This window comes from Vicugna pacos, chromosome 4 (genome assembly GCF_048564905.1).
Source record: "Vicugna pacos chromosome 4, VicPac4, whole genome shotgun sequence".
Classification (NCBI taxonomy): domain Eukaryota; kingdom Metazoa; phylum Chordata; class Mammalia; order Artiodactyla; family Camelidae; genus Vicugna; species Vicugna pacos.
In genome coordinates, this window is record NC_132990.1 from 56696986 (window position 1) to 57273701 (window position 576716).

At 44.5% G+C, this 576716-nt stretch overlaps 4 protein-coding genes, 4 long non-coding RNA genes, 1 other non-coding gene and 1 pseudogene across 18 annotated transcripts; 4 read left to right on the forward strand and 6 right to left on the reverse strand.

Moving 5' to 3' along the window:
- Positions 1–9961: 9961 nt before the first annotated feature.
- On the reverse strand, positions 9962–10489 carry LOC102535121 (uncharacterized). Its single transcript, XM_072958985.1, is given in 3 exon segments — positions 9962–10157; positions 10159–10348; positions 10351–10489. Coding segments are annotated over 3 exon segments (525 nt in total).
- Positions 10490–13056: 2567 nt separating this feature from the next.
- On the forward strand, positions 13057–141856 carry ZNF462 (zinc finger protein 462). 4 transcript variants are annotated; one of them, XM_006213382.4, is made up of 13 exons: positions 13057–13317; positions 65617–65866; positions 66414–72013; positions 72819–72983; positions 74749–74852; positions 78053–78171; positions 82127–82318; positions 110929–111196; positions 113072–113208; positions 122301–122524; positions 135770–135902; positions 140228–140351; positions 141449–141856. In XM_006213382.4, the coding sequence occupies exons 2-13, from the start codon at positions 65647–65649 to the stop codon at positions 141654–141656; spliced, it is 7494 nt and encodes a 2497-aa protein (XP_006213444.1). In that variant the 5' UTR covers positions 13057–13317; positions 65617–65646; the 3' UTR covers positions 141657–141856. The 4 variants fall into 4 exon arrangements, with proteins under 4 accessions (XP_006213444.1, XP_031533247.1, XP_072815974.1 ...); XM_031677387.2 differs by having other exon boundaries at positions 13082–13317; positions 66414–69421; XM_072959873.1 differs by lacking the exon at positions 13057–13317 and adding an exon at positions 13596–14012.
- LOC116280334 (uncharacterized) lies at positions 135896–326384 on the reverse strand. Of its 2 annotated transcripts, XR_004189677.2 has the most exons (5): positions 326277–326384; positions 323674–323751; positions 158907–161371; positions 141432–141626; positions 135896–138762 (listed from the first exon to the last, which is right to left on the reverse strand). It is a non-coding gene; the product is annotated as an uncharacterized lncRNA (long non-coding RNA). The 2 variants fall into 2 exon arrangements; XR_012072156.1 differs by lacking the exon at positions 326277–326384 and having other exon boundaries at positions 323674–323962.
- Positions 326385–339124: 12740 nt separating this feature from the next.
- TRNAT-AGU (transfer RNA threonine (anticodon AGU)) lies at positions 339125–339197 on the reverse strand. The gene has a single exon. It is a non-coding gene; the product is annotated as a tRNA-Thr (tRNA).
- A 10256-nt stretch (positions 339198–349453) lies between these two features.
- Positions 349454–392616, forward strand: RAD23B (RAD23 homolog B, nucleotide excision repair protein). Its single transcript, XM_072959874.1, has 10 exons — positions 349454–349926; positions 363980–364061; positions 366887–366966; positions 369824–370092; positions 375062–375117; positions 380818–380945; positions 384034–384166; positions 385510–385637; positions 386315–386485; positions 391258–392616. The coding sequence occupies exons 1-10, from the start codon at positions 349861–349863 to the stop codon at positions 391369–391371; spliced, it is 1227 nt and encodes a 408-aa protein (XP_072815975.1). The 5' UTR covers positions 349454–349860; the 3' UTR covers positions 391372–392616.
- A 1273-nt stretch (positions 392617–393889) lies between these two features.
- On the forward strand, positions 393890–404635 carry LOC116280337 (large ribosomal subunit protein eL18 pseudogene; annotated as a pseudogene).
- Positions 404636–438842: 34207 nt separating this feature from the next.
- LOC116280338 (uncharacterized) lies at positions 438843–466633 on the reverse strand. Of its 2 annotated transcripts, none has more exons than XR_004189680.2 (5): positions 466433–466633; positions 448978–449439; positions 440389–440525; positions 439656–439866; positions 438843–439448 (listed from the first exon to the last, which is right to left on the reverse strand). It is a non-coding gene; the product is annotated as an uncharacterized lncRNA (long non-coding RNA). The 2 variants fall into 2 exon arrangements; XR_012071716.1 differs by having other exon boundaries at positions 466427–466633.
- Positions 466634–478054: 11421 nt separating this feature from the next.
- KLF4 (KLF transcription factor 4) lies at positions 478055–482866 on the reverse strand. The gene is made up of 5 exons (XM_006213381.2): positions 482254–482866; positions 482024–482144; positions 480371–481361; positions 480107–480271; positions 478055–479132 (listed from the first exon to the last, which is right to left on the reverse strand). Exons 1-5 carry the CDS (start codon positions 482256–482258, stop codon positions 478957–478959), a joined length of 1458 nt encoding a protein of 485 aa, XP_006213443.1. The 5' UTR covers positions 482259–482866; the 3' UTR covers positions 478055–478956.
- Positions 482867–483704: 838 nt separating this feature from the next.
- LOC116280339 (uncharacterized) lies at positions 483705–503124 on the forward strand. Of its 4 annotated transcripts, XR_012072158.1 has the most exons (7): positions 485277–485359; positions 491781–491891; positions 492624–492758; positions 494201–494269; positions 501477–501597; positions 502398–502543; positions 502667–503124. It is a non-coding gene; the product is annotated as an uncharacterized lncRNA (long non-coding RNA). The 4 variants fall into 4 exon arrangements; XR_012072160.1 differs by lacking the exons at positions 485277–485359; positions 491781–491891 and adding an exon at positions 483705–485266; XR_012072157.1 differs by lacking the exon at positions 491781–491891 and having other exon boundaries at positions 492607–492758.
- Positions 503125–552518: 49394 nt separating this feature from the next.
- Positions 552519–556381, reverse strand: LOC140695880 (uncharacterized). Of its 2 annotated transcripts, none has more exons than XR_012071717.1 (3): positions 556105–556381; positions 554156–554551; positions 552519–552822 (listed from the first exon to the last, which is right to left on the reverse strand). It is a non-coding gene; the product is annotated as an uncharacterized lncRNA (long non-coding RNA). The 2 variants fall into 2 exon arrangements; XR_012071718.1 differs by lacking the exon at positions 552519–552822 and adding an exon at positions 553496–553810.
- Between the last annotated feature and the right edge of the window lie 20335 nt (positions 556382–576716).

Here is a 576716-nt window from a genome sequence, read left to right on the forward strand (position 1 = left end):
ATTTTATTGATATAATATTCTCATCATTTTAAAATCTCCTCTGTGTCTGTAGTTTTGTCTCTTTCCTTATCTTATTTTTATGTATTTGTTTTCTTTCTTTTATCAGACTTATCGGATTTTTTTTGTTGATAGTTTAATTGCTAAACTTTACTTGTTAATTATCTTAGAATTCTACTTTAATACTCAAGGCTTGGGGGTAGTGGGTACAGCTCAAGTGGTAGCGTGCATGCTTGGCATGCTGAAGTCCTGGGTTCAATCCCCAGTGCCCTCATTAAGGGGAAATTAAAAATATGTATATATATTAAAAAACAATTTTAATTCTACTTAAAATTTTTTTTAGCGTCTTTAATTGAATGTATGTATTTTAAATATCTTCTGTTTTCTAATACATTTGAGGATGTTAATTCTTATCTGACTACAGCTGGCTCACATCAGCTAAGTTTTGACATCTAGTGTTCTCACTATTGTTTATATTTAAATAGTCTATAATTTCAGTTTGGTTTTCTTTTTAGCCAAAGGTTATTATGAAAGTCTTTTAGTGTACAGTTTATGTACGTGTGTGTTTCTGTCCTTTGGAAGTAGTCCATAGCTTTATTGTACTCTGATCTGTATTCTGCTTTCAATATTTATTGAGTTTTTAGAGCTTTTATTTTTGTAGTTGAATGGCCAATTTTTGTAAGTGTTCCATGGATATTGGAAAAGACTGTCAGGCACACAGTTCTATACATATATCTATGACCAACTTTAATGAATATGTTTTTCAATTTCTCTATATCCTTTTGTATTTGAGGGCCACTTCCTTTGTCATTTTTGTTGAGGCATGTCAAAAACCTACAGTTATTATACTTCTATATGCTTCTCTTGTAGCTATAACAAATTATACTTCACATATTTTAAAGCTACATTATTAGGCACAAAATGGTAAATTATTCCTTTTATCAATTACATTTGCTTTTTTGGTTTAGTGTTTTTGACCTTGAGTTTTATTTTGACTGCTGTTACTATATTTTCTCCTGCTTTCTTTTTGATAGTACTTACCTGGTTTCTAGTTATTCCCTTTTATTTCCAAAAATTTCTGGTCATTCACTTCTATGTATGACCCATTTAAAGAGCTGTTAACCTTTTCTGTTTCCTAGACCATCAGGTTATTTCAGTGCTTCCTTCTAGAAACTAACAGATTCTGTGACCCTCAGGTAAAAAAAACGGTATAGAGGAATTGTACAACCCATTTTATAAGCTTGATTAAAGTTTGTGGCTATTTATTTGGTTTATTGGCATGAGAGTTTCTATAGCTTGATAGAGAAATTTCATCCATTAACATTTATTCTGAAAATTGACATGAACCTATTAACCAAATAGTTTTATTTCTGATATCTTATTCTTATTTCTGACATTTTGTTTGTGTTTTCTCCTAACATATTCTCTTGTTTGTTTATATCTAGTTTTTCTTTTTACTGCGTTAATTGAGTATTCTTGTTCCTCTTTATAAATTTTGAAGTCACTGCTCTAATACCTTAACTGATTTCTTAGTGAGATGAAATAAAGCTGAACGGTGAATGGTAGTGTAAGATATTAGACTCAGAGTCCTGAATCTAACTGTATTAAGAAAAAAGTTAATGTAAAGTTTTGAATGAATTTGTAATCCATTAATGGTCTATAATTTAGTTAAATGATAAAGTCACCATTTGGTAGCATGAGCTGTGTCCTTGTTAAGGGAATTTGGGCTGAGTTAACTGATATATACATATACATACAAATTTTGCTCAACTATTTAATAGAATTGAAACAATACTGTGATCTTGTTCAGTTTAAAGGGATAAATATGATGATAAAAGAGTAAATAAGATCCAAGAATAAAACTGACACACCTTTCTTAATGTAGATGGGTAAATGGGAACAAATAGATAGTCTAGAACCTTATCTCACTACATACAAAATTGTAGTGTGCAGTAAAGGTCACCTTTCAGTTCACTGGGTAAAGGAAGGATGCTTTTTAAATAATGCTGAGACAATTTAGTCAATCATTAGGAAAACAATTAAGTTTGACCCCAACCTCATATCACATATTTAAAAATAAATTCTACATAAATTGTAGAGTTAAGTGTGGAAATAAAAATCTTGGAATTAGTGAAAACACAATAAAACATGGAAATGAATAGTTGTCCCATTCAGGGGTTTGAAAGCCTTTCTTATATCATACCAGTGGTAGAAAGCATAGAGAAAATGGTTGATAACTATAAACACCAAAATTTTAACTTTTAGGTATCAGAAAGCATTAATCTTAAAGTTAAAAGCAAACAAAAAACTGAGAAAAATATCTTATGACATATAAGAAGGGATAAATAGTCAATTTATAAAGTGACATCATGAATCAATGTAAAGACACACATGCAATCATATCAAAAAATTAAGCAAAGAACATAAGCTATCAAATCAGAAAGGGAGAAATACAGAGAATAATGATAATACTCTCTGTGTCTGGGGACCAGATATTCTTTTTCTTTTTCTTTTTTTAAACTTTTCTGTATTTGCTAAGTTTGCTCCAATACGTATTACTTTTATGATAGGAAAGTTATTGAGAGATAGATAGATAGAAAAAACAGATTACTGTGTTACACCAGGAGTTTAACACTTGACAATAAGAAAAGATGGTGCCGTCTGGAAGCAGAAGTCCTGAGTTCAAATCCCAGTGCTTGTTGAATGATCTTGGGCAAAGTCACTGAGCTGCTTTGAGTTTTGGTTCCTCCAAAAATAAAACAGCAGATATAATCTCCATGTCATAAATTGCTGTCATGAATAGATTTTTCACGTGTTTGTGGGAATTGCTTTTTGAGATCATTTACAGATATCAGAGATTCCTCTTTCAGATCCAGTGCTTTAGGGCTTTCCCCAGCCCCGAGACCGAAATGTATGCATCTTCTCTCACAAACACCATATCCCTTTGCCTGATGAGGGTTCGTGTTCCTGAGGTGTTCAGGTGACAGTTCACCAGAGATGTTTTGGATTTTGCAGTCTCCTCAATGGATGGGACAAGAGTATCTACTACATCCTGACTATAGTCAAATGGAACCGTAATAACAATCACTGTTGCTTTTCTTTTTCCACATTATATGCTGTAGCATTTGGTTCTGGTACCCACAGAGTTAACATGATAACAGAGTTGATACTATAATTCCATGATCATGACATTTAAAAAGTCCCTACTAATTTCAAATTCAGGGCTCTGTTGTAAGTCAAATAAGAGTCTCCTTTTTCAATAATAGAAATAATTCCTTTGTGAAGGCTGCATGATACAGAGTGAACGGAAACGGGCCAGGACAATCAACTTTTCTTTCATAGGATCCCTGATATGCAGAATAGTGCTGTTTCTCCATTTATATCTCTGTGTGAAATAAAAGGAGAATGATAATTTTCCAGGGGAAACCCTTATGCCACCTTTGTCTTTTTTTTTTCTTTCCTGATCTTAAGCCTATTAAAAAAAAAAAACCCTTTCAGAGTGAAAGATGAGAAGGAAAAGATGTAGGAAAACCTTAAATATTCCCAAGGAATAGAAGATGTTGATATAGGGAGAACACAATTAGCTGCTCTGCTAATCCTCTAGGTTGGAAAAAAAGATGAAATGAACTGAAAGTCATCAAAATCATTTAGACAAAGCATAAAAATTAGTTATTGGTTGACTAAGCTGTTAATTATTGTTGTTCATGTAAAGCACATTTTCTCATTTCTGGGACACCTTAGAAAGGAAGGGAGAGAGGGAGAGAGGGAAAGAAGGAAGGAGGGAGAAAAGAAGATAACTGAGTTTTTGGTTCAGTACCAGCTCAAGGAATTCCCTCTTGCTAGGACAGGCAATTTGGATGTAGTGAAATTTGCCATAAAGAGGAATTGAGTGGGTCTGGATCTTCAATAACTTGTTCTGTAATCCTGGGCAAATCACTTTTCCTTGAGACCATTTTCTCATCTGGAACAGATCAGTGGTTTCCAAACTGGGCTCCAGCAGAACACTGCTGATCCAAAGCTAGACCAATGAACAATGGTGGTCTCTGTACAACGCACAGAAAAATGAAGTAAAATAAAATGTTCCTTGTTGGCTGTAGTTTATTTATTTACAATTATAACAATTCCTACACTATGGATTTTCCTGAACACATACAATTTCTTGGATTTGGGATATCAATAAATAAAATGTTCTTGATTTTAAGATTTTCTCTTCCACTTTTAAAAAGCCTACTGCCACACATCTGGCAGCTGAGTTCTAGCAAACGACAAAGTGAACTAACAAGCGAAAATAAACAATAATAGGACAACTTGGATACAACTGGTCATACTGAGGTTTTTTAATTTTAAATGATCCTTGTTGATTTTTAAGATTTCTTTAAATAGTAATGATTTTTTTTTGTCATGTGTACATATTCTGGATTTGATCTCCTGGCTAGATACCTGACTCTTGACTCCAAAATGAGTTCTTTCTTCATCTATGCCGACCCACAGTAAAGCTTTAAGGACGTAGGTCATATAAGTTTATGGTAACAGATTTCCATGTTCTTTATATGCATTAAAAGAAATCCTCAGAGCAATCCTGTAAGTATTTAATTATACTTCTTTCACGGATGTGGAAACTGATGCATGGAGCCCAAGGTCATCACTCATAAGAGCAGGAGCTGGAAACAAGTGAGTAGATGTCCGTTGTTAGATCTGGATTTGTCTTTAAACATTACATCAATAAATACTCACTTAAACTGCTCCTTGAAAAACAACAGAAAGATACTAAAAAATAAACCTGTTCTGCATTCCAGATACTTAAAAAAACACGTAGCCAATGAGTTAACTTTTGTGAAACACTGTTTTTAGCAGCTTGCTGGGAAATCAAATCCCAACCCAGTAGACAGGAGAGAGGATGTGTGGATTCCATGTTATAGTGAAAGTGCCAACTAACACAAAATCTAAGAGGGGTCAGTCATGGGTTGGTGGTTGGTGGCTGCAAAGTCAAGTCACTTTGGTGTTGGTAGTTAATACTCAAAATCTGTACTAGAAGCACTGAACTCTGAGTAAAGGCTGTTTGAGAAATCAAATGAATACATGCAAGGATTTCAAGGTGTACGTGTTTTAAATAATGATTAATAAAACTGTACAGTTAAAAACTTTATTTTTCTTTTTATAAATTAGACAAATATTGGGTTTGGTCAGTCTTTATAATATAAAAGAAATTTTGTGCTGGCAAAATTTATTTGGAAAAGTTCTAAAGCTTTTTCTTTCTAATTGCAAAAGAGATATATTCATTGTACAAATGTTTAAAAAATTAAGAAGCCACAGCAGAAAAAAATATATAATGTACCCATAATTACTTCACCTAGAAAAAATTACCTCACCTGGAAAAAACTACTGTTAACACTTCGATTATACTTTTTAAATAATTTTTCAATGCCTAGATACACACATATATATTTATAAATATGGGATAGTGCTATATATATTGTTTTGAAATCTGTTTTTCTTATCAAAAATTATGTAAATATTTCATTATCATTTATTTATTACAGAATTTGATAGTTATATAACTTCCTATTACATAGATGAGCTTAATTTCTTTAACCAATCACTTGCTGTTGGGTATTAATGCCACAATAAACTTCCTCGTACAAAAACAGTTATAAATATTTCCTAAGTCAATTTTTTAAAGTTAAATTCCTAGGTTAAAGACTTCTAAGAAAGCCAGAAAGATTGGAACTTGTCATGTTCCCACTAACAGAAAACTAGAAGGTCTATTTTTTTCCATATTTTCAGCAACTGTGATTATATTTACTAACAACTGAGAAATGTAAATGTACATATACAGTGTATATTTCTGCTAACTTTTAGGTGTAAAAGAATATCAGAGCTTTCATTTACATAATTGATGAAGATTATCTTTTTCATATTGGTCATTAGAAATTTTCCTTTGATAATATTTGATAATGTTCTGGGGATTATAGTGGAACTAGATGTCAAAATATGAGAGTAGAAATTAGGAGACCTGGATTTCAGTCTTTTTTACATCATTAGCATCAGAAGACCTTAGGTTAAATCATTCAATCTCTTTGGTCCTAAATTTTCTTTTGTATAGAAAATGTGCTCAAAATACTCACTCAAACCTTCCTATTGTCCCTGTCAAGAGCAAATTAAATTATCTTTGTGAAAAAGAGATACCGTAACACTGTTTTATTAGCAATATTAATAAGGTCTTCGAGACACATTTGTAATGTACACATTTATAATTATAATTTATAATTTATAATGTGTTCTATCATTCAACTCTAAAATGTTTTGAAATATTTACACAATTGGTAATTCAGTTCAAAGAAAGCAGTCAACTCCACAATATGTGTGTGTGTATATATGTACACATATATATGTATGTATATATATACTATATACTTTTATAACTTATATAGATCATTTATAAGTTCTACATTTTCTAAAATTTTTATAACGAGAAGTCAACTTACTCTGGACATGCTGGCATATTTCCTTTCAAGGTGGGTTTTTGAGTATGTGCACTAGGAAAAAATAATCAGTGATCATAATTTTACATCCAGATCTTTTACCTAGCAGGAGACCATTTTTCTATTTAATTTCAAAAGCTTCATAAATAATTTTAAGCTGCCTATGTCATAGTGGGGATATATTATTATTGACTTAACCATTCCTCTTCTCTTAATCACAAGTTATTTTCAATTGTTTACTTTACCTGTATCATTTTCTTGTGTAAATCTTTTCTACATCTTTGACTGCTTCCTTAGGGTAGATTCTAAGAGGAGGAATTAAGGGAACAAAAAAGTGTGAACATTTTAAGACTTTAAATGTGTATTGTTCAATTGCACTAAAAAGACTTGTGCTAATTTCTTTTAACATTTTTTTATTGAGTTATAGTCATTTTACAACGTTGTGTCATGACGTGTGCTAATTTTTAATTCCTGCTAAGAATATATAATGAGAGGGCTTAATTGGGGTGTATACTAGCCACCACTAGACCACACAATTTTTTTTCTTATTTTTTTAATTACAAAAGTGATTCCTGTTGGCAAACACAAAAATAATTCAGGCACTCTCTTTTTTACCTTTCTCACTCTTACCACTCAGAGTTAGGTGTGTATACCAGCAGGCTGTTCTTGAATCCAAAATTTTTTTCATTATCCTAATTTTAATAATCATATATTTATTTTGATGTATGTTGAAATTTTATATATAAATAGCCCATCTGATCTGTGATTTCATGAGTATTATTGCTTTTGATGGAGCTCAGATTTTTTTAAGCTAATTTAAAAATAATACATATTAAGTAAATAACAGTACAAATCAGCATGTGCAAACACGTCAAAAATAAATAAATTTTGAAGGTGATAGCAGAATAACTTTGGAAAACTGCCATGGTGGCAAGTATAGCTTCTACAGCTGATTGTCCTCAGCCAGCTCTGTGTTCCTGACCAAGTCACATCCCCTCTCTGGGCTTCAGTTTGAGTGCAAGTAGAAGGAATCTGGAAATACTGGTCTGTCTGCTGAAAGGGATGCCTGAACAAATGAACAGTCTTTCAATTGAGTCTTTTTCTTCTAAATTTTGGTTCATCTAATAGTTGGTCTAACACAGCTCTTTCTTTCTTAAGAAGACCCTTGGGTTGGAAGAATTTCATGATAAATTATGAATGAAGGCAAGACACTGACTTTAGGATAAAATCAAAAAATCTTATTTAAACAACGTATTACTTCTCAGTAACTCCATAGGAGGAACAAAAGTGTTCAGATTAATCATAATCTCCTTATTAGTCAAAGTCCTGTATTGCTTTTGAATAAGTAAAAAATCAAAAAGTTCTATATAAATCCATACAATGGGATTTTTAAAGCTAGTGGTTCCTGAAGCAGATCGTGCATTTAGACTTGGCCCCATCTTTGTATCCCTAGTATTCAGCTCTGAGTATGGCGTATTGTAGACGCTAAACAAATATTCAGTGGCTGACTGATATTCACACGAATATCCCGTATTCCAGTAACTAGTTTGACAGAACTGTAAATTTAACTTCTAACTATGGGAAAGAGACCTTTTTTTTGAATTTTAGAACATTGCTATTGAAACATCTTCTTTGGTATCCAAAGGTATATATACAAAGATTCACACAGGCTAAGTTTAATATAAGTTATGGCAATTTCCCTTCCTTTGAGAGCTGCTCAGAATCATGAATTACCCACATTTCTCATCTTTCAGTAAATGTCTCTTAGTCACTCCTCCCTAGGTGTGGACACTAGTCAATAGTTACATATGCTTAGATTTGGGTTTGTGAAAACACAGTGATCTTTCTGTAAGGAATCAGAAGGAAGGTGTGTTAGTGATTTCACTTTCCTGATATTTGGAAAATCCGTAATTATCCAATCTGAGGTCTTAAAATTTTTTTTTAAAAGACTGAGTAATTTCCAACAAGAATAAAACGTCTTAAAAATTCAAAATAAAGAACCTATTGAAAATAACAAACTGAAGTAGTAAAAAGACAATCTTGAATTGCATGGAAAAGGGGTTTTGCATTGGCAGGAAAATATCACCAAGTGCAAGAGATGTGTCACAATATGGTCAAATGTTTAAGGCGGAATAATTAAGACTTCTGAAAAAGCCATACTCTCTATTCATCTACACTTTGTTTTGCTAAAATCATCAGCTTGAACAGTTTTCCAGCTGGAATTTAGAAAGCAGGGTTGTAAACTAGATATATATATATATATTTGCATAGTTTTCAGGAAGCAGGACTTTTCCTTTTTTATATGATGTAACGTAAATATTCAAACAATGACATTGAAACATCTATTCACTCTTGTTTCAGTTGAAATTCTATCTTTGGAATGTAGCCTGTGAACTAAGTCTTCCTTCTTTCCATGATTCCTTCCTGCAGGGGACAGAAGTCCCCTTTCCCTCTATAAACACTTTTCTTTGAGAGGTTTGGATGCCTTCCTTTCCTAACCTTTAAAAACCAAAATGATTTATAGACTATCCCACTCCTGCTAGAGTTGGGCAAGTAAGTGGATCATATTTGCATGGGTCACTCTGATTATAGGACTCCACTGTTTTTGAAGTAAAATTGCAAGATTTATTATTCTATTAATGCTCATAAAGTCACTCTTTTGATGAGCCATAATTTCCCTTTATGAGGAGTCTGTATGCCAGTCACCCATGATAAGGGAGAAGAAAGTCCAGACTTCCCACATATTCATATTTCCTGGAACATTTATAAAGTCTTGAAATCCCATATGACTCCAGGGGATAATGGCATAGGGTACAGTTTAACAAAAGACAAATTTCACGGAGTCAGCGTCTCCCCATGAGACTTCCCGCACATTGTTGCCTGTGTGCAAAACCCAAGCTTTTCCATTTTAATTAAAAAATTTAGAAGTGAACTCTCCTGGTGGAGAAGAGAACCCACCAACTAGGCTTGTATTATCTTTGTGAATATTCTTAGGGAATGAAATAGCAGGAGGTGTGAACTTTCTCCTGTTTATCTTAATGGTCCGCTAATGGCAAAGCATAATTGCAGTTACTTAAGTGCCAAGTTTGCCAACACTTTCTTTGACCCAGCTTTTATTTATCCAAATGCTTTCCTATCATTTGGAAGAAAACTACCCCCAATAAAAACCAGCAAACAAACAAAAAGCCCACTCCCCAGCCACGTTTAATTTTTTTTCAGTTCTTTTAGGTGGATAGTTAAGGAATTTGTGACTCCAAAAAAGTCGAAAAATTTGTGCATGGCATCATTGACATTTGAGCCTTCCCACATTCAAAAAAGCAGGGAAATGCGGGAGTTTTGCAGGAGTTTGCTTCACGGCTTTGGGAAGTCAATTTGCTCCTAAACCAGAAGATGGTCTTCTAAAGACTATCCGGCATTTGGAATGGAAACTTAGCCATTGTCCCTTTCGCCCAAAGCACCAACTGGAGCAGCCCGAAAGCCACCTATCTCCCCACCGGTCTCTGGATCTCCTCGCTGCCTTTGTCCCTTCTAGACGTGGAGGCTTGGAGAGGAGGTTTAGTTTCCAAGGATTGGAGCGTTTGAAGGGCGGGGCCATCTCCAAGTCCATCTCCCCTTTTTGTCCTCTTCTCCTGGGACGGGAGGGAGGAGCCAGGTCCCCCCGCTGCCGGTTCGGGAGCTCTCTATCTCGGTCGCTCGAGGTGAGTCTGAAAGGGCGGCAGCCCGTTTAATTGCAGCGCAGGTTAATTTCTTGAGTTCACCGCAGTCGGTCCGCCAGCCGCTTCGCCGGTCTTTGCCAAGTGGGTTTACGAGGTCTGAGGCGTGTTGGGGCGCGCTCACGCTCTCGCGAAAGGCTCCTCCCCAGGGCTCATTCCCCGACTGCGGGAAGCCCTCTGGTGCCCCAGGAGCCTCGGGTTTCCTCTGACCTCGCTGCTTCCTCCTCCTTCCGCACCGCCCGGTTCCCCGCGCCCCTGCCCCCACCCCGCCTGCCCCCGGGGAAGGGCGGCCCCCATCTTAGGACTTCCGACCCAAGCCAACCTAGAAGGTACCTTCACGTCGATGAAGATTTTATCACAGCTTCCCAAACCCAGCAGTAATAGGAGCTTTCAACCTGAAATACGATTGTTATTTTCCCGGTGCAGAGCTTGACAGAAAAAGTCAGCTTTTTATTAAAGACAAAGAGGTAAATTATCAGCCGGGGCACTGAGGGGACGGCGGAGACCTGGCGCGCTTCCTCTGGTTGCCACGAGGAATTTATGGGGGAGCGGCGGCCAGCGCTCAGACACCCCTGGGGTGTCCCTGGGGGAGGAGCTCGGGGCAGTAGGACTTCCCCAGGTCCCTCCGGGCACCTGGAAGGGGTAGTCCTCCCAAGTCTGTACAAAGCCAGGGTCATTTCAGTCCTGAACAGCCTTACCGTCCTCCTCTCCCCTTTCTTCTTTCTCTTCTTTCTTTGACTCCCGTTTCTCTTTCGCCTCTAAGCTTTCTCCTCCTTGTTCTCCTCTCCCTACTTTTCCTTTTCTCTCTCCTCGCCTTTCCTCTCCCTCCCCCTCCTTTCTTCTCCACCGCACGCGCAGAGTGTCATTTATTTATTTATTTATCGCCCCCGCCATCAACACCCTGTTAGGGCTCCCAAGCTTTTCAATGTGAGTGGGAGGAGAAAAGGGCAGGAAGTGTTGACTGGAAGGGGGTGAAATCGTGCCTCTGGGTGAGAGATTCTACCCCGGAATAAACGATTGGGGAAAAACTGGGGAAATGAGGATTCAGATATGTTTATAAAACCCGGCTCTCCGGTGGGAACCTACTCCGCGCGCGTCTCCTCCTCCCCTTTATTGTGTGGGTTTTATGGGGATATCTTCCCGGACTGTTGTTAGGGGTGAGGGGAGGTAGTGAGTACTAAAGAGGACAATCTTGCCCTGGATCCGCCGCACCGCGCCTTCTCCACCGGATGCGCGCTCCCCAATGCAAAGGAATCCAGCAACATCCCCCAATTCAGACGCGGACAAAAGAAACTTTAATTAAGGGTTCTGCCCCGCGCGCTGCGTGTTTCTCTCTCCCGAGGGCTGTCGATGTCCAACTCGAGGTTGCGAGAAATAGAAATGGTACAACCAGCCTATGCCCTTGAACTTCAATTGCTTCTGACGTGCTGTATCGATTTTTTTTAAACTGTAGGGGACCCCCCCCCCCCAACGCTCATCAGATTAAAGCCTTAGGAGACATTAGACGTGGTGAGAGAGGAGGGTAAAACCCACTCCTTTGCAAAATAAATAGTTCAGGACGATTTGGGGGGAAATTACACTAAATAAAAATTCAAGGTGTGAAAGCTTCATCTTGGCTCTCTTGTCTTCAACACCATGACACCTTATCATTAGAAGCTCTGATTGTTACTTTCAGAGCCTTTAGATGATCAGCCAGAAAGTGCAAACAACGCGGGGCTGGAGGGTGTAAAGTTATTTAAGTAGGCTTTTTTTTTTTTTTTCCCTTTTGGTGCGCCGTCAAAACACTTCACAAGTTAGGAAAAGAAAGTGGTGGTTCCGAGGCTCGGAATGATGGATTCTTTCCCTCCCTAACCCCCCCCCCCCCATTCCATATCAGAAAAGAAATAAAATGCACAATGAGCCTTTATTTCGGGGGAGAAGACTTCAAAATACGTGCCAGTAGTGGACAATTTGAGGTTTTCGCTGGAGATACTCACACCGCAAGCTGGAAAGGGATTAAAAAGCCCCACGTGGTTGATCTGGGTTTAGACTTGCAACCTCTAGTTCCTCATGTATGTTCTTTGCAAAGATTGGCCTCTAGATGGATGCGTGTGAGGGACTCTCGGGGGCCGCTGCTCGGCGCCTCGGGCAGGGCTGATGGTGCGAGCGCTATGAGCGGCCCGGCAGGGTCCTCACTGGGGGCTTCCTCTGCCGGCCGGGGCGGCCGGGCGCCTCCGGGACGCGAGCGCGCACGCCTCAGCCCGGCCGCCGCGCTCCACGCACCGCCTTCTCCGCAGGTCTTTATTCATCTCATCTGCCTCTTCCCCTTCTCCTCCTCCTTTGCCTCCTTCTCCTCCTCTTCCTCCTCCTCCTCCTCCACCACCACCACTACCTCCTCCTCCGCCGGCGCCACCGCCTCCTCTTGCATCTCACTGCCCTGGTTCTGTGTTGCTCTGAGTGACAAAGACAATGTCCCAGCCTTAACTTTGCAACCACCTTGCCTCCTTCTGGGGTTCAGCGAGGGGGAGGGGGGACAGCAGCCGCAGCCTCAGCATCTCCTCCACCTTCTCCTTCTGCTCTTCTCCAGCTCTTGGATAATTCTTCCTCCCCCTCCCCCCAGCCCTTTCCTCATTTCTTTCTTTCTTTCTTTCTCTTTTCTTCCTCTCTCCTGCACGTTGTTGTTGTTATTAGAAAGGCTTCGCGCACCCCCTGGTGCTCCGGCGTTTTGTGTGGCAGAAGATTGCCTTCTCTCTTTCTGTCTTGCTTTCTCTCTCCCTCTGGTTGCTCATTATTCAGAGAGAGACACAGAGGGAGGGAGAGAGAGAGCGCGAGGGAGAGGGAGAGGAGAGAGAAGAGGAGAGAGAGAGGGAGAGAGAGAGTGAGAGGGAGAGGGAGGGAGGGAGAGAGAGGGAGAGGGAGAGAGAGACGGATATCTCAGGTCATCTGCAGCTGCAGCGAGTCTGAGGAGCCGAGGAAGGCAGGGAAGATGGCGATCCTCCATTGCTGAGACCCGGCAGAAGCACATGAGACTCCCAAACAACTTCCACAACAATAACCCGAGCAGGAAGAGGAGAAAGAGAAAGAGGATAAGGAGGCGGTGGGGCTGGAGAACCCGAAACACCTCCCGGCGCCGGGACGCTTCTTCTGTAAGTTACTGCAATTAACAAGCACCTCGGGGTGGTCCGAGTGCTCCGGGGAGGAGAGCGCGGGGTGGTGGAGGCACAAACGCGCTCATTCATTCGGCCAAGGAGGGTTGGTGGAGCGGGGAGGAGAGGAAGTCCCCTGCATGGACTGGCTGTTGGAAGAGGAGAAGAAGCAAGAGAGAAGAGGAGGAGGAGGAGGAGGGGAAGGAGGAGGAGGAGGAGGGAGAGAGGGCTGGAGGGGGAGGAGGAAGAGGAGGAGGAGAAGCGAGGGAGGAAGAGGAGGAGGAAGAGGAGAAGGTGGTGGTGGTGGCAGTGGAGGTGGCTGTGCTTTTCCTGCTGGCTGCTCCTTCTGCTGGGGGGAGCGGAGCGCTGTGGCTTAATTAATTTCATGTAGTTCTATGGAGAGAAGAGAAAATGAAAGATGAGTGAGAAGAGAGCTGGAGGCTCAGGACGGATGCTGCGAGTGTGGGGACAGGAGTAGGGACAGAGAGGGGGGCGGAGGGCGGGAGGCGAGGAGACCTGAGCAGAGAGCCAGAGGGAGCGAGCGAGGGGCAGAGGAGGGAGCGCTCCCAGCCGCCCCGACCTGAGCGGGTTGACCTCTTTCTTTCTCTGTCCCTCTCCTTCCTTTCCCCCTCTCTGTCTGCCTGTCCCCAGCCCGATGGCAAAGCCGTGCGGATTGGCACCCCCCTCTTCCTCAGGTATTTGGCTCTCTCTCTCTCTCTCTCTCCCCGAAGTTGGGATGCGGGGTCGGGATGTGTCGGGGGGTAGCGGCGGCGGCTGCTGGTGCTGCCGGTGGAGAGAGAGGCGAGGAGCGGGAGTGGGGCTGGGGGGTGGGGGCGCCGACCGGGTTGGGGGGGGGCGCAGGTTCAGGAGCAGCTGAGGAGCTGTCTCCAGGCTGGGGGTTCAGAAGCGTCTGGTGGAGGAGGACAACGGTTTCTGGAGAGGAGAAGCCATTACACACGCTTGGCTCTCCTCTGAGGAAGGGAGAAAAGACCCCAGGCAGGGGCCTGGGGGTCGCCTCACTCCTGGTGCGGTTCCCAGGGGTCTGCCTTCCTTCCAGGCACGAGGGGAAGCCGCAGCCGCCCCCCATTGGAGCAGCCCCTCTCTTTCCCTTTCTTTATCTCCCTGTCCTCCATTTGCAAGCTGTCTGCTTTGGTTCCAGTCCAGACTCCAAAACACAAAGCTTCTTCTCACGTTCATTCTCCAGGCTTTTCACCATTCCTGGAGGAACCCTCATTTTCTTTTCATTGTAGCTCTGAACCTACTGAGAGGGAGGGAGGCTGCCTGGAGTTCCTTTTATATTCCTCCCCTACTAAAAAAAAAAAAAAGTTTCATTTTTAAGCACGCGTCTGGGATGGGAAAAGACCAACCAGTTGGGGCTTTCTCCCAGGCTCCCGGAGGCTGTGTCTGAGTGTCTGTGTTGGCTGTTTGGTTTGCTTTGGTTTTGTTTCTGGAGGTGGCTTGCAGGTTTTTGGAGGAAGTGACTAGTTTGGTTGAGAGCTGGGAACTGAGTCAGGTAAGCCGTGTCATGTTGTAACTCCACCAGAAAATGGAGGAGAGCACGGTTTCCAGGAGACAAAGCTGAGATGGGAATTGTTTATAAAATTATGGATGTCTCCATTTTGAAGCTCTGTTGGTGATGGCTGGAGGAGGAGGCTTGCCTGCTTGCCCCGACTCCCCTTCCAGGGGATGAATCTTGTGGTGGTTCCTCACTCTCTGTTTCTTGTGCAAAGAAATGAGGGGCTTGGAAGGGCTGCTCAGATTTTTCTCCCACCAAAGGAGTGTGGCTACAAGTTATGGAGGGGTTTGTTTCCATTTTAAAGTAGAACTTTTGGAATTTTTTTCACTCCTTTTGAGTGGACCTGAAGGATTTTGACCTCCTTCAGGAAAGGCAAGGCAAAACCTGAAACCTCTCTCCACTGAGGTCTTCACACAACTTTAAGCTGTTCCAGTTCTCCTGCAAGTCACCAGGAAATGTGATTTCCTCATTGTGAAGATGGTGGTGGCCCTGAGCTGAGATGTTTTTTGGAGTTCTGGGGCTTGGTGATCATCAGGTTGTGATGCACTTTAAGACTTTATTGTCTGGTTGGAGTTGATTTCTGCAAAACAGCATCAGCAACAAATCCTGCAAGATCTCAGAGGAACTCTAAGACTGACTGACCCCAGTTTCTCCAGGCTCTACATTTCTCTTCAGGCTGCTCCATTTGTGTATTAGGCCTTATTTGAGTTCCTTTGTTTTCCCTCTTCCCTTCCATTCTGCTGGGTTTTTTTTTTTCCCCGTGTTCTCGAGTACTGTAAGTCTTCAGAAATATCAGATGTCTTCTTAACCATATCACTATGGGAACGAAATTTTAATATTATGTCGGTTGAGAAAATTTTATGTCCAAGTAGCTTCGCCTTTCTAATTGGGGGAATTTATTAGTCTTAGAGGAAGACATTTTGTGAGGATGGCTTGAAGAAAGGACCCAGACCTACCCCAGTCCACACACACACTGATTGGGAGTTCTTCACAGATTAGTTCTAGAGAATGTATGTCATTGAGCCAAGTGAAAAACTAAATTCTGAAATGCTTGAGGAATTTTGAAAAGCCAACCAAGAAGATGTTGCTTTTCCATTAGGTGAGGTAGCCATCTTGAGGATGAGGGAAGATGTTGGAAGAATTTTAGATGGAGTATGGAAGACAGGTGAGGAAGGCTCCACAGTGGGGTAAAAACCTGGAGGAGATTCAGAACCAATTAATGTATTGTAAGGAGGCTGACTGGACCTTGTTTTCAACTAAGGAGGAAGATAGAAAGGTACCAGCCTCAACAGAAATGAGGAACACATGGGTGAGCGACTTACACCAGCTTTTTTTTTCTTGCTTTGCTTTCTCCTCTGTCAAATTTGTGTGTATGTAAAGTTCTTTATGTCTACAGTATTTTTGTGCATATTGAGGTCGTTTTAGATTCCCAGATGTAGTTATATTCTGTTGAGTAACTGGTAGCAGTGTCATTCAGTAAATGCACAGGGCTGTCTATGACAACATCACATTTTTCCAACCAAACTTATGTCATTAATTGAGGGTTATTGTTCTTCTGAGGGGTGTGAAGAGGAGCAATACATGGTTCTTTAGCTGATAATTGTCCATGGTCAGTGAAGTAAAACCCTGTTTTTGCAGAAGAAGATGTATGGTTTTGAACATTTTCAGTTAATGTGTATGCTCATTTAAAAATACTTCTCTTCAGGGCTCTGATTCTTCATTAAAAACCTTGGGCTCTCCAAGAGCACCTGAAAAAAAAAATCTTACTTGGAATCATACCTTTCATTGTTCATTTTTTTTGAATGTTATCTTTTGATACCATTACTTTTGCTCTTAAGTAGAATGTCATCACTGTTGTATTTAAATTTGCTGATGCACACACACACACATACACACACGTTCCATGTTCAAACTCAGGAAGTTCAAATGCAATGGGATAAAATGAGTTCTTTGGGAAAGTAATTACCAGATAATTTTGCGTCTAATTAACCACATATATTTATGTAAACATAAATACATTATATGTTGATCTCGAAGCAAACTTCCATGATAGCTTTGTGGTGGTTGTTGAGACCAGGATAGCAGGTTCATTACTTATTCCAGTAGGGGAGGGGCGGGGAATCTGACAAACTGGTTGCCAGTCCAGCAGTTTGACTCACACTTTTGTACTTTGCAACCAAATGTTCTGGTGTCTTTATAGACAGCCTTAGAGCTGAGTTTTTCTGGAGGGAAAAATTAGGTATCTAGGAGGCACTTTGGGCTTTGAGAATATGTTCTAACTAGTTACCTAAGAGACACATCCATCTCTGATGTTCTTCCAGCAACATAAGAAGCACCATTATATTCAAGACATGGTTTCTTGAGGGTTTTTTTGGATATACACATTTGAAATGGGACAAGTATTTTGGATAAACCGCTAGGAGAGAAATAAAAAGTGTCGAACTGAACATTCTCAATTGACGTCAGAGCTCAGAGATTCTTGTTTTTGTGGCATCAAGTTGATGAAGCTTGTTATGTCAATTTTTACCTAATTTGCTCTAATATATCACAAAGAAAATCATTCTGCGGAGAAGTACATGTGAGTTGTGATGCATACTGCTATAAAAAAGATTCTTGTTGGGCCTCCGTATTCCATATTTCTCCGATTTATTTCCACCTAATTCATTGATCACATTCCCAGAGGACCTGTTTTTTCCCTCACTCTTTGGAGTTGGAGACAACTTTTTTTTAAAACATTTTTTTATTGAGTTATAGTCATGGAGACAACTTTTAGATGAAAAAGAATTATATATATGTTTAATTTATTTATCTATCTATCTTTCTTTCTTTCTTTCTAATGAGTCTTCTGGAAGACAGTGGGGAAAAAAGAAATCTAACTCTACTAATGGACTTTAGAGTACTTGTGGTCAGTTTTCCTGAAAGTAAAGAATGGTAAAGATGCCTTGGGAATGAGTTCCGTTTTTCTGTGTGATGGAGTTTAATAGGGTCTAGTCCATCTGGGGCTCTTTCCTGGTGTTGAGATTTCTCGTTTAAGGTAACCTTCCTTATCTTCTTTGTGGTATGTGCCTTTATCAGACTTACAGTTCACTGCCTTATGGGACAGGACATTGACAAAGCTGTATTGAATGTTTTAAGTTGATGGCTGGGGAGCAGAGAGGCTATTTCACAATGCCACCCTCACAAATTAGGAAATATATAAGTAATGAACTCAGGGTACGAAGGATCTGACTTGAGTGTATGATTGGATGATTAGTCAATGGAAATGAAGGAAATTCTAAAGAAGTAGGGGGAAATATTTCCAGTGTCTGTCACTAAAACTTAGTGAACTGGGGGGAAAAAGAATCAGTGTCTGTGAGTGTGTGTGAAAGTACTTAACTTGTGAAGTTCACATATTTAGGAAATTGGTAGCTTTGAAAGAAACATTAGCTGAGTGTTGGTGACCTATTAATTGGTTATGAAAAAAACAGAGAAGAAAGTAGATAATGCTAGAAGAAAATTCCTCTTCTTGTGTGATATGCCAGGACATCTGGCAGATGTTTTGTTGGGCCCTAAGGAATGGACAGTTTAATTTTAGCCCTAGCAAGGAAATGGGAAGTTCTAAGCTCTTTTAATAGCACAAGTCTTAGTTTGGGGAAGGTTGCTTAAAAAAATAAGAAAGGGAGAGAAGAGAGGCATTTATTGTACTATGAAAGAACTCCAGGGAACACTGAGATTAAGCTGAGGTTTTGGGGTGATGGACAAAAAATATCATTTCCCAAGTAGAAATTAACATAAAAATCATTTCAAACTTGACTACTTGGGAACACCATAAATGATGAATATTCAGGACTTTTAATAGTCAACGGGCAGATCTTCTCATCGAGAAGCTGGTTGTTTTGTGCCTTGGAGAGGTCATCTACTTCCTATCTCCCCTCCCCCTGTATTGTCATGGAGAGGAAATTGGCACAGGTCAGAAAGTTCATTTGTAACAAAGCCAGCCTAGAACTCAGGTCCGTGACTCCCATCAGGGGCCCTTTCCACTGCTCTCCTGCACCTGATTTGTAGCAGTTTGTGGAACAGTTGCTCCCCTCTCCAGAGGGTGAGGCTGAGAAACTGTGAAAGCATAGGCTGCTGGGGCGGGAGGATTGATTTTTGTTGAGTTGAGTGTAACACATCCGGGAGCCCAAGGCTGAGCATGGTCATTTGTAGAAGTGATGCGCTCCTGAGGCCAGCTTTGTTCGTGGGGCTTCCAGGCAAGTTTTTGCGCTCGGGTTTGTGTTTTTCTTCTCTCATTGTCCTCTCTTCTGTAGCTCTGTCATCTGGGACTGAGGCGTCCCTTTCAAATGCCCTCCTCTGGAAGTTGGTCTGGGTTGATTGCGACTTACCAGAGTGCCCACAATTGGACTCTGAGGATCTGTTTTGCAACGTGGTGAAGGTTGAAATTGGCTTCTTTCAGAGATGCCATTTTGTAATACTGATGAATGGCCGGCCAAGAGAGTGAAATCCAGTCGAAAATGATGACTGGTGCTTTTCCAGTGTTCAGGACTCATCCAAAAATGTGCCCTCTATGTAGCTTCTTGAGGCCCAATTCTCTTCTTGCAGACCAATGGCTAGCTATTTCCCAGGCCCCCATGTATGGGAAGTCATCCTTAAAATGACTTTTGAACAGCACGAGCAACGTGTAACCATGAGAAACATGGTGCTTTAAGAAGGGAGATAGTGGGCTTCCATTTCTGATTCCTCTTGGACAAGTGAAAGTAAGTTTGTGAAGAAGAAGAGTGATGTTTGGAAGTTTCCACATTTTCGAAGCTTCTTCCAAACTAAAGCATAAATTCTTAATCCGGGAGGCAGTCTAGAGAAGGTAGCGCGGGATGTGGACTTCTGGCAGAAACACAGTTAACGCTATAAACAGTTGGACCTCAGTGTGGCACTCCTCCAGATGAGTTGACTGTCGAAAATAAAATGTTCCAGAAGAACTGGGAGAACAGGAAAGAAGTTAAAACAGCATGGTTTGCATGCCAGTACTGAAGGAAGAAAAAAAAAAAAAGTGCAGGGTGGGGTGGGGGGGCTGGCGGGGGTATTGGAGAGAAGATAATCCCAAATTGAACTGACTCTGGGATTTATAAAACCCAGGAGGAGACGTTTCCAAGTGAGGGAGAATGGATTTTTATGAATCTAGGTTGCATTTGCAGTATATTAGGAAGCTCTTTTGAATCTCTTGTCCCCTTGAACTTTGTCTCCAGAGAACTGCACATGCTGATAAATAGAAAGTCAATTGGAAGCACCTTGGGTTTACATTTGCTTCTTGGAAATGCCATTTCTTCTTCTTCTTCTTTTTTTTTTTTTTTTTTTTTAGGTGGAGGTCCTGGGGATTGAACCCAGGGCCTTGTGCATGCTAAGCATGAGCTCTACCACTGAGCTATGCCTTCCCCTCTATCTGTTTGGAAACGCTATTTTAAATGGTGTCTACTTTCTAAGGGATCCTGTCCTTGTCAGATGATGCTTACGTAAGATTTTTAGGCTTGGGATGTGTGGCTCCAACACCAAGCGAGTTTTTTTCAGGGCTTGGAAGGAGGAGAGGTAGAGTACTGTGGGGTGCCAGTAATGGTCACCTGCAGATGCACTGTCTTAATTCTGATGAGTAGATGACTTGGTGTCTTCAAAGCATTCTTGCCTAACTCCTAGCTGGAGACATTTTTTCTTGAGTTATTCTTGGAGGGAAGGCGTCTTTTTGTGCCAGGTCATGGGTATTTTGGTATTGATTTCCTTGCTTTCATGTGTTTGCTTGTTTAGTTCACTGCGTGTTGCTTCTGGATATTAATAAACCACGTGGGCCGGGTCTGTCCGCAGCTTACCCGCAACTTCATGCGAAGAGCGGAGCCTGCTCTTGAGGGTGCAGGGAAGGCGGGTAGGTGCTTATTTGTTCAACAAATAAATGCCTGATGATGAAGGCTGCTGAATTCAGGAAGTTGCTTGCCAGGTTTTCGAGTAGACCTTTAACAGAAGAAAGATGGGGGGAATTCCACTAGGAACCAGAGGATCCTGCTTAAAATGTTTTAGGATCACCTAATAGGAAATGAAGCATTTGTCCAAGATGAGAAAAGACTTACCTTTGTTTTTTGTTTTGTTTCTGGGGTGGAGGGGGGATAATTAGGTTGTTTGTTTATTTGTTTAAATGGAGGTACTGGGGGACACACCACTCTATACCTCTGAGCTGTACCCTCCTCCCGACTTACCTTTGGATTCAGATTGGTTTGAGCACAGAAGGAGCTGGAGGCCCAGGCGAGACGACTGTGTCAGAAGGAATTAAGCCCAGGATTTGTGGAGAGGCTTAGCTGCTACAGGGCCCAGCTGGGGAAGGCCAGACTCACTCCCTAAGCCCTCGTCTGGCCAGTTGAACCAGAACGCGCGCTAAGGCCTTCACATTTTGGAATTCTCTTCCCTCTTCAGATTTAAGAAGGGAAAGTCAATTCTCCTTCAGTTTTGCTCATGTCAGCTGAGTGCTTTTCTCTTGAGCTGGGAAATGCAGGGGGTCGGGGGGCAAGGGGGGAGGGGAAGGGAATGGGAGCTGGAGCTCCTCTGAGGGCACATTGTCCCTTTTAACACTAGAGTGTGTGCCGAGAACGTCGTACTGATTAGTTAGAAGCTAATTGTGCAGTGGCACGACGTGGGCCACTTCAAGGATGCTGGCCGCACAAAAGTTCCAATACTCACCTGCCGATTAAGAAATGGGTTTCTAAACCATCTCATTTCTATTGCTAATGAAAAGCTTTGGAAGGCACCTGTGAATCAGCTCCAGCTGCTCTCGTGGTAGGGAAGTTAGGCCTTGAAAGGATACACGGATTAGCTCGTCAGAAAAGCAAACAGTAGCATCAGCACAAGTAGAAAATAGACAGGGTTGTTAAGCTAACAGAAAAGTAGGCTGCAGCATTGTCACTGCTGTGGTGGGAATTCGCTGGGAAGGAGAGGCGGCTCGGATGGGAGAAGGAGAAGAAGAGGGGCAGGGGGATGATGGACAAGTCGAAATAGAAGAGGTCTGTCCACTGGGAAGAGCCCACCTACAGGAAGAAAGGCGTTGCTTTTACGAGAACAGTAAAGCAAGTGGAAACAGACCTTGTAATTTGGTCCGTATTGCGTGTGAAATATGAAGACCAGGGCTCAGACCCACAGTCTCTGGTCAGTTCTTACTGTAAGAAAGTAAGTTGGGCTCGGAAGGCAATGTATGTGACTTAGGGGTTATAAATACGGCATTGCTGACCCAGGGCGGATGGAAACTTGAAGGAGTTGGTTAAGTAGGCCTAGGCGGAGGTTTTCCTGGAGAAAGAAAGGAGTGGAGAATAGAGCGCAGCAGAAAATACCTGCATTATTAATGGGCTGAACATGCGATCGTCCTCTCTAAGGCTCTCCATACAGCATCTCCACCTCAGCTCCGGGTATGAGCAGTGAGGACTGGAGATGTGCGTGCTTCAGAGGGGAAAGGGTAGACCATGATGACTACCTGCTGTCCAGTTTGGGATTAAGCCCTTTGCTGGAGCCTGGCATCACACGTTGGTCTGTCAGTCCAGTCCTGGCATTTTAAAATCCAAAATAAAAGCCAGTGGTCCAGAGTGTTAGCCATTCTAATCCCGAGTTACATCATCCCTCTGTGTTGTGACCAGTTAGCCATCAAGCAGTCATCACTCAACCCAGACTGGACCTGATCTGGGGGTCCTCCATCGGGGGTAAAATTTGAACACTGGGTTAGAGGCTTCAAGATGGCCAAAAAGTGGATACCAGCCAGAGACCCTGTAATAATTTTAATCACAAGTGCCTAGTACCCGGAAACTTTTCAATGGTTCGTATTTTAAGTGGTCTTCTCTGAAGACTGTTAATTAATATTGAATAATGACAACTGGGAAGGGGATCTGTAGGGAAGAGACCGTTTATTTCCATTTGAATGTCAGAGTTCAGCAGCAAGAACATGTCCCCCTCATTCTGCTGAGTATTGTCACCTCCTGATACTCTGTAAGAATACCTTCCAGAAGGAGATGAAATGTTATTGCTTCATCAGAAAATTCTGCCAGCTCCTCTATAGAGTGGGACTATCACGTAAACCTTTAACAAAATGCTATTTCCCCTCTTGGAGTGACTCACAGTTAGTATTAATACTCGACAACATTTTTTTTTTAACATTTCAAATGAGCCAGGGACTGTTCCTGTGGTAGAGAAAACTGAGGCTTGGGGAGGTAAAGTAATTTACCCAAGTTCATGGAGCTGTGAAATGGGGAGCCAGGATGCACACGCAGGGGGACTACCTCCTGGCTCTCAGCTGGTGGGAACTGGCCTTGGTTATTACTTAGGATGCTAATAGCGTATGTTCCTGATGGTTTATCTCTTCCAGTTGCTTATGCCAGGAGTATATCCTGGTGTTCTGGAAGGAAATCTGAGCTTAATGGAAAATTAATTGTAATATATTAGTTGATGTGAGAGATATAACTTATTGTAATAGCTTGACAAAGTGTTTAACTAAAGAGTGCCCTCTCTTTGTTCGTCTGAGTTACAGAGATGGGGGGGGGGGGAGAAAAAGCCCAAGAGACCATGGAGGGGGAAATTTAGAGAATAAGTATTTTAAAATTGTACTGTATCAGGCTCAGTAGTGTAAAGTAGTCACACATGTGGATATTGAAAAAGCATCTTCCTGTTACGAGCAGAAAGATAATGCTGTGTGACTTATTTTTTTAAGTAGAGGGTGGTTCTTTCTTCTTTCTTAGGGCCTCTTTTGAAAGTCTCAGTGCCCTGTATTGGCTCTGGTAACTCTTAAGCACGAGAAATGTTTTCAGAAGCCACACAGACAGATTTGAAAATTAGTTCCACTGTCTAAGGGTCATTTTGGGAAAAGAGCGCAGATACTGTCCAAAGCATGGGTGCTAATAGCCCCCACGCCCTCCGGGATGACCATGTGCTCTGTTTAGATCATGGAGACATGATGAATGTTTTGGTTTTATTTGCCTCTCCCTGAAACATCACAGTACAGTAAGGAAGCTGTTGTTCATGGATGACCACAAATGCCCTTAATAGAGTAACAAGCTGTACTAAGGGAGCTGGAGCAGGTCCAAATATCCCTACGATATCCAGGACAGTAGCTTTTCTGTAAGGCAGGCGGTCGAGCATCAGTTGCCCAGTAGACTATTTAACCTCCAAGCAAAGAGTGGTGGTTTTATAAAGTCTTAACTTTGCTATGATGTGTTCAGGTGATTGCCTGTCCCTCGATAGACTCAGTACCCAAAACCTGGATAGGAGGATAAGCTTGTGTCCTGTGAGTGTTTCAGAGGAGGTTGTAAAGTTACCCATCTTTACCTGTCATCCACATCACTATCTACCAAACTCATCAAAACCATTGTTTTCTTAGACAAAGCCCTTTAATGGGAAAAAGGTTCAGAAAAAAATAACTACTTAGTTGAATAGGGTAAAATTGAACTCTACCAAAGCCTGCGGTTCTGCGGGTGAAATTTCTTATATAAATTTTAACCTTAGCTATAGGGACTCTCTTTAACCTTAGCTATATATAGTGCCTAGCCATCTAAGAAGCTCCCTGAGCCCAGCCTGTCTCAAAGACTGGTCCTTAACATGTTTCTTAACTCTTCCTTTTAATTCTTTGAAGAGACGTCTACCCCAGGCTACCCTTAGGAGCTTTGCAGAAAGTGTAGGGGAATTGGGTCAACATCTCTTTGTGGGTGCAGTGACATCCACTTGGGAAAGGACATTGAATTTGAGGATACACTCAACATGAGAGGCAGGATAGGAGAGGGAGCCATAGGGCGTGTCCAAGGAGGCAAATGTATAAAGTTTCTGTACTTAGGCGTGGGTGGGGGAATCCCCCCTTATACCGAAAAGAAAAGAAAATCACTTCTTCAAAGACAGACTGCATTATTATGTGAAAAAGCACATTGCCTGGATCGCATAGAATAGCACACGTTCAAGAAAGCAGACCTGTATCCTCACTCGTGTGGACATCCTCATCATTCTTTCCAGCTTTCCCCAGGGCATTGCCTCTCATCAGTCATGTTAGGGGGCTGAGCAGTGAGGTCAGCTGCCCCTGAAATTCATCCCCACCCCTTGGTTGGCTCAGGTGCCTGAATCCCTCACTCCTTTTTTTCTCTGACCAGTGGCTGTAGCTTGTTCATAATGAACGAACATCACCCATAGGTCCTGAAATTAGCAAGTGTTAAATGTTATGTGATTATTAGGGGGGAAACAAGATAATCTAGTCAGTGGGCTTAATTAAGTTGTGATCGCCCAATTGCTGCTTGATGATAATTATATTCATAACCCCGTTTCTAGACGTCAACTACAATTATCAAAATTGACCCCAGCACAGGTAAGTGTTAGCGATCTTCCTTGAAACGGCTTCTGAACGGTGCATTTCCAGTGTTCCCACTACATTCCTCATGGTCCTTTTTCCTTTCTTGGCCACCTTTCCATCGTCTTTTCCCTCATGTTGGTAGAAAGGTGTGTGGCAGCATTACCTCACCTTGTCTGTGACCATGCACATTTTATATAGCTTGTATTACTGTCTACAGAAAAATAAATTCCTAAGTTTTTAAAAGTTCAGATATGGATGAAAGGCATTCATAAAGCAGCACATGGGAATCTCAAAGCCGAAAAATCCAAAATCGGCTAGATTTTTTTTTTTTCCCCTCGGTACGTGACACCTGTTCAGTAGATTTACTGTGATTCATTTGAATACATCTTTTACTTTATAAGGCATAGTCTTAGAATGAAAAAGAGTGTCATCGGGGTTTAAGATACTGCCTTATCAACAGGATCATTAAGGTCTGAGGAATATAGAATGAGGGCTTTTAACTTTCTGTGACCCCCTCCTTTTTTCCAAATTCATGACATTTGCTGCCGATGTATTCTAGGAGAAAAAGAACACGTCCCTGCAGGGGCCATCCTCTACTGTTATCTCTCAGACGAAGTCAGTGATTTCTAGGAAATATAAACAACAACCTGTATCAGAAGTGGATACGTCAGTGTGACACTGTGAATCACTGGGCCAGATTGTCACTTGGCAGCCTTCCCTTTCTGACATGCAGTTATAGTGCAATTAAAATGTGCACACCATGGCTAAACTTCATTGCAGTTGAACTGTTTGAAGAACAATGAGGAACTCGGCTACTATATCTATGGGAATATGGGTGTGTGTGTGTATGTGTTCACGGGTAAACTTGTTTAAGTGTGTAAATATCTTTTAGATAGATAGACTCTCGCTGGGAGAAGGCACTTACTTTTGGCTGAAGCATCAGGCATGCAGATTTCTCAGAATTTCTGTGTGAACATGGAGTTCTTTGTGCTGGGGTCTTTTAGGAAAGTGGTGTGTAGTGGGTGGAGCATATTCTGGGTCTTGCACAGTCACAGGATAAAATCTGTCTCTGTTCCTTCCTAGCTGTGTGACCTTGAATAAATCACTTAACCTCTCTGTTCCGACGAGGTCCTACCCAATGAAATGGGGATAATGATATGAATCTGTAGAACTAGCATAAGGACCAAAATGTCTTATGCGTATAAGGGTTCTGGTTCATAATGGGCACTGGAAAAATGATAGTGTCTGTCTTCGTCACGGATAAAGAAACTGAGGTTGACATCTGTACGGAGGGCTTTTACCAGATGTGAATTGTGTTGTCCTAGGTCTTAGACTCTGTGTTTTATTTTTGTGCCACATCTGTCTTATCTGATGAGCAGTCCTCATTGCTGTTGTCCATTCGCAGGTAGACTTTTCCAGATTGTGAGCCTCTGGGCTGGTTGGCTGTGGGCCGCACAGCATTCCACACCTGCGTGTGTGTTCAGTAGGGGTTTGTAAACCACCTGAGGGTGATGCCCTGTCCTCTTGGAAAAGGACATGACACCAAAGCCTGTCCCCACTTTGCAGAGATATTCCCTGCAGCGCTGTGGGACTAATTTTTGATCAACGTGAACTTCTTTGAGCTTTTGGGAAGAAAGATACTACTCTTCCTCTTGCTTGGTATCGTTCTGGCAAAGATGATTCGTCTAAGAGCCCTGTATTTATTCAGCGAAAATCCGGGCCCTGCTGTTTTATATAAAGGTTGGTTGCCTCTTTTATGGTTTTATTCGTATACGTAGCCCTGAGCCAGTTTGAGGGCTGTCCTGTGGCCTTGCTTGGAATTGCTTTGGTCTTCTCTGTGCAAATGTTTATTTTAATAGCCCATGTCCACTTGGTCTTACTAATGTACTGTAATATCAGATGCTTAGAGATCTCACGGGTAAGGAGGCTAATTTTAGAATGCCTTCAGGGTAGATGATATTTCAAAATGTGGAAGGGCGTGGGTAGGGCCTGACAGGACCTACCTAACCTTGTCTGCTCCAAGTCAGAAGAACATTCATTGGTGGCTCTTTGATGGCAGCGTGGTGGTGGCGGTGGCAGTGGTGGTGTTGGTTGCAGAGGGGAAGAACGCATAAGTGGTTCTTTGGTGACCCAGCAAAGTGATTTCTCACCTTTCAGAGCAGATGACCCACAAGGGCTTTTCTCTTTATTTTTACGTTTTGAACATTTCCAGAGAGACGAGGGGAATCCGCGGAATTTTTTTAAAATTCTTAAATAACCTTTATAGTCGCCGCTTTAAAATTGTGGCCAGAGATATTTTAAGAGAGAAGAAGAAGAGAGCTTACATTTATTTCTTTACCAGTGTTGAGATCTCTAGGTTGATCTCAAGGGAGGGATCTTTGGTCTCAAAGGGTGGACCCCAAAATGAAAGGAGTGGAGGTGGTCGTGGTTATAATAATGTGGAATGCCCTCAGTAAGATGAGAAATGCGGGAAGAAACGGCCGATGCTGTAACTGGGACTGACTAGGCTGCCAGGAAAGCTCTGAGAGTGGAAAGATTTTAACAGCTAGCTCTCAGGAAGGGTGGATTTGGGGACGCCACCTTCCCAGGTGTTCGATTCTTTACAGATGGTAAGATCCTTCCTTATCTGTGACTACAAGGTGGTCGAAAAGTGATTGGCTTAACTTTGTGTCAAGTTCCTAATGTGCTCCTGGCCTCAAGTTTATCTTGAAAATGGAATTCCATCTGTGATGAAGGCTGCTCAGAGGCATAATGTATGTAAAACACCCAGCTCAGTAAACGGCCACCTCTGCAAGTTTATTTGCAATCAGCCATTAGGGGCCATCCCCTGCCTCGGGTGCAGACAGCTTGCCCCTTGCCATTTATTTGCCGCCTGGCTTTATACTCCTAGTTAGTAGTTGGTTGTGGGATGATGATAGAGTCGGAAAGAATTTAGTGTCTTCGCTCTCATAAAACGTGTTTTATAGATGCTGTTATATTAAAGAAATACGTGCCCATTCATCTCTATTCATTCATCCAACATTTATTGAGCGCCCGGCGCGCCTGCCGTGTGCCTAGGTGGTCGAACCCAGGGGAGGTGGAATCTTTCTTCCAGTTGAGATTGGGTCTTTGTTTCGGTAATTGGAGCGATTCTGATGGAGATGGCTGTCTTTAACCACATTTAAATGAGCCAGAGGGCGGTGAACCCTGGCTTGAGGCAGTGGGACACAGATTCCTCTTCAGATGCGTGTGTTTCTGCATCTTTGTGTGTATATATTTACGGCATAATTTGCTAACCGTGTAGTTAATACTGCTGGCGTGCGGAATCTGGCAGTTCATTTAAATATTTACTCCAAAATCTCTTGTTCTTTGTTGGTGTGAAGTAGAGTTTCCAGTTATTTTTAGGTCATTTTCATCTTAGCAACCCTGTTGGAGATGAACCAGACACACTGCTGTAAACTGTCCCCACATTTTGATAGAATTTAATAAAGTCAAGTTGAATGGTTTGGTCCCTAGAGGCAAACAGACCATCTGGTTAGCAGAAGGGTTAGGTCGAGGATTGCTTGGCTGCTCAGAGGGCCACACACTGGCCCCGACGCACTGGTAATATGTCCAGTGGCTGAATGCACTGAGCATGGAAATGGTGCTTTCAAGTCTGCCGAGCCAGCAGTTCTGTTACCACCGCTGTGACGCAGGAGATAATTCAGCTGGGCAGGCGGCAGCATGGGGGTGGATCTACAGTACAGGATGTGTAATGTCAACATGAAGGATTGGAGCTGGCAGAAGGAAGGGAAGCACTCATTTCGTGCCAGTGCAGGAAGCCTAGAGAGATGCTTGCCGCCCCCCCACATCCCCTTTGCATCTCGTCCTCTTCTGGGTCTTCCCCATGATGTGTTAAATGATTACCTTGTGCACCGTCCATGGCAAAACTTCAGCTGATTTTCTGCCTCTTTTGGAACCTGTCAGCATAAACAGAGTGAACCACATTCCTTACCCATGGAGGGCAGGCAAAGGCAGTTCTCGGCACAGCCTGGGAGGAGGAGAGAGGGCTTTGGTTAGGCAGGAGTGTCTTTGCGCTGGAGATGGAATCCCATTGTACGTCCCTTTGTGTTCAGATTTGAGATCGGCCATCCGTTCAAAGGCTGCAATCATCCCGACACATTGTGCTGCAGCTGTGGACAGGAGAAGGCTGCAGAATGGTTCCAGGGATTCTGCAGAAACTTGGCAATTACATAATTGCTGTGTAACTGGAGAGACCATCAGGATGGTCGCGTTCTCCTGGAAAGAAAGCCTCTACAGTTGGAGGGGTAGATTGTTTTCCCTTGTGAAACCTGACAGCTGATGAGCAAGTACATCAAGCCACCAGGCTGGAATCGGGTCCTCTCACGGGCATGAGAGGGCACGAAATTCACAAGTACACTTGGCTGGACACTCAGTGGACTTCACAGCTGTGTTAAAGGGAGAGAGAAGGAGAGAGAGCAACTCACTGACTCTTGGAAAAGTGGATTCTCAGATCGGTTGATCATGCTGTTTGACTTGTTTCTAGTATCTGGGACTGCGTTCTGTATGCATTCGAAGCATGGTCTTCCAGTCCCCCATCGCTAGGAAGGGTACCCGTGGAGTTGCACTTGGACATTGGAGTTGCCCTCTGTTTCTGCTGCCTGCTCTGAAGGGTTTCACAGCCTCTCTTGAATGAACACTCCCAGATGCGGATCAGCGGAAGCCCTGCGAGGCCTGACTGTCATCAGCTGTTCCTAAACGCTGCCGTCCTTTGGGTGTCAGCCCCGGGGGCAGTGCGTCGGCAGCCCCGGGGCTGGAGCAGACTGGACAGTTTGTCTGGGAAGACCTCACAGCGCAGGAATGAATCCCTTCTTTCAGCCACCTTACCACTTGTTTGCCCTCGTTGAGAAAATTTTGAGGTGGAGGTGGTTAAATGTAGGCACTGGGGTTGCATGAAACTGGTCAGAAACCCAGGCTCCAAGTTTCAGCAGATACGAAGCAGTCACCTCAAATTAGCCACACCTCGTAACCCGAGTGAGGGCTTTCTGTTTGTTTATGTTAAGGAGCTCTAAATTTCCGCAATCCTGCCTCTCTGGGCTGGGTTTCGTGGAGCTAGTAGAGTAGAAAGAGTGGTTGTTGGGGTACATTTTTATTAATGGCCTAAATTGGACCTTTCATAACTGCGATATTCATCTGTGCTTCTCTGTGTAAATGTGTTTGTTGTTAGAACTTCAGTAGAAGGGAAAGTTACACATGGTGGCTCCTTTGTGAATTAAAGAGGAGCAGCCAGCAGGCAGTATGAGGACTTGGACTTCCAAAGTGGATTAGGTCCAGAGATTCCTAGACCTTTTACCTTTAGACCTCTCCTTTACTCTGTAGCCCCTGGGGTTTAATGCTGAGTTTGACGGATGGAAATAGTTTCTCTAAGAAGTTTGATTCCTATGCAACGATACTGGTGGGTTTTCAAGGAGCCGGCCTGTTTCAGCCCTGAGCTTTTATTTTGGAGCAATCTGGAGGGGTATAGGATCTCCCGTGGTGACCCTTGCCTGCGTCATCCCAGGCCGGCCTTGGCATGCTCCAGCAGATGAGTAAGGGCGAGGGCAATTGGCAGGAGGACTGGCTGAGTTCATCTTGCTTCATATCTCAGGAACTGGCCTGACCTTGTTCCATCACTCGTGCTTGGGCACGCGGAGAAACACTGGACCATCTTTCAAGGGTCCTGGAGATTGTCTTGGGAGCGGCGTGCTCTCATATTGGAAAGGAACACGGGACTCTTATGGTGGAGACCACATAGAAGGGAATCTTGCTATCAGTGTTGGGAGACCCGTGAAGACCTTGGCAGTGAGGGTCCTGGTATGTAGTGGAAAGAACATAGACCTCAGAGCCAGTGAGTAGCTGTGTGACCTTGAGTGAATGATTTCATCTCTGATCCTCAATTTCCTTATCTGGGGGAAAAAAAAACAACTCCTTTATAAGCTTCCTGTGGGGAATAAATAATATCACAAATGTAAATCTCTGGTGCAGAGCCTGATAAATTGTGGCCACATAAAAAATGCAAATTCCCTTTTCTCCCATCCCTAAGTTTTTATAAAACACTTACTGTAGGCAGGGCACTGGTAAGCAGTGACTATCTGATTAGGAGTCAGAATACACTTGAGTTCACGTGAAATCCCCGTTAGGGGGGCTCCATGAAGCTTGTACTAGTGGTATTGATAAACATGCAACTTCTTGGCCTTAGGGGTGAGCAATATCTTTTATTATATGATGACTTTTAAGAGCCAGCATGCTCCTGCGTGACTCCAAAATTTAGTAAAGGGGAAGAAAAGTACCTTAACCTCTGTTTGCGCTATCTTGAGCCTTCTGTAATAGATTATTTATTAAGTTCCTTAGGTGAGGTTCTGGTGTTTTTGTTTTGACTCTGGTTATACAACTAACTCCCTTAAAAGACAAAGCTGACATTTCCCAAGAATAGCACTGATGAGAGAGATCTGGGTATCCAGAATCCAAAAGACTGCATAATATCGGTGACTCTTACAAGCCTCTTTTATTGATGACGTCTAGCTCAGTGGGCCATTCCTTATGTTGGTGCTCAATGAAGTCTTGTTGATTGTTTTCAGGAAAAAAAGACCTTACTTCGTTAAAATTTAGCCCAGTCAACTTTGAAGGCCAATCACTGGTTTGCCTCATGGTCAGTTACTGAATGGAACTCAACTAGAAGTTGCAGAAAAAGGCAGGCATGGGATTCCCCTTTTTTCATCTCTGAATCAGTGCCGTGTTCAGTGCCTGAGGCAGATGTACCTAGTCAATAGATAGAGGGTGAGTCAGTTAACCACGTGTAGCACTTTTTTAAAGGTCATGTCGCGCCAAAATACCTGTTCCCTAAATACACCTAAGATTTCTGAAACCGAACATCGTCTCTCAGTTTCTTCTAAGCAGTGATTGCTACTGCAGATCTCACTAGACACCCAACATTCAGCTTTAGTACGTGGAGATTTGGCCCCGACATTTATCATTTAAATATGAGTGTTAGTATACATTCCTAGGGGAAACTGCCCAACTCTACAATCTGTATTCAATATGTTTTGGGAGTAACTGTCTAGATTGCAATCGAGGTTAAAGAAGCCGAGGAGAGTTTGACTATTGGTAGTTGCTGAAGGATACTGATTTGAGCATGACTGTTGACTAGTATGATCCTGAATGACCCTTCAGGCCATTGTAAAGTTAGATTTCATAGAACTGAGTCTGGGAGGAGGGTATATAGCTCAGTGGTGGAGTGGGTCCTGAGCATGCATGAGGTCCTGGGTTCAATCCCCGGTACTTCCACTTAAAAACAAAGAAACAAACAAAAGTAAATAAATAAATAAACCTAATCCCCCCTCCCCCAAGCCAAACATAGAATTGAGTCTGAAACTCTGAAACATTGGAGAGGACAAATTCCAACTGAGGTGTACTCAGCAATTCAAGGCCACTGGTTATAGAGAAAACTCATTTGTAGTTTTAGCTGAAAAAAAAAAAAAAAGGAAGACAGATCTTTTTTCCCAGATTTTATTTGGCTTATAAAGTCTAAATGGATCATGGCCTGTATTTCATCGGGTCATCTGGTGGCATGGAAGCCTCAAAGAAGAGAGAAAAAAAAAGTTTCGGAAGGAAAAGCTGAATATGCAGTATTTCCTATCAATTTAACAGAATTGGAAGGGTGAAGCAATGGAGCCAGGACAATAGTCTCAGACTCTGAAGACGGTCAGGCAAGTTCAGAAAATATGTGTCCTCACCTTTGACTTCAGTTCTTGAGCATCTCAGTGGAAAGATTTTTGTCCATTGAAAGTCTAGTATATACAGAAGCCTTCTAGGTATGAGATGACCTTGCAGCGTTAAAGAAACCCTTGGATCCTGTTAGTTCCAACCTCACTGAAGGACATATTCTGAAGAGCCAGCTCATTAAGCAAGCTTTTGAAGGGTGTGCGCTGCAGAGCAGTTTCCTGTTATTTGGTTAATGGTTGACCTAGTTCTATTGCCATATGCTTCCTGGAACGCATTCTAATATAAAGTATGTGTTAAAGCAAGACTAGGATAATAGCAGGAAAGTCACAGCCTTGCTCAAGCAGGGACCATATTAATGTGGGCCCAGTGGAAGTGTAATGGACAGAAAATGAAAAGGCTTTTCTCTTCATGGCCCTCTTTCCTCATTCCGATTTCAGTCTCCACATGGCATCCCAGCTCATTCTCAGGGGTTGCGTTTTCCTTGGCATCTGAGTTTTCAGTTCACTTCTTGTGCATGCTAAGCTAAGTCTGACGTTGAGGTACCCCGAGTAAAGTTGTTACTGCCAGGGAAGATGATGCCATTCGATGTGACTAACGAAAGGTACTTTTGTTTTTGTGTTATTATTTTTGTGTTGCCATCAAGGGATGAGTAGATCTTTCGGTCTGACGTTTGGATGCACTCCAGTCTTAAGTGTGAGGTTCCTTTGACTTATTTATCGTTTTATCTGGAATCTGCAGCCTTGTTCATGGAGAGGGATCTGGGAGCCCATACAGCCACAGGGGCTGCTGAGCAAACGTTGCACCAGGCACACAGTATTTGTTTGAACAGCTTCAGAATGTGAAGAATCTGTGGGTCTCGTCTGCTAACTGCTGGATAGTTGGGTGGTAGTGAAGGAAACATTTCTCTTCATTGTTCATAAAGAAAATGTTTGAGGAATCCCAAGTGTGGGGGATCAGGTGGCATGGGGTGGACAGTTGTGTGTGTTGTTGTTTTTCTTTAAATCACCATCCTTGTGGTATGGAGCAGTGATTCCTGAACCAGGCTGATCTTCAGAACCATCCTGAGAACTTGCAAACAAGAAGGAGGTTATTAAAAATAGATTTTTCGCTTGAATCACAGGAGAGGGATTTAGTCGGTCTGGGGTGGGACCCTGGAATGTGTGTTCTAAGAAGCCAGATTTAGGAACTGCTGGTCTTGGGAATTCAGGATCATGAGGCTGGCAAGGAAGAAGCAGCCACTGTGCTTTAATGTCTCACACGCAGGAAGTAGGAAAGGGAAAAGAGATGCTGTCAGAACTTGGTATTTGTAGCTGCTAATAATTTGAACTATGGAATCAGCTTTCGTTTTTTCCTCCCCAGGAATTCAGTACCTCCAGGGCACCTTAAGGGTACAGTACACCAAGTGATTTAGGTTTGGGAAATGTCATCTCAGTGGCAGGCTACTTAACTATGCTCCACCTCCACCACCATCCCCCACTGCCCCATCCCCTCCCTCCTACCAAGGAGGCAATGTTTGCAGAATATCTGTCATTGATCCGTTCAATTCGATGCCATTCTTTTCATATTAATACCTTTGGCAGAAACAAAGAGAAGTTACATTATGTTGATTTCTATATACAAGGAAATTGCTACTGATCCACCCAATTAGCTTCTGGTTTTTTTTTTTTAATTGTTGTTTTTTATTTTCCTATTAACAATAAAGAGATGCACTTGTTGACTGAGGACTTCTCCATATGGCTGCCTGCCTGTCCTTGTTTGAAGCTGTCGCCTCTGATATTGGGCCCCAGCTCACTGACCCATTTGTGAATCAGAATGACCTTGACTACAGGATCATTCTGATCTGGGGTCTAGTAATGTCCCTGAGAAGTAACAGATCTTCAGTGTGCAGTGAGTAGATGAATGAATGAGTGAAACAGCTAAGTAAACATGGCCCCTGAGAGAGGAGATGTAGCTCGAAGAGAAGAAGATTTCTCCCTCAAAGCGATGTGTGTGGTCAATGTAACCTTTTTAGGATGTTTTCTGCATTAATCTCAACAAACAGGAAAATGACCCTGTTGCAAAACTGGACCCGTCAGACACTTAGGTTCCTGAGGAAAAAAGCAAGGAAATTATTTCTTTTCCTGATGTGTTGTTGTTCCCCTAAACAACTATGACCACCACTGCCCACCCCCAAAACCCTACACAGTGAAAAGAATGGCTACAGAACACATTGTTAAGGATGTTTGATGTTCTTTCTCCATTCTTCCTCTGAACTTTAACGGTCCCATAGGGAGTGAGAAGAATGTTGTTTTAGAAGCGGCAGAGAAGAAAACAATCAAGGAGAAAGAAGAAAGTTGAGGAAATGTCTCTTCTTGACAGTAATCTGTTAGTAACTAACTGAAAACGGTGGTCACGGCCTGAGAACTCATGGTCATGTCCTTGGCATGCTCAGAAGCTCCAAGAATGGAAGATAGTCTCTTCAAAGTTATTTTGAGGAGTTGGACACTGCCTACCAGGCTTCTGTTGCTTACCCAAGTTAAGAGGTTGAAGTGCCTCCAAGGCTTTAAGTAGCAGCTGGACATGTGATCTTGTTAACCCTGAGATGTTGCTGAGAAGTGACTCAGATCACTGTGGCAAACGATCCTGCCCTGTCCCAGCTGCCCCAGCAGAAATCAGCATTAGATCACCCTTTAGGCATATGGTGCAGACCTCATGCCACCATCACGACTTTAGAACCAGGACAACATGGATTGACTCTCCTGCCCACGGAGACTGATGGTGAGGACCGCTGGGTGCTGTGGACCCATCTGATGCCTCAGTGTTTCCGATTCCTACCTCCATCCCTATCCACTCCCCTCACATAAACCACTTGAAGAAAAGGGGTGGATGTCAGAGAGTCATGAGTTCTCGTAATGCTTTGCTCTTGCGATGTCTCCTCGTCTAGATAGACAGAGGCCTTTGTTTCCCCCAGGAAAAGGTAAAGTATGCTCAAGGTAGCCTGACAACTGTGTGATGCCTGTTTTGAGTAAAATAACAGACTTGAGCAGTTTGTGTATTCCTAGGTAATCATCCAGAGGTAGCTCCTACCCAGGGAGCTGGTGTGTTGGCCTCAGCAGGAGAGGAGGTAGCCGTGGAACATCACTGAATTTGTACAAAAGACATGGGGTGGGGTGGCCAGAAGGTGGCTGAGGTGGTGACCTCGCCAGACTACTCTTGAAACTTTCTCTGTCTTTTTCATGACTCCAGTCTGTGTGTGTAAGTACAGAATTATTTTAAAGCTTGAAATGTCTTTCTGTTCAGCTCAGTGAATGTGTCCCTGTTTCGAAAGTTGATAATGACTCAAGGGTAGCCAGCTCGCAGGATTCAAGCCACTGCATGTTGGCAATGATACTGGATCCTAGTTTTATAAATAAAATGCCGGGGTGCTGCCTGCAGGATCCAGACGTAGTCTGTGAGCACATTCGAAATCTTGACCCCTGGGTACACAGCAGGTGTCAACTAGGAAAAGCAGGAGATAGGGTCCAGAAGGGAAGGAGTTCCTGTCACCCGCCATCAATGTCAAGTCGCTGGTTATACGCAAAGAAGTGAAATCTCAGGCTAGCATGAATCTGTGAAGTCATCCCGCCTGCCGGCTTCATTTTGCATCTCTGGAGAGGCTGCAGTGACTTGTCCAAAGTCCACAATGTAAGAAATTGGTTAAGGAAGCCTGGAATGGAATTTCAGTTTCCTGCCTTGGCCATCTCTGCTTATTTCACTACCACTCGTGCTGGCGAACAGCTTGGAGTTCTTGAGCCAATTTTGATTGATGGGTGGCGCCTGCCCGGAGCTCTGCTTTGCGGAGTCTGTGCCTTGTCTCAGCTTGTTGGAAAAGAGCGTGGAGATGAAGCAGAGGGCGCTGCGGGAGGCGGGGATGGTACGTTGCGGGCAGTGGCACTTCCCCATAGTTGCTGTCCCTTACAATTATGTGTTGGAAAAGTCACAGACTTCCTCCCTCCCAAACGCTTTCTCACTTGGTGAAGACTTCCTATTTCCAGTGCTTTAAAGCAAAGGGGAGGATATGTAGTCTGGAGGTGGCTCATTTAGGGAGCAGCTTATGCACGTGACTTACCCAAGGTCACCAGGTGCTAAGTAGCGCTTTGAAGCAGTGATAGGGATTTCACTGTGGGTTTTATCTGCTAGCCTCAAGAGCTCTTTCCGCTTGGTTCCTGTAGTCTAACCCTGATACTGGGGATCTCTCAGCACCCTGTTCACTACCTGCTCTTCTCCCCTGTTCTTACACGTCATCCACAGTTTGCCTTTTATTGCCATCCTCATCAGAGGGACCTCCCAGAACATCTGCATTAAATCTCTTCTCTTTGTAGATGATTCGGAAAGATAGAAACTTGCCCAGGGTCACACAGCTAAGTTGTAAAAGACAGACAGGCTGGATCCCTGCTCTCCTGACCATCATTGCTCCAAGGTATTTCCTTACAGGTTTTCTAACTGTTATCACATGATTTTGAAACTAGAAGCAACCTTGGAGGTCATTTATTTAATCTCATTTCATGGCTGGAGAAATTGATTCCAAGATCAAGGGCTTGCCCAAGGTAACTAAGTTGTTAAGTAGCACAAAACCCTAAGAAGAACAAAACCAAGCCTATGATGTACATGGTTTTTATCTGTACCTTCTCTCTCTCCTTTATTTTCATGAGAAAAACGAGCTGTTTATCACAAAATCCACGGGGAGGGGAGGGCACGATTGCCTTGTCACATTCGAGTCTATAGATATTATGTAGTTAGAATGATGAAACTGAATATGGGTGGCTTTTAGGAGTTACTCTTACGTCACTGACGTAGTAAATTTAGAAGGAAAATTTTTTGATTGTAAATTTTTTTGTAATGTGGCCCTCGCGAGATTTGAAATAAAATTTTAGAACCCTTTTTGCTTCCAAAGAGAAGCTGTTGTGAGGACTCGTGGGTGTTGAGGTGCCTGACAGGTCAAAGAGTGCTGTCACTTTGTGATTGTCACGCAGAGGTGCTCGGCTCGGGAGAGGTGGTCTGTAAGTGCAACCTGTTTGTCCGCAGGCGGTGGGGCACCCACCACCAGAACTCTGCCTTGCTTATCCCACGGAGGAGCAGAGTGAGTGTCATAATACTTGGCCTTGAATAGGGCAGCCTTTGGCGGGGAGGGAGCTCTGTTTCCCAGGCAGAGCAATTCATGAACGTGCAATTTGAGATGAATGCTGTTGGTAGCAACATAGCAAGGGCCCTGTGACTGCCCATGCAGGTGCGCCCATTGGCCCCTCTTCGCTGGTCTGGAAAACAGAATTGAGGCTCTCTGATATTTAGCATCTTCAGCCGCAGATATTTCCTCTTCTGCAATGAATGCCACGGCTGTCTATCCCTCTCCCCACCATATGAGCCAATAAGGAGGGAAAGTTACCTAGATTTCTAAGAGATCTTGGTGTTTAAAAGAGTGTTAACTCACGGACCTCTTCGCAAGTAGGCGAGGGAACCCACCTTGGAGCTTTTGCCCTCTGCTGGAACAATTCCTTTTGAAGCGGCACCGCTTTTAGAATCATCAATAAAAACGTTTTCTTTGCTCCTTCTGGAACCTCAGTCTAACCTTGAGCCTTCATTTTGGAAGATAATGATACAATTTCTGCCCCAAACTGGGAACAAACCCCTCTTAATTCCTTTCCCTCCCAGTCGTTTCAGCAAAATGATCTCCTTTCACTTTAACAAAAAGATTCTCTTTCTAGCTTAAAATATTCCGGATATGCTGTAACTTGCCTTGGGGTCATAGCACATGTCTTCCAGGACTGATGAGTCTTGTCAGTTGCCCCAGGGTGAGAACTTTAATAAGCAAATTGCACACACCTGGTTTTGCAAAATATTGGCCTAATGGGGCACCTCGGTGGAAGTTAGCACTTCCAGTCCCTCTGTGCACACCCTTGTCCCCACCTCTTTTAAAAGAGAGGCCTCAGAAGTTGCTTTTGTCTTGTAAAACTTTCCTGTCTCTTGGCTCCCCTGTTGTGGTTGTTAACAAGCTCAGGTTGTGCCTGCTGGTGTCTTTTGGATTTGAAAGTAATGCCAGTGATGGGAGGTGGTGTCTGTACGGGGCAGTCTGGTTAAAAGGGAACAGGGCTGGCGAACTTGCTTTGCCAGACTGTGCAGCCCCCTCCCCTGCCCTGCTCTTGGATTTGTGGCCGCCTTTGGTGTCTGCGCAGCCTTTCCCAGCTCTGGCTCTTGGTTAGTTGAAGAAAGACAGCCTGGTTCCCTAATTGGGAATGCTAGACCCCAGACCTACTTGTCTTTCACCCTTACTCATTCATGTGATCATTCATTCAAATATTTATTGAGCATTTGTGCTGGACGTTGGAGATTCACACAAAGACCAGATCCTGTTTCCTAGATGCTCATGATCTAGTTAGTGTCTTCATCGCCAGTCGTCGGCAGGTGAAACCACGCCCCAGAGGTGCACTGGAGTGCATTTTCTTTGGCTTCTATGCTCTTTAATTGCTGAAGATACCCCCCCCACCCCAGTAAAGCTATTGGTCTTTCTTGTCATCTGTGCTTTCAGACATCTCGGGAGTACCGAGGTGATCAGGACGCAGGATCACTTCCTTAAGTGGTGAGTGGCCCTGATGAATATCAGACTTACTAATGGGCATGACTCTTTCTTTAAATGCTTTATGCTCTGGCCTAGATTCCGCATTGAATTCCATGTTCCTCCTTCCATCCTTCTCATAGGCCTACAGGATTCTTAGACTATGCTTTTTCTTAAGTGGTCAACCTATATATACACCATTGGTTGACATTCTGCGTCAAGTTGATAAAATCTGGTGATGGCATTTAGCTCTTTTGGCATGAAAAACCATATATAAGACTTTCCTGGCTTTGACTAGGCTGTGGGTGACCTTACTCTTCAAATCTGTCGTCAGCCTGTGTTCCACCATCATTTGCGTGTAGGTACCTCAGAAAGCCCAGTCATCCAACCGGCAATGCCTGAAGTATCTCTTCCAGGAGCACTGGTGATCCTCTAGTCTCTTGGTTTGGAAGAGTTTCCCAAACATCCTTAGGAAAATTCTTGTCATCTACTTTCTAGAGTCCTTCTTTTGGGCATGCCAAAAGCTAGCACACGGTATATAGCACATGAAACCATTCAGTTAAACATCCTGTCTACCTTCGTGGTTCTCTATGTCCATAACCACGCTTATACATTTGTTTTATTAGGCAGTTAGACTAAACACCATCTGTGACGAGAAATAGTTAAGGTTTGTCCCCCTTTATAGGGACACATTTCAGCTCACCTTCACTGTCTATGTGGGTCAGTGTCTCAGGTTGGCCCAGGGTGTCCAGGTCAGAGGGCACAGGCTTTAATACGGAATTCCAGAGGTCACTCCCTACCTTTGTCTTCTACACCAAAGCTTATGTCAGTTGCATCATGCTGTGACATGAAACGATATTGCGTCATAGGGAGTGCATAATGGACCGTGTTGTCCAATTATCATGAGATTACCAAATACTTTTGCCTGGGGACATGCCAGCAATAATGAAGCAAGAGATGCCACAAGCCACTCTCTCGTCTTGATTCCTAAAGACTGAACGGCATTCCTCATATCCGCTGCACCTTTCTGGTTGAGTAAAAGGACAAGGCAGCCTTTTTTTTTTTTTTTTCTTTTCTGGATTTTTAAGTTTTTGGACAAAGAACGTGGCTAGGACAGGAAATCAGGATTTTTTCTTTGTAAAGCTAATTTGATGAGAATTAGTAAAAAGTCAAAAGGTGGGACAGAGACTACACAGGCTGGAACAGGAGATAATGGATTTCTAGGAAATGAGAGATTGATATATTTATAGTAATGAAGAAAAGTTCTTCCTGGAATAAAAATAGTGAAGAAGTCACAGAAAGAAGCCAGGAAAAAAAGAAAAAAAGAATGCGTTTTCCTAGCACACAAACTCTGAAGCCCCTGCTTTTTTGTTACTGGAATTTCTGACATTTCTTGAAGTCTCCCACTTTCTTGATTTTTTAAAATCTAACATTTCTTTCCCAAATCATCTTTATTCATCTCTGTGTTTTCCTTCTCCCTGAGTTATCGGTGTCCTCGGAAAGTTTAAAAACAAGTGGTGTTTTTTTCCTCATCTCTCTTGGCGGAGGCACACAATGGGCTGCCTTTCCCCTTTTCTGTGGAAAGAATGGAAACAGAGAAGGCAGCCAGTGGAGCTCCATACGGATTGACATTCCTTGCTTCTGCTTTTGAAGTTAAGATGGTCACGAGAGAGAAAAATATTGTCGGTTCCAAGCCTAAGAAAAGGACATTCCTTTCCGTCTTGGCACTCTTGTTTTCATGGTGTTGATTTCTCTCTGAATCGTCTTCAGCCCCATTAATCCGTCACATCTGAAAATGAAATCACTTGTGTCCGTTCTTTTCTCCTCCACACCCTCGATTTATAGAGAAGGTGACGTTTTTCTTAGATTTCTCTGAAGTAGCTTACGATCTATTTCCCTGGCATTTTTGGGCTCTGGATGAGTTCCCATTGTTGATCAAGCCCATTCAAGAGAGTTTTCCAGACCCTTGAGAGACCCTTCCATGCATTCTGTTCTGTTAAACGAGGAAAAAATTTTAAAAAACAAAACACACAAACAAACAAAGTTCATTTTCACCTTGCGTTAGAGAAAGAAATCTCAGAGGAATCATTTTCCTTCCAGGAAGATTGGGGTTTGTAGGTTAAATTCCATGTTATACAAGTTCCCTGATGACAAGAAGCTTCGCAGATCAACGATCTTTCTTCAAAATGCGTTTCTCTGTTGAAAGAGGAGGGGATTCTATTTGAGGTTGTTGATTAAGACGTGAAGATGAGGTCTGAAATTGGTGGTGGCCCAAGGTCATTGGTAGAACTAATGGACCGTTTGAAAATTATTAGCAGCTGGTCTAATAGAGTGTAATAACTACAGCTGTGTGAGCAAAGCCACACACAAGGTATTTGGAATGTCCTCTTTGAGGTCCTTTCCTATTGTTTTAGAATAATCCTGGCATCCATTTAACAAAAGTACAACTCAGACAGAAGATTAGGTAGCTTTATCCATGAGTGTGTAATTCAGGCTGTATTTGCCCTAGGTTTTGGACCATCTTTTTATTTTTATTTTTAAAATTCTGCCATCATTAAGCTTCTCACACAACCTGCACGTCCCCGTGTCCCACCCACTAACACCATGACTTGAGTCTCACAGTGTTTGAGAATTTTAATGGCTTGTCAAATAAGTTCTCTTTCTTTTCACCTAATTTTTTTTTATTAAAAGATTTAATCATATCAAAGGATTTATGGGGTTTTATTTGCCAAACTCTGAGGCAGTGGAGAAAAAGACAACTGGAAGAGATGCTGTGCTTTCTAAAAAACACCTTTTCTTAGAACACGGTGTCAGTTTCTGGTTTTATCCAACCGAATAGAGAAATGATTTGTTTAGATCTTGGCCTTCCTAGCTGGAGGCAGGTGCGCATGCGCACGCATGCACGCGTGCACATGTGAAAATTTGCTCTGCAGAGAAACATGCCTGTTTCCTCCATGTGTTATCGGTACCTTGAGATATTTTATATGTATTCCAGAAGCTTGACGGAAGAGAAATGCAGAGAGCATTCCACCCGTTAATGAATTCCATAGCTGTGAGTCACCCTGGCCCCCGGGCTTCTTGCCTCCTTCCCCATCCTATTCCTGTTCTCAAAGTCAGAGGTCTGGATCTCCAGTTCCTAACTTTGGAACGAGGGGACATGGTAGGAGATGACACAGCTAACAGAGCAAGAGTCCCCACCTTATCTCAGAGCAAATTTCCAAAATACGCTACTGAGGCACAAAAGTGTGGAAGTCACGGGTTTATCATTGCCTTACTTTGACTTGCAGAACTTTTTATAAATTAGACCGAGGGCTTTCAGGATACCGTATGTAAATTTGTTCTCTATCACAACTGCATGGAACACATGTGCTTTCGGTGACCCTCAAAGATCAAGTAACTTCCCCAAAGTCACAGCTGGTTGAAAGCCAGGACAGAATCCCAAACCTTGTCTTCTGACCAGCCCTTTCCAGTACACTAGGGATGACTCACTCACGAGTGACAAATGCTTTGTAGGCTTTTAAAGGAAGTTGGGGATGTTCAGGAGACATCCTCTAACCTTGTGAGGATGTATCATTGTGGAAGAAAATCACCATGCTCTTCACAGAATAGTCCTTCTCATAGCCAGTGGCCCAGATGGCTTGCTGTGGCTTATGTAGAATGGGTTTTAGCAATGACTAAAGATACGGTAAAGATTTGGTAAGATAGTAGATGCCCACTGATGGTGAACAGTCCTGTCATCATATTTCCCTCTGCCTTTGCTTCACTTAGAACAGACGTACCCCAGCTCATCCCCAAACTGATGTGTTCCATTAGACTGATGGAGAAGGGGAAGGGGACATGCAGATGGTTCTCGAGAGGGCAGGCACTGCATTTTCAAAGGGTTAGAGGACCTGCTCTGCTGTCTCATCTTAACTGTATTCTTGTTCGGTGGATCCAGTTTTATTGTGGTTCCTATTTAGCACCTAGCTTATTACTTAGTTCCTAGTTGGACAGGAAAACAGAGGCGCAGACAGGTTAAGTAATTGGCATGTGGTCACATCTGTGGTAGGTGTCGCTGCAGGGACACGAACTCAGGTCAGCTGTGCTCTTTCCATTGTGCAATGCTGACTACAGACCTCTCTGACATTGTTGAGAAACAGGATACTGGTGTTTCTGGAGGACTGGCCAAGTCCATGAAAATAATGGCTAAGGGTTATTGGCAACAGACTCTGTGCCCAAATAATTTTTATGTATTACCTTATTAAATCCTTACTGTAATCCTATGAAATAGCACTACCATTTTTTAAAACCACTTTTTACAGTGAGGCAAGGGAGGCATAGAGCGGTTAAACAATTTACTCAGATCAGATGATTAGTAAGTGGCTACAAACTCTGGCTCGTGGGCTCTGAGCCATTGCTCTTAACTACCATCTTGGGTGCTCCTAGGCAGCCAGTTGAACCTGCCTTTGTTGACTGAAGGTGTTTCTCAGCTGGATCTGGAGTGTCAATGCGGCTGGTGCATTATGAAAATCACCAGCTTGACAATGTAGGCAGAGAGATCGTGCTTTGAGGAAGACCTGTGTATCTCTTTTATTATAGAAGATATCAAGATATTATGTCAATAATCTGCAAAACTTATTGCGACAGACTCTTCTTGAATGGGAGAGGTCTCTGGTTAGTCTTTATCTTAAGGACAACGTGAAGGTATTGCAAGGCCGTAAGCCAGGGAACGGATGTGATTAGATTAGCATCCAAAAATCTCTCCCCTCCAGATGTTCATCTGCAGTAGGTGACTATGCCAAGGTGAATGCCAGTGAAAACTCTATTGAATTAGAACTTAGTTCAGAGGGACCCTTGAAGGTTGTCTAAGTTGACGTTCAGTACAGTGGCCCTGAGCCACAAGTGGCTGTTGAGGATTTGAAAGGTGCCTGGTCCAAATGAATATGGTGCTATGAGTCTAAAATATATTGAATTTTGGAACTTAGTAAAAAAAAAAAAAGTAAAATATCTTATTAACGTGTGTTTGTATTTGTTATATGTTGAAATAATACTTTTGGATATATTAGACTAAATAGTTTGTATTATTGAAATTAATTACACGTGTTTTTGGCTGTTAGAACATTTTAAATTATTACATGGATGATTTGAATTATATTTCTTTCTGACAGTGCTGGTCTGGGTAATTTCCTTGCTTTCTCATTAAATAGAAAAAAATAAAAGGATACTACTGTTACTGTAGGTTGATGGACTATCTCTGAGTGCTGTCTGCTTAAAGGATTCCAATCTAAAGACTGTGGCTTCTTAAAGTTCTTCACTGATAATGCTACACCTTCATTGGCACTGTTCTTTTTTTAAAAGTGCAGTTAAAAGTATAATTTTTTATCTATCACTGAAGAACTAACTGTTCTTGACACACATTAAAAAAAAATTGAGCTTGGACTGCATCTCATTAGTTGCCCTGGATGGGTCAGAGAGTGGTGACCAGGTGATTAGATGGATTCACCGAAAGAGAATTAGCTTTTGTCAGTTCTCGCTTCTAAGTACTGTGTAGGTTTGACCACCTCCACCTCACCTCCAGGACATCTTCCTGGCCCAGGCCTCCTTTGTCTCATCCCTGGGCCATCTCAACAGCTGCTTTAGCAGCCTGTGTCTCACCACCCTCCCTTCCTCCCCTCCTCCCACCCCCAGAAATCCTTTATAGAGCTGCCAGGATAATCTTGAGAGGACACAGCTTTCATGACATCCCATTCCCCTGATTAAGGCTGATAAGAGTTCCCTGTTGCTCTCCCAGTGAAGGGAGGGAGGGAGCGATCTGACATTTGAGACTCCATAGGTGTTATCTTATTTCATCCCTCTAAGGTGGATATTTTTAGTCCCATTATACAGGTGAGGAAGCAGTTCTGTATTTTGCCCGAGGTCAGGTGATAAAGCTGGATCCTAACTGCTAGGGTGAGAGCCCATTATCTTTCTTTGCTAAAACCTAGGCTGGTTCTCCTGACCCTGCTGGCTGCCTGGCTTTCAAGAACATTCATTATCAAGCCCACGGACCCACCATGTCCTTAGCTTTCCCAGCTGTTCTTGTCATCTTTGTACTTGGAAACTGTACTGTAACAATCCAGGCTTCATTATCAAGTGTTTGGAATTCTTCATTCTCTAAGTTTTTGGTTAGTTTCGTATATTTTTCGTATATTCGTGTATCTTCCACGAGAGAGAGCATGCCTTATAACTGCCTATTGTAACCTTGTGTTTCTTTTCTCCCAGGTCTAAAACCATACCACCTACTCAGTAGTCACTCAAGTGTTCAATAAATGGATGATGTTGACACATGGGAGCTGATGTGGGCTCAGCTGAAAATAACTTTTCTTTTAAATGAAGGCAGAGAGCTCCAGGTCAATGATTCCCTCTTCACCTGTCTGGATGGGTGATGTAATGGACCTTGGCAATGACAGGATGCTTCTAAGCCAGACTTGACCTCATTGAGTCTCAGATTTCCCACCTTATCTCAGTTGTGGGACGAGGTGGTCATGCCTGGTGTCCCATGTGTCTCCAGAGGGTAGTGGATTATATTGCTTCTAATATTTCCTAGAGGGACATTTAAGATGCGTCTGTTTTGAGGTATAAGATAAAATGCACAGTCCCTGGAGGGCAGTCTTTGTCTTCCTTGGGCTCCATGGAACTAAACTGCACGTTAGATGGAATGGTCAGTCAATGGGGTCAACTGATTGATTCAAGTTTGTGTTCAAATACGTATTCCAGCTACACCTTGCTTTCTCAAATCGCATGGGACGCACCTGCTCCTGTCTGAAGTTCACGGTGAGAGTGAGCAAAGCATTGACATTTGGTCCATTTGCTAATAGGTAGTTAGTGTTCTGTGGTGAGTCTTGGCTGTGCCGCTTTTGTTAACGTGCCCACGTTATTATGTGGACACGTATTAAGTATTTAAACACCAGAGCGATCACACACCCACTCGTTCCCTAAAATGTGGGCTGACTTGTTGGACCTGGGGATCTGTCTTAAGGGAGACTGTTGAGCTTGTTTACTTACTTCTCTGAAAGCACTCAAATGTTTAAAAATAATGTCCAGCTCATAAAACCAACATACTGATAAAAAAAAATACATATACAAACGTTATAGAAGTTGGAATTAGAGAAAGTGAAAGTCCTTTCTCACCCCACCCTGGAAGAAGACTTCACTGAGAAGGGTTTGAGGGGTGTGTCTTCTCGTGGTTTTCCTATATTTATATACTAACATATGATTATTACTACCATTATTATTTAACTAGCAACAGACTATGCATTCTTACTGATTTTTTTTTCACTTATCTATACCTGTTAAGGAACACTTCCCCCAGGAATTCCTTAAGGAGAAGCACAGAGTTTGTAATGCAGGCGCAGGAGCTGGATGCCTGGGCTGCTTAGCTTTGGAGACAAGGGAGCTTTGCCTACGCTATGCTGAACTTGACCGTCAGTGATCTCATTCTTCTGTGATATGTGGGTCTTCAAAGACTTTTTTTTTTTTTTGAGTAATTCTATAGAAATAAACTGTTTGGAGGCCAGTTAGTTCTTTTCAATCCTGACGTTTCTCATCCCTCCAATATATACCAGCCTTCTAGACTACAGCAATATTTTATGAGTGAAAGTGGTATTTTGTAAGGACATTCTTCTGTGTCTGAACTTTCATTGCCAGAGGCAGGGACAGTGTAAGGAGCATCATAATGTGCACAAGGAGATGAGAAAAGGAGGATGAAGGTAGAAATGTGTCATTAAGTTCCAGAATCCCACATCGGCCAGGAAGTCTTAAGACATGGACAGCATTGAGATTAGGAAGGAGACGACCTATGCTTGAGATGACCTGGACCTGAGAATAGAGAGAACTAGGTCAGCAGAAAGATCCTGCTGGTCTACCTTGGAGTAGCCTCCAGCCGCAGGTCAAGCTTCTAACTCATGGCCATGTGGGACTAAGGCCAAAGCTTTTCTCTAGTTCTGACCCTCAGCTCCTCCACTAACATTCCCTGCCCCGACCCCCGCCATGCACATGCAGGTGCGCACACACACACACACACATGCACACACACAGGCACATTCAGTCCATCAGTTCAGTGATTCCTTATTTCCTAGCTACTGAGACATGCTTTTCCCCACCATTTGTACATTTCTCAAAAAGGATGCATGTTACAATCAAAGTTTATATTTAGTGTGCATGGGGTTTTTTTTTTCCCTTGAAAATCTATATTAAAGTATGTCTTATAATAAATCTGTTTTCAGGCGGAGAAAGACGAGTGTGTGGTTTCCAGATACTGGCCAGAGCTGAGGTTGAATCACACAAAAGTCCCTGCTGTCAAGGAATTCACACTCTAGTGTGAAGAGACAGGCAGTTAGGCAGATAGTGCTTGTGAAAAAGGCCTGAGAGCTTCAGGAACACCTAGGAAGGGTCTCAACCCAGCCCTGGGGTGTCAGGCAGGGTTTACTGGAGAAAGTAGTTCTCAGCGGGGGATGAATTTTTTCCCCTAATGTCTCCAGTGAGACCAGTGGAAACACTCTGGTTATCACCACTGGAGGTAATGAAGTGAATGGAGAGAGATGCTACTGGCATCTTTGGGTACCGGCCTGGGATGCTGCCAGACATCCCATAGTGCCCAGGACAGCCCTCCCACAGCAGTTACCTGGCCCCAGAGGTCAGTGGTACGGAGATTGAGAAGCTCTGGTCTAAACTGAGACTGAAGGCTGAATGCAGGTTGGTGGTTCTGGGAAAAGGGGTCCCGTCCCACTGGAGAGAATCATAGGGAAGAATCCAGGGAAGAGAGTTATTTAAAGGAGAAAATGGGCTGTGGTGGAGAGTGGTGCAGAAGTCATGGTTAAGTTAATTAAGGAGTAAAAGTTTTCTTTCATGGGTTCTAAGAAGGTCGTTCCTGACCATGGTTTGTTTTAGCAGAATGGTAGTTACAAATGCCAGATGTCGAGGACTGAAGGAGAAGTAAGGAGCCTAAAAGCAGCTTGTCTGTGAAAAGGGGGAATTAATGGTAATTAGGGCAATTACAGTTAAGTCTTCCTGTACGCCAGATACCATGCCAAATGCTTGATGTTCGTTACCCAGATTATTCCACGCGACAGCCTTATGAAATGTGGATTTCTTTGTATGGATGAGGAAATAGAGGCTTGGAGAATTAAAAAAATTATCAAGAATTCATATAGCTCATAAGGCACAGAGTTGAGATTCAACCCTAGGTGGCTTTTGACTGTACCTATATTGTTTTCCCAGGGGAGAAGGTAGGCCAGGGGGACATGAAGTGCGTGTGTGTGTGTGTGTGTGGGTGTGTGTGTTGGGGGGGGGGTGTTTCCTCCCTGATGGGAGAGTTTAGGATGGGAATGACTTAGCTACTAGTCAGAGAGAAATTGAAAATGCAGGCCAGGTGGGCTGCCAGCTGGGCTCCCAGGTGAGACAGGAGAGGACTGAGCAAGAGCCCAAGTCTTAGAGCAGAGGGAATGGATGGAGCGTGCCTTCCACTCTGGGCAAGAGAAGAGGGAAAGGATGGGAACCCACAGGGCTGAGGAAGGGAAGGGCAGACAGAAGATGGAGCCCTCTTTTCAGTTAGATGCAGGGAAGAATGGAAGACAGGTAGACATCAGATTACTGGGTAGACTCGAAACCGTGAATTTGCAGGGCTACCAACCTAAGAGTAGAGGGAGAACACTAATTTAGACAGATCCAAGGCTGAGATTTTTCCTAATGGTTATGAGGGAAAGACAATGGGTTGGGCTTCTTAAATTGGTTTTTAGGAGTCCCTTCCCTCCATTTTCCCTCCACTTGCTTAAATTTCTTTAGGGAGGTGATAGAGTTTATAGCTCTTCTTTTCACAGAACTAAAAGACTTCTCAAGGCATAGGTAGAACAACTTGTTGCTCGAGAATTGATTATATGTGAATATAATCAATTAAAAATTACCTTCATAACCTTAAGGCTGGAGTTCCTAAAATCGCTGGATAGAGATCATCTGAGATATTTAACTTAAGAAGGTATCAAAGAGTCTCAGATAGGTTGGGAAAAAGAATGCCAGAGTTGGCCCAAGAGTCAACATTCTTAGTAACCTGAAGTACAAGCCATTGATAAAAATACACCTTGCCAGATCACTTCATTGCCTCACATTTGATGATTGTGTTAAATGTTACAGTAATAAAGTCATGTTGAAGAAATTTTAAACCATTAAGCAGAATGTGGAAGTGTTCACCTGGGCCCATGCTCAGGTAACTTGCTTTTATAAGTTTTAGAGATTTTTATCTTCTCTTTTCCAATTATTTCTCTTACTTTATTTTCTTGTACAAATGCATAGGCTAAGATTTCCACAATGTTAAATAACAGTGGAGAACCTTGTCTGGTTTTTGACTTGAATTTTTATAATCTTATCATTAAGTGTAATGTTGAGTTTTATATATGTATATATAGATGTATCTTATTCAAACAGTTTTATTAGAAATGGTTCTGGTATTTCATCAGATGCTATGCAGCTTCTCTGAACTGATCAAATTACTTTTTTCTCCTTTGATTTCCTAATATAGTGTAGGTTTCCTTTTATAAGTACTGCCTTCCTGCAATGAACCTCACTTGATCATAGAATGATATCCCTTTAATGTGCACCTGGACTTTATTGTGAATTTTTGCCTCAATGTTTGTAAGTGCATTGGTCTGCTTTTATTATTATTATATATTGTTTGGGGATAAGCTTTGATATCTATGTTACACTACAATGTATTTGAAAATACATTGTTGAAACTCTTAGGCTTTAGACTTTGGACCACTTTCAAAAGCATCCGATGTACTGAGTTTTTGAAGAGTTCTGTACTGAGTCTTCTTTGAATGGGTTGACTCTTTTCTTGGATTAATTTTGGTAATACATGTGTTTCTAAACAATCGTCTATGAATTTAGGTTTACAAATATTACTGTGAGTTGTACATAGTAATTTTGAAATCATTTTATTTTTCTTTACATTTTTAGATATTTTCTGCTTATTTTTAATTTTTTTTATTTTTGTGTTTTTGCCATTCCCCTTTTTTCTTTTTTTTTCTATTTAATTTTGCACAGAATTATATTTAACAAAATAAGTAGTTACTTGGCCAGTTTTATTGTTTTTTGATTATTTGATTCCTGATTTTCAATCTTACTCCTTTCCACTTTTCTTCCTTTTTCTTCTTACTTGAGTTAGGTGTTTTAATTCATTTAGTATTATTGTTTCTTGATTTATAAGAAGTATTTCTTGATTTATAATTTTCATAGCTTTGAAATTTCCTCCAAGTACAGCTTTTACCAAATTCCACATTTTACATACATAACATTTTCAAAGTCCCACTTTGCAGTTAAGTGTTTGTTTCAGGTTATCCCAGAACTTGTTTAGAAAAATGTTTAAAAATTTTTTTTCCAAGTGTTTGGAATTTTTTGTTTCCTTTTTCCCCTTAGTTTTGTGGCAGTGTAAATAAAAATGATAGACTTTTTTTGTTTTTCTATTTGTGGTTTATTATCTCTTAATTCTGGCATTATAGATGCTTGTAAACCTCCATGGGCATTTGAAAACCTTTGTAAATGTCCCACACTTGCTTGAAATGAAAATGTGTTTTCTACTTCCAGGATGTAGAATTTGAAATGTGTCTCAACTCAATTCTGTTCTGTTAATTCTATCCTTAGTTATCTTTCTCCATGCAACATATTAAGTGCTTATGTCTATTTCTTCTTGCATTGCCTTTTTTACTTCTTTATCTATTTAGTGCTGTTGCAGGGATCATAAATATTCATGATCAGTCTTCATTGTGGATTGTACTTTTTTGCATTGTTAAGTCTTCATCTTTAAACTTTTAAAATTGAAATTTATTTTCCTTCACATCTGTGGTTATTTTCTATTTCTGCTTTTACAAAAGTTTAAGGATAAACTTACAAGCTTTCTTATCTTGAATTTAACCATGAATAATATTTATCAAGATCCCTACTTTTCTTGATACACTTTTAACCATCTTATTACATTCAAGCTTGTATCATTTTGCTGTATGTGTGTCTCTTGTAGAAAAAAAATGCAATTAGAATTTGTTTTCGAATCTACTCTGAGGATATTTTCCATGGGAGGAATCGTCCAATTTACATTTATTGATTTAACATATGTGCTTGATTAATTTCTTGTACATTCTTGTTTATTTCTGTGCACTTTCCTTTGTTTTCTGTCTTTTACTACGTGGTCTGTGTTTCCTTTGATCAAAAAAAATTAAAGGCTATAAAGTCTATTTTTATTTTTATTATGAATTAAATTTTTAACTTCAATGCGCTTTAATACCTCTATTTAGTAACTTCAGAAGGAAGTATTATCGAGTATTTATGTCCTCTGAGGATTTTCTCCCACTTACATGCCTCTTCACCCCCACCTCTTTATTTTTGTTATGCTTGAGGATTTTTCCCAATTCTATATGTTTATTGTTATTATATGGAATAATCTACTGTTATTATAATTATTCCCTTTAAGGGACTGTAATTATGTTTTGCAGTTAGTATAAATGAATCAGTCTTCCTTCTAAATGTAAGTGGATTCAGTGTTCATATCCTCTGTTTACCTCTAAATTCCCCATTCTTTTTTTTCTCTTCTTCTTTTTATGGTGAGGGGAGGTGATTAGGTTTGTTTATTTATTTATTGTTTAGGGGAGGTGCTGGGGATTGAATCCAGGACCTCATGCATGCTAAGCATGTGCTCTACCACTTGAGCTACACCTTCCCCCCTAAATTCCCCATTATTGAGATCTCGATTTTGAACCTTCTCTTGGTTGGATGTATTGCATCACTGAATACATTTTGGAGGAGGGTCAGTAAATGCCGCATTCCCTGACTATGCTTATTGAAAAACGTGTTGTCATTACTGTGAGACATGGTTGCAAATTTGGTTGGGAAGTGAATACTCTGATCTTGCTCTTGTTCCCAAACCTCTGTAGACATCTCTTCACTGCTTTCTATCCTTGGATGTTGCTGTGAAGAAGTCTGAGGCTGACTTTTCCCCTCCAGTTGACTAATTTTTAAATTTCTTGATTTTATAGCATTCAGTGTTTACCCATGAATTCTATAACTTTACCAAGATGTCTCAGTTTTGATGATTCTCTGTTCCTTTTTCCTGGTACACAGAGATATTCCTTTATTTCAAGGAAGTCATTTTCCATCACGGATTTGAGCGTATTTTGTTTTACTATCTACTTCTAATTTCTTTTATCTCTGTGTTGGATCTCTGTTTTCAAACCCTCTTATCTGTCATCTTTTCTACTTGCTTTCATCTTCTTGTCCTTTTCCTCTGCATTTTGTGCAGGTTTTTGAAGACTTTTCCACATCATCAGCTTTGTTTTTGGTTTGTGGATTTTACCTCTTATTACTTTAACATATTTATTGGTTCTGCCGTGATATTATTTTTGTTGTCAGTTTCTTTCTTCAACTGCCAGCTTCTCTTTTATCTCAGTCTGATGTCTTATCATCTTATCTTTGATCTCTTCTTTTATAGTATCTGTTAATTGTTGTACAGAATTTTCTTCTGTGCCCTGTTCTTTCAAAATAGATTGTTCATTGGTCTTTTCCATGCCATGTTTCTTTCTGTCACTTTTTTTTTTTTGGCTTCAGTTCATTTTTTTCTAATGTACTTATCTTCAATTAGAACATCACTCTCAGAATTTTCCCTTGGCCCCCAAGTAACAAGAGTAATAATAATAACTCTTGAAATCTCCTGCTTAATTCTTCTTTTCGAACCTGGGTTTGGGTCTTGATGGTTTGTCTTTCTTCTGTGGCCTCCAGCAATCTACACGGGTCCTGGTTCAGTGCCTAGGTGTAGGACATAGTTGATGAATATTATCTCTGAACTCTGTGATTCTAAGTTTCAATCTAAATTTTAAGTCCTGTTTTTGATTTGAGAGTCCCATAGATCTGCTGGTTTGGTGTGGCCAAACCTTTTTTTTTTTTTTTTCTTTGTTTATATTTTCCTCTGTCTTTCAGCCAAGCCTTTGCTCACAGTTTGAGACAATCAGCCGCCGTTTTTTCTGCAGGTCCCTTGGTTAGTTTATATCCTTGGAAGCACATATCCTTCTTTTGGGGATTTCTGAATACATTTATGTTTTCAGATATTGATTCGTACAGTGGACTTAACTGTTCGCTGCAGTTAATAACCACTCCAAGTTTGGAGGTATTTTCTAACAAGAGTTTTGTTTATCACCAAAGCCTGCTGTCATGGAAGAGTCTAGGGTCCTGAGGATTTAGCTAACTCTTAGTATTTTCTGGATGAAATACTCCAGTTCTTTCCTTTGTGGACTTCTCACTTTAGAAATATCAAGGACACCATGTCATGAATTGTTCTGAAATCATTAAGGAAGATGACTGTCAGTAACGGCATTGGATTGGCCACAATATTCACTCTCTTTCACAGATATTAACTCTGTCTTTTATGAGTGTGCTCTTATTAGCTTCTAGGGCTGGATCCTGCAACTTAGTATTTTCGCATTAATTGCTAAATAAGAAGTGAGATATTTGCAAACATTAGTCCTCTCCTAGGCTCTTTAAAGACTGCATAGCTATTATCATATTCATTCAATCAACAGTGCTGCTAAGTAGGGTTCCCAGAGCGAGGGAGAAGGTGACTCAGCTTCCTTGCTGTGGTGGTCTCAGGGACTGGAAAGGAGAATTGAACTTGCTCTGACAACCTGAGTGGGCATCACTCTCATCCTGAGGACTTGTTAAAATATAGATTGCTGGGCCCCACCCCCAGCGTTTCTGACTCCCTTGGTCTGGAGTGGAACGTGAGAAACTGTATCCCTAATGAGTTCTTGGGTGATGCTTATGCTGCTGGTCCAGGGATCCCTCTTTGAGAATCATTTTCTTAAAGGGTGGGAATTACGTGGGTCTTCAGGATGTAGGTTAGAAGTATTCTACAGGGAGAAGAATGTGGACAAACACAGGGATCTCAGCATCTTCCATTCTTTTCCCTATGATAAGGGACGCTTTCCTAACAGACCCTTATGGAGAATGTTAAAAATGTTAAAGATGATTGCTAGCTTTTGAAATTTTTAGCTTTTCACATCCAACAGATGGATACAGATATCTGCTAGGGATATAGACAAATAAGGGATAAGTAAATATACATATAAAGAAATATATTAGCAGGGGAGTGGGATAGAGCTCAGAGGTAGAGCACATGCTTAGCATGCACGAGGTCCTGGGTTCAGTCCCCAGTACCTCCATTAAAATAAACAAACAAAATAAATTTTAAAAATGAAATAAATATGTTAGTAAATGTGGTAAAATATTCCAAGTTGTGGTTGGTTTCAGAACACAGTATGTGATTTGAAGTGAAATCCGGTGTCAACAATATTCTAGAATTATTGACCGGAGTCGCTTACTAGCTGTGCCCCAAGGAGACGGCTTCCTTGCCAGGCGTTTGTAGGACTGACTGCTCGTCTCCTTCCGTTTTAAATGAACTGACCCGGATATTTCCAGATCCCCCTAAGGCTCATTCAGCCAGCCTCTTCCACGACTTTGTTGGCAGTGCACATTTTCCAGAAGAAACAAGACGATGTTTCTCCTGGGGTAGATTTGGCGGGCATACAGCTACTCCATAACCTTGTTCTGATGCCATGAGGTTGGAGTCTGAAGAAAGATAATACAATGTTATAGCTCTTGTTCGTCTGTGTATACCTTTGTCAGCAACTTTCCATCTTCCAAATGTGTTTGCAAAGCACGTGCACACCGCCTTGCGTGCCTAAGAAGATCTTTGAACAGTCAAACTGCAGACGATTGGATTTTGCACCTTTTCAGTTAATCTCTTGAGTGTAGAATTCAGAGCAGAGGAGACACTGGGGGTTATTCTGGAATCTGCATCCTCAGTGAAGACAGACTCTTGTTAGTGAGAATATATGGGGCATGGACTCTTAAGTGTGAATAGCTATTAATGAGCTGAATAACATTTATAGAGGGTTTTTACTGCTGATTTCCCTTCTCAAATTATGGAATTCAACAGATTTTTTTTTCTGGCTTCAGAGAGTATGTTCCAGGAGTATGGGCAGGTTATTTTTCCTGAAGCCTTCGGTTTCTCTCTCTGAGGATGAAGATGTTGGACCGTGTTGGACAACGTGGTCTTTGAGTGGGACGTTTTGAGTCTCTACATAGTTAACTTTTAGGAGTGAATTCTTCTGTTTGACTTAAGGAAGGCACAAATAATACTGTTTCAATATTTTTCAGGGAAGCAAAGGGGAGACAAGTCTGCTCCTACCTAATTGTGTTGTACTTCCCTCTACTGAAAAGGTTTATACGGTTTTGAGCTTTAGGGGAGAGTTGTTCCTCAGGCTTTCCAGAATCTTTGCAAATAAGAATGGAAAGGTTTTTTTGTGTGTGTGTGGAGGGAAAGCAACCAGATAGTCTCAAATGTAGCCCCGCGTGATGATTCCAGGTGTCACGTCAGTTCAGGGCAGCTTAGCATTGTTCTAAGTACGAGGTGGAATGATGCAGCAAGTCCCTTCCTGTTGGATGGTGAGGAAAAGGGATGGCCACTTACTCAGATATCAAGGACGAGTGGGGACTTGGAGTTCTTAGTATCCCAGTAGCCAGCCCATCACTGTGCTGTGTCTTCGCTAGTTGAAGTGGACGTGGTGTCACATAGGGAATGCTAAGTTTTGTTCTGTTTTGTTTTTCTGTTCATGAAGGATTCTGGCTTTGCTTAGGTTCCTAAATTGGTTTGAGTTGGTACTACAGATTAATTTTCTCCTGGAAAGCAGCCATGTGTACACTCCTTGGTACCACACATCTCATTGGAGCTAGACCTGTGCTGGGCCCTGGGGATAGAAAAACCAGAAGGAATACAGTACTCATCCCCTGAAGAGTGATTTTTGAGGAGCCTGGGGCCCCACCAGTTTGAGAGAAGATCATTTTCTATGTTGGGGAGGAGAAAATGTGCATCATGTTTTTTTCACAGAAATTTGAGTTGGTGGCCATGTGCTTAACTTCAGGACTTGACCGTTGTTACTGACATTGACCTCTTACCCACAAAGCCCACCGGATTATCATCAGTGCCAGGGGCTCATCACTAAAGAAAGGCGGACCAGTTACATGCCTTAATCTTGGATTTTTCGTGACAAATTTTTAGTAAAATATCTCAATCAGAAAAATAAAACTAAAAACTTATGCTGTCATATGACAGGAAGGCTACTAAAATCATTTTGAGCCGTAGAGTCATAGTCTTTGAGCTGGAAGAGAACTTACTGATCATCTAGTCCAGAGATTCCCCAGCTAGGACCACATGAAAAGCTTATAAAGGGAGGTGGCTCATATGCAGAGACTGGAAATACCTAGAGACCATTTGTGACAGGGTTTTCAACCTCGGCATTATCGCCATTTTGGACCAGATCATTCTTTGTTGTGGAGGCTGTGGATTTTTAGCAGCATTCTTGGCCTCTGCCCGTTAGATGCCAATAGCACCACCCTACGCCTGCCTCCAGTTGTGAGAACCAAAAATGTCTCCAGAATCCCTGGGGTTGGGGATGATGGGGGCAGAATTGCCCCTGGTTGAGACCACTGCTCTATGACAATGTAGGGTTACTAGGAGAATCTTAACTCTCTTGACCAGTCTATTTATGTTTGATTGGAATCCTGTCATTCAGAACCTCTCATTCATTCATTCGTTTGTTCATTCATTCAGCACATCTGCTGAATACCTGTTGTGTGAACTGTGCCCAGTGCTGAAGATACCAGTGTAAATAGGCAGGCATGGGCTTGTTCTCAGGATGCTTATGTCCTGGCAAAGGGAGACAGACCACAGACAAACAGATGTCATGTCAATAACGAGGGAACTTACAAGGCAGAGTAATGTGGTGAGTGGTCAGCGTTGTGGAGAGGCTGCTGGATTTCATGGGGTTGCGGAAAGTGGGCTAATAGATGGATTGTGAGAAAGCCCCTTGGAGGAGAGAACTTTTGAGCCCAGACTTGCATGAGGAGGATTCAGCCATCCCAAACTGGGCCATTATTTGTCTCTGAATAATAATAAAAAGTGAGGGAGGAATTAAGTCAGGAAAAAAAAATCTTTCAAAATATGAGACGAAAATCTTGTAAAACACTCCCTTTGTACAAAAACGTTGAACAGCATCGTCTCATCTTGTCATTTAGCAAAATGATCCAAGTAAAGGCTTCGAAAGACTTGCACACGGTGAAGGTGGCAGGCAGAGTCATCACACCTGCTGGGAACAAATTCTTTTACTTGCTGGAGAGACATTTCTGTATCCTTGTCTTTTTTTTTTTTTTTATTCTTTTCCCTGAGCAGCCCAATAGTGAATAAGCTGAAAAACCCAAGTTTGTTGGGCAGAGTGAGATTTATCATTAAGGATTAATGGAATGTGGGGCTTGGCCAAGGACCTGAGCCCCTGTAGTGTTTTCACGTGGTGATAAATTCTGCTGTTGTGTTGGCAGACAAGTGTCTGAACTTTCTGCTTAGAAGTTCTTGAGGTGCACAGGTTTTAGGAGTAATCTTACTTGCTGAAAGTAGACTGGAGATTGCAAGGGAAAAGACATTCCTTAGCTATCATTTAAAAAAAATGTTCCTAATTCTTGGGTTATCTGCCAGTTCCACACATAAACACATAGGGTGTTTTTCCTTTTTACTCAGAGCAGGGGCGGGACAACCAGTGAGTCTGAATGCGCCAGTTGGTTAGTTGAATAAAGGGGAAGGACCACTTTCTGCTGGCTTCTGCTAGCGTCGGAGGCCAAGAGAAGAAAAAAATAAATCACAGCCTCCTTGGGTAGGAGAGCTTGAAAGTGTTCGTGATTCACGCAAGCCCAGTCATGGTTTACCTTTCCAGAAAGCAGCCTGCTTAGGGCTGGCATCCTGATGACGTAGTTAGATCAGGAACCATAGTGTGGAGAGAGACAGACAGACCAGGTGCCAGCCTTGTGTAATCATTTTTGTCAAATATAAGAAATTAGACCGGAGAGGTCATCGCGTTGCCTGGGTGGGGGGCCTCGTGTATCACAGATACAGGCAGACTCGGGACAATTCTCGTCTACACGAAGTGACTTGTCTTGAGTTTTCTGAGCAAACCACAAACACTAGGCAATGCGCACATCTCAGAGGCAGCAGGGTGGGATTTTTGTGGGCTTTTCCCCAAATAAAAGAAATTTTGGTAAGACTTTCTTAGACGCTCAACCGTATGTCATGTTTTGTTTTTGGTGTTTTCCTCAGAAGGTCACAGAGAGCAAGGGAAGTTGTTAAAATGGTTTCTGGATCCATTCAGTGGAACTGTAGAATTCAGGCTTTGGGTGGCTGGCCAGGCCTCCTGTGCCAGGAACAGCTCTGGCCGGGAAGACGTGCCCAAGGCCTGAGATGGTGAAGCCTTCAAACCCACAGAGGAGCTTCTCAGTGCACACAGTGTGGTCCCTCGCGATGTGGAAGATGCCTCTGCAGCTTCTGCTTACTCTGCGTCGCAATCAGTTCTGTAATGAAGACCCAGCAGCTATCTGCTACTTCCCTTTAATTTTACAATTTTTATAATGAGCGTTCTGGTAGTGTGCAAAGTGTCTGTGGAAACGCAGCCAGCATACTGAGGAGTCTAGGAAGGAACACCGCGGTTTTCTGTCTCTGCCTTTTGGGTGAGGTTTGGCTCTAGAGGAGAGAGGTCAGTCCTCTCTCGCTCTCAAGGCTCAGGCCGGAATGGCTTCAGAGATTGCAGGGAACTTGCTGATGGAGCCATGACATTTCAGAGAACGCATTCCACCCGAAGAAGGGTTTCCCGTCATTGGAAAGAACAAGATGATCTGGGATCTCACGTCAGGGTTGCATTTTGGGAATTTCAGCAGGAGGAGGCGTCTTGGTTTTGTTTTGTTTCTCAGGGAGAATACTGTCAGGGTGCTTCGTAGAGCTGGAGTTATCTAGTGAACTGCAGATTCCCCTTCATGGACAATGAAATCCAGAGCTCCTGAGATACCAGCCTGTTTCCTCCCTTTCTTTTCTAGTCCCTTCTCTCCTCTTTTATCTCCTTGTTCAAATCACACGCTTCCTTTCCTGAGGACAGGAGAGCTGGCAGGCTGCCTATTGGCCTGTTGGCCTCAGTTAGCCTTATATCATTGCAAAGGAATGTGTGAATTCTCCAGGAGGTATGTACTCTCTCTTTCTGTATTAGACATTCACAACCTGCTTCAGGACAGGTCCCTCAGCCAGAAGGGCTTATTCTTTCCATATATGATGTTTTGTTTTGGTCATTTGGATTAGATCATCTCATTTTACTAACGATCCCAAAGGCATCTGTTGGGAAATATTACTCCAACATGCTCTGTAAAGCTTGAAAACTTTATTCAGGAGAATAAACCTAAAAAAGAGAGAACCTGAAGACTAGCATCCTTGGCCAGAGGGTGACTGGGTTATTAGTCAGCAGATTGCCTGCTTCAGACTCTGTGCTTATGTACGAGGTCCCAGAGGTAGACCAGGCTGACCGCATGGAACCGAGGCCACCCACGGGCACGGGCAGGACGCAGGGTCTTGGGCTATTTCTCCGCTACTGTTTCAATACAGTAGCATGTTGGGGGGTTACATATGTGATTGCAGATTAATCCTTTCTCTTGTGGAAATTTGGTTTTGAAGAACAGCTGTGTCTCCCTTCTGAATTCCTTAATTATTTATCCTCCCTGATATGTTAGACCTTTCATTAGGGTGGTGAATTGCCAAGAGTGCACAGAACTGCTTAGATCATGTAGCGAACAGTGTAAACATTGGATAGGGCATTTGAAGACACCACATGGTGAGCCAGGATCTATAGTTGTACCAAATGTTGTGGGATGGATGGAGGTAGCTTGTGGTGGGACATTCTTTGTTGGCTTATTTTTATCACTATAATATGGGAATAGTATATATGTCATTTGCACTTAATTCAGAAGTGTTCTAACAGAACTGCTGTTCAATCTGGAGGGTACATGCCTGTATCTTGAGTTCAGATTAAATCAAGAAAATTACTTGTTTCATATATACATACATGAAGACATGTACATACGTATGTCCAAGGGCCAGGCACCTCATGGCATATGTGCGTGTGTGTGTGTGTGTTCTATATTTGCATTGGTAAACTTGATTCTGTAACTACTGTTCCTTTTCACAAAAAAGGAGATTTTAGCTCAATTTCTTGATCCAGGACTGTTTGCAAAGATGCTTTAAATGATTTTTAAATTATTAGAACTCCCACTTGGACCATGACAAGTGTAAATGATAAGTAGTGATGTAGAACATGCCTTGTTGCTAAGTGTAGCAACCCACATTCACAAGCGGATTAGTCAGTGATTCCCCTCCCTCTCGTTTTTCATCCTCAGCTTGCAAATTCCTCCTTCGTCCCAAACAATGCTCCTGGGGCTTGCAGTTAGAAGTGTTCACCTCCCAACACACCCCACAACTCCCCGACCTCGTCCTATCAACAGTTTCTGATCTGTAAATACATCGGTGGAATGATCTTGAAGTTCCTGATGTTTGTTTTTCTGGCTGAACTATTGCAAAGTTTATGCATTCCACTGCCTGTCCTTGGAACAGTGGTTTTCCCATTCATAAGAAAGGAAAGTAAGGAAGATGCTAAATAACTAAAACCTCTGAGAATCGTGTTGCAGAAGAACTGGGGAGTTCAGTGTCTCACAAGTGAAACGAGGTTTCTGGAGTGGACAGAGGAACACCTGCCGGTGTTTCTGGTGTTATTTCTCCAAGGCTTTGAAGGTTATAGTTAGTTGCTACTGAATGCCTGTTCCTGTGGTGCTTCACAACTTTATTTCTGGTCCACAGTCTGGTCAGAGAACAGGTTAGGTCCGGGCAAGGCCTGCACGTTTGAATTCGGAGATGGTTGGGATTTTGAGTTGAAGACCACGTCGGTGCCTCTGGGCCATGCCAGCTTAGGGGACGGTGCTGGCCGAGCTGACTGGGGTGAGGGCTGGTGGTGGCTGGACTGCGAGAGTTCCCTCAAACACCAAGGGCAGTCGCTTCTCCAGTCGTGTCTGGGCTGTGAGTTGGAAGGACACACGAAGGAACCGTGGATTATCCCCTTTCACATTCGTGGCAGAAAAATGGACGCATCATGACCCCTGGAATTCTGAGCACAGAAGGTGGGCGGGCAGAGCGTAGAAGTGAACGTTGATGTCCTTCAGATTGAAAAAGAGCAGCCTGTGGCCATCCCTTCCCTTCCCCCATTCTCCTGTGTATATTCCAGGTGTTTAACAAGATATCTGGATTTTCTTGAAATATGCCTTCAAGAGTTCGCCGAATAGGGAAAGTTGGGTTTTAGGTTTCCCGTTAAAACCCCACCTTTGGAAAACCCAAACTATAAATGTCAATGGAACAATCCAGCAACTGGTAATCAGTGGTCCTGAAGAGGAGTGAATCCTCAGGATGGTCTAGGGGGTTTGCATTAGGATGACTTAGGTGCCAGATTATTCGAGAACAAACCCATCTTCATCTGCCTGCTAAGGCACCATCACGGGTGGTGTTGAGTCTAGTCCTCCAGCACCTGATTGACCCTGAGGGGCCTGGAGTGGTTGCACTGGGAATGGGAGGTAGGGGCAGGGGGTGGTGCTCGAGTGATTTGGAGATGCATCTCATGACCTTTTGAAATAGCATTTCTATCTTTCTCGGTAGTTCAGAAGCTTCCTCTTCTGCTTTTGATTTTGCTGATTTGGTCAGTGGGGGAAGAAGATACGGCTAATCTCATTATCAAAGTAGTATTTTTTAAAAAAGCACGTTGAGAAGAGATCAAGGCTTTTCACTTTCAGTGATGATTTTGGTAGCAGATCAGTGTCTCGTTTAGCCTTTTAGGGTTGCTGTTCTTTCTCGGTTGATGAAACAGTCCAATATGCGAGAGCGTATTTCTCATCTTTGCTCCCATCTTTGTTGTCGGTTTCTCAGAGGATTACCATCTGCTGCAAAAACATGCTCGGGTTGATGGATGGGTCATCCTCAGGTCCAGTTTTCTTTGTCTCTCTCCTCCCCTGTTCCCGGCTCCTCCTCCTCCTGTCGCTTCTGGCCCGTGTGTACACCCTCAGTCTCATAAACACATCAGGCTTCTGTGTCTTTGATTGTTAAGGCCATGCTGGCAATTTCTGTTTTCTTCTCCTGTCAGTGTCTCCAGGAGAAATGTGCGCACAAAGACAAAATGGCTTTCAGCGGAGGCTACATCCTCATTTCAGGACTCAGATTGAAGGCCATTCAGCGGGTACCTGACGCTGGTTCTCTCGGCAGCCTGGAGATTAACCTCTTCTAAGGCTCTGAGCTATTTTTGAGGTAGAGTCTGCAACATTAAAGCTAGAACCCATTAGCAAATCACTTTCATCATCTCTTCTTTTTCCAAATCAGTGGCTTTTTTTTTTTTTTCTGATCTCCTAACCCTTTAATCTCCTTTGTAGCGGAACAAGGAGACCGTTGGTTTGTGTTTGCATCCAGCGAAGTTTGAATCCTTGATAACAGCCTTGGAAGGCACCAAGATGTTAGAGAACCGTGCAGAGAGATGAGTTTCATCTCGGGTGGATGACTTCATGCCAAAGGTGCCCTGCTTTTTCCATGGGCAGATCCGTCATTTTGAGGGGTTGATGTTGTGCAAATTAGGCTCCAGCTTCCCAAAAGACACCCAGCAGAAAGCCTTTTGTTGCGTTATTTCTAAAGGCTTGAAGTTTTGAAGGGAAGAGATTTTGTTTTCCTCTCGGCTACACAATGGAGCTTTCAGAGAACCTCTTTTAAAAGGAATAGCTACAGCCTTTGTGTTGAAGGGTGTGCCTGTTGGCAGGGTCTGCTGATGCAGACAGACTGGCTGGTGATTAACAAAGGTCATTAGACTTTGGAATCTGGCAAGCAGAGTCGGATGGTATGTCTTCTGTGTGTGGAAGGACGACTCCCAAGAAGCCAAGGCATTCTGGAGGTTCCCCCCTCCAGCCCACCCTCATCCCCAGCCCCCACCCCAAATCCTGCTATAGCCCAGGGTCTGGTCCAGGACCGTCCTGCAATAACCAGGGCTGTGCTGGGACTCAGGACCCAGCCCATCAATCATGGGATAAAAGAACCTTCGGAGATCCTGGTGAATGACATTCGAGGAGGAGAAAGGTGCTGCTTTTTCGGGAAGGGAGGCAAACAGTTCCTTCTTTGTTGGGAGGAGAGGAGCAGAGGGGGGGCCCAGGCCGCTCCCCTCCTGTTCATCCTGAGAGCCCGCCCAGCAGCACCCCAGAGAAGCCATGTCGTGCTCGGAGGAGCAGCCCTGAGCTAAAATGGCCGCACCTAAAGCCCAGAGGACTAGGGCAGCTTAGTGAGTCTTAGAGCTCGAGTGACGCAGGGGCTCCTATCTCTTCAAAGTGTGATAAACACATTCAGCAGAGCTGTGGCTTGTTTGGCGGAGATGAAAGGACTAAGCTGGGGTGGGGGTGGGGAGCGCACACTGGATGATCTGCTTGCTTCTTTTTTTTTTTTTTTTTTCCCCTTCTGTGAAGTGTTCTAAATGCAGGAGGAGTCGTCTGCACTATGGAAAAATTTGTTTTCAGGTCTAATGGGCTAGGCGAAAGGAGAAGTGGGGTGGGGCCTCCGGGACGGCTGTAATTTGATCCAGAGCTGATAGCAACCTCTTCTACACACGTTGGGTTGGGGCGGCTGGGACATAAAAGCTGGTGGAGCTGGGAATATGGAGACTGAGTTAGCTGCAAAGACTCTGGTGCACCGTTTGTGTGTTTATTGGGGGGGAAAAAAGGGATAAATTCCTGGGTGGAAGAAGAGGAGGTAAATAGCTGTGTCTCACTCTGCAAGCTCAGGCGGTCCAGAGCTGGACTTGCCAGAAGTTATTTTAGCAGGCGGTATCAGCAGGAGCATTCTTTCAGAGAAAATCCTGCCATAGTGCCTTGCACTGCTTTGACATATCACTAGACGTTCCTCCTCCTGCAGAAGTCATTGCCCTTTGACAATACAAGTAGAGAAAAGTTTCCTATGCAATAAAAGTAGAGAAAGATGTGGCTTATGACTTTAGTTCTTGGGCATCTTGTTCTAGATTACAGCAACTCAGTGGCGTTTGCAGCGAGCTCAGTGAAGTAACTCACTCATTAAGATAATAACTGGGTATCTCCATGCAGGATGTAGGTGACGAGAGGCAGCACTGTGCCTTATAAGACATTTTTTAACTTCTTAACGGTGAGCCTCTCCATTGAGATCTTGGGACACTCTCTGGATCTTTCAATCACACCATAAACAACAGAACAAAGGTAGCTGGGCAAGTTTTGCTTTTTCTAAATCAGGTTCGCTGCTTTTTTTTGTTTTTATGGCCAAGGAGGCACCTCACATTTGTAAAGGGCAGAAATGGAAAAAAGAGAAAGTCCTGACTTAGAAGCCATTCTTCCAAACCACGCCTTTCTGTCGCCTTAATGTAAATGGAGGGTACCAAGGTGCAGCCTGAAACTCGGATCTGGACTGTCATCTGAAGTTGCGTGTTTGAGAATCTCGTGAGAAATATTTTATGACCTAATTAGATTAGAGAAGCTGTTAGGTTATAATTGGTAGGTAGTAAAAAGCAAATAACCATTTAGCTCATGAAAAAAAGAAACTAAACTGTTTGAGGCAGGGAGGAAGGAGGTGTACCCCAACATCACTTAAGATAGTAGGAGAAGAAAATGTACAATAAAAGCTCTTGCGACTGCCACTCCGAGATTCAATGCGCATTCACCATTTGGTGATAAAACATCGATTTTCTAGTATTAAAACAGCTAATGAAGGCTGAAGTTTGTCCTTTCTTCCATACAGGCCTCCTGTTTACTTCTGAGAAGGTTCTGGTTCAAAAAGAAAATGGGTCCCAGCCAGAATCAAAATCAGTATTAACTTTACTAAGAAATTTGAATTCAGTCAAGCAATTCAGAAACTACTCAAACTTTGGAAGTATTCAGGGTTTCCTTGACAAATGGCGTTTGAAGATATATAATATCAAGATTGAAAAAGTTTATCTGTTTTTTTTCCCTTTTTTTGAAGTTACGAAGTCAAGGACATCATCCCTATTATGTCTGACTTTCTTTTCTTTGGCTGGTGCTCCATCTGGCCAAGTTCAGCATGAGAAATCTGCCGATGTTGGAAATTTTTCCATTCATGGACTTGCAGCCTATCAGCTTGGGGCATGCAGTTAGCACAGTCCTTAAGGTGTTTTGTTCTGACTTCTGCCTCAGGTTCCTAATGTGAGAGAGTAGACCCAGATCATGGAGGTGCTTCAGTGCGATGGCTGTGACTTCAGAGCGCCGTCTTATGAAGATCTCAAGGCTCACATCCAGGATGTCCACACGGCATTTCTGCAGCCGACGGACGTTGCCGAAGACAATGCGAATGAGCCAAGATCTGGGTCCATGAATGCCAGTAACCAGACAGAGGTGGAGTTTTCATCCATAAAGGATGAATTTGCAATTGCAGAGGATTTATCAGGTAAATGTGTCTCGGCCTTGGCATAGCTGACGTATTTTGCTGGCCTCATCTCTCTTGAGCTGTGGTTCTCGACGTACATGGCTTCTACAGAGCTTCCTGCTCTTTGTGAGCCATTTCTGTGGTGGAGGCACCATGTTTCTCTTCTTGAGTAGCCTAGGTTTATTGTCCTTTCAGCTTCCTTATGTCTCTTAGTTTCCCTTCAATTTGGAGAACAGTGTAGTATCTTGGAAAGTTCTAGAAGGAATACTGCAGTTTGTGAAACTTACATTTTCCTAGCTCTGTGGCACATGGATAGAGATGAGGTGAGTATCGTATCTGAAGGCCAACGCTGCATCTTCATACATGAGAAGCAACATGCGTATGTTCATCAAGGCTTAATTAACATTCTTCAGGGTCTCATCGTGAGATGTTCAGTCTTTCAGTCTTTTGAACGTGATGTTTATTAATGAAGAAGAATTGAAAAGAAAAACTGATTTGCGTGGTTGAGTTTCTTGATTCTCTTTTGCTTTGCATTTCTCTTCCCACTTACCTTATGCTCTCTCTTTAGGTCAAAATGCAACTGCGTTGGGGACCGGAAGTTACTATGGCCATAGTCCAGGATATTACGGTCAGCATATTGCCCCTAATCCCAAACCAACAAACAAGTTTTTTCAGTGCAAGTTCTGCGTACGCTACTTCAGGTCAAAAAACCTCCTCATCGAACACACTAGGAAGGTCCATGGAGCTCAAGCTGAAGGGAGTTCGGTGGGCCCCCCTGTTCCAGGGTCCTTAAACTATAATATCATGATGCATGAGGGATTTGGAAAGGTCTTCTCCTGCCAGTTTTGCACGTACAAGTCACCACGGAGGGCAAGAATAATTAAGCATCAGAAGATGTATCACAAGAACAATTTGAAGGAGACCACTGCTCCTCCCCCAGCCCCTGCTCCGGTGCCAGACCCAGTGGTCCCACCCGTGTCTCTGCAGGACCCCTGCAAGGAACTGCCCGCGGAGGTGGTGGAGCGCAGCATCTTAGAATCCATGGTCAAGCCTTTGACCAAGTCTCGAGGCAACTTTTGCTGTGAGTGGTGCAGCTATCAGACCCCCCGCCGAGAACGCTGGTGTGACCACATGATGAAGAAGCACCGCAGCATGGTCAAGATCCTTTCCAGTCTCAGGCAGCAGCAAGAAGGGACTAACCTGCCTGATGTGCAGAACAAGAACGCCCCCAGCCCCCCTTCCAATTCCACCTATTTGTCCATGAACGCCGCCAGCCGGGAGATGCCCAACGCGAACGTCTCCAACTACAGGGGCTCCGTCGGCAATTCCATCATGAGACCCAACTCTTCTTCTGCTTCCAAGTTTTCACCCATGTCTTATCCTCAGATGAAGCCGAAGTCACCTCACAATTCCGGCCTCGTTAACTTGGCGGAGAGATCCCGTTACGGAATGACTGACATGAGCAGTTCTCCTGCCGACCTGGAAACGAACAGCATGCTGAATGACTCGAGTTCTGATGAAGAGTTAAATGAGATAGACAGTGAGAACGGTTTGAATGCCATGGATCACCAGACAGCAGGCATGTCTGCGGAGCAGCTGATGGGCTCCGACGGCAACAAGTTACTGGAGACCAAGGGGATTCCGTTTAGAAGGTTCATGAATAGGTTCCAGTGCCCCTTTTGTCCTTTCCTCACCATGCATCGGCGTAGCATCTCCCGCCACATAGAAAACATCCACTTATCTGGAAAGACCGCTGTCTACAAATGTGACGAATGTCCGTTTACTTGCAAGAGCTCATTAAAACTCGGGGCTCACAAACAGTGTCACACGGGTACCACATCAGATTGGGATGCTGTGAATTCCCAGAGTGAAAGCATTTCTTCCTCACTGAATGAAGGCGTACTGTCTTACGAGAGCTCCAGCATCAACGGTAGAAAGTCGGGGATCATGCTGGACTCCTTGCAGCAGCAGCAGCCGCCACCCCCACCACCCCCGCCTCCTCCACCACCTCCGTCACAGCCGCAGCCACCACAGCTACAGCCGCAACATCAGGTGCCACCCCAGCCCCAGCCACCGCCGCCCCCACCACCACCTGCGCCAGCCCCGCCCCTGCACCCGTACAAGTGCACCATGTGTAGTTACTCCACCACGACTCTGAAAGGGCTGAGAGTCCATCAGCAGCACAAACACTCCTTCTGCGACAACTTGCCAAAATTCGAGGGGCAACCCTCAAGCCTGCCATTGGAGAGTGAGACCGACAGCCACCCCTCTTCCAGCAACACTGTGAAGAAAAGCCAGACCTCAATTCTTGGGTTGTCTTCCAAGAACAATTTTGTCGCTAAGGCCGCCAGGAAACTCGCGAATGACTTCCCTCTTGACTTATCACCCGTGAAGAAGAGGACCAGGATTGATGAGATCGCAAGCAACCTGCAGAGCAAAATTAACCAAACCAAACAGCAGGAAGATGCGGTGATCAACGTGGAGGATGATGAGGAGGAAGAGGAAGACCACGAGGTGGAGATCGAGGTGGAGCTGGACAGGGAGGAAGAGACAACAGAGACCATCATGGAGGGGCCCACCCCCTTCTCTGCCCAACAGATCTGGGCGAGAGATGCCCCTGAGCCCCAGAAGGAGCCCAGCTTCAGAACTGTCACCCATGATTACAACGCCACCAATGGGGCCGAGATAGAGCTCACCCTTTCCGAAGATGAAGAGGATTATTACGGCTCGTCCACGAATGTGAAAGATCACCAGGTTTCCAGTACGGCTCTGCTCAGCACTCCGACTCCTATCTATGGAACTGAGCATAATAATGAAAACACGGACTTTAGCGACTCGGGAAGGCTTTATTATTGCAAACACTGTGACTTTAACAACAAATCTGCCCGGAGCGTCAGTACCCACTACCAGCGCATGCATCCGTACATTAAGTTCAGCTTTCGGTACATCTTGGACCCCAACGATCACAGCGCAGTATACCGATGCCTGGAATGCTACATTGATTACACCAACTTTGAAGACCTGCAGCAGCATTACGGTGAGCACCACCCAGAAGCCATGAATGTCCTCAACTTTGACCACTCGGACCTGATCTACCGGTGTCGCTTTTGTTCCTACACGAGCCCGAACGTCCGAAGCCTGATGCCGCATTACCAAAGAATGCATCCCACCGTGAAGATTAACAACGCGATGATCTTTTCGAGCTACGTGGTGGAGCAGCAGGAGGGGCTGAACACGGAATCCCAGACGCTGAGGGAGATTCTGAACTCGGCTCCCAAGAGCATGGCCACGTCCACCCCGGTGGCCCGTGGTGGCGGTCTGCCAGCCCCGTTCAGTAAAAACACTCCTTCGAAGACTTTTCCTCCAGAATGTGAAAATCAGAAGGACCCCTCGGTCAACACCGTTGTCGTTTACGACTGTGACGTCTGCTCCTTCGCGAGCCCCAACATGCACTCCGTGTTGGTTCATTATCAGAAGAAACACCCCGAAGAAAAGGCTTCGTACTTTAGGATCCAGAAAACCATGCGAATGGTGTCTGTGGACAGGGGCTCTGCCCTTTCTCAGTTATCATTTGAGGTGGGTGCTCCAATGTCTCCCAAAATGTCCACCATGGGTTCCCCACCCCCCCCACCACCCCCGCCACCAGACCTCAGTACTGAGCTTTACTACTGCAAACACTGCTCCTACAGCAATCGGTCCGTTGTGGGAGTCCTGGTCCACTACCAGAAAAGACACCCAGAAATAAAGGTTACTGCCAAATATATCAGACAGGCTCCTCCCACAGCTGCAATGATGAGAGGGGCCGAGGGGCCCCAAGGCTCCCCCCGGCCACCTGCCCCCATGCAACAGCTCAACCGCAGCGGCTCCGAGAGAGACGGCCCTCCCATGGAGAACGAGATGTTCTTTTGCCAGCACTGTGATTATGGGAACCGGACGGTCAAAGGTGTCCTCATTCACTATCAGAAGAAGCACCGAGACTTCAAGGCCAACGCGGACGTGATCCGGCAGCACACAGCCACCATCCGAAGCCTCTGTGACCGGAACCAGAAGAAGCCTGCCAGTTGCGTGCTGATGCCTCCCTCGAACGTGGAGCGGGACAAAACGAAACTCCGAGCGCTCAAATGTAGGCAGTGCTCGTACACCTCCCCCTACTTCTATGCACTGAGGAAGCACATCAAGAAAGACCACCCTGCCCTAAAGGCCACGGTCACGTCCATCATGCGGTGGGCGTTCCTCGATGGCTTGATAGACGCTGGCTACCACTGCGAGTGGTGCATCTATTCCCACACGGAGCCCAGTGGTTTGCTCCTCCATTACCAAAGGAGGCACCCCGAGCATTACGTTGACTACACGTACATGGCTACTAAGCTCTGGGCTGGGCCGGACCCGTCCCCCCCTTCTCTCACGATGACCGCTGAAGCCAAAACGTACAGGTGCAGAGACTGTGTTTTTGAAGCCGTCTCCATCTGGGACATCACCAATCACTACCAAGCCTTCCACCCCTGGGCCATGAATGGGGACGAGTCGGTGCTGCTGGATATCATCAAGGAGAAAGATGCTGTCGAGAATCCCCTCTCCGCATCCGAAGAGCTGGTGGGCCCGGTGAATTGTGAAAACAGTATGCCGGCTCCGCTCCCAGAGCAGGAAGCCGAATGCCCAGAGGACGCAAGACTTTCCCCGGAGAAGAGCATCCAGCTCGCATCAGCCAACCCCGCCATATCCTCCACCCCGTACCAGTGCACGGTGTGCCAGTCTGAGTATAACAACCTGCACGGCCTTCTGACCCATTACGGGAAGAAGCACCCGGGCATGAAAGTGAAGGCCGCCGACTTTGCCCAGGACATCGACATCAACCCGGGTGCCGTCTACAAGTGCAGGCACTGCCCCTACATCAACACACGCATCCACGGCGTCCTGACCCACTACCAGAAGCGGCACCCGGCCATCAAGGTGACCGCCGAGGACTTCGTGCACGACGTGGAGCAGCCTGCCGACATAGCCCAGAACGACGTGGAGGAGACGAGCAGGATCTTCAAGCAAGGGTACGGCGCCTACCGCTGCAAACTGTGCCCCTACACGCACGGCACTCTGGAGAAACTCAAGATCCACTATGAGAAGTATCACAACCAGCCTGAATTTGATGTCTTTTCCCAGTCGCCCCCGAAGCTGCCGGTGTCCCTGGAGCCCGAGATAACCACTGAAGTCAGCCCCTCCCAGGTCTCCGTGACCGAGGAAGAGGTGGGAGAGGAGTCCACGTCTCACTTCGCTACCTCGCACCTGGTCTCCCACACTGTGTTCCGCTGTCAGCTCTGCAAGTACTTCTGCTCCACGAGGAAGGGCATCGCCCGGCACTACCGCATCAAGCACAACAACGTGCGCGCCCAGCCGGAGGGCAAGAACAACCTCTTCAAGTGTGCCCTGTGTGCCTACACCAACCCCATCCGCAAAGGGCTGGCCGCCCACTACCAGAAGCGCCACGACATCGACGCCTACTACACCCACTGCCTGGCGGCCTCCAGGACCATCAGCGACAAGCCCAACAAGGTGATCATCCCGTCGCCGCCCAAGGACGACTCCCCGCAGCTCAGCGAGGAGCTCCGGCGGGCCGTGGAGAAGAAGAAGTGCTCTCTGTGCTCCTTCCAGTCCTGCAGCAAGAAGGGCATCGTGTCCCATTACATGAAGCGCCACCCAGGGGTGTTCCCCAAGAAGCAGCACGCCAGCAAGTTGGGGGGCTACTTCACCGCCGTCTACGCGGATGAGCACGAGAAGCCGGTGCTGATGGAAGAGGAGGAGCAAGGCAGCTTCGAGAAAGCCGAGGTGGAGGGAAGCGAAGGTCAGGACGTCGAGTGGCTCCCGTTCCGCTGCATCAAGTGCTTCAAGCTGTCCTTCAGCACAGCCGAGCTGCTGTGCATGCATTACACGGACCACCACAGTCGGGACCTCAAGCGGGACTTCGTCATCCTGGGCGGCGGCCCCCGCCCACAGAGCTCCACCTACCAGTGCAAGCACTGTGACAGCAAACTGCAAAGCACGGCGGAGCTGACCTCGCACTTGAACGTTCACAATGAGGAATTCCAGAAGCGTGCCAAACGTCAGGAGAGGCGGAAACAGCTTTTGAGCAAGCAGAAATATGCAGATGGTGCTTTTGCAGATTTCAAACAAGAGAGGGTAAGGATATGTTTTGATTTCCCTTCCCCCAGGAGGCCTCTCATCACTGGTGCCCACACGCACTACTCCGCTGCCAGCCAGACCGCTCCGGGCTTCCTAGTGACTTAGCTTGCCAGAGAGCTCAATAAGTCGATTAAACATTTCGAGCTTGGTTGCCCCCCAGTCTCTGCTCACCCTTCTCCACGGCCCAGTCCCCTTCCCTCCCGCCCCTCCCGAGGCTCCCCAGGGGAGGGTCGGGTGGTTTTTCTGTATTTCTTTCTGCCAAGTAGCCTTCTCCGAGGCTCAGTTCCATGACAACGCTCGCTCTCTTTTCTGAGGCAGTTGTGGGCCGTCTCTTGGTATCACTAGGACTTCTCAGCCATGTGTTGGTTTGCAGTGTCCGCTCCACGAACCTAACCTCTCCAGGAGTAGATTTTTTTTTTTTTTTACTTTTACTGTTTTTTTTTTTTTTTTTTTGGTCAAGAAGTTCGCTCATGGCATAGCTATGCAACGTTTGACCTGCGTTAGTTGAAACGTTGGTTTGAAAACCCAGTAATTTGGTGGCAGTGACGATGAGGCTTCCGCACAGAGATCGTCTCTCCTCACAAGTTGGAACCTACGTGGGTTTCAGAGACTACGCGTAGTTGGCAGCGCACCACGGCTCTGACGAATTCGTTATGTTAAAAAAAAATGCTCGCATATCTCTCCCTTGGTTTTTAACCTGCTAATCCGCTTTAACGTAAAATCTGCTAGTAAGCGACAAGAATAAATGCCGGCCGTTGAGGGAGGGCTCGGAGTACTGATGGCTACCACTGTATTTTACCAGCCTTTTGGTCACTTAGAAGAGGTGCCAAAGATCAAGGAGAGGAAGGTGGTGGGCTACAAGTGTAAATTCTGTGTGGAAGTGCACCCGACGCTCCGGGCCATCTGCAACCACCTCCGCAAGCACGTCCAGTACGGCAGTGTCCCGGCCGTGTCCGCCACCGTCAAGGTGAGAACCGGGAAGGTTTGGATGACGAGCCCTTGTGGGAGCCGTTCGAGCGCCTCATTCGCGCCGCTGCTCAAGGCCCCTCGGGAAAGGGCATTCCCGAGCCGGGGCGTTCCTGAGTTGTGTTGGGATCGGTCTGGCTTGTTGTGATTTCGTTGCAGGTTGGAGCCTCCTCATCTTCCGTGTGTCGACTCGGTTGCGTTCGATCTGGTTCCCTTCTCCGTGGATAGTTTGTTGGAAACAGAAGATCCGGGCCTCTTGGGACTGAAGGCTTTGGGTTACCTTTCTGTGCTGCGTTTAGTGCCATTAGGTGTTTGCTCTTCCAGAGTGGCCCGAGCTCTGGGGAGGAATCCAGTGGGTTCTGTCCCATCCTCTTCTCCCACTGCCTGACTTCTTGCTCTTCTCTCCTGGCGGATGTGCAGGGAGCCCAGGAGGATCTGTCTTTTACTTCTTATCCTGGGTCCTCTGCAGAGTGTAAGAAACAGGAAATCTAAAACCGAAAGCCTTCAAGTCCCAGTTGACCCTAAGAACCCGTTGACCTGATTTGTCCCCTCCACCCCATCTCCCCATATGTTGCTGACAAGCGCCTGCCTTCTTCCCCTGACCTGTATGAGGCCACCTGTTCTGAACATCATAATCCTAAGATCAGCCACTGTTTCGATGACCAAGCCGCCATCTCTGCCTTCCAGGATATTGCTAAGCACTGATCAGCTTTGAGCAGAGAGGTTAGTTCAGGGCTCTGCTCTCTCTCTCTCTCTGGATACGTGGATATATTTCTGTCATCCACCCTTCTTGATCTGGCGTCCTGTTTTGCTAATGTGGCATGGAGGTAAACCGTCTGCTCTTCCCACTGAAGACTGATGCCTCGCGGCTGTTGGCAGAGCCGTGGCACTGGGGCTGCAGCGGTCCGCTCCTTGCATGCCATTGCCGAGGGTCCCAGCCTCACGTCCCGGAATTGCTCAAGGGAGACAGAGCCGCTCTTCCTGTGTAATCAGTAATCCAAGGAGCCACCTTGAAACAACAAACCAGGCTGCTCCTTAATTTTTTGAATTGATTATACAGCAACTTTTGGCCAAGGGATGAAGTCATCGTCGGTGGGGTAGGGGTGAGCATGGTGGCAAAAGAATCTTTGAGTTTCTTTTATTTCCAGAGGAGGTTTCAAGGCTCCTAAATGCCCATACTACTGTGCTTTTTCCTCTTCCTTCCTTCCTCTTTCTTTCTTTCTCTGAGCCCTAACCCTGACCTGCTTTATGTCAGTCTAGGTAGGATCGCAATTTGAATTTCCTTTTTACGATGGGAGGCCAGTGAGTGAACTGTCTTCAGAGTAGGAGAGCCCCTCCCTCACATTTCCCAGACAGTCACAACTGGTACCCAGATATGTGGGCCCTGACATCACCAGCCTTGCATGGAGGATGGCAGTCGGGCTTGCCCTCCCTCTAGGGGGAGCCAGAGAGGCAGGGGAGGAAACCTTAACCAGAAATGCTGATGAGTTTGGGAGAATGAAGGGAGAGGAGGAGAGCTGGGGGCAATGATGATGGATATTTATTTTGTTGGTGGGGCATGTGTGTGTGTGTGGTTCTCTTAGCAGGAGGCTGAAGACCCTTCCCACTTGTTCCTGGATGGACTGGAAGCAGCCAAAGATGCCAGTGCCGCCTTGGTGGCCCGGGTGGATGGTGAACACTGCTTGCTTGATGGAATGGTGGAGGATGAAACCCGGCCGGGGGGATACCATTGTAGTCAATGTGACAGAGTCCTGATGTCCATGCAGGGGCTGCGTTCTCATGAGAGGAGCCATCTGGCCCTGGCCATGTTTACCCGCGAGGACAAGTACAGCTGCCAGTATTGCTCCTTTGTTTCTGCTTTTAGGCACAAGTAAGTGCTCGTTGAGGGGCCGCGGGTGGTAACTGGGTGGTAACTGGGTGGAAGTGCAAGGTGGGTAAGCCAGAGTGAGAGGGCTTGGAGGAGTCGGGAGGCCCTGTTCATGGTTCATGCCTGCTGCCTAGCTGGATAGGTCACCTCCAGCCTCAGCCACTCCATCTATCAAATGGGACCGAGAACAGGAGATAATCTGCTTAACATCAGATTTGGCAAACTGAGTCTTTAAAACAATATATATACATATGTTTTTTTCAGATTCTTTTCCATTACAGCTCATAGGCAGTTAAAATTTTATTTTTATGTTTTAATAAGGAAGCATCCTTTTATTTATTTTCTTTTTTTTGAAGGGGGGGTATTAGGTTTATTTATTTTTTGTTTTTATTTATTTTAATTTAAATTTAATTTTATTTTAAAATTTATTTTATTTAAAAAATTTTAAACGATTTTTAATTCATTTATTTTTATATTTATTTATTTTATTTTTTAATGTATTTATTTTATTATATTTTATTTATTTTATTTTATTTTAAAGTACTGGGGATTGAACCCAGGACCTCATGGGTGCCAAGCATAAGCTCTACCACTTGAGCTCTACCCTCTCCGCCACAGGGATTTTTTTAAATGATGATTTTTGGAGATATTGCTATGACTTATACCAGGAAAGACCAGAGAATAGATGAGTTTACTGATGACTCGGTCAAACATTCATCCAGAACCTAATCATCATTTAAGGAAGTTAAGTTCCATTTGGGAAATTGAGGGACTGAGGAGGTATAATTAGGACTTTTAACCCATGTAACCAAAGAATCATTGCTTGGGATTTTTAAAAAGACCTGGGACAGGTAAAGAAGTTTATCGACACCAGAGAGATGCTTAGAGTACAGGGGCGTTGAGGAGAGGGACCCTCCTGTTACCTAGCACAGCTCTGAAATTGCAAATTTGGGATTTTTTTGTGTGAGGCTTTTCAGGGTGATGGGAAGAGGGCTGGTTCTGACAAGAAGCAACCTTTTCTTGCCTTTCTCTTTCAACTGTATGAGAGAGAAATATTCAGCAACGCGTGCTACAGTATTGGATGAAGGTGACTAATTGTGAGGCTGACATGCTGTTTATTTTTATCGTAATTGAAAATAAATGATGGGCTGTTTGCTTCTTAAAAAAGATAAAGTGCTAGTTAGTGGTTGTTGAAAGGCAGGAAGAGGCGATGCGTCTACAGATGTCAGATGGGTTGCAAACTCTTTTATGATTATATATGATATATAGAGAGAGCCTGATAGCTAATCTTTGTCATCAGATTCATGCCCTGGCCTAAGACTTGGGTTGTTCTCAGCAATTCTGTAAGTATTTGTTGAACAGAAACTAGCAGGTTTTCTAACACACAGAACCTCAGTAAATCGTTGTGAAGAAGTGAATGTGCCTTGTGCTAGGCACCGTTCTAGAGGCTTTGGGGGAAAATAAAGATGCATAGGACATGGTCTGTGATCAAAGGGCACTTAGGGTCTAATTGGGTTCTAAATAAAGCCAGTACACAGATGACTCTGCAAAATAAGGCCCATGTCTTTAAAAAATATGTCAAGAAAATGCTGTGAAGTTTCAGAGAAAGGAAATGGTCACATCCACTTTGGGAGAATCAGGGAGGGTTTATGGAATAAGTTTAAGTCAAGTAGGGAGATAGAACTTGACTAGTTTGGAAAGAACGCACAGTGTGGAGGGGGAGGAGTCAGTGGGGGCCTTGAGGAACAGTGGGGGCTTTGGAGGAGACCCAGCTGGTGGTCTGGTTGGAGGAATCTTTAAGTGCTACGTAAAGGAATAGTGGAAGGTGAAGTCTGAATACTGGACGGGAGGCCATCTTTGAAGTCTTTGCATGCGGAACCAGTAATTGACATTACTGGTAACAGGAAGACTCAAACCAGTCAAGACATCCTAATCGCTCAAGTTTCTTGCGCCTGACTGTGTGCCAGGAACTGCACCAAATGCCTTCAAGTGTTATCTTATTTTATTTTCAGAACAGCCCTATGAGCTATGGTCCTATTATTAACTCCATTTTATGGATAAGGAAAAGGAGGCCTTGTCATGGAGAGGGGTTATGTAACTTGCCCCAGGCCACACGGCTTATGCGTAATAGCCACATGGCACGGAGGTTTCCAGTTTGGTTGACAGACAGAGTAGTAGTGCCCTTTCTAGAAACAAAAAAAATGAAGGCAGGAATTTGTTTTGGATAAAAAGGAAACAGAAACCAACTGATGTGTTGGTTTAGGGGTGGGTAAGGCTCAGATAGCTAAAGGACCTCCAGAGGGAGGTGTCCTGAGGCCACTGAAAATGCTGCTTTGGAGCTGGGAGAACATTATCTGTTTAAAGGGTGAGCAATTCATCCTCATGTGAGTCATTCAGAATGGAATCTAGTTCTCTGGGGGCACTAATACAGATTGGAATGTCTGCCCACACCTTGTTTGGTAGATTTATTTATTTTTTTTAGAGTAGCAATTATTTTGAAATCCTGGGACTTCATTATAATTGAATGATTTCCTTTAAGTTGCTTCTGGAAGACTGATAGACAGCCAGCATAGTTGGGTTTATCAGAAGGCATGGCTGGCCTTTGGAGCACGCGACTTTCTTTAAACACACGTACACTGGGCCTCCCTCTTTACAAAGACCTTGGAAATAGACAGCTCAGTGCAAGTCTTTCAACCACTTTGAAATCTCCCTGCCCCACTCAAGTGTTCATGGTGGAATTTAGATTTAAGAAGACAGACGACCCTTTTTAAATACAAAATTTCTCTAATTCCCATTTAAAAAAAAATAAATTGAAGGACTGTTTGATAGGCATTCCTCACTGACTTGGTAGAAAACTTGAATTTGCCCATCTTTCGCCGTTTCTTTTTGGATGCCCTCCTCCAATTTGCAGTGCTTCAGAGAAAGTAAGGCAAGAGTCTCCCATGGCCTGTTACCATGTGGTCTCTCGATGCAAAAAAAAACTCTTGATCTCTTTCTTCCTTTCGCTTTCCCTTCTTTTAGAGTAGGTACAAGAACTCTCGCTAGATGTGTATTTTTTTTTTCGTTAAGTGTGTCATCATTGGAAAGTAACAAAATGACTTTGAACAGCTTAGAAACGGAATTTCTAGAAATGGGCAGTGAGAAAATGTTGGATGCATTTTTTAATCTTGTCATTTCCTTTCTTTATTTCCTCCTACATCAAGTTTGGATCGCCACATGCAAACCCACCACGGACACCATAAACCATTTCGATGCAAACTCTGCTCCTTCAAGTCCTCCTACAACAGCCGGCTGAAGACACATATCCTCAAAGCTCATGCTGGTGAGTTGCTGTTTGTGGTGCACAAGTTTCCCGAGTTTGAAATCTAATGGTTTTTTTATTGAGTGATGTTTTAAGTCTCTTGCTCCATACACATGAGAATTAAGTTTTTCTGGAGATGGTTGTGTATTCAGTTTTATTTTAATCTAATAAAGAAAAATAAAAATGAAAGCATCGCTCAAAGGCAAAATGATACCCAGCCCCACGTCACCCATGTCATAGTTGATTTGCGCAACTAACACATACCTACTGACAGATTTCATGCTTTCATAGGTTTTGTTGTTTAGAGAAATTTCTAAATGACCTAGACTTTCTAACGAAGATGCAAGAATTGTTACATCTACTAAAGATAACTTCCAACTAAAATAAAGTTACCATCTTGGGGACGTTCAAAGGGACAAAGAGAACTCAGGGTGTGTGAGATTTCTCATGCAATACCCTTAGATACATTTCCATAGCCTCGATGAGGAAAGACTTCGGGTCATGAGTGTCCAGGAGCCGGGCTGGTCTCCATCACTCTGTCGTTCCATCTCATTGTGCTTCTATCAGGAGCATCCCTTGCTTACCAGGCTCTGCACGAATAGGCACGTTATAGTCATTGTCTCATTTAATCCTTAAGACAGTCCTAAAGGGTGGGTGTTGCTGTCACCCACAGTGTCCAGTGAAGCTACAGAGACTCAAAACTGTCCTGCTCTAGGCCACAGAGCCCATTCACAAAGCATTTGACTCCACAACAAAAACCTTCATCCTTGTCCCTAACAAGGTGCTGCCTCCCTCTCTCTTCTGTTCTTCTCTACTCTGCATACGATGGAAGATGCCCACAGGGAGCTAATCAGAACTCAGCCAAGAGAGGAAAGAGGCCTGAGTAGGAGAGGCAGGGGGCAGGGGCCTGGGGGCCTCCTCCCATGATACCCTTAGGCATCTCAGAAGCCTGAGTTCACAGTAGCCTGTAGCCCCCTCAGAGGTGTTGACCACCTTGGAGGGACTTACATAAAACACAAAGGGAGACTGGGAAATTAAAAGCCTCAGCATACCTAACTGTACTATCAGAGATTCTTTCTTCTAGAGATCCAGTCTTCTCCCTGAGTTGGCTCAGCCAAGGTGTTTAGAATTCTAGTTGAATCCTAGTTTTAACTTTTTCAATCAACTAGAAATCTTCTGTCTCATTTATCAGCTTCCCTTGTGTGGTTATAAAAACTGGCCAGAACTTGAGTCCTTCGCTTTTGTCATTGCATCAGACTAACTTTTCTCTATCTGATAGGATTTTAGTATCTCCTAGAAAATGTTACTAAAAGCCATGAGTAAGAGGCTTTAGGGTTCAGACCACTCTTATTCTGACTTGTGTATGTTGCAAATTATTCAGCTGGGACACCATCCTGGTGAGCTTTTCCTACCAGTCTCAGCCTTGTCAAAAGCACTTTACCCCAGTGGGTGTTGGGTAAGTGATTTGACTTCAAAAAAGTGCCACAGGCTGCATTGCTGACGCCAGGTCATTGGGCTGAAGTGTATGTTCTGGGAGCTGACCGAGCAGACCAGCCGTCTGGGCTCACTGGTTGGCAAGAAGGAAGCATCCAGAGAGAGTGGGAGCAACATTAGCCAGTTCTCTGCACACCTTGGAATGTTGGTTTCCATGACACACAAGTGGTTTGGCTTGGAGAAAGACAGATCATTTTCCAGAAGACTCTTGACTCATCTTGTCTGTTCTAGATGGATTATTTTATTTTATTTTAGAGGGTGAAAAGTAGTGTGGAGTAGCCAAATAATTTGGATTTGAATTCTCTCTCAGGTTATGCAACTTACAATCATCCACCAAGGTTCATAGAGTCAGGCTTGCACTGAAAAATTGAGAAATGGAACAAGGAGGGCAGAAGTATTGTATACAATATGACATACGTGTTTATTATTTTAGTATATACCATTGTTCACATCCAGCTTTATCCTGTAACTCTTAGGTAATTGTTTGGGGTAGAGGGGAAATTGACTGATGCTCTTGTCTGGGTCCTCTGACTTCTTGAACTATTCTGCCCTGGGCTGTGGCATGTTGCATCATGCAAGGTTTTCTGTAGTTCTCTTTGAAGGTTTCTTAGAAATGCATGCTCTAGGGGTCATCAGTGGTAAAAAGGAGGCTTGATGCAGAACTTGGGATGCTGGGCTCATTTCACATGAAATCACTTAGTAATTTTCAGGTTGGCGGGAAGTAACCATCTCAGCAGGGTAGAAGCAAGGCTAGAGGTTTACCTGCTCATTCTTGCTTTGCTTTGGTGAGTATTCATCTGTAGAGTGTCAGCGTGGACCTCAGCTTACATTCACTGGTCTACGGAAGTTTCATTACTAACGATCTCTCTCCTCCTCTCATTCCTCTACTTCCTTCCCTTTCCTCTCCTCTGGTTTTTAAATTTCACCTTAAAAATACATTTTAAAAATACATGTTCATTAGGGAAAGTTTGAAAATGGAAGAAGAAATACAGGCAGCTATCCATAATCTTATTATCTTATACCACTGTTGTTAATATTTGATAATATTTCCTTTAACCATTTCCTCTATAATTACTTTTCAGAGTTATAATTATAATTTAATCTAAAATGTATTATGATTTTCTATTTATTTTTCTGAGTATAAGTGTTTTATTTTTCTGTTATTACAGACTGTTGAAGAATTTATTTTAGCAAATGATAATTCATCAAGAAGATATGCCCACATTTACTTACTCATTTCCCTGTGGGGGGAAATTTAGGTTGTTTCATACCTTTTTGAAGCATGAATAATGTATATTTCTAAATAGAGACTTCTAAGTATTAATGGATATTTCCTTAATGTACACTCTCAGAAGTGGAATTATTGAGTCGCAGGCATGAGCTTTCTAAGCTTATTATTACAAAAAGAAAAACTGCTTTCTGAGTTGATCATACCAGTGTGTGTCAGTCCAACGATATATGCATGCCCAGATCACACCTTTGTTTCTTAAACTGCAATTCATCTAAGAGCTGACTTAGAGCGAAAGTAATTCGTGCTCTCGTTTAATTTGATCATAGTGATCTGTGCTGTATTTCCGTGGCATAAAAAGAATGAAAAGAAAAATACTTATTTTTACGTCCTTTTTATTAATGAAAAATGTTGGAGGTACACACAGACACAGACACCCACGTTTATATATATACACCTCTCTCTGTTCAGGAAGTGACTCATTTTTGCCCATCTCTACCCTATTGATCAGATGGGGAAATGGAGTTTTATGCCTAGGTTTGTGAACTGCTCCAGGAAAACCCCACATACATAGTGTGTGGAATCGAGGTGGCATGGAGTCAGCAAAGAAGTAAAACATCAGAATAGTACAGCAGTTGCACTGAGTGCCTTCATGCTCGGAAAGCCACTGATGGACTCTTGGAATAAGAAAGAAGCGTATTCTTCTGGAGGGGGGGTGTAGCTCAGTGGTAGAGTGCATGCTCAGCATGCATGAGGTCCTGGGTTCGATCCCCAGTACCTCCGTTAAATAAACAAACAAACCTAATTACCTCCCCCTCAAAAAATAAAGAAGCATATTCTTTTCTGTGGATGATACGAAGGCTACCTGAAATGAGAACTGTCATGGTCATTTCTAGTATAGGGAGGGAGAGAGATGGGAAACCTTTTTGAGGGCGCTCCATAGGCATTTGGCTCACTTCTTGCTGGGGAATCAACCGTAGGCTTGTCCCTGTCATAGAGCACGAGATAAAGGGGGACCAGGTCCCTGGGGTACCGAGCTCGCAAAGGGTACTGATCCCAGAGGAGCCTGTGGTTGTGGGCAGTGGGCGGGGCTTGGTCTGGGAGGATGCTCAGACCGTGAAGTTGGAGATGGCGCTCTCTCCCAGTAAACTAACCGTGTTATTTTGTGTCCCCCCCGCCCCCGGCCCTGACTACCCTCCCCTTGTGCCCTCTCCCCTCTTCCTCCCCCTCTCCCCCACCACCGCCTTCCTCCAGGTGAGCATGCTTACAAGTGTTCTTGGTGCTCCTTTTCCACCATGACAATCAGCCAGCTGAAGGAACACTCCCTCAAGGTCCACGGAAAAGCCCTGACCCTCCCCAGGCCACGAATCGTCAGTCTCCTCTCCTCGCACGCCCACCACACCTCCCAAAAAGCGACCCCGGCTGAAGAGGTGGAAGACTCCAATGGTAAAAACGGGCCTTCTGCCAGGATCAACCCCTTGGGGTGGAGGGGGGCTGGGGTGAGCACCAGTCCTCCTTTCTAGAGGAAAATCTTACCCGAAAATGTGATGGTTTGAGTGAAGGAAGAAAGGTGAAAAGGTTGAATGGTGCAGATATTGGAGTTGGAGGGGGCGATGAACTCGGTGAGTGGCTGGCGCTGTGGCCAAGGTGTCTCTGTGCTCCCCGTGCTGCTTGTGGGGAGAGTGCGTGGCGTGGGATGGATTTGTGTTGAATTCTTCCGCTGTGGTTCCCTTCAAGAAAGCAGACAGAAGACCAGGAAGATTTTTCTTTCTATTGTTTTTCAATCATTTTAATTGTTCGGGGAGTTTTTGTTTTATTTGGGGTGGAGGATAATTAGGTTTATTTATTTACTTTATGGTGGTACTGGGGATTGAACCCAGGACCTCATGCATGCTAAGTGTGCGCTCTGCCACTGAGCTATACCCACCCCCGGATTTGTTTTTTATTTATTGTTTGATATCCTGTCTTGTTCTAAAAAACGTGTGCTTTGAAGTATTTGGGGTGCAAGATGGGTAAGTTGATGACACAGAATTCAGAGTAGGAATGGAGAGGGTTGAGTGGGTGGGGAAGTGTGTCTGATCCCATCACAAGTTAATTTAGGGGTAACCAGTGATTCCTTATATAGCTGAAGGGTGTTGAGGAAGCTTGGAAGGAGGGTGTAACCGCCCACTTTTTGGAGCTTCAGACCAAATCCAGGAAGTCATGGAGTGGGGTCTCCTCACTGGCGATGTAAGCACAGACATAGGAGAGAGAGAATGAATGTGAGAGGTGGGCTGGTGTGGCCTAGGGAGCAAAGGATGGTTTACTGTTTTGATCAGACCAAGAAACAGAAGGGTTTCCATTAATCAGCTCACCTCCGATGACTGCAGAATCACATGCTTCAGGGAGAGGGAGGGGATCTGTAGATTCCTAACCACTGGAAAAGATCTGCTGTCTTCCTGACCCTCTCCTGCTTGAATCCTTCCTGCAGCATCTCTAGTAGCCAATTATCTACCACCAGCCTGACTATTTCCCAGGTCAGGGAATGGGCCATTTCCTAAGGTCTCCTGTTCCCTTCTTGGGAGGAGCTTCGTGGGCCAGAAGGAAAGTTCATGGGCTCTTTGGAACAAAGCCTTGGCTTGGACTCCTACGTCTCTCAGTGCCCGTTGTGTTTCCCTGGGCAGTCTGAGCTTCCTGCACTCACATGTAAAAGTGGGTAATGACACCTGCCCCAGCCGACGGCCTTGGGAGGTTAATGAGAACAGGTAACACGTGCAAACACCCGGCACATAGGAGGTATTTAATGAATGGGCTTTTTATTCCTGTGATTTACATCTTTCGGTTGCAGTTTTGGCTTTGGGGACCATTTATAACAAGTACAAGCTGGGGGTTCTTCTTTATGTAAGGATTTAAAAAGATAGACCCTTCAGGTGACCTGAAGTTCTGGCAGCCCAGCGGGTCAACATGGTCTAGTCAAGTGACTGTCAAAAGAGTAAATGAGGAATCTTCAGTCAGAAGGTCTGTGTGAAGACAGCTGTCGGGGGGAGCAAAGGAAAGGTAAGTCCTGGGATGCAAAGCTGCCTTTGTTGAGCTGGAGAACTTGGCGGTCTTTCCTTTGTAAATCAGCGAAAATTAGGTGAAACACAGTAACTCCTCGGTGTTCCTGTGTGCACGGGCTTCGCTTTCACGAAGGAGGCTGGTTATTACGTGACTGGCTTGTGATGAAGGGAGCGCACCAAGTCCTCGCTGTCGTGTGGCAGGGTTTGTTATTGTTGTCTTCCAGGAAATCTTAAGCGTCCCGGAGCCCAGGGTGGGGGCGGGGTGGGGGGAAGCATCCATGAAAGGCTATGGAAGATGTCTCCTTTGCGCCTTGAGAAGGGAATCCCACAGACCCCCTCCCTCCCCAGCAGAGGCTACAGAGGAGTAGAGTTTGGTCAACTTCCCGAGTCTGCTCCCCGCCGAGAGCTGCATTGTGCTCAGGGGAACCCGAAGTAAATACTGGGCCGTTCTGGCCATCCTGCCGCTTAAAATCGAATGTTTAGAAGATGTTATCAGCATGGTATTGCATTAACCCCAACCCTATGCCTGAAGCCTGACCTTTTTGGGGGTGATTTCAGATTTTAGGTTAGGACTTTGTGGGGAAGGGTGGTCGCAGAGATGAACGTGATGATTCGAAGTTGAGTAGCGCTCCCCTGCAGAACGCAGATAGTCTTTATCCAGCCCAGGAAGGTAATTTGCAACACAGGAAAGTGTTTTTCGTTCTCCTTCTAAAGAAAGGACATAGTGACATAGTTGGGAAGACCTGGGTGGCAACTCTTTTTAGTGAGACCTGCACAAAACTCATGGCACCTGTGCTGTTTTTAATGAATACAAATAACCTAGATCAATGGGTCAGCGGTGATTTGTTTAATTTGGGTGGGGTAAAACTCAAGGGTTTCATGTGGGGTAAACGGAAGAGTGGGCTCTTCTCCTGAATGAATAATTCTGCGGAAAGGAAAGTTAATAGTTGATTCATTCGATAGATATTGTCTTGAGTCCTTCTGATGCAGGTGTTGCGTAGAGTTGGATGCCTGAGAATGACGGAAGAGGTTGAGAGTGGAAAGGCAGTTTGCTAGGGAGCTGAATGGTGGATTCCTAGAAATGGCTACATCTGGGGGATGAGAAAACAGCTGTGGGGCTAGACAGTAGCCTGTAAATCACGCCTTGAATGGGGTTTGAAACACGCATGTGAAATCCAGTTGCACATTTTAACAGGGAGAAGCCGTGGGGCGACTGGCTCTCAGGGAAGGTTTCCCACACTGCGGATGCCAGGAAGCTCTGAACACAAGAACCAAAAATGTGTTGCAGGCAGGCCTAGCGGGGAGTAGAGATCCACAACACCAGGGAAATCACCAGCGTGTCCTTGGCTTCCCCGCCCCCTCGGGAGGGATGTGAGTCAGATGACTTGCCGTGCTCACTGCTCTTTGCAGTGGTCAGATGCTTGCAGTCCGGAGAGCAAGCCAGTCTTCTCTGGCAGAAGGAAACGGGCTGAACACGAGGGTGCTTCCCAAGCCGGAGGGAAGCTACAAGGGAAGGAAGCCGGAAAGGTGGACACGAGAAGGTGGAGGGGCGACTTGACCCCCGCTGCCTGGCCACACACCTGTTCTGCACATAAACGGAGCTCCCGGGCTCTGGGCTCTCTGCCTCAAGGTTCCCCCAGCACGTGAATCCCATATATCTTCGTCATGACCGGTGGTTGGAAAGAAGAGCAGGACTGATTCTGTGTATATGATAATGGGAAATGATGTGTAATGGCTTTTCTAAACAGTGCATTAAGAGGAAATCATAAGGTTGTCAACAAAAGGGAGTTCTCTGCTCTGTTTGTGTTTACTGGATTCCTTCTGGCACATAAAATAGAGGACTTGGTTTTAGCAGGCTTTTTCTGAATCTCTGCTTTCAGTCCAGAAGGACACACATAAACACACACAACAGTGTGGTTTAATTATGAGATGTGTTTAGGTCTGAGAAGCTGACTACACGGCGTGGCCAGTGGGTATGTCATTTAAAATTCAGCTACATCCTTCGTAAGTGGTCAAGCCAATGGTGACATTCCGTATTTTTCCTCCCTTGAATTTCCCCTGAAGAATCAGTGGTTTTAATTTCTTCTCTCTATCCAGTTATGCTGGACAGAATTGCCTGCTTTAGGAAATAGCTACTATGGTGCGCTTAAAACAAAAATCAGACACTCAGGCCAGGTGCAAAATAAATAAGGTGGATGAGAATAAGACAGATTTTTAGTCTATGCACTAATGACAACCTAGGGAAAACACCAAAAACCTTGGTCATGAAATCCTTCCCTTTGTGAGATAGTTCTCAATATAGTCTATCCAACAGAGACATCTTTGCTAGTATGACTTGGTAGAAAAATGTTGTAAGGAGCTTCGTGATTTTTTTTTTTCAGTAAAGGATTTTCCGTTACAACTTTTCAGTTGGCTTTTCTGTTCTAAACTCTAGAATAATGTTTGATAAGCTCTGTTTTTATCAAGACGTCTCTCATCAAAGAACCACGGGCACTTCATATTGTATCAAAATCCAAGTCCCCTGCATTGCATTCGGAGTTTACCACTCAGTCACACTTCTCCATCCAGCACATCCTCGCTAACAAATGCTTAGGTTTCCAAACATCTCTGTACTTGCTGCCCCCGGTGTCTAACTTCTTCATTTCCACGCCCATGCGTTTGAAAAAACTGCGCGGAGCTTGGAAGGATTTCCTCCTTGTCTGCTTCTGACTGTGAGTCTCTGACTTTAACTTCTAAAGACTGACACTTGCTGGCCCCAGCCCTCCTGGTTCCTGATGATCTTCTTGGTGCTCATTTGTACTGGTGGATGTGCTCTTGGTTCTGTCCCCTAATTTTCCAATGGGAGGAGTTAGGTAGATAACGTATTAAATACCGGCTTCTTTAACTGACCCACGATTTCCTGGAGGCACCATGATTTTCAACTCAGTTAATTGTCCTGAGTCTACTGACATGTCTGAGTAACTCCACGGAACCAGATTGTATGAGGGTGAAGTTTATTTCATTTCCACTCAAGAGGCAAGTTCAAAAAAGACAAACAGTGCAAAGATGAAACCTGGGGGATTGCTCTGACAGGAACTTTCTGACATATCGCTTTGCCTAGAGGAACCGATCTTCCTTGACAAAGAGTATTCTCAGCTTTGTCATTGTTCCCTGTATAACGAGACCTTCCATAGAAGTGGGCACTGAAGGCTGAGATGGGATGTAAGCCTTTCCAGTCCTCAGGAGGAGACAGGAAGTGTGGTGGCGCTGGGGGAGATGGACATTACTGGTGTGGTCACGTGGTGTCAGAGCCCCTCCTTGGGCCAGGCACACATAATCGTTGACTCTGGGATGGGCTGGCTTGTCCTCTGTGTCAAAGGAGGTACAGTGTTTGGCTGCAGTTAAATCCAATTCAGAGGCGTTACAGAGTGAAACTGACCAGCAAAATGTGTAGATTAGGAAAACAACTTTTTATTCTCCCTGAAAATTTTGCATACTTTTAACATAATACATAGGTTAGAAGAGATTTGGACTGGATAATTCCTACCAACCATAAATCAAAGATTGGCAAACTTACCGCCAAGGGCCAGATAGAAAATCTTTTCAGCTTTGTGGGCCATCGAGTCTCTGTTATATCCACTCAGCAGGGCCATTGCCATGTGAAAGCGGCCATAAAGAGTGTGTAAACAAATGGACATGGCTGTGTTCCAATAAAACTTTATGTACAAGAGCAGGGGAGGCTGGATTTGGCCCACGGGCAGTGTGTCACTGACCCCAGCCATGGATGACTAGTGGAAAAATTTACAGCAATGCTCATGAAATTAATCCCGTCTTTAATAAATGTCATTATAGACCTTTATATTTAACATACAGACTTTTCCTAGATGTCACTTAAAATACAACCTGACCTAAATATATTCTTTGTTTCACATATGAAATGCGAGGTATTAAAATAGAGCTTTAAAAATATTAGCATGTGAATTACATTTAAGCCTAAAAGAAAATCTTCTCTAAGAGTTGCGTTGAGTCTGGTGCCAGACCATCAGCTCATTTAACCTTGACTGTAGCAGTACTTGACACTTAAAAAATTAAGATCTGAGACGCCTGCTTTTCGAAGAGGAGCTTTTCAGATTTCTAAATAGGTCAGACATAAAATTCAACCTTTAAGAGGATCCAATTAGTTGCTAGGGCATCAGACCTTTCACACGGGTTCCAATTGTAATCAGATTTCTCTTGGGGTGTAAGAAAGGAGAGGTGGTTTCTTTAAAAATGACAATAATGAAATGGAGACTCTCGAGTGAATAATTGCAAAGTACAAAGATTTACATCGTTTATAGCACATGGGTTACAAGGCATAATTTTAATGGCTTGACCATAATTTTTAATAGGTTCTGCTGGTCTCAAAATTATCTGGCCGGAGAATAGTAACCTTCCCTTTGAGACATCAGAATTTCTACATTAAAATGTGATTTTGAGTTTATTTTAATGCTTAGTGTGAAGAATGGTATTTCTACTATAAAGACTGAGTAAGTCTGTAACTTCAGTGGTGCAAAGCAGTGCAGATGATTTCTGCATCCTGTGTTCTGCATCCGGAAGTCTTCTGCAGTTAAATGATTAAACCTTGCCCTCATCGGCAAATAGGAAGCCTCCACAATTATCACCACCCTGAAGTCGAATATCATGTGATCGACCCTTCCCAGGAAACCCACCTGCCTGAGATTTCTGTGACTTTTTGAATTAGCCACAGTTTCATGTGCCAAAGATTGAAAAACATTTCAAGTGTAAGCTTTCCATGTCCTGGGAACTCAGTCAACTCGCCCATCTCCCTCTTCCTATGCCAAGAAAAACATTTGCTCGTCAGAAATACAAGCATATACTACCAAAGCCATTCAGAGCTAGTTCTGAGCAGCTCCAGAATTCGCTTCATAATTTCCACAGCTGACTTGTCCATTGCTTGGTTGGAGATTACCTTACGTTCTTCAGAACCTCAGTTGTGGGAAGTGTCTAAAAGGAAGAAGAAATTGACTTTATTCTTTGGCAAAGATATATTCAGTTATTAGTCTGATCATGTAAAATTACTAATCTTCGTTCTATTTTGAAAGAAAGAATTTTCCTTTGTCTTAATGATAAGGTAATGCCTACCTCAGGTTTTCAGTTTTTTTTTCCTTCTGGAACTGGAGCTAGACATTTTCACCCGATTATACTGGATATAAAATCCCTGAACACTCTTGAGACTTCTTATGATTCCTGAGTTCTCGCCTCTCCTTCACATACTGTTCTGCGCTAGAGGATTTTACACAAGCAGAAGGAAGGGGATTGGGTTTGGATGGACTAGTATATGTGAGCCATGACTCAGAGGTAGAAATCCTGGGACAGCTTTGCTGGAGCAGAGGGTATGCACTGGGCAAGATGGGCATGTGAAAAAGAATTTTTTTTTAAGTGTCAGGATGAGAAGAAGATGCCAGAAATAACCTCCTTGAAACAACTATTGTTTCTTTTTAAAAATAGAGTCGATGAGTTTTGAGGCTGTGGCCCAGGAAGGCACGTCTGAATGATGTACACATTTTCTTAACTCATTCAGAAATAAATGACATCCTATAGAAACATCCCAGTGGTGGTGCTTAAACAAAAATGGCACAATATAGAACGGCCGCAGGGACGTGAGAGATTCAGTAAGGAGGATCTGCGTGTTTTTTTTCACTGACAAGGTCCAATTTATGCCCAGGAGGGGCTGTGTTCTCGCCATAGGGCTCTTCCGCTTTGTAAGCAGTTTCAGAAGCATCGAGCTCTCCCAAAAGAGTGGCTGAGAGCACAGGGCTCAGCCGAGGTTACATTTGGCTGCGCACTTCTTTTGGAGCAGTCGTTCCAGGGCTGGGTTCTTCAGCTTCCTCGGGGACACAGAATATACTTACATGCCTCATGCAAACCACCCTCCTTATGTCCTTGTATGTTCCTTTGCTCTGAGCCCTTCACCAAAGTCACGGGGACGGTCACGTCGGGCCACACAGGACCTTTGAAGCCTTCGCTGTAGTCCTTGAGTTTTACACTGCTAGTTCTATTTTTCCTCCTGACCAGTTTTAAAGTCATCCATTCTGGTTTGTCTGGACGTCTCTTTGTTTAATTCCGAAGTGATAAAATGAATCATAATTTTTAATTCTGCTAACTGCCTTAAATTTGCCATCTAATTTAATACGTCTAATGAATCAGAGGTACAAATTATTAGTCTCATTTTATAGAGAAGGAAACAGAGACCCTGAGGGGGAAAATGATGAGTCTAAAAGTCAGGAAATGCCCAAGTGGTGGACCTTGTCTGAACCCAGAGCCCCTGCCCTTTCACCTCTGCGCCGTCTCATCAGATTCGCGGCAGAAACACACATCTGTAAATGAACCACAGTGGTGAAGACACAACCTCCTCTTAACATGTTTGGGGGTCCTAGAATCCTCCAAAGGAAACTAAAACCAAATTTTGCTATTAATATCTAGAGCTTAAGTTAACAGATACAGTGTTCAGTTAAAAGAGCAGAATCTAATGAATGTGAGATGTTGCATTTGGATTTTAACGGCTGTAGCCATGGAGAAGAGAAGGAACTGATGAGTCCTGGGGGGCTTCTTGGAAGAGGTGGGGCTCAAGCTGGGCCTTGAAGGGTGAGGAGGGTTTTTACAGGCAGATAGAATCCATCCCAGGTGGGAGGAGATTCAGAAGTGAACAAACATACAGAAGAAGGGATCCTGGGACAGCAAGGAGACCGGTCTGCCCGAGACTGGAGGGTGTGTCAGGAAGTTAGTGGGAGGAGGGTTGGTGCGGTGAGGAGAAGCAGAACCAAACTGTAGGGGTCATTAAGACCAGGAAGGGGTCTTTAGATTGTTAAGAAACAGGATAAACAAAACAAGACCAGAGGCAAGGTCCCCATCCCCTTTGGAAGTGGGAGGGTGCTTTTGAACTATGAGCGCCTTAAGAATGCATGCGCATTGAAAGCAGTCATGGGAGGTAGGTATCCCTTTTGAAGATATCTGCAAAGAATTTTTCCTTCTGATTACAAGAGTAATACCTACTTACGATTAAAGAGCAACTTTATTGCAATACGTAATTCAAAATGCGAGGGTTTTCCATAATGCCAGTTTCCCGGCAATGTAACAACCGTCTGCTATAGAATCACCAAAAGGTTTGTTCTTTGCATATACAGACAGGTGCTGCTTTGTTATTTTCATTTTTTTTCAAAACTGGGACCGTAATATCCAAACTACTTTTTTTCATGTTTCTGTCTTCACTTGAAAGCGTCTGTCACTAATTGACTCACCATAGTTTCAAAACATGAAGGTCCATATTGCAAAACCAACACCACCAACAACAAAATTTCCCTTCAGATAATAAATGTTGAGTACTTAAAGGCTTCAAGTATATTTGTGTGTATGCGATACATGTATTTAAGGTGGGATTCTCAGAATTACATAAGGCCTTCAAGGCTTCGCCAATCAAAAATTCGCTCGTTTATTTCATTTTAAGATTCATTCATCTCCTAAAAACTGACTTAAGTAGTCTCTTTTGCTACTGCTTAAGACTTAATACATTTGAAATATTGGCAAATAGTCTGTAAGTTAAATGGCCCAATCAGGATTGCAGACTGTCTAGACTATTGAGAGTAATGAGCTGAAGGTGAGGTTCTGCTAGGGGATAGATAAAAAACGTGCTGGGAGCTTCTGATCTTTGCGTTCACTTGCCTTCCTGGACATGCCAAATAGCTTATAATTATCGATTATCATAGCTGTCTCCCCAACTAAACTGAGTGCCCTCTGAGGTCAAGGACTGTTTCAGAGTCTTAGCACTTGGCAGGCCATTCAGTAAATACTTCTTGATTTGAATTAGGGCCACAAAATCAACCACACACAAGAAGAACGGGCAAAAGGATAGTTTTAACAATAGTTTATGTGTGAAAGAGCCTGGGAGTTTTAGTGACTGGGAGCTTGGTTATGTCACGCGAGATCTGGACAAAGCCAAGGGGGTCAGGCTTGTGTGTACCATGACGTCGCACATTTTCCTCAGTCACGCCTCTCCCCTCCAGTTAACTAACTTCGGTCTTCCCCGAAGTGACAGCGCCATATCCCTTTCAGCTCTGCAACCAAAGTGACTAATCTTTTTCCTCCAGGCAGCCAAGAGAAGGAGTGAGTACAGTTCTTCCTTTCTGCCACCTGTTGAGAGCATTTCCGCTCCCTTCAGTTCATGAATGGTCCCTTTTCAAATGCCTGCTCTCTGCTTACTTCCTTCTCCTTATCTCCTGGAATGTTCTGTCACCTTCCTCAGTGAAGTCCATGCCCAGCTTACAGCCTTCCTTTTCACTCCAGCCATGACCATTGTGCTCTGGAATTTCAGTATGCTACACTCAATGATAATGCCAACATATTGGTCTCTTCAGCTGGAGAGATTTCCCTGCTTCTTGGATTCTACCACCCATCAACTGTGGCTGGATTTACCATAACCACTGTACCTCCAGCATTCTCAAATTCTCTCTAACCACTGCCTAGCCTAGACCCTCGGGTTACCCATTTCAAAGGGGCTTTCTCCAGCATCTTTGTGTCTTTACCCACCTTGTCCTTTTCTGGTTTCCAACTTGCCAGACCGCAACCCAGAGTAACTCTCATACTGCATGCGCTTCCTCTGATTTTCTCCAGTCTTCCTGGCTCTAATCTCAAGCTTTCCCAGTTTGTATGCAAGGTTATCTTTGTTAACCACAAACCGGATTTACTTTTAGAAATATAAGTTTGAGCTTGTTCAGATTTCTCCCCCTATAACATCAGTTTATTTCTGAGTCTCCTAAGGTGCTTTCCTGAGGGAAAGAGCCAGGCCTGGGGTCACAGCCAAGGTGATAGATGTTGCAAACAGCTGCCCTGTTTCCCTTGCCTGCCCCGGAGCTAACGGTGCATAAATGGAGTGAACAGCTCAGGGGTTCGTAGCTGTGGTATCACGAATTATTGTTCTGTACTTGGGAGCTGTGTTTCCTGTTACTCTGATTTTATAGTATTTTAAAATTTTGCCCATGAGGAAGTTTTTAATGAGGAATTCAGAGAAAGAAAGAGGAAGAAATTCACATCTACCTTGCAAGCAAGAATAATGTCCGTAAGAAGGAACCGCCCTTGTGATTAACTCGATTAAAGGCAGACAGGAAAGTATAAGTAACGTTCCCAACTAACTAACACATTAAAATCAGTAAATTCTGTATTTAGTTAACATGGAAGTCAGATCATTTTTGCACCTACATCTATAGTATACTTTTGCATCTTGGTTATGTTACCTGCATAGTGGAGGGCTGGGGGGAAAAAAGAACTCTAAAAAATAATTAAGTCCAATGTTAAAATACAAGGCAGAAAGATTTACTTTATTCACTCTTCTTTTTTCCCCCCCAGTGTAGCTTCACAAGAAGGTTTACATTCTTTTCACTCTTATTTCTTCCTCTTCTAATTCCCTGGGACATTATCTAAGTCACAGAATCACAGTTTCCCTAGGAAAGGATGTGGGGTACGTAGAAGTCCGCCCATTATGTGTTGCTGGAGCAGAAAAGTGGGAACTACAGGTGGAGGGTTCTGTTTAAGTCAAGAACAGGCTTAAGGTTTGGTTTATTTACCATTTTCTAAACACAGAGAAGGTAAAAACAACGTACGAGAAAGCAACTTTCATGATACACTGAGTAAATTGGTGGTTTTTAATCCTGGTCGTCGTAATCCCTAAGAAAGGAGACGACCGGATTGAGCTGTAAAGGTGAGCAGGGCTGCGCCCCGCCCCAGGCTGGCTGCGGGGACCGGTGGAGCTGCTCCCCTCGGGCCCCTGGGCTTCCTGTCTCCAGACGTATGGGGTGAAGGTGATTGACAGCAACAGGTCAGCAACACATGGGACGCAGGAAGTCCTGCTCCAGGAGTCTGGTGGCCATGGCTCTCCTCAGGCACTCCTGCTCTGGGCAAGCATCTTAGGGTTTGGATGGCACCTCTTCCCCATCTCGGAATGATTTCTCCCTACCCCCAATTTTGGAGTGGCGCTGCAGTACTGGCATGGAGCGTGGCTCTTCCTGTGTATCGCTGGCTTCATTTTGATAGAACAAAAGCCAGGAGGACCCCTTTTGACCCAGCTGGAGCTAGTGAACATTAGGGGCACATGATCTTTTCAATATCAGCTTTCTGTAGAGATCATCTCTTAGTATTCTGCGTGGGGATGGGGGACCGCTGAGTTTGCAGTCCACATCCAGAAAGTACCACCTGCATTGTAGCCTGTGAACCGCCGGCCTGTGCAGCCTCAGGCGGAGGGCCTGACCACCTGCATGCTAAGTTACTTATCTTATCTGAGCTGCAATTTCTTTTTTTCTTAATTAAAAAAAAATTTTTAATTGAAGTATAGTCAGTTTGCAATGTTGTGTCAATTTCTGGTGTACAGCATGATGTTTCAGACATACATATACGTACATATATTTGTTTTTATATTCTTTTCCCTTATAGGTTAATACAAGATACTGAATATAGTTCCCTGTGCTGTACAGTATAAACTTGTTGTTTATCTATTTTTTATATATAGTAGTTAGTATCTGCAAATCTTAAGCCCCAATTTATCCCTTCCCACCCCCTTCCCCCGCTGGTAACCATAAGTTGTCTATGTCTGTGAGTCTGTTTCTGTTTTGTAAATAAGTTCATTTGTGTCTTTTCTTTTTAAGATCCCACATATGAGTGATATCATATGGTATTTTTCTTTCTCTTTCTGCGAGCCATGGTTTCTTGTAGGTAAAATAATGGTGCCTACTTCATGGGATCAAATGAGATAACGTGAAAATGCTTTCCTAGTCTAAATTACTACAGAAATCTCAGACATTATTAAAGCAGAGCGGAAGCAAATTCCTTGTCAATTGATGATCATTTGTCACCAGCCAGAGATTGATGAGGATTTTTTTTTTAATGGAAAAGGGAAAAAAAAATTCATGTCTTGGCTTGGAAGCTGAATGAAATCTTTTTATAACATGAACTGTTTTTTGGGAATTTAAAATAATTCAGTGTTTGGAAAGTGGCGTTTAATCTGGAGTCCTGTTGATTTAAATTTATTTGAACTTTGGGGCTCAATTGAACCCACCCACACAAGAAACTCCTTAGCATTTGATGTCCTGATGAGTGAGTGTAATGCATTGAGAAGTCCCAAAGTCAGACATTAGAATGATGATGATGATTAGCATTAATCATTATATATAAATTTTAATTAATGATAGGTATCATTTGTTGTGTGTCTGTTAAATGCTTTACGAACATCATCTCATTTCATTGAATCCACACAATTCTATGAAGCAGGAGCTTCCATAACCAGCTCCCTACTGTTTTCAGAAGGTGGAACATGGACTTTAAGAAAGGTTACTTCCTGCTACTCCCTGGCAGAGTTGAGGTTAGGGTAGAGACGGCCTAACTCCAAAGCTCTGTCTCCTGTTGTCACCCTGTCTTCCTAAATCTCAGTTCTCAGATGTCTTATTTTTCCCTTGGAGAGTCTATAACAGGGGGCTCTCTGAGCTCCAGGAAAGTGCTGTGTTTTAAATATGAAAGCCATTCTTAGATTATGACCTCCTGCAGTTTTATTTGGAGTTGCAGTCTTAGCCTCTAAATCTCTTGAAAGAACCAATACTGCCAGCTTACTCTTCCTCACCACTTGTTCAGTTTTCTCAAAATGCTGGAATCTTTTCTGCCATCCGCATTTTATTGAAACCACTCGCGAAGTGACGGCTGCTGGCTGCCTCCAGGGACATCCTCTCTGGGAAGGAGTCGTTCCTTCCTTGTTTACACCTGCTGCCGCCGCCTCTCCTCCCCCGCCCTCTCTGGGATCCTTTGCAATGTGACTTTGGCCCTAGCACGTTAATGAAACGGCTTTTACAAGGGTGGACAGTGACTCCAGACAAACAAGTCCACGGCCTCTGCTCCTGCCTCATCCTTTTTTCGTCCGTGGCATTTAAAACTGCCGACCTTCTTCCAGGGAGATTCTCCTCCCGTGGTTTTGGTCCTACTGCCAGGTCCCACAGGCTCTCCGCTGGCCTCCCTGATACCCTCTCTCTACCCTGTTTTCACTGCTTTTCCTCCAGCTGCCATCACATAGACCCCGCTCTGGTCCTCAGTCCTCTCCTCTGCGCGCTCCCGGTCACACACACACGCAGGCAGCTCTTGCCTTTCCGATGGTGCCTCCAAAATCTCCACCTCTGGCCCTAAGCCCTCAGGTTAAGCCCCAGACCGTCCTTCGCACTTGCTCCTCACTTTCTCCGCTTGGAGGTTTCGCTCACCCTCCACCTTAAAGGTTCTAAAATGGAACCCGTGAACTTGCTCCCAGACTCGATACCCAGCTAGAAGCCACAGTCCCCTTGGACCGTCCCGTCAGTCCCTCAGAGGCCTGCTCAGTGCTGTTGTTTCCATCTCCTTACTTCCTCTCATACCACCCCCCGTCTCTGACCTAAGCCGTGGCCCTGTCCACACCACCTGCAGACTCCTCCCTCCAGTCTACTCCAAGCAAGGCTATGAGCCATATCATCCCCCTGTTCCAACAGCTCTGCCTGGCCTGTGAACACCAAATCCCCTCTCAGCATTCTCCACGCCCAACACCCAGCTGCCCCTGCTTTCCTCCACTTCCACAGGTCCAGACCCTACCTGTCCTTCAAAGCCACGTGCACATTCCTTCACTTCCAGGATGTCTCCCTAGGGTGCCTGCTGTGAGTCAGCACTCCTGCCTCTGAAACCCCACGGTGCTGTGGCTGACCTCTGGGGTGCACGTGGTCCATTCTGCCAAGTCCATGATAGTGCCAGAGAGGGAGCTCACTGGGGACGGGGTTTTTGTCCTGTTCATGTTTACATTCTAAACGCCTGGATGTTACAATCTCAATATCACTTTCCAGAGTCAATGTCCTATAAATGTAAAAATGAAAGTTGTGTCCTATAGAGAGTCATGACAGTAGCTTAAAGCAGTGAATCAAGATTTGAATTTTCAAGGAAAAAAAAAAGGAGGGATGGGGGAGTGTATAGCTGAAGTGGTAGAGCGCATGCTTAGCATGCACGGGGCCCTGGGTTCGATCCCCAGTACCTCCTCTAAGAATAAATAAACCTAATTACCTTACCACCACCACCCCCCACCCCCGGCAAAAAAAAAAAAAAAAATTTGTGAATTTTCTTTCTGTCTCCAGAGCCCCACTGTCTTCCGGCCTCTCTGCTCACAGCAGGTAGAAATGCCCGTGGGCCTTTGCGCTTTTCTTCGAGCATGCTCTGATTTTAGTGTGTGTTTCAGTCATCTCTGCTAACACCCGGAGAGCTCTTGAAACATGAGCTCTGATGGTCTCTGTATCTGTCAAGTACTTCCCATATAGTAGATACAGTATTTGTTATGATTAAACAAACCATTTTAGAAAAAGCTAATGAATCCCGAAGAATCTTGAGTCACTTTACAAAATAGTATTTGGACCAGTGAGCTGAGTCTTAAGTGAGCCCAGGAAATATGTCGTAAGTATCCTTGGGTTGACACACGGGTGTTAAAATGAAGGAGCAAAGTACAGTCAGAGAAACATTTTGGATGTTGCTGAAGACGCTGTATTTGAAAAACAGACCACAAGATCTTGGCTGACGCCGACACGGTTTTGGTGTTTGCCAGCATGGGGACACACCACTTGGTTTCCGGGGCTGCTTTGTTATTTTCTTGCACTTGAAAGGTTGGTAGGGAGCAGAAGAGGTGGCCTACTGAGTTTCCATTTTCCCTTCCCGTAGGTAGGGCCATAATCTGTTTCAGATGGAGGTGTCATGCGTGCTGGAGAAACGGTAGGCGCTGGATTTCAAATGAACAGTTCCAGCCTGCTAGTAAAAGCCGGAGAGGGGCTCCTCCAGTGGTGTTTTCTACTGAACACCGCCAAGCGTGGAGTCATCGGCCGCCGTCGCTGTTCCATCCTCAGTCAGGAATGAGCTGCTAGTTGGTTTTCCCGCGCAGTGGGAACGCATTTATACCAGGCTGCCTTCCCCATCTGAGAGAGAGGCGGTCAGGGCTCCGGGTGTAGTTTATAGGCACAGCAAAGGTAAAAATGTGAAGCCTTTATCTCGCCTGGTTCCTGCCTAACACCCTCCAGTGGCTGGCTGCTGGGCCTCTGGAGGATTCCAAGCTCAGCGTGGAGAGCTGATGTTTGCTCCACCTTCCTCTCTGGGGTCACTCCTCACCCCTTCATCCTGCCTCCGTCCCGCTCTGCAGCCCCGTCTGCACAGTCCTGCTCTCACACTCCAGGCCTTGCCGGCCCTTCTTCCTGGAACGTCCTTCTCCACTTCCTTTCACCCGGCTGCCTTGTTACTCCATTCACTGGGCGAATTCTGACTCCTCCTTGAAAACTTGAATCTGCCGCCTCCGGAAGTCCTCCCACCTCTCCCTGTCTGGCCGCCGGGCCTCCTTGCTGTGCCTCCACCTCTCTGAGCTCTCTTTAGTGTCAGAGCGCCCATCCCACTGCTGGAGCCGTCTGTCTTCCCATCTCCCGCGGACCATCAGCTTCTTGAAGGCAGAGGCCACCGTGTTATTTCTGAGCCCCCAGAGCGTGGCAGATTCCCTAGCATGCGTGGGCCCTCAAATGAGTCATTGAAGTGAGTGAATCTAGACTTCAGGTGTTGACGTTCATGGTACCACTGGCCACGACCCTCAAAACACCGAAGCACATGGTCATACGGTGGCAGCGCTGTTTCTTGGCACAGACCCTTACGTTTCTTGTGTTGAGTCTTGGACAGACACTCCGTGCCCAGCTGAGCCGGAAGTTCCCCCCAAAAGCTTAGATGCCCTCACTGCTCATGAAACAAAATCCAAACATCCACACAAGGTAAGAAGTTTGAGATAAAACCCTTCATAGATAGTGGGGAGAGCCAACCCACTGACTGATACATCGGAGTATGGATCAGACGGTGAGAAGTGCTGTCGAGAGTGGAAACAAGGTAACGGGGAAGAGGCCAGCGTGCAGTGTCGGGTAGCGGGGTTCGGGAGAGGACCACTGATGATGGGGGCGATTACCACTCCCACCAGCTGGATACCCAGGGACCTTGCTCCAAGCTGGAGGGGATGGTGAAAAAACTTGAAAGGAAATAGACCCCCAGAATGGTTGCCAAGAAAGTCTCTGAAGTTTGGGAATTACATTTGCTCTGCTGTGCCTTTTTGTAGCAAATTGATCTATGCCCATCCTGTGCGCATTGTTATCTCACAAAACGGGGGTGAGTTGTTGCATTATTCAGGTTGAGCCCTGCCTTTGAGCTGAATCCAAGCACCCCACGATCAGTCCCCTCCCCATGGCAGCTCTCCTCACCCACAGAGTAAGCCAGCGGGTTGTTGCCAGACAGGGCAGTGCAGTTGGCCGTGCCCAGAATCGATCAGCCCAGAGCGAGCCGCCGAACACCCACCACGTGCCAGGAGCTGGGATGCCTGTCCGTCACATCTGTTGAGAGCTGTGTAAGAGGTGCCCGTTCCACTCCATCCTGCAGTCCAGTGGAGGCTATGTATAGAAAACACTCCATAAACACTAAAAGGCAAGTTATAATTTAGCCCAAAATATACAATGTAGACTTGAATTGCTGTGGAGCTGAGACCCGGTGCCAAGCACTGTCCTTCACACCCTACTCTCCTCTGTTCTCCACGGCGCCCTGTGAAGGTGCCAGTGTCATCGTCTCCATTTCATAAAATGAGGAACCAGAGATCTGTTTAACTGAGAGTCCCCACAGGGCTACAAGGAGGCTCGCATGCGTGCTCTGGGTAGCTGACAAGTTGTCTGCTTTCCGGGTGCTCCCTTGGTTTCCCCATCTGTAAAATGGAAAGTAACCCATCCCATTTCATAAGGTTGTGGTGAAGATCAGCGAGAGACTTAGTGGAAAAGCCCCTGACGCGCTTGCTAGACCTTTAGCCGCTCAGGCAGTTACAAAGTGAACTTGGGTCTCACTGATCCCTCTGCTTCTTGGAGGCGGACCCCCTACACCTGAGCCAGGCATCACCAGCGATACTCCTGGGGGTGAGTCTGGAGTGGGTGGGACAGTGTCTCTCCTGAGAACAGAACCTACAGCTTTCATGGTGATTAAAAACAGCTGAACCGGAGTCAGGATTTTCTTACACTGCATGGGAACAGGTGAAAAGAAAAGGGGAAGAAAAAAAAGAAAAGGGTAAGAAGCCCACTGGGTGTGTTGGTTCAGAGACTCCCGCTGCTGGGGGACAATTTTAGAATAACTGTGTGCTTTGAAGTGTGGCTGCTCGCTCCTGTTCTCGCTCAGCCATCGCCTTTCTCACCTGATTTCCATATCTTCACGTAGAGCACTACGTATATCTAAATATATATGCTTAGACTCAGATGCGTTCTTTCCTCTCGATTCGCTAAGCTTTGGAGAAATCTCTGCCTCCGTTCCCTGTGCGGGCTCTCCCCGCGCGGTTCGTTGCGGGCTCTACATTGTGACCGACGCCTTGAAGTCAGTGGGTATCTTCCCTCCGGTCAGGGCTTGAGGAGGAAACACAGTGGCCTGGCCCACGGCCCGGGAGCTCTAAATACCATCAGAAGTTGCTAGCAAGCTCTCGACCGTTGAGGCCAAGTCGCTGATACAAAGAGGCTTTTGTCCTCCGTGTTGTTCATTGGATTTCTCAGCGTGGAAAAGACGTCTGTCCGATCTAAACGAGCAGCAGGAGACATTACTTCCTCATCACACCATTCAAAAGAGTCCCAGGTGAGATATGCATTTGGTATTGTAAGACCTTCCCAATTAACAGCTGCAGATGCCACCCAGAGTTCCCTCCCGAAAAACATTAGAAAGAGGCTCCTTGGGCACATGTTCATTTTGTTTGCCTACAAACTTCCAGCCGGTTTCAAGAAGGGTTTTTGAGAACACACACTTTGAGTTTACAGATACCTCTTTAGTACAGAAGGAGTACCTTCGATGCTTGTGGATGACCATGGCAGAAAAAGAACCTCTTTTCAAAACTGGGGCGTGCAGAGGCCCCGGGGCATGTTCCTGTTTCTCCGTTGACTGGCGGGGTGACACGAAGCCATCCCTGCATTTCTGAATGGTCTTTACTTCATATCTGGGATGAGGGTGCATCTGTGATGGAGGAAACTTGGTAAAACACTTTACCCAGTGAGAAGGTAGTTTAAATACATGGTACCTATTACATTTGTGCATTTTTCAAACATCTGTGCATACCAGTGGGTGCAAAACAGGAGAGAGCTGCACACAAAATCATCTAAAGTGAATCCCAGTTGTCCTGATATGATCTGTTTCCGAGTTCAGACTTACTGCTGATTTAGGCTGAAAACCAGAAATTGTGCCTGTGGCTTCTCGGGGTGGCAGTGCATTACAAATTTCATGCCATTCAAATTCTCAGATGTTCCAGAAGCCATTCTCCAGGTAATTAAAAAAGACCCAGGCTTGTTTTGGTAAAAGTGGATCAGTGTTTCAATGGAACGACTCTGTTAACCTCAGTGTTCAAAGAGAGAGTGGCATTTGGTTATTTGCCTTTTCCTTTGAAATCTGTGTTTTCCAGAGCACTTTTTGAAGTTTGAACTCTTTTTGGTTCTTTAGAACATTGTTTATTGAACACCTGTTTTGGGGCCAGGCCCTGAACTAAGTTCTGGGAGATAATGAACTTTTTAAAAAGTTATGGATGGATGGATGGATATCTTACTTGCAAAGAGATTATTGTCTGGTGGAGGCAAGATAAATTCATCTCCATGCAGCATGTTGAGTACTAGCAGAGGATCCCAAAGGGAGAATTGAACAAGTGTATCTAGGAGGATGAAGCAAGACCCTCATAGTGATGGTAAATTTGAACTGAGTTCAGTTTTGAGAGATGGTAAGAGTTTGCCTGGCTGAGAAGCAGAGGAAGGATATTGGAAGAATGTACAAAGAAGCAGTGAAAAAAAGAAAGAAAAAGCACACAGAGTGAATGTGAGGAACCTTTGATGTGGCTGGCGGTGAACGCTGAGCGGGGAGGGTGTGGGTGTGGAGTAGAGTGGATCTGGGACGATGAAGGCGGGCCGGGCATCGACGTGCAGTGTTTGGGCGTTATGGTCTCTAAGAAGGGATGAGTGAGTTCCTTGATCATATTTGCTTTCAGTAAAGAAAGGGACCTTAGCGCGAGAAGAAACTTGAAAATTGAAAGCCAGTTAAGAAGATTTTGCAGTGGAAGTTGACCAGAGGGCCAGAGCAGAAGCTGGGACAGTGGGACAGTGAGGGGATCACAGACACGAATGTTTTGGGAGGTTGAACTAATAGGGCTTTTTTTTTTGTTGTTGTTAACTCACTGAACATGGAGAATGAAAGAGAGAAATGACATATATCAAGGATTTGTTGTGATTTCATTGACTGGGTGGATGGTGATGCCATTGGGGGAAAATAAGAGAAACAAAGGGGCTTCTCCCCGATTATAGGACCTCGTGAGTTGCAAGTCCAGAAATCTTTGTCTTAGGTCAGACTTGCCTGGATTCCCCCCAGAATAGAAAATGAGAACATGACGCTTCAGGCAAAGTAAGGCTCGTGAGAGACCCTTTCAGTGAACTGAGGGAAATGGGACACTAAATCTCAAAAAGAGAAGGTGGCCCTTTTTTATTTTGCTGTGTTTTTGTCATTTGGAAGACAAACTTTTTGTTTTGGTTTGGTTTCCCCCCCCCCCCCGAATCATATTTCAAGGTTTTGTTTTCACTCATCAGAATGACAGGAAGTTTTCAGTGTGTGTTTCCTTCAAGTTTGGCCTCAGCCTTATTTTCAGGATTAGGCGTTTGTTTTTCCGTTCACCTCCATGACAACCGAGCCCAGAATTCCTGTATATAGTCATCCAGCCTCCATTGTCCAGGGGCCATTGTATCATAATCATGTGCATCCAGGCCAGGGAACTCTGCTGATGAGAGAAGACAAGGAGGTGCTGGAGTCCTTGGCCTGCAGATTTTCAAGGCAGAATCAAAAGAAGGAAATAAAACAACGTGGCTGCCTCTTGAGATTTATGTTCCCCTTCAGACACTGACCAGAAGGACTTGAAATGCCTTGTGCCCTAATGCTTAGTTTCTAATACAGTTTTCCTTTGGCCTGACCCCAGTGTTCCAGCTAAAGAACCTTTTTGAGGTTTGCCAAAGAAATACTTGGAAAGTCGCGTAGGTGATTTGCAGTCGGTGGTGGTCTTCTGGCTGCCAAATTCTGCTCCCTGTTAACAACACAGAGTGAACAGCAGGTATCTTGGGAAAGAGAGGGAGTTCAACTGAGTTTCAAAGGAATTCAGATAGAACCTAAGACGTCTTTAAAATGAAGGAAGCGTCTTGAATCTGTGAATCATCTTGACTCTCTGGTCAGTCATCTTGGCTCTGTGGTACATTCAGTCTTTGTAACTTAAAACGATAGATAGGTAGGTAGACGGATGGACAGACAAGCAAACATACAGGATTGAATTTAAGAAAGTTGTTCATAAATTCAGGTCAGCAGACTTTTTCTTAAGTACCTGTATGAAGGGACCATGAGTGTCTGGCTATAAAAGCACATAAGATGCTGTTCCCATCAATCTAAAAAGTAAGCCCCACAAGGGCGAGCATCCTTGCTGGTGTTTTTCCACCAACATATCCCAAGTGCTCAGAAGTGCTTGGCACATAGAATCCTTTCAATAAATCTTTTCTGAATTAATATAAAGTGGGGGGTCAACATATACATAGATATACTGGAAACTCTTACTTGATATAATCGCGACCTCATTTGTTAGTTCTATATATTTGAAATTTTTTTTACTGCAGGGAATCCTTTTTTAAGTGCCTTAAGCATTTTATTTTCACTAAAAATGCATTCGTTCACCAGTATTGTGCTGTAGGCTCGAGCTTCTGGATTTGGGTCTGCGGTCCTTTGATTGGAGTCCCTCATTTTCTCTCTTGTACAAACCACAATCACCCATAATGTACCACATGCTACTTCCAGTTCCAGCTTCTTTTAAGTGAGGTAATAATTTAGACATTTGTGGAACAGTCTTAGAGCAAAGTCCTAGGTTTTTATGTCCCCCTCCATCTTTTATAGTTGGTCCTGCCAAAATGTAATTTGACAATAATTTTTTTTAAGTAACTTAACTTTATCAGATCTTTACAAAGCATTTAATGCAGCTTCATAAAAATGGCAAATTTTATACCATCTTTTACCATTTTAGGTAATAGTAATTAAACTGAATAAGCTGAGTAACAAGTATAAATAGAATGGGTACAAAGAAGTTTGAGAGCAAATACAGCTGGTTCTTCTTAGCATTAACTCCAGTGCTGGAAACAGAAATGGGTGGGCTAGAGTGCTCCACACCTCCAGTCCAGACTTTGTTGCCATGGGGTGTTTTAAGGTCAGAGGCATTGATCTGGCCAAATTTGTTGGTGGAGGTTGCTTAAGAGAACTTGAAAGTGTCAGGTGTAGTAAGATCAGGATGATAATCATGATGTGTGTGTGTGTGTTGGCAAAGCACAGAGGAGAGCAGGGTTCTGTCTGGTTTGTTGGGGGAAATCTTCAGAGAGTAGGTGACATTTCTGCTGGGTTTTGAAGGATGGGTAGGAGTTCACCAGGCAAGAAGAAGAGGAAGAGCACCAGGGTAGCCCTTGATCAAAGATTCCCAAAGATGAAATATGTAGAATGTGCAAGGATTCGGGAATTGGCTAAAGGGGAGACTGGAAATACAGGCTGAGACCAGACTGTAAAGCTTATGTACCAAACTAAGGAATAGACTTTATCCTGGAGCACTGGGGCACAATCATATCATAATGGTGTAAGTTATATATGTTATACGCCGATGACAAGTATGCTGGCCAAACTAGAGAACATCTTGGAGGAAGGAAGACCAACTTGGAGGCTGTTAAGAGTTGTCTGTATGGGATACGGGGGCCCGGGTGAACAATGGGAAAGGAAGGCGGGGACCTGGAGAGGAGGTTGATTGGAGGTGAGTCATGATGTGTCTCTGGGACATGGTGCCTGGTGAAATGTGCTGCCACAGGAAACGCCTGACAGACTGACAGAGGAATCTCACAGCCTGAGCTTGAACGAAGCTGTGAGCCGTTCCCCAGCATCGGGAACACCAAAGGAGACGTGCGGGCAGAGATGGGGTCCATTTGCTGCATGTTGTGTTTGAGTCCATCAGACATAAAGTTTTTCAGCTTTAGAGGAAGACTCAGATCCTGTCTAAGCTCAGTGATAAGCAGGAGGATTCTCTGTCTCATCCCACAGATCCTTGGGTCACTATCACCTACGTGGAAATACTTGGACTATTTTTGCCCTTTGCCTGAGTTTATTAGCCATTGTAGGAGAGAAGTCAATGTCATTCCAAAAGCTTCCTGCCTTTTAACGAAAGTACGTCTTTAGCCACTCTCTTGTCATTGTTGGTGTACTTTTCTCAAATTTTCTAGAAATAATGGGGTATATTTCCAGCATATTTGGGTTCTAGCCTTCAGCCCCCATACTTTGGATATTTTCAATATTTGTTGTTAAATTATCTACAGGTAATATTCTATTTCTGATTTCTTACACTACTCACCTTTAGTTGCTAAATCCCCCGCTTTTCTGGGGAAAATGACAATCTATGCATTATTGTGAACTTTCTGTGCTATTTTGGAACTGGAAGATTTCAAGTCCTTCCTTATGCAATCTACCACACCCTCTGATGTACATATTTTTCTGCTCAGGCTCATCCCCTGATCCTCGTTTCTTTTTCCTGTAGGAATTAAGTCACTTTGCTTTTTCATTGTGATAAGAATGCGGTGTTTAATTTCTATTTATGGCGTAAGGTGGCGGGTGGTGAACTGAACATTTAGGCATCTTCGTGTCTGGTGTTGATCTCATTAGTTAACACACAGGCTCATGCTGATTACGTTTATTAATGGAACTCAAGGTTCTCTGGACATCCTCCATCCACTCTCTCACTTCCACATCGTCAGTCACCAAGTACTGCTGGCTTTGTCTCCTCCACTAGGTCTTTAGAGATAGGCGCCTCTTTAAGACTTTTTTTTTTTTTTGCAGTGTATCACAATCAGTTTTTTTTTAATTTTCTATTTCTAAAAAAAATTTTTCTTTTTTTTGTGGTGGGGGGATTAGATTTATTTACTTATTTATTTTTTTAATGGCGGTACTGGAGATTGAACCCAGGGCCTTGTGCATGCTAAGCCAGCACTCTACCACTGGGCTATACCCTCCCCACCCCACCACTGTCAGTTATTTCCGTGTAGGTCTGACAGTTGCCGAAGGGCAGGGCCCATGCCCTCCTATCCCAGGACAGGGTCTCCCATTGACTTAAATGCTCAACAAATGTTTGCTGAATGAATGGAGGTAATTTAACCATTTTGCACCCCTGGCCACCTGCCTAAAATCCTTTTGTCTTTTCTTTTCTCCTGGTACTTATTCACCCTGACCACAGAGCCTCTCCCCCAAGTCTGCAGGAAAATCTAGCTGAGATACCATTCCGTGGGGTTGCTGGCACCAAGGGACTTTTCACCTTCACTCTCACCCTCTCTGCGGATGGAGCGGCAGAAAACTGAGACTTGATCCTCCTGGATAGCTCCCTCTTTGGGTCACTCAGCGCAGAAGGGGGGTGCCCTCCGCAGCCCCCCCAGTTTCCTGCCCAGTTGCTTCTTACTCTTCCGCGTGTCTTCCCTAATCTTGCAGTAGTTAAACTCTCCTGTTACTATTCATTTGTTCTCTTCGCCTCTTTTACTCCTTTGGTCCGCGGAGCATGTTTGTTCAGTGTGGAGCAGACCTGTGTTTTCGTAACCGCCGGCTACTCTGCTGTCTCCCCTGTGAGATCTGCGCACCCAGAAGGCACCCCTCATGCTGGCTTTGACTCCGAGTCCCTGGAGCCCGCACGCGGCCTGGCACTAGGAGGTGCTGACCAAGTGTGTGTAGAAGGAGAACGTTCAGGAGGGCTTCATGCCGTCGTGTATCATTGTTCTCCCAGAGTTCACTTACCTGTCGTTTGCTGTAAAATCAGATTTCCTGCGATTGTTTCTGGGCTGGCTAATTTCTGGAGAAAAAAGAAAAAAAAAAAACAACCTGTGAACTGATGCTTACCTGGCTTTGGCTGGTAATTTCCTATTTCTCCAGGAACAGGACTGAATGAGAGGGGTAGGAGGGCTCCTCTGGAACTCAGCCCTCTCCCTGGGTGGAAGCCCTGAACTGTCCAAGAGCCACCCAAATGCACCCATCTCCTGTCTGCGTTCGTGTAGCCTTCCTGTCCCCTGTGACGAACCTTAGCGCCTTGTTATTTGCAAGTAACTGATCAAGCGTCTAACTAAAGCCATGTGGGCGGCACATAGCCCGTTCTCCGTATTTGTAGCGCTTACCTGTGCGGCACATTTGTGGAATCGTCCCCTGTGTGGTCCCCTTTTTGTTGTTTTTGTTTTTATAAAGCATTTTGAAATTGTGGATATTCTTTTTCTTTCCCAGGAATCTTTGCTGATGATTTTTTTCCCCATTCTATCTGAAATGATTATTTTAGTGTGTTCTTCTGTATCCAGTGTAATGGTATTTTCTCTCTGTTATCATTTCTATCAGTTCTGCTCTTACGTTCTCAACTATTTCAGCCTTTCTGCCACCTTCGCTCTCTGCTCTCTGCTGTGAGTTTATTGCCGATGGAACACTCAGATGTCCTTTCTTGTTCTTCTGGCTTGCATCACGGGACCCCAGAGGTCAACCCATTGAGTACAGATGCCTAAAAGACGAGACTCAAATTTTAGAGTCAGACAGATCTCTGTGCAGAGCCCACCTCTGCCTCCTGGCCCACCATTCTCAGCCTCAGCTACCCCGTTGGCAAAATTTGGATGAGCACCGACACCATACACTGCAGTCGTGAGAATTGATTGCTGCCTGTTCAGCAACTTCCAAACCCATGCATAGAAGTGCTGTGACCATCCGTGCTGAAGTTCTAGGGTGATCCTGCTTTTACAAAATCATTCTTCTATTACACACAATTTACAAACATAGTGATGTATAACTTTATTTCATGGCTGCAGTTATAAATCATCGTTTAATTTCCAAAACTTTGCACAGATACAAAGTCCCAAGTCAGAGAATGACACTCTTTTCTTAGAATACACGTCTCGGGGATGGGTTAGGAATGGATGGACCAACACCCTCTTTGCTGCTGGTTCCATCGTAGGTCCTCTTGGCCACACACGTGGTAAGGATGTAACTTGTGTGACCCACCGTCTGGCACCGGGTTTCCCTCTGGAGTCACACTCCTGTGTTTCAGCTGCCGTACATCCCCGTGGCCACAAGTCGCGCTCTCCAAGCACAGAAGGGTTTGACTTTCCTTAAGCTTGGAATGAAAGAAAATAGTCTTAATGATGATTTTTAACTTATGTGACATGTCCTTCACCGCTGACAATCTGTTTGTCTTTCTAACCTGGGCACCAAACCTCCCTCTTCTGCTTGTCTGGCTATGCCTCGTGAACAAACTGGGATTTTATGTAGCTCAGCAAGTGGGCTTTTTTTGGATCGGTGGAATCATACACACTCACGTCTTTGTCACTTCAGTGCCCGAGGTGCTAAAATTGTGCATTATTCACAAACTCCACGTGAGAGAGAGGAAGAGTGTGTCTTGGCATCAGAGAGGAAAAGAACACTCAGAAGACCCAAAAAGTCGTAACGTGGGCATTATTACAGATGGATCCTGAGCAATGGGCTTGGCTTATTTTTGTAAGTAGATCTGTCCATCTGATTTGACCCAGGAGAAAAAGGAATTTTGTGACCCAGATTCATACAGCTGTTCTTTGCACACTGCTGTTTCGAGAAGGGCGGTGGGCTTTCCTTTTTTCGGATGTTTTCCCCACGACGTTTTGCATTTTTATTCCTTCTAGTTTCAGATCACATAGACACACTGGCGTTAAAACTTAGACTTTGTGTTTTTGCGATGGATGGACTAATACATCAGAGACCCTAGAAACAAGAAAAATGTGTTAAGTCAAAGGAGACTCCCGTCCCTTGGGGGAGCCGTGCGTGTGTGAGATCGGGGGTGGCGGAAGGTAGGGGGACATGTCCCTGGCTTATCATCTATCTGATTGGGAGCCACTTTGCAATTTTGTCATAAGGGATTGAAGCTGTCAGGTGCCTTGCGTCTGAGGTGACGACCAGCATCCGTGTCAACCTTTGCGACTCACTGAGACGAGTGTGGGTCCTGGAGGGAGCTGTGGCTGCTTAGTGAGAAATGGTTGGTTCCTTTGTTTTGGTCTCGGGGTAGGCTTGTGGACCTGACTTTGGCCTCCTTGGTCACAGGATTTCTATCCTGCAGAGCTAAGGGCAAACCAGGACCAGCAGTGCCGAGAGGCCAGGGCTGGTCGGGGTACCGGCGTGGCCCTGCCAGCCCAGTGGCTCAAGTCCCTGTTAACAAGCCAGGCGGGCAGAGCACGCTCTGTGCTTCATTGTGTGTGTGGTTTTAAGCAGAAACTAGTCTTGAGGGCTTACGTAGAAAACATCTCGAACAATCCATGAAATGGTAAACAAACCTGCTATTGAAGGAGAGAATGAGAAGTTGACAGTCGTGTTACTGTGATCCTGAGTGGGTTCATCGGCGAGGGTCGCGGAGTAAAGAAAACGGAGATAGAGAGACTCGGGTGAAATGAACTCAGTTGTGTCGTTCCTTTCTTCCTTTGTCTTCAGTTTACACCTGGTCATGAACCCATGGCGGCTCGGAGACATTGTTCAAGTTTTCCTTTTGTTTTATTTGTGTGTGTACGGCAGGTTTGTTTACAATTTCCAAAGGGGTTTTTTCCTCCATCCTGAGGAATACGAATTGAGGAGGGGGAGGAGGGAGACAAGAAGGGAAGGGATTTCAGTATTTTGAAGACAGGAGGTGGCCCCACAAGAAAGGAGGCTGCTCTGTTTCTGTTTTGCTTTTCAAAGAGGCCGACGGGATGGATGGTACTAGTTTCATCAAATGTGGGTTTTACAGAGCTCCTCCGTGTCCTGCCTGGGGGAATCATACTTTGGAAAATTAAGTGTCCGTCAAATCAGGAGGAGGCTGGTACCGTTTCTGTCCCGTTTTCCCCCCTGCTTTTTGAAAGGCTTAAGAAAAGAGCCCTTTGTTTTCATTTCAAGGAAAGTTACACTGAAATTCATCTGTGTGGGATTCACAGACTCCATTTGTGTCATTCATGGGCAGCCGTAGGTTTCACAGGACGAATTCCTAACCTGGACGTTCAGAGCAGCGTGTTGGGAAGAGGTTCAAGATCTTTCTTTTACTTTCTCTTGTCTTTAAAAAAATTTTTTAAGAATTATTATTAAAAGAAGAAACAGATTTTTCCACCCTCCCTGTCTACATCTGATTTCTCCACCACATGCCACTGGAGCTTCTCAGCCTTAAGATTTGTGCCTGTCCCTTCCGAGCTTTTCCTCCAAATTGCAAACTTTCAAAATACCTTTCAGGGAAACTTGTTTGGAATTTCATTTTCGTGGGATTTATGAATAAATCTCCATCTTAATGCTGACTAAGCTTTAAACAGCCATTCCTGGAGCACACTCTTGGATTTTTATATTTTAAAATTTAAATCGCTTGACAGTGAAGGCATAAAACATTTTTATATTTGTGAGTGCCATGTGCTTGAGCATTTCTGTTAAAGACTTTTTTTTTTTTTTTTGGTTGGCTTGAATAATTCTGGGCTGCCAAGGAGGAGATGCTATTCCATCTTCTACTTCCTCTCTCGTGGAGACGCCTGTGTACATTATGCGGGTTTATTTATCTCACCTACAGGGACGGGTGTTCTGTGGCAGCCTGTTGCCCCGCTGCAGTTTCCTTTAAAAAACAGTTTACTTTCTTCCTTCACTTTGAAACCTTTAACCTCAGAATTTTATTTTTAAATGCTGTGAGCCCTCAAAGTCAGATTAAAAGATGTGACACTTCCTCCCTACCTGCCTTTCCCCAGAGATGTGCCGTAGAATGTGAATGAAGATGAAAGCTGGGATCAGAGTCGACCCCTTTAAAAAAAAAACACAACTCAAAACTAATGTCAGGGGTTCTCAGGCGTCAAACCTCCACCATGTTCTCCGTGTCTGGTGTCATTTTCCCTGCTCTGTCCACAGACTCATCCTACTCCGAGCCTCCAGATGTTCAGCAGCAGTTGAACCACTATCAGTCCGCTGCCCTGGCGAGAAACAACAGCCGTGTTAGCCCCGTGCCTCTTTCTGGGGCTTCAGGGGGCGCTGAGCAGAAAACCGAAGCTGTTCTTCACTGCGAATTCTGTGAATTCTCCTCTGGCTACATCCAGAGCATCCGGCGCCATTACAGGGACAAGCATGGTGGGAAGAAGCTCTTCAAGTGCAAAGACTGCTCCTTTTACACAGGCTTTAAGTAAGTGGCGTGAAGAACAAACAGCCTTGAGAAACAAGGTGGCTGCGCCTGCTCTGCCCCTCACCACACCCTTCCCTTACACTCTCCTATCCGGAGCTCAAGGGAGGCCCTGCCCATGGGATGATGCAGTCATAGGGTCCAGTCTTCATCAGCAGAAGCTAGTTTCAGAAAACGGCTTTTGGGGTTTGTGGAAGGGAAGGAGAGCTGTATCAGAACAAATGAGTTTGAAAATCAGAGCAAATGGGCACCAGAGGAGTATGAGATCACCTTAGAGGGTTTCCCTGACCCAGTGCATGAAGCAGTGAGTGTTTTCCCTTTAGAGAACTATCCCTCCCTCGCCCCAGCCCCTGCCTTTTACTTTGTCTTTGAAAAAATACCTTCTCGAAAACAAAGTCAAAGTCAAGAGAGAACACCCAGCAGTAGTGATGCCCCTGCTACCCTTGTAGAGAATTCTTATTTCTTAAGCCCATACTATTGAAAGACCCAAAGAACCAAGACTTCACACCGGGAGGACTAAACTTGAACACTCATAGAGACGTTGTCCCCCATCTAGAAAGAGATCTGAAGCCACCCTTTCTCCTGTGTGTGACAAAGAATGGAGGGCTTCCTGACTTTTAATCTAAACTCCTGTGATTTAATCTCATCCTGTGAGATACCATTTAGGCTCGTGGTTATGAGTGTGGAATGTGGAGCCTGACTGCCTGGGTTTGAATCCCAACTTTGCCACTTCCTTGCTGTGTGACTTTGGACAAGTTACTAAGCCTCTCTGTCTCTGGTTCCTTATCTGTAAAATAAAGATGATAATATCTATCTTATAGGGCTCTTGTGAGGAGAAAATGAACCGTAAGTGAAGCCATAAAATGCTTAGCATAGTGCTGGGCACAAAGGGAACACTAATAAATGTTACTGTATCATAGATAGAAAGCTATTGTAATACTATAAGATTAGGTGCTGTATTCCAGATACAAAACTGTTTTCATTTGCTCCTGTTGCAGTTGGCCTGAGCCTTGGTCACTGCGGTGCTGCATACAGATTCCACACAGAGAGGCTGGCAAGAGTAGGCTGCGTGCCCAAAAGAAAACGTGAATTGATAGAAAAACAAGTCTCTTTTCCACCAACGTCTTAGTTGCTGGGATTTGATGGAAACTGTGTTAGATCTCCAACTGTTCACGTGCTTCAGCTGTTTTTCAGATAAATACGTACGTGACCTTAGAACTGGGAGGCGTCTAGAAGGACCCAGATAACAAGGGCCCGCCGACAGGTGTACGTGTTTCCCCAGAGAGAATCACGTGGGTTATTAAAATGGGGACCTTGCCCGTTCATCTCTTGGTTTCATTCATTTTTATGAGACATCTGAGGCTTTGCAAATTTGGAAGTTCTGAGGAGGATGGAGGGGGAGGCAGTGGTACCCTCTGCCTTCGAGGTACAGCGGTGTTTACGTGACTGGCAGCCGACCTGCCCTCCCCCGTACCCGGGAAGAGTCACGGGGGCAGTTGGTGGGGCGTCCCGGCTTGTTTAAAAGAGCCCCTCTCCTTCCGAGTGCGATGAGAAATATTCTCGTAGGGGTTTCGTTTTCTGTTTTTGATAGGCAACTTCTGGTTTTCAAGAATAAAGTGGAGGAATCTATCTCTTCCTTTTCAAACTTGGCCCTGAACCCAGACAAGTAGCAAACTTTCCAAAAAGAGGTTCCCGCTGTGTCACAGTGCTCAGTTACTGCCCGAGTGGCTGAGGAACTCGGGGTCAGCAAACACGATGAACGGCCGTGGTTTTGGTCCCTCGGACTGGGGCGTCCCTGCAGTAGGGTTGCCGGCTGCGGGGGTGTGAGTGAGATGATGTTTGTCACGCTCATCGCCTCTCTCCCCACCTCTCTCCCAGATCTGCTTTCACTATGCACGTGGAAGCCGGGCATTCAGCGGTCCCCGAGGAGGGCCCCAAAGATCTTCGCTGTCCTCTCTGCCTCTATCACACCAAATACAAACGCAACATGATCGACCACATCGTGCTGCACCGAGGTAACCGTCCTAGATCGTTCTTCTTGGGGCGCAGGGGGAGGGTGGCACAGGGGGCGTCTCAGGGAGGCCGTCTCGGGGTGGCAGCCGCCCCCTTGCCCTGGGCCCTCACTCCTCACCTTCTCTCCCTGCAAGAAATTACAGCGATCATCCCGGTGGCAGCCAGCAGGGTAAAAGCCTCTTCCCGGTGAGAGGGCGTCCTCCCCCGGAGGGAGGCAGAGGTGACGGATTCTGCAGTGAACACCTCTGCAGGGCTTCCCAGCGTGAGGCATTTTTGGACTCTGAATCCTCTGTTCTCACGACCTTGCTGAGGAAGGAGTGAATGAGAAACAGAGTGGGTGGGTGAAGACTCGTAAAAGGCGAAGAGCAGTGGGGTTGTCAGCTGTTCCTCGAAGCAAGACCATGATGATTTCCAAAGCAGGATGTGGAATTTCCCTTGAAATGGATGGAGACAGAAAAATTCTCAAAACGAAAAGTGGCCTGATAAGTATTAGAAAACCCATAGGCTGTGGGCTGAAACTCTGGTTTTAAAGTCTCCTGCCTTTAACCTCTCGTCCGTAAAAAGAGATGTCGACGATGCCTCTGAGATGGCATGTGAAGTGTCTGGTGTGTTCCGTGTGGAGGCATGCTGGGTGTTCCAAGAATGTTGCTTCCTTTGATAATCTGGGAGACGACTTCTAGGTCCTTTTTGTTTTCCTTGGAGTTGCATTTACTGCTGGCCAATTAAAACACTGGTAAGCAGGCCTCCTCTGCATTGGAAGGAAAAACATGTTTCTGTAAAAACGCCTTTGTCCGGAAGAAATTCAAGCCAGGGGTGGATGGAAAAAGATCACTTGGGTACCCGTTGCCAGTCTCTCTTGCTGCTTCCATCTCCTGACCTTTCCATCTCTCCTTCCTCCCCTCCATCCGTCTGTCCCTCCTCTTGCTCTTCCTGCCTGCCTTCCTTCTTTTGCCTCTAACCTGGGAAAGCCGTTTGGTATTTGCCACATGCATCTCAAAAGCAGTGAGTGTCTTCTGCTGTCCTGCTGAGATGTCACTCATTCTGACATGCTGGATATTAGCATGGGGGCGCATCTTCAAAGTTTCCAGCATTTCCTGAGAGCCACTGCCTTTGGCCAGTGTGACATCTCACCCACATCGGCTGCAAACTGCGGGGAGACTCCACATTCAGCTCCCTTAGCCCTCCTCCTCCCCTGGCACGCCCCTGAGACGTGAGATGCCCACGGGTCGGGATGTCCATGTGGGAGGTTTAGGCCCAAGTCTTGGCCTGAGTGGTCCCTCCTGATGTCTCGCCTCAGTCACCTGGCTTCTGGTCCCCTGGCCCAGGTGGGTGTTGGGCGCTCCGGGCCCCTCACTGCTTGGGGCGAGGCCACGAGTCGTGCAGCTGCTGAGCGCCCAGAAAAGATGAGAGCTGACTCGGGCAGTGGGTTTCCTCTCTTTCCCATGTTGCTGCCTGGTGGGATCAGAGCCTTGATGCCTGGCGAGCTCCATGACTTTCCCTCCCTGAGCTGAGAATTCAAGAAAGGGGAGGCAGAGAGGGATGAAACGCTTACTGCCTGGCACACAGCCTTGAATGTCACACCTGACACGGGGCCTCACACACGCCGTCCCGCACCTTCCAACCACACCAGGAGGGGTGATACCCATACCTGTGGTCCTCTTTTATGTATATGAAGTTTGAAGCTGGAAAAAAACGACTTTTGCTTTGATTCAGTGGAGTTATTTGTGGTCATGCCACAAAGGATTTAAGACAGTCGTGCAGAACTGTGGGATTAAGAAACAAATGCAGAGATTGGGGCAAAGGCAGAATAAGGAGGAACCCGTTGAAAGTTCACTTGAAAGTTGGAGAAGAGCCCCCTGCACTTGGGGCGCTCGGTGTCTGCCGGGCACTTCTGGGCAGCTGGCCGCACACTTGACCCTGGGACCCCCGCCCCCTGTGGGAGAGACAAAAACAGGACCAATTGGATTGACAGCGTTTGCTGGACATTTGGAATTTTGTTCAGGAAATGTTCAGGAATCCGAGATGCTGGAACCCAAGAGGAGTTTCTCCAGTGGGTTCAGCCGAAGGGGACTGTGTATGATGTAGGGAGTGTTGTCCCAGCCATAAATATCCAGTGGTGAGTCCCGCGGGCCCGCGAGAGCTGAAAGAGTTTAACCAACGTCACCCAACCCGTGAGCAGGGAAGCTAGGAGCCAGCCCTAGTCCCGGGGTCCCGGCACTGGCCTGTCACTGGTTACTTAGTCTCTTCTGTTTATTTGTAGATTGTTTATATTAAAAGGCACATCGGAACGTATAAATACTGTCCTTGTTGGGGTCAGAAAGTGCACAGTCTGGAATGAATGGGAGCATTTGAGGGAGGCAACGTTCACAGCAGTAACATGGTTACTACTGCTGACTACTTACTGGGTAGCAGGTGCTGTACTGAGTGCTTTCCAATAAGTCATTTTACGGAATTTCCCCAAAACCTTAAGTCGTGGGCATTACCGTCATCCCTGATAACAGGGGCAAAAACTGGTTCAGAAGACTGAGCATCTTACCCAGAGCAACGTGACTAGTAAGTGACAAGCTGGGATCTGAACCCAGGCTTGCCTGCCCCCACCCCAGCCCATGCCTTTATACCCAGCAGGCATCACTGTCTTGCCCTTGGGAAGGTGACTGGTGTCACCCCGTGGAGCGTTCTAGTGGCTGTGGCATCTGGGTCTGAGGACAGGATGATCTGGAGGCTGGAGGTCTGGGACGAGGACCGCTGAACCGTCGACGGCAGGATGCTGCAGGACAGCCGTGTCGGCCACATGCCCCTGGCCTGGCTTTGGCGTCCATCTCCCTCAGAACGGCAGCTCGGTGGGAAGCAGGTCTCGACAAGTCAAGAGACAGGGTTGGGTGTCTGCCTTGAAGTAGGGGCTGGGCTCAAAGTAACAAGACTTGGCTCTTTCTGCACCTGGGCCCTCCTTATTCGGTGGATGAAGAAACAGCTTTGCTCTCTTGGGCCTGCAGTCCAAGATCTTTCAGAGACCTTAGTCAGTTAAAATGCTTGGAATGAAAGGCAAGAAAACCAACTTCTGAACCGGCCGTGAGACCCAGCTACTGTTTTCAAGAATAGCGTTTCCGTAGCTTTTTCTCCAGACAAATTGACAAATTTAAATAAGGAGGAGGGGAAAGAGAATCCTTTTCACTCCCAGGAAGTCTGATTGAGAAGTGACTGTGGAGTAATGTTAGCTGTGGCAGACGAGAGCACTGTTTGCCCGTGCATTCAGCAGACATCCATTATTTGCTCGTTACATGCCACGCCCAGCCGACTTCTTTGGATCAGATGGGGTATGTGAGACCCAAGGAGATGAAGGGGTGCATAAGTATAGATAAGACCGTGAGTGGCAAGTGTCGAGGAGGTCCGCAGTGGCAGATACAGTTCTGTTTGGGGTCAGGAAAGTGGTGGAGGCGGGTGGCTTTCAGACTGAGCCACCGTAACGTTTCAACAGGCAGTGCAGACTTAAGGTGGGGTGTATTCATTTTCTGAGGGACTTAACACAACAAAGATGTGTTCTCTTACCATCTGGGAGCCTGGAAGTTTGAAATCCAGCTGTTCGCAGGGCGGTGCTCCCTCTGAAGGCATGAGGGGAGAATCCTTCCTTGGCTCTTCCCGGCTTCTGGGGGCTCCCGACTTTCCTTGGTGCCCCTTTGCCTTGTAGCTGCCTCCCCCCAGTCTCTGCGTCTGTCCACACACGGCCTTCTGTTCTGGGTGTGTGTCCATGTGCCCTCTCCCCTTACCAAGACACCAGGTTTTATGCCCACCCTAACCCAGTATGACCTCATCTTGACTAACGACATCTGCAGAGACCCCGTGTCCCAACGAGGTCTGAGGGTCCTTCGTGGACAGACATTTCTGGGGGACACTTGTTGGTGGGAAGGAAAATTTTTAACAAATTTAGGAGAGTGGAAGCAAGATGTGTTGACAGAGGGGAGTGTTCAACTGTTCTGAACTGAATAGGAGGCAAGGTTGGAAAGGGATGTTCTGGGCAAATGAAGGCAGGCTTGGGTACCAACGCAGGAGTGGAACGTTACTCAGGAGACAGATGGGACGCTCGGGTGTGGAGGAGACACCGCGTGAATTCTAATTTAGCAAAGTTTGAAGCCAGGGATTATAGACCCATGTCTCTGAGGAACTCTGAACTTAGGTCAGATCCACGTTGGGTGAGATTGGCCGCAACTGGACCGGTTTAATCCTGGAACGCTGAAGCCGTGAGACTTCTGTTTCCAGGAGAAAGTTGGTGGTAGGACTTCTGGTGGGTTTTCATTGCTGCAACAAATACTTATTGAACACCCAGCACAGGCTAGCATTGTCTCAAGCCTGAGGGACACAGCCATGAAGAGGCAGGCAAGGTTTGTGCCCTGAAAGAGCTTGAACTTTCGTGGGAAGAGTGACAGTGCACAAGGGAATCATTAGTTTCAGGAGTCCCTTTCCATTAATTTTATCACCCCTGGAAGCACAGTGCCTCCTGCACAGCTTTGCCTAGATGTACCTTGGATGCTTAGAATGGACCTGAAAAATTGGGCACGGATTAAATTATCGACATGAAACAATTTTGCCAAATATTGCTGTCATAATCAGGGAGGTGTGTAATCACCGAGACTGGTCTCCAGTTGGCATATTCACTCAGTTTCTGTTTCTCAGCCTGTAGCCTTAACACAGAGACAAATGCTGAATTTATCTGAACCCTGCAGGTAGGTATCTTTTTGGAGCAGAATTCATCTCCCCTCGTTGATCTGATCAGTATCATTTTTCTTGAGGAAAAGAAAAAAATCTGCAGTGAGACAGTCTTTAATTTTATTCGGTGAAATTACTTGTTCGTCTCTTATCCATCAAATACTTTTGCCTGTTAGAATTAGAGGTGAGGGAGGGGAGAGCATGCACGAGGTTCTGGGTTCAACCCCCAGTACCTCCATTAAAATAAACAAACAAGTAAACTGAATTATTTCCCGTCCCCCCCACCCCCGGGAAATTTTTTTAATTAAAGAAAGTGAGTAATAATAAAGGATTTAAAAGAAAAAAAAAAGAGTCAGAGATGCGGTTCCCAGCTCTCTCTGGCTTGAGGGTGGTAGCCTGGCAAAGGTCAAACTTCTTACAGGAGCTGCTGTGTTTCCATTTATGTGTCTGTCGTGCTTTTATTTGGGGATGGTGGCTTTCTAATACTCAGCCCCTGTCACCCGTTTGGCTGAGAGAAGTAGCGGGTGGATCTTGGGTTTGGCCCAGAGTGGGTGTTGGCCCTGTATGATAATCTACATTCAGAGTTTATTGGAGTGAATGACTTCCAAATCTCTCCCTGAATCATTTAGGCCTGGCGCGTGGTGGGGAGGAAACCCACGTGTGCTGTGGTCGGCCTTTCAGGAAGGATTTTTACTTGGTGACTTCACGGCAGTGTGGTTTTTTGCACGGTTTTGAGCAGAATTGACCCCACCCCCACCCCCCGGTAGTTGAAATTCTGCAGATTTTCCCACCGAGCACCACGCGAGCTTGACGGCACACACTTGCGGGCTCTGGTTGGACCCGAGCACCCCCGAGCTTCCGCCTGGCGCTGCCCCAGGGCCCAGCCTCCCGTGGGTTTTATGTCCAGCTGCAGCGCCGAGCATCTTTGGAGGATGTGGAGATGAGAGACGTTCTCTCTTGGAGTCGCATGGGTGAAGTCATAATATTTATGCAGCCAGTGCTGGAAGCTGAGTCACAATGAGTGTGATTCAGGCCTTGATTTCTTACCCAAGGTAATTTCGAGAGGTGTGAAGTCAAGAAAGACCCACAGTTGTTGCTGCCCCCGTAGGAAGAGCTCAGAGCTTCTGTAGCTGAGACCGGCTCAGGCCGAACCTGGAAACATTCCAGTCCCTCACTGTATGTCCTTCCCCCGCCTCAACCATGAATAACCTCATTCAGAAAACGCTGTCCGTCATTCGCCCGCCTTGCAGAATCTGTCTTGTTTTTTTATCTTGGTCATGTCAGCCATGTTTGTGGAAAGGGAAAAAAAAGGTTTAACTTTTTTCTAAAATGAACATGCACGTAAGGAAGAGACTTGAGATGCTGGCAGTGTCTTAGTTTGGAAGTGGGAAGTCTTGCCTTTCTGAGTAGATTAAGCAGGGAAGTTAACCATTTTTTGAAATCCAGAAGATACTTGGAAGAAATTCCGATAGAAATGGTCGCCTTAGACACCGATGGCTCTTGCGATCTTGAACTATTAGGAATGAGAGGCTTGTAAGTGCACTGCGTCAGGTTCTGATGTGCCGCCCTGAGGGTTGTTTGCAGGAGTGATGGAGAAGGATGCTGTCGAAGGGCCGGAGACCCAGGCTCCCGGGCCACAACTTGGTGCTGAGCTAGAGGCAGTAGCTTAACAGATACGCTCTCAGCTTCCACTGAAGGTAATCAGACGGACTCTGCAGGGCGTTGTGCGGTAAAAAGTCGCCGTGACTGGGGAGCACCTAACCAGGCTTGAGACTTAGTAAATGGGAGTGGCCGTTCACGTTAATTGGCATTATTTTGACTCCCAGGGATTATTCTGAGTGCTCCTGATTTTGTATAAAGGTCACTTTGACACACATCGTGAAATTGGAAACTGCAAAAAAAAAAAGAAAACTTAACCACAGTGGTAGAGGAATTGAAAAGGAGACCTGTCGAAAGACAAGTTTGAAAGAACCGATCATTTCCAGGGGAGAAGGGAAGACAGGAGGTGACGGAATGACTGTCTTCCAGGGTCAGAGGCATCCTGACCTGGAAGGCCGTAGGCAGCTCTTCCCCATCGCCACTGGGGTCAGCAAACTGGGGCAGACGGGACCGGCCGGAGCCAAAGAACGAACATGGAAGCAGGAGAAATGACAGAATAGAAATCAGGCGCAGAGAGAGAGAGCGAGTGAGTGAGCTAGCATGCAAGGAAGGATGCACATCTCAAAGAAGGTGCCAGAAAAGTTCACGCCAACACTCCTTGCGAACTCCTGAAGGATAGAGTGTGGGGGGCAGTCCTCTTGGTTCAGCCTGCACCCCTATCTCTTGCCAACTGCTCACGGCTCATGTCGCCACACGTCTTCCCAGAGCAGCCCGACCTGCTGCTTGGCACTTGGTTTGGAGAGGTGTCTCACCCCGAGTCCCTCTCACCTCCTTAGGATGCAGTTGTCTGGAGGCGCTTTCGGTAGCCAAAACTGGGGGGGAGGGAGTGCTGCTGGCATTGGTGGGTAGGGACCAGAGACACTGATAACACCCTACAACGCACAGGAAACCCCCCCCCGCCCCCAGCAAATGTTGTATCTGGCACCTAAATATCAGTAGTGCGACTGTTGAGAAACCCTGAATTAGAGAAGTGAGTAGAACGCCATAGCCCGGGCTTTCTTAAAGCTCGTTAGTTTACTCCGGAGCATTTTTTCCTTCCGTTTACACCAAACCATGGCACTGAATGGTTAGAAGACTGTTAAAACATTTGCTATTCTCAGAAAATGTGTGGATTCCATTATAATCATGTGTTTCTTAGCTTCCTGCTCTACTTTGGTTTAAAAATATTTATATTTCTAAATAAGCGACTGACTCTTTGTATAGGGAAAATAACATATGCATTAGAGCTCCAGGGAGTTCGCTGCAGACACCAGCTTCTGCGCTGCCTCTGCCCAGCGTTTTGCTGGCCAATTAATCGCTGCATTCAAGGACTCCCAAGGCAGTGGCCGCCCTGCAGTGAGAATGTGCGGGCTGAGGCTGCCGCTGGGTGGGGAGAATTCCCCAGGGGCCAGACACAGCCCTCCGACAAAGGGAGGGCTCCCAGAGTGAGTGGCTTCAGCGCAAACAGACTGATGCTCTGGAAATGTTGCTCCTCAGTGATTCTGAGGATAAATCGCGCTTTCCTGACTTAATAATACATTGCTGTTTCCAAATAATATAAGTATATGTTGTGTGCGTCCATTTGTAAACTTTCAGAGTCTTTTGAAATCCAGACACAGCATGAAAACACACGCTATATTTGATCCTTGCATAAATAGCACAGATTTTAATTTTATCCCAGTTATGGATATCTGGCGCGTGCGCTGATACTCTGGGCAGACTGGTGTGAAATTTAATTTGAGCAGTTAAACACGAGGGTGAGAGAGTACAGAATAAACAAGCCCGCGCACTTCCAGCCCTCCAGCATTTGGTATGTTAACGGCAGAGGCACCCAAATCCTCTCTCTCTTTTATTCTCTCCCTTGTGACAGTCAGATTACAGATTGTCTGAAAAGGCGCAAATCCTCCATATCGCCCACGCCACCCCCATCTCCCCCGGAACGTTGCCCGCAGCCATTTCATCTGCGTGAGCGCTTCCGAGTTGGAGGTTCTGTGAATGAAAGTGTCCGGGTTTCTTTGTTTTCAGATTTGATCTTAGATTAGAGATTCCCTTGGTTTAAAAAAAAAAAAAAAAGGAAAAGTGTCTCCTTGAGAACATCTTGGAAGGGGTAACAGGAATGGAATTGGAAATGGTGGGAAATGACGGATTTGCGGTCGGGGGACAGGCGTGCGGATCTCAGCTGGGCCAGTTACAGAGGCTGTGACCTTTGGAGAGTTACTTAAAAGCTCGGTTCCTCACCTGACTAATTTGTAAAAATGGGAGTAACTCCAGGCAAATAGAGCTGCTAGGGAGGTACACAGTGGTGGCACATAAGCGCTCAGAGAATGTCAAGTTTCCTTCCCCCTTAAAGACATCTGTAAATCCAGCCCAGATACCACTTGCTGAGGAAGTAGGACATGCTAATAATGGTTGCTGTTGATAATCATTCTTGTTGGTAAAAGTTCCATTCTTTTCTCCTTTAATCACCTCCCCCGGGAATTAGCCAGCACTTTGCAGCCTGCTCATCCCTATTTATAGGCCATTCTGGGTATGAAGTGCGCAGAGCTTTTGGCCTTAAAAGCCCCCACAGGTACCAGCGGACCGCGTTGATTTGGGGGTTGGGGGAGGGACAGCGTGCATGTGCGTGCACTTCACGGACCCGGAGCCGTGAGGACTGGCCACGCTGAACGGGTGAGTTTCTCCTAATACTCCCCAGAAGGGACACTGCTTTCCATCAGTCAACGTTCCCGTCTTTCTATCCAATTTGTTTCCACAGAAGAGCGCGTGGTCCCCATTGAAGTGTGCCGGTCCAAACTGTCCAAATACTTGCAGGGAGTAGTTTTCCGCTGCGATAAGTGTACCTTCACCTGCTCCAGTGACGAGAGCCTCCAGCAACACATAGAGAAGCACAATGAACTGAAACCTTACAAATGCCAGCTCTGCTACTACGAGACCAAGCACACAGAGGAACTGGACAGCCACCTGCGGGACGAGCATAAGGTACACTGGCCTGCGCCCTCTGCCTCCCAGCCCCAGCGCCCCCGTGGGCGGGGCCGGGCTGAGCTGTCACACCCGCGGCCTGCGAGGCGGAGGCGCGAACTCAGCAGGGGTGAAATGCGGTGCGTTTTATTCTGTTGGGGAAGGACTGTAAGGTCCTTTTAGAAAACTGGAACACATGAATGGGGGAAGGCAAGTCGCCCCGACCCTCCTCAAGCCCAGACGCTTAACATTTTCGGTCTCTTCGATGCCCACTTTGCTTTATATAATTATCATTATACCTTCCATGAAATAGCCTACCTTCCTTTTAAAAACCTTATCCTAACTGGGAGTAATTTTTCCATATTTTTTTGAACATATTATCACAAAGGTTGATGAACTTCTTCTGTAAAGGGCCAGGTAGTAAATATCTCAGGTTTTGCAGGCCAGATGGTTTCAGTGGCAACTACTCAACTCCGCCCTTGTTGCAAGCAAGCAGCCCCAGACCAGACATAAATGCATGGGCGTGGCTGCGTTCCAATAAAACTTTATTTACAAAAATAGGCGACAGGCCATGGACCCCTGCTTGCTGCTGGCCCCCATGTCCCTCGATCTTGGAGGCTGTTTCTGGTATATTGCTGACTCCAAACATTTTCCAGGCATTGCTGCTCATGTCAGAACATGATAAGGACTGTCAAACATGTGTTTTATTTGGGGAGGGAATAAACTAGTACAGGACATAAAATAAGGGGTTTAGGAAGAAAATGCTCTTCCGAAAGTCTGCTGGCCAGAGGGTAAATCACACAGGACAGCTTTCTCACTTCTCTTAGGACGTATCTGGCACATCAAGTATTGAGACACTTGTTTCTGGTTTTGTATATTGTCCAGTTGGCAGGGTGGGGAGGTGTGGTGAGTATTTGCTTCATGAAAAGAGCCCATTGAATTGTTTTCTAATTAACCAACAAATCCAAACCATCCAGGGAGTGTTTACTTAAGGCACAATGAGAAGCACTTTGGATATTGTTTCCTTTTTCCTTGCTCTGTGTCCTGTCAGTGGAAATAGTTTCTCTCTTTTGGACCTACCAACCCAAGTTATTAAAGATTCCTGTCTGAATCTAGAATTTTCCTGCAGGGTGTTGAGAGAGAGAGAAGGCTGAGCTCGGTCAGCCATCTACAGTTGATGCTAACTTTTTATGCTAACTTCTCTGCTTTGGAATATGTTCGTTTTCTAATGTGTCCACCCAAAGAATGAAAGCAGAGGAGAGCCCAAATTACCTCCCTTACAAACCTTCATACTCTTTCTTAGTCAAACTGGGCATTTCTGCCCCCAGACCGAAAGGAAAATCACTCATCCTTTTCAAGCCAAGCTTTCTGCATCCACACACATGTGTCTTATTCACGTAACCACCTCGGATCTTTTTTATTATAGAGTTGAGGCCATCAGGCTGGTATTTTGGGGATGGAGCAAAACAGGAAGATAAATTTTTCCCCAGTTGTTGCACAGTAGCTGTGAGTCACTGGGGAAATCCAGAGGAGGCTGGAAACCATACCAGATGTGGAAGCGGAGGCTCCCCGAGCAGCCGTGGACCGTGGGGGACTTTGGAATATGCATCAGGCAAATGGTTACTCAAGAAACGAGGGGCCCCATGTAGACCTTTTGGAGCCAGACAGACCTGGGTTTGAATTTTTGTCTCCACCATTTACTCTGCAGCTTCAGCAAGTTACTTACATTTCTGTGTCTGTCCCCTGATTTCTAAATGGGAATTGTTACTCCTTTCTCAGAAGTTTTACAAGATTCAGTGAAGTCCTGGTATTTCCCACGCTTTGAGACCCATGTCACAGTCTGTGAATTGAACTGTGCTCCAGTATAACAGCAGCGTATCAGAAAGGCAGTCATGTTCCTAAAGACCTAGAACAGACTCGAAAGTCACTAACTGTACTTTGCATTTAGACATGGTCTTTGATGGGTTTTATTTTCACTGTGCTGGGCTAGGTTCTTTCATGGTACTCCCTCTCACCGTCGACCAGCTTACTAAGTCCAGTGAGCGTCTCACTGAGGCTGAAGGATTGCCGCTTGCAGCACGCCTGATTATTTTCATCTTTGTCTCGGTTGTTAAAGTTTGAGACTCATGCTTGTTCACTCTTCCTTCTTTTCTAAATGAATATAAAATGCAGTTTGAAGTTTTGAAATAATTCTCCAAGCACTAGTTTATAAACAAAGATAGCAATGCTGCTGAAACGGAATTTTGGACTGATAGGCAGTGACCTTATGCACTAATTAAAAATGGTCATTCTTTGGGATGAAGGATGTCCGGAAGTCTGATTTCAGCGTTCATGAAAAGGGTACAGGAGTGTCAGTATACAATGTACTAAAGAGAAGTTCACTAACAAGTGAAATACAAAAGTCAAGAACCATAAGGCAAGAACAAGAAATTAAAGCCATAAGAATTGGAAAGGAAGAAATAAAACTATTTTTGTTCACAGACAGTGTGATCTTTATAGGCAAACAATCCTAAATAATCTATTTAAAAAGCTGCTAGAATGTTAGTTTAGCAGAGTTGCAGGATACAAGGTCAGTATATGAACATCAATTTTATTTGTATATACTAGTAATGGATGATCTGAAAATGAAATTTTAAGATCAGTTTCATTTACAGTTAACGGCAAGCAGAATAAAATGCTTAAGAATAAGCATTGCGATAAGAACTGTGAAAGCTGTATGCTGAAAACTACGAAATGTTATGCAGAGAAATCAAAGAACAAAGTGAACGCAATATGTATCATGTCTGTGAATTGGAAGACTCACTACTGGTCATGCTTCCCAGACTGATTTACAGGTTCAGTGTAATCAATCTATCAGAATCGCAGTAGGCTTTTTTTCTTGAGCAGAAATGGACAAGTTGGTACTAAAGTGTATGTGGAAATGCAGAGGACCTAGAATAGCCTCAACAGTATGGACAAAGAACAAAATGGGAAGACTTGCCCTTGATTTCAGAACTTTCACTATAAAGCTGCAGTAATCCAGAGAGTATGGTGATGGTGTAAGGATAGACATATGGCTCAGTGGTGCAGAAGGAAAAGTCCAGGAATAAACCCTAATATATGAGGTCATTTGATGTTCATCAGAGGTGCCAGGGTAATAAGGAAAGGATAATTTTTCAACAGATCTGTTACAGTTGGATTTCCATAAGGAAAATAGTGATCGTTGACTCTTACGTCACTCCCAACACAAAAATTAAACCCACATGGATTATAAACCTCAATGTATGAGCTAAAACTATAAGCTAGAAAAAATTTTTAAATTTTCCTTGGGTTAGGGAAAAAAATCTTAGCTGTGATTCAAGAGCTATGAACATTAAAAGAAAAAAAATCAGATGTCATCAAAATTGAAAGTCTTGCTCTTCAGAAGACACCATTAGGAAAATGAAAAGGTAAGAAATGGATTGGAAGCAAATATTTGCAAAGTAACTGATGAGGGACTTTAACCAAAATATACAAAGAACTTTTGCAACTCAGTAAAAAGAAGATAAACAATTCCATTAAAAATGAGAAAAAGATTTGAATAGACACTTTACCCATGAGGTTATGCAAATAGCAAATGATCACATGAAAAGATGCTTCCTTAATAGGACTCATCATTCAGGAAATGCAAATTCAAACAAGAGTTAAGATATCACTACCAACCCACTAGAATGGCTAAAATTATGAAGGCTGATAGCATCAAAGTGTTAGCAAGGATGTGGAGAAACTGGAAATCTCATACAGGGCTGACTGAAATGTGTGATGGCACATGTACTGTGGAGCATTTTGGCAACTTGTTTAAAAGTTAAACATACACTTAACCAGCCGATCCAGGAAGCCTACTCCCTCATTAGGTGGTTGGATAAATAAAATGTGCTATATCCACACAACGGAATACTACTTCTCTCATAAAAGGTGTGAACAACCGATACATGTAACAAACAGTATGGCTGAGTCTCAAAAACATGATGTCAAATGGACAGAAGCCAGACACAAAAGACTACATATTGTATGATTTCATTTAGATGAACTTTTCTAGAAAAGGCAGAACTAAGGAGACAAAACAGATCGGAAGTTGCAGGATATGAGGGTCCTTCTTAAGACTAAAGAAGAAAACGGTGGTGAGGGTTGTGCAAATGTATACATTTACTAAAACTCAGTGAAATGTTCATTTTAAATAGACTAATTTTATGGTAAGTAAATTGTATCTCAATTCCTAAAAGATGTAAGTTCCCCAGGACCTGACCCATGGTAGGTCCTCGATAAATGTTCATTTTCTGTAGTCTTTTCTTATTATGAAGTTGATCCCAGGAACAGATAGTTCTATGAAGATGCTTGAGATCCAAGTAAACTGTAAACTGCCAAAACTCGAATGTGCAGTAGACTTAGCAGTTGGTTTTAAACTAAGGTTTAGTTTTTTTTCTAGTCAACACGAGGTTTTGGGTGCATTTCTCCTTACGTCCTTCTGCGAATAGCTTCAGGTGGTTTTGTGTGGCGGAGAGAATCCATACAAGAGACGAAAAGACACTGCAGGATGTGTTTGCAGTCAAAGGATTTCATTAAACAGAACTGGACTTTCAAAACTGGACTCCTGAATTCTGCCTGCAAAGCTTTTAAACCTCAGGAATGTCTAAAGATGTCAGACTGTATCATTCATGGCCTGGACCGAATACCGGTTCAGTGGAAAGGGTCCTTGGAGTCAAATAAACCATTCCATTTAAGAACCAAGTTCTCAAGTGCCCTGGATTCACACTGCTGTGTTTATCCTCAGAAGCCAAGGTGAAGTAGAAAGGGGAGGACAATCGGCACCTTCATTTTTCAGGTGACACAGAATCTTGCCTTCCTAGACCTTTATCTCTGCACCAGCGAACAAGGAATCACTTGTCATCTCTTAGAATCTAAGGTAAACAGTCCAGGCTCTTTGAAATTTTAGTTTTTCATCCTTCAACTCCCCGTCTTTTCTCTCTCACTAGGTCTTCTAGAGGCACAATATTCTATTCTTTCAGTCCCTCCCTCCGTATGCACCCCTCCCAAGCTGAAATCATGTTAGTAGTGCCATGTATTGGCAATACTGGTGCACGAGGAAGACTTAACATTTCTAGGAACCTTGAAGTCATGGAAAAAGCCCAAACCTTGCTCTTCTCACATTTGAAAAAAAACACATACATTTTTCTTTGAAGAAAGTTTAAGGAGATGCTATACCTTGTTAGTGTTCTTTATGATTCTGAAGTCTCTTTGCTAGTTTAGGGAACATAAAAATATATTATCTCTAACTTGGTTTGCTCGTAAAATTGTCATGTTCGCGATATTAAATTTAGAAGGATAGTCTATTCAGGCAATACACAGTCACTAATTGAATTTACTTTGAAATGTTTTTAATTTTTTATACAAATGGAGCCTTGGGCGGCTGAACTCTAAGGAACTCGTATCTCTTACTTTTTGTCAGTTTGGAGGAAGCAGCAGAACATTAAGCTCAGGAGGAATCGCCAGCATTTTAGTTATTCCAATAAAATTGTTCCGCTTTCTGGACTGGTGAAATCCACAGTGGCAAAAAGAAAAAAAAAAGTCACATAGAATATTGGTTTCCAGCGAAGGAAATGAGAAGAAATAAAACAAAAGAAGAGCCTTCCCCAACTCCAAATCAGGAAATACACCTTTGGCCACACTTTTTTTTTGGACCGCATTTCACGTCTCAACTAAGTCTAGCAGCTCTGGCTTTATCAGCTCCGAGGATTCCTGCAAACTGGAAGTTCTTCCAGGAGATTATGTCATTTCATCTCTGCTTTCCCTCATGTTAGTTGTTTCTCAGCCATAGACCCGTTTCTTTCATGTCCTTTGGAAGACAAGTCAGCAGTAGATGAGCAAGGTGTGGTCATTTTTCAGAGGGATGTGCCTGGCAGAACCTTACATGGTATTTCTCAAGGAGAGACATTTGAAGATGTTCTTTGCCTGTAACCCTTTGAAACTATCCCCTAAACTCACCAGCCAAAACTAACGGCCCCTGCTTCCAAGCTTCCGTAGAACTTTCCTTCTTCCTCCCCTAAGGCACGCATTTCATGCAACCTCAACTCACACTTAACCCTTGACAAGCCTCTGTCTTGCCGTGGAGGGCAGCGTTCTAGATATTTACCTCCCTTTTCTTCTGAAATCTAACCCCAGTGCTCTGCATACAAGAAAGGCTCCAGGAGCTGGCTGCTAAATAAATCAATAAATGGAATCACTTTTCAAATAGGAGATTCTGGGTATCCTGTTTGTCCAAATAAGCCTGTTTGTGGCAGCAGCAGCATCTCTGCCTCGATTTCGAGTTCAGGAGATTGGCAGCAGCTCAGTTGGCCGACAGCAAAGTTCTTTGACTTTCTTGGTGCCTTTCACGTGGCTTTCTTGAGCGCTTATGACTGGAGGTAGGCTGAGGTTCTCGAAGTGATGGATTTTGTCTGGGCTTTGGCTAAGTCAGGTCTGTTCTAACTCAGTGATCGCAAAGGAAGGTGGATCTCTCCTTGACTTCGGTGCTCCGTCCCCTTCTGGTACTTGACCATCCTTTATTCTTACTGTTTTTAGAAAGATTTTTATTTTGAAGAAAAGATTCTCAAAAGCTTCCAATTCTTTAATCCCATCAAATTTTGGAACGGACATCACTGTCACGATACTTTTTTCTTCCTCCTTCTTGTGTTCAGCCAGTATCCCATGGGTGATTTTTACATATTTTGCAAGTAATTTTGCTTTTTGATGGTTGATTTGCATTCTCAGGGGGAAAGCTGGAGCTGTGTCATCTGAAGATGTGGGTTCTGGTCCTGGCTTTACCACTTGTGTTCCGTTTTCCTCGTCTACCATCATGCAGGATAACACTTCTAGCGGGACGATCATAAGGGTTAAGCAATACATGTAAAAACGACTGGATGAGTTTTTAGCATAGAATAGATAGATACTTGGTAAGCATTGAAACAAAATCTTTTACAAAATGTCCAGTTTGATTTCTCTCGTTAGTAAGCAAATTTATATCGTGGCATGACTGTTACAAAGGTCTTCATACTTTATGACCTCCTGTGGGTTTTTATGTTACTGGTAAATTCAAATCTTGTGTGTTGTGTCTACTGTGTGACTGACTTTGTACTCTGCACTGAGCCTATAAAGCTAAGTAGGAAATGGTTGCTACCCCTGGAAGCATTTATAGTAAAGAATCACAACCCAGCACGTTGAGGTATGTTAAGTGCTGGATGGAGGTACCTGTAAAATAGTGCAAAGCAAGTGTGGTGTCATGGCTCATCTCCCACAGGACTTTAATACATTTAGTGGAATATCTTCTGTAGAAGCTTTTACAAGAGCTCTTATTGAAATGCTCTTAGCTGAGAATTCAAGACTTTACCCATGCCTTTGACCATCTTCCTGTAAGAAATAGAGACAACACTTTGCTGAATCTTCCTCCCACCAATTCTTCCCCTCATTCCCATTCTGACGTTTAGAGGTGAGCAGAGAAGACCCACCTGCTATCATAAGTTGAGGTGGGCAAACTCTAGCCTCTGGACCAAATCTGGCCCCCGGCCTTTTCTTATATGGCCCGCCAGCTAAGAATGGTTTTGACATTTTTTAAATGGTTGAAAAAAAAAAATCAAGAGAGTAATATTTCGTGACCTGTGAAATTATATGAATTTCAAATTCCAGTTGTCCGTAAATACGGTTTTATTGGAACACAGCCACGCTCATCCATTTCCGTATTGTCTGGGGCTGCTTTCAAAGCTACACGATAATTGAGTAGTTGTGACAGACTGTGTGGTCCAGAAAGCAGCCCTAAATCCTCGCTTCTGTGGCCCTTATTCACAGAAGAAGTTTGCCAGCCTGGGCTGTGAGTCCTTTAAAATCTCTGCAGCACTACACGTTCTCAGTGTGGGACCGAGATGGGCATTTCTGATGTAAGAGGCAGTTTTTCCATGTTCTCTGCTGTCACTTCTTTTAGAAATAGAAAGTGCATTTGGCCTTTCTTTTTAACATGAACATGCAGTATTAGGTGATGTGAACAACCTGATTGGGTGTCTCTTTTTGAAGGTACAAATGTTAAGTCAGTAGGTGGGGGACTCTGGACACGTTAAGTGGATTTTTCCTCATCCCAGTCTCCCCCACTTACTGTCTGCTAAGTGATTTGAAGACAGGGGTGTCCAGTTTCATTCTTTCCTTAACAAGCAAGTTTTTAATCAGTCGTTCCTAGAAGACTGGGTTCGCCTCCCCAGGGCAATGGGAGAATGCATGTGCAACTTGGCCATGTTTGTAAATCACATAACACTCCCCACCCTTAGAAGAAGGCCTGAGTAGGGAAATTCTTTTGTATGCTCGGGACAGATCGAAATCATTTTGCTGAATGGTTAAAAAGCAGCAAACAAAAAGATTCACGGAATGGTGCGGCTTGAACTTTAAGCGGGAGCGTAGAAGGGCTTGCAGTGTCCCTGCTTCAGAGGCAGAGCGTTTGCTGGTGGTGGGGACTTCATCTGCCCTCGTTACTGGACAGCTGACTTCATCGTGACTCTGAGTTAGTGGCCTTCGCGGGGGACTTAGGATTCAAGGGCTTTCACAAGTAACTTTCACGGGACATGAGGATTTGCACATAGTTTATCTGAGCGATGATGTATTTGAACACTCTGCCCTTCAAAAATATGAGTGACTTCTTTTGCTTTCAGAAGACTCCAGGCAGCCAGGTTCTAAGAACTCAAACTCAGCCTTGCTGTCTTGCTCCCTCTGTTGTGGGCCTTTTGGGAAACAAGGTAATAAATTGCTTCTCTCCAAGGATAAAAGGGACCAGCCCTCAATATGCCCTCTGTCCCGTTAAGAAGTTGGTCAGATACCTGCCAGTTTCTAGGTCCAGAAAATAATGATCATTACCAGGATATCATTTCAGAAGCCGACTTAGAAATATATTGGAATTTTAATATAAAGTCTGTCTACCCTTTGACTTTGGCCCTATAATTTCACATTTGGAAATTTAGCCTATAAAATTTAAACATGAAAGGAAAGGTTTACATATAGTGAGGCTTATTACTGTATTTTTAACAGGGAAAAGCTAGAAATAACCAAAGGTAAACTCACACAGGAAGAGTCAGGGAAACTGTAAGATATCCACCTGACAAACTGCTATATAGTGATTAAAAATGAACGTATACCGAGATTGATTTTTATGTCATACCAGGCATCAAAGAGCGGGGCGCACGCGTGTGTTCTGCTCTGATCACAGCAGCACACATCATCTGTTGCAGGGGGAACAGGGATGCAGAGATGCAACAACTTGCTAACAGTTACGATGGATGGGGCGTTGGATTTTAAATGAGGATTTCCTATTTTCTCATTTTTCTTGGCAAACATTTATAGGAAAGACAAATATATGGTGTGAAAATGCAGACACCTGGTAGCCAGGAGGTGAGAACCGTGCCTGCCCTAGTCTAGACACTGTGCTGGCCAGTGGAGACCCAGCCGTGAACAGGATGCAGTGTCCGACCTCATGGAGTTTACAGTTCAGTGGGGGAGACTGGCCATGAACAGTTAATTACTGAGGGTTTTTTTTTTATTAAAGTATAGTTGATTTACAATGCTGTCTTAGTTTCAGGTGCATAGCACAGTGATTCAATATACAGATTCTTTTCCATTATAGGTTATTGGATGATATCGAATATACTTCCCTGTGCCGTATAATCACTGAGATATAAAAGGGGAGGGCAGGATGCTATGAATGCCCAGAGCTAGGATATTTAACCAAGGAGGAGTTCAGAGGTGTGGTTCCCCAGTTGTAGTGACATTAAGCAAAGCTGGAAGACTTAGGAGGCACCACGTGGGGGGAGGCAGGCTTGAGAGAATTTCAGACGGAGCACGTGGCACGTGCGGGGAGAGGCACAAAGTCAAGAGCTTGGCCCGTTCCAGGAGCCCCAGTAAGGTCAGGGTGGTGGGAGCAGAGGGGAGTCCGTCTAAGGCGAGGATGGTGGGCCCTGGAGAATATGATAGTCAGACATGTAAACCACAATGAGAAGCTAGGGTTTTATCCTCAGGGCGAGCAGAGACTAACATGAGCGGATTTCTTTATTTTATTATATTCTTTAATTGCTCAGACCGCACTAGAGAAACAGATACAAGAGGTGGTGAGAAAGCCAGCAAGGAGGGCAGGAGGGTCATCCAGGTACAAGACGGTGGCTCAGAAATGCAGCATGGGTCTTCCTTTTGTTTGGCGATTAATACTGGATTGCTGATTGGGGGGCTTAAAAGGACAGTACGAACAAAGAGTTTTTATTTTAAAATCTTCTAATTCCATAGCACACGTTTTTGTTTTTATTTTTAAACAAAGATTTTAGAAATCTTTAGGACAAATAGCTCCTCGGTGAGCCCCGGGTGAACATTGTACCCTAAAAATGTCATGCACTCTTAAAATTGTGCGGAATCCAAAATGCTAACAGTTTCCCAGTAAAAGGAAAAGAAAGAGGAAGGAGGAAAAGAAAAAATAACATTTGGTCGGGTGACAGATCTCCTTCTGTCACTGTGAGTTCCTTGATAGGCATGGGGCCCAGCACACAGCAGGCCTCCAGGAGTCATGAATGAATGAATGAATGAATGAATGAATGCAAACTACTAGATTCAAGAAGATGTTGGAAGTTTCTTTTCTGGCCTTTCTTGGTTTCATTATTTTTGTTTCCTGGCACCTACCTGCCCCTCCTGCCCGTATACACACCTACAGTTGGCCTGGCTAAAGCGGAGAGAAAGTGATGGGGAAAGGCAGCCTATTAAATACTGATCATTTCAAAATATTATTCCTTCGCATATTTCAAAATTAGGCCAGTTGGATACTTGCCTCCTTTTCTTGAAAAAAACTGGCAACCCAGAAAACTTTTATTCAAATATTTGTCATAAATGGTATTTGGTGAAAGTGTAGACTTTGTGGCGAAACATGACTTCATAAATATGCATTTACGATGCTTCTTATACATGTTTCCAAAAGCCAAAATTGGAAAAGGCCACATTCCCAGAAAGGGGAAGGAAACCATTGTTTGAGAGACCGTGCTGCCCCCTTTTACGAGTGAGGACTTCAGGGACACGCCCGTGCAGTCATTTGCTCAGAGTCTCGTGGTTCATGGCAAACCCTGAACTTGAACTCAGGTCTGTGTGCCTTCAAAGCTCAGGCTCCTGGTGTCGTCCCTTTTGGCTTCTGTGTCATAAAAATAAAGAAATAAACATCTATACAGGGGTGTAGGCATGAGGCTAGTAGATAAAGCCCTTGTGAGGGAGGTGCTTTAAGCAAAAGTCCTAGAAGACTGTCAGTGTGGGCTCTTGGAGGGGAGGAAAGAGAAATAAAGGTTCTGAACTTGACTTCCTCCTCACCTTAGTCTGTTGATATCACTTATATGTGGAATCTTTAAAAAAAAAAAGAGAGAGAGATACAAATTTTACTTACAAACCAAAAACAGACTCACAGACATAGGAAACAAACTATGGTTACCAAAGGGGAAAGGGCAGGGAGGGATAAATTACGGATTGGAGATTAACAGACACACATTACTATACATAAAATAGATAAACCACGAGGACTGACTGCAGAGCACAGGGAACTGTATTCAATTCCTTGTAATAACATAATGGAAGAGAATCTGAGAAGAAAATAGATGTATGTATGTATATGTATAACGGAATCACTTTGCTGTACACCTGAATCTAACACTGTAAATCAACGACACTTCAATTTTTTTTTTTTACAAAAAAACACTTTTTTAATGAGCAAAACAAGAATTTGCCTTCCCCAAGGGTTCAGCACTGAGGAAGATGTCTTCTCCATCCCCACGCTGAGCTGTTTTTAACGTCGCCTGATTTCATTCTTGTGGTTAGATCAATGGATTGTTTCTCTTGTTTGAAGAGAGCTTTTATCCTGAGTTTTCTCCCTCTTTTTAAGTACTGCCTACCCCCGCCCCCTCCTCCCCTACACACGATGTTGTTGGGACAATATTAAGCTTTTTCACGGGACTGTCTGTTGGCCCCGATACTCTGCGTCTCTTTCTCTCCCGTTTGTCACAGTCGGTGCTGATGCTCCCATCTGCCAGGCATATGGAATTGGTGGTGCTCAGCGAATCTTTGTTCCAGTCTGGTCCCAGGGAATATTGTGCAAGTGTCTTGTAAATTCGCCCTCTCCTCTCCTGCGCCCTCATGACGCTCTGTCTCTACTGTAGTGGCGATGGAAATCTGTCTTGGAATCTAACCCACGAAGGCTGTCTTCCTTCCTCAACTAAACGGGGAGCCTCTGGAGGCCAGAACTGGGTCTCATTCATCTTTGTGGGCCCCTCCCTTGGCCCCCAGCAGGGGAAGCACGGAACCCGTCACTGTCTTGGTTTGAGTCATTCTGTTGGCTTGACTCCTGGGCTGTCACTCCTGATCATTCTCGGCATACAGCTGAAGAAGTTCTAAAAATAAACTGATGAAGAAGGTACACGTTGTGCTACTGATGATATGAGAAACCCCAAACAGAACGTCCTTCCCGAGTTTCTCAGTGTGGAGTTTTCATTTCTCGTAAATGATATTTTGAAGAGAATTTGGATTCCCACCCTATTCGGACCACGTTTTAGATAAACTAAAATCAGCCACAGTTCACACTTGAAAAGGGTTTTTAGGGATCAGTCATCTGGATTTTTCTCAGATAATCCCAGCTGTGATGAATTGGCTGTGGTCAGCTTCAAAACCTGTAGTGACACTAGACAGTAACAGTGTTGTCTTACACTTCACCCGGAGTTAGGAACCGGATCGTTGTCATTTGGTGAACGCTGGGCCAGCCCTCAGCCCTCCGGGTGGACAGGCTCATGGTGGAGAAGGTGGTGACTCTCACTGCTGGTTTTCAGGGTATTTACAGAGGCTCTTCCCCTCCAGAAGTATGTGAAATTTGGGTAGTTTACCAAAGGTGCGCCCTTGAATTCAGCTCAAAAAAATGTTCATTGGACACCTGCTCTACGCCCCAGGCTTCACAATACTTACGCTTTTCAGCTCACTGTAGCTCACGTTTCTTATTAAATTTGGTAAGGAAGGTTCAAAGTTCCAGTAAAAATGGTGGAAAGTGGGAGCAAAAGACGGGTCCACGAGAGAGCCAATGTGAAGCAAAGGCCCTCGTAGTCGCTGGAGGTGTTTGGTCCTGGTTCTAAAGGCACACCCACGGGAACATGGTGTTGGGAAGCTCCGTCCCCGTGGAAGAACCCCATTCATTCAGTTGTGGCTCATTCTTCCATGGTCTGTTTGGGTCTTTTTCAGGTAAGCCGTAACTTTGAGCTGGTTGGACGGGTTAACTTGGATCAGCTGGAACAGATGAAGGAAAAGATGGAGAGCTCCAGCAGTGACGAGGACGACAAGGAGGAAGAAATGAACAGCAAAGTGGATGACAGAGGTTAGTCTCATTCCCTGGCCTCTGAGCCCCAGATGGCATCCAGCCGTCCATGGGGAGACAGACGGGAGGCAGAAGGTTGGGGAAGGAGGAACAGAAGGAATGATCTTTCTTAGTTAAGTAGCAGAACAGACTGACTTAAGAAACATGTCAGGGGGCCTTGTCTTTGTAAACTGTTACCAGCTATAGAAACTCCAAGGAAAACAGGCATTTTCTCTTTATAGATAGACGTTTATTAAAAATAGACAGCGATGGTATGTCTTCATTCGGGAAAACTGGTATCTGGAGAATCCTCAGAATAAGGACAGACAGAGGGCGAGATGGATGACCTTGTAAAAGTGAACGAGGAATGTAAATGAACTTCCAATTGGACGCTTATTTAAAATTGCTGCTCCTGGGGGAGGCTGCGGAGGCCTGGAGCCCAGGTCCTCTCTTCGTGTCCTCCTTCGTGGCCCTCCTCTTGACCCCTTGCTGCTGCCTTTGCTTTGAAGAAGAGAGAGACACCAGTGGCTTTTATTTGACTGTGTTTACTGGGGATGGTTTCGTGGGATTTTTCTATTATTCCAACTTTCGGTGAGTCGATAATCATTTTCAAAATGAGGTTTTTCAGAGTGAGTTTAGATGTCGACATACATTTACAGGATCTAGAGCTGGTTTTGTGTATTGTTCAACATAGACTATTACGGAAAACCCAAGACTGTACGTCTAAGAATGTACGTTGGGCTGTTTTACTTTGGTGATTGCAGGTTTATCAAAAGCACGTGGGTAACATAGACATGAGAAAGAAATACGACAGATACCATCCCAGTGATGAGAAGAAGAGCATTAGTGGTCATTTTTGAGCACCACTCTGTGCCAGGCCTAGTGTTGGTGGTTTTTATAACGTTTTTTTCTTTAATCTGATGTAACATAACAGGGATCTGCAGTTGGCCTGTCTGGATTTGACTCTCAGTTCCGCTACTTATTAGTTTTGTGGCTTTGGGTCACTTATATTCTCTCCTTGTACATTCATTGGCCATAAAATGATGATGATGGTGACGTACCTCCTAGGGTTGTGTACATCGTAAATGAGATCGTGCACCAACGTTAGTCCGGCTCCTGGAACATCATAACCACCTAATAAACGATAAAACCCTGTCATGTAGGTGGTATTATTGCCATTGGGAGATAAAGGCCCAGAATATGTAAAGAGCTTGTTCAAAGTTAAAAAGAAAAGACTGGAGGTCGTGTTGAAGTGTTCTGGCTCCCATGCATCTTTTACCCCACTTCCCATACCTTCTGGGCAGTGGGATGGTCTTCGTGGGAGGGAACCTGGCCCTGAATTCTGTCAGTTCAGTGGCCCTTCGGGCCTCACTCTAAGGTGCATTTTTGCAGAATTTCTTGGTTTTTCCGGCTGGGTCAGTCTGCAAGTCTAAGAAAGCTGACTTAGTAGCCATCTCCCTCCTGGATTCTTACTCCCTGTTCTTTCTCCTGACTTGTGCAGACTTCCACCCCTATCCCTTCCCCACTCCCACCATATTTTATCTCCGCTCTACCAGGAGACCCCAGGCTTGCAAAGTAGGGGTCTGGTTTGGCTCCTGAACCCCCGGCCAAGACAACAGCAGGGACTGGCAACCAAAGTGTGTCTGCTCTTCCAAACTCCCGTGCCCGTGTTCACCCTGAAAAATAGATGGATAAATAAAATGTCTGCACCATATTGATTGACAGCCCCTTGTAAAGTTACAACTTTTATTAGTAGGGGCTGAGTGATCCATTTCTTACAAGGAACACAGCTGTGATCCGAGAAGCATGGTTTTTAAACTTTCTTTTCCTTAGCATTTCACAAATACGTTCTTAGTGATGAATTCTTTAACGTCTGTGCGCTGTTACCAGAGTTCTCTGGAAGAGGATGCTTTTGACAGAGGGTACACGGGCTCCTTTCCTTCATGGTGCTTTGTGCCTGGCCGTTCCTCTCCAGGAAATAAATTGTCCTCATTGGAAACCGTCGCTTTTAATCTCTAGAGCCGAGTACACGTGATTTTACTGGTTATAAGCATTGCGGAGGCAAGAACTCCTTTCCGTACCCCCCCCACCGTGGTGACACCTCCAAAATAAAAGCATAGCTGGTTAGAAGGGAATAGACCGCCCTTAGGTGTGAGAGGCAGTGGGCACACTTCTGGCCTGACCAGCTCGGTGTGGCTGGAGAGAACTTCATGGTGTCTGATCCCCTCTCCTGGGAAAGTGTAGCATCCACATTCTGGGGCCTGAACCACCTGGGAACAAAAGTCTCGAGGTGGGGCAGCCTGGATTCCTCTCTGAGGGTGCAGGATTTACATGAGTAACTTCGAGTCATGTTAATGAGAATTACAAGCCCAAAACCTTCCTGTCCCCCTCGCCGTCCCCCTTGCTGATCCTTGAAAGGGGTGCCCCTTTGTCTCATCGCCTTTGAATCAATTTTCCACCATCTAGGTGTATTCTCGCCAACGAGCAGAAACGGCACACAATAGCCTCGGGGCGTGTTTGCCAGACGGTCTGTCTTCCAGGAGTAGAGAGCGGGAGGTGGCTTTAGCACAACGCTCGGGGCTAATGGGGAGCTATTTGATGTGTGACAGGTAATGATTGGCTTCCTCCTTTGAGGATGAAGCAGCATGAGCCACTGGGAAGAATAGATGGCTGGTTTCATGTTTCCTAAGGGTAAGCGGGCGAGTGTGCCAGCAGCCAGCCCCTCGTTGGCAACGTAGACGCTCATCAGGCGCTCAGATCGGGGGGCTCACGTCCTTGGAGCCACCCTGTTCCCACCGTCCTTTCCCAGCACGGGAACCGGGGTGTGGACGGACTGTGGCCACACGGCAGGACCTGCCCCAGAAGGAAGCCTGGAGGGATTCTGAAAGAGAAGAAACCAGGCATGAAGAAATCAAAATTAACCCAAGCAGAATCCTCCCCACCCCCTCTCATTATGCAGTTGGGAGGAGTCAGGAAGGCATTCTGTTGATTTCTTGCCCAAGATAATCCCTGCTAAGGAATTAATGCGCCGAGCAGATGGTGCTGTCTCATTTCCAATGAAAAGAATCAAGGAAGATAGTCTGTGCAATTATTTTTAATGGCTTGTGTGGTGATCTTCTTAATTTGTGAGAAAATGTTTCATCTTTTGTTAAAACTGGCCCCATTCACATTGCTTTTTGTGCGAAAGATTAAGGCAGCACAGAGACACCTAGCCCGTTAACGTCATCGGAGGGTTTTAATTCGATGGCGTATTTCAGCCAGGAGACATCTTCCTGTGACATCTTGGAGGTGCAGGCAGCGAGTGATCAGATATGCAGAGACGATCAGCATTCCCCCGTGCAGGGCCCTCACTCTGCAACCTGGCTGCGGACCCGTCGAGGGCCTGCTGTTTATGAGCCACGTGAAGACATGGCCCTCTGTGGTATAATGAAAGACATATGGGCTTGGGACTCAGGGTAACACAAAGGCCGTAGAAGCTCTCGTCTCTGAGTTGGCCTGTAAACAATGAGCCAGCCAATCTGCATTTCTCCAACCCCTCACATGTGCCCAGGGCTGTGGAGGAAATAAAAGGACAGTCAATATTTGATGTTGACAACAGACCTGTCCAGAAATGTCTGCCTAGCCCCACATTCAAATACACCGATGGAGGCGGAGACGCCGGGCAGCTGGCCAGGACCCCTTCTTAGCGGAAGACGTGCTTTCACATACCGGCCTCCTTGTGGTCGGGGTCCACGTTCCTGTGCGGTTCTTTGCTTGCAGACCTCCTGCGGTGCTCGCAGCCGCCCTGGGCGGGTGTTATGACATCCTCAGCAGATGACCACGATTCGTGAGCCCTCAGCCTTCCGGGGAACGTGTCGAAACCCTGAGGTCTTACTATGTGTGTTACCTGGTCTGGTGCTTTCGGTAGCTTGTGTTCTTTTTAGCAAGCAAAATGATAAACTTGGGGGTCAAATAGAAAATGAAGAGGTGCTCGATGACGAGGCCCTGATACAGAGCATCACAGAATGGGGAGATTTGATAGGAAAAAAAAATGCTCAGGTGCCTCTGGGATGAACCGAAGTGGTTCTTCAGGCAAGACAGACCCAGATGGTTTGTGATGGAAGCAACTGGGAGGTGAGGAGAAACTGGGGACAGCTGGGGCCCGGGAACCAGGAATCCTTCTTGAGAGAGTTTCAAGAAGTACCCTTTGGTGAAAAGGCAGTAGGAAAAGGTAAGGAGTCTGGAAACGGCTTTCAGCGATGGGCTTTACGAGTGCAGGCAGGAGAGGCGGCTCCTGGTGAGCACTGACTGCTGTCTTCCGCCCACTCCCGCGGCTCGCGGGTAACATCTCCGCTTTCTCCTTGCAGATCTGATGCGGTTTTCTGACCGTGGGGCTGCTGTCAGCACTGAGAAGCGTTTTCCGTGTGAATTTTGCGGCCGGGCGTTTTCCCAGGGCTCGGAGTGGGAAAGGCACGTGCTGAGACACGGCATGTAAGTCGAGCCATCCCAAGACGGCCTCTGCCCAACGTGCCAGGTGGCAGTTTCCCCTGACGACACAGAGACCCCTCTGTCACATTTCCGGGCATGGGAGGAGAGGCAGTTGTCATGAACTGGGTTTCTCCCTTTCCGTTGGTTCTTGTAAATGGTCACCCAGACACAAGTCAAATGAGGAGAAATCATCTTGACAAATGACAGATCCTCGTGTAGACGTTTAGTGCTGTCTCCAGCCCGTGTCCCTTCAGCTTTCATTAGCATGACGTTCTCTGCTAGAGCGTGGACCGGGGTCCAAAGATCTGGCTTCTGTTCCTGCCTCTGTGATGACTCATTCCCTGAGTGGCCTTGAACCTTCCCACGCACCTCTTGGTGCCTTCAATGCTCTGCCTCGGGGACAGAGCCCGCTTCTGCCTGCCTCCCAGGTAGGTGGGAGCATACCCGTACAACACTCTTAAGACCCTTGAACGTAAAATTGTCCCCTAGACAAGCCACTTGTAGCCCAGCAGACCCTGGGAGAACCTAGGAGTTGGTCCTTTCAGGAGAAAAACGCCCAGAAACGGGAAGCATCTAAACTTCAGAGACTATAACTAGCTTCCCAAGACCTGGGTCCCATCTTTAGATTTTTGTTTCTTGTTTCTTTCTATGATTTGTTTCTGGACCTGTGAAGTCTTTGATACCCAAGGAGCTCCTTTTGTAAGAAATATAGCAGATCTCCAAGCTCCTGGGTTCCTCTGATGAGTCTGAGCAGAATACAGTTCTTGCTGTTACCACTTACGACTTACTCTGTTCCCAGTAGTGGAGGGAACAGAAAATAATTATGTTACTCTGGGAACAGCATGGTGTAGTCAAAACCTAGTATCGTAGTGGGTTATTTTTATAGGTTCAAATCTTTAATCAGATACTAGAAATATATGACCTAAGCGTAACAGGTAGCAAGGATAAATCACTCGCAATTTAGTCCTACGTCTGTGGCATCTGTTCAGGGGAAACCCCCAAGGCCTTTTTAGGACCAGGGAAATAAGGACACGTGTGGGTTTTGTTTAATTAGAAAAAATATATCTACTCATGTGTCTGTACCGTAATTATTTTTCCAGGGCGTTGAATGACACCAAGCAGGTGAGCCGAGAAGAAATCCACCTGAAGGAGACCATGGAGGACAGTATTAAGATGCCCTCTATAGAGGAGAAAGACGACGACGAAGCGATGGGGATAGACTTTTCCCTAAAGACCGAAACAGTCGCCATCTGCGTAGTAGCTGCTGACGAGTCTCTCCTGGAGAATGCAGAGGCCAAAAAGGAATAAGCATTTGGTGAAATTCTTAATCACCCCTTACTTGAACCGTGATGAAAAAAAGAGTGGGAGGGCCAGCTTGGGCTGAGAAGGGGGGGCACGGAGAAGCGAAGACAGAACAAAGCTGCTTTTTAGGACTGAACAATCTATTTTCAAAGCACTGGTACCTGTGTGAGTGAGTATGTAAATTAAAGTTATTTAAATGGTTGGAACATGTGGCTCCTTTTCCATCACTACATCCTCCCTTCCGGATCTTCATCGTGGAAGTTTCGTTTGTCGCGGAATTTGGAAGCACCTCCCTGGCACGCGCGTGCTCGCTGGTGGGCTTGGACAGTGTGTGGAAACAGAAGCTCCGTGACGGTAGAAGACTTCTCTTAGGGGAACAACTTTTTGGCGCACAACTTTCGGTGCGTTTTTCTAGTTTTAATACCTTAAGCTTTTTCAAGACCTAACTTGCAGCCGCTTTGGGAAAAAACAAAAAACAGAGAAACAAAAAACAAAAACAGAAAACAAAACAAAACAAAAAAACTGCTTTGCATAAAACAGTCACCTGTTTCCTAGTACCTCAAACTTAACCAAGGGAATTCTCTGCATTTATCAGTACTACCTGTCGTCATTGTGGTTAAATGTAGAGAGAACTGCTGGGCAAGATGGTGAATGGAGAAAAAAAAAAAGAGTTTTAAAGAAAGGAACACAAATTGTGCTTAAAATCCCCACGTGGGTTTTATTTCTTAAAATACTGTGATTTTTTTAATTATTTTAGTAAAAAACAAAACAAAAAAAAGAAACAGACTTTAATTATTAGATAAATGTTTGTGAATTGTCATCCTTTATTCCAGGTAAGCTGTTTATTAGTGTTCAACTATAATTTAGAATTTGGTAGATTTCATGTGAGCTAATTTCAAGGTGACTGTGGAGTTTTGTTTGCCACATGTTTCTTTTCTATCGATTTGAGTGTTACAAACACAGCACAATTCAGTTTTTCATACGAATTGTTTTTTGTGTGTGTGTTGTTGTTGTTTTGATTTGGGGGTAAGGGAGATTTAGTTTTTTGTGAATAGGAATGTTTTTATTTTAAACATGGAAATAACAAAGAAGTTAACTTTTTTTTTTTTTTTTAATTTAACTAAAGAACCAAACTTTTCGGCACAGCTATGCAGCTTGCGGGCCAGACGAGGAAGTCCTCTTCACCCTTTTGTTGCTGTCAAATTGACACATTATCTGTCTCACAAATAATTTCTGTTAGGATGGGCTGGCTTTTGTGTGTGATTTTAAAATCTGTGTTCTGTTTTTGTTTGCTTTTGGGGTGTTTTTTTTTTTTTTTTTTTTTTTTGCTGGGGGTGGATTCTCATTTATTTTGCGGGACAAGGGGATGTGCTTGAATCCCATCCCTTTGGTGAGAGTGTTCAAGAAATACTTATATCCTACAAGGAGCCTGGAGAACTACTTTTTTTTTTTTTTTTTTAATCTAGCTGCCAGCTGCTCTGTTTCCCCGTATTAGCTTTTTCAGGAGGGAGCAGCTTAGACTAAATCTAAGTCTACATTTATAATACGTTCTGATTGTGAACAAAGGGTTTCGTTCCAAAAAGTAGAACTTTCCTTGAAGCCTAGGTTTTAGAAGCCTGTGTGTGTGTGTGCTTGGATGTGTGCGTGTGTGCGCGTGCGTTTGTGTATGTGTGTGAGTCCTTTGGTTTTCATGTTTTTGTTTTTTGTTTTGTTTTGTTTTTTTAACTTGGAAGGGTTGGGGGAGGGGGGGAGAAAGGGAAAGGGAATTGCCGAGATGACAGTGTCCCACACAGCTTCAAATAAAATCCATGGAAAGATATTGCATTTGTGGAATAAGTACTTACTTGAAAAGCATGTTCTTCTTTTATTTTCTTGCTGTTAAGAATTTTTATTTGTAGGGAGTTTGTTTTAATTTAATTTTTTTTTTTTAGGGATGGGGGCCATCATGTGGAAACCAGAAAATGGGGAAAGTGTGAACTATTGAGACAAAGATTCATTTTGTGTCCATATTTGTTTTTAATTGGCCTCATTTCAAATGTACTAAACAGTTCCATACCTGGATTGGGTGTTTGTAATGGTTACCAAAAAAAACAAACAAAAAAAAGGAAAAAAAAAAAAAAGAATGACAGAAAAAGGAAAAAAAAAAAGAAAATAATTGTGACATGCTTTTATCACTACTTTATTTTTCAAATAACATGTAAATATTGTAATCCATTGGATTTTGTTTTGCTAACCTGTTAATAAAAATATGGGACCATTATCCTTTTAACAAGGCTAGAATGTCATTTTTTTCTTTTTTCAAACATATACCTGATATTTTGTGGCCGCACATTTTGGATGCATTATTATAATTCTGTTGACTGTAATGACATAGAATTTACAACATTTTTTTTGTTTAATTTATACAGAGGACATTTTTTTTCAGAGCTTGAGAGAAAAAAATAAATAGTGAAATGATAACCTATTGACTCCAATAGTCAGTATTTCCCGATACTTGATAAAAAGATAGGGAGATCCTGAGTTCTTGAAGCCAAGGGTTAAAAAAAAACAACAAAAAACACACAAGTAGGTTATTCAAGTTGTTTGCAACATACATTTTGTAATGAAATGTGAGAAATTAATAAAGAATTTTTTTCACATGTGTCTATGTGCATCTGTTGTAAATCATTTACAGATATGACTACAGATATGAAATGTAGAAATTATATAGTATTGCCTTTCAGTGCATGTACATGAGAGATATTTCAAGCCATTGAATCTACACCGTTGCAGGAAGCAAAGGTAAAATTAAGGTGAGGTGTGAGCTGGGATTTTAAAATGTTAATATTTCTGCATCAGATATTTATCATCAACTGGGGGAATTTTATGGAGGGAATGTTTTCCTTCAAAAACATGAATCAAAGTGGTGTATGAGGCTTCAGAAGGAGGAAACACCAGTGAGTAAACATCATCTGGGGACCCTGAATCCATGAGCACAGTTATTTTAAACTAACTGCAAGTCACAACCACTGCCACAAACTATCTTGCTATGCATCCTGCACCAGTAATTATCATCATTAACTTATTCTTTGAGCTACCCTGTTATAAATCAAAGGAAAATTTAATAGTCATGAAACCCAGAAGAGTAAATTTAAATCAACAGCACTGATTTTTAAATTCAGCTGATTTATAGTGTCTGCCTTCACTAGCGTCAAGAGAAGAATGGCTCATGTCCAGAGTCCAGCCTAAAAATTTGGTTCTCACCCTTTCTTGTCTTTATCTTCTTAACAAAAGAAAGATTTTAAGCGACTTTTACAACTAGAGAAAGCAGAGGAAAATGACTGAATAGTAAATTATATAAATACATTCCATGAGCCTATACGTAAGCTACATATTTGGCTCTGAGCTTCCTGGGAGGCATTGCAAAAAAGGGTCAATCAAGAATCACATTCTTTGGGGTGAGGGTATAGCTCAGTGGCAGAGTGCGTGCTTAGCATGCACGAGGTCCTGGGTTCAATCTCCAGTACCTCCATTTTAAATAAGCCTAATCCTGCCCCCCCCCATATCACATTCTTAGTAACTTTAATTATTGAATGCTCCAGAGAAATTCAACCTCTTCTAGAACTACAGGTTGAGAAGTTTCCTCTGTGTTTTCCTAAAGGAGAGGAAGTGATGTAATGGAGTTACGCATTGTAAAGCAGCGTTACTCCTCTCTCATGGCCTCCGTCAAATATTTATTTAATGAAGAGTGTTTTTCTTGAGTTCATGTCTAATCCATATCCCCACTTGGTTTTGCGTAGAGGAAGAGGGGTATACTGATAAATTAGTCATGGTAGCAACTGCGTGATAAGAGGTTTAATTCTGACACACATTCCCCAGTGAGGGTCAGTGGGAAATGCCCTTTCATCGAGTGGTTCAGGAGCCCCAGCTCCTCCATCTGATGATGCTGCCTTCTCAACACAAGAATCCTGGGGTCATTGCTGAGAGATTGGAGGTGACCTACTCAAATGCCTCACAGGCTAGCCCTGATCATACAACACCCCCTACCCAGAAGGGGGCTGGAAAGGATGTGGTCTTGTCCACCAATGTGCCCAGGAAGGACTCATGAGCAGGTAACCTCTACCATAATCAGGAACTTAACAGATGTGTGCTTTTGGACTAGGGGAGATAGAAACCCTCTGTTTAGAAAGCACAGGATGCTGGTCCCATTACCCATGCACTTAACCAATAATTTTTTTTTAATGGAGGTACTGGGGATCGAACCCAGGACCTCGTGCATGCTAGGCATGCTCTTTCCTATTGAGCTACACCCACCCCCACCCCTTAACCAATATTTTTGAGCAAATACTTGGTGCTAGCAACAAACAAAACAGACAGAGCACTTGCACCTGTCTCCAAGAGCTCATAAGTAGCGAGGATAGAGCTGTGGCGTGGGAGAAATGACTACCTGAAGATGCTGCGGCTTCCTGGACCAATAGCCTCCTGTTTTGAAGGGTTTGCACCCCCATCCCCACCATGTTGGTGCTGGCATCTCTGGGGAAAGAGCCTTGACTGTGAATGCGTCTTTTTCTGTGTCTAAAAGCACACATCTGACTTAGGGAGGCATATGAAGAACTGGTTACTCACATATCTGGTGAGCATTCAGCCCTAAGCATAGTAAACACAGCTATAGGCTGTGCTCTTTCCTTGCAACTCGCCATATTTCAGGGCTGGTGTGTGACGGGCGACAGCACCTGATCACAGAGACCATAAGGTGCTTCAAAGACTGTGCTCATCACTTCTTGGAAACAGGATTTTTTCCAAACACCCTGCCCTGTACTGGCCATTCCCTCTGCCTTCAGTACTGACCGCCTTTCCTTTACTGGAAATCACCTGTCCTTTTACGACATCCTAAATGTAACGTCTGACGTGGAGCCTTCCCTGCCCTCCTACATGTCACAGGCCGTAGATGGGCACCCTACTTGTCACCTGTCCCCATCTTCGTAAACACTTACTGAAGATGCGTCGCTTCTCCCCCCACCCCCACCCAGACTCAGGCTTAAGTCGCTGAGACACATTGCTGTCAGATGCAGCTAGCCTTTTTAAATTCAAATATATTCCTGTTGATACCAAGTGTTAGTTCTCATCTGATTTGGCATCAATGTTACATTTTCTTTCAGAGCTTGAGATTGCTTTTTTAAATATCTAAGTAAAAATATGCAGCTTGGTAGATGAAAAATGTCTTTGTCTGAAATGCTGGGCCCTCTCCCTGAGAAAACGTCAGAGAACTGACACCACCACTACCCCCTCGACAGCTCACGTTGGCCGTCCTCCTCCTCTTCTGCTGTCCAGAGGTGAACAGGAATGGACGGAGAGGTCCACTGGGGCCAAAGATTAGACATCAGTGGTGGCCAGCCACGGGGCAGGGCGGGGAGGCGGGGTAGCAGCAGCCAGCACTGGCAGCGGTGGAGGCGGGGATGTGCGGCTGTGACAAGTTGGGTAGATGATTGTGTCAAGATGCATATTGGCGAAAGCATGCAGGCAAGAGTAGGGATGGGAGCTTGAGAGGCAGGTCTGAGGGAAGGCTTCCTCTTGGAATCCGAGAGATTTGGACGTGTTCATTATACCCGAGGGAAGGAGTTACGGCAGCTGCAGGGTCACTGACAAGCAAGCTCACCTTGGGATCCAGGGCACAGCAGAGCTTTGCAAAGAAGAGGGGCCCTTTGTCCCCCGGAGGAGAAGTAAGAGGAAAGGGGGTGTGCTCTAAATGCGTCTGCAGGTGAGGAGGTGCAGGGGTCCCTGAGTTCGTGCCAACAAACTTGGTCTTGGAGGTGGAACCCAAAGTGAGGGGTGGGGGTGGGTCGGAGGAGAGGCGGAGATTCGGAGCTGCTCTTGAGGGTCAAGTAGAAGAGGACCGAATAGAGGGAACAGGGAGGCTGAACAGAACCGAAAACAGTTATTATCTTCTCCCTATGACAGAAAAGGCTTACTCAGAGGATCCGGGGTGACAGATCATCTACTAGAACTTCCCTTACAATACCCCACCCTCTGCCCCCCAAACACACATACAAACCACCACCACCACCAACCCCCCCCCAGCAAAGAGAGGAAGAGGCAAGCGACAGACTACGCTCTTGGAATCAGAGGGGACGCTTCCTTTCCCCGCCTACTTAATTATCTGGCTTTTTGAATGAGGGGTGGAAAGCAAACTTGCCTTTTTTCTATTCACAATTTCCCTCTTGAGTTTGCTCCCATTAATGAAGCAGCTTAGTTTGGTTTAGCCGACTGCATGCATGACTTCCAAAAACCACATCACAATGCGGGAGGAATGCAGCCTCCAGCAACGCGCCAGCGGCCTCACCACATTGTTTAAAGAGCGGAGCAGGGGCAGCTCCAGTGCCTCTGAAATCCATTTAAGATGTGTGAAAACACGAGATTGAAATGCTGACCTTTCCCTCGAGCTGACAGAACCCACTCCAGGGGGCTGTTTGGAAGACCGCAGCTGCAGGCCTGGGCCCATCCGAGACTCCCCAGGCCTCTGGCTCCCAGGGGCCCGTCCAGCTGGGAAGCCCTGCCTCTGTGTCCTCCGATCCCACCAGGGCATTGAGCCCAAGGCTGCTGGGCATTTTGGAAGGGGAGACGTGCTGAAGGAACAGTCACGCAGGGCAGAAGAGGAGGAGGGTTATCCAAGGGCAAAGAGAGGAAAAGAGGAAAACCTTATCTAAACCGTGTGGGTCCAGGTCTGCGGCCACCCCCCGCCTTTTCAGATTCGGGTCAAGGAAGGAACTCTACCCAGATGGGCTTTCTGACGCTAACCCAGGTGCCAAAATATTTGAGGCATCGCAGGGCAGAGGGTTGGGCACGGAACTTGGAATTTGGTGAACATGACTGAATCTTCATTCTGTGAAGTGAAAATTCACAGAATTTTGTGACTGAAGACGATGGATAAATAGAGCAGAGCTGGTTAAGAGTGGCGTCTCTGTAGCCAGGCTGCCTCGGTTCAAATCCCAACGCCTCCACTTACTGTGCGGCCTTGGGACGTCAAGGTAGCCTCGCTCCGCCTCAGCTTCCCACCTGTGTGGTTGGGAAGAAGAGTGCCCGGTCACTCGGCAGGAGGGAAAGGGGCAGGACACAGCCACTAGATAAATGAAGACGGGGTGCGGTTGCTGGGATGCGATAAAGTCCGGGTGGAACCAGCTGAGGCCAAGGAGGCTTCAAGAATAGTGTGGTCATGGACCCTTAGCTCATTGTACCTTCACTGTGATACTAAAACTCACTCCTCCTTACCCCATGACAGCTCTGAGATGGGCCATGAAAGGCCAAAGAGCGGGCAGTGGCACAGTTCCTGGGAGATCCCCACCCTTCCCCAAATTAGCAAGAATCTTCCTCCCACTTATTAGCGCACGAAGTTACTCAGCCCATAAAACCCAACAACCCTACACCCTGGGGCTGCCCTCGTTTTCTGAGCCAGTCCACATTCTGCCTCTAGAGTGTGTGTCTCTCTCAACAAACTCACTTTTGCTTTGCTTTGACTTGCTCTTGGATTCTTTCCTGTGCGAAGCCAAGGACCCTTACCCATCCTGAGGGCTCCTGGGGGTTCCAGGCTGTGACACTGCCCTCTTGTACAACACTTGGGCCATCAGCTTAACCTCCCTACATCTCGGTTTCCCCATCTGTGTGATTGGGAGTGAAAATGCCTAGTCACATACGTGTTACGAATAGGATTAACTATGCAAAGCCCTTAGCGCAGCGCCTCTCCCATGATCGGTGCCCAACTCAAGTAACCCATCACCATCCTCACCATCGTGGCTAACTCTCTAACAACTCAGGACCTTTGTTCCCCCATCTGTAGAGAGGACACAATGCCATCTCTCTCTTAAAGTACCTCAGATGAAAGCAGGTGACAAAGAAGGGGATGTTTGGCCCATGGTAGGCCGTTGACATGTGGCCACTGAATCTACATCTAGTGATTTTCCTCTTGCTGGGCCCTGCAAAAACGTGAAGGATTTCTTCAGACCTAATGTGTGGCAACAGAGGATTTCACTTACAGCTTGAGCTCCTGGGTTTGAGTGCCAGGTTCTCCTCTTCTTTACTCTGAAACCTTAGGTTTTTAGCCTTTCCCTTCGTCATAAAATAATCGCATGAAAGTGCAGGGAGATACAGCAGTTCGTGGGCTGGAGGAGAGCCACAGACTGTGAAACGCATGCTCCTTGTGGGCAGAGGCTCTTAGACTTCCCGTCACGCTTTGCACACCTATGAGCACACCTGCCCCTTGTGAGCATGCTCAGTCAGTATCTGTGGCCCGACTGCCCGAGAGGTGAGGCAGGAGAGCATCAGTACCGATTTCTGAGAGGCGGTGTGGCCAAAAGGGACCTCACAATCTCACCAGCAGCTCAGCTGGGTCAGGTTGGTGCTCATCTCCTCAAAGCTTTCACGTCAGATGAGCAAGTGCCACTCTTGTATATAAGACTTAACTTTTATTTTAGGGCAATTCTCTTCAAGTCTTCTAGAACCTAAAGCATTGCTCTGCAAAATACTTCTCCGCAGGGGTTCAGAGGGTACTTTTAAAGCCACTCGTCCTGGGTCCCACCTTCTCCTACTTGCCATGGCCAGGAAAGTGTCTTCTCCAGAACCCACGTGATAGCTAGCATGCTTTGGTGGACGCCACATGAGGAGACGTCTGGTTTCTATGAATTATCCTAAATCAGTCATTCAGTCTGGCCAGAGCCAGAAATCTAGTCACTGTCCTGGTTTAAACGTAAGCAGCATGAGCCTGGAAAGAGGCTGGACGATTCTGGACCTTGGAAACAAAGGTTCCAGGCCATTAAAGTACATCTCCTTCTTCTAGCAAATTCACGCTCATCCTTCAGGGCTGGACCTACGTGCCACGTCCTCTGGGCGGGGCTCGCTAGTCCCCAGGGCTAGGTGACGTTTCCCTCCCAGGTGCCTCTGAAGCCTTCAGGGCTTACTGAGAGCCCCGCGCTGAGGACTCAGAACGGAGACGTTCTGCCCACTTGTGAGCCCCTCCCCTCCACAGTGAGGGAAGGCCGTGTCCCACTGGTTGGCTGTGTCCCCAGTGCTTGGTAGTGTGCCTGGAACCAAGGAGGCTGGTTTGAGTGAGGACGCTGTGTGCTGCAAGTAAAGGGAAATCCCAACGCAAACTCCAGCAGGCCTAAACAACGAGGGAGTGTATGATTTCACCAAGTCAGAAGTCCAGATACACGGTAGGAAGCACATGCAGGGGGATCAGGGGCTCGGTGATGTCGCCCAGGTTCTGTTCTGATTCTTTTCTCTGACCACCATCAATATCAGCTCCACCCTGAGGCTGGGTCCCCTTGTGGTTACAGCATGGCTTTCGCATGCCACATATTTTATTTCTCACATCTAGAAGGGAAACTTCTTCCCAAGCATAGCGTATAAAAGCTTTCTTGTAAGCTCATTGGGTCAGCATCACTTGGCCCACACATACAGCCCTGGACTTCTGCCAGGTAACCACCATCATCTGATTGTCTTAGGCTAATCATGGTTTCCATCTGGGATAGGAATGGAATGGGAGAGAAATCTGGGTTCAATTAGGAAGGAGGAAAGCGGGGCTAGATGTTGGCTATACAACCAGCAGTACCCCTTACATAGGTGCTGGATAATTATTTGGTGACTAATGTAATAAACATTGAGAGCGTGCCCTGGTGCTCCGAGGGGCTGTTCCAATGCGGAAATCCATCGACAAAGTAGGAGGGGCCGAGGCTCTGATGGTGGTTCTCTCCGCACCGCAATGCCCTCATCTTTAGGAACCGTTTGCTGATCTGGGCACAGCTGAGTCCTTTTCAGTCTGATGCTTCTACTCCTCAGCCATCTCTTAGCTCAGAAAGGATACTGGTGAACTTCTCCAGCCACAGGAAAATATTTCGAGAGTCTAGTGGAGAGTATCCATATCTCCCCCATCTCAGCCCGTTTCCTTGACTCTCAAGGGGTGCTTAGCAGACCTGCTGCTCTTGTCTTCCAAACTCCAGCACTCATTTGTTTTCAAGAACTGGAAGTCTCTCTTTGGAGACAATTCATGAATTATAGTCCTTCTCCCCAAGCCTGTGTCCTATAATCTCTCCAACCCGCTTCCCAGGGAGATGGTGGGGGCAGATGGTAATAAGGGCCTTGGGGTCTGATGGGTCTGTTTTAGAACTCCACCTCCCTATTGACTCAGAATGGGACCACTGGAAAATCACTTACCCTCTGAGTCTTTTTTTCCTTGTCTGAGAAATAGTGTCTTTATAAATGAAGCACTGCGTCCCCTACCTCCAAGAAGAGGCTTTTGAAAACTGCCAGAATAGGAGAATTTGGGTTTGGGGAAATTAAGATCTTACAGAGAACTGGGGGCGGGCAGTGGGGGCAATATCTGCAATAAGCCTAGGAACACTCTCATGAATATATATTTTTAATTTTTCCTAAATTAGAGTTTAAAAAAAAAAAGACAAAATGTCAATGACATTTAACACATATTAAGGCATGAATAACAAGTGCTTTCCAATTAATTTCCATTTACCATCCTTTGCTCGTAAGGATATTTTCAACATCACCCGCTCCTTAAGTTTACAGGAAAAAGCCAGAAAGTCAGACTGTAGGTAAGCAGATGGAGAGGAGTTTGTTGAATTGCTTGCTCTCGCTCTCAAGTCTCCAACCACATATACTCATTGTCTTTCTGTTGCTTTGCTCCCCAGAGATCCAGGCTCAAGACACTGCAGAGAACAAATCCCCTGCACCATCTGTCTACACTGGGCCCGCTCCTCCCCTGGGGCTCCCAGCCTCGGGGAAACACCACCACTTACTTACCCAGCCACCCAAGGAGAAACCTGGATCCCAGCCCAGACTCCTCCCGCACACTAGCTCCTCCCCTCCAATAGGTCCCCCTGGTCCAGTCGTCCACTGCATGACAGCCCTTAAGTCCACCTGCCTCTGGCCATGCCCCTTCCAGGTGTGGTGGCTTCGGTTTCATTATTTATCAAGACTACTATAGCCACTTATCTGGTTCCCTCCAGTCCAACCAGGCTGCGCAAGGCCACCAGGTCTGATTCCAACGCTTTCTTTCTTCAAACCTCTCAAGATCCTCGAGCTCCATCCTCCCTGGCCCCTGCTCCATAGAAGCCAGACATAAAGAACACCGTGCAGTCCCCCAAATCATTCCTCACGCTCGGTGGATTCTCCATGCTTTTCCACCCATGGATCCAGTTGCTTGGAATATTTCTGTCTGCCCCAACCTAGCTAATGCCTCTTTGCCTTTAAAAACTCAGCTCAGATTCACCACTCTGTGCAGCAGTTTTTAATTCCATACAATGAGAATAACAAGACCTACCTCATAGGTTGCTGGAAGGAATAAAGGAGTCATCGATATAAAGCAAGAAGAATTGTGCCTGACCATTGGGTAAAGGTTAGCTATCATTATCCTTTCCACGTAGCCTTGACCCTGAACCGTACCCCCTAGATTATGCGCTTCCATATTGCCCCACACTTCCCTCATCACGATCCTTAACAAACTGAGCTCAAATGGAATCACAAGAGAGCCTGAGAGCCTGCCTACGCAGGGCCCTATCCGTCTATGCTCAGAGTAGGGCCAGGAGCACTGAATTGCACGACATAGTGAATGTTAGTTGAATGAACAAATGTTCAGGCCAAGAAGCCCTTTGACCACTGCCTGGAAGTCATCCTGGATGAGTTACAGAAACTCCCTCTCACCAGGGCTTCTGACAAAACATCTCAAGATGTCCGGGCTTCTGTGCCGGCACCCACGAACCAGAGACAAGCCCGTCAGCCCACGGAATTAGCAGCATGACAGGCAGGGTTACTCTCTCCTTCACTTGAAAAAGGAAAAGAAAAACCCATGAAGAGGAAAATGACTTAGTCATCACTGCCAGCCTTGGCAAATCAACATCACTATTACCCACTCCAGAACTCAAGGAGCGACACGTAATTAGGCACAGGCTCAATCAGCAGCACGACGCGGGTTAGGGGAGCGCCCGGGTGTGAGAGGCTCATTTGCACTCGGAAGAGATGGGGATGTTGATTTCAATGCAAACACTGTCTCTCAGGTTCCCAATTAAATATGCACATTAATGTGTCTAAGGCCCTACTTCGGTGAGATGCTTTTTCTGAAAAAGGAGCAGAGAAGCGGTGTGGATGTGTTTTTGAGTGGCAACAGCAGGTTTATTATGACTTGACTTGTTTTCTGATTATAAAAGTAATATATTTTCATTGTAAACACCTTGGAAAATAGAGAAAACAATAAAGGAGAAAATTAAAATCTATAATAATCTTGTACCCTTGGTCCTATCATCCCTTTGATTTGCTCTGTCTCTATTCAGTAACTCACTCAATAAGTGATCTCACCCAGTCCCAGGACTTTAAATGTACCTCTACGCTCATGATTCTCAAATTAGCATCTCCAGCCTCATCCTCTTCACCAAACTCCAGACTAGATGTCAAGAGACAGAGCCCGGTGGATATTTAATAGCATCAGAAACTCAACGTGGCCACAATGGATCTCTTGCTTTCTACCATCTCCTTGCAAAACTCTTTCCTCCTTGGATCTTCCCCACGTTAGTAAATGCCACCATTATCCACCCAGTTTCTTAAGCCAAAAACTTGAGGTCATGCCCTAACCTTCACACACATTTTGTCCATCAGCAACTTGGGCAGACACATCCAGTCCCGAACAATGGGTAAACCTATTTTAACCCTACTTCCCCGAAACATCCCAATTTCTTATATATCCTTCATCTCTACTGCCATCCCCCAGGTGCAAGAGGTCAATACTTTGTCGCCTGGAATTTTGCAAGACCAGTCTCCTAGCCCACTTCTTTGCTTTCTCTGATCCTTGTATGGCAGGTGGAATGCTACCTGGTTATTTTCTCAAGCCTGATACACAAAAGTAGAACCGCAAAACATAAATAATTTAAGGTCTTGATTATCTATGTATCTGCATCCAAGTCAATTGACAGAAATCATCTCCTAATAGCCACTGCAGCAGCAGGAACTGAGCATCTGGATTCTAACATAGCATCCCCAGTTGTGTCACACACTTGGCCAAGAGTAAGCCTGGATCTTTTCATTGGTTCACATTTCTCTCTCTGCTACTGACTGAAGCAACAATTACTTCTTTGATCATTTCGTATCTATATACCAGGAAGAATTTTCAATCGATGGCACAACTGAATCAAAAACATAATTTTAAAAATGTTTCTCTTAATTGAACTTAGTATCTATCTGGTACCCCCATGTTATCCAGGGGCAGAATACTCCAATCTATGTAATACTAAATAAACTGTCACGTAGGGGTTTTCTCTGCCACCTTAAGTTTAAAAACCAGTCAATTTGGATTTTCTCCACTCTTTCCTTCTGCCCATAACCTGAGATTTATCTAAGCTGATAGAGGTAGCAGGGTGGGGAGGGGCTTTATAGAATCCTAGCCCGAGACAGAAAGAGAGGGGGGTGATCTGGTTTATAGCTGTCACCTGTCCTTGGTGGAATCTACTAAGAATTTTGTGTTTTGTGGTCTTTGGTTAATCCACGTTTTTGGTTGGTATGTCCCCTGCCCATCATAAACTCCAGGTGTCAGTTGGTCCAAGCAGCCCATGTGTGAACTTCTGTTAACCACGCCGGACCCTCTTGGGGGCGAAGGGAACTTTCAGACACTCTTCCACGGCATGGGGGCCACGCAAGGCAGGGAGAGCTGGCTTCGGCTCTCTCCTTGTCCTGCTGTCTGCCATTCCATCTCCACTTCAGTCCACCATGCTCCCTCACTTGGGTTGCTTTTGGGGAGCTCTGCACAGGCCCTTTCTGCAGGCTTTCCAAGCCTAACCAAGCATTCTATCAGCTCCTGGCCTGGGATTAAGCTCAGGGAGGAGAGGATTAGTGTGACAGACATGGAGATACGCTGCTGCCCAGATCCCTTTTCATGGAAGGACTTGCTGCCCAGCTGCAGGGAGAGAGCGCAGTCAGCAGATGGTCTCCAGCTGTCAGCTGCTCCAAGATGCAGAAAGCCACCTCCCTCAAGGTCATGCCCTTCCCAGAGCAGCTTGTATTGATGACCGAGCAAGGTGGAGGAATAAAGGTCTAGCCACTCTACCCAACACAGAGTACTTGGATGAGTAATATTTGCTCCAAAGCTTTGCCAGGCTTGCATCCCAATTCAGTTTCTCCCTCTGCCCAGTGTTGCCTTCTTTCCCTTCCTTTCTTGGATGCTGATTCCTAATCAGCATTTTGCACCCTGAACTTCGTCTCAAAGTTACCTGCAGAGAACCCATCCTGGAACGGTTGCTAAGCTGAGCCACATTCAGGGGCCCCGCTCAGAAATCCTCACTGTTCCTTCCCCTAGGGGCCCCCTGTCTCAGCCCAGCGCCTGGAATCCCTATGGATCTGACACAACCAGACCATTAACTTTTAAAATATTATAACGTATTTCTTATTTTATATATTTCTTCATGTTTTTATATTTTTTAATATATCATCACAGAATCTCCCCCAAATCTATTGTAAACATCATAGCATATGGCTTTGGGCATAAGAAAAGCCAAGCTTTTGAGACTCAAAAATCTTTTCTATCTATCTGTTTTCCCTGCCAGGACTTTGAAAAGGTTCTTTGAAACTCAAGATGGAGCATCGATGCCTTTATTCTCTTTTGTTTGGCTGTAGCCTCCCTTCCTTGAGGCAGTGAGCTTAGTCTGCCCTGGCTGCTGCCTGAAATGATAGGAAGTTCCCATATATTAGAAATGTGGAGGTATGTGCGTACAGAAGATGGAAAATATTCGGGCTAACTCAAAATTTTATCCGAGCTTATCTGCCAAATACCTGTAGCCTTCTAAACGCTGCTGAAAACAGTTGGAGCTCGAGTCTGTGCAGGTTCTGAAACCCAGACATGGGAGGTAAAGCTGCAGTAAGGTGAGAGCTCTCTAAAATCATAATTGGCAGTACTTAAAGCTAAAAGATATTCTTGGAATCTCCGAAAAATTGTAAATAAATTCTCCAAAAAAAAAAAAAAGGTGCAAAGTCACCTGAAATAGTAACACACAAGAGTGGGGCACTTATATCTCAGTACATGTATGTCCTTCAGTAGATGGAATTCGAAATGTTAAGCAACAACAGGATAAAGAGTCCCAGAAGCAGATGTAGACGGTCCTATCAGAAAGTCCTTACCCAATGTGTAGGTTGACGAATGCAAAATGTTGGAAGTCTTCTGTTCCAGTGGTGGCCCTCAGGGAGCCACACTGTTTAGTCCATCCCCTAGCATGTGGGCTGCTCCACTGACTCACTTCAAACAACAGGCCTCAGAGGAAGGGATGCTGTGCTGGTTTGGGGCATAAGCCTAAAGAAGACCTATCAGCTTCCACCTCTGTGCCCTCAGGAGCCCCGTGCCCCCAGGCTGGAAGTCTAGCAACAGTGCTGGAGAGACCTGATGGAAAAGCCACAAGGAGAGAGAGGTCCTGAGATTACAGGCCCAGCCTCCCACTGTCCTGCCAACCAAAAACCACCACATAAGTGACCAGTCAGACCAGAAGAACTGCCCAGCTGGGCCCAGCTGAGTTTGAGGAAATAAGAGAAACAATAGAACACCTTCTGTTTTAAGCTGCTAAATTCTGTGGAGGTTTGTTACACAGCTTTCGTTAACTGAAGGACATTGTAGCTTACAGACCTCAAGTCTTCAGGGCGGGCCCTCTAAAATAAGAAATAAATTTACCAGGCGTCTTAATTAAAGCCATTAAACAGTCGGTTCACCTTACTCCTGTGCTGATTCCTGGCTCACCCAACAACCTTCCAAACCCATCCCTGACCCCCAGCTCCTGCCCTGCCCTGCAGTTCTGACTTAGGGGAAAGAAGGCACTAGTGAAAGACTGGCGAGAGCTTTCCTCCTGGCTTGCAGGCGGCCGGCTTCTACTACGTCCTCACAGGGCCTTCCCTCAATGTGTGTGCAGAGAGACAGCAAGCTCTCTGGTGTCTCTTCTTCTAAGGACAATAATCCTGTCATATCAGGGCCCCACCCTTATGGTCTCATTTAACCTTGATCACCTCCTTAAAGGCCCTATCTCCAAATACAACGACACAGGGAGTTAGGGCTTCAACATATGCAACTTGGGCAGACACATCCAGTCCCGAACAATGGGTAAAGATACAGATCAATTAGGAAGCAAAGGGGAAGGGAGTGGAGGAAGTTCCTGCCTAGCGGCCGTTATCTTCTGTGACCTACGATGCAAGATCCTCTGCTGATGATGAGTGGGACCTGGAGATGATGGAGGCCAGAAATAAGGCACACAGTTTTAGAACAGAGCAAGAGAAGGAGGAGGCAGGACAGTGGAAGCCTTGGCAGGGTGGGTTGAGAGTCCTGCTGCAGGTGAAGACACGGATGTGAAATGGAGCTACACCAGAGCATGGCTAAGCACTTTAACCTGGGAGCCATCAATAGTTCAGGAGCAATCAGCGGTGCTGGAGCAGAGAAAAAAGAGCAGTGAATTTATCCCAGGCCACAGAGGAGTATGTGTGTGTGGGTGTCTGGGGAGTATGAGGGGGGTTGAATGGCCAAGGGATCCAGGCAAGGTTAGGAAAGCAGCAAAAAGGAGATGAGATCAGAAACATTGTGATAAAAGTAAAGAGACAGCTCAGGAGTCTCTGAAAAATCGCCTCTCATTTCACAAGAGCTCGAGAAGGTTAATGGTTCCATTTGGGTCTAAACCTGACAAAGCTGGGTTTGGTCGCTGCTTTGATCCCCTTTCAGACTCCGTGTCTTTGTCTCCTGGGATGGACTGCCTGGCTTGCACACTCAGCTGCCGGATCACTTTTGTTACAAAGCCACAGAGATCATGGGAGACTTGTATGAAATGGTATTTATAAAGACAGGCTCCTCAAGGAAGAACAATTCTTGAGAATTTCACCCAAAGAGACCCGCTTCCTTGGCAGAGAGAGATGACTAGCTGAGGTATTGGTGACATAATTACTGTGCATGGTGGTGGGAGGATTCCCCCAGGTCGTCCCCAGTCACGCCCCAGAGCCCTGGCACGGTTTAGAGGCCGCTAGCTCTGCCCCTTCTAGATATGTGACCTTGGGCAAGTCAATCAACTTTCCTGAGCCTGTTTCCTCATCTTGAAAATAACTTCTCTTCCAGGGCTGTCATGTGGGCAGAATGAGATAACGGATATGAAATAGTGCAAGGTGTAGTCATTAATTACTTGGTCGAAGTAAGTGCCCAAACATCACAGGTTTCTTTAAGGCTTATTATTGTCATTATCATCATCATCATCATTATTTTAAGAGCAGACTTACCTGGAGGATGGTCTAGGGTAGGCTGACGTACTGCTTTCAAGAAAGTTCCTTCAGGTCCCATTCAGATCCACAGAGGAGAACTGAAAGGTGGTGGTATCCATGAAGCTTGGAGCCCGTGTCAGAGCCGCCCCTGGGTCTGCCGCCATGGTTCTCAAGCTCTAGCGTGCTTCCAAGTCACCTGGAAGGCTTGTTAGAACACAGATGGCCGTTCTCCACCTCCAGACTTTCTGAATTAGTAGTTCCAAGGCGGGGCCCAAGAATTTCCACGTTTAACAAGTTCCCAGGTGCTGCTGCTTTTGCCCAAGAGCCCACAGTTTGAGAATCACTGATCTGTAAGAACCACAGCCCTGACACCGGGCCCTGCTCCCCACCTGGCCCCTGTTCACAGAGGAGCCTCCGGCCCCGCTTCCTGGCAGCAGAGGAAGACAGGCTGCATTTCGCAGATGAGTAAGGACCTTTTTCCCTTCTTTCCCAATCAGCGGTCAGAAGGGAAAGTCACTGGCTCTTACTGATTAAACTCGAGAGCTGGCTCGGCCAGTCATCCGGGGAAGAGGGTTTAACCACACACCTAAATGAATGGGTTTGATCAATAATTAAGTGAGCTGTTCCTGGCGTGATTGTGATGGTGAAGACGTGGTCAAGCCGCCCGGCGAAGGAGGCGGTTGGGAGCGGTTTTGCTGGTTCCTGCTGGGTTCAAAAGGGCTTCAGGGAGTTGAAAACAGAGCCAAACAGAATAAATGTAGTTTTGAAAGCAGGAAATCGGCACTACTGAGAGGTAATGGTGAAGGGAATACAAAGTGTTGCTAAGTGTTGGCTTCTAAACCTTCTTCTCATACTCGGGAATTGCCAAACTTGGCAAGTTGAGTCCAGCTCCCACAAAAAGAGACAAAATGCCAGCACTCTTTTCCTGGGCCTTCCCTGCGTTTAGGGGACCTGATGGAGACTTTGCCCACCAGTGCACTAACTTCTGACTCCATCCAAGGAGTAGGCATCAAGAATCTATCTGCCAGTGGGCAGGACAACAACGAGTTTCTTGAAGCATCTGGGGCCGTGGTCCAAGAGACCTCATGGGCACTCAGGTGGCTTCAGGACTCTAATGCCCAGGGAAGGCTGCACGGATGCCTTCACCGGGCCCGTGCTGGCCTGCTTGGCTGGCGCTATGCCTGGCTACAGCCCGGTGCCAGAGGGGTTCAGGGGGCACTTTGTCATCTTTTGTTGTTATTTTATAACTTTGCTCATAGCTAAGAACCTGTTCAACTCACAGTGAGTTCCAAACAAACGCTGAAATCAAAAAGCCTAGTTCTGAGTCCTGCACTTTCACGTTCGATCCTTTTGAACAAATCTCAAGCTCTCCAACTCTTAATTCCTTAAGCTGTTAAAAGGGAAGAAGAGTAATTTCTCCATAAAGGAAGAGGAGGAACAAAATGAAATAAATATGTGAAAATGCTTTGAAAACCATACTGTACTGTAAAAATGTGAGTTGCTACTTTTATATAAACATGAGCTAGCACACACGGCCTCTATAACACAGGCTATATTTTGGCCCTTTCTCAAAATCAGTGAGCCTTTTCCTTCTCTGTGCTCATCAGTATCTCAAAGCCTATGTACTTAAAGCATTTTCACAATGAATTTTCATTAGCTGTTTACTAATCTAGCCCACTGGACTGTGAGTTCCTCAAGGGTAGACTCTAATTAGACCTTCTCTTTTCCCTCTGATGTCTGCTGGTACATAGTAGGTTCACAGTAATTGTCAAATGGGTGAAAAAAATAAAAGAATCTGCTGAGGCTTTCCTGAGCGTACCAGGAAGTTCCCAGCTCACGTGCAACTCGCACTTTCTTCCTCTGCAACACCTTTTGAGTCTGTAGCACGGCGCCCCAGTGGACAAAGCGGGGTGATGAGATGGAATGCGCTCCTGGCGAAGCTGCCGGCGGTCCTCCAGGTGCAAGTGATGGACACAGTGGAGGGAACGCATCTTAATTGGTAGCGCGAAAAACATTTCCCAGGTGCTGCGTTGGGTTGTAAGTGCCATCTGTCCTGCCACAGAGGATTAAAGGGAAGAATTCCTTTCTCCAGGTTCTGGGGATAGTGTAGGCAACAAGAAGCGTGTTGGTTGATATTAACTTGTCTGTGCTCCGCCTGGATAATTGCAGGCGAGGGAATCTGTCTAGGGCTTCCATTCTGAAGTCAAATGGATGGTGCAGTGGCAGGTCCCTCATTCCCAGGTGTCTGGTTGCGCTTGTTATAGGAATTCTGGGAAGAATTAGAATTCAACAATTTCTAGCCTCTCCTGAAAGGCTCTGGGTCAATCCTCTCCACACTATTTGATGTTTGATCCTCCAGGTGCAGAAGAAATGAAATTTACTTCTTCATTCTGGCCCTGTCTTCTCACAGACATCCTCTTTCATTCGTTTATTAACTCCAGTTTACTGAGTTACCATGAAGGCGCCAAGACCTGTGCTGGGACCTAGGGGACACCAAGGAAGGTATGACATTATTTTCAGAGCTCAGGAAATTCACTGTCTTGGATGGGCGGTGGGGGGGGGGGGGTCAGACATAAACAAAATACAACCTAAAATAATAAGTGATATAATAGATATACAAAGAATTCTGGAGAGAGGGTTTTTTTTTTTATATATAATACACATGGTCATATCTGTAAAAGAACCCTAGAACTTTCAGCTACTTTGGCCAATAAATCCCTTTTTGTTTAAGCTGGTTTGCTCGTGGTTTTCAGCGTTCACAGCTCAGGAAGTCCTGACTAATGCAGGAGTCACATAAGGTGTTTGTTAAAGCCACATTTGAGCTGGGTGCTCCGGAGAGCATGGCACATGCAACCCCACGAAAGAACAAGGCCTGCCTTGGGAGTGTTGAGATACTTGATACAATTGCATCTTTACCCCGCAGTCCAGATGAGTCTGAACACCACAAGTTTGAGAACCTGTGCTTTAAAGCGCACCCAACTGTTCGCAGCTGAAGACTCTCCCAGCTTTGCTCCTTCAGTAAAGCAGACATTCAAAAACTTCATACACATTACTCATCACACTGACCCTATGGAAATGCGCTTAAAAAGAAGCATAACCCTAATCCTTGGCTTTCAATGCCTATAAGCTTCTTGAAAGGAGGGCTAAAGAATTTATCTAATTATTCTTTCTAAATGAAGAGAATTCCTTTCCTGAGACAAATGATGGCACCTGGGGTTGGGATAATGTTTCTCCTTGACACCCACAAATGAACAGTCAATGAATAATGAATGCACATACACAAATATTACTGCTTGGAGCTGTTTTTTTTTTTTTTTGAGAGGGGGCATTATATATGTTCCTGAACGTTAATATGTTTATATCCCTTTGCCTAATTCATGTATAAACCTCACGCCTTAAAACTACATAAAGAAAGACTCAGTGTGGAACAGTGGCCCCATCTTCAGTAACAGTAATAAAAATAATGACATCCATTTATTACATAACTTCTCTGTGCCCAGCTCTATACTGTGTGCTTATATGCTTGACCCAATTTTGTCTTCAGAACAACCCTATGTGGTCATTCCCATTTTAGAGATGTGGAAACTGAGGCCCCAGGGAGTTTAAATAATTTTTGCCTGCAGCTAGTGGAAGTCAGAACAGGAATCCAGGTGGTTCCTTTCCACACACTTACCTCTCTGCCTCTCCAATTCCCTTATTCCCCAGCTCCAAAATCCTCCCCAGGGAGTGAGTTCCTGGCCCCTTCAGCTTCTATGGTGGGAGCTGAGTTTCCGGCAAGGAAGTTGGGGAGGAGAGGAATGGTTGTTAGGAAGTGGGGCGGCCATGGCCCCTCCATGTCATGTGGGACAAGGCTGAAGATCCCAGACATGTTTACTCCTGAGGGGAGACAGGGCAAGATTACTCTCCCCAAACAGCCTAAGTCACTCCCATGAGTGCGTTAGGAGGGAAATCTAGGACCTGGGTGGATAATTCAATTACAGTCTTCTAACACCAGCAATCAAGAGGATGAGCTGAACAGCGGGGAGGGGACTTAAGATGCTCAGGCGCCGGAGAGAAGGTGGCACTTCGTGGGGAAGAGGAAGCGCTCTGGCCTCAGACATGCCTGGGTTGATGGAGCTCTCCCATGTCTGAGTGCTGCACCTGGGACAGCTGAGTTAAACTTCCCATCTCTCAGCCCTCGTTATGAATTAAGCCCAGTAACACCTACCCTGCAGGATGGGAACACATATTCAGAGCCGCCAGAGAGCAATGGAGTAATAATACTATAATCACTGCCATAGACTGGACATCTCTCTTAGCACAGCTGTTTTAGATTCAAGCATCCAATAGAAAGGGTGGAGTAACTGCATTATCTGTAAAGAGTCCACCAGGGTAAAGACCTTTTTTAACCTCAATCTCCCCAAACGTGAACAGTTTTCTTCGTGACGCCAGAACAACACTTTGGAGAGCAGCACTGATTGGAGGGCGGGGGTAGGGTTTCACAGGAACTTCTTCCTCTCTGCGTGCCGCGTTGTGGGAGGGGTCGGAGAGGCTCCCATATTATGTATATTTCATCTCCAATAAGGGATCGGGTTACTCTGACGTAACCGCAGGGAGCCAGTTATTTACCCTCGATCCCTGTAAAATTCTCACTACTGAGTTTACAGTTGATTGATTGTTCACTCCACATACTATAATTGCTTCATTAGAGGCTTCAGATGGTTCATTGTGTTGGCAACTTCCTGTAAAACTGTCTGCACAATCAGGGCCAGACACATGCCACTTGAGTCATCAGGAATTGAAGCGTTTGTTTGTTTGTTTGTGTGTGTGTGTTTGTTTTCAAAAGGCAGCATATTACACGGGATTTAATCCCGAGGCTGGGTGCGATCCCGCCAGCTGGGGGGCAGCACAGAGGCAAACAGATCCCTCCCTCAGTGATCTCAGCCGCTGCAGGGCGTAAATTACCAGCCGTTTATTAATGACTCCCTGATTTCCAGCTCCAGCCCCCACGTCTCTCAGGAACTTCAGAGAGAGATAGCAGAGTTCCTCAAGATAGCCCCCACCCTCGCTTGGATTATCCCACAGGCATCTCCAGCTCAGCATCCCTGATACTGAGTTTCTCATCCCCACTGCATCCTCACGCCCCTGAGCCCGGTATCCTCTCCCAGCTCCCAGCTAGCAGAGAGCATCCCATGCATGCAGTGGGATGTACCATCTCCACTGACCGCCCACAAGGCCTCCCTTCCCCGCGTGCTTACATCCAATCACCAAGCCCAGTGAATTCCCCCTTCCACTCCTGTTTTCTCCTCATTAGGGCCACTCCTCCATTTCCACGGTCACTTCCTTGGCCTAAGCTTCCACTGTTTCTTCCGCAGACTACAGCAACCGCCTCTTTTACTCAAGCTCCCTCCGGGCCACAGGAGCAGAGCCATCTTTTAAAACTCAAGTCTGATAACATCACTCCCGTATTTACAGCCCTTTGAAAACTTTTCAAAGTCCTTAAGGAAAAAAATCTTCACTGACTGGGTTACACCTGATCGTACTTTTTCCTCAGCACCTGGTATTCCTTCCCCTTTTTTCTTAAAAAAAAAAAAGAAAAATCCTTATTTCTCAGAACCCTCCTTGCTCCCTGATGTCAGGGGCCATGTCTCTTCCTCACCACCGAAGAACACCGTGGCCAGCAGGCTGCCAGCCGCAGAGCAGGGGCTGAGGACATACCCGCTGACCTGTGGCCATGAAGGAACACGTGGGGGTCTTCCCATTAGCCGGCTTTTCAGCCCTGTTCCAAATAGTGTCAGGGGTCTCTGGCTGTCCTCTCTAGAGCTGTCACAGCCCCTGTCCCTCCCTACCTCCTTTACCCTACTTTCTCTTTCACTTGCTGCCCTCTGACCAAGCGCACACTTTCTCCACGTGTCCTATTTATCGTCTTACCCCCAAGGCAGTGTGTGCTACATGCAGCTAGGGACTTCTGCTTTGTTCACGGCTGGAAACCCAGAACCTAGAAGGCTCAAAGGCACGAGGTAAAAAGCTAACCAAATATTTCATCCATCCATTTGTGTGTCTAAGTCATTCACGAACACCCAGCACAAAGGAGATTCTCAAAAATAAAAGCTTGGATGAATCAAGTTTCTCCTGAGATCTTCCACTTTGGGGTTTGTGGGAAATCTCATTTTCCATGGAGCCTGCGTGGGGTGGAAACAGGCCCTTGCCTTTCTCTCTGGGCTCCCTGTTAAGGCTTGATCTGCGCTGAGATCAGGCGTGAACTCCTGACCCTGCTCCTTCTGGAACGCCGGGCTGGAGGCTCTCAGGGAGAGGCAGGACGTGACGGGGGCGCGGGCCGCAGCCCCAGACGGGCGCAGCAGATGGAGCCGGGGACAGCGTGGTGAGGAAAGCACGGAATCCTGGCAGGAGAGGGGAAAGGTGTGTGCCAGGGCCCCTGGGCGGGCTGGCAGAGGAGGACGGGCTTCTTGTTAAGTTAATTGAGGTAATTTTTGCTGCCACCTTTTGGATAGTAACAAAACTCTCCTCTACCAGCTCCCGATCATACCTCTGACTCCTGCCACGTTCCATTGTACAGAGACAGTGCTCTATATTTAGCTCCATTTATTTAGCTACTCCTTAAAATTTTGTCACAATAAAAAAATAATTATAGGATTTCTCTGACAGACTGTAATACATGGAATGCACCAAATTACAGGTATAATTTGGAGACCCAACTGGGATCGCCAAATAATATTGACAGCAGTGGCCTGATTCCAGAGTCGTCCACGTGGCGGCTGGAGAGATTTTGTTCCTTAGGTCCCTCTCCTTAATCTGCATTTGGAGCCAAAAAAAAAAAAAGTCAAAGGAACCAGAAGAAATTAAAAGAAGTGGTCCACAGGCCAAGGTATGGATGGACCCTGGGGAAGTCCAGCCTTCCTCCAGCTTGGCAGAGCTGGGAAGACCACTGGGCCCCTAGAACGTCAGATATGCTCTCTCCGTGAGAGCAAAGGAAGTTAGGCTGAACGCTCTCTGCCTTTCCACCCCGCCAAGAGCCTGACCTACGTGACCTCTAGGAGAGAAGTGCTTTCTTTCTTCCCTTAAAAAAAGGAAAAAAATTCTTTTGGATTTCCTGTGACTAAAAGCTGCAGAAACCAAAATCAATCTCCCAGGAGGAAAAGAATGGATCCCTGTGGGAAGTGAAGACCCCACTTGGCAGAGCCCTGGTGGACATAAATCCACCGGGAGACGAATAATTCTGTTTCCGATTCATTCCACAAAATGGTACTGTGTTCCGACTTTGGCACAGTCCCTGGGGAATCAGAGGAACAAGGGAAATCCATTCAGCCTAAAACCTTCAGAGATGCCACAGAAGAAGAGCCCGGGAGGGGCAGAGGGAACCCAGGGAGTGATGCTGACGAGAGTGGTGGGGCCCAGAGGCAGGGAATTGGGGAGGAGGATGGTGGCGCCCTGCTGGTGATCAGTGACGTCGGTGGACATCCCCCCTAAATCAGACTTTTCCTCGCAGATGATTCTTCATGGCTTTCTAGGAGGAGTAAAGGGCTCTCTGGCCACATACATTTCCCTAGGGTGCTGGGTAGAGTCTAGGGTCCAGGGCTGTTACTAACCCTTCCAAGCTTAAGCCTGCCACCCCTGGTGGCTCGGAGCACCTCCAGCATTAAGACAGCCAGCTGGTCCATTTGGAAGAGGTCGTCTTGGCTTTTCGCTCTGTGTTTGTCAGGGCAGGGAAGTGACTTGTCTCAGGTCACAGAGCAAGGCAGTGGCCACCCCATGACAAGGAGCCAGCTCTCCGTGTCTCAGTCCAGGGCTAAAGCAAGACCTGGGCTAGTTTAGTGGGAAGAGCACTGGCTTTGGAGCCAGATATTCTTAGATTAGAATCCAGGCCCTGCCACACCAGCTGTCTCAAAGCCACTGTTTCTTCATCTGTAAGGTGGGCGTGGTCATCCCTGCTGGCCCTGTGAGCTTATCAGGATCAAGTGAGCCAGCCTGAGGGAAAGTGCTCTGTAAACTGTAAAGCACTGAGCAAATACTGCTCATTGTCATATTTCCTCACATGACTCAGGCCTCAAAGGGGCCCATCCTGCCCACTACAGCCCTAAACAGAACAGCGTGATATGGACAGGAATGGTGGCTGGGTGACTGTGTCCCTGTACCTTCCCGCCAGCCATCCCTCCCTCTTCCCCTTCGTCTCCCCACAACTGGGCCTGGGTGGAGGGAGCAGCAAAGCCGTCCACCTTCTCCGTGGCTCCAGGGCCCTGTCTGGGCAAAAATCTTGGTCATTGGATCAGTTCTTTCCTGCCGGCATGAACATCTCAACTGTCACCTCTCCTCCTTCCCGAGGGTTTAGGACATGCAGAGGATCCTGCCCCTGGACTGTCTGTCTCCCATGAAATCAGAGGTTACTTTGTGTCCTGAAAGGGACACCAGCACCCCCAGACCCTTGGAGGGCCGGGACTGGGATGGCTGCTGCTTGGCGACTGGCCCCCAGATCTCCCCAGCAGGGGCCACTGCTTCCGCAGAGCCTGCGCCCAGAACCACCAGCCCCACTTTGAGGGGGGAGGGAGAGGGGAGGCTGCAGGAATCCAGGACCCTACATGATCACAAACTTGCTAGTGCCGAGGGAGCAGGGGGGACCGTCCTTCTAACCAGTGGCCACCTCTGAGTGCAATGTCCGGCACTAACTTAGGCACAAAACGAGTACTCACTGAGCCCTGACCTGCCTGCGTCAGGGGCTCCCCCAGGCACAGCCACCCTGGTCCTCCGACGCCCGATGGGGAAGAAACTACTGCTCCTGTTTTACAAATGAGGAAATGAGAGTCCAGAAAGTTTGTGCAATCTGCCCTAGGTCAGGCAGCCAACAGCAACATTAATATTAGCAACAATGAGTGCTTTTAACAAGCCCAACATTTTTGGTGTGCTTTCTCACCGGGACCCCACAATAGCCCGAGGGTGGTGATCAGCTCCCTGGCTTACAGATGAGAAGGCTGGAACAGAAGCCGCCAAGGCCTTGCCCGGTCACACAGCTGGCGAGTGGCAGAGCTACAATCAAATCCAGATTCACTCGCGGTCCCCTGCGCACATGGGCTGCCGCTGGATTTAGGCCCACAGCTCTGGATGCTAAGCCCCATGCACATGCCTCCAGCTGTTCGGAGCTCTCTCTGCAGAATCACCAACGGAGCTTTTTCCAACTGGGTTCTCAGGCTCCAGCCCGGCAGATTCGGGCTCAGCAGATCTGCGCAGCGGCCATGGCTGTGTTTACAGATGCACCCAGGTGCTCCCAGTTCTCCCACCACTGCCTCCTGAGTCATCAACATCTCTAACAGGAGAACCTGCCAGCCTCCCTCTTCCATCCTCAACTTCTGTCTTCACCTCCACCGCTGACAGCCTGTCTTCACTGTAAATACAGGGGCCATTTTTGGTGCTCACCTCCATCCACCTCTCAGGAACAGCCAGCACCAGTGACTACTCCTCCTTCCTGAAACTCTCTCCATAGCATCCCTTTTCTTGTGGGTTTCCTCCCACACTCTGGCCTCTCCCCCTTGGCCTCGCATCAACTTCTTGGTCTCCTATCCCTTTAATCTCACTGTTCCTGGAACTCTGCACTCAGCTGTCTTCTTTTGACCTTAACCTTGCCTTGAGCAACCTTATCCACCCCATGGCCTCAGTTACCACTGGTGTGTGGATGACGCATGTCACCTGCCTGGAGCTCCCCTAGGCACCAAGGGGTGGAGGCTAAAATGCCTCTTGATGGCATCCATCTGGCTAGCTGTCCCTCCACAAACAAAGTGGCATGTCTGTGATGGAACATGCCATCTTCACCTGCTCCTCCTGGTGCCTCATCTCTGCAAGGGACCATTCACGGGTCACTAAAGGCATGAAACAGCTGCTGTGTAGGGTGGGGATACATTCCCCAACTCCCTCTGTGTCCTGTTGTTACCAAGTTCTAGAGATTTCTAGCTTCTAAGTCTCTCAGGAGCACCCCAGCTCTCCATCTGCATGGCCACCATCCCAGTTTTTCCTGTCTCCAGAGCTCTGCTGCATGACTCTGGTGTCTTACTGGCCAGGCTCTCACCCACACAACCCACCCTCCACCCAAAAGCCAATCAATCAGGCCATGCCACTTCCCTTCTAAATCCCATTAAGTATTTCCCTCTGACCTTCAGCACAAAATCCAAGCCTTTTATCTCCCTCCCAAAGCACTTCCTGAGGGGCCAGACTTTCTAGACACATCTGCTAAAACTCCCTAGCAAACAGCCCATCTCTGCTCCAGGCACTTAGACCCGCACACCGTGCTGGGAAAGCTTCCTGGTATTTCAATATCTCTGCACATGCTGCTCCCTCCGGCAGGATTACCTCCTTCCCTATGTTTATCCTTCAAGGATCCCTAAGGAGGCACCGCCTCTAGAAGCCCCCTCTGACCACCGGCCTTAGGTAGGTGCCCCCCGTCACCTGACTCAGCAGCTCCTGCTAACCTCCTTCCCAGCACTTAGCACCAACCCTGAACTATCACCGCCTGTCCGCCTCTCCTACTGGACCACACGCAGCCTCCTGTCTCCTTCAGCTTCCACTCTCCAGGGCCCAGGATGATGCCAGTGGCACTTAATAAATGTCTGTCAACTGATATGATCCAAATAATAACCTGCACCAAACATTTATTGAGGACTTAGACTGCCAGGCACCATGCTAGGCACACGCTGTGTGTCATTTAACTCATACAACAACCCTTGATGGTAACTAATTCTTATTCCCATTTTACAGGCAAGAAAACTGAGGCACGGGGATGTTAAGTAATTTGTCCAGGGTCACATGTTTAGTCAGTGACAGAGTGGACACCAGAGCCCACAGCCTCATGAATAAATGAGTAAATGAATGAGAAACGGTGACTCAGGAGGCAGAGTGACTAGAACTTCTGCCTAGAATTTAGAGGGGACCACATTCCAGTGGTAATAGTAACCATGTGATCCTGAGTAAAAGTCACTGGGAAATGAACTCTGAATTCACCATGGGAAAGGGAAGACCATTAGCTCTTTAAAACTAACCAGCCAGACTCACAGATATAGAAAACACAGTTACGGTTACCAAGGGGGAAAGGGGAAGGAGTGGAGGGATAAACTGGGAGTTTGAGCTTAGCAGATACTAACTACTGTATATAAAATAGATAAACAACAAGGTCCTACTGCATAGCCCAGGGAACTATATTCAATACTCTGTAATGGCCTATAATGAAAAAGAATATGAAAAGGAACGTATATAACTGAATCACTAGGCTGTGCACCAGAAATTAACACGACATTATAACCGACTATACTTCAATAAAAAAATTTTTTAATTAAAAAAAAAATAAAACTAACCAGCCATCCCACAACTCTGAGGGCCTGAAGTAACCACATTCATAAGAAACATGAGGGGAGAAAGGTTTTCCTCATTAGTCTCCCCGCTGGCCAGCCCAACCCTCCGTCCTGTTCAGGCTCCCAGTCCACTGAGCAATCTCTAGCATCATGTTGCTTCCCTGGCAGCTGGAAGAACCACAAACCCCATCGCTCCTTTCCATCACCCCCAATTCCAGGCTATGCCAGGCACACACGAGGGCAGAGAATGCTTTGAAATCTGTATGCGGGAGAGGCTGGGAAGGTTGAAGAAAGCAATTTTTGTTTCACATCTTTCCTTTGTATAATGTTGTATCCTCTGACAAGTCCGCATAATACAGCTGAACTTCACCAATTGCTGCCTTAAGAGAAAACAGTGAAGACCTATCTTTAATGTCAAATGAACAATGGGCAACCTTCCAGAGGAGGAAAATGACTCGCTTTGAAAGAGCTGGCGAAGAAAAGTGCAAAATGTTCCAGCTTAACGTGGGGCGGGGGGAGAAAGTCAGCAGCTGTGTGTCGGCATGTCAGCTCCCGGCTGTAAGACCCGGGCGGCCTCCGCCAGCCTCCTCTGGTGGCCGGGCCCACGGGCTGAGGAGGAAGCCTCCCGGCTTGAGTGGGGACCGACAGCGAGTGTCTATTCCTTGGGAAGGCTGAGCCAGCTCCCTTCAGCCCAGGGGCGTCTGTGGGTAGATGTATACATGGATGTAGGGCTCTCCCTTCAAAGACAAGGAACCCCTGAAAGTGTGTGTGGGAACCTCAGCCCCTGGTTCTCCATCTTCTGCCAGAGCTTTCTGTCTGCCGCCCATCCTCTGCACAAGTGGCCACTCTCTACTAGACATTGAGATCGAGGTAGATTCTGACCAAACTTGCCACCGAGCCTGGGTGGACTAAACACTCTTTAAATGATTGTAACCCTTTAGGCTTTTTCTGTGAGATGGGAAGCATGCCGGGCTGCCTCTCCAGATTCAGATTTCATCCCTGCCACCTTATTTCTGATACTTCAGCCACATCAGGCTTCCTGTAATGTCCTGGTTGTGCAATTTCATGTGGTCCTGTTCTCAGCCCCAGTGCCTTTGCACATGCTGTTCCCTCTGTCTGAAACACCTCCTGGAAAGTCCTTGAAGGCTTAGAGCAAATATTTCCTCCTTCTGGAGTCCCATCTGATCTCCCCAGTGAGTTGGCCACTCCTCTCCTTTGAGCCACAGGCTACCTCTATCATAGCAGACATTACCCTTTATGAAACTTATCAATTGACATGATGTCTCCTCCCTTAGGTGATGACTGTTTCAGGAGAAGGGGCTTTGTCTTATTCATATATACATGCACATATCCATATACACACACATATATGAATTCACATATACATTCAATCCATGCCCTGGTCCTAGCTCAAGGCCTGTCATATATATAGTATGTGCTCAATAAACACTTATTAGATTAGAAGGTCTGAAACTCAGCTTCTCAGTCCTGGCTGCAAATTAGGATGACCTGAGGAGTTCAAAACAAAACAAAATAATGACAGCACCCGTATCACCTTGGGACTCCAGACCAACCGAGGCAGAGACTCTGGGGGTGGGGCTCAGCCATTTGGGCTTTTATGGGCCCTCTAGGTGAATCCAATCTAAGTTTCCTGTGTCTAGAAACGTAGGGCTGAATGACATATTTAATCCCCCTCCTCCTACCAAACACATGATAGATGGTGGTGACGATGGTGACGAAAGAAAAGGCTAGCTACGATGAAAAGCTCCATCTTAGAGGAAGAGAGGAGGGGAGACAGCATCTTGTGATCACGAGGTGCGGCATTTACACTAACGTGCGTACAGGTGGGGGTAACAGCACAGCGGACAGAGACAACCAGGACGCCTTTGCCCTGTGACACAGGGGGTGCCTTGGCCGGCCAGTCTGGCCTCGCCTGCTTCTCCCTGGAACTCCCTTGCCTGCTGATCCTGTGGCCATAGCTAAGAGGGCTGCTGGGCGGCTTTCCCTTCTCAGGGCTGCTCACTTCCTCCTAGTGACTTCATGGAGCTGAAGCTGCCCTAGGAGTTGATCACTCTGTTACAGATTATTATTGGTCAGGCTTTGCGTTTCTCAGGCATTACGATGTCCTAAAACCTTAGTAAGCCCCTGGTTGATTTGCATCCAGCCAAACCTAAAGTCAGAGTTATGGATCCTTGAATCCAGACCACTGTCTGAAGGTTCCTGTCCCTTAGCAGCAGGCGTTCCTGTCCTATCCACCGTGCTGAGGATACACTGGGGTGGAGGAGCGGGGAGGGGCAAGGCTAAAATTCATTTTGCTTCCTGGCTACATCCCAGAGGGCAGCTTTTTTATACTGTGGAAGAAAGGAGATGGTGGAAAGTGTTGGGATGTCATGCCACCTCTAGGTTCCAATCTTTTCTCCCTCTGTGTTTTCTTTTCAGCCTCCCTTCACTGCACTTATGCTAAATTTACCTTGGGATAGAGAACTCAGCTTTTCCAACTCTCAGCCCCCCTGGACAGCTGATGGAGATAGGGTGGGCTCTGTCTCCTTCCAACTCAGCTTGCTTCATCCTTATAGGACAGTACTGAAGGCCTTATGAAGTAGCCAATCCTCTCCAATATAATTCTAGTTTCTATCCCTAGAGCATAGTTTGAGTCTCAAGATAGCACATGTGACAGTTCAGCCCAGCTGCTATGTAAGACAGCGCTGGGATTTCCAACTTCCCAGCCAAGAACAGAGGAATTCTTGGTGCTCTGTACCCCACTATGATTCAGCCAGTTCTACTTCGTAGGCTGTTGCTTAGAAAATCCCACTTCCAGAAGCCAATGTTGTTATTATTTAGCACCTACTTCATTGTAAGGGAAAGAAACCCACCTTCAGATGGCTAAAGCGAAAAGGAGAACATATTGACTCACCTGAATGGGCAGTCCAAATTTTCTGCTCTCTTTAGATGTGGCTGGATCTGAGGCAGGAAATTATGCCATCAACCTACTATTTCTTGTGCTCTCAAAACTGCAGCTGTCCCCTTTGCACTGACGTCACTCTCTACCAGTAGCCCAAACCAAAACAAAGCACCACTTTTCTAGTCATTCCAGGAGAAGTTCCATTGCTGGCTTCCATTAGCCTAAGGTGGGTCGCGTGCCCATCCCTAACCCATCACTGTGGCTAGAGAGGACATCATACAACGATTGACTATGTGCCCAAAGAACTGACTTTGGAGCCAAGTCCGAAGTCCAATGATTGACTGTGGAGCCAAGAAGTGACAATCAGTCCAACCTGAAACACACACACTGAGCCTGGAAAGATGTTTGCCCAAGAGAAAAGAGTGGTTCTGTTAGCAGAAGAGATGGTGGGTGGGCAAACCACAGAAGATCACTTTAAGGACCATGACTGTTTGTGCTGGCTCTTGTGTCCCTAGAGCTCAGGACAATGCCCGCCACATAAGGCATGCTCTATCAATATCTGTTGAATGAGTAAACAAATAAATGATGAATTCAGAGACTATCTCTACATTCCAATCACTCTGTGGGGAAGCCCAATGGGAGATGAGCTCTTCAAAAGCTCCCATGAGCCATATAGTAGAAAGCCTGATTTTAATGACCTCTGGATTTGCCTAATTGGAGAAATAATCCTCTTCTCCGACCAGGGAGCCTTCTTCCCAACACTGTCACCAGAAGGGAAATCTGGCAGCGTGTCCCCAGATTTAAAAATACAACAGAAAATTCTCTGAAGCAGCCAAGTTATATATTCATTCTTTCTTTAAGTCATTCATTCCACAAACATTTACCAAGCACCTCTTACATGTTAGATACCATGCTAGGTACTAGGATATAGGCATAAAAGGTCACTAAGCTCTTACTTAAAGAAGTTCAAGCCTAATGGAGAGAGCAGAAAGTCATCAAAATAGCCGAGACAGCTTACGGAGGAAAAGATGATGGGCCTTGGAGTCTGACCTGGCTCCACCACTGAATTCTGGTGCACCACTTAGTTACCTACCATATAACATCGAGGGAGTTATCACCCTCCTCAAGCTTCTTTTATTGTTATCAGTAAAATTAGTTATAATCACATCACTAACCTCATAGAGGTGTCATGTGAATTAAATGATAATATGTATGCACAGCACATGGCAAGAGCCTGGTAGAAATGGCAGCTCTTCAACTGGAGGCCACTGAAGATTAGAGGAAAGAGAAATTCACTCTGTAGAAATCAAAGCGGGTCTGGTGACAGATGATTGGACAAAGAAGATGTGAAATATATATATATATATACACACACACACACATATATAATTTATGTATATAAATATTATATATATATTACTCAGCCATAAAAAAGAATGAAATAACACCATTTGCAGCAACGTGGATGGACCTAGAGATTAGTATACTAAGTGAAGTCAGACAGAGAAAGACAAATACCATATGATATTACTCATATGTGGAATCTAAAAAATGATACAAATGAACTTATTTACAGAACAGATTCACAGACAAAGAAAACAAACTTATGGTTACCAAAGGGAATGGTGGGGAGGGATAAATTAGGAGTTTGGGATTCGCAGATACAAACTAACATATACAAACATGGATGAACAACCAAGTTCCACTATATAGCACAAGGAACTGTGTTCAATACCTTGCATTAACCAAAATAAAAAAAGAATATGAAAAATATATATATATAACCAAACTATTATGCTGTATACCAGAAACTAACACAATATCGTAAACCAACATACTTCAATAAATAAAATAAAAAGAAGATCTGATTGAAGAGGCAAGATTTGAGCTGGTTCTTAAGGATAAGCAGGAGATCACAAAGTAGAGGTTCTAAGGGGCACGTATTCTGGCAGAGTGAATAGTTTACGCCACGCTTTGAAAACCCAGAGAAAACTGGTACATTTACAGAGCAGCAGGTATGTCCAGATGCCTGCTGGTGGGATGGTGATGGGAGTGGAAAGGTATGAAATGCCAGCATCCGGGGACTCCTCTGTCCGATGGGGGAGCAGGGCACCGGGGAGTCCCTGCCCAGGAACCACACATCATCGGCGCCCCTAATTGGCCAGCCATTATCTCCCCCGTACACACATTAAGAGGGTGTCTTTAAGATGGACGGAGAAGTTGAGGGTCCATTTACAGTTCTTTCAAGTGACTCACAATAAATCACAGTATTTATTATTCAGAATCTGGCTTGAATGAAGCAGAGATTGTAAGTTGGTGGTGGCGGGTGAGAGGAGTGGCTCGACTCCTAGGGGAAAGGTTGGGGGATTTAATGAGATAACACGCATAAAGCACACTGATCTCCTAGAGGTGATGCGCTGCAGCTCCCACTCAGGGGCTGAGAGAGCCGGGGAGATAATGTTTCTCCGTGGAAATGCTAGACTGCAGGAGCGCTGGACAGACGGAGCGGGGAAAGACTTGCTTCCTGAGCAGTTTCCCTCCTCAGCATCCCTGCTAGAACTATCACTACAGCAGAAACAAAGAAATGCCAGTTTTCCACTTAGGGGAGTGAGGTCCAGACACTCAGGCCTACGTGGCGCCAGGGAAGAACTCGCCCTTCCCACCGTGAGCCACGTCGCGGGCCCACATCACCAGGCTGCCTGGGCTCGGGGGCCTGACACGCAGCCTTGCTCCTGAATCTTTCTTTCTTACCAGCTCTTGCCCCGTTTCCCAGCCTACTTCAGACGGCCAGCTGTGATCAAGGGAAAGAGGGCCAGGATCCAGGATTCCAAATTTCTGAGTAGCTGCTGAATGATGTCACAGGTCCCTCATGGGCGCAGAACATAAAAAGAACGTCCACACTTTGCAATCACCAGGATGGGGTGGGGGGAGGGCTGGGCTACCCTGTGAGAGGCGAGGTCATTACTCACTCCTCTCACCCTGCTCGGTGCCTCCTTTTCTCGGGACCATTCCCTCAACCCGACCCAGCATTACGCACAGACAGGAGAAGCCCCAGTCCCACGAGTGAAGGATTCTGGAGAGGCATCCAAGAGGATGAAACAGTAAAGGAAAGGATACACAAAGAAGAGAGAACTTCAGTTCTCTTCAGCTGCTCACCCAATGCCTGCCCCTCTTCTCCGTGACCCACTTTTATGTCCCTGATGACTCTTTTTGAACATGATCCATTTTAGAATTCCTTTTCCTTACACATTTACATTAGTTAGGATGGAGCTAACGGCTGTAACCAACGGACTCTGAAATTTCAAAGGCTGAAATTTGTAAAAAGCTTTTTTAAAAAAAATTCATGGTCAATGTGCGTTTTCCTTCAGTCGTGGGACGTGGGGCAGGGGGCATGGAGAGAGAGCACTGTGGACTCCATGTTTGTGTGCCCCCCCACCCCCACCATTCATACACTGAAGCTCTGATCCCCAGTGTGATGGTGGTACTGTGACGCGGGCCTTTGGGAGGCAATTAGGTCCCGAGGGTGGAGCCCTCAAGAATGGGATCAATGCCCTCAGAAAAGACACACAAGAGAGATGCTCTCTCTCCACCACATGAGGACACAGCATGAGGGCATCAGTCTGCAAACCAGGAAGAGTTTTCTCACCAGGAACTGAACTAGCCAGCACCTTGATCATGGACTTCCTCCCATCCAGAACCATAAGAAATGAATTTCTGTTGTTTAAGCCACCTGGTCTAGGGTACTTTTGTTACAGCTGCCCAAGCTGACTGAGACAGAGGGGCTGGTGATCCACTCAGGAACTCAAGGTGCCAGGCTGTGCCGTCTTCATCAGGTGGCTTTCCATCTCACCCTGGGGGTCAGTATCTAGTCTGCAGCACGAGGGATTAAGCTTGAGAGGTTGTTGTGGGCCAGGCCTTGAAGGGAAGGACCCCCCCATCCCAACCCTGGCACATTCCATTGGTGAGAATCAGTCCTGTGGCCCCCCCCGTAACCACTGGAAGGTGGGAGAAGTCACGCTTCAGCAGCAGGAGCAGGAATCAGTAGGTTTGCTGAGCAGCTCGCCGGTCACCGTGATGTGGGTCCACAAGGTCCCGATTACAGAACGTTGTGGGAGAGTTCGGCTGGGAGGGTACAGGGGTGAGGCGCTGGGAGGAGGGCAGCAGCACTCACAGGTCCCGGTGAAATCAGCGGGAACCACCGAAGACCCAGGAGGAAGGCTGGATGGATGCTCTAGTTCTGGAAACGCTGCTTGCAGGAGCCCCAGGAGCTGGGGGGTTGGACACAGGGCCAAGGTCTCGGAGGCCTGGGCCGTGGGAAGCAGCACACGCTGACCCTGATAGCTCCGGGCAGGAGTGGCCATCAGGAAGACCAGCCACAGAGACAGGGGGACAAGCTTCCTGGGGATAAATACAGGGATCAGTTAAAGAGCTCCTTTTTGCATGTTCTAGGTCTTTGAGGAAGATGACAGATACATGGGAAGAGAAGAGGTCTTGTGAATAAAATATAAAATTTCTCTACGAGAGAAGGGAAGTGGCGTGGAAGTTGGTGAATAATGTCACTGAGGTTCGGAAAAGAGCAGCGGGATTGCCTGGAAGAAGCAGGAGATGCAGAAAGAGACAGTCAGATGACACTCTGGAATCTGAGTGGGAGCAGGGAGGATCCCAGACCCATGGTGGTCCTAAGGTGAGAGACGGTGGGCAGCCTTTGCTGGAGATGGCTGGGGCAGGTACAACCAGGGCTGAGGATGGAGGGCGCACACCAGGAATCCCTGGGCAGTAGGCAGGAGTCGCGGCCCAGGGCAGCAGAGACCCAAGAGGGGCACGGCTTGCAACTGGGCCACGGCTGACCTGGGTGGGACTCTGAGAAAACAGAGAGGGCAGCTGATCAGATGGAGCCTGGCCTGAGGGAGACAGTGGCCCCCGTTTTATGATCGGTGCATTTCACCGTAAGTAAATTATATCCCAATTTATATATATAAAAAAAAGGAATCAAAGACCCTAAGGGCAATCTTTAAATGATGTAAATTACATAGAAAACCATCAACCGTTTCCCCCAAATGAAGAGGTATGTGTGTCACATGCACCTTTTTTTTAAGCATAAAGTATGAAGAAGATAAAATTATTTTTAAACAGGGGCACAAAAGGCTAACAGGTGAGCGAGCAACCATGACTATTTAAGAAAGACCCAAAACTCATTGAAACAAATTATCCCGCCGCTGTGTTACTGACATCAGGCGAATCTGAGCCAGCAAACGTTTCAGCTCAGGTTGGAGACGCCTGACAGAGAAGTAGACAGTTCATTTCACTGGGAAAGGAAAAGGATGGATTCGACTCTGAAGGTTAAATTTCGATCGGGGAGCTGTAACAGCACTGTCAAATAATTATTATTGTTATTTTTTTTACAAATCTATTTCACTTTAAAAGAAGTTGGGAAGTTTCTGACTTAGTTTAAATGAGACCTCCGTTCTCCCAGGCCTGCCGGGCCACCTGAGGCAGGGTGTCCCGCTGAAAAAGTGCTGTGCTGAGTCATTAAAATGACAGCTCCCACTGAGAGAAATAACAGAGCCAGATTCTCGCAGCCGCGCTGCCTGCCGACGGAACAGGATGGGGAGGGAGGGGAGGAGAGTAGCTCATTTTTCCAGGCAGATCTGAAAGCTTCTTTTTTATTTCCACAGGCAATCTTAGTCAATATTTATCCAGCTATTCAAAGAGTTAGAACTAATCATTTATCTCTTTCTCCTTTTTTGTCATTTTTCTCTGCCTCTTTGGGCTACACTTAACTTGGACAAGCGAATCCTGGCCTTATCATTCTGGACTTCAAGATGTCAGAAACGAAATTTCTGGCTGAGGTTACGACAAAAGTTGTGACAGTTGGTGCAAGACCCCTGAAAAATAAGGTTCGTGCCCTCTCCTCCTGGCTGTTAATTCATAGAGTAGTATGTTTAATTAAATGTGATTTTTTCCCTAGAGTCTTTTGATTTTCATTTTTTCCCACGGTGCCATTGTGGGGGTCACTAAGCCAGTCCCTCTCTGACACACAGCCTTCTCTGGTTTGGGACGTTAGAAGAGCTTTGCTGGGAGAAGATCTTGTTTGCCTTTGGTATTTTGAGGTAGAGTTGGGGTGCACAGCAGGTGTTGCCTTTAAGGACCAGGTCCCACCTTGCATTCCTGTAATTACTGAGTAAGAGCCATGGAGGAGCCAAGCCCTTCCACCAAGCCTTTTGATGGGGGACACTGAGTACCTGATCAAAGTCCCCAGAGGACAAGGAGCCAGGGGGGTAAGAAGTCAAAGGTCAAGTTCCCCAGGAAACACTCAGAAAAGGGGGTTTGTGTGCAGCTGTTTTCTTGGGAAGAAGTGAAGGAAGCAGGTTGGGCAGAGTTGAAGGCAAAGTTGAAACTGGGATGCAGTTCCTGGGGACCCCAGGGGAGTCTGATGCCGAGGTGGCTCTTCAGAGATGTCCAAAGTTGAGGGGACAGGGCTGGGACTTTGCGTCCCACATTGAACTGTGATTGGATGGAGGCTGTCCCCAGGGAGGGACCACCTTGGGAGAGGCAGCTCCCTTCAGCTAAGGACAGTGAGCAGGCAATGCTCCCAGCAGCTGGGGAGTGAGCGCCTCAGTTCTGAAGGGGGAACCCGAAAGGCACATCACAGCACGGTCCACGGGCTGCTCTTTATGTATATGAACTTCACCACTGAAGCCTTTCCTGGACCCTGAGAAGTAGCTCCTCTACCATTTGCATATGGATTTATCATGTGCTACGATCCGCCCACATCCATTGTCCGGCTTCATGAAACGTAATAGAATGCTAGCTGGGAAAGAAAGCTGTTCTAATCCAGTCTCACTTTATAAACGGAGGAACTGAGGCCCAGAGAGTCAGACTAGTTTACTTAAGGCAGTAAAGTGCAGTCATGGCAGAGCTAGGACAGGAAGCCTGGTCCTCTGATTTCCAACACCCCAGCCCTTTCCACGCTCCACGCATGCTGCCTCGACCTCCGTTTTATTCTCCCCGGGGCCCTAGAGAGCTGGCAGGAAAGGTATCTTATATACGTGATAAATACAGAGAGTGACAGCAGAGCTCACAGAGCCAGAAAGTAGAAGTATTCCGACCCACGTCTGTTTGAGGACAAAAAGGGTGCTCTGTCAACCACACCACCCTGGGTGCCTCTCCCCGGGGGCCCCACCTCTGTTCAGTTCAGCTCAATGATCATTCCTGGAGCATCCGGACACTGTGCAAGGCCCTGGTCATACAAAGATGAATTAGACACTACATCGGCTTTCAGTGAATTCACCCCACTTAAGTGGAAAAAGAAATAGAAAAGTACAGATCAGTTTGACGTCACTCTGGAAATGTTCTGCTAAAACTAAAGCATGCCATCAGGGTACAAAGGAGAACCCCAGCTCAGCCTGAGGGCTTCCTGGAGGAGGTAATGCCCAAAAGTATTCACATCTGAGTAAGAGACCCTCATTCCCCCAGCTCAACCCCATCTGATCTTCCCTAGCTCGGGGTGGGGGGTGACTCCACCATCTACTCAGGGACTGGAGCTGGCCAGCCAGAAGAGGGGACCAGAGCCAGAGGTTCCCACTTCACTCCACCTCCAACAACCCGCTGAGGATTTATGAGGCTCTCTCACCCCTCCCTGATTCCGGTCTTTGTCTTAGTTTTTATATCGTGTCTTGTTAACTGGATGCATAAAACCCGATTCTCTGCCCCCGATTTTTCCTTGCCTTTTCCGCCTGTGCCGTCCTTATACAGGACAAATATGACTCTGCCATGCCCTGTTAAAAATCCTCCCATGACCCCCATCTCCTGAGATGAAGATCTTGACACTTCTATGACCTCAGATACTGTTCACCTGCCTAGAAAGGCAGCCGTTAATTGAATCCTCTTTTTCGCCTTGCAAACTCCTATTCTTTCTTCAGAACTCAGCTCAGAGACCCATCTCCTCCAGGAAGCTTTCCTTGATGGCCCAGTCTGATGTAGATATCCCCACTGCACGCCATGAGCCCTCACCACACGGCCCTGTACTCACTGGTCTAGCCACATGTCTTCCTCAGTAAGCTGTGAGCTCCTGGGAGGCAGGAGGTGGGGGGGTTGGAGAGGGTGGCACTAATTTGCACTGAATTCTAAACACCTGGCACTCAGAAGTCATCTCGTTAATGGAGGAAGAGAGGCAATTTCAGGGGATAGGAATAGCTTGAGCAGAGTCATGATGGAGTGCAACAATGGTGCGTCCGGGGGTTCCATTTGGCAAAAAGTATCATGATAATGCAAACAGGGGACAGCATACTTTTCCCCTAAAGGACCAGATAGTGGATATTTTAGGTTTTGCAGGACAAGAGGCTAAATTGAAGACACGGTGTTGGTACTTATGCAACCATTTAATATGTAACCATTCGGAAACATAAAAACCATCCTTAACTTGGGTCTGATTTGTGAGTGGCAGATTTGACCCACAGGTTGTAGTTTGTCAACCATAAGATCCACAGTGAGGGCCAAGGCTGGAAAGGTAAGCAGAAGCCTGATCACAAAGAGCCAGCTAACATGGCAGGTGGACGATCTAGGGCTGATGCTAAAATCAGAGGTGGGCCATCACAGGGCTTTAGGCAGGGGAGCAAGTTGATGTGATCTGTATTTTATAAGAGCTTGACTGGCTGCAGTGCAGAAGGGACTCTAGACACCTGGACAAACCACACCCAGCCAGTCACCACTTTCTGACTCGGACATGAAAGCATCTCAGAGGCATTTCTTTTGCCAAGTGAGGAATTCCTGGAGACAGATGGTCCCCAAGACTGGTATCTCTTATATCTTCCTGCATGAACTGGGGGCCTTGGGTTTGACGAAACATCCCCAGGGAATAACTTTCTTCGTCCCTTCCAAGGAAAATGAATCGGGTCATTTAGAACCAATGGGACGGGACCCACCAAGAACATTCCTTGTGGATCTGCACACCCATTTCTGCCTGGGCTTCCTCATGACAATGGTTATTTATCTGACCTTGACTTCCACATCGGTCCAACTCCCACACTTAGTTCCAAAACAGGTCTTAAATCACTCAGGAGCCAAGCCAAGCCAGGCTGCAGGAGGAAGTAACCTTGGCCGTGCCTGTGTTTCAGCACACTCTACAGACATCAAAACAAAGGCAGGGTAAAATCAGATGAAGTCACCCTCAAACAATGAAAGCGAGATGTTGGCGTCTTCTTCAGGGACCAACCCAGATTAAGGTTGTACTGTCCACGGATAAGACAGGCAACTGAGCCAGAAGATTTTCCAGGGAGGGAGATCTCAGTAGCTGAATCAGACGATGACAATTACTGGATATTATATAATTACACATGAATGAAATGGGCATCTGCTTTTGGGTGCCTATTTTGACTCATGAGACCACCCTCAGAATGACTAATTTAACACAGCCCTCGAGTGGTCATACCCACTTTTACTGCCTACATGAATTTTCCTCTACCCATTTTCCTCCAAGAAAGCAACCTTGAACCTGACTCTACTGACCAGCTGAGGTCATGGTGAGCATACTTCACCATTGTATTTCTGGTTCTACATTCTCACTCAATTTCCTTGGAGAGGAAATGTGTTTTAGGGCTGGTGTGAGATCCAAACTGTTGGCTCCAGGCTACAATGAGATCAAATTAGCCATTTACATGCTGAGTCTTCAGTGCAGCAACCCTGCCCCTCCCATTCCTCTACATTTGATTCAGGTAAAGAGGCTTCCTTAGGGTTCTGCAAAAATCCTCTGCAGATGTTACCAAGGAAGGACCAAGACTCCCTGAGGTTACCTAGAGAGCTTTTGGTTGTATGAGTTCTACTTAGAATAGAACCAACATGGAACCAAATCACTTGAGATGGGCCAACTTTGAAAGTTTTAAAATTATCTCAAGACAGCCATCATGAGAAGTACCTACAATTCCTCCAGAATAACTGGCCCAATATTCTGATAGCCAGATATTTTAGATGAAATATCACAAATTGCTGGGCTCCTTATATTTTAACATCTAGTATCAAACTTTTAAAAGGCTATCCTGGGGTGAAGAATGAGATTGAGAGTTTGAATAGAATGGAATCTTGTGTAAGATGCTGTGACTGTAGCAAACGATCCTACCAAACGCTTGGCTACTTTGTGACCTGCAGAGAATTCATTTGGCTTCTGCCATAGCAAGAACCCTCTGTGCATCTCTGAGGAGAGGACGTTGGCTGACAGGAGACGTTTAGCTGGGGAGTCCTCAGAATCACGGGGCTCTGGGAGTCAGAGGTATTACAGGACGTTTGTAAAGGATTATTTTTGGATTGCTAAACCACTTAGTGACCTATTTTGAGGTTATCTGGTTAAGACCAGGGGAAGGGGACGTTCCGGGAGTAACAGTAACCCAGGCACCCCCACCAGCCTTTCAAACCTTCTGAGAAGGGGTGAAGGCCCGTGACCCGGTATTCCAATTCAGCCATCATGAAATTCTACTAAGGCCTTATTTTATACAGAGAGGCCAGCCTTGAGGGCCTGGGGTTATATTTTATTAGGGCAAAAGTGAGAAGGAAAACCTACCACTCTCACTATCAAAGGCCTTTATGTACGAGAGACCGGACACCCAACTCACAATTCAGAACTCTCAGCCTTCAAATAGGCAATCACTTGCAAGTTTGTGCAACGGGTGTAGAGGGTGATTAGCCTGGCGGTTCAAAGTGGGAATCCAGGTTGGTTCACATGTCAAACGATGACCCAACCACTTCCTGCTTGTACATCCATTGGCCAGGAGAAGCAAGGAGCCAGTGCACAGGAAATCCACGGTGGTGACCGTCTCTTCTCCCGTTATGCCAGGCTTGGCTCACCACCGTCACCCAGATGACAGGAGAGAGATCACTTTTAGTATGTGCGTTCTCCACCAAAATTCACCAAATGAAGGGGAAATTCTGAAAGTAACTCACTGTGAGAAGGCCCTCGACCAGCAGAAGTCCAACAAAACACCAAAGTAGCGATGGTGGATGGACCCTTCACCTGGCCTCAATGAGGTAAGTGGCAAATATCTCAAGTTCCTCTAGCTGAACAGCTCTTGGCCTCTGCTTGGCAGACTCACCTGTGTTGGGCTATCAGGGGCCGTTCTCCTAACCAGCTCTCTGGACCCAAGCTAAGGCACCAAGAGAGCTTGGGATCATAATGTAACTGAGGGTCATGACCAAGAGCTCTGCTGGACTAAGGCACAGCCCTACAGACTGGCCAGGGCAGAAGAGCCCATTGCATAAGTAGGGTCATCACTTAGCTTTGCCACTTGGCCTTCCCACTGAATAAGTGTCATCAACACCCAACCTGTGACTCTAGACCTTGTACCACAAAAATCTCATCACCGCTGGAAGGCACCTCCCAAACCACACCACCACACACTCGTAAACTCCCAGAGATTCTTGGGATGGGATAAAAGCTCAACTTTGAAGCTTAACAGGTTCACTGAGGTACCCTTGAGCTTGGGGTGGAGGAAATGGACACACCTTGATGCATCATTAACATGAGAAGGTAGGTGGAGAGCAGGGAAGTTCTGCTGACCTACGGTAATTGGTCAAGTATTTACCACATGGCAGACACTGTCTAAGTGCTTTGCAAGTGTGATGAAGTCATTTACACCTCCCAGCAATGAGACAAGGTACCTACTGTTTTTGTTTCTAATTTATATATAATAAAAAGTGAAGGAATTTGCAGATAGTAAGTGGTCCATTGGAGAATCGACCCCAGGCTGCTGGCTCCTGCAGCCCTGCTTCTGACCACACAGCACCTGCTAGGACTATATTTCATGCACTAGCGTTTAATCCTCCCAGGTATGTTAGAACTTTACCAGCCCCATTTTATAGGTAAGCAGTTGTGCTTCAGAGAGGTTAAGCAATTTTTCCAAAAATCACAAGCCAAGCAGGGACTTCAATCCCTGTCTCCAAGGCCTGCACTTTCCCCCAAGCAACACCCTCAGTTGGTTCATTTTCCAGAAGTTTTGAAACCTAAACCTGAGTGAAGAAGAGAGAGAAAGGGAGGAGGTGGGAGAGCAATTCAGAGGGGAGGGGGGAAAAATGGACCTTTAGGGAACAATGAAATTAGTGAATTTTTTTTTTTAATGGCGGTATGGGGATGGGGACCTCATGCATGCATGCTAGACATGCGCTCTGCCACTGAGCTATACCCTCCCCCCGTGAAGTATTTATTCTTCATGCATGTTGTAGATTGGAATTTATATCATGTGGGGTTGGGAACATAAAAATGTAATCTGTGATACTTGGATGGCAAATAAAATGTTCATGCCTCGTTCATTTAAGGACACGAAAGCCTAAAGGGGACTGAAACAAACTAGGACAATTGAAAAAATAAACAACAACAAAAAAATAAGACTCTTAGGGGATTCAAAAATATAAGAGCACATTTTCCGCTAATTTAGTAGAATTGTCATGGTTTCTCCTCTTTGGTTTTACAGGGCTCTGTAGCAGTTGAACACAATTAGCAGCTGACCATTGGGGAGAAACGATTTTGGCCCCACTGTGCAGCCTCCCTGCCTCACCCACAAAGTGGGGGCAACACTCCAGAGGGCAGCCGCCATTCATCAGCTGGGCTCGGCTGTTAGACTCGGCTTTTAGAGCCACCCCACGGGGAAGGGCAATTGTTCCTCCTGGTCCCAAGGGAAGACATCAGTTTGGCTGTGACAGTCCCCGAATCGCATGCATAATTGTTCCGAGGGAAGTATTATAGGACCAACAAAAAGAAATCTGTGCTGTATTATTTTGTAGGTTCCAACTGGTTGGATATAAAACAAAACAAAAAGAAATTACATACTTGATGCGAAATTAGAGCAGTTAACATTTCTATTTCTTTTAGACATTTTAATCTATTCCTCCACGAGGACAGCTAATGACTGTCTAAAAAGCTTTTGCCACTTTTCAGTGCATTTTAAGATGCCCATTTTCTGTCGCTGGTTCTTCCAACAAAACCATGTTCATTTTGTTCTTAGGATTTATTTCCAAGGATACAGTTTTTAGAGTAATTTAGGAATTATCCAAAGAATTATTAAAGGATTTGAGTCTTAATATAGCAGCATTAATTTATACTAAAGAGATCCTTCAAGAAAATTTTTTGAATCTTGGGTGGTGAGAAAAATCTTAGAAAAATTATCAAAGCCGTGGGCTTCAAAATGATGAATAATAAAAGAGATGGAGAGATGTAATGTAATCATTATAAAAGAAGTTTTCTCATATATAAATGTGTGTGTGTATATATATATATATGTTATATTTACATTAGTCAAATCCCCTTGACGGAGTTGTGCTAATATTTTTCCTCAAATACATTATATTTTTCCATCATCATGAGCAGGTACATGATGTGTATGCTGATCTTCAAGGAAGGATAACGTGCTTGATTGTGAATGTCTTTTCTATTTACAGTTCCATTCCTAAAGCTAATTAAGTTCTTGTTTGATCTCAGGCTTAATAATAAGAACTATTTGGGTTTCAAAAGTCATATTTAATATGAGAAAACCAGTCCTTTAAATGTTTCCTTGTGTTAGTTACTGCTGAACGAGCCAGATGGTCTTAATTAAACCGTCAACCTTGAGCAGAGAAGAGTACACCAAATCACAATCAGTGACTTTGCCGGGGTTTCTCCCCCACCCCACCCCGCCCGGCCCCGTGCGCATCGACATTGTGTTTTCATCCATAACGTATGAGGTCCCTCTTTACTCACTTATCACCCCAATGATGAGTAGAAAATAGAAATTCTCCTCCGTAGAACATTTCTATAGTTGGTGGGACAGTCCAGTGAAAGCTACGTATGTGGGGACAGAGTCTGCAAGTCACACTCAAGTGCCAAGGGGGTTCCCAACTTGCCTTCTAAAGGGGTGTGTCTGTTATCTGGCCAGCCTCTCCCTTCACTGAGCTCCAGGACTCCAGGAGACAGCATCTGGGGTGGAGCTGAGCTAACCATGGGAAAGGGGAAGGATGGTGACCAGTCCATTGGTACAAAAGGATAGAAAAGTAGGACCCCTTGTGGTTGGGCAGTAGCAAAGGAACCTGGAAGAGGGAGATGTGTGAATGTGGGATTCCAAACACGAGGCTGTTTAATGTGGGGGAGCAAACCCTCTTCTCTGTCCCTCACACAGCCTCCAGTCCACATCACTCACAAATGCTGTTGTATGAGTTAATCCTCTAGGGGAGCAGCACATGGAAGAGAACGGGGAAGAGCGGATGTCCTGGTTACACTCTCCATACTAGTGGTGATCCCAGCCCCACATCTACAGGCTCACAAATGAGAGAAAACTTGTGAACGGTGCTTGGCTTTCTAGAAGTCAAATGCAGAGTGCTGACCCCAAATTCCTTCCTATGTAACTCAAGAGGAGGACCTGTTTTATAGTGAAAGTGTTAGAAAAAAAAATGTCATTGTAAGTCTGTGTAAACCCATATAATGTGCAACACCAAGAGTGAACCCTAATGTAGACTCGACTCTGCATTCTGGGTGATAACAAGGCATCAGTGTAGGTTCATCCAACGTGCCACTCTGGTGGTGGATGTTGATTGTGGGGAGGTTCTGCATGTGCCGGGGCCAGGGGTAAATGGGAACTCTCCGTACCTTTTACTCAATTTTGCTGTGAACCTAAAGCCTCTCTAAAAAATAAAGTCTATGTTTTAAAAAGCACTTTCTACCTTTACCCTGCTTGATTTTCTTTCATACTAAATGAATGGCTATTTTTTTTCTTATCACTTTACATTTTCTGACGTATGTGTTTATTTCTCTCCTCATTAGGATTTTGTCTGTTTTACCATTGTATTTCCAGCACTTTGAAGGTACCTGGTATTTAGTAGATGCTCAATAAATATTTGTTGAACAAACAAGCAATACTAAGGTGATAAATATGCAGGATCCCAAATGATTGATCTTTGGTAGAATTCAATAATTTGGTGGCCATAGGACCACGACCAAATCACGTCTCTGGAATTCATTTTCCCATGTGTCCAAGAGAAGGTTTTTCCTAAATCCCCTTGGCCTGAAGAATGCATGTGACCCACCTAGTTACATACATGATCTAATCTTTGTGTTACTTTATGATAACTAATAACACCTTTGATCTAATTTAAGCATGAAGTTAAAAACTAGAAAGCGGCGGCTTTATTGCAATTTCTCCAATATGCAAAGAAATTTAACACGTAGGTGGCTGAAAAGCAGTACCAAATTTTTTCATTGGCACTTTTCTATTTAATAAGCAGGTATCTAACTCTTTTTGGAGAGAAATGACAGAGGCTCATCAAAGTAGACTTGGAGGTGGAACGTAGCCAATAAATCTCCGTCTAGAGTAACTCCGTCCTATAGCTAGAAATCAGGGGTTTATCACTAAGTCTCCTGAATACTTGCACTGCCTACATTTTAACTGGAAGGCAGTGGTAAAACAAATAAAATCACCAGTTTCCCTGACATCTGCCGATGATCATTTAGGGGGACAGGAAGAGGGGTAACGGAGGCAGATGGCAGGGACTTGCTTCTTTGTTCTAATTCCATTTTTGAAGGTTCTCTCTTGCTCTGCGAACTTTCTTTATGAACTTCACGTGTAATTAAATCTCCAAAGGATTGAATGACGATTGGCAAGCTGCCATTTTAGAAAATATAACTCATTTAACAATACACTTCCAGTCGCTCTCCCTGCTTCCACGTGGTTCCTCACGACGCTCCACCCAAACCCAAGCTCTGCTCGTATTTGCCTCCTGCTCAGAAAGCTGTGGCATCTCCCCGATACCTGGAGAATCCAACCTGAAGTTTTAGCACAGCCTCTAAAGCCTCCTGTCCCCACAGGATAGGCGCTCTCCTCCAAGCGCATCAAGGCCTGACTGGATCCTAGATTTTTCCTCTCCCTCCTCTTCCTCCTGGCGTGGTGGCCCTCTCGGCACCCACCCCCATAGCCCAGAAATTCACTGCCGTGCCCTCCTTGTCTGGGAAGCTTCCTACAGACCTGTAATCGCACATGGGGGTGCTTTCTGCCTCTCAGATCAATGGTGAATCATTCTGCCTTTTAACAGATTTCACTATTCGCACCTTAACATCCCTTTCAAAACTACAAACTTTCTAGAACCAAGTCTCATTCATCCGACCCCGGAACTACTTTCTTTGCACTGCTCCAGACCGCTTCTTTCCTTTGGGGGAAACAGTGAAACCACGTGATGGTAGCATGTCTCCTTGAAACGGGAGGCATTCAGTGGGTGCTTATGTTTGCTGTTTAACATAAAGGTAGCCCTTAAAATTGTCTCCTGTCGCCTCTGAAAGCAGGACTGTGAGTCACAATGGTAAGACCCGCCCCCTTCCCCACCCCTTAAAGAGACCAGTGCACTGTAAGGCTGCCCAGACAAGGCTGGCTTTATCAGCCCGTCCTCCTCAGCAGATGCATTTGGAATCCAGAAAGGGCTGGAGGGGAGCTCCTTCTCCTTGGCACCTGTATTAGCTTCCTGCGGCTGCTGTCACAAATTAACACAACCTGGGTGGCTTAAAAACAGAAACAGAAATGTACTCTCTCTCAATTCAGAAGGCCAAAAGTCCAAACTCAAGGCGTCTACATGTTCTTTCTGAAGGCTGTGGGGACACCTTCCTTGCCGCTGCCTGGCTTTTGGTGGCTGCCAGTAGTCCTTAGAGTTCCCAACCCTCTCTCTTCACATGGTGCTCTCCTTATGGAGCCATCTCCTGTCTCTGTGTGTCTTCTTTTTTGTAAGGACACCGGTCACACTGGATTAAAACTAATCATCTTAACTTGCTTACATCTGCAATGACCCTATTTCCTAACAAGCTCACATTCACAGGTCCTAGGGGTTAGGACTCAAACATATCTTCGGGTGGACTGGCGAGGTGCGGGATACAATTCAACCCACAACAGCATCCATAACCCTCCCTGTACAGCTTACTAGTCGCAGAGAATTACATAATGTCACTGTCACAGCACCGCAGAGGACCTTCAACTTCTGCGCCTCCACGCTCCAGCAGAGACAACGGTAACACCAACACCCTTGAAGGAGAGACGATTCTTTTTTTTTTTTAATTGAGCTACAGTTTTTAAATTAGTTTTAATTGTGGTAAAAAAAATACAGAACGTAAAATTTACCATCTTAACCAATTTTTAGTGTATTAACCATTTTTTAGTGTAATTTACCATCTTAACCATTTTTTAGTGTTCAGTGGCATTAAGTGGACACTCTTAAAAATGGAATTTATCACGAACGGCTAATAATTGAGTTGCTCTAACTCAAGGTTTTGATTTTATTTTATATATTGTATGCACACACACACACACACACATACACATATGTCGATTAGAAGAGAAAATAATGGTGCTAGTGAGAAAGTTTCTACTATTGAAAAGTATATTAAGCTAGTCTGGTGTAACTGAGAAGAGTTTTACACCACTTGTCGCAGAATGTGACCCAATTCCCTCATTTGACTGATGAAATTATTGCCTAAGCAGAAGTGACTAGGGCCCTTTGGGGTTGTTTGTGATAAATCCTCATGGGAAGGTGCTACTGGCCCCACTTGAAAGTGCATTCAAATCAATGCTACAAACATTTGTTCAAAGCTCTCATCTGTGCCAGACACTTACTCCAAGCACTGGGGACCAGAAACAAATAACACATCCCCTGCTCTTAAGAGCTCAAGTCCATAGGAGATATAGATATTTAATATCAGAAAATATTTGGTATTTTTCTTTTCTTTTTTAAAATACAGTCTTTCTACCCTTAAATATTTTTTAAAGGATGCTACAATCTTCCATTGGTCAATTCCTGCCTCTCCTTTACTCCTCCCCTTAGTCAGTCCCTGACCCGGTATCCTACCTTTTAAATATTTTCCCACAGGGATCAGCTTTTGTAAGGAAGGGTCAAGTGCTTGTGGGCGTCAAAGAGACACGAAAAAATGCAGATCGAAAGTTCAGGAGGGTTCTGTGTTGGAAAGAAAAACTTGAGAACAATTAGCTGGAAGTGGTCAGAGAGCATCTGGTGAACATTGCTTCCCGAGCGTCTCATCTGGTACTGCTGCAGCCTTTCCTGACCTGAAGGAGTCACTGCGTTCCTTCACAAACGTATCCTGCCCAGAAGAAGGCAGAAGACCCTTCTCCAGGAAGCTCTTAGACATCCCGAATCCACTCTTTCTCTGCCTGTTCATAATTGTTGCTTTCTGTCCTGGGTCCTTTTCATGGTCACTTTATGCTGTCTTCCTGGACTATCTCATGTAATCCTGACTTTAATTATCATATATAATCTGATGACTCCAAAATTTAAGTTATCAACAAAGACTTCATTCCTCAACCTTAGAACGACAGATCCAACTGCCTACAGACATTTTCACTTAGATGTTCCACTGGCATATTCCTTGAGCATGTCTAAAAGTTACCTGTCTCCTACCACCAGATCTCTTCATCCCATGCCATGGGGTGTGTGTGTGTGTGTGTGTGTATGTGTGTGTGTTGTTTTATCTTGGTGAATTGCACTAACATCCACCCATTTTTTCTTCTCTCTGTCAATGAGACATGGCAGGGAGAGCAACATAAATCAGAGCTGCAAGATTCTCAGTGCCTTTGGAATTAGCATATCTGAAATGCAGGGATACATAAGAATGCATTAAGGATTAATGGCACAATCTCCGATTCCTATGCCCTTTATATTGGGTTCCCCATTTTAGGAGTGCATCAGAAATCAGGCAGGATGGAGATGGGGCTAGGCTACCATTCCAAGAAGAGGCACACTAGGGAAACATAAACCAGATCAATATGCCATACTCCAAACTCAGGATTTTCAGAGCTGTTTCCTAGCGAGTCAGTGATTTTTAGTCCTTAATTTAGCTAATGGATTTTAACCACTATCTATGGCTAATGAGAAGAGAGAGAGAAAAAAATTATTTTTATGGCCTGTGGGATTTTATCAATTTGATTCCCTATTACTTTTCAGTGTTGGATGAAAGGGAAAAAAAGGGAGACCATGAATACCTGGAAGGGCTAATTTATTTGGATGATGCACTTGTTTCTGGTAAGATCTTGGAATGTACTACTGGAGGTGGCGGACTTTCAAAGAAAAGCAGACCTAATTTTGCTCTGTGATAATTCTTAGTTCTGTTTGAGCTCAGTGTCACAAGAAATATATTAGCCAACTGACCCTATCCCTCTAATTACAGAAATTCAAAGAGGTTCCTAGAGTTCAACAGCAACGGAGGAGATTTTGAGACACCATTCTAGAATTATAAAATCATAAATGAGCTTGCTTAGAGCTATCAGGTCAAGAACCCAGAAGCAACGATGTCCAGAGCCCTGGACCCTGCATCATTAGAACAGAGGACTATCACCAGACCTTCATGTCCCTGATGGATCTTCTGAGCTTCATGGATACAGGGATTTTTTGCGGGAGGATGACGATGTTTTGGAACTAGACAGAGGTGCTGGTTGTACAACACTGGGAATGTACTAAGTGTCACTGAATTGCTTACTTTAGATTATAGCCTAAATTGGTTAATAGTATGTTATATACCATTATTATTATATATAATATTATATAATATTATATATTATATTATTTATCAAATATAATTATTATGAAGTATAATATGTAATATTCAAGTTAAACAAAACTGTATATAATATAAAGTATATAGTATAATATATACTGTGTTATATATATACTATAGTATAATATATAACATAATATACAATAATTATTATATATTATATATAAATATATATTTATTTTAATATATTTTATATATGTTATATATTTATATATATTTTATATATTTATAAATATATATGTTATGTATTTACATTTTATAAATATATATACTTAATATGTTTATATATTTAATATATTATATATTTATATATTATATATTTATATGTATTTTATATAGTATATAATAGTATGCTATAGTATATTATATAATAGTATGTTATAGTATAAATGGTTAATTATATGTTGTATGAGTCTCATCTCAATTACATTTTTACAAAATCCTATCCATTGATAATAGTTGAACTCTCCTCCAACAACTTCCTATTTCTTCTGCAATAAATTCCAAATTCCTCGCCATCTGCTAAAAGACTACAAAACTGGACCTGCCTACTTCTCTCACTTCTCTTTTTACCCTCACTCTTACTTACTGTATACTAGTCACACAGCCTTTTGGTTTCTTAAATGCTCCAAGTTTGTTTTCACCTCAGGGCCTTAGCACTTGCTTTTCCCTCTTCTCAGGATGTCCTTCCCTGTGCTTTGTGCAGGACCATCACTTTCTTATCAAACAGGTCTCAGATCAAAGCCACTTCCTCAGAGAAGCCTTCCCTGATGAGCATATCTCAACTAATCTCTCCTCAGGCACTGTTATACCACTTGGGTTTGTTTCCTTTAGAGGACGTATACCATATGAAATTATTTTTAACTCATTTTTTCACCTGTTTAATATCTATCTCTCTCCACTAGAAAGTAAATGTCATGAGAAGAGAAATTTGTAGATTTTGTTTATTACTCCGTACCCACTGCCTGGCCCATGAAGGCATCAAAGATTATTTGCTGCATCATGGGTAGGAGGGAAGGAAGGGGAGAGGGAGGGAGGGAGGAAGGAATGATGGAATGAAGGAAGGGAGACTGTTAAGTCATATCTAGGTTGGGATGGCCCAGAATTCTGTGATCAATTAGCAATGCCTGCGATGAGTGTAGAACAGCACAGAAATGTCACAAAGGAAGAGGTATGCTAGTAAAGGTTTAATAACTAGCTCTGGGAATTGGGGCTGGGGGTGAGAGATGGCGTCCTGATTTGTAGCATTCACCAGTTTACGTGGTGTAAATCACCACGGCTGATTTCAAGCAATCAATAAGTTGTGAACTGGCTCACAAAATTCCTGAAAATGTAATATGTATAATAATTAGCTCTCATGAGCTGGTGCAAACCAATTCCAGCGCAGCACTGGAATAAATGATGTGTATTTGCTGTTAATGAGATAGTCCTAGACTTGCCTTTGACAGAGAGAAAAACTGAAATCCAGAGAAGAAAAAAAAAACTGGATCAAGATTACACAGCAAATTTGCAGCAGAGGCCAGTTCCTTGTTTAAAGGCTGTCTTTCTCTGTAAAGACCTTCTGATGCTGTCAAAGGGGCAGCACCACGAGGCACAGCACAAGTTTCTGCCTTGAGAGGCTATAGAGCAAAGGCTGCTGGCAAGGACCCAAGAGGTGACAGACTCCTTGCTTGCCGGAAATTGGGCTAGCCAGAGGGATTTTCAACAGTTGCATTTTGCTTGGGGAATGTGCTGCTGTAAACTGTCGGCTTCTTTCCCCCTGAACTCAAGTTGCTTCTTCAAGGCCATGTGGATCTGAACAAAAGTGCTTAGGAGCTGACTGGCTAGAAATCCAACTTCTACATCTCAAGGGGCAAAATTTAGGGACATCCTTTAAAAAAATTTCTTTTAATTGAAATGGTCTTGATTTACAATGTTAGTTTCAGGTGTATGGCGAAGTGATTCAGTTATACATATACATACATACATATTTTTTTCTTTTCAGTTTCTTTTCCATTATATGTTATAAGAAATTGAATATAGTTCCCTGTGCTATACAGTAGGTCCTTGTTTTTTATCTATTTTATATATTGTCATGTGTGTAGGGACATTCTTAAAATTCGGTTTTTGTTATTCAAAACAGAATTTAATTCAGAATTCAGAAGAACACCTAGGGAAAACACATATACACACATACACACATACATACACATACACGGAAAGAAAGAAAAAACAAAATTCACTCCTGCAAGTGCACTTCTTACCAAGCTATGCCTGCTTTTCCTCTAACACTGAACGTGCTGGGTTCGTTTCCAGGGATATTCCTGCAGTAAGCGGATGGCTCTGTGAGAGCAGGAAGCTTTTCTTACTCATCTTTGTCCTTTTCCCCAGTTTGAGCTCTCAAAACCCCCCAGACATCTCACATTGAGTCTGGCTGACTGATCTGTTGAAATGAGAAACACAGAACCCTGCAACCAAGTAGAAGGGAACAAGATATGGAAAAGCTGGGTTTCAGCCCCACTCTGTCACTGACTGCTAGGGACATAAACAAACCATTTCCTCTCTTAGAGCCTCAGTGTTCTCATCTGTAAAATGAGACAGTTGGACTACAAACTCACCAAAGTCTCTCTGGTCATAAAAATCTCTGAGAACAGGACAGTTTTCAGACTGCTTGGTTACATTCCTTGGGAAGCATGTTCTCATTCTACCAAAACTTGTGTCTTACAGAGATGGTTATTAAATTTTTAATCAGTATTATTTTTGTTTTGTTTTTGAGACTTGAGGTCACTGACAATTTTTTTCTTGATTTTTTTTTAAAGCAAAAATGAGTGAGCTATTTCAGACTGCAGTCCTGTTTACATCTGTAAAACTTGAGTTAATAACCACCATGTAATTGAAAGCACGTGGTCTCTGAAGCCAGGTAGAATTGTACTTTCAATCCTGTCCCTCTCCATACTAGCTGTGTAACACTGAGCAGATGACTTCCTGTCTCTGAGCTTTGCACCCCTTGCTTATAAAGAGAGACCATGTACCTTTCTGTGGGGTTGTTGTGACGACTGATGAGGAAAGATGGGTGAAGTGCCCAGGGCTTACTAGACAGCCCACAAATAATCATTTCTTTGCCGCTTTCCTTTTTTCTCCACAGCCAGTGTAAGAATCTAAATAAGCAAAAGAGACAATATCCCTGAAATATTTTTGAGTAATTACAACTAACATTTGGGTGGGATTTGCTTAAAATCAAAGGTGACAGAAATCCCCCTCTTTCCCCCGCATATGGCTTCCTATAATTACAACCCATGTTGTCTTGGCTGCTGAAATGGATGTATCCATTAGCAACTTGATTAGTACTTTTCACACCCAGCAAGGCTTCTCTGTAAAATGGAAAGGGTCATAGATTTAGAAGAAGGAGGAGGAACATGAGGAGCGAAAGGAGGAGAAGGAGGAGAAGGAGAAAGTCAGAGACTCGATTGTGCATGGCTGCACCTGCCCTTTGAATGATGTGCAGGAAAACAGGCAGTGTAGGAAAGGTCTCTGCCAGTGTTATTAACTTGAGTGGAATCTGGTCATTTGTGCAATTTACTTTAAGATCAGCAGTTAGAGACTCCATGTAGAACCAGAGTCTTTTTTCTTTTTAAGGTTCTGTTGCATGCAATTTTTATATTGTTACACAATTCACTATTATGAATTACAGAAAAAATAAGAACAGAGAGAAGCAGAAACACAAATCAAACATTAGACATGCTTATAATGTTTGGTTTGCTTAACATATCATATTAGCATGTAATTTTTACTATGCATATATGTGGCATTATATTCACATCTGTGGGATTAAACATACTTATCAACTCACCTATCCTTCCTTAATTATGAATGGTTTTCCCATACCAGTTTGATATCAACACTGTCATCTACTTTTTTCTTCATATTATGTTGTGCAGATGTAGAAATAATCATTTAACCAACCCCTATTACTGGCCATTTTGGTGTTTTCAGTACTGTGCAAACGCACAGAATCACTTTGAAATTAGTCTGATCCTGAAAAAACAGACCTTAAGCAAGTGGAAGGAACAGATTACAGTCGCAGTGAGATTTGGAACTCCATTCTTCCAAGCTTATGGTAGTCTTTCGAATTGCAGTATAAGAGAGAGAAGGACTAAGGAAATTTTTGCAGCTGCCAAAAATCCTGCAAGGATTTTCTTTTTCTTTAATGCCATGGACCAAGGGTTGGCCAAAACCGGCCCTCCACCTGTTTTTGTATGGCCTAAGAGCTAAGAATGGTTTTACATTTTTAAATGATCGAAGAAAATCGGAAGAAGAAGATACATCATGACACATGTAAATTATATGAAATTCAGAGTTCACTGTCTATAAATAAAATTTTTTTCACCTCACATAGTTACCAAAGTTTTACTGGAGCGCAGCCATGCTCGTTCATTTACGCATTGCCTATGGCTATTTCTGGGCTATGACGGTCGAGTTGAGTTGTTGCGACAAATATCCTACAGCCCATAGTGCCTAAAATATGGCCTTTTATATAATTGCCAATCTGCATCAGGGGCTATTTTCGACTCAAAAGTAGAATTTATCGTGTACATAATTGTATCTACCTAGTCACTAAAATTTGGGGCTTTATAATAATTTCTATGCTTGGAGAAATCTTGGGCTTGTAGACTTGCTCTGTCACTAATGAACTTCTATGACTCATTTTTCTCCTCCAAGCCTCAGTTTCCCAGTCTACAAAATAGGCAAGTTGAACTAGACCACTAAAGCACTTCATTTATTTATTCACTTGACAAGTATGTCCTTAGTGTCTATAAGATACCAGGCTCCAGACAAACTCTGGAATGTACTGATGATGTTTGACATGAGACAATCTTATGGGATTGTCACTGAAATGTCAATTCCTATTGACAAAGAAAGGGAATGTAAGGAAACCGATCAGTGAGAAACTCAGGAGGGCCCCCAGCAGTAAAGGCAAGCAAATGACTTCCCCCTTGAAATTAAATCTAGAATCCCAAGGGATTCCAAATTCAGTAACTTCTCTGGCAGGAGACTTTAGAGAGTAAAAGGTGTATCTTGTGCCAGTACCTTCTCCTCTCTTAACCTGCAACCACTCCAATCTGCCAGAAGAGACTTTCCAGAAGATACAATCTTAAGATGTCACAGCACAAAGGGACGGCTTCATTTGATGGAGAGAAACTACTGCACAACTCTTCATAAAAGTTTCAGATCTTTGTGACTCTCTGACTGAATAATCACTAACTGTACTCCTGCTGTTCTGCACATTTGTGGCTTCAAGTGTATGGTGTCTGGGGCTTCAAAGACTAAAGTTTCTAAGACATTTTTCTTTAGCTCACCAAAACCAAATACAGCTCCTCAGTGGACACCAGCTCAGGTTGACTTTCTCTCTTAGCCCACCAGGCTGACCTTTCATAGACTTCTCAGGCATTGTAAACCAAAGTGCCTTTGAGGCTATGAATGTATCTTTATGATTTTTAATATAATAATAATAATAACAACAATAATAATAATACAATATCTAATATTTATTGAACATCTATGTTCTAAACTCTGCATTAAATGTTATATGAATATTTGCCTTCAATCCTCATAATAACCCCAAAGGTAAATATTATTAGTCCATTTTCAAACAAAGAAACCAAAGCTCAAAGAACCTAAGTAATTTGTTTAAAGTCACTAAAGTAACTTAAGATACATCAGAACCAGAACCCAAATCTGTCTGACTCTGAAGTCCTTGTTCTGAATACTACATTGTATTACAGTTTTAGTACGCCTTTTCCTTTGAATGTATACCCTCCCAATTTCTTCGAATTGCATCCACTTTCCACAATTTGCTTCAATTTAATTCAACTAATATTTAAATATCTGCTCTAGGTTCCAATAAACAGCCTCCTCTAATTACTATGAACAATGTTCTGCTAAGCCTTTTTATGTTCCTGTCTTGATTAAAACAGCTGGTTTGCAGGAGTCACACAAAAGATCTCATCTTAATTCTGATCTTGTGTCCCACATCCACCAGGCTGTGCTCCCTAACATCAGGGGCCCTCTTAGCTTATCTCCATCTGCAAAGCTTATACACTGCAGGTGAACTCAACAAGAAAAATCATGGTAACATCCTTGAGACCCTCCTAATGGCTCCTGGACCTCCCACAGCCCATGCTGAGCATTCAGCCTTAGGCCACCATGTTTTATGACATGACCCTCCCTCTTTTATTTATATACTTATTTTGACTTCAACAGATATTTATTCCTCACAGTTTGGAAGACTGGGAAGTCCAAGATCAAGGTGCCGGCCAATTTAGTTTCTGGTGAGAACCCTTTTCCTGGCTTTCAGACAGCAGTCTTCCCACTGTAAGTTAACATGCAGGCAGAAATATCCTCATGTCTCTCTGATCCTCTCTTTCTTAGCACTTGACGCAAGAAAAGCCAATCCGTGCCAACAGTTTATGAGTTCATCTAGTTGCCAAAATAGGGACAAACATTGCTAATCAGAGCCTGACAAATTCAAACCAGGAGATGCATAAACACCCAACTGGCAACAAAAGCCAAACCTAGAGAGTTCCAAAGAAGGTAAAGTATGAGGTGCCATGAATATGACAAAAGTATGAGTAGAAAAAAATAAATGAGGTGGAGAGAGCCATGCAGAGCAGCAGGGTTACAGAGCCGGCAGGCAAAAGCCATTGCCCTTTGTGTACCTGGGCCAGGTAGACAATGACAGCAATGATCCTAGCAGCCTTGAATTCTCAATGAGCTTCCAGACAGTTTTCATGGTGGAAACAGTTCGTTCTTTCCCATGAGTCTTTCTTGTCATATGTATGTTTTCACTGAATTTACATTTCTGGAAGTAGCTTAAGTGAGTTGCGATACTTTGGAATCCCAGGGGCCTAAGAAACACAGGAAACATAAAAAAGGATTGGCTGACTGGCTGTCTGAAAGACTGAGCGATGGCCCTCCAGTAGTTCTCTGTAGTTCCTTGCATTGGTCTTTGTAGGAACATGGATTTGCTTTTTTCCCCCTAGCTGAATGCGTAACTGGCATTAGAACCCTTGGGCATCAGGCAACCTAAAAAGCTTGTGTGTTAGCTGTGGGCCTTCCAGCATGAACCATCTGCAGTTCTGTAACAAGATCACCAAGGGCCCTGCATGCCAGGCTAAGGAGCTCAGATTCCATCCTGTCACCATAGCAGGTGCCAAGAAGGAAATAAGATTTGCTGGAAAAGTGGAGTCATGATACCGGCACCCTCTTTGTTTTCCGGGTCAAACTCCGGCCCTTATTACTGTCATTCCTGATATGACAGGAAGGCAGAGCTGATACCACTTCAGCAGAACATCAGTCTGAAAATAAGGATGAACCTCTGTCAGCTGCAGTTGTCCTCAGGGGGTTGATGTCCTTTGCAGCTGGACATTGTTTCATTTCCCTGGTTGTGTGCCTCTTCTTATTAAAGGCTAGCGAATAACTGCTCCAAGGTTTTACAATATCATCCATCCCTGGCTGCTTGTGCTGGAAACATGTGAAATAGGAGGTGAAGCAGCTTTGTGAGGGCTGCTAGGGCTCTGTAAAGTGAGGGTTTGTCACCAGAGAACCCTAAGAACAGTTCCACTCTAAGAATAGGCTACCTCATATGATCCTTTCAGAGTCTCCTGCAGGGATAGCTAATCGAGTTTATCTGATATGTTGACACCACCAGAAACAATTTGCCATCCCTCCCTGAAATGCTGCATAGAGAAATGTTAACTTTTGACCACACTCAGTGGAGAGAGTACTATTTTCAATTAATAATGTCTGACAAGTACGCAGGAGGGGAAAGAGGCAGCAGGAGTGCCACGAGCTAGAATAAAGCATGGGTTCCTCCCAGTGAATAATCGGTTCTTGCCTCTGTGATCACACAAACCCGGGTAACCTAAAGATAAAATGTTTGAGTCTTTCAAGGACAGTTTGTTGCTTCCCTCAGTTTTCCAAGAATGGGGAGAAGTGAGAGAAAGGGACTATTGTTCCTGTATTTAGTTAACCTACAGTAATGCCTTGACCTTGTAAGAAATAATTGAATCTTCCCATCTACAATGACAAGATTTTCCATTTACTGGTCATGTGACACTCAAAAATATGTCTTAATGAGTATCTCACTTTCAACAACGGATAAATCAACCATATAGAAAATCATAAGGAGTTGTTGGATTTGAACTATATTTTAGGCCAGATAGATCTAGCAGACATATATAAAACATTCCATCCAACAGTAGCAGAATAAACTTATAAGCCTTTGCACAGCAAAGGAAACCTTAAGTAAAACAAATGACAACCTATGGAATGGGAGAAAATATTCATAAATGATATGACTGGCAAAGGTTTGATTTCCAGAATATATAAACAGTTTATACAATTCAGTAACAAAAAAAAAACAGCCCAGTCCAAAAATGGGCAGAAGATCTAAACAAGCAATTCTCCAATGAAGACATACAAATGGCCAATAGGCACATGAAAAAATTATCAATATCGCTAATTATCAGAGAAATGCAAATCAAAACTACGAGGTATCATCTCACACCAGTCAGAATGGCCATCATTCAGAAGTCTACAAATGATAAATGTTGGACAGGCTGTGGAGAAAAGGGAACCCTCCTACACTGTTGGTGGGAATGCAGTTTGGTACAGCCATTATGGAAAACAGTATGGAGATTCCTCAAAAAACTAAAAATAGAGTTACCATACGATGCAGCAATCCCACTTTTGGGCATATATCTGAAGGGAACTCTAATTTGAAAAGATACATGCCCCCCAGTGTTCATAGCAGCTCTATATACAATAGCCAAGACTTGGAAACAATCTAAATGTCCATCAACAGAAGACTGGATAAAGAAGTTGTGGTATATTTACACAGTGGAATACTACTCAGCCATAAAAAAGAATAAAATAATGCCATTTGCAGCAACATGGATGGACCTAAAGAATGTCATTCTAAGTGAAGTAAGCCAGAAAGAGAAAGAAAAACACCATATGATATCACTTATATGTGGAATCTAAAAAAAAAAAAGCCAAACAAACTTACTTACAAAACAGAAACAGACTCACCAACATAGAAAACAAACTTATGGTAACCAGAGTGGGAAGGGGGTGGGAAGAGATAAATTGGGAGTTTGAGATTTGCAGATACTAACTAATACATGAAAAATAGGTAAACAAGTTTATACTTTATAGACCAGGGAACTATATTCAATATCTTGTAGTAACTTATGGTGAAAGAGAATATGAAAACGAATATATGTATGTTCCTATATGACTGAAGTATTGTGCTGTACACCAGGAATTGACACAACATAGTAAACTGACTATACTTCAATAAAATACATATTTTAAAAAAAGAAAAAAGAGGAGTCTCAAATAAGTAAAGTCAGAAATGAAACAGACATTACAACTGGTACCACAGAAATACAAAGGATCACAAGAGGCTGCTATGAATAATTACACGCTCATGAATTGGATAACCAAGAGGAAATGGATAAATACCTAAGGCGTACAACATACCAAGACTGAATCATGAAGAAATAGAAAATCTGAACAGACCTAGAATGAGTAAGGAGATTAAATCAGCAATCAAAAATCTCCCCCCAAAGAAAAGCTCAGGACCAGATGCTTCCTTGGTGAATTCTATCAAACATTTAAAGAATTAATGCCAGTTCTTCTCAAAGTCTCTCAAAAAATTGAAGAAGGAACACTCCCTCATAAACACTTTACAAGGCCAGCATTACCCTAATACCACAGCCAGAGAAGGACACTACAAGAAAAGAAAACCGTAGACCAATATCTCTGATAAATAAGATGAAAAAAATTCTCAATTAAATATTAGCAAAACAAATTTAACAACATATTAAAATGATCATACACCATGATCAAGTCGGATTTACTCCTGGGATGCAAGAATAGTTCAACATGCAAATTAATAAATATGACATATTACATTAGTAGAACGAAGGATAAAAATCACATGACCATCTCAATAAATACAGATAAAGCATCTGATAAAATAAAACAACCTTCATATAAAAAGTCTCAACAAATTTGATATAGAAGGAACATACCTCAGCATAAAAGAAGGCTATCTAGGCCAGCCCACAGCTAACATCATACTCAATGGTGAAAGGTTTAAAGATTTTCCTCTAAGATCAGGGACCAAGACAAGAATCTCACCACTGCTATTTGACATATTACTGGAAGTCCTAGCCAGGGCAGTTGGGCAGGAAAGAGAAGCAAAAGGCATCCACACAGGAAAGGAAGAAGTTGTCTTTGCATATAATATGACCTTATATATAGAAAACCCTAAAGACTCCACCAAAAAAATGATTAGAATTAATCAACAAATTCATTAAAGTTACAGGATACAAAATCAGCATACAGAAACGGTCATGTTTCTATACACTAACAACAAAATATCTGAAAAAAAGAAATAAAGAAAGCAATCTCATTCACAATAACATCAAGAACAATAAAATACTTATAAATAAATTGTACCAAAGAGGTGAAAATTTGAACACTAAAAACTATAAGACTTTGATGAAATAAATTGAAGAAGACACAAATAAATGGAAAGAAAGCCTGAGTTCATGAATCAGAAGAATCATCATTGTTAAGATCTTCATACTCCCCAAAGCCATCTATAAATTCTATGCAATCCCTATCAAAACTCAGGGCACCTTTTTTTTTTTACAGAAATAGAAAAAACAATCCTAAAATGTGTTGGGACAAAAGATGCTGAATAGTTAAAGCAATCCTGATAAAGAAGAACAAAGCCAGAAGCATCACACATTCTGATTTGAAACTATACTGCAAAGTTCTAAGATTCAAAACTGTATGGTGCTGGCATAAAAATAGACAGATCGACCAACAGAACAGATTCAAGAGTCCAGAAATAAGCCTTCACGTATACATACAATCAAGTAGTATTTGCCAAGGGAGCCAAGAATATTCAATGGGGAAAAAATAGTCTTCTTCAATAAATGGTACTGGGAAAAGAGGATAATCACATGCAGAAGAATGAAATTGGAACTTACGTTACACCACTCACCCACTCACAGAAATTAACCTGAAATGGATTAATGACTTAAATGTAAGACCCAAAACTGTAAAATTGTATATAGGGAAAAAACTCCTTGACATTTGGCAAGGATTTTTTTGGATATGATACCAAGAGCAAAAATAAATAAAACTATATAACTTTAAAAAAAAATAAGATAAAATCTGCATAATGTAGAGCTAGGCAAAGTTCTTAGATATAATACCAAAAGCACAATCCAGAGAAGAAAAAATGAGTAAGTTGAACTTTATCAAAATTTAAAAACTTGCTCTATAAAAGATCCCATGAGGGTGAAAAAGCAAGCTGTGGAGTAGGAGAAAATATTTGCAAAGCACATATCTGCAAAAGACTAGTGTCTAAAAGAATACTCACAACTCAACGTTAAGAGAACAAATAATCAATTAGAAAGTTGGCAAGATACATGAAGAGACATTTCACTGAAGAGGATAGACAGATGGAAAATAAACACGTGAAAAGATGTTCAACATTGTTAGTCATTAGGGAAATACAAATAAAAACTTCAATGAGCATCACTACACACCTATCAGAATAGCTAAGATAAAAAATGAGTGACAACACCAAATGCTAGCAAGAATGTGGAGAATTGCTGGTGGGAATGTAAAGTGGTCCAGTCACTGTGAATAGTTTGGCAGCTTCTTACAACAACAAAACCTGCAGCTATCACATGACCAGCAATTATCCTCATTGGCATTTATCCCAGAGAAATGAAGATGCGCATCAACACATGTTTAGAGCAGCTTTATTCATAACAGTCAAAAGCAGAAGAAAACCCAGATGTCCTTCAAGGGGGTGAATGGATAAGTAAATTGTGGTATATTCATACCATGGAATATTGCTCAGAAATATAATATCTCTAAAGACTGTCAATACATGCTACAATCTAGATGAAATCTCCACACAATTATGCTAAGTGAAAAAGTCAACTTAAAAGGTTATCTATTGTATGATTCTGCTTATATAACATTCTTGAAATGACAAAATTATAGAAAAAGAATAGATGAGTGGTTTCTAGGAGTCGGGACTGATGGAGGAAGGTGTGCGTGTCTGGAATCGGGCAAATCTAAGAGATTCACGTGGGGATGGAAATACTCTACATCTTGACTGCATTAGTGTGAATATCCTGGTTGTGATATTCTACTATAGCTCAATAGATTTATTATTGGAGGAAATTAGATAAAAGGTATATGGAATTTTCTGTATTATTTCTTGCAACTGTATGTGAGCACAATTATGTCACAATAGAAAGCTTAATTTTAAAAATAAAAAAGCTGAAGAACTCCTCTAGTCCAAACAAATAATTCACAGTTCAAGAAATCAAGGCTCTGAAGTGGTCATGACTGGAATCTGTTCTTTGGTCACCCATTGGCCAGTTTTTACATGGGAACAGGAAACACTTCCTCATGCTTCAGCTTGGACATCAGGTTGCTGGGATGGAGAGACCTGTGCCCCCCAAGTACCACATCACCAGATCCTCTCATTGGCTTTCCTTAGCACTAAGGTTCCCAAAGAAGGGGATGGGTGGAGAGAGCCATGAGGGGCTATGAGATATGACATGAAAAAGATTCTCTGCAGAACAGAATAATAAGGTGGTCAGGACAGAAGGAACATGGCTCCAAAGAGGTAAATCCAAATGCAAAGGGAAAAATATAGGAAAAAACTAGGAACTCTTTGGAGGCAATTTCTGTGGCTGACAGATTTAGAGGGCAGTACTTGAACAGTGGGAGGAAAGGAATTCAAGTTCCACTCCAGTTTCTTTGGTGCAAAAAAGAAGTGCTGGTTGACACAGGAAACCACAGATTTCTTAGACACTGATGTCTCCAGAGCGGGGGAAAAAGTTTCAAATTCTTTCTTTATTAAAGCAAGAAGAGCCCAAAGGATTCCACCCAAATCAAGGACTATAAAACTTTGAGAGAGCTTCGTGTGTGTGTGCGTGTGTGTGTGTGTAAGAGAGAACACACTCACCTGTCTTGGTAACTTGGTAGGTTATAACCGATGAGAGACTGCGACACTGCTACACCCAGGAAACAGAGACCAGTGCCACCTAACAAAGTGGATAATAGTCTAAAAGCACAGATGTATTAAAAAATGGCAAACTGGCTCAAATCCAGGAAACAGGTGGTAACTTTTAAGAAAAAAGTAGTCAGAAATAGGAAGGTGCTTACCTCGTGGACAAGCATTATCGACACTTTGGTCTATCCTGTATAAAATAACCCATAATGGGGGTATAATTTCAAAAATGGACACATTTGCTAAGAGTGTAATTAGAACAGAGGGTTTGGTGTATCCAGGCAGAAGGAGCACGCTGCGTGCAAGGGGGGTCCTAGAGTCCTTCTCCTTGGCCTGGATCTCAGCTTCCCCTCGAGAGGCGCTGTCTGGGGCGAGATGCTAGCTACAGCTTTGGGAGGCAACATCTCTGAACCTGAGCCCCCTTAAATTGTTCACGGAACATGGAAGAGTACAAATTAAATAAAAATAATAAATAGAAAGGCTGGGAGAGAAACCCCCTGTAAAAATGGAGAGCCCAGTGGATGAAGCTTCTAAGAATCGTTCTGGGCCCCAACCCAGAGCAGCAGCAAAGCAGCTCTAATGTGGGCCCCGTGGTTTGTGCGGGGTGGGGGGCCCCTCTGCTCTGCAGTTACTGGATGAGAAGCTTAGAATGTGGCTGGGGTGTGACAGGGAGGTGGGGAGGTAGGAGAGAGAAAGACTGAGAAGGATACACTGAAGATACAGGTGAAACTTGGAATAGTAAGGCCCACGTCGGATTATCGCTCCCAGGGATTGCCCGGAGAGAGGGAAGCAGCGGGTGTCACTGAAATGAAACAGTTGAAGGGCCTGCTGGTCTGAGAGTGAGAAGACCCAGAGAAGGCAACAGAGAGGGCCTGGAGGAATCCCCAGGGGGGAGGAGGAAACCAGTGTTTACAAGGCCCTGGCAGAGGCAGCCACAGTGTCGTCAGGCTCATGTACTGGGGACAGAGAAATAATTGGGGCTTGCCACCAAAAGACAGCCTCGCATCCCAGGTCGGCTGCCTCCTGGATCTGCAGCCTGGATGACTCTAGCCTCAGTGTTCCCTGTTGTAAAGGGGCTTCTAGTAACAGCTGCTTCAGGAGGTTGCTGTAACAGCCAAAAGAATGGGAAAGGGCTTGCATGCTGGGTACACCTGTTTCTTGTTTGTTGTTGTTGAGAGAACAAATTCTGTCTCAGATGAGGAACACTGAGTCTCCCTTCTTGACGGGACTGTGAGAAAGAATGCTTTTGCCTTTGATCCAACTGCATATGATTCCAAAAATGCTTCCATTTCCAAGCACTCAGTGGTTGGTTTCAGGGTGTGTAACATCCACACAACAACCGTGATGTCTCTGGTCTTTGACTGTAATTCTTCCATGCATTCCAGCAAAATGTGCAGGTCTGTGCTTTCAAAGATCTTCATTCAGATGTAGAAACAGTTGACTCTTCATATATACGTGACAACAGTATTAAACTAGAAATGTGACATTAAAACAACAAGATATGGGTATGCTAACTGTGCATTCTGCTACAGTTACTGTAGGTGGACTTCAGAGTCAACTCTGAGCTTCCTGGCAGCCACAGCAAGAAGGTAAGTATGTTGTATTACTTAGTTCTCACTATCTGGGAGAAGAAGGTATGCCAATTTTTAAAAGAAATTTTAAAACAAATTTATTAGAGTGAATATTGTGATAGCTTCAAAAATAGTTCTACAGCAAATGCAGAAATGTTTTTAAGATGGCTGTTTCTTCTACCTGCCCTCAATAAAGACTGAGGGAGAGACACTAAAGCATATCTCCAAACAATTGGATCATTAGGAAGCTGATATCATTATCAAGGATAACATGGTCCAGAAGTTTTTAGTGGTCCAGCTACCAGAACAGAACTCAGAACATGTTACAGAACCAGTGGAACACATTCCTACCACTAGCCATAGCCAATGTCAGGAACAGACTATGAATCAGAATTAGGGACATGAGGCCTGGAAAGAGCACTTTCTCTGAGGTTCCTCCTGGTAATGTTGACATGAAGCCACATTCAAGAACCACTGATAAACTATCTTAGCAAAGGAATTAAGCAACACACAAGCAAAGGTCAGATCCTCCCAAAAGGACCATGAAGTATTTACTGTTGGTAGCTGACTCTTATAAAAATGTAAACAAACCCTTGGTCACCCCCAAGTAATTTGAAAAAACCTTCACTTGCATTTGACGCACCCTGGCACCCCTGTCTTTGCATGGTCCTCCAAACATGAGATGAGATGAGATGGTTAGGCAGTTCTGGCCTTGGGAACAGAATTTTGGCTTTGGAAGGGTCGTGCTCATTCAGGCCTCAAGCACTTCACTCATGCTGCTATTCTTGTCTGATATCTCCTTTCCCTGCTCACCCCGCCCCACCCCACCCATTCCCATCCCCCACCTTGCCAACTCCTACTCATCCTTGTGATCTCCGTTTAAATGTCACTCCATACAGGAAGGCCTCCCTGGACACATACGTTGACAAAGCCAGCCTGCCATCAGCTCCTTCCTGACCATCCCAAGGACTGTAACCTCCTGTTCAGTAGTGTCTTCTCCAACCTACTGTCAGCTCTGCACAGGCAGATTCTGTTTGGTCATCTTTACCCCATGTCTCCGGTACTCAGGAGAAAGCCTGGTGCATGATAGGTGTCCAAGAAATACTTGTGGAACGGATGAACGAATGTCTGGCCTGCCCTGCTGCATGGATGCAGAACCTGAGGACCAGAGAGGCGCTTACTCAGGAGTTCAACTGAGCATCAGTCACAGAGCCAGGACCAGGAATAAAGACGATGATGAAAATGCCCTGACCCTTTACTAAGTTCCTGGCACTGTGCTAAGTGCTATTCATCCATTATCTAGGTCAACCCTCCTCAGATGACTGTGAGGTAGTTCCTAAAACCAGGTGCCGTCCTGGATTCTCTCTTTTCCACACCCTCTCAGCTAACCCCTCGTCAAATTCTGCCAGCCCTACCCACCAAAACCACATCTGAATCTGACATCACTTTATCTCCACCGTAGCCTAAACCACTGGAATTGATTGCCCAGACCACTGCAACAGCCACACACTGATCTCCCTGCTTTATTTAACTCTTGCCCCTGCCCTAGATTTATTCTCCACCAGCAGCCGGAGCGATACTGCCATTGCCAGAGAGGCCATGCCATTCTTCTGCTTAAAACCCTCTCACTTTCCATCACACGGTGATGAAATATAAGTTCCTTACCACAGCCTGCGAGACCCATCTGGCCCCGCCAGCTTTCTGACCTCCTCAACCACTTTCCCCATTTCTTGCTTCTCTCATCCACACTGGGCACCTTTCAGACCTCTGGCACCTAGAGCTTATCTAACATGTACCCATTCCCAGACTGTCCCATCCACTTGAAGCCCTCCTCCTCTCTCACTGCCCAGCTTCAGGTTCGGGCATAGCTGGCTCATTCTTGCCATTCTGATCTCATTCAAATGTCCTATTTCCTGTATCACTCTTTATTAGTCATTCACTTCCTTCACTGTCATGTTGACCCCTGAGTTATCATCAGCCCCTAAGACCTCCTCTAACTCATTCACCACTGTATCTCCCCACCCTTGTCTAGAATGGTACTTGCTCACTGCTTAGAATAAATGTTTCAAATAAATCAATCAATATGCATTTTTCAGATGGAAAAAAAAAAACTGAGGCTCAGAGAAATCAAGTGAGTTGCCCAAGATCGCACATTTATGAAATGGCGGAACTGGGATTCAACCACATGCAACCTCTCTCCAGAAACTTCACTCAATCCTAAAGTCCAAATTTTCTAGCTTGAGTGCAGTGCCCAATTCCCTCCACCATTCTGGGTTCTCAGAAGGGAAAGACTTTGTGGATTTTCCCTCTAGATGGCTGAGATCCGCAGATGAATCCCTGGGCTCAAAGAAACCATCCTTCTCACCATGGACTTGGGCAGACATGGCGCCAGGGTTCCATCAGCTACTTCCAGCCTCCACTCTGCCAATCCAGGAAAACAGTCCTCAGTCAACCCCATTCCTGGGTCTCAGATGGTAAGAACGGTTCTACTCTCAATGCCCTAGAGCCACTGGGGAGGCGGTGATAGGTAAAAGTGAGACGTGACTTCACTTGCGATGTGCACAGGGCTTTCTCTCCAGAACACTGAGTGTGAGAGGCCCTCGGGTCACCCACACAGCGAGGTGCAGTGGAGTGGTGAGAGGGGCTCATCTGGGGGGGAGAACTCTGTGTCCCAGAGTCCAGGTTTCATCCCCTGCTATCCTGGGACTCTGTGTGGGTCACAGCAGGAGCCCAGGAGAATCCTGGCTCTGCCCAGCACTGGGTTTATTCGCTCAGGAAAGTCATTTCGCTGAGCCTCCGCTTGCTCATCCATGAAGGCGTGAGACTAACCCCTGCCGCACAGTCCCTGTACGCCCGCCTTCATTCTCTCCACTCAGGTGATAAAGCTGGGTAAGAAAGAAAGTCACTCTGAGGATAAAGTTGCAGGGGAGGAGATGAGGTGGCAGGGATCTGAATCATGTTAATATACCACTGCCTTGCACCGCACTGTTGCTTTACAAGGTGCATTCACACCTATTGTCTCTGACTCCTTGCCGCCCTCCGATATACACATTACTATTATCATAATCACCCCTACCTCGTGCAGACAGCATCCTCCAGAGAGAGATTCTCAGTCTCAGATACCCAGAACCACAAAGCAGAGGGGAATTGTAAAAAGCAGACATCTGTAGTTAGAAGACTTGTATTTGAATTTGCCATTTACCGGGTCAATCCTTATCAGTCTCTGAACGTCAGTTCTCTCTTCTGTGAAATGGGGACAATAATTTCCCCCAGAGCTGTGATCTTGCCAGCGAAATGCTTTAAGATGAACACCTGGTGCCATAAGGTGCACTTTGCAATTCATCTCATTGGAGGAGGCCACTGGCTTCCTATCTCATTTTTCATGAAGCAGAACTAGTTCTTTCGAAAAGTGATACTTCCTGCCTGCCTTCTGGAATGTAGGAGAAGGTTCTAACATAATCTGGCATGGGCCTCTCTTCTTGGAACCACGTGGTATAATTGTGGCCTTGAGAAAACATGAATGTGAGACGTCAGAAGCCACTCAGCCACACGCAGAGGGCCCTGGTCCCGGCTGGGCCATCACCCATGGGTCAGCCTTGTCCGCTCTCAGAGAGGTCTCAGAAATCCCAGGGCCGCGGTCCGGAAAGTATCCAGAGAAGGACAGCTTTGCCACAAAGCCCAAGGAGCCTGCGCCTGGGCTGTTAGAGGGCAGAGGTTGCCCAGGTGAGCTGATCCTGCGCCTTCTCAGGTGGAAGGGGCCAGAGTCACCCATCCCCGTCGGCCCCCGAGGCTGAAGGCACCACCGTGGAGCCCCACAGCGAGGGCCCTGTGGACGACCCCAGGCCCAGCACACAGCTGCCCTCGACCTCCCCATGCTGGCAACCACTTCCTGTGCTGTTTAACGGCAGCAAGAGGAGCCATGGCCTGCCCTGGGGAGTGTCTGCGGCGCGAGTAGGAGTGGAATTGATTTTCCAGATTAACTGTCATCCCTGGCTGGGAAGCAGCAGGCACAGGAACTGAGCGACCTTCCTCGGCTTTCTCCTGCTTCAGAAATCCCTTTCTCCGCCAGGTGTCTGGCAAGGCTAGAGGTGGGTCCTACCGGGTCTTTTCCTGGCCACTGAAGGATAAAATACTCCAGCGAGCAAGCATGCGGAGGCCTCAAGAGAACGTCTGGTAAGAAGGGCTCACCCTGTGCACATCAGTTCCGTCTTCTTTGCTGTGTGGTCCTAGGCAAATTGCTTAACCTCTCTGAAACCTCCAATCCTTGTCCGAAAGAAAACACATGGACTACTAGCCCATACTTAAGCATATGTTTGTGCCAATTAGAGATAATGTGTATAAAGTGCCTGGGCCATAAAGGAAGGGTGGCCATCATTCAATTCCCGCCTCTCCAGGAACTGACGTCACTAGGGCTATTCTCCCAAATTAGGCTGAAATTTTCAACAGGAAATATACAAAATAATAAAAGAGGTCAAAAAGGAACTGAACAAATAAACATCTTACTTAAAATAGAAAATTGTCAGGTTCCCATAGTCCCCATTCTTAATGGTTACAAACCTTGGTAGTTGAGATCTTCTTCCCCACCAAGCTGACCTGCTCATCTCAGAACAGATCTAGAGGTTTAGCTAATCCTGTTTCTTGGGTCAGTGCCAAACCTCTTCCTTATTAATTTTAACCCGTTTCCTTTGGAATCTCCTTCTGGCATAAGACACCTGGTTCCCATGTTACTTGTAAGACTTGGAGGTCCATCTATTGAGATCCAGGGAATGGCCTGGATTATCATCAGACTTGCCTGGGATGTCACTGTGCACCCACTCCTTTGAGAATCAGCTTCCCTGCCACTGTTTGTAACCCAGCATCCAGTGTTTCTCATCTAAATAAGGATTACACTGGGTGCTTGTCAAAGATGCAGGGTCCTGGGTTACACCTATGCCCACCAAGCTGAGTCTCTAAGGGTAAAGCTAGGAATCTGCCCATATATCAGCCCCAACTCATTACTATTCCCATGAAAGATTAAGAACCACTCAAGTACCATAACAGGAAGGACTGCTTTTATCTGTTGGGAAGAAAATGTAAACATTTGAGTGAGGCTATCGACTGTGCAGAAGCATTTACTGTCTAGGAGTGCCTCCCATGTTCAAAGAACCATGATGAGGAATCTTAGGGCAGAGGACTAGTTCCATATCCAGTTGATCTATATATCATTTCATGCAGCACAGAGCTGGCCAGCAGGCTTTGTGTACTGAATATCGAGTTTATGTCAACCTCCATATGGTGGGCGAAAGGGAGAGAAGCATTTTATTTTTATTTGAATGTTGCCAGAATGAACTTAGTTTTATAGTATTACAGATTACTTGATGTCAAAGGAAAAAGAATTTGTGCACGCACACACACACACACACACATTTGGCTAACAAAACCAGGACATATTCTCTCTGACTTACAGTGAAAAGAAGGAAAAGAAGTAGTATTGAGGGCCTACTATGTCTCCAGTATGTTTATATAATCATCCGATATATTCCTCCAAATTGCCTTACGGAGGTGTCTTAGTTCCCTCTTTAGACAAAAATTGTGGCACAGAGTTGAATAATTTTCCCTATTTCTCTTACTTATTAAGTGGCACAGCTCATCTTCACACTGGAGTCTGGCTGATTTGAGACCTGCACCCTTGGTCTTTAGCCTTTGTTTCTTTCTTAATTTTATATTGGCATGGCCCTTCATATTAAACAAAGCTTGTATAAGGAGATCAGGGCCTACTAGGGAATATAAAGGAAATGGACAAATGTCTATATTAAGACATTGACCTGGATTTGAAGAGAGAGATCGCATTACAGGGGTGCCAAGGAGGTCTCATTTGCCTCTCACTGTAGGGATCTGGGATTGGCCTGGAAGGATGGGAACGCTTGCTCCAGGGGAGAGAGAGGAGAGGGTGTGTCAGCTGGCAGGGACAGCATGAGTAATTATGTGGAGGCGGAAATAGCAAGACACCTAGATGAGCAGCTAAGGCCCCGAGAAGAAAGCACGCCTGGGCTTATAATATAATAATATATTATGAATTATATACATTATTAATTATATAAATATAATTATAATAATATATTGTGATATGATAATGTAATGATGTAATATAGTATTATAATATTAATACATAATATGGCTACCTGATGTAATTTAATTTTTCTCTAGCAATGCTTTGCAGGCTTGGAGACTGGGGGCCAAAGACCACCCCCAGGACTTGTTCAGGTAGTAACAGCCAGATGTCAATGCATAAGGGTTGGCAGGAAGGGCCCTACTCCTGGAAAAGCTGGCTCGGGAGCCCCACTGGGCCGTAAAGCAAGGGGCCTGGTAGGAGGAAGTTGAAATGGACCAGTGGGACACGGAGGACAGGTGATTAACAGAAGGAGCCCATAGCGAGAGGCTCAGCAATTTGGATGCCCTCAGCTGAAAGGAACAGAAAAACCTTAAATCAAATTAGTTTAAATGACAAGGGAATAGGTGAGTTAATCCGTGGACAAAAAGTCGTGGGCAGGGCGTCACCGGATGGGGGCGTGAGGGCTCTCACGGCTCCTCTTACAACCCAGGGGCTCTGCCCTTCATTATACATGTCGGCTTCACCCTCTGGCTGGCAGCAAAGTGGCTGCAGGAATTAGAGAGGTCACCTTCAAAGAGTACCTCATCCAGAGGAAAACAGGGACTGTCTCTTTCTTATGTCTCTTATTAGGAGAAAGGAAACCCTTTCCCCAAAGCCTTCCCAACAGACTTCCTCTCATGTCTCATCAGCCAGAACCAGGTCCCTTGCTCACGGTTAAACCCAGCACAGCAGAAGGTAAGAATCCTCGTGATTGACTTACCATCTAGGGTGGGATAGATGTCGGGGACTCAGCTAAGTGGCCACTACAAGGGGAAAGGCAAGGGACTCACATGTTCCTTCAAAGACCTTGGCTGTTTCTCATACGTCCCCTTTTTAATGCTCTCATCCACGCGCCAGGTGTATGCGCTTACCTTCTTTGTACTAATAAGAAAACAGAGGCTCTGGGAGGTATCCACTGCCCAGGGCCCCACATCTCTACTGTGCTGCAAAGCCCCGAATTTTTTTTATCACTCTACACTCCAGACTCAGAGTCAAGTGGAAAGACAGAAGCTGTGCCCAGAGAGAGGATTTCCAGTGTTAAATATCTTAGATATGGCAACATTGCTTTTGAAGGGTTACACGCTTGGTTGGCTTCAATGAAGACCTCTAGGACTGAGGACCGTGAGAGCATCCGTTGAAAACATGATCAAAAGCAGAGTCCTCAGACAGGTAGGTTTCCCTGGGGAATCATTCTAGAAACAGCCAATTGGGTTGAGGGGGGTAGGTCAGGGACCAGATGCTGAGGGGTCCTGTGACAAACCACACAAATTAAACAGTGGGTGAGGGAGGCTGGGTGAGGAGCCAGCCTGCCTGAATAAGTTGGCTCAGATGTGGTTATTTTCTTTCCCTCCTCCTCTTACATCACACCAAATGTGGAGACAGATACCTGCCCACCATCTGTCCCTAAAGAGCTACAGCTCCACACGTCATTCTCTAGAAGGCAGGAGGGAGCCAGATGGGGTGATGTGTACTTTCTGCCTGGGCATTCACAGAATGGGAATCTATGAGCTGGAAGCAACACGAGTGATCATCTAGCCATTCTGAAGCAAAGAAAGATCCAGGGACGCCAAGTTTACTTGCCCTGGGATGGTAGGAGAGTTAGACTTGAATGAAGTCCCTCGTCTCCCAGACCAGTGTCCTCCCCACTGAACTGGGCTGCCTTCCATCATCTAGTTGACGATAAAAACTTAAACCCGATGTCTTCTCCCTCCCTAAGAGAACCCCAACCCCACTGGATTTGGTGTCCCAGAACGGGTGAACATTCTCCCAGTGTCCCCACTGAACTGGCCGTAAGGTCTCCTCAGGGCCAGTAATGCCAGAACATTCTCCATCTCTCTGCTTCCGCCTTTAGAAAGCAGGATCTGCATGAACTATATTTCAGTTTTACTCTCCAGCTGTTCCCTTATGGTGCCAACAGTCACCTCTAGGAGCTCAATGTCATTTTGTGCTTTAGCCATTCAATCCCCAATACATATTAATAACACATGGCTGAACCATCAGGGATTATTGGAGTTGAAGACGTCGGGGGCAGAAGTGGTCCAGAATGACAGCTGCTCTTTATTTAGGGCAAACCTGATTGTAATTCTTAAAGAACATTGAACTAGATATTGAACTCAGAGTCTGAGTCAAAAGAATGCGAAGATCTGAAGGAGCCCCACCGTGGATTCTGAAACTTAGAGAAATACAGCGGCTGCTCTGCCTTCCTACTCCCATCCCAGGCACGCGAGTGCTTATCTAGCTTGACTTTGAATCCTGGGTCTTGGTGACCAAAGATGAACCTATACTGCAGGAATTTCCAGAACCAGTCTCTAGGCCTGGTGCACCAGAGGCTGGAACCTAGCCGACAGGAAAAAGCAAATGGAATTAGTTAACTCCCACCACTCACAGGAGAAGACTTGCAAGATGCTGTTAGGAATGTTGGATGCTGAGTGCAACTGGAGGGGTGGTAGGACACGGACATAGTCAGGACTCACCGCCTCCAACAGGAACACTGTTCTAAAGTGTGTCTAATACTCTTCAAGTCATTCCTGCATTCGGTGCCCTGGGTAGGTGGTTAATTGCACTTTGGTCTAGTCCGCTTCTCCTCCCCATAGATCATCATGCTTTAAGGGTGGAGATTTGAGTTGAACTCATCCTTCACTCCCTAATAGCACACTCCAGGGCCTGGACCAGGGTGAGGCTGGCCAGCACCTCAGCACAAAATTTAAGGAAGCACTTACCCTGAGAGTCCTTGAATTCTAGGCACCAGATTGCTTCACCCTATTCCCTACACCATCGCCCTCCTGAGTATCTGACATGCAGGACCTAGGCGGTGAGTATTTGTTTGCATAATGTTCACTCCATTACTTGAAATCCTCCAATATCTCCCCAACACCTACAAGATAAATTCCAAACTCTTGAATGTGGTGAAACAGAGCCCTTTGTGAGCTGGCTCCTGTCCCCATCCCTAGCATCAGAGACCTCTCCTCTTTGCCTTATTCTACTCTCCAGCAATCCTCAACTCCTTGGGGTCACGACTTCCCACGGGGTAGAACAGATTTGGTATTCAGTGAAAGATCGCCAAGTGAACAAATGTTAGATCTGAAACACTATTAATACACTGATGCCAAATGGTGGGGGAACTAAAAGACCCAAGGAAGAGGTGTGGCAGCAGCTAAAAGCACGGGGTCTGGGTACTGTCTCCATCAGGAGCTATGTCCATGGACAACTAATTTTCCCTAAGCCTCACTTACCTCCTTTTAAAAAAAAATTAAAAAGCACCTATTTCATTGGTTGCTGCGCAGATTAAAAAAAATAGTTCACATAAATCCTTAGCGCAGTGGTTGACTCATAAGTGCTCAATAAGTGGTCATTAATGTTCTTACAAGTTGGAAACGAAATCCAAGCTTAGGGAAGTATTTATAAATCTACTGATGACCGCTGAATTTCAGGAGGTGACAGTGACATAAAGCTAGCACTTAGCACTCATCCTAAGAAGTCCAAGTTCTCTCTTTGACGGGTGCCTGCCAAGACCAGGATTGAGTGACATCTTTCCAGGCTGCAGACTTGTGCTAGAAGATACCACAGAAGAATAAAGGTACAGAGTCTGGGTTTCCATGTATCAGTAGCAAGACCCTGCACCAGAATTTGTTGCTTCATTACTTAGTGTCTGAGCCTAGAAGAAAACATGTAAATTACACAGAAAGGCACCATATTGTTGGAGGCAAATGAGACCTTCATTATCCCTGTGTGAACAGGGCTTAGCCAACAGAGCAGAGAGAAACAGTAAACCCATCAAGGTCTGGCGGCACAGATGGGCACTCAAGAAGTTTCCAGGGACCCTCAGAGCAGGGCCAAACGCTGTCTTTATTCAAGCAGTTAACACATGGCTGGGCACGTGGTATCCCTGACGATCTGCTTCTCTGCAGCCTTCTCCAGGGGAGGCTGATCATCGACCCACAATCATCACCACCATGCCGTTAAAACACATAGCCCACATCACCCAGGTGGTTCGTATTCTCCTAATCCCCCACTGCCATTGATAGGAATTTCCACACCCATGTGATTCAAAGACCCTCCTGTCTCCAGGAGTTGCAATTATAACATTGTGGAGGCTGTAGGCTATGCCATGTCTCCTATCCCCACCTCTCTTACATACTGACTATATTCAAATTTATCCCCTGAGTTTACTGGGAACCATGGCACCCAGTGCCTGGCATGAAGCAGATACTCACTCAGCTTTTGCTGAATGTTGGCATTGGCTCACAGCCTTACTCTCCACCTCCCACCCCATCATTGCCATCTCAGATGCCCTCAAGATTTGTAAAAGCATCTTATCTTCCAAAGTCTTGCTTTACCTATTTCCATATCCTTCTCTGCCATTCCAGGAACTCATGTTTATGATCAGCCAACATCTACCTCTAAAACCTTGACCTTGAAAAATCATCCATCTGACTCAACTTTTGTTCCTTCCCCTCTCCCTTTCTTCACAAACTTGACCCAAACCATCACCCCTCTTCTCAAGTCCTGTCTTACATCTGTTCTCACTCTACCCCAGTCATGTCTTACATCCCATAGTAAAGGGCACCACATACAAATTCCCCCAGATCCCTTCGCAGTCATCTCCAAAATTAACTACATTTTTATCTACTATTATTTCCTCTCTTGTGGTCCCTTAGGAAAGGAAACATCTTTTCAAAGTTAATCCCTCTGCTCTTGCATCTTATCATTATCTCCTTGAAATACTGCACATTTCAGCAAACTGTCTCTTTCTTCCATGACTGTCTCTATAGTTACCTCCTATTTGTCAAACCCAGTCAACTTTCAGTTCTTAACCTTAGTTGATTTATCTGAAGCTTTCGACAAGGTTGACCACATCCTTCTACTTAGAATCTTCTTCTTTGTCTTCTGAACTAGCATTGATCTTGGGTTTTTCTCTCATCTGGGCTGTTAGCTTTCTCTGGCCACTCTTTAAGTTCTGATATTCCTGGGGGATTTGTCCTGGATCCCTTTCTGATCTCACTCTGTACCCTCTTCTTGGTTCATGGACACGCTCACATGGCTTCCACTCTATCTGTCCCTGTATCAGGACTCACAAAATCAGTACCTCCAGCCAAAACTTCTCCCTTGAGCTTCAGGCCCAAATATCCAAATATACATGGATGGAAACCACCTGGATTTCTCTCAGGCCCTCAGCACACTCCAGACCCTATGCTGTCTCTTTCCCCATCATACCCACTCTGCTCCTGAATGCTCCATCTCACTAGATGGTCCCATTGCCCAGCCAGCTGAGGCTCAGACATGGGAGTGACTAGGCCACAACCCGGTCTAGTGTTTTTCCTTCTCTCACTGAGATTGGGTAAGGAAAAGCTGGGCCACTGTCGACTGACTGCAACAGTTAGCTTTAACCTGAACAAGGAGGCATTTTCATCCAGGACGGAAAAGAGGCTGTTACTAAGAAACGGACTGGGAGGTAGGGGCCTCTGGGGTCTTGAAGAGAGAAAGAAATAGAAGTTGAGAAATGATCTCTGGTATTTAGCCAACAGGAGGGTCATGTTGTTGATCAACACCACTGAAGAGTTTCCATCGGTGCACTCTGCCTCCCTGACAACTTAACCATCTCACCATAGTGACCCTCACCTCTTCCTCCCTTGTGCTTTGGGATTTATGCACATGTCTCAGATCCTCTAGTATGCTATGGGCTCTGGAATGATGAGGCCACGTCTGATTCCTGCTACTCGCCCAATAAACAAAGCCTGACACTAAGGAGGGACACAAGAAGTGTTTGTGGAATAGAAGGATAAATAGATGGTTAGGTAAATGAATAAATGTATGATGAAAGGAAAGAACCAATGAATGAATTAATGGATTGAGTTGAAAACGAGAACCCACAGATGATGGTAAGAATCCCAAGCAGTCATTACAGACAGTGATGAGATAGTATTCACTGCAGAGCATGACAGACAGAATAAACCCACTGAGACTAAGATGATGCCAAAATGCAAATATGGTTCCAGGTCTGAAAACAGAGAAACACTCCTCAGGTCCCAATAACCCCCGTGTTTAATCCCAATAACCCTAGAGTCACCATATGTGGATGTGGGCACTGGTTTTCTGGAACTGTTCACTTTTATGAAGTCCTAATTCTTCCTCCTAATCATTAATAAACAGCCACAACACAACACTGTAATGGAGAATAATTGTGGCACACTCACAAGGTGCCATGCATTCTTCAAGTATCTCATGTAATTCTCACACAACAACAATATGAGACAAGTATTTATCCCATTTTATAGATGAGGAAAATGAAGCTTAGAAAAGTTAGCTTTCTTAAGGTCACTCATCCACTAAGTACCAGAGCCAGAATTCATCAAACCCATGTCATCTGGCTTCAGAGCCATCTCTCCTAATCACTCTCCCATCAAGCTTTGCAGCAACACGTTCCCATGGCTGGCTATGACAGTAAGTGTCCATTCATTGAGTACTTGCTATGTGATGTGCCAAGCACTCTATGGACATTGAATCTGTGATAATCTCACGCCCAAGGCATTATTTTGGTCCTCATTTTATATGCTACTTATGTGTATATATATTTTTTATTAAAGTATAGTCAGTTTACAATGTTGTGTCAATTTCTGGTGTACAGCACAATACTTCAGTCATATAGGAACATATATATTCGTTTTCATATTCTGATCCTCATTTTATAAACAAAGATGCTAAGGATCATGGGCTCAAGTGACACCACTAGAAAATGGCAAAGCTAGAATCTGAAACTGAGTTGGTTTATTGCAAAACCCATGCTCTTACCACAATATACTACATCCCAGCAGCAGCACTCGTAATTTTTTCTCTTGTTCAATAGATGGTTGTGGGGTCATAGAAGGAGCCCTGTATTTGAAACTGGATTATCTGTGTTCTATTTCTGTTTCTTCCATTTAGGTCCACACCTTGGGCAAGTCATTCAACATTGCTGGGTCTGTTTCTTCATCCATAAGATAGAGTTAATGATGCCCCTTGTAGAATGATGGTAAGGGTTAAATGAGAAGTCAATGTTGATGAAAGCACCGTGCAAACCTTTATTTCTGTGAAGTAGAATGGGGTAAATAGATGTGATCATGCTCGTCCTGGGAGTGGATAAAATGAGTCTCCCAGAGATTAAGTGTCTGGTCTAACAATCTCACAGAGAATCCGTTCATTAGACCACGAATCAAGCCCAGATGTCCCAAGGCAGCAGTCTAAGTGCCTTCTGCTAGCTGGCCAGGGATGGTTATTTTGCCAGGATGAGGTTCTGCCAGCCCCACAGTGCTTCTTCAGTTTCATGTACAGCATCTCTTCCCCCTCCCACACCACCTCGCTCTTTCACGGCCCCTTGACATTCAGGGTAAAAGTCTTTTCCCATCTTTCCTTGGCTTAACTGTTGAATTAAGTGGTCTTGTTCTGTTAAAGAGTCCTTTCCAGGATGAGCAGTCTGAGAGGAGGCAGCGTGAGTCTGGTCAGGCATGCTTGTCAAGTGCAGGAGACCATCTGCTAATGAACATCCATCGTTTTGGAGCTGCTTGGGACTAAGCCATTATCTGTGTGCTCTTCACCTGACCCTTTATGGGCCAAAATTCATTCATTCCAATTCCAGACTTAACTAGGAAGGCTTTACAACTCCTTTCTCCCCTGGTGTCATTTCTCTTCAATCTCCAGGACCCATTATGCAGCAATTTTGCTTTCTCCAATTTCATTTTCACTTTCAAAGTGAATGTCATTTGTCAGGCAAACCACATATTCTTTGGATCCGTATCTGTTAAATTGTTTCTGAACTTGACTTTTTTGGGGGCCCCATTCTGGCTGACCTAAATTCTTCTCTGTCTTCTACCATTTCCCCCTTCTCTCTGAAGGCAGCCAATTGTGGCTTCATTGCCTTAAAGAAGCTGTTTCTGGAAGCACTTATCTGTTACCCCAGTTGGAAAGTTATCATTCCTATCTAAATTAGCTAGTGTGATCTTTTATCTGAACTCCAGGCAGAACTGATCCTTTGTACGAGAACGCCCCATCAGGTTTCAGACCCATCCACAGCATCATTCTCAGATGATTCTCTTTGGAACTAAGATTCAAATCTTTCAAATGCAAAGATCATTTCTGTAGCCCCTTTTTAAAAGAGCATGCCACTCTTGCAGAGATGATGCCTGGAATCCCAAATAGGCCAGCTCTTGCCCCAAGACCATCTCAGAGGAACTGTCCTATGGGTCTTTTCTGCCCTTGTATTGCCAACTATAGAGAGAATGCATGATGGGGGCAGGGTAGGGGGAGCAGCCTCAGAGTAGCAAGGAATGACTTCACACAATTCATCTCCAGGAGTAGCAGCAAAGAGATTGTGCAGTGAAACCATGGCAGTTAACATATGTCAAAACTGATCTCACAAGGGGGCTGGCAGCCTTCCTCCACCCCAGGTTGGACAGACAATGGGTAGAGTGTTGAGCTGGGTTGGAAGTACCCCGATTCCAGAGGATGTGACACATGTAAAGTCCACCAAGAATAACCAAGCTGGAGAAGAGACCAAACTGTGCAAAGGATGGTTTAAAGAACTGGAATGTTTAGCCTGGAAAGGAGATCTTTTGTGGGGATAAGCAGGGTGGAAAATTTTATCTCAGACTGCTGTTTTACAAATTAGAAACCTGAGACTTGGAGAGCACAGACCCAGGGAATAACCAGAGTGAACTACCAGAGTGAACTTTTTAAAGAACAAATGAGATCATTTTGCTTTACCGCTTAAAACCCGCCAATGACTCTCTCACTGCTGTTAGAATAAAGGGCCAACCCAAAGCCACAACTCCAAGACCCCACATAATGGTGCTGGGCCCCCTGTACTTAGCAGAGGAGCAGCTAAGATGGTGCAATCAAGAGATCCCCTACTACCATGGTTTAGACAAGTAGACGTTGATTTCTTTGCCTTATTATAAACAACACTACAAGTTGCAGACCAGGCCAGGCTTCAGTAGGAGCCAGTGAGCAGAAACTGTCAGCTGAATCTCCAGGAACATAGCCATGAATGAAAAAAAAAAAAGATGCTTGCCTACTTCATCTACATGGAGGAGAGTAACAAGAGTAGACTGGACCAGAAACTGGAGGGTGGCCAACAGCTCGAGTAAGGATGAAGCATGTTTTAGGGAGGAGGTATGATGCTAATGCACAGGTGGTATGTGCTACAGTGAAGCACATGAAGACTGTTCAGTTTGATTGTAAATAGAAAAGTTTGAATGATGAAAAAAAGTCAGAGATGAGCCATCAAGGGCAGGCCAGGAGGCTCTGTCATTCGTCAGGTGGCTTCTGTATCTGGATGTAGGTTGGTACCTTTAGAAGCCTTCACGTTTCAGTGTCTAAGTATCAGCTCCTTGGGGAGGCACCCCCTGCACCCCCATCTAAAGGCGCTGGCCCACCATATCTCATCATATCTCAGCTTGACACCATGCTCGCTTCTTTCACAGCACTTACACAACTTCTACTTTTTCATTTGATTTAATTATTTTGTCTACCTTTCCTCCTCATCCTCACCCCACTAGACTATAACTCCATGAAAGTAAAGTAAGGATCTTGTATGTCCTTCTCACACTACCTTATTAGTTCTCTGTTACTGCTTAACAAAGTGCCCTAAAACAGTAGCTTAAAATACTAAACATTTGTTATCCACAGTTTCTGTGGGTCAGGAATTCAGAAGCAGCTCTAATAGGTGGTGGATAAGAGTCTTTCAAGATGTTGCAGTCAATCTGTCAGATGGGCTGCAGTTATCTGAAGGCTGGGTTGGGGCTGAAGAATCTATTACAAAATGGCTCGCTTGCATGGTGTTGGTAGGAGGCCTCAGTGCCTTCCCACCTGGGCCTCTCCAAGCACTGCTTGAGCATCCTCACAACATGGCAGCTGGCCTCCCACAGTGTGAGAATTCCAAGAGGAAGCAAAGCAGAAATCACTGTGCCTTTTACGACCTGGCATGGAAGTCACAGACTGTCATTTCTATAATATTCTATCAGTCACACAGGTCAGCTCTAGTCTCTGTGGAAGGGAGCCACACAAGAGTGTGACTATCAGAAAACAGGGATCATTGTGGGCCATCTTGAAGGCTGGCTAATACTGCTCCATCCCTCAGCAGCCAACATAGTATTGGCATATGGTAGGCACTTAATGTAATGGTTGTTCAATGAATGAACAAAGGGTGAGAGCTTAAGTAAATTCAAAACTATCAAGATTAGTAATTGAACATAGTCTTGAAATCAAGTCTTCAGTCTCCTGCTAAGTGAGACTTCCCTACACCACAAGGCCCTCTTTAGGCCTCTGCCCACCATGTTCTGTCTTTTCCAGGACTCTGGCGTGCAGGCCTGTCTCTCCCAGCCTGCATCAGCCTGCAACCCAGCCTGATGGCCTCTCCAGCCAAGACATGCATTTGCTGGGATATATCACTTTCGTGCCTGGCAAGGAGAGAGCAGGAACCCTGGGAGGCTGAGGGGCTGTGAAGGCCTGACAGATCCACAGGCAGCGTTTGACAATCTAAGGCCAAGATTTGAAACTTCAGTGTGCAGAAGAATCAGCCAGGGAGTTGGGTGACATGTCCAGAGGGGGACCCAGGACTCTGCAATTAGGTGGGCTGGTGGGAAGTTCTCACTGTCAGTGGATACAGGACAAGCGCTCCCACCGCTCAGGCTCCTTTGCACCACTGCACACATCCTTCCTGAGTGTGTCCATAGAGGGGTGGGTGGGCTTGGGAAGAGGAGGCCCAGCCATAAAGCTGCCAGGGTAGGAGAATTTATATAAGCTCACCAGGAAAATTAAGCCTGGGGACGGAGAGCAAGAGGACAAGAGGTTCCTTAGTAGTTTATTTGTGTGAAACACAAATGTTGGGTGGTTGTGTTTTTTTGATTTTTTTTTTTTGCAGGGGCTGTGTGTGTGTGTAAGTCTGCTTCCTCTGGTATCCAACTGGGATTTGATTCATTTAACTTGTTCAGAGTCAGTTGCAATAAACCAGGTGGTTTTGCATTGCTCATGCAAATCACTTTCTCCTCACACATGGCTATAGTCCCAGCTGCCAAAATGTTGTCATGTTCTTGTCTCCAGAGCCTTAATAAGAAGCAAAACTACAGCCTGCTGCATGTATGTTCTCAATAGTCTCTGCGGTCATCACTGAGCCTGTGGTCACTGCCACCCTCGTCAGTGGGCCAGTTCAAGCCAGGAGAAGAGGTGTACGGATGCCAGTGGGACTGAAGGGCCAGGGCTCTGGCTCCTGGGCTCACAGGTTTTGCTGACCTACTCAGAGTATCCCTTATTAGAACCAAAAGAACCTTGAGTACGGAGACTAAAATCTCCAATTCCAGTCCTGCCTTTCTATTACCAACTGGATTTGGGCTTGAACTAACAGTGGCTTAGTGCCCCAGTTCTTGAAAGAATTAATAAGACAATCAAAGTCAGCTTCTCTGTTTTTACTTCGTGGTGCAGAAAAAGATATTTGTACAGTACACTGGGGAAAATGTGAACGGTTATCTGCGGCCAAAGATGATCTCTAGAGGGTTTTAGTCACTCCAGCCTCTGACCATACACCCTATGGAAAAAGTAAACTGACTGCTCACCCAAATTAGGAGCCCTCCCAGCAAGAGGATTATACTTACTCACCCTGTGGACTCTTCCACGGTCATATATCTTGCTTTGGCCAAAGAGATGTGAGCAGAAAAGACGTGCTACTTCCAAGCAGAGTCTTTCAGAGCCAGTACACAATCTGCCTTGCTCTTTTCCTCTATTACAGTGACCAGCAATGTTCTTTATACCAAAGTGAAGACTGCATGCCATATGGCCATTGGAGCAGAGCCACAGCCAACTCACAATGGCCACAGAACATGAGCAAGGAATGAACTTCTTTTGTTTTAAGAGATTTGGGTGTTATTTGTTACTGCAGCAAAACTCATGTCATCCTGAACACATCCAACGGGACCCTTTGTTCTCAAGGAAAACTCTAGTTAATTGAGAGTACAATGTTAGGCACTCACATATACAAGCAGCAATGGAGTATGAATCATTTTTTCGAGTTTCTATCAGTGCTGTCCTCTGTGGGGTTCAGCTTAATCACCAAGCTTGTAAAGAGATGACTGAAAATTGTAGTTACCATATCCATGCAAAAGGAGATCATCTCTTTCTATGTCTCTTTCATAGAGAATTAAAATTTTCCAGAAGCTCAGCTGAAGTTTCTGTAGCATATAATTATAACAATAAGAAAGAGCATGGCTACAGTCACCTAGTATGAGTCCAAGTCCTCACTGGGTGATCTTGGGCAAGGGGTTTAATCTCATTTCTACATCTGTAAAGTGGGAATAACAATAGGACCCAACTCAATGGATCGATGCCAGGAATAAACAAGTTAGTACCTGTAAGGGCTCTGGACCAGCACCTGGCACATAGTACACATTTTGTACATGTTAGTGGTGAACATCTGATGTATTCTTGGCCTCCCATTTTATAGCTTTTCACTAGAAATCTTCTAAGATTAGAAGTCCCACCTTCATCTCCCTTATAGCAAATTTATCTATGGCCAATGTTAACCCAGAATTATACAGGGAAGGGAACTCAGGGAAGCATAGTTCCAGCTTAGCTAGATTCACACAAAGCACAGCTATCACAGTCCGGAAGGGCAGAGATGTCAGACTGGGCTGCCAGGCTAAGGGTTTAGGGGACAGAGAAAAGTCTCAGAAAATTTTTGTTTTCAAGTGGACATGGCTTGATCAGCTTTGCATTTAAAAAGATCTCCTAGAAGAGTGTGGAGGTTCTCTAAAAAACTAAAAATAGAGTTACCATATGACCCGGCAATCCCACTTCTGGGCATATATCCAGAGAAAACTCTAACTCAAAAAGATGCATGCACCCCAGTGTTCATATCAGCGCTATTTACAATAGCCAAGACATGGAAGCAACCTAAATGTCCACCAACAGATGACTAGATAAAGAAGATGTGGTATATATATACAATATATATATATATTATATATATAATATACATACACGCACACATATTCATACATACATACATACATACACACAATGGAATACTACTCAGCCATAAAAAAGACTAAAATAATGCCATGTGCAGCAACATGGACAAACCTAGAGATTACAATACTAAGTGAAGTCAGACAGAGAAAGACAAATATCATACGATATCACTTATATGTGGAATCTAAAAGAAAATGATACAAATGAACTTAGTTATAAACCAGAAATAGACTCACAGACATAGAAAACAAAATATAGTTACCAACAGGGAAAGGGGTTGGGGGGAGGAATAAATTAGGAGTTTGGGATTAACAGATACACTCTACTATCTATAAGACAGATAAATAGCAAGGACCTACTGTATAACAAGGGAATTATATTTGATATCTTGTAATACCCTATAATGGAAAAGAATCTGAAAAAGAATATATATATGTATATGTGTAAGTGAGTCACTTTGCTATACACCTGAAACTAACACAACATTGTAAATTAAATTTTACAATTGAAATTTTATTTCAATATAAATAAACAAACAAACAAACAAACAAATAGGATTTCCTAGGTGCCAGGGTGAAGAATAACTGGTGGGGCAGGGGTGGGAACAGGAAGCAGGAAGAACCAACTGTTGCCATATTTTGTAATTTCTAAGGTACAGTTTCAAATCCTGTGGAACAAGGTGAGATTAAGAATGCACAAGTAAACAATTGCCAGGGTAATTTTACTAGTGATTCTGATACAACACAAAACAAAATGTATGTGCACACACCAGATTAAGGTAATTCTGTTTTAAAGAGGCATTCAGCCTGCTTAATTAGTTTCCTAAAAGGTAGTGTTGTTATCGATTTCATTCTGAATTTTTGCCATGAAAATTTATCAACTGATCAGAATAACTGACTTCTACTTTCTCCTCATGTACAATGTAGAAAAAAGCTGTGAAAGATGTTGAATCCACTTTCCAGAACCAAAGAGCTTTTTGACTGATGGCTGTAGACCCATGTGTCAAGTTCAGCTCTGAAAAATACATTTGGAAGTAGGAGAGAAGGAAACAGTCACCTCACGGAACATCCCTCTGCACTGAGTATCCATCCACATGTTCCCCTCTCTCCCCCAGCTTTCTTTGCGATCACTTGGGCTTGTGTGGCCAACAGATGTGAACATACTTGGAGCTGGGGTGCCTCCTTTTGTATTCTATTCCCTACCGGTTGACGTGGAGGTGACGGATGACAGAGCTACAAGATGAGGAGTGTTGTCTGACCAGGATGGGACTTCATGTGAATAGAGAAATGAGTTTTCCCTATGAAAAATAATTGGGGATTTGTTACCTCGGCATGGCCTAGCATATCCTGACTAAAATATCTGCAAAAGGCTGAATTAGGCACTTTCACACCTGCTTTCCTCACTGAGCCAGCCCAATGAGCCCATGATAAATGCAGAGCTTAGAAAGGTTGTGTAGCTTACCTAAGCTCACATAGCTTGTGAGTGGCGCTGATGGAACCTGAAACAATCATATGGATCTAAAACCCATGATTTTTCTATCATAAATATGCACCATACCATAGCACGTCCTAGTACCTTCCCACTAAGGACCCTAAAGGACCTGGCCATGGATGGACAAGAGGTATTGGGAAAGACGCAAAGCTCCAGTTGGTCCAAGATCCTCACCAGGTCTCCAAGTCTTCAGCTTTGCCTCTCTGACTTCTCTTTCAATTTTTTTCCCCTGTTAATTCTAGAGGCAAAGTAGCACTGTGGTTAAGAGAGTAGATTTTTTGGAGTTCTACCGCTCACAAGCTGTGTGACCTTGACCAACATACTTCACCTCTGCAAGCTTCAATTTCCTCATTAGCAAAAAAAAAAAACGAGGATAAAAGTACCTACCTCGTAGGGTGGCTAAGGACTACATGAGATGGTGTCTGCAAAGTACTCAGCTTGGGGTCTGGCAGATTAGAAATAGCTGGTGAACAGCAGCTAATAAATGTGATAGCCCAAAGCAGCCATTCATTTTAAGGAGCAATAGATTATTTCTTCCAATACATGCTTTCTCCAGGAGCTAACTGTATAGATGGCCTCAGGGCACAGTGGGACCACAGTCCCAACCTCAGAGCAAGGGGGTGCATTTGGTCAGCTTGCTCTCCTCTCTCTTGATTAAATTCACGCTTACACTTTGTTCCCATGGCAGGCTGCTGTCCTACTAAAGACTCTGAACCTGGCATCGGGCACGCTGTTCATCTAAAGAGTGGAGCCTCCTCTAGAACAGAGGTCCCATCAGGAATCTCAGGACCCTCGAAATCAGTTCCTCGCCTGCAAAATGGGAATGCTTTTGTCCACTTTGCTGGGTTTACAGGGGAAATCAAAGAAAACCCCACTGGGGAGAGCCTGTGGCACAGTTTCTGGCACGAACAGGCATTTTGTAACTGAGCCATCCAAGTCTCATCGCCTCAGATGGGAGGCTGGGGGACACACACAGCTTTCATTTATTATTATTATTTTTTTAAATTATGGTAAGAACACTTAACATCTACCCTCAACAAAAATTTAGGTGCACCATTACAGGAACGTGGTCTACGGGCACAGTGTCTACAGCAGATCTCGAGGACTTGATCATCTTCCACAACTGAAACTCTGTGCTCATTGAACAGCACCGCGCCCTCCCTCCTGCCCCCAGTCCCTGGCAACCACCATCCTACTTTCTGCTTCTATCCATTTGACTGTTCTGTAGACCTCATATAAGTGATATCATGCAGTATTCGTCTTTCTGTGACTGGCTTATTTCCCTTGGCATAATATCTTCAAGGTTCATCCATGTTTCGAATATGGCAGGATTTCCTTCCTTTCTGACACTGATTAACATATCCCTTTGGTAGTAATGAGAGAGAAATGAGCATTTTCTTTTCTCTTAGGTATTTAGTAAATTTTAACTTGAAACTGGACATAGAATTTTGTTAACTAGGTAACTTAGAAAATTCAAATAAACCCCAAAAAGGGAGAAAAGAAAATCACCTGTAACTTGGACAGCAGAGATACTTAGGTACCTTTCCAGACATTTTTCTAGGTGTGCATACTTGTTAAAAGCATCATAATGCATATTGCTTTATAACCTGCTTTTTGCTCTTAACTATGTTTTGATCCGTCCTTCCACATCAGCAAGTGTCTGTAACCTGTTACTACAACAGCTGCATAGTATTCCATTGCATGGAATAAACTATAGGTGGTTTCCACTTTTTTGCTTTTGCGATGAACCCTGTGATCCTCAATGCTGAAATAATCACAAGACAAAGCTTTATTAACTCTGCTGTCTAATTTCTGTCCCCAGTCCTGAATCCCTTGCTTGTCCCTATTATAAATAATTAAAATGTTTTCCAGTTAAACTTGCCTAGCTACACATTAATGGTTCCCAAATCAAAAGATCATTGCTGAGCTTCATTACAACAGAGACACTTGTTCACAAACACCCAAATCAGAAACAACACCATAATCTACAGACTGAAATTCACAGGCCAGAATGACCTTCTCCAACAAACAGGTGTCAAGCAGGGTCTCCTTTGGTAAGGCAGAAATTACATTATACTTAATAATCCAGACAGGGAGAAGGAGTTCCAAAATAAGGGAATCTGTGAAAACAGTTTCTAAATGGTAAGCAATATTGGAAAGTGGACAGGGCATGAGATGGAGTCAGACCAACTGATGTTAACATTGGCACTGATCCTTATTTGCTGTGTGCTCTTGAGCAATTTACTTAACTTCTCTGAGCCCCAACTTCTTTACCTGTAAAATACTATTGATATCTACTGCAGGGTTGCTGTAGGGATTAAAATGAGGATGGATAACATCACTGCTTTATTTGGCCACAAATTAATAGAGATAAAGAGTAGACTCCCTTCTTCCCATTCAGAAAGCAAGCGAAGGGCACCAGGAGTGAAATCTCCCCTTCATGACTGTTAAGACACGGAGAACAGCTAGAAGCAACGCCCTCTCCAACTTGGAAGAAACTCTCTTAGTCCATCTCTATGTTTGATATCTCAGGCCAGCAGGGTTCTCCACAAATAGAGCGGCTAAAGAATTTACATCCACATTGGGACACTTTGAGACTGAACCGGGGCACTATAAATAGTTCGCAGGGACAGCAGGTGCGAACTTGGGCTTTCCCAGGCAGACCTGTAACTCTAGTACTAACTGGATAGTGACCAGTCTACATGGAGCGAGTGGGAAAACCAGATCATTTCATTTCAAAATACTCATATAAGTTGTCTTGACTGTTCCCTAGGTGATCAAGAAAAAAATTAATCATAGATAGAAGTATGCACAAAGTTTATTTGGCCTGTACAGAGTAACCCTTTGGTGCCATCTCTTTGAGTTGTCACTCCATTATCAGTCTTCTTAGGGCTAAGAAAATGTCTTTCTCTCCCCGATGAATTTTGCACAATCTTATAAGATTTGTGTTTTCCATTTATTTCATTTTTTGACACATCCATTATACGTCAAGCCCTAGCCTAAAATTATAGGAACTAGAGTATCTGCTTTTAAGAAACTCACAGTTAAGTCAGGGAGATGAACATGGAAGCCATTCACAAAAATGTACAACGTGAAAAATTCCAACATGGCGGTGTGTGCAAAGCACCATGGGATCCAGAGAAGTGGGTGACTGACTCTTGCCTAGAAGGCTTCACAGCAGTGGTACCATTTGAAGCATCTCAAATAATATTTTTCTAAGTGAAGAAGTGTGAGGAGTATGTTCTGGGGACAAGTTTAAGGAAGTCTGAATATGTGGAATGTGTGAGAAACTGCCCACAGTACAGTGTGGCCGGGGCCTGCCGTGAAATAGAGCGAGTGTGGCCTCCAGGCTCTCTCTGGGTTCCTGCAAGCCTCTCCAGCAGTGGAATCTAAACTGAGCAGTCTTCCAGCTCCGGACTCCTCTCTAACAAAACTCCCAATGGCCCCAGAACTTCCTGCAAAGCTCCAACACAATTTCTTTGAACAATAATGCTAAAGTATGTTTGTGTGTGCGTGTGTGTGTATGTGTGTAAATGTGATACCACATGCCCTCCACACTATCAGATTTTTGCCATGATTTTGTACCAGTGAAAGATTTATGAGTAGATGCCATACTCTGACTTTTAAAACACCTGTAAGTGATTGGCTTTTAAAAAAAAGTTTTATTGTAGTATAATCAGTTTACAATATTGTGTCAATTTCTGGTGCACAGCATAATGTTTCAGTCATACATGTACATACATATATTCCTTTTCATATTCTTTTTAATTATAGGTTACTACAGGATATTGAATACAATTCCCTGTGCTATACAGTAGAAACCTGTTATTTGTCTGTTTTATATATAGTAGTTAGTATTCTGCAAATCTCAAACTCCCAATGTATCCCTTCCCACTCCCCTTCCCTCCTGGTAACCATAAGTTTGTTTTCTATGCCTGTGAATGTTTTTTAGAAGAATTTTTCCTTCCAGTTTTCAAAACTGGTCTAATCATGTGAGGGACCACTGTGAGACTGAGACACACCCTATGCTGAGTTCACATCCTTTTAAACAAGTTTTTCTGCTATCATTTCTGTAGGGTAAAAAAATCAATGTGATTCTAAATAATTCTGACCTCTTTAGAAGGCAACACATGTTGCATTTGATTCAAAACAATTCCCGTGTTTAAAAAAAAAAAAAACAAGTGAGAAAATGAGCAGTCCAGCCATATGGAGATGGGATGACTCAAAGGCAGCCACATCCCAGAGAGCCCATCCACTCGCCAGCAGAGGGCGTGCTCTAATGGCGAGCAGAGCAGGTGCATCCCTGTCATGGGATTTGAGGACAACAGGGTGTCCCAGAGTTTTTCAAATGGGCCTCTAGCTTATAAGTGATGGAAACTCAATACAAATTGGGTTTAAGAAAAACAATTTTAAAGGATTTATTGGATACCTTAGTCAAAAAAGTCAGGGCTAGGTCTGATCAGGACTGACATTCTGGAATTTAGACACTCAAAGGGTATCATTGAAAGGGATCTCCTTCTAGCTTGCAGCCTTGCCTTCTTAACTGCTGGTTTCACTGGCAAGCCTACTCTCCATAAAGCTGACATAACGGTTGTTCCCTGCAAGATGGTTGCTCTGGTTCAGGTCCTTACACTCTAGCAACTCTAATGGAAAGAGAGGTTCTTTTTGCTAGGAGTTTCAATAAAATCCTAGGACTGAGTTTCATTGAACCAATGTGGGTCATGTGTCAATACCTAAACCAATCATCATGTGCAGGGAGTGAAGTAAGGTGGTTTCACTTATTATTATTATCCAGGATGAGTCATCTTGGACCTCAGATGAGGATGGAGGGTATGAAGCAGGAAACTCCACTGGGCCTGGTGGGCTGAGGGTGGGTGAAATATTTCACCAGTGCTACGGCAGTGTCTGTCTCACTTTCCCTAGTCTGTTTTCTCTTCCTCCTAGATACCCATTCTAAAGAATGAGTTCAGCCTCCCTAAGAGTTGGGTGTATCCATATGACTGAGTTCTAGCTAATGGAAAGTGGGGAGAAGTGGTGCATATTGCTTCTTGGCCCATCAACATCTCCCAGCCACCTTGGGAAACTATGGATAGATGAACAAAATAGAAGGAGCCTGGTCCCTAAATCTTTACACCTTGGGATAAAGCTGTCCACCAAACAGAAATACTTACTGGGAGATTCTGTTTGAAACATATATTTGAGAACTAGTTTGTTATAGGAGCTCACATTATCTTAACTGAGATGCAAGTATCAAAAAAAGGGGGATTTGCATATTGAGTAGGCAAGATTAGCTTATGTCTACTAAATAGCTTCTCTGTGTTTGATGCTGGAAATTTCAGATATCCTGCTGGGCTTAATCAGTCAGGAGCCGTGGCCTGATGGCAATGTTGGCTCAGGAGTTCAAGGCCTGACTCTGACACTGATAGCTGTCAGACCTGGAACATGTCACTTCTCTCTGACCCTCAGTTTTTCCATCTGCAAAATGGCAGTACCACACCTACTTGACTGCCTGACTGTGAGAATCAAGTTATGTGAATTAAAATGTGAATGTAAACTATAAAGCACTGGGCTAGCCTGCAAACAAACTGAAAACATGCTGATTCACTTGGGTGGTTAGAGAGAAGCATTAATGAATCCATTTGACCTCAGAAAAGTATTTTTTCCCATTCAGGACCCTAAAAATTAGCACCAGGAATAAAAAAAAAAGAGCAGGATGCCTGCTCTCAGGAGAGAGACCAACAAGGCAGGGGCCAAGTCTGCTGTAAGGCAAGCCAAAGTCCCCCTCCTTTTCCCCTTACCTCCTTTCCACTTCCCCTCAGATCCAATCCACTCCTCAGAAGACTGTGTACTTGTTTACAGTTTCCAAAGCTGGCCCCTCCTCAGCTCTCTTCACCCTCTCTAGGACAAGTAAAATCCAGTCCAGTCCACCTTCCCCAAGGCTGGTTAGTGATGCTTCCAATATGCAATTTGTCATTTCTCTGGGACTAGAAACCTCTATTCTTAATCCTGGATCCAAGATGCAGGCAGCCCTGGAGGCGTGGATTTTGGGATCCCTTACAATCTGGTCTCACCCTGCCCTTTTGAGACTTCGCTCTAGTTCAGATCCAACAGGCCATCTCTCCATTCCCTGGGTGTTCCCACTGCTTTTATGATCATCATCTCTGCCCAGGAGGACAGAGGTCCAGGCAGCAATGAGATGCAGGAGCTCAGGAGATCCCAGCTAGAGGCACAGGTTGGGACCATCTCCACAGAAGAAAGAACTGAAAAGCTGGAGCTGGGAGAGCCATCTTTGGGGTGGGACTGTGAGCTGAAGGAGAAAGCTGCAAGGCTGAAGAGAAACAAGATGTTGGTGTTGGGGGGGCAGCAGAGAAGGGAGACAGCACAGAGCAGAAGGAAAGAGAAGGTGACAAGAAGGAGGGAAGGGTCGCTGGTGTCGAATGCTGCAGGAAGGTCAGAGGAGCAAGGAGGGGGCAGAAAGGGGTCACTGGGTTTCACCAGGAGGAAGGCAGGGAGTGTCTTTTCTATGAATAGCTGGGGTAGGAGCCAGTCTGCAGCAGTTCAGGGACGTGGAGGAAGTGAGGACAAGGAGGAGAGCCTTTTGGGTGAATGGCTTAGGTGACCTGAGCCAGTTCCCTAAAAGATAACCCATTGTGCCCGACCCCTGGTGATGGGGAGTCACTCCTGGCCTCACCGCATGGAGATTTCAGTGGCCAATACCTGCTTCTGGTGGTCCCGCCAGGCTGCAGTAGCCCAAGCCGTCTTCCATCAGTATTTGAAAGGAACCAAAAAACAGGTACTGATATCCCATCTCCTTCAAAGCTTCCTCCTCCACTGACCTGGCTCACAAATACCTTCCACTGTGAGCTCCTGGGGACCGTGCCCCACAACCTGCCAACAGAGAAGCCCTACCCAGTGACAACCATCACCAGGATGCTTCCTGAGCACAAGATCTAAGGGACTGGAGGGGCAGGGCTACGGCTCAGTGGTAGAGCACATGCTGAGCTTGCACACGGTCCTGGATTCAACCCCTACTACCTCTGTTTAAAAAAAAATCTAACGGAATTGAGACATGGGTTCTTCTAGGCAGCAGCTTTGTGACCTTCAGCAAGGCACATCTGAGCCTCAGTTTCCTCATCTGTCAAATGACAACAATTCTTTCTCTAGTGTGTAGACATGAGGACATGAGGACTGAATCAGAAACGGATGTTTAACCTCAGGAAGAACTGGAAAGTTTTCCACGAGGGCTCATCATTGAGGTTTTCTGATCGTGGCAATGCATGTTTGCTGAGAGCTTGTCAAGCATTTCATCCTCAGCTCCCCTCTTCCCTTTACAACCCACATCCCAAGCACCAGAACTCCTATCAGCTCAGCCAGGTTGCTGTAGCCCGAGCTGTCTTCTACCAGCTTCTAAATATCCCATGAACCTGACCGTTTTGTACCACCTCCACCGCTGTCACTGGCATCCAAACTGGCGCCATGGCTCTCTTAGAAAATCCAAGAGCTGTGTATTTAGTCTTAGCCCTCACACTCCTACTTTCCTACCCGCTCCCTTCTCTCAAAGCAACCAGAATGGCCTTTTTCAAAATGTAGCCAGATTATGTCATCCTTCCCTTGAAACCCTCCAGTGGCTTCTCAATGCGTGTGCAAAAAAATCCAAAGTCCCTACCATGTCCTGTGAGGCTCCCCGCGACCTGCCTGCCACTGCCAGGCGGCTTCTTGCTGCGCCCTAACCAGCTACACTCTGTCCCACTCCAAGGCTTCCATTCTGGTGTGTGACTCACTCCTCTATTTGATTCAGGTCTTTGCTCAAAGAGCAACTCCCCAGAGAGTCTCCTGATGATTCTAAGAGACACGCCCTCCCCGCCCCCAGCATCCAGCCCTGCCCCCACCTCAGTTCTTTCACTCTTTACCCCTGTGTCCTGGTGCCTCTGTCTTTGCAGAACACTGAACCCACGTTAGAGTGGGTTTGTTTATTACCTGTCCCTTACCCCCGCCACCCCTACCTTATTTTGTTAGGACAAGGGCTTTTCTCTGTCTTATTATCCTCAACCCCTAAAAGGTGACGGGCCCTTAACAAATATCTGTGGAATGCAAGAACGAATAAATGAATGTTCCTCCTACATCTGTCTAGATCAGCGTGTCCTAAACTTCTGGTCGAGCCCACTTCTTCCAGCCCAGCTCCATATCTAAATAAATGGCTTCCATTAAGTCTCTGATCCCGGCAGTCTTGACTCCTTGAAAGGGAAGGGAAAGAGCAAGTTGCTGGATTTGATCCATGGCACTGTTTTCACCAGCATCAGCTTAATTTTTTGCACGGCAGCAGAAGGTGCAATCTTTAACTTATTTTTTTCTAGGCCTCCATTTTTTAGAGCAGTTTTAGGTTCACCGCAAAATTGAGAGGTAGGGACAGGGAGCCACTGTATCTCCCCTGTCCCCACGCATACAGAGTGTCCCCCACTTCCAGTGTCCCCCACCAGAGCCGTACACTGGTCCCAATCAATGAACCTACACTGACACGCCATAATCACCCAAACTCCATAGTTTACATTAGGGTTCGCTCTTGCTGTTGTGTGTTCTGTGGGTTTGGGCAAACGTATAATGACATGGAGCCACCATCATGGCAGCATGCAAAGTATTTTCACGGCCCTAAAAACCCTGCGATCCCCCTAGTCTCCTCTCCCTCCCACCCAACCCTGGCAACCACGGATCTTTTTACTGTCTCCAGAGTGTGCTGTTTTCCATTCTGGTTAGAAGTAGATACATTCTCACTGTAAAACATGCCAATAGCGCAGTTATATAGATAGTAAATAATAAAAACATCTGCCCTTTACCCCCACTAGGAACTATTGTCCATGGTTTGATGTGTTTCCTCCAGGACCTTTACTGTGCATCGACATACACGTATATCTACACATACACATAAAACTTCCTTTTTAAAACTAGTATCAGACTGTACATCATGCTGCAATTGACTCTACTTAGCAATACATCCTATGGGTCTTTCCACGTCAATTCATCTAGATTGTCTGCATCCTTTTTGGTGGCTGCCTGGTATTCCCTAGTATAGATAGTATCATACTGCATTGAATGACATATAGGCCAGCTTCTGTTTCTTTGGCTATTACTGACACAACCACAACAAACGTCCCTGTACTTATAACACACTACTCACATATATGTCTACAGAAGAGGTACCTAGAAGACAAAAGGACCTTCTCAATGGCATCCGTGAACACTTATAAATGGAAATAATCATACTACAGAATAACCTTTTATTAAGAGACTAATTACACAATTTCCCAAAGACTGAATTTTAAATGTAATGATGGGGAGAGGGAATTAACACTTAATAAGGGCCTCTGGAACTTTCCATGGGCATCTCCCATTCAACCTTAGGACCACTTGTACAGGATGGGTATTTCAGCTGCCTGATGAAACTTGAGGAAACAGACTCAAAGAGTTGACGTGGCACCCCCAAAGTCTCCCGACAATTGAGGGGCAGAGCTGTGACCTTCACCCAGGCCTGTGTACAAAGCCCATCATCTTTCCAACACATCGCATTTTTTTTTCTTTCCTTCCACCCTTCTTTTTCTGCTCAACAGAAAGAAAAGAATTTTGCCTGTGAAACTTGCTGATCTATCTGCAATCACACATTCCAAGCCATTTCAGTTGTCTCAGCGAAACCCAACCTCCGCTTTGTTGCTCATCATGAAACTAAGAGAACCATCCTAAGGGCCTGTGCCCTCACAGAAAGTCCCCTCGGATCCTTTCCCAGGAGGGAGGAGAGAGGGCTCTTTTGTGAGGCTGTCTCCCACCCAAGAGAACCATCCACAACTGTCCCAGATCTGACTGGAGCCTGGGGCTTCTCTTAGCTCTGCCCTGCACTGGAGAGGAAACGGACCCCTCAGAACCTGTAGGTGTAGCCAAAAGAAGCAAGCACTTTCTTGGTAACAAAGGAGGCTCCGCGATGTCTTGATAGCTCCGCTCTCAAATAGCTAAAAGAAAAACAGCAAAGGCAAGGACCACACATGCAGTTATGAAGACAGCCACAGCTGGGGGTCTGGGGGACAGGGGCGGTTTAAAGGAAAGAGCTGGGAAGCAGCCCACTATGCAGACGCGCAGGTCACGAAGTCAGGAGGTCCCAGCATGACACGGCTTGAAGGGGCCTGAAAGTCCTGCCAGCTGAATTTCACAGCCAAAGCCTCACGTCTTCTGCAGCTTCCCTGCCAAGAGCCAGGCCCCCTGCTCCTGCACCCGTCACTTACAAGGAACGCATCACTGCCCCGAACGCCAAGGTCCACCTTGAGAGCTCCCCCTTCTAGGATTCTGAAACCTGCCCCCTCCCTTCCTTCCACCCGCTGGTCCTAGGTCCCCTCCCTTGAGACCCCACAGAACGAGCCCAGTCCTGCTTCCCGGAGACAGCCCTTGCGGCCCTGAGAAATGCCCAAATTCCCCAGCACCTGTGAAACCTCCACAGCAGGTCTGGAGGGGCCTGTAGGAGAGAAGCTTTCTCTTCTGAACAAACAGGTCTAGCCTTTCTGGTTAGGAGAGCTGCCTGGACAAAGAAAACCAATCCCGCTTGTCTTTTGAATCTGCAGCCGGATGGGAAGGGAACAATAGCCCGGGGAGAAGTGGGGGGAGGACCTGACTCTTCACATCTTAATGAAGGTGTGAACTTTGAAGCTTTATTATGAACACTTGAAAGCCTACGCCTGGTTAAGCTCCTTTCCGCGGCTCACAGTCACCCTGGATAATGAGGCCGCAGCTGCGTGGGAAGCGCTGGGGCAGGAGAGAGGGAGGACCAGGGTTATCTGGAGGCAGGAGCCTCGCTGGGCCTGGCAGAAAAGCCACCCTTGGCTGCAGGCTCTGCCCCGTGACCAGGCCCTGGTGGCTTTCAGGGACAAGGAACTCTCTGTTCAAGTCGAAGGAGAGCAGTAACCCTATTAAGGACAGGAGAAAGGCCTGGAAGAGTCTTTTTTTTTTCCTTAAACTTCCTAGGTAATAAAAATAATGACTCACACCTGGATGGCACCTGCCATCATCACGTCATTCTGATTCACACAAAAGTCTCTGTGAGGCAGAAAGGACAGTGTCTCAGAGGAGTTAGGGCCACTGCATGAGGTCACTTGGGTAGTAAATGGCAGGCCAGCTAGTTGCAGCCAAGGTCTCTGTCCGCCCCACAACCACCTCATCCCCTGAAGCCTTCAGGTCAAGTCTCAGGGCATCCGCTGAAATGTCCAGGCACCATCAGTACGCTAACAGTGACGACACGGTAACGGTCTGACGCTGACCAAGCACTGCCTATGTCCCTGGCACCAGACTCCACCTGTTCACAGGTGCTTTCCCATTTAATCCTCCTAACCACCAAGTGGGGTATTATTATTATTAGTGATGAGGAAACAGGCATGGAGAGCAGAAGCCACTTCCCCGAGGTCACACGGCCAGCAAGTGGCCAGACCCCAGTTTGAACTCCAGCTGTTTAGAAGCCTACCTCGTGTGTCCCTACTGTAAGTGTGATGCCTGTTTGTTACAGAAACTGGGAAAATCCAAAGGTACAGAAAAAAGAAAACAGAAAACTCACCCAAAGATGACTGCTGAATTCACGTCCTGGCTTTTTTCTCTGGGTAGTTACGTTTTACACGTATTCGTTCAGGACGCACTTACTACTTTTTTTAAGTTCCAGGGATTGAACCCAGGACCTCGTGCATTCTAAGCATGTGCTCTACCACTGAGCTGTACCCTCCCCCGCGGTGTGTGCACTTACTGGGCTTCTCCTGTGTGCCAGGCACCACTCTGGGTATCGGGGATCCAAACGATCTAAAGGTGAGCAAGAGCAGAGGGTCCCTGTCCTCAGGGGGCTGACATTCTAGGAGCACCTTCCTGTGTATTTCAGTGACACTAGTCATCTCCCTGATGCACAGGTTTCTCCACCAGCACTGCCCTCATTTAAGGTGCCAGAGGGTTACAACCAAGGTGTGAAGAACACACCAGGGAGGGGATATTGGGACACTCGAGTGACTCACATCCAACATCTGTGTGCTCAGTACCTCTGTGCTAACGGCCACCATGGCAGCAAATAATTAAAGTGCTGACTTTGTCCTTTCCTACTCTCAGTTCCGCAGACAGAGAGTTACTCTGGCTGCTCTGAAGGGCATCGGATCTGCCACCCTGTGGTTGCAAGACAGCAACGTGACTGCAAGATGTAACCAGTCCCTTGGGCAGAATGGGCCCACTGTTTAGAAACTGGAGCTGGGTCTGCCCTCCCAGCTGGGGCTGGAGAACAGCCTCCTAAGTATTGACCCCTATTTTCTAAACAGGGAAGCTGAGGCTCACAGAATGCAAAGTCATTTTTCCCAAAGTGATCTTGAGCTGGGATTCAAAGTCAGGCCAGCTTTAAAAGGCAGCAGGGCGAGGTCCGTATCTCAGAGGCACAATGACCCAGCTACCATCCCAGAATGGAGGGATCTCCACTTTGTCCACTGAAGGGATCTGATCAGTTAGAATCCAGATAGCAGCTGACACTCTGGAGTGTGGTTCTCAAATTTTTTGGTCTCCAGACCTCTTTATCACTCTTAAAAATGGAATCATGCTACACACACACAAAAAGTTAATCATGTTAACTATGTGAGGTGATGGGTGTGTTAATTATCTTGATCTTGGTAATCATTCTACAATGTAGGTACCTATCAAGTCACTGAGTTGTAACCTTTAAGTATAATAATTTATCAATTATTCCTAATAAAATTTTTTTTAAATGTAAGGACCCAAAAGGGTTTCTGTTTATGTGGATTATATCCATTGATACTTACTGCATTAGGAATTAAAACTAAGAAGTTTTTTAAATGTTATTTGTTAATTTATTTTATTTATTATGTTATTTAATTATCTTATTTTGGTGGGGGGGCGTAATTAGACTTATTTATTTTTAGAGGAGGTACTGGGGATCGAACCTGGGACCTCATGCGTGCTAAGTACACACTCTGCCTCTTGAGCTATACCCTCCCCCTTGTTAACTTATTTTACAGTAACAATAAGAAACCCACTACCTCTAACAAATAAAATGTTTATAAAAATAACTGCATTTTCTAAAACAAAAGAACTTAATGAGAAGAATGGCCTTGTTTTATACTCTTGCAAATCACTTTAATACTTGTCTGAGCAGACGAGGGCTAGATTCCCATTTCTCCTTTTGTAATCAGTCTGTTGCGATATGTTGTTTTAGCTGAAGCATATAAAGAAAATATAGCCTCACACAGATACAAAATTGGCAATAGGAAAATATTTTAACAGTTTTTTCAAATAATTGTGATTATTCTTCACTGTATTACACCAACACTCAATACATGGTAACTTCTTAAAGATGAGTTGCAATGTGGAATCAGAAAGCGCATCAGTGAACTTTTCATACTCAGCTACATTAAAATCCATTATCTTGTGTTTGGAATGGTTCTTTTGCACATTCATGCTTTGTAACATCATGCACTGGTCATTAGAAAAATGTGGGTTCACTTCCAGATGTTGGCACACTGAATTATGATAGCCTCTGGAATTCCTTTCCGTATACTCATGAGAGAATGAGAACAGAAAAAGGCAAATACTATCTTAGTATTATTATGAAAATGCTTTTGATTTAGGGGTCCCCTAAAAGCATCTCAATGACCTCCAGAGGTTCACAGACCACTTTCCAGAACTACTGCTCTGGAATAAGGGATAAGTGATGACCATGGAGAAATCCAGGTGTGGGTGGCTGAACTCCAACCCTCTGAAGGCAGAAAATACAGGGGAAGCTGAAACTGAGACAGAAGGTCAGTTCCATGGCTGGGTAAAAAACAGATTAAGGGTGCTTAGACAGGTGCTCAGTGGTCATCCCCCAGTGAGCAGCAAGAGATATTTGAGAAACTGCAGAGGGGCCCAGCAGGCAGGACCCAGCCACCAGACCCTGAGCCAAGAGAGTGCACGGAAGCCCCACTGAAGATACTGACCCACCTCCCTCTTCAGCTAGGCAGTGTTGGGGAGTGGGAAGGAAGTCCGGCAGGATGGGGCTGGGAGCAGAGGCCAGGAGTGAAGTGTTCATGGTGCATGCTAATGACAGTGAATGGATGTGGAAAGAAGCCCTTCCAATACTGATTTTGCCCAACTCTTTGGGGTTGGGGGTCATAATAAGAAAAGCCTAGAAAAATAGGTTCAAGTGATAAGGGGTCACAAGAGAGAAAGGACACTTGGGAGCTGCAGGCCCCCGGTTTGCCCCCTCGTGTTTGCAACACTGGGTGCCGCAACCTGACCATTCCCAGGAATTGTCTCTTGTCTTCATTCTCCTGTAGCACTCCAAGGTCAGGCTCTCATCACCTTTCTTTCTTTTTTTCTTTTTTAATTGAACTACAGTCAGTTTACAATATTGTGTCCATTTCTGGTGTGCAGCATAACATTTCACTCAGACATATACATACATATATTTGTTTTCATATTCTTTTTCATTACAAGATGCTGAGTATAGTTCCCTGTGCTATACAGAAGAAACTTGTTCATCGCTTTTGTGAGGATTTCCTTATATTTGCGATGTAAGAGATACTCTGCCAAAGTGCAGTATGTCTTCTGTGTGATTTGTTCCACATGTAGGTGTGGATTTTGCTGCATGTGTGGGAGAGGGTGAGCTAGGCATCCGTCTACTCCGCCATCTTGGTCCAGCCCCTCACCACCTAGCTTCTTTAACTGGTGTCTGCTTTCAGGATTGGCCCCTCCAGTCTATCCCAATCCTTCAGCCAGAGCTATCTTTCTACAACTCAGATTTGATCACGTCTTACCCATGTTTAACACCCTTAAGCATTCCTCCCTATTGCCTACAAGGTCAAGTCCAAATTCCTTCGGGAGACACAGAAATCAGGCACCACCTGGCCCTTCCTGTCCTTCCCACTCATCTCTTCCTGTTCCACCACCAAACCCTCTGTCCAGCCACTAGCTCTTCCTGCCACTCCTCGGACACCCCAGCCTCCTCCCTGCCCTTGGCCTTTGTACACACTCACTGCAGGGCGTGGTGGACCTCGTCCTTCAACATCCAGCTCAGTTATTACTTCCTCTTAAATGCAGTTTGGCACTTTCTCTACCTGCATCCACTTCGATCCATGTGCTTTTCAAGATGTGATAGCCATTAGTGCTGTTCCCTACATGTTTCTGTCCTCTTCAAAGTCCCTTCTAGGTCCATGGTAGAGTTGTATTTCCTGGTTCCCATGTACTTAGACAGGGCCTGGTAACCAAGTCCAGTTCTGGACAATGAGTTCTTTGAGGAAGTGAGAGGTGGACAGAGAATTTAATCTCTCCCCCTCTGGCCCTGCGATGAGCATTATCTGAGAAGGGTCTGCTCCGTCAGCCTGGGTTCCCTAGTGATTCTGATGAGCAGAGCATCTACCCTTGCCAACACCTCCTCAGTCTCCCTGCCAACTCGTGATGTATCCACAGTGCATCCTCTGAGACGTGGGGATTATTCGCTAATGTAGCATACCCTAGCCTAACTGATGGAGGTGGTGATCAGAAATGGCCAAAGCATGACTCTACCCTGAGTCTGGGTCTTCAACAGAGCTGACCCAGTCAGTACCCAATGCAGGTCCGTGTAGACTGCTCTGTGTCTGACCCCACACTGACCTCCAGTTTGCTTGGACCCTTTCTGTCTGGACGTGGCTCTGTCCTTGTTCTTTGCTCCATTCCTGTGTCTGCCCAATGCACGGATTTCTTGGCTCTCCCTCCCATTTCTAGTTGCTTTGACTTAAGGGTGAATGTTTGCCTCTCTCGCTTTGACCTTCAGTGCTCTCTAGCTGTTGTTTTCTTTTACTCCCTGCGATACGAAGGAACATGGTCCCCCAAAGATGTCCATGTCTTAATCCCCACATGGCAAAAGAGGCTTTACAGATGTGGTTAAGGGACGAACTTTGAAACATGGAGATTATCCTAGGTCATCTGAGTGTGCCCAATCTGATCACATGAGTCCTTCAAAGTGGAGAATGTTTCCCAGCTGAGTCAGAGAGGGAGCTGTAACTATGGAAGAAGGGTTGGAGAGATGTAACATTGCTGCTTTGAAGACTGAAAAGGCACCTACAAGCCAAGGAATATGGGTGTTCTTTGGAACCTGGAAAAGGCAAGGAAAGAGACATTCCTCATAAGCCTCCAGAAAGGAACACAGCCCTGCTGACATGTCGACTGTAGCCCAGTGGCACCTGTGTTGGACCTCTGACTCACAGAACTCTAAGATAATAAGTGTGTGTTGTTTTAATCCGCAAAGTTTGCCGGTAATTTGTTACAACAGCAGCAGGAGGAAACGAATACACCACCACCAGCCTGCAGTCTGCTCTGGAACCCTTTCCCACCTGCCAGGGCCAAGGCCTCAGGGACATTCCCCAGCGGGCCTGGGAGGCAGGAGAGAACGGTAGAACCATGTTGTAAGTCAGAGTCCGCCTTGGCTGGGAAATTATGAGAGCAGCGTTGTGCACCATCACCCAGTGATGAGAGCATGGCCCCAGGAGACTGGAAGGCCTGCCTCTGTCACACTGAGTCTGTCTGTTTACTTAGTTTATTCCTCAGTCTACGACATGTGAAGGTTTTCTTTATTTTCCAAATGATCTTCCTGGCTTTTATTTCCCATGCCTGGGTTCTCCAGAGCCACTGTCCATTTAACTGAGAAACAGAAGAGGAAAGCAAAGGCCACGGTATCCAGGGGACCCACCACATCAGTCTCGGCTCTCTTTCCAGATGGGGCTGGAACGACAGGTGTCAAAGGAAGAAGAACAAAGGCCAACCCAAAGACGAGGAGAAAGCCAGACCTGAGGTTTGAATGCTCACTCTGATGTATCCTAGGGGCGAAGTCACTTAACCTTTCTGAGCCTCAATTTCTTCATCTGTAAAATCTGGACAGTCACGCTTACTTGCAAGCATGTTGTGAAGATTAGGCAAGATAATGTATATAATGTACCCAGTGGAGTACCTGGCATACAAAGGGCATAGAACCTAGAGCATCTAGCGGGGGCGGGGCTCCAAGGAACAGAGGATGTGAATTTCATGTTGGCCACACCCTCTAACCACTAGCGGGTGCTCAAGAACCCCCTTCGCTTCATCCCCAAGGTGGAGAAACTTTCTTCTTGGTTAGACTCTGAAAACAATAGGATATATGCCAGGGGTAGAAGTCTTCAGGGGAAGGAATGGTAGAGGTGGACACTTTCACGTCCAGTGCTGATTCTCAGATCTCCCTCGGCTGGTGTCTTTTCTCTCTCGTCCCTTCCATGTGGCTGGTGCAGTCAGATGAACCAAGGGCACTGGTGTGCTAGAGCCAAACCTAAAACTGCTAACTTTTCAGGAATTCTGCAAGCTGGTTGTCAAACAGCCATTATTAAATATTAAATTATATAAACTTACAGGTAAATAAACCCTATTAAGAACACAGGTAATAAGTACTCAAAAACCATCACTTCCTAACTATTTTACAGCATTTTACTATTCGCTATGTTCTTGAGTTATTCATGTCTATTGCATCTTTACAGCAGAGGTACTGTCTAATGGGGTGTGGCCACACATCTCTTCCCAACCCCACGTTCAGTGACGTCACGTTGGTAGCTGGAAAACCTCCACGGTGAGGGTATGTGCACCACATAAATTGGCAGACACTGCACATCAGGGCTTGATTTATTGTTTTGTTGATTGTCTGGAGCAGAGTCCAGCAAGCGACAGTCCATGGACCAAATCCAGCCCACTGCCTGTTTTGTAAAGCCCACTGTGAGCTCACAGGTTATCACTGTGCGTTCCAGACACCAAGCTGGGCATCCCCCTCTGCTCTGTCACCCTCTGCTCCCCGCATCTGCCTCCCTGGCCAGTGGCCACCCCTCGCCACTGTGCAGGACCTATGCTGGTTTCCACCTACACACTGAAAACTCTGCTGTTGGCAAGTGTGCACACCGAGCTGTCGACTCACAGCCCAGGAGTTGGTGACTTGGCAAGTCACTCTGCCTCTCGTAAGTTGCCCAAGTTACGAGGGCTGGGCTCTGTAGAAGAGAAGGATGCACCGGGATCTGGGTGTCACTGGGACAGAGAGCCAAACTGACCTTGGCGGCCAGCATGAAGTCCTTGTGAAGAAGTGTGCTTCCTGTTGAGGGTGGCCGCTGGCGGGGAGAAATGTGGGGCTGGCAGCAATACCAGTTGGTTTCTCAAGCTCTGAGAGCAGCTCAGTCTAGCAGGCAAATAAATAATTATAATCCAGTTAGTGAGTATGAGAGGTTTGAGGCAGTAGGTAGCTGGCTGGATCCAAATGTAGGGCATGAAGGGCTGGACGAGCAAAAGGGAAAAATCTGTAAGGGAGCGTGAACACACAGTTCTCCATGGAGCTCTGCTCTCCATGAGCTGGACCGGGCCCAAGTGTTCAAAGAGGAGCACCACCTCAGAAGGAATGTTCTTTCTCCTCTTTGGGGGATAGCACATTACGCTGGAATTTGGCCAAATCCTGGTTTGCCTCATCTCCCAGGATTAATTTTAATGGCCTCCCAGAAAGATTTCCATTCTTCACTTCTCGGACAAAAATGCGTGAGGGTTCCCAGGAGAGAAGCAGAAGCAGATGCCCGCCTTCCATCTGACAGCTTATTGGCCGGGAAGAGGAAAGGGGTGGGGCCACATTCCTTCTGCGTCTGAAAGGCCAGGGCGAGCCCAGCAAGCCCCCGAAAGGTGACAGTATCCTGTCGCATCTCAGAGAAGGGTGTACTTTACTTCAGGTGTGTAATATGTTTCACAGCGTGCCACACTCACCCAGGTACGGCCATGCCTACCCAAACTGGCGAAGAGGAATGAGCAGAGATTCTAGAATTATGGGTTCAAATCCTACCGCTGTCGCTTCACATGAGACCCTCTACAAACCATTCATCTCTCAGAGCCTCAATGTCTCCATCTGTAAACTGGGGCTAATTGTACCTCCCTGAGGGGCAGCTGTGAAGATGAAATGAAATATATGTGCAGCCTGATACACACGAGGCCTCACTGAACAGTACCTATGTGTGTTAGAGCCAGCAGACTCACAGAAGCCAATGGTTAAACATTCAGAAATCTTGCCAGCCAATGATTATGCCATTAGTAGCCTGAAAACATAGATGGTGTTAGTATTTACACCACAGAAATGATAATTACCACATATTTGGGTTTTTATTTTTGTTTTTGGGGTTTTTAAAATTTTTTTGAGACCTAGTTTTTACCAGCACACCATTGTTTTTATTACTCTTTCCCTTCTCCTTCCTTATATCCTGGAAAAACCTCTATGAGGTAGTAAGTATACTTACCCCCCATCTTACAGATTTAAAACATGAGATTTAGGTTACATGACTTGCCAAAAGTCATAAATATCCAAAATGTTTTTTCCTTTCTTTTCTTTTTTTCTTTTGTCTTCAAAACTAGCGCCATCTCCACTCTACCGTAACAGTGTATAAGTCTTACTTTGAGGACACACAGGTCCTACCTTGGCTTCTGGTACCCCTTTTCCAGCCACTTCTGAGGAGCTGTGACCACTGAGGGCCCCAGCTTCCCACTGGAAAACTTGGGTTTATCTTCACATCAGAAAGCTCTGTGCCCGCTGCAGGAAGGGTCCCCCCCTCATCTTCAAGGTTCCACATTTGTTCATTTCACTGTGGATTCATCACTGCCTTTCTGCAGACACTTCACTCTCCATACCGCATCCTCACGCTGAGTGGCTTCAAGGGCTCCAGAAGCATGATCTCATTGTCCCCTAACATCCCAGTGGAGAGGGTTGAAGACCAGAGCCCTAATTTTACAACTGAGAACAGTGACTTGGCCAAGGTCGCCTGAGGAATCGGAGGCAGCGGTGGCCGGCTCTCCTTTCTCTCTGGCCTAGGCCGCCCCACCCACCAGCACAGAGCAGCAGCTGTGGCCTCTCTCCTGAAGGAAGAGAAAATGTCAAGGGCTATCAAAGCTCTAGCTGCAGGGCACAAACTCATCACCAGCTAGGGTTAACGGTGAAAAAAAAAAAATTCCCCTGCATGATGTACTACCATCCAATTATGAGCTTCACCCAAGCTTGAAGCAGCTGACACTGTCCACAATCAAGATTCTAAACCCAGTCTGGATGACGACATAGTTTGCATTCTCTGGCTGCGGGATGATACTGAAGTAGATCTGGGAAAAATAAATAAATAACATGGAGAGGTTCACAGCGCCAGATTATTCAAGCCGACATTATTACTATCACGCCCAGTGATTAAGAAGAAAATAAAGGCAGAGTCCCACTTGTCTAATTTGATTATCAGAGAAGCTCTGTGTTGATTACTAACGGCTGTTTGCAATTGGGGACAGAAAAGAGCCATCCAACCAGCTGAAAGCCGGGGAATCACACACAGGGGCCTGAGATCTACGTAAATGAAATTTAATAATAAATGGGATGGGCTCCCAGATAAAGAAGTAAACAACAGGCAGAAGAAGAGGGGGTTCAGATTATATACGCAGGAAGGGGATTGCAGCCAACCTGGTGTATTTGGAGAAATGGGCTGTGCTGAGAGGGGAAGACGGGCTCAGGGCTAGAGTGAAATGAAGGAGGCAGAGAAATGACAAAGAAGACAGTGAATTGGATCTGTGATTACGGCGCTGGACTCAGGAGAGGTGATTATAAGTACGGTTGGGGGCAGTGCACAAGAAGGCATCTGTGTGCAGAGAGAAAAACATGGCCATATAAGGACCCCAGGGCCAAGCAGAGAGAGACTGCAAGATGAGGGACAGCCTCTGTGTGAAAACCACTGGCGAACTGCAGAGATCCCTGTGCCCCAGCATCAAAGATTTGGAAGAACCAAAGCAGCCCGGCAGTAGCACTGACTGGGCAGCTGACTCCAGTGATGGCCATGCCATTGCCTAAAGACACTGACAACCTGTGCAACCTACGATCACATGGAACTGTTGAAGTGACGCTGAAAGTAGAAGGAAATGCTAAGCTTGAAGTCAGGAGACCAGGCTCTGTTCCTTCTCATCTGTCAATGCAGATAATAAAGCAGTTTGTACTTGGGGGTGGAGGGATGGGAGAAGAAGACAATTTCAAATAAGGGAAATGAGGAAGCCCTCTAAAGACTAAAACTGTAAAATCAGCACAGGTCAAAGCAGACGTAGGCAAAGTCACATGAAAGTAACAGAAATGGCATGGAGGCGCAGCAAGAATTTGACTAAAAGTGTTAACATCTCCATAGAAGGAAATTGTGCAGCCAAAGGGCGCTTGATGGGAAATGCAAGCATAACAAAAAGGAGGACCAGGCACAGTGCCCCTCCCAGCAGGTTCACGCAATGTCTTACCGCAGGTCTAGAGAATATGGTCCCATGGACAAGACTATACCTACGAGGGCATCTGAGGATGAGCCCATTACATTTCCCAACCATCTCATTCGACACTTCGGTTCTGTTCTCAACAGTCAATTCGGCTTATTCTACTGGGGAACCACTCTGCTAATTTAGAGTTTCCCCGGGGCAGCCCCAGAAGGATGTGCTGGCCTTCCTTGGAGAGCAAGACCACTGTGTTCACTGAGCTTTTCTCAGGTGGGCAGATACAGGAGGAACCCTGCTGCCTGAGTAGTGTTCTCTGACACAGCAGTGAGATTCTGCTCAGCCAGGAACCTGCCAGGCTCCAAGGTACAGAGCTGCACCAGACATTGTCCTTGACTTCGAAGAATCAGTTGATGGAAAAGCCAGACATACCAATAATACAGTGCAGTAAATGCTCAATAGAGACCTGTAGCTAAATGACTCTGTGCCTCTACATCCCTCAACTATAAAATAGGTAATGGTATATATATGTATGTAGATATATGTATAACTGAATTATCTTGCTGTACATCTGAAACTAACATTGTAAATTGGCTACACTTCAATAAAAATAAGGATGGAAAACTAAAATAAAATAAGGTAATGCATAAATGAGCTTACACATGGAAAGCACTCAAAACAGTGCCAGGCACACAGCAAGCTCTCAGTAGATGCTGGCCACGAAGAGTCCCTGGGCAGTAGCGTGTGTCTCCACTTCGCTGTGCCTACTGTCCTCTTGACTTTGGAAACTTTTATTGCTTAATGCCATTTTGACAGCTGCAGTGTGCTTTCTCATTATTAATATTATATGATTATCAGAGTATAAACACTGTGGTACATGCAAAAGAAAAAACAGCTTTGTTCAAGACTGAAACAATAATTTATAAAGACTGAAATAGTAATTTATAAAGTGGGGAACAGAAAGATCTTCTAACATATTCACAGGTTATTTTTAATACTTTCCAAATAAATGCCAAGGAAGGGAGTGTTTATAAATAGCATTCAAAACAGCCCCCTCCACTTTCTTGGTGAATGCGCACCGGCTTGTCAATGTCCCCATTGTGCAGGGCCCAGAGCTGGATATAATTAAGCCCTATTACCCAGGAAAACTTGCAGCATAGTTGGTCTGACACATTTAATGATTTGTTAACTCAATCTGCGAACGTAATTAGAATAACTGCGCCTGGGAGACGGGGGACAAATGTGATAGTATGGTGCCATGTCTACCTTTAAAGAGCTTGTAATCCAATGGATGGGCTAGATGTGGAAATGGCTAAACGTGGTCTCAGGCAGAAATCAGTGAACACTAAGTAGATGTTCAGCAGCTAGAAGCACCAACCTCTGAATTCTTTGAGGGCAAGGCTTTGTCTGTGCCTCTTCATCCGTCCTGTAAAGATGTCCTTGCACAATGACTGGAAATCTGAACTCTGGGTATAAATCCCAGCCCAGGCTCCTGCCGGTTTCACGATCCTGGTCGGATGAGCTGGTTAACTTCTCTAAACCTCAGTTTCCTCATCTTTAAACTAAGGATAATGACAGCAACTATATCATAGGGATATCTCATTGGGATAATATCTCTATTATCTCATAATCATAACTATCTCACTGGATGGAGTCTGAGATCATGGGTATAAGACACACACATCACAGTATCTGCCACATAATAAATTAGCACTAATAGGATTCTCCACTCACTTTTCCTAACACCAAGCATAGAGGTAGTCCATGGTAGGCATCATTAGTAAATGTTTAAAGAATGAAAAAATGCAAGATTGAAATAAACAAATAAAGAGTAAATGAAGTTTTTTAGTTAACAAGAGAAGTTAATGTGTGGGGATAAAGGTGGAAAAGTGATTATTCTTTTTTTTAATTGAAGTATAATTGATTTACAATGTTCTGTTAGTTTCAGGTATATAGCAAAGTGATTCAGTTATATATATATAATATATAAATAAATATATATTATATATATATATTTATATATATATAAATACACACACATACATACTTTTTCAGATTACTTTCCAATATAGATTATTACAAAATATTGAATATAGTTCCCTGAGCTATACAGTAGGTCCTTGTTGTTTATCTGTTTTATGTATATAGTGTGTATATGTTAATGCAAAACTCCTAATTTATCACTCCCCCTACTTTCTCCTTTGGTAACCATAAGTTTGTTTTCTATGTCTGTGAGTTTAATTCTGGTTTGTAAATAAGTTCATTTGTATCCTTTTTTTTTTGATTCCACATTTAAGTGATATCATATGATATTTGTCTTTCTCTGTCTGACTTACTTCACTTAGTATGATAAACTCCAGGTCCATCCATGTTGCTACAAATCGCATTATTTCATTCTTTTTTATGGCTGAACAATAGTCCATTGTGTGTGTGTGTATATATATATATATATATATATATATATATATATATACACCACATCTTCTTTAGAAAAGTGGTTATTCTTGCTTAGAGAAACAAAAGAGCTTCTTAGAAGAAGGCATTTGAGAGGGCGCTAAAAGCTGGGCTATCAAGAGGCCGGAGCCCACATGTCATGTCTGGAGCAGGACAGACACACAGGACATGAGGCTGGAGCCTTGGGAATAGTCTAAAAGAATTGTGGAGCTTCTCTTTGGGGAAAGATGGGCCAACGGAGATTTTAATGTAGAGGGGTTTGATGTAGTATCTGTTTTCTAAAGTTTCATCTGGTGACACACAAAGAATGAAGTCATGGGTGAAGAGAGCAGAAGTTTGGAAGAATAATGAAGAGGCCAATAGTTCAGGCAAGAGACAGTGGGAGTCTGACTAGGGCAATGGCAGTGGGAGTGGAAATGAGGAGAAGGCGGCTGAGAATGAATGGAATGTGGAAGGGAAGGGAAGGGGGCAGTAAATGAAGCTTTTGAGGTTTCTCACTTGGGTAATTGACATATAGCCTTTATCAGAGAGAGATCATTACTGAACCATAGAGAGAAAATGGTACCTCATGTTCAGTTATTTCTCTTGAATCATATAATCCTAGATTATCATGGTAGACGAGACCAGGCCCCCACACATTCACCATCTGCTGCATCAGTTTCACTCATCTGTATCCTAATTCCAAAGCTGCTTCAGGACATCTCTTCCTCTTTGAAAGGTCGGACTTACACTGAGTTAAAATCTGCTTTCCCATAATTTCCATCCTTTGGTCCTAGTTTGGCTTCTGGAATCACAGATCAAATTTGGACCTTCTTCCCTAAAACCGTCTTTGGACTCAGCTGGCTAAATAAGAATTCCACTTCATTTTTCTAACTTGTCCATAAAAATAGCATGAGGCATTTCCTCAGATTGCTGAAATCAACACACACTGCTTGTCTCTACACTATTATTCTATTAAAACTGCCACCATCCCTGACCCTTGCAAAATGTGGAGAGGGTCTAGTTATATTAGTGGTCACAAACCAGACATTAATGATCATCAATTTTTGTATATAGGTGCTCAAGAACTATTTGTTTTATTTTACAGTCTATCCTGAAGTTTTCCACAAGATCACCAGGTTGGCCGCCCAAGTTCAACTGTACTAGAAAACCACCTCTGGAATCTCAAAGAACCACCATCAGTTGAAGGAAGAGCATGAGCTACTGTGTGTCCTTGGCCGCACCAAGCCAGATCTATCCTGCATGACCTTTGTGTTTGCTGGTCCTTCTCATGACATGCTCTTTGCATGGCTGGTTCTTTCTCATCACTCGAATTTCAGCTCAAATATCCCCTCCCCCACCCTCACCCCCAGGAGGCTTTCCCTGACCACCTGATCAAGGTTCACTCCGCCCCCAGCACTTTCCCATTGCTTGTTTCATTGTTTGTGCAGCATTTAAAACCTCTCTGACATGATTTTGTTTCTTTGCTTACTGTAAAGTATAAGCCTCCAGAGAGGAGGGCTGTTGCCTTGTTCCAGGTTGTGTTCCCAGCAACAAGAATGCCGCCAGCACAGAGACTGTGCCCTCTGAGCTGAATGAATGCATGAATGGTCACTGCCCAGCCTCCAACCTTGTCAGCTTTCACAAACCCCAGGATGACGCCGTTGCTTTCTCCCAAGGTTTCTGTCACATTCACTTTGCCAAGCAATTTTTCCTAGTTGGTCAGAATTAGGTCCAGAACAGAAGTTCCCCAAGCCTCTTCCACTTCTGGCTGAAAGATGAAATTATCAGCCAAGTCGAGCAAGGCAAAATGGATCAGATGCCCTGAGCGAGCAAGCTGAAGGGAGCTCCCAGCAGTCACTGCCCCCTCACTGTTCTTCACGTGGGGGGGTCTCATCCCCCAGCGGTCTCCTACCCTCATACATGCTCCCCGGCCTCAAGGAGAGGCTGGATCTGCTCCAGCGTTGTCAGAGCAACTCACCACGACTGACCTCTTTCTCTTGCTTGACTCTGTCTGGTTCGTGACGTCCTGCTCTGAAGACTGACACATTAGACCGGACTCTGATAGCAGATCTAACCATGGAGTTACAGTCAATGTATATCATCGGTTGCATGGGTCAGAAACCACTCCAACTACACAAAATAAGAGGAAGAGCAATTGGAAGTCAACAGGGAGCTTTATGGAAGCCAAGGGTAGAAGGCAAGCTGTTGTCCCTGTCTCTGTCCTTCCCCATCTTTCTGGGCCACGTGCTCTTTCCTCCCTCCCTCTGTCTGCCAGTCTGAGTCACTCTTGCCTTTGCCTAACAGCTGGCTTCCTCTCCTTGATCGTGGTTTATGTGCGTTCCCAAAACTCTGACTTACACGTGCTGTGGTTTTCCCTTTGTTGTGTTGCAAACTTCATTTCAAGTCTGTATGACCTTTCAGCTCAAATACTCGCCCCTGAATGACTACAGCCTCTGGCCTGTTGGTTCAATTACTCAACAGAAAACATCTGAAAGGCCATGAGCCCGCCAATGAATTGTCTTGTTACTTGAGGTTTTTAATCTTTGCTTCAATCAGGTGTGTGTTGAGAGGGATGGTTCATCACGTGGTTCACAGGGATGCTCCTCCCAAGGGTGGTCAGTGGGATTTCCTAAGAAGGGGGTGTAGGAAAGGGAAATATCTCAAAACATTCTAAAATGCAGAGCATAATAGTCTACCTGAAGTGACTGCTCCTTGCTTAGCCTGCTTTGTCTCTCTGATGGACACTTTGTTTTAAACTTTGAACCATCCTAGTCCTGAAACTCCCTCCCCTGCAAAAAGAGGGGCCCATCTCTGCAGCAGTCCTCAGCATTTGTTCCGCTATTAATGCTGGACTTCTGATACCTCTAGCATCAGCCAAACACACCGACACTAGGTGCTGACACCCACTGCACTGGATGCAGTTGGTCTCAAGCACAGATGGCACTACCGCCACGAAGGGTGTTTAGAGAGGTATTAGAGTGACTTCCGGTTGACCCAGTGGCTGGACATAGCTGCTGCCCTCGTGGACAGAAGCCAGAAATCTTAACTTCCTGCACCATTCAGGACAGTCCCTCCCAACATGTCCTATCAAAATGCCAGCAGTGCCTCTATTGAGAAACACAAGGAGACTGACAAATCCACCCAATCAATCATCCACGTATATGTTCAGCATCCTTACTGCCAGCTACTATGCTAGTCTGGGAATACAAAGACAAGTATATGATAGATTATTTATATATGATAAATATATATGATAACAATAAACATAAGCCTTGTTCTGGAGGCTCTCAAGCCTAAAGAGGGTTTCATTATAGTCATATGAAAATAATGCTACACATGAAAATAAAGTGGGGGAGGGTATAGCTCAGTGGTGGAGCGCATGCTTAGCATGCAGGAGGTCCTGGGTTCAATCCCTAGTACCTCCATTAAAAAAATAATAAAAAAAATTGTGCTGAACACTGGAATTTGACACAACACTGTAAAATGATTATGAATCAATAAAAAATGTAAAAAAAAAATAATAAAAATAAATAAACCTAATTACCTCCCCCACCAAAAAAAAAAAAAAGGGAAAACATTCATTCTAGATTTTTTTTTAGAAACCCCAACTGTCTAAGAAAGGAAACATAATCATAGTACGTTATTTGACTCAGCAAGGAGTGGTATGTAATCAGAATAATGTAAACTCTAATCGCCAATTTAACAAGAAAATGTGATGTAACCATTTTGGGAGGATGAAGGGGAAAAGTGGTGAGGCAGTGCTTGTGTACAAAAATCTAATCCTTGTCCACTGGAAAAGGAAATCCAGAGATAACTCCAATAAATGACAGCATAGCTGTATGGGCACATTCCATAGGAATATTGAGGTAAATCCCAGAAGACATAAACAGGAGAACTGGGGAACAAGGTGGTAAGACAGAGGTCGGCTAGTTTTTGATAATAAACCTTTTAACATTATTTAAATTTTTATCTATGCACACGTATTATCCTTCCGTGTAAAATTTAATTTTAAAATTATTACAACACGGGCTATGCAGTTATTACGAAGGCTGTCTTAGAAGGAATGCACGTGATGCTATGCATGTATTCTTTTCTTGTTTGTTTTTAAATTTTTTATTGAAGCATAGTCAATTGATGCATTTTTTCTTAAAGTTATAACGTCTATAATTGGCAAACGGTGAAGAGGTTTTACTAGACTAAGCGTGCAGGTCTGTGGAAATACACCAGCAGTCCCCAGCCTATGAGTAAGGCACGTTCCAAGCGCATATATATATTTTCTTAGCACCTCTGCTGGGAACGTCCCTGATCAGCCCACCTGGGCTAGAAAGCAGACCCTCCAGAATCCCAGCATTGGCTGTCACTCAGGGTGTGGAGGAAAGAGGAAGCCACACTTCCTACCAGAGGGAGAGGGGTTGGGAACCTGGGAGAAATTCAAGACAGAGAGGGTGAGGGAAGAGAAATGACAAGGAAAGGAGACCCGGGGGCAGCATATGAGTGTCGCACATGCTCACTTACGTGAGTCCCCCAGCGGGGGGCTTGGGGCTTTTCCAGTTTTACCACTGTAATCAGGATAACCATTTTAAGCAGATATTATTTCTTTCCGTTTCACTAGTGAAAAAATTGGGGGTCAAAGAAGTGAATGGATTTTCCTAGCATCCTCCAGCTGGTGAGTTGCAGAAAGTTTGAGCCCAGGTTTATCTGATGACCATGCCTTTCAAGGAGTCTCTGACTGTTTCTTCTGAACGTGGTATAGTTCTCTGGGCAGCCAAGCCGACCCCTGAATCTGTGGAACCCTGGTGCTCTGCAGACTGTCAGACGTCAGCTGCAAAAACAGCAGCACAGTGGGCATTTCCCAATTCAGGGAACTATGTTGGGCTAATGGTTGGAAATTTTTCCATTAAAATTTTTGTTCTTTTATCTACCACACCTGTTAGTGCTTGTCCATGCTAGAATCTAGCACTGAATGCTGTCTTATATAGTTAGCTATTTTAAACTTCGTATATCAATATTTTATGGTGTTCCACAAATAGTCCAATTCAGGACATAGATAGTGTCAGCCCCACTGCCTCTCCCGTCCATCTTTGCCTGCCCACAGCTCAGGATAAATAGGAGCTGTGGAATGAAGATAATGACTCATGGGTTTTCTTTTTTAAAGGAAGGGGAGAAAGGAATTGTTACGTGCACGTGCCTTGCTAAGCCTCACTCTTCCATGTGTTCAGTGGGTCTCATCCCTTCCCACCGCCTTGAGGACGTCACTTCTCTCCATCTGATGCCAGTTTTCAGGTCCTCTTTATAGAAAGACTCTTCAAAGGAGCTGCCAAGGCTCACTGTCACCTCTTCACCTCTTCCCTTTCTCTTCTGAAGTCATTCTGATCAATTTTAGGTCCCATTATTCCACTGCAAGAGCTCTTGCAAGGTCACCAATGACCTGCACGCTGCAAACCCTAAAGTCAGTCCTCAGTTCTCTTCTCCAACTCTCAGCTCACCCTACTCCCTCTTTCCTGAAGCACATTCTTCACCTGGTTTCACGGCCATCACTCTCTTGTGGGTCTCGTCCTGCCCCACCTATCACTCATTCTCGGTGTGCTTCGCTTGCCCAGACAGAAAACTCCTTACGCCCCAGAGCTCAGTTCTTGGGGTGGTTCTCTTTTGTATTTAGTTTTACTCCCTGGATGATGGTCTCATCCTACTCTGTGCTTTAAATACAATCTACACTCTAACTACTCTCAGATTTGTATCTCCAGTCTGGACCTCTCCCTGAAATCCAGACTTTTATCCGCAACTGCCTTCTTGACATTGCCTCTTGGACATCTAAGTAACACCTTAGACCTAACAAGTCCAAAACCAGACTCCTGGTTTCCCCATTTAAAACCTCCCTCCCACGTTTCTGCCCATTTTGGAAACGGCGACTCCATTCTTCCAGGCGTCCGGACTTGGAATCGCCCTTCGTTCCTTATGTGCTCACGTTCAGCCCATCAGCCAATCCCGTGGGCTCTACCTTCAAGACGTGTCCCATATCTGACCACCTGTTACCACATCCCCTGCATCCACCCTGGTTAGAGCCATTCTCATCTCCACCTGGATTCCAGCAACAGGCTCCTGAGTATCTCTCTGCTTCCCCGTGCCCCTTCTCATTCTGGTCCCCACCTGCCAGCAGCCAGAGTCATAGCATATCCTTACTTTGCCCAATATCCTCTGCATGGTTTGCTCCATCAACCCTCAGATCTCTGTTCAAATGACCTGTAATCAGAGAGCCCTCCCCTAACCACCCTATTCAAAATACTCCTCTCCACCTACCCACTGCCCTCCCTATCTCCCTTACCCAACTTTATTTTCCTTCATACACATGTTATATATATTTTTATTTTGTTATATACTTATTTTTTGTCTCCCTGTGAGTATCAGTACTGTGCCTTTTATATTCACCACCTTATCCCTAACATCTAGAACCGTGCTACTCAAAGTAGGTCCATAAAGACTTGTTGAATGAATGAATGACCTCAGTACAAGAACTGCCAGAATAGAAGTGTGAACACAGAGCAGGACACGACGTCTGTCTGGAGTGGAAGAGGCAGTCAGAACAGCCTCCCTGGATGAGACGACATGACATTGTTTGGCACATGTTTGAGCACGATCATCCAATAACAGAGTAGGAAAGATGCCCATTGAGGCTTGAACTTAATTCCGGTTCAAACATCACCATTTACAGGCATCCTTTCCTTTGGTATAAGAGTCAAGTGTGCCTCACATCCGAACTCCTTTCATGTAAGAGACATCCTGCCTTTGGGCTTCTTCCCAGTACCCACGATAAATGGAGGCTTACGGTTGTCAGCACGGGGCAACTTAGTGTCCATGGTTCAGCCCACACAGAGGATAGGCAATAGAAAACATTGGCTTAGGGATTTTAAAGAGCGTGTTTAGCCAAACCAGACTTCCAGGAGGTTTAATGTTGCGGGGGATGTTTTGTTCTTCTGTTCGAAAGGCTGCAACGGGTAATGCTCTGAGAGAAAGGAATCACGCCCATTCACAGAGGGGGCACCGCCTGGGCTCCGGAGAGAGCAGGTTAATTTCAGCAGCTGCCACTAGAGGTCTATTCACAGCCAGAAATAAGGGGAGGCATCATCTCCGCAGCCTTTTCAGGGCTCCTGGGGAGGCGCCTGCCAGAGGGTCTGCCCCAAGAGTATGAGGAGCTCACGTCACAGGTTCCAGGTCCTTCTGCTGTGGACTTTTTGTCCCCCAGACACCTCCTGTTGACTCCCCTTCCTCCAAAACCATGGGAGGACAACCCCTTAGAAGTGCTGGCTGTTGCAAGCCTGTGGTTTCGAGGGTGGACAGATGAGGAGGTGGTCTCTGGTCACTAAATAAACATTTCTCCATTCAGTAGCAGCACTGCAAGGACCCAAAGTAGGTCGTCTTCCTGCTTCATGCAATAAATACTTCCCCAAAGATCTACTTAGGAGTAGAGCCGTTTTCATACAGTAGAGATGAGAGTAGCGATGAGTCTGAAGGAGCCCTCCGACAATCCTACGTGTAGCGAACTGACAACTCCGAATAATATACCCGTTTGGTGGATTCATGCCTGAGGATTGCTTCACGTGGTTCTCAGGTGTGCCTGTTGGTGGGTTAGCAGTATCAGCCCTGTGGGTTTTAGAGTTCAGTTACACTTTACATGCAGATCCATTCTATTTTTTTTTACTGAAGTAAAATCTACATAACGTAAAATTCACCATTGTAACCATTTTAAAGTGTACAAATCAGTGTCTTCCAGAACACTCACGACATCGAACAACCACCACCACTCTCTAATTCCAGAACATTTGCATCACCCAGAAAAGAAATCTGTACCCATCAAGCCATCCCTACTCCCTACTTCCTTCAGCCCCGGCAATCATTAATCTGCTTTCTGTTTCTGTGGCTTTAATCTATCATTTTATATAAATGCACTTATATCAGTGGACATTTTGTACAGATGGCATCACACACTATGTGGCTTTTTGTGCCTGGCTTCTTTCATTTTGCATAGTTTTTTAGGTTCAGCCATGCTGTGGCAGGTATCAGCACCTCATTCCTTTTATGGCTGAATAATATTCCATCATATGGACATGCCATGTTTTGTTTATCTGCTATATCAGGTGATGGACACTGGGGTTGTTTCCACCTTTTTTTTTAGTTGAAGTCTAGTCAGTTTACAATGTTGTGTCAATTTCTGGTGTGCAGCATAAGGTTTCAGTCATACATATATATACACATATTTGTTTTCATATTCTTTTTCATTATGGGTTACTACAAGATATTGAATATAGTTCCCTGTGCTATACAGTAGAAACCTGTTGTTTACCTGTTTTGTATATAGTAGTTAGTGTCTGCAAATCTCTAACTCCCAATTTATCCCTTCTCCACCTTTTATCTATTAAGAACAATGCTCCTGTGCACGTTTTTGTACAAGTCTTCTTTTCACTTCTCTCGGGGAAATAGCTGGGAGTTGGATAATTGATTCTTTTCACATGGAGCTTCTTCTCTACCAGGCATCAAAGTACAAAGAAGAGTAAGATATGGTCCACCCCCCTCCCCCAAGTAATCTGCCTCCATGCTTTCTGCACGCTGTTTGTTTGTTCAACAAAGGGGCACCAGGTCCTGAAGTACATCCGTGAACAAAACACACAGAGGTCCCAGCCCTCGTGGAGCTCACAGTCAGGTAAGCAGATAAGAACGAAGGAGAAAAAAACCCACAACAGGTGAACAATGAGATAATTTCAGATGAGGGTTGCAGGCTATATTAAGTAAACACAAATACTGAGTTGTCTACTGGGAAGTTCTCAATTGCCACAAAAATAATCAATAATCAGCATGTCTGAAACTGAGCTCCACATCTCTATCTCATTCTCTCCCCACCTAATCTGTTTACCTTCCTTTCCCTAACTCTGTTCTTGACCTGTCTAACCAGCGATTTGAGCCACTGTCCTTGAGTCCTCCTCCACTCTCCCTTCTCCCAAAGGCCCACATCTAAGTGGTCCCCAAGTCTCCCACACTCTCCCTTTCACATCTTGCCCCATTACTCTTGCCTCTGCCTGGTTCAGACTACATCATCACTGGATTCCTCAAGGGCTTCCCATCGCTTGCCTTTAATCAAGTCTTTACCTCAATGCCAGAATTATCTTTTTCTGGGCAAATCCAGTCCTGCCATCCACCAATTTAAAATCTTCACTAGCTCCCCATTCCACTCAAGATCAAGTCCAAACTCCAGCCTGGAATAAAAGGACTGCCACCTGCTGGACCCTGCCCAGCATCCAGCCACCTCTCACGCAGATCCTCACATCACCTTCCCTCCAGCAGAAATAAAATCCTGTCCTGCCTCCTAATTATACCATAATAGCACATTGTTCTCTCTGCCTGCATAGCCTTCTCCCACTGATTTGACCTTCCATTCTCATCCACCGCAGCCTCTTAGAAGCCTCTCCCTCTTTCCTCCACCAATACCAGACTGAATTAAATGCTGTCCTCTGTTTTCTTCAAGCTAAGTTGATTAGCAATTACGTTTACTAGTCTGCAAGGGTTGATTTTCTTGTAGGATGGGCCCATGTCTGATTATGTCCACATCCCTAGGGCTGAGCACTTGCTACAAAATGTAGGCTTAGACAAAGATTTCAGCCCCTCTGAGCCTCAAGTTCCCTTTTGCAACAGGGAGGATATTACCCACCTCCCATGGCTCCCATGAGGATTAAATGAGCAACGCTTTATAAAACAAATAAACAAGAAGCCCAGAGCCTGGCCCCTGGAAAGCACTGAAACCTTGTCACTGCTTTTGCTCATCACGCTGCAGCAAGAACTCCCTCCACCATCCAGCTGCTGCCCCAAACAGCTTCTCCCCAAGGCCTCTAGGTTTCCAGCACGGACACCTCCATCCAAACCACTCAGGCTCTAACCTCTGCTCTTCCCCGTTTCTTCCCATATTTGCTTGTTCATAGAGACCTGCTGAATTTTCCTTTCCCAATGTTTCCAGCAACAACACCTCCCTGTCCATTTCCAAAGGCATCCCACCCGAGTTTAAGAAGGGGTGACCTCAGGTTTGGATTATTTCTTACAATCCCCACTGGTCTCCCCGTCTTGCTCCCCCCGCCCCACCCTCTCCCTCCCTGAGCTGCAGTAACCTTCTGAAAACGCACAACTGCCGTAAGCTCCCTCTCTATCCGTGCACACACGGGGTGAACTGTGGAGCGGGTAATCATACTGAAAACATCCCAACAACCGTATCAAACGAGTGTTGTTAGTGACTTCCTGAAGCTGGAGGAATTCTGTTCTTCTAGGTCTCCTGTTCAACTTTTGGTCAGTCTCATGAGTGACTTACAGAGAAGAGACATTGACCCAACTGCCAATGACAAAAAAGTCAGAGGGAGAGCAAATTTGATAGGTATTTTTTTCCCAACTGTCTAGAATGTTGCGTGAAAATGAATAAGATGTTGTGAGTAAAGATAAATGAGTTTTCTATTCAGATTTCAGAAATCAGTTGCATTCAAGTCAGGCCAGGGTTCTCTCGCTTTAAAAGAACTCATGTGAACAGATGAGGTAATATGACTGTTGAAAAAAAATTATGTGAGCTTGGTGTTACAAACTCAGGAAGCAAAATAGGCCTATTGTTCTTAGCTCCATGCAGAAGACATCTGGATCGTGTGGGAACACATTTGAAGAGGAACAGTGACCAACTGCAGAGTATCCTTAAATGAGCAATCAAAATGAACAGGGGAGAAAATACCAACAGTGGAAAACACACATCACCATTTATTTCCAAATGGTCGATGGCACTTCAGATGCATCTACGTCACATTGTTATAGTAAACGCTGGTTTTGTTCAGTCAGTCAAAAGTAATCCCCTGAATACAAACGATGTGAAGGGTCACTTTGGCTGGTCTAAAAACGGCATCTCAGACTTACCGTTAACCCATTGCGATGGCTTCTGCATTTTGGGTAAAGTTAAATATTCATTCAGTTCTTTTTATCATTTAACTAAGAAAGTGGAAATCAACCCTACTGTCAGTTAGATTGTGATAAATAGTGGTTCTAACCAGAGTCAAGGCCATACTGGAACTGAAAAAAAAATTACTTCTGAGAGATTGTTGCTTTTTCACCAGTGACACCCCCAGCCCTGTTTTGTTCTAATTCCCAAGCAAGGATTTCTAAGATGCCAAGTTGCTGAATTACCCCCACTTCCTAGTAGCATCCAATACAAAGCTAGTTCCTGTTTCTCTAGTCCCTCCTTAGAATCACCCACATCCTTTAACAAACCCCTCCAACGCTCTCTTACCAAGGCACCAAGAGCTTCCCTTATGGCAGCCAGCTAAATCAACCTACATCTGTTGATCTATAGATACGTGCCTGCAGGTCTTTGACTGGTGGACTTTGATACAACAAATATTTATTGAGCTCCCATTGTACTAGGTACTTGGTGATGGAGGAAAGTAAAGAGTTGATTATAGACAAGAAAACAGAGGAAGGTGGATCAGTTCCAGAGCTACTGATTATATGAAAGAAAAAGAGAAGGTAGGAAGTAAGCCAGAACAGTAGGAGTTGGATGAGCGACTAGCCAAGGAACCTGGCCTGCCCAGCCCTCCTGCTGCAGTTAGTCTCCTGTTAAGCAGACATAGTCAGACCGCACCAACTGACATAGGTTAAGGGTAGGCACCAGCAACCAGTGGGGCCTGTCCTGTGGTCTAGGAGCCCATGACTTGGGTGGTCTTGCTCAAAGAAGATGCATTAGGCCAATTATATTCCTATTTCAGGGTGCTGAGTTAAAATTCACATCGACCAGCCCTAACTGACACTGAAGTCCAAAGGATTATCAAAGTTACCCCATTATAGAGGAAACTGGGTGGCCATTAGGGACTATCTACTTCTGAAGGCAGGAAGAAATTGATCAGCAGATGGGTGAGACTAGAGGTCACGGGCAGAGGGCAGCAGAGCTGTCTAAGTGAGGCCATGGAGCCATCAAGAGACAGAGCAGCTTTCTGTCCAACAATATCCCTACTCAAAAGCCTGGAGGAACCTGGGTTCTTGCCTTGGATTCTCATGAGCCTCTCTTTACAGTTGGAGCCCCTTTTGTTAAGCTAGCTCTTACTGCTACAACTAGAGCAGTAACTAGGACAGGAGAGAAGGAACAGGGGATCCTTAAACAACATCCCAAGACTACTAACCTAGAAAGCACAAAGGCAAAAGAAGGGAAACAGAGTTCACACAGTGGCTTCAGTTCATTGTGGGACCAGGTGAAGAGAGGAGCAGGTGATCGAGGCAAGAAGCAGGTTGCAGGTGGGGCCAGTGATGGGCCAAGTGGTGCCAAGCCTGTGCTACCGCCCTCGTCTGACCTGTCACGGCGTGGCTTGGGAGTCCACTCGTCTAGGGAGCCTCCCCCGTGTCCTCCAGTTTGAGTTGGGAACCATCTTCCCATGTTCCGACAGCACCTTGGTTTACCTTCCTCAAAACCCTTACCACTCTGTGTTCTAATTCCTGAACTTATTTCCATCTGAATGTCTTCCAGACCAGTGGCCAACTTTGCTGTCCAGGGGCCATTCCTCAACGTTTGGAAACATTTTGATTGTCACAACTGGGTGAAAGGAGCTAATTTAAACAAATGCAAGTTTCAACGGTCTCAAGTGATTTGTGGCTTCAGTGAAACGCAAGTCTCTCCTCCTTACTGCTCCCAGACTCTGACAGCAACTCCTGCCTCTCAGTGGCACTCGCCAGAGCTTTGTTTACACTTGTGTGAGCATCTGACTGTTTATCTCCCGCAGCAGATTGGAAGCAATGAGGGCAGGAAGCATGCTCGACTTGTTCACCTTCCTATTCTTGATGTACAGGGCCTGGCACAAAACAGGTGCTCAGTACACATGTGTGTGCACAACCAAAAGATGAATGGCCAGTTAGGGGTGTATTCATCACAGCTCTCCAGAGAAACAGAACCAATAGGAAATACAGATAGATAGATACATATGTACACAGATATACATACATACACAGACATGTACATACACGTATATGACATACATATCTATACTATATATATATGAATATATATAAAGAGATTATCACAAGTTTTCAGCTCCCATGAAAATGGAGCCTGACAAGTCCCAAGCTCTGCAGAGTGAATTTCCAAGCCGGAGACCCCAGAGAGCTGATGGTTGCGTTCCTAAAACCCAGCAGGCCCAAGATCTTGGAGGAGCAATTGTTTCAGTTCAAGCCTAAAGGCAGGAAGGAAGCCAACGTTCCAGTTTGAAAGCAGGTGGGCAAGAATTCCCTCCTGTTCAAGGGAGGGTCAGTCTCTTTGTTCTCCTCAAGGCCTCAACTCTTTGGAAGAGGCCCATCCACATTAGGGAGGGCGCTCTGTTTTACTCAGTCTATGGATTTAAATGTTAATCTCATCCCAAAACACTCTTGCAGACACACCTCGCAAAATGTCTGGTCAAATACCGAGGTGCTCCATGGCCCAGTCAGGCTGACACATAAAATTAACCACGGGAAAGGTTGGGTGTTGGGGAGGTTGGAGGGGAAGTGGAGTTTCTCTTGCCGGGTTTGTGTTAAGGTAAAATGTTATTGTAATTAGGCAAATAGTTGTTTTTGCTTTCTTTCTTTCTTTTTTTCTCAAAAAAAAAAAAAAAGGAGTTTGGGAGCTGTCCCAGCTTTGCCTGGGCTCAGCCCGTGTCTCCTTCCTGGAAGGAGACAGGAGACAATGACCACAGGATAAGCTCCATCAGTCCGGGTTCAGCACACGATTCTCCTCGTGGGACACAGGATGCTGTGGATGCTGTGGATGCTGCTGGCAGCTGGGCTTCCACTGGCTCGCTCGGATAAAAGGAGGGGTGGGAAGACCGCCAGGAGCTGAGCCACCATGCCCTCAGAATTCTGAACGGCAGAAACCTGGGTCCCTCGGCATTCCTAGCCATGGTCGTTGCTAACCTCGGTACTGCTGTTTTGCCTAAGACCAAATGTTTTCATGAACAGAATGTTTTGCTATTTCAAGAACTCAAAGGCTCTTGGCCTCCCAGCTTAGAAAGCCACTATCTCAGTTCTGCCTCTGGTAAGATGCTCACGCTTTGTGCTTGGGACAAGACTGTGGCACACTCCTGCCACCTGGTGGCAACAGTTGTGCAAGTTGAAAGTTCTGATTTGGCCAAAACACAAGACAGAAAGGGTGTGCTTTGGGACTCGCACTGGTGAAACGGAATTATGGGTTAATAGAACAATAAATGTGGGAGGAAAATTAGTGATCACTGAGTTCAGTCACCACAGTTTCTAGACGAGGAAACTAAGGCTTAAAAATACTCTGTGATGCACCCAAAGATAGAGAGACAGCGAGTGAGTGACCAGGGCCACCCATCACCAAAAATCAAGTCCCATCTCCCTTCTAACCCAACACTAGAAAATAACTATTTCTTTATTGGAGGCAACTAAAGACTCGATCAATTGGCAGAATGGTGAGCAATTAAGTATACACTCAACTCGAATAACACGGGGTTGAGCAGCGTTGAGTCCACTTACATGTGGATTTTTTCAATAAATAAGCTGGAAAACTTGGAGATTTGCAACCACTTGAAAAAAACTCAGACAAATCACATAGCCTAAAAATACTGAAAGAAATTAAGAAAAAGTTAGGTTTGTCATAAAAAATACATGTAGATACTCGTCTCCCCTTACATAGGCATAAAGTGAGTGATATTTAATATATTTAATATAACACTAATTATGTGTTAGTTTTCTTACTGTCTAATAATTTTACTTTCTTTTTAAAAAATATGTTTTGAGGGGGTGAGAGTAATTTGATTTATTTATTTTACTTATTTCTTAGTGGAGGTACCGGGGATTGAACCCAGGACCTCATGCATGCTAAGCAGGCACTCTACCATTGAGCTATACCCTCCCCACTCTAACTTTGCTTTCAAATAATTACAATACAATATCGCTGCTTCTCTGCTATTGTGCATAAATCGCTATATGTGTAAATAAATATCAATTTCTTTTTCCACATTATCTTTTCATTCTTGATGTCAAGTGTGAGTCATATGTATAAGATCTACAGTGGTTTATATCATCTAAGACAATACTGATGTCGGAACTGCCAGACAGTTGATTCATTTTGTAAGGCTGTCTCTTTGTATAAACTTTTGGTATCGATAAATACAGTACAGGGCTGTGAATGTATTTTCTCTTCCTTGTGATGTTCTTAACATTTTCTTTTCTCTAGCTTACTTTATTGTAAGAATACAGTATATCTTATGTATAGCATACAAAATAGGTGTTAATCAACTGTTTTTGTTATCAGTCAACAGTAGTATGAGTAATTAAGTTTGGGGGGACTCAAAAGCTATCCGTGGATTTTTAACTGCATGGAAGGTCAGTGCTCCTGACCCGTGTTGTTCAAGGATCAACTGTAATTATAAAGCAAACAAGGGGGACTATGATGCCTCTTCTGTTATGAGCACAAGTCTTTGTGAAAAGACTGTCTTTTCAGAAGTGACAAAATTCTGCCGGGGTTGAATTCCGAGCTTGCTCTCCCAGTTTAAGTGAACAGAGATGAATGTACAGCAGCAGAATTAAGAGGATGATCACTTCCCTCTACAGGAACGGGATACCATCTTTTTCATTTGTGGGTTTGTTCCTCAGAATTGCTCTGTTGTGCTAGGTGCTGCACTAGGTGTCGTGCTAGATGTCGGGGATACAACGAGGAGAAAAACAAACGAGGTTTCTGCTCTCCGGGGGCTCACAGTCTGGTGGAGAAGTTAACACGCAAGTACCGTGGAAGGTGCTAATGAGGCTGCGGCACGTGTGGTCGGGAAGAGGGAGCTGGGACCCGAGGAGGTCGCTGTCAGTGGAAACAGAATCAGCTCTCGCCACTGGCCCAGGAGTGCGAGCAGAGTTCGAGGGAGCCAAATTCCAGACACGGTCATTACCAGAGTCGCCAAGAGGAACTGTAACAAAGTGGCATTGCCCAAACTGTAGAGTCTGGTGACAGTGGCACCAAGCAGAAGACCCGCGTGGTCCATTGTGCCTGCCTGGCTCTGGAGAGCTCACCTCTGAAATGCCAAGGGTTGGATGTGGTTGCCACCAGACACAGAAGGAAGGGCAGAGGGAGACAGTAACAGACTGGACTGCTGAGCCCCAGGTCAGGGAAGCCCTGCAGACGGGGCTAAGGGAGGCAGATTATTAATACACACCTTGCCTCTGTCAGGATTGGCCCAGGGACTGGCGTGAGGCTGAGCCAACAGGGAGGGGGCAGGCAGCACAGGCGGCTTCTGTGGTGAGGATGCCAGCAGGGGCCAGATGGAAACTCTGACCGTAATGCTAATTCATTCCCTCTGTGGTCGTCTGCTCAGACAAACGTCAGTCTCTTGTGGGTTTAGTTTAAAGCTATTGGCTGTGTGGGGCCAAAGCTCTACCTCCTTGATTTGTTTTAATGTCTGAGTCTCTGATCAGCTGAGTTTAAAGGAAGAGATGATCAAGGTCGTGGCCACTGGGAAGACACCCTAACGCTTTAGAGAGCAGTTGGGAAAACGCTACTAGGCTCCCCAGAGCCGAGGTACACCTCAGCCTGGGAAATTCATTCTGTACTATTCAGAATGCAACCTCAGTCCATGAGGTTTTGGGGCAGACAGGGAGCCTGTGACCTTTAACCTGTCCAAGCCAACCTCTCCTGGGGAAGAATGTTGACTCTTCCAGGGGCAAAGCTGGTTTGGAGCAAAGAAAGGCGGAAGACGGGGCTTGACTGACCCATGCATGGTGCCATGACACCTTGTCCATTTGTTGGATGGGGCCCCCCTTAGGAACCGTCCACACCCCCAAGTCTTCCCAGGGACATGTAGCTGGAGCCCCTGAAGTGAACGCTGACCCAACTGGCAAGAGATTTGCTTGCACCGGGGCTTGACCACAGACCTGCAACCCTGATAGTTCGTACTCCCTGACTCAATTTCCTTAACTCCCCTTGAGATAATTTCCAACACTGAGAAGAAAGACTAGTGTCCTGGCCAAAAATGAAAACGTCATGCTAGATAGTCAATGTCGTCCAAGAGACAGTACATTTAATGGTCCCAAAGTAGCTTCAGGCCTCCAAGAGGATTTTACTTGCCGAGCCTTGGAGCAGCTCAGTGATGCCTTCTCTATCTGCTCTGTATTCAAACAGTCATAAATAGTTAACTGTGTGAGTCCTTTTTTTAAACCTCCCAAGAGCAACTAAAAATGGCCCCTGGGGGCTCGATGCCTATTTCCTCAGGTCTTCCTCTTAAGCTTTCGATGTTGGTGGTGACGATTCACTGTGCCTGGCACCCACAGACTTGCAGGGACAAAGCAGCTGGGCTGGAAGGCAGGGAGGCGGTGTGTCCAGAGGGTCCCCTGGGAGGTGGAACCTAGCATCGATTCACTCTACACATCCAGGGATGAGAGGGGTCACCGGTTTCCCTGCCAGCAAGAGGAGCGAGGCAGGGAAGTCTCCCCCTCCCCAGGGTGCGGCACGCGTCTCCCCTTGAGTGGGAGGCTTCAACAGATCCTTCAGCAAGGCGAGGCCTGCCAGCGGCCAAGTGCTATTATGACATGTCAAGTCCACACTCATTATGTGCTTTTGCAGTGCATGGCACCCCTGCCGCTTCCCGTCTTCAGGCCAGAGTCGGGCTCTCCTGCCAGTTTTCCAGCCCAGGGGCATGACCCGAGGCTCAGCATCCATCACAAACTCAAGGGACAAGGGGCAGGAACAGTCGAGCCCGACTCCACCACCTGCCTGTTCCTCCCAGCCATGCCTCTGCTTTCTTTATGCGTAGCTCCAACAGTAAATACCACCTCTCCCTGGCTCTCCACCCACCTCCTTCAGGGAAGGGAGACACTCCGTGCAAACAGACCACCAGCTCAGAGCACTCCTGCCGACCCAGGCGGACGCGTAGGGCAACACATGCCAGGCAGCCCCAGTACCGTCAGTCTCCTCACCCTACTGCCAACAATGCAGTGATTAGCTGTGTCTCGGGCCCCCTGACACCCCTTAACCTGGAAAATCAGGCAGACTTTTCACGACAGCAATCAGCTCCCAGACACATCAAACCGTAATGTGATTACGCCATTTACCAAAATGCAAAGAGCGATACTTGAGGCGTTTCTGATTAGGGCTGACATTCCCCCTCTAATGGGCCACCCTGTTCATCAAAGCTGTTGCTATGACTATGGCGATGGTGGGGAAATAAGCCCCACTTGCTTCGGGCCTACCAAACACTGCCAAGGAAGAGGTCAGCTTTTCTTAGGGACACAGCAGAAGAATTGCTTCTTCCTGCCCGGGAAGGCCTTTCTATTGAACTCCCACCAGCAGCCAGAAAGAGAGGCCTCTGTTTTTTCTCACTAACTACGTTGGGGTTTTCTGGTTCCACTGCTCAAGATGACTTGATAGCATTGTGCTGGGAGGAATCAGGGAGGAGGCACTGAGGGGGCAGGATACGAAGGCTGATTTGTGGGGCTGTCAGAGCCTTCTGGTTTCCAGAACTGTCTTAATTGCTAGTGGCCCCATGGGAACCATGTGGGGCATGAGAACCTGGGGGCAGCGGGGAGAGATGATCTGCAGAAAAGCCCAGCTTTTCCCATGGCAGGAACACTGGCTCACACCGCCCTCTCTGTTCCAGAGCCTCTAAAGCATTTGGCAGAGACGAGCCCGCACCACACACCCTAGGACAAGGCAGATGGAAAATCAGAGGTGAGGACGAAATGGATCTGACAGGCCGGGATGGAAACCCCTTGGCCTCTGCTCTGTGCCGCAGGGAACCCCAAAACTGCAGGAGAGACTGGCCATCAGAACCTGGCCCCGGTGCTTTGGTGGTAAACTATTCCATGACCCAAGTCGGCCTTCTTTCGGGTGCAGACATGCACTGAAAAGGAGCCCGTGAGGTGGGTGACATGGCACAGCTCCTCCCCCACCATGGGACAGGACATCTGGGCAGACTCAGGAAGCCCGGTTTCCAGTCCAAGTCCTTCTAGAATTGTTTCTGAGCCTTGGTTTTCCCACCTTCAGAGTGGGGACAAGGAAATCTACTCTGCTGTCCTCACAGGGAAGTAAAAGTTCAAATCGCTTCATTTGGGGCAAAGTGACGTGTGAACCCCAGAGCACAGATCTTCAAACCTGGCTGCATTTCGGAGCCACCTAAGGAGTTTTATAAAGCTCTGACACCTGAGCCCCAGTACCAGACATCCCGGTGGCAGCCAGGGCTGGGGGATGCAGCTGAAATGGAGAACAACTGCTCTCGCGGGCTGTGGAGTGCTGTACCCCCTCTTTGAGCCTCATTTCTAAAACAATGTCTCTTTTTAATGAGGATAAGAATTTCTTAAATAAAAGACTTTTGTGAGGATGAAAGTAGAGAATGTATACGAGGGTGCATAAGGTGGTCCAGCCCAGCGTCCTAATTAATGTTTAAGGCCCTCATTAGAGGCCACTGTCTCTGTTTCAGGGGAAAGAGCTTGTCCCCAGAGCTGAGACCCCAGACAGCACCTGGCCCCTGAGCTATGTGCCTGCATGCAAGCTGCGGGATAACAGGGATCATGTGTGACCCCCAAAGCCTTTCCCACGCTTGATCTCACTTAATTATAGCAATAACCTGGTGAGGCCGCTCACACTGCTGTTATCGCCCTCTGAAGCAACATCACAGGTGATGGAGGCAGTTAGCGGCGGAGCTGGGATTTTAGTCCAAATTCGTCTTGTTCCGAAACTGGAGTTCTTTCTACGACCTTCTTGGTTAGGACCGACCTGAGTCAATTTTGTCATTCACTACGGACGCGCACAAGGTCTCCAGGCCTCCAGGTCTCTGCATGTTATAATGAAAGCAGGTGTCAGATAGAATTCTGCCACCCAGGCTCTCATTTATCAGCAAGCAGGTGCAAGAACAGGCACGTGGCTGGCTCTGTGAACTCAGCGATATCCCGAATCGTGGTCCGTTTTGGTATCCCAGCAGAGCCTTGCACGAAAGCTTTGCTCAGGGCAGAGGTGATATTTTTTTAGCACCAGGATCCAGCTAACCTTGCAGCTAGGTCATGAGTTAAAAAAAAAATTCTCTGATCATCAGCCTAACAAACACAGGATCCGTCTGGAGTCGTAAGCTCATGGCACTGTTCCATTTAGCTAACGCAGGGAAACCCATCAGAAGGCTACCAGAACATTCCAGCCTAGAGTTGCCAGAGATCTTTCTCAATGACTGTGAGGAAGGACGAGGGGTTAGGTTATTCACTGGGCCAACCAAATACACTGGGTGCTGTATGAGGCTCCCAGGGCTGCCATAACAAAGCACCACGAACTGGGTGGCTAAAAACAACAGAAATGTATTCCCTCACAGTTCTGGAGGCCAGGAGTCCAAAACCAAGATGTCAGCAGGGCCATGCTCTCTTTGAAGGTTCTGGGGAAAGATCATTCCCCGACTCTCTCTTAGCATCTGGTGGACAAAAATATATATGTATAACTGAGAGTTGCTATTCTGTACACCAGAAACAAACATAACATTGTAAATCAAATATACTTCAATAAAAAAAATACATACGGACACTAGTCATATGAATGAAGGACCTACCCTAATGCAGTACGACCTCAACTAAGTACGTCTGCAAAGACCTTATTTTCAAATAAGGTCACATTTTGAGGTTCCAAGTGGACATGAATTTTGGGGACACTTTCCAGCCCAGTCCAAGCACCTCCACTGTGCCAAGTGCAGTGGAGAGAGAGGACAAAGGTGAGCGAACCCTACCCTGCACTGGGTTGGCTCGCTCCAGGGAGGGAGACCAGCAGGTGGGCAAGGGCCCTGAGAGCGGTAAACGCACGCCGCTGCTGCAGCACGAAGGCGGCATCTCATCCAGCTGAACAGGATGGTGGAGGCAGCCTGTGGGCTGACTTGGGGAGGTCTGGTAGGAGGCACCAGGTAGAGAAGGATGGAAGGGCGGCAGACAGAGGGAAGGGCGTGTAAATCCAAGGGTCTGGTTGTAAAGGGAGCAAGACTGGTTCCCTGAGACAGGACTGTGGGATCCGAGACGGGCAAGCGGTGACAGGTGAAGCCAAGCTGTTGGACAGGAGCAGGTCAGGCAGGGTCCCACGTGCTGGTCTAAGACACTTGGGACTTACTCTTATGGAGCTCAGGGAGCCTTTGGTATCTTTGAATCAAGGAGTAATGTAGTCATATTTGCATGTTAGAACAATCACTCTGGAGCAATGAAAAGGATCCACCAGAAAGGTTAAGACTGAAACGGGAAGTCCAAGCAGAATACAAGGAATGACAAGGCTCTGGCATCTGGCAGCAACGCTGGGGATGGAGAGAAGAGAATGGATTTAATATTAATCAGAAGTGGGAATCGGCAGCACGGGTTGATAGATGGAATGCTGGATGCAAAACAGAAGGAGCTGGTCATGGCATCCAAAGTGCTCTATTTTGGTTTTTTGTTTTATTTTAAGTTCAGTTCTTGGAGCCATCCATGAACTCCCTGGGAATGCACCAAGGATCGAATCCCGGAAACTTCAACATTTAAGAAGCAGGAGGGAGAAAACCAGCTAGAAAGGAATTCAGAGAACAGTCAAGTGACTGGAGAGCTGGAACTCACACAGAGGGTCCTGAGGGGACCCGGTCGGAGCGGGGGCCTGAGTGGTGGAACTAGCCCGAGGAGGAAGGCCCCTGGGCGGCTTGGAGACCCAGGAAGGAGGTGGGTGGGGACGAGGACCACCAAACTCACATTGGGCAACTTGCCCAAGTCTTGATGTCCCCAGAACAATGGGGTCAGGACAATTCATTCCGTTAGCTAGGGTGACCAGTCATCCATTCTGGTTTTAGCATTGAAAGCCCAGTATCCCAAGAAACCCTTCTGTCCTGGGAAACCTGCTTGGTCCCCTAGTCAACAAGCATTTCCTGGGATTCTGCCACGTGCCACGTACCGTGCGGGATGGCACAGAGCTTAGTAATACTCAGAGCAGGCTTCTGAGCATCCCACAGCCTGGAGGGAAATCATGAGTTACAAGGGCTTAAAAACTGGCAGAGGTAAGTTAAGATTCCTCTCTCTCACTGCCAAGGGCAAGTTAAAGGAAAGTGGTCTCGGTATAACTTAGGCCAGGGATGGAAAAACTTTTATTTTTCAGCAAAATAAGGCCATAACATGAGTTCCTGATAGAGTATGTTAGCAGGAGAAATATTAATTTCTTGCAGAAAACAAAGAAGGGCAGGAGTTAAGCTTATTCTGTTGTCTAACTCAATAAAAGTAGTGTTAGTTTTCAAGGTAGTCATGTTACGATGATAAATAATTTCTCTTATAAAGCTGAGGACAGCCGGGGTCAGAAGGAAGGGAGGACAACTGGGAAAGGAGAACCCCTGTTGAGCCTCCCCTTCAGTCCCCACCCTTATTCCTGTATGAGTTCCCTAGGGCTGCCAACAAGCCACCACAATCGAGGTGGCTTCAAACAAGGGAATCCATTCTCTCAGGTTCTGGAGCCCAGAGGTCTGAAATCAATGCACTGGCAGAGCTGGACTCCTTCTGGAGCTCTTCCGGCTTCTTCTTGCTTCTGGTGGCTTTTGGTGTCACTTGGTGTTCCTTGACTTGTAGCTGCATAACTCCAATCTCTGTGCCCACCTTCACATGGCTTCTTCCTGTGATTCTTCGTATGTCCTCCTCTTCTGTCTAATCTCCCTCTGCTTTACTCTTGGCAGGACAGCTGTCATTAGATTAAGCCTTCCCGCCCTCCCAGGTCCAGGATGATCTCATCTCAAGATCCTTAAGTTAAAATTACATCTCAAAGACCTTCCCCCTGCCCCCAAAATAAAGCCACATTCACAGGTTCCAGGGATTAGGACTTGGACATGGCTTCTGGGGGGATGTGGGAGAATCATGAGTCAACCCACTATATACCCCTATTAATATAATCCAAGCACATTTTCCCCTCCTATGTGTGGTGGGGGGCAAGGAGAGCTACCCAGCTCTAACATAGACCACCCTCTCTCAGCCCCAGCTGCACCTGAGCATAAAAACCCTTGATAGGACCTCCATGTATGGTTGTGCAGTTTGTGCACTGCACAAAAGCCCTTGGCTAAGGGGTACTGATATACAGCCTACTCTCTGCAGGCCAAACCATGTGCCCTGTCAACACTGCACCCACTGGGAGAAAGGGGCACCCTTTTCCTTCTGGGCAAAGGGACTGTCTACATCCTAAGCAGTGTGCCCACTCATAGAGGGCCCCTTTTTCTGATTTGAACAAAGGTGCTATGTAGGCTAGAGAGAACTTGGCCACTGACATTCATTAATTCAACTGTATTTGCCAGTAGCCAATCAGAGGTGATGGTACAAGCTAACGACTGAAGTTTTTCAGGAGCATGCAAAATGTGCCAGACATCAGGACAGGTGCAGAAGGGACTGGTTATTTCTTTAGGAAGCAGTGGTGAGAAGAGGAAAACAAAAGGGATCCTTGCCACAGGTTGTGAGTTATAGGGAGAGAGTTGCTGGAAGTGGAGGGAGGGCAGGGGTGGTCTGGGGAGGTGCACAGCCTGGACAGCCTCCACGTGCGCACACCCTTGCCCTCAGCCCACCCCTCCTAAGCAGTGACGCCTCATCCCATCTGCGATAGGAGGGGGCCATGTAGCCAGGCTGAGACCTGCTCCCCAAACCCACCCCACCTTCCACCTCATGCCCTGTAAGACTTCGAAGTAATCACCAGAGCTCCCTGCAGGGAAGACCTGTTTGAACATTCACGGGGAGCCAGTATGCCTTTGCTTTGAAGAAGGCTGAGTGCTGTGGTACCTGAGGAAGGTGAAGAAGAGCAGCGCCATCCTCATGGTGGCCAATGGGATACCCACGGGCAATGACTCCCGGAAGAAGAGTAAGACCCATCCCCCAACTCGAACTGCACAGACCAGACCAGCACCCATCCTGCAGGAGAAGGGGACAGGGAGAAGGGGGACTCTCCTTCTGGTGACACTGCAATCCTTTAGGTGTGGACAACCCCAATGTCCTTCTGTATCCACTATTTTACTGGATCCTCACAACTGACAAACCCATTTTACAGATATTGGAAACTGAGTTTCAGGGATGCAGTCGTCTTTCTCAGAGGCAGGGCTCCCTACTCCTGGTCAGGTTTTGCATTCAGAGCAGTGATTTTCTGCTTCTGGTCTTTCTACTCCAGACCTGCTGAGCATCTGAAGGCTGGGCTCTAATCTAGGACCCTCCCCTGCTTGTAGAGGTCTCGGGACATGTCACTTAACCCTGCAGCAGCATTTACTCTGTAAATAAAAAGGAATGACAATAATCTTCTCAGTGATGTCACTGTGGAATAGCCAATAAAAATGATTAAAAAGCAATTGCCAACAATTGAAATCAAATACATAATACGAGAGTAAATGGCTGTGTTCAGCTAGCTTCCATGGGAACTTAGATATAATTAAAAAAAAAAAAGATCAATCCCTGGATATCTATGCGAGTTAAGAGGGAGTCATTAGTGAGACGGAAAGAAAAGTGGATTTTCTCAATGATTTTATTAATAAGGAAAAGAGTAGCTGTGTATTGTTTGTCAAAAAAATGAGATTTTCAGGAGCATATGGCAAATTAATCATTAAGACTCTCTCATGGCTCAGACCCACTTAATATGTTCTCTGTGGTGTGTGTACAACAAACCTGCAAAATCACATTACAGTCACTATTAAACGATTCATCAGGGTCACTTCCCCAGTAGATTTAGAATCTGGTGCTTATTCATGCTTCTCCCTCCGTAAGCTTTATTATCTCAACTGTGTTTGCCAGTGGCTAATTAGAGGTGATGGTACAAGCTAATTGCTAAAATTTTTCGAACCAGGCAAAGTATTTATTTTGAGAGGAGGGGGAAATTACAGTTTCATCTTTGGCAGCAGAAGGGATGCATTGTGATTTTAGCAAACGGTGTGGCTGCTGGTCCTTAGGAGTTCAGGATTAGTTTAATCTGAAGAGCGATTGGCTGACCATGTGGACCTGGGAGCTGAGATGCTATCATTGCTTCCTGTACCCAGGAACGCGAAGGCTAGAGTGGGCTTATGCTTTGTGGCTTTAAATTCCCATGGCTTGGGTTTAGTCCATGAGGATTTTTCCTCTCTCATAACCCTTAACCATAGCGAGATGGGGAAAACTATGGGGGTGGCAAATTGAGCCAGCTCACCAGGGAATGAATGGCAGGGACAGGGAGACCAGCACAGATGGGCTCCAGGTGATAAGAAAAAGTGCAATCTGCAGGTAGAGAGTAGACTTCAAAGAGCAGAGGAAAGTTATTTGACAGGAGAACACAAAGACAAGGGATTCAGGAGAGGCAGTGCTTAGAAATTCAGGGGGACAACACTGAGAAGTCTGACAACTAACAACCAAGGCTTGTACCCTAGAGTGGGGGGTCAGGATCGAGACTGGTCCCTAGCGAGGAAGAGAAAGCAGGCAGAGGAAGAGAAGAATCAAGGCTGGTCTCAAGCACAAAGAGGAACCTCGGGGCAGAAGGATGATGCTGAGTCCTCGAGATCTCGAGCTGGAGATCTCACTCTTGATCCAGACAGCTACCTTTACAGCAGCCTTCGCCTCCATGACATTTTGTTGGGTTGAGCAGCATCCAACGCTCTCAGCATCCATTCCCACTCCCAGGGTGCCTTCCCATTCAGAGGGGGCTGGAAATAGACATTACAACACCATGGCTCGCTGGCAGCTAGGGTTTGCCATACAAACGAGGTTCTGCCAATTAGATGTGCTCGTGCCAGATTTGAGTGGGGGAAGTGAAGCGGAGACCATTTTCCAGCTGTCTTTACGGTTTCTCCAGGCAAGAATGATCAGGGGCGTATAGGACTGTGGCAGCCATGAGAATGCACCTCCCACTTCTCCACTGCACAACTGGGATCCACCCAGGGCCCTGCTACTGTGCTCTGAAATCCACCTCACGTACACCCCTGGAGGCCACACTGCCCATGGGCTGGGAATTATCTCATTTTATTTAATTCTCACAATGAAGCGGGTCTCCTTCTTATTAGCCACGTTTCGGATTTAAGGACATCGAACTTAAAGAGATTGTGTAATTTCCCCAAAATCACAAGGCTAATCAAGGGCAAGCTCTCCTGCCCAATTTATGGTGCATGTACCATGTGCCACATGCCAAGACAGAGCCAACACAGAGGTTATTTCACTCCCTCCTCACTGCGAAGGTGTTGCCAGCACCAGGAGTTCAGCAGGAGTGGGCTTGCTTAAATGGGTCTGATAAAGAAACCTTCATTGTTGGGTTTCTTTTCAATGTTGTTGTCACACCTGTAATAATTAGGATTGCCAGCTAAAACACAGGACACTCAGTTAAATTTGAACTTCAGATAAATAATTTTTTAGTGTAAGTATGCCCTGGGCAATATCTGAACACACTTAGGCGAAAAAAATTATTTGTTATTTATCTGAAATTCAGATCGACCTGGGTGTCCTGTGTTCTCATTTGTCAAATCTAGCAAGTCTAACAATAATTAACAAACCCCTTCCAAAGAAATAGGGGGGATGTTACCTGAAGCCATGATGCAAAATGAATTTCTAAGCATTGCCTAAGATGCAAAGCCAGGTGTTCTTAGAAGAAAGGTAACAACAATAATGGATTCATTGGGCACCTTTCTACATGGCGGGCGCTTTCCAAAGGCCTTTCACGTAATAATTCACTCTAACCTCACTACGAGACAGCGGGGTGGGCATGGCAATTATTCCCGACTCACAGACAACTAAGACAAGGACAGCTGACCAGCAAGCCAAAGGACTGGGGTTCCAGCCATGATGGTCAGTTCCTGACACCAGGTGCTTAAGTGCTACCCATTCTCACAGACAAAAAGGCTCAATTTGCCAAATTAGTCAGAGAATATCCAACTCAGGTTGACACAGACGTTTGGATTCCCTCTTGATTTGCTCTTCTCCATCTTTCTCCCTAACGAATGTCACTCCCATTCTCTCCTGGTCTGGCAGCGATTTAACCAGAGCTGGCATTGTTAAATGGAAATTTTCCTTTTAAAAAGCATTGCATCCCCAGTACCTCCATCAAAAATAAATAAATAAACAAACCTAATTACCTCCCCCTCCAAAAAATAAAGGTTAAAAAAAATAAAAATAAAAAATAAAAAGCACTGCATGTTTACCTTTTAAAATTTTGGAATACAAAAAACTACTGAAAGTATAAAGAAACTAGAAAGGAACTTAATTTCCATTTTTAACATGCCATAAAGACTTCCAGTCTTCCCACAGACACACATATGTTCTTCTTCTTTGCTTTTTTGGATGATATCCGAATCATACGATACACAATGTTTTGTGGCTTCCATGAACAATATATTGTGAACATTTCCTCTTTTCCACAAGTGGTTTTTGAGAATGCTATGGACTGAATTCTGTTCCCCCGGTGTTCATATGCTGAAGCCCTGACCCCCAGTGTGACTGTATTTGGAGTAAGGAAGTAATTATGGTTAAATGAGATTGTAAAGTGGGGCCCTAACCCAGTGGGATTAGCACCTTTATAAGAAGAGACAGTGGAGAGCTGGCTCAGTCTTGCTGCCTTGTGAGGACACAGCAAGAAGGCGGCTGTCTGCAACCTCAGAAGAGAGCCCTCACCAGAAATCGATCCTGCCTGACCTCGATCTGGGACTTCTAGCCTCCAGAATGATGAGAAAATAAATTTCCATTGTTTAAGCCACACTGTCTGGTATTTTGGTACGGCAGTCTGAGCTAATACAGAGAGCGTGGGTTTTTCAGAACTCCATCTGATGGAAATATCAGAATTTATTCAGCAAATTCCCTTACGCTGATTCTGCAAATTGCTCCCAAATTTGCAGTTTTCACATACGTCATCTTTCCAGGCTCTTTACCTTAGGACAGATTTTTTGAGGCAGAGCTGCTGGAAGAGCAATTGACTGTCCAGTTGGCCCTGGACTGTCCAGTTTTTGCCCAGAAACCAGGGAAACCACATCCAGGGAAAGCCCTGAGTCTTGGCAAGTCGGGACAGGTGGTCACTACATCCCTGGGTTGACAGCAATGCGCTTTCCACAGCCTTCCAACATGTACTGCTAGATCATCTACCAGACGTGGGCTAATTTCCTCATCTACCACAAAAGAGGTTTCCCCTCTGAGGTACAGAACCTGATCTGTAATTTACATTAACATGCTTCAGCACAGATAGGAGAGATACGAGGTGTAAATTAAAAGTAATCTATACCCTAGAAACGGTTAATTAATATGTGAAGTACCCTAATCATGAATCCATATTCCTGCAGTGGCTGGTTAGCATCTGAAAGACCCTAATCAAGAGCCTGCACTCCAACACCAGTGCCTGCGACAAGCACCGTGACAAGTGCTTGCTTTAAATACCACTATCTGAAGCTGCATATTGAGCTTATTAATTAGCATAAGGAATACCGAAATAATGTTTCATCAGTGAAGCACAAGCTATTCAAGAATCATTCTGCCTTGCGTTAACAGAATATTTTGAAAAATCTGGTATCAAAACCCGACAACCTTGGGAGTAATACTTTACGCCTTTGGAGTAACACTGTAAGTCAAGAATTCCATTTGATCCCATCATCCCTACATTGATGAGAGGACCACAGAGGTTTGGAAATAGGGTGCATTTGGGTGTTATCACAATGACTGGGGGTAGTGGATGGGGGAGGAGGACGGCTAGCAGAATTCAGTGCCTGGGTCCAGGGTTGCTTGTTTGAAGACTGAATTTAAAGCTGGTCCATCAGTTAAACAAAATGGGCACATGCACAAGTGCCTTAACCAAGGAGAACGCATAGGTAACACACTTTCACAGTCATCTGGCTCAGTTTTCAGTAAACAGGAGTATCAGACAGTTTTCCTTACACATTGTTTTAAATAAAACAGAACTTGCAAGCTTCATTTCCACTGCATTTCATATTTCTTGGTGTATAAAAGCACTGAAAGGGACATTGATATGGCAAGACAAACTTTAAAGATACCCATTGTTGTGACCTGATGTAGGCCGATATGCCTGTCCACCATGATCAGCTTCATTTTTGTTGAATATTTTGGTTTCCAATGATTAGAGATGCGTGAAGGTCTCCTCTAACCTCACTTTTGGGTGATGTGTTACAATGCAAGCAGGTCTTGGACCAAACTCAGCCACATATAACAACAACAAAATAATAAACAAACAAAACAAACCCAACACAGTAACAGAAAACAGACACAAAAAGTTGTCAATCTGTTTTGTAAGCCCACTGACGTGTGGACCCTGCCTCCCTGGGGTTCTCCAATCTAGAAAGCTCACTTTGAGGCAAAAATGCCACAAGGTTCTGCTCATTGGCTAGACTTCTTCCACATCCCTGGCATTTTGGGTACTGGACTTTCCTGGGCTTTGTAGGATATTTAACAACCCTGGAGGAGGTGATGCCGCCTTTGGCCATCCTCTTGTAAACTGCACAGGGTCCATTTGAAGGGCCTTGGGGCACAGCACGTAAAGGGACATGACTAGGGATACCGATCTTGACACCTCCCACCCCTATGTTCTGAGTCAAGTGGAGACACCTACAGAGTCGATGACAAAGTCAGCAAAGGAAAATCCAAGTGGCCTCATTCCCTGCCCACAAGGAGAGCGAGGACTTCACGCAGCCTTGGCAGGGGTGGGGAGGGGATGACATGGGTTCATGACTTTACAGGAGGTCTGGAACAAGAGGATGTGAACCGGGATCAGGAGGCTCAGGGAGAGAAGGGGAGTCAGCATCTGGAGACTGCTGGGGTCCCCTGGTACCCAGAGTCTGCGAGCCTTCAGGGAGCTAAGCCAGCTCCTGGGAACCATGGGTGATCCCCGCTGCATCACACAAGTGGAAGGGCCGTGGGAGCTGCTCCCCTCCTGAGGCTCTGATGTTCCAGCTGCCTGCAGTTGTCATGCATCACGCGTCTCAGCGGACCTTCACCCAGCAGACCACTTCACCTGCATATTACAGTCACTTGGAAATGTCTAAGATATCAGCACTCAGGCCCCTCATCCACAGATTCTGATTTAATTGGTTTGGGATTAGGTCCAGGTGTCTTGTTTTGTTTTGTTTTGTTTTTTTAATGTTCCCCAGGTAATTCTAATGGGCAGCCATGTTTTAAGAGACCCATAATTTACTTTAAAATACCTCCATACAGACAGTGTGGTGTTACCACACCTTTGGATTAAGCCAGTAGTTCTTGACCTGGGCTGTATGCTGAAGTCACCTGGGGAGCTTTAAAAAACACCGATGCCTGGAAGCCACCTCCAAGAGAGGCTGACATACTTGGTGCACGTGCAGCCTCAGCATCAAGGGGTTTAAAAGTCCCTCCAGGTGACTCCAATAGATAGTCAACCATGAGAACCACTGGATCAAGGTCTAGCCCAGAAACTGATCGCATATGTAAGTGTACAAAATTCAGGAGTGGTCAAATGTCCTTCTAATCTAGATCCTCGTTCCCAAGAGGAGGCTACCACATGACCTTCTATACCCTGCCTCAATCAAAAGCAAGTGTTTTGCAAATTAGTATACTGGACATAAAAAAGTTTTTACGATGACTTTGACAAACGGTCTGTCACTGGTGAAATTACAATTACAGAATAAATATGTAGTGGCTAATAATATTTCAGAGACACTTCGTACCTTTGCATGAATAGGGTAAGAGAATTCAGTGAGGCTTATATCCTTTTTTTGAGGGGAGGGGTGGGAGGTAATTAGGTTTATTTATTTATTCCTAGAGGATGGGTTAGCTGGGTCCCCTTCTCAGGCTTTCACAGGCTGGAATCCAGGTGTCATCTGGGGCCATGTTCTCATCTGTAACCTGGGGTCCTTCCAAGGTCATTCAGGTTGTTCACAGAATTTGGTTTCTTGTAGCTGTAGGACTGAGGTCCCATTTTCTTGCTGGCTGTTGGCTGTTGACCAGGGGTCATTTCCAGCTCTGAGAGGCCACTCTCACATCCTAGCCACATGGGCCCCTCCACGGGCAGTTCACAACATGATTGTGATGCCAGATGATCTCCCTGATGTTTCACCTTCTTTGAAGGGCTCACCAGATTAGGTCAGGTGCACCCAGGATGATCTGCGTTTTGACTCATTAGTAACCTAATCATGGGAGTGACCCTCCAACATAATCACAGGTCCCACTGAGATTGGGGGTGGAGGGAGATTATACAGCGTTCATCCACCAGGGGGCAGGAGTCTTGGGAGGCATCTACCTACCACACCAGGGAACCTAACACTGACAAGTGTGTTCCCGGTGATCGTTGGCTGAAAGACACCAACACTCTTCAGCTCTCATTGTCCACAAAAATGAGCCTAAGACTTGTGCACGATCAGACTACAAGTCAGTTCATAACACCAGGATGGGAGACCACGGGCAGACTTGCCAGGAGGCGTCACTGAGCCACACCCAAACTGCCTGGGTGAATCACTCTGCCTTTTCACTGACAAAGACATCGTAAGCCTCCTCCACCAAAAGGCAGGTGGGGTTTGACAGCCGGGGGAGTAAAAAGAAGCCTATTTGCTCAAAGATCTACTCACTAAGTTTGAACTGCTTATTAAATGATGTATTCCCAAATTATACCAACTTCACCCATTTACTAAAGGTTACCCTAAAGAATATTCTTCTTGAATATATTCAATAAATATTAATATTTTCTGCAGGATATAAAACTGACTAGCACTTCTCCCCTTCTAAGAAGCAAAGAATACTTGCTAAGTGAGCAAATAAATGGTATTTCCATTATCTATAATTTTGAGCACCTCCTGCCCCATGAGTCCAATTTAAATTCTCCCTTTGGCAGAAAGTATCAGAATGGTTGGGGACCTGGAATTCATACCCAGTTGAAGCATCTCTGTGAACTACAACAGGTTGGTTCACCCCTGAGGAGGTGTCCCTCTGACCCCAATTATTCTTTAATTTGTGTGAATCCTCCAATTATCTTCTTTTAGATTTTTACTCAAATTATCAGGATTATTCATTTATTCATTTTTTAAATGAATGTCTTTTGAGCACCAACCATCTGTTAGGTTCTCAATATGGAGGTAACAGCTGTGGACCACAGAAATTTCCTCCTTCATGGAATTTTCATTATAGCAGAGACACAGATGTTCAAAAAAAATCCAAAAATTAATACATAATTACCAATTCTGATGACTATTAGGAAGGAAAAGAATAAGAGAAAAATAAAACCATATGGTTGTGACAGTTATAATAAATATGGAGTGAAAATTGTGACTTTGGACATGTTCTCTTTTCTCCTGTCTCTACAAAGACTGATTAGGAAAAGATACCCAAGAAAATGAAATCACTATCTCAAAGAGATGCCTGCCTTCCCGTGTTCATTGCAGCATTACTCACAGCAGCCAAGACAGGGAAACAACCTAAGTGTCCATCAATGGATAAATGAATAAAGAAAACGTTATACACACACACGCGCGCGCACACGCGCATACACACACATATTATTGAGCCTTAAACAAGAAGGAAATCTTGCCACTTGTAACAACACAGATGGACATTAAGGGCATTATACTAAGTGAAATAAGTTAGACAGAGAAAAGACAAATACTGTGATCTCACTTATATGTGGAATTTAAAAAAAGCTGAACTCATAGAACCAGAATAGAGTAGTGATTTCGTGGACAGCGGTGAGGGTGGTAGAAATGGGGAGATGTTTGCCAAAGCATACAAACTTCCAGTTATAAGATGAGCAAGTTTCTGGGAGTGTAATGCACAGCATGGTGACTACGGTTAATGATACGCTATTACACACTTGAAAGTTGCTAAGAGGAGATCTTAAATATTTTCATCTCTGCACACACACACACACACACACACACAAATCTAATTATGTGAAGTGACAGATACGTTAAGTAACCTAATTGTAGTAACCATTTTGCAATATATACATACATCAAATCATCACATTGTATATCTTAAACTTACACAATGCTATATGTCAATTATACCTCAATGAAGCTGGGGGGAAAGAAGGAAGAGACATCCACCTTCCCGGGAAATGCACAGGACAATGTGGAACACGCCTTCTTACTCGAGGGATAAGGGATCCGCCTGATCAGACTTATTTCCGAGATAAAAAACAGGTCAGCTGTGTGACCATGACTTTCCACTCACCTCATTTCAGCTGCAAAAGCTGAGCTCCATCAACTCCAAGGTCCCCACTCCTGATGCAACTTGCTCCATCAATCTTTGTTGTAAAGCCAGCTAAACAAGAAGTACTTTTCCCACTTGTGGACAAAAAAAGGTAAAGAAATCTACTACGTTTATATTTAATGCCCATTAAAATTGTGTCTGAAAGTCAGGAATACCTCCTATTTAAATATTTACCAAATACAGACAAATCCTAGGTCTTAAACTGAACAGTGTAATTTAGTTCAGTTTCATTCATTCTAAAATAAGGATTCTCCACTGTAATTATCCAGGTAGAGTCAGTTACTCCCTAAAACCTTCCTTGATTCCCCCAGGCACGGTTATTAATAGTTATGTCCTTCTCTGTGCTCCCACAAGACTTCCACTACAGCTCATTTTTGCATTGTACCATAAATATCTTGAGGTCTTTGGAATTATTTTCCTGGCGCTCTCATTCAACTGAGGCCCTTGAGGAAAACAGCTTGGTCTTATTCACTCGTGTATCCTTGGTACCTAGCAGAATGCCAAGGTCATAGTAATAAAACTCAATAAAAGTTTGAGTGAATGAACACGAAGTATTGTGCAAATCTAATTTTATTATAACAAATGGAGAAGGGTGACATTTGACTCTTGACGTGGACCTTGAATGAGGAGACAGCCATGCAAAGATCTAGGAAGGAATGGCATTTGAGGGAGAATTGCCAGGCCAAGGGTGTGAGGGGAGGAAAAAAGGTATGGGAAGAAGGCTACGGCGGATTGTGAAAGAAAGTGGAGAAGATGAGGTTAAAGCAGATAGGTAAACACCAGACAGTGAGGCCCCTCATGGGTCAGGATGCAGAGTCTGCATGGTGTACTATGCACAATGGAATTTATTTTCAGCAGGATTATATAATTCATACTCTTAAAAGATTGTTCTGGCTACTGTTTGGAGACTAGATTATAGAGGTGCATGCTTGGGAGCAGGAAAACCCTGGAAGCCTATTGCAGAAATCCAGGCAGGAGATGTGGCCATTCTAGATTAGCAGCCATTGAGGTGGACAGAAGTAGCTGGACTTAAGACATCCTTTGGATGTAGAGGCAACAGGACTTGATAAGTTGGATATGGGCAGGGCTGCTGTTTCGCAGCTAAGTCCCTAGAGAACCCACCCAGTAACCAAAATATTGAAATATTTCCATGCTAGTTGGTAAACGGTCCCTGCCAAAATCCCCCAAGTAGTGCCCCACCCCCACACCCCAATACCCCCAGACTTCCCCTCGAACCAAAAGCTAAGCTATCAATGCCTGGCATGGCAGAGACCCCTTAGACAGCTCTGCTCCCTGACTCTGTTCTGATTGGTCGGTCCCATGCCACACTGTTTGCTAAAGATCACAACTGGATTTAAAGCACAGGGAACAGAAAGGGATGAAGCACACCTGCGCTTTTGGCTTAAGCTGTGGGATGGATACGCTGGTGCTGACTGACATGTGGAGGAACAGGTGATGAATAAGTCCGGCGGGAGGGAAACAATGATTCTGTTCCACTTCATTACTCATGAAACATCCAAGTGGAAAGGGCTAAAGGCCAAGTGAAGGTTCCCAGTCACCACGCACACCGCAAACCACAATGCAACAACACTCAAGAATGATCAGGCTCTGAAGTAATCTTGAGGGTCATTTTATTGTGAATGAAACTCTAATGCTCTGGGTTCCACTAAAACCATGAAGGGCCTCTCAGCCTTGTAGAAATCCAGGCTCTTATGACCCATTTGGCTGGCTGGTAGTAGGCTGAACAGTGGCCACCCAGAGATATGAGGTCCTCATCCTGTACCTGTAAAAACTACCTGATTTAGAAAAATGGTTTCTGCAGATGTGATTAGGTTAAGAATTCTGAGATGGGTAGATTATCTCGGATTATCCCAGTGATCCGAAATGCAATTACATGTGCTATGGACTGAAATGTATTTCCCCCAAAATGCATATGTTGAAGCCTTAACATCCAAAGTGATTATATCTGGAGACAGGGCGTTTAAGAGGTAATTAAGGTTAAATGAGGTCATCAGAGTTGGGCCCTGGAAAAGAGGAAGCACTTTCTCTCTCTTTCTCTCCCTCCCTTTCCCGCCCACCCAGCTACAATGTGATGACACAGAGAGAAGGTGGCTGTCTGCAAGCCAGAAAGAGAACTCTAACCAGGAACAAAAGTGGCCAGCACCTTCACCTTGCCCTTCCCAGCCTCCAGAACAATGAGACACGAATTTCTGCTGTTTAAGCCTCCTGGTCGATGGTATTTTGCATGGTGACCCAAGTAAACTAAACCAGTATGTGTTCATATAAGGGGGAGGCAGAGGAAGATTAGAAACAGACAGGAGAAAAGACGGCCATGTGAAGATGGAGCAGAGGCTGGAGAGATGTGGCCACCAGCCCAGGAACGCCAGCAGGCAGCAGACGCTGGAAGGGGCAGGAGAACAGATTCTCCCCCAGGACTTTCAGAAGGAAGCTGGCCCTGCTGACACTTTGATTTTGGCCCAGGGACACCGATTTCAGGCTTCAGGCCTACAGAACTGTGAGAGAGTATGTTTCTGCTGTTTTTAACCACCACGTTTGGGGTAATTTGTTACAGCAGCCACAGGGAACCAATATACCCACTAAGGGAGCCGGGAGGAAAAGTAGTGTTACGTCCCTCTCAAAGATGATAAGCCAGAGATGTGGGGAGATGGTATAGCTCAAGTGGTAGGGTCCTTGCTTAGCATCCACAAGGTCCTGGGTTCAATTCCCAGTACCTCCTCTAAACAAATAAATAAACAAGTAAACCTAATTACTTCCTGTTACAAAAATTAAAGAGAGAAAAAAAAGAGAAAATGAATATACATGCCTGGGTTCTAATAAAATTTTATTTAAAAAAAAAAAAAGAAAACCCAGAGATAGGGATGTTTATGATGGTTTGTTTGTTTGTTTGGGGATTTTTTTCCCCTCTTCTTTCTTTCTTTTCCTTGGCTTTTTTAAAAAAAAATTATTTTTGGTGGGGAGGTAATTAGGTTTATTTATTTAATGGAGGTTCTGGGGATAGAACCCAGGACCTCGTGCATGCTAAGCACACACTCTGCCACTGAGCTGTATGTACCCTCCCCTCACCCTATTTATAATGTCTTGCCAAACCTTCATGACTTCTAGGGCAGCACACTTGCCCCACTCCTGCTTTCCCCAGTGGGATTAGTCCAAACAGCTTTCCCCAGGACTCCTTGACCAAACAAACTTTAGCCAGGCTCCTCAGAGCCTTCTTCTCAACTAGACGATGATCTTGGCCCCCATCCTGTCTTTGGTCTGCCTAGCCCAGTCTTAGCAAGAATCCTGCTATGTCCGTTCACTGAGAACCCTCCCATCCCAGACGTCTGATCACTCCTGATAGCTGATCAAGTCTCCCGTTCCCCACCTTTGATGTCCAAGTCCTTGGTCTTCAGCAAGAATCCTGTTAGGTCAGCTTAGCAGGAATCCTCCTAACCCTGGATGTCTCTTCTTGGTAATTTTTTATCTGCTGACCCCTTCAGCCTGCTCCTTGGCTATACATCCCCCTTTGTCCCTGCTGTATTCAGAGCTGAGCTTGATCTTTCTCCTCTATTACAATGGAGCTGACCCTTATTGTTAACAGTCTTGAATAAAGTCTTCCTTACCATTTTAACAAGTGTCAGAATAATTTTTTTCTTTAGCAGAGGTGGCACCGCTGGTATATCAACTATTGGCTTCCAATCAAAAGTTAGAGAACTTTGAATAGCTCTCCCTTCCAAATATAAAGGTTGCTGCTGTCACTAAAAATGTTGCACAGGGTTAGGAAGAAAAGGAAATATCCCTGTTCTCTTTGGAGATACTTGTCTCTGAGTTGAAAAAATCATATGAAATGAAAATCATAACTTTTGCATTGCAAAGAAGACATAGTGAACTCACTCTTTCATTTCATGTCTTTTCTTTCCCTCCCTCCTTCCCTCCCTGTTTTCCTTTTCTCTATCCTTCCTTCCTTTCACTCACATATTCGTTCATTCCTTCATTCAGGAAGCATTTACGCAGCCCTGACTGTTTACAAGCCTACATGCTGTTATAAACTTGTAGACATTGTAGTCCTTGCCCTAAGAGAAGAAAAGAAACCACAGTAGGACTCATAATTGCTGCCATGCGTCTGTCACCATACTGGACATTTTCACGTGTATTGTCACATTCAATCCATCCATAGGACCAGAGAGATAGCTATTATTTTTCTTTGTTCCTTTTTCTAATAAATGATAAAGCTGAGTCTTAAAGAAACTGAGCAACTTACTCAGACCATGCAGCTATTGAGTATTGGGGGTTGCTCTCAAAACCAGGTGTCAGACATGAAAATCTGTGCCCTTTTTTTCTCACCATGACATATAACAAGACATACACCCAAATAACTACAATACAAGATAAAGGGAAATGACTTTGCCTTCCTGGAAGAAAATGGGTAAATGCTCTTAGAACTCAAAGAATTATAAAATATAAAAAGAAAAAAAAATACTGTGTGTCTAGTATTTGCTAAGCATTTCACCTTGCATATCTATGTGCAAAATCTTTTCATTTTATTGTGGTAACAACACTTAACATGACCTCTACCCTCTTGATAAATATTTAATCCAGCATTGCCGACGACAGGCACAGTGCTGTTCCGCGGAGCTCGGCAACTTACTCATCTTGCATAACTGGAGCCTTTTGCCCGTTGAACTGAAGCTCCCCTTCCCCCTTCCCTCTGCCCCTGGCAACCACCATCCTACTTCTCTGCATAATCTTGTTCAAGCCTTTCAACAACCCTGTGAAGAGAGACCTCCCACTTCCAGCAAGAGAGACTAGGGAAAGGTAATGCCAGTTCTGGGCTCCGGAGCATGAGGAGAGTGGAGCGTGCAGAACTAGAGAGAGGGCACGTTCAAAGGGAGGAAACAGGGTGCTCTAGGAAAGGGGAGGGCACGTTCATATAGCAGCTGCTGGTGGCAGTGGCTGGAGCAGAAAGAACACAAGGAAAAAAGGGCAGAGGGCTTCAAGGCCGTGCTCAAGTATCTGGCCCTTGTTCGGTGAGCCATGGGAGCTCTTGACCTGGCGGCCAGAACTCAACTTCACGAAGTAAGTGGTGTGAGGGCTGAATTGAAGATGATGGGAGGGAAAACTCAGGGCTGACAGACCAGGTGGGAGGCTATTAAATAACCCAATGAATGGTTTGTCTCCCAGGGCAGAGGCTCGGCCGGGAGGGACAGGAGAAGCGCAGAGTGAGATGAAAGTACCCATCATTCTTCAAAAACAGCATTAGGGGAGGGAAAAACCGTGGCTGACATGAACAGTTCTCTTCTGGAACAGAGGCAGCAGTGGGCCTACAATACTTTCATTTAAACTACATTTGTCCATGTGAATTAAGCCCTTAGCACAATGATCACCAAAGGAAGTGCCCAGTGTTACTATTATTATTATTATTACTACAACTAGTACTAATGCTGCTAAATTTTCACATTTTCCCAAATATACCCTTTTACAGGTTGAAAAAATAAGTAAATAAATAAATAAACAAACTACATCTGTCCAGCGGCAAGGGCGGTAACTGGCCAGCAGTAAACTGCCCCTTATCTCTAGATCCAGGCCACTGGGCTCCTCTGCCCAGAGTCTAAATAATAAATATACTATGCTTCCAAAGAAAACAATGTCATTGAATGAGGCAGAAATACCAGAAATAGGATGGCTTGATTTTTATGGACAGAGTTTCATAGGATATATCAGAACTCATCTGTTTCTTTCCCGGTGGACTGAGAGCTCAACCACCGGACCTTGGAAAGTCATTTGCTTCCTCTTTTTAGTACGATTTTAAAAATCAAAGTGTTTTTAGAATTGGAAAGACAAACCTAGGGATGAAGCTTGCAGCAAAGAAAGGGGTGATCGATCTGTTTGAAGGACCAGAGTTCTGATAAGACTAAATGGGAACAGCTGGACACAGGCCCAGCGAAGGCTACGGATGACACTGTGGTGGGGAGGGAACTAATGTACTGGTACCCATTTCTCTCCAAATGGGCTTGGTGTTGTGGACTGAACAATGAACAAGACAATCCCCACCCTCACAGACATACAGAAAAATCCCCACATAGTGTGAGGGGAGTACCCATATGGGCGCAGGGGTTTGGGGAGCCAGGGGAGCTTCCCAGAGACCTGAGTAAATAGGCATCATACAAGGATGAGTATTATTTCTGTCTGCTGTCCTGCCTGGGTGATTTCCATTATTCTATATGAAAAAGAATATATATATATATATATATATATACACACACACACACACACACACATATATATAACTGAATCACCATGCTGTATACCAGAAACTAACACAACACTGTAAATCAACTAGACTTCAGTTAAATAAAAAAAAAGGATGAAGACATCGGGTCTCCGTAATCAATGTCTCCTAAACTTCCACATCACACTTCCCTGATTTCAAATTATATTACAAAAGTATAGTAATCAAAACAGTATAGTACTGGCATTAAAACAGACATTTAAACCAATGGAACAGATCCAAGAACAAAGCAATAAATCTTTGCATATATGGTCAACTAATGTTTGACCAGGGAGCCAAGGACACTCAGTGGGGAAAGGATAATCTGGCCAATAAACAGTGCTGGGAAAACAGGATAATCACACGAAGAAGAATGAGATTGGACCCCTATCTTACACCACTCACAAAATTTAACTTGAAATGGATGACACACTTAGAACATAAGACCTGAAACCATAAAACTCCTAAAAGAAAGCATAGGGGAAAGGCCCCTTGACTTTGGTCTTGGCAATGATTTTTTTGGATTCGACGCCAAAAGCAAAGATAACAAAAGCAAAAATAAACAAGGGGGATTACATCAAATTTTAAAACTTCTGCGCAGCAAAAGAAACACACAATGAGAAGTGCTGTTCCAAATGGGATGGGCTGTCTGAGAGGACGCAGGTCCTCTTATTTCAGCAGATGTTCAAATACAAGTGGGGTAAGCACTGGGCAGAGGTGTGGCAGAGGGGCTCAACATCGCAGGAGGTCATTTGGACTGATGACTTCAAGCTTCCTTCCAACTCTATGTGTCTCTACACTGAATGTTCACATGAGGTTTGCTGCAGTGCGCTCTCCATCCCTACAGAGCTCCCTGCCCTGAGTTCTACTATAAGAAATGGTACCCAGCACCCTGAACAACCAGGACACATGGACTGTAGTCTGATGGCAACTTCATTTCTGTCTCCCACTTTTCCTTCAAACTGTATTCAGTGGGATGAAAACTCAGGAAATCTCGTGATTTGGGGGTCAATTTCTGACTAAAAGTCTGACAGCCACTTTGAGCTGCAAACGCAGTATAAACCCAGTGATTAGCAAGGCCATCCTCCTGTAATACTAATCAAAGCTGCCCTGCATTTGAAGGTAAGACTTTCCCCTCCCTCCCAGGGAAGGCGGGGCTGGAGGGAGGGGAAGGAGTGTGGCAGCTCCTCCACACTCAACATCTACCCCCTCTACCCCTGCTTGTCAGCTGCAGTTTCTGACGCCTCAGGGCTGAGGTAAGGCAGGATCGGGTGGGCATACGAGGTAGGAAAGAGTGGCAGAACTGTCTGACCTGACCACCATAGGCAGGTTGGGCCCTGGGGACCAGATGATAGTCAAGTTGTTTTCTGGGGCAGTTCACCAGTGAGCTCTCACAGACCACGCCCTTGACCCAAGCAAAAGCCTGCTGGTCTAGCACTGCCCACCCTCTCCTCTGCCCCTGGGAATCCAGAAGCAGAGCGCTGGCCTACCCTCTGCTGAGGGTACTTGCCTCACCTTGATGACTTTATTGGACAGGATACAAGATGACCCCACCCACAGCTGACACAGAAACTACCGTCTTTGCCCAAAATCTCAGAGCGAAGACCAATGCCCAGGGGGCGGTGATTCTCCTTTGCGTTGCTGCTACACCAGCCAGATAACCCGGGTTTCATCCTCTGACACCCGGGGCGGCGGCAGTGGTGTGGGTTCAGACCACAGGCCTATGTGCTTCCCTGACTGCTCTCTGGTCCCACTGAAACTCCTCTGCCTTGGCAAGATGAGGTGGGGAGCTCCCTTCAACTCCCCTCCTTGGACGGGGAAGGAGGACTCACAGCACAGCCACAACTCTCTCCAAAGAAATCCTCATAAATCTTTCCCTTACTTTCCACTCTCCTAGTCTTATTATATCCTTGGTGTGGCTGGGGGTTTGGTGAGCTGTGGTTTTCAACTTAACTTCCCATATGTAATTTCTGCATATGGCCTACACTCTCCTTTAGAATGTATGGTATTACATCAATTGAAACCTCCAGTATAACATCCTGTTTCATTTTCGGTGACCAAATAGGAAAGAAGTCACAGAATTTATTAATAGCTATGTAAGTGCTTGATGCTCCAAAGCTAAGTCTTTGTAAGAGAACAAAAAATGCAGATGAGGCCTGAAGCCCCTTGATACCTCTACCATTTCCCAAACCCAAGGCTGGGATGTTATGACTGCCGTGCAAAGAAAGACCACGGAGAACCACAAATACCAGAGGAAGTGGAGCTAGTCAAACCACTAAGAGGACCACATCTGATTCTAAACCTAGTACTGAGTATTCCGGGCATCTTACTGCGGGATGAGAACAGTAGACAGGGTCAGACTGTCATTTGGGAAGAAATGAAATCCAATTGGAAGTGGCCAAGTGTCCTCCAACGCAGTGGAGAAAGACGTCAGTCTTTCAACCAATCCTTGAGATAAGAAGTAAAAGAGGAAGGGGGTAAAAGAGCCTACCACGCATAGATTCAAGAAGTAAAAGAGACAGAGGACGGCTTGGTTCCTGCCCCAGAGTAAGCCAAAGCTTCCCAATGGGCCAGCTGTGTGCCATGAATGGATGCCCCACAAGCCCTTAAACCCCCAAGCCTTTGGGGCTGCCAGAAGCCGCAGACTGGTCACCTCTGGCCATGAGCAGCCTTACCTGGGGCTCTGCAGAGGGTGGTTCCAGACAAGCGGGATCTGTCTGTACCTCCCACAGTCCCAGCAGACAGAAGTGTACTGAGCACCACTGAGCACGAATGGTTTGGCCTCAACATTCTAAGCAGAAATAAGCTGGAGCCCTTCCACCTGGACAGCCACGCCAGCAACTAAGCACGGAGCCCACACTGTCCATCACGAACAAGTGGCCCCTGGAGCTTCTCGGGTAGTCTGTGGTCCTGGGGCCCAAGGAGCGTGGTGCAGAGCCCAGAGTGCCACGTGATTCTGTTGAGAGAAGGGGAGGCAGCAAGGCTGAGCTCTTGGTGGTGGCCTCTCCCTGTATTTGGGATTTATGCCCATTTGCAGTCAATGTGTCCTTTCCGTGATGACTGCTCTAATGATGTGTGAGAGTTTTGCAAATTAGAGCCATATTAATATTTTGAAGTACAAGATATGAAAAAGTTCAATTAGATTTGAAAAACATTTGCATTATCACAAGAAATTTCAACACTAAGTTTGTCAACAAAAGGATGGGCTGCTATAGTCCCTAAATATAATTTCAACTGTTACAAATGTTGAAACAGTCATAAAACAACGGTTTAAATATTTTTTTATGACCTCCTCCTGTAAACAGATTCTCTCACCAATGGTGAAGGTCCAAAAATTGAAGAGACTGCTATTAAAAACTTTTGATCAGGAACTGAATATAGACATTTCAAACATCAAACTCAATATATGGTGGCAGGTCATAGCTCAGTGGTAGAGCACATGCTTAGCATGCACAAGGTCCTGGGTTCAATCCCCAGTGCTTCAAAAACAAACAAACAAAAAACCCTTGATATAAAAAGGTTGTATTTCCAGGAGTGAAACCATGTTCTCATTTTAAAAATTGCCAATACTCCATTTGAGTGTTTTATGCAAACCAGAGGGCCAATATCTTTCTCAATTTTTAATTCTCCTTGTAATTCTATGATGTAGAAAATAAAACGATACTTTTCACCTTGTCCCACATAGGTGCCCCCAGAACCTCTTCAGTCTCTCACAACGTGGTGAAAGAATATTACCATTTTCTGTAGGAGCCATGACACGGCAGTAATCTCCACGTTTGAGGGCGTGGTCTAATTATCAGCTGAGGTAAGGGCTTCTTGCAACATCCTCTTGAGTTGGGTGAGGAAGCTTAGAGGGAAATTTCCTTGTGAGAAAATTCCAGTGTACATAGTCTCAAGTTTGCATGCTCTGTCAAGAACATACCCACTGTGTACAGTGTGTCAAAGATGCCTCCTGGGACACTGATCCTCAACTAAGGGTCTCAGCTCTCCAGGCTGTTGCACGAACCCCATTTTGGGAGGACTGCTCACGGCTACCTCCTTCCTCAGGATCCTCCCTCTCACGGGAAGACACAGAACAATCCAGGCGGTGCACTTTCCCAGGTGTTTCGTATTACCAACCACATTTTCTTATCTGCTTGCTTGGCCACCTTAAGAAAATTTTGCTAATCTAATTTTAGAATATTCTTTGGCTTGTGTAACTCTTTTCATTATTCTATCTTTAAAAATATTTTCTCTACTCTTTGAACTTATTTGTAATATTTTCTCTCTTTTCCCCTAGTCCTTCCCCATTGTGGAACGGGAAGATTAGAGCAATGTAGGTACTCAGAGACTCTGAGAAAAGGCATCACATGAGGGACCAGGTCAGAGAGGAACACGTGGCACCATCGGCAGTCAGGCGCAGGCCTGGGGCAGCCTGGCTGGGTTTCTCCTACACCATCAATCACTGTCCACCCGCTCTGTGCCAGGCTGCTGGGCACGTGCACATGCCATTGCCGGCCAGTACAAGGACCCTGCAGTATGCATATTAGTAGGTCCAATTTACAGGAAAGGACAACCAAGGCTCAAAGTGACTTGGCAACTGCCCAAGGACACATCTCTAGTTGAGGGGGGTGGCAGGAGTTACAGCAAGATCCGCTTGATTTTGAACCTGTGTTCCTTCTCCTCTTACAGCGCTTCTCCATCTTCAACACGCTCATGAGTCACCTCACCTGGCTGTCTTAGAATGCAGATTCCCATTCGACAGGTCTCGGGTGGGGCCTGAGAGTCCGCACTTCTAACAAGCTCCTGGGTGAGGCAGATGCAGCTCCCAGGCCTCACCTGAGTTGACCTCTGCGCTTGGTCATGGCCGGGCGGCTGTGGGCAGGGCCGAGCATCAGGGAGACAGCGCAGACAGATGCGCTGTCGAGGTTATCATTTACAGCTGATTTCTCCCTCTTTCGCCGACTGGCTTTTGATCAGGGTTCCAATGGATGGCCAGCAAGAGCTAATTACGATCCCAACTAATTCACTCTGTCAGTTGTTATTCATTAACAAATTACGTTCCTGACAAACTACGCTAGTGTGGTACCCTAAGTACTGTAATTAAAGTCCCCGAAGGTTGCATGTGGGCTTAATTGATTTCCTTAACGTATCACTCAGACTAAACATTCCATTACTTTGTGTCCTGATGTTTACGAAGGGGCAGAACCACTGCTGCCACCCAGGCGGCAGATAGATGGGCTCTGGGTTGACAGGGAGCTGGCCTCCTCTCGGGGCCTGCCCACTTCCCCAGCAAATGACAGTGGTGACGGCTCCCCACCAGAAATACTCACGGAGAAAGGGATGGAGAGTGATTGACTTGTGTCTGTAATTAACTTGTGTCCTCCTTGGATTTCCAAATTCGGAGGACGCTGTGATGATTCCCTAGGGTACCGCTGGAGCAATGGGGAGAGGCTTCCTGAGGCTGTCATGGCCCCATGTCGTAGAGGTTCTCCCTTTTAGCACTGAGGACCACAGGGCAGAATGGGAGAGGGACCGGAGACAATGTTTATGCTTCATCTAAAGGTGTGTGTGATGCAGACAAGTCCAAGTGCACAGCCATGTACTGCGGCCCACTGCATTAGACTACATGTATTCATTCATTCACGTGCTCAATAGCCTCTTAATGAGTACCTAGTGTGGGCCAGGCCCAGGGCTGGCTTTAAAAAAAAAAAAGGCAAAATAATCACAATCATAAAAGGGGTAAACACTTACGTATGATATGACAGGCACTGTTCTAGGAACTTTAAACAAATTAACTCATTTAATTCTTGCTCAGTTCCTGTGAAGTAGCTATTCTTATTCTACAAATGAGGAAACAGGCAACAGAGAAGGTAACGAACTTGCCTAAGGTCACACAGGATTCAGATCCAAATAGCCTGGCTGTGACTCCTTGCTTGAACCCCTGGGCTATACCGCCTGTTTTAAATATAATAATGATAGTGACTCTAAAATGAGTAATTTTAGAGTCACAAAAACCCTAAAATGAGGTAGGTGCTGTCTTTATCCCCATTTCACAACTGAGGAAACTGAGGCACAGAAAGGTTGCTTAACTGCCCCAAGCTCTCACAGCTAATACGTGGTAGAATCAGAGTTTGGGCCCAGGCTCAGGAACCTATAATCTTAATCTCTACGCATCTTAAATGAAACTAGCAGAGATCTGAGAAACTACATGGGGGCTGGGGGCCTACACAGGCCAGCCAATTTAAATAATTAAACTCCAGGTGGCCCTGCCCCAGATTCCTAGCAGATGAAAACAAGGCCCAGGTGGAAAGTGGAGCGCAGGTCTATGAAGGCAGATGGTCCGGTGCCTAGGGCTGCCTTGACCTCTATTATCACGCCCCTTGCACACCCACAGTTCTCTGACACTATTTCCCTGCCCTCGGCCCTCCTCACCCTCACTCAGCATCCAGCACAGCATTGGGGCCCCTCACATATCTAAGGATAAACTTGACAGGCTGGCAATACGTCGCATTATTTGCTGCATACTGTATGTTGAAGAAACGAAAAGGTACTTAATTTTGGAATTTCACTTTTGTCTTTTAGGAGGGCCCACATCAAAAAAAAAAAGCAGACTATAAGAGACAGACATTTCTCACATTTTCCTAATCCTGAAAAAAAAAAAAGGTGTCCATTGTGAGGTCTTGGGAAGAATGGGACCATTTTGTTTGCTGGAACAAGGGGCTGGGCTTTTCAGTAGGTTATTTCTCTCGCGGCAGCGATGCTCTCAATGAGGACTCCTGTTTCCTGCCGGCTGCCCGCTGCCCGAAGCGGGGCGTGCTTCATTAGTGCTTTCCAGGCCTCTCCTCGGTTCTGGAACCACAACTTGACGTGACTTACCCCTGCTACCCTCTGTGTCACTTCCTGTGTTGCTGGTTCACAAGCTCCCTCGTCATCAATTGCATTATTTCTGCTTCTCCCAGACAAGTGCCTTTGCATATGACCCAGGCCTCCAGATCACCTGACTCCAAGGTATCTGCCCCAAGCATCACAAAGTCCTGCCCCTCCAGTTTCTGAGGGTGCTAATGGTGTGGGGAGCTCCTTCTCTCAGCAGTTTCCACCCATTATTAAGTATGTTTTCCTCTCAGGTAAACTGACTGTCTATCCTTCCATTGGAATGACCTACTGGTAGAACAAACGGGCTTTTTATTCATCCCTTTTAACACATGATGCTCTCCAACTATTTTCTAATGCACATATATGTGTATTATATTTTAATATTGGCAGCTAATACCATAAACTTTTGTCATATTATTAAATTCAAAGAAATTTGAGCTGAAGTTCAAAAAATCATGTAGACATATTCGTCCCTGCAAACTCCATTTTCAATTCTTAGGCAGGATCTTGGAGCACTGATGACTTAGTTAATAGAAACACTGTTGAAAGTTAAAAATCGCTCCTTGGGGTAGTGCTACCTTTCAGTGAGAGAGTTCTTAAAAACACTTGACAGAACACCATTGCAGATGACAGATTCTTTCCCTCTGCACCAGTCACCGTTTGCAAGCAGAGAAGGAGGCAATGCAATCATCAGGAAAGCTTCAACCATTCTTTTCAATTTATTTGATATAAAAGACAACATCTGGTTTAAGGTATGTGTTCTGAATACAGATTTATCTGTGAGGCAGGCATGATGCTGGTTAACTAGTGAAGGCAATTTCTTTTTTCTTTGCCAGGAACTGCCATTGGGAGATTGCTGGCAGTTTTTAGTTTTGGGAGGTTGAGAAAGCTCTCAGAATTTCTGGAACCAATCCCTTTTGTTTTTGGAAAATTACCAGAATTGGCTCTGTAGTTATATAAATATAAAGCAAGTACCCACCCACTGTCCTTGGCCAGAGCAGTGAAGTCACCATAAATCTGAATGCTGATGCTGCAGATCAAGATGCCAAGTGTTCTGTCCAGTGATGTAAGCGGGGTATCTTCAGCCAGAACCATGCCCTTGAAGAGGGGGAGAAATGTTTTGCCTAAATGTGACTCGAGAGCAGGACGACTGGTATTTAAAGAGTAGATAACACCAAACTTGTGAAATGTATTTTTGACTGTTTGAGTGTTTTCAACTTTGATTTTAAAAAAGGCATTTTTAAAGATATTTTATATTTTATATAGGAGTCCAAATATCTAACATAAACAAGTTCCATGAAGCCACACCCATCCTTATTATGCATAATGTTGACATTTCTGTATATTCTATGTCATTGTTTTTAATGTTGGTCATGTCCCCATTGATCATAGTATGACCTGTTAATGGGTCATAATTTGCAGCTTAAAAAACATGCACCTATTGGGTCCAGTGGTCAATCTGTGGAATCCAGATTTGGGGCCTTAGACATTGGAGTTTGGGTACCTATAATGATGACAGTAATTTACCTTAAAACACTTCCAACATAGACAGTGAGATTTTGTATATGTGCCAGTTACTAGTTTCAGCTTTAACTCTAGAGGTAGCCAGGGTGGTCAGCTGGCATCCTCAGCTGGTGTCCATCCACCAGGCCTCTGCTGTCTGTATCCCAGTCAACACTCACAGCTTTGCTAATGTGCACATGGAATGTAAAAAAAATTAGATTTTATTGTGGACAATGGTGCCCTGTTGATCAGCATAACAAGTGTCAGAAATGGACTCATATTAGTGAAATTAAAAGTATTCTTTGTCAAATATATTTCAATTAAAAGTAAATATATATATATATATAAAATTTGTGATAACGATGTTTCTAACAATGCTTAAAAGAAAAGTGTTCTTAATATGTGGACTAGCTAAAATATCTCTACCCTTGCACAAGCAAGCTATCTGAATCCAGAGAGCTGGATTCAGCCTTTAGGGAGATGCAACTGCTAAAAGTTCTATGGGCACCACCAGCGTGTGGCCACCCACGTGGAGTGTCCTTGTGGTCTGATATTGATGGAAAGGGTGACAGAATCCTGCCTCTGCAGCCGTGGCTTTTGTCTCCAGTGAACAGAAGTGTATGCAAGGTGTTCAGTGGACCATCCAAAAGGCCAGACAGAGGCTGTGACTTCACCAAGCTTCCAGAATAGACAGTGTGAGCTGCCTTGTGCTTGCTTGCTGGTGAATGCCTGCTGTGTGGCAGAACAGGGTCTGAGACTGGCTTTCATTATAACACAGCAGTGAGATTTGTGGGAGTGGCAAACTTTTTTGGGTGACTGCATATTCTTTTATTTATTTATTTATTTATTTATTTATTTATTTATTTATAACACTTTTATTGTGGTATGGTTCCTCTATAGTGAACTACACATATTTTAGATGTACAATTTGATGAATATTGATAAATATATACATCCATTAAACCACCACCACAATCAAGATAGCTAACATTTCTATCACTCCCCAAGAGGTGCAATTTTCAAAATCCCAATTTATCCCTTCTCACCCCACCTCTTTTCCCCACTGGTAACCGTAAGTTTGTTCTCTATGTCTGTGAGTCTGTTTCTATTTTGTAGGTAAGTTCATTTGTGTCCTTTCTTTTAGATTCTACATATGAACGATATCATATGGCATTTTTCTTTCTCTTTCTGGCTTACTTCACTTAGAATGACGATCTCTAGGTCCATCCACATTGCTGCAAATGGCATTATCTTTTTCATTTTTATGGCTGAGTAGTATTCTATATGTATACCACATCTAAGAAGATCCAGTCATCTGTTGATGGACATTTGGGTTGTTTCCATGTCTTGGCCATTGTAAATAGTGCTGTTGTGAATACTGGGGTGTGTGTGTCTTTCTGAATTATATTTTTCTCCAGATATATGCCCAGGAGTGGGATTGCTGGATCATATAAGTCTATTTTTAGTTTTTTAAGGGAACTCCATACTGTCCTCCATAGTGGCTGCGCCAACTTACATTCCCACCGTGTATTCTTTTATTAAAAAAAAAAACTTCATCAACAGATGACTGGATAAAGAAGATGTGGTATATTTATACAATGGAATACTATTCAGCCATAAAAACTGACAACATAACGCCTTTTGCAGCAACACACATGTTCCTGGAGAATGTCATTCTAAGTGAAGTAAGCCAGAAAGAGAAAGAAAAATACCATATGAGATTACTCATATGTGGAATTAAAAAAGAAAAAGGAACATAAATACTAAACAGAAACAGACTCATAGACAGAATACAAACTTGTGGTTGCCTAGGGGGCATGGGGTGGGAAGGGATAGACTGGGATTTCAAAATTTGTAGATACTGACAGGCCTATATAGAACAGACAAACAAGATTACACTGTGTAGCACAGGGAAATATATACAAGATCTTGTGGTAGCTCACAGCAGGAAAAAAAAATGTGACGAGTATATGTATGTTCATGTGTAACTGAAAAATTGTGCTCTACACTGGAATTTGATACAACATTGTAAAATGACTATAATTCAATAAAAAATTAATTAATTAAAAAAAAACTTGAGCTGTGTTACCAGATTGATTAAATCCAGTTCGTAGGCCCCTTTGGCACATGCAAAGCTATGTGGAAAGCCAGGGGTCCTGGAGCAGCAGGTGACTTTGGGGGTGAATGGCTGACAAACACAACCAGAGAACAGATACACAGAGCACATGAGTATCCTCTTGCCTCCCAGAATTCATTGCTGAGGAAAACTCAGCAGAGGAAGGGTCTTCAGAAGATGGGGACTTAGGGTCATTTTACTTCAGATCATAAAAGGAAACATGACTTTATGTGGTAATCAGAGGCTAAAGAGGCCTGGGAATCGTTAAGTCACATTCAGAATCACAGTCTATAACAAGCAGGATTTTGTTCACGTTCCACTCTATTTAAACATTGGTATTTCAGCTGTGAAGTTCATTTTCTCAGGAAAACATTGTGGGAGGAAAAGTGACAGGACTCCACTTGAGCCTAGGATATACCCACTGCTGAGTTTCGGACTGTCCTGATGAGTCAAAGAATGGGATGGGCCACGCGTGAACAATCACAGAGAAAGGAGGTTTCTGAAATTATGGGGTTATTTGGAAGGAGTAGTGGAGAAGTTTTGAAAACTGTCTGAGAGAGATGAAGATGAAATGAAGGATTTGGGATCTGCCATGGATAGCACACCCTGGCTCAGCTCATGAACTGCGGGTCTGGTCTGAGCTCTCTGGGCTGCAGGCAGAATCCAAAGGGAGACGTGAGGATACTGCCCCTGGTGTGTTGGACCTGGGGAATTAAACGTGACCCAGACAGAGAAGAGGGATCTTCTCTTTATTACTGTTTGGACCTGACACAGAGAAGAGTCCAGGGAGTCCAGAGCCACTTGTGGGCTAGCGTTGGGGTCTGCACCTTGGGTACCACTTGGAGAGCACAGACGCAGTGCTGCCCCAGCATCAGCACAGGGGCATGACCGCCGAGGGGCTTTTCCACTGGTGGACACTGACTGTGTAAGCCAGGCAGAAAAAAAGTTGAGATCAGTGTTTGTAGGCTCATGCAGGTTGGAGCAAGAGCCCCAAATTTTGGTCATTACCCATGCTGTGCTCCACTGTACCTATTTATGCAGGTAAGACTTGAGGAGACTTGAACTAAATTTGAGAATCTCATAAGAACTGTGGTGATTCTGCATCCTCCTTCAAAAACAGAAGCTGAGATGAGGGTTTGTGTGTGAGCAGTTTATTTGGGAAATGATCCAGAGAAGTGAGGCCAAGAGGGAGCGGCAATACCAGAGAATGTTAACAAGTTGGTCACTGCTCTGTTACTCGGGCTTGACCCACTAAGACCGTCCGAGGAGCCATATAGAACGGGCCTCATTTGTCCACAAGCTCTCATCTCCCATTGGAAAAGAGATGCCCACTGGCTTTAACTCCCCTGCGTTTTCAGGTTACACATGCCTGAGTGGGCTTCCACAGCTATCTCACAGCACAGCACTAGAGAAGTCCCAGGGCAGGAAGATGGGATGCAGATGAAGTGAGGCACTGTCAGAGTGTTTGCACCAAGCTAGCTGCTACAGCCGTGGCTGGATTTTCTCCATGTGAGCTGAGGATGTGAAGTGGCACACACAGAGCGCCATCTCTTGTACAGCTCACATGCACTCTTGCCCTGCGTTAAGTCCCATCCATCAGACAGCCTTCACTGGGATGGCTTTCTGCAGTCTCTACAAAGGGCTTAATATAGGAGGCTTCCTGGAAAAAGTTATAGTTCCCACTGATGCAATTGGCATTGCAGGAAGGGATAGAGTCCCTTCCTGATAGAGTCACCCTGCTACCAGGTGCCTGGCTGATACCTTCCCCGACCTTTACAAGAAAGGGACATTAAAAATTACATGAATTGCAATTCAGTTTCAACTGAAACTGACCCCAAAAGTGGTTTAACCTGAAAAGAGAATTTATTGGCTCATATAATCAAGCATTCCAGGAGTTGATGTGGATTCGAACAGGGCTGGATGTAAAATGTATGTGGTATTGTTGCCATGGAACAGCAGGAATTGATACAAGGCAGGGGGAAAAAAGTGTATAATATATCAGTATTTTAAAATTCTGCCAATACAATAAATTTTTTAAAAACGGCATTTTTATTTGCATTTCCCTAACCACTGCTGGTCTAGTGGTTGAAGTGGGATTTGAACACAAGTCAGCTGACCTAAAAATTCATTTTTTTTTTTTACCAATACCCTATACTGTATCTTTCACATCAGCTCCACTTGGAATCCTGAACTAGAAAAAGGAGGGGAAGAAATAAAACATTGTCTATCAGATCTATGAATGTGACAAAAAATTGAGAAATTCTGCCTGGGAAAACTTAATGGAAATGGGGATGGTTTTTCTCATTACTAAATTTGTCAAGGTTATAGAATAATGTAAAATTTCAAGAACATTTAAGGGTTGCCTTTTAGTGAAGGAGAATCATGAAAAGATTGTGACCAGCTGGAAGAGGAAAGGGATTGAACTGGAGCCAGAGGGAACCAGTTTAGTCACAACAATTACATTTCTCAGCAGAAAAACTACAACACAGTAATGGGCGTAGCAGACACACATCATCTACCCTGCATTCCCCCCAGGTCACGTGGTCCTGATGGACCTGTGAAGGGTGATGCCACCCTTCACTCAACTCCAGAGTGGTCATGTGGCCCAGGCTGACCAAACAATACGCTCATCTGTCTGGTCATGGTCAACGGTTCACAGATGGGCATGCGACATAAGCAGAGAGCACGTAATATATTTAAGGATATTTAAGGATCTACACCCAGACCACAAAAAAAGAGGGAAAAGGAGACAAAAGCAGGGAATAAAATAGAAGAAAAATCAGCTACCACAAGATTTTTGCAGTACATAATAGACTAAGACATGCAATGGTGCAATTTTCTTTGCTAGCCCGGCAATGCAAATCTAAATGAAGTCCTCCCTAAGACTCCTCTGCTAGAGTAATCAGAATATCTTTTTCATTGGGGTCGATAACCTGGCATCCAAAGTCAGCATCATCCCTGAATGTCCAAGTCATCTGAGCTAATTTCCTACTTTGCCTGAGCTGACTCGTTCAGATTTCTGTTTTCCAATAAGAAGTTTTTAATCAATATGCTAGCTCACTCTCAAATTTGTTATAGCCCTTTCTTCTGAGTCAATTTTTTGAAATGCTTTGTGTACAGAAGGAGGATGGCCTGGTGACACATCCAGAGATCGGTCCCTTTGCCAGACCTCACCGAGAGGGCAATAGAAAGAAAAAGAAATGCAGGGCAAGCGTGAGTCTTGATTCAGATTCCGGAAAGTACATTCATTGCCCCCACATTCCTTAAATATGATTCCAGAACCCGTAAGGGAAGGACATTTAAGTGATTGACAATGTGTAATAGGCAAAGCTATAATCCTTTCCCCCTTGCTGCATGAGAAAGGAAGAGTTGATTCCTATTTACAGTCATTTACACAAACCAGATTCTGGACCAAGTGTCAGCTGTTGTGTGATCAGCCCATACAAGTTCTTTTAAACAGTCCTTTCTAAAACTCATCCAGTAGAGCCAATCAATCAACCAAGATATGAGTTGGAAGCAAGGCTGTGATGAATAAAGACGAACTGCAGCCCAATTAAAGCCTTTCGGAGAGCCTTTGTAACTTGGGTTTCAAGGGAACAGAAAAAGGAGCTGAGCTGTCTCTGACCCAAGGTTTAGGTTCCCTGGAGAAGCGGAGGGACACCGAGCCACAATAAGAATGGCCACTCTTCATGGAGTGCTTCCATGCTAAGTACGCTGCCCTGCTTTGTCCCACTCGATCCTCACAACTGTTTTATAAAGGAGGTATTTTTAACCCATGGATATTCACATGGAGAAACTGAGGCTCACAGAAATCAAGGTTTGCCCCAGGCCATGTGACTGGTGCATGGAGAACTGAGTCAAGTTCAGTTCAGGCTTGTCCAAGGCCCGTGCTCTTCCTGCAAGCCCATATTTTTCCGACAGCATTAGGTGGCCCTTTACAGCTGTGTTTATTAACGGTTTTGCATTTAAGGCATTCCTTCAAGGACCAGACTTCTAGGCAAGACCTCCAAGGGAATCATACTGCACCCACAACTATTACAGTATCGTTTGGTATTCTTTCCAAAAGGATGCTCTTCTAGAGGAACTGTTTACTGCCTTGAAATACTCTCTTATGAAGTCTCAGTTCAAAGGTTGTGTGTGTCCCAGTAAACAAACTGCTTTTTAATCTTTGTCACTCACAAGAAGTCATACCCTAATCTATGGTGAATCACATGATACACTCAATTTGCATTATAGCCATTGGCCTAACTATATGTATCCTTAACTGAAGTGTTTATACATTTATAATGGAATCAATTTTATTAAATTCGCAGTATCTGCAGATTTCCCCTCTCACCCAGTCTGCCAAAGAGATCCTGTAATAAATTACCTGCCCAGTTTTCCTCCTTAAGAGACATAAGAAAATGAAAGAATTTTCCTCTAATTATTTTGTGCTTATTTGTGCCTCTATAAATCCAACCCTTCTCCAAGACTGAACCACCTGGGACACAGCTTCTATAGAGCTGCACAATTATACCTGTGAAAAATCCGCAGTACACCAGGTACAGAATCGCATGTGCCTGATGGAATGATTCCTGGAGCCAGACCATCCCTTCTGTGTTCTTCAGTGTTGTCAAGGGGATTACATGAAACAATATACATGAAAATGCTTCCTTAACTACAAAACATTGTGCAAATGTGAGCTGTTATAGCCAGGTGGTGTGTGCAATGGAGATTACCTTTTGCCAGGGGGTAAGCATTTCAGTTTATGTAACACTTTTCATTCCAGGAACCCCAAACCCCTGTGGATATTATCCTAAGAAATATCACTTGAGATAAAATGCACATAAATAAACAGAGTCTTAGCAAACGGAGGCACCAATTATGATGACAATGGCGAAGGTCTTAAATGAGAACACCAACATTTTGACGTGTCAGCTCTCAAGGATGCCACCACTGTCATCACAACACCTTCTGAGGGGAAGAAAATCAATTGTCTACGTTAAGGTTTCCATCAGTGTTGACTGGGTAAGGAGGGAAGAAGAGGAGAGCAGAAGTGGGGAAACGTTTCAAAATATGAATTTTATTTCCCCATAGCAGTGTACCTCAGAAAATTCAAACATAACTCCACAACTCTTTCAAGAGTTTCTTTTTTCGGTGGAAAGAAAGTAACTGACGTTATCAGAAGGATCAAATGCAGGCAGAAAAGAGGCAGGGGTAGGTGAAGCACCAATTACAGCACTGTCAGTCTGTGTGAGCTGGGCTCCTTCCAAGCAGCAGTGCGAAAGGATCCGAGGACCCGGGGAAGCGGACGGTGGGGGTGGGAAGATAGAGCTGCCAAAACGCAAGCCATGGACGGGGAGAGAACTCGCCCCCTGGCGCTCCAGCAGAGCCCTGACATTCCCATGCACCATTTCCGTTGTGTGTGTTCACTGGCAGATTTGGCTTCTGACTCACTCTCTTTGTTTGGGTAGCTAGGCATGAAAACGAATTATCCACAACCAGAGCTTCACTTAATTCCCAATTCCTCTCTGGAAAGTATCTGCTGGCATTGCAAAACGTTCTGTGTAAAAGGCCACACTTTGGCCGGTCAAGAGAGAAATTTCAGACCCTCCGTAAGGGTCCTCGTGGATAAAGCCAAGTCAATTCTTGGAAACTGACGGAAGAATCTGCACCTCTGGAATAATCTGTGTTGCCCCAGCGTCTCACTGTTCTTGCCAGTGATAAATAGGAGCCCCTGACAAATTTTCCTCTCTCTCCTGGCAAATGCAATGATGGCACAGCTGTTTTCTCGCTATGAAAAGACAGCCACTCCTCTCTGTCACTCGAGCCTATAGCAAAAGTTCAACTGACATCAGTGATTGAACCACCATGTGTCATATGAAGAAACACAGGAGAAATTCACCAGGAGATGCTGTGAGATTTCTAATCATTTTATCCACACCCCAGCACCTAAACCTCAGCATGGCGCTCACTAGGTTTTGCATGAATGAAAAACAAGAAATTTGGATAAATATTGCATTATCTGCTGTTTTCAGAAATCTTCATGCAGGATAATTTTAATCCCTGTCTTTTTTCCCCTTGAGACAAGGAAGCCACTTTATCATGTTATATCGGCATTTTTTTAAAAAAAAATTCAACTATAGTTGATTTACAGTGTTGTACTAGTTTCAGGCGTACAGTATAGTGATTCAGTTATACACATACATTCTTTTTTTCGATTCTTTTCCATTATAGGTTATTACAAGATGTTGAATATTGTTCCTTGTGCTCTACAGTAGATCCATGCTGTTTATCTATTTCATATATAGTAGTATGTATCTGTTAATCCCAAACTCCTAATTTATCCCTCCCCCTACCTTTCCACTTTGGTAACCATAAGACTGTTTTCTTTAAAAAAAAAAAATTGGGGGGGTAGGGGAGATAATGGGTTTATTTAATATCACAGTTTTTTCAAATGGAGGCACTGAGGATTGAACCCAGTGTGAGATAATACCTCATTGTAGTTTTGATTTGCATTTCTCTTATAATTGGCGATGTTGAGCATCTTTTCATGTGCCTGTTGGCCATCTGTATGTCCTCTTTGGAAAAATGTCTATTAGGTCTTTTGCCCATTTTTTGATTTGGTTGTTTGGGGTTTTTTTTTTAATTGAGCTATATGAGCTGTTTGTATATTTTGGAAATTAATCCTTTGTCAGTTGTATCATTTGCAAATGCTTTCTCTAATTCCATAGATCATCTTTTTGTTTTGTTTATGGTTTCCTCTGCTGTGCAAAGCACATAAGTTTGATTAGGTCCCATTTGTTTATTTTTGCTTTTATTTCTTTTGCCTTGGGATACTGGCCTAGGAAAACATTGCTACAATTAGAGCCACAAACTCTCAGAAACTGAGGATGCCAGGTGCCTCCCAAGGAAGAAATGCTGAGTGGGTCTGGAAACAGGACAACTGACTGCAAGTTTTGTAAGGAGTAAGGGGTCTCCCAGGTCCCCTTATTGGCTCTTTGTGGCCAGGCAGCCACAATTCCAGCCCCAGTGGAACATCAGGAGTGTCCCTCCAGACAGGTTGTGCTGAGGTGTCCGGACTTGGGGAACGCCAGACACAGCTGACAATGCAGTAAGGCACCACAATGAAATGAAGTGACTGGGTGATTTAAATCACATAATAAACAGAAAGTCCAACCCAAATCCACTCCCTTTTTCATGGTAGTTCTCAGAAATATTGCCATTCAAGCTTTACTTGCAGACGGGAGAGAGAAAACTAGTCACAAAGAAGTCTGGATAAGAACGGCAGCATTTTCTCAATAGTGACACTAGCAGCTTAATCCTGGTTTGCTCTCCTTCAGTTCCACCCCATGTAGCCCCACATTCTTGGTTCTGCAGCTTTGACTTTGTACACAAGCTCCCACAAAATACTAGTGTCTGCCTCTGTAAGTGCTCGGTGTAGCCCATCCACCCAGCCCCTTCTCACCAAAGAAATGGCCTTGGTTCTCAACCTACAGAGATAATGAGGAACTGCCTTAGCAAAGGGAAAACCAGCATGGATTGTTCCCCTGGACTCCCTGTTCTTTGAATAGTACGTTACTCTCAGTTCCCTGTTCCTCTTCTTGTGATTATAACCAAAAATGCAACTAGAGCAGCAAATCCCAAATATATTCCTGATTCCTGCAGTGTGGCCAGGGACTGATTCCATCACCCTTTCCTTCTCTACTGGTGATTGGAGGAACAATTCGATCATGGGCTGGGTTTGATGAATAAATAAACAGCCCGGTGACATGTGGAGTGGCAGCCTTCCAGACCTGCAATTGGCATAGAACTGCAGATACAAATAACGAACCTGGGGTGGAGACCATTGGGTTCAGGGACCACGGATTGGATATTACCTCACCACCTGAACATCAGCCTTGATTTCTCTTTCTTGGCTGTGTTCAGGGGCCAAATGCCAGCTCCCCATCAACTATGTAATGGAGACAAGAAAGTGATGCTCGGAAAGTCCACCATAGTTTACGAAGCCTGCAGCAGCCAATATGCTGGAAATACACTGTAATCCTGTTGTTACAAGTATTCCTTTAATTATAAAACAAACAAACAAACAAAGAAAAAAGGAAAGGAAAAACAGAGTAGATCATCACTTCTGCTTTCAGCAAACCAGTGGAGGAGAAAATCAACCCATGGGGTCTGAAAAGGAAAAGGAGGCCCTCACTCTTTTACACTAGGAAGAATTTAAGAAAGACATCTTCTCGGGACTTGAATGGATACCCCTGGTTCCTGGATTTTGTGTTTGAACTTGGTCTCTCTGCCTCTGGAAACTTCCACTGGTAAGGCAGGTCCCACTTCACTCAGGAGGAGGAAGTTTGTAAATTTCCAAGGTTCAATGCCGAGTGAATCAAGGAAGATAATGTCATTGATAAAATTTGCAAAAGAGGAGCGGCCATTGAGGGAAAGATGATGATAAATTTGTTTGGGGGTATGGTGAGTTCGAGATACCTACGGAACATTCAGACTGAGGTTCAAGTGGGTCCTGAAAGTGTCACAAGATAACTAGAAAACTAGGACCTGAACTCAGATAGTCAATTAAGTTCAGTTCAGTGGATTTGGAATTCATTTGATTAGAGGATAAAGGTAAAGCCATAGTCTTGGATAAACTCATCAGAGGATAAGGTGAAGAGTTAAAAAAAAAAAAGAGGAAGAAGGCTGTTTCAGTCAGGGTAGAGCTAGATTATGCCGAAGAACAAATAATCCCAAAAACTCAGTGACATGTTACCTCAAAGACTCATTTCTCATCACTCTTTTTCTTTAAATGTATCTTTTATTTATTTATTTTATTTAGTGGGGGCGGGTAATTAGGGTTTTTCATTTGTTTATTGAACTCAGGACCTTGGGCATGCTAAGCATGTGCTCTGCCACTGAGCTATACCCTCCCCCCATTCTGCACCTTTCTTTAAGTCAAGAGTTGACTAAGAATTCTGTTCAGTGTCGTCTCACTCTAGGACTCAGAATGATGGACAAACACCTACCTGGAACATTGCTGCTCTCTATGACAGGAGGAAAGAAGGGTCTCCAACTGGCAATTAAATGCTAGCCCAGAAGTGACAGACAATGCTCCTGCTCACAATTCAAAGGCCAGACTTCATCACACAGCCCACCCAACCACAGGAAAGGCAGGACTTGTCATCCAACTATGTGTCTGGAAAGAAAGGAGTGCTGATCTCAGGGGCTCTATGAATGTCTACCCCAAGGTCCAGGGCAGACTTTGCATAAACATGTTATCCCAGAGATGCAAGAACCAAGACTCAGCATGGAAAGGAGACAGAGAAAGAACAATTAGACAATAGGAGGAGGACCAAGGAAGCAAGAGTCACAGATGACCAGGAGGAAGGAGAGACAGTAAAGAAAGGAGCAGGTTATGAATGCACACGTTTCTACTAGAAGGGTACACCATGCACAGTAAGGCAGAGGGATTTAGCAAGTCCAGCTGGCTCCCTCACAAGGGGCACTTCAAGATGGCATTCATTTCCTTGATGAATTTCTCAGTCACAATTTCTGTCCCTTAGCCTAACCCTAACTCCACATCTAACCTTAATTATAATGATGCTGTCTTAACCTGTGGCTACCAAACATTCTAAATGTCTAATTCCAACCTTCTTGCTCTGATTTCATTCTTATTAAGCAAACTTCGGCTTATGGTTTGATTTGAAGGTCTACCTTCAGTAAGAGAATGTGTTAGTTATATTAGAGCATTTTGGACCACATGACAGCTCCACTGCTCATTTGGGTAAATTTAAAAACTGTCTGATTCATCAGTGGGATGAGCTTGGTATACATAAATCTCTCACTAGATGGTTCCACCCTTGATACACAGGTAAATGTATGATAAGCAGGCACAAGCCTTATGTGTAACTATGGCTGATTTTTTTTTCCATACAAGGAGCATTTAGAAGGAAAAATCGAACAAAAACAAACTTCATGTTGAAGAGAGACAGAGGAAAGAGAAAAAATTCAATAGAAGAAAATACTAGATAATAAGGAATTAGAAAGTAAAGGAAATGGGGAAAAGCGAGACCCTGAGATCTCAATTTCAAAAAACTAAGGAGTTTGGTGGCCTTCTATCTTTTGCTGAATTTGAAATTGGACTGTAATTTTTTTACACACTATGAAGTCTACAATGTGGCAAAAATTTAAGTTAAGGTTATTGATGTTGGGATGAAAATATCAAAACCAAATACATGCAGAAGCCAAGTATATGCTAGATTTTTCTATTTCTAGAAATAAGCAAGCTGAGAATTGTTAAATGAATTATAGTAGGACCAGATTATATTATTATGTATGATATGTATTACAATATGATAAATTATAGCAGATTATAGTATGATGGGATACAATTGGTCACCAGAACTGGATTGTTAGAGAGTATTAAATAGCACAGGAAACAAGATGGCCTCGATAGAATGTTCAGTGGGAAAACAGCAGGAATTTTAAATATATGTGCATTATTACACCCAGTTTGAAAAACAGAAAAGACTAGAAGATCTCACGAATGGGTACAGAAATAGTGGTGTGATTATAGCCAATTTTTATTTTATTCTTTATGCTTTCCTGTGATTCTCAAATTTTCTACAATGAACTTAGAATTCCTTTAGATAGTGTAAATGACTAGTATAGAGAGGCATATTTCCATTAGCAACCCAGTTTTCCAATTATTTTTGTTAGTTATATTGGAATAAAAAACTCATTAGATACATTAAATGTAACATATTTAAATGCTCAGGGTATATATGCTCCCAACTGCTTTTAAAATGAAATTGTAATTAGATGGAATATGAGAGTTGGGACTAGAAAAGCTCTCTGAGGGTAATGGCAAAGGCATGAAATGCCCTGTTTCAAATATTATAAAATACTTACCATACAAGTGGCAATCTCCTGGACACATTTTGCAGGATGCAGTACATATAAATTAAAACTTGACTCTAGAGCGGCTCATAGATTTTAGTCTGAACAGAAAAAGTTTCCAAATTTCAAACTGAGTGAAAAGCTTATTTTTACATTATATGAAAATGAGATGGTAAGTGAACCAACACTGAAAATAAGACGATGGAGAAACAGTCTACCTGCCAAAGGGAATACACGTGTCAAACAGCGGAACCACCCGTTGCATGCTTACAAGGTATGTGTTAATTAACAATGAGTAACATACATAGTTCCAAGCCTCCTCCCTTCTCAAGAACTCTCTCTGCCAAGACTGAGACAAGATCATCTGAGGGTAAGGGGCAGTGTGAAGTCCAGGACCAAGGAGGGTGGAGAGGCTTAAGGAAGCTTTGCAGAGGACAGCAGAGTGTGTCCACCAGGAAGGCTGTTATATTGCCATGGCTTGAAGGTTGAGACCTAGCTCTGGATTGAGCTTATTTCAGTGATGTAACTGAATGATCTCACTGAGCAATACGGACTGACAGGGTGCAAAGACAGGACAGTTCTATTTTTCGCCCCCACTTGCCCATTCAAATCCTCTCTTTTGGGTCAGCTCTTCCCCAGCCTTCAGATGAAACATTTAGGAAGATCTTTTAAGTCTCTGATCATCTCAGATACTATAATGCCCTCTTGGTCACTTCATTTCCACGTCACAGCTTCAGTTTATAACTACCGTGGCAAAACTATTGTAACAAAACTCCAGACTTCACTGCAAGCGGGGGTATGCTTTAGAACAAAGGGTCTGCAGTGGGGAATGACATTTCATCTCTCTTTCCCCATTAGTGCTACCTTCCCCCTGACCCCGACTCCGATCTCCCACCACTTGGCCACCAGTGGGTCTTCCAGGATGGGGGCAGAGACAGTAGGAAGGTAAGGGTAATGAAACCTTTCTAGACTGACACAAGGTGTGGCTTCCCTCTGGTTCTCGCTGATGTTTTAAGCTGACATTTCTTCTCTCATTCAAGCATCTGTGGCCTTCTCATATGCTCTCCTGCTGGACCCTTCCAATTGGAATTCCTTTGTCTCAGGCATTACCTCCTAGCCAGCCACCTATAATCCCCCCCCTCCGAACTTCTAAACCTTTTTTTTTGCTGAGAGGAAGCCCTTTGGGTCAGAATTTCTTTTTAAACAACCCAGACTCACATTCCTACTGCGGGTTTCACATTTGGTCCCTGGAAGCATGCAGCTGTGGCCTAGCAAAGGTCAGAATGTGGTTATTTCCTAAATGCAGCCCTCGGCTGTACTGACACAGCTCACTTCAGTCAGTCTCTCATTAAAGACTTTTTTCCCTAGGCATGAATCTAATGCCTGTCTGTGTCCCCCAAGCTTCAAAAGATACCTATCAAAGATGCCCGTGAAGCTCCCCCATGGCTAAGGTGTAGGGAGGGAGGAAGTGTCAGATAGGAAGAATTCACAGCTCAAGGTAAGTGAAAGATGAAACTCATAAAACCCGTCTTTATCCACTCGCTTTAGAAGACATGGATAGGTGGGCCAAATAATTTGCTTTGCAATGTGATAGTATTTGGCACCCTTGGTCTTGGGGCCTCCATGAAAACTGGAACAAAGGGTTCTATTTTACTTTTATCTTCCCTCTGTGCAACTTTTTCAGTACTGTTCAGCCTCCCAGTTGAAGAGAAAGAAGATGGTTGGGTTCGTGTATGTCAAAGAGGAATGATGAAAATAGAGCAGCATGAGGATCTGGGCTCTGGTAAGAGCGGCTGAACTGATGCAGCGTGGAATCAAAGCTGGATAAGGAAGGAAGCAAAGAAGGTCAGTGGACTAAAGGGCTCAGGAGGTTGAAGAATGCAGAAGGAGCAGCTGAGTAAATAACCTGGAAGGACACTTTCAGCAGTTGACTGGCTAAAGGGAACGGAGATGAGAAAGGGCTGAACAGTCTTGGGTTTGGAGCTGAGTGGCCTGGCCAGCGATTGTGGAGAAGAGAGATGGTTTTCGGGGCATAACAATGAACTCCACTTTAAACAAGCCGAGCTTGAGAGGTTAGTGAGACATCCAGGCAGAAGGGACACTGGAGGGCTGGAGCTCAGAAGGGCAGGGTTCAAGAGGTAGCTTTCAGAGTCAGGACTGGAGATATTATTGGAAGTCACAGGAGTCAATGATTTCTCCAAAGAAGAAAGTAGAAAGACCGAATGCAGAGGCCGAGGACCACTTGGGAAACGCATCTTGTTAGAAGAAAAGGGCGTAATAAGAACCTGTTAACATTCCAGGGAAAGGGCTGTATCCGGGAGTGCGTCATCCAAGAAAACCTCCTCTTCCTCTTCCTTCCTAACCACCTTTCTTGCCTGATTGTGCAGCTAAATCTCCTATCTCTATGCTGAGCTTAGTTTCCACATCCATAAAATGACATCAGTAACAGTATCTGCCTGCGAGGGCTGTGGTGAAGATACAGTGACACAATGGGTGACGTGCCTTGTATAGACGACAAACCCAACAAATGTGAGCTCTGCTTGTTATTGTCATTTTTTCCATATTTATCTCTGCTTAATCAATAATTACTCCTTTACAGGGTGGGTATATCAAACATTTGCAGAGGCTTTGTTTTTGGGTTTTTGGTTTGTTTGTTTGTTTGTTTGTTTTGGCTTTTCACTTAGCTCCTCCCTCTGATGCAAACAGCACTGGGAAAGACAGAATAACTCAAACACCCCACTTCACTGATGCCCTGATGCCCTGGCATGGTTAAGATAAATATGTTGCCATCATGATACTGGTTTGATTTTCAAGTCTAATGTTCAGATGTCGCTATTTCCTCTTAGGAACTATGCCTAAAGTTTAGATACATTGCCCCCAGCTGGATGATGATTGCTGAATTATGATATTTATTTACTGTATTCATTTTGTATTGCTGTGTAATAAATTACAACAAATTTAGTGAAATCAGGGCACTGTGTGGCTGGGTCCTTTGCTTAGGGTCTCCCAGGCTGAAATCCAAGTGTCAGCTGCAGCTCTCATCTGGGGCTCAGAGTCCTCTTACAGACTTATTAGTTGTTGGCAGGATTCAGTTCTCTGTGGCTGTAGGACTGAGGTTTGTTGGCTGGGGATCTGTCTCAGCTTCGAGAGGCTGCTCCTTTCCATCGGCAGGCGGTTCACTACATATCTGGATGCCTTCTTCTGGGCCAGCAGAAGTGTTTCTCTCTGATGTCTTCCTTTGCTACCAGTCAAGGAAAACTCTCTGCTCTTAAAGGACTCACCTGATTAGAGCAGGCCTACCAAAGATAATGTCTCTTTTGCCATATAACATATCGTGATCAATAGATCAATGTCTCAATATATTCATATGGTCCACCCACACTCAAAAGAGGAAGGGATTATATGAAGGCAAGGATCATTGCAGGTGATCTTAGAATTCTGCCTGCCACATCTACTTACAGAACAGCGTTTATGTTTCAGGCACTGCACAAAGCACTGTGGGTACAAAAATGGATTAGCTGCTGCCTTCCAGTTGCTCACACTCTAGCCCTGTGCTGTCCAACACAGGAGCCCCTCACCACATGTGGCTATGGAGCCCTGACAACGTGGCTAATTCAAACTGTGATATGCTGTAAGTGTAGCGCTGGATTTTAAAGAATTAGTACACTCCCCACTAAAACTGTAAAATGTCTCATTAATATCTATGTATTAATTACATAGCAAAGTGATAGTTTTCCGGATACATTGGTTTCAATAAAATACATTATTAAAGCTAACCCTACCTGTTCCTCTTTACTTTTTAAAAGCATCTGCAGTTGACCCTTGAACAACGCAGGTTTGCACTGCACGGGTCCACTTATAGGTGGATATTTTTCAGTAGTAAGTGTAACAGTACTGCCCGGTCTGCAGTTGATTGAATCTGCAGATGAAGAGGAACTCTGGAAAGGGAGGGCCGACTGTCAGCTATATGCAGCTTAACCCCCTACTGTGCAAAGGTCAGCTGTACTTAGGAAAACTAAAAGTCACAAATGTAGCTAGCATAGGGGACAGTCCTGGTCTAGACCAAGAAAAAGACAAGCACTTCTTTGCGCACCAAGTGCCAAGAGAAAAGAAGCCCATGATGTTTGCGGCGCACAGAGTGGGAGAGGTCAGTTTAGCTGGGGAAGAGAGAGCAACTACGGAAGGCTTCCATCGCTTGGCTTCCCAGTCACAGCAAGCAGGGCACACTCTCCCATGCACTGGTCCTTTTCCAAAAGACAGGAATTCTTTATCTAAAACTGCAAAGCAATTACTAGCGATTTCTTGATTTTAGAAGACACAATTCACAGTAAGATTTTAAAACAAATATAAATGCTCAAATACAAGTTAACACTTTTCTGACAAGCCTTGAACTGCTTGCTCTCCATCCACCTGGACCTTCCCCTTACTTTTCTTGGACCCCAGGAGACAGAGCCAACTCCCTCTCTGAGCTACATCGTTGTAGGTCAGAACTTCAAGGCTGTCATCACTGAGAGCAGCCTGGCTCCTTCAAAAGTCCTTGCAGGCTGTGATTCTCTGGCTTTTGGTCGCTTTTGATAGAGGGTGGCTATTACTAGCTTAATTACAGAGTAGTTAGTTACCTTCTTGTCCCTCCCAATGAGTTCAAAGAGCTTTCTTTGGCTTCCATGACTTATGACGAATCAGAAAAAGAAATGTTGAAATGCGATCTATAAAATTTTTTCTATAATGGTCTTTTTTTTTTCCCCATTGGGAGAGTCCCTGTCACTTATCTTTTTAAACTAGGTCCCCTTTCCCATAAAGACCCATGTGACTAATGTTTACTCATTAGACAAATACTTTTATATGCAAATATTTAATACTTGTTAAGCATGTGCTATGGATCAGATGCTGTGCTAAGCAATTACATCATCTCATTTAATCTTTACAGCTCAAAAAGGTAACAATAATAATATGATACTGACAATTACTGTGTGCTTGCTCGGTGCCAGGTACTTTTCTAATTTCTTTTTATTTGTGAAGTTAATTTAAGGATTAAATGAGATCACATATGGGAAGTGCTAAGAATAGTGCCTGACACTGGCAGAAGCGCTCAATCAATGTTAGCCAATATTTAATCCTCACAAAGGTCCTGTGATATTATTCTTAAGTTTTTAAAGAAGTATAGTCAGTGTACAGCATTGTGTCAGTTTCTGGTGTACAGCATAATGTTTCAGTCATACATGTACATATTTCTTTTATTGAAGTATGGTCAGTTTACAATGTTGTGTCATAGTATCATTTTTATTGTAAAATAAAGACATGTAAAGTGAGGTCTAGAGGGCTTAAATTCCTTACCCTAGATCAGTGTGCACGGCGTCACCTGGAGGGCTTGAGTTTCTGATTCATGGGGCCGGGGTAGGAGCCGGGAATGTGCACTTCTGGCCCATTCCCAGTGGGGCCCCCGACGCTGCTCAGGGGTCACGCGGCTCTGACCGCGCTGTTCCGAGAGCCCTCACCCCGCTGCTCACGCTCTTCACCACTACTCCACACTCCCTCTTTGCCATCTTACAGTAGCAAAGCTTCAAGTCTCTGAAGACCGAGCTCATGTCAGCACTTAGACAACTAAACAAATTAAAAGAGTTTTAAAAGATGGTGTGAAATGATTGACTTACACAACATATTGGGAAATGTTGAACCAAACACCAAACAGGTCATCAGTTCTCCTAAGGACCGTGCCGTTCATAAGTTCTCATTAGTAAGGGCATTCGCTCACTTCCAGCCACCACATATGCTGGCAAAGATGAGTGCTGTCTTGTCTAAATATGCATGTAGATGGGCATTCCCATGCAAATTATGGCTTGTTCTTAAAGAGGAAGGATGCACACCATCTTCATGATAAGGATTTTCTCCAGAGAGGGAAAAAAAGGGCTATGGGATGAAGAGGAATTCACCAAGGTTATAATTAGAATATCAATGTTTTTGTTCTTTAAAAAACTGTGAAACAATGCTGGCAAAACACTCAGATTTGTTAAAGCTGGTGCATAAGGACACAGGTGTTTATTATATTATTCTCCATATTTTTCTAAATCTTTGAACTATTTTCTAAATACATATTTTTAAAGGACCCTATGCCTCCTAGTTAGTATGGAAATCACATGGAGGAAAAACAGACACAGCTCCACTCCCCAGGGGAGTGCCTGCCCAGTGAAGTGGCCCTGAATCAAGCATGCATAGACAGTCAGAGTCACAGACTGCCATCTGTTTTACAAAGCTGAGATTCAGAGGGCTAGGAAAGCCTTTAACTCTGATACCTGACCTGGACTTGGAGTCAGGGATGTGGAAATTCAGCTCTGAGCTGAAGGACAAGTGTTAACCAGGAGCAGGTGGGCTGGGGCACAGAGAAAATCGTTTAAAGGCCAAGTCTTGGGAAGCAGTGAGGAGTTTTCAAAGGAATGAAAGCAAGTCTGTGGGCCTGAAGAGCTGTGAGCAAAGAAAAGGATAACATAAGACAAAGCTTAAGAAGCGGGCAAGGGCCAGACCATGCAGGACCACATGTAGGACTCTGGACTTGATCAGTGCCTTGGCAGAATGTGATGAGCTGTCAGGGTCACCTGGAAATAGGCTGAAACTATAAACGTTAAAGCCTTGGCTACTAAGCAGCTATAGGATAACAAGTGGTACACTGGCAAACTGGATTTCCAAGTTAAAAGAGCAGTGAGCCCTGGCTGAAGTGCTGGCCGATTTCTGTGTTGTAAATACTCTCACTGTGTCTGATCTCAAGCCACCCCCATGAGGTTACAGAATATGAAGCTGGAAGAGGTGTGCAGGCGGAGCAGATACAAGCTGGTTCCTGTTCACCACTGTACCACGCCTCAATTCTGGAAACATTCTAAATGGAAATGATGCTGTGTACTTTGGAATTAGTGAGCAAGAAGCAGTTGTTGATAGCAGATAGAATAGAATGCGTTTTTTTCAGAGAATAAATAGAAAATATTCTCTTATTTTACGAAGGAAGTCACTGGCATGAATGTTAGGTTTTACCACTTTATGTAATCAAATCAGAACTGACCATGATTTCAATCTAACCTTGACTTTCTAAGCCTCATTCATCCTTTGTTTCCTTATGCGTAAAATGAGGGATCCCTTGAAAGGATAAAATATTATTTTATGAAATGAAGTCTTTTATAACCAAGACCTAATTTACGCCCATTAAGGGTTATAGTTTTCTAGTTTCATTGTTAGGGTCTGAGGGCACAAAAAAAATCAGCCATCTGCTGCTTGCTAGCGGTTTCTGACTCATAGGTCAAAATTTCTTCTCTTCTCTGTATGTCAGAGAATCACCACTGAGGCTGGTGAAGTGATCTGGCTTTGCATTTTCAGCACCTAGTCCTTAGCTTACTATGAGGAGACATCTAATGGTACAAGCAAACAGGGTAGGGGGTCCCCGGAGAAGAGAACCAGGAATGGCTTTCTTGACCTAAGAGAAGCCATGTTGACCTAAGCTATTTTGTGATCTAAGCCTGGCCACAGTGCTTACCCTTGAACAAGTCTCAGTGACAATGATCTTTAAAAAAATTTTTTTTAAGTAAATAAATATAAAATAAACTTAAAAATTAAAAAAAAAATCTTAAGAAAAGTAAGGGAAGGCAGAAACAAAGGAAAAGGAGTCAAGAAACAACAGTTCTGCAATAAAACAGAGTCCGAGCTCCTGCCTGAGAGATGTACATAATCTGACTTGGTCTTCGAGTCCTGCAGGAACTCAGGCCCCCACCAGGTGGAGGACGGAATGATGACGCTGGCCCCCTTGATGTCAATCAACTATAGCCTGGACTCTCTTGACCTTTGCCCCAGTTCTGCGCTGAATTCCCCTCAGCTCAAGCTCCTTCATGAATAGGCATGGACCCTCAGCTTAAAACTTGCCCAGTTTTGCTGTTCAGGGAGTTCACTACTTTGGGAAAGATCCCCAGTGTTCTCCATACTTGCTGCCAGTAACAATAAACCCATCCTTCTCCTGATCTCTGGCTTTTGGCTCTCTCGGCTCTACACCCACCAGGTTTGGGGTTAACAATAGGGCAAATACCTGTATAACTAATGTAAGCACTCTTTATGTCCAAAACTTATTCCAGCAGGACATGGGATTCATTCTACAATTAAAATTTCAGATACCGAATTTTCTACAGTCACTCTCAGTGATGAGCGGCTGTGTATGAGGTCCTCTGGAATCCCTGACTTTCTAAAGTTTAAAAGAAAAAGAAATCAGGACTACCTCATGAGTCCCAATTTGGTATACCACAAGTGTTTTCAGCACCTTTTATAAACCAGGTTAGACAGCAGGTGGAATTTCCTGATTGTGAAGTTTTTTGCTTTTTTACTTTTTAAGACTGCAGTTAAGAGCGGTCTCCTTAACAAAGGGTGTGAGGCAGAATCTTCCAGCGTCACTGGCAAGGGGCTACAATAATTTCCCCTATGAAATATTCCTGTATGACTCGTTTATTGCATGAAATGTAAGTGAATGGTGGCACATGCTTGCATGGAATGTCATTTGAAATCTTTCCAAGGATTGTTATTATTTTAGAAACACTCCATTACAGTAATTAATCATGAAATCATATTCACTCATGCTTGCCTCAAGGGCTGTATCTGGAGCCCCAAAGAGCCACACAGGGGCACATGGCCATGGATTGGCCACACTGCTCTGAGAGAGACTATCTAAATTTTGATTATGGCCATGAATTTTCATACAAACCCCCAAATTAGGGAGGAAAGTAGAATGAATTACCAGGTACCTATCACCTAGCTTCCATAATTCTCAATTCATGGCAGATGGTGTTTTATCTCCCTGGCTCCCCATCCCCTTCTCATTCATCCAGCCCACACTGAATTCCTGAGAGCTTCCAAAGGAAGTCACCGAATCTTAGCCTGTGGCAATAACGACTACTCACATTCCTTCCCAGAGACTACTTTCCTGCAATCTTGCAGTTTGAGCACAGCCATCAAAGAAGGAATGAACGCATTTCCCAAGGCAGTCTGTACATATGCTCACGGGTTTTCATCAATCATGTAAGACAATGCCATTTTCAGTTCAAACTACAGTGACTCATCAAGCCAGAGGGGTGGATTGTTGAGGACAAACGGCAGCTTCCAGTTTAACCTGCTCTTGGACTGTGAACACCTGTATAGTCGTCCCGCCATAAACCTCTCCTTGCCCCTTCTGTAATGAGAGACACTGCTTACCAAACCCTGAACCTTACTGGTACAATAAGAAATGATTTTAATATTTATTGCAGGAAACTTCCATTTTTGGTGAGTTTAAATTTAAATCAAGTTCCAAAGTAGGTTTATACCTTTACTTTAGAAGTAAACCACTGAAAAAGCACGAGGAGAGAGTTTGATTCTTTCAATCAGCAATTTTTCTTGAAGAAACAATCAAGCCAGTTGCCAAAAATGTAGGTATTAGGGTGTTCATTGCAGTAGATTGAGTATTAGGAAGATACTGGAAACAATTATCCAACAATAAAGGATTGTGGAAATAAACTATGGAACATCCACGTAGTAGAATATTATGAAGTCTTGAAGAATGAGGGGGAAATGTTTGTGATATGTTACACAAAAGAAAAGTGTTATCTTTAATAAAAAAATTGTGGGGAAAAAAGAGATGAAAGAACCTATAGATTAAAAGAAATTTATGAGATATATTAGCCAATTGCAATGTATTATATTGCCTTTATAAGTTCAAGCACGTACACCTATGGGAGGGCACACACACAAAAACTGAGGGAATCTGAACAATGACCAGCTATTGAAAGATACTATGGAAATTTTTATAATTTTTTTTAAAGTGAGAGTGATATTTTTTAAGCTCTACATTTAGAGATAAAATGCTATGCTGATGGGTGTGTAAGACTATAGATGAAACAAGTTAACAAAATTTGAGGGTTCACTACACTCTACTCTCTGCTTCTGCACACGTTTAAAATTAAGCACTGTAAAAACACCTTTAAGTTCTAAAACAGTATATATACTGTGATCCTATTTATTAATTTCAGATATCTTTTTCTTATTCTTCTATATGAAACATGAAAAATTTTCAACACTTTTTGTAATAAATTGTTTAACAACTTGAGCGAAAGACAGGAGGGAAGAGGGCAGGGCACGACTGTTTAAAGAATGACACAGCTGTGGAGGCAAACAGGCCACAAAAAAGACTGGACAGAACCGACCGGGCCCAAGATGGTAGAAGATTCAACTTTCAACAGACCTTGAGCGCCTCCAGAGACGCTCGCTGTAACACATCAGCACACTAAATGGCACACCCACAGGCGCGGTGACCATAAAAGCCCCAAAAGTAGGCAGCGGCCCAATTCCTGGAAATTTCTGCCCCTTTCCCAAAATAGTTAGAATATTCCTCCCACTTTCTTAGCATATGAAATCATCCAGCCCATAAAAGCTAACAACCTCATACCCAGGGAGGGCTCTCACTTTCTGAGACGATGGATCCACATTCTACCTGTGGAGTGTGTGTCTCTCTAAATACATTTTGCTTTCACTTTACCATGTCTTGCTCTAGAATTCTTCCCTGCGCAAAGCCAAGGACCCTCACTTGGCAGCCCATCCCAGGACAGGAATTCACTTGAGACGTGGGACTGACCATTCTCTTGTTCCCCCCTTCCCCTGCAATGCCAATTTATAATAGACATTAATCACCCAAAATTTGCTATTTTCCCATTATTTCTAATACAGCACTGTGTTCATAAACTGTTAAAAATTCAGTGTAAGATGAAGTCACACATTGTCTCAGATTTGTTCATCTATGCACCGAAGGCCCATACACCAGTTATGAAGTGAATTTCATCCTACGGCCTGGGAGCAATTTATTCCTGAAGCAAGCAAAAGAGACAACCACAACTCTTTTGAAATCCTGGGCTTTCAAGTTTCAATACAAAGCTAGATCTTCATAAACAAAACAAGGAAGCAAACTGAATCTCCCAGCAGACGAGTGTAGAGAAACAAACAAAAACTTACTTTATGTAAATGATTTGGATAGTTTATAAAATTTTAGTTCATACACTTCTGCCTAAATTGGTAATAAAATGTGATTTTTTTTCCAGGTACCACGTTTGCTTTTGCTGTTATGGTGGCTGGAATTACCTTAGGTAGGAAAAAAATCAGTCACCATGACATTACACTTCCAAGCTCCTAAAAGAGGCACGTAAGCCTGAAATGGGCCTTCCAGAGAGTGACTGTAAGCATACAAAATGGAATGAGGGTAAATCAAACATAAGTACTTACCATATCTGAGCCTCTGTGGATAGGAGAGGTGTGTTGTGCTGTGAAACTTGCTCTTGCTTAAAAACTCAGCCACAGCCCCTGTGTGTAGGAAAGAGCACAATCTGGAAATTGGATTTCTGTGATCCTGCTCGAGTCCTCCAAGGCTCCAAACTGTTTAACTGCCTAGAGAATTCTGCTTTGCTTCTAAAATTGGTCTTTTCTCCATGGCCCTCTCAACCTCAGGCCCTGTGCCCCACTGGGGGTGGCTAAGTTCTGCCCCACTCACACTCTGGAGCCCAAGTTCACCCTCTGTCCCAAGTGAGGCTCTGCCCCACCAGAGTGGGGTGTGGACTAGGCCTTGCTGCCCAGTGGCAAGATGGGTGCAGGGAGCAGGAGGCTTCTCCCCTCACTCCTCTCGTGACATCTCAGGATTTTTGGTTTCCTGATTACTGCCTTGGTCAACACCCAGAGAGGAGCCCTGAGTCCCGGCCTTCTGCCCCTAGACACAGCCCTTTACTCCTCCAAGAACCACAGGCTGAGGTCTGGCTCCCTAGGAGGGGACCACCTGGAACCACACTGCCCCCTGGTGGATGCCGCTCTTCCTGCCTGGAGACGGCTGCAGCCAGCCCAGCCCCTCACTCCCTGAGTGGCATCCAAACATCTCCTTAAGTGGGGATTAAAGAATAATATGCCACACCTGTTAAAAAAAAACATAATTGGAACTGTAGGATATTCCTCAGTGGTGTGCCAATTGATAAATTTTTAGGCTTTCTACAAGTTGGACTGTTAAACACTATCATTCTTGAAATTTAAATTATATAAACTTAAAATTAACTTACATTGAAAACAAAGGCCATAAATACTCAAAACTCATCACTTTATTTTTATAATTCTTATTTTTTATTGAAGTGTGGTCAATTTACAACATTAGTTTCGGGTGTACAGCAAAGCATTTTGGTTATACATACACATTTTTTTCAGATTATTTTCCATTATAGCTCATTTTAAGATATTGAATATAGTTCCCTGTGCTATACAGTAGGTCCTTGTTGTTTATGTGTTTTATATATAGTAGTGTGTATCTGTTAACCCCAAACTCTTAACCAATCCCTCCCCCATTCTTCCCCCGGGTAACCAGTTTGTTTTCTACGTCTGTGAAAACGCATCACTTTTTAATAATCTTACTACATTTTACTATTTTCTATGCTCATTTATTTATATCTATTGTTTTCTGGATGGTAGAAATTACTTTACGTGTCAAATCATGGTTGAATTGCAACCATGGTTTGGCTATGGATACACGAGTTCAGCAAAATTCAGTGAAAGCATTCAGTGAGAGTCAATCAGCTACATGGAATTTAAAATAAAAAGTACTGTATATTTTATCATTATTTATAAATTGTGTGCTACAGACCATTTATATTAGTAAAATTTATGAATCGATATTATCTTTTTTTTCAGGAGAGCTGTTAAACTACAGTGTCCCTTCCTCCCACCCCAGGACCAGTTCTACAGTCTCAAATTCTCCTAGTTCTGCTCACAACCCATTGCTGACTTTGAGAGCTGGCTGGAGGGCAGGATGTTCATACCCAACCCCCTCTTGGGTCATCCTGCCCAGGTGGAGGGACACCCATTAGCAGAACCCAGCTGGCCTCTTCTGCCTCTTTACACATCCTTCCCCTGGGTCGGGGGCGGGGTGGGGGCTGAAGTGACTTACCTGGCTGGTGAGTTTAGAAAAAGAAATCATGCATGGCCTAGCTCCTGACTCTGTTCCGTTTCCTAGAAGCTACCCACAGGGGGCATCTTTCTCCCATGGGAAAGCCTGCCATACTCTGTTGTTGCCTGAGGCTGATGTGCAAGTTGGGCAAATTCTGGAGCTTGGTGTTAAGACCTCCACTTGCTCAAAGACAGAAGTAGCACTGATGGGTAATGAGGGCCATGTATTGGCCTCCACCTGCTGACTCCTTTGTCTTATTTCTCATTGGTTCAAAAATGGAATGGGGAAAAGGAGTGCTAATTATTGGATCCCTCAGAAACTCCAAAAGGGTCCTCTTCCATCAGCCTTTGTCCTGAGGTCACAGGATGTCTTGTGGGTGTGCCCAAATGCATAAGCCTTTTCTAAGAAAACTTGACTGGCATATTTATTTGATTCTAATTCCTTTTATTACCAATATGTATATATGAAATAATGCTTACACAGTAGAGCATTCTTTTCTATGCCAAATATTGTACATATGAACACTGACCTTGAAAAACAAGTGTTACTAATGACCTAGAGTGTTTAAGTAACTTTCTCAAGGTCACTAGGTGACAAGCTTGTCGTCTGATTCCAAGGCCCTTGCTCCCCTTCTCTTCCTCCCACCCCCAGCCCTCCAGTCTTCTCTCCTCTCCTTTCCTCTCTCTCCTTCTCTCTGTCACCCGTCTGTCCACCACTCCTTCCCTCATTTCCACATAATCTAGCCCTTTGACACTACAGAAAACTAAGACAGCACTGGAAGTCTCAGGGTTTTTTTTTATACATGTATTTATAATTTTAGAATTTACATAGAAATTTGTATATAATTATATATACATAAATTCTAAAAAAAAAATAATAAATTAATTAAAATTATACAAAACCTTACCCCAACAGCAGGGCCCTCAAGAAACTTGGCAGCAGGTAGTAGGTAAACCGTGGCTGATTTTTTAGCATCCTCCTCAGGTTTCCCATGAGGAACGTCCAGCATCCTAGTCAAGATCCTGGGGGAGGAGGTCACAAAGAAACGAGTGTGCATGGGGGAGACCGCAGGACCGCATCAAGAGAGGGTCTGTGCCAGCCTGACCTGGGGGCGGGGCTCTGGGTGGAAAGTGCAGCCTTTCCTCAGATGGAGTGTTTCCTGTTACCTCCAACTCAAGGCTTCTCTCCCTGGGGTCAATAGTTGTGCAACAGTTCAGGGACTGAGCAAACAATCTAGAAACTACTTGCAGAATGATTTTGAGAAGAGAAAAAAATGCATATATATGGAAAATATATACATGCATATATGTATTTCCCTTATCGAAAAATATATATTTGGTTCTTAGGGGAGAGGGTAGAAAAAACTTACTCTTTTTACGTATAAAGCACAGATAATACCAACATACATATAGAACCTAAACAAATACACAGTGTATCTGTGGTATTAAAATTTCATGGAGGGGAAAAAAAATTTCATGGAGGGAATATTAAGAAAAACATGTCTGAAAAGGCTCCCTAGGGGATCAATAATTTTTTTCAAATGGCTGAAAAACACTGATGTATACAAAGAGCCCAGCAGACTATGGGACGCATGGTAGGTATCAATACATGAGAATTGTTGTTGCTGTTTATCGTGGTTAGTTGTTCTTATGATTGTCCTACAAACTAGAGAACCGTGCCATCCCATCATGGTTAGGGTGGAGAAGAGGGTACTGTGGCAAGTTCCCAGATGAAGTTAGTGTAGGGTGGATCCTGCGTGAGCTAGAGGTCCAAACTGCCCGGGGTTCTAGAAAATAAGCAGATTCTTGTGTATCACTGGGATGACCCTGGGATGCTCAGAGACATTTGTGCAGGAGGCTGTTAAAATCCAAAGAGCAAGGTATGGCACAGAGGTATGTGAGACCACCCAGTTTAATCCTCTGGGAAAAGGACATGCCCCCTGCCCCCCAAGTCATTTTTTCCTGGCCTAGAACTGTACCACCAAGTTTTGCGGGCCTGCCTTTGTTTCTCCTTAGAGAACCTGGCTTCGAGGAGGCACCCAATATTTGCGTTAATACGGGGTTGGAGCGAATGTTGAGCAACTTCTCACGCGTGATGCATGTGCTCTGCAGTTTGAAGGAAAACCACGTTTTCCACTGATTATTCTTAAAACCAATGCTTCTGTTACTTTTAGTGTACAAAGTGGCTTCGTATACAATATCTTATTAAATCATCATAATAACCCTAGTCAGGTCAGTATTATATCCCCACTTGAAGGACAAAGAAGCTGAGGCTGAGAAGTTCATTTATTTTAGTTATGTGTCCTCTTAGCTAACCGGTAATGTGTAGCAGAGCTAGCCCCCTTTCTCCCACACTACACCACCGCTAACACTCCTTCCCACAGGGGAGGAAGACACATGAAATGGGAAAGCTATGGAGGAAAAGCCATACCCTGGGACTTGCGTATCCCTGCGGGGGATATGGTAATGTTGGTGAACTGACACACTCAAGTCATGCCGGAAGGGGTGTTGCCTTCATGGAGTATGAACCTAGCATTCGGCAGAGCCTGGGAGGCCGGTCAAAACTATCAACTGCCAAGTTACAGGGAAATGAAAAGCCATCAAAACGAAGCACAGAAGCACCTCAAGTTGCTGGGAAATTTGAAACATAAAACACTTAGGGCACAAATGTTGAGAACAGAAATATGATACGAAAATGGAACGACTAGGTATACACAGCGGGAGAAATTCTTCATTTCAGGGCCGCAGCTTCAAATGCAGGAATGACAGATATTTGACTAAGAATGGAGCACATTTTTCAAAGACCGAAAAGAATGTGTTTAGTCAGAGAGCAGCTCATCTGGCCAAAGGGCTGTAAATGGAAAACAGATGGGAAGGGAGGGGGAAAAAAAAAACACCTAGATAAAACTGAAATGGATTTCCACGGATGACATTAAGGAAGGCCTGGGAAGAATTTCAACAGTGAGGGAGGTGCCGAGTGACTCAATGAGAGCACAATTGGGAAGGACATCAGAAACAAAACGTAGGCAGCAGACGTCCAGATACCAGGCACGGAACATAGTAACCTTGAGATTATAGCACAGGGTGGCAAACAAGGCCTCACAGATACCAGGAGAGTTGGCGGCATGGAACAGGTCCATGGGAACACAGTCACAGGAGGGTGTGCCGTGCACAAAAGACCCATTGAGAGGAGACGGAGCAGCCCTGCAGGCTGTGATAACAATAGATTCAGAGGACTCCGTGAGCACTTGGAGGAAGATGAAAGGAGGGAAGAACAGAAGTGATGTTTTTATGGAAACCGAGCTGAACCACATGGGGGAAAGCCACAAAGTTGGCAATGCACACACGTTGGGGATAACATTCTGGATATTTCATTCAGATAAAGGCAGAGCTTTTCACTTGCCTTCCTAACAATTTCATGTCCTAGAAGTAGAGGAAGGAATAAAAATAACTGTGCTCTGACTGATTCCAACCAATGGGAAGAAGCCATTTGTCAGAGTGGAAGGGATGAGACCCTGGGAGAACATGGCATGTCATCTTCAAGGGACAACAAGAATGAGCTGGATGAGATATGTTACAGAGGACTTTAGGAAACTAGACTTCAAAATATTTTAAGAAAAAACAGGCATAATTCCACAAGTTTCCAAAAGAAGAAAGTACCAGCAGGTGCTCAGAAGCATGACTTTGGACATTATCAACGAGGAGAAAAGAAGTGGGGACATTCTTTAAGAAATTAGCACAATGGCACAGAGCTCTTTAAACTAAAATATAGAATGAACATTCAAAAAGGAAGAGGCAAATGCTAACTCTATGAGAGTGACACAGAACCACACAAAGCATGCAAAATGGTAAGGACCAGAGAATGTGCTATGGGACCAAGGGAATTATGGTAATGGATGGCGGAAAGGATATGTTGTTTCTCAGATTTCTCTTTTAGGCAGCTGTGGAGCTGAAAAGACAAAAGCGGATAAAAGTATGTTGAAATTCAAGCTTGGGGAAGATGTTACTGATCCTTTTTGAAATCTAACCTGGGATCAAACTTGGTGGTCCCCACTCTGTGGGTCAAGTGGCATTCATGCATCTATCTTCACACTTTCTTCTTCCTAAGTATTACTAATAAGCATGTTAGCAAGTTGATTCTCAATTTTTTGCAAGAGCTTGGGGGTATCACTCTTTTGGATCAGAAGAATTGATTCCATTTGGGTCACCTGCATATTTTTATTATCAGAGTTTTTAAAACCGAAATGAGGTCTAGTTCAAGGCTTAACATTAGCTAAATAGCTACAGAAGGATGGTTTCTAGAGCCCTCAGTGTGATCCTAGTTATATCTCGAGGCAAAGAAATCTTAATTATGGTATTGCACCCTTACCAACATAAATTGAAATGTGTTAAGAGTTTTGTTAAGAGTTGTCTAGAATGGTTTCTCTTAGAGGAACTTGGAAAAAGAGTGTCAATGTCTTTTACAACAATTATTAGTCCATTATCAATACGTCATTTTATGAAGTTCAAGAATAGGCAAAACTGATCTGTGGGAAGAAAAATCAAAATAGTGGTTGCTGGAGTAGACAGGGGGCAGGGGTAGAATGGAAGAGGGTCCGCAGTGACCCTCCTAGGATGATGGCATACTCAGCTGGAATACTGGTTACATGGATATATGAACTTGTCAAAACTCATCAAACTGTCACTGTCGCTGTATGCAATCATGCCTCTATAAAAATACATAAAAAGTATGTAATAACTCTGGGCAGTAGTAGGAAGTGAAAAAAGAATGATTTTCTTCCATGACCTGACAGTAATCAAATGAAGTTAACATTGTCAAGGAATCAGAGAAAAGCAGCCTCACAGTTTGAGATTAGCAGTGCTCTCCAAGTAGATTTAGGGAAAAGTTAGTCTTACCAACACCCTTGACCTGTTAATTTCCTATTGGCAAAGTGTTCCTACTGGGGAAGACGGGGATCACTACCCTGTACCCTAGTTTCATTGGAACCAAGTACCACTGGTTCCCAAACTTCCATGCACATAAATACCATCTTGGATGCTTGTCAAAAATGCAGACTCTGGGTCCATACCTGGAGATTTTGCTACAGTAAATCTAGGTTAGTGTCTAGGAATTTCCATTTATGAACATCCTTGGTGAGACTGATATAGGTAATAGATGGACTTATACTTTGAGAAACACTTCATTGGATAATTAAATCACAAACTAGTTCCTAGTTCCTCTAATTTCAGGCTCCCCAGGTAACCTTCTGATAAGAAAGCCTTTTTCTATGCCTTCACAAAGAAAATACATCGCTTGTATCAGTATATGTATTCCAGCCCATGTGACAGAACTCTTTCCTGTTCTAAATAATACATAGGCATGGTTTTGTCCCTCAGTCTGATGGACTTGATGAATATTGGTTTGTCCCTTATAAATGGATGTGCTTACCATGTGATACTGGAAAACCAAACTTCTGGGATTGAGGGACAGAAATGTAAAATATTTATGCCCAATTTACCAAGATAAAGGGTATTGACAAAATTCCCCTCTTAAAAGAAATTCTATGCCTGACATCATTATGGTTGTTATGTTCTTTTTCTTTGCTTAAATTAATAAACTTAATTTTTTTCAGAGTAGTTGTAGGTTCACAGCCACACTGAGTGGGAAGTACACAGAGTCTCCATACATCCCCTGTCCTCCCACACACACCCCCTCTCCCATCATGGACGTCGTGCAGCACAGCGGTGCACTGTTATGACCAGCAAACCTGCAATGACACATCATTTTCACTCAAAGTCCACAGTATAAATTAGGGTTCACGCTGTGTTATACATTCTACGAGTTTTAACAAGTATTATGTTCTTTTAAGAGATTAAGCTTAACATAGAAATAGAATATTTCCATGTTAAACTTAATTCAACAAGTGTTTCAATAATTTGTGTTGTGGTTAATTTTCCTAATTCTAAATAAATATTCATTATTGACATTTTGGAAAAATGAAAACATTTAAAAGCCACAAGTTACGTTACTCCCCCGGGATAAACACTGTGAGCATTCTGATTCTTTTTTTTTTTCTTTAAGTCATTATTTGGTCTTTATGTACCTGTATTTATTGTGGTGGTGGTGGCTTATTTCTTTACAAAACTGGGATTAAACATTTCCTAACATTGTATCATTGTACCATATTTTAACAGTATTAACTCTCCCCTGCTCTGATTTTTCCTTCTTAGCATTTATTGCTACCTGACATAATGTATTTGTTTGCCTTCGTATTTCCTGTTTTCTCCTGACTGTGTGTTCCAGGAGAGCAGTTGTTCCAGAAGGGGGTTCTGTTCACTGTGAAAACCCAGCACCTATAACAGTGACTGACACATTAGTTACTCAATACACATTTGCAAGATGAATGAATAAATGAATGAGTGGCATTTTATTGTGTCAGTAAATGCTTCAAAATCATGATTTACAATGATTAAGCAATTCTATCAAATGTATACAGTGTAATTTGTTGAACATTCTTCTACTGATCCACTGATCCACAGTTGAGCTAGCGCCACCTTCTAATTTTTTACTATTATAATTAATGAGGATGTATAAATCTTATTTATAAAAGGGAGTTCATATTTCTTATATCTCCTTAGAACTAATACCTAAAAGTAGAGTTATTATGTCAAAAATTATAAAAATCTTAAAGACCTTTTCAGATATTACCAATAACTTTCCAGGAATATTGCAATTAATACATCTATAAGCACTGTAGGAAAATGCACGTCTCTTTGCATCTTTGTTAATATTGAGTACTGCCATTTTATTTTAAAAAATCTGGCCAATTCAGTAAGTCAAAAATTATATTTCTTTGATGTCTGAACTGCTTAATAAAATAACAACAATAAAGGATTTTATCTTATATATCCAAGATTACTGAACACTTTTTCTTAATCATTCGCTTTTTTATTTTGTTCATGGTTTTTTCAAAAAGACTTGTTACTGATTTTGATGCTATTAAGTCCATCTATTCCTTTGCAATTTCTTCCATTATTTTTGTGCTTAGAAGAGTTTTCTCCATTTTGAGATAAGAGAAATACTCACCTCTACTTTTAGCTAATTATTTAAAGGTTTTTCACGTATAATTCATTCATCCATTTGGAATAAATTTCAATCTATGATGTGGTATATAAATCTATTTTTTTCTATTTAGTTCATTAATGATTCCAGTATAATGTAGTTGAGTAATTTTCTTTTTCCTTACTTATCTGGGTTATCACTTTCATCACATAATTTTTTTTTAACATGGAAGAGTCTGTTGTGGAGCATTCAGATCTGTTCCATTGATTCATTTGTTTATTTTAGTTCACTAGTATTCCTTGTTTGACATCTTCCAACTTATTAAGTTTAAATATTTATTAAGTCATGTGACCTCAAATATCTTCTCTATTTGGGAAGTGCCACATGTGATAACTGATATCTCATGTTCTTTTCACTTGTGTTGAGTTGAATACTAGTGAAATATGATGCTTTTTTAAATGTGTGCACATTGACCACTTTGGTTTTTCCTTTGTTTATTGCCTATCTATATCAATTTTCTATTAGACTATTTAATTTTTTCTTACTAATTTGTAAGTGTACTCTATTAATTAGAGATATTAATGTAATACATGGTTTATTTTTGTCTTTATTTTAGTTCCACTCTTTTTCATGCATGAGTTAGCTGGAGCACTGGCTCCTTTCCATAACTGGCCTAATTTCTGCAGTAGAAGCTTCCTATTATTGAAACATCCATTCTTCTCCCACCGATATGAACTTGTACCACATTCTGCTTATATGGACTAGCGGTTAATAGTGAAAACTCTGGGATCAGACCGCCACTGCTCTCTTCATCACTGTTGTCTATGAGTTAGAGGGTGAGTTGGAGCAGTGGCCTTCAGCACATGGTAAATGGCACATAAGTGACAGCAGTTATTACTGCACTGGCTAAATGATCTCTCCTGCTGTGTTTTTGCTCATCTTCACATCCTGCTTCATTCTGCAAGATCATGCTCTGTAAGCCTTGACCTTGGCTCTCTGAATATTTTCAGCTACTCACCCCCCCAGAGACAGTTTGGAAACTCTCTCAAGTGAGATAAATGGAGTCCTCCAAATTCTTTGCTTTGATGCCTTCCCTCACTGCTTAAAAAAATTGCCAAGTATTCCCATGTCTGGCCTTGTAATATTAGGGATGCTGTGGGAAGTTATTGTGGAGGTGACATGCTGAACTTATCAGGACATGCTCAATTTACCATGGCAGCCTGAAGGGGCAATGAAGTCATCAAACTCCTTCCTGCCCAATCCAGGAGCTGGTTGTGGCAACAACCCACCCCTCGCTTCCCAGCCCCCTTAGCCAGCAAGCCTAGCAAAATGAAGACTCCCAACTCCTGAGGTCCTTCAGTTTCAAGCCACCCACACCTTTGCATCTCAGGTCTGGCTCCTGATAGCATTGCCTCTGCTCTGAGCTTGGAACTCATATAGGAAAATCCACCTGTGTTTGTTTTCCTGTCAGTCCATTTCCAGATGCTTGATAGCTTCTAGAATGATAGCCGACTATGGATCAAGTCCAAATTTCATGGCTCTCATGTTTATTCATGTTTATTAATTTATTATGATCTCTCACGATGCTAAGTGTTGACTGGGTTCAGCTGAGTGACTCTTCTCCTGGTGCCACGTTAGGTCTCCCATGCAGTTACACTCAGACTGTTACGCTGTGGGGGACATCCAAGATGATGTCTCCTCTCACACATCTGGCCCCCTGGTGCTTCTCCAAGAGGCCATTCTCTCCATCCTCAGGGGTATCTTCCAAGGTCATTCCGCATGACCTCTCTCCACAGTATGGTAGTTAGACTCCATACATGGTGGCCAGCTTGCAAAAGTGCAGGGGACCAAAATATGCCACTGATACAAGGATAATATTGAGCTGAAGGCAAACAAGAATTGACAAATGCAGAAAGACACCTTCCTGGAGCTTCCCCGGCAGCAGAAGCTTCTGAGAAATGAGGGCTGCCATACTCCCTCTCTCAGGGAAGCTTCATGCCGTGCAAAAGACAGAAAGTCAACACTGAGATGAACCTGCACAAACCAACCTCACTCCATTAGTCTCCCCTGTATATTTACTGTCCCCCCGTCTGTTACCCTTGGAAGCCTAAAGCCCTTATCCTTGGTCCTGTCACTTCTCTACAAATATATTGTCCTTTGCCAAAATGCCACATATGCCCAAGTTCTAACCACTTGGAGTTCTAACCACTCCTTTGAACTGCTCATCACTGAGCAGATGTAGAGTGCATGTGTTAACAAAATTATTTTTTCTCTTGTTAATCTGTCTTTAGTCAGTCTAATTGGCAGGGCCCCATCAATGAACTTACAATGGATATAGAAAAAAGTTTTTCCTCCCCTATAAGTGTAAAAGAGGAAGCTGCCAGGACTTTTAAAGGCTTAGATATAAAATGGCCCAGCACTACTCTTGGTATTCTGTTTGCTAAAGTCCAGCTTCATCATGGGCAGGGAACTACACAAGGACCTGGGTACCAGTGAGCCTGGTTCACTGGGAACATTTTTGTGTAATTATCACATCATTTTCTTGGTTTTCTAGAGCTCTTACAGTTTTTCTTAAACTGGATTATTTCAAAAAGATTTTGAGGAGAGAGAAATGGTGAATTCCTAGCTGTAATTCATCATCTTCAAAGTGTAAGTCGAGTATTTGTTTTGAAAATGGCTACGTAAATTATTTTTTAGTATTTACGTCATTCTCTTTTTAAATATATGTGTTATTTAATACCTTTACAATAATCTTTTCATTCTCCAACTCTCTCAATATCACTTAATTGAAAAAATAATTTTTCCTTTGACAATGAGATCCCTCAGAATAAGAATATATCTAATTCCTTAGTTCAATAAACATTTTAAATGCCTATTATGTGTTAGGTCCTACAATTAGGGTACAGACTGACTAATATTTTTAATCTAATTCAGTGGTCAGGAACTGCAAAGCATTTTCCTAAGGGTATTAAGCTCCTGTCAAATGCCTGGTACTGAAGGGGCAGAAAGGATTATAAGACACAGTGCTGTCCTCCAAGGGCCTTCTTGCAGTAATGAAGATTATCAAATGTAATAAAAACGAACATCTAATATCCACGTGGAAAAGAATGAAACTGAACCCTTGCTTAACACCATATACAAAATTAACTCAAAATGGATCAAAGACCTAAACATGAAATCTGAAATAATAAAACTTTGCGAAGAAAACAAGGAAAGCTTCATGACACTGGAGTTGGCAATGGCTTCTTGGATATGACACCAAAAGCACAGGCTACAGAAGAAAAAATGGACAAACTGGACTTCACAAAAGTCAAAGAATTCTGTGCACCAAAGGACACTGCTATGGTCTGGACGTATGTGTCCCTTCAAAACCTAACTCACAAACGGATGACACTAGGAAGTGGGGCCTTTGGGAGGTGATTGGGTCATGAGGGTGCAGCCCAGTAGGATGAGACTAGCGCCCTGATAAAAGGAACTCCAGAGAGATCCCTCACCCCTTCCACCATGTGAGGACACAGCAAGAAGGCAGATATAAATGCGATATGGCCTTCACCAGGCACCGAATCTGCTGGTCCCTTGATCTTGGACTTCCCAACCTCCAGAATGGTGAAAAATAAATTTTTACTGTTTAGAAACTGCCTCGTTGGGGGGAGGGTATAGCTCAAGTGGTAGAGCACATGCCCAGCATACACAAGGTCCTGGGTTCAATCCCCTGTACTTCCTCCAAAAATAAATAAATTATCCCCCCAAAATAAACAAACAAATAAATAAAAATAAATAAAAACTGCCTAGTTTATGGTAATTTTTTTTATAGAAGCCCAACTAGACTAAGGCAGTATGAATAGAATAAAAAGGCAACTCACAGGAGAAAATAACTACAGATCATATATCTGTTCAGGGATTAACACCCAGAATATATAGAGAACACCCAGAACTCAACAACAAAAAAACAAAGAACCCAATTCAAAAACGAGCGAAGGACTTCAATAAATGTTTCTCCAAAGAAGATACACAAATGGCCAAAAAGCACGTGAAATGACGCTCAGCACCACTAATCATCACGGAAATGTAACTCAAAACCACAATGTAATACCACTTCACACCCATTACGATGGCTATTAAAAAAATTGTTCTGGTGAGAATGTGGAGAAGCTGGAAGCCTCGTGCCCTGCTGGTAGGAGTGTAAAATGGTGCGGCCACTATGAAAACCAGTATGGCAGTTCTTCCAAAAGTTAAACATAAAATTACAATCTGAGCCAGTAATTCCACTTCTGGTTATACACCCAAAAGGATTCAAAGTAGAGATCTGAACAGATATTTGCACACCCACGTCCACATCATTATTCACAACAGACAAAAAGTGGAAACAACCCACATGTCTACTGGCAGATGAATAAATAAACAAAGTGTGGTCTATACATATAATGGAATATTATTCAATCTTACAAAGGAGGGAAGTTCTGATACATGCTACAACATGGATGAATGTTGAAGAAATTATGCTAAGGGAATAAACTAGACACAGAGGGACAAATATTACATGATCGCATTTATATGGGATACCTAGAGTAGTCAAATTCATAGAGACAGAAAGCAAAAGGGTTGCTAGGGATAAGGATGGAGCAGGGGTGGAGGAAGAGCAGAACAGGGAGTTACTGTTTAATGGATAGAGTTTTAGTTTGGGATGATGAGAAAGTTCTGGAGATGAACAGTGGTAATGGTTGCACAACAATGTGAATGTACTTAACGTCCCTGAATTGTATATTTTAAAATGATTAAAATGGAAAATTGCATGTTACATATTTTTACCACAATAAAATAAACGCATAAAACAGAAAGCAATAAATTCTGTAAGAAAGGCGCAAGGAACATTTCCCTAGGCTTTTCCTCAGACATCATATCTAAAATTTCAATCCCTCTTCCACTCTGATACTTCTTACTCCCCACCTCTGCTTTCTCTGTTCTTATCACTATTTAATAGTTTATAAATGCAACTTTATTTATTTTTATTGTCTGCTTTCCCCCTTTGAATGTAAGCTCCATAAAGGTAGAAATTTTTGCCTAATTTGTTCATTGCTGTATCTGTAGTGACTAGAACACATAGTTAATGCTTGATAAACATTTGTTGAATGAGTAGATAAAATGATGAGGGACTTGAGAGGAAGGAAAAATGATTTACTGAGCAGTTGAAGGAAATCTTCAAAGAGAAAATGGATATTACATGTGACTTTAAGGATGAACAGGATTTCAACTCTTGTGAGGCAGGAGTGGTGTGCCCATCAGATTGGGGGGAAAAATTACAGAACATATAAAGTGTTGGCCTAGGGGCAAGGGAAACTGATACTCTTAAACAGTATTGATAGGAACATACATGGCAATTTGGATAGAATTTTGGTAGAACCTATTAAATTTAAAACCCAGCAATCTCACTTCTTTGCATCTTTCATAGAGTAATTCTCAGATGTGCACAGAGGCAGGAAACTGAGGCATACTTAGAAGGATTAAGCAACTTGACCAGAGTCATCTCATAATGCATGTGCAGATTAGAAGTTAATATACAAGGCATTTCGAAAAGGACCTGGACACATAATAAGCACTATATAAACATGGGCCCACATTACTATTTATTGGCTAATTGTACTTTTTCAATGAATTTTCTGTATAAACTTTTTGTTTTTGCCTAAGTGGGTTATATAATGCTTTTCTTTTCAGTTTGTATGAGTAATTTATATATTAAAGATATTCTATTTGTCACATGTTGGAAGTATTTTTCAGTTTGTTGCATGCTTTTTATTCTGTTTACATTGTTGTGACATGATGATATAATGAAATCTTCATGTAGTCAATTCCATTGTGGGTATTTTTTAAGCTTGGATATTTGCTGCCAGTCAGAAATCTGAAAAATATTTGCTTCTTATTTATTCTGTTTCTGTAGTCTGACTTTTTATATTTACTAATCAATCCATTTGGAGTTGATGTTAGCGTACACAGACGTTTCTGTATGAGTTTCCTATGGCTGCTGTAACAAATTACCACAAACTGGGTGGCCTGAAACAACAGAAGTGTATTGCTTCTCAATTTTGGAAGCTGGAAATCCACAAGTAAGATGTTGGCAGGGCTATGCTCTCTCTGAAGGCTTTAGGGGAAGATGCTTCCTTGTCTCTTCCTGACTCTGCTGGTTGCTAACAATTCCTGGCACTCCTTGAATAGTGGCTGCATCACTCTGATCTCTGCCTCCATCGTCACATGGCATTCTTCCCTGCATCTGTGTCCATCTCTCTTTTTATAAGGACACCAGTCACTGGATTAGGGTCCATTCTAATCTTGTATGACCTCATCTTAACTGGATTATGTCTAGTTCCCAGTATGGCAACATTCACAAGTACTGGGGGTTAGGCCTTAAACATATCTTTTGGGGAGACACAAGTCAACACATTACAGTTCGTAAATAGCTAATCAATTATTCTACTACTAACACTTTTTCCTATTAAAGATTCTTAAAATGACCTTTAACTGTACCATCAGATCCTAAATTAAATGGGTATACACTGCAGTCTCAGGCTGTCATTTTTCACTCTACTCTGTTTCTCACACTAATATGAGAGGCGATGTATCTTTAAGTGGCTTACAATCATTTTTGATAAGTAGTTGAACGTGATGACTTTAAAAAAAATTGGGGGGGTGGTAATTACGCTTATTGATTTATTTTTTTAATGGAAGTACTGGGGATTGAACCCAGGACCTCGTGCACACTAAGCACACACTCTACCACTGAGCTATACCCTCCTCCCCATGATGCCTTTTTTAAATGTCATGTAATGCAACAATACAGCCAAATTACTTCCCTCGGCCAAAAACCTGTACTCAGACCAGCAGAGTCTTCTTCATTCCTAACTTTCTCAGAGCCACTGGTTTTGTCATGAAAGCTGCATGGAAGAGTAGGAGGCATGGTTTTTGCTGTTCAGGAGCACACCCCCTATTCACAGCCCCTGTGCAGTTTTTTGTTTGTTTGTTTGTTTTATTTTATTTTTACCTAAACTACAGCATGGGCTACAACTACTTTACAGTAATTTGGAATTGGCAATAAGCAATGAGACAGACTGGGAATACCAATGGGATCTAGAAACCATGCTTTTAGTATCTGATGTATCAGTGGGACAACTGCTGTCTGAACTTCCAACACTTTGGGTCCTGCAGCTCTTCTTAATTAATATACAGTAACAGCTCTACAAAACACAGGCAGGCCTGTATTGCAGAACTACAAATCATGAACATCGGGGGAAAAGAAACCCATACTTTCCATTTAAAGTTAAAGAAAATTTTTTTAATGCTCTAAAGTTTCTTTACAGAAGTCTATAGGATTATATTAATTTATTCATAGTTTCCTTTATGACAAGACAATATAATTCTAAAACAATTTTCAGGACATTGGAGCAACACATAGATTAGATAACCTATGTGAGACAGACAGAGTCCTGAAAAGATGCTGGGTTCCTGCATCCATCTCCCACCCCATCCAGACCCAACCAAGCCTCATTGTCTTCCTGGAACCTGCCTCCATCCCAGCACAAAACTGAGTTCTCTGACTTGTTTATTTCTCCTAGTGACCTTCTGAGGGCAGAGATTCAGAGATTCGTCCAACAAAGGTAGGGCCTAGCATGCAACTGCTTCCCAACAAATATTGGAGAATAAATGACAATAAACTAATTAACAGATAAACATGATTTCAACAAAAAAAAGCCAGCTATGCTTTTTAACTCAAAAGACAAGCCAGATATACTTGAAATAAAGCATGTTTTGAAATCAGTTAGCTAGTAATGAAAAAACCTGTTGACAAAGAAGCCTGAATTGGGGGGTGGGGGGAGGAGAACAAACTGTTTAAACATATTGAACTTGAGCAAAAGATCTATTTCACAATTTATTGCTAACAATTTTTTCTACTCCCTCTTGCAAAATTAATGAGAAAATCAGTTCAAATAAAAAACAAAAAGAATGTTGGGTTGTGTAAACGATACTGTTTAAACATGAAACATGTGAATACCAGGCCTTTGCCCCAGTGGCTGGCTGGCTGACTGCACCACTAAATCAACTTTCAAATCCCAGTTAGATAGCTAAGCTGAGAGAAGTAGTTTCAGACTATTCATGTAGTATGTATACGAGTTGGAATTGCAGAAGTTAAGAACCACTTATATGGTTAGCTGGCTTTCCAAAAGTTTGTAACAAATTGTAAACTCACCAGCAAACTATGAAAACATTTTCCCCAAACACTTTTGATATTATCGGAGGTTACTGTGTAACTGTTCATTTTAATATGTAACAATACCACTTTGTTTTAATTTGCTTTTTTTGATGAATGGCTAAGTTTTCCTTTCATGATTGAGTTCTTTCTCTGTTCCGGGCACTCTTCCTAGTCCTTAAAGAATGTGACTAAGTAAGATAGACAGCGATCTTTGTCTTCTAACAAGAAACATAATAAATAAATAAACAAGGTACTGGGTTGGAAGACAGTAAGCTGTTTAATGGCACAGAGTTGGGGGAAGGAAAGCAGGGTGAGGGGCATTGGGAGCACTGGACTGCAAAATGGGCGTTTAGTCCCGTTAAATAGGTTGATCAAGGAGCAGAGAAGGTTTCATTGAGAAGGTGAGATTTGAGCAATGATTGGAGGAGGTGAAAGAGAGGGCAGATATCTGTAGAAGAGTGTTTCAGGAAGAGAGAACAAAAGACCCATGTAGGAGTGGACCTGGTCAACTCAAGGGACAGCAAGGAGGCCAGTGCGGCTGAAGCAGAGTGAACTTGGGGAAATGTGTAGCTGATGAAGTCAGAAAAGCAATGAAGAGCATAGGAGAGCACTGTAAAGATTTGGGATTTCACTGATTGAAGTCGGGGCCAGTGTAGAGTTTTAAGAGTGCATGAACGGTTCTATGGTTAAAAAGGATGAAGCTATGGTATTTAGACTACACCAAAAGGAGCAAGAGTAGAAACACGATGGGCACGTGAATGGAGTGACCAAGGTGGCAGAGGTGGAGACTACGCATGGCCTCTTGGCATAAACTCTCAGTGAGGCTCATCTAGCTCCCATCACCTCTGAACACCCAACCTGCCAGAAAGAGAGAGATCGGTGCTGAATTCCCAATAGGGTACTATTCTTTGAGGGATCAACTGGCCACTTGGTGACAAGTGGACTTCATTGGGCCCTTTGCATGCTGGAAGGAGAAGCAGTTTGTTCCTGCAGGAACAGACATTTATTCTGGGTACAGGTTTACATTTCCTGCCAGCAGAGCTTCAGCTTGTCCCACCACACAGGAGTTTACAGAGTGCCTGATCCATAGCCTGAACTCCACCCATCACAGCATCCAACCAGGGGACCCACTTCACAGGGAGGGAGGCCTGGGAGTGATCCCATCACCATAGAACTCATCGGTCTTGTCATATACCACCCTCCGCAGAAGAGCCAGCCAGACAGCAAAGGCGTGATCTGCTGATGGTGCAGATGAAGCACCGTCTCGGAGGCAATACTGTGCAAGAACGGTCTCATTCTCCAGGGTGCAATCTACAAACTGAATTAAAGAACCCTATGGGCCTGAACAGGAAGACTAGTTGGGTTCAGGAATCAAGGCAGGAAAGCAGGAATGGTCTCACTTACCATCCCAGTGCCCTACTAAGGACTTTTCTGTCCCCACAACTGTGGAACCTGTGGGGTTAGAAGTCCTGGTCCTCAAAGGGGGAGCACTTTGCCAGGGGACACAGCAATGGTCCCACTGAACTACAAGTGGTAGCTGCCACTGCCTGTACTAAGAGATGAAAAAGCAAGAAGAGTCATAAACTTGGGAAGGGCAGTGGATCCTTATCAGTAAGAGAAGGTAGGACCACGGTAACACCTCAGAACGAGAAGGAATATATATGGAACTGACTTGGATGCCTCTTGCTACTCCCTTGCTCAGTTATGACTATGAATGGACAAGTGCAGCAAGCCGGGCCTGAGAAGAGTGGAAACACAAAAGGCATGCTCCCTTCAGGAATAAAGGCTGGGTCACACCACCAGTTAATGCACTGAGACCAGCAGAGGTGACTGATGAGAGCACGGGGAATCTAGTATGGATAGTGGAGGAGGGACGCGATGAGTCCCAGCAGTGGCCCTGAGACCAGCTGCTGGTCCCAAGTGTGTGGTTTACCCAAGTGTCCCACTTCTAGGTTTCCCTTTAAGCAGAGAGGCTCAACGAGCCCCTGGAGCTGCTATTTCCTGAGTGTGCATGGATGGGCGGGCTTATGTGGGGCAAGCCAATGCCTATTTCAGCCCAAAAGTGCACTGCTTGGATGGCCCTTCAAGAAAAAACTTACCCGTGAGAAATAGTTAGCTGACAGCTCTTCCGGGGGACCCCCTAGCCATTGAACATGGAGGGACACCAGAGGCTGGCAACTCCATCCAGCAGGTGACTGACTGCTCTCACGGGTCATCTTCACACCATTTACTCTCATCAGGTTGCCTAACACTCTGTCAGGTCTCCATCAGTCTGGCTCTTTGTCCACCCACCTGCTTCCTTCTTTCTTTCCTTTCACACCGAACACATCAGCATTGTGGTCTGAAGGCTTTCCTTGCCAAATTCTGCTTCCTCCCCCTTTATTTTCCACAGTTGATACCCACCAAAAAAACCTCTTGGACTCCTGACTCCACTTCAGTGTCTGAATTGACACAGTGACTAAACAATGAATGAGACTCACAGGGCTGAGAAACTTGGGGTGAGGGAGGCACGGTGGAGGGTGAGGACGCCTGAAGTCTAAGCTAGACAACAAAAGACATTTTTAAAGTTCAATTGTTATGGGCCAAAATTGTTTTATGGAGGTAAACTCTTTTTTCCTTTTTTTTTTTTTTTTGGTGGGGGGAAGGTAATTAGGGTTTTTGTTTTTTTTTTTGGTGGCGGTATTGGGGATTGAGCCCAGGACCTTATGCATGCTAAGCATGCACGCACTCTACCATTGAGCTATACCTTCCCCATTGTTTTAAAAAGTATATTGTAAAAAGAAATACTTTTAATAAAGAGTTGAAAACTTAAATTACAGCAAGGAAATATTTGCACCACTCTATAAACATCTAGAGCTTGGAAAGACATTCTATTACCATAAAACTTATGTCATAAATCACCAATAGATTTTGTAGACAATGGAGGTGGAAGCCATGTGTGTTGAAGGACTTAAGTCAGACACTGACATCTTTTAGAATAGGATCCAAAATCAGTCTTTGTCCTTTACTGTATTTCCATCACAATGTTAGGCACAGAGTAGATGCTCAGAGAATATACGGGGGATAGACTGGCGTCCTACAGAATGCCATGAGTCAGGACAGACACTCTTGAGTGGGGAGGGCCACAGAATTCCAAGGAAGTTTCCTACCATGAACTCATGTGTGGTGAGCCTCTCTCTTTCTCAGGCCATGCCAGCTCCATGAGCAAAGCCTGTAAGCTCTATCTTCAACATATCCAGAACCCAACCACTTCTTACCACTTGTACAGCTTCCACACTAACACAAGTCACCATTCTCTTCTGGATTATTCCAATAACCTCCCAACTGGAATCTTTGCACCCATCCTTGCCATGCCCCTATCCCTCACCAAGTTCTCCACACAGCAATGAGAGTAACCCTTTTAAAACACAGGTCAGATTCTGTCACTCCTCCACCTTCAAATTTCCAATGACTTTCCATGTTACTCCAAATAAAAGCCAAAGTCTTTGCAGTGGCTTTCTGCTTCACTGCCCCTATTTCCTTTACATCCCTAACGTGATCAGCTACTCCCTCCCCATAGCTTCCCAGTAACTTCACCTGCCCTCCTGGGTACTGCTCCAATATGCCAAGGATGCTCCTACTTTGCGTCCCTGCATCTGCCCGTAACAAATGCTATGTGGGTATGAATATTTATGGCTCTTACTGTTGTTCCCTCTATTTGGTTCCCTCTAATTCTACTCAATATCTGCAAGTCTGGCTTCCTCACTTCTCTCTACTCTAAAATCAACTGTCAGGAAGAGGCTCCTTGATTAACCCATACATCAGTCAGTGTCTCTGCAGAAAAGCATGCCACATTCAAATGAGGTATTGTTACACGTTGAATTGTGTCCCTCCAAAGGCCATTTTGAAAACCTAACCCCCAGTACCTTAGAATGTGACCTTACTTAGAAATACGGTCATTAAAGACATAATTAGTGAGACTGAGTCATACTGGAGTACACTGGGTCCTTAACCCAATATGACTGATACGAAATAATAAGAAATATAAATATTGGCCTCTGCCCCTGGTCCTTGCTAATATTTGATATCTGACCCTGGTTCCTGACACAGGGCTCCCAAAAGCTCTTATGATTTCCTGAGTGACAGCTGTAGCTCACACAGAGCTTCTAAATCCCGTGGAATTTCCTGAGTAACAGGAATGCCTTTTGTTGTAATGAGGTGACTCCTGGTGGGCTCCTGGATGGGGGCCAGCCACCTGACAGCCTAAGCCATGACTAGAAGGTTGCAGCTTTCAGCCCAACCCCCCATTCTTTGGAGAAGAGAGGAAGGCTGGAAATTGAGTTAATAATCGATCATGCCTGTGTGATGAAACCTTCAAAAAAAATTCCCAAAGTACAGATTTTGGAGAACTCCTAGGCCAGTGAACACATCCACATGCCAGGAGGGTGGGGCACCCCAACTCCGTGGGACAGGAGCTCCTACACTCAGGACCCTTCCAGATCTCACCCAATGTGTCTTTTCATCTGGTTGTTCATCTATATCCTTCATTATATCCTTTATTATATAAAGCTGGTAAACATATTTCCCTGAATTGTGTAAACTGTTCTAGCAAACGATCAAACCCAAGAAGGGAGTTGTGGGCATCCCGGTTTATAGCCAGTCAGTCTGAAGTACAGGTGATAAGCTGGGACTTGCAACTGGCATCTGAAGTGGGGACAGTCTCATGGGACTGAGCCCTTAACTTGTGGGACCTGACACTGTCTCCAGGTAGTGTCAGAACTGAACTGAACTACAGGACACCCAGCTGGTGCCTGCAGATAACTGGAGAATTACTTGGTGTGGGGGATAAAAACCCCACACATTTGGTGACCAGAAGTAAAATACTGAAAGTAGTAACAGAGTGGTGAATAAGAGAAAAACCAGTTTTTCCTATTCTACTGGCATCCTTATAAGAAGAGACACAGAGGAACAGACATACAAGAGGAGAACATCACATGCTGATGGAGGCAGAGATTGAGGTGGTGCAGCTGCAAGCCAAGGAATGCCAGCGACTGCCAGCAAACCATCAGGAGCGAGGAAGAGGCAAGGAAGAATTTCCTGTGGCAGGTGTCAGAGACAGCACTGCTCCACCAACATCTTAAATTTGGACTTCTAGCCTCCAGAGCTATGAAACACTAAAGTTCAATTCTTTTAAGCCAACCAGTTTGCGGCACTTTGTTCCAGCAGTCCTGTGAAACGAGTACAGGTGTAATCCAGGGAGATGCAATAAAGGGTCTCTTTACGACAATGTAGGGAAGCATACAGGGAAACTACAAGGACAGTGCAGCACCTTAGAGTGAAAAGTAGGGGCCCTCCAGGCCTGAAGGGGCAAGGTGGGGAGCAGTTACCAGAACCTGGAAGGAGAGAGTCACCTGGAAGAAGAGACTTGGAAGGCCAGGAAACAGAAGCAATGACCTTACATCAAGAACACTGCCAAGTGCAAAGAGGAATACATCCCTGATTTCACTCTCCTCCCTCCCTCCCATCTCCTGCCGGGACACTCCAGGAAGCCAACTGTGGTAGCCATATAGATTGGTGTTCTTGGGGCTAACTGCTGGGTCAAGCAGGAGTAAGAAAGAAGATGAGGGAGGGAAATAAAAGGCAGCTGGCACATTCTCTTTAGCAATTCTGTTTTTTTCTGAGCACTACTGAGCTTCTTGACGTGCTTTTCTCAAAAAACAGCGCTTATCAGCCCCCGATATATCACAAATAGCTTTGATTTCTAGTTCATTATCTGTTTATCTATTATCCCACTAGAAAATAAACTCCACGAAGACAGGGACTTTCTTCCCTATTGTATCCTCAGCACCCAGGACAGTTGCTGGCATGGAGAGTCTCAGTAACTATTTGATGAATGAATGGCTTGGAGTCTGGTGTTTTTTTGACCCTGGTATTTTCTCAGTCAGTAGCTGCTGCATCTCTGCTTGCTCATCTTCCCTGAAGTCACCTGACTGATTTCCAAAAATTCAAGCAAAATTCTCTGGCTTGTAAACAAGTATTTGGAATCAATGACTCCCTCCTGTCTTTACATTTTTGCCCAATAGCTCCTGAAGAAGCCCAGGGCCCATTCTCCAAGGCCTTGCCCATAAGCACCCTCATCTTGGTGGCCTCTGTGTTGGGGGAGTTGGATGGCGTCTTATCATCTCTCATGTGAACTATGGGACTCCAGGCAAAGGCACCTACATCAGACAAAGGGGCATACAGCCTGTCCGACCTGTACTACTCAGTAAAGAAAATAAAAATTAGTAATTTCAAGTAGATCCATTAAAATACTTTAGCCAGCATCTCATGAAGTTTGGTGGGGCTCAAGTGAGATTATCTGTGGAAAATGTCTAGAATGGTGACTTGCCTAGAGTAAATATGTTTCTCATGTATTACTGAAGTTGCTGGAGAAGTCCTCTGTGAGGAAGAAAAATATGACTCGGACTCTGAATGATGAAAAGGAGTTAGTCATTCAAAGATCTGGGAAGAGAGTTTCAAGCTGAAGCAACCTCAACTGCAGAGACTAGAACCAGCTTAGCCTGTTGGAAGGAGGAAAAGGAAAGTGGTGCAGAGGGATGACAGTGAATGAGAAGGGGAGAGAAGCAAAGAGATGAGACCAGAGGGTTAGGCAAGAGTCAGGCCATGAACTTCCCAAGGCCAGGTAAAGAGTTTGAATTTTCTCAAGTATAATGAGGTATTAATAGATGTGACATGATCTGATTGTATCTGAAAAAGACCACTCTGCTGGGGAGGTTTTAAAAGAAGTGGAGAGACCAGTTGGGAGAAAGGTGAATGCTAACAATGGAAGGGATGAGCCTAGGGTTGCAGAAGTAGAAATGGTGAGAAATGGCTGAATTGGGGATATAATTTGGAGAATAAAGTTGACAGGAGTTATCATGAATTAGATGCAGGGGCTTGAGGGGAGAAAGGGAGGGAAGAGATTCATCAGGGATGACGACTAGATTTTTGGTCTGAGCACCTCAGTAGATGGTGGTGCCATGAACTAAGATGGGAAAAGACTGGGAGAGGAGCAGATTTCAGGGGTAAGGGAGATCCACAGGGAATCAATGGTTCTGCTTTGCTCTGTTATAATTTCAGAGGCTTATTATATATTTCAAGTGACGACACTGTGTAGGCAATTGGCTAACTATAGCTAAGGGGAGAGGTCAGACTGGAGGTATTCCAAAACAAGGGGCAAGATGATATCACCTGGTGATAACAGGAAGACAGAGGGCAGAAGGTTAGATAATGAATTACAGAACAGGGAGATGTGTGCTGTGGATGGGGCAATACCAGGTTAGTGGAGAGGGAGACTGGTCAGGCAAAGTTCCATGGAAAAATTACATCTGAGCTCCTAGAACCTATGGAAGACCAGTCAGTGAGAATGCTGGTCCTGAAAGGTAATTTGCAATTAGTCACACAGCTGGTAACCTAATGGTAACTTTATAATTGAACTACTTTAAGTCAAATGTGCAGCACGGCACCGTATCAAGAGGCAGAATAGCCAGATACCTTGGAGGACAGGCTCTGGAATCATTCTGCTTGGGTAGAAATTCTGGACCTGCCGCTTACCAGGTGGGAGACTCCAGGTGCATTACTCATCATCTCTATACTGAAGTTTTCTTATCTGTGAATGGGTATAATACAAATAGCTATCTAGTTATGGACTGCTTACTATGTTCCTGGTACTAAGATTTTCCACGTGTTACTCAACACCCCTCTCCAATAATCAATGGCGTTGAAGGCTAATATTTGCCCCATCTTACTGATGAGGAACCTAAAGTACACTTTCCCACTCCACAAATATTGCCAGGCATGTTTATTGGTGCTGGGGGTGCCCCTGGTGACACAAAATTCGTGCCTGTGTGCAGCCTGTCTGTGGTTTAGAGGAGAAGGGGGAAAGATAATAAACTCAATAAATACGTGTATTATATGGTAATTAAAGGTGATAAATGCTACAGAAAAAAACAACTGCGTAACGGAGCTAGGGAAGTTGCTGTTTTAGGCCAGGTATCCAGGGTAGACCTTCCTGAGAAGGCGACATGTGAGCAAAGATTTGAAGGAAGTGGGACAGTGAGCCACCCAGGTATCTGGGGAAAGACTCGGGAGCGGAAACAGCAAGCGCAAAGGTAGGCCTGCAAGTGAAAGCATTTGCCTAACATCCACCAACAGCGCCCAGAGCAAGCCGTGAGAGTAAGACGTGAGAGGCAGGGGCTGTGTACCCAGTAGTAAGAACTTTGACTTTTACTCTGGGTGACGTGAGGAACCAGTGGACGCGCTGCCCAGGGAAGTGATATAACTTGACCTCCTAATTCGGTCCTTGTATTTAGGCCCAAGGTTCACCAAGACAGTCGGCGCTGGAGTCACTGCTCTCAGGATGAAAGAGTCAATCTCCACCATAAGGGCTCAGCCACACCGCAAGCGCCCTGGAAGCGCCGGCCTACTACTGTGGCTACTCCAGTGGCTACACTTAAACCCCGCCCCGACCTACCGCCCTCTAGTTCCCCAGCTTCAGGGCTCGGCATCCACTTAGACCGGTCTCCACGTAGCGCTTCCCCGGCTACGGATTGCGCAACTCGGACAACCGGGCGGAGTCTGGACGTAGGCGGACCGGCGGCGGCAGCCGGCGGGAGAAGGCGACGAGGATGCCCCGAGAGCCTTCGAGACGCCCACTGACTGCGCCTGCGCACGCGCGATCCAGGCCGCCGACATTCCAGAGCCGTAAACCGCCCCGCCCCAATTCCGGGGCGGAGTTCTTGGCTGCGCCTGCGCACAGCCTCGCCGCACCGTACGCCTGCGCGCTCCGCAGTCCGGCCCCATCCCCCAGGTTTTTTGGGTGGGGGAGGGGGCGCGTCTCGGCTAGTCACGATGATGGCGGCTACCAGTCTGTGGTGAGCTAGCGGATTCTCTGCTTGTCTCGTAGAGCTCCTCTCGCCTCCTGCAGACTCAGTGGCTGGCGCCAGGCGCGTGAGGAAGCACGGCGGCCCGAGCTCGCGAGGAAGGCCGTAGTCGCGGAGGCAGCGGCGCGGCCCGGGGCCAGGGCTGGACGAGAGGCCGCTCTGCAGGGCGAATGTGACAAGCCCCCACCCCCACTGCCTTCCTCCTGAGTGCGCGAGGAGCGCGGGCGACCCCGGGGCCCCGCCAGGCCACAGACCCCGCCCAGCGGCCAGCACCCGGAGCAGGCCCGGCAGCGGAGCTGCGCGGCGGCACCATGCAGGTCACTCTGAAGACCCTCCAGCAGCAGACCTTCAAGATCGACATCGACCCGGAGGAGACGGTAAGAGCGGCAGGGAGCGCGGGGCCCGGGACGGGGCGGGGGCGGCCGCGCCAGGAGCCCGCCAGGCCTTAGCAGCGGGCTGCGCGACCGGGCCGTGCGCGAGGCCCCGGTCTCAGCTCCGAGCAGGGCCGGCGGCGAGCCCGAGCGGGGAGAGCCACGGGTGCACCCGGGAGGGCTTGGCGAGCGGGGGGGTTCGGGCCCCGGGCGCGGGGTGAGGCCTGCGGGTTCCGGGCGCGGGCAGGGCCCGGGGTCCCGGCGGGCGTGCGGCCAACCCGACCCTTTGGAGTTGGCTGTGGGCTTTGTGGCAGGGGTGAGGGGAAGCGGTGGCCGGACGCCGAAGACTTGGTGGCAGATGGCGTGGAGCACACGCCCGCGGGTACAGGAGACCTCGGCCTGGACGCTCTCGGCAGTGGGGCCAAAGGGGGAGGGGAGGTCAGGGCCGCCTGGGCGGTGGAGCCGGGCTCTCTGGTGTGGGTGCACAGGTGGGGGAGGGAGATGTAGGCGTCGCCACGACTCCTGCGTGGATCTGGTCCGGCGCTAAGGTCTAGGAGGTGGTAATCCGAGATAATGAGCCTTAAAAAAAAAAAGATATCAGGTTCCGTCTGCCGCAGAGCAAGAGGTGAGTGGTGAAGGGTGGTGAAAATGCGTTCTTTGCTCCCTTCCCCGCAGAATTGGTAACCCTTCTATTTGCATATATCTTGAATCGTTTCGCTGCAATTCTCCCGCCACCGAACCCACACCCATATCTAGATTGCACTTTGAGGCCTCTTCGGTGGTGAAGATTGTTGGATTACAACCCTTCAAATCCAGGCTCAAATTCAACTCCAGACTGATGGGGCCTCTGTCTTGGAACTCTTGAAATTGTAGGAGTTGAAACCCTGCACCCTCCTCCCACCCCCCAAATAATTGCATTTCAGGAGAGAAAAAAGAAAATAAAAACTTTGACTCTCTTCTCTAAACTCTTGAACCACCTCGAAAGTTCACATGTTAATAATCCTCATGTCGTCTTCTGTGTTCGTGCCTGCAAAAAGCCACTATGTTGAAATCAGTACAACTTTAAGCCAAGATCTAAAAATGCGTTCAGTGTAAACTTACTGCCTATGTTCTGGAATTGTGATTCTGTACATCGTTAAGGTTGTCATAATGCTTTGTTTAAAGCAACAACTTTCTGCCCATCTGTATTTTTGAAAAAAATAGTTTATTTTTGGTAGAGATGGAGGCGGGTCATTGGTGTTAATTAAATAAACCTGAACCCCCATTAGTGGCTCTAATTTATTTGCTGTTAAGATTAAGTAGTATTTAATTGGTGGTCAATAAATGGAATTGATTATTAATCAATGGATACCTTTGAGTGAAGATACAGTGTTTTACCTGTATCATTTAAACCTAAAGTTTTCTACATTTTTAATTATTTAAAAAGCATTGTTCCAACCTTTTTGGAATTGTTGCACAAAATGATTTTAGTTCAAGATATTTACTTATATGTATAAGTATGCTGTGTGGTAAGTTTGTAAACGTGCAGGAGATAATTATAGATGAGGAATTCAGTGTCCTCAGAAGTAACTGACAACACCCTGTGAATTATTATTATTAACAGAAATCAAATTCTTCCTGAATATTCCTTTACTGCTTAGTGTATGCTTGTAAGTTAAAGGGGGAAAGTTAAAATGTAGCTGTTTAATGTTTTCAGAGAAAAATTTTCGTAAAATGTCTGTTTGACTTTGATTTTTTTATAGTGATAAATATTGATGCGGCAGAAACTTTACCGGCTTATATTAACAATCCCAGAATCATTGAAACCTAAAGGATTTTTTTGTTTGTGAGCATCTGTGGGTTTACTGAAGTTATGTACTAACTTTCTACAGCTCCACTGAAATATTTATGTTCTATAAGATTTGTATAGCTCTTTAGACATTTTATGCATTTGCTGTCTTACAGCCAGTATTGTACCGATTAACTGTATTTGCTGTTTTCCAGTTTATTTCCAAGGGGATTTACTAAGTTACATGAATTGTAAAGTTTTAGAAGTATATTTTCAGAAAGCTTGGTTGTTACAGAGTTCTTCAGCTTTTTGTTGCTATTTGTCTGAATATAATTTTGTTGCTGTTTATATAAATATAAAAACTAGCATTGTTAGTATGGGGTAAGAATTGAAAGCATTTCATTGAGATGTACGACATTTACATTAAAATGACTTGTAGGTTTTTATTTTACTGGACCTAAATTTCAGAAATGGGAAAAACAACTATTTTAATTCCATCCTCATAATAATTTCTAAGTTAATATTTTTGGTATAGTATTTGAGAGTAGAATTCCAATAAGAAGCAATGAAAATCATACAAATAAAGGGAGACTGTAAGTGTCCTGTTTATAATTTGTGAAAACTAGATGACCAAGGGTATTAAAAATAGAACTAAAATAAAAGGGAAAAATAAGGACTTTAGTGAGACTTGTAGGGAGATCCACATAAAATGAACAGATTTTAGTCTTTAAAACCTCTATTTTGCCAGCTCAAAAGTTTTATTTTTACGTAGAAAGAACTAAGGAAACTTAAGTGATTTGAAATGGCCGATACAGAAACACTTGTGAGCTTGAGATGAGCAGGAGCTAAAATAAGTGAAAGAGAGGACTGAGAGAGAAGGATCATGGGAGTGATTCATTTGCTGAACAAGTAAATGTTCAGTGAGCTCTGATTGGCAGGATGGGAGGAGTATAGGGCCGTGGGGGATGTGTCTGGATCTCCTTGGGAGCCTTATTGACAGTATTAGCTTGGTCAGTGGCTATAGAGTAGGAGATGTACAGAGTGGAAGAAGCAAGAGCATTTGTTTTTTTAAGGTATTTGTATTTGCTTGAGTTTTTGAGACTTGAAAGTCTTCCTCCCCACCTGTTTTCTTAATGAGTGAAACATTTTTAACATTGATTGGTTGTTCTGTACCCCTTACTTGACCATTACCATGCACTGCCTTTGGTGTTAATCATTACAAAACAGTCTTTTATTACAGTAGTAATATATCTCCTCCTATAAAGGAAGTGGGGAAAAACCTAACAGTAAGTTTGCGATGAGACTTTAAATGCACAAGCTGAAATGTAATTATAAGTGACATCGAAATTGTGTACACATTGGAAGTTTTTGGTAAGAGTTGTAAAGATGCGATAGTTGCAGTTACTATAGATGGTATATTTAGTGTGCTATATAGTAATCTGCAAAGAACTACCTCCCTTTGTGGTTTATTTGTATAATGGTGGTTATGCTATAGAATACTGCTTGAGTGCATTGTATTTGCTAGCCATCATTTACTAGCAAATTGTTCCTATTGAGGTTTATTGTATTTTAATATAGTTGTGCTGGAGATAGTTCCCTACTATGGAAGTTTCCTAGATTATTAAAACATTAAGTAGTAAATGTATTAAAACACTACCACAGAGGTCAAATTAAGGTTTCTTGGCATACTGGTAAAACAAAATACAGGAATTACGTAAGAAATCTGGTATGATTTCTGGCAGATTTCTGCTGTTTCTGTACGTTGCACGCGATCGGTATTTAATAAAGATCTTTTGAATGAATTAAATACATTGTTTTGGTGAACTGTCAGGTCAGTGATCCCTCAGTGTTTGCATGTTGATTCATTTATTTCATATTTGTTGAATACTTAGTAAAAAATAATAGGTCTTGCTGTCAGTGGTGCATACATAGTAGTGAAAGAAATCAAAAAACAAATTTTAAAAGCCAGATAATGGTGACTTACGTAGAGAATTGAAATAGGGTGAGGTAATGTGATAGTGCATGACTGGGTGGCTACTTTTAAAGTAACTAGTCACAGAAGGCCTTTCTAAATAAGGTGACATTTAAACTGAGATCTGAATAATGATAAGCACTCAGAGATGGGGAGAGATTTTCTGTAGGGAAAGACCTTTAAGACTGTGTTTTGGGAATCAAAAAAGGTCTGTATTGCTGATCTAGTAGGTGAGGGGGAAGAGAGGTAAGAGAATAGAGAGTTAGGCAAGGGGCCAGGACTTGGAGGGCTTTGTGATAAGTGGAGGGTTTTCAAGGTGTAATAGGAAGCCTTTGGGGACTTTTAAGTGGAGGAGAAAAAATGATTTCTTTCATGATTTGAAAAGGTTACTTGGACTGCAGTTTGGAGAACAGATAGCAGGATGAGCAAGCGTGAAAGCATGGAGACCACAGTTAGTGCGGTAGTTTTTAAGGAATGACGCTTTGAGCAGGAAGATAGGGATAGGGATACAAAGAGGTGGAAGGATTTGAGATATGTTGGGAGGGGAGGGTTGAGAGAATTTTTTGATGGGTTGGTGTGGGGAAAATTGAGAAACCAAAGGTTAAACATAGATTTTGATTGTATAACTTGTGTGAGTGCTTGTGTTCTTTCCTGAGATGTGGAGGGATGGGAGAGGAGCAGGTTCGGCGGCTGGGGTGGGAACTCAGGACTTAAGATGCCTATGAAACACTGACACGGAGATGACAAGGAGATTCTTTATGAATTTAGGTTCCAGAGGGAAATTTGGGCTGGAGTTAGAGATAAGACAATAGGCAGCCTATATATTTGACCTCAATCCATGGGACTGGATGAGATCATCTCACAGTCTTTTTCAGTGTTCATTCCTTGAGAAAATTGAGCGCTGATGCCTAAATGAAACTCAGTGAGACTATAATGGAATCAGGCTTAGGGCTGAAACCTGGGAGATCTAACGTGTGGAGAGTGAGTAAGTCAATCAAGGAGCAGCCTTTGAGGTGCGAAGTATCCAAGAGAAGAAAAAATCTTTTGAAGCAGAGGAAAGGATTAAATGTGTCTACTGCTTGAGAAATGAAGAGACATGATTTGGTTTTGACAACTTGGAGGTCTTTAGTGACCCTCATGAGTAGTCTCCATCGAGTGGTGGGGCTGGAAGTTAGATCTGAGTGGACTGAGGAATAAATGGAAATGAGAAAGTAGAGATAAGTAGCTGTGTCCGTATATTGTTAATTATCCTTGATGTCGTTTTTCCTGATGTAGCGCCTTTAGCTGTGGGTTAAAAACATTTTGAGAATAATCGCAATAATTCTGAGCAACGCAGCATGTGGTGGACATTGTTAAGAAGACACACACCAGAATTGTGAAAAAATAGGGAATAGTGTATGTTTTAAAAAGAAGAAATGCAGACCAGCATGATTAGTAACTTGCCTGGGGTCGCAGAGTCAATGGCCTTGATGGTTTCCAAGTCTGAATGATGCTCTTGCCTATACCGTGACCATTCTATTACTTGATCTCTTACTCAGTGATTTTTCCTTCTGCTGTCCTTCAATTATTCAGACGCATGACTAGTAGCTAGCTCTTATCAGTACCATTCACTGTAGCTCTTCCTCTCTATCCACAGTAATCTGTTGTTAGTATCCCACTTTAACTTCTCTCTAATACCATTTCTAATGAGATTTATAATCCATTTCATCCATACTTCTTTTCACTGACCCTCCTCTCGTGTTATTGCTTCTACTTTTGCCCAGTTAAAATAGTCAGTGATTATAATCACTCCTTTGCAAGGGTCAGTATAGCATATCTCTTGAGCCAGACTGCCTAAGTTTCAACCCTGGCTGTAGCATTTGCTGTGTGATGTGACCTTGGGTGAGTTACCTAGTTTTGTACCTATTTCCTTATCTGTAAAATTAGGGTACTGCCACTGGAAGTACTAGCCTTACAGGATTGTTCTGAAGGTTGTATGAGTTTGAGATAATATACATAGCATGCTTGGAGCTGTGGCAGTGCTTGGCAGCATGGTTCCACTCTCACAACATTGTTCTTGGAAAATCCCAAATATGATTAAATTCAGCTCTTTGTGCTTGCACCTGTGCAGCTAAAAGGTGAACACATAGCTGCCTTGACTTGTCTCACTTAAACTTGTGAACAGTGATCATAATCAGGCCCTTCATACTGCCTGACAGTCATACATTTCACTAGTCCATTCACTCTTCCAGCTGTCATAGGCAGATTTCATAGCATCGCCTCTTTTTGTTTTCAGCTGATGACTCTACATTTTAGATTTTATTGAGAATATAGAAACAGTTGGGGCAGACCTTTTACAGAGTCCCACCAGAGCTACCTACCTGCCAGCCTCTTTTTATTGTGAGATAGCTATGTCTTGTGGATGGTACAATCTAAAGCCAGTTTCTCCACCTTTCCGCAGGGTCCTATACTCTGTCATTTATGAAGGATATCACTCCATCAGCGCTCCTTTTCTGCATCATTGATTTTTCCCATCTAGAGTATCCATACATTTTCCCCATCTTAATAAAACCCTCCCTCATCTCCACATTTGGCTACTGCCACATTTCCCTACTCTTACAGCAAAACTTAAGAGGAGCTCTTGAGTCTGTTTCCTTTTTTGAACATCTTGCTCTCTTTCAAATACAGCATACTATTCCTAAACTACAGGAGAGCTTTCTCCCACTTCGTAGTTGCCCTGTGTTCTTGAGCATAGTACTTAAGTCTCTTTTCTTATTAGTAAATTGGGAGTAATAATAATTTATGTGCCTTCCTCATAGAGTTGATGTGAAAATCAGATGAGTTCATGGATCTGAAAAAATTGTAATGAATTGTGAAATCAGAAATCTATGAATTTTTAGCAAATCCTGTTTTCATCAGTTTTCCAATTATTTTGATCAATGTTTTCACTATCCTTTTTTTAGAGAAGATTTGTGTGAATGAGACATCCTTCCCATTTTCTCAGCTTTATGTAATCAGAAACTTCCAATAGTGTTCAGAGCAGTGTTCTGCCATTTTTAGCTTGGAGATTGAGATTATTTGAAAGATAACGTGTCAAGTTTCTGTTGCTTTTGGAAAGAAATTTGCTATATTTAAGCCTGCCATAGCACAGTGAATCCTACCAAAGGACATCAGAATGTTTGTTCCCTATACGTTTGAATAAACAAATTCGTTGTGTAGTGTCTCAGAACTAATTTTACAAAGAAAGGAAGTTTATAAACCCTTTAAACATTACGTATACTTATTCCAGCAGAGGAAGTAGACCAGCTACAAATGAATGACTAGTATGTAAGAACAGGTCCTAGATGCTTCAACAGGTAGATAAAAATTATTGCTTGGCACTCCCTCTGCCCTCTCCTCCACACACTTCTGGTTGACTTAGGTAGGTGGCTTTTTGATAGTACATTAGATCCACTCTCTGCCTACATAGAAGCTTTAAAATTTACAAGTAACTTGGTAATTTCCGTTGGTTTTGATCTTGTTGAAACCATACTGTTTGGAGTATGTTTTATAATAGGATAGATTAAATTGGCATAAATAGGTAGGCTTAGGAGGCTAAATACCAAGTTTCTATGAAAAAAATGGATTCTGGATTTCAAATTATATTTAGTAGCCTTTTGTGTCCTAACCCTGATTGAGAATTGGTTGCCTTTGTTTACTGTCTAGCCACACGTTATTAATCCTGTGGCCTCAGTTATTGTTTCAGTAAAAAATAATCTCTTGTGTTACATTTTTTTTCATTCCTTGGGTCCAGTGGGGAGATTTTTCCTGTTACTCTGAACTCAGCTGACATCTTCATAATCAACTCTGTTTTTAGAATTAGCAGAAACCTACTTTGGGAGAGAGATTTAGGAAATATTCCTTGGTTCCTGCACCAGTTTCTCAGATGGAAGGATACCACCCAAGGAACCAAAAAGGAAAAGGCTTTTCCCTTAGCGTAAATGTATGAAATCATTTTGTAAACATATTTGGATTTGGGTTTCTCTTTCCTTTTGCTAATGGTTAATTGCCAAAAGGCTGTGTAATATTAGAGCTACTGTCCAGAATTTTCTTTTATAATTAAATCTCTTAAATTCAGTATATTCTTTTGTAATATTAATAAGCAGTGGGGAGGGTTCGTCTTTTAACTATTTGTTTTCCCTGAAATTACTAAAATAATGCAGGCTTGTTATAGTAAATAAAGTGTATAAAGTAAAAAAGTGAAAGGCTTTTAGACCCCTGGTCTAAGTAACCACTCTGGACTGTATATGCTGCTAGCCGTTTTTTTAAATATATACATGTAGTGTATAATCACAACAGTATGTTTTTAAAAATCAATTGCTTAGCAACTAGCTTTTGTCTCTTAAAGATAATTGTAAATATTTCATTCAGTCATTATATGTGCATGCTTTCAGTGAATACCTTTCATACATAGTCACCATTCTTCTTGTATTACATAAGTATTCAAATGAGTGCATGAACAGTAACGTATTTTTCCACTTCACCATTGATGGATGTTTTAGGGTTTTCAGCATTACAAGCAGTTGTGCAGTGCACATATTTTGTTCACGCATCTTTGATGTATTTGCAAGCATCTCTTTAGCATTGATTCCTAGATATGGAGTTACTTGATCAGAGGCTGGCAGATTGCCTCAAAAATACCTGCATCAGTGCTCACTAATACCAACGGTGTTTGTTATTCTCAAATACCAACTTCCATCTGAGCAAATAGCCAGGATTCCAGTAGAGATCTAGCATGGAATAAATGAGTTAAGTATTGTGAAGCTCTTTGTACACTGCCTAGCACATGGTAAGTACATAGCAGCCACGAGCTATAACAGTAATAAGGAAAATATGCTGTAGCATTGAGGAAGCTGGGTCATTATATGAATATTCAGTTGCTAACCTGATCAGCTAGCAGAAGTCCCAGAAATCTTATGCAAAAGTGATGTGTAAAAAGACTTATGTGCAAAACATCATAACACTATGGAGATATAATTTAAAAGATGTTATTTTTATATCTGAAACATGCAACTTAAATTCCTTGAGTGGAAACAATGATTAATGGTGGTTGGCTTGAACAAGGGTAGTGCCCTGGGGTGCAGTATGGTGTTCACACAGGGAAGTAGTTAGACAGTAAGTTAGAGCCACTAGATGAATGATTTAATGTGTGGAGTATAAGAGAAGGAAGAAACAAATACCTCCCAAGGGAATGGGATGAAAAAGGATAGTTCATCTGTTTTTGTGTTGGAACTTTTATTTAATAGACTATTGTGATTGTCTCCTTTTTGGGGGAAAAAATAAAAGCCCTGTCAACTATGTTTAATATTGAATGTCAACTATGTTTTTCTTTTAAAGTGTGTAATTTTATAGAAGTATGTGGCTAGAAAAAAAATTTTTTTTTGAGTGTTAGCCATGCTTTGTGTCTAGTTAGTCATTGATAAACTCTCTTTATCTAGGAGGAAATTAGCAGCAAACGATAGTTTAGTTCCTGCTTCTTGTTTATTAGCTTGGAGAAGCCTCGTTATTTATTGGGACTGTAGTGCTCAGTTTTAGGTCCATCCTGTTGAGATGACTCATTGGAAGCAGTGGCACGGGACTCAGCACAGTTAGAGAGGAGTCATAACTACATCGGTTGCTGGACGTAACCTTTCCAAGAGAGACTGTGTGCAGAATTGCCACCTTTCCCTTCTTTGCGACATCCAGAAGGAAGACATTTCTTTATAAGTTGTTTTAAAGTGTGCTCAATTTGATTGGGCCAGGGAAGATTTAGACAAACTAGTCTAGAAACCATCCTTCAGCGAATACATTATGGTTGAAATGCCTATGGGATGTCCAGCGAAGGTGTCAAGTAGAGTTGAATATGCAAAACAGAAGGTCAGGAGAGAGCTGGGCTTAGAAGTACAGATGACATCTGAATGGTTTTTAAAACTGGGGGTAAGTGAGATGGATTATCCTGGAAGTTTATTTAGAGGAAAAGGCAGTGTTGGGCATAAGTCTTAGTAACACTTAAGGAGCTGGCTAAAGAGGATTTCACAAAGGAGTGAACAAAGAGATAGGAGGAAAACTGGACGAGTTTAGTGTTATGGAAGTCAAAGTGTGAAAAGGAGAGACAGGTCAGTACTCAGGTGTGACAGAGAGGTCAGGTAAAATAGGGAAGGGCTGAGAATTGTCTGCTGGTGCTGAATTCTTAATTCCATTAAGACTGATAAGAACAGTCTTAATGGGATTGTGGGAGTAGCACTACCACAGAAAATAAGCAGCAAATGGAGAACAAAAATCCATGCTTCGGTTTATCAGGACTGTTGCATTAAGTGTGGGGTTATGAGTAAGTAAAGACAATGTGTAGTTAATTTTTTGAAAATTTGCTTGAAACTATGGCGAGGAAAGCATAGCTAGCAGGAGATGGATTATGAAGGGGTTTGGTTTTGTTTTTAAGATGATAGAGAATTGGGTCTCTTTAAGTGTGAATGGAAATGAACTGACTTTGAGGGAGAGGTTGAAAATAAAGCCAGGGCCGGGTTAGGGAACATAATGAATCTAGCAAGGTACTGGAGAACACTAGAGGGAGAGCAGGAATCCGGTTTGAGGAGAGAGATACCTGTCATTTAATAATGGGTTGGAAGAGGATTGAGATTAGGTGGGTCTGGATGCAAAAAAGTGTGTGTCATTTTGGTGGCAGAAGATTAGAGGTGCGTTCTGGGGATGTCTTCTGTGTCTTGCATGAAGTAGAAAATGGTCATCTGTGGGGAGAAGGGTAGTGTTGAGATCAGATTTAGAGGAGAGTGCAGGCTCTTGGATAATGGAGGAGAGGGCTAGCCAGGAGAAAGAAAAGATTGAGGATATCTTTCCTTTTCTCCAACAGCATGTAGAAGTCTGAATATAAATGTGGGTAGGTAGTTGGTTAGATATTAAAGATGAGACGTGTTAGCTAATGAGGTAGAAGAGTGTGACACCACAGAGGGGTTAAAGTAAATTTTATGTTGAGTACTGACAAATAAATTCAGTTGTGTTGGTCTAGATACGGAATTTTGCCTGGTGGGAGCAGCAGAAAGACAAAGGAGTCTGGGATGTGAAGAAAGTGATAGAAGTAGTGGCATTGTCTAAGCTGCACAGAGCTGACAGTAAGGATCAAAGTCAGAGTCAGGCCCCAGGGACCAGAATGGTAGTGAGATGCAAGACCAGGTGTGGCGAGCAGTTACTGAGAGAGCTGGTGGGAGTGAGATCTGTACTTACTTATAATTTCACAGAGCAGTTGGGGTTGATGAGATTCAGCCTGTGTCCTGAATGACGGTGTGTAGATGACTTAAGTGGTTTGGAAGTAAAGATCGTTGGGCTGAGGTTAAGGAACAATGCCAGAGTTTTGAACAGGTCAGTGAACCTGGTTCCAAAGTCTGATTCACATATTTTCTTTGATTCATTACCCAAGGTGGTTTTGCTGGGTTGAATGTCCCTCTGCCAAAAAAAAAAAAAAAAAAAAAGTTGAGGCATTTTGGCATATTGCCCACAAAACGTTTTGTCATTTGATACTCCCATTCTTCATCCTGTATCTCTTCACACTTAACACCAGAAATTTTTCCAGTCTTTTCCTGTATGATGGTCTACTGGATTAATGTCTGACATTAAAATTTGTGCTTTTGGTTACTAACGAGGTTGAGCTTTTCTTTTTATTGGTTGTGTTATTGAGTTGCCTGCCCCTGTCATTTGTCCAGTTTCCTTTTGGTACAAGAACCGTTTCCTACCATTTCTCTCAGTTTACTTTATTTGCATTTTTCCTTTTGGTATTTGGCTTGTTTATTTGAATCGTCTATTTAGTTTGTCAATTTTGATCTGTGTTTAATGATAAGCACGTTTAGTGTTAGTTCATGAGTACTTTCTTAGCCACATCGTGTAGATGTTGATGTGTGTAGAGTTCTCATTGTTTTGTTCTTAATATTTAACCACAGTTTTGATTTCTTTGAAGCCAGTGTTGTTTAGTAGTAAATGATTGGAGGTTTTTTTTTGTTATTTGTCCTACTTTCCTTAACTTACAAAGATTTTTGTTTTTTGAGTCCCTCCATTTTGATATACAAAGTTAGAGTGTGCGTTTTATTTACTTATTTAGGTTTTTGAAAATAGTGAAATAGTCTAAACTTTAAAAATATCTGTGCTGTGGGTCTTGGAAATAAAAATATAGTCCCTGTAGGATAGAAAAGCCCATATATAATTAGGCCTATCTAAATTGCCTACTCATCCTGACCTGCTAAGAACTGAGATTCTTGCTTATTTTTAAAATTTTATTTCTTTTACCTTTTTCTTCATGTATTTTTTCTTAATTTCCTTTTTTTGTCACATATTTCTATACTATTATTAACTTAGTCATTTAGCAAGAGATAATTGAGCACCTGCTATGTGCTAAATCACTGTGTTATGTTCTGAGAACTGGATTCACTCATAGTGACGCATGTGGTCTGTAATTCATTTGTGATTTTCACCCAGCAATCACATACAAATATTTGCATCTCTTCTCCCTCTCTAAACAAAAAGATGTAAACAGAAGCTTATCATTCACCACAGAATGCTCTCACCTTGCTCTGCCACCACTCATTTGACTCTGAGCAGTCCATTTAGCATGTAAGATAGCAGTTCTCAAACTTTCGTTTTCAAGACCCTTTCACATTTAAAAATTATTGAGGGCTCCAAAATAACTTGTGTATATACTTATATTTGTTGTTATTTACTGTATTAGAAATTTAAACTGGGAAGTTACTTGTTTATTTAAAAATAATAAATCCATTAAGTGTTACAATTAATTTTTTGTGTGTAAACAACAATAACAAAAAGCATCGAGAAGACTGACACTTGTTTTTCAAATCTCTTTCATGCTTGACTTAATAGAATAACTGGAGTCTCAGCTGCTTCTGCATTCAGTCTTTCGTGGTACCACATGCCTCTGGAAGACACAGCTGTATACTTGTGAGAAAATGGGGGTGGGAAAAAAGACGATGTCTTTAGCTCTTGCAGACCACCTACCAGGGTCCTGAGAACCTCTGGGACTCCCTGGATCACACCTTAAGAATCATGCTCTAGGTCTTAGCATCCTGTAGCAACACAGGGGCTTAACTGGATGGTCTTTAAAGGTTGCTTTAAAATTTAGGTAGTATGTTTTATTCCCCACCTTTATATAGTGGGTTGAGATTCTTGTGATGGATTTCTACTTTGGGGAACATCAGAATAGCAGTGATGGTACTGACTAACTGCAGAAAGGTCAGTATACTGCAGGGGTGATTTATGAGGCATCTGTAAAATACTCTGCTCTAAAGCTTGGAGTCAGAGAGCTGGTTTTGGGTTTCAGCTACTACTTAATAGTAGCAGTGTGATTTGGGGAGGAACCTCCCTTTGTATCCCTGTTCTGTTAAGTTTTCCACTTAAAGCTCAGAAGTATCAACTTAGACAATTTTCAGAAGTATTCTGGGAAATTGAAGGCAATGAAGTTTCCCTCCGTGATTCTTGGGCCTTTAAAGTAATGAAATTTAGTTCCATTATGTTTCCTTGCCTTTTTTACTCCTGTGCCACCCTACTTCAGAAATTGATTAGACTTATTTTCCAAATACTTAATAATGAGCCTGTTGTCATGTATCCTTAGGAATCAGAAAGACCATAAAGATTGTCTATTCCAGGCCCTCTTAGTTTATAGATGAGACTGATGCTGAGAAAAACTAGGCTACTTGTTCCAGATCATTTAAGGAATACAGTGGTTCTTAGCCTTGGCTGAATTTTGGAACCTAGTGTAAAGCTTTTAAAAAATACTTATGTCCAGACCCTACCCTCAGAAATTATGCTTTAAAATTAATCTTTGTAAAGCCCCCTCAGGTGATTATAATGAAACATTAACTGCTTTTAAAGTGAGTAATTTGCCTCTTAACATCCTCATTTAACCTTTGTTATTATTGTAGATGAGACCATTTTATTTCTTAGACCTTTTAGATTAGAGGGCTTTTCTTTGCTTTCTTACTCTGGGAAATGAGCCCACAAACTTTATAATGAGAATCAAAACTTTATGCTGTTGAAACCTTTACTTTGAATAAAAGTTGACTGGTAAAGGTTTTGTTTTAAAGTATGTATATATAACAGATAGTGATATAACAAAGTTTATATCTATCATACCTAATAATATGGGTTATTAATAATGAGTCTTTTTGGTATAATATTTAAAGGACATCTTTGAAGTTTTTGAAAGCATTAGTAATATGTGTTAAAAGTTTTACCTTACATCATTTATTCAGATTCTGAATTGTCGTTTGTTGTTTAGACTTTTTCAAAAAAATTTTATTTTCCTCTAGGTGAAAGCACTGAAAGAGAAGATAGAATCTGAAAAAGGGAAAGATGCCTTTCCTGTGGCAGGTCAAAAATTAATTTATGCAGGTATGAATTACATACAGAAATTAATATATCATTTTCTTGCTCACTGTGATATTTTAGTTGTAGGAATTGCCATCTTAATGAATTGTAGCATTGCAAATTCTGTCAGAAACATTGTACAGATAAAAGCAGTGAATAAGCAGTCATTTGAATATGTTATTAAAATTTAGTCCTCTATTCACATTTGCTTTATGTATTTCTCTATCTAATGATAGAGAGTTTTGCTTATTTTATCTTTTTTAAGTATTATATAGCTGTCTCTGGTTTTTTTCTAATTGAAAATTTTTTATTGAATCACTTTCATATGTGACATTCTGTAAGTGTAAGGTGTTACTCTTTTAACATTTATAGATTGTGACATGATTGACAATGTAGCAGTATTTATCACATTACATTATTATTGGACAGTATTGTGGTGCAATATTATTCATTATATTGTGCATTGGATCTCTGTGGCTTATTTACTACCCATTACAAGTTTGTACCCTTAAACACCATCACTCTTGCCTCCCCGATGCCCCAAATCCTTGGTAACCACCAAGTTAAAATACTCTGTTTTTCACAAGTTTAACTTCTTTAAGGATTCCACATATAAGTGATATACAATATTTGACTTACCTCACTCAGCATAATGTTCTCAATGTCCATCTTTGTTGTTGAAGATGGGAGGATATCTTCTTTTTTGTGGCTGAAAAATACTGTATATATGGGTTACTTCTTTTTATTCATTCATCCATTGATGGGCACACGAGTTGTTTTCATATCTTGGCTATTATGAATATTGCTGCTGTAGACATGAAAGTGCATATGTCTTTCCAAAATCCTGTTTTCATTTCCTTTGGGTATATACCCCAAAGTGGAATTGCTGAATTGTATGGTAGATCCATTTTTAGTTTTTTGAGGATCCTCTATATTCTCCATAGTGGTTGGACCACTTTACATCCCCACCAACAGTGCATAAGGAATCTTTTTTCACCACAACCTCAGCATCCCCCTTTGTCTTCTTGATGATGGCCATTCTAATAGGTGTGAGGTAATATCTCATTGTTGTTTTGGTTTGTATTTCCCTGATGATCAGTGATGATGATTATCTTTTCAGGTTGTTTGGTTTTTTTATTACTGAGTTGACTGAGTTCATTATATATTTTGGAGATATTAACCTCATATCTGATAGATGATTTGCAAACATTTCCCATTCTGTAGTTTTTTTTTTTCATTTTAATTGTTTCTTTTGCTTTTGAGTTCGATGTAGTCCCATTTGTTGATTTTTTTGTGTGTGCTTTTTGCATCATGCCCCCCAAATTATTGCCAAGACCAATATTGATGATCTCTTCCCTATGTTTGCTTCCAGGAGATTTATGGTATCAGACCTTGTATTTGTCTTTGATCTATTTCAAGTTAATTTTTGTGAGTGGTGCAAAATAGAGGTCCACTTTCATTGTCTGTGTTTGTTCCTCCAGTTTTCCCAGCACTATTTGTTGAAGAGACTGTTCCTTCTCTGGCTTTTGTATTTTTAATCAATCTGAGCATCTTTTTTAATCTATTGAAGTGAAACCATTTGTACTGATTATGTTTATTAATGTACTTGGAATCATTTCTGTAAGATTAAAATTTCAGTTTATCTGGTTTTTTAAATAAAATACCAAAATTGACTGAAGAATATAGAAAGCCTTATATGTCAAAAGACACAATAAATAAGTAACAAGAAAAGATTACTATTCAGATCATATAAAGAGCTCTTACGAATCAATGAGAGGATGATCCAATTAAAAAGCAACAAAGGATATAAATAAGAAGTTGCAAATTTAACTAGCCTCAGTAGTAACCAGGGAAATGTATGTTAAAAATAGACTTGATACGCTAATTTTGTGCAGGAAATTCTTTTTTTTTTTTTTTTTTTTTTTTGGTCCTTCAAAAGAAATGCTGAACACTGTCATTGTAGATGTCAGTAAGGTGGACCTTGAATTGCCCTTGGATTCTTGTCTCTTCCTAGGTAGAGATTTTGTAGTATTTTCTTAACTAAGGTGGTTTAGAGGAAACACTAGCCCTGTGATCAGGAATCAGAAGCCTGAAGAGGTACAGGGAGTTAGTGGCAGACATAAAAGTAGAATTGCTGGTTCCTAGTCTTGGCCTGTTTTCTCATTCCTGTATAAGGTAGAGACCTTTCTGTCTTAATGCTTGCAGCTTTTGATTTAGTAATTTTTTTTGATGAAAAGCTAAATTAAAGGAAAAGGAAACCTGAAGGAATCCTGGCCTCACATTTGACCTTCTGCAAGACCAGACTCTTAAACACTTCTTGTGCCTTACTCAGTTCTATTATCATCTTGTCGTTTCTGTGTATGAAGCCGTTATGAGAGTACCTTTTATAGCAGTGGAGTATTTCTGTTTTGCAGATATCCAGTATTTGTGGGAGTAGGAAGTTTGTTCTTTTCTCCTTCCATCAAGAAGGATTATAGGTTATCCCCTGGGGATCCTTGAGCCATCTCAGTATTGGATTTTATTTGTCTTCATGATCTCCCCTTTCTCAGGACCTTAATGTTTCCTTACCCAGCAAGTCTTTTTACTATAATTAATAATTTTTAAGAATTGCTTGGGATTGGGTTATCTACATACAGTGTATGTGTTTGATATCTTAGTCAAATGCTTAGGCTTCTTCACTAATCATGTATCCATTTATGTTTATCTTTATTTTGGCTAATTGGTTAATGTTTTCTTTGGGAAAAGTTTTGATTGATAGAATTGATGTTGGTGATTGTTTTAACCTCAGTTACAGATAAGGCAAAGGTCACTCTGCCTGCAATAATATGTTTTTTTCCTTAATGTACTAGGGAAAATCCTCAATGATGATACTGCTCTAAAAGAATATAAAATCGATGAGAAAAACTTTGTGGTGGTTATGGTGACAAAAGTAAGTTTCAGCCTCATTCTGTCTGTCTTTATGCATGTGAGTTTTAAAAAAAATCTCAAGTCTTCCCTTTACACTTTAAAGTGAAAATAGTTTATACACATCCATATTGGATGCACTTAATTGTTATTAAAGGTTTTAACAGTTTACTTTGGGTCAACCATAAAGTTAATAATTTAATATATTTGTAGTTTGAGCATACTTTTAAATACATCAAAGCAATGAATATGTGAAATGTCATGTTAAAAAGTTACTAGGTTTTGAAGAGCACCTTAAAGGGACTTGATGTGCTCTACTTGATAAATGCCTCAAGGCAGAAGAGGCATATAGACTAATAATTTTGGTGATATTTCTTAGTTAATGGGGTAGATTTTTAGACTAAAAAAGGAAAAGGCAGCTAAGGGGGAATGATGGAGTAATTATTGTGAGAAAGTTTTAAACAGGAACTTTTTTGTGACTATTGGACTGAAATATATTTGGTACATTTTATAAAAGTCAAAGTTTTTCTCTAAAGCAAATAATAGATTCTTTCAGGATTTCATTTTATTTGTATACTTGTTTAAAGATACATAAACATCCAGTGGAGAGTGATGACAAATAAAGGAATGGTAGTACTCATGACATTAATTTTTAGGACTGAATTATAATCCTAAATTCTAAAATCCTAATAATCTGAGAACAGTGTTACTTTTAGGACTGAAAATAACTTTAACTAGGTAATTGGAACCAGTTTATCAAAGACTGAAAGTAGAATAAATGTGGATTTTTTTTGAAGTCTCAAAATAATTGAGATAAGCAATAGAAAATAGAGTTGAACAAATAAGCTTTAATTACTTCATATTTTGTAGTGAGGGAAAAAATCAGCCAGTTTGCATATGTTGGATTTAAAAACTTTTAATCCATTAAGAACCGTATTGATTTTACTGTATTTAAGCACATATTTGATAAATGTTAAACTTTAAATATAGAAGAACAGAATCATATGAGGAAACTTTGTCTCTAGTTTTTTCAAAATAGTGATAAGATACATAACACAAAATATACCAGTTTAACAGTTTTTAGTGTACAGTTCAGTGGCATTAAGTACATTCACATTGTTAATGTAATCACCACCGTTTATCGCCAGAACTTTTTTCATTTTCCCAAATGGAAACTATCCCAGTTAAAATAGTAACTACCCATTTCTCCCATCCCCCAGCCCCTGACACCACCATTCTACTTTCTGTGTATGATTTTGACTACTCTTGTGTTCCTCATGTAAGTGGAATCTTAAAGTATTTGTCCTTTTATGACTTGCTATTTTCCCTTAGCATAATGTCTTCAAGGTTCTTCCACATTGTAGCATGTGCCAGAATTTCTGTCCTTTTTAGGGCTGAATAATATTTCTTTGTCTAGAACATAGTGGAAAATTTAGCTATACATCTGGGTATGTATTTGTTATGGTCTTATTTCCTTTAGTATTATAGTAACCTTGACTATTAAGAACATAACTAAAAGGTAAGCAGGATAGGTCTCAGAATAGGTGTATGCATTTGAGAGCCAGCCATTAGAAGGGGAAGACTGCTACAATTAAACATGATAGAAGCAATGAGAAATTACCTTATTACAAAGAAGAGCTAGGAAAAATTAGTATCAGAAGTAAGCAGAGGAACTTTGAAAAGCAGATGGGTTTGGTACTATTTAAAATGAGGCTTAAATAGCTCTTTGTGGCAACAGAGACCTTGAGGACATGGTATATTACAATATTATATTGATCACGGATAATCTTAAGACAAATATTAAAATGGGCATCATGCATTTAAATTACATTTTTATCTAGTTGGAATTATAGAACATTAGTAATTTGCAGAGTATTATATTGACAGTTAAAATTACAGAGCCAAATGTTAGACTCTTATATAAGCCAAGGAGGGAGTGAATGCTACGCATATTTTTAGAGTTCCATCCCCCTACCTTGCACTAGGCACTTTGTTCCAATACACTCTGTACTAGCTCAAATTGAGCAAGACACAAATCCACTCATTACATTTACAGTTTGTTAATTTATACTTGGGGCAAATTATGTTGAATTTTAACCCCATCTTCCATCAAAACATTTACATTTTCTCCTTAGGAAAAGTATAAGTTAAACAGGTAGTGAACATTGATAGGCTTTAGGAGAATAAAACTCATATAGTATGATTTTTACACATATGTAATTGCTTTTTGCTTGGTAATGTTTATGGCTCTGCTTTAGTTCAGAAAGTGCAGAGCGTGTGGTTATAACTTTATTTGGCCTTTGTTTAACTACATACACATCTCAAAAGTTATGTTAACCTCTTTGTACTTACAACTCTTGGTTTATAGTCAGTATTGGGATTTTCCTCCCTCTTCTGAAACACAGCAGAATATTTGGCGTGTTCATTAACCGTACTTCCATTTATACTTCCATTTCAAGAAAGTTATTTTGGTAATGCTTTCAAGTGACAATAAATACTTCAAAATTATAACCAAGAAACTTGGTTTGAAGTTATAACCAAGGAATTGTAAAGTTTGGGGAAAATTATGTGATTTTTTTTTGGATACATATCCTGTATATTTTACAATATTGGCTTTTGATTCTTTTTCATATTAGCTTGATTGAAACCATTGGCTCAGGCTAATTAAGATTAATGGTTAAGGTTTTATATATGCGCTCTCATCAGCTTTGAAAGAGTAACACAGTGACTCATTGCTAATATTCATCATCTATTTTTGTCACCTTACAAAATTATTCTCAAGTTACAAGATTGTATTAGTGTTATTTTTGTTTGTAGCATCCAGAGATCAAGTAATAAAACATTTTATGAAAATGCGTTATTTTGTTTTGTGATGTGTTTAGCCCAAAGCAGTAACAACACCAGCAGCAGCTACAACTCAGCAGTCGAATTCTGCCACCACTACCACAGTTAGCTCCTCCACAGCACCAGCTGGGGCTCAGGCGCCAACCCCTGCCCCTGCTTTGGCTCCTCCTCCCACACCTGCATCCATCACTCCAGCAACAACGACGACATCCTCTGAACCTGCACCTGCTAGTGCAACGAAACAAGAGAAACCTGCAGAAAAGCCAGCAGAAACACCAGTGGCTACTAGTCCAACATCAACTGATAGGTAAGAACTGGATTCTAGGAAATTGTATCTCAGAATATATTCATAACAAGAACTTCATGTGTGTATTTATTTTGCTTATTGCTTTGATCAAACTAACTTTCAATCTGCTGTGTTAAATTTTTTTCTATACTTTGAACCCTGACTGAAATAGTATGCTTATGTCTGTTTTAATTTCCATAACTGGATTTATATATTCTAAATTGTTTTTTATCCCCCAAGGTTGGGGGAGGGAAAAAAGGGTCAAAGTCATTATTCATTTTCTGTAGACAAGTTAGGAAATACAAATGACCAAAACGAATTATAGAATAACCTGACATTATATTATAACTTGACGTATTATAAATGACTTGACATCTCCCCCAGTCATTATTTATATGTGATCTGTATTCTTTCTGATTATTGTCACATATATCATAAACATACTTCCATGTCAGTAAATTTTCCCACTTGCTACATAATACTGTGTCTGGGTCTGACATTTGTTAGGGCTTAAACTTAGAAAAGTAATTAACATCTTTGGATTTTTTTCCTCTCATCTGTCAAATGTGGATGACAGTAGGACCTATCTCATAGAGGTGAGCTTGTGAAGAAATTTGAGTTTTTGCCCGTTTAGATCTTTTAGAACAAAAGAAAAAGTCCTGGGATATTTTGGGAGCAAGAAATAAATTCTTGTGGGAAGTTGGCAGCTGGGATTATTGAGTAGTTTGTGGCAAAGAATTTTTTTCCCCAGTGATTAATAAAATAGCCAGTGTCTCAGTTCTCTTGGCTGGAAATCGTACGAAGCAATTTCTCCTTTGTCTGAGAGCACACGTTGTATTATGTCCAGTGTGCACTGGCCCTGGATCTCTCCTTGTATTTTGTGACTTCGGTGCAACTCAGGGCCTCAGTGGCAGTAGAGTCCTTGAATCAGAACCAGACACAATGGAAAACCATGTAGCAGGTGGAAACATGGAAGGCTGTCTGTGATAAATACAATGATCATAAGAAATTTAGTCGTGATCCTTCGTTTTAATATTCTGCCTTTGAGTGTGGTTTCTGTGTCCAACCCGGGCAGCCAGGTTGGGTGGGGTCTGAGTCACTGGTTCATTGCTCGCTTGGGCATGTTTTTTTGGTTTGTTTTACGTATAGATCTCTACTGTTATTCAGAATCTTTTCCATTATAGATTATTACAAGATATTTGGTACAGTTCCCTGTGCTGTACAATAGGTCCTTGTTGTTTATCTGTTTTGTATATAGTAGTGTGTGTGTATGTTAATCCCAAACTCAAAATTTATCCTCCACCTTCTTTCCCTTTGGTAATCGGGTCTGTTTTAAAGGAATTGATTCCCTAAAAGGAGAGTACAGATTCAGGTAGTAAAATATTTTCCCAAATCTGCTGCACTTTGCTTTAGGCATTCTGAAACCCCATAACCTCTCCCATATACAGCTAGATTGCTTTCAACACTTACCTAGTGGGAGACTACCCAGAGTCAGGCTATTGCATCAAAAGGCTATTACATCTGTTCTGTATATGGTAGGGAACATACGTGTTTAACAGATTGGTTTTCCAAATCATTCAAACATTGTAAATTTAATTAAATATGTTTTTGAATCAGTACAGTATCATTTTCTTAATTGCTTTAAGCTCCTTTTAAAAGGCTCATGGTGTGAGAATTTCCGGATTGATCAATACATTTTAATGTGCTAATATCATCAATTCATATTTCTTTATTGTCTCTATTCTTTTTATTTCTTCCTGGAAATACAGTTTTATTTCCCTATTCTCAAGAGTCAGGATCACCTTTTCAGACCTAAAGATGTTGCATAAAGGAGTTGATGGTCAGAAAAGTAGGCTCCAGAGTTGCTTACTTACTTGGGCTTTGTACACCAACCATTTACTCTTATTTCCCAAAATTATACACCTCAGAGAAGGGAGAGCACAGAAGGGGAAAGATGAGAGGAGCTCAGAAAGCCAGCTGTTCAAGTACCTTAGTCCCGACATTTGTGCCGTAAAACATTTAGTGTCCTGCAAAGCCCAGGACTCGGTGAGATAATTATCAAGAGGTATGCTGTTACAAATCTGAGGGGTGTCAGAAAGTTTGTCTGCCAGCACTGGCCTGACATTTCATTGCTAGGGATTTGTTTCTTTAGGTCAGTTTTGTTCTTTAGAAACCACCTGTTAAAACAATGAAAATTCCGCTTGTTGATATCTGCCATAGAGAAATTGCACTTGTGCACAAGGACTGTATTTGTAATTAAGGACAAATTGGAACCAACCCAAATATCCAATAGTAAGGGAATGACTTGACTTGTGGTTTGTTTGTGTTAGAGATCTGTGCTATTCTTAGCATGGTAGTCAGTAGGCAGCATCAGTGTCATTGGGAGTTTTTGAAATTAGTTCTTAGGCTCCACCCCAGACCTCTAAATCAGAATTATCTGGGGGTGGGTCCCAGAAGTCTATAGTTTAACAAGCTCTCTTGGTGAAGCTCTTTTTTTTTTTAATAAACATCTTTTTATTGAGTTATAGTCATTTTACAATGTTGTGTCAAATTCCAGTGTAGAGCACAATTTTTCAGTTGTACATGAACATACATATATTCATTGTCATATTTTTCTCACTGTGAGCTACCACAAGATCTTGTATATATTTCCCTGTGCTATACAACATAATCTTGTTTATCTATTCTACATATGCCTGTCAGTATCTACAAATTTTTGAGCTCGCAATCTATCCCTTCCCACCCCCTTCCCCCTTGGCAACCACAAGTTTGTGTTCTTTGCCTATGAGTCTGTTTCTGTTTTGTATTTATGGTTTTTGTTTTGTTTTGTTTTGTTTAGATTTCCACGTATGAGCGATCTCATATATTTTTCTTTCTCTTTCTGGTTGGTGAAGCTCTGAAGCTTCCTAAAGATTGAGAAATTCTGATATCCAATACTACTGGCCAGTTAAAGTATGCAGTGTATATGCATATTAAATGAATTTGGTTTCGAGACTTTGTTATCAGGTGAAAAAAGCAGCAGATTGCTGAGTCATATAGACAATAACTGTAAACCAAACAAAAGCTACCTAACATTGCATATTTTCTGTGGGCAAGCATATTAATGTGTAGAAAAACAGCAAAGGGACAGCACGCTAACTGATAAAGTAGTTTCTTCTGTGGATGGGGAGGGGAGAACTGGTGAGACAGAATCCAGATTGAAGAATGGTGGTTAAACAGTATCTCAGTTTAATCTGTAATGTTTCAAAAGAAATTTTTAAGCAATGTGCAAAAATAGCGCAGATTGTTCTATAAAAGAACTGTAATGAAGGGGACTGATTCTACCAGATAGTAAAATGAATTATACATAGTAATGATTTCAGCAATTTAAAATGGCTCTTACCAGAAAGACTGCTTGGTAAAATAGTCTAGAAACAGACCAAAATACATACTAGGACTTAATATAAGATAAAGATGTAATTTCAGACCACTGTGGGAAAAGTGCTGTTGGGATAAATGTCTAGCCATCTGGAGGTAAAAATATGGATCACATATCTCACACTTAGGAAAATAAATTCTAGATGGATAAAGATTTAATGTAAAAGTGAAACCATAAACTAGAGGAGAGCATGGGGAAAATCATCTTGACCCAAAAAGTTATAAAAGGAAGGATTAATAAATTTGACGACAGAAAATTTCAAGGTTGGGAAACCAAACTAAACATTTCTTAATAATGGTTTGATTTGGTCAATTAAATAGAATACTGTGCGTCTGTGGGAGAAATGGAGGCAGTTGTGGCTCTGCTGGCATGCAGTAATTGTTGAAACACACAAGAGCAAGACACAAGAAACTGATAGTGGTGGTTGTCTCTGGGTAGGGGCCTTGGGCAGGAAAACTTGTTTTCCTATATGTAAAATACAGAGCTGTAGTATATAGTTCTTTTTGAAATTTTGGCTTCTACACAGTAGTTTTACTATCTAGTTAATGAAGATACTTTAAAAATTATACCAAAGGATTGTTTTAATCAAAACGATCATGTTGAGTGTTACAGGGCCAGGCACTTTGTTAATAAGCACTTTACCTACCCACAGTACTCGGGGATACATGGGTACCATTGTTGATTTCACTGTATTGATGAAGAATCTGTAGCTTGAAAAGTAATTTATGCATTCAAACTTTGGTATTTTTTTCATTTCATTGCTTTTGCCATGTTGTAGGGTTTTCTGAGAACGGAAATCTACTGCGTTTCTTTTGTAAACTTGGGACAGAGGCATATGTGTTTTTTGTGTTATGTATGTTTTAATCTAAACTGCTAACTGCAATCTTTACACTTCTGTAAACTTTATTTTTCTTTGGCCTTCTCTTTATGGTCTTTCATTATCTTGTTTGTGTTTTCCTTGTTTTTCCAAACTCATCTTCTGCAATTGCCCAACAGAAACTTAGTCCTTTTAAACTGATTTAAAACTTGGTTATAATTTGGGTTTATCCCACCTCTGCATTTTTTGTTTGTCATGTTCCTTGACCTGAATGCCTTCTTGTAGCTTCTCTGTTGAAAACTTACCTATGAGATCTAACTGAAATTCCACTATAAAGACCTCCAGGCCTTTCCAGTCGAATGCAGTTTCTACATGTGCTGTTTATCATGTATAGGACTGTGACTTAATTTTAGATTATTTAAGTTTTCTTGTAAATTCTTTCAGGGAAATAGTTGACTACTATCTTGCTTGCATTCCTTAAATGTTAAACTATCTGTAAGGATGTTATTTTATGTCTTTTGACGTTTAAAATGATGGATTTGCAGGACAGAATGAATATTAAGATTGAAAATTCTTCCCAAGTGATTAATGTTATGGATAAAGCTTTGCGGTTTAATCTGGACACCTTTTTAAATACTGTAGCCAGACTTTTACTTTTAATTAAAGTCAAAGAATCTCTTTACAAATAGGACAGTTACTAAACTTTAAATTTGACATACTTTCTGATACATGATTTTCTAAAAACCTTTTACCAGCACATCAGGAGATTCTTCTCGGTCAAACCTTTTTGAAGATGCAACAAGTGCACTTGGTAAGTATCCACATTGTAAATAACCTTATGAGAGACAGGGAGAATGTTTAAGTTTCATTTTTCTAGATCATGAAAGTGTGTTCATTTATATTTGCTTATAATCAAGCTGCTAAGTGATTTAGATAATTCAATTAATGTTACTAAAGACTATAAATTAAAATTTTGTTTATTGAATCCTTTAAATTGTACTATTAGAGTTAAGTTACTATTAGACTTTTTTCTTTAAAGCAGATAATTTTCTGTTTTCCAGATGTGGATTTCAAATGAGATATTAACAAAGTTTGATCTGTCTACAGGTTTATTACAGAATATCTTAAAAATGAGTATAAAATGTTCCTAAATCTGTCTCACATTTCATCTTTCTCACCTGTGGCCTTTCAGTTTATAGCCCTATACGTTCCCATCTGCATCTTGTTGCTTATGTTGTGCTTGCATTGAAAATGCCTTTTTATCCTGACTTTTATTTATTTATTTATTTGGGGGGAGATAATTAGGTTTATTTGTTTATTTTTAATGGAGGTGGTGGGGATTGAACCCAGAACCTCATGCCTGCTAAGCGGGTACTCTACCATTGAGCTATATACCCTCCCCCATCCTGACTTTTAATTTCACTTGTTGAAAAATGTTTTTTCTACTCCAGTTCACACCTTATCTGTCAAGAATCAGATTTTTTTGTTTGGTTTTGGGGTTTTTGCCCGTTTTCCCCCTGTAACTTCCTGGTACAGTTCCTGCTGTCACCATGCATTACTGGTCTGTTGGCGGGCATCCCTATTCCTGCCCTTCGGTGCCCTTCTGTACTGCTGGGAATGGTAGAGGGGCAGAAGACTGGGAGCAGCTGGGAGTAGCATCTTCGGTGAAATACAGGCTCCTGGATTCCTTGTTCAGTTACTGCAGCAGCAGGGTTCCAACAGCAGTAGTGTCTCATAAGATAAGGACTTGGCCCTCTGACCTGATTGGGCTTGAACTTCATGATGCTCTCATTGCCATGGAAAATGGCATGTTGGTTGTCCATAGCATGTACTGGCAAAATAGTTGTTTGATCCATCTAAGATCACTTGGATCTACCAAACCCACATTCACATCTTTGAGGAGCTGTTTTCTGGGATTACTCTGCCACCAAATGAGCATGAGTTAGTGTCCAGTCAGGAAAACAGAAATCACTCTATGTCAAACAAGGAAAGGCTTGATCTTAGAAAATTGTACAGGGATAGATGCTGGAAGAGCTCAGGGAGATCAGCTAGAGATCAGTAAAGTGCTCAGTACTGTCAGAGCTGGGGCCAGCTGGCCCTTGCCCCTCGTGCTGCTGAACGCTCTGGCTGTCGCCTTTGCTGCTTCAGTTGGAAGGCATTGATGCTGCCAAGCCGGAGACCACAGCTCGAGTCGCTGCTGCTGCAGACTGGTGGTGATGCCTTACCCTTTACATCTTGTATCTCTTAGAGCAGCCATTCTCAGCTTTATGCTCCTGGGATCCCTTTACTCTTTCATCTTTAAATTATCCAGCCTTTATGTTGGTACCCTGCTTCTTTAAATGTTCCTTCTTTGACTTCTGTGACAACACTCTTTTCTTGATCCATGCCTCTGACTATTCCTTCTCAAGCTTTCTAGTTAATTCTTTCTGTCTAAACTGGCCCTTCCATGTATGGGTTTTGTGTGGTTCTGCCCTAGACCATAGTTCAAAGTTCAGACTCTGGGAATGGCAAATACCACCCATATCCAGTTGACCCTCGAATAACTGAGGGGTTAGGGATGCCAACCCTGCACAGTCAAAAATCCCCATACAACTTTACAGTCTGCCCTCCATATCCATGGTTCTGCATTTGCAGAATCAACCAACCATGGATCATGTGGTACTAGTAGCAGTTTATTGGGAAAAAAATCTACTTAATTAGAGGACTAACACAGTTCAAACCCATATTGCTCAAGGGTCAGCTATACTGTAAGGATTTCCGGAACTGTAACGGCAGTATACATCTCCCTGTGACTTCCCAGACTCATTCTTTAAACTGCCAACTGGAGAACCTATAAGCTCCACAAACTCCTTAGATTCCAAATTGACTCTTTTTTTTTATTCCCCTGTCAGATTCTTCTCCTTGTTCCCTTCTTTGCTTTCATTGTCATCCACTGTCTACCAAATTATTGGCATCAACCAGTAATTTGACTTTCAGCCCCTCTTGGCTCAGTGAGCCCAGGAGTCCTGTTGATTCTCCTTTCTAGTCTCTGGAGTGTTTGTTTCCACTGCCACTTAATTGCCTTAGTCCGTTCCCTTACCCTGCTGATAACTCTTGTATTATCTTCATCTAACTAGTCTATTCCCTGCCACAATGGACTTTCTGAAAGACAAATCCAGTGAGGTCATTGTTCCTTTCATAGTGCCTCCTAACCTAGAAGATAAATCTAAAACTCATTCTTAATGACGTACATACAGTTCCTCATCACTAATCTATTTAAGCCTCAGCCTCATTATCTTTAAAAGGAGAGGAAAATTAACTTTTCTCATAGAGTTCTTACAAGGCTTAAGTGAGAACCACTATGTTAAATAGTGCAGTTCTGATACTCCACAGCTCTTAATTTTATTTATTATTAATGCTGGTTTCTGTAGCTGGAAACTAGATTACTGAAAGTATATTGACATTTGAATGCTGTGTGCTAGAATTATATCAGTAGGTAATTAAGAAGAATATCTTAAGTACTTTATGGGATGGGAAAGCCATTAAGCAGGTATCAGATGCTGGATTTGCTCGGTGACACTTGGTTTTTAAGCTGTGCTTTCATAGCTCTTGGATATCTTTATTAAAAATTCTGCCATCAACAAAGTAAAAAGACAGCCTGTGGAATGGGGAAAATATTTGCAAACTAGATATATAATTAGAGGTTAATATCTGTAATATATAAAGAACTCATACAACGCAATAGCAGAAAAACAACCCAGTTAAAAAGTGGGCAAAGGACCTGAACAGATACTTCTCCAAAGAAGATGCACAGAAGACTAACAGATAAATGAAAAGAAGCTCACACTAGTCTTTATGAAAATGCAAATTAAAACCGCAGTGGGATATCATTTCATGCCTGGTAGAATGGCCGTCATCAAAGACATGGCAACATGCTGGTGAGGATGTGGAGAAAGGGAACCCTTGTACACTATTGGTGAGAGTGGAAATTGGTGCAGCCACTGTGGAAAACAGTGTTTTGAGGTTCCTCAAAAATAGAACTACCATATGATCCAGCAGTTCCACTTCTGGGAATATATCTAAAGGAAATGGAAGCATTAACTTGAAAAGGTACATGAACCCCCATGTTCACAGCATTATTTGCAATAGCCAACACTTGGAAGCAGCTTATATGTCCATCAGTGCATTAGCCATTGAAAATGAGGAAATCCTGCCATTTGCGACAACGTGGATGGACCTTGAAGGTATTATGCTAAGTGAAATGAGTCAGAGACAAATACTGTAGGATCTCACTTATACATAGAATCTTCAAAACAAAATTCAAAGAAAAAGAAGTCAGACTTGTGATTTCCAGAGGCAAAGGGTGGGGGAGAGGAAATTGGAGGAAGATGGTCAAAAGGTACAAACTTATGCCTTAAACTTACACAGTAATGTATGTCAATTATTTCTCAATAAAGTAGAGGGAAGGGGAGTGAATAGAACAGAGTTTTAGTATAATATACTATATGAAGTAAGAGAAAACTTCTGCAGGAAAAAAAAAATCTTTCAACTGATGTTGTCACCTTATGTCAGGGAAATAGTGACCCAAAAATGACACAGTCCCTTGCACAGTTGAACCTGCGTTCAGTTAGGGGAAAGAAAATAGATTGAAACTTTGAATAAATTGCAGGTCATAAGTGATACTAAGAAAATTAATGGTGTCCATAAAGAAAAGGAAAGTCACTTACTTATACTAAGACTAGTTAGGCAGTCCCTCTCTGAGACTGCAGTGTTTTAAAAATGAGAACTGGAGCGTGTGAAGGAACTGACCATCGAAGCCTGGTGTATGTGAAGGTTATGGGGGTCAGAACAGCTATGACCTGTGATGTAAGCTAGAGATTGGTGTGGTTGGAGTGTGGTGTGTGGAGGGTTGTTGAAGTTGGGAACCCAAAATGAAAATTAAGTTTTCTCTATTAAAAGCTCACTTAATGCAACTGGTTGAAGAATGGATTGTAGGCTTGGAGGCAGGAGAGGAAACAGGGTGTAATCCAGACCAGAGATTGTTGTGAAGTCTTGAGTGAAGTCAGGGAGATAGAGGGAGCTAAATAGGTTTGGGATCTAGTCTAGAGGTAGAACCTCCCAGGTATGCTGGTAGGTTAGATGTGGAAGGAGGAGAAAGGGTACTGAAATCACCAAGGTTTCTGGTTCAGGCACTTGGATGTGTAGAAGTGCTGTTAATTGAAATGGGAAGAGCAGATAATAAATGATGGGACACATTTGAGGGAAGATCCAAAGTCACATTCTGGTGGTATTGGTTGAGGAGGGAGCAAATGTAAGGAAGTGACACAACATGTGCAGACAGCTATGGCTGTGAAGGGAAGAGAGCAGACAGATGGCCAGTTCCTGAAAGAGAATGAGGGATGCAGTCAAGGAGGCATGTTTTTGTCTTTAGGATGACGTTCTAGGGCATAGTTCACTGCTGATCAGGATAATTAGGTGGACAGAGAAGGACAGGAGATGGACAAGAGAGAACAACCAAAGGGTCTGGTTGTTTGAGGAGGTGAACAAAGGAATGGTACCCAGAATACAAGTGGGAGAGAAGGTGGTTTAAGTGTGGTAGGTTTAAGTTTAGTGGGAGAGAGTTGGCTTTTTTAAAATCAGTGTTGTCTGACGCTTCCATGAAGAGTGAGTCGGGGTTGGAGAGACCTATGGGAAGTGACTTACAGGGATAATAGTGCTTGGGGCGTTGTACCAGTTTTCTATGGTATGGGACATTCTAACTTTATAGTTTCCAACCTCCTTTTCCCTCCTGCTTTGATAATAAAACGTGTCAAGGAAAACGGAACTTACTACAGCATAGTTCATTGCTTAAAATGTCCCTGCTACTTTTCAAAAATCAGTTCGTCTCTTCAGGTTACCTTCCCTGACTTGCTAATTCTGTTCTGTGTGTGTGCTACATTTGTACTTGATTTTTTTTATCATATTTATTAAACATAGCTGTATTCATTTTCTGTTGCTACTATAGTAAGTGACCACAACTTAGTATAAAACAGCACAGATTTATTATCTTATAGTACTGTAGGTTAGAAGTCTGATATGGGGCTCACTGGACTAAAATCTAGGGACTGGATCATTAGGCTAAAGTCAGAGCCTGGAGACTCAAGGGGAGAATTTGTTCTATGTCCTTTACAGCTTCCAGAGGCTGCCCACATTGTTTGGCTCATAGCCCCTTCGTCTGTCATCAAAGGCGGCAGCATAGCATCTCTGACCCTGCCTTTGTCCTCTCTTCCTTACCTCTAATTCTCTGACCCTCTCATCTACCTCCCTCGTACTTTTCAGGACCCTTATGATAACATATTCATAGTTTCCAGGGATGAGGAGGGGTTGGGTTATTCTGCCAACCATGTGTATGTTGTAGTCTACACTGTTACTCATCTTTTTCTTCCTAGCATTGTAGTGTACATATATGCACTCAATAAATTTTGAGGAGAGTGTTTATTTATTAAATGTTCTTTTTCTTTCCCCTCCTTCCACCCACACACACCTTTTTTAGTGACAGGTCAGTCTTACGAGAACATGGTAACTGAGATCATGTCAATGGGCTATGAACGAGAGCAAGTAATTGCAGCCCTGAGAGCCAGTTTCAACAACCCTGACAGAGCAGTGGAGTATCTTTTAATGGTGAGAAACATTTTACTTTCTTTGTTCTAGTTGTTTAAGACCAAAATCTCAGATTTTTTTTTTAAAGGAACAATTGCAGTTCACAGAAGAATAATAATATATGCCAAATTTACATAATGCTTTTATTTTTCTTAGTGTGTTTAACATTTTGTGTTAATAAAATGTAACCTCTTCTAGAAGATTATGATATGATTTTCAGTTAGAAAACAACATGGCTAAATGAGTTGCAAAACTGTCCACTTGAAACTTGGAGTGGTACTTTCTACCCCAGTTATGTTATCCTCAGAGGATGCCACCTGTGTGATTAGGGGGTAAGGGGGCGCAGATTTTAAACCTTATTGAATCCAACATTTTAATAGTTTGTTTGTTTTTTGGCCTGCCAGCATAATCCTGTGTGTACTATTTAAAGCAAAAGTTTCAAGTTGGAAGCCCAAGCCAAATTTTATACCATATATAAATTTTTGTAATTAGTTGCCAGCTTTTAAAAATTCAGAAATTTCTCTTAAAAATTCAGATACTTATTAGCTGGTTTATCTAGACAGTTAAGATCCCAGATATTTGCAAGGATTTAGGAAACGTTTTAGAGCATAGACTCTTTAATTCACTATTTTCCCATTCATTCTTTGTTACCCGACATCATGCATTTAATTTAATGTGTGATGTTACAACTGGTTCCACTGGCATTTGATTTTTAACTTGTTTATAGTCCTTAGCAATTGAGGGCATTTTGAATGAGTTGTGTTTTGTTTTTTGGTTTTTTTTAAATAACAAAGGTTTTTGAGAAATAGATTGTTGTGGGGGTGGACTAAAACCCTTGATATTTTATGACAGTGAATGTTAGTTTTACAGATGTGACACAGGCCAAAGTAAAGTGTATAACCTTGCAATATAAATTAACTTTTTTTTAAGTCTAAATATTTTATTCTGTAATTGTCTTTAGTGTTTTAGAGTATTATCAACAGCCTGAGTTGCCCTAAATATCTTAGAAATCTACAGTCCTAACTCCTTGGGGAATACTATCCACAGTTTAACCCAGTCCTTTGTTTCCAGGCTGTTATTTCTGATAGAAACTCCATTGCAGAGACAAGTTTCAAGAGAGCCCCAGTCTTGAGCAAATAACTGTGCTCCGCCTTCTTCAGTCATTTGTCTGCTCATGTGCATGAGACTCACAAATCCTTTTCTTAGCGTATCATTTTATCTCTTGACTTCTATTTTCCGTTGTCCTCTTGAAGAGAGTCTTTGAAATGCAGGTAGTTCATTTGTTTACCAGTTTGTTTGGAATTGAGGAATCGTCGTATTGACAGTCGTCGTGGCTCTGTGGTCGTCCCTTCACTCCCCACCAAGAAAACACAAGTTACTTAAAAGTGTTGCCTTTGCTTTTATAGAGTGGTTTTTATTCATACCTGATTTGGAATTCTGTATAAGTTTAATAGTATCAGATACTTTGATCTAGTAGATTTGAATTTTTGAGATATAAAAAAATCACTATTTTCAAAGTTGCTACTATTTGGCATCAAATGCAAATGAACAGATGAGGCATGAGTTCATGAAAAAGTTTACTGAATGTTTTTTGATACATTTGCTATTTGTTTCATAGACTGAAAAAACAGCTACCTTTAACTGAGTAGTTTTTGAGACATCTGTGTGAGGGTGACTATATGGGAAGAACTATCAGTCTAATTGAAGGCTGAAGACTGTGTGTGAGAATTTGAGGTAGATCTGTAGCGATGATTAACTTCATAGTTCAACAGACTTGTTTGAGAATTTGCTGGGTGCTTTTGGACCCTCAATCTCTATATAGTTTGTCAACATTTAATAACCCCTCGTGTAAGGGTCTGGATTAGTGGACTCTCAAAAACATTTGTTTGCAGTGCCTAGAGTGACATCTAATGCAGGCAGCCTGCATTGCCCTGCTGTTCATTACCCTTCATTCTTTATATGTTTATGATTTTGTCTTCCATTGAAGCAATTACCATTGCCATGGCTTATTCAAATACAATATTTTCTCCTTTATTCTCCTTCCAAAATCTATGAGGATTTCATAAAGACTGTAATAAGCTGTATGTGAGAAGTCTTGTAAATCGTTAAATTGGGTATTCCAAAAGTTTTGTGCAGTTTTAGATTATAATAACTTCAGGAGATAAATGCCATAAGCTTAAACAAAGCATCACCTAAATATTTAATTCTTTAAGATTCTTTTATACCTATTTACTTTTTATAAATTTTGAATAATCAATTTTAATTATTTGTATGTGATACTTTCTGGAGAACACTTTCTCAGAGCCGTGGATCAGTAGAGGACACCTTGTTTGCTGGCCACTGTTGTCACCTGCTCTGGCTCCACTAGACTTTTTTCCAGGGGTCACTTCACAATTGCCATGTGTGCATATAAACCTCTTTCTTTGGATGATCTTAAGGTTAGGGTTGCAAATAAAATTCTTTCTGTCACTGAACTGGTAAAATAAAAGCCAGGTGTGTCTAATTTGAATAAGATTGGTATTGACATTTTGAAAATCTGAATAGTCTTTTAGTGTTGGAGATAATTAATGCAGATTTAGGATCTTGCCTTAAACTTTGGTGTTAGCTGTTAACATGTGTTGCTATATAAACATCATTTCATGACTTACATTTTTAATTACAAAATTCCTTACTTTACGTTAGATCTGCACTGTCTAGTAGAGTAACTGTTGAGTACTATTGAGTACAAGTAGCTATTTAAATTTAATAAAATTTAAAGTAAATTCTTTCTAGTACCATTAGCCACATTTTAAATTCTCAGCATTTACTTGTAGCTAATGGTTATTTTATTGGACAGTATGGATATGGAGCTTTTCCATCATTATGGAAAGTTTTATTGGACAGTGCTGCTCTGTGTTACAGCAGTGTGGGCTCATTTACCCCACATTCAGGCCTTTTCTAATCTAAAAACTTAAATATATGCAGATTTCAGTTTTTAATTGAAGCAGACACCTGTGTTTGATGCTTTTAGAAGTCAGATATTAAATAGACTCATAAATCTCTTACTCTGTATAATATTGAACTAACTGAATGATGAGATTAGTTTTAAAGCTTGGAAATTGTGTTGTAGGGAATTCCTGGAGACAGAGAGAGTCAGGCTGTGGTTGACCCCCCTCCAGCAGCTAGTACTGGAGCTCCTCAGCCTTCAGCGGCGGCAGCTGCAGCAACTACGACGGCCACTACTACAACAGCAAGCTCTGGAGGTAAGGTGGGACCTCAGGGGAGGAGGTGGTCCTGAATTGTCACTGTAGCAGAGTTTAACCTGAAGCACTTTGGAGGTGGGTTCATTCTCAAAGCATTTTGATAACTCTTAAAACAAGTTCTCTGTTCATTAGTGTTAGAGAAGAGCCCAAGAGAAATTATACCAAGTGGATATAAAAGATACTCTTGCTTATATTAAACATCATTGCTGCAGTTTTGGCCAAGGGCATATTCTGTTTAGCTTACTCTAGGGAAGAAACGCCTCCCGGTGTGCATTTAGTGTTACAGTCTGAAGCCATTCGGAATGGTTTGCTCGCCTTGTCTCTTTCTCCTTATTAAATGTCAGAAAGTTTGTATAATTTCAAAGCCAGTAGGATCTTAGTATTTATTATAGAACCAAGGAAATAAAACCTGGGAGGCTTAAAATCTTGTATCTCGAGATGAAAGCAAAGCTTGAATTCAAGTCTCTTTACTGGCCAGCACCCACACTTCCATTGGCAAAGCCTGGAGCCCGTGGTAGGCCCAGGAATTATTTAATGTTCTCCTTTGCTCTCTCTTTTGTAAAATTGATGAGTAGTTCAAATTGTTAATTTTGAAGAGACCATTCTTTTATGTATTTCCTACCTCCAATTATGGCAGTCAGCTCTGGTTAACAAAAATCCCTGAGGCTTTCATTTCCTGAGATTCAGCATGGGAGTGGAAAGAGGAGGCCCCTCTTTGGTGCACTTTTGGGGAACTGTCCCATTCAGCGGCACTTATGGAGTAACTTAGTTTCTGAGTTGCATTCCCTTCGTATGTAAAACTGGTGTTACACAAAGAAAAATAGCCATGTTGTGTGGTCATTTTAATTTGAATGATTATCTTGAATAATTCAGGAAATGATAGCATACGTCTAAAAAATTCTCATTTCTCATTAATTAACTTCAAAAACGTAATTCTTTTGTATGCAATTAAAGTAGATGGGTTTTTGTTAGTTCTGGCCTGTATATTTTTCTTGGGAACTTCTGAGCATGAGAAACAACTTTTAGTACTTTTGTTTTGACAAAGTGCACGCAGGGCGTAAGTTCCCAGTAATAATTTGATGATATTGAGTGCCCAGCACAAGCAGTTATAGGAAAATGCCATTCTTTTAGTATTCTGTACTCTCTACCTCAGCTAATGGTAATAATTTCTGCAGTATAGGACTTGCAAGTTGTTAAGTTTGAAAATTTTGTCATTATTTACTTAATTCTGTATACATCTGAGAACTCAAATCATGTTTTTTTCTTGCCAGTGTTTGCTATCCAAATTATGATTGTATATATGTCATTGCTATTTTTGTTTAAAAACGTTATGTGTATTTTAGGACATCCTCTTGAATTTTTACGGAATCAGCCTCAGTTTCAGCAGATGAGACAAATTATTCAACAGAATCCTTCCCTGCTTCCAGCATTGCTACAACAGATAGGTCGAGAAAATCCTCAGTTACTGCAGGTGACTATTTAATCAGTTAATTTCCGAAGTGGGTATACAGTGTATCACATTCTGTAAAATTATATGAGCACCCCTTCCCCTCCATTAAGTCTGTAAATCATTCTTCTAAGCTATACTCAATACAGTATGCAGTAGATAGACTTGGAGGATGGGTTAATTTAGTCATAAACTATGTTTGGGAAACATTAAAGAATCTGAGAAACTCTTTAACAAAAAAAAAAATTAACTTTCGATTTTTCCCAAGCTTATTGCTAGTGGTGCACTGCCTCATAGAAAACGTACTTGTGGGCTTATTTAATGCTCAGGTCATGAAGCATTTGAGTTTTGTATGAGATTGTACTGCCTGCTAATGTGGAAGATAAAACATACATGTAACTTCTGTTTTTTTCTTATAGCCGTCAAGTAGTTTTTTTTTTTTTTAATAATGATGAGGGGTTGTTTATGAAAGATAATTTGAATTCTTTTAATTCTTCACTGTTTACCTCACTTGAAGTACTGAATTTCTTTAATAATGTTCAAGAAATCACATCCTTCCAAAGAGTGGATAATCCAGAATCATTCTAAAATAATGCAGTTGCAAGTTATAGCTTTCTTTCTTGTTTGTATTAGAATTCTTATTTTCCTGGAGATACATCTAGCCAACGTATTGTTTTTCTCTGTCCTTCAAATCACTGCAGCAAATTAGCCAACACCAGGAGCATTTTATTCAGATGTTAAATGAACCAGTTCAAGAAGCTGGTGGTCAAGGAGGAGGGGGTGGAGGTGGCAGTGGAGGAATTGCAGAAGCTGGAAGTGGTCACATGAACTACATTCAAGTAACGCCTCAGGAAAAAGAAGCTATAGAAAGGGTGAGTTTAAGTAAAACTTGAACGTTGACTTCCTTGGTCACACTAGTCACATTTTACATGCTCAGTAGTTACATGGAGCTGGTAGCTCCTGCATTGGATAGCCCAGGTATAGAGTATTTCCATCATGGGAGATAGTTGTTACTGAATAGAGCCAGATAGAGCATTAACCTCGGGATTGCAGTACAGACAGTCTCTTCTCGGCCCTGCTCTCCATCTTGTTTGTGAAGCTGAGAGACTAGCAGCAGATACCAGTATAGCATGAAATAGTTACACGTGTATAAAGGAGCAAAAAATTGATGTTTCTGAAACATTAATGTTTTAAAATTCGAGAAGAAAAAAATGATATTAAATATATGCCCCATTCAAGATTGTATTTTTTTAAAATTTATGTTTCAAATTTTACTTCAGTGTTGTCACTAATTGTAAAATAGCTGTGTATATGAATTATGTAAAATACATGTAGAGTAACATCAGAACCTGGTACCCTGATTCTCTTTCCACCCGTACCAGGTCAGCCTATGTGTACTACAGTAACCTAGTTTTCGTGATACTGTGTGACCAGTCATTCATTTTTCTCTGGGCCATTGTTAACACTTGTAAAGTGGGAATCACAGTTCTTGCCCTGTCTTGTCTTACAAAGTGCTTTGAGATAGAAATCAGAGAAAGTACATTTTAACTTAGAAAATCATCTGGGCTATAATTTGCCCTGTTCATGACAACGGTAGACAATTGCCTCAGTTGTTCTATAGCAACCTATAGCAACCTTTTTTTTTTTTTTTTTTTAAGTTAGGGTTGTCAGTCTTGGATTTCTGTGTTCCTTGTGCTGTTGGTGTCATACGAGAAAACATTGCCTAATCCAAGGTCAAAAGATTTAGTCCTGTATTTTCTCCAGAGCTTTATAGCTGTTACATTTAGGTCTGTGATCCATTTTGTTACCTTTGTTTATGGTGCAAGGTGTGGGAGTCTAGCATCTATCTTTGCATGTGTATATCCAGTTGCCCCTGCACCATTTATTGAAAATACTGCTCTTTTGCTATTAAATTGTCTTGGCATCCTTGTTGAAAATCAGTTGGCCATAAATGTGAGGATTTATTATTGGGCTTTCAGTCCTGTTGCATCGATCTATATGTTTATCCTGTGGCAGTACTTCATTGTCTAGATAACTCTGGCTTTGTGGTTAAGTTTTCAAATCGGGAAATGTGAGTGTTCCATATTTGTTCCTCCTCAGAATTGTTTTGACTGTTGTGGATCCCTTGCATTTTCATTATGAATTCTAGGATTTGCTTGTCTAATTTCTGCAAAAAGAAAGCTGGCTGAGATTTTGATGGATACTGTGTTTTTTTTCTGTAGATCAGTTTAAAGGGTATTGCCATGTTGGCAATATTAAGTGTTACCAAGCCATAAACATGGGATGGAATGTCTTTCCATATTAGATTTATATTATTTCTTTCAGAAATTCCTTTAGTTTTCAGTTGATAATTCTCTTGCTAAATTTGTTTCTGAGTTTTTTTATTTTTTATAATGCTGTATAAAGAATTGTTTTCTTAATTTCATTTTTGAACTATTCATTGCTAGTTACTTAGAAATACAATTTAATTTTGTGTATCATGCAACCTTCCTAACTCATTTATTAATTCTGATAATTTGTGTATATGTTCCTATATATTACTTGCAGGTAGACATAGTTTTTCTTTTTCAAAATGATGCCCTTTATTCATTATTCATATTTATATGTTATTCACATGTGCTTATTTGCCTAATTGTCCTGTCTAGAGACTCCTGTGGATTGGCAAGAGCCAGCATCCTTGTCTTGTTCCTGATCTTTGGGGAAAATAAAACATTTAGATTTTTACCCGTTAAGTATGATGTTAGCTGTGGGTTTCATTAGATTTTTATCTTTATCAAGCTGAAGAAATTCCCTTCTATTCCTCATGTGTTGGGTGTTTTTAATCACAAAAGGGTATGGAATTTTTATCAGATTCTGTTTATTGTGGTTGTGTCCTTTTTTCTGTTAATATGCTTTATTAAGTCGGTTAATTTTTGTAAGTTGGACCAAATATACAAATATATGGGAGGAAACCTATGTGGCCATGGAGTATAATCCTTTTCATATGTTGCTGAAATTGATCTGCTAGTACTCTGTTGAGGTTTTCTGCATCTATATTCATAAGGAATATTGGTCTGTAGTTTTCCTGTGACATCTTTGGTTTTGGTATCTATAGAATGAGTTCCCCACTCGTCTGTTGTTTGGAAGAATTTATAAAGAATTGGCGTTAATTTTTCTTCAAAATTCTGGTAGAATTTACCAGTGAAGTTACCTGGGCCTGGCTTTTCCTTTTGGGAAGTTTTGTGATTACTAATTCAATGTCTTTCCTTGTTACAGGGCTATTCATATTTTTTGTTTTTTCTTGAGTCAGTTGTAGTTTTTGTCTTTCTAGGAATCAATTTCATGTATGTTGTGTAATTTGTTGGCATAAAATTGTTCATAGTATTCCCTTATAATAGTTTTTATTTCTATAAAAAGTAGTAATCTTCCCACATTTATTCCTCATTTTAGTCATTTGACTCCTCAGATATTTTTCCCCTCACTGTCAGTTTAGCTAAACTTTCATCAGTGTTGCTGATCTAAAGAAGAAAAAAAGGAACTTTTGGTTTTGTTGGTTTTCTCTATTGTTTTAGTCTCTATTTTATTTATTTTCTCTCTAATCTTTATTATTTACTTCCTTCTCCTTGCTTTGGATTTAGTTTTCTCTTTTTTTCTAGTTTCTTAAGGTTGAAGATTAGATAGATTATTGATTTACTGTCTCTCTGTCATAATACATCAGCATATCTCATTGTATTTTATTGCACTTTGGAAATAATTGTATTTTTTACAAATTGAAAGTTTGTGGCAACCCTGTGCTGTCGGATGATGATGAGCATCTTTTGGCAATAAAGTGTTTTTTAATCAAGGCATGCACCTTGTTTTTTAGACATCATGCTGCTGCACACTCAGTAGACTATGTTTATCATGTAAACGTAACTTTTATATGCACTGAGAAACGAAAAATTCGTGGGACCTGCTTTATTGTGTTAGTCACTTGATTGCAGTGGTCTGTAACTGAACCGGCAATCTCTGAGGTGTGCCTATAGATGCTCACAGTGTTACCTTTCCTCCAAGCACTGTTGCAGCAGCATCCCATGAGTTTTCATGTGCTGTGTTTTATTTTCATTCATCTCAAAGTATTTTCTAATTTCTTTTGTCATTTTTTTCTTTGATCCATTGGTTATCTAGAATTATATCAATTTCTACATATTTATGAATTTGCCAAGTTTCCTTCTGTTACTGATTTCTAAGTTTATTCCACTGTGGTCCGAGAACATACTTTGTCTAATTTTATTCCTCTTAAATTTATTGAGGTTTGTTTCATGGTCTTCATGGAGAATGGTCTGTGTATGCTTGAGAAGGATGTGTAATCTGCTGTTGTTAAGGGCTCTGTAAATGTCAGTTAAGTCTAGTTGGCTTATCGTATTGTTCAGGTCTTCTATTTCCTGGTCAGTCTTCTGTCCACCTGTGTCCATTACAGAACTTGGGAATGTTGAAGTCTCCAACTGTCATTGTTGAATTGGTTATTTTCTCCCTTCAGTTCTATCATTTTTCGTTTCCCATACTTTGGGGCTCTGTTGTTATATGTTTATAATGAAGTCTTTCTGATTGTTTGATCATTGTAAAAATGTCCTTAGTTTCTAGTAACAATTTTTATCTTAAAAGTATTTTGTCTAATATTAATATGGCCACTTCATCTCTCTGTAACTGTTTGCATGGTATGTATCTTTTTGCATCCTTTTACTTTTGGCATATTTGTGTCTTTGAATCTAAAGTGTGTGTCTTGTAGAATCGTATAGTTGGATCATGCCCTATCTACCTTTCACTTCAGCTAGCCCAGCTTTAATCTGGACAAGACCTAGGTAACAAAATCATTTTTGAGTTTCTTCTCCTTTCATGGATGACTGTAATCGTGCTGAATTGGGAACTTTGCCCAGGTTTTAAAGGCATTTCTTGATACAGTCTAAGGTGGCTAAGACAGTTGAGGAGGGGGTTCATAAATAGCATTTGGCTGACAATGTCTGGTACCGAGAGAAGTTAGATAACTGATCCGAGTGTTTAAAAGTTTTTAAAAGCAGCAATTATTGTCACAAGTGATTTTTAATAGACTAGGAAAACAAACTTAAGTGGCTGGTATCACCATTTATAATGCTGTAAAGATTAAGCAGATAACAATAGAACACCGTATGTTTTGATCTCAAAAATATGTTAATATTACTAATAATTGATCACCCATATTTCTAGTAGTGTTTCAAAAGGCAAGGAGATTTGAGAGCGATATTTTACCCTGATGAAAGACACGGCTTTCTTTACAAATAATTAGATGAAGTGTTGAAATTCACCTCCAGTTACGCTCATCTATATCTTTACCGCTTGTGTGCTAAAGCCATTTGATTTACAGACTTCTGTAGGGTCATTTATTTTTAAACCACCCCAGCGGCTAATTTTTAATGTTAATGCCAATGAATTAAAGAACCATTTAGCCCTATAGCTTTAACTAGGAATAAAGAGTTTTGTAAGTGGTTAAAAGAAAGGGTCTAGGTTCTAGTCTAGTCCCTTGGATTGGACAATGAATTCATATAAAATCCTCAAGAGCTTTTTTTGTGTCCTTTCCAGTATACTTTCAAGTGATGATCTGTAGTAGTGCTATGCTAGACTCCATAATGTTTTCTGTCTTTTCTTCCAGTTAAAGGCATTAGGATTTCCTGAAGGACTTGTGATACAAGCATATTTTGCTTGTGAGAAGAATGAGAACTTGGCTGCCAATTTTCTTCTACAGCAAAACTTTGATGAAGATTGAAAGGGACTTTTTTTTATCTCACACTTCACACCAGTGCATTACACTAACTTTGTTCACTGGATTGTCTGGGATGACTTGGGCTCATATCCACAATACTTGGTATAAGGTAGTAGGTTGTTGGGGGTGGGGAGGGAGGGCTCTAGGATATAGGGCAGGGATAAATACAGTGCATGTCTGCTTCAGTTAGCAGATGCCGCAAATCCACAGTGTGTAAAATATTATACAACCAAAAATCAGCTTTTGCAGGTCTTTATTTCTTCTATAAAACAGTAGGTAACTTTTCCTAGGTTTCACTCTTTTTAGTGTACTAGATCCAGAAATTTAGTGTAATGCCCTGCTTTATATTTCTTTGACTTAACGTTGTTTCAGAAAGAATCTTTGCTACCTAGAACCTACATTCTCTATTTCATGGCAACACTGGATAATGGCTTTGTGAAATTGGGGGGAAAGAAATTGGAGCAACTCTAAACAGAAATGCCAAATTATTGATGGTTATTATTGCTGCTTCAAATAAGTATGAAATTAATATGTAAGAAAGCCCATTCTTTCATGTTAAATACCTGGGGTTAAGGGGGAAAGGAGGGAAACTTTTTCTTAAAATGAAAATAATTACTGCTATTTTAAAATTTCTTGATCATTGAATGTGAGCCCCTTCTAACATGATTTGAGAAGCTGTACAAGTATAGGCAGAGTTATTTTCCTGTTTACATTTTTTTTTGGTTTGTTTAGGGGGGGAAATTGGTAGGTGTCTAATTACTGTTTACTTCATTGTTATATTGCAGTAAAAAGTTTTAAAACCACGGTTGCATGTTTGCTTTTGATGTATCCCTTTGTGGAATTAGCACTTTGGGGCCAATGGAGAAATGCAGCATTCACTCTCCCTCTCTTCCCCTTCCCTCAGCAGAAATGTGTTTGTCAGCAAGTCGTGAATTCCAACTGCTGCCTTTTTAAAAACCCACAAAATGCTGATTCCGTTCAGACTTAATGCAAATGTCTCAAAACTGGGTTTCTGATATTTGTAAATGTTTTTCCTTATTAGATAAGAATGTATGACCATTAAACTCATTAGGATTATTTGCTATCAAAAAGAGAAGGTGGACAGAACTTACAATCCAGCATCTTTTATTGCATTGGAAAGACTGGCGAAATCTTTTGGAAGGGTTGGGAGATGCGGCTGGAAAAGTACTTTGGAAAATATACAATCAAGATATCTCATGGCTTATTAAAAGAAAAATCTTAATAGCAGTGTTGGCTTTTATTTGGATTTTTTTCATCTCAGTTTTTTCCTTGGAATCTCCTTCGTTGGCATTGTTATTTGATCATAAAGGGGGGGTCAGATGTCTACTTCAGTTTTTCAGATCTATTTTCTTGAATATAAAAAGACTATTTAAAGAAATATTTTTTCTTTTATCAGATACTGAGTTAAGAAGATGAATTTGCACAGATTTTTTCCTGCATAATCTCTTAATAATCCTTAACAAAGTTTGATGACTTTTAAGCTTCTACGTCATGCACTCATAACTTGTCTCTTAAGAAAATAAATGAAACCATAATTTCTCCCCATGGTGTTATCATGTAGTTTCATCTTCATGTGTTTATCCATAAAACAACAAGGCCTTTGGACTTTGTATTACCTGTATGTTTTATAACGGATCGTGAAAAATGTCTGAGGAGAATAAAATGAGGAATCCTAAATATGCTCATCTTTCAAGGCAGAAGAATGAGTTGGGAAGAAGGGTGGCAGTTCTGGTCGGGTAATGAGATACTGTCATGTATGTTATGGTATTTATCTGCTACCTAATTGCTCTGAGCATAGCGAAAACTGGAAAGGGCAGTGGGGAGGGGCCACCGGCAGCAACCTCCTCTTTTCTCTGGAAACTGACAGCAGAGAGTAATAGCATGGAACTTTTGTCCTTGGACAACAAAACTGCAAATGTTGGGATTACTAATTGCCAGAAGACAATTCAGGCCAAGTTTTGACCGTGCTGTGCAGTACTTTTATCTGCTTAAAGAATCAGCCAAGATGCTGTGAAAGAAGTAGGCTTTTTGTGACCTTTTGCTGTTACTTTTTAACTTACAAGCAGTTTTGGTAAATCTCTTAATCTAAGGAGATGCATGAGTTTGGAATTTCGCATTTGAGGTATTCTGTCTCCTGTTTCTTAAATGTATATTTGTTGTTTAGTTGCTCTGTGGAAACTGAGGAAGCGTAAGTTTGTATTTGTTAAATTCGTATTGCCATCCTCCAGTCAAATATGTCTTTACATTGTTTAAAAATACTGAAGTGTTCTACCATATAATTTTTTCCTGTACTGGATGGCTAGGATTCTGGAGAATTGATTATAAAATATTTTCAATATATCCAACATTGCATTTCTCATTTTTTAAAAATGATTTTACCACGTAAAATCTTACATTGAAGTTGACAATGCCTTTATCACTGACCCTTCTGTTTTCTTCAGCCGTTGGTGAATGTGGCAAGTAGGAGGCTGGGCACTAGGTCGATTTTAGTGGATCTCCTGATTGTTTTCTCAACCAAAGCATTAACACAGAGATGGGATACTTGATAGAATATAAATCCAAGTTCATGAGAGCTTTGAGAGATTTCAGTGAATTCCCATTTTTCCCATGCTTCTTTTCTTTCAGCAACCAGCCTAAGATAGCTACAAAATATTCAACCAGAAGTAAGCAATTTCAGGGAGTGTTTCCTGACCAAGTCTTTATTTTGGTGAGTTCCCTAGTAGCTGTGCGGCTCAGGCACAGCGTGTCCTTCCAGTTGACTTCCCGTCATCCATTTTGTTCCGCTTAGTTCTGAGCCAGGGGCTGGCAAACCACGGCCCCATGAGCCAAAGCTGGCTCGCTGCCTGTTGTATGAGCTGTGAGCTAAGAATGGTCTTTACATTTTTTTAATGTAATTTAATTTTAATGGGGTTTTTTTTAAGGATTTTGTGACATGTGAAAAATAAGATTCACATTTCAGTGTCCATAAACAGTTTTGTTGAAATACAGCCATGCTCATTTATTTACATATTTTTGTCTATAGCAGCTGCTTTTGTGCTAAAGAGATTTGCTGTTGAATACTATTACTGCCTGACCCTTTGTGTAAAAAGTTTGCCATCTCTGTTTTAAATTGCAACTAGGCCCATCATGTGTTAAATTACATGGTGCTTTCTCCCCTGTTCCCCCCCCCCCTTTTTTTTTTTTAGCATTCTTGGCCTCTTGACTTGAGGTCTTAGCTTCAGGTTGCTTTGCTTGTGACCATCACGAGTTCTTCCCAGAGAGGTGGTATCACCCCAACATCTCCGCTGTCGAAGGAGCATCATGTGCCTGATGTGCTAGTCTAGCATGTATGCAGTGTCTAAGGTACCACTTTGAAATTATTCTTTGCTGTTGCTGCACTGTTTATTGCTCTTCCAGTAAGATAATTGAATTCAGCACTAAGCACACTTGTCAAAAGCACGTGGCATAGTGATGAATCAACCAGAACAGAAAGGCCACTTGAATGTATCTGGGAATCCTTGGGCCCTGGGATCAGTAAACTCTCATCAGAGGAAGCATCTGGACCACAGCTGGTAGAAGATAGATGAAATCCTGGAGAGAGGGATATCGCAGTTGGACCTGTTGAGTGACAGACTAGTTTCCAGAACTGTGTGGGTAGTTTACGCAGACTGGGGGGCGAGGGGCAGTGACAAGGAGGAAGAGGGGCGAAGGCTTGAACTTGCTAGGAAGAGATACAGTGCTGTGCACTAATGTTTGGGAAACCACAGGGACACTGATAGTGACAAAGTGTAAGAGGTCTTCCCTGTCATGATACAGTTAACATGGAAAGCGGTGGTCCCAGGTAGGAGAGGAGGCTGCAAGGACCAAAGAAACATTAGTGATGTTCTTCCTGTGTGGTGCTGTGGATTCCAAAGTGAGTAGAGACTGATCTCTGCCATTGTATTAGAAACACTATGACAGGCCCTTTGAATAGCGACAGGTCTTCAGCGGGTGCTTGTCGTCCAGGAGCACACGTTAAGAAGTAATCAACCGGCCTTCTGCCTCGTGTCTGTCTTGTTGATCTAGGCCCTCCTCCTCCCTTCTCACTTGGCTCAGAATGATTCATAGATAGTCATCCTCCCCAGACCATGAGGCGGTCTTCGATGTGCCTGGGGAAGCCGGCCTCCAACCCTAGCCCCAAATAGCTGCACACTTTTTCTCCAGTGTTTTGTTTAACTATTACACTTTATGTGATAAAAAATGCTGGGCAGTTGTATGTTACACATTAACCAGCTCTCCAGATGGGCGTCCTGCCAGTGGCCTTCTGCACTTCGGCAGGCTGGGGCTGGTTTCTGCTTATTGAACTGCCCCCTTAAGGCTTAGGATGTTAGATGTGGATCCTGGGTTGGTTTTTGACAGCTTCTATCTCTCTAACAAAGTCCAAAATTGTCTCAGAATGGGTCTGAAAAGTGTTTGTAAATCACTGAAGCCAGCTGGGTTTTATTTGCTAGCAACAGCAGGTAAGACAAGCAAATACTTGATAAGTTACCTCAAATTGGTTGGTTAAAAGTTGGATGAGAATGAATGGGGTCAGTGGTGCTTTGCCTTAGAACAGCTTGAGGTGAGAGTTCTTATTTTTGAATGATTTTATGAACCCTAGAATGATTCTTGCTACTTTTTAGCATTTTAGTGTATTTAATATGTGTTTTGTGGGGGCATTCTGTGATGTTTTTGGTTTTCAAATTTCTTTTTGGTCAGTGAGGCCTACTTCTGCTTGTTTGACATAATTTTAGCTAATTTTTATATTCTCTCCCGTTCTAAGGAAATTATAAAGAAAAGGGAAACATTTTCACTAATTTATTACTTAAATTATTATTTTAAATTGTATTTTTATATCTTTAACTTTGGTATTATAATTTTTACACCACGTTTGCATTTTTTCAAAGAGACTTAGCAATTTTTTCATCATTACACAATTTCGAATTTACAGAAAAATTGCGGGAACAGCACAAAGAGCTCTCAGGCCCCCCCCCATGCCCCCACTTTGCCAAACCCATTGAAGTTTTGTAGTTGTCCCAGTAATGTTCTCCATAGCAAGAGGCTTCAACCCAGAGTGATACACTCCTTCAATCCATATTCTTTCTCAGTCTTTGCTTGATCTTTATGACCTTAACCTTTTTCTTAAGATTAAAGGACACTTGTCTTATAGAATGTCCCTCAGTTTATGTTTGGTGTTTCCTCATGACCAGACTCAAGTTACACATTTTTGGAGGAAACACCAAAGAAGTGCAGCTGTGCTCTTTTCACTGTATCCCATGAGGTGGCGACCTGTCCCATCACCAGAAATGGTCACTTTGATCATTCAGGGAAGGTGGTGTCTGCCAGGCTCCTTCACTGAATAATTCACTGCTTTTCTCTTTGTATTTAATAAGTACTTTATGGGGAGATATTTTGAGACTGTAAATATCCTATTTCTCATCAAAATTTTGCCCATTAGTTTTAGTATCCATAGATGTGTTTCCTGCCTGGATCAATCCTCATGATGGCTGTCAAGTGGTGATTTTCACGTGACATAATTTCTTCTGCCTTTATTGGCATTCACCTGTATTCTGCCATTCTCTTTGCCCCATTTGTGATATGCATGTGATGGACTCAGATTTCTGTTTTATTCAGTAGTATGTACTCCATTACTGTCGTTATTTTGATGCTCAAGTTGTCCCATTATTTTCATTCTTAAAGCTAGCTTCTGTGTTTGGCGTGTCCTTATCACTCTTTTGAGTACTTCCTTCCTTTCTGGCACAATGACGCACTTCAGGCTCTCGTACTTTCTGTGCCGCGGCTCTGGCGTTTGCCATTTCTCCAAGGAGCTCTGGTTCCCTTTCGTGAAGATTGTGTTTAGAACCAAAACTTTGGGCTGCCTATGCTCATTGCTGCTGGAGTCTCACTGCTCCCAAGCATTTCAACAGACACCGGCAATAAGTGCACAGACACAAACAATGCATCTGTATTCTGATATCTACATGTAGATATTGAACACTTGAGTTCACACTGGTACCTTTCATTCTAGTTCATTCTAGCTTCTCCCATTCATTATTTCTAACTCCTTTCTTGCACAGTGACTTATCTCCCATTATGCTCAGTGTTTACTTTCTGTCACCTCCCCTGTGTGTAACCAGTCTTCTTAGGCACCCAGCTGTCTAAGTGTGTTTCTGGTGCTAGTGCTGGGACGGGAGACTACAGAAAGAGCAGACTAGTGGAGGGCAGGGCAGCCCACGTGCTGGACTGTTTGTGGCTTCCCCCAAGAACTGTGCTCTGTTGTGTCTGTCTTGGCACAGGCCGCTTCCCTGATTCATACGTGCAGCAGCTAATGAGCAGCTGTCCAAGGCCAGGCACTTGGTTTGGAATTCCTTCCACCTCCTTTATCTTGCTGGTTCCTCAGTATACAAAACCATACAAGACCTCACTGCTGGGAAGCCTTTCCATGACCCTCTTTTCCCTCCAGTTTGGGCCAGAGGCTTCTCTCTACTTCCTTAGCCACTTGTAAGTAGCTACCATAAAGTGAAAACCTGAACTGAGATTGTATCACCCATTATATGATGCAGTGAATGAGCATCTGACAGGCTCTAAAATCAGTGCCTGTGCCTTTCATTTCCATCCCCAGGACGAGTGAAAGGTGGAGATGCCCAGCTGATACCGGATGGATAAACAGGCAGTGAACAGATAGTTGAGACAACTTTGTCATCTTTACTGGAGCTTCAGGCTCTCCTCACCTTGCGGCCGTCCCTTCAGTTCTAAAAGCCAACTAAGAAGTTGAGGGACAATGAACAGAACCTCACAGGCTGCCTGCTTTCCTTTGCGTGGCCCAGGGACCTTGGCACCAGATTCTGAAAGACCTGACACACAATACTGTGAGCTGGCTGCTTGTTGGGGACGGTGAGATTCTGTTGACAAATTCCAGATGGGTCTACATCTGAGACTTAAATGGAGAGCAGACTAACAGCTGCAGTCCCAGGAACTCCATGCTGGGGCCAGGTCAGTGGGACGTGCGAATCAGGACCCCGAGTTGGTCTGGCTGGGTTTCTGTCTTCACGTCCCACACCAGCTGTGTGACTTCAGCCATGTCGCCGTACCTCTGTGTCCTGGTTTCCTCATCTGTAAAGCAGAGCCTGCCTCACCGGCTACTTGTAGGGGTCAAGTGAGAGAGTGGTCTGGAGAACGTCTTTCCCAAGGCCAAGTTTGTTTTCTGATGTGGTTGCTGACCCTGCCCTGCAGGCTGGGAGACACCTTCTCTGTCTTCCTCCAACAATGAGAACTGGTTACGGGAGGATCAAGAGTGTGGCTGAGCTGTTTTCCACAGAGCTGTGTGTGCCCCTTTGATCTCTGGGTGCCTTCGTCCTTCCTGCGTCACTGTTATCACATCAGCATTCCCAAGAGGCTGGAGGGCTTCCCCCTCAGCGGGGCAGCACGGCTCAAACATCGGCATTGCAGGTACAGAAAGCTTTAATGTCTCTGAACTGTTTCCGAGCAATGCTGAATTTTCTCTTGCCGGTTTCTCGGCTGAGGAATTGGCAGATACATCTCATCTCCAGATCAGATTTGGCAGAGAACCCGGCAAACCTGCCTGACGGTGCCCGCTGCCCCTTTCACCCATCCCCAGGGACTCTCAGTGTTCCCTCCTGATTTCCTCTGTCAGTCTTTCCAATGTACCAGAGGCACAGGAACTCAGATTTGGAAGGGCCTCTGGCCCTCACTACTGCCAACTCAGACTAATTGCATTTCAGACACTCCAGGGATTGTCAGGCTCCCCTCTTCCCTCGGCCTCTCTGGCTAGACCATCCTCAGGCCCTAATTCAGTTCTGGAGGCCACCCTGAGCCAGTGTGTCAACCTTTCAGATCTTATAAGAAGAGCGATTACCTCTCTCCCTGACTACCTCCCACCCACTAGCCAGATCTCCATGCTGAGAAGAGCCCCTCACTTGGGATGAGTTTTGTCCAGTCCTTTCCCCATCCTGACGAACACAGTCCTTGAGGAAGGGTCTGAGCAGGGTGAACTAGAGGAGCTCTCGCCTCCCTTATTCTGTGCATGGTACCTCTGTTAATGCAGCCTAAATTTGAGCGTGCTGGTTTGACAGCCTTGGATTGAGCAGCTGTGCTAATAATACCAACGTTTCAACGTGCCCGTGCATTTGGAGTCCACACCTGATCCACGGTACAGAAGCACAAGCAGCCTGCCCCACACTTACGTGTATCTTAGCTACCCAGCAGAAGCTGGTTCCACAGAGCCCTTTGGCCCAAGGGAAGGGAGCTAACCTTTACAAGTCCGGGTGTCCTACCCTGCACTAGTGCCTTACTTACACCACCATCATTGCCTTTTCACAGATGGGTTAACTGAGGTCAGTCAGGCCGAAACGACACAGCTACTAAGTGGCAGAGCCAGGAGGCAGACGTGTGTCACCCTGGGTGACATTGCCTTGTTTTCATCCCTGCCTCTTCACATCCCCTGAGTTAAGTCTCTTTCCTTCCTGTGATTGCTTTTCTTAAATCCCTCCTTGCTGTCTTGACAGCTGTTTGCTCCTCCCATGGTTTACCTGGCAGTTCTTAACATGTGGCTTGAGGGCTGCTTTCAGGAGCAGTCTCTGAGATCAGGACTGTTTTCCTAGTAACACTGAGCCTCTGCTTGCTGTTCTCACTCCCACTCTCATAGGTGTGTAGTGGAGTTTCCCAGAGGCTGCATGGCATGTGACACCACAGCAGAAGGAGCGAAGGAGCAGATGTGGAATCCAGCTGCCTTCTGTTAGGCCAGATAACAGGGGGATTTGCGAAAATCAAATACACCACCATTCCTCTCACTAATTTTTTAAAAAATCAGAATTTTTCATAAAGATTACATAATTTAATATACAGTAGGTTTATTTTAAGTGAATTATTTTTTAATTTCTTAATTTTCTCATCAAGTACATACTGATAGAGCCCGTGTGAACAAAAACTAGGGATTCTCAATGTTTAGGAGGGAGAAGAGGTCTTAAGGCCAGAAAGCTTGAGAACTGCTGTGTTAGATGATGGTTTTTCCTCTTTAGACTTGTTAACCCCAAAAACACTGCTTGGGAAGGCCGTGGGATGCTGGTGAAAGGCTGCAGACGTGGTTGGGATGTCGGACCCCTGCCACAGTGCCCTCCAGTCCTACTTCCAGGGTAACGGACTCCGAACTCCTCTGCTTGGCTTTCAAAGCCCATTGCAGGCTTGGTTCAGAGTATGCCTTCAGCCTGTCTCCCTCCCTCTCCACCACATACAGCACGACTTCATTACCCAGGCCTTTCCACACCTGTCCACACGTGCTGGTCACTCTGCCTGGAAATTCTCCCGTATTCCTCTCCTCATCTGAACTCCTCCTCCACTATTAAAGCCCACTTCGGTGTTAGAAGCTCTGTGACGGCTTTCCTGCCCAGGACCCAGCAGAGAACTGCTCCCTTGTTCTTCTCCCTCAGTAGGTGCAGTAACTGCATATCTGATGGTAATTGTTCTTTTGCACGTTTGTTTTATGGACTTGATGTCAAAGCCAGAAATAAAACTTGCAGTATCAATCAGCAGCAGTAGGAGCTTGGCACCCGCAGCTAACAAGGGAACTGGAAGGAGTTGTGCTTTGAGTCCTGGCTACAGGTTTGGGTGGAAGGAAGTTTGGTCTGGCATTATGGAGGGAAAGTAATATGAAAAGCCCAGGTGAGTGGTGGGGAAGTGCCAGGACCTGACCAAGCAGGCTGGGGAAGTGAAGGGAAAGTGCTCTCCACCCTGCCCTGATATGCCCCCTTGCCCCCCCTTGCCATGAGGGAGAGCCAGGAAGTGTCTCAGGTGGGAGCGCAGGGTGGGGAAGAGCCAGGCAGGTGAGGGGGAGCCAGCACCTCTGCATCGTGGAAGAGTTGAAGGCACCTGTGGGGAATCTGGCTCAGGGGAGGAAGGGAAGATGCTGGTCTAGAAAAGCTAGCCCTTCCTGGCCCTCTGTTGCCCAAGCTGTGCAGGGGAAAGGAGGGGAGGAAACTAAACCTACAGGAGCATGGTCACTAAGCTTTATCTACGTTGGCTTGTTTAACCCTGCCATGCACATGAGAAACTGAAGCTCGGAGAGGGCGACGTAACTAGCACATAGCCCGGGGAGGAAGGGAACCCGGCTCCAGGCCATGCCCTGTGGTCCCCTTCATGCCGATTTTCTGTCTATACAAGTGTGGGGGTTGGGGAGACGGTGAGATTTTTCCATCTGAGAGAGTCTTGGATCTTTACCCTCCTGGGTATGCCTGCAGGGAAGAATGCAGGGAAAGCTCTTAGGGTTTGGAGTCAGATGGGGTTTTTTTTCTCCTTCACATTTGTAATACTATACACAGAGTAGGATGTAGGTGACGACCCTCCGTTTATTTAAGAACCTCCCTTTAGAAGAATCAGCCTATTCACATAGGGACTGGGTCTTCTAGCCTCTTCCAAGGGGTCATGAAGGAGACATCCCAGGCTGACCTGGGACACAGCCTGAAGTGCCCTGCTGCCTGGCCCTGACCCAGTCCATGTGCCACTTTTCAGCTGGAGCCATGGCCCTCTCTTAACCATGTGGATTCTTCAGCCAGAGGCCCTTGCAGCCATAAATACTTACTGAGCAGCTCCTGTATGCCAGGCACAAGGAGGAGGCTGACAGGCCACCTGCCTTTCTAAAGCTGCACTTCAATGTTTTACATTTGAGGCTTCTGCATATAATTATAGAAAAAAAATAGGGTCATTGGCTAAAAAGAAACAAACAGAAAGAAAGAAGTCTATGCTCTTACTGTTTAATTAGGGACTACTGTAGGTTTTGTGTTGGCTTGGTTGGGGTAGGAGAGTAGTGTCATTTATTTATTTTGTTTTTAGCAGAGGAGACAGATGTGATATCTATTTTCAAATAGTAAAGACAATTATATGGCTTCTCAGCCCTTGCAGCCACAGTACAGGAAGCAGGGAGCCCACTGCCCACTAAAGTGGGGGCTGTTTTCTCTGGGTCCTGAGCCTGGGACTGGTTCTCTTTGCCCTGCTCGGTGCTCCCAAGGGAAGACAATAGTGGCAGATAATGTGGCTTCTCTCTTTGGTTCCAGGAGCCAAAGGAAATGTCAGTTGCTTCTGGGAAGGAACATGACCCCCTCTGGGGTTGGACGCATGAAGCCAGTGCCATCAAAATACCATCCCAACCCCTTCTGCTCTCTGGGAAAGAGACAACTCTGAGGACAGCCATGTGGGGTGGAAAGAGCCCAGTCTTTGAAATAAAGCAGACATGGGTTTGAATCCTGATTCAGCCACTTACTAGCTCTGCAGTCTTGGACAACTCACTCAGATATTCCTCATCTGTGATGATACTGTTATTTACCCCTACCTCGTTTACCAGTGATTAAGATGCATTACCAAGCCATAGCCCAAAAAGCAGCACAGGACAAAGCAGATAAATGGAAGAAAATAGAAAATCCTGAAGCAGGTCTTGGAACATACGAGAGCTTGATGGGGTGAGGGAGATGACATCCAGACCGCGTGGACAGAGGACGGAGTATCTAGTGAACACTGCCGGGAAGCCTGGCTTCTACCTGGACAGAGATAAAGTCACCTTAAATGTATGTGTGTCTTCAGTTCTCTTTGGTTGACTAAGACCTAAATGTGAAAGGTAAAACTATAAAAACGAATAAAAGGACTTTGGGGACCTGGCTGAGCAGGAGTCATCCCTGCAAGGAGCAAAAGTTTGACAGGGAGCCTGGGAGCCAGGATGTCCACCGAGGCTGTGTGTCAGGCCGGACCGTTCCCAGCTGGAGGAAGCAACTCCACCTTCAGCCAGTTTCTATTGCAGTGTTGTTCATGAGTCGCTCTGGCTCACCGCCTCTGTCCCTGTCCTGGATGGTCGGGAAGACGAAGCTCCCAGGCCGGGAAGACAGAACAGCTGTGCTTATGGGGACTCATGGACGGCGTGCATGTCCTGGAGGCACCCACAGTGAAGGTCTGCGCTGCTCACTCCCCCAGAGGGTGGCCCCGTCCTGCTCTCTCATCCTTGCAAGGGCCAGGAGGTGCACGAACATTTGGGCAAGGCCCTGGGAACCAGCACAGCCACACCAAACCCTACCAATGCTCCAAGGGCCAGAAGTTCAAGCACTCCTGAGGCCAACGTGCCAGCCATGGCTACAGAAACTAACCCCGGATATGCCTTGTTGTTAAACAGATTGTGGATGCTGCAGGGAAAAACTAATAAAAGAAATATGGGCATCATTTTAACTTCAGGTAAGGTCAGGATTTCTTAAAGGAAATCCCAGACAGGTAGAGGTGGGCTCTGAGGGACACTTGTTGCCTTGCAGGAAGAGATCTCTGTGCTGCCTTGGAGGGAGGTGTGGGCTGGACCATGCTTCCCTCTCGGAAGACTGAGTGGAGTCTGGGGAATTGAACCATTCAGCGGCATCTACTCAATTGTCCTTAGCTCATTGGTCAGGATCCCTGGACTTTCCCTTGGCCTGATGGACTTGCCCTGGTGGGACAGTTAACTGTCTTTGAGGTTCAGCAACTCAGACTCATGTCTCAGGCTTGGATTCGTTCCCCCTTCCCTAGATAGAAGATGAGTTTCCTTGAATGCAATTAAAGAGGCCCTGTGGCTTCCGTCCCTGGCTTTCCACTGGCTGTCGCTGGGCCTCAGCTGTTCTTTGTCTTTCAGTGGAATGCCAGTGGTACTCAGCCACGGCCATTTAGTACTGTTATCTTTAGAGTTACAGTTACTCCCCACCCCCTCGTCTCAAATGCCTGGTGCGTTCATCTCCTGCTGGCACGCTGCACCCGCCATACGTGTAACAACTGCAGCCACCTTGGGCTAGGACCCGCCTGTGCTTCAGCTACCACCAGTGCTGGAGTCCTCCTTGTAGCTAAGAGGGGAGCGGTGCAGTCCCAAGCCCTGTCGAGCCACCTGCTTTTTCGTGGACCACTCCCGGTACTAGCTGCCGCAGGTACGGCTCCCAGGAAGCAAACGCTGAAATGGAGCTCGGGGTGGGGGGCAAGCTTTTGTCTGGGACCAGCACCTAACTGGGCAGAAGAAGAAGGCAGCTGCGATGTGGGCCTGACAAAGCCTCAGTCAGCCACTGGGGAGAGCTGGCGCCAGCCTTGCTGGGCAGAGCTGTCCTGCGTCTGGCTGAAGTGTCCGGGCCTTTATGCCACACTCCCCATCGCCACATCACCAGTGTGGCTGCCCCAGGAAGGGCTCCTCTCTGCAGCTTGGGGCAAGCCCTTCCACGAAGGGGCTTCTGGGAGCAGTCCCATGTCTGCCACAACCCAAGAATGTAGTTTGTGTGTGAGAGCAGACTGTGTGGATAATAATAATAATAATAATAATAATAATAATAATAATAACCAACATGTACTGAGTATTTAGGATCCAGATGAGGCCCAGTGCCATTTACACAGTGAGGCAGAGACCATTGTCATCCCCATGTTTCTGTGCCCAGGTGAAGAGCTTCAACTGAGTCAGGGTTGCTTAGCATGCGACAGAGATGAGAGTCCCTCTGGAGAATATAACTTTTTTAAATACAACTTTTTTGGAATAACTTTCAATTTTCAGTTAACAGTCATGAGAGAGCTCCTGTATACCTTCTCCCAGTGTTCCCTGATGTGGCATCTTACACAACCATGGTGCATCCATCACAGCTGAGAAATTAAAACACTGTCCTACGTTACCATTGACTAAACCACAGGCTGTGGACTTCCACTAGTGTTCTTTTACTGTTCCAAGATCAAATTTAAGGCACCACCTTGCATTTAGCATCCCTGAGATTTGGAATCTCAAGTGTAAACTTTTGACCTGTCTGCTCTGCTGCCTGCTGTTCCCACAGAGGTTTTGTGGCCATAAACCAGTCGGGTGCCATGCTGCTCCAGGTGTGCGTGGGCAGCCCCAGAACGTGGCATGGTGACTAACACTGTTTTCTCTGTGAGCATCTCCTCTCCGCTGGCGTGTGGAAAAAACTCCGACTAGGTCCAGCTCAGTGATGCGCTTGTTTTGAGTTGGCCCTTCCGTTTCCTGGTGCTCTCCGATGTGTATGGGGGTGGGTGCTGTATCAGGGTGCCCAGAGCTGCATCGGGCCTGGTCCGGCTCTCAGGAGCTCCCAGTTAGCGCACACCCTCCTGACCGCCTGGGCTCACTGGCCTCAAGGTCTGGCATGAAGCAAAGAGCGGTTAAGTTGGGGATCCTTGTCCTCACCCCCACTGCACTCAGCTACCTCACAGGTGCTCACTGTATGCCTGCTCTGGGTCTGGAGCCCCAGGGCAGCTGCCCACTGAAAACTGGTGTTCTGAGCGTGCTGCCTTTATACTAGGCAAGGCCTTTCCACTGTTCCAGGTCCAGTTTTCTCACGGAACTCCTTAGAACAGCATCTTGCTTAGTGGTTAAAGAGGGTAGATTGAAGCCACAGGATTTGGGTCTCTCCAGTTTATCAGCTGTGTGACTGTTGTCATGTTACATAACCTTTCTCTGCCTTGCTTTCCTCATCTGTGACCTGGGGAGAATAACATCCACTTGTGAAGATGAAGGGAATTAATAAATGCATGGCATCAAGAACCACGCCTGGCAGGGTAAACTCAACAAATATGAGTTATCATCATCTAATTCACATGAATGTTCAGAGAAGATCAAATAAGATCATTATTTAAAGATGCATTGTAAATGGCAAAGTGTGCTAAAAAATGACTAAAGCTGTTATTTTTTTCTTTTGGTGTTATTGACATAATTGACATATACCACTTACAAGTTCAAGGTGTACAGCATGATTTGACTTTCATCATGAAATAATTATCACATTAAGTTTAGCAAACACCCATCGTCTCATATAGATACAAAATTTTAAAAATTAAAGTTTTTTTCTTTGTGATGAGAACTCAGGATTTATTCTCTTAACTTCCATACATAACGTACAGCAGTGTTAATCATATTTATCATGTCGTATGTGACATCGCTAGTACTCATTTATCCTGTAACTGGAAGTTTGTACATTTGACTGCCTTCATCAAGTTCCCCCACCCACCCTCGCCTCTGGTAACAACAAATCTGATCTCTTTTTCTATGAGTTTGTTGTCTTTGAACTATAATTGACCTACAGCAGTGGGTCAGTCATCTTGAACCCAGCCGTCCCTGAAGGCAAGGCTCTTTTTGGGCTAAGAAAGTCTCATTTTGTCTGAACAGTGGTCTGAAACAGTCCTCACTGATTCATCCCCTCCCCCACCCCCTCCAGGGGCCACTGTGAGGATTAAGTGAGAAATTCCACGTAGAGGATTTAGCCCAGTGCCCCCAGTGCTGGCACCTAGGCACCCAGCCACAGTCGGCTACTATGATTTGCTTAATACAAAGTAACTGTTACTGTTCCTGGTGCCTTTGCTGATGCTGTGGCTTTGTCTGGGTGTAGCTGGCTTGCAGATGTGGCCCAGGCAGAGCTCCAGCTGCAGAGATCTGGGGTAGACCGAGGCGGGGGCTCCCCAGGGCTGCGTTTGTTTGGAAGCTGCCTCTCCGTGTGCCTCGCAGTGGCTTCCCTGTGCGCGCGTAATGCTGTAATTGCAGCCTTCCCAGCTGTCGGCCGTGGAGACGGCCCAGAAAATGAGGTTGGCTCGGTAAATATTGAACCAAATTATGCAAATAAGCTCCATGAGAGACTCAGCTGCAGATACAGGGTCTGATTGGTGGGTCCTGGCCCAGCTTGCAGGAGACGCCTCCTCGTCCCCCCCGACTGCTCTGTCAGCTGAAGGCAGCCACCAAGGGCCCACCAGAGGGGCTGGGGCTGGGCCGGGCCTGGGGTCACCCCTGCCTGCTCCTGATGGCCATCAGCGGTGAGAGCTGAGCAGCTTCGTGGGTGAGGTTAGGGGGAGTGATGAAGTGACGGGGATACTGGCAATGGTGTTTAGTTCCCGCCACGTCCTCATCTCATCCCCAAAGAGGCTGCCTTGGCAAATGAGTCTCTAAGGGCACAAACCTGGCCAAAGCACTGGCTACCCTCTGCTCAGTGTGCGCAGCTGCTGCAGGCGGGCGGCGGGATGATAAAATTCCCCCACCCCTGGGAGTAAAGCACTGCAATGGCTCTTCCCTGCTGGCAGGCCAGGGTCCCGAAAACCCCCATGGTGGCTGAGTTCACTGTGGAGGAACTCAAGGTTCTAGAAGCATGGGTCAGGGAGCAGGTGGGGGAAGTAAAACTGAAGTTCTTTTGTGCTCATGGAAGCAGGTCCCTGTGACCTTAGCAGGGATGAAAACACATCCGGGCACGTCTGGTGAGAGGGGGCGTGTGTGTGGGAAGCCCATGTAAGGGAGGGTATTCAGCTGAAGGAGCAGGGCAGGTTACAGCGACAGCCTTGGAAGAGCCAGGACGGGACAAACGGCAGGCGTGGGACAGCGCAGATCCCAGCCCTCCCTGAAGGGAGGGAGCTGCCAGCTGAAGGTGTCCCGAGCAGCAAGCACTCCCAGGAGACCAGCAGCCCCGGGGGAAAGACAAAGTGGGGGAAGGAGGATTCTCTCAGCTCCTTCATGGACAATGCAGGGTTTGAGGTGCTGCGGGTGGCAGGGACAGTGCCACTTTGGAAAAGCAAGTATCTGATGTTCTGTGTGTCCTGCACAGTAATCCCCTGGGGGCGGGCCTGGGTGCTCTCAGGGAACACCTGCAGCAGTGGCAGAGCATGGCCCAAAGGTAACGTGGGCATCACACATCGCACATCACTGAAGGAGCTGGAGTGGAAGAATATGGGAGACGTGTTTACGAGTTATCATGAGTCAGCCAGGGAGGTCTGTCCAGAATAAACAGTGAGACTTGGGGTGGGTGGAGAGGGCTCAGCTCCTGGGTCAGCAAGTAAGGGCATTATATTAGTTTCCCGTTTCAGCGGCAACAAATCACCACAAAATTTACAGCTTAAAACAACAGATTTACTATCTTACAGTTCTGGAGGCCAGAGGGTCTCACAGAGCTAAAATCAAGGTGTTGGTGGGGCTGTGTTTCTTTCTGGAGACCCCAGGGGAGAATCCGTTTTCTTGCCTTTTCCCTCTTCCAAAGGCGCCCGCATTCCTTGGCTTGTGGCCACATCACAAGGAGCTCACATCTCCTTCTTCACCTGATACTCCTGCCTCCCTCTTACCTGGACTCTGTGATTACACTGGGCCTACCTGGATTACCTCCTTATTTTAAAGTCAGCAGATTAGCGTCCTCAGTTCCCCTTTGCCATGTGACCTAACATAGTCACAGTTTCTGGAGGTTTCAACTCGGACAGCTTGGGAGGGGGGCCTTATTCTGCTTATCACAGAAAAAAATTGAGTTATTACTGTTGCATGTAACCCCAAGACTACCACCAGGTTGGCAAGGCCTGAGGAAACTGGGTCCTGCTTGGAGAGATGTCTGTGCTCATGAAAATAGAACAATGGAGACGACATATCCAACAAAGCTAGTGCTGGTGCGTGTTGTATACATGCAATGGGAAATTAGGGGACCCATGATGTTTTACTCTGTGTACCATCTCTTGTTCAACATAAACTTTAGAGAATTTCTCTCCCCACGGTTTTAGTAACAAACTTAACAATTTGTTTGGCTGTGTTGCTGAGAGGCAGCTTTTTTGTTTGTTTTTTGTTTTAGTCTTCACCCCGATAATCAAAACCTTTCTGGTTTTACCACTGAATGTTTCGAAGTGTTTCTACTCCCAAATTCCTAAAAGATCGTCTTTACCTGACATTATCTGACATTATCCTAGCAGTGAGAAGGGCAGACTTACAAATCTAGGGAAAATAGAATTATCTATAAGGAACTTGCAGTTGGGAAAATGAACAGATGAGTTCATCCAACAATAAAAATAGTGTTCTTGCTGCTAATCTGTTGTGGGGTAGCTGGAAGCAACCAGGAAGTTCTGTGGGGTGTTTTTTTTTTTTTCTATCCTGCTTATAATAGCCTCAGTCTTGGAGATCTGGTTTGACCCGCATCATGGACCCCTCAAGCCATAAGCCAGTTTTGTTACCTATTTACGCCCTGCACTCTGCCTCTCTAGGCTTATCCCTCCCGCGCCCCCTCAGGCCACCTGCAAGAGCTAGACATGGGAAGAGGCCGCATATTTGGAAAACCCCAGGACTCTTACACCTGCTGGTCTTGGCAGCTCTCCTTTGTTTATCTGACTAGTCATCCTCTAAGGCCCAGCTCGAAATGTCAGCTGTTCTGTGCAGAACACTGCCCCAAACTCAAAGACTGGGGAGTCTAGGCCTCTGCCGGGAGCAAGGGATCTAATAAGTGAGAGTTGTAAATCGTCATTGACAGCCACTACTCCTCACATCCAACCGAACCCTGAGATGAATGTGCTCTGTGCGCCGTCTCATTTTCTCGCTTTGTGCTGTGACCTTACAAGGACCTTAGGGGTCAGGTCTTAGTATCTCCACTTTTCAGCTGCACAGAGTTTAGAGTGATTGGGAGCATGCCCTAAATGATAGGGCCGGCAAGGGCCAAAGTAGGGTCTCAATGCCAGTCTGCTGATCCCCAAGCTCATGACTGTAACCTCCGCCTGCACACTAGAGGCAGAAGCTAAGGGCATGGGCAGTCCATGGAGGTGGTCTGGTACGGCAGACCAGGCATGGGGACTGGCAGGAGAGAGCCTTAGGTTAAGTCCCAGTGGGGCCACATGCCTGCTGTGGCATCTCGGGCAGGTCACTTGGCGTCTCTGAGCCGTACTCGGCTTCCTTACGCCTGTCTCATGAACGTGTTGTGAGGACCAGGTGGGTGAAGCCCAGGAATGCCCAGGTGATCTTTCTCAACTAAGCATCAGGGCATTTTTACCAAGGGACATAGGGAAAGGCAGAGGTAGCAAAACAGACGCAGGAACAGACAGCCTGTGTCCTGAGGCCCTGGGGGCAGAGAGAGTGAAGGCTCCAGGAGAGGCCCAGCTGCACAAGCACCGGCCTTACCAGATGCTCCAGCTGCAAGGGCATAGGTGGGATGGTCCTTGGCTCGGCCACTCCCGCTGCTCAGGGAGTCAGCTCTCTGTGGTAAGGAAAAGAAACCAGAAGCCTCTGGGGAGAAAACTCCAGGCTCTAAAGTGATAGATCAGTGGGAGAGGTGGGTGCTCACTCTAGAGAGGCGTTTCTGGCTGGCTCCCTTTCGTTGAGCCACTGGTGAGCTCATTCGGTGCATAGAAAGCCAGCCATTAAACCTGGGGTCTGACTGATGGGGATCCTGGGCCAGGTGGATCTTAGTCTCTGAATCTTGGTGTTTCGGCTTCCTCATTTGTAACAGGGGTTGGTATCTGCTCTCCTGCTTTGTGTGGTCCAGTAAATGGAATAAAGGAAATCAAAATTATTTATAATCTGTAAAGTACTTCTCCAAGAAACCAATAACAGTGGTCCTCTGTGGGGTGGGGGGCTGGGCGGCTGGGAGACAGGGCAGGAAAGGGACTTTCCACCATGTGCCCTGTGTACAGTTGGATATTTTGAAACATGGGAAAGCACTTGTTATTGAAACAAACTTAGAAAAAACCCAGTAAAGTCAGTAAGAAAGTCAAAGCAGTACATGCAAATAATAGCCATTATCAGCAGCAGCATTATCATCATTTAAAAGGCTCTTCTCCCATAATCTTCCTAGTTTAGTCCCACCTAAGAAAACTAGGTCCTCAGTCTCCAAAGTTCCTGGTCGTCCCCGCCCCCCTCCCCTTACCGCACTGCCTTCCCAGTGCGTATTCAGAATTCCTTCGCATCTACAAGGATCAGAGTCCTTGGAGAAAGTGGGTGGAGAAATTTCAACTTAGCATAACCTGCCATAGAATATTAAGCAGTTGTTTAAGAAGAGTTGGAGCCCTTCCAGGTGACCTGGAGGGATTTCCATGAGTACCGCTGACAGAAAAGATGCAAGGAAATGGGTGATCTCATTTTTCTAAAACAAAAACCAGCAACAGAGCATGGCCACAGATAAACTGTAGAGGACTGTATGGGTGTAGAGGAGAGGAAGGACGCATCCCAGACCGGGAGCAAGGACTGCCCGTGGGAGGTGGGGTGGGGGATGGGAGTGGAAAGTGTCTGATTGAAAAGAACGATGCTTCTCATTTATGAAAATCTGCATACACCGTGTGTATATGAATGCATAAAGAGGTGCGAGAGAGCTGGTAACCAGCAGTCATGGTGCTTAGCTTAGACTGAGGTTCTAGGTGACTTTTTTGTCCAGATACTTACATGAATAGTTCTCATTATTAAAAAGCAACATGTATTATTTCTGTAACCAGAAGAAAATCTAATTTCAATGTGAAGGAAAACCATCACAAATTAAATAACTAATATGTGCCATTTTAATAGCTGGAGTTACAAATAGAGTCAATTTCTTTTTTTATTTTTATTGAAGTGTAGTTGATGTACAATATTCTATAAGTTACAAGTGTACAATATAGTGTTTCATAAGTTTTAAAGGTTATACTCCATTTATAGTTATTATAAAACATTGGCTGTGTTCTCTGTGTTGTACACTATGTCCTTGTAGCTTGTTTTATACACAATAGTTTGTACCTCTTAGTTCCCTACGCCATGTTATCCCCCTTCCCTCTCCCCACTGGTAACTACTAGTTCTCTGTATCTGTGAGTCTGCTTCTTTTGTGTCACGTTCACTAATTTGCTGTGTTTTTCAGATTCCACGTAAATGTGGTATCATACAATATTTGTCGTCCTCTGTCTGAAAGTCAGATTTCTTTTAAATTTCAGAGGGAACGATTCCAAGGCTACTTACAAAGAAGAGTTTTCCCTTCTTCCTGGTTTCCCCTACTCTGGTAAATAAATGCCAGAGGTGCAGTTTTGACTCGAGCAGCAGCCCTGGGGCGTTCTTGCTGCCGCCCATGGGAGCAGGGCCGCCCGAGCCTGCCTCTGTGTGGGCTGCACGGAGAGCTGGCTGCCCACGGCGGCCACCTGGCCGCCTCCAGTGCTACCGCCTGCCACTGCCCTCTCCTGGTCCAGCACCACCTAGGAGTTCTCAGTAAGATCTGAGGCGTCCATCACTGATTGCCGCCACTGCTGCTCAGCCCCCGGCCCGTTCCTCAGTATCGCCTGGGAGCTGGTTAGTAAAACAGCCTCAGGTCCCACCCTGGACCAGCTAGATCAGAGTCTGCATTTACCGAGATTATACATTTGGAAAGAACTGCTCTAGATGCACACAAAGGTTCAATTCCAAAACCCCATCATCTAAAATAAGTTTAATATAATGGAGGATTGAAGATGATGGCCAAGTGCTACAAGAACTAAGAAGGAACTACTGGTGAGGTAGGAGGTGGAAAACGACAGAGTAAGATGACCCGAAAGCCAAGTTAAAAAAATATATATATATACATACACACACATACATATACATACACACACACACATATATATTCATTTATAGAAATATATTTATGTATATAAAAAAGAGGAGGGAATAAATAACCATGTCCAATGTGGCTGAAAGTTAGGTAACAAGGAATGGGAATTGACCACTAAATTTTGCAACATAGAAGACATTAATGATAAGAATGCTTTTGATGGGGCAGCTGCAGAGGAAGTCTAATTAGGGTTGGTTTAAGAGAGATGGGTACTGTATAACACAGGGAACTATATTCGATATCTTGTAGTAGCTCACGGTGAAAAAGAATATGGAAACGAATATATGTATGTTCATGTATGACTGAAGCATTGTGCTGTACACCAGAAATTGACAACATTGTAAGCTGACTATACTTCAATAAAAAAATTTTTTTAAATAGAATGGGGAGGGGGAAATGGGAGACAGCAGGTATGGGTGACTCCTTCAAGGAGCATTGTCTGCAAAGGGAGCAAAGAGGCAGGGGGACAGGAGACTTGTTTTCAGAGATGGATGAACATCTCTGGATCAGCATGTGCTGATGGGGATGATCCAGTGGAGAGTGGAACACTGATCATGTAGGAGAGGAGGGGCAAGAACTGCTGGAGTAACGTTCTGTGGTGCATGAAGGGAGAGGCTGCAGCTCGGTCATCCCTCACCCCAGATCCTCGAAGTTGTAAGGCTGGAAGGTTTTGACATACTCAGTGTCATAGAGCCAGATGCCATGTGTCTGTTGTGTGGATATCTCCACCCTGATAGGAAGGAATCTGGGAGCTTGTGAAACAGCGTGAAGGGAAAGATATAGCTAATTTTCCATAGTCCTTGCTTAAGCACCTGGGGCTCGGTGCTGTGTTTGCCAAGCTCTTGGTTTACAATTAGTGGGATTCTGTCACACTCCCAGTGAGTGACACATCACTGGGGCCCCAGGTTTCCTGTCCTACTTCTAATTGATGGTATTGTCTTTCTGTCATCACAACAGAGGATGATTTAACCGTGAAAGGAGTAAGATGCCAAGAAAGTGGGAGGAGAATCTTGAGAGAAAGGTGTGGAGACCCAGGGAAGTGAGTTTCCTGAAGAATGGGGTGATTAACAGGAGGCTCTCACAGAGAGGTCAGGTGAGATAAAGACTGAACAGCGCCCACTGAGTTTGGCAGAAGGAGGCTATTGGCCTTTGTCAAAGCAGTTTCAGTGGCGAGGTCAGGAGGAAACCAGATTGCTGTGGGATGAGGATGTGTGGGAGGTGAGGAAGTAGAGACTAAGTGTGAGGGATATTTGTTCAATTTATTTGGCTGCGAAGTGAAGGAAAGAGATGTGATGACAATTTAAGGGCCAGGCAGGGTGAAGGGAGAGTTGTTTCAGGATGGGAGATATTTGAACCCAGAGAAGGAATGATTGAAGATCAAAGACAGGAAAAGAGTGAAGTCAGTGGAGCAGAGTCTTGGATGGAATGGAAGGGATTCAGTGCACAGGTAAAGGGAAGGAAAGCAGACAAGCAAAAATGCAGGGATACTTTGAGATGGAGAGAAGTTGGGCATTTACTGGGTGTAGAAGGAGACGGAGGTCTAGGATGATGAGCTTCAGGAAAAGTTTGGGGTGTGAGAAGAGGCACAGCATTTTTTGAAAGACTGGAGCAGCACAGATGCAAGGGCTAGAGAAAAGAATTCTGAAGCAACATTCCGGCCCTCTGACTCCGTCAGTGTAAGTTTAGAGCCTGGTGATGTTCCCTTGCTCCTCCGGAAAGGAGGCGGGTAGGTGTGGAGAAGGACCAGGGGCAGTAACAAAAGATCTCTGAATTAGGATTAGCCAAAACCATAAATAAGGACTCTGCCAAGTATTGCAGATGCACGGTTACCCACCCAGGGTTGGCCCCTACGAATCTGGCTTACCATTCTTTCCCTCTCTGACCTGTCGAGACGTAGTGGGATGACAGAAACTCAACCTCCTCTTCCTATGGAAGAAAAAACTGGGGGATCAGAGAGGAACTATTTAGAATAGTTCCAGATGGCCCAATCAGGGGGAAATTCAGTTAATTGAGTGCTCTTTTTAATAAAAATGGGCCAAGGAAGTTTCTTTGAGCACAGCAATGCCAGGGCTATAGTGTTACGAGGAAAAGGGTTAATATTTTCTTAATAGAAGAAATAGATATTCATCCAATGAGATGAGACTGTTCTTTTTAGAAGGTTGATGGTTTCAGTGGTGAGGGGTGTTGCACTCAGGTAATTCAGAAGGAACACGTGAAAGCTTTCTCTGTTGGGGACTTCCTGCTGTAATTGGAACATTCCAAACCTTCCCACCCTCCTCCTCATTCCAGTCCACAGGACTGATTCGGGAAACAGGTAGAGGGGTATTTCTGACAACAGCTGGTGAAACGAAGTTTGCAAGATGTAAGAACTACGAGTCAGGACCCTACCATGTGAAGACAAGGGAACTACCCAAGTCAGGGAGGTGCAGACACTGGATTGAGGGGGTGGCTTAAGGAGAATATGTGGGAAGAATCAGACAATGAGAGATTGAGGAGTCAGAGAAAGATGGGAACTGAGTGTGTGTTTATGTAGATGGCGGGGCAGCTTCATGGGCCTGAGACTCCGCCATTCTCACAAGGCCTCTTGCTCAGAAAGCCCCTGTCCTCGGTTTAACCTCTGATGGCACCTTCTTGAAATGCATTATCTTTTTTGAATAAGGGGCCTCACATTTTCACTTTGCACTAGGACCTGCAAATAATGTAGCTGACCACGTGGGAAGGTTTCTAAGAATCCAGACAAGTTGGTCACCACTACTGCTTTGGGTGGATGTTTGGCACTTTAGAAACAAAGCCAATTTTATACCACCAGGCAGAAAGCAACGAACAGCAGTCAACATCTCCTCTAAGACAAGAGACCCTCAGCTTGACTTTCCTGATATCTCCCCTCAGAATAAAAGGGGACAATGCTTTCCCCCTACCAGACATCCCTGTCATGACATAGAATGGCCCAGCTACACCCTAGTAACCAAGGTAACAGCCTCACCCTTAATCCCTATGGGATGGCAATGTGTGCGTTTCAAGGAGGGCGTGGGTCAGCTAACACATGAAGCACAGTAAGGGCTAAAGTAACCACTGGATTTGGCAACAAGGAGATCCTTGAATTTCGTTGCAGACATTGTGAACATGGAAGACATGCCAGTTTGGGAGCCAAACAGGATTTGGCTTGAATTGTAGCTCCACCATTTATTAGTGGGGTGACCTTGGACAGGTCACTTAACATGTCTGTAAATTTAGATAATGACATTTACCTCATAGGATTGCTGTAAGGTGTAAGTGAGATAAAGTGTGTGAAATTGCATAGCACTTAACAGGCACTCAATATATACTGCTTCCTATTTTTTCGGCAGCTGTGGGAAGGCAGGGAACTTGGGACAGCCCCGGGGAAGAGATCTTGGCATCCTTAGGTTCTACTTTAGAAGCCTCGGCAGTGCTTGTTTTCAAAGAAGAAGAAAAGGGTTATTGATCTAGAGATCTGAGAGCTGAGACAGCTGACTTTGTCTAAGAGGGAAATGAAGGCAGTTTTTTTGGGTTCCATGCTGAGCTCTTGGCCTCTTTGCTTGGCCTCAGGCATCCTTGTTAATAAATTCCTATGTCATAAGGCTTTATACCAGCCAGTCACTATCCTCACTCCTGTTAGGTTCTGGGCTGAGCAGGATGGACTGAAGCTGTAGGTGACTGATTCTGAGCAAAATTGGTCCTTGGTGATGCTTCTGTGACTTGGATGAGTTTCCAGGACTGGTGAGAAGAAAATTCCAGATTCTGTGGTAAGAAAACTATGGTTCCTCCAGCCTTTGCTTGGAGAAAAGTCAAACATAGCAGGGGAGCCCATTTCAGAGCCACATTTGTGCTCTCTTCCTGTAGACATGTAGCTGGGACTAGCGGGTGGAAGGTCAAAAAAAAGGGGTCACTGCTGTGGGACTCAGTGGGGTTGGACTTAGTCCTTATTCCAATGGTCAGGTCTGGAGTCATCCCAATTCTTAGTCCCCTAGGAGTCACTGCAAATGCCAGGGGGTGAGTAGGGAAACTGCTGAGGCGTGTGAATGCGAATGGGTGCCAGGAAAGCGGAGCACCTGGGACAAGGAGGGCAGACACGGTGCACGTGCGGCCACTTAGCCCCCCTCGGCCCAGGGCAGACACTGCTAATCCATCCCAGCTCGTTCCCACTTAACCTAAGCTCAGCTTCTGAGCCTGACCCCAGCACCTTCTCAGCTTAGAGCTCCAGGCCAGTATTAGAGCCTTGGCTTACAGGGCAGACTTAGTAAATATTTTCTCTCCTGGGACCGTTTTACTAATCTCTCAAACTAGTACTCAAATAACGTTTTGCAGACTGAGTAGAGGAGTGCTCTGCGATGTTTAATAGTATCTTGTAGCACTTGGCTATCATCTTCAATCCTTCCATTATATTAAGCAAAATTTATTTTAGATAATGGGGTTTTGGAATTGAACCTTCGTGGGCATCCAGAGCTGTTCGTTCCAAACTTGTAATCTTGGTAAATGCAGACTCTGATCTAGCTGGTCCAGGGTGGGGCCTGAGGCTGGTGCTTTACTGACCAGCTCCCAGGCGGTACTGATGCAGCTGAGCTGTGGTCCACGCTTTGAGTGGCAAGGGAATAGACCACATTAGGCATTGACTCACCAGAGAGGAGAGGAAAATTTCAGACAAACAGGAACCTAATAGGGCTCACAATGTTCTAGAGAAAAGTTGGCAAGATCCTGCAGCCACCTGGACAAGCAATCCGGGATGATGTAACGCTGCCATGCAGACTCATGTTATGAAATAGATGAGTAGCTTGGAGAGAATATACACTCCAGACTCCCGTTGCCTTGTGTGCAAGCTGCTGTCCATGAGCAGGAAAGGGTGATGCCTCCTGGGCCCCTTGCCTTGTCACTTGGGAGGAGAGGCATTGAGAGGGCTGCCAGCAGACTTCTTGGAGTTGGCTGGAATCAGGACAGGATAAGGGGGAAACCACAGTATCCCAGAGGCAGAGACAGAGCCAGGGAGGCTATGCCCTTTACATTGGCTGCTCCACCTATCTCAGGCCCAGTGGTCATCCTGAAAGCGCAATCAACCAACCAGAGAGAATCTCTGAAACTTACTTCTTTGTCTTCTCACTCAGCTTCTGCAGAACCTGTCGGTTCAAGCAGCCTCCCTGCCAGAGGAGAGAAGTTGAGTTAGAGATGGCTTGGTTACTGGCTCTTTCCATGCACATTTCATACTGGGCACAACTCTGGCTAGACTCAAAGCATAATTAGATGAGTGCCTGGAGGCCAAAGTTGTAGTCGGTTACTGAAGAGGGCAGAGAAAAACGTTGGGGAGAAGCCACCACCACCAGACAGGGGCCTCCTTAAGAACCTGCAATCCTAGGAGAGCCAGTGGGGAGGCAGCACAGTGTGATGGAAAAGGTTCAGGTTTGGATTTGAATCTCAGCTCCTCACTCAGCACCTCCGTAACCTTAGACAAGTTACTTGATTTGTCTGAACCTTGTTTTCCTCATCAGCAATATATTATCTCCTTGCAAGGCTAATGTCAAAATTAAATGAGGCAATAGATGTACAAGAGCTGAAGGCAAGACCCACCTCATTCCCAGTGTTTGTGTATAGAGGCTTCCTTCCCGGCTCCACCATGCACTTTCCCTCTAACGACACAGCCCTTGCTGACCACGAAGAGCTGGGCAGGGGAGCCACTGACGCCACCCAGTCTCTGCTGGAACCCCTTCCTCTTCCATCCCCCTGGTAGCACACCACCCTGATGGAGCCAGCCAACAGGGAACACATGCTTTTCTTTATCTGTAAAATGAAGATAGTGAGGTCCACCTCCCGGCTGCGAGGCTTTAACGAAGCACTGGATTTGGAGATCTCTAGGGTGACCGTACATCACGATGTGTCCAGAACCATTCCAGTTTATATCCGATACTCCAGTGTCCTGTTTAGCAATAAAACACTCTCAGTCCCACTTTGGATGGTAAAGTGTAAACGCACAAACTCTGAGGGGCTGTGCAAATGCTAGGCAGTGTGTACTGTATCTGGGGTTGGAAGCTGCTGTTGGTAACTCTAAATCAAGGCTGGAAGCACAGGAGTTGTGAAGGTTTTCTCCATATTTGGCCAGGCCCTTTTTCCTGTCCTTGCCTTTGCGGGAATAAGAGGGAACCCAAGGAGTTTTGATGATTGGAGCAGGAAAACCTCCCGGCCAGAAGTGCACCTTCCCGGCACACCTCCGCCCGTGCCCACCATCAGCCACCCGGCTCCCTTCCATCCCTGCCCCAGGGCCACTGACTCATCCCATCCAAGCCTAGACCTGTGCTCGAACAGCACATGGAGAAGCCACTCTCCCTCCACCAGGGAGAATGGAAAATACTTCCCTGAGAATGTGAAACCCACGTGGGCCTCTCAGAGGCCAGATCCTGGCTGGGCCTCTGGGATTGCTCAAGCATCTCTCCTCTTCCTCCCCGTCTCCTCTGTCTTTCTTATGCCTCTTATGGAAGCTATACTGAGATGAAGCAATGCTCAGGCATAACTGGGTCAAGTCAACCATGTGTAGGGAGGAGACAATTGGACTGTGTAGGTGACTGTGTATCAGCAGCCAACACACCATTAACCAAACAGGAAAGTCTGGAAGGTCCACGCACTGGAGACTCAGCTCCCCATCACCTACTGGATCAAGCTCAGCTCCACGCAGAAGCCGGGGAGCCTTCACCGCCAAATCCCTGCTCACCTCTCAGCCTCATCTCCCTCCACACCCCACCGAGCACCCCAGTCTTCAGCCGCACTGAGCTTCACAGTGTCCCCTGAACCTGTCGGCCATTCCTGCCTCTGTGCCTTTACACATGCTGTTCCTTTTTCTCACAGTGGAAGGTAACTCCCCTTCTCTGTGGCTCTGAAAACTCGTACTGCAGCATCTGCTTCTCTGAGGAAATTTCTGCAGGAAGAGTTAGTTGCTTTCTCCTCTCTCCTCCCAAAGCACAGCACTTGTGTCGCCATGAATGCTTTACCCGTCTGCCTCCCAACTCATTAGGCTGTGAGCTACTCAGGTGGGAGGAACCAAGTCTTACTCATCTTTGTATCCTCAGAGCCTGTCATGGTATTAGGTTCATGTGCGCTGTTTTGCAAATGCATGTCAAGTGGATGAATGAATGAATGAACACGTAATTGTAAGAGGGTTGGCTGTGGGTCCACCTACCTTGATTGGTGCCAGCAGCCACTGCGTGCTTTTGACCAAGTCACATAACCTCTCCTGACCTCAGATGCCTCACCAATAGGATGGTAATAATAACACCCAAACTGCCTACCTTGTAGGGCTGTGGCGAGGACTTAGTGACGTAATTTGTGGGAAAACATCTTGTAACCTAAAAAGGGAGATACATGCACCCCAACACCACAGAGTCCACTGGACTGACTGGGCTTCAAAACCCTCACTCCTGAGCGAGGTGCGTACTGGAAAAAGAGGCCTCCTGCTCTCTGAGCTCTCCAAGAAACTGTCAACAGAAGTATCTTTCAGGACAAGCCCAAAGACAGATGTATGTGCTTATATGGAAATGTGTTTTTAACAAATATAACATGAGAATGGAATTCTTTTTTTCCCCACATCAAGCCTTGATAGCTAATTAATTCCACCTGAAGGGGGGAAGCCAGGCATTGAGCAAAGAAAGTGTCCTTCTTCCATGTTTGGAAAAGAATCCACAGTAGCTATCTCACGGGCATCTGGAGAAAGGCAACAGATAAGCCAAGTCATTGGTTTTGAAGGATCTCAAGGATTATTTAGTCTGACCTCATCATTTTACAGGCAACCCAGAGAAGGAACATGTTTAGCTCAGGAAACTGGGAAGTGGCAGAACTGGGCATGGCTTCCTGACTCTTTCCACTGCTCTTTCTCCTACATTGCCGACTCCCCTGATCCCAGACTGATGGCATTTCTTAGCTAGATTCTGTTGCTGGTGGTTAGAGCAACCCGTGGACAAAGTTAATTATCCAAAGAGATGTTCTTTATAGCAGGCTTATTCTCCTCTCTGCAAAGATCGTGTCCAGATAAGCGCTCGCAGGTTGATGACCCTTGGCACCCGCTGCCCTTCCTAATAATTACCTTTTAAATTAATTCCTTATAAATTGCCTTTGATGCATTGAGTGCCTGGGTAGATGCTGAGCGCTGTGCTGAACTTTGCAACAGCAAGACGCAGTGTCTAAAGCTGCAGTGAAAGGCACTGTGGACTGGTCCCCAGGGAACCTGGATTGCAACTTTCTGATTCCTGCCCCCACCACAACTTGCTGTGACACCTTGACAAGGCATTTCCATCCTCGGAACCTCAGTTTTCAACTCTGTGAAATGAGGCTGAATTCCTTCCCGATTTCAGGTCTACGAGATGAACTGGGATTCTCCATGCCTACGTGACAAGAACAGGATGTTGCATCCAGATTTATTCTCCTAACTCAGGCTTGGGGCACATGATAGGGCAGGGTCAGGGCTTGCGTTTTTGGCAATATTTGAGCAATGTGTTAGGCACTATAGCAAGCTTCAGCTGGGAGCCATTCTGAGCTCCTCTCCTCTGCCATGCCCTCTAGAATGCTGAGGGATAAGAACCCTTGGCCTTAGCCTCAGTCACAATTTTTGTTTGTTTAATATTATTCCGTTATTAATTATTTTCCCTTTGGCTGATGTTCTTGGCTTTATTCCCACCTTCTCCCCTGGTCATCTCATCACCACCTATAGCTACCACCTCGGTGTTGAGGATTCTCAAACTCTTCTCCTGGTCCAGGGCTGAGCCGTGTACTCTTTCCCTGGGCCATCACCTCTAAGCTTTAGGCGTACATTCAGCATGTCCTCCTGAGTGTCCCGCAGTCCTGTCACGTTCAGCATCTCCTTCACCTCCCTCCTCTTGCCTCTCTCCCAGTCTTCCCCATCTCAGTAATGACATCACATTCAAGCCCTTGAACAAGCAGAACACTGGAAATGATCCTTGATGCCTCTCTTGTCCTGCCTGTCCCAGTCATCTCCTTCCTTCACCTAGATCCTGTCCTTCCTTTCCTCTTCCTATCCCTTTTGCCCTGGTTCCTGCCTCGTGATCTCTCACCATGACCACTGTGTCAGCCTACCTTAACCTACTTTCCTGCTTCCTCCTCACTGTCTCTTCTTCTAGTCTATTCTCCACCCTGGAGCTGTGAGCAGTGGATCTCATTCTTAATGCAGTGCGGATCACCTGGGAGGCTTAAACCCCCTGACACCTGGGTATCATCTCCAGGGACTCTAAGGTAATTGATCTGGGGTGTGGTCCAGTATGGAGAGACTTAAATGTTCTTCAACTGATTCTAATGTAAAGTCAGGGTTGAGGACTACTGTGCTAAAATAATCTTTCTAAAACGACTTGCAGGGTAAAGTCTAAACTCTGTAATTGGCATTACCTGACCATTCCCAAATAGGACATAGCCTCCCATATCTGTTACCTTAACTTCCCAGATGATTCCAGTATGCAGGCGAGGATGAGACCACTTCTGTTAGCTGCAGCATGGAGGATGGAGAGAGGCAGTGGTCCAGGTGAGAGATAATGGGCAAAAACTAGGGCAGATGCAATGGAAAGTTCCACTGACTCTTTTGTCCTCCCTCACTCCCAGAGGCATAATTAGCAAAAATGACCTGGAATACAAAATCTGATATCCCTTCTCCTGATTCCACTTCATTGTACATCTTTCCAGCAAGAGTGAGTTTGATTAAACAAGTGTTAACACCTTAACTATTCTCCTAGTGAAAGGGGGGCTGGGAGAGGACAGCCTGATATCAGAGAGGCCCCTGGAAAACTATTGTGCATACACACTGAGTTCCACAGATGGTATCAAACAGCTCTTTACTTTCCCTTCAAGTAGCGCCCTGCCCTCCAAACCCACCTTAGCTGGATACCAAGGTTGTCCTTCTCTCTCTGCTTGCCCCTCTTTGCTTTACATCAAATGGTCCTCGTGGGGTTCTGTTTGTTTTTTCTTAACGTCTTTGCCTTCCCTCCAGGTTCTGCTGCTCTTTCCCTTGGCCCTGATTTATGCTCAACCAATTGGGCACATCTGGTTTCCCCGTGACTGAGCTGAAGGGAGGTGAGGTGTAGGGACTCTTGGAACCCAGGTCTGCATGACTCCACAGGCCATGTTGTTTCTACTGTACCAAGCATCCTTTACTAACTTTTGTTTTCTGATAAATCAAGGCTTTTCCAAGAGCAATCTAATCTGAACAGTATGAGGTCATAAAGCAGATGTGACCTCAGGAGTGAAAATTTCCAAAGCCTTGTGTTTTCCAGATCAGTGTCTTGCAGTGAGGGGGTCACAATTCTCATGGGATTTCTTAGAGGAACGTTTTCTTGGGGGAGTATTTTTTAGAGCCAGCATGGGGATGTAGAAAGTTCAAGGTAGGGAGTCAGTAAAACTGCAAGAGACCTGAATAACAGGCCAGGTTGGCTTGAGAAAGTCACCCCCTTTGAGCCTCGTTTTTCTTGTCAGTAACTGAGGATAATATACGTGCCTTCGTTCAGTTTACTGTGAAGATCCTATGAAAAAAATGTCTGGGGAGGTGCTTTTTAAATTGTGCAGAACCCTGAATGCATAAGGCATTGCTCTTCTACATGCAAATGCAAACAATTGATGCCTGGAAGTGAATCATAAGATAGATGCATTAATTTGAAATGCCAAAACTGACCAGGCATTGGATTCATCAAGTAGTTCCTATGGTTTTCTAACAAGGAATCATCATTTGTCTTGGGACATCTAAGAACTCTCGTAAAACAGTCCTGTACAGGGTATAACATATTGACGATTAAGATGTATGGGCATGATACCGAGATGTACGACATGCTGGCTGTTTTGCAATTTGAAAATCTAAAACCAGATTTTGGAAAGAAATGTTTCTCTTCCAGCCAAGCAGCACAGCCAAAGACAGAATCCAGTGGGAGAAGGTCCAGTGGGTGCTTCTAGAGTCCAGTCTGGGCTGGCAAGCCTGAATGTCCACAGGGTGAGGCAGTATGGATAAGGCATTAGTGGGGATGGAAGGACCCCCTCCCCGGGCTTCTAAAGGACCATTATGGGAGGCAACAGCTACGCAATACCCACGCATTGTGGTCACACAGGAATTGGGCTGCATGCACCAGATTTTCTGAATTTTGGGGAGAAGCTGGAAATACAGGTTTTTGTGCATGTATATGAAGTTTCCATTTTTAAGTGTTGGCAGTAGAACAAATTTAAAACACTGGGTGGGCCAAACCAAACAGATGTGCTGATTGGATTTGGCCCTCAGGCCACCCACCTATAACTTCTGATCTGGGCCAACTGGCCGCCCGTTGGAACTACTTGGGGGAGGATTTAGAAATCTCAATGCTCAGGCCTTTCCCTGAACCAATTAAACCAGAATTTGTGAGGGTGAGACTCAGGCGTGCGTGTAAGTTAAAGCTGGCCAGGCAATTCCAGTGCTTAGCCAAGTTTGAGAACCAGTGCTTAAGAGCCTTGCTACTTAAAATCTAGTCCTCCCCCTAAAAACTGTAGGACTGATGACAGAAACTAAAAAAGAGACAAACAAATGGAAAGATACCTACTGTTCATGGACCAGGATAATTCATGTTGTTAATGTCCATACTACCCAAATCTATAGATTCAAGGCAATCCCTATCAAAATTCCAGTAGCATTTTTCACAGAAATAGAATGAACAAGCCTAAAATTAGTATGGAACTGAACAGCTAAAGCATTCTTGAGAAAGAACAAAGCTGGAGGCATAATGCTTCCTGATTTCAAAATATACTATAAAGTTATGGTAATCAAAATACTATGGTACTGGCTTAAAAATAGACACATAGACCAATGGAACAGCATCAAGAGCCCAGAAATAAACCCATGCATATACAGTCAACTAATGTTCAACAAGGGAGCCAAGAATACTCAATGAGGAAAGGGTAGTCTCTTCAATAAATAATGTTGCAAAAGCTGGAGATCCACATGCAAAGGAATGAAACTAGACCCCTATCTTACACCATTTACAAAAATTAACTCAAAATGGGTTAAAGACTTAAACATAAGACCTGAAACCGTAAAACTCCCAGAAGAAAACACCTGGGAAAAGTTCCTTGGCATGGGTCTTAGCGATAATATTCCAGATATGACAACAGAAGCAGAAGCAACAAAAGCAAAAATAAGCAAGTGGGACCACATCAAACTAAAAAGCTGCTATACAGCAAAAAACAGTCAACAAAATGAAAAGGGAACCTATGGAATGGGAGAATGTATTTGCAAATCAAATATCTGATAAAGGTTTAATGTGAAAAATTTATAAGGAACTCATAATATATTCAACAGCAAAAAAAAAAAAATCTGATTTAAAATGGGCAAAGGGCCTAAACAGACATTTGTTTCCAAAGAAGACATACAAATGACCAACAAGTATGTGAAAAGATGCTCAACATCATTAATCATCAGGGAAATGCAAGTCAAAACCACAATAAGATGTTAGAGAGGTTCTTATCAAAAAGACAAGAGATAAATGCTGGTGAGGATGTGGAGGAAAGGGAACCCTTGTGCACTGTTGGTGGGAAGTTAACATAGCCATATGGAAAACAGTATGGAGGTTTCTCAAAGTAGAGCTTCAGGATCAGGAAAGATAGAAGATTTTTTCCTAGGGAAAATGTAGATTCTTTATTCTTCTATGAATCTTATGACAAGTTCACATTCCTAATTGGTAGTGGGAGAATTGCATGCAGCCCCAGCTTAAAGCCCAGTCCTTTCCATTAGTTTTTTAAAAAATCTAATCATGTTATATCAGTATAGATTTAGTTGTAGAAAAAAACACCCTAGCTATTTTAAGTAAAAAGCAATATGTGCTGAAAAAATAGTTGATAGGTTGAAGGGCAGGGAAATGGTTCCTAGAACAACACTGCAGAACTGGGCTTCCAGGGGAGCTGCTACCTCTGTCACAAGCAGGAAAGTGGGTAAACATTCATTCAACTTCAAAAACACCATCTCAAGCACCACTCGCAGTTCCAGTGAGCACTGGGACTCATTCTTTGCATGTTCTCTCTCTCCAAATTGCTTCCCGACTCCTCCCATCTGATTCTGTGCCCTGGAGAGCATTATTCCCATCCTTTGCCCAACAGTGGGGCCAGTGGGGAAGCAGGAGAGTCTGCCCAAATGAGTGACGGCCCGTCTGGCTCCCAACCCCACTGTCATCACTCTATTCCGACCCAGGGGATGTTGAGGGGCTCAGTCATGGCTGGGTGTTGTTAGGGCAAAGACAGGTGTAAGCCCTTGGTCTTCATCTGGTTCAGTCCATTATCAGAGGAGTTTACTGATGAAATAGCCTTGGCATAGGTGGTAAGTGTGGTTTTCTCAATCAGTGCTTAGCATCCAAACACTGCTGTGTGTCAGGGCACTCCCAAATAAGCAGCTTCTTTGATCCCACCCACAGTTTACAGCCTGCCCCATTCCCAGCATGCGTCCCATAGTCTAGCATTACATGTGGACCAGTATTTCCACATGACTGAAGCCAGTGGATCCTCCTTCACCCCTCTAAGAGCCAGGTGGGATTGAGAGGTGGGCATTCATCCTAAGACCACTTCACCAGCACAGGGGCCCCACAAATCCCCAGAGAGGCCATGTGTGGGAGCCCATGTACTTTTGCACAAGTATATCCCCAAACTTCAGAGATTCCCCTGGGAAAAGGGAGACAGGAAGACATAAGGACCAAAAGGCTTAAGTCACTACGGATTCTGCATTTCTCCTATAAGACTGAAAGGAAACATAGATATCAAGGCTGCCAAAGGCACAAAAAGAGACACCAGATGTGACGTGCTTCCTATAATCTCGACTTACACTGCTGGTAGTCTTGCTAAAAGGATTCAGTCCAATCCCCTTGTCTGAATTAGGAAATTTCCAGGAAATACAAAGGAAAAAAATGTGCTACACCAAGAATGTTCGATCAGCAAAACTCTGGAAACTGTGGGCTGAAAAACTTGGATTCATCAACTGATAAGTTGTAATAAAATGAAGGAGATGGAGGAGAAACATCTAAATTTAAAAAAACATTTAAGAGACATATTTTTTAAATGGTCTAGACTAAACTAAATCTTGGGATGCACACGTGGGTAGTAATACTATTTAAAAGATACCTGGAAGGGATGTAAACAATGCACAAATTTTTCATGGGGAGAGGAAAGAGATCGCAACAAAGTTCTTTCCTTGACCCAGTGTTCCTCTTCTTATAATTCATTAAACTTTAATTGTCCTCTTGTCCAGCCCACATCTTAGCCGGAATCTCAGCTGCAATGTCCCTTCCAAGTGGACTGCCAGCCTCTCTTTGCACACTCTCGGGAGGGGACACACATTATGCCCAAAGCACCTCTTCATGCTCTAGACAGCTTTGCCTGTTACCACATTATTTTTCTGGGCTGAGATGACATCTACCCCCTGGAGCTTCTTCCTAGGAACCAGTCTGTAGTGTTTTCTGAGCTGCTTGAGCTCTGTTTCCCTGAATTCTAAGTCCTGTGTAGTACTCTGCTTGTCACGCACCCCCCTGGCCCCTTGGAGGAGAGCCGCTCTCTACCAAGATTACTGCTTCTTCCATTGCACCAGATGATCCATCCCCAGTGGTCAAAATTGGGTCCAGAGAAGACATTCCTCATGGCACCTACCCCCTAGAGGTCAGATGTTGGCAGTCAGCCTACAGACCACTGAATCTGGTCTGCAGATGTGGGCTGTTAACCTCACAGTGCTTTTTAAAAATGGAACTCGTGCCAGCACTTAAAGACCTGAGGAGTTCACATTTTCAAAATCCAGGTTTTTATGGAATATCTGTCAATACCAAGTCTTCATTCCTATATGCTAAGAGTTGGCTGGAGCTGAGTACAGATCACCCCAGACACAGGGGCATAGCTGTCTACCGTTCACCATACTCTCGCCTCTCTTGACTGTCTTACACTCAGCTGGCTCACCTCATTTATCTTTAATCCCTGGTCCCTACAGGCAGCACGGTTTACAGCCGGTGCACTGTTCAGCGGGGACTCCCTTGTACGTAAATAGGTCATTTTCAGACAAGATCAAGGTAACCACACCCCAACAGGCAACTTGAAAATTGCATGGAAAATGTCTTCATTTTTGGATACGACCTTTAAAAATCCATCCTAAAGAAACACTTTCACCTAGGTTATAAGTAACATAATTAAGTATTTCATCATGGCATTGCTTATAATAATGGTTAGCTAGGAATAACTTAAATGCTTATCTACTGGGGAGTGACTCGGTCAACCACAGTATCTCCAGGTCAGAGAGTACTAAATCTCAAATATATATTAACTGGAAATAGTAAGTTATAAGGTAATATAAAAATATGATGCTATTTATGTTTTAAAAACAACATACTTACAAATATATATATATATATATATCTTTATGTAAATAGAAAAAGCTCTAGAAGGCAACACATCAAACTTAAAGCAGCAGTCACTGCTGAAATGGGACTAGAATCGGGGACAATAGCAAAGACTTAAGCTTTATTAGTATTGTTTTAATTTTTTTTTTCAGTGAGAGTGTATTTGGGTAATTATTTGGGTTGTTGAAGTCCAGTTAAAAAGACAATGTATCCTCTGTGCAGAAGCTCATTCCTCAGAGCAAGACTGTGACCATGGAGAAATCAGCCACATTCTGTGTGTGAACTTAGTGTGTCATTGCATTTCTAGGGAGTCCATACCTCTGAGATTTTTTGGTCAAGTTCCCATTTTAAATATGCCATGTCCCCATAAATACCTTGCCAGACTTCGGTTTGGAAAATATAGTCACTGTATACCTTATACAAATTGCTGTTTCCAAGCAACTGCATATCAAGGATACATCAGATTTACCAAAAATACACACTGGAGGCTTCCGGGTCCCCAAACAGAACTCCATAATGTATCACTGCTGACCAATATAAATTCTTTTGGGCTCAGAGCATGGGGGAAATCCATCCAAGTTTTGTGTCTCATCCCCAGAGGGCGTAACGACAGCCCAGTTGAAAACAGACCTCGAAGGGCATTGCTCTGTGGAGCCGTGCTGCCTGCTGGTTCTCACGTCCCTTCAGAGGCTGAGTTCTGAAATCTTGGCTGCTGCCAGCACCCACTTCAACTCTAGACAGATGCTCGGATACAGGCGAGGCAGGCCCAGGGGAGAGCTGGTTGAGTATTTCCACATCTGGCAGGAGCCTCCGATCCAAGCCGTCCACGACGAGACTGGGACTCTGAGGTTGACCTGCAGAGGAGGGAAGTGCTGCTCATAAGATCGCAGACTCCCTGGGCTAGACCTGCCCTGAGGGGTAGCCTGATAGCTACACGACGGCCTGGGTCCCCAGCAGACCGAGGCAAGCCCAGCGGGCATGCTGGCTGCCCCAGAGAAGAGGCTCCGCCAAAGCAGTGGGGTCAGATTTTGACTGGGTCAAGAAGGGTGAGACAAATGCAAATCAAAACCACCATGTGATACCACTTCATGTCCACTAGGATGGCTCTTACAAAAAAAAAAAAAAAAAAGCAACAACTGAAAGAAAAACAAACAAATCACCCAGAAACTAACAAGCATTGACAAGGATGTGGAGCAACTGGAACCCCTGTGCACTGCTGGTGGGAGTGTAAAATGGTGCAGCTGCCGTGGAAAACAGTATGGCAGCTCCTCAAAATTAAACATAAAGTTGCCATATGACCCAGCAATTCCACTTCTGGGAATACACCTCAAAGAATTGAAAGCAGACACTTGAGCAGATATTTGTACACCAGTGTTCCTAACAGTAGAGAAAAGGTGAGAGCAACAAAAATGTTCATGGTCAGATGAATGGATCAACACAATGTGGTGTATCCCTGCAATGCAATGTTATTCAGCCTTAAGAAGGAATGAAAGTCTGACACATGCTGCAACATGAAAGAACCTGGGAGACATCATGCTAAATGAAACATGCAAGACAAATATTGTACGACTCCGCTTATATGAGATACCTCAGAGAATCAAATTTATAGAGACACAAAGGAGAATAGTGAGTACCAAGGACTACAGGGAGGAAGGGGGAGTTACTGTTTAATACAGAGTGGGAAGTTGGGAAGATGAAAAAGTTTTGGCGATAGATACATGTGATAGTTGCACAGCGATGTGGATTACTTAACGTCACTGGACTGTGCAGTTAAAACTGGTTAAATGGTAAATTTTATGTGAAATGTATTGTATTACAATTTTTTAAAAAATGAGAAAAGGAAAAGGGTCACACCCAGTGCAGAGAAGGCCACCGTGGTAAAGTGATGTGGCAGAGGGAACCAGAATCACCCCAGAAAGTCCTGGCTTTCATCAGCTGCTGTTCAGGCTCCAGCCTCCTTTTAATGAATGGGGTCCTATGAACAACGTTTTACAGCAAGTATTAAAGCTCGTTCCATGCCACCCTGGACCAAAGATCATTATAAGTTCAGAGAGAGGAAAAGCTTGGGATATCTCTGGTCAGGCTGAGTGCAGGTCTTTTTGGTTCTTGCTTTGGCTGCTGTCAGGAGAGTGGGAATTCACATTCAACTTGACAGGGGTATACTGTGCTCATTTTCCCTTGAAAGGTCATGCTTTCCTTCTTTCCCTCTTTTTTTTTTTTCTATCCTTAGGGGATAGCCATATGTTAAATCCACGTGCCCGGGTTAATGCAAAGATAGGACTGCATATGGCGGCATGACCACTGCACGGGGGTGGATAAAGCCAGCTGAGAGGGAGGGACGTGAGAACCAAGCCTTAGGGTGGCTTTGACAGATGGCTCTGTGAGGTGGGGGGCTTGTGAGCTGAGGCAGCTGGGCGACTAAGAGGGGGAGGGTGTGCATGCTGAAGTGGTGGGGAGGTGGTGGTGTATGTTTGTAAGAGCTTTAATCCAGAAGTTCTCACACCAGCCCTGGGAGGTAGGCATGACTGTAACTCTCTCCGTAAGTCAGATAAAAAAGTGAGGCTTAGAGCGAGGAAGGAATTCATCCAAATTGCTACAATGGAGTTGGGACCAGAACCATGCTTTCATGGCCCAGGTCCAAGGTACTGTTCTCAGGTACTATAAAAATTGAGGGTCCCAAGCATCTTATTGGTCCTCTCTGACACACTTCATTGTAAAATTGCAAATACAGATATTCTGACCTAAGCCATGATTATCATTGATACGAAGAGTATAGTATCATTCTGAGATGGTCCCTCTGGTATTATGGCCAGTATAATTCCAGTCCTTGAGTTGGGTAGGACCTGTGATCTGCTTCCAACCAATAGAATATGGTAAATGTGATGAGATAGCATTCCTGTGAATTACATTATGTTATACAGCAAAGGCGGTGAGATTTTTGCACGTGTAATTAAGGTCCCTACTCAGGTGACTTTGAGTGGAGCAAAAAGAAGAATGTCCTGGGTGGACCTGACCCAAACACTCCAAGCAGAAAAGCCTTTTTTCTCTCTCCCTCTCTCTCTTTCTCTCCCCACCCCATGCCCCCAGCTCTTTCTCCATTACTGGGTTTGAAGAAGCAGGCTGCTATGAATTACACATTTGCAAGGAAATGGATTCTGCTAACAACCTGAGAGATCTTAGAAGCAGAGCTTCCCTTAGTCTAGTCTTCAGATAAGAACACAGCTCAGCCAACACCTTAATTTTAGCCTGTGAGACCCTGAAAAGAAGACCCAGTTAAGTCATGCCTGGACTCCTGACTGGGGGAAGCTGTGAAATAATATGGGTGTTGGTTTAAGCTGCAGCATTTGTAATCATTTGTTGTGCAGCAATGGAAAAAGAAAAATAGATAGATACATTGTATCTGTCCAGAAAAAAAAAAACTAGAGAGAAAAACAGTATTCTCAGGGATGACCAGATGAACATAATCTCTGAAGGTGTCATAACCCACCCACCCAACTATTTCCTTATCCTCTTAAGTTCCCCTTAAATTTATATGATATATCTATGGAGTCCACAAAGTGCTTTGGCACATAGGATTTCTTTCAGTTCTTACAACAGGCCTGCAATAGGTATATTTAAAATATACCCACTGCACAGATGAGGAAACTGAGATTCAGGCACAGAGAGTAGTTCCTTCAAGCATCTTCATTAATCACTTTCTCTCTACCAGGAACTGTTCTAGGTACTGATGATATATCAATTAAAAGAACAAACAAAAGGATTTTATATGTAGTGGTGTTTAGAACAATAATTTAGTGATGAATCTAGAGATTAAAAGACCTGTCCAGGGTCTGGGTTAGCAAGGGGATGAGTGAAAATTAGAACCTAGTCTGTCTAGCTTCAAAGCCTATGCTTTTTGAATTATAAAAAGATTTCTTTTTGATTCACTGCTGTGGCATAAAATTTTTTTTAATGTATATACACACACATATTTTCCCCCATTCAATACTATGCTATTTGGAAGGAAGTCACTATGCACAGCTATCACTTAAGGAATGGGGAGTTTTGTGGAGTGAAATATCTACGAAATTTATTTGGAATTCTTCTGCACAGATATTTCTCTCTTCTCTTCCATTTATTTGTTTATTTATTTATTCAATCATTTATTTATATCAGTATGGACCCACAGACATTTATTTTACACTTAGGTTTATAATCCACTGCTACTTAATTTTTTGCTCAGATTGCTGGTGCTTTGGCCCTTGGGAGCTCTCTTTCAGTTGGCTACTCCTGTGTCCTTTTGACAAACCCCTGTGAAAGCTATTGTTGTGTTGTTTGAGCTCTTCCTCACCTTCTGGCACTATAAGATACTGCAGGCTTATCTTGTACATCCTTGCCCCAGTCCTATAACCATCCATTTCTTCAAAGAACTCTGATTCCTTTGATTGGAGAATGGCATTCAAAGCCAAGATCTGGGCCCTTGGTGTGCTAATTGCTACCAGGGCTCTTTTACTTTGTATTTTCAGGTTGAATATATTGGACCCAGGTTCAATAATCATAGTTGAGTCTGACATATTTTGTGTACAAGTTAATGCTAAAAGCTTAAAAATCAAACTTAAGGAATGAGTTTGGACCCCTGCCTCACACCGTATACAAAAAATTAACCCAAAACCTAAATGTATGAGGTAAAATTATAAAATACGTAGAAGAAAGCATAGGCATAAATCTTTGAGACTTTTATGGTATGTGAATTAATCTCATTATAAAATAAAATTATAAATATATATTTTTAAGAATAAGCAGCATTTATATTACATATAGTGATTATATAAATATTACCAAATGCTGAGCTAGTGATCACCTGGGTCACATTCCCTGTGTTTTCTAGTTTTTAAAAATTTTCCTGTGGCCCCTGGTTGCCCTTTCAATGTAATTGATTAATTTTATAAAAGGTAACAATTGTACATGGAATAAAATATTTAAAGCACAAAAGGTCTATAATGAAAGATGACCTCCCTAATATCTGCATGGCAGCTATGCTGGTCTCCCCTCTGTATCCTTCTCCTCTTGCTTTTTAAAATTTTTTTAATCATGAAGATAATTTTAGACCAGCACATTTAAACTTCCCTGTTTTTTTTTAACAGCTACATTTTATTCTGGTGTACAAATCACCATAATCTCTTTACCGAGTTCCCTGTACAGAGATTTGTTGTTTCCAGTCTTTACCTGATATAAGCTATGCTATCATGATGACCCATGAACATAATTGTTTCATACATGTTTGAGTATATCTCTGGGGTAAATTACTACAAGTGGAACTTTTAGGTTAAAGGACGTATGCATTTTTAATTTTGACAGATGTTGTCAAAGGACCCTCCATGGAGACTAGAGCAATTTATACTCCCTACAACAATCCATAAGAGTGCCTTTCCCCCACAACATTGCCAACAGGGATTTATTGAACAATTTAGTCCTTATGAATCTCAAAGTGTCTCACTGTGGTTTAATTAGCATTTCTCTTATGGGTGAGGGTAAGGAGCCTTTTATATATTTCTAAGCACATTTTCCTTTTCTGTGCATTGTCCAAGTTCTTCGTCTAGTTTTCTATAAGAGTGCTGGTCTATTTCTTATTAAATTTTAGGAACTCTTACATTATGTATATTACCAAAATTAGCTTTTTATTGGTTTACATGTTCAAATAATTTTTCCAATTTCCAGCTGTTTCCAATAAAACTATTTTTAATTGTTTTAAATTTGTTATGTTATTTTTGGCCAAGCAGAGGGAAAGAAATTAGTTTTCATACAATTGAATCTACCAAGCTCTTTTTTTAAAAAATGACTTTTGGTTTTGTGAACATGTACCTTTCCAACTCGAAGATTTACCCAAAAAATTATCTTATATTTAATTCTAGAACATTTGCAGGTTGTTTTTCTCTGTTTAACTTTTAAACTAATCATTTCTTACACTCTTTGCAAGAAATAAAACACCATATTTTTCCAACCTCTATGTAATCAGGTGTTCCTTCAAGTGTGTCCAGAAACTCCTCTTTTGGGATTTCTTGTTCTCTTGCTCTGGTGTAGTCCTGCCTCCCCAGGCCTCTTGTTACTTCCTCCGCCGCTTTCCTAGGTTGACAGCACTGTTGGTGGATCCCTTGTCTTTTTGTTTGTTGGTTGGCTGATTGGATTTCTCCTTCATTTTGCTATTGCATTTCCTTTTTGTTCCCCCCGTCCCTCTGGCAGAACTTGGACACTTGCAAGCTTTGTGATTTGAAGCTAGTTATGTGACCTCTCTGACCCTCAGCTTCCACGTCTGGGAGGACAACACCTCCCCTACAGGGAGAACTGAGATGAAGGAATGGCGAGTGCTTCGCACAGCGGCTGCCATGTTGCAGGAGATCAAACGTGGTGGCCAGTCCAGAGCTAGACACTGAAGGGGACTGACACAGCACTCGGCACCCATCCTCTCTTTCTTCTCTCCTCCCGCAATGCATGCCCAGGACTTTGACTCTTTCCATCTCTCACCCTCAAAGAAGGGTTATATAGACATTCACACCAAAGCATTCAGGGTGTCTCCAGGAATCAGAATAGTATGTGAATTTTTTAAAAAGTGTTTATCATGGAAAATCTCAAACACGTAGAAAAGGAGAAAGAGTAATGTCATAAACCTCCGTGGACCCAGCTACAGCATGTATCAGTTCATAGGCAAATTCATTTCATCTGTACCTTCATGTACTCCCCAGGCCCCACTCCCCGTACATATAGGATCATTTTGAACCAAATCTCAAGTGATTTCATTTATAAATGTTTCAGTAGGTATCTCCAAAAGATAAGAATTAAACACACATGCAAATGAAATTCCATAATTGCACCTAAAAAGTTAACAATAATTTCTTAGTACCATCCACTCTTTACGTTTCTTGAGTGCATTCTTATTTTTCTTGAAATAGTTGGCTTGTCCCAACCAAACTGCAACCAAAATCCATGTATTCCCAAGAATTTGCAGCTTGATGGGAACAGACCAGCTATTTAAACTTGGACTCCATCTATCCAAGGCATAGCACTTGGTTGCTATGTCTTATCTGGGTTTTTCAGTCTAAAACCTCCTTCTCTGTCTTTTTTGTTTTCTTCCCCTTGCAGTTTGCTTGTTGTTGTTTCTCCCTGGCAAGTATATTGTCCTGGTGTCTAGCTGGCAGCATTGTGGAGTTTGCTGATTGCAACCCCGGGGTGTCACTGAACTCGGAGACCGGTTCTTTGGTGCCTTTGTTCCAGCAGAGACATCCAGAGCTCAGGGAGGAGAGGGCAGTTGGCCTGAGGAAAGGGCAGTACTGTTGCCTTTTCCATCCCTTGTTACATCAGCGCCCTGGCCAGGCTTGCCGCTAAAGTGGTCTGGCCCTCGGCAGTGTGTGAGACTCCTGAGTGGTTGGTGAGCTGGTGGAATAGGGGGAAGAAAGTTTTAGATCAACTTGAGGAAGAAGCTTCTTGTAGCTGCTGAGTGGAATTTGAATAAGGACAATTAATAGTATCAGGTGTCAAAATGACTTCCCAGTTTATGTAAGTCACCTTATTTAACCCCATGTGAGTCCATGGTCTAGGTGTTATGAGACTATTTTACAGATGAAAAGACAAACTTGGAGAAGGAAAACAACATGGCCAAGATCACAGACTAAATGGTGGAGCCAGATATTTCCTGCCTTCTGAAAGCATCCAGCAGAGCCTAAACTGCCAGTTGACAGGGGTGTCCAGGAAGAAATTCAGACACCGGATGGCAGATCTCCTTTCCTATACTCCAGTGCTGGAACTTTCCATACATCCATCCACCCACCCACCCACCTGTCCACTCACCCATCCACCCACCTATCCGTTATCCATTGGTCCCTCCATCACCCCTTTCCTTGGCCACCCACCAGCCAGAGGATACAATGACTTAGGCGCTGAGCCAAGAGCTAGGGACACAGGGATGAATCAGACCCGGTTTTGTCCTCAGTGTGGTTAGGACCAATGTAGATACAAGCAGGGAGGCAAATGATGCTGATAGTGGGCCTTCCTGCCATGTTTTTCTCTTCACAAACATGAGCAAAAAGGAGCTCACAGCAGGGGTTCCTTACTGGGTATTAGAAAGAGGAAATGGCTCCTGCGATGTCTATTGAGGGATTCATAGGAATCAGCCAGGCGAGGTGGAGAGGGGGAGGGGGAGGGAAAACAGGGCATTCGGAGCGGGAGAGCTGCAGGTGCAAAGGCCTGGAGTCCAGGGAAACTGAGCCTGTGGGAGGAACAGCAAGTGTTTCCGAATGGCTAAAGCAGAGGGTGTGAAGGCCAGGGATGGCTTTAGACCTTGGAGGCCCCGGGCACTATTTTCCAAGGCCCCACCCTCACACCATATCATGCATTTAAAAATTCACCCACCTTGCATATTAAATATGAGTTATATATAGCCATGAAGCCAGCTGCAAAGACAGCTGACATAAGGTTACATCTTGTAGACATGTAATGACACATGTATTAAAACTGGCAGCCTTCTTGTTTTATTATTTTTGGAGACTCTACATATAGTTAGAAAGAGAGGTTCTGGAAATAAATCTTTCTGTAGCTACATCTGCAATACCTATTCAATAAATTAGTCCTGGAGGGTGGATGGCAGTGGCAAATGAGCCTGGAGCTGCCCGTGAGCTGCTGTCTGAGTGAGCCTTGGGTGTCCTGCGGGGAGCTTCGTCCAGGGAAGCCTTGAAGCATTTTAAGTGGGGGCTGCGGTGGGCAGCCTAGGACAGGCGTTAGTGTCCTAGTGAGAAGCCTGGAGACAGGGAGCCCAGAGGAGACGCTCATGCAGGGCCTGAGATGCACGATTAGAAAGACCAGTCCACCTCTGCCCCAGCTGGCATACGTGTGCAGACTCAGTGCTTTTCTCTGGTTTCTCTAGCCCTCGCCTGGGTCCAATCCCTGGGGCCCGGGATTCAAGACCGAGCTCCTGATGGCAGAGGAAAGGAAGGCCGACTTCCTCCAGAGGGCGTCACAGGACCGCTTTTCAGGGGTAGGGGCCGGGGCGGGAGCGGCTGTGCAGACACTGGGGTTGACAATAGCAGTTTGGCTGGGCTGGAGGCCAGCACCCAGGGAGGTCCCTGGGAGGAGCAGGTCCGGCCAGGAGAGGAGGGGCTCTGCCGTCCAGAACCGGGCTGAGACTCAAGCTTGACAGAAGCAAAGACCCCAGTTCATTTAGAGCCCGGCTGCTTCCAGCACCCGCGTGAAAGTCACAGATGAACGAACCAGACGCCTCGTCTTACCTAAGAGGAAACAGAGACCAGGGAGTGGTGGAGCTCCCCCAGGGCTCCAGAATGTTCCAAAGGCAGGCCAGCCCCAGAGGCCGGCTCTGACCTGGCACCAGCAGTCCCTTAATTGTGTGGCCCAGTACAGTGGTCAGAGACATTGCAAACAATTATAATGAATACTGAGCACTTGATGCACACCAGACACTTGTCAAGCACTTTATATGTGTGATCTCCTTTCCTCCTCCTTCCCTGCCCCGGAAGCAGGGCAGCCTCACCCCCATTTCACCCCTCCAAAATAATAGAGACCCTGGAGGTGAAGGCCATGCCTCACCTGAAGTCACACAGCTATGCTTAACAGAGCCAGGGACCCCACAAAGGTCTCTGTGACTCAGCCCCAGTGCTCAGTTTTAAATTTGAGAGGAAAACAGTGATGCCACCTTGCTACTTTCTAAGAATATGTCATTGTGTTTCATGAAGCGACTTCCTAGAGCTGGGAAATCGATTCACGGACTATTCATATTTTCAATAAGGATGTTTTAGTTAGTTGACCCTTAGCCAGAAAGTTAAATTAACCAAGACACCTCTTGCCCCAAGCACTCTGGCTAGTTGGTTATGGAGACTTTGCAGTGCCAGCAAAGAGGCTTTGGAGTGCAGAACATGGGGAACCGCCCTCAGCAGGGGCCTGAATCCAAACACCCATATCCCCATATTGGGGCAGGAAGGACCCTTAGAGCTCAGCATTTTGGGGGCACTGGGGCTCCGAGAGAGACAGTGACCCATCCAGGGTCACAGAACTGATAAGCAGTTCTAGTACTCCTTGTATCAAAAGCCTGAACTCTTAACCTTGAAGTACAATTGGCAACCAACAAAGGAAAGCGCTGTTACAGTAATGCAAATTCACATTTGCCTTTCCATTTCCCAGGACAAGCAAGCAGAAAAGGCAAAACAAAGGCGCCATGAGAATGTCCATTTAAGGCACACAGACTAGAATTTTGGCTTTGGCCATCCTGAAGGCAAACAAAGGCACCTGCAAGCTATCCCCCTTGGAGGAACTTCTCAACATTCATCCAGCAAATATTTACTGTGGGCACCGAGGAGACCACAGTGACCAGGATGTTCAAGGTCTCAGCTCTCAAGGAGCTTATGTTCTGAGGATGAAGAGAGACTGGGGTTTGGGGGTGGGGGAGGGGGCAGGCAGAGCGAGGGCAGTCAGGAGAAGAGTAAATACAATATGAAAAGGGTGTTAAGTGCTATGAAGACAATAAAACTGGATAAAATTATGAAAGGAGGATGGTGGGGCACTGTTTAGCAGTTAGGTTGGAGAACTTTGGATTGAGATCTGAATAAGGAGAAAGAAGAATCTCATGCTGAAAGAAAAGCGTTCTAGTCAGCGAGAAGCGCAAGTACAAAGGCCCTGAGGCAGGAAAGAAGCTTGGTTTGTTGGGCTAGCAGTAGAAATACAGGATGAGCCATGTGTGTAATTTTAAATTTTCTAGTAGCCACATTTTTTTAAGTGAAAAAAAAGCAGGTATAATTATTTTTAATATATTTTATTTAATTCAATATACAAACATTTTTATTAATAAAATACATCTTTTCATACTAATTCTTTGAAATCTGATGGGGATTGGGAGTATACTTTGAGTACTCAGTAGCTACAGGCTCCTCATGGCTAGTACTGGGCAGGCCAGTGGTGGGTGAAAAGTGTCTTGGGAGAGCTTTAAATCAGGGGTCACACGGATGGATTCTAATGATTCTGCATATGTCAGGACTAACCCCTGGAATCCCTGCAAAAGCCCCCACTTGGGCCTTTTGGAGCAGCTGTTCCCAGGCCCGGGATGGCGCACACACGAGGGGAAAGCCCCCAGCCTTCCTCTCCCCGGGGAGCCTTCTTCCCTCCGTGGAGTCTAGCTCTGGGGAAGCCAACGCCTGCACACGTGGGAAAGCAGCGTGGCTGGCCCTGGGCCTGGAGCCATCTCCCGGGCCCAGTGTGCCAGGCCTCCTTCCAGACGCCGGTGTCCGCCCAAGTGAAGTAGGGCCTCTCCGCCAGCCGCCTGGCCACGCCCCTTGGACTCGTTTTGGTTTTCGGGTGCAGACAGGTCTACATTCCTCTGAAGAGGCCAGCTCGGCATCATCAAAGCTGGTGAAATCAACAATAACAGTAACCCAGGGCCCCGACCTGCAGTTCCTGCGAGCGCCACGAGGGGCGCCAGCAGCCGAGGCGCCTGCTGGCTGCTACCCAGCCCCTGGCAGCCTCTCCTCCCCCACTTCTGTGCCCACCCCAGGCTGGCCGGCCCCGCCGAGGCCTCCCCTCCCGCAAACACGATGTTCCCTCCAGCAGCCTCACCCCGAACCTAGCGGCAATCTGTCGCCAGCGGTTGCCTAGGTTCCTTCATTTTCTAGGCCTTGGGCCCCCGCCAAAATGGCGGCGAGGGTGCCAGCTGTGCGGCGGCCAGAAAGGCAGGAGGGAGAGGAGCTGTGCCTCGGGAGGCCCTGGTGCCTGGTGTGGGGATAGGCGGAGACGAGCAACGGCGAATCCAAAGTCTGTGCGTCCCGACCTGGAGCCAGGAACAAAAAAGATTCCACTGTTCGGATGTTTTCACCCCTAAGGCTGAATAACAGCAGAGGCCTGACTACCCACGTGGTGTCTGTGGCCAGAATAGGACCCACATAATAATGGCTTAGATCAGGGGAGAGTTTTTCCCACTCCGTGGGGCAATAGCGTCATAAGGGCAACAATAGCACTCTACAAGCTGACATTGGAGCGCCGTGGAGGCCTTGCCTCTGCCCTCACCACCTTTCTGTGTGCTCCGGTGGCATCTCCCGAGTACGGTGTGGTCACACCCTGACTCCCGGGAGGTGCTGGACTCCAGAGGGATGGAGAATTGGCTGATCCTTAGAAGACTAAGAGATTAGCCCAGCTGGTCCATCACCTCTTGGTTCCCCCTCCCTCAACCATTTGTCAGCTAGAGAGGGCTGTTTGGGGTGGATTTTCTAGTAGGGGAATGGTCATGTTTATCTTTCTAGAAAAACCTGGTTGCATATGGCCATGAAAGCACCCAACTTCAGGAGTAGCTTACCTCAAAAGGCCCTGAACAATGGCACAGGCCAGCCGGAGGGTGTCCAAGTTGACGTTTCCAAGCTGGAGGATGAGATCAAAGGACTGCTTTTCTGGAGAGAGTCCAGTTGGGAGGATGTGAAGAAAGCAAGTCTTGGTCTGGGAAGAGCACATTGAGAAGGTGGATGGTGAACAGGAAAGTCAAAGATGACAGTTTGGAAGGAGCCTGAGGAAAATGCAGGATTTGGAAAGAGGAAAAAAGCAGGGCGGGTGTAGCTGAGTGGTAGAGTGTGAGCCTAGCTGCATGAGGTCCTGGGTTCAATCCCCAGTACCTCCATCAAAAATAAATAAATAAATAATAAATAAGTAAATAAGTCTAATTATCTCCCCTTCTTCCCCCCAAAAGGTGAAAAGGGGAGGAAGAAGAGGTCTATTTTTGTTTCCAATAAGGTCTATCTTTTGATAAGTCCCTCTGCTCCTCCAATGGACCAGAGCCTGCCTAGAAAAATACTTGTGTGCACTTTGAGTGTATTTCCTCCTTGTGGTAACCCTCTGAGGCAGGTATAAATCCATAATTTCAATTCCAAATTCCAGAAAGCTCAAAATGTGAAAACACTTTGGTAGCTTCTTTAGTGGTAAAAGCTAATTTGAAATACTACGAGCCTTTAATCCCACTCAGTGTGAATATTTATCCTCTTGCTGCAAAAATAGTAATGTGTTTGATTTTGGGGTCACAGAGTCCAATGGGACGTTATGTGATACCTGGTACATGTGCTTGTTATCTTTCTAAAATCTGAAACACGCTGAATTCTGAGACACAGCTAGCCTGGAAGCTTTTGGGTAAGAGACTGTGACTCTAGATTATTCCCATTTTACAAGGGAAAAAGCTGAGGCTTAACAAAAGAACCAAATTGTCTTAGGCCACAGAGGTGCCAAGTGACAGACTGAGGACTCCAGCTCTGGTCCAGTTCTTAGTAAGGGACTGAGAGTCCAGGAGGCTAAGCAAAGCCTAAGCCTGGTGGTGTGGGTCATTCGAGACCCACAGATGCTCAGGCCAACTAGCTGAGAATGGATCTGGAAGGCAAGGGGGACCGCTGTACCCTTGAGAGACTCTGGCATTTCTGGAAGGCTGGGACTGTGGCTTTGGGCTACACCAGATGCTTCAGCACAGCAGCCCTGAGGTCTGGATCCAGAGACCCATTAGCAAAGTGCTCTTTTTAGCTCTGTAATAGTTTCTTCTTCTGTTGCAGCAAAGTGTGTTACAGCTCAGTTGTAACAGCAGCCTGGATCTGGCAAGAGACCAAGCAGCACGTGGAGGGTTGGAGAACTCAGGTTTATTACGCCAGCAGGCCCAGAGGAGTTAACACTCCAAGCTCTGAACCCCATCTGTAGGTTTACAACCCTTTATAGGCTACCAGCCTAGACTTTGCAACATTTTGCAGCATCATATGCAAATAAGGTATAACAAAGGTGACTGATTGGGAACAAGCTTTGTAGAAGTGGACCAATCAGGAATGAGAGGAATGGACCAATCAGGAGTGAGGGAAATGGGCCAATCAGGAGTGAGCTCCATGTAAATGAAGCACTACAAATGGACTGGTCAGGAGTTAGCTCAGGGAACTGATAGAATCTTAGGGGTGAGTTCCGCTTTCCTAGAAGTAAGCTGTTTCAGAGTTTAAAAAGTGAAAATGCTGCAGGGCCAGGGAACAGAATGGTACTGGCAGAAGGGTAGTGGCCCTGCCTGGGGGTCCTGCCGTCTTTTTCATGGGGCTTCCTACCTCACTTCTGCAGGATGGGGATGATAATATTTGCCCCTGAGGGTTGGTGTAAATATTAAATAAGATATGCTTGAAAACACTTAGCATGGTGCCTGAAACTTACTCAGCAGTTAATAAATGTTAGCCGTGACTGTTATTCTCAAAGTGGGGTGTGCACACCTCTCAGAGAGTTCCAGATCTCATATGGGTGTGAGAATATTCTTGGATTGCCAATTTTGCTTGTTTCCTAGTAATTTAAATCATTATTTCTTTTTCCCATTAAAACTGGCACAGAGTGAACATACTTAACACTACTGTACACTTAAAAATGGTTAAGATGGTAAATTTTATGTTATGTATACTTTACCATAATTAAAAATTAAGAAAAAAAAAACAGCCTGGGGGAGAGGGTATAACTCAGTGGTAGAGCATATGCTTAACATGCACAAGGTCCAGGGTTCAATCCCCAGTACCTCCATTAAAAATACAAAAGAAAACAACAACAACAACAAAAAATACCAACTGGCACAAGTGTATTAGGAAACAGGATGCACAAATACATGAATAAAATAGAGGAGATGTCAATGAATTTCTAGCCATTTGCTGAGGAGGGGGGTGGCGAGGGGTTGAGTAAGGGGAAGGGAGAGGGGCAAAGTTCACGATCACAGGTGAGTATGAGAAACCCTCTTAGAGGTCTTGTCGGCCTGTGCTCCTGAACTTGGTCCAGGGTTAGAGAGTTTGAGGTGCTTTGTGAACACAGGCAAATCTAAGTTCTACAGATAATGAGGCCATGAATGTTCATGGGCACAGTCATCACACGTTTTGGGCCCTACGCTGGTCACTGGGGCAGACACAGACTCGAATGTGACCAGGTCCCCAGCCTCAAGGCTCTCCTGGCTACTGTGGGAACGTACATGTGAAGAGAAAACTATTACAACCACTGGATGTGACCGGCAGCGCTAGGAAGTGTGTTCAGGGTTCAGTGAATACTTTGAGGAGCTTTGAAGAAGGCCGCATTCCCTCTGCAAAGGGTGGCAGGGAGTTGGGAAGGATATCCTAAAAGAGCAACCCCTGAGTTGGGTTGAGTACGCTTTCATGAGTCAGCGGTTCTCAAACTTGAGCGTGCATCAGAATCCCTGGGAGGACTTGTCGAAACCCAGATGGCTGGTCTCCCGGCTCAGTGTTTCTGATTCAGCAGGTCTGGAGTGTGGCCCAAGGATCTGCATCCCTAACAAGCTTCCTGGTGATGCAGTGGTTCCCGGAACACACTTTGAGGACCACTGAGCTAGATCAAGAAGAGGAGGCAGAGTGTGCCAGGAGGTGGGGGAGATTTGTGTAAAGAGATGGAGGGGTGAGAGAGCAACAGGTGTTTTAGAGAGCCACGAGCAAATGTATGAGGCTTGAGCCGGGTGGGTGGCCAGGTGCAGCTGAAGATGGACCCGTGCACCAAGCCTCGGAGTTTGGACTTGATCCTGGAAATGCAGAGCAGCCAAAGGAGGTGCTTGTGGAGCAGAGAACATGAACAGTTTAGCCCTTTAGCAAGATCACGTCGGAGGGCAGTTAGCGTGGGGAGGAGAAAATGGAGGCAGAGAGACTAGTTAGGAAGCTGTCACAGCGAGCCTGTTGGATCCCGCCAGCCTTGGTCTTACTGGTACCCAGAGTTCTGGGAGCGGGAAGTGGCAGAAACCTAGATGAGCAGCTGTTCATATAAACTGGTAAAAAAAAAAAACATGTAATTGACTTGTTCGCCTTCAAGTTCTTTACTTTTCCGAAGAGGATTGAGCTATTAAAAATAATAAAAATTTAAAGAAATCAAAAATAAAATAAAAAATAATTTTAAAAAATAGCACCGTGGACAACTACTCATTGGCAATAAGCACAGGACTGAGCATTTTAGGTGCATCATCTCATCCAGTGCTGAAGTGGAAGCTCAGAGAAGTTCAGGAAGCCACCCAAGAGACAGAGCCAGATTCAAACCCGGAGGTGCAGCCCATTCTCTCTCTCCCAAGTCTGGATTCCTCACGAGCTTGCGTCGCTCCTCCCAGGGTGAGTGTCTGCGTGCTGTGACCACTCGGTATGCGTGTGGCGCATGCTGGATGCTGTGGTGTTGTTGACCCCAGGCCTTCCCCTTCTGCTGGTCACAAGATAAAGGGTCTCCTTGGGTATCTTCATGGGGATGCTTAGAGCCAGGGAGAAAGGACCTTGCTGGGCATTGAATTTCCCCTCTGGGGCAATAAAACAGGCACTGGGGGAGAAGGGTGTCACCTGCCTGTCAGCTCCACCGACATGACTTGGAGTAATTCTCAGACACTCCCAGGTCAGTGAGAGAGAGCATAAAGGCTGCTCTACCAAAATGCCAGGGATGGCGAGAGCAGTGAGAGGAGTTCGCTTGTCAGGTAGAAAGTGATTTTTTTCCCCATGCACTCAAACGACTCAGGAACCAGGCACAGAGAGAGAGGAGGAAGAATGAAAGAAAGGTTGGCAGAGAGGGAAGGACTCGTGGCCTTGGAGTCAGAAAAGTTGGCAGAGATGGAAGAACCCGTGGCCTTGGAGTCAGCTGGCTGTGTGACCCTGGGCAAGTTCCTTCCCCTCTCTGGGCTTCCGTTTCTTCCACCAGTACAATTAAGTAGATAGATTAGATGATCCCTAAGCTCCCTTCCCACTTTGACATTCTGTGCTTTTCCTTTTCAAAGTACCTGAGTGTGACTTTTCCAGGAAAATGTCAGACCTTTCAAAGGGCAAGCTTCTATGTTTGCCAGACATCTTTTGTCACTCTGCAGTTGGTTTTGTCTGTGTTCATGTCCAGGGGATTTTCTATGATGTATACATTTTCTTATTTCTCTAGCTATATTTCCTTGTTTGCATTGGTTGACTGTTGCAGAAACAGGGCACTGTTTTTCTAAGCAAATATGCAGTTCCATGCCAACAGGAATATCCTGTTTATAGGGGCCTCCTTTTACAAGGTACCAGCTGTTTGAAAACATTTGTGTGTTGCCACATCAGAATAATCTCCTGATAAGCAACTATTTTTTCTTCTAGTAACACAATTTTCTTTAATACAATCCTACAGTGATACTGATGCACCTTAAAAAAGTACATATCCCACCTGATTATCATGGTCACCTGTTTCTTCCTTTCTTTCTATTATTAGCTTGCTAGGGCTGACATACAAAATACCAAAAACTAAATGGCTTAAACAGCAGGAGTGTGTTATCTCGTAGTCCTGAAGTCAGGAAGTACCAGACTGAAGTGTGGCAGGGCTGGTTCCTTCTGAGGGCTCCAAGGGAGAATCTGTTCCGTGTCTCCTGCCCAGTTTCCGGAATTTGCTAGCAGTCTTTGGCGTCTACATCACCCATCTCTGCCCTCATCAACACATGGCATTCTTCCTGTGTGCGTGTCTGTGTCCAAACTCCCCCTTTTCATACGGATGTCAGTCATACTGGGGTAGGGGTCCACCCTACCCCAGCATGACCTCATTTAACTTAGACTTCCAACTCCAGAGAGAGTAGTTGGCTGTCACTGACCCAGCGCTGCTCTGAAATCCATCGCTGTGTTTGTACTGGCCGCATGTCCCATGGGTTGCTCCCAGCCATTGACTGAGGGCAACAGGCATCCCAGGACAGCCCTGTTCCTGGAGGTGCAGGACTCCTCTGAGAGGTGACGTTGGTTCGAGGACTCCCCAGCAAGCTTGCTGAACCTTCCTTGGACTGCATGACAGTCCAGGATGCTTCTCCTCAAGCTTCCTTCCGTGTCTCACTTGGGGTCAGACTTGCATCCACTCTTGTTCCACCTCTTGAGATAACTCTATACTCGACTGTACTCCCCTCCCCACGCCCACGCCACCCCCATCCCTGAGCTTCCCCCGCCTCCACTGCTCCCTCCTGGTTTTCCCTCGCAGTGGGGTTTCCTAGCAAAACCCCTCCATGTCTAGTTCCATCTTAGCACCTACTTCATGGAGGACCTGGAGTAACACAAGAGGGGACAGAAACTCAGTGTCCTCAAAACCACATTGAGATAATACCTCCCATCCATCAGGATGGCTACCAGAAGAAAAAGAAGAGAAAGAAAGAAAACAAAAAGTAACTAGTATTGGTGAGAACCTGGAGACACTGGAACCCTTGAGCACTGCTGGTATGAATATAAAGTGGTGGGACCACTATGGAAGATGGGATGGTGGCTCTTCAAAAATTTAAATATAGAATTACTATATGATCCAGCAATTCCACTTTGGGGTAAATACCCCAAATAACTGAAATCAGGGTCTTAAACAGATATTTGTATACCCAGGTTTATAACAGCATTATTCATCCTAGCTAAAAGATGGAAGCAATGTAAATGTCCTTTAGTGGATGAGGAGTCGATAAACAAAATGTGGTACATACACCCAATGGAATATTAATATTATTCAGCCTTTAAAAGCAAGGACATTCTGACATGTGCTACATACAACCTGGATGAACTTGTGGACATTATCCTAAGTGAAACAAGCCAGTCACAAAAAGACAGTGTGTGATTCCACTGACACGAGGTACCTAAAGTAGTCAGAGTCATAGAAACAGAAAGCAGAGTGGTGGTTACGAGGAGCTGGGAGGGAAGGGGAAGGGAGAGGCGGTGTGAGGGGTACAGAGTTCTGGCGTGAGAAGATGAAGGCGTTCCGGAGATGGATGGTAGCGCTGGCTGTACAACAGTGTCAAAAGACTTAACGCCACTGAACTGTACGCTTACAAATGGTTGAGATGGTAAGTTTTCTGTTATGTGTATTTTATCCCACTTAAAAATAACATGCGAAAAAAATCCTTGCCTCTTAGCGCAAAGTTGAGAGGGCACCAAATCCTGTTGGCAAGTGCTTGGGGCATCTGGGTGACCAGGCCAGGGAAGCACAGGGCAGGCTGTTTATTCTTCACAAGACCTAAATGGTCTGAAGGCTTCTGGTTACCCGTTTACCACATGGAAACCTAAGTTTAATCTTTTCATTGTCAGGATGGTCCTCACGCATACCTCATTTCAGGGAACTTTATGATTCACCAGACAGATGGTAGTGAATTGGAAAACATGTTTACGGTTTTGGATTCTTACTTCATAAACTGGGGGTGTTTTAGGTGAGAGAAAGGGAGAGGCAGTAGCCATTTGGATCATTTTTAAAAGCATCGTTTTGGCCCAGCTGGACCAGGAAGGTACCAGAGGCAAAAAACGGCCAGGCTTTTCCATCTGAAAGTTTTTCTTTTCAGAGAGAGAAAATAGAGATTCAGGCACAAGTCAGAGTGATTTGGCCAAATATCCAACAGGGAGAAAAGGAGAAAAGACTTTCCGATTTTAATACTTTCTTTTTCCCCTCTCGTCTTCAAGGTGCAGTTATCGGAAGGACTTAGGGGCTTGGGGTTATTGTTAAAGTTCAAACTTTAACAATAACTTGACCATAGTCCTTGGGCAAGCTGTGTGATCTCTCTGTGCCTCAGTTTCCTTCTCTGGAAATTGGGAATAAAAATAGTGGCTCCTTCATAGGAGTGTAAATGTTCACAGCTAGAAACTGCTCCACGTTTTCTATGTGCCGGACATTGTGCTAAGTCTTTTATATGCATTGACTCATTTAATCCTCAGACTCAGGATGATCTCATTCCACAGCGGAGGAGCCTAACCACAGCGTGACACCTCGTTGTATTAATTGTGGAATGCGTGTAAAAAGTGTAAGCCCGGCCTCAGTAAACATTCAAGAGCATTTCCCTCGTGTTTCAGGGATGCGGACCTAAGGTTCAGAGAGATGAAAAAGCATTTTAAGATCACAACACCATGAGACGGTAGAGCTGGGGCTTGGCGTTGAATATTTTCTCCCCAAACCCAAGCAAAGCATGCTGAGGTGTAGGGGAGCCTGGTCGTCAGGCAGACTGGTGGAGCTTTGTAAATCACCTACACTTCAATTAAAAAAAATCAGTGCTGTCATTATGGAAAACAGTGTGGAGATTCCTCAAAAAACTATAAAACTACAAGTAGACTTACCACTTAATCCAGCAATCCCACTCCTGGGTATATATCTGGAGGGAACTCTAATTCACAAAGACACCTGTACCCCAATGCTCACAGCAGCATTGTTTACAATAGTCAAGACATGGAAACAACCTAAATGTCCATCGACAGATGACTGGATAAAGAAGCTGTGGTATATTATACTCAGCCATAAATAAGAATAAAATAATGCTATTTACAGAAACATGGATGGACCTGGAGATAGTCATTCTAAGTGAAGTAAGCCAGAAAAAGAAAGAAAAATACCATATGCTATCACTCATATGTGGAATCTTAAAAAAAAAAGAAAACACTAATGAACTTATTTACAAGACAGAAGCAGACTCACAGACATAGAGAACAAACTTATGTTACCAGGGGAAAAGGGGTGGGAAGGATAAATTGGGAGTTCAAGATTTGCAGATACTAACTGCTATATATAAAACAGATAAACAAGTTTCTACTGTATAGCACAGGTAACTGTATTCAATATCTTGTAACCTATAATGAAAAAGAATACGGAAACGAATATATGGATGTATATGTATGACTGAGACATTATGCTATACACCAGAAATTGACACAACATTGTAAACTGACTATACTCCAATAATAGTAATAAAAAAGATTCCACATATTAAAAAAAAAAAAGCCAAATTCCCTAACTGTTGAGCATGCGGGGTTTCAGGGCACGTGGTCATCTATGGATACAGAATACTCTTCTAATCTTTCACTCATTCAACAACCATTCTCTGAGTCCCTACACCATGCCAGGGATTTGGAGATAGAGAGGAACTGGTCCTCGGTCTAGAGTTGCTCAAAGATTTGGGAGGGTGTGAAATGTAGGGACCTACAAAATCATGGAATCAGGCCCTGGCTCTTCTGAGCCTCGAATGGTGGCCCCAAGGATGTGCTTCAGAGGAGGTCACGGTCGGCAGGAACAGAGCCGGTTTCACCACTGGCGCGGACGGCGTCCTCTGTGCAGGTCTCCCTGGGCGGAGAGGCAGTCCCGGCGTCGGGCATCACCACACTGTCACCCACCCCTTCAAGGTCTGTTTTCCCAACTCTTTGCCAGCGTGCGTGCTCTTCTTTCTCTGACCCCCAGGCCCTGCAGAGGACTTGGCAGGCGGTGTCTGCTGGCTGCCAGACGGCGCTGATGTTGACCCTGCGTTTCTCGGGAGCTTAGATCATCATGCAGAACGCTCTGCTCAGCCCTGGGATGACGTAGCTCCAGCCCTCAGGAGGGCTCATGATTACTTGTGCCTTTCAACGCCAGTCTGTTGCTCTCCCCAAACACTGTGGCAATTTTAAAGCACCTGGAAAAGAAAGGCATTCTAGTTTCCTTGTGAACCATGTATAAGATGATTAATAACACAGTATTTCATTTCTTTCACCTTTTAAAATAACTTTTATTAAAAAAATTTTTTTCTTCCAGTTTTATTGAAATATAGTTGACATACAGCACTGTATACTTTTTTGGGGGTGTGGCTGGAGGTTGATAATTAGGTTGTATTTATTTATCTATTTTAATGGAGGTACCAGGACCTTTAATGGATTGAACCCAGGACCTCAAGTTTGCCATGTTTGCTAGGTACGCACTCCACCACTGAGCTATACCCTCCCCCTTCATTTCTTTCATCTTAAAGCAACCTCTTCCTCATCTGCCTTGCAGGGCGCTCTGGCAGCCCAGGATTTGGGGGCTACATCTGGGAATTCCTGCGGTACCCTACCATCATCTCTCAGCATGGAATGAATTATTCCCCACTAGGTCCTCCCTGCTGGAACAGGTGCTTGCTGAGGGCAGAGACAGCCTGTATCTCCCTGTTGCCAGGGCCTGGCTCCCAGGAGCTGCTCAAGCAAATACTGTTGACTACCGGAAGGGAAGAAGCTGTTTCTGGATTTTGAACACGCGTCTCTCCCCTCAGGCTTTGCCCTTCTAAGCTGTGGAGTCCCAGTTGTCCTCTCTGAGCTACTTGCGTATGCTGGGTCTCAGAGAGGCCTCAAACGGCCTTCTGTCATCAGGGCGTGTGCGGGTGTGCACGCATGTAGGTGCAGATGCAGGAACGTGCGATCCGGTTATTCAAGTTACACAGCATCGTGCTGAAAACCCCAGAGCACCGGGCTGTCCTCATTTATGAGTTTAAAAATAACAACCCCTTCCATTCATTCAAAAGTGGTTTATGGTTTGCAAGGTACTTCTGCCACCCTTCACTCAGGGCAGGACGCACAGCCACCTCGGAAGGCGGGGTGGGAGGTGGGTGCTCCTCCCTGCTCCCACTTTACCGATGGGGACACTGAAGCCCAGGGCGGGCGGGGAACTGATCTGCCAAGTGCACACAGATCCAGGTCCCCCAGCGCCGAGTTCAGAGACTTCCTCGCACATAGAGACGGCCTGGAGAGACCAGCTTGGTGGTGTCTGTCCAGGGTGGACACAGAGAGGAAGTTGAGCTGCTCTCATGCCCTGGCTTGTCACTAAGGTTCTGTTTTGGTTAGGAGCTTGTGTCTCAGGACAGGCTGAACCAGAGACAGGAGCCTCACAGTGAAAAGCAATGCTTTGTTCAATAACTGTGACTCCTCAGAGCCTCGGCTCTGCCCCCGTGCTGTGCCGGGCAGGTTTACTTCCGAGTTCACTGAGCATTGTGTCCTGCCTTCTGGAATTCACAGAGGAAATGCTTGACCCAGCCCAGGCTGGAAGATGAGGTAGGGGGTCAGAGAAGCCTCTGTGAGAATGAAAGTCCGAGCTGGGTCTTCAGGCAGGAGTAGGCATTAGCCGGGCCAGGGGTGCCAAAGATGAGGAGACAGGGAGACAGGCTGGGGAGGCAGGAGGACCAGGCAGGGAAAAGGCATTAAGACAGAGAAAGAGCAAAGGCACATTTCAGGTCTCTGTACACCTCCTTCATGAGCTGTACTTCCTCTGACTACCATCTGTACAGTGTCTACATAATATTTTAATTGACTATTTCTTAAATATAAATGCATTTTTTAAAAAAAGAGATACTACATTGACAGATGGCTGGATAAAGAAGATGTGACATATATGTAATGGACTACTAGTCAGCCATAAAAAGAATGAAATAATGCCATTTACAGCAACATGGGTGGACCTGGAGGGTATTATGCTAAGTGAAATAAGTCAGACAGAGGAAGACAAATGCTGTGTGTTTTCACGTATATGTGAAACCTAAAAGACGAAACACAAATATAACAAAACAGATTCACAGATAGAACAAACTAGTGGCTACCAGAGAGGAGGGGTGAGAATGGGTTAAGTAGGTGAAGGGGATTAAGAAGTACAAACTATTAGTTATAAAATAAATAAGTCACAGGGATGTCATGTATATGGCACAGGGACTATAGTCAATAATGTTGTAATAACATTGTATGATGCATAATCTATAAAAGCATCAAATGTCTAGGTTGTATATCTGAAACTAATATAATATTGTAAGTCAACTACACTTCAATAAAATTTTTTTTAAACTAAAAAAATTTTTTTAAATAAGAGACTCTATATCCTAGGGTTGCTTGCTAATTACTTTTTTCCTAATACACATTAAAGCAAATTCCCAAGTATTTGAGGGAAAGACAGTCATCCTTTTTCCCCCCTGAAATCATCTGCTGGACCCAGGTAGAATGGGTACCACATTTGGCAGAGAGTGAGCCAAGGCACGGCTGTGCATAAGAATGTGGGGTGTGGAGGAAACTCTGACAGAGTGAGCGTGAGGCGGGAGGATTATGATGTGAGGTTTGAGGGCTGAATGGGGCCTGGACTTGAAAGGGCTTGTGTGCCTGGCTAAGGAGCCGGACTGGATCCTCTCCAAGTCAGGAACGGGCAACCACTGAAAGTCTGTGCTGTGAGCTACTCATTAGGCAGGGGGAAACCCTCACCTCCTTCTTGTGGCTCACATGATCTTTGAAGGTCTCGTCTTAAAGGGCTCCCATAAACCCCAATTATCAGGAAATTGAGGAGGCAAAGCTCTAAACAGAGAGTGAGCCAGAAAACCATCTCCCTGACAGCTCAGTGACTTTGGGCAAGTCCTATTACCTCTCACAGCCTCAAGCATTCTGTCTGTAAATTGGGCACATGCCAGGGTGCCCAGGGCAGGACTTAGAGGTTACAAGTCACAGCCTCCTTTCCCATTTCCCTGTAGATTGGGTTTCTCAACCTTGGCAATATTTGACACTTTGGGCCCAATAATTCTTTGCTGGGAGGAGCTGTAGAATGGTCAGCAGCATCTTTACCCTCTACCCACTATATGCCAGTAGCCTATTCTCAGTTATGACAACACTACAAAAATCTCCAGATGTTGCCAGATGTCCCCTGGAGGAGGAGGATGGCACCCAGACTGGTCTTTAGAGAGGTGGAGTGTCGGACAGGGCCTGGTGGCCTCGGCAATGTTGGCTGAAGATGGATTCAGGAGAGCAGAGGGCTTCCTGCAGAGGAGCCCACACCTCCCAAGTTCAGAACCCCAGATAGGGAAGGAATAGTTGATGGCAGAGTTTTTGTCATTGACTCTGTGACTGAAAAGATGACTCATGGATTCCCTAAGTAATGTCTCCTGGGGAGGACACCCCAGAAGGGCCACACGCTCCCAGCACTCAAAGGTGTGACCCACTGCTCCCCTGGGTGGGCCCGTCCTCCTGGATAAGGCAGACCGCAGGGGGAGGGCCGACCGCGGGGCTTAGAGCAAGTGTGAGAAGAGTCAGGATGACTCCCCAGCGGGGCCGTGGACTCACACGCTTTCCAGGTCCTAGAACTCGGTCAACCTGTTCTTTGACTCATAAGAATAATTGTAGTAATAGCACCACTAAGCATCTACTGTATACCATTGCACACACTTAACTAATCCTCACAATGCTTTATCCCAATTTGATACATGAGGAAATTGAAGCTCCGCGGCATTGGGAAATTTGCATGATGTTGCGACCGTGAAGCAGAAGGCACCAAGTACAAAGCGTAGACAGCAGGCTTCAGCCTAGGTCTGTCTAATTCCAAATCCCGTGTTATTTCTCTTGTGTCAGGCTACAAGCTCTCCTTCCTGGCGATGCTGTGAAAAAAGGAGACCCCGCTGAAGTGGGCAGGGGCGCTGGGGTTAAAGGATCGCGGTCACTGACGCCTCGGCTGTGGCCTTGGGTGCTGGAGCTTAAAGCCACGTGCACGTGAACCGGAGAACATGGCCACTGATACTTTTAACCTTGTAAAATAAAACCCAGTGACAGCAAGCCACACAAGCGCATAACTCGGTGAGTTATTGTAAGACACACATCTTCCACCCAAGGCAACAAGTGGACGTTGTCAGACCCCCCCAGAAGCCCTCCACGTGCCTCATCCTCTTCATTGCCCCAGCCCCTCTCCCAGGTAACCACAATCCTTGATTTTCAGAGTAGTTATTTCCTTGAATTTATCATCCAATTAGGCACATCGAAACATTAGAGTCTTTCCTTTTTGAAAAACGTGCTGTATCTCTGAAGTTAAGGTTTTAAATTTTATTTTTTATCGAAGTGTAGTTGATGCACGATGTTAGTTTCAGGTGTGTAGCAAAGCGATTCAGTTGTACGTAAAGTCTATTTTGATCAAGGAGTTTCCCCTTCATCCTTTCCTTTCCACGCACTTTGTATACCGAGGAACTCTACAGGTTGACCTGTAAAGGTTTTCAGTCCAAATTTGGCTGGTTGCCTGCTCTGGGTGCCATTTAACATTTTCCTCTGTCTCCTATATTCCCTGCAAAGTAGCAGCTGGACTGAAAGGCTTTATCAGACACAGAAGTGATCCCTTTGGCAGTCCTGTGGGTGGCATCGCATTCTTTCACCAGAAGACTCATGATGTCTCATTTTCATTCCTTTCTTTATGTTGGCAGACATTGACACTCCATGCCTAGATCTGTTAATTCACTGGGAGTTGAAAAAATGATACTATTCTAATTCCAGCATTTTGTTCTCATTTCCTATTTGGAAAATCTAAGAAGACACTTTCCCTCATCTGTTACTTGGTTGCACAGTGGTGTGTTCATCTCTCACATCTGATTATGGAGGGGAAGTAGGTGTCTTTTTATACAAGAGGCTGATTTCTCTCAGTCTGTCTACAAATCTTCCTCGGCTCAGGATGGGGCTATGCCCCAATAAACCCATTGTAAGTTGAAAATACCATCAGTTGAAAATGAATTTAGAGGGGTGGGTACAGCTCAGTTGTGGAGCACAGACTTAGCATGCACAGGGTCCTGGGTTCAATCCTCAGTATCTCCATTAAAAAAAAAATGCATTGAATACACCTAACCTCTGGAACATCATAGCTTAGCCTAGCTTATATTAATACATGCCGCAAACACTTACATTAGCCTGCCGCTGGGCAATCACTAAACACAAAGCCTATTTTATAATGAAGTGTCGAATATCTCATGTAATCTATTGAATGCTGTATGAAAACTGAAAAACAGAATGGTGGTAAGTGTAACTTTTTTTCTCCTTGTGGTCATGTGGCCACAGGGAGCTGCGGTTGCCCCTGCCCAGCGTCTCAAGAGAGGATCGCAGGGCATGTCAGTAGCCCAGGAGAAGATCAAAATTCAAAATTTGAAGACCAGCTTCTACTGAATGTGTATGACTTTGGTCTGGTGTAAAGTAGAAAAATCGTAAGTTGAAGCATCCTAAGCTGAGGACTGTCTGCGTCTATTTTCCCATCTTTCCCCAGTTTAATTTCTTCTATTGTATCTTCAAATTCAACCTGCCCATTAGCTAGAGCCCCGTGTCATTTTCCGTGTGCTCAGTCTCTCTCATCCCAGATCAGTGCTCCTCCAGGCAGCCCATGTTACAATTACTGCCCTGGTTCGCCCCTGCCTTTCAGGCTGTGTTTTGGGAAAGCATTTATGCTCACTTGCTCCATGTCTCTTTCTCCTCTCATCCTTTGGCTCCCTCATGGCTGGCTCTCATCCCCACCCTCCAGGGAACCTGCGCCAGCACGGTCTCCATCACGTGAAGTCCATGTGAAAGGAGTTTGGCTTTGGGGACCCCGTATCAATCAACGGACACGGGAAGGTTGTTTGAGCTGGGTCCCACATCTTAATGGTCTCTGATATAATCTCCAAATAAGGGTGTGCACGTAGTCTGTGCATGTGTGTTCAGGACATTGATTTGTTAACTATGATAGCTCTCTTCCTTTTCAGGCACTTTTTCGTTAAAAAATAGATAAACCAGGACCCTCAAAAATGAAAGTGGCCCCAGCCTCATTCAGTCTCCAGAAAAGCCCTGTGGGAACCATCTGGGAGGCTTGGCTGAGGGGCCACTGGGGGCAGTGATGTGGGGAAGGGAAGGGAAGACCCCAGACCCTAGTCTGTAAGTCCCTTCTTCCTCTCTGCACCTCCATCCACTTCCTCGGCTCCCAGCTTACCTCTTAGCTGACCAGGTTATCACGCAGATGCAAACTACAGTGAAATCACACAGGCATAAGAACTTCCTCCAGGGCAACCATTATTTAGAAAAGCCAGCCAGGATCTCTAGCAGCATTCTTTCTTAAATGGACTCGACTAAATCAGAAACTCTCAAAAGGCACTGCCTGTCATAAGGGTAAGAGGAGTGTTTCGAGGAATCTGGTGCAGTTACACATACACGCACACCGATACACGTCTGTGTATGCATGTACTGGTTGTGATGCAAAATATACTTCTTACTCTAGGCTACTTTTTAGTTTGTAAATGCTGCATTATAGATACCTCCACATCTATCTTCCTTGAGAATGGGGATTGAAACACACCACTAATAAAACAGCTAGGGGTTTCCCTTTAATGGCAGGTAGTCTGTGAGGTTCCTGCTAAAAGCTCACAAAGCCTGTTCTGTGGCTGAACTGGACTCCATTTCCATCCTCCTGTCCTGATGCCATGATTGTTGCAGCCATTTCTACAGCTTCATACACGATTTATTTATGCAAGAGCTGGCCTCCTTTTATGTCGGTGTGTCCTGTCCCCTGGACACTGCAAATTCCCGTGGGGTGGAGCCTGTGTTGGCAAAGGCGGGGAGAAAACAGCATGGGATATGGAGGCAGATGCCTCCAGACTTGAAGCCAGGGTCCACTGCTTACTGGCTGGGCGACCCTGAGCAAGCCATGTATTGTGTGAGCCCCTAGAAGTTAATGAAACCGTACCTGGTAACTTATTGGAGGCAGATTGGCTTGAATACTGGAACCTCAGTGTTTTATAATGGAGTCGTATTTGCTCAGAAATCTTTACACCAGAACCTCATCTCTTTGCTTTATAGCACTCGTGTTAGGTGGAAAGGACTAACAAAACCTTCAGGGGTTCCTTGTCCCTTATTAGATTTTTCATTTCTGATTTTCTTCCAGTTTTATTGAGATGTAATTGACCTTCAGGGCTGTATATGTTTTAAGGTGTACAGCATAATGACTTGACTTACATACATCACGGAATGATTACATCACCATCAGTTCAGTGACTATCCATCAGCTCATAGAAAAAATTTTTTTCATAGAGATACAAAATTAAAGAAAGAAAAAATATTTCTTTTTTGTGATGAGAACTCTTAGGATTTACTCTCTTAACAACTTTCATAAATAACATACAGGGGTGTTAATTTTTTTTTCAAGAATGTTATTTATTATGTTGTACATTACATGCCCCCTTACTAGGTTTTTATTTTTTTAATTTTCATTTGGAAATAATGCCCAACTTACAAACATCACAAAAGCAAAAAAAAAAAAAAAAAAAACAAAAACATAAAAACAAAAGAGGTGCAAGTCACCTCTTATACCCTTTACCCAGATTCACCTCTCGTTAAGATTTTACTGTTTTTGAGAGTAAGTTACATGCATGATGGCCATTTACCCCTAAGTACTTCAGTGCATATATCCTAAGGCTGGGGACATTCAGCTCCAATCAACTTCAGTGATCAATTTCATATATTTACATACGAGATTTTGTCTGCTGTACTGTCCACATTTCAAGTTGTGTCAGTTGATTTATATTAGGTTTTGACTGTATGGAGTCTTGTCTCATGGTGCCAGATTTGGCCCTTGGAATTCACAACTTGCAGCCGTGAAAAGGTTCATCTGGATTCTTTCCTGCTTTCAGGGTAAGGATTGGAATAGGATAGGAGGAAAATGAATTTTGCAATGAGGTCCTTCAAATCATTGCCAGGAGCATGCTCAGTGCTGCTAGAGACCGACACCAGTTCCTTCAATGACCAGTGTCGGGGTGGTGGGTTGGGGGCTAAGGCCTAAAGATGGGGAGGGGCTTGTCTTAGACCCTGAGGTCATGGGGCCATTGAGTGGACGAGTTCAAGTCAGAAACAATCAAACATCAGAGGCCTGAAGCATTTCACTCCACCAGTCTCTTCTTAGAGATGGCATTATCAGCATTATTTACTAAGGGAACCTCAGTTTGCCTTCTTTCTCCCAACACCCAGGAAATTTGACCCAATTAATAATAATGATAAAAAATAGATAGCATTCATTGACTGCTTGCTCTGAGGCAGACACTGCATGATCCCATTTAATTCTTATTAAGTCTTACTTCTCTAGGGAGGGGTAGAGCTCAGTGGTACAGTGTGTGCTTAGTATGTACCAGGTCCTGGGTTCAATCCCCAGTACCTCTGTTTAAAAAAAATTAAGAACAAACAAGAAAAAAAATCCTACTATTAACAAGCACTACTGTCATCCCCATTTTCCAGATGATGAAACTGAGGCTTGGCCAGGTTCAGTAACCTAACCAAGGTCCCACCCTTAGAATGTAAATCTGTCAACACTTGAGTCTAGGCTTCTGTATTGAATTTCTTTAACCATAGCACTGTGAGGAACAGAGTGAGCCCTGGGGGGCAGGAGTTTCAGAGGAGTTGGTGAGGGTCAGGCTTCTCAAATATGTCCCAAAACTCACATCAGAACAGCCAGACATGCGCCGATACTTCCTTCCCTTTTGTCCCTCCAACTGCCCATTTCAAAAAGCATGAGCATAAAGTTCAAAGTGGATCGGGGAATTCCTCAAGGCTCCAGGGCTATTCTAGGTAGAGATTTGACCCAGGCCTGCCATTTTTCTTAAATACTGCTACCCAAGCAGGCAGATGATATGTGATGTGATCAGGCAGATGATATGTGATGTACTTCTGATGAGCAGGATGCACAGAGTTTTGTAAGGAAAGCTCAAACAACTGTGTTGCCAGGACAAACTTGAAAGCCACTTGCTGGTTTCAACACTGTTTCTTATGTGGCAGAACAGGACAATAGTTACCTCGGCTCCAAGTCCTGAAGTTTTCAGATCATCTCACGTTTATCTGATCACGTCTTTATTCCATAGCTGCCACCATCAGCAATCGCAGTCAGAGGCTGATTTTAGGAAGGAACAGCCTTTTAGGTGTGGGCTGGGGTGTGGCACAGTAGCAGGAGGGCTTGATCTGATCTGAGTGACAACCCACTGAGTCACCTGATTTCTCCTACTTTGGTGTCCTTAGTCATTCACCCATTCTTTCCAAAGATTTATTAAGCATCCATCACATGCCAGGCACTGTTCTAGACGCTGATGCAGCAGTGAATCAAGGTAAGTCAAGTCCACCTTACGTTTGAGTTTGTGAAATGCCAAACTCACACAGTTGCAAAAGCAAATAGAGATAAGAGGTTCTGCGTCACTCACTTTTCCAGCTTTCGTCTTCTCTGTTCTAACACTAATCACTGGAGGGGAGCGGAGTAGAGTCTGAGCCACAGTGACTGGCAAGGACTGGCGGTCTACCTGCAGACCAAGAGGGGAGCAGGTCCCGTCTCAGGGAAGTTCACGCTATGGGGCACTGGGCAGCCCAGGCGACTGTATTTATGTAAAATTCCCCAGGTGATTATACTATTCGGGCAGAAATGGGGATCTCAGACTTGTTCTGCTGATTAAGCCTCAGTTTCCTGAGTCCTAGGATTGGGATGGTACCTCCCATCCAAGGACTTGGGAGAATTAAATGATAGAAGACCTTCAATTTGTATTAATTTCTTTGATAATGTTTTCCTCTGAGAATGCTTCTGAGCTTCACATTCAGCGGTAGTAAAAGTTCTCTTTATACGCACATACGTTTGTTTGCTAGGAGTGATTTCACCCCAAAGCAGCAGGATACACGTTCTTCTCAAGAGCACACATAACAATGTCCAGAATAGATCATGTCAGGCCACAAAAGTCTTAAAAATTTAAGAAGACTGGAATCATATCAAGTATTTTTTCCGACCACAACAATATGGAACTAGAAATCAATAACAGAAGGAAAATCAGAAAATTCAAAAATAGGTGGGAATGAAACAATACACCCCTAACAACCAATGGGTCACGGAAGAAATCAAAAGGGCAATCAAAAAACGTCTTGATATAAATGGAAATAAAAATACAACATGCCAAAACTTATGGGGTGCAGCAAAAACAGTACTTAAGAGAGAAGTTTATAGCAATAAACACCTACATTAAAAAAGAAGAAATATCTCAGAGAAATAACCTAACTTTTCACCTAAAGGAACTAGAAAAGGAAGAACAAAAAAAGCCCAAAATTAGCAGAAGGAAGGAAATAATAAAGATTAGAGCAGAAATGAAGGAAGTAGTGTAGAAAAACAGTAGAAAAGATCAACAAAACTAACAGTTGGGTTTTTTTTAAAAGCTAAACAAAATTGACAAATCTTTAGCTAGACTAAGGAAAAAAAGACTAAAATTAAAAAAAAAAGAAAGAAAGTAGAAGATATTATAACTGATGACAGAAATACAAAGGATCATAAATGACTATTATGCACAAGTTATATGCCAACAAACTGGGTAACTTGGAAGAAACGGATAAAATGCTAGAAACATACAGCCTACCAAGACTGACTCGTGAAGAAATAGAAAATGTAAACAAATCAATAATGAGTAAGCAGATTGAAGCAGTAATCAAGAACCTCCCAATAAAGAAAAACCCAGCACCAAACGGCTTCACTGGTAAATTCTACAAAACAGTAAAAGAATTACTGCCAGTACTTCCAAAGTCCTTCCAAAAAATTGAAAAGGAAGAAACATTTCCAAACTCATTGTACAAGGCTAGTATTATTCTGACACCAAAGCCAGATAAGGATACTGCGAGAAAACAAAATCATAGGCCAATGTCCCTGACAAGCGCAGATGCAATAATCCACAGCAAATAGTAGCAAAGCAAAGTCAACAGGATCAGCCGCCATGACCAAGTGGGATTCATCCTTGGGGTGCAAGAATGGTTCAATATACCTAAACAATAAATATGATAAATCATAATAACCGAACAAAGGATTAAAGTATATAATCATTTCAATACATGCAGAAGTATTTTTAAAAATTCAATACTTTTCATAATAGAAACACTCAATAAGCTAGGTATAGAAGGACTGTACCTCAACATAGTGAAAGCTATATATGGCAAGCCTACAGCTAACATCATACTCAGCAGTGGAAAAACTGAAAGCTTTTCCTCCAAGATCAAGATCAAGGATGCCCAGCTTTGTCATTTCTACTTAACACAGTACTAGATTTCCTAGCCAGAGCAATTGGACCAAAAAAATAAAAGAAAGAAAGAAAGAAAGAAAGAAAGAAAGAAAGAAAGAAAGAAAGAAAGAAAGAAAGAAAGAAAGGGAGAGAGGGAGGGAGGAAGAAAGTGAGGGAGGGAGGAAGGAAGGAAGGAAGGAAGAAAGAAAGAAAAGGAAAGGAAAGGAAAGGAAAGAAAAGGAAAGGAAAGGAAAGAAAAGAAAAAAGAAAAAGGAATGAAAGTCATGCAAATATAAATATAAAAGGAAGAAGTAAAATGTCTGTTTGCAGGTGACGTGATCTTATAAAAAGGAATCCCCAAAGATTTTACCAAAAAACTGTTACAACTAATAAACAAATTAAGTTGCAGGATAGAAAATCAACACACAAAAATCAGTTGTGTTCTATACAATAATAACAAACTATCTGGGAAAATATATCTAAAAAAAAATCCCCTTTACAATAGTATCAAAAAAAAAAACCTCAGGAATTAATGCAACCAAGAAGATGAAAGACTTCAACATTGAAAACTACAAAACAATGAAAGAAATAAAAGAAGGCAAAAATAAATGGAAGACTATCCCATGTTTATGGATTGAAAGACTTAATATTGATAAAATGTCCATACTACCCAAAGTGATCTACAAATACAATACTTTCCCATCAAAATCCCAATGGAATTTTTTACAGAAATTAAAAAAAAAATCCTAAAATTCAGTGGAACTACCAAAGACCCAGAAGAGCCAAAGTAATCTTGAGAAAGAAGACTAAAGTTGGAGACATTACACTTCCTGATTTCAAAATATGGTACAAAGCTATAATAACTAAAATAGTATGATACTACAATTGAGGCAGGCATATAGACCAAGAGAATGGAATAGAGAGCCCAGAAATAAATCCACGTATATACAGTTAACTGATCTTCGACAAGGGTGCCAAGAATATACAATGGGCAAAGGACTGTCTCTTTGACAAATGCTGTTGGGAAAACTGGGTATCAACATGCAAAAACATGAAACAGAAACCCTATATTACACTGTACACAAAAATCAACTCAAAATGGATTAAAGACTTAAACATAAGACCTGAAACCATAAGCTCCTAGAAGAAAACATATGGAAAAAGCTTCTTGACAGTGGTCTTGGCAGTGATTTCTTGGGTATGACAGCCAAAGCTCAGGCAGCGTAAGAGACACGCGGGATTGCATCATGACTACAGCGTTAAAAAGTTCTGCACAGTATGGGAAACAATCACCAGCGTGGAAAAAGAGAAAATATTTGCAAACCATTCATCTGATAAGGGGTTAATATCCAAAATATATAAGGAATGCATACAACTCAATAGCAAAAAAAAAAAATCCCAAATAGACCAATTTTTCAAATGGGCAGAGGACTTGAATAGACATTTCTCCAAAGAACACATACAAATGGCCACTAGGTATGTGAAAAAGTGCTCAACATCACTACTCATCAGGTAAACACAAATTAGAACCTGACACCTGTTAGGACAGACCACTATCTACACAACAGAAGATAAAAAATGTTGGTAAGGATGCGAGGACATTGGAACCCTTGTATACTGTTGATGGGAGTGTGAAATGGTGCAGTCAATAGGAAAACAGTACAGAGCTTCCTCGAAAAAGTGAAAATAGAGCCACCATATGATCTGGGAGTCCCACTTCTGGGTATATATCTGAAAGAACTGAAATCGGGATCTCAAAGAGACACCTTCACGCCCGTGTTCACTGCAGCAGTATTCACGATAGCCAAGATACGGAACTAACCCAGTGTCCATCAACAGGTGAATGGATGACGAAAATGTTGTAAACAGCCTTTAAAAAAAAGAGAGAGAGAGAGAGAAGGCAGTCTTACCATGTGTGACAACATGGATGACCCAGGAGGACATTATGCTAAATGAAATAAGCCAGTCACCAAGGGGCACATATTGCATGAGTCCCCTTTCATGAGGTATCGAAAACCGTCAAACTCACAGCAGCAGAAAACAGACTGGTAGTTGCCAAGGGCTGGGGGGAGGAGTAAATAGGGAATTGTTGCTCAGGAGGCATAAAATTTCAGTTATGAAAGATGAGTAAGTTCTAGAGATCTATTAGACAACATAGTGCCTATAGTTATAATACGATGTTGTGCATTTAAAATTTTAAGAGGGTAGATCTCATGTTACAAGTGCGCACACACACACACACACACACACACACACACACAGACACACAAAGGGACGCAAGGAAACTCGTGGAGGTGATGGATATATCTACTACTTTGATTGTGGTGGTGAAATCACGGCTTATATGTATAGGTCCAAACTCATCAAATTGTACACATTAAACAAATGCAGTTTGGAGGGTATACAGTTATACCCCAATAAAGCTAAGTAAGAAACAAACACATTAAAAAAAAGTTTTTTGAGGGGAGGATAATAGCTCATTGGTAGAGTACATGCTTAGCATGTATGAGGTCTTGGGTTCAATCCCCAGTACCTCCACTAAAAAAAAAAAAAAATTGGTTTGTCCTCAAAGAACTTGAGATACCTGATATATTTGTGTGCTAAAGAAAATTCCTCCTTTTGGGAGGGAGTGAGGGAAGTCGTGGCATGTTAACTTCCAGGATAAATACAAACAGAGAAAAGAAGTCATACTTCTCAGTGGAAAACTGAAATAGAGTAGAGGACGGGGAATGACATGGTCTAGAAATCTCATAAGCCAAAGAGCTGGTGTACACCCGGGCAACCTTTAAGTCCCACTGTATACAGAGATGAGTTCAAAGGCTCTTCAATAAGTTTCCCTGGCCTGGAAGGGAAATATAAAGTCGCTTTGAATTAAATCTTTGAATCTGAATCCTGGCGATGCTGTGAATCAACTAATTTCTTCCCCGCTCAGAGCCTCAGTTTCTTTGTCTGAAAATGGGGCTAATGCAACCCCTATGCATGTGAGAGCTGCATCTTACCCATGCTTCCCACAGCCTGGCCTCATAAGCCCCCAGGAAGCAGATACTAGACTATCTGCCTACTGGATGCACTTAATATATGCATCTCTCCTACCAGACTGAGAAACATGGATGACAGAGACCACAGAAGATCCCTTTGTATGTTGCCAAGCACAGAAATTGGCACACTGTTTGACTAGATCTAAAAAAAAAAAAAAGTATGACACAAAGAAAATCTTAAATTTTGAGCCGCCTGGCACTTACCAGTTTGAAAATTGAAGCCAGCTGCCCTGCCCTCAAGGATGACAGACTTTCTCATTTTTAGTTTGGCTTCTAAGTATGACCATCACCTGATGGTAACTTATTTTTGCTTCCTGTGAGTCAGAAAGCAAAAGGCACTGTCCCCAAGCCACTGGGGTAACCTTTACACAAATGGCCCCATAATGAACGGTTTTGGTAAAGTAACAGCTGTCATATAACTTGTCATATTATGGGAAAACTCTCTAATTTGCTAAGTGCTTGGTATTAATAAAGTTCATGTCCTATCATTTCTAAAGTTTCTAAGAAGATGGCCAGTGAAAAGCCCTGCGTCATAGGCTGGGGGGGGGCAGTGTGGAGAGGACTCAAGCGAGTCAGTATCAGTGGAAAGGAGCACTGACTCAGTCATCTGCCTCAGTGAGGTTCATCCGGAAGATGGGCTGTGCTGAGGATGACATGGATGTAACAGATACAGAAGTTCACCGTGACTGCTAAGGCCCGTAAAAAGACTAAACACTGGTTTGTTTGTTCATTTATTTTCCCATTTGGAGTCTGTCTTATTCAAGAGCTGGAGCAGGGACAGGACCCCAAAGTTGCTGGCATCTTATGACACATCCACAAAATCAATTACATGTGAATTTCTGGCAGAAAATCTGGCTACACAAATGCTCAGATAACTCAGGATGATTTTTAAATAACACTCTACCCTCCTCTCCCAAACCAAAGGCACACTAGCCACCAAAAATAAAGCAAAGAGATGAGATTTCCATGTTGAATTTTATCTCAGGAAACTTTTGAAATAAGTATCACAGAACAAGCTTGAGACAGGCCATACTAAGTCTTGAACTCTGGAAAGATGCATCACTCTTCCTGCATGCAAAGTCCCAGCCTCAGAAAGAGGTCATGAGCAGCAAGTCCCTGGACATGACATTTGACAAGGCCAAGAGCAAGGAGAAAGTCTGAGGGGACGCTTTCCCAGGTGGAGAACTCAGTTCAGTCCAGCGAATATTCAATGGTCACCTGCTTTGTGCTTGAGACAAATAATAATAGATTCATTTTTTTTTTTAAGTGTAGGTACTAGGGATTGAACCCAGGACCTCGTGCATGCTAAGCATGTGCTTTATCACTGAGCTATCACTTTACCCTGTGTGTTTGGTGCTTTTAAACACACATATCTATTGACCCTCACCCTGGTCCACCCAAGAAGGTGTTACTGCCTCATTTTTAAAAGATGAGGTAACTGAGGTTCAGAGAGGTCGCAAGATAAAGACAGTCAGGAACCAGTGGGGCTGCTCTTGGTATCAAACCAGGTCCTCTGACTGTACATTCTATTACTCCAAGATCAGGAGTGCGTGCTCTTGTTTCCAACGCTACTAATGTCCAGAAAGGATCTGAGGCATCTGAGGGAGGGGGTTTCTTGGGGGAGTGGGGTGAGGTAGAAGGACATCAGAGTTAAAGCCTCCTGCAGCCCAAGCTGACCCTGTCCCAGGTCAGACAGGGACACAAAGGGCAGGCAGGTCAGTAAGGACTCAATAAATGGCATACTGACAGCCGGGGTTGGCGGGGCTTGCACTGAGCACCTAGTGTGTGTTGTCAGAAAAGAGACCCCGGGCCTTCTGAGTGCCAGGAGGTAGGGGAAAGGGCCTTGCACTGCACCTACCATGTGCTACAGGTACAGGTGTCCTGGGACCGGCTGGCTGGGGGCCAGGCTGGGTGGGATGAAGGGGTGAGGCTTTCCTGAGTCCTGACTGTGTGCCAGGAACTGGGCATTTCTTGTCTTGCAACAACTCTGTGAGTGGGCATGATTATTCCTCTTTTGCAATGAGGATATTAGTGCAAAGAGGGGACGGCTGAGTCCACTGTTACAGGTGGAGTTGGAGGCACAGTAGAGCTGGATCCCAGCCTGGCGAATCAGTTCCCTCTCCATTGCAGAAAGGAGGCAGAAACCGTCTCTTTTTGTCCTCCTCTCAAACCCGTAATAGAAGAGCAGAGACTTCAGTGAGACTCCCACCCAAAGCCTAGCGCCAGATTAATAACAACAACAACAACAATAATAATACCCGCCATTTACTGAGTACTTACTATATACCAGGCATATGGCATGCTTTCAACTATCTCATTAACTTTGGGATATTATCCACATTAGCCAAAAGGAGGCACAAGTCAAGAGCTCCCCGGAGCAGGAAGCCAGTAAGTGACAGAAGCAGGCTGAGAATCCACTTCGACTTGATACTCAATTTCGTAACACCGGGTCAGCCTCAGCGGGGAGGAAGAGGGGCGCGCCTGGCACGCAGAAGCGCGGCGGCGGAGAGCGGCAGCCCGGAGCGGTCCTGAGCCCGGCCGTCCGGCGGGGGGCACTGCAGACCGCGCGCCGCGCTGCGCCCGCCTCCGGCTCCGGGCGCCCAGGGGCCGCTGCGCCCGCCTGCGCCCCTCTCGCTCCCGCCCCGGCCCCCGCCACCCCCGGGGCCCCGAGTGCCGACCAGCCTTCCCATGGGGAGGTGGAGGAAGACGATCGGGGCCCACGGGGACCCGCCCCCCCCTCCTCGCGGGTTGCTGGGGCGCGGACCGGGGACTGGCTCTACACCTGGGTGCCCCCCACGCCCTGCCGGGCGCACACTCACACTTACACCTCGGCTTGCGCACGCAAGAGCTGCAGGGACCGCGTCTTCCCGGGTGGACGTGGCGATCTCGGTACCGGGCCCCGCCGGGAATCTGGGAATGTAGATTCGTCTGGCTCCGACCGAGCGGAGGAGGGGAAACCCGGCCCGCCGGAGAGTCGGGACTCCGGGAGGATCCCTGGCGCATTTGGATGTCCAGCTGCTGCTTCCCCACCCCGCCCAAGCTGTCACTTTCCTCTCCCTCTGCGCTAAGGATACCACACCCCACCCAGCCCGCTCACCGAATTCTGACTTTGAACCCAAAAGTGGTCAGGCGTGTTTGGGGCCAGGCCACAGCCAGCAGGCGCTCTGGCCCTCTCCAGAGCAGCTGTAAGTGGGCGTCAGTGTCCCTGGGGAGGGGACCCCACCTTGGACCATCCGAGGTGAGGCCAAGCTTTCCAAAGTAGTTTCCAGGGCAGGTAAGAGGCATCCAGTGACCTTGACCCTTCCCCGCGGTCACCTGGGATAGAGGCATTTAAGGTGGGCAGTTTAACGAGGTGATAAATAAGTGAAAATGGCCTGGTAGCCTCTTGAGTTTGAAGCCCCAGCTGAGGCTTTCTTTAGAAAGGGAAAGTTATGAATAGGTTACTCTCAAGGAATTCTGTTACCGGTAATAACCCTGAATGTTAATTGGTCATTTTGCCTTGTTAAAAGTCTTGCAGACCCCTCCAAGTTCTAAGAGGACAAGGGAAAGAATGTTTCTTAGATTTACAACTGAGAGGGAAATATCACATTACTTTGCATTAGGTTATACATTAGCATATTTGTTGAATTGAATTTTCCACTTTCGCTTTTTAATATCTGTCCAATTCTCAACTAGTCTCTGGAAGTTTACAAAGGGGCGGTGGGAGGACTGGTGATGTGTATGCCACAGATGGAGATAGAAAAGCTGCCCAGAACATGCTGACATTAAAAAAAAAATAGTTAACATCCCCCTACACTTTAAAACTGTGATATTAGGGACAGAGTATTATGGCAAAAGTTACTCGTAGAACATCTGTTCCTTCCAGCGGGAGGATTTCTTTCCTGCCAAGAATTTATGAATTTTATATAGGAGCTCGATTCAGTTTAGGGATGGAGGAAGGAAGCCAGCCGAAGGAGCTCCCACCTCAGCCTGGAATGCAGGGATACGAAGATGGTTCTCGAAGTCGCTGGTGGGGATGTGGCTGAGAATGCAAACATCTCAAACGGCCACCCCTAGTTTAAAGTGAGTAGAACAGTACGAATGAAGGTCAAGTCCACACAAGATTCCCAGTCACAGGAGGCCTAATCTTTTTTAGAGGAGAAGGGGGAGAGTTTGTTGATGGGATAAAACCTGCCCAAAATCTTATCAGCTCCTTTCAGATGTTCCTTTCATTTTCACCAGGGCCAGATAAGCCGTATTCCACTCATCTCAAAAACTTCAGTCAGTCCCTGCATCTGCACCCAATAGTCGTTTGCTCCCATTGCTCAATGAGCCTGGTGACTGGAAGGGTTATGTTTCTAAAGCCATCAGAGGGGTGCTCCGACACTAAATGGATTGGCGGTTGAAACATTAATGAGTCTCTTTTGACTCGAGGCAAGTTTATCTAAGTGGTTTTCCAATGATCTCTTCTGCAGAGAACTTTCTGCTCTTGAGAAGGTGTGTGGAGGAGAGCACGTTGCATTCTCAAGCAGACCATTTTAGGTTCTTACCCTTTAAGTGGAATGGGTTTTATTTTTTTCTTTTTTACTTACAGGATTTTAGATGAAACGTGAAAAAAAAATTCAATCCATTTACGTATCAAGAATCTAAATTGTTTCTGTTTAACAGCAAGAGAGAAAAAAAACCCCATAAACATTAACGGTTTAGTACATTTGTTCGAGTTAACAAGTATTAAGCACTTACTGCATGCCAGGCACTTTGTTAGGCATCCGGTCTGATATATGTCACATCTCAGGTAATGATAAGTACCATGGGGGAAAAGCAAGCATATTAAAATATACAAAACCCCTGGACAGTGGGAGGGCTCTTTTAGTATGGTCAGGGAAGGCTGCTCCAAGGAATTGACATCGGAGTGTCCTTCTAGAACTTTCCCAACACAAATATACCCAAAACACATAAACAGATATATTTTTACCAAGTTCGGTCATATTATATAGGTGTTTCTCCCTCCAGTTAACTTCTCCTGAACATTCTTCTGCATATAAAGAGTGCATGACTCAAGAGTTGGATAGAATGGGGCAGGGGGGTGGGGAGCATATCTCAGTGGTAGAACACATGCTTAGCTTTCACAAGGTCCTGGGTTCAATTCCCAATATCTCTAATAAATTAAAAAAAGAAAGAAAGAAAAAAAAACAAGTAGAATCAGGTTTAAATTCCAGCTTTGCTCCTCACTGGTTTTGTGATTCCAGGCAGGTTATCTAAGCTTTCTTTGCCTCAGGTCCCTCATTCTTAAAATGAAGAGAAAGGTGATGCCGGCCTCATACGGTTATTGAGGGGACTAAATGAAATACGCGTAAAATGCTGAGTGTAGGGACAGCATGTAGTAAACCTTAAAAAACGTCAGCCCTCACTATTGTTTACTGGATAATTCTAATGGAGCGTGGTAGTGCATTCTAAGGACTTACTTTAACCCATGTCATACTATTGAACAGAAAGAGCTGGATATAAACGTACCTCAGACAATATGAACTATAGGGAGAAAAAGAAAACAACAAAACCCCAATGTAGAAAATGTGCCAAAGCAACACGTTTTTTTAGGAGCGACTCTCTCCTTCTGCCATCCCTGACGCTGAGTCTCGCTCACACATTAAAAATCTGACCATTTACAGAGAAAGACAAATATCATATATCATTTATATGTGGAACCTAAAAAAAAAGATACAAATCTTATTTACAAACCAAAAATAGACTCATGGGCGTAGGAAACAAACTACGGTTACAAAGGGGAAAGGGCGGGGAGGGATAAACTAGGAGTTTGAGATTAACAGATACACATTACAATATATAAAATAGATAAGCAACAAGGACCTACTGTGTAGCACAGGAAACTGTATTCAATTTCTTGTAATAATCCATAATGGGGAATCTGAAAATATATATATATATATGTCTGTATACAAATAACTGAATCGCTTTGTTGGACACCTGAAACTAATATTGTAAATCCACTACACTTCAATAAAAAAAAAAGTTAAAAAAAAAATCTGTCCATTTACCACCTAGGCTTAAGTTCCAGAACGTTTGTGTCTTGCTTAGCAGGTAAATCTCTGGCCTGATGCAGACTGAGGATGAGGGTCTGCAGAAGTCTCAGGCTGGAATGAGATTCTACGGCGGCACAACTGTGGGGCGCTTGGGGGCCTCAGCTTCCCCCCTGAGCAAAGGAAACTCCAGGTGAACTGTTTCGTGAAATGCCTTCTGGCTGGGGCTCTCATTTGTTCCTTGAGTCTTAACTAGCTCCCAGCCTGGACTCCCGTGCTCTGAACAGCCTTGCCTGCTTCAGAGATCTGAAATGTCACCCTGAGTCACTGGTCCATGCCCTGAGGCACAGAACCAGATCTATTTTAGGTTGAGATCCCATTTAGGGGAAAAGGGATTATCTTCAGATATCGGGAGCTCGAGGAGAATGTTGGCAGAGCGTTGTGGAAGATGGCAGAGAGGCCGTGTTTCCCATGGGACGTGGCTGAGAACATGGGCTCGAAGTCCAGCGCGCCAGGGTGCCACTCCTTCCCGCTCACTTCCTCTTGGGCACTCTCCATCCAAGGGGGCCTCAGAGCATGTGATCTCCAGCAAAAGACACTCTCTTAGGCCAACCTCCAACTGGCCCAGCTATCAAAAGTGCTGCTAGTCTTTATTCTGTTTATTCTAATAGAACGGATACACGTGTAAAGTGCTTTGGAATCAGTGAATGAAATGCCCGGGAAGAGAAGCAAAGGCTTATTTACTTCTGATGATTTTATAGAGGCCGTAGGGTTGCTATGATGCTGAAACAGACTGCCTTTTCCTGAGTCATTATCCAAACTGGAGCAGAGAAGCATGTGCTGTATTTTAATGGAATGGCCGATAAGATGACTTGTTTCTATTAGAAAGAAGGATAGATTAGGTCAATCTTGTCCATATAGCTTCCTGCACAGCATAACCCCTGTTTAGTTTAAAAAACAAACACATTCCAAGGAGGTGAGGAACAGATAAACCCCAGCCCCTTCCAAATGAAATTAGTTTTACTTTATCTGGGAGGTGATGTGATGTGGCAGAAACAGCCTGAGCTTAGGAATCAGGTAGACCTGGGCTCTCATCACAGCTGTGTGACCTTGGGTAAGTCACTTGACTCCTCTGGGCCTCAGTCTTCTCAACTACCAAGGGTGCATAATAACAAATTCCTAAACATCTAGAGCAGTTCTTGGCATACCACAGGTACTCAATGAATATGAATGCTTTTCATCTGCTTCCAGCTCACTCAACCAGCAAATCCAGGTTCCCAGTACCTTCATCCAAACAGGCAAGAAATGTTTTCCTGCGGTCAATGACAAAGACAAAGGATCAAGAAACCGAAGAGTTAAAAAGAAAATAAACAAACAAATAAACCATGTGCCTTAAACCCACAGTCTAAGAAATTGTTCCTGCTCACGCAGTTTCTATTCCAAGTTTTCTGTTGCCATTCTGGGAACGTTGTCAAAGCAAATGTTAGTTAAAAATTGTTTACCAAAGGACAGGTAGTTAAACATCACGCACAGCTGAGAGTATTGTTATCACAAACCTGAAATAATTTTTCTCAAACCCTTGATTTACGAAGGAAGACATTGGACAGAAGTGTTCAAATATGGCCTGAGGTGGTCAGAGGATTTCTTTTTTCTTTCAGTTCTTTTTGTAGATTTACTATCTGATCAGACTTCTGTAGTGCTTTTTTTATTTTAACAAAGTGTCCTGCATTCTAATTAAGGAAATAGTAACTAAAAACGTGTGTGTACCTATACCTGTGAGTTATTGGTCAGTTGCTAAATAGATTTCTGGCTCAGTATTACTGGAGCCCAGGTAGACTCCACCACTCGTAGAGAAAACCAGTCTATCTCACTTCCTTCATCAGTGCAAACATCCAGCCCTGCAGTTTCATCAATTTTTTAGCAGGCAGGATTGATTGTATATCAGGGCACGAAAATGAAAATAAAAAACTAAACCTGGAAGAGGGCATGTGTTCCCCAATGCAAATTGAGATCCAAACATTAAACAATAGGGATCTTCTAATCCTTTTACAAAGGCACAAATTGCAAATCAGACTCCCATGCCAGAGTGGCTTTGCCTAACAAAGTCTTTAATGCAAAGAATCCCTTAGGCAAAGCCTCCTCTGTCTCTACAAGCTTTGGCACCAGACACCAAAAGAGCCTTATGAAGTCAGTTATGCTCCCTCACCGCAAAGTTAGTTGTGCTCACAACAAAATCCGGTTGCTCCCCTGGTCTAGATATGCAACCTCCAATCTACAGAAGCCTAAGGTGCCTTGGTTGGCAGATTAAGCTCCATTTCGCTTGAATCATTAATTTCAACAGAAGTTTGTGATATTTTGTTGAATAAGGCCAAATCCTTCGTGCTGAACCTGAATAACGCGTTCTCACATGCTTTGACATGCACCTGATAAACAAGTTGGAGGTATCTAAAATAATAAGCAATCAAGAAAATTGTCGGGGGAAAAACCGTTCATGGGGTTGTAGTTAGTGTGGTTGGGTCTCTCAAAGAACTATCCGATCTCTTTTCCAAGAGAGGTAAACAATTTTTACAGCGGTTAGGAGGCTGATTTTCATTTAACCTACAGTTTACACCCTTGGCAGAGCAATCGTATTAGGAAAAAAATATCTGTAGGCATGTATATTTATCTAGTCTAATTCACCTTTGGTTCTGCCGCTCTTTGCACAGTTACTGGTAAGGTAGGTCCTTGAACAGATTATATATGTTTGAATGGAATTGCACAGAAAGAGAAAGCAGAATAAAACCACATATTTTTACAGTTTTAGGGAATGGTTCCTGTGTTCTCCAAAGAGAGGCACAGTGGTAAGTGAGTATAGTACCTGTCTTAGCTGGCAACCCAGTATTACAGAAGCATCAGAGAGAAGAATGAAATACTTTTTTGGATATCAGAGCACGACATGACATTGAATTTAGAACTTTCCTCTTAAAACCATCCTTTAGCATGGTGTCTTAAAAAAAAATCTGTATTCCCCTCTAATGTTCCCTTGGGTTCTCGGTTGGAGCCATCAGCTTTGGCTTGTTAAGGGAGACCTGGGTCCTGGTGGGTGTTCAGATCCCCATTTGCTGTGACCTTGGGTAAGTCCAGTCTTTCTTCCAGGCCTCAGTATTCTCCTTGAGTTAAAGGGTCTTGAAGACTCTTTTCTGCTTCAGACAGCCTATGTAATTTATAGCTTTAGTGCTTGCGATCTTACTCATTCCTCCATGAGGCAGTAACAAAGGCTCACAGGCAGGGGCATTTGTCAACTCCATGCACTGTTTTCTAGAGTCAGTTTTGTAGAACAGTTTAGACACGTTCAGAAGTCAGAAAATGACGGTCATCCAAGCAGCAAAGAGAGTCTCGGGTTTGAAGAGCTGGGAACTCTAAGAGGAGACCCTCTAGGAGCTTGTGGGGGCCAGCCCATAAAATCTAACATGTACAAAGGATCTAGAGCCAGTGGAAGGGAGGGGGCTTTTTAAGAGCTCACAATGAAGGATATATAAGTGCGTGTCGGGGCAGTGTGGGTCTTACCAGAAGCAGCAGAGACCAGTACCTGCAAAGAAAGGCTCAGAAGCTGAAACAGGCATAGTACTGGGCAGGGGGGCATCCAGAATATTTTGCCATGGCCGGTACACTTAAGGTGTGATTGAGCTAAAGGAGCAGATGTTGGACAGGTTTGGGGTGGGGGTGCCACAGTTTTAATCTGCATCCACAAGGCCCTAGGGACATTGGGAAGGTGATGAATTGGGGAGGGGCTGGACCATATCTGTCTGATCAAGAGCGCTGTGTGCTCGGACAGAAACAGGCATTTTTCTTTTACCTCAGACAAAAAGTATCATATTCATGGTAGAGTGACCAGCTCAAAAAAACTCCTGCAGGCAACTTCCTCATCCTGTCTACCTTGACAAAGGAAAGAGCATATTGACTGGGAGACGGGAAGTCTGGGGCTTTTGACGCCTAAATAAGTTTACTGGAAGAATCTGAATGTTAGTAAAGCCTTCTGAATCGGGGTGGATCCATTTTGCCTGTAGCCCTACCTGCCCAGCGGACTGAGGACAAAAGCATTCAAAGAGAAATGCTTTGAGTGTGTCAGCAAGAAAGAAAAACAAAACACAAAACTATGAAGGGAACCTTGGTTTCCTCGTCCATAAAATGGGGATGAGAGAGGGACAACTCACCCCTACCTTTTGTCCTGAGGATTCATTGAGGTAACGGAGCATGTAAACGCTTCATGGACGTCACAGAGTTGTGCAGAAGTAAGGGCGACTATACACTGGCCAAAAGTGACCCGGATCAGAAAAGAAGTCTGCTTGTCTTTACTGAAAAAATCCCTTTCATCTGGCGTGTCTAAGAGACCCTGCTTAGGGTTTGTACCAATTCACTTGTCTCCTTGGCTTTCAGCAAATGCATCTAGAGTTCCTTCGATTTCCCTGTAAAGCTATTTATCCATGGGTATGCTGGTCGGGAGCCCGAGTGCATTGGCTTTCTGTCCTGGTGATCTGGCCACTGTTCAGTAAGAAGTTGACCCAGTGCCAGTTTAGTACGGATTCAAATATTATAAGTGAGATAGGAATTATAAGCCCACTCAAACTTCCGGCCTCAGATAGCTTAGAATGGACATGTTTGACTGTTTGCCCTAATTTATTTTATGATTATTTAAGTAACCCTTTTATTCCCCCCCTTAGCAGAGGCACTGGGGACTGAAGCTAGGACCTCGTGCACACCAAGCAGGTGCTCTACAGCTGAGCTAAACCTTCTTCCCCACTAACTGATTTTAGATAATTGTCAAGTCTCCACTTGGGGCTTCATTCATCTATTTATTTATCTTTTCATGAAGAGCTACTTCTTCTTGTTTCTTACTCTATTTAGATGATAACATGTAACAAAGACATGAAAAGACACATAAAAGGGAGGCAAGTGGTCCTGGTACTCTAGGATTATCACTGTAATTACTGTGTTGCGTCAATGAAAAATGTCCTAGTAGGTGTGCTCAGCTGTCAAAGGGATTCTAGAAGTGCGAATTTACTTCTTGTCATTGTTATTAAATTGGATTTCTATTTATTTCCTCCTTTTCCTTTAAGAACAAGTGGAAAAAGACATTTAGGAGGGCGGGTTGCAACATGCTGACTCATCTAGGGTGTCGAGAGACGGAAGCAATTCGAAAAAGTGACATTATGACACCAGCATCGTGGAAAACAATGTAAAAATGGACTCCTGGCGTACATGGCTCCAGAGAAGTGATTTCACTCCTGTTCCCACCCTGTGTGTTTCCTCCCCCACAACTAAGTCAACTGGCTATGGTAGCCTAGAGATCAGCCTGAAAGATTTTCTGTGTTCATGTAATATTTTAGCAGTTGGTTTCCTGTCTGACTGTGACCAGGGCTTTGAACTTCTAGGTACTTCAGAAGGATTGAAGAATTTATTCGGTTTTTAGAAGATGGTAAGGAATTTACTCAGGATTTACTTTTTTGCTTAAAGTAAAGGCTTCCAAAGGGTATCAGTTCCCAACTTTCATTTTAGTTTCACTTAATGTGAAAAACAAATTTTTTAATTGTCATACAGCCCTCTGACTACAACAGTAGTCCCTTTGCATTTTCACAGGTAGAGCATGATCTGTTCCACAGCATTCATGATGTGGAGACCTCCTGGTGGTTTTATATGAAACACTGAATCTGTACTCCGCTGTGAACAGCAAATGAGAGTTTCATAACCAAACGGGGAAACATAGCTTGAGTTAGTGCTGTAAAAACGTGTCACTATACAACAGAGCGTAGAAAGTGCTAAGAAAAGATGAGGAAATGAAATATATCCATAAAATGAAATGCATAATAATAAATAAAATGATGAAATAATAAATACATTAAAAAAGGGTTTGTGTAGTTGGGGATGGTGTGTATGCGTGTACAAGAGAGAGAGGGTGAAGGTGCGGATAAAGAGAATGACTACAGATTGACTTAGGAGTGTGTTGTGCTGAATGGAGCTTTAGAAGCCAGGACACAGATCAGAACAGGTGGCTGACGTAGGCTGCTAAATTTAGATAGTCCCACAGGTCAGAGTACAGCAGGTACCCCCACTGCTTATTTTAATAACTTCCCTGAAGACCTGTTTCCATGGCTTAAGGCAGTTTTCTTTTTCTTTCTTTTTTGGTGGAGGTATTGGGGGTTGAACCCAGGACCTCCTGCCTGCTAAGCAGGTACTCTACCACTGAGCTGTGTCCTAAACTGGGGCAACTCTTGAACAGAAGAGGATAACCCCCCAACTACCCTACTTGAGATGGCGAAGCTCCCCGTTTGTTTTCACAAACCAAAATGAGATGTTAGGAGTCAAATAGGTTCTCGGGTAGAAAGAATATTTTGCTAGAAAAGGCGTTTTGCTGGAAAAGAGAGAGACTGAAAGTCTGTTGATGTGTAGGAAACACTATTGTTAATCCTTTGTGTGTGTACAAGTTAAAATCTAGGGCATATAAAATTAAATGTCATGAGGAAAATGTAATAAGCAGGCATCTGAATTATGAGGTACTCTTTATTATACAGTGTGAACGGCTCTGTAATGCAGTAATGACAGTACACCGAGGACTTCAGAACTGATAGGTACTAAAGTAAATACTTCAGCTATTTGCGCAAGTTGAATAGTCTTGTCCTGTTACATTTTTGGAAAATCTTCCTCGTTTTAGTTATGGACGCTTTCTCTTTCAGGTTAGAAAAAGTTAATGCAAGTGATGTTTCCTCGTGATGTTAGAAAAATTTGAATACATTTAAAATGTCAATATTTTATGAATGATGTATCTTCTACTTGAGATAACAGACACTTAGTAAATATGTTGTTAACAACCTTCTGATAAACACTTTTCATACACAAACCTTGTGCCAGAAGGCTCTGTATAGGAAGAAGGTTGGATTCCAAGAGCAACAACCACAATTCAATACAAAGAGAAATTTATGAGAATACAGGCTTTTTTGTTTAAATAGCTTTAATTGCTTTTTAAAAATAAAGCCTAAATATTTGCACCTGTACTCCTTTTTAAAAGTTTCTCCATTTAAAATAGAAACTCATTTTAGAATATTTTGAAAACTAGAACATTTAAATCTGAGAAAACCAGAATTGACATTTTGGTGTTTCCTTCTAGTCTTTTCTCTTAATTTTCGATTTGCTTCTCTCTCTCCTTCAAGGCACACACATTTCAACTTACACAATTGGAATCATACTGTTCATAGTCGTATATCCTGCTTTTTCCACTTAACATACCATGAGTATTTTTCCATGTCATTAAATATGCTTTGAATACGTCCTTGGCCACATGAAATTCCACCCTACTGATGCACCTGTTTTCTTTTAAGCTAAGACACATGCCACGTTTTCCAGTCGTGCTAGACTCTTAAAAGCCAAGGGAAATACTTTGTGTTGATCCACCATGAGCCTCTGATGAATTTCTGTTTTTCATTCCATTTATAAAATGTACCCACAGTGCAAACACCTCTGAACACTAGGTATAATGGAGAGTTAATAAGCACTCTAACGAAAATGCCAGTCAGCTTCTGTCCGCTTGACAATATTAATTAGTCTCCCACATCGCCATTACAAACGTGTGGTGTCAACAAGTGTCACAATGCTTTTTCTATTATGAAGTTCAGATTCTCCAGTATCCGCTGCCAAAAAGTATCAGTGCAGTTTTAAGCTTTAATAACTTGAGAAATACGTTACCAACGTACAGAAGCACCATTTAAACTTTAAATTGACTTTACACTCAGTTTGGTGACTGAATCATTCTTGCCTAGGTTCAACCTTCTGAAACAATGGAGCTGGTTACCTTTAGACCGATGGAGTTTTCAATATCTACTAGAAACTGGGGTTCTGCCCTCTTTTAAGGCTGTAACTAAAAGTCATGTATCTGTTACACAAACGAAGCATAAATGAATCCTTTAATCCTCAGGAGGGCACTGTGGAACTATGTTCCCCGGGTTGTCTGCTATGGGAAGTTTCTTTTGTTACACAAATTGTTCTAAGTGCAAGGCGAGGCCAGAGTTTTATATTTTCATTGAATTTTAAAGACAAACCATGAAGATCTTTTAAAATGTGAAACTGGAATGTGTATGTTTATTTCATGACTACGCTCGTATTAAACTGAGCAAATCAAAGACTGATTGAGCTGTTTCTACCTGGAAATTCATATTCAGATAAGGAAACTGCTTTCATGTACTTTTTCACATACATTCGGAAGAGCAACCTGAACCAGGTAAGTTTAATTCGATGATCTCAAGCACTCTCATAAAGCTAAAGCAGTCTTTAAAAAGTTTTTTATTCTGTTGAGATAAAGCTGGCTTTTTTAGTATGCTTTTCACATGCCTACCCACTTGGTTTAAACTGAAGTGTCTGTTATGTGCTCTTCCCAGGGAAAAACAACACAAAACAAAAACGTTCAGATAAAATATTATAGGTTTATTTAAAACTTAATTCTCACCTTGAGTATGCAAAATACAAACTCCACAAAATGTTCATTTTTTTACTTTGTAGTTTACAAATATACAAAATAGAAGTTTGCTTAAATTTATATTACATATTTATTAAGGCAAGGAACTATATAGAAAAAAACATTTGTTCTGCTTAAGGCATACTTGGGAATAAACCATTGTACAAATTATTGCACATCTGAAACCACAGTGCATAACAGACTGTCTGCATAAAAAGGTTAAAGTAAACCAGGTGTATTTACCTGACTTAGGTCATAAATGTAGATCGGAAGACAAAAATAGATTTTCCTTGTCAAAGTATGCAGCAGTTTGAGAACTTTGGCCTCATTTGGTACCTTTAGAACCAAGACTCACCGAGCACCATCATTTAGGCTATTAAAACACATTTTCTGTACCTGAATTTCTTCCTCTTCCTCTAAGATTGTAAAAATGGCTTTTAGAAGGCAAAGAGAATACAAGGTGATCTTTATGCTTATATTGCATCGAAACAATTCAAGGGATTCTGGCCTCCCCCCCAACCCCCGCAACTCATGGATCTAATTTATACCCTGATATCCACAACTTCCAGTCACCCCCTTGGCATTTTGTAAGTCCAGGAATATATATTCAAGTTGGATTTAGGATTGGAATGATAGAAGATCCAGTCACAGACCCCATCTGTTCTTTGATTTGTCTTTTGGTGTCCTCATGTCTCCTGATTATCCATCCACAAGTTGACTCCTTGGGAACTTGACCGTGATTGTAGTGCTTTCCAGCTGGGTTTCTCCCCTCACCGGGAAAACAGTGTGAAAGGTAACAAATACTGAACTCTCTTCTGGCAGTGTGGGTCACATCCACTGTTTGGGGACTTTAAAAGTGCCTCTTCATGTGTAAGGCGAGATGGTCCGACCTTGAAAACGCCCGGTCGCACTTCTGGCACTGGAAGGGGCGGTGCCCGGTGTGTTTGCGGTAGTGCCTGGTCAGTTCATCTGAGCGGGCAAACTTCCATCCACAGCCATCCCAGTCACAGTGGTAAGGTTTCTCACCTGGAAAAGGAAAAATAAAGCCGTTGGAAGCCGTTGCTAAATAACAAAGAGTTGGCCATTTAAAAAAAACGGGAGGCCTAAATCAACCCCCAGGACCCCACTCTAAAGGATCCAGGAACATCTTTATACCTCCAAAGGCCATATTAAATTCCAGATCGTAAAGAGGAATACATTATTCTTTCCGTTTTTTTCTTACGGCAAGTTAAATAATTAAGCACAGGAAACACAAATACCACCTAAATCTACACGGGGCTACCATTTTCATTCTTTCGAGCTAAGGTATCACAGTCGTGGAAATGAATTTAGAAACCGTGGCTGCTAGTGTGTCTCTCCGGTCCCAAGCCAAGCAATAATATCCTATCCCCAAACAACTGGTTCTAAAAAGCCACAAGGGGCTACTTTTCCTGTACCCACATTTCTGTTAGTTTAATGAGTGCCATCCCTTAGTGACCTTATGTACCTTCTTATGTCCACAAAGAAATTCCCTGCAGTGATGATCTTAAACCAGAATCTAAGCAATCCTAACCATTACATCCTTGAGATTTAAATAACATTTAAATAAAACCTGTTAAGACTAGAAGGAGAGGGGAGAGAATCTGGGAAGGAAACAACCAATACAGTCTAGAAAATTAAATTTTAAAAACCTGTCGTGCTTTTGCACTGGAAAGTATAATTTCTTGATTACAAGGGCAATGCTCTGCTCAAGCTAGAAGAGGCCCATATGCAGCCCGGGAATCTCCCTGCCTTTCAAAGGCCCAACAAAACTGCACATTCAAGCACTGATACCATCCGCCAAGCAAAAGGCTCCTGGGCAAAACAGTAGGCGCCGGTTTGCTGTTCTCTCCTGTGATCCAGGAGATGGAGGAGATAGTCTGCGCCCCACATCCCAAGGGAGGCCCTGAGGAGCGTCCATACTTAGCCGATGAGGCTGGACACCAACCCCCCCTCCACCCCCTGGCGGCTAGTCCTCCTACCTGTGTGGGTTCGCAGGTGTGCCTTGAGATGAGAACTCTTCGTGTAGGTTTTGCCACAGCCTGCATAATCACAAGTGTGAGTGGCCGTCCTTTTCCGGGGCCACGACCTTCTCCCCCTCTTTGGCTTGGGCTCCTCCGGCATGCAGGAACCGGGTGGCATGAGCTCTAGGGGTGAAGAAGGTGGGGTCAGCATCATTCCGTGAGCCCCTAAGGGCCACTACACGCAGGGCTCCCCAGCCCGAACTATGAATCCCCGGGACTGACCTTGGTAATGGAGCGGCGGGACCTGCGGCTGCATCTGGTCGGGCAGGAAGGGTGGGTAGTTGGGCCCGGGGTGGGGATGGAAACCCGGGGGGAGCGGCAGGGCAGGATGACAGTCCCTGCTGCTCAGCAGTTCCTCGGCACCTAGGGTGGGGGTAGTCCTGCTGGGGAGCTGCCGCCCCAGGGGAAAGTCGTGAGCAGGCGGCCGGTGGCCATTGCTGAGAGGGGGTCCAGTGCCCAAGTGGGCTTCTAGGGGCCGACCGACGGTGCACGAGGAGACAGCCTCCTGCTTGATCTTGGGGCACATGCGCGGCGGCCCGCCGCTGTAGGGCGCCACCACCACCGGGTGGCTGCCGTCCGGGCTGCCTTTGCCAACACTGATGACGGACGGGCTGCCGTACTCGCTGCCAGGGGCACTCAGAGAAGCCTTCAACACAAACTTGCCCATCAGCCCGCCACCTGGCGGCTGCGGCTGCTGCGGCGGAATGTACACTGGGTCCAATTCGGGCCTCAGGAGCTCGGCCACGAAGCCGCCTGAGGGGCTCACGTCGTTGATGTCCGCCAGGTTGAAGGGAGCTGTGGGAGGAGGTGCAGATTCCCGACCATAGAGCAGGCTGCCGCCCGTGCTGCCCGGCGCCACGCCCGGGTCGCCCCCGGCCCGGATTGGATAGCTGAAGCTGCAGGTGGAGGGCACACTGGCAGGACCGCTGCTCGACGGGGAAGACGAGGATGAGGCTGATGCCGATGAGGACACAGTGGCGGCCACTGACTCCTGATGGGACAGCGAGTTGGAGAGAATAAAGTCCAGGTCCAGGAGATCATTGAACTCCTCCGTCTCCCTCCGGGGTAGGAGCGCCGGGTTGCTGCCGCTGCAAGCCGCACCGACTCCGCCGCTCTCCAGGTCGGTAGCCACGGTCGCTGCCGCCAGGTCGTAGGGGCGGCCGGGAAGCACCGGGGGAAGTCGCTTCATGTGGGAGAGCTCCTCCCGCCAGCGCTGCGGGGACACGACGCGAGAGACCGTCAGTGCTGTCCAAGACTGTCCCCCGACCTAGTGGGCCCGCCGCGCCAACACCGCCCAGACACGCGGACCCGGCGGGCAGGAAGCGCCCGGGGACCGTGGGTGCCGGTGCCGCAAGCTCGATCCACAGCCGGACCGGAGAAGAGGCGGTGCGTCGATATGGAGAATGTTATGTTGTGTCTGCCCGGTTGCGTGTGAGCGAGCGCCATAACTCGCCAGCCCGGGTCCCTCCCCCGACAGATCCCGGGGACGCTCCCGCCGCCCCCGGAATTGGGACACTGAGGCTCTCCCTGTCTGCCCCTGCCATGGGGACGCCTACGCGCCAAGCTCTCTCTATCCCAGTGTCTGCGGACACAGACACCTCCCGCCCGGTGGCCCGAACGCCCGCCCTGCCGCTTGCGCGCTCCGGGACGTGTGCGGACCCGGTGTGCGCCCCCGGCGGCTCCACAGCGTCCGGACCACACGCATGTACAGCTGAGCCAAGGGCGCGGAAGCCATCCTGGGAAGGCTGCGGAGCCCGTGAGGCGGCCACTCCTTCCCCTGGCCCGGCGGTTCTTGACGGCTCTAGGGCTCCGCCCGTCCGCACCCCACCCACAGAAGCCCACCGGAGGTTTCCGACGGCCCGGGGTAACACTCACATTATTCGGGGCACCTGCTGGACGCAGTGTCTTCTCCCTTCCCGCCGGGCCGGACGCGAACGTGGAGAAGGACGGGAGCAGTGCGTCGCTGACAGCCATGTCAGACTCGCCAGGTGGCTGCCTGCGGGCCGGGTAGGGAGCAGAGGCAGGAGTTAGGGGGCCACTCTCGACCGCCGCTCCGGCGCGTCCCACCGGCCCTCAGCCCTCCCTGCGCCCGGCGCCGCACCTACCTCATTAATGTGGGGGCCGAAAAGGTCCTCGGGAGTCCGAAGCAGTGGGGGTATCCGAACCCCAAAGTCAACGAAGAGGAAAAAAACTTAGAAACGAAGCCAAAACCAAAACCCCAAATTGCCCGAAATCCTTCTTCTTTGGATTAAATATAAGAGGGGGATGACTTTTTTAAAAAGTTCCTTTGTATACAAAAGTTCTTAGAAAAGTTGTAAACTCATAAAAATAGTCAGCAAGGCGAGTAAGTAGGTCCGGTGGCCAGGCTGCGCTCTCTTCGACTCAGCAGCGTCCCCCACCGCTGTCGAGGTCGCCGCGGCTATCGCCGTGGGCGCTGGGGCTGTGGCCGGGGTGGCGGGCGGGCGGCGCCGCCAGGTGAGACTGGCCGCGGTGGCGCGGATCTGCGGACTGGGCGGCGGCGCGGGGCGCGGAGTCCGGGGGGCTGCGCGGGGCGCGCGCGGCCATGGGCGCTGGCCGCGGGCGGGTGGCTGGGTGGGTGGGGGGCCGGAGGGGCGGGGAGGGGCACTTGGCGGCTCCCGGTGCCGCCGCCGCCCGCCACCGCCTCTGCTCCCCGCGCGCCCGCAGCCGCGCTCGCTCTCTCGGGCCGGGGAACTGCCGGCGGCCGCCGCGCGCTCCTTACTTATAACTTCTTGGCTCCCGCCCTTCCCCCGCCTCCTACCCGCTGTGCAAGGGGGCCCGCCGCCAGGCCCCGCCCCCTCCCTTTCTTCTCCCCTCCCTTCACGGCCCCCCGCGCGTTGCCATGGCAGCTAAATAAACAAACTCGGCGCACGTGGGGGCGGGGAAGAGGGAGGGGCGCGGGCGGGGCCCGGCGGGCCGTGACGCCAGCCCGGCAGCTGGCGGGCAGGAGCGGCGCTGACGCCGGCGGCGGTGGCGGCTGCGGCCCTGGCGCGGGGTATGGGACGCAGGTCCGGTCGTCGCGCGACCAAGACAGTTGGCGTCGCCACGGGCCGCTCCCTGGGGTCGGAGCCCGCGGCGGAGAAAGCTGGTGGGGGGAGAGGGGGATGGTAACGCGCCCCGCCCCCGCCCTGCTGCGCGCTCGCCGCGCAGCCTGCGCACTAGAGAGGAGCGCGATTATCCGCGTGACTCATCCAGCCTTGTCCCTCTCACACGCACGCAGGAGCCCGGCTCTAGTCCCCCGGCGCCACTGCGGGAGCTTGGCCTGGCCTCGCACGGTTGTTTGCGGACTTTTCTGCGGGATGGGGGTGGGAGAGTAGAGAGAAGGCGGGGGTAGAGAGAAGGCGGGGGCCCGGCACGGCGCGGCGAGGACTGGGAGCCTGAGAAGGCCGGAGGGCTGTTCGCCTGGGAAGGGCGGAAAGAGGCCGGGATGGGAAATAGAACTACAAATTTGATATTTAAAGGAGCGAGGAAGGGAGTGAAAGGGCTCAAGATTCAGTTTGTGAGGCGAGGGAGGGAAGAGGGGCGGGAGGGGCGGGGACACCTTTCATCCAGGAATTTTAAAGCACTTTGTAAGTCAGGCGCTCTTCTTTCCACTTTATGGATGAGAAAACTGAGTCATGAAGAGTTGAAATGGCGAGGCAAGGGTCAAACGGCAAGTCGCTCCCTTGGCTCTGGGTCCGAGCGGTCAAGCCCACCGAAAGGGACTTAGTTGAAAAGTGGCCCCGTGCCAGGAAGTGGAGAGATGCAATGGGACCCCAGTTCCCGGAAAGGGCACACGGAGCTCGCGGCAGCCGTCCCTGCCTACCGGGAAAAGAAGAGGAAACGGCTATCATTATTTCAGTCTTGTAACTCTGCCTCCCCACCCCCACTCCCCCTTAGTTTGTGATCAGTAATTTTCCAGCAGGGAAATGTTTTCGCTCTCATCTCTACAAACAGTGCCTTTTTTTTTTAAACGTGAGTGTAGTGTTCGGTATCGCTTTCTGAACGTAGGCTTGCGAGGTGTTTTATTTGGATTCAGGCGCGCAGAGGGCTGCGCCCGCCCTTTCCACCAAGCCCACTCGTTAGTATATGCAGCCGGCAGCAGTCGGGTGTCAGCCCAAGAAATAAAAGGGAAGAGACGGACTGGGGAAAGGGTCGAAAACCCCGGCACTGGACAGAGTGTTTGCTCACCCTCGTTGAGATCCAGTTGTACTTTAAGTCGTTGTCACCTGTTTTGAGTCCTGCGATCCGGGTACCTATTAGGTTTCCTCGGAATATTTGTTATCCTTGATTTCTCCACCCCTTGCCAACCGCAGAAGCATTCTTGGAATGCATCGCGCCCCGATTGAATCCACTCGGCCTTCTCTGCCAACGCCAGGAATCCCTCTCGGTCCGGAGAGTTGGAAGCCCTTGAGGATGACTTCCGTCCTTCAGCCGGGTTTTCGCCAAAGGCTGCGAGCCCTTGCAGCTGAGGGGAGGGCAAGCTTTGGCAGGGAAACCTCGACCCTCCCTCCTGTGGCCTGGAGGGTTTCAACCCCACCCCAGAGGAGCAGGCCAGTTATTTTAACTCTGAAAATATTGCCCGTTTCAAAAGGAAGAACCAAGAAAGGAGGATATATGCTACCTCTTTCCCGTGGTCCCTTCATTTGTGATGGCAACAGTTTCTTGGACTTGAGGGTTGCAGGGGACCGCTATACACTTTTTCATCAAGGCCAAGGTTCCTAAACCCCATTGAACTTGGATGAGCCCTTGATTGGCAGCCATCACCCTCAGGATGTAAGTATGTGAAGACTGGGAATTTCCGATTTAGGTAGCTAGTGCTGAAGATTTGTCTCTCTCTTTTTTTTTTAATCTAAGGCAGTAGCCCTTCCCCTTCAACAAAAGTCACCACCACAATGAAAAAAACAATAGTCCACTGATGAATTGGAAAACCACTATTATTATGTCATATAGTCAAGACGAGATTCTGAAGCTCAATTAAAAAGATGAACTTGTAGTTGCCAAACAGCCTCCTGGAGGAGGAAAGGCAGTGCCCCTTTGTGGCAGGCAACTCTCTGGTTAATTCTTCTGGATTGCATCATAAAGGGAAATCTCTATATTTGCTCCAGATTTCTAAAAGAGGTAAGGAACTTCAAGTTCACAAATCATCTCCTTTCAAGGCAGGTGCCTGGTGTGACAACAGGGTTATGACCCTCCCTCTTGTCTTCAGAACAGGTAGGTCCAGAAGAGTTAAATCCCTGCCCTATATAATTTATAAACATGAGGCTGAGTAAACGTTTGATGACTAAATTGCACTCTAACATAATAGTGGAAGACACCCTTTAAAGAAGAATTAAATACTTACTGGTAACTTTATTTTAGCAAACTGATATTACAAGTTTTGTGGTATGGAAGTTAATTATTAATGTCCTTGGAGTCATAAAAATTTTTTTTTCCCAGTGTAAACTGCATTAGTTGGCAGAAGATGAGATGGAAACCATTAGCGCTAAGGGCTTAATGTGGAGCCATGGAGGGGTGTGATGGGTTGAAGAGACTGCATAATTGTTTCAGGTGAAGGACTCTGCACCCAGAACTGGGCACGGGATCTGGGCATCCGGCAGTTGGCAGCACCCTGACCTGGTGTCTATGCATAAATGCCACAGGACTCAGGAAAAGCTGCTTTGTCAGAAGGTGAAAGCAAGAGATGCTTTTAGGTATCCAAATTGGCTTTGAGATGAAATCCCTACGGATAAATAACAGAGAGAGTCTTGTCACTTTCTCGAGGTGGCAAAGCTTTTCTCACCCTCTGAGTAACTCCTGTGTCCTGGTAAACTCCAGCCTGTTTTCCATCTCAGTCTGGTGTAGAAGTTAAGTAAGTGGGCTTTAACACTAGATTTCTCCGGTTTGTGTTCTGTCTCTTTCTGGCTGGGCAAGTTCCTTGACTTCACTTTGCCTGTTTCTTCTATACAATGGAGATATTAATAGGATGAAGATTCTAAATGGAACCATCCAAGTAAAGTATTTAGTGCAGGAGTTGATATGTAATAGGTGTTAATATCACCAGTATTCTCCAGGGCACCTTCAGCTTCATGAGGACAGGAGCTGCTACTCTGTTCACTGCTGTATCCCCCAGTTCTAGTACAGTGCCTGCCTAGCACATGGTAGCACTCTATTAAGTGTTTGTTGAATGAATAATGTGCTTTTCATTTCTCAACAGTCCCTTAACAGGAAACCTGTCTTTCTTTTCAGCTCTCAACTATGCTCGCTAATCCCTTTTTGTCAACCTCAATACAGTCAGACTGGTATTATAATTTTCCCCAGAAAAATCTGTCACCTGGATTTCCCTCAACTCCTGCCTTATTTTCTTTGACCTGGGCATCCAGACGTCCACAGATTTCAACCATTTCCATTCTTGAATATCTCCACTATCTTTCCCCTACTATCAGGTTGGGCTGCCTTGGTAAAGCCCTCTTCATTTATCACTTTTAATTATTGCTATAACCTCCAAACTGTTGTTCGCCGCCGCCGCCTCCCCCATAACCCCACTGGGATTTCCCTGCTAGATCTAATCCATTTTGTTCACAAATCACCACAGTTCCACATCTGTCCAACCCCTGCCCCCACCTCAACCCTGCAAGAGCTGCCCTTCGCCTGAAAGAGCGAGACCAAACTCCTTAGTCTACGTACCCAACTCTTCCCACTCTGGCCCTCCGCAGACGAACAGTATCTTCTCTAGAGACTGACCGCACCCTCCCTCAACTTTAACTGACTGTTCTCTCAAGTCTCTGAAGACACGATGTGTATTTTCCTCATCTGTTTTCCTGCCTGAAATGCCTTTTCTCCTCTCGGGGCTCTCATCAGCCTCAAACTCCAGAGCCCCTCTTAACTGTCCCTTGGTCTGTTAGTCCCTGTCTAGATCAGTCCTCTTTCCTCTGAACTCTAATAAAGCCACGTGGCCACTGCGCTATGCCATTTACCCAGTGGATTCCTGGTTACTTGTTTGTGGCTCCGGTTCCACGGGGGCATCTTTAGGACAAATGCCCAGTGAGTATTCAATGTAGCATGAAGGGAGCCAGTGAAACCGACTTGGTGAAATGATTCATCTGGGAGCCCTGCCCTTATCTTGTCAGTATCGTCTCTGTTTCTGGCGGAGAGTTCACTGGCTTGGTACTCCGCTCTGCAGTCCCTTCTCTTCTTCCACCTACTTCTTTTCTTTGAAAAAATCCAATGAAGGAGGCAGAAGGTCAAGTCCTTCATAATTCTGTCCTCTCAAAGCACTCGGACGAAAAGTGAGGGGACAGCCCAAGCCAAGGCATTGTAATCAGACAAACTGGAAAACACAAGCAAAAATAACTGAAAGCCAAACCAAAACCAAACGGAGAAAACGTCCACTCTTCTGTAGGCAAATCCATTGCCTTTCAAAACCCAGATAGTGAGTTTTGAAGTTTTTAGAGCAGAAAATGAATCACAGACATGTAGAAATCAATTCAGAAATTTAATTAAAATCTTGTTCATGAACCTTTAGGTCAAATCACTTAAGCTACCTTCTTACCGCCCAGATGTGAGGCCCAGTCCATTCTTTAAGCTGTTCAAAAAGAAATTCTGCACCTGATGAGATTGTCTGAACAACTTGAACTATTCTGACAGTGATATGTTAAATTCAGCTTTTCAGTGTCCTTAGCTTGTTCTGGGATGTTAAGAAGATACAAACAAAAATTTAAAAAAAACTCTTTTTAGGTTTTTTTATTTTTAAATGTCTAAGTTACAGAGTAATCTTAAGAGTAAGATACATTCTTGTCATACTTCTCTTACCTATTAAATTAGGGTCTAGCATCTTTATCTATGATGAGTGTTTTTAAGGCCACAGAAGAATCCTCTGATACTATATGCTTTTGAAAATAAACCTAGTATTTAAAGTAAACGAGCCAGCAAAGAAGGCAGATCAGCAGAGAAAGCTGTTGCTGGAATTTTCTCCTTAAACCTGGTTCATTGGATTTTCCTGGCCTGGTAAACTCTTTCCCCAGGGAGAATTAGCACTGAAAAGAGAAGTAAAACATTATTATACTCTCAAAGATTCTCTCTCCTTAATTTAAAAAACCTCGCTATACTGTATGTCAACTGTATCTCAAAAAAACTGGAGGGAAAAAAATCTCTGTCCTCAGACTCTTCAACCAGTACAGTGTCGCCCTTCTGAGGAAAACATGGTTCCCTGGTTTAAATCAGAATGGGTCAAACTTCTGCACCATGGAAAGTGTAGGGATTTTCAGGGTTTGAAAACCAGTGCTTCACACCCTGAGAAATGCAAACAAGAGACAAACAATTCTGTGTTTAATTTCCTTCTCAGTTTGTGCCCCGGACAAAAGGAGAGATTATTTTTGCCAATTTGACATCATGTACTCCGGGCCAAGGAAATGATTTAAAAATAATAATAACAATATATTTGATTATCCTGCGGCTGACTCTTTCTCACAAACGTTGTGTTTGTTAATCAGTTTTAATGTACTGGCTGGTGAGGAGAGTGCTGGGAGGATGGCCACTGGTGTCAGTGTTTGAAAAAAAAGAAAGGTCAAAATAAATTTCTGGCAGCACTCAAATATTTCACATTGGGCTTGATGCATCTTTCCAAGTCGCTAACTCAGATCGAGGCATGTGGTCTTATGTCAAGAGATGATCAGGAGCTTCTTGAAAGAGGAAGCCCTAGAACAGAGGAATTCCCAGCATCATAATAGAGATTCAAGAAGGTAATCTGTTCAGGGACTACATTCCGTCTATGTTGTCAGTTACTAATTAATTTTTCTGATTGCCACACTTACCCAGCAAAGCTCTTAGAGGTAAGTGTTTATAGGAAACAGTGAACTGGTTGAATTTCAATGTCCTGGGTTTCATTCAGCAAACTCAGTTTTCCATTTAAACAGAAACTTGGAAGGGGGAGGTTCAATCCCCAGTACCTCCATTAAAATAAATAAATGAACCTAATTACCGCCCCCACCCCAATAAACAAATAAATAAACAGAAACTTGGGCTCCTTTAAAGACCAGACAGTATCTTTGGGTTGTGAGAGGGCAGATTAAAGTGTCATTATCTGATTTTGATTCTTTGCCTCTCCTGCTATATATATAAAACTCAGTGAAAGGAGGGGTCCTGGCAGAATTCATTGGGTTATGGAGATGAAGGAATGGCCTGGGGTGGAAGTGCAGCCACGCTGGGGGAGATGGCTGGGACTGCCCCCCGAGAATTTGGATTCCAGGCCCTGTGCTGCCTCGTACTAGGCGGATGAACTTAAGCATCTCTTCTAGCTGCCCTCTACTTTCCTTGTCTGTAACATGGGGCTCTGAGTGTACCTGCCTCACAGAGCTGTTGTGAGCACTGAGCTATTGGGTGTGAAGACTCCATTAATGTTAGCTTCTCCCCTCTAGCGATGAAACCTGACATAGTTATCTCTGTTTGATAAACTTGAAATAGGTTCTGCAGTGCCCAGTGTTGGGAGATGATGCAATATCTTGGTGTGATGACCAAAATACTTTCTCCCAGAATTTCCTTTCCGCTTCCAGCAGATATCCCAGCATCACTGCAGAGGCAACTACTAAGTACCAAGTTCGCCTAAAACCTCACAAAGACACTGTTTTAAGTAGGTCCAGATATACATTAACTTGGGAATCACACTCCTTGGGTTCATGCCATGACTTGCAAAGGCCTTTTTCGGCTGTGTCAGTGACCTTGACCCTTCATAAGCCAGTCAAGAGTTAGGTTGGAGAGAGGAGAGTTTCAAAGTCGAATTCACCATTGAAGGATTATATATACTGGTTAACAATCTTGGCAAAGTTCTAATCTTGTCTTTCCTGGGAGAGAACTGGAAGGATCTGCCGTGTTCTCCCTCCAGAAATCAGAGGGAGCAGGGACATTCAAATGAATAATTAATGACTGTCAGACTCTGTACCGCATACCGCGCTGAGCAGTTTCTGTGTAGTAAGTCATTTCTCCTCCGAAGTTGGCACTGCCATTGGCGCACTAGAATGCAGGCTTCAAGAGCCAAGGACCCTACCTGACTTACTCTTATTCCAGAACACAATGCAGTTTGCTGGCACATAGTAGGTGCTCAGTACATTTGTTTAACAAGTGAACCCCATTTTACAGTTTTAAAAACTACCGAGTAGTGGCGCTAGGTGACTGGTCCAGGGTCGTCACTTAGCATCACTCCTGTCGCATCACTTCTCCTCGTGTAGCCTGCCCTTCAGTCATGCCTGTTTGCCCCTTTTCCTAGCTGTGCCAGGCTTCCCTGTGTCCAGAGTTCTTGGTTCAAGTTCTCCAGTGAATAAAGCTCTAACCTTCTGCCCAAGTTGGGGGGAAAAGCAGTCACCCTGCTGCTTCTGGTGGGAGAGGAATTTAGGGCCTGACGGCTTGGATGGATGGATGGATAGATGAATGGGTAGACGGGTGGGTGGATGGATGGATTTTCCAATGGCTACTTGTATAGGCTTTTGATTAATAATCCTGTTTCCATCCCCACGTGCACCTTAACTTTTTGCGTAATTGATGTCTCCACTAACTGAGCCTTCCAAGGGTCCTGTTCCTTGAAATTGATCTGCTTAGTGTTCCCCTTCCTCTGATCTAAGTTTGTGGCTGTTTGTCAGTCTGTTTCCCGGTTCTCACTCTCCTTGTTCCGGTAGGTTTTGCCTTTTCACTTCCTTTACTCTCACCTGAATGGGGTATCAGAAGGAGCATGAAAAAACACTCTTGTTAAACACACTATGCTTAGCCAAAAATCTCTTGCTCTTTGATTTTAAAAATTAATAATTGTTTACTTAAAAAATCAGTAAATGTGTGTTTCAAGAAAAAAAAAATAAATCCACACCCTACCCATCCAGATATGACTATGATTAGCAGTTTGGTGTGCAAATTTTCAGGATTTTTATGCATGTATAAAAATATTAAAATTTATTTTTAAAACACCAATTATCCTTCACACACAGCTCTGTCAGTTTGTTTTTATCTTCACTCAGCAATGTCCCACAGTCACCCAGGTATGTTGATGCATAGATACACATTTTAAAACACATCATAGTCTTTCCTAATAGTGGTATTCAATCAGTCCCATTTTGATGGCCATTTAGAGTGTTTCCAGTTTTTCACTATTCCAGAATTTTCATGTGTACCCATAGACATAGTCACTTATTTCCTTAGGCTCAATTTATAGAAATTGTTTTACTATGTTAACATTATCAACCATTTTCAAATTGTTCCTCCCAAAATTAACATTCCCATCAGCATTTGCGTTCCCATCAGCAAGGCATGAAGGTTATTACATGCTGCCCAGCATGGAGTATTAGCATCTTACTCTTTTAAACACTGGCACTTACATATATCAGCTTTGGAGCTAGTCAACCTGGTACGGCAGTTGGCTTGGACTGCCTCCAGCCTCTGAGGGCGTGGAAATTGGATAATATTAGAATGTAATCAGGGGCTTCCACTTCGCACATATGCAATCAGAGGCCTAGGGAACAGAGGTGACTTGCCCATGTCACACACTGGCAGAGTTGGGACCATGGAACACACTTCCTGGCTCCCAGCCAAGTCCCAGCCTCCTTCCCTGCTTCAAACCTCACTGCCAGGAACCCCTATAACTTGCCCCCACCCCGAACCCCTTTCCCTCCTGCAGCCAGAAGCATGGATCTCGGGGGAGGATGAGAACCTGCATTTTTGGTGCATCTTTTAAGTGCCTCAATCTGCCCCAGACGCTTTGCACATGTGCCCTCAATAATCCTGTGAGGTAGGTATTATTCACTCCATGATACAGAGGAAGAAATGAATGACTGGAGATGCTGTTCATCAAGTCAGTAATCTGTGCCCAGTCCGGAGGAGCTTTAGCACCAAAGACCAGAATAGATCTATCTTAGAATGAATATGGAGGGAGAGTGGTATCTGACCTGCATGGATAAGGGAGATGTTGTCTGGTATGGCTGCAGACATTCTGATACCTCCTCACCTCACATGTGCTAATTCAGGCATAAGAGTCAAACCCAGCAGCACAAGTATTTCTCAAGACATCGTCTAGCTGTCTCAGGATTTTGTGTTGCTCGGGGTTGAGCACACGTCGGACCCAGTGCTTGCTGGCGGGGCCCCTGTTCTGGAATGACTGAGTTGTCCAGCACGGCCAGTGTGTAAATGTCAAGTAAACACCAAATTGAAGAGCAATCTAGCTATTGTGCTGGGGCTGTTTGCTTTAGATATAATAGTGGGCAGGAAAGGAGAGGGAGAGGGAAAAATTTTTGTCACTTCGTAAGGCAAATCGTAAACGTCGTGAGCCCTCCCCTGGCCAGCTGGAAGGTCACAGAGACCAACGTCAAATAAATAAAGAGCTTGCGCCCCTTGTTGCAAAAATAAGCATGTCCATTTGCTTGAAAAAGAAAAAGTTTCAGATGAGGGAACATTTTCCAGTCAATCACACTGCAGCAAAGTCACCCTGTTGAATTTGTGACTCACAGGCTCTCTGTGTCAATAGACGGAGAGTGAGCCCAGCGTTATGACTTCACTGGGAGATGAAGCAGAAGTTGGGATGAGGCAGAGCCGGCTTTAAAACCAAGCTCTAAGCTCCGACAACAAATAGTGGAGGAAAGTCTGACTACTCACAGGCTAGGTAATTGCATTTGTTGTTTCCTTTTCTTTATTTCTTGCTTGTCTCCTAGGAAAGAACCGATTTAAAATTTGCCTTCTTTCACCCTTTCCTTGCATCTGCGTTGATGGAGGACGTCATTGTGAGGGCTACTGACGGAGCATCTCGGGTGCTTGATGCATCTCCTGTCCCCATGGCAATTCTATTAGGTAGTTGGTGATTAGTGTTAGCTACAGATGAGAATATTGAGGCTAGGCACCTTTGTAAGCTTTTAACAAGGTTCTTTCTGGCTTCAGTTTCAGATTCTGTGCAGTATTCAGCCTTCCATTTTGCTGTCCTACTGTGACAGTGGGGTTGCTCCGACAAGTAAAAAGTGGTTCCCACATGAAAAAATGCTCAGTATCATTAATTATCAGAGAAATGCAAATCAAAACTACAATGAGGTATCACCTCACACCAGTCAGAATGGCCATCATTCAAAAGTCCACAAACAATAAATGCTGGAGAGGATGTGGAGAAAAGGGAACCCTCCTACACTGCTGGTGGGAATGTAGTTAGGTGCAGCCACTGTGGAAAACAGTACGGAGATTCCTTAAAAAACTAAAAATAGATTACCCTATGATCCAGCAATTCCACTCCTGGGCATATATCTGGAGGAAACTCTAACTTGAAAAGATACACGCACCCCAGCGTTCATAGCAGCACTATTTACAATAGCCAGGACACGGAAGCAACCTAAATGTAATCAGGGGCTTCCACTTCGCACATATGGAATCAGAGGCCTAGGGAACAGAGGTGGCTTGCCCATGTTACACTAAATGTCCATCGACAGATGACTGGATAAAGAAATACACACACACACACACACACACACGAATAATACTTAGCCATAAAAAAGAATAAAATAATGCCATTTGCAGCAACATGGATGGACCTGGAGATCATCATTCTAAGCCAGAAAGAGAAAGAAAAATACCATAGGTTATCACTTATATGTGGAATCTTAAAAAAAAAAAGACACAAATGAACTTATTTACAAAACAAAAACAGACTCACAGACATAGAAAACAAACTTATGGTTATGGGGGGGTAGGAAGGGATAAATTGGGAGTTCGAGATTTGCAGATATATAAAATAAACAACAAGTTTCTACTGGATAGCACAGGGAGCTATATTCAATATCTTGTAGTAACCTATAATGAAAAAGAATACGAAAACAAATATATGTATGTATATGTATGACTGAAACATTATGACACCAGAAATTGACACAACATTGTAAACTGACTATATTTCAGTAAATAAATAAATAAAAAGTGGTTCCTGCCTTCAAGGAACTCCAGGACCAGCCAACATACTGTTGTCTGGTACTCAAGACCACTGGGACCTGATTAGTTGAGGTTGCCTGAAACTAGCAAATATTTAAGAAAACAATGGTACCAGGAGGCTCACTGCTTGTTCTCCAGGGTGACATCATCTGGGGACATCTCAGGAATGCCCACAGGATAGAAAAACCTCTGCTATCAAGACTCCAGGTGAGCTAAAACTTAGCGCTAAAACGGTTGATCTGAAAGCAAAGCTTGCAGCCAATCAGCTTTGTTTGGCGCGCGGGGCCGCAGGCCTGCAGGGGCTTGTTGTTTGCAGCCCCGGAACAGGATGGGCAGAGATGTGAGCCCTGACCGAGAAGCTGGACGGTCTGGCGTCTCAGTCCGCGCCTGGCTCCGCACATGCATGAGCAGGGGTCAGGGGCTGGCTCTGTCTGCACATCGGCCTCTTCAGCTGTGACATGAAGGAGGGAGGAGAGCAAGTCCCTGGTGGCCCCGAAGTATCAGGATTAACTTGGATTGTTGGGTCCATTCTTGGCTTGTCTGGATGACCTCAGCCTAGATACTCTCACATAAAAAAGGGGGAAATAAAACCCCAACAAATCTGCTAGCTCTCAAGGCTGAGATGTTTCTTCTTCTGAACCCTCCCTGCAACTTTGCCGAAAACTGAGCTGGTAAAGTAACTTTGATCCTTTTTTAAAAAAAATCTGTTGTCTGGCTGGACAAAAGCAGTTCGTAGAGTGGCTTTGTCTTTGTTTTAATAGGACACTGATCCTTTCTTCTTCTTTCTTTCTGTGGGCGGTGTCCTCCCAGTTCTGAGGAGCTGTCAGTGTAGATAATATATTCCCTGCTTGCCCAAGTCCTCTTCCAGTCCTTACAGGTTTTCTTCTTGAGGTCTGGGAGAATTCTTGAAAGGACATGGTCAATACTCATTAGCTGGGGTATACTTTTAACACATTTATTTTGGCTCCGTGTTGTTTGTCAAGCCCTCATCGAGCCCCGTGAGTGAGCGCACACTCCGTTTACTATTTTGAATTTCTCCCCTTCTCGTTGGCAAGCATCGTGTTTCTGCTGTAATCTGCCTGGAAAACAAACAGGAGAGTTTACTCTGGTCCCTGTGTCAACCATCTGCCTACTCAGTGATCAATACAGCAGTGTAGGTGCTAGAAGCCCGTGTGTGTGTACGGAGAGAAGTTCATTCATTCGTTCATACAACATATTTAGGGGGTAGGTACCAGCTATGTGTCTCGCTCAATGCTGGGCATTGATACAAAGGCCAACAGTGAACAAAGAAAGATGTGAACCTCCCTACAGGGAGCTCACAGTCTACTCCCAGGAGAAAGATTGCAATCAAATAATCACCAAAAAATAGTAGGAAACTGCTAACTAACACTTATTTTAGGAAAGCTTATTTTATGAGAGCTGGCCTTGTCAGGATGCACAAGAAGTGCAGTGGGGAGAGGAAAGTCAAGTTCTCCTTGTGGCCTGTGGTCCCCGGTAAATGATTAAGACAAGTATGTATGCCTTTAAATTTCTAAACATAGCACGGTCTCAATGGTATTTTTAAGTTACTTAATTTTTTAGTTATTTCATACTCTAGGCTAGGGACTCAGGGCACAGAGACAAGTGACATTGTCTCTGTGGAATCTAAAACACAAAACAAAAAGACTCACAGATATAGAGAACATGGAGAAGGGTGTTGGGGGAAATAAGTGAAGGGAATTAAGAGGGACAAATGTCCAGTTATAAAATAAATAAGCCACAGAGATGCAATATACAGCATAAGGAATATGGTCAATAATGCTGTAATAGCTTTGTATGGGGACAGATGGTTACTAGACTTACCCTGGTGATCATTTCATAATGTGTGCAAATATCGAATCACTATGTAGCACGCCTGAAACCGACCTGGAACAGACACAATACTGCACGTCCATTATATTTCAATAAAGAAAAAAAGAATTTCAAAAACCCGAGACCTTGCCTGGGACCACCCCTGCAAGAAATTGTAATACAGGGTGCCATGTGTCATAATAGCAAGCTGGGTACACAAGGTTGCACGAGCCCAGAGGAGAGAGAGATTGATTCTGCCGGAGGCTGGCCTGGCAGGGCGGGCAGAGGAGGGGTGTCCAGGCAGAACACGGCCTAGAGGTGGAAGGGTGCAGGGTGTGTAGGGGGACTGCTGTGAAATCCGGGGGGGGGGGCAGTGTAGAGTGTGTACATGGGATTGGAAATCTTTGGGAAAATCATCTGGGGACCAAAATTGAGGGGCCCAGTGTCATGATTTTCCTGAAATCAAACAGTCACTTAAGACCCAGAGGTTCAAGTTGTGTTTTCCACCCTTGCAGTGATTGTAGAACTATGTGAAAACCTTTTTTGGCATTGATACATTCCAGTAGTCACAGTAGGATCAATATTTCTGTTTATATCCACTTTTTATTTTTATTTACTTTTTCAGGATGAAAAAAATAAATTTTCAACTGATACTATTTCTTTAAAAAATGTTTTTCTTTATTCCTTTGATAGCTATGTAAGTTTAAAAAGCTAAAGAGCTAATCTGTTCTTAGAAATGATAATTGGTACATATATGAAAACTTTAAAAATGTGCAGTGTACTGTTTACATGTATTTACATGCAATATAATGTGTATGTGCAGTCGAACTGTAATAATTCTACATAATAAAACTGAAAAAAATTAAATAAGTAAACGTAAGGAAAAAAAATTTTGGTGGGGGCAGGTAATTTGGTTGATCGGTTGGTTGGTTGGTTTATTCATTCAATTATGTATTTATTTATTTGTTTATTTATTTATTTGTTTGTTTAACGGAGGTACTAGGGATTGAGCCCAAGACCTCATGGATTCTAGGCTCGCATTCTACCACTGAGCTATATACCCTCCCCTCTAAATCCACTCATTTTAAAAAACATTTTAAAACTTTAAAATAAACTTAATAACAATATTGTAATATCACAGTTTGGATGGTCTAGCTCAAGGTTTTATAACACGCATATAATAAATACATGATGGTTAAAACAATAAATGCTTCTCCAGATGTCATGTAAAATCGTCCTGAGGGCCCATTGGGGCTGATTGTATTATTCCATTTTGATGAAAATCATTCTACCACGACTCTAGGGCAATTGAGATGTTAAAAACCAAAAGTTTGTTTACTTTTTTCTATTGCTCATATTTACATTTAAGTGACTGAGCAGAATCTTGTTTAAACTGCTGATTCCTGTGACCAGCAGGTAAGGGCCACTGCCTCCTTTGGAAGAAACCTACGGGCTTGGATTCTCTTTTCCATCTTACTTTTTCTCATTTCTATGATTCTAAGAAGTATGTATTATGCAGCTAATGACAATTGCCCAGGTACCTCCTCTTGTCTTCCCTGGGTCAGTTGCCTGTTTAAAACATACAGTGTTTTGGTTTTTTTTCCTGCCCATAAGCACTTGTAAGTAAAAGGAAGGCAGTTTACAGTATTAAGCATCTTGCCTCTGAATTAATCCTCAAAGCAACCCTGAAACAGTGGTTAAAGCCTTATTTTACAGATGAAGGAACTGGGGTTCAGATGGATCTGAGTAACTGTCCGTCTCAGGGCTGTGTGGCCATCCAGAGCTAGGCTCTGAACCCAGGATGGTCTAGAGATAACGGAGCCTGGAACCCTTCTCTCTGGTTTCTAAATTCACTTGGAAGGCCTTTGTTCCTTACCCACTTAATAGATAACTTGCCGAGTGCCAGGTATGTACAGAGCGCCCTGCTAATATGAAGGGGGATGCAGAGACTATGAATGACATATGCTGTGTTCCGGGGTAGGGGCAGGGGGGGTCAGAATTACAAACGATTATATTTTTAACAATTACATTTGATTAACTCTAAGTTAAAAAATTGACTTTGTATTATTTACCACATGGTAAAAGATTCAGTATTTCATGCAAACCCTAAGATTAAAGATTAAAAGCAAAACCTTTTCCTAAATACTGAATCTGTTCTGCAGATGAAATCGTCATAGCTCTTTATTATTTTTCCTTTTCCCTTTACTGGGCCACTCTACAGACTTTGAAGTGACTCACGGAGAACGATACGTTTTCTTTTCCTTTGTACGTTAGTAATATAGAAATAGAAAACCAAGTCCGGGAGAAAAAAGGAAGCCAGCACGCAATAGAGTTGCTAAGACTGAACATCAGATCTGCGTCTCGGCTTCCTGGCAACCAAGAACAAAAAGGGAACACGCTGGATTCCACAGCTCTCATTATCACAGAGGAAGAAGCCCATTGTTATTTTGAGTCCTCAAGCCTCAAGCTCTCTTCTCACCTGGAAGCCCGCAGAGGCACATCGATAGACACAATAATTAATGTTTTTGGCAACAGCAGGACCGCAAATGCCCGTTTTTGTCTGCCATTTCTTGCGAAGGCCTTTAATTATGGTTAAGGGCTTCACATGGATGAGGACGTCAGTGAGGGCTTGACTCACCTGGTTTAACATTCGACTGTAACACAAGCAGAACGGAGTTGAGGGCTAGTTAGGGCTCCAGGTGAAGGACCGCGGGAGCTCAGAGGACCGTGCAATTATTTGCAAGTTGGATGATGGAGAAAGCCTCCACCGAGGGGACGATCTTTGCACTGGGCTTGCGGAGCGGGAGTCAGTGGGCAGAGGAGGGGGTCAAAGGGAAGAGACTTCCATGTTTAGGGAGCAAGTGTAAAGGCACAGACAGATGAAACCGCTTGGCCTGTTTGGAGCATGTCAAATCGTGGGAGGTGAAGAGACAGAGATTCTAAGAAGACTTCCATTAAACAGGCTGGATTTGCCGCTTGGGCTTTTTCTCGCTCTTCCGACACAACTTTCTGTTGAGTTAGGCAAAAATGAATGAGAATCAGATGGACCACATTTCTCTCGAATACACTCGGGCTTAAAAAATGAAGGGGGAAGAGAACTTGACAGAATGTGTCTTGGGTTTTGCCAAACCCGAAGTGTTTGAAGCATCACACAAGACACATCTCGAACCCAAACACATGCCTGGACTCTCCCACTCCTAATTGCAGCTGCAGCCGGTTAATGAGATGAATTGTGTACAAGAGAATGAGGTCTGATGGAGGAGCCTTGTGAAAGAGGATGACTGATGTAGGGCATGGACTAGTCTGCCCTTGAGAATCTGCACGTCTCGCTGCCCTCGTGGACAAAGAGAGGGGCCAACACGGAGTCTCCAAGCAAGCTATTGATCCTGCCCCATTGCAGAACAATGAAAAGCCGTATTACTTAACTTTATTGTATCCCGTGTGGAAAGAATTCAGCATCTCTTGTTTTCCTCCCTCTCTGTCGCTCAGTTTTACATTTCAGAGGGTAAAAATGGAAAGAAATATGTTTTGCATTAGTCTGTCTTCACACTAGTGGAGACCAAATGAGAGAAGGTGGAACTAGAGGAACGAGATCATGAGCATCTATTTATTAAGTTTCAAAACTCCTGCCTTGAGGGTCATGGACATTTGAAAAGCAGAAGGAATCAATTAGGAAGGGGGTTAACGGGATTGTTCGTGGTCCACGGTTGGTCAGTTGTAGGTTTGAGACTCCAGGCTACACCTCTTGTTTTCATAGCCCACACATTTTTTTCTCAGGCTCGGATCTGAGGATAAAAGTGAATTCTCACATATCTTCCTCCCTCTCTCCCTTCCCTCCTGCCTCCTTTCCTCTCTCCCTCCCTCTCTTCTCCCCTCCCTCCACCCCTCTCTTCTTGCCTTCCTTTCTTTCTTCAAAACAGACTTTTCTGAGAGCTCAGTGGAGGCAGTGGGACCCAGAGAGAGTTAAGGATCTACTCAACCTCAGTCAGGAAAGCCTGCCATGTAATTCCGTTTAATTGACAGGGTTTAGAAATCAAAAAAGAAGCAGCGACCAGAATGGGGCGCAGCAGGGGTGGGGATAGGAGACGTGAGGAGGAAAGCTTCACAGAATAAGAAGCATTGGAATGGTTGTTAGAGCCTGGAGATAATTTGCTGAATGGACCTGGAGGAACTGGGGGCAAGGCTGGAGAAGCAAAACGGGTGTAGTTCGATGGGTGAGCTGTCAGGCTCTGTGACACTGAGGATCAGTGCGGCTGGGGCTGGATCTGCCAAGGGGATGGGGTTGTGTTGGCCGCGGTTGAAGGAGGAGTGGGCAGGGGTCTGATCCCAAAGGGTCTTGTACTGTGAGAAGGTAGGGTGGTGGGCTAATGGTGTGGTCATGCCCACAGCTGCTCCGAGTCTCACCATCTGAAATTCTTAGAGAGGAGGCTGGCTTCTGTTTACATATTTGTGTGTGTGCGCGCGCTTGTGAGTATTTTTAAGATCTTTAATACAACCCAAATGGCACACTTGTTGAGCTGCACACGTATGATTGGTGCATTTTTCTGTGTGTAGGCTACACTTCCATAACAAAGGGGGAAAAGACATTCTGGGCAGAATCCCTAGCCATCTTTTTAAACTACAAGATCTCAGCTCATTAAAACAAAGATGATGGTAAAGTAACTGAAATCCATAGAATTATCTTTCTTGTCCCAGGACTCGGAGAGTGTGAGCCAAAGCAAACCTTGGCGGAAACCTGTGGGACTAGGAGGCAAATCTTCTTATCCACGCTCTCTACTTGGATGTTCTAGAGCTCCTCCAGTGTCCCCAGTATCTTCCTCTCAAACTTGCTTGTTCCTCGGTTCTGATCTTGGTAACACTGTCACCTCTGGGTCCCTTTGGCTACATCGTCCCCCTGACTCCCAATCCCAAGTATTTCTTTTCTTTCTTCTTCTTTTTTTAAATTGAAATTTAGTTGACTTACGACATTATATTTGTTACAATACTGTATATTATGTGATACATAATATTATAATAGCACATTAGGTGTATAACATAGTAATTTGTTATTTTTATTGATGACACTCCATACAAAGTTATTATGAAGTATTGACTATATTTCTGTAATATGTCACTTTCTCTCCAGCCCTAGGTTTGCTGATCTAGTTTTGGCCCTATTTCTCTCTCTCCACTCTTCCACTTAAAAGAAAAAAAAAAACCCAAACTTAATATTCAGTTTATTCTACCAATTTATATTTTGCTGTATTATCACTTAGCTGAATTATTGCAAGAGCTCCCAAAGTGGCCTCCCTGCCTCCACTTTTAGCCCTTGGAGACCATTTCCCACACTGCTGCCGAAAGATTATTTAGTGTGAAAATGACCTGCTGCACATCCTTCACTCTCCTACACAGCAGTGCTCAACCCTCATGAGACTGTCTGTTACTTGTGCTCCTGTTACTTGAGCCCCATCTCTTGCTGCTTCCAGCCTCCGATTTTACACCCGCCACAATGACAGCCTGTGGCTGCTTTTTGTTGCTCGCTCGCTTGCTTTTACTTTCTTTTGTTTTTGCCTCTGTGCCTTTGCTTATGCTGTTCCCTCCACAGGAGATGCCCTTCCCACCCATCACTTATTGACCCAAGAAGGACTCTTCCCAGAAGGGTTCCTTCGGAATCAGCTTTTCATTCCCAGCACCTGGCATGAAGACTGGCACATTGTAGAGGTGCAGTAAGTATTTCCTGGATGAGAGCATTCTTGACTCACAATTCAGGCCACGGGGCCCACACACTCATTCACTCACTCACTTATTCATCTCCTGGTCTCCTGTCACCTTCACAGAGAGCCCACAGGCAGGGTGCCATTCATATGATGCACATGGGTACAGTCCAATTGCTTTTACAATATTCTATCCGTGCTGTCAATACATAGCAACTGTCCTGAGTGTCCTTCACTACACTGTCCCTTGGTCCTCCCTAGGATCCAGCAACTGACGGGTTAACTCCAAGCACTGTGGGCAACCCCCCCCCCCAAGGAATCCACAGCAGTTCCCCTGCCAGGGGTGTGGATTGTTAGATGCATGGTGAACGCTCACCCCTGCCCACAGGGGAGGTCTCACGAGCCCCATTTTACATACGCAGGCCTGGGACGGCCCCGCCAGTGCACCCAAGGGTCTTCCCAGGACACAGTCAAGCCCCCTCCTCCTGCCCCTCCTATTCTGTGTGACGTCAAGTTTCTGGGCTGGCCAAACCCACTTGAGTTTGGACAGACTCCTCTGTGCACAGAGCGAGGCTCAGGGTAGCCAAGGGTCAGAGGCTTGGGGATAGCCTCCCGAATTTCTCTAAGCTTAAAATACGACACCAAGCAACGGGGGCCTTTCTCTTCCCCCCTCACACAAATTCTGTGTGTGCGTATGTGTTGCACATTCAAGATCAGCCAAATTAAATTCAGTTTGACTCATTCAAACAAATGACACTCACATGGAGACCGTGGGGCATTTCTGGCCTGACCGTGTTATTACTTTCCTTAAGTTCTAACTTCCTGTTTCCCCGTCTCTCACCATCCAAAAAAACTGAGTCCCTTTGCCTCCACCACTGAGGGAGAGTGAGGATGCTGGAGACAGCGCAGAGCCTGGCGTTCATTGCTGTTCCTGGACATGGGGTCCAAAAGTCTACACGTAAGTAAAAATACACTTCTATGGTCTCAGCCTGACTCTGCTTAACTTCTGGGGATCTGAAGACTTCATGTCCATCTTCTCTCTGCCCAACAAAACCCCATTCGCGGTCCTCTCATCCTCCAGAAACCAAGACCTCCTCCTAAGTCCCAATGTTGTTCCCCGGCTGCCAGCTCCTCCCCGAGTGACTTCCTACAGCACAGCCTTGGTGCCTGCCTGTCCTTCCGGAAGCCTTGGACACATGTGAGAGGTCCAGGGCAATACAGAAACGGTCACTCTCGCTTTAGCTTGGCCCGGGGCACGTCACAAAGCAACAGCAAGCCTACAAACGTTGAAGGACCATGTGGACCAGACACCATATACTGGGTGCCAGACACTAGTCTAAGAGAACATATGATCTGTATTTCCTTGAATTTAGGACTCTTTTCCCCCCTCATTTTTTAACATCTTTAGAACTGGGATAGGTGTTACAATCAATGGCTGTTACAAGGCTAGTCACGATGGAAGTATTCATGCCTCACCCAACTGATTTCATAGATGAATGTATGTAACATGCATGAAAGCAATAAATGGTATTAAAACTATTTCTAAGTAAGTTCAGAAGGATTCTTTCACTAAGCATCAAATAGAAATTCCAAGTAATAAGAAGGCAAGGTGTCCCAATGTAATTGACACCATTTTTCTTTCTTTTTTTAAATTAATTTTTAAGAAGTATTTTTAATTTAATTTTGTTTTTTTAAATGGGGGTACTGGGGATGGAACACAGAGCCTCATGCATGCTAAGCATGCACTCTACCACTGAGCTATTACCCTTCCCACGCCCTATTTTTTCTTTCTTAATGGTAGATAAAATAATGGTGCATCTACAAATGTGTTGGCAGACAGCATTTGATGAAACATGGCATAGGAGAAGATGATCTCTCTTTGTCCTCAAGGGGCTTATGCTTTAGGTGGGACTTGAAAAAAAAAAGAGCAGTTAAACCACTGTAGCAGCAAGCGCTATGACACAGGAAAGCATCGGGTGCTGAGGGCAGGAGAGAGAGCTGAGCAGGCAGAAGGAGCCTGCGGAGGCATTAGAGGAGAGGTGGCAGGAGCGCTAAGACTCAAAAGATGCCTCGAAGCTCATCAGGCAGAGATGAGGAAGGCATTCTAACCAGCGGGAGACATGTGGCGGCAAGGATGCACAGCCCACTGGGTAAAGGATGAACACTGTTTACAGGTCAGGGGTAGGGAGTGAGGGCTCCTCCACGCAGCCAAAGGAGTTTGGAGAAGCGTATCTGCACGGTGCCGGCAGGCACGGGGACAAAAGCTGGGAGTCTGGGGAGGCACTGCTGGGAGTGGGCCAACAAAGGAAGGGTGAGGGTCTGTGTCAGGGAAGGAAGGGCAAGATGGGAAGCCAGGAGACTTGCTGGCTGTCAGAACGCTTTATCTCATCTGCTTCCCACAGCCACCCTTGGAGGTTGGAGGTAACGTGCCCATTCTACAGTTGAGTAAACTGAGGCTTGGTGAGGCTCAGTGCTTTGGATCAAAGGTTGAGGGTGGTGAGATCAGAGTAGTACCGAGAGAAGGGCGGCTGACTGGCTGTCAGGTGGTCTCAGAAGTGGCACAGCCGTGGGGAGGACACTATGGCCAGGGGCCTGGCAGGTCTAGACACTGGATTAGCCCACCACCCAAGGCTGTTCCAACTCGCAGGGCTGGAGTCACATTATATAAGTTCTGAGATGGGGATGTGTATTTTATCATACTGGTATACACTACAGCTTAGCAGAGCACACCATAGAATATTACAGATGGATTTACAAAGAAAATTAGAAGTGTATTCACCGTAAGTTCAATACCCTGGTTGTCAGCATTCTCTCCCTCTAGAAGACCTGTCTGTGGGAAGCCAGGTATGACCAGAACGTTACCTGGTGGGCCTGGACCCAAGCAGACGGTCACTTATGGGCCTTTGCTCTTTAAAGGCATCAGCCCTTGATACATCCATCCACCGCTGGGAGGGGAAGGCTCAGACTGCCTTGGCAAGGCCCCCCTGTCTCCTGAACGGCGCTGGGATCTACCTCTGTGTCTCACCAACTCTGTGGAACTCTCGTTCCTCAGCTTGACGTTGGGGATGATAATAACAACCTCAGATATATTACAGACTATTACATAAAATAATTTTTAAAGGTTTGCCTATGGTGGAGTCACTCAACTACAGCTGTTACCTCATTCTCCAAAAAAAATGTGAGAAGGAAAGAAAGACACCTATGGCTCCACTTCTGACCAAGGTTTTACATAAACAAATAGTTGTGTTTAAACGTGGGGTGGGGGTGGCGGGAACACCTGTCACTATTAATTAATATGCTCACTGATTTTACTAGTGGTGATTCTTCATTCTTAGGCTTTATTGCATAAGTGTACCTTAAAGAATAGTGGTTCCCCAAATAAAGCATTTTCTAGACCAGCGCCTTCAACCATTTGACCCGGAAACCTTCCCATCACCTTGCCAGTCCCACCTTCTCCTCCAGCTGCTCTGCTCAGGCTCAGACCTCCACACCCATCCAAAGGGAGGACTGAAGTTTTGTTCCACTGGCGAAATTGATGGTCACAATCTTCCTTAAAAACCAACTGATAACAATATTAACTAAGTGAGTTCAGTCTGTGCCAGGCACCAGGGTAAGAGCTCATGTGACTTAGCTCCTTAAATCCTCCATGATGGGTTCTGCAATAGGTATTCTCCCGACTTCACAGATGGGAAAACTGAGGACCAGAAACATTAAGACACTTGCTTGAGATCACGAGGCTGGTGTAAGCAGTGAAGTCAGGCTTTAAATGCAGTAAACTTCCAGGTTCCCCAAGATTAACTACTGGGATGAATTATTCCCTCCCCTGACAGTTGATGAGCTTACAGACAGGGAAAGACATTTAGATGAGGTGATTATAGGGGAACAGAGGGAGGCGATGAGAGCTGTCAGTCTTCCCTCCTCGCCTCCCCTGCTGCCTGTTGTCATTCCGGCTTTCACCTGCTCTCCTGCACTGTTGCTGCAGCCGAGCATCTTACAGATTCAGGTGGCCTCTCGGAGTCAATCTGCCACCTGGACGGCCAGGGAGATCCTTCTGATAGCAAATCTCACTATTCAACCATATCATCCCAAAACAGACAAAGGAGTAGGGCAAGTATACATTCTTCAATGAATGGTGCCGGACTACTAGCCATGGTTCAGGAAAACATATTTACAGACACACAGACCTACCCGCGCAAGCACGACTGAAACCCTACCTTAATAACTTATGCAAAATAAACTCCAAGCGATGTAAATAAAGATAACAAATGTAACCGTATTTAGAAAAATATATAACCATTTTTATCATTTTGAAATGGCAAGAGCTTTCCTAAGTATTTTGTAAGAATACAGAAGTTCTAACAGACGGGCAGATTTTACTGTATAAACATTTAAAATTTATTTATGTAGGGGAGAAACCCCACAAATAAAATTAAAGGAGAAACACCAAATATTGTGGGAAATAGCTGCAATGTTTGTAACAATTGAAAAGTTAGTACCCTTGCTCCATAGAAACTTCTTTCACAATTGTAAGAAAAATTTAATTACAGCATGGACAAAAGAAGAAATAAAAATGACCAATAAACAGATTTTTTCAAGTTTAGCTTTATTACTGATCAAAGAGATTAGTGAAACAAGACAGTATTTTTCACCAATCACATTGACAAATGGGGCATGTGTGTACGTCTGGAGTGGGAGTGTATGTTGATCCAAACTTTCTGGGGGACAATTTTGCAACTTGAACCTGTAGAGAAATAAAAGTGAGCATAACGTTGAGTTTTTGGAATTCATCTTGGGGACATATTTAAGAGGCGTCAGAAAGCTTTGGATCTTTGGATGAGAATTACATGTTGTTTGCAGTATGTGCCTGTTTCTCCAGGAGCTCATGAGGGAGACTTACCCGGGTCAGAAAGGATGGTGTGCACAGGCTGCAGCAAAGGGTCAAGCGGAAAATAGCTCAGGGAGTGTGTGATGTCTGGGTGAAGGGACAGAATGAAGGAAAAGAATAAATAGAGGTCTGTATGTGCTTTGCAGCCAGCACCCTCCCACTCCAGCCCACTCCCCTGGGAGCTGGGGAGACAGAAAAATTAGGGCAAATCCTGTTAAAAATTCAGTGGCTGGACCAATATTTACCACCCCTGGCAGTGTAGCAGAGCCACGTCACAGAGTCTGCAACACTGGGCATCACCTGACTTTCCACGTTAGTCGTTACCACAAGAGTTCAGAGGTGTCTCATGGTAGTTTTAATCTGCATTTCCCTTGGGCACCTTTTCATATGTTTATTGGCTATTTGGACATTGTGTGTGTGTGTGTGTGTGTGTGTGTGTGTATGTGTGAAGTGCCCAGTCAAGTTTCTCCTTCTGTGCATTTATTTTCCTTCGGTCATCTTTTTGTCATTGAAGTGTAGGAGTCTGTATACACTCTGTTTACAAGTCATTTGCTGGATATATTTTTGCTAATACCTTTTTTCAATCAAGGCTCCATGTTTTCATTTCCTAATGGTGTCTTTTGAGGAACCATTCCTATTTTTAAAGTAGTCCAATTTATCCATTTTTTTCCCTTTATGATTAGTGATTTTTATGTCCTATTTGTAAGAATTTTGCCTGCTTCAAGTCATATTCATATTTTAGTGAACTACAAATATATATATTTTTACAAAGCTTTATTCGCTTTTTAACATTTAGATCTATAAGCCATCTGAAATTGATTTTAATGTGTGGTTAAAAAGGTTTTTTTTCCTATAGTGAAAAAGAATATAATATATATATAGTATATATTATATATATATATAATATAAAACACTGAATCACCATGCTGTATACCAGAGACTAACACAACATTGTAAATTGACTAAATTTCAAAAAACATTTTTTTCCATGTTTATCCAATTGATCCAGCACCATTTATTGAAAACATCACTCTTTCCCCTCTACACTGCAATGTCACCTGTATCATAACTCAGATAACATCTATTTGTGAACCTATTTCTGAATTCTCTCCTCCAAGCCATAGGCCTATATGTGCCCAAAACACCTTGTCTTAATTCCTGTAGTTTTATCGTATGTAGCAGTGTAAGACCTCCAGCTTTGTTCTTCAAGATTATCTTGGATATTCTTTGGCCTTTTGAATTTCTACATAAATTTTAGAAGCAGCATGTCAATTTCCACAACCACCTTAAAAAAAAAACTGGCCGCATCCACTAAGGCTGAACAATAGTACTCCTCGGTAAATACTTAACAGAAGGAACTGTCCAAGAATGTCCATAACGACTTGTTCATCTAAGAGCTCCAAATCAGAAACAACCCACTTGTCCATCAGTAGGAGAATGGATGAATAAGTAACCGCACAGCCAGGGTGGAATGCCCGGGCAGCAAATGAGAAACAATTAACCAGCGCTTCACAGAGCAGCGTGGTTAAATCTCACAAGCACAGTGTTTCATACGATAAGCCAAGAACCAAGAGGGCGCATATTTTGAGTCCATTTATACAAAGTTCAAAAAAAACAAGCAAAGTAAATGTCCGGCGTTAGAAGTTAGGGGCATCATGTTTTGGGGGGAAGGAAGGGTCATGGTGCAGAACTTCTGGGGGGCTGCATACATTTTCTCTCACATTGTGAACATGCAAACCTTTGTGATATGCACCTTTTTGTATGTGCATCACACTTCAATAAAAAGTTTACTTAGAAATTAACTTGATGCCAATAACATAGATGCAAGACTTACTGTGTGCAGGGAAATTGGTCCTGCCTGAGTTGGGGGTAAATATTAGGACAAATATAAATACAACGTGATTACTGCCTTGGGGGGAGTTCAGGGTTTGTGGGGGTTGGTGGTTAAAAGTCTGAGGCACCAGCCTCTCAAATGTTACAAAGCATTGTGGGAGCAAGAGGACCACTCAATCAGCCTTGCCTGGGGGTAGGGGAAGTTCTATTGGTGATTGAGTGTTAAGTAGGATTTCAACTGCTGTAGTCAAGGAGCTGTTAGTGTTTTTGAGGCCAGGAAATAGAAACAGAGGAAACTAATGTGGCAAATTGTATTTTTAATTTGCAACAAGGTTAAAGTTTAATTTAAGGCCTGACGAATTTCCTTGGAACTCTGGAGCCAGCGGTATGTTGTAATTGGGATGGCTCACATGAAAAAATTCTTAAAATCTCTATTTAGTAAGAATATCAATACATGGAAGGCTTTATCCTCTATTCTTAGTTCCACTGAACAAGTTACTAACCAATGTCATTGGTTAGATGTGGCTTCACCAACAAAGTAGTGAAATGTAGTTGTATTTGTTTAAAAAAACAAAAAACAAAACCCCAGAAAACCCACATTTCTCTGGATCGTAAGGAGCTGCCAAAGTAGGAATCTGCTCATAGGTAAGTTAGGGTAAACGCTGGATACTATGAAGCAACCAGGGAGAGGAGATGGAATATTCCGTCTAATCGTTGGCAATTTGAGGAAGTCCCAAAGGACCAAATGTTCTGGAAGAAATTTTGTGTAGTAAGAACGTCCCCAAATTAAACCTCTCAGCTAATGCAGGCCTTCTGGAACCCCCTGGCTTCATGAAGGATAGTTTGATTGCTTCCTTACAAATGTAAACCAACTCAGTTCCACCGAGCAGGGGTGCGAGCCAGGCAGGGGAGGACCCAGTTCCCTGCACAATGGACTGGTTCCGCACAGTTTCCAAGCTACTTTGTTGCAAAGTATCTCAGCCCTGTGGAAAAAGTGTGTAATGGAAAGGACTCTGGGGGGAGGACAGATAAGGGCTCCAACCCCGCCTTGGCCATTTGCAGGTTCCATGGCCTTGGGATGTCGCATCGCAACTTCCCAGAGCCTCAGTTTCCTTTTCTGAAAAATGAGGGTCAGAACCTACACCTTGAATCACGCGTCCCTGGTGAGAATGAACTCGAATATTTTGAAGTCTCTTAGCACAGAGTCTGGCACCTCACAGGCCTTCACTCCATTATCATAATATTATTATTTTCCCAATGCTTTCTGGCTGATGTCATGCTGGACAATAAACGCCGCGTTGAGCATCTCCTTTCTAGGTCACTGTGTCCACAGTTAGGGTTCATACTGTGATTCCATTTATACAAAGTTCAAAAAACAAGCAAAGCGAACACAGGCTGTGAGAAGTCAGGAAAGTCATGTCATGTGGGGAGGAGGGGGTCACGGTGCAGGCTTTCGGGACGTCCCCTCTTCCACTTTGCAGATTAGGTGTATATATTCATAAGCCAAGTCACATGTTCCCTGGGAGCTGGGCTCAGGCTGCAGGCAAACAATGGGAAACTGGCAATTAGACCAGGAGTAAGATGGACCCTCGGGTGGGTCTGTCTCTGCCACTAGCCTTGAAAACTCAACCATAGTGTGTTCTGAACTTTTTAAAAAACAGTAACCCACCAGGAGAGATACATTTTGTATTGACCTCAGTATAAATGACCAAGTGATGGATGAAATACAGGTTTTGTAAGATCATCCTTCTTAATTGCAATCCCCTCAGAGAGTTTATATTCAAAACTCTTCTATTTCCCTTAAAAAAAAAACCACACACATTGGTTGGAACCCACTGCATTGATTTTTATGACTTACCATTGGATTCAAATTTGCAGTTTGAAAAACACTGCTCTCATCCAGTCCCTCCAATTACAGATGAGGACATTGAGGCACAGAGAGGGGAGAGGGAGTTGCTTAAGGACAGTGGTGGCTGAAACAGGATGAAATCAGATGTGTGGACCCCAAAGCTCTGCCTATTTCCACAAACCACTGCACCCAGGTGTGTGAAGCCGTGGCGCTCCTAACACGATGGGCTGGGAGGGACATTTCCTTCCCTCCTTCCTTCCTTCCTTCCTTCCTTCCCTCCCTCCCTCCTTCCTTCCTTCCTTCCTTCCTTCCTTCCTTCCTTCCTTCCTTCCTTCCCTCCCTCCCTCCCTCCCTCCTTCCTTCCTTCCTTCCCTCCCTCCTTCCTTCCTTCCTTCCTTCCTTCCTTCCTTCCTTCCTTCCCTCCCTCCCTCCCTCCCTCCCTCCTTCCTTCCTTCCCTCCCTCCCTCCCTCCCTCCCTCCCTCCTTCCTTCCCTCCCTCCCTCCCTCCCTCCCTCCCTCCTTCCTTCCTTCCTTCCTTCCTTCCCTCCCTCCCTCCTTCCTTCCTTCCTTCCCTCCTTCCTTCCTTCCTTCCTTCCTTCCTTCCTTCCTTCCTTTCCATGATCAAAAAGATTGACAAAGACTCCGAGGTACCACCTTTTCAGGAGCAGGCCTACGGCTAGAAGACACTTGGATTTTTTTCCCCTGGAGCTGAGAGTCCAGCCTTCACCTGCCAAGTGTAAGCAGCACCCAAGCTGTGGTCAGGAGAACTGGCCGTTCTTTCCAAAGAACTGAGCGGTTCAAGATCTTGTCCTGCTTTCTGCAAACAGCGGGCAGCAGTTTGTCAACCTGCCCCGCTGGCCTGCTGCTGTTTGCTCGAGAAGGATGTCAGACCTGGCGGGCCAGTCTTTGCGGTGATAGCAGGGAGGGCTGGGGAGAGTCTCAAGGGCTGTTTCTGTGGTGGGTTTCCCTGGAGGTCGCACTGTCACCTCTACAGGGACGGAAAGCCTGGACTCAGCCTTAGATGGAGCTTCTGAACCCCTCCTCCGTGCTCCCGGAGGAGGTCGTGCTAGTTTAGCACCCTTTCTTTACTCTGCTTTGTTAGTTATTCCCGTTCTAGTCCTGTCTACCCCACGAGACTTATATACGGAGAATCTTGTTCGCCCTGCTGCGGGGCTTGGCCCAGTCAATGTGGGTTGAATCAAAGTGAGTGTGTGCTGTTTCCCAAGAATTTGTTTCCCTGGAGCCAGATTTTGTCTTTGTCTTTTTTTTTTTTTTTTTTAATTCAGGGAAGAACATGGACTTTTGGCCTCATATCCTCGCCTGCACCAAAGCCCAGACATCAGATCTAAGCCGCTTTGTCTAACCAGCAGGTTTATGCCTAAAAGTTACACGAGGCTGCCGTTGCTCAAACTTAGAGGTTTCTGCTGTGGCCAGGACCTCTTGGACCCACTGCTACCTACACCTTGGCCTTGGCTGCCAAACGCTTTGACTAAAATGCTGGATATTCTGCCCCACTTTGTGTGCGTGCACAAGCCTGTCAGCTGGGGGAGGGGGGCATGGCTTATCTGCCCCTTACTCATCTTCTCATCATTAGCAATTTGCTCCTTTATTCTTGAATACTCTTTGAGTGCCTTGTCTGTGTTCCATTGCTGGAGATCCAGTGGCCAAGTGAGCCAGCTAAGGTCCTTGATCGGATGGTGTTTATATTCTAGGGGAAGAAAGCCATAAACATGGAAACAAATGAGATAATTTTAGATAGTGTGTAAGTGTTATAAAGAAAAGAAAAGAAAGAAAAAGGATAATGAGATAGAATGATCGGGGAGGGGTTCTGGAAGGAGATAACACTGATCAGAGACCTGAAGGGTCTGGCCCAGGTGCAAGGAACCTGGGGAAGTGAGAGTCAGCTGCTGGCTCGTGATGCTGGAGGAGATGCTGGCGGGGGAGGAAGATGAGAGCCCACCTTACCCTGAGTTCCTCCGATATTCAGGGAGACGATCTTATTAGGTCCCTAGGATGGAGCGTGGATTTTATTTCAACTGCAGTGGAAATCCAACACCTTCTGACTTTTCTCCCTGCAAGCTGCACAATTCTGTCTCTACCTGCCTAAGACTTACAGTCTTGAAGACCTCAGAGACAACTGCAGTATTTCAGGACAAAGTTTGTTTCATCTTTCAAATTAAATATATATATGACAAAACTGTATTCTTTGTGCAAGCAGCATTATGACAAGAGCTGACGACAAGAAAAACAATCACTTCCCCTCTCTCCACCATAACCAACAAGACATCTCTTCTTCCGCATGACGGTTCAGTCCTTGCCAACATGTCTACCGTTTATATATTTCATTAAGTGACCGACCCACGGTATGGAGCAAAATATAAATAATTTACCAGTTAATACTTCTGTCTTCCTTTCTCCAACCCACCTACCTACTGAAACTAACCTTGTTAACTATTGCAGGGAGCCAGGCATTGTGTGAATTGTTTTAAGCACATTATCTCGAATAATCAGCATGACAATCTTGTGAGGTAAGTGCTATTATTATTCTCCTTTTACAGAGGAAAAACCGGAGGCTCAGAAAGATTAAATAAATTGCCTAAGATTATGCAAATTGTCAACACTAGTGACGCAGGCGGGATTCAAACCTAGAAATCTCAAATCTACCATGCTCTTGACCGTCATCCAGGCCCCTTCCCTGCGGCTCCATCAATTACAGGAAGACCCCTCCAATCAGATTCTTTTAAAAGGAACTTCTGCTTCTGCCTAGTGGGGCGGAGAGATGGACTGCCACTGGGTCTCCTTCATATTCATCTCACACACTTAACTGAAAATAATGCTGATCATTAACATACGTACAGCTTGGTAAATAGTTAAATGTTTACCAACGTCTTGCAAATATATGACCTCACTTGATGCTCCCACAGTAACCATGTGGCAAGGGCTTTCTCAGTATGTCTGGTTGACAGGTGACAAGGGAGGACGGGGAGTTGAAGTGACCAGCCCGAAGTTACCCAGACTGCAGGAGGTTGGTGTTGCAAACCAGGAGGACGAGGGTGGGTGGGGATGGTCTATGGCGCATCCTATGGGCATATATTTTCTTCCTTGTCTGGGGATCTTCCCGTGGTGGAGGAGTTCCACGGGAGGGGAGGTAGGAGTAAATGTTTTCAGTCGGCTTCTGTATAAAGCGTTAATGCTTTTGAGTGCCCCGAGGCTTGCCCCAGACTCCTGACTTTTGGAAGCTATTTGCCATGTCCTGTATCACCATCTCCCCAGGAATGCTGTGAAGTAATGCGGGCATCTTGCATCTAAAGCAAGCCAGATGGATCAAGGCAAAGGTGCTTGATTTGCAGTCCTCGTGTATAGCTCACGGGGGCTTTTACAGCTCTTAGCCCATCACTCCCCAGGGAGGCAGGCAGTCTTGCTGTTATTTGTGCCCATTGTAGATCAGAAAACTGAGCCCCAGGGAGTACACAGAGCTAGTAAGTGGTACTGTCAGGACTGGAGTCCAGTTTGCCCAAGATAAATCTGAGTTTAATCTATACTTTTTCCAGTACACCATGCCTTTCTTTTATTTTCTAAAAAAATAAATATGAAACATTCAGCAGCCCTAAAATTGTTTATTTACTGCAGCACTCCCCCCACCCCACCCAGTGTGCCTTACAGATTTCCAGGCAGCATCTGAGCATCTGGCAAATGGTAGGCTCTCTCCCCATGGCAGCTGGAAACCAGCGAGTGAAACATTTACCAGGTTATTGACATAATGGTTCTGGGTGTTTGTGTAGGTATTAGGCAGTTATAGATTGCTTTTTAACACTCTGTTTTAAAATGAAAATAAATGTGACAATAAGCCCCAAATGGCCCTAATAGAATGTCAAGAGTAATCAATACTTGCATATGATAAGTTATAGTCTTGGGAGGGAACTCAGCTGGGGGGAACCTAGTCTTTCTGCCTGAACTGGGGCTGGGGGCTTGCAGGAAGGGAAGGAGCTCGGGAGGCCCTTGAGAAGAACTGGAGGACGGAGTGAGAGCAGGGATTGGGGACAGCTAGAGAGTCAGTAGGTGGAAAGATCACTAACGCCGGATGGATGACCTCATTCATGCCAGTCACTGACCCCTGGCTGGTGATTCCCAGAGCAACAGCATGTCCCTGTCAGGGGCACTTGTAAACGAGGGAGGTCGGTCGCCTTCTAAGAGGAGAACAATAAACTAGCAAAGCAGAGATGGGACCAGAGATATGCAAATCAAGAAAGAGATAAAACAGCTGACCAGGGCAAGACTGGCTGGAATTTTAACATATCTAAAGAAGGATTGTGTCAATCTAAAAGGGACCAGGTCATTCCCGGAATCTTGGAAATGGGGAATTGCAGAGGCTCATGGGTCTCAACACCAGACTTGGAGCCTTTCTCTACTAGGACATGTGGAGATGGATGTTTCAAGATGTGTTAGTTCAAACCTTTGAAAATTTCAGGTCATGCATCTGAATCTGGGGCCATCCAGGATTCTACTGTGCCTTCCCACAGGCAAGTGTGCCTACAGGCAGAACACCTGCTGGTCATGCTCTGGGAGCCGCTGAGGCCAGGAACTTGAGGGAGCATCTGGGGGCTGAGGATGGAGTGTTAGGGAAGATGATGGAATGAGGAATGGCTGCGAGCGGGAAGGAGGTTGGGCACTCAGACTAACAACTAGGTTTGGGCAACCGAAGATCCTGGGGACCCTGGTAAAAACTATTTTGGTGGCAGAATGAACCTGTGCCAGCTTGCTGGCTGTGCAGGACTGCAGGGGAAGAGTTGAGCCAGCTGTAGTGAGAGCTAAGGCAACAAACAGCTGGAGGGGAATTGGGATGAAGAGCGAGAGACATTCACATGATCAAATGTGGAGGGAAAGAGCTGGTGGAAAGCGGCCCATTACGGGCACTGCAGGGAGAGGATGCAATGGACAGAGGAGCAGCCTCAGGTGAAAGAAGAGAGGCAGGACCAGAGAGGGGGCTGAAGAACACCAAGAAGGCAGGACCAATTTCTTTGTTGATGAAGAGGGAGCCAGCTTGGGTGGGTGCGGCTGTTAATTTGAAGAAGGGATGGAGGTTGCAACGGACTAGGGAGAGAAACGGGGAGGTGGGCATCCTCAGCAGGGGTGGACGAAAAGTCTTCCTGAGTGATGCCTCCGATCCACCACAACCCACACCCCCCCGGCCCGCTTCCCCATCTGTGAAGGCCAGTCAGCGGAGGGAGCACCATCTCTGCCCTCAGTGATGCAACCATGAGTAAGAGTCACCAAACCCTGTCTCTGATGTAAAAATGAAAGTGATATCAGAGCCGGAGGCATCGTGAAATCAAGACACATCTTCCTTTCCCTGTGTATCATCCAGCCCTGGGCCTTTATTTTCCCCGAGGGGGCCACTCCCTGCGGGTCCAGGTCTCCTCCTCAGCTCGTGGGCTGGGACCTCACATCTGCACACACATTTAGGGGGGAAAGGGAAGCAGGGGGAGAGAATGAAGCTCTGAGGCCAAGCAGTGAGGAGCCAGAAAAGATCGCATGTCTTAGTGGGTTTTTCTTGAAGCAAACCCTTTAGGACTAAATGAATGACACTGGGCCAGCCAGTCTCCTTACAGAAGGAATCTTCGCTTTGCTTAATAAATGCCAACAAGCCTCCTCTAAATACCAAGCTTCCACATGCATTTAAATTAAGGTTTTAACGTCCGCAAAGACAATTCCAGGAACACCTCCTGGGCGTGATGCGCGTGGGCCCCTGGGATGAGCTGCTTCCATCCGGTGGCAGATTAGGGTGCGCTTCTCAGGCCCAGACGTGTGCCAGAGGGAGTTTTTCTGAACTGGGATCTTCCCTTGTCTAGCAGGGAGATTGGTGCTCCCCCCTCCCCAGGATTTGTTTTGCGCTCGGGTGGGAGGAGAGGGCAGATGCCCAATGGTCCTGGTCTGTGAGAAGGGATGAGCTCAGTCCAGGAACAGAGCCTACTGGTGACTGCAAGTTAGAAATAGCAGATGGAGGGCGAGGCCGCTCTAGTAAGAGTGAGCTGTACATGTTACCTAGACTGGACTGTGGCGTCCATGGCAACGAGTGAGAAACAGTATATGATGCGGGCTTGTGACCGTCCCTCCAGGGCCAGCGGTGCGGTGGGGAGGGAAGGGCCAGGAGGCCAGGATCCCGGTTCCACCTCTTCTCACCGTGTGACTCGGGGCCATTGTCGCTTTCTGAGCCTCAGTTTCCTCATCTGAGGATGGTCATGGTAATACCCACATCCTGGGGCTGCCCTGAGGATCGGGGAGGTGGTGTAATTTGAAGTCTTGTGTAAATTGAGGTACGTGTTACAAACATTAATTCCCATGAGCAGAGGCTACAGATAGGGATACACTTGAAGGACTGGGGTGTGAACCATGTTTGTTTACTCTGCCCACTGTGTGCAAGGCCCCATGTGAGGCACTTGGGAGACAAAAAACGGTAAGGTGTACACCTCGGACCTGAGAAATGTCCAGCTGAGGGGACGCAGTGACTTCACTGGGGTGTGGGGAGTGCTGGGAGAGCGAGAGGAAGAAGGGATATGCTGGTTTGGCGGCAGGATCCTGTGGGACAGAGCTGACCTTTGAGAGAGCGAATTGTAGGCTGAGGAGGGAAGAAAGGCTTTCAAGGCAGAGGGAACAGCGTAGAGGCATGGAACAGCAGACTTTCCGGAGAACTTGCCAGAAAATCTATAGGTGTGGCCTGGACTCACCGAAGTGTGAGGGAAGCTGTGAGTCCCCTCTGTCCCTTTTCTCTCTTTTCAAGGCCTCCCTGGGGTGGTGATTAAGAGGAGATAAGGAGACCCAGGAGCCTGGGAAGGATGGGAGGGGGTCCATGTGGGCAACAGATCCCAAACTCAATTGCTTATGAAGGACAGGAGGGTGGGCTCAGCTGCACGAGCTGCAGAAAAAAGCTTTAGTGGACAGAAATGTAGCTAACTGGTTAACATAGTCTCATCAAAAAAATAGCCCTTTTGCTTGAACCCAAACACAGCTGCAGCGGAGGGCCTAGCTCAGTGGTAGAGTGCCTGCTGGGCATGCACGAGGTCCTGGGTTCAATCCCCCGGTACCTCCATGAAAATAAATAAATAAATACCTGATTATCCAGTCAAATTAAACAAATAAATGAACAAACGAACTTAATTACCTCCCCCAACCTAAAAAAAAAGATAAAAAAAATCAAACACATTGGCTTTGTAAGTGAAGTCCCTTCCTTCTTTATATCCCCGTGAGCTCAGCTCAGCCCACGTCAGCCGGTACGAGGCCCAACTCCCGTTGTTCATCTCTGTTCTGAAATTCCTGACCTCTGTGTACCTAACCCCCCTACTTCTACCCCAAACATCTGTGGGGTTATACATTAGGGTTACGCGGCCATGGTTATTTTTCGCGGTTTAAACGCCGTCTCGTTAGCTCTGATGCACCGGGCAGAGGGCGTCAGGAGGTCACAGTTTTGCGGTGGAAGAGGACTGGCTTCTGCCATCCTCTTGGGGCCATCCAGACACCGTCACCATTGTTTGATCCTGTGTGCTGGGCTCCTCATCGGGAAGGCAGAAATGTTAGGACCTACCTCATAGGCTTTTAGAGTTACGTGACAATGGATATGAAGAATCACTTGGTACCCTGGAATGGAGGAGGAATTTATGATTGAATGAAGACTTCTGTGCTTTATGTAACACAAATATTCATACATATAAAAATGATCATATTACATATTGCGCATATATGTATATGTGTGTGTATATGTATCCCCCCCTCTATGTGATTCCTCCTCTTTCTCTTCTGCAGTTCCAGATGGAAGAAACTGTCTAAAAATTCAGCAAGGTAGGAAAAAAGTCATATTTAAGTTTCCTTTCAGAATCTCATGTCCTGAATACATGGCCAAGTTACAGAGGTGGTATCAAATATTCAAAGCTATCGGATGAAGGACAGCACGGTGATGAAGAATGTGGACTGTAGCATCAGACCAGAGTCCAAACCCCACAACATCCTAGCTCTGCTTTGCTGCTCTGGGCCTCGGCTTCTGAATCAGTGAATGGGTACAATAATACAGGTTTTGGGGATTACTAATGTGCTGTTTTGTACAGGGCTTTGTATGGGGCCAGTGCTTGTAGGCCTGCAAAGCACACAGACTCCTAGTGCTCATTTTCATCATCAGCAGCTTTTTGAAAGATTTTTATTGTTTTTCAGATTTTATGTTAACTGAGGTTTCTTTGATGACCTTGAAGGTTGTTTGTTCATGCCTTCATTTATTCAACAAATATTTACCGAGTTCCCATTATATGTCAGGTACCGCATTAAGGTCTGGAATGAGAGAGTGTTTGTTGGAGATCATATCTCTAATGTGAGTAAACATTATAGCCCTTTGTCAAATTTCAGGTGCTAAAAAACAGCAATTAATTTTGAATCTTCTATTTAATTCAGAAGGCAGATGTTATTACCTTTAAGAAAAGGGCTAGGTACTCTTGTGTCTTCTTTTAAGTATCACTAGATTATTATGCTCTGCTTAATTTTTTTCCAAACAAGATTTGAGGCAGCAGAAAATAGAACTGTCAAAATAAGGAAGACAGATCAACAGCTGTGGAATGTAGTAGGGAAGTTAGTTGACCCAGATCCATAGTGTAAGAGTACCTATTGTAATAATACATACAACTTAGATCTGAGCTTCCTAGCAGTCATGGGGAAAATGGAAAAGGATGAATTAAGGGTCCTATTGGACAATAAATAAATCAACAGCTCAACAGTAGTCACTTTCTTTCCCTTCAGTGGTATACTCTGCGAGGTTATGAGATAAAACTTTAGGAAACATTGAAATGAAAAGTACCCCCCACCCAATAGAACTGTTACCAAAGAAATAGGAAGGTACTTTGTGTGGCTGTCTCCTACACCAAGAAATGACAGGTGCGAATGCATTTAGATGATGAATTAAAGCATCAAAGTCTAGCTATGGGGCTTTCTGGTGTTCTGTGTGATGTAGGAACAGCTTGAAGAGACTCCAGGGAAATGAACTGTTTGCATTGTCTTAGATTGCTTCCTTTCAAGTATCAATTGTCTCAGCTGACTTCTCTTTCACTTTAACTTTAAATAAGTCTTGTACTAAAAAAAAAAAAAAGAAAAAACACCAAAACAAAAGACAAAAGAAAAACTCCCCTTTCAGCGCAGGCCACCATGGAAAGCAGACTCTTGCTGATGCTTCATCTTTGGCTCCAATGGAAATCCAGCCCCACCCTAGTAATCCTGGGCCAAGCACGTTGGTCTGGTCTCCAGGGAGCTCTCTCCAGCCCTCAGGAAGCCCTAGAAAGCATGGTCTTGACAAGCCACTGAACACCCTCTACGTGGGCAAGGAGAAGTCGTGGGGTCGGGGCTAACGCGAAGCCCGGGTTTCCAAGCAGCAGTGCAATGTGGGACTCAGCTCCCTCTACGTCCATCTCTTTCTTCATTGTTGTCCCGTCATAGGAACCACAGAAATGTTTTTGTCAGCTCCTGTAAGCCTCAAGGTCGGGTTTCTATATCTTGACCTAACCTGGATGGGCTTCCATTAAGTTAAGATGTGTCAGTCATTCAGCAGACACAGGGCTGGCATCATCCTCAGGGATTCACCTGGAACGGCAGATTCAGATTTACTAAGGCCTTTGTGCTCGTGGTTACTTGTCCACAAGCAGACCTTATGTTTGCTAGTGAGATTCCTCATGTTCTTTCAATACCAAGCTCCACAGTCCTTATCTTATCAATTCGACTTCTGCCCTTTCTCACTACATTAAGGCTGGGTCCCTAAATTCTTGTTGATCAAATTCATGCAAGTCATTTCATTCATCCAGCTATCCATTCATGAAGCTACTCATCCAATTCACCCTCCATCCACCTGCTCATCTAGCCTCAGTTCATTCCTCCATCCATCCACCCGCTCATCCAACCATCCATCCACTTAGTTTTCATCAGATTCAAATTCCTAGTTCCACAAGGTTCATATGATATTTGTATTATTATCCCATGGAGAAAGAATATACTCACCATATACTAGCTGTTATTTTATTTTATTTTATTTTATTTTTTAGTTTTTTAAAATTGAAGTATAGTTGATTTACAATGTTGTGTCAGTTTCTAGTGTATAGCATAGTGATTCAGCTATACATATGTATATATATATTTTATATTCTTTTCATTATAGGTTATTATATGCTATTGACTATAGTTTCCTGTGCTATACAGTAGGACCTTGTTTATCTATTTTATATTTGGTAGTTTGTATCTGCTCATCCAAAACTCCTAATTTATCCCTCCTCCCATTTTACTATTATTATTAACCAATTGAATCATTAATTCCAAAAAATTGGAGGCTTTCTCCGTGCCTGGTACATGCTGGTTATTAACAAGAATACAGTAATTGCCTGAATTGAGTCATGAAGCTTGAGTAAGCATTTTCCAGGTGAAGAAAGCGGAGTGAGGAGTGGGGAAAAGGCTTTTAGGCAGAGGGAGGAGCTAGTGCAAAGTCCTGCAGGTGAGAGAGGAAGTGCGCTTAGGGGGATCTGTAGGGGGCTCCCAGCATCTGGGCAGCAGGGAGGCCCAGAGCCTCCAGCAGCCAAGACTGGGGAGATAAGTGAGGGCCAGGTGATGAATGGTCTTGGGTGTCATGCTAAGACAGCTGGAGCCGTTGAAGGGATTTCAGATTTGCAGTTGCATCTGAACTTGACAGTTTTGTCTAAAACCAGAAGCAGCTGCCCCCTCCAGACTCCCTGAATTCAGTCAGTAGACAACCTCAGAGCCACAGCTTGGAGACCTGGCCTGGGAGCAGTCTCCTGACCCCGGGGCCACTGCTCTCTGCCCACCACCCGACACGGCCACCCCTTTGCCTCTGACTCATTCTCCCTCTCCCTGTATCTAATCTTTCTCATCCGTTGGTTTCTAATACAAGTCTGGAAACCTAGTCAATAAATGTTTGTCGAATGAATCACTAATTCCTATTGAAAGTATGTGTGTGTGTATGTGTAAGGCCTCTTGAGTTTCTTTCTCCATCCCAGGCCCGCTTTCAATGGCCTTGGTAGGAAGGGACTGGATTAATGATTCAAAAATCAGGCTGAGGTCCTGGTTCGCTCACTGACTAGCCGTGATTCCTGGCCGTACTCTTGGGCCTGTGTTGCCACATCTCTGAGATGGAGTTGGTAGCTCAGACTTACCTGATGCTTAGAGGGTGGTGTGAACCGTGAGGCAGTCCATAGCTATGAAAGGACTTTGCTAACAGGAGAGTACTGGGCGTTCGTAGGGTAACGTCCCTGCTTCTCCCTGGTTTAGGCTGTCATCATATGGCCTCTAGGTGATGGGGCTCCTCCTTGTCTACTGTGTTGGGCATGGTCCTACCAGGACAGGGTACGCTTGGTGGGTATTTAAAAAAAAGGACCATTACAAAGGGCTAGGTGGAGTTTTGGGAAACCCACAGCATTAGGGCAGTCCTTCGGGTCTAATTTATATGTGATCACTTCAAACGAAGAAGCCTTAAGGAAATGTCAGAGGGAGAATTCTGTGCTGAACCCAAGGCAGCTCCCTTTGTATTCCCATTAGCCCTCAGGAAGGCGGTTAGATCCCATTCAGTTTGGCCTCTGCTGATGCGTGGTGCTTGGGTATGCACGTGGATATGTGCTGCATCTAGAAATCAAAGATAGTTTCCCATCAAATGATAATTGTTGCAGATTTCCCAAATACCACTTAGAATCATCATTACTTAGAAATTAGATTCACGGTAGATCTTATATTTAATGCGTTAATAAAGAAGCCTATACCGTTATATTACAAATTTGCTTTTTAATATTTTGATAATGGGGCCTTTGCACAATTGCTGTTCTTTGCAATTGTACGCAATTTATCGTATGCATGTAAACACATAATTCTGAGAAGGTATCCAGAGACCGTGGTGCTCCCTTGTACACCCACACCCCCCCACCCACATATTCCACAACTTCTAAAGAATCCAGCCTTAGGTTCCAGGAAATACCTTCAGGCGAAACTGCCAAAACCCAAGCCCACTGATAGCTGTTAAACTACAGATGCTCCAGGAAGAGGAGGAGGGAGCTTGGAAATAAAAAGCAGGAGACATGAAAGTGTGAGAAAATACATTTGGAGGGTGTGGGAAAGATTTGGGGTTAAACTCTGCTCTGCCATGGGCTTGCTCTGTGACTTTGGATAAATTCTCTCACCTCTGAGCCTCAGTGTCCCCACCTGTGAAATGGTGATAACAGTTCCTACCTGGTGGGGTCATAATGATGATAAAAAAGAAGCATACGGGTGACTTGCCTTCCACCAAGCTTAACATACACAATAGTCGCGCAGCCATGACCAGACCATGAAAACTGAGGGAGGTCGGGGAGCAAGCTTTGTGTGCTTCCGGGAGAAGGAGGGGTGGTGAGCAGCCTGGAAAGTGGGCCTTCTCCTGCCCTCGTGCACGGGCAGCCTGGGGACGGTCCCCACGAGGCTGATGGGGCGCTGACCACCAGGAATCCTCAGGGCTGGCATTCAGGGTCTGAAGGACTGAGGAAAGCTTGCTCCCGGGTGCCAAGTTCTTCAAAGGACCCCGGTGACCCGAGGTGGTCAGACTTCGTGGGGCATGAGGTTGAATCAGCCGGCCTCTTCCGCACTTCAGGGAAAACAGACTGCTCCTGGGGCTGCAGTGGTCGGGCCTGGAATTCCAAAGCTGTGAGGACACCTTGTCCTCAACTCACCTGGGTCTGCCTGTGGCCGATGGCCGCACTCCCCAGGCGGTAGGCTCTGGCCGGGTTCTCATGAGGGCTGAGTGCCGACCTGCTTTTCTGGGTGGTCAAGGCAGGACCAGCTTGGGGTGCAGCCGGAGAGGCAGCGGGGGGCAGGGTTGTAAGGCCCTCTCTCTCTCAGGCCCTGACCTTGAAAATGAGGGCCTCCTTCAATTTTACACCAAGTGCCTCTCTTACCTCACCCTAGTAGGGCCCTGGGTCTAGGAGCGTGAGATTAGCTTCAGAGCCCTCCAGGCAAGCTGTTTCCAGATTTAGTTTCATGCTCAAGCCACCTGAAAATCTTGTTAAAATGCAAAATTCCTTCCCCATCAGAACCTCTGCGGGTGGGGTCTTGGAATCTGTATGTATCAATATCCCTTCAGGTCACCATCTTGGGGCTAACCCCAGGCTGACCCGGGGATGGCCCTCGGGATGTGCTGAGCTTACAAAGTACTTACCCTCCTCCCCACAGCTCTTGCCCCGCCGCATACAAAGCTTATTTGATTTCCACAATGTCCCCGTGAGACAGGGCATCTTCCAAAAAGAAAAATCACAGCAGCGATTCTGTGGTGGAGTCAGAAGTAGCACTTTTCATTCATTCGTTCATTCATTCATTCATTCATTCATTCCTTTGTTTTGTTTTGTTTTGGAGCCAACGTTTATTGTACTTGTTGCTTTGCTGTTGGACAGCAGCATCGTTCATTCGTTTTCATTTAGCAAGCATGGATTAAACGTGGACTGAGGCTCCCACAGGAAACTGCTACCTAGAAGGGCACACACACACACATATGCACATAGGTGACTTAGGAGGGCTGTGGAGGTCAGAAGAAGGGGCAGTGGGGAGTGTCTTGGGAGAAGGAGTCCCAGAAGGTTTCCTGGAAGAGGCCTTGAGCTGGGTTTTGGAGGCTGAGTGTGATTTTACCATTCCTGGAAAGGCATCCTTGCAGGGGGAACTGCATGCACAAAGTTGTGCTTTGTGGGGCTTGAGAGAGCCTAGAACTCAGAAAGGGTTGTACACGGCGGGTTAATGAACTGAGAAGAGTCTGGGTGGGTAGGCTGGGATGAGATTGCTGAGTTTGGATGGTTTCCTTCAGGCCACTGAGAGTGTCTGGGCAGAAGAATGACATCAGCCCTGTGGTTGAGCCCAGTGCTTCTCAGATGTACTGTGTGTGTGAATCACCTGGGCTCCTTGTTAAAATGCAGATTCTGCCTCCACAGGTCTGGGGCGGGGGCCTGTCATTCTGCATTTCTAACAAGTTCCAGGGATGGATGTGCTGCTGCTGCTGGTCCCTGGAACACACTTGAAGTAGAAACAATTTAGGGAGCTATCCTGCAAATCGGTGTGGACCGACGCAGGGAGAGACTGGAGGCAGGACATACATCTAAGCAGACACCGGAGAGATGGAAATTGGTTGCTCAAGAAGGCTGTTGCTTCTCCCGTCAGCTTTGGGAGGAATCAGACTCCATCGGCCCTGAGTTAAGTCATCCTCTGTGATTCTCCCACCCAGAACAGGGTGGAGACAGGAGGTGTCAGAATTCAGTTTTGCCCAAGTCTTTCCACTAAGTCTCACAATGGACATCACAGCGCTCTGGGGGGATCATCGTAACGTACTGATATTCACGCCAGCACAAGATTTGAAACAGTTTTGCAAGCAGAAAATACGACTCTCTTCCATGCTGGGGCAAAATAGCACAACCACAAGCAAGGATCCGTAGAATGGGGCCAGCTGTTTCGGTGGTTTTCTGTCACTATTTGTGAAGTCTTCGTTCTTGTCATCTGCTAGCAGAAGAGTGGTGGCAGTTGCCAGAGTTTGGAGGGAAAAAAATCATGGGAGAATTTACATTTGTGAAAACTCCATTCATTGGCTTAATTATTTCTGGGAATTCAGAAAAGACCACCATGATGCTTTAGCCGCGAAAATGCTTGGGCCGACCTTGGAAATGCTAGAATTCAGCAGGCAGCTTTTGAGAAGTCCTGTATGCAATTTTGTAGCCTAGATATTTTGCCTATATGTAAAAATTTTCAAATATTAAATAGTGCTCCAGCAACATAGGGTGAAATTAACACAGAGAATGAAAATAATTAAAACCTTAGGGCTGTGATAAATCTTGAAGTCATCACTCTGCCACACTCATCCTTGGTTGTCAATGTTTCCTATTTTTACCCCCCAGTCCTCATCATTATGCAGGCCTATTTTTTTTTCTTTTTAATTCAGCAGCAATTACATTCAATTCTGTTTTCTGCTTTTTCTGCTTGACACTGCAACATAACTGTTTTTCCATGTTGTTACACAGGCCTCATAATCAAGTTCACAGGCTGTATAATTCACTGGCTAGATGTATGATAGTTTATTTAAACCTTGCTATTGGCCATGTCAATCACATGATCCTATTAAAAATGGAATGAGCAACAGAGTTAGTGGGAGTGTGAAACGGGACAGCCCTTTTGGGAAAGCAATTTGGCAATGTGTAGCACAGGCCTGAAAAATATTCATTGCCTTAGTGCTAGTCATTCCTCTTCTGGGAATCTCTCATAAGGAAATAATCTAAAGTGCAGACATAGTTTTATGCATCAGGATGGAAACTTTATGTATAATAGAGAAAAGCTTGAAATAGCTAAATGTTCAAACATCGGGGAAGCATTATGTAAATGATTACATAGCTGCTCCATGGAATATTATACAGCCATTAAAAATGTTTATGAAGAGTTTATAAATGGAAAATGCTTATGTGATGATTGAAATAAGCAGGATGTAAGATTATACTTATACTATGATCCCAGCTGTGTAAAATTAGTTTCCCAAGTATGCATAGAAACAAGATTGGAGGGAAATATACCAGAATATTAACTGTGGGTGGGAGGAGTAAGAGTGATTTTATTTTTCTTGCAAATTCTTATGTCTCCAAAAACGTTTGTTTTAGTCTGATAAAAATTTAACACACATTTGTTGAATCAAATTGCAAGCATTACAGAAATATGTGAAGTAGAAAGTTAACCCTTGTTCACTGCCCTCTTTGCATATATCTAAAACATGTTTCCAAAATCAGTTTAGTGTGAGAATGTCAGATCCAACTATTGGAAGCAGTTGTATATATTTTTCTTTGTCCTGTAGAATTCTTTTGTTTCTGGGTTTTGTTTTGTTTTTTGAAAATACATGTATCCTAAGACTATTTAATTTCTATGTAATGTAACTTTTGAACAGTCTGCATTGCAAGATCTGGAATTTTTCTTTATAAGAAAGGAGGATGAAGTCCATTACCAGGGAAACTTAGCACTGACTATGCACATTATGAGACAGGAATAATTATCAAGTTCTGAATTTCCCGGATGCCTTGGATGTGGAGTCAAATCAGTTTGTCGATGAGGTCCTTGTTAGTCTAGATAATTTATGTTGACTGGAAATTATTTTTATGAGAAAATTAAAATAGAAAACCTCTACCTTTCTATATTTTCCAAATTGTCTATCTGACCAAATATTTATTTTATAATAATTAGAAGAATCTTTAAAACAACAGGCACATAATGAATTCTTCTGGAAAGAATGAGTTAACTAAATTACAGTATGTACATTCAGTGGAATACTATATAGTTGTTAACAAGAGTTCTATATTTATTGACATTGAGAACATGTCTGCAACATGTTCATCAAATGATAAAAAGTACTAAAACATGCACACCCCAGGATCTTAGTTTGTAAAAAGCATGTTCCATATCTTTCTCTCTCTTTCTCTCTCTCTCTCACAAACACACACACACATATAATATTCTAGAAAGGGATTCACCAAATTAATAGTGGTTATCTCTAAGGAGTAGAATGTATGTGATTTTAATTTTCTCTTTGTTTGAATTTTCTAAATTTGCTAATTGGACATCTAGTATGTATATAATTTAGAAAATGAATTTTAAAATTCCTCCAACTACAATAAAGAAAAAAAGAGGGAAGGAGTAAGACTGGCTTTTGCATGGCCAGTGAGGAGCTGTTGTAAGAAATTTAACCCAATGTCTTTCTACTATGTGATTTTCCACTCAGCCCTCAGGGCTCAGTTATCCGTTCCTATGAAAACCAAGCAACTCACTTTTTCTCCCATCTGCCCCCTTTCTCATCTCATCTGTACTTCTCTGAATCTAGGCCTCATTGAAGGTCCTTATGGAGCACTACCTCCTCCAGGAAGACTTCTCAGATTTCCCTGCCCCCATGCAAGTAATATCTTCTGTGGAATGTTGACAGACCTAGACCTGATTCCCTGAGTATCTTACCACTCTGTTTGTTTCATTAGAGTTCTATAAGATACTAAGATATTATCACTTAAGATATGGAGATATTATCATTGACACTAGAGAGAGTCCCTTCAGAGCAAGGCTGCATGAATTTTACATTTCTGCTTCTCCCGTATCACACATGGCTTGGTAAGCAGTGTTATACGATATAACTTTGCTAATGGACTGAAAGGTTGACACAGGGAGAAAGGGTTGCTGAGTGATGGTATTCACAAATAAAACATGCACTAGCAAAATAAGACATGGACATCGAAGACCCTCACTGAATAATCCAGTATGTGCCAGGGACTGCAGTCAGCACTTAATTTCCCTCAGTCCAAGCAATAACCCACAGAAGAGGCGCTATTAGCCCCGATTTACAGATGAAGATACTGAGGCTGAAGTCTGCGCAGCCGGTGAGCGGGGCAGACAGGATTTCAACCCATGACTGTCTGACTCCGCAACCCCTGACCTTTCCACGGGGCAGGAGAGGCGCCAGGTGAGTGACTCAGGAAGTAGGGTCAAAGGTTTCCCTCTTCCAAGTCGAGTGTCCTTTCATGCCAGGTAGCTAGTAAAAGCTGCCCGTCTCGTTTACTATTGTCTGGGCATCTTCTGTACCGGATTCCATGTGCCAATAAACTGGTAAAGACACAGCGTTTTTTTTTTAATAACAGGACATTTGAAACCTGTCTGTCCAATTAGGGGTTTAATTTCTGTTCTTTAGTCCACATGCCGATGCCTGTACCTGACTAATAACATAACTCCTCCTCTGAACAATATGGAGCAAATCAAAGTGTACAGCAAAGTGGTTCAGTTATATACACACACACGCACACACAAATATAGTTTCAGTTTCTTTTCCATTATGGCTCATTACAAGCAAATGAATATAGTTCCCTGTGCTCTACGGTAGGTCCTTGTTGTTTAGCTATTTTTATATAATAATGTATCGCAACTTCTTTATCTGTTCATCCGTTGGTGGACACTGAGGTCGTTTCTATATCTTGGCTATTGCAAGTCATGCCACGATGAATGCAGGGCTGCAGATATATTTTCAAGACAGTGATTTCATTTGCCCTGGATAGATACCCAGAAGTGGAATTGCCGGATCCAGCCGATTTTCATTATTTGCTATCGGTCTATTAAGTGAACAGGAAAACTGAATTAGTGAATATCGCACTGTTGCTTCTAGGGGAAATAGGGGGTTAGGTTCCTTTGAGCCTCTGGTCACATTCTCATCAACTGGTCAGCGCACGGCCTTGCTGTACGTGTGTTTCTGTTTCGAGACGCCTTATTGCATACATAGTGCGGACTCATTAATGTGGAACTCACAGCCAACAGCACCACAACTCACGCCTGGATGAAGCTTATCTAACACGTATGTCCTCCATAAGGCACATCATAGCTTCTTGTGCTTCGGAACATCAGACGGCGCTTCAGCAGTGCTCTTGGGGCCCATTTAAACAGTGAAATCATAAGCACAAAATCATAACTAAAAGCACAAAAACGTGAAAACCATGGCGCTGAATGGACCGTGAAAAGGAGAGCTGTTTACAGTAAGAGCTGACACACGACCCCAGCTGGGAACGTGTGGGTAACAGTTTGCTGGGGCCACTGTCACAACAACGAGTGAAAACTGGGTGGCTCAACAACAGAATTCATTTTCTCACAGCTCTGGAGCTGGATGTGTGAGAGGTGGGCGTTGGCAGGTTTGGTTTCTCCCGCACCCCGCCCCTTCGTTTGTGGAAGGTCACCTTCCTGCTCTGTCCTCACATGATCTTTCCTGTGTGTCCAAAACTCCCTTTCTTGTAAGGCTACCAGTCAAATTGGATTAGGACCCACCCTCACAGCTTCATTTTAACTTAGTTACCTCCTTAAAGGCCCAGTCTCCAAGAAAAGGTCACATTCTGAGGTTAGGGGTTCAACGTATGAATCTGGGGGGACATATTTCAGCCCTTAGGAGTATATGTTCTCACATTTCTTGCTGCTCTGCAGTTATCTGTGAATGAGCTCAAAAGTGCTGTATTTTTTGTTTGTTTAAAGATTTAAAAAAATGTTCCCCTTCCAGTTTAATTGAGATGTAGTTGACATACAGCACTGTATGCTATTTTGGGGGGCAGGTGGGGAGGGGAGAGAGAATTTGGTTTTGTTTGTTTGTTTGTTTTAATGGAGATGCTGGGGATTGAGCCGAGGCCCTTGTGCTTACATGGCATGCCCTCTACCACTGAGCTATACCACCCCCTCAGTGCTGTGAGTATTGATTTGGGGGGTTACAAAAAAATCTTAGCAAGTAAGCAACTTTGTAGATAAGGAATAATAATTTGAGAACCACAAAGACCAACTGTAAAGACATATGACACAGCTACTGAATTAGGCATCTGGTGGGCTGTTGAAGTTTTTGACACTCGTAAGGCTGAACTTCTGCCTCCAAGAAGATCACTTTTCCTCCAGTTCCCTAGACATGGACCGAGATACACATTCTGGGGAGCTGAAGGGAAGCGTGCCTCTTCCTAGTCCTTCTTTCTTGAATTCTCCTCTTTTGAGAGAAATCAGATTTAGTTTTAAAACAAGAAAAACAATAGTACATGCAAAGCCCCTGGCCTCACACAAAACATCGTAAAACTGAACTATAAATCCTGGGAACACCATGTCTGCACGCTCTGTGCAGCGTTGGAGAAAATCTAATCCAGGCAACTGGAGGGGATGGGGCCGGGGGGGAGGGGGGAGGAGGGTAATTTCTCACTCTCCTCCAGTGCTAATAGGCTTTGCAGTAGGCTCCTACTGTTTTTCCCATTCCCCATCAGAGCCAGAGCAAGGCAGCAGTGACTGCACTGAGAGGAGACTGAGTTGCACGAAATCATCTGGCTGCTTGGGACTTGAAACTTCCCAAACCTGTCCTCTTTCTTTGACTTTGAGTTGGAACAAACTGAGCTGACCCCAGATGTTGATTTTGCTATCAGTGCGTCGACGTATATGAGGATCAACACTTCTTTCCAGGCCTTGGGGGTATTTGCGAATTCTTTTTCTTTTCTGCATTCATTTCTTGAGTGTCTACTATATGCAAGAGAGGGGATGGGCGCCGGGATCCAAAGATGAGAGAGCCCTGGACTTCACCCCAGTGGCTTTCCCATTGTCTAGTACTATCCCCTAGAACTGTGACAGTGAGCCGTGTCGGCAATTTCTACTTGTCTGGTAGCTACAACAGAAGACTGAAATAAACGACATTAAGTTGAGAATATCTTTATTTAACCCAATATATATAAAAAAGATTATTCCCACATGTAATCAATACGAAAATTGTTCATGAGATATTTTCTATTCTTTTATTCGTCCTACATTTTTTCAAAATCCACTGTGGACTTTACACTTACAGTGTATCTCAGTTTGTACTAGCCCTACTGGTAGTGCTCAGTGGCGGCTTGTGGCCACCATCTACCATACTGGGTGACGCCTGTCCAGGGGGAGGTGTTTCTAAACTAATTCACATGCTACCATGGGATGCTGGCCATAATGAAACCTATACTCTGTACCCTGGGAACACAGGGAGGGAGGATGTCTGGGAGCTGTTTCCAAAGGCTTCCCAGAGAAGGGGACTTTTGAGTTGGGACTTGATTGTACCCAGAAGGGAAGGGCATCCTTAGCAAAAGTAGGATCGCCCCTCTGGGGGCTAGTGGAAGCGGGAGGCCTTATTCCCCCAGCCGGTTTGGTCCTGGCATTCTTCAGGGTGGCTTGAGTTTTGCAGTAAGACTCGAGTTCCAGGAGGGGCAACCAGACTCCAGACCTGATGGGTCTGCTCAGGGTGGTGCGCTTAGAACTCAGTAAGCCAACCCCTGTTCTCTAGGAGCTCATTTCTAGACCAGTGCTTCTCAAACTGGAGTGAGCATCAGAGACGCCTAGGGGGTTGGGGAAAACATCTACTCCTTGGCCCTGCCCCAGAGTTTCTGACTTAATAGGCTTGGGGTAGAGTCTGAAAATATGTGTCTCTAGCAAGTGCCAAGCCCACTGCTGCTTGGAGAATCGGTCTTTGAGAGCCATTGGTCTAGCAGCCGAGGAAAGCCATCAGACATTCATTCAACAAACATTCCCAGTTCAACACTTTGTGGCAGGCACTGCTTCAGCACTGGTGATACAGTAGTGAACAAGACAAGTGGCATCCCCTTCTTCAGACAGGGACACAAATAACAGATGGTGGTGACCTCAGGGATGTGGAGTTGACCCGATCATAACCGCCTACCGTTAGCCTTAAAACTCTGATGCTTAGAAATATTACAAGATTGTTTTTACTCCCCAAGAGAAACATCTGTCAGAAGGGATATACCATTTAATGAGCGCCTACTACGTGACATTCTTTGTGCCAAGGACTTTGTGAATACAATCACATAGTATTCTGGCAGCGGGGGAAGCACCGCTACCTGCTTTATGTAGTGGGAGTAACTGAGTTTCAAAAAGCTGGTGGAATAATCTAGCCCTATTCCCACGACTAGTTTGTGGTGGAGCTGTGGTTTGACTCATCTGTCTGTTGGTTCATGGTGGTTCCTTTGGTCTGATCATCCTAGCAACACTCTCCCCCTCCTCCAGTTTTTCTGGTTAACTTCTCTCACTCATCTTTCAGATCCTTGACCAACCACCAGTTTTTCAGAAAAGCCTTTCTTTACCTCCCCAGTGAGTTTCACTGGTATATTCATTCATGATTTAATTCACAGAGTCTGTCGCCTGGTGATTGCTTAATAAAACTTGTTGATTGCATGATGGAGTTCTGCATTTAATGGAATCAGGGAAGGCTTCTTGACCTATCCGGCTGAAAAGAAATCATTCCAGGAAACTGGGGAAAGGAGAGAAGCTGCCTGGTAGTTAAAACTAGAGACAGCCTTGAACCTGGAGGGGTGGAGGCCCTTTGAGGGGTGGGGGAACCAGGCATTCTGCACATACTTGAGACTGGAGTAGATGGGGAGGGGAGAGGTCAGAGAGGTACACATCAATCCATGATAAACAAGTTCACGAAATAGGGAGTCCCTGAATGTTTGGGGGCAGCTGAGCCACATCTAGCTTATTTTCTGTTTTAGAGGGAAAAACTCAACTCCTCAGGGACCTGTGACGGGTGCTTGGGGTAGGGGGATGGATAGGAGAAATCATAATTCAGATTCAAGCTCCAAAACCATATTATTAGGATCAACTCCTGGTTCCAGTCCTGTGGGCAAGTCGCTTAACCACTTTGAAGCTCAGTTCCATTCTCTGATAAATAGGCAAAAAAAAAAAGAGAAAGAAAAAGAAAAAACCCACTGAATCCATTGTGTTGTTTTGAGGATTGAACGAGATATTACAGCATGAATGGTCTGGGGTGATGTCTGGCACGTGGCGAGCACTAACTGTTATTATGGAGATGGTTTTCCTCATCTTTCCTTTCTCCTTTCTTCTTCTCTTCCTCTTCTCTTCATAGATTGCCCACAAAAAGATTTTTAAGGGCCCCTGGCTGGAACCCTAAAACTGAACCTTGGCATCTAGATAGGTGTGATGTCACCAAGGGGCTTCAAGACAGCGCTTGGGGGTGGCAGGGCAAGGCACGAGGCAAAGCTGGTCACAGCCTGTGACTTTTGCTTCCATACCTGGGTCCCCGCCGGTGACAAAAGACAGATCCCTCACCTTTTGGTGCTTCAGTTTCAACATCTGCATCACGGGAACCATAATCCCAGCTGAACCACACCTCTACTGTTATCCCCCAACTGCCCCAAGTTCCTAGTCTCCTCCCAGGAAATAATTTAGCAACTGCCGAGGCCAGCGAGGGGCTGAGGCCAAATCAGATGAATGCCAGGGAACACACTAATCTGAAGGGAAGTCCCTGCCTGCAGTAAGACCGCATGGTACTCACCTCCACAAAAAAAACAGCAACAAATGATGCTTCAAGAAGGAAAAACAAACTTTCCGAGTTTGCTTGGCTGCAGAGCCTTTTGGGAGACCAAATTACAGAAAAGCTAAAAATAACCCCTGGGAGGACCAGTGCATCTTTCCCTTAAATGCGCAAAAGTGTTCTCTTTTTTACCTGACTGAGAACAATATAATTCCACCAGCACATTTTGCCTTATGTTTTTGCTTAGGACCCAGACAAGCTTGGGGGAGAAATAGTTCCTGAGATTGTAACGCGTTGCTTAAAGATCAAACCCAGGGGAAGTTATTTTTATACCTAGTGGGTTTGTTTTTTTTTTTTTTTCCTTCCTTCTCCTTTCAACTGCCTGGTATTTATCCCCACAATGATGGGGTTTGTCTTATTAAACAAAATATTTTTCCTTTCTTTCCTTGATTATAAAAGAAATACACGTTCACTGTAGAAAATTAGGAACCACACCCCCCCCCCCCAAAAGAAAGGGACAGCTCTCATTCAAAGATAACCATGGTTAATACTGTGATACATTTTTTTTTTCTGGTCTTTTTATTTTTCCCTGTGATTCTTTTCTTTTCCTTTTTAAAAATTTTCATTTATTTATTTTTTAATGGAGGCACTAGGGATTGAACCCAGGAACCTTACGCATGCTAAGCATGCGCTCTACCACTGAGCTACACGCGCCCCCCCATGCTTCTTTTAAATAGTTAAGCCCATATGGTACATGTAGTCTTCTATCCGCAGTTGTAATGAAATAATTCCAACACGCAGCAGAACGCACTGCAAGCCCCTTTTCCACCACCCCTTACCCCAGAGGTAAGTTCGTCATCATTCCCTTTATTTTCTTCATTGTTTCTCACATATTTAGATGTCAATAAACAATACAATGTTAAATTTTGCATATTTTCGATTTGTATAAATGCCAATATAGTGTATATGAGAGCTCAGCAAAGCCAAGAAATCTATGGGGACTGGTCACCTGGTGGTGATGGACGGACCACCCCAGACTTCGTGTTGATCCTGGTGTGTTATGAGGACAGTAGACGTGTCATCATTTTCTATTAAGTCAAGACACAAAGAAAAGTTAGGAGGCCATTGCTTTTATTTTTTGTTGTTTTTTTCCATTTTTTAAAATTGAAAGTATAGCCAATTTACAATGTTGTGTCAGCTTCTCGTGTACAGTGTAAATAATGTTTCAGTCACACAGATACATACATATATTCCTTTTCATATTCTTTTTCATTATAGGTTACTACGAGATATTGAATTAGCTCCCTGTGCAACACAGGATGGTTACCAGTGGGATAAGGGGATGACAAAAGATAAATGGAGGGTTCAAGATTTGCAGATACTTACTACTATATATAAAACAGACATACAACAAGCTTATTCTGCTTTTAGTTTGATTCCTCATATGTTGGTGATACTCAGCTGTGATAATGAGTTTATTTCTAGTTCATTCATTTTTTACTGCTGTATAAATATGAGGGTCACAGTTTAAGGATTTACCCATTATCCTGTGTTGCTTCTGGTGTTCAGCTTTTTCAAACAAAGCTTTGATGAACCTCCTCAGGCCTGTCCCCTGGCTCACATGTGTAAGAGCTCTTAATTGAGGGCTCACATCTATGCTGGGTCATAGGGTATGTGCATTCTCAAACATACTAAAAAATGGCAAATTATTTCCTAAAATTCTTGCACAAATGATTTAAACAGGGTTCCTGTTTTCCTTGTCCTTGGCTATGCCGGGGATATGGTCAGACTTTTTAATGTTTGTCATTCTGGAGGGTGAAAATCATATCACACTGTAATCTGAATTTTCTTGAGTTCTAACCAGGCTGATTGCATTAAAATGTTTGCCATTTACGTTTAAGTTCTTTTTTGAAATGTCTGTTAATATCTTTTGCTCTTTTTTTTTTTTTGTAAGAATATACGCTCTAAGAATTATTTTTTGGCCAGCGTTGGAAATATTTTCTCTCAGTTTTTGCTTTTTCACTTTTCTATATTGTATTTTGATGACGAGAAGTTGTTGAACTTCTCATTTTGATAAAGATTAATACCTTTTTGGTGTCTCTAATTTGGTGTCTCCTTCTCTGCCCTGAAACCATCCATATACTCTTCTTTCTTTTTTTTCCCAGAAATTTTTACAGTTTTGGGGGAGGGTATGGCTCAAGTGATAGAGTGCATTCTTAGTATGCATGAGGTTCTGGGTTCAATCCCCAGCAGCTCTTCTAAGAATAAATAAATAAACAAACCTAATTACCCACCCCCACCAAAAAATTTTTTTTTAAAATTCTGCTACTTATTTTAGTCACTAAAATGCATGAAACTGATTTTTTTGTATGGGTGAAGTAGGGATCAACATTTGTATTGTATTTTCCATTTGCATAACTGCTCCATAACCATTTATTGAGTAGACCATCTCTATCCGCTGACCTGTCATGAAACTCTTTCCTATTTTAGGCATCTATAAATGCATGGGTCTGTTTCTGGGCTCAGTTTTCTCCCAATTAGCATGTATGTGTCTCCACTAGTACCCAATCTTAACTTCATTTTGTGTTTTTTTGTTAATGGAGGTACTGGGGGTTGAACTCAGGAGCTCGTGCATGCTAAGCATGCATTCTACCACTGAGCTCTACCCCTCCATCTTAATTTTTATAATTTTATAATAAGTTCTGATATTTGGAAGGGCATGTTTTGTTATTTGTTAGTCTTCAAAATTGTCTGAATTACTGTTGGCCCTTTGCTCTTGGTTATACATTTTAAATGAGATGTTCAAGTTCCCTGGATAATCCTGCCGGTATTTTGATTTCAATTGTGTTTAACCTACAGATCAGCTTGGGGACAGTGACATCTGCCTACTGAAACTTCCTGTCCATGAACATAATCCCACTCGCTGTTTCCATTTAAATGTTTTAAAATGCCAGCTAACAAGTTTCATAGCTTTATTCAAAAAGCTCTTGCACATTTTTGGGGGGGGAGGTCATTAGGTTTTATTTATTTATTTATTTATTTTTGATGAAGGTACTGGGGATTGAACCCAGGACCTCGTCCATGCTAAGCACATGCTTTACCACTGAACTATATCATCCTCCTTTCCACACATTTTTGATTAGAGTTATTTTGGTACCATAATAAAGTATATTTTTAAAATTGCATTTTAAACCAATGATTGTTGGGTTATAAAAATGTAATTTTTTAAAATGCAATTTTTTGAGTTTTATTTACTGATAACAATTTTGCTAACTTTCTTATTCTTTCTAATAATTTTTTTGCTTTCTGTTTTTTTGTAGATAACCTTCTAACTTGGAAATAAACATACTTTTTATACCTTTCTTTTATTTGTATTGTCCAATCGCATGATGTAGGAACTCTAAAAAAAAAAAAAATCAAATTTAAACCAAAAGAGCAGCTTCTTTGCTGACTGTAAAGGAAATTCTTCTAGTAATTCACCATTTAGTATGATATTTATTTTAGATTTTTGTAAATATCCTTTTCAAGTCAAATTTCTATTTCTAGTTTCCTAAGTTTTATTATTTTTTCAAGTACTTACTAGTGTTGAGTTTTTAGAGAGCTTTTGGTGTGTCTACTCATGTGATCTTGTAATTCATTTCACTTAATATGTTATGGTGATGAACAGCATGTATAAATATTTAACTTAAGATGACATGGCATTTCTTGGACAAACCACATTTGGTCGTGTGTATAATCTTTCCTTATAATTTCTAGATTTGACTTGCTAATGTATTGTTCAGAGTCTTTGCATTTAGGCTCATCTGGCTAGTGATTTTTATTGGCTGGTGATTTTCCTTTTTTATATAATTTTTGCCTCATTTTGATATCAAAGCTGTATTCGTCTCATCAGATGAATGGGGAAGTCACTCCCCTCTTTCATTTTTCTGCAAGCGTTTGAATGATCTGTAATTACCTGTTCTTGACATTTCATTAGAACCTGCTTTTGTAACCAGTGGGCCTGTGAGTTCTTTACGGGATGGTTTTAAATGACAGATTTAATTTCTTTAGTTGTTAAAACAAAAGCCACGCTTTCTAAATCTTTTTTAATCAATTTTAGTAGATCATACTTTTCCAGGAGTCTTTCCATTTTATCGAAGTTTTACATTTATTGGCAGAAAGTTGTTCATAGTACTCCTTATCTTCTTAATCTCTACCCTGTCTAGAACTTTTCCTCTTTCATTATTCCTAAAATTAGTTATTTGAGCCTTGTCATTTTTTTCTTGATTGTTCTCACTGAAAGTTCACCAATTTTAGTGACTTTATAAGGAACCAGCTTTTGACTTCGTTAAAGCTATCTTATTTTTATTTGCTATTTCATTAATTTCTGCTCTCATTTTTCTGCTCTTCTTGGGTTTCTGCTGGGGTTATTTTCTAATTCCTTAAAGTGGGCATTTAGCTCACAGTAGTTTAGCGCTTCTTTTCTAATCTGACCGTTTAAAGCTACCTGTTCCTCCCCGAGTGTGACTTTAGCTGTGTTCAATCCACTTTGATACGTAACATTCTCACAGATGTTCGGTTCTATCTCTATTCTGATTGCCACTCTAATTCTTTCTTTGTTCTTTGACTTCTTTAGAAGTCTGCTCCTAAACTTCCCAAACCATAGTTTCTCTGTTTTCGTTATTTATTTCCAACTGAGTGGCTCTGCAGTGAGAACATGCAGCATGTACGCCGTGCCGCTGAACTGTGTTAGACTTGCTTTATGGTCTAGAAGATAAGCTTTCCTGTATTAAGTGAAAGCCATGTGAGTGGCACTTTATATAAATGATCTTGACTTCGCCCACTACTGATTCCAAATACAAAATAATGTTTTTATAATAATTTACCAGATGAGAAAACTGAGGCTTGGAGGAGTAAGTGGAGGAGGCAGGAGTTAATTCAGGTTAGTTTAACTCAAAACAATATTTCTACTCAGAAAAGCTGGCTGCAAGGTCCAACTCTGAGCCTCACACAGACTCTCTGCCCAAAGCGGGGTAAATCTCTGAGGACCGAGCCCCTCTGTGGGTGCTTCTCGGAGTTCGTTGTCTGTGCATGTCTGGGAGACAGAGAAAGCAGCCCACCAGGTTTCATGAGCCGCGCTAAAGAGCTTGGCTTTTAATTTGAGAACAATGAGAAGACAGTGAAGGCATTTTAAGCAAGATGACAATGATGAAAATAATAATCATGCTAACAGCTCATGTTTACTAAGTGCCGGGCATTTCTTCATTAACTCATAATGCGAGCAATAACAGTGGTAAAGGTCAAGACTATTATAATTTTCCTTTTGTAGACAAGGAAGTGAAGGTTCAGAGATGTTAAGTAACTTGCCTAAGGCCACACAGGCAGTCTCTTTGGACCCAGACTTCAAACCCAGGCTGTCTGATTCTACGGGACCGCATCTTGACCGTGACTTCTCCTCCATGGTCAGAGCTGAAGTGTTATCTTGCTTGCTTTTTCAGTTTGCTTTTTAAGAAGATAATTCTGTGTGGAGCATGAGGGGAGGAGAGACTGGAAGCAGAGAGAGCAATCTGAGGCCCTGCTCCAGGCAAAAGATGATGGTGGGGATGGCTGTGGAGTTGGACAAATCTGACAGGCTTTAAGACACCGGAATGAATAATAGTACATTGATTTGTTCATTCAGTAGCCATTGACCGAGCACCTAGGACAGGCCAGGTCCGGAAATGGCCAGGCCTTGGTTGGGGGGGTGGGCCTGGAAGGGCTGGGGTTCTGTGAGCGAGATGGTAGAGTCAACAGTGACTTCACCAGGTAAGGAGGGTTCTTCCTGAAAGTGAAAGTGGGGCCCACACCACGGCCCAGAACGTTCCAGGAACCTCCCCCTCAACTCCTACTGCTGGTGGGAGGCACGGGCCACGTGGAAAAGGGGCCTCCTGCTGTTCCCACCCTGCTGTGACAAGTTCCCTTTTGGCAGGAGGTGAAGTTTGCCTTGGCTTTGAGTCCTCATTAATTGCCCTTGAAGGTTAATTCTGTAAGTGCCAGTAATGACCAAGAGTTAATTTTTCTCTCTCCCCTGCCTGCCTTACTTCTTCAAATTTTTGTTTCTTTAATGGGCCATCCAATCTTGCTGGAATGTTTACCAAAGCAGGATAGTTAGCGATGTAAATAAATGAATTTACCTTGTCAAAAGGATCTGGAGCGAGAATTAAGGTGAGAGGAGTAATTTACAGGTGAATAATTACTTGGAAACTTCAGCAGGGAGACTGCTGGGGTGCTCTAATTATTTATCTTCTCCCAATTTTCTCTTCTTTAAACTGCTCGCATGGGGGTGGATGGGGGTGGCATGGGCAGCGGGAGATGCTATTTTGGATTTCTTCTCTCCATTGTGAAATATCTTTGGGGGCTGCGGGGGGGGGGGAGTGCATGGTGGGGCGGGGGTGGGGAGCCACACCAGGATGCAGGGTTGCCAGTCAAGCCCTTGGCAATTTGTGCGGCACACTCATGCCTTCATTTGGATCTTCTCCTGTGCTGAGGGGGATAGGATTGCTAGCCCTGTTTATGGATGGAGAAACTGAGGTTCCTATAGGTGAGCTCCATCCCCACCAGCCTCAGGAGGCAGAGGCGGTGTACTGTGGCTCAGAGGAGGCTCTTGATTCTCCCTGGCCCTCCAGCTGACCTGTGCCACACCAGGAACGCTGCCTGATGCTGCTCTCACCTGCCCAGCCGCCCTCTCACCCTCTCTGTTCCCCAAACATCCCCCGCTGGCTGGGTCCCTCCCCGATCGCTCCCTGGAAGCTCTACTGGGAACAACCTGCTCCGTCTTCCCTGCTGGCCGGTGGCCGCGCCCCTTCCTTGAGCAGCTCATTTTCCATTTTAAGATTTCCTGTTTGAACTAAAGGGCAAAGATCTCGGCAGTATCAGCCTGGAGCCGGGCTTCTGTGTGTATAAAGGGGAGCCTCAGCCCCTGCCCTCTGTTTGTCCACTGGCCTTATCGACAGAGCCCAAGTCCCAAGTTCAGAGGTTCCAGTTCCTTCCCGATTTGCTGGGTAAAGTCCGGCCCTTCCGTGCGGGCGGCCAGGGCGGGTGGCCAGTCTGGAGCCAGCAGTCATTTACGGCCGGGCAGTGCTTCCGTCCTGCCTGGAGGCCTCTGGCTGCAGTAGGCTGACAGACAGACAGATGGATGGACGTGGGGACTCGGGTGCCTTCTCTCTTGGCCTTCCTCCCCTTTGCCCTCTGCCATGGCCGGCAGCCTGGGGAGCTGGCCCTCCCTGCAGCCTCCTTGGCCCTCACTCACACACGTCTTCCTGCACAAGCACACGCTTCCCGCCAACGCCGGGATCTCGGCCGCTGAGTCCTTTCCCAGAGAAAGGCACTTAACTGGTGCCATTTTTATGGGGTAATAATAAGAACTATCGCTGGAAGGGCAGCTGGCTGGTTCCAAAGTCCTTTCATCTCCTCCTCTCATCTGATCCGCGGGACAATCAGGAGTCGTCCAGACAGCGATCGCCTCGGTTTTACAGAGGAGCGATTGGAGCTCCCAATCAATGTCTTTATTCAATCAGGCCTTTTATTCAACAGGAGGTTCCAGGGAGCTCCCGTCTCCCCGCTGGTGGGAACCAGAGGAGACATCGATATTCAGAAAGTCAGGGAACAAAATGGGTGGTGGCCAGGCAGGGCATGCGGGAAGAAGCACCCTGGGGTGCTGTGGGAGCAGGGAGTCAGGGGTGTGGGATGTGGGGGCTCGGGAAAAGCCTTGCCAAGGTTTGTCCAAGATCCCTGCGCCGCACAACAAGGTCCGGAGCAGGGTGTGGCTCTCACTGGTCCAGATGGGACCTTCCCCACCTACCAGTGTCTGGGCACAAATGAGACACAAGGGTCCTTCTACAGACTCCCGCAGACTCCAGGCCTCTCCACTGGATCATCAGCCCCCCAAGAGGAGAGGCTTCATGCGTTTGGTGATCTGCTTCATCTCCAGGGCCCGAAGTGGAGCCTGGCCCGCAGCCCTCGATAAATATTTGCTGTTTAATGAATAGACATACGCGCACGCCCGGTGCCTGCCTGTCACCCTCTATACAGAATTATAGAATCCACAAGCAGCAGGACGCTTCTAGAAGATTGCTGGGGGCGGGGGGGAGCTCAGAGCTGGAGTCACGGAGACATGGCTCTTGTCTCATTTGCTTCCCCTAAAGACCTGGGGACGAGGTGTTGGTGTTGGAGCCCCCGCGTTCTGGTCCCCTTGACACCTTCCAACTTTGGGTGACCTTCCTCTCCTCCACCGTAGAGTGAGACGGGCCCCTCGGCTGACCCAGGGAAGCCCCTCCCTGCTCTAAGGTTTGGGGAGTCTGGGAATGGGCGAGTGGCACCAGGCAGGAATTTCTCCCAGCTGAAGAGACTCTTTCCAGGCTGAGGAGGCAGTCTGGTTGCCCTTTGCCAACCCCTGTGGCCAGAAGGATGCTGGCTTGTGGTCACAGCTGCCGGCCTTCTGGGCCCCTGCCAGCTTCCCCACCAGCCTGCCTGCTGCCTGCTGGGATGGGTGGGGATGCAGCTGCCCACCCGCCCCGTGACCCTGCCCTCTATGGGCCCAGCCTCCCCAGTCCCTTCAGCAGAATGAAATGTCTGGGACCCGAGGAACCTGGGCCCAGGCTTGAGCTCCAGGGCCCAGGCAGGGACTGGACCCATGGCTGCCAGGCTGGCTGGTCCTTTCTCCTTTCCCCCTTGTCCTTCCTCCCTCGGGGCTGCTGCTCCCTGGTGTGGTCTGCAGCAGGGTTCCTCTGGAGCCTCAGAGACTGCAGCCTTGGTGGGAAAGACCTGGAGTGCCCAACTGGCCCTCAGCCTGCAGCCGGCATCCTTCCTGGGAGGTGGCGCCCATGGCGGGAAAAGATGCTCCTCCTGTCTGCCCCACTAGCCAGCCTCTCCCACTCTGAGCCTTTCCCAGTGGCACTGATTTCCTATCTCTTGCTTTTCCCCTCCCCTTTCCCACAACCTTGTACTTTTCTATCCCCTCCCCCTGGGAGGGGACCTGGTACAGTGGAACTTGAAGTTAGAAAGAATAAGGAGCCTTTCCAGCCCAGCCCTGCTACCAGCCAGCAGTGGAACTGGAGCCTCGGGTTTTTCATCTAGAAAATAATTATTTCTTCCCAGGCTTGTTGTATAGATTCTATGAGATAATAATGTAGGGAAGCCTCCAGGCAAGTAATAGCAATGAACAATACCATAGAATTAGCTCTGTGCTAGCGCTGTTCTGATCAGTCCCCGGCTCTTGAAGGCAGGTACTATTTATTCCCATTTTACAGATAGGTTAAGTCATGGCCCAAGGTCAGACAGATTGTAGGTGGCAAAGCTGGGATCATGAATTCAGCAGTCTGGCTCATACCCAGCACCCACTCACTACCCTGGGGAGATGTGTGCTTGCTGAGCACTAGGTGGGTTCAGTGGCTCCCTGCTAATTTGGGAGCTGCTAGCCATTTGCCTTGACGAGACTTATCCTTGGGCCATCTTGGGGCCCTTGCTCTCCTTTCCCTGCCCTCCCACACACCTTCCCACACATCTTGGGCTGAGACTTGGCTCTGTTCTCTCTTTCTGCACCCAGGGGTGGAGGCAGAGATCCTCAAACCAAAGTTTTGTTAAGAGGCATAAAGTGAAGTCAGACCTGACTGTCTTTGGGGTCTGCCGTTTAAGAGGAGGCCAGAGTCTGGCTTCTGAGTAATTCAGTTCAACAGACAAGAACAAGGCAGGCCAGAGGCAGCTTACAGTTTAGGGGCTTTACCAGAAGTCCCTGCCCAGGTTGAGCCTGCCAGGAACTGTGGGGTACCGGTCTGTAGGCCTCAGGGGCCAGGCTGGAAAGGAAGTGGGAAAGCAGGTTCAGAGATAGGAAAGGGCTGTGCCCATTTCACAGACAGGAAGGGTGAGGGTCAGAACTGAAGCCAGCACTTCTGATTCCTGAATGGGTACTTTCTTTGACTCTTTCTTCCTTTTATATTTTAAAAGTTCAGGAGAGAGAAGGAGACCCTTGATGGCCCAAGATACCTGTAAATCCCATATTTGTGAATGGAGGTCCCTGAAGGAGACCTATTGTTTATCCTGGAGAAAGAGCCTGGGGCAGGATGAGGCTGAAGGGGTTTGAGCAGCAGGAGAGGAGATAAGTGACTTGCCCAGGGGCACACAACCTGTTCTGCCTCTCTGGGGCCAGCGGAGGTGGTCCTTCCCCTCAGGGGGACTGAAGAGAACAAACTGGAGGCAGCAGCATTCATTCTGGGAACCCAAAGCCTCAGGTTTACAACCAGGCTCTATGGCAGATTTGCTGAGGGGTCTGTAGTGTCTAGACTCACCTGTCCTAACTGCACTGAGACATGCTTTCCACTGACCATGCTCCTCCCGCCAAGGACAGGTGGATCAAGGCTCAGTCAGCCATTCCCCTGACCTTGCATTAGGGATCAGATACAGGGGGAGTCGTGGCCTGGGAGAGAGAAGACCTCTATTTCTTTCCCCAACCACTTAATTCTTCCACGAACCCTGTAAGAGAGCGCCAGCCACTTCTTATTCCTAACAAGGGATGTCCAGTTTTCCTCTTTTGACTTGAGAGAGGGGAAGGAAGGCAGGGGGAGGGGTGGGGGCTTTACCTAGAACAGAGGCAAGAATTCTAAGGCAGTATCTGTGGTCGGACACATTCTCCATCCAATACTAGCTTTTATGGGGGAAAGGAAGACACAAATTCAGTGTGCACATCCATGGGAGATCTGCACCTGGACTTCAGAAATAAGCAAATGTGAAAAAAAAAAAGGTGTGTTTAGGATCGAGGAAATATGATATTTACTTAGAAATGAAAATTGATTGCCTTTAACTTATGATAAGATAATTATGCTCCTCTGAGTCATTGTCATGCATTTGTGTTCTTAAACCTCCCTCATTAAGTAGTAAGGGTACGGATTTTATCTTAATTCATTTTTTATAGGGCTGTGAATTCCTGTATTTATCTACTTTTGTTTTCCTGTGTAGACACAAGGCTGCCTGGCCTCCCAGAGGTGAGATAACTTACTATCTAGCAACTATTTCCCTGGAACCCAACCTAGGGCTGAAGTGGGCTTGAATTTCTCTTCTTACTGCCTGACCTTGACCTTGGATGATTCACTTCACTGCTCTTTCTCGTCTGCACAGTGAAATTAATGTATTATATCTCTCATAGAGCTATGGCAAGAATTCGATGAGATATGACTACATTATCTCTATGGGAGGAGCTGGTGTCAGGAGAAGCGTGGTCTTAGCCATTCCCTCATACCGTCCCAGTTACCGTGAACGGCCCCCTCAACATGAACCAGTGTTGGGTTGACTGCGTGGTCTCTTGAAAAGGGATAGGGACTCTTTGGAGAACAAGCCAGTTCAGATGGTGACTCTGTGATCTCACGGCCTGCATTCAAATCCCAGCTTGACAACTCCCTAGCTATACAACCTTGAACCTGTGATCTTTTAACTCTTAAAGCCTCAGTTTCCTCATCTGCGAAATGGGGCTAATGATGCTATCTACCTCTTAGAGTGGCTGTGGGGATTCAGTGAGAATACGAAACACCTGGATAGTTTAGCATAGTAAATAAGGGCTTTGATTATAATTATTGTTATTAAATAAAAATACATGCCTGCCCCTGTGCCAGAAAATTGCCATAAATGTCTGGTGCTCTGACTGTAAGGTCGGTGTCCTTTGCTTTGCGTCGCAGATGGAGAAACAGAGTCTTGGGACAGTTAGGACCTCCTTCTCCATCAGTGTTAGAAATGAGCTGAGGCTGCCTCCACATCCCCTGCTGCTTTCCTGACTCCCCCGAGGGAAATACATCTCTCCTTGTGACTGATTGAGGGCGGTACCCTCTCATTCATTGCCAAGCTGGGGTCCAAGGCTCCTTTGAAAGTTTCTCATTGAAAGCTTCCTTCTGTCTCAGGGTTGACTCTGACAGCCGCTGCCATTGACAGGGCCAGGCAGACTGGACCCCCAGCCCACCCCCTGGGAGCACTACCATTTCCTCCAGTTAGTCCCTGAAGCCTCCGTCCAGCTCGGAGCTGTTATCTGGCTCCGGCTCCCCTGCACCTGATGCCAGCGGGTTCCCTTGAAAGCCTGAGTCACCTCTCCTGGGTCTGTTCTGTGGAATGAATCCCAGGATCAGCTGGGAACTTTGGGGACTACTGCAGAGTTCCACAGTACAGTTATTCAGCACTGTGAGTGTCTCCCTGGACACACCTCACCTGGAAGTCTGAAAGAAATCCCTTCCAACAGCAGAACCCACTTTAAACTCCAGGGTGCAGGGGTGATAGGCTAGGCACCGTTCATTGAACACTACGTTCTAAGCACTGAGATGCTTTATATACACTAGCTCCATCAGTCTTCACCAAAAACCCACACTGCAGGCGTTATATTACTGTCCAGTTTCATCGCTGGTGGATGTCCTGGTGTGTGATGGCAAAGACCATAGAATCTGGAGCTAGACTTCCTGGGTTTAAATCCAGCCTCGTTCATGGGCTCTTGACTTCAACTATCTGAGCCTCAGTTTATGCTCCTGCAAAATGGTCATGATGGAGGTGTCAAACTTCATGGGTGATGGTGACGGTTGGATTATGCTCCATAAATGGGAGTAGGAAGCTGATGCTGCTGGAGAAAAATGATTAGAGCAGGGCTGCCCCACACCCCAGGGCACTTAGCCAGGAAGAAGTAGCCTATCTGGAATGCAGATATGTCTGAGTCTAAAACCTCTGCTCTGATGAACCGTGTGGCGTTTTCTCCTTTCACCAGGCTGCTGGCTCAGGCCGATGCCAGGCAGAGCCCAGAGCCAGCTGGAAGGCTGCTAAGGAGAGGAGAAGGCAAAGAAGCAGCCCCCCCCCAGGGGGACACTGGTCAATAAGGACTAACAAGGACCCCATGGCTCGTGCTTGTTCAGGGGAAAGGAGATTCCAAACCATCACAGGCTTATTCTGTGGCCCCCGGTGGTGTAGATGTTCAAGGAAAAAGTGTCTGGTTCCTGCCATTACCAAGAGGATTGTGCGGGACATCTGCTACTTTTGTAACTCTTCCAGGGAATGTCTATCCTTCTAGAGGGAGAGAGAAGAATACACAATCTAGACTGGAGGCATATACCATGCGAGTCGGGGTTGGAGAGGGAGGGAAATAATATCTGGGTCCTGCTCTCTGCCCAGAAGAGTCAGGCATGCCCACGAGTGAGCAGGTACAGGGGCTCCCCCATCACACTGTGCAATGGCTCAGAGAGCTGGAGGGACTGGTCTAAGGTCCACGAGAAGAAGTGACAGTGTGACTGCTCTAGCCCACTTGGTTTTATTTCAGTGCCATGGACTTTTCCACCCCATGCCCTTTGCACATGCTGCCCTGTCTGCCTAGAACTCCTCCCCTTCTAGGCATGCTTCTACATTCTAAGGGATTTCTTCTTTAAGTTCCGTATTTGCTTCCTGGTCTCAGTACACTTGCAATTATTCATTTGTTTGCTTTAGATTAAAAAAAAAAACCTGGGGGGCAGATTCCTCCAGTAAAACAGAAGTGCCAATAGAGCAGGGCATTGTTTACCTTATGCAATTGCTGTGGACCCAGTGCCTAGAACAGGGCTTGGAGTTTAGCTGGCGCTCAATGTTTTCTCAGTGAAAATAGGAGAGCTAAGAATCTGACCCAGGATGCAAGCATGAACTGCTATTCCACACTAGTTTTTTTTTTTAATGTAAAAGATTTTTTAAGCTATAATTCACATATCACACAATTCACCCATTGAGCGTGCAATTCAATGGTTTTTAGTATGTTCACAGGCACATTTTAATCATCTCAAAAGGAAACCCTGTACCTATTCTCAGCCACGCCCCACTCCTCTATCCTCCAGCTCCTGGCAACCCTAATCTACATTCTCCATAGTCTCTATGGATTTGCTTATTCTGGGCATTTCTTGTAAATGGAATCATAACATATATATATGCTATGATTTTTTTTTGGTGATTGGCTTCCTGCACTTAGCATAATGTTTTCAAGCTTCCTCCTTATTATATCAGTGGTCCATTCCTTTTTATTGCTGAATAATATTCCACTGTGTGGATATACTATTGCCTTTGGTTTATCCATTCATCAGTTGATTGGCGTTTTGGATTGTTTCTACCTTTTGCCTATTCTGGCTAATGCTGCTCTGTCTGCATACAAGTTTCTGTATGGACATACGTTTCATTTCTCTTGGTTATAGACCTTGCTTTAAAAAATTTTCTTTCATTAAAAAATTAATTTTTAATAAAGTTTTTAATGACCATTTCTTTCTTATATTTATTTATTTAATGGAGGCACTGGGGATTGAATCCAGGGCCTTGTGCTTGCTAGGCACGCACTCTACCACTGAGCTATACCCTCTTCCCACCCCAGATTTATTTTTTAATTAAAAATTTAAATTAATTAATTAATTTTGGAGGGAGGTAATTACGTTTATTTATTTATTTTTTGGAGGCGGTACTGGGAATTGAATCCAGGACTCTGTGCATGCTAAGCACGCACTCTACCACTCGAGCTATACCCTCCCCCTTAATTTATTTTTATTTTAAAAATTACTTAACAAATGTTTATTCTCTCTTTTTAACTCTCTTTTGCCAGCCAGCTACAGAGGACTCTCACTTGACTGGGCGGAGCCTGGCCTCCTGGGAGGAGCTAATGTTCCTTGCCTTCCATTCCACCTGCACTGCTCAGCTGTACCCTCCAAGGACTCCAAGAATGCTAGGGGCTGGGGGAGCCGACGCCTTGCTATGCAGGTGGCCGGGCAGGCCTGCCATCCTCTTGGCTCGGAGTCACCACCTTTGGTAGCACCTCACCTTTCATCCTCAGAGAGGGAGAACAGAGATTGAAACACCTCGTCCCCAGACAAAAACAGACACAGCATTTTAATGATTAACGTCGTAACGTTGTCATAGGACTGCGCTGGCTTTCCTCTGTCACTGGGCAACACACCCTGCTGTTGACTCTCCCGTGCTCCAAGCCCCACAGTGAAGAGTAATTCCATCAGATTCAGTGCTTCCCTGTGGCAGTCCCTGTACATACGACCTTCTGCCACTGAGAGCCTGCTTAGATGTGCCGGGCAGCTGTAAAGCTATCTCCAGAACCCAGCAGCACCTTTTATCTGCTGGGCATTTTCATCTGCTACCTCATTTTTATTCTCTGAACTACCCAGCAAGGCAGCTGCTGCTACCTCCATTGTACAGATGGGGAAACTGAATCCAAGCCTTAATCCCTTTCCCCAAGATGCTTCAAGGAGTTTAACAATCCTGAAAAGACAAACCTGAAAATAAAAGATGCTGTGACGGAGCCAGCAGTTCACTTACTTCTTTGTCTCTTTGGGGGGCAATTTTCTTTCTTTTTACTTTTTCTTGTGAAATCCTCCTACCTCTTAATTCCTCCTCCTCTTCCTCCTGCTCCCCCCATGTTATCTTAGCTTATCTCCAGTGGACGCTGAAAGACAAATTTGTCAAGTTGAATAGCACAATTCATTGTCCAGCCTGCCTTTCATTCAGGTGCTGACTCAGGTGTTCATTTATTTATTCACTCCTGGCTCACTTATTAAACTCCTCCTCCGCCTGGCACAGGCGCCATGCCATGCACCGAGGAGACACAGGTGATTGTGATACGGTCTGAGTCTTCTGAGTCCTCATGGTCTGATGGAGGAGGCAGAGTCCCAAGCAAGCAGTTTCTAGTTAACAGAAAGAGTATTGCTGTAGAGGGATTTGCACTGCACGGCAAGAACACAAGAAATAAAAACCAGCCTGGAGAAATCACGGAAGACCTCCCTGAGAAGGTGTCCCCAGAGCTGGGTAGTGAAGGTTGAATAGGAGTTCATTTATTTCTCATTTATTCCTGAATAGACCCTGTTAGTAGTGCCGCCTGCCTGCTTAGAGCCTCCTTCACGTAGGTGGAAATGTGGCAACAGCTTTCCTGGCAATAGCTGTTGAGACCAGAGACTGACCTTGGACCCCAGGAAAGCTGATTCTTAGGATCAGTGACCACTGATCAGCAGCCCAGCTTACAAAGATGCACTCAGGCAACCAGGAAAAGATTCCTTTTTGGGGAAGTTAGACTTGGGAACAGAGATGGATCCAGCTGGTGTTGGTGCTGCATTTGCAAAGTTGCAAGGCAGCGTTGAGAAGGTATGAAAGCAGGAGAGCAACGAGTAAGCAGAGGAAACACAGGAGAAAAAGGAGCCTGGGACAGGGAGGAAGAGAGAAGCTGAGATGTCACGAGTGCAAGAGAGTCCAGTGGTGTCCAACAGAGGACCAGCAAGAGGTGCCCTGGTGGCAACGGTTTTCCAGTCCACAGCGTGACCTTCTTCCGATCCTGTCTTGAGGTGTCTCTGGGAGACCACTGAACAGCCCCACTATACCTTCCCCCTTTTGAAATGAGCTTGAATGCCTCCTGGTTCTTGAAACTCAGAGTGTTGCTGTAACTATAACCTATTCCAAAAATGTTTTCAAGTAGAGCAGTGCTTTTGCTGTTGGGGGAAGGGGAAGATGTCATGGTAGAACATTCTAGAAACGGCCAAGCTCTGAAGAGGTGGATCAGTCAGCTTGGTTGGGCCTAGAGTCAACAATGAGGCCAGTAATTCTAGAGCCAGACTGGGAGGATTTTAAAAGAGAGTCCACCATCATTTGTGGAAGTGAAATCACAGGAACAATTAGTTCATTTGTACATCAGGATGCAAAAGACTGGCCTTTGTCAGGAATTAAGCCATCCATTTCCCTTTTATTCCTAGTCTCCCTTTGTAGACAGTTCTCCCCTGAGGCATCTTATCTCAGCTGAACTTTTGGCAATGGCAGAGGAAATGCTTTTTTTTTCTTTTTTCTTTTTTCTTTTAAATAAGCCTCCACCTTTTTGCAGCCCCTCCTGCCAACACTGTTTCTGTTATCAGGAGCAAGAGATTTCATAGTTCTCCTCATTTGTCATTGAACTAGAGTGTTTTCCTTTCCTGCCTCTTACCCGTGGTGTTGACCTTGGGGGAGACACTGAGTTTCTTTAAGTCTCATTCTTTCCGCCTATAAAATGGGAGTAATTATATCCACCCAGCAGACGCTAGGGTGGTGCTTTTCCAACTCTCTGTGGTGAAGAACCAGGGTTTAAAAAATTTATTAATTTCTCTTAATTAAAAAAATTTTAATCTATCAGAGGCCTGTACTAGACTGCAGCTTGTGCCGGATGCAAGCTGAATTCAACACCCAACCTGGTCTAGACCCTGTTCCGTGAGAGTCGACTAATTATGTACTTGAACGTCACAGCCCTGTGGAAGCATTATAAAGGTTTCTAGCTGCCCTCTTTCATTTCTCTAGTTACCGTGAGCTGGAAACAGATAGTCTGTGGCTCGGCATGGGTCCGTGGACCATACTTTGAGTGACACTGGTTTAGCAGTCTTAGGAAATCCGCTCGTGGTGACCCATGCAATAGGGCTTTGGGAGCAGAAGCTGCCTTGTATGGAACTCGTGTGTGTGACCTGTGTTGACAGGGTCATAACATGATGCCGAGTTCCGGCTTCCTGAACATTGTTAACTCTTCAGCTTTTCTGACGACACTCCTACGCGGACTCCATGATTTCCGGTGCATCTCTCATCACTAGTGGCTTGGTGCTCCATCTGCCCTGGGGAGTGACATGCCTGCATTCAAAGGCTGCAGGTTGCAGCATCAGGCAGCTTGGAGCTGGAGTCTTGGCTCTGCCACTTTCTAGGTGTGGGATGTCCGCACGTCATTTAATCACGCCTCAGAGCGTTTATGACAGAGTGCCAGTGACACTTAGATGGCAGTTACCGTGAGAATGAAATGATCTGGTGTGCAAAAAAAAATCCTTTGTGTTTAGTAGGTACTCAATAAAGTGGCTCCTTTTGCTCTGTTACCCTGACTGTGTTTTTTCCTATTGTGTCCTCTGAGATTTGGAAGGCTCAGGAAGTGGCAGATAGACAGTGCGGGTGGCAGGGCCATAAATCATCATGCCAGCACATCTCCACCCTCCCAGCCCCCACTTTGTAGAGGCCCCCAGAGGAGCCAGGAGCAAACACCATGGGTGACCCATGTGCCTCAGCCCTTCCCTTCCACAGCTTCCCTGCCTGAAAAGACCTCTGGAACCCAGACAGCTTCAAACTGGGAAGATCTCTGCTGATGGGAAACATTCTGTGAGTTGCCAGGACTTTGCCTACTGCCCCTTTTGTCTCTGCTAACACGACCCCAGTTTGGTTATGGAAGGTGTTTATCTCCAGCTCAAAGGTGAATTACAATTAATTTAATTAGTTACAGTCACCCCATTTTCCCTCATCAGCAATGGACTTTAGGGCGTCTGTGTCATCTATTGTTGCCTAAGAGCTAGATTGAAAGTGGGGAGCTGATGAGAGGCATCTGGAAAAGTTTTCTTCAACTCTTCGAAAGGGGAAACAGGAAGATTCCATCTCTTTTCTGCCTCTGGATGTTTTCCTGTTGAGATGTGATGCCTGGAACTGTGGCAGCCCTCCTGTGACCATGAGGGGAATCAGTCTGGGAACACAGCTGATAAACTGAGACATGGAAATATTCTGGGTTCTTGATGAAGTTGTCAAATCAACCCTAAACTCACCCTACCTTTAACTTTCACGTCACCTGAATTGGGAAAAATGGATTTGAAATCATTGTGCTAGCATCGTGTGTCAAAATTCTCAAATAAAATGCGAGGAAAGGGATTTTCTGGTATCTGGTAATGCTGAAAGCAGAGTGATGTTTGAGGATTCCTGGGCACAGATGCTGCTTTCTTCCTGCAGGTGAAGGAATGGACTCATGACTGGTTGAATACTCTCTTAAACAGAAGTCATAGGTGTTAGGGTAAACTTCTAGAGAAGTTGTCTGATGACTAACCATGACATAGCCCTTGAAGTGTCATCAGAAGTCCGGGAGAAGCCTCACTGAGACATGTGCCCTGACCTGCGCCTGCCTTGTGTGGTCACTCTGGGCTCAGTGAGACTGTCTACCTGTGGATGAAGCTGAGGACTTACTTTAATGGGCGCTTGGGGATCAGAGTGTGTGTTGGTGGGAGGCGCCTGTTCTATAACTTACCTGAAACCCTGTAGTTGTTGAATCTGAGATCATGCTTTTCCTAACTCTTTAAGCTGGTTTAAATTGGGTGGCTTGTTCTTTGCTGTTAAAAACACCCTAAGTAATTAATATATGTTCTTTAAACTGTGAGTGCTTGGCCAATGGGTTAAATTTGGCTTTACATTTTCACAGTGAATCCAAGCGATAACCCGGCTCTTATTTGAAAACGATCCAGTCCCCCGACTCTTTCATTCATTCATTCATGCATTTGAACCAGCTGCGTTCCTCCCAGATGCCAGCCCGTGGAAACATGATGGAGACAGGCGCCTGCCTGTGGTGAAGTCACGTTCTAATTGACAAACACTCCGGTTGCTCTACATTCCAGACTCCCTTATAGGATTCTCAATACCTCAGAGACCACAAATGTGTCACTTCAGTATTTTTAGGTCACCTGAGATGTGTCAGGGAAGGAGAGATCTGTTTCAACTGTTGTTAGTACATCTAGGTTTTTATGGCATTGCATTTAATAAAGGTGTCCATCGAGCTGGCCAGCAGAAGCATCACAGTGGGAAATGTCATGGCCACATCTTCTCCTTACATAGTTAAAAAAATAAAAATCTACACATTGAGGCATGAAAGAGTTAGCTGTCCACGATATACTTGGGTCTCAGGTCATTTATGTAGAGTGGTTACTGGTACTCAGGTGGGCATCTGTTCCGTTCATGTCCCGCCCCGCTCACTGTGGTGATAGTCTTCAATCTTCTGCACGTGTTCCAGTGTCCTTTAACTGGCTCTTGCCGCCTTATCTGCAACACATTGTAGGAGATAACACATAAATCTAATCTTCAGAGCAATGTCTTTGCGGGTGGACTGGGGTAATCATAACAAGCGCTGAAGGCTTTGAGCTTGTGACTGCTTGCTGTGGAAAAATGAAGCCATGAGTTGGGGGAATAAATCTGGTTTTGTGTAATGAGCTAGTGATGAGGCTTCTTGTGACAGTGTCATTCCCAGGACACGGGTCTTTGTTTGGTGTTTTGGCTTCTCAGAGGAGTGCCCCATTAGGATCCTGCCCTTCTTCCCCATCCCTTACCTCCATCCCTGCATGTCAAGGCTCAGCAAGAGTGGTTGAAGGGTCTTTGGGGTATGAGGGATGGTGACGTTGGCCACGTGCAAACGTGCTGTTCATTCCGCTTTCCTTCCCACTTAGGCAAGGGTGACCAGCAAGGTAGAGAGATGGAGTGTCTGTGCTCATTGTAGGGGCATCCGTAGGGGTGGGAGGCAGGAGATTTGACTCCACCCTGCCTAGCAGGGCCAGAGCTGGTTGCAAGGAACAAGGCTTCTTGGTAAATGCAGAGCGCATGCTCTAGACCCCCTGACAATTGCTTACTCTCTTCTTTGTACCTTTCACCAGTATTGTTTCTCCCACACAATGAATGGTTTATTATATTTCCATTCTGTATGACACAGGTTGGGCTCAGCCAGAAGTACAAGGGACACCCAAATGAATCAGACGCTAGTCTGCAGAGGACTCAGGAACTGGTAGGGAAGACTGACAGCTAGGCATCCCCTGAAGGCTCCGTGTCTAAGTGTCTCCCTAGCGAGATACACTGGCTCTGAGGGAGCACAGAGGTGGGGCTCCCAGCCCAGGCACGAGAGGTCATGACGATTTGGGGCAGCAGTGAGGATTTCAGCATGACTGGAACAGAATGTCCAAGTGCTAAGAGAGCAGCCAGAGGGGCGGCTGGGAGAGATGCACCTCGGAGCGCCTCGCGTGGGTGTTTACAGGACTTCATCCTATCAGTGAAAGAATCGACTGGATGGGTTTCTGCTGGGGATGCACACGGCCGGATTCCTCCCTCCCCCTCCCTCTCTTCCTTTTTTTTTTTTTTTTGTTCTCCCATTTATGGTAACTCCCTAACTGGCTTCTAATGTCCTCTCTCTCGTCTTTGTACTATTACTCCTGCTGCCACTACCACCTGCCACTTTTGACACAGAGTACGTCCCCATCCCCAAATCTTCCTTACTCCTCCCAAGAGCCCCCTCAGGAAACAGCCTCAGGGACTTTAAATAAATTGCTCGAAGTCACCCAGCTAGGCAGAGGCGGGGCTAGGATTTAAACAGACAAGTTTGACTCTATACCTGCTCCTTTCGCGAAGAGGGGGATGTCCAGGGTCTGCTCTAAGGTGCTTGGGGTCAGGACAGGAAAAGCAGGAGAGAGCCACACTGAGAGGGTGAGGCCCGGGAACCCAGGATGGATTAGATCGCGGTCCGACTCTCGGCGGCTCGACAGTGATGTACTGCGTGTGGAGCCGTCCTGCTCCTCCAGTGGCTCCCGACCCTTCTCTGTAACTTGAGAGACAGCTCCTCGTGGGCACAGGCTGCGTTTGCCACTTCGCGGGATCCCAGAGCTCAGGGACACAGCAAGCGTCAGAAGAGAAGGAAGATGACTTAGGCCTCCCGGACTCGGCAGCCAGAGGGTAGCCAATAAGTGGTGGCAGATCATTTTACAGCTATTCAGTGCTCTTTTGATGTGACCTAGGAATAATAATAATAAAAAATTCCCCTCTCTGGAAGGATCAGTGATTCATTTCTTTGTATATGTCTTTGCCCATTGAAGCCCTTTTCCCTGCACCCAGTAAGGACAATAAAGGGGGTTGTCAGCCTCAGATCAAGGGACAGAATAATACAGGTCTGATGGGAGCTTTGTTCCTCGCAGCTCTTACTGCTGAGTGACGGTGGTGATGGGGAGGATGTCTTCTGAGCACCTGCTGTGTTCAAGGAAGCTTGAAAAGGACTCTGCAAGGTGGGTGCATACAGGATCGCCTTTTACATACAGGGAAACTGAGTCTCCTAGACATTAAATATTTTCCCCAGCATCGCACAGACAGTGCTGGAGCCCATTCCCTTATCCACAGGTTAGAGTATTTACCAGCATTATGCTTTTATTGTAGTTTTATCGAATTATTGTCTTAATTATCATTATCATTATTCAGTTTCATGGGATGAACATTTATACCAGACCAGGGCTGGGCACTTCTAAATCCAGGGTCCCACGTAAATTTCCCAGAACTCTGGGGTTGGCATTTGTCCTACAGCCCGACATCTTCCAGCATTTTATTCTGAGTCAGGTCGTTCTGCACAACTCCCCGTTGTCTGTTTATTGTTAAATCCACTCGTAAGGAAATAAGAAGCATGATTAAAAAAACAGAAAAATAAAACCCTGGGTCCACACACCTTCCACATCACCTGTTTATTTTTGCACCTCCCTTCCTGTCCTTATCTGTGTGTGTTTAGATTTCGATTACAGGTATATATTCATTTTTAAAAACAGGTGCAATTTATACAATGTTTTATCCTTTCTTTATCACTTGACATTATTTGGGGACTTTTTAAAAATCTTCCTCATAATTTTCTCAGACTTCAGTAACCACCTGTGGACAGGGCACTGTTCACTTAAAGACCTCTATTTCTGTCTTTCTTTTTTTTTGGTGGGGGGAGTAATTAGTTTTCATTTATTCATTCATTTTTTTTTTTTTTAATGGAAGTACTGGAGCTTGAACCCCGGAGACATACACTCTGTCCCGGAGCTATACCCTCCCCCGCTCAAGACTTCTGTTTCTGAAGTTTTGTTTGCAATGGCTCTTTGTGTCTCTACGATTTAAAGCATTTCCTTCAAGTATTTGGGGGGAATAAATTGTCAGGAGAGGGCTTATGGGTTGAAAGGTGGTCAGCTTGTATTATGTGAGCACCTGCGGGGTTTCAGAGTGGGAGTTACAGCCGTTAGAGATGCTGAATAGGACAGACTCGGTCCCCGTCCTCCGCAAGCTGACCCCCCTTCCCCGGGGGGAGACAGGCCAAAGGGATAAACAAATAAGCAAGCAAGATATTTGGACTGTGGGGGCATATGCTGTGAAGGGGCGAGCAAGGGGATAGGATAGAAAAGGACGGGTGGAGTCCCCTTGGGCAGGTTTCTGGGAAGCCACTCTGAGAAGGTCGTTGGAGCTGAGACCCAGAAAATGGGAGCAATGCAGGCAGAGCGAGGGAGCACGTGCCAAGTGTGGGTGCCTCTCGCATCAGGGGAACTTGACCTGAGGATGGGGTACAGAATACCGATGGCCATGCTTCTCAGCGTAATCACTTGCTCCAAAACTCTGGACGCTGTTTGCTGGAAGTCTTCAGTCCTGCTCTCCCGACCTGGAGTAGCCTCCTGACGGGTCTACTTTTGTCCCTCCTGCAAGTTAGAGGAACTCTGTCTCAAACTTGACTGAGTCAAAAAAAAAAAAAATGCATCGAGAGGTTCACGTAGGTGAGAAGTTCAGGTACAGCTGGATCCTGGTGCTCACACAATAGGGCTACAGGGCTTGTTCTCAGCTCTGCTTGGCTCTGGGCTGGCTTTATTCCGAGGCATGTTCTAGTCTCATTGTGATGAGATGGTCACCAGCAGCAACTCGTGCTCACATCTTTACCAGCTGTTCTGGCGGAAGTCTTCTTTATTGGCCTGGTTGAGTAACGTGGTGTCCAGGGTAGGAGAATTGGTTGGGATGATGGGGGGGGGGGTGGCGGGTAGACAGAGGCAAGGACTGATTATCCAGGCATGGATTTTGTGCCCATTTCTGGTGCTGGGAGTGCGGTCAACCCACCCAAACCTCATGGGATGAGAAGAGTGGAAGGATAATTATTCAAAGGAAATTGATGTTCTGTGGCCAGAAGAGGCAGGTGGGATGCTGGGCCAGCAAAACCAAAATGATCTCCATCAACATCCACATCTCTAGCCTTGTTTGCCTCCCCATCCGGGGAAAGACTCTTCTCTCTCACCCATTATACTCCAGCCACACTGGCTCCTTCCTCGTCCTGGGCCCCCTGGACTCTTTACCGCCTCCAGCTCTTGACATGTGTTCCCTTCTTCTGCCTACAATGCTCTCAGAGAGACGGGCTCATTCGCACCATTAGCCCTTAGTTCATTGGGCCATTTCTCAGAAGCTTCTAGAGTTACCCATCCAAGTGGACTCCCACAGTTCTTTTCATTCCATCACCTTATTTCTCACTTTCATGGCACCCCTCACCATCTCGAATTATCTTGTTTACCTCCTTGTCTGTTTGGTTTTGGGGAGGACGGGGTTGGTGACCATGCTGGTTACTACTGTGTCTCCAGCCCCTCAAGCAGGCTGGAACACGCCAGGTGCTCGTGGCATAGGCACTGAGTAAAGGCAGGAGTAGATGGTCGCTGTCAGCTTCTCCAGTCTTCCTAGATTGTGCTGGAGTCACTGGCCTACCTCGGGTAGATCCGGTCCAGGGGTCCCAAACCCATAGACTGGGAGCCACCAGTTCCTTGAGGGGGAGGGTGGTGGCTCAAGTGGTAGAGCGTATGCTTAGCATGCACTAGGTCCTGGGTTCAATCCCCAGCACCTCCATGAAAAAAACAAACAAAAAATAATAAATAAGTGAATAAACAGACCTAACGGTCTTCCCTCACAAAAAATAAATTAAATAATTTTTTTTTTAAAGTGTCAGTTCCCAGCTCTGCTCCTTTCCACCCGGGACCAGCCAGCAGACCTCCCTGGACTTCAGTTTCCTCTCCTACAGCATCAGTACAACGACCCTTACTCTGCGGGGGGCGAGAATCCAGAGCGACGTGGGCTGTGGAAGGGCTCTGTAAGCTGAAAAGTGTTATGTGGTTTTGCTGTTGCCGATGGACCGCGGAGCTCTCTGGGGGCGGGCTTACCATCACATCTGCTTTGCGCCCTTTCCTCTCTATCTTCCTCGTGTGTCTGGTATCCAGCTCTCATTTGTATCCTTATTTATGGAAGAACTGCTTTGCCAAATAGTCACAGAGGATTGTACCATCCCAGCCGCAGGGCTAGGTGCTGGGTGATGGAGGTGGAGGAGTCACACGTGTGTGTGCGTGTGTGTCTCTGTGTGTGTGCATGTGTGTGGGCTTGTGATGTGTGCACTGGGGACAGCAGGAATGGAGGCCCTCTGCCCCGCACCCTGCAAATTTCAGGTCTTCTCAGACACTGTTCTGTCTGTTTATTTATAAACAGGTGGGGGGCTCTGGCTTTCAATGATAATCATACATGCCAAGAACAGACAGGTCATCCACCGTCATTTTTTTTTCCCCAATTAAGAAATGAAATGCCCTTCAAAGGCACAGAATGGAAAACACCAGGAATGGCCGTTGCTAGGTTTCTGACTCGGTCTGGGTACAATGGCTTGCTTCCTCCTTATTTCTCCCCAGAGGCCCGGGGTGTTGAGGAACTGCAGGCTGGCACCCTTGACTCTTCCTCATTTGGCCCGGACTCTCGCTGCGTGTGAAGCCTTCTCCCAGGACGCTTCATGTGGACAAAGCTACACGCTCCCTGATTTCATCACTGGCTTTCAGGGCTCAGAGCCCTCGAGCAGGCTTGCAGCTGGGTGTTCTGTATTCTTCTGTGCACTCTTGTCTGCTGTCAGAGGGTCTGTGCCTGGTCGTGTGGTTTTGTCAAACATCGCCTTGGCTTTCTGGTGAAGACTTAAAGCATCTGTGCCCACCTGAGGCTGGCACTGGCGTACTGGCTAGTTTGGTGATTGGCTCCGCATAGGGGCCTCTCTGAAATCTCCATCCTGAGGCACTGATGGGAAAGAGAAGACCATCTCTGAGCCAACTGAAGGGTCAAGAAGAAAGAGTATTTTTATATATCCTCAGCCTGTTCTTTTCAGGCAGCTCCAGTCACCCATGCATCACTTGGCGGCTGCCACGCTCTGCTTCTTTGGCTCATGGTCACTTTCCAGAATGTTCCTCGTTTTGCCTCTTGTTCTAGATTCGCTCAGTGTTGGGCTGTAGCTCTCCTCGTGGCGGTTACTTGGATGCGTCCACTTGACAGGGCTGAGGGGGGCTCAGATGCCTGGAAACACGTTAGTTCTGGGTGAGTCTGTGAGGGTGTCTCCAGGAGAGATGAGCATTTGAATGGGTGGCCCGAGCAAGGAAGGTCACCCTCACCCATGCAGGTGGGCATCACCCAATCCCCTGGGGCCTGAACAGAACAGAAAGGGCAAGGAAGGACAAATTCTCTCTGCTTAAGCTAAGACCTCCCTCTTCTCCTGCCCTGGGACCTTCGTGCTTCTGGTTCTCGGGTGTTCAGCCTTTGACATGGATTCATGCCTTTGGCCCCTAATTCTCATGCTTTTGGACTTGGACTGAATTATAACCTTGGCTTTCCTCGGTGTCCAGCTTTCAGGCAGCAGATTGCGGGTCTTCCTGGCCTCTGTAACTAGAATGAGCCAATTCCTAGAAGAAATCATCTCTCGTAGCTCTCTCTCTCTCTCTCTCTCTCTCTCTCTCTCTTCTTGGCTCTGTTTCCCTGGAGACTCTAATACACCACCTTTGAGCTTCGTCTTGCTTCTTTTCCTCATAATTATGCATTTATTTAGGTGATCCCAGCTTGGTCCGAGGCATTCCCGCTGGGCTTGTCCTGGATTCCACCCTCTTGACCTCAGGTGGGCATCCCCCAACTCCAGCGGCGCCCTCCAGGCTGCACGCCTTAGCCCAGGCTTGTTTAGTTGGCTCGTGCTGGACTTGGATGCCTGCTGTGGACCCGGCTCTGGCTAGACACTGGTGGTTTGTTTTATCCAGTTGGCTCACACGGCGGGACCTTGCTTTTCTGAAAGTTTCGTCTTCCTGAACTTCTGGAGGCCTCCATCCCCTACCTCTCAGCTTCAACAGGTGTCCAGTATGTGCTGGAGCAGTAAAACAATTCTTCAGTGCTATAAACTCCAGGGCTCACCTGTTGAAGGTCAGTGTGTTCAGAGATGTTTTTACAGCCCATAAACAGAGCAGCCATTGACAGTGGAGCATATTGGGTCGTAAATTATTTTGCCGATAGACCAGCCCCTTATTTACAGGGGGAAATTTCACATCCACAGCCACTCTGCGCGGTGAGAAAGTGCAGTTCTGGTCTCACCCACGGGCTTCCTATCATTCTACTGATAAATGCTTTGTTTTCTTCCCCTGGCCTGTGATTTACCATTGGAGTTTTGGCCTATAGGCCTCAACCACATTTGCCCAACCAGTCATTTTTCTCTGCTCTAACTGCAGCCTTTGAGAGGTGTTCGTTTGGTCCAGATTGGCCGTGGGAAGGGTTCCTAGAGCTGAGGCTATACCAATGATCACTAGTGAACTCTGGAACTTCTGGATATTTCAGGCACTGATGGGGATGGCTACTGATCTGGGAGGTGGGTGTCTGACAGCTGCTGGGGTTGGGGGTTGGGTGGAAAGTCATCCAGACATGCATTTGGAACCTGTGATCCAGCTGAGTTCATTTGGGCACTTTACATCTCCCTGGGCCTCAGTTTATTCATCTGTAAAACGGGCCCAGTAGGGTCCATCACAGGGGAGAGTTGAGACATGAGAGGCCTGTGAAAGAGCCCAGTATGCCGTAGGCAGAGAACTGAGCTGCTCAGGCCATGCTCAGGGTCTCAGTAAGCCCTTCAGGGTGACTCAGTGGTTCCTTCTCCTCTCCCGTTGTGAGAACTGACAGAGCTGGAGAAGATAAGGGCGCCGCCTCAGAGCCCGGTGTGCGTGAGCCTAGGCTCGGTGTGAGCTGCCCCGGGACACGGGAGGGCTCACACAGCGTGAACGGGCAGCGGGCCACTGGGCCACCGCCCCACCGAGCTGTGATCCGGAGGCTTAACAAGACCCCATCACAAGCCTCCCCACTGCTCTCCCGCTGTTGGAGTGCCTCCTAATTACGGGCCTTTCCATGCTTTAGGTTGAACTGGGTTGGGGGTTTGGGGAGAATCATTCTGGGCAAAGAATGTCTCTTCCTGTGCTGCTGACTTCTCACCGCCTCTGGACAGACAGCTGGACAGAGAAGGATGCAGACCCACTGGGCTATCACGAGGACAGCCGCTGGCCCTTCCGGCCGAATCAGCCTCGTGGCCCTGGTGGAAGGCGCCAGAGGCTTGTAAAATACCAGGATGTCTGTATAGGCGTTTGCAGTAACGGGCTCTCCTACTCCCTGACTTTCATCCAAGACTGGTTGGGGTCTGAGGATTTCTCACTTCCTCTTCATCCTGAGCGAATGAATCAGACCCATCTGAGCTGCTTCTGGCTGGATCCCCGCACACACACAGAAAAGAGAGAAACGATGCCCTGCCGGCACCCACCATGTGGCTGTGGTATCCCGCTGACTCCTGACAGCAGCCCCCGCCCCCAGGCGGGAGTGGCTGACCCCGCACATCCGGGGACCTGAGGCCCGGGGAGGTGAACTGACTTAGTGGGACGTCAGGCAGCCCGGGAGTGGCAGCTGGGATTTGAATCCAGGACTCTGGCCCCCAACTGTTGAATAGCTTGGCCGCCTCAGAGGCTAGGAGGGAAACAGACTGAAGCAGGGGGCTGCGAAAAAGCCAGTGGGTTTGTGAGGAGGTTGGGGAAGGGGAGGAAAAGGGAAATGCGTGAAGAAAAGCACGCAGTTATTACCTCATCGCGGCAAATGAAGTTTGCTCCTGTGGTGGAGAATTGTGAAACTTGGCTTTGAAAGTTTTATGTTCTGTAGATCTCTGAGCTGTGAGGACTGCATGGCAAGAACTGTTGCAGCACAGCCCGCTCCCTCCCACCCTTTAATGAGAGCTCTGGTTGTTGGATCATGCTTTCCCACACAGTTTGATCAGATTTATAAACAGCAATTTTTCTTATCAAACCACCTCTTACTGGCCGTTCCGTGAACACAGACGCTGTCCAGCAATGGGACGCAGGGGGCTTATGTGAAAGCACCCACACTCTGCCCACGTCTCAGTGCCTCCTTCAGAGCCCCTGGGACGGGTGACGGCCAACCCCGTTGTTACTCAAACAGGAAGCAAGTGCACAGAGTTTCGGACGCCTCCCCAAGGTCAAGCGGCTGACAGTGGTGAGGCCAGACTTGGAGCTCAGCTCTGCTGGGTTTTGGGACCCATCCCTTTCCACAGTCCTAGCCTGAAGGCTGCTTTCTCGGAAATGTGTTTACATATATTCTCTAATTCAATTGTCACCATAAATCGAAATTCAAGTGTGAGTTCTTAGTGACGCCATCTTATAGAGGGTAAGCCAAGACTCAAGGTTAGACACCTTGACCGAGACTTCATGGCTATCTAGTGCAAAGTAGAACTTGCACTTGAATTTTCTAGACTCTAACTTCCTGTTCTTTTCATTTTACTATATTTAAAGAACAGCCTCATGAATCATATTGTATACCTGCAATGTATGTAATATTGTAAAGCAACTCTACTTCAATTAAATGAAGAAAAAAGAACAATACCGTCTATCTTTCTATCCATCCATCCAATCAACATCTTTTTAGTGCCTACTTTTACCAGGTCTAGGTATAGCACTCTGGTGATAAAAACCCACCATATGCCTCCAGGAGCCAGTGGTCTGAAAAAAACAGGGATCAACTACAGGATAAAATGCTGAAATAAGTGTGGAAGTAGAAATGTGAAGGTGGAGGGAGATTAATTTGCCAGTTGGTTGGGGGAGGCGATGATCCTCTGCCCCTGCCTGTTGAAGACCTTGTTTTGAAGAGTGTGTTCTGTGTGTTTTTCAAAACTTCCTCCTAATTGAACGAGGCACCTGCCTCTGTGGCATCCCCACGGGCAGTGGTTGAGCAGGAAGTCATCCTTGATGTGAATTAGGTTAATTTGGTGAAAATGAAATGAAAAGCCCTGTAATCTGGGGTGATGGGAAAGCCTGGGGGGGAGCACAAAGCTGAACTTGCGGCAGAAGCTGCTAATTGAATTGTGATCTTGGGCTCTAGCTGGTTACATAAACCATCTTCAGGTAAGAACTCACCGGGGCTGGGCTGTCAGGAGTCAGGCTGCCTCTTCTCATTAGGATCCTGAGTGCATTTCTGCAACTGCCCAGACTTGTGGAGAGAGCTCTTTTTCTGCAGTTCACACATCCTAGGAGGGAGGACTCTGGGTGGACTTCCCTGAACCCCCGAAACTGGATGTAAAATGTGTGTATATATATGTGCCATTCTCTGCAAGAAGGACCACAGCTTTAATCAATTTCTTTTTTTAAAAAAATTTCTGAGCAAAAGAATATAAAAAACTAGCAATGTGGTTTCTGGTTCCAACCCAAGCAGAATTTTGATTCAGTAGGTCTGGGGCTCTGTTTTTCAGTTTGTATATTTGGTGGTAGATTTCCAGGTTATTCTAATGCTCACGCTTGGGAACCACTGAAGGAGAACTCTACTTCTCAAACTTCAACCAGCCTGTGACGCTCCTGGGGATCTTGATAACATGCAGGTTCTGCTTCAGTAGGACTTGGATGGAGACAGTGATTCTGCTTCTAACCAGCTCCCCGGTGATGCTGCTACTGCTGCCAGTGGGTGAACCACACTTTGAGTACCAAGGGTCAAAGGCACCCTTACGTGGGTCCGTCATTGGACTTTGGTTAGAGTCAAACCACATCCAATTCCTTTGCTTGACATTGAGGCAAACTGCTCAAGCCACTTCCCTTTGATGAACGTTAGATTTCTTAGATGTGTCGAGTACTTCACAACCAAAAAAATCCCATTTCAAGTGGAAGTATGGAGAGTGAAAAGAATAAGTTCGGGGGTAGATAGATAGGTATAAACCCAGGCCCCAATATTGATCATACCTGTGTATCATTAGGGATGACGTTGGCTATAAATAATGGAATAATTGACTAACAGTGGTTTAAACCAATAGGGGTTTATTTTTCATACCTACCAAAAAGCCCTGCAGCAGCATTGGGACCACTGGGTCAGCTGCCAGTCATCAAGGACCCAGGGACACTTTGCCCTCCTGCTCAGTATCTCTAGCCTGTAGCTCTTGTGGGGAAGAGAACACATCTCCTAGCCTCTTGTCAGCATTTGGAGCAGGAAGAAGGGACACTGGTGGGAATCATGTTGCTAGCCACCCCTAGCTGCAAAGAATGTTGGAAAAGGATCACGAACGTTTTCAACCTCTAATTTTTTTAAAATCATTCTTACTTTTTATTGAAGTGTATTCAATGTACAATGTTAGTTTCAGGTGTACAGCAAAGCAATATAGTTACACATATTCATACATACATATAAATTTTTTCAGTTTCTTTTCCATTACGGCTCATTATAAGAAATTGAATATAGTTCTGCATTCTATACAGTAGTTGCTTTTTGTTTCTCTCTTTTATATGTAGTAACGTGTATCTTCCAACCTCTATTCTTGAGAGCAGCAAGAGAGGAAAGATTTGAGAAATGCTCTTGGGGCAGGCAGCTCAGGGTATTCTCTGCCGCATCATGTGACTCTGGGCAATTTACCAAATCTTTCTGAGCCTCAGTTTCCTCATTTGTAAAACAGGAGAATTAAGTGTTGTGTGTGGTTCCCGCACCAGCAGCAACAGCATCACCTGGAAACTTGAGTCCCACCCCAGACCTACTGAACCAGAAACTCTGAGGGTGGAGTCCAGCGGTTTGTATTTTGAGAGGCCCTCCAGGCATTTCTGATGCATACTCAAGTTTGAGAACCACTGCCTTAAAGATTTCTGGGAAGACCAAGCAAGAGGATTATTTAAGGCATTTGACACTCAGAGAATGTTCATAACTCGTAGCCTGGGAGGTCACATCTGACACTCAAGCAAGCTGCAGTGGCGCCCCTTTTGTGGAATGCTGACTTGGAACCAGAAGTTTAGAAAACATGTAATGAAGAATTTCCAAGGTTTGTTCAGACTGGTGATATCCGTCCTCTAAGTCCCTGGGGTCCTTTTCAGACTCTGTTGCCTAAGGGCACTAAGGAAAGGCTCCCGAGCCGAAGAAGGTCAGAGAGTCAGCTTTTCCTTTAGTTTTCAGACATTACAGGTTAACTGAGATCAAATTCGCATACCGGCAAGAGTCACCCTTTGTAAGGACGCAATTCAGTAACTTTCAGTATCTTCACCGAGTTGTGCAACCACCACCTCTATCAAATTTCAGAATATTTTTATCACCCCCCAAAAGAAAGCATATCCCCACTAGCAATCACCCCCCAATCCTCTCCTCCTTGTAGCCTCTCCGGCAACCACTAATCGACTTCCTATTTCTAAGGATTTCCTTCATCTATCTGTCTGTCTATCTACCTGTCGCTCATCTATTTATTTTTTTTTACTGACTTGTTTACTAGGAAGAATTCCAAGATTCATGTTGACATCATTGAAGAAAATACCAAAATTCTGAGACCGAAGTCCAACATGAGTTCATCCTGTGATGCGGCTGCCAGAGGAAACAACAATGATGATATTGTTTATTGTTGACAAATGTGATTCTGTTGTACTACTGGGAGTCAGAACACTGGGGTAACTTAACTGCGTGTCTGTGGCCTTCAGTCTCCTCTCTAAGGTTGGGGAGCTGAACTTCCTGGGATGACCCTTAAGGACCTCCGGTTCTGAGAGTCCACATTGCTGTTTTGTGCTGGTTGGAGTCAACCACAGGTTCTGCCCATAGCTCTGGGTCCTGCACTGTGGAAGTCCATTGAATTGGAAGTCAGTGATCAGGCTGGGGAGGACCCTGAAGCCTTGGCACAGGAAACTGGGATGTTGCTTTAGAGAAAGGATGGGGCTGGAGGTATAAGAGCCCTGCCTTGAAATTTCTATCCCGGGAAGAGGAAGCAGATGGAATCTGTAGGGCTCAATGGGCAGAAGGATGACTAATGGAAAAAGCTGTAGATCAACACAAGGGAAGCTCTACAATAGTCAGAGATATCAAGTATGGAATGGATGCTTTTGACAGGTAGCGAGTGCCCTGCCACTGGAACTGTGCTCTTGCAATGGTATTCAAGCATCCAGTGGGGGTTGGACTAGACGGTCTTTCAGGTTTTTGCCAAAATGTGACAGTGCAAACCTCTGAAAGTCTGAGACCAAAGTGAAGTAAATGCATATAAAAAATCCTTCCCTCTTTCCTGCTTCCGTGGACGACAACCTACAGCAAAAAAGTGCAGATTTTATTTGTGTCTGCTCTCTCTCTCCTCTCGGACTGGATTTGTGTTTCGCACAGAGGGGATCTCTCCAGGGGCATGTGAAGAACACAGTTCTCCTGTTGGCCCTCTCTCATCACGGAGGCGGCCAGCCTTTGGATTCCGAAATGGTCCCTATCTCAGTGTAACAGGAGAGAGGTGTGTAAACAGAACACTGCTGTACCGGAGCCTAGGGGCTTCATGGTGGCACATATGCAGCTGAATGGGGGCCCCCAAGGGAGCAGCCAAGATCGTCTTCCCAGCACAGAAACTTGAGCTGAGCCCTGGAAGAAACAAGGAGCCCCTCTAGAAGGCGAGGGCTGAGCCACGAGCCTGGAGCTCCTGCCAGCAACTTCCCTACCAGTTCCCTTGGAATCCAGGCCCGACAGGAAGGTTGGCGGTGGCCAGATGTATCAGCACTGAGGCTGGCCGGACCCTTCTTCAGCACTGACTTTATTTCATCTCATCGAATCTTCACAGCAACCCTCTGAAAAAGGTACTGTTCATTATTATTATTATTACTATTACTATTACTATTATTATTAGAGGGAAGTTGTTTGGTTTATTTGTTTGTTTGTTTATTAATGGAGGTACTGGGGATTGAACCCAGGACCTTGTGCATGCTAAGCACGTGCTCTACCACTGAGCCAGCCCTCCATCCTCTTATTATTATTATCATCATCATCATCACCGATTTACACAAGTGAGAACTGAGCCACCAGCTGGCTAAATCGTCTACATTTAGTGCTGGGCAGCAGGAGGGACCAGGCAACTTAAGAAGGCCTCCGTGGGAGGTGCCAGTTGGACTGGTCCTGAAGGATGAGTAGATGCCGGTCAGGGGTGGAGGAGACATTGCAAACGTACCACGTGGCAGTGGGGCAGTCTGAGGAGCAGAAGATGCTGGACATTTCCGTGTGGCTGGGCACTGGCCCTGCGCAGGCGTGAGGAGTGGATGGGAGGTGGCAGCCCAAGAGGACAGGCCAGCCCTTGAAGGACGTGTGTGTCCTGCTCTAAGCAGCCTGCCTTCATCCTGTGAGACAGGCACTGAGGACTTGCTTAGGTGAGTTTGAGAAATCTCTCTCCAGGAGGCTGTTGAGAAGCAGCTTTCCCTCCGCTGTCCTGTCCCCTACTTCCTCAGGCTCTGACTTTCCCCCTTGACCTTCCCTTAACAAGCCCATGGCTGTGACTCTAGCAGCGTTCAGGAGTCATCAAGGAGGCCCGACTCACCTCGTCTGCCCCTAAGAAGCTTTCCAGGCAAGACCTTTGAAATTTGGTCCCTAATTGCTACAAGGTGCATCTCTCTCCAGCAGGACTGCCCCGTCCTCATGGATGCAGACTTTGACTCTGACCCAGCTTTCCCCACCACATTCGATGTCAAGATGAGGCATTGTAAAGGGGAGTGGTCTTGCTTTGGGACCCAAGAAAAAGTGTGGTGATTTAGGCTCCCAAAGACTTCGTGAAAGTTGAGCTGTCAAGGAATCTACTCCTGGCACTCACTGTCTTGCCCTTTCCCCCTGGCAGGTAGCTTGTGGAGCAGAAAGAGTCAAGGCTTTGGCACCCAGGGGACTAGAATTCAGATGCTGGGTTAGCCCTGTCTAGCTGTGTGGCTCTGGATGAGAAATTAGGATAAAAATACCCATTTGCCAAGATCATAGAAAGATCATAAAAAGTATAGGCGGCCAGGAGGTGTTTGGACACCGGGTTTTTTACTTTTTGTATTGCATTATTATTCTTAGCAGAGCCCTCTGATAGGGTATCTTGAAGAAGCATCTCTTCCTGGGCCCTCAGAGTGTGCGCGGAGTTTATGGGTCCCCCTGGCAGCTGGGTCCGCCCAGTGTCTCCTGCAGACAAATGTTTGGACTGAACTTCACCCTCTGCACAATGAGGAACATGTTTTAAAGGCCTCACTTGTCAAAAAGGACTTATAAAACAGACTTAATGAGACTTCTGGATAGAGCAGGAGCCATAGGATTGGCTGGTCTGGTGAGTGGGGCAGTATTCGGCCTCCTGGTCTCTCCCCACACTGTGCTCCATGCCTGTCCCATCCCCGCTGGGTCATGTGCCCCCTGCCCACCCCTCCTTTGACTTCCCTGATAAAATGCTTACCTGATACTGCGCTAGGATGACTGCTAAATGCCCTGCAAATATAAACTAGGCTGTGAAGTTACACTGAAGAAAAGTCCAGAAAACCCTCCAGTTTAATGTTACAGGCAGCTTGCTCTGAATGGAGGCCAAGCAGCAGAATCCTTCTGGACCAACCTCTTCGGGAAGGAGATCATATATGATGTAGATTTTTGTGGGGGGGAGGGGAGGTAATTAGGTTTATTTATTTACTTACTTATTTTATTGGAGGCACTGGGGATTGAACCCAGGACCTTGTGCACGGTAAGCATGTACTCTAGAGAGGAGGGTATAACTCAGCGGTAAAGTGCATGTTTAGCATGCACAAGGTCCTGGGTTCGATCCCCAGTACCTCCATTAAAATAAATAGACAAATAAATAAAAACCTAGTTAAGCACGTACTCTACCACTGAGCTATACCCTCCCTGCCATGATGCATATTTTACAAGAATTTTTAAAAAGATTTTAAAGAATGAATAGATAAGGCATAAGACATGGCTTTATGCTGGGTGGGAGCTTTTAGACTCTTCCTGCCCCCCTGCCCTGTCCTCCTCCTGATCTTTCATTTTCTTCACAGACACAGAGCAGTTTATCCTCCTGGTACCAAATGAGGTGGGCAGCATATTATTCCTATTTTATAAAAACATTAAACAAATCCTACAAGGTCACAAAGGTTAGTTGGCTGTGTGGTGGCACATCTCAGATGTACCTTTTTCTTCATCAGGGTACCATTTTACAGATGGACACACTGAGGCTCAGGGGGTGGAGGGCCTTACTGCCCGAGGAAGTAGCTGATTTGGGACTCGGATCCACAATGACCCCAAAGGAAACAGCCCGTCTCTTTCCAGCACCTGGGGTCAGCTCCAAAAATTCAAGTCCGTTTACCAAGCCCCGTGCCCCCTTTCATTGTTAGAAATATTTGGACTTCAAAATGAGGGAGTGTGAGGGCATGTGCGGCTTCTTTGGGACAGAGATGGTGAGGATAGATGTTTTTATGTTTGATGGGCAGCCCAAGGCTGGATTCCTAATTCCCATCTGTATCTATTTGCTCCTTGACCCTTTTCCTGGTACATAGCTGCTTCTCAATAAATAGCCCCTGAATGAATGAATGGATGAATGAATGAATGAGTGATCGGCATTGTGTGTTGCTCAGTGTGGACGTGTAAGTTCCTCATTTGGCCGCTGGTCCCCGGTCTCAGGGATGGGCTTCTCCCTCCCTCCGCCTGCATGGCCGGGCACGGTGCTACCAGCATCCCCTGGTACACACTGAGCCAGCGCATACGTGGACTGCTTTTTAGGCTGCTGAATCACCCAGCTGGACTTGAGCTCTATACACATCTGGGCCCCGCTTTTAGAAACGTTCTCATCGTGGTGTGTTTATAACCATGTTCCTGTATTTTTAATCTTCCAGCCACCTGACTTCTGCAGCAAAGCCATTGTTATCTGGAATGAACTCAGTGCACTGAGGGCGTCCTGCAAGGCATATGACGTGCCTGAAGGAGAACTGGGAGCAAGGGAGGGGCTGGGGGCGTGGAAGGCACTTCCGTGCCAGCTCCAATGGGTCCTCAGCCAGGAGGAAATGGAGACCACCACCTGCAGAGTAGTGTTTACCACTTGAGAGCTCACTAAGCCCTGAGGACACAGGGTGCTCGACCCCCTGAAGGTGATTTGCTTGGTTAGTAAGAACTAGATTCAGTTAGAGTGATTTGAAACATCACTCTGTCTCCAAACCCTTAGCATGGGGCATAGTGTGAGGGGCTCAGGGTCCTTGTTTGTTGCTGTTCTCAAGATCGCCTCCTGGTCCAAGATGCCGGCTGGAGCTCCAGCCATTACACCTGCATTCCAGAAAGCAGGAAGGAAGAAAGGCAGAGGTTAGGACGAGCACACTTTAAGCACACTTCCCAAAAGTTGCAGAAACCTTTTCTGATTATATCCCACTAATCAGAACTTAGTCAGCTGGCCAAATATAGCAGCAAGAGAGGCTGTAATTTATTCTGGGCAGCCATGTACCCGGTAACATCAAGAAGTTCTTTTATTTAGGGAGGATGTGGAAGCTGATATTGGAGGGTATTTAGAGTCAGAACCTCAAATGGGAGCTTCCCTTTCTCCTGTTCCACTCTTCCCAACCTCTGGGCCAGAGGGGTAGGTATTGTTACCATCTGAGTTTTAAGAGACCAGATGCTCAGAGAAGTGAATGGTTTACCCAGCCCACAGGGTTGGACGTTAGAGGAGCTGGAATTTGAATTCAGACCTGTCTGGAGTATAAAACCTGAGTGGTACCCTTGTCCTGCTTTTTGGATTGAGATAACATTTTCCAACAGGCAGGAAGGACCACTCTGCCTGTTTTTGAGCTACGTCGGTTCCCAGAGAACACAGGGAAATGGCCATTCATCTGTGTGTGCCTTCAGCCATTATTTAAAAAAATTCTTTTTAATTGAAGTATAGTTGATTTATAATGTGTTAGTTTCTGGTGTACAGCATAGTGACTCAGTTACACATATATATTATTTTTCATTCTAAGTTATTACATGATGTTGATTGTAGTTCTCTGTGGTATACAGTAGGATCTTGTTGTTGATCTATTTTATAAATAGTAGTATGTATCTTTGCCTTCAGCCATTATTTACTGGTGTGCCCACTCTGCCATTCATCCTTCTCCAACTGGGAGATCTGTTAGCTTCTCTGCGCCTCTTCTCTTCCTCCTCTCCAGATGCCCTGCATTCCTGCAGGCTCCAGCACATGCGGAATGGCCCCGTCAGTTTTTCTTAAGTGAAATACATGAGCCTTGCCTTGGGAAAATCACTTTCGTGATCATGGTATCTCCCCTCCCAGGTAAGTATTGCAAATCAACTACACTTTAATACAAAAATGTTGTTGTTGTTGTTGAGTGAATGAATGAATGAATGACACTACATCACAGGACATTTGTTGCCCTGGGCTTTCTCCAGACTCTCGCCCATGTGTCCCCAAGAGCCAGCCCATCCTCCATGCATCAGGCACACAGAGGCTTCAGAAGCCGGCCCCCTACCCCCCACCCACCCAAGATGTTCAGAATCTCACCCAGCCCAGCTGTGCCAGGTGCACTGCGAGACCCCGGGGATCCAAGAAGGGGAAAGATAGATGCTAATGTCTTTGAGAGCTACTGTGAAGGCAGCACTTTGCTAAGTGATCCCCGTAATGACTCCAATTCCACTTGACCCTCAAAACAACTTTTTTAGGAGGCGGCATTCCCACTTGCCAGGTGAGAAGACTGAGACTCAGAGTGGGGATGTGATTTTTCAAAGGTCACACAGCTAATCAGTCAGTGGTGGAGCTGGGAAGCTGACTCCGGCTTTCATCTGGGCATCATTTGTGTTATTTATTTGTTCACTTTTTAATTCCTAATGGACTTAAGTCAGTCATTGAAATCGGTGCTGAGCATTGTCTCTGGCAGCAAAGATCTAGGAGCTGGATAAATGAGTTAGCAAACCTATTACCAAGCTCCCCTTCTTTAGCCCCCTCCTCCCCACCTTTTTAAATGGAGGTGCTAGGGACTGAACCCAGGACCTTGTGCATGCTAAGCATATCCTCTACCACTGAGCCATGTCCTCCCCCACCACCAAGCCACCTCTCGTTTTGTCAAACCTTCCCCACCAGCCAAGGGCGATGTGAAGGGGAGGCAGCCGACCTGGGGTGGGGGTGGGGGCTGGGGAGTTGGGTCTGTGAGGACGCACTGCGAGTCAGCCCGGCTGGGAAGGGAGGGGTGAGGCTGGACGTCAGGAGTCTACAGCTCTCGGGGGTCAGGAACCTCCCAGCACACTTCAGCACGCACGTCAGGGGCAGCCGTCAAGTCTCGGGGCTGCCCTGCGTTGTTGCAAAATGCTTTTCCGTCACGCATTTATTTCCTCTGACTCCATCAGACCCAGAAGGGCGGCTCAGAGTGAGAACTCACATTACCGCACAGGGAGAGGAGGTCCTGCCAATTTAAAGGGAGGATCTGGGTGCCGAAAGCCAGCACATGCCAGATGGGGGTTCGGGTCTCCTCCAGGCCCTGCTTAGCTCATGTGTCCACATATGTTCAGGGAGTCCTTCAGACCAGACCCTCTTCTAGCCGTGTGCCCCCCCCCCCGCCTGCGGGGCTCCGGTGCACTGGCTCTTGGTGTTCCTGGAATCTGCTCAGGCCCTAGGCTTTTGCCCCGCTCATCCTCCTGCCTGAAAGGTTCTTCTCCCCTTCGTCTGTGTGCTGGCTCTTTGTCACTCAGATCTCAGCCTAATGGCCTTTATTCAAAGGCCTTCCCTGGGTACTCAGTATGGGAGACACCTCGGCCCCCTACCATAGCATGTGCCTTTTTAATGTTTTGTTTGTTTTTTAATTAGACACCTTCCACTCCCACCCCATTATAATCTTAAGACAGCAACGACCTCTCATGAAGGCAGGATGCTTAGAAGAGTGGCGCAGAGCAGGGCTGGCCAACTTGTTCCGTAAGGGCTGGATAGTAACTTCCTCAGGCTTTGAGGGGCCGCATACCCTCGGCTGCACCCACTCCACTCTGCCATCATCCCGTGAAAGCAGCTACCTGCAGCGTCAGCAAATGGGCCTGGCTGTGCTCCAGTAACACTTTCTTTATAAAAACAGGTGGTGGGCAAGATTTGGCCCATAGGCCCCTAGTCTGCAGACCCCGGGTTCAGCACATTGACTGGTCTGAATCAGCTGGGCTGCATCTGAATCCTCCCTCTGGTCCTCTTTATCCTGGAATCTTGCAGTCTTCCCAGTTCCTCCCTTTCCCAGTGCCGGAGTTTCCCTGTCTCGCCGGCGTGTTGGAGAAAGTGATGGTGCTGGCCTCGTGGACTCTTGTGAGTGGACTGTTCGTATCTGGTTTGTGTGTTGCTCAAACTCCAGCCCCTCATGAGGTGGCTGCACAGAGCAGGGACTCAACACATATGTATTTGGTAAACAAATGAAGAGCTGAGCATGCAGCCAGGCCTTGTGCGGGGCTCCGCGGAGGTGCTGAGGGGCCAGAATCAGTGGGACTGTCTGCTGTCTGGGTGCTCAGAGTTTCAGGGCTCTGGCAAAGGGATTTTTTACACCAGAGGGTAGCAAACACCCCATCCCACGGGTGGGCGATATCAATGTGGGAGGGAGGGAGTGGTGGGGACAGTGGAAAACTGAAGTGTGCTTGTCCCTTTAAATTGCAGCCATGGGGTTAGGGGTAGAGCTCAGTGGTAGAGCGCATGCTTAGCATACACGAGGTCTTGGGTTCAATCCCCAGTACCTCCATTAACAACAGCAAGAAAAATAAACTGTAGCCATGAGTCTTGCGGGTCTTCTGATTTGTGGAGGAAAGTGGAAATTTGTACTTTTAGGCACTGCCTCTCAATTTTTACAGGTAATAACTTACCCGATAGAGCAAAAATGAACCAAAACAACACCGAATGGCCCCAGTGGACACAACAGCAGGTTGGGTTCTGCCATCTCCTTCCCACAAGCTCATTTTGCAGATTAAGAAACTGAGGCTGAAGGAGGTCAGGTGGCTTGCCCCCAGGCACACAGCTGGCATGTGGGGTTTGAACTCACGTTCACTGACTCCCACACATGCAGGTTCTGTGGCAGGTGCCTCAACTGTAATTGAAATGAGGAGGCAAGAGGATGGGGGTTGGAAGGTACGTTTTGGTGACTCTGAGCTCAAAAGCCCTCAGACCCTCACCTTTACCCCATCCTAGCCTTGAGGGCTGGCTGTAGGACCTGCAGTGGGCTGACCTCTGCAGCAGGCTGATCTCAAAAAGCCCATCAAAGTCATGCCCATCCCAACAGAACTTCCTCCTTGACCCTCCAGGCGCCCCTTCCTGTTTGCAGCACAGACGTCTGCTCGTTTATGTGTTTTTCACAGTGTCCGTTCCCCCGACCCCCTACAGAGGAGCGTGGGTCTCAAGGTCCCTTCTGCCTATCACCCTAGATGACCCATGAGAGGGAGGGAGAAGGGAGGCCTGAAGATCTGACTTCCTCCCTCCGTGGTGTCTGGTGGCGGGGACATTTTTGGAGCCCGACGGACCTGGATTGGAATCCTGGCTCTGCAGCTGGTCACCAGCTGGGAGACCTTGGAGCCGTTCCTTTCCCTCTCTGAGCCTCAGCTGCCTCATCTCTGAAGCAGGTGCAAGAGTCCGTTCCTTGCAGAATTGTGCTGAGGTAATGCATGCACCCTGGTGGCACCTGGGCTGGAATGCCAAGGTCACACACAAACGACCGGTCCCTTGTTTTTCTCTCTTCCTCCTCTGCCGCCTGTCCTCTCCCGCTCCCGACTCAGGCTGACCCCTGCTGCAGCTCTCTTGCCTAAATACTGAGAGAAGTTTGTGGAACCTGGGTGGATCTCGGCCCCTGCATCCCCTCTCCCCAGTGCCAGGGCTGCACGGGAAGGGCTCGGGCATAAATTACGCCCATCTGTTCCCTCCCTGCTGAGAGAGGGGAGGAGGGGGAACACAGGGGCCTTGGTGGATGTTGCACTTTCCATGCGCAGCTGTCGGGAACAATGGAAGGGAAGAATGTGAGCCAGTGAGGAGTCCGCCCCACCCTGCCTCTCAGCCCCTAAGGTGGGGGTGGATCTCAGGAAGCAGTTCTCTGAGGTCTGTGGTCCTGGAGAACAGAGACCCCTCCTCCTGCCAGCCCAGACTGTGCTCATGGTCACCCATGTGCGCCTTCATCATTATTCATTCACAACAGCAATCATTCGTTCATTCATTCTACAGATGTTTCCTAAGCACGTGCTCTGGGCAGCCAATGCTGTGGGCTAAGAATTGAGATGAGTGGCTTGTCTTTGGAGAGCTCCCCAGTCAGTGGGAGCGACCACATGGAGACTGGCCAGCTTTGAGCACAGTGGTGGAGGTGTGTGTACAGATTCAGGGGAGGGGAGGCTTCCTGGGGTCACCCTTTGATGTGGACACGGGGAAAGTACCCTGCAGCCTGACAGCAGGGAGCCCTTGGCAGAGCGGGTGCAGCAGGATGGGCAGCTGGCGGTGTAACGAGGGGCGTGGTGCCAGCCCTTCTCCCTCCCGTCTTTCAGTTCTTCCTCTGCAGGATCCTCCCCATCTGGGTTTAACCAGGTTCGGGTGTCTCACCTTGGAGCAAACTCTTCATCTACCTCATGTCTCTCTCTAGCTCCTGCCCCATCCATTTCCTTCCCAAACGATTTCCCCATGTAAATTTTCTATGCTATGCCTACTGCCTCCATTTCCTTTTCTCCCACTCACTCTCCAATCTACCTCTCCCCTCCATGCTTCTCTCCAACACGTCTGAGAAGGTCATCTTGACCTCTACGTTTCTGAGTCAGTAGGTATTTCCCTATCATTTTATTGGATTTTCCAGCAGCATCTGACACAGTGGGCCATTCTGTCCTTTAAGACTCATGTACTTCTCATGCTTTGAGACACCGCAGACTCTTGGTTTTCCTCCTATAGACTCCGCTGCTCTTTCTCAGCTTCCTTTGTTGGGTTTGGCTCTTGCCTACCAGATCTTTAAACACTGGAATTCCTCGAGGCTGGGATGTGAGTCCTTCTGTCAACCGTATTTTAATTTTATCTCGAGGTGCCTAATCCACTCTGATAATTCAATTCCCATTTCGATGCTGAAAGCTCCCAAATCTTTATCTTCTAGGAAGATCTCTAGCTTCAGACCATAGAACCAAGAACCTAGCTCCTGGCGTCTCCACTTGAATGTTACCCTAACTTCCCAAACTCAACAACTGAATTTGTACCCTCCGCCTCCTTTCCTGGTCCCCTCCAAAGAGTGGCTCCATCACACATGGGCAGTGCAGGTCAGAGGCTGGGTGCTACTCTCCTCTCCATCATCCCCCACATCCTAGCACGGCAAGTCCTGCATCCCGGGAAGCCCCTTAGTCCTGGGTACCCTGGGATGGTGGGTCACTCTTCTAAAGCCCAAAGGCTAAATAAACACAGATTCTCTTCTATGACCTAACACGCTCTGTCTAATTTGACCCTGATCAGCCTTCTCTTGCCCCTGACTCTCCTAGCTCTTGGGATTCCCAAAGGTACTCCTTCACCCCTCAGAACATTGCCCCTTCCATTGTTCCCGGGGTCTAGACCAGTCCTCTCCTTTTGCTTAATTCCCTTTTACCCCTCAGATATGAGATTAAACATCCCGTGCTTTGCTGACAGAAGCCATTTTTGACGTCCCCCAGAAGAGATGCGGCTACCCACCGCTGACGTTCTCCCATTACTGTTCTCTTGATTCCTTCCCGGTAACAATCACGCGATTAGCCAGCGCTGGTCTCCTCACCGAGAATGCAAGGAGCCATCAGCGAGACCCCTGGAGGCCCTGGCCCCTCGCACCACGCGAGCACATCGCCTGGGGGCGGCTGGACCCTGGGCAGGGAGCTACCTGTGACGCTTTGGCTGAGGGGCGACGTGGCAGATGTGCGCTGGAGAGGGAGCATCTGGGCAGCTCCCTGGAGGGCGGGCTGGAGGACGTCCGCCCACTTAGGGAGACCGGTCGGGAGGCCCTCGGGCCTTGCAGGTGGCGTGAACTTGGCCATCAGCCACTGAGTCAGAGTGTGGGGGCTCGAGCCTCACAAGTTCGGCTCCTCATGGCTTGGAGACCAACTGCATGGGGGCAGCGACAAAGCAGACGGGTTGAAGGTGCCTCCCAGGC

Coding starts and splice junctions, on each gene's coding strand:
- KLF4 (XM_006213381.2), bottom strand. Junction 481,362..482,023: donor CAGCAGGTGCCCCGAATAAT/GTGAGTGTTACC, acceptor GTGTCCCCGCAG/CGCTGGCGGGAGGAGCTCTC. Junction 479,133..480,106: donor ACACCTGCGAACCCACACAG/GTAGGAGGACTA, acceptor TTCCTTTTCCAG/GTGAGAAACCTTACCACTGT.
- ZNF462 (XM_006213382.4), top strand. CDS start 65,647: ATGGAGGTGCTTCAGTGCGATGGCTGTGACTTCAGAGCGCCGTCTTAT. Junction 82,319..110,928: donor AGAGGTGGAAGACTCCAATG/GTAAAAACGGGC, acceptor CTCTGTCCACAG/ACTCATCCTACTCCGAGCCT. Junction 113,209..122,300: donor CCACATCGTGCTGCACCGAG/GTAACCGTCCTA, acceptor TTGTTTCCACAG/AAGAGCGCGTGGTCCCCATT.
- RAD23B (XM_072959874.1), top strand. CDS start 349,861: ATGCAGGTCACTCTGAAGACCCTCCAGCAGCAGACCTTCAAGATCGAC. Junction 349,927..363,979: donor ACATCGACCCGGAGGAGACG/GTAAGAGCGGCA, acceptor ATTTTCCTCTAG/GTGAAAGCACTGAAAGAGAA. Junction 370,093..375,061: donor AGTCCAACATCAACTGATAG/GTAAGAACTGGA, acceptor ACCTTTTACCAG/CACATCAGGAGATTCTTCTC.